The following is a 487,587-nucleotide window of genomic DNA, read 5'->3' on the forward strand; positions in this document are numbered from 1 at the left end:
CTCTGTTCTTCCTCCTGTACGCTCCACTTCTCCAACTTCTCTTGGCAAACAATGGCTCACACTTGCCCTCCAAAACAGAACTGCAAGCCGTGGGTTGACTGTGATTTGCAACTGTGGTTTGGAAAGCAAATAAAATTGAAAAAATTGAAGAAGAAAAAAACTTGCCAGTTCAGAGGTGATGGCAAACTATGGCTTGCAGCAAAAGACGCGGTATTGCAAGGTTCAAGGCGACGATGGAACATACAGGAACAGCCCGGCTGGATCAGGCCCAGGGAGGCCCATCTCGTCCAGCATCCTGTTTTACACAGTGGCCCACCAGATGCCTCTGGGGGGCCCACAGGCAAGAGGTGAGGGCATGCCCTCTCTCCTGCTGTTGCTGCCCTGCCACTGGTATTGAGAGGCCTTGTGCCTCAAAGGCTGGAGATGTCCCACAGCCACCAGAAGAATAAAATATTGAAGAATAAAATATTTTGTCTAGCTGATAAACTGAGCCAACCTTTCTTCACCCCGAGGATGAGCATGCCCTCCCCAGATTCCATCCCCAGAGTCAGAAGGAGGAAAATTCCTCCTACTCAGCTGGGGCTTGACAGACAAGCAAGCTCTCCACCTCCAACCCTGCTTTCATTTAACGCAGTGTCAAATATTGGGAGTGCACACCTGAATGACTGCATTGACCTGAATCCAAGAATAGGTTTCTTCCAAGTTGTTTGATATCAGAAATTGGGAGGTCGTCTTAAATTCAGAATCCTGTTCCTTTTGAGTAAATACAGATATAACCTGTATTTAACCTCTACTTTTGAAGGGGATCATCTTAAATTCAGAGTCATCTTTGATTCGGGTAAATATGATACGACAGGAATACGATACGACCTACCTGAATAATAACTATGTAACAACTGGAGCATGGTATCTTTCCGTTTTGCAGATCTGTTCTGGCACTCTGCTTGGTGGCTTCACTAAACCTACACCATGGGGAGAATTAAGGCATAAAGAGAAAGTTCATTCAGGACCGGATTGTGGTCTGGACCTCCTTACAGAAGCCAGTCTCTTTGCTGGAGAACTCTAGGCGAAATTTTGAGGAAACTTATGGATGATCTCTGCTTGAGCTCAGATTTGGTAATGAAAGTTAGGAACACAGGAAGCTGCCTTACCCTGTCAGACTTTTGGTCTATCTAGCTCAGTAGTGTCTACATCAACTGGCAGCAGCTTCGACAAGGGTTCAGGCAGTTTCCCCCAGCTCTACCTGGAGGAGGCGCTGCCAAGGATTGATCCTGGGACCTTCTGCATGCAAAACGGATGCTCTACCACTGAACTACAGCCCTACCCCTATTCGTAATCAAGAGGTGCATCATTTTAAATCTCTTACATAGGAACGTAGGAAGCTGCCTTATATCAAGTCGGACCATTGGTTCATCTTGCTCAGTGGTGGAGCATCTGCTTTGAATGCAGAAGGTCTCAAGTTCAATCCCTGGTGGCATCTCCAGGTAGGGCTGGGAAGGACTCGCTGCCTGATGCCTTGGAGATGCCTTGGATGCCTTCGCTGCCTGATGCCTTGGAGAAGCCGCTGCCAGTCAGTGTAGACAAAACTGAGCTAGATGGACCAAGCGTCTGACTCGGTTTAAGGCAGTTTCCTATGTTCCTATAGCTATTTCAGCCATTGTGTCCTGGACTTGGGCTTTAGTGTCAGTCTTCCCTCCTCGCTGGGGAAGCCTCCCGTCTCAACTGCAAGCCCAGAACACAAAACTCACTCACTCCTGTACTGGTAAAAATGGGGCAGTCTGCTTTCTTTGCCCACAGCAACAGCAGTTGGGTCAGACACATCGGTGCACGAGTCATGAGAACATAGGAAGCCGCCGTATACTGAGTCAGACCATTGGTCTATCTAGCTCAGTATTGTCTGCACAGACTGGAAGCGGCATCTCCAAGGTTGCAGGCAGGAGTCTCCCTCAGCCCTATCTTGGAGACGCCAGGGAGGGAACGTGGGAACTTATGCATGCAAGCACACAGATGCTCTTCCCAGAGCGGCCCCATCCCCTATGGGGAATATCTTACAGTGCTCACAATTAGTCTCCCATTCATATGCAAACCAGGGTGGACCCTGCTTAGCAAAGGGGACAATACATGACTACTCCTAGTAAATACATTTGTAGTCACCTATATTGGGCAGCAGCAATATAGGGAGGTACTGAAAGACATCATCTCACACTGCGTGGGCAGAGACACTGGTAAACCACTCCTGTATTCTACCAAGAAAACCACATGGAATGTGATCACTAGGAGTCGACACCGACTGGACAACACAAACACAAACCACAAGACCAGCTCTCCTCCTCCAGATCAGCTCTTTTGTGGATACTTGCTATTTATCATCAAATGCCCCCAAAGGAAGCACCCCTGAGAAACTGGCTGCATAAACACAGAAAGCACAATGGAAATTATTTGTCTGTATGGCTATCCAATTTAGCACCAATCTGCTTCACATCCGTATTGGGGTTGCAGTACTAATTTGACATCCACAAAAGGAAGGCACTCTGAGGACAAAAAGGAGGGATTAAATCATTATAACAAAAAGGCTTTGCACAGCATTTTATCGGGGACATGTGGTGTTCTTAATGCTAACCTGGCAATCTGTTGAACTGAAAACAACTTTGACTGGAATGGTGTAGGAACATCCACAAACCAACAACCTGATCAGAATCCGTGCTTTGAAGAGACACTGCTCCAGGAATGAACTCTGTGCCTACCAGCAGCGGTGGATTAACGGAGAGGCAGAGCAGGCATTTGCCTACGGCGGCAAAATCTGAGCAGCAGCAAATTTTGCCCCTCCTCAAATTTTGCCGCCCCTCTCTGTGGGCAGCAGCGGCTGCAGCGAGTGTGGAGAGGGCAAGGAGAAAGTCCCCCCCTTTTAACTTCTTTTTTAAAAAGTAAAACCTTTTTTGTTTAAGGTAAAAGGGCAGCAAAAAGCCTAATCCGCCCTTGCCTACCACCATTTGTCAGGTGAAAATAGCCACATTTGTTTTGCATTGCCTGGGAGAACTCTCTCTCTCTCTACTAGAAATGCAGTGGTTGGGTTCATTCTTGCCCTGCAGCCCCTCAGCTCAGCTCTCTCTTAAAGGTAGCAGCAGTACCAGTGTCCCTTGCTGGTTCCTCCATTCCAAGGAAGCTGGCACTTCCTTGCCAGGATCAGAATCCAAACCCGGAGAGGGCCACAACAGAAGGTAACGTTGACCCAAGAAGCACTGTCCACTCCATCCATCGGCTTTGTGATGTCAACATGTCACCGCCAAGGTGATCGCTACGTGATCCCTGACTGGCTGGGATCACTACTCCCAGGAAGAAGAATACCTAGTTGCACTGAAGCAATAGCCAGTCAAGGAATGAACAGACAGTGAACGAGCACAGCATGAGGGTTCCAGGAATGTTTCATGTCATGCAAGGAGCATTACTTGTTGGCCTTCCAGAGATCCCTGAAAACGCATTTGTTTGGCCTGGGCTTCCAAGGTTTTCAAATTGTTTTTGAAACTGGTTTTAAAATTGTTTTTAGTTGATGGTTTTAAATGGTTGTTGGTTGGTTGGTTTTTGATTGTTGTACACCACCCAGAGCCTTTGGGTGGATAGGGAGGTATAGAAATGTGATAGATAGATAGATAGATAGATAGATAGATAGATAGATAGATAGATAGATAGATAGATAGATAGATAGTTTATTTATAGACCACCCCATCCAAAGGCTCTGGGCGGTGCACAACAAGTTTAAAAAGAGCCAGCGTGGTGTAGTGGTTAGAGTGCTGGACTAGGACCGGGGAGACCCGAGTTCAAATCCCCATTCAGCCATGATACTAGCTGGGTGACTCTGGGCCAGTCACTTCTCTCTCAGCCTGACCTACTTCACAGGGTTGTTGTGAAAGTGAAACTCAAGTATGTAGTACACTGCTCTGGGCTCCTTGGAGGAAGAGCGGGATATAAATGTAAAATAAATATAAAAAATAAAAACAAACACCTTTTAAAATACACTGCTTAAATTTTTTTTTAAATTTCAAAACCATTTAAAACCAATTAAAATACTTAAAAACAATTTAGAAACCTTGGAAGGCCAGGCCAAACAAGTACGTTTTTAGGATGTTCTTAAAAGGCCGACAGCGAGCCTAAACTGCGGATATCTGCCAGGAGTGCAGTCCATAGGCAAGGAGCAGCTACAGAGAAGGCCCGGATCCGAGACGCCACCAGACATACCAGTGGTAACTGGAGACGGATCTCTCCAGATGACCTCAATATGCAATGGGGATCATACAGAAGAAGACTAAGGTAGCCCGGACCCAAGCCATTCAGGCCTTTAAAGGTAATAACCAGCACTTTGTATTTTGGCCAGAAACATATTGGTAGCCAGTGCAACTGTTTTAAGGCAGGCATAATATGGTCTCTCTGGGTTACCCCAGAGACTGGTCTGGCTGCCACATTTTGAACTAACTGAAGTTTCTGAACTATGTACATAGGCAGACCCACATACAAAGGCAGCCCTAGATAGACAGATAAACTTCTGCTACTGAAAATGAAAAAGGCAAACATTTGGTATAACACTAAACATGGGCAAAATCCATATCAGCTCCCTAGAGAAAAGGCATGCTCCAAATGCGCTAAATAAAACAACGGTGCAATTGTTCTGAGCAAATCTCAGTATATGTTCCTCATAATGTTCCTCATAATTGATAACCCCACAGGGCTCTCAATGGCTACTAGCCTTGATAGCTATATATTGTATTTCCATCAGGATCAGAGGTGACATTCCCCTGCACACCAGGAGCTCAGGAGCACCAAGGGAGGAGGAGGTTGTCCTCTTTCTCCCACTTGCAGACTTTCTGAGTCCCCCTGGTTGGCCACGGACGGAAGCAGGATGCTAGACTAGATGGGCCTTTGGCCTGATCCAGCAGGGCTTTTTCTTATGTTCTAACCAAGCAAGAACTTCAATCTACAGGCAAACCTCGTTATACACGGAAACGCTATTCCACATATCTGCAGGTGTCAAAAATCACCCAACCACCTCCTTATCCATGGATATGAAAGCATTAAAACCAATGTATCCATGGTTCCGACAAGGTCGAAAATTACCGCAGAGGTCATTTCTGGCCGCCATTTTGTGGCTCATTTCGTTTTTTAAAAAAATTAAGGGGAAAAATCTATAAGTTTTGGGGACCATTTGGGACTTTTGGGGGGCATTGCTGGATGCCAGGAGACCACCGAACACGGTATGGCACTTTATTTAGCCCCCTTCCCCTTTAAAAAAATGTTTTCACCACATTTCTTAAGAGTCTAGGAACCTAACCCCTGAAGTCCCATAGACTGAATGCCTCATTATCCACGGTTTCATTACCCGCTATAATCTGCAGGAACAGAACTCCAGTGGTTAGAGGTGCACTTACGATATTTCCACATGTAAGCCTGAGCCACTTTCCTGGCTCCCAACACTTTTTCACGGGCGCCATTTTGAATTATTTCTTTTCCGAACCGGTTTTTACACATACAGTTCTAGGAAACACTGTGCCTACTCAGAGCTAGAACTTTAGAAGTCAGGCAGTCCTCATTTCATATCAGAAACTGTAGGCATGGACAATCTCTCCGTCTAGACAGAAGAGCCATTTCCTCATTGGTGCAGTTTACATCTTGACATGTCATAATCTTTCCTCAATTCAATTTAAGATGAGCAGCGTTTTCTCCAAAGTAAAACATTTTGTTGTATAAATCAAAAGTAACAAAGCAAGTGGGGGAGGCCAGAGGAGGCATGATTTCTGAATCGATACCAAAAAATGTATTCCTGGTAGTGGTTATTATTCCGGCAGGCGTGTTATTGATTACCGTTATAATGGTCTCAACTTTAGCTGCCATCAATAACTCACTTCTCGTGTTGTCAGGCTGTATTACAGGAGAAGAGGACTTCCACACACACCAAAGTGAAGAAGTTTATAAAGTACAACCTGGCAGAAAGCAGAACATGGCCCATTTTGGGCAAGATTCATATTCAATACTCCACTTGACATTACATTGACAAAATAAAGTCAAATATCATACTCAGCCAGCCAGAGGGAGACACTTACAATTGAAACACAGTGGAAAGCTCTTAAATTTATGACGCTGAACTACAGTAAAATTATTTTTTTAACACATATCTATGTGCATATTACCGACATACTGGCAAAACGTGGCCCAGAACACAGATTCGTTCAGCAACAGTAAATCAAGGAACACAGAAAAAAGAGGAATAGGCAACTGGCAGGTCAAAGCACAAGTCCAAAACTCCGCCATACATTTTATGCATGAGAAGCCAGACTTGAAAAAACATGCCCTTGCGTATGGGAAGGTAACCAGGTTCAAGACCTATAATCAGCTGCCTTCATAACCTCATTAACATAGGAACATAGGAAGCTGCCTTATACCGAGTCAGACCCTTGGTCCATCTAGCTCAGTCTTGCCTACCCAGACTGGCAGCAGCTTCTCCAAGGTTGCAGGCAGGAGTCTCTCTCAGTCCTATCTTGGAGACGCTGCCAGGGAGGGAACTTGGAACCTTCTGCATGCAAGCAGGCAGGTGCTCTTCCCAGAGCAACCTCATCCCCTCAGGGGGAATATCTTACAGTGCTCACACATGACTCCCATTCAAATGGAAACCAGAGTGGACTCTGCTTAGCAAAGGGTACAATTCATGCTTAATTCATGAGTGTACCTGTACCATAACATGTGAACAACTGTAGCTGTATACAGATCTGAACCTGTGTACCCTGTACACCATACGGGCACCTTTTAAAGTGGTGATTCTCTTATATTTAGCAGCGGGGCGGAGGGCAGAGCAACTGGCCCTATCCAGCCCCAGCACAGCATCCCTCCAGTGGCTGTTGCTGGTGTCTGTCTTATCTTCCTTTTTAAATTGCAAGCCCCCGGAGGACCATCTTATGGACCTGAGCGGGATCTAAAATTCACTGAGCGGGATCTAAAATTCACAAAAAATATGTGAGTGCATGCACAAGTGCACGCCTTAGAGGAAACACTGGTGTTCCGTATAATGTCTGAATAAGTCTCCTATCTCCCAAAGAGCCTGATTTGTACTTCAACAAGCCTAGGATAAACAGAACACCCCTCTTGACTCCCTGGCCTCCGCCAACCGCTACCCCAAGAGCTAACCATTTCGAATTCTGAAAGTACAATTCCTTTTTAACACAACCCTCCGCGAGCGGATTCACCTGCGTGACAAGTCGCCGTTTATCCAGCAGCAGCAGTAGACACTACAGCTTAATCACCCTGATTTTAAGTCTGCCTGCCATAATGATAATCTAATTGTAATCTAGATGAGCTGTTTTAGCGCTGTCTGGAATGGGATTAATTCTGTGGACCCCACCTCTGCTATCAAAAACAGCAACATGAAATAAAGGGTCAGGGAAGCCGGGCCAGGAAGGGGCGTGGGGGGGGGGCACAGCGGCGGCTTTTATCACTACATAACCCGGATTAAGCAGAGGTTGTTTACTATAATGAGAAAAAGCCCATGGAGAAATTACGCTGCTACACTTCCAAGTCACGTGTGTTGGAAATTATGCTGCCATAACAACTGATGAACAGGCTATTAAAAATTCCCCGGCTAGCGAGGCACTAGGCTTTGCTTACTTGTTTAACAGGGCAACAAATTCAGATAAATTAAGCAAAATCATCATTATTGCTGTGATAAGAAAATGTACCTTTGTTCCCCACCACCGCTACTTCACCACACAAAGGTCTGCTTGCTTTGTGTTCCTCCGTGAATGAGCTGGGGGGCGAGAATGTGTTTTTCATGCACCCCGAAACCATCCTGAGCATTTCAGAATTAATCACCATAACCTTTGTAGCATTTTGCCACACTAAACCTGGGGCTATTATTTTAAATCAAGGATTATCCTACATCTAGGTTTTGTCTTTCTTCCTTCCTTCCTTCCTTCCTTTCTTTCTCTCTTTCTAAAAGGCATTCAGAGTCTCCTAACATGCTGCTATGGAGTGATTTAATATAGAGCACTGGAGAGCTCTCCTTTTCTGAAGGCTAACCTACTTCCAATTAGGCGGCTCACAATGGATTTGATCAGAGAAGAGGGTGTGTGTGTGTGTGTGTGTGTGTGTGTGTGTGTGTGTGTGTGTGTGTGTAGAGCCTGGAGCTGGATTTTAAATGCCTGAAATCATTCTTTCCCCCTCTATCAATATTAGTCTCATTTTAAAAATAGATTTTGACAGATGTTTGTCTCTTTTATTCATTTATTATTTATTTATTTATTTATTCGATTTCTGTACCGCCCCTCCAAAAATGGCTCAGGGCGGTTTACACAGAGAAATAATAAATAAATAAGATGGATCCCTGTCCCCAAAGGGCTCACAATCTAAAGAAGAAACATAAGACAGACATCAGCAACAGACACTGGAGGTACCGTGCTGGAGATGGAGAGGGCCAGTTACTATCCCCCTGCTAAATAAAAGAGAATCAACACGTTAAAAGGAGCCTGTTTGCCAAGTTAGCAAGGGTCTAAACAAAATATTTTTTCTCTCTCTCTCTCAGTTCAAATGCTCAGAGGTCAAGGAGAAGACATCTATTCCCTCCACCCATACCCTTTGCAAAGACCAGGGCCATGAGAGAAAGGTGAAAAGGTAGTGTGCCATCAGGTCAGTGTTGACTCCTGGAGCCCACAGAGCCCAGTGGTTGTCTTTGGTAGAATACAGGAGGGGTTTACCATTACCTCCTTCTACACAGTCTGAGATGGTGCCTTTCAGCATCTTCCAATATCGCTGCTGCCTGATATAGGTGTTTCCCATAGTCTGGGAAACATACCAGCGGGGATTCAAACTGGAAACCTCTGGCTTGCTAGTCAAGTCATTTCCCCGTTGCTTTGCTATATTCCCCCACCACTAATCTTGCATCAAGGAGGCTATTTATTTTATTTTTATTTTATACTTACACACCGTTTTTTAACAAAGCGGTTTACAAAGAATAAGAATAACTAGCTGATTCGGCACAGAGCATCTGTGTTCTCCCTGTCTCTCCTCCCCATTTTCATTTCCCCCTCCCTTCAGCCCCAGTCCATTTTCTCGCCCACCCCCCTTCTGCTCAGTCCGTCCTTCCCCTCTCAGTCAGCTTTCCCTCACCAGTTGGCCTGGCTGGCACTTTCCCTCCCTGCCTGCCAGCCAATCGGCCACCATTTTCTCCCCCATCCCCATCGCTATCCAGGCCGCTGCTCACGAACTCTTACAAGAGCTGCCGCACACAGGATTAGCGACAGGTACACCTTGGAGAAATATATACAAAGAAAAGAAGATAAGTACAAGATAGTTCCCCGTCCCCAAAGGATTCCCAGTCTAGTGGCCACCAGCAACAGCCACTGGAAGGATGCTGTGCTGGGGTTGGACAGGGCCAGTTGGTCTCCCCGTTAAATATTAAGATAATCCCCACTTTAAAAGGAACCTCCTTGTGCAGTATATCAGAGGTTCTCAAACATGGGTTTTCACATGTTGTTGGACTACAACTCCCATTATCCCCCACCGCATCAGCCATTTTGTCAGGGTATGATGGGAGTTGTAGCTTAACACACTCTGGGAACCAAGTTTGAGAACCCTTACTTGAAGGCCTTCCTTATCAACCATAAAGGTTAGGGTGGGGAACTTACTAACGACACAGGGCTTACCACATGGTGCCTAGAAATTTAACGGTGGCACCTGGACTAAGATATTCAATGTTATTTAATAAAACTTTTATCTGTCCCAGGATTCTGTTCCCAGTAGGTTACTTGTAAAGTGAATAAAGAAAAGCCACAATGTCTATCGCAAAGTCTGATCATTTTGTCAAGCATCCACTGCCTGGCTCCTAAATGTTTGAGCTGGCTCCTAGATCCAAAGAAAAGTTGCCAAGGCCTGCAACAGCATATATTACCAGACTATTCTTCACATTATTAAAGGATGAGAAAAATCTATGGCCGACAGAGCTACTGATCACTATCAGCTACAAAAGGCAGTATACTGGTTTCCATAGAATTCCATAGAATTCCACAGAATTTCCCAAATCCACAGGCTGTATACATTGAGCGGGGGGGCGGGGGGGGTGGGAGAGAAAGGAAAGATGGTTCCCTGCCCCAGAGGGACTCACAATCTAAAAAGAAATGATGGAGAATCCAGGAAACAGCTGAATGGCGGGGATGCTATCTCTCTCTCTTTCTCTTCATGTGCCTTCTCCAATTGTGGGGTTGGCAGCAAGCAAAAGCCATAGATCACGGTCCCTAGAATCGTGGATATCTTCTGTGCCCATTTCTAACCATTCTTTCAGGTCATCCGTCCATCCCTTCTTCCTCCTTCCTCTTGATCTTTTTCCTACTAGCTTTCCTTCTAGCATTAGTTGCGGTATTTGATAGTTTACTACGGATTGGAGTAAAGAATCACCAGATTGTCTGCATTATTTGTGTGTTTTTGCTTTTCGAAGGACTTCTTCATTTGTTATTCTGCTGGTCCATTTAATCTTGAGAGTTCTTCTGAGGATGCTATGCTGGGATGGAAAGGAACCGTTGCTCTCCACGTGCTAATATAAGAGAGCCACCACTTTATAAGGGACCTCTTTGCCCAAGAAGGGGTAATTACCTTCTCTAGCATAATGTCCTACAGGGTACTTCATCTTGTGAGTCCTGAAGGTCAGGAAATTTAGGACCGACAAGAGAAGTCCTTTTTCACACAGTGCATCATTAATCTATGGGATTCTTTGCCATGGGATGTGGTGGTGACCACCAGCTTGGATGGCTTGAAAAGGGGCTTAGACCAATTCATGGAGGACAGGTCTACCAATGGCTACTAGTCTGGTGGCTGTGGGCCACCTCCAGCCTCAGAAGCAAGATGCCTCTCAATGCCAGTTGCAGGGGAGCAACAGCAGGAGAGAGGGCAGGCCCTCAGCTCTTGCCTGTGGGCTTCCCGGAGGCATCTGGTGGGCCACTGTGGGAAACAAGATGCTGGACTGGATGGGCCTTAGGCCTGATCGACCAGGGCTGTTCTTATGTTCTAGAGTTGTTTGGGACCGGGGCCAACCATTGCATATGTGATTTGAAGCAACCATTTCAGAGATGTGGCCACGTCAAGTGCCCTAACAATCTGGCATCTCTTCACATTTAATAAGGAAAAGTGGGGTGGGGGGGTGGGGGGGAGAGAAACTTCCAGTGTTGGCTACTGCAAATCCTGTTCTGCTCGTTTTTTACCTTATTCACTTGCAATATCATACATTTCTCCATGAGTGGTTTTCCTGACAAAATAGCTGCTTCAGTAGCTCCAAATAAGCTCCTTGCTGCTCCCCTACTAAACTCCTGTTCTGGCACGTGCAATTATACAATAACATTAATGCAAAATTAAAAGTCGTGCAAGGACATTTTACTGTGACCTTTTAATAGCGGGCCAACCTGAGCCATCATCGAAGCACTGAACTGGCTAAGATATGATTCTGCTTACAAAGCGAGATCTGCAAATCATAAAAATGATGAACTCCGAGATAATATCAGTGCATTTTTCTTCTGCAGATCCTGAGAGGCTGGTCAATGGTACTGAAGGCCGCAGAGATTTGGAAAACGGCTGCCAGACGAGAATCCGTTGACGCATAAGTGCGGAGAAATGAGAAGACTTCGCTGCCCTTATCTCCACTGTATACTCCTCAACATGGGTAAGCAACCATGCTCGGTTGGCTCATGCTCTGGTAACATCCACATTGGACTACTGCAATGCACTCTACGTGGGGCTGCCCTTGAAGACAGTTCGGAAGCTTCAGCTGGTTCAGAATGCTGCTGCAAGGATGCTCATGGGTGCAAGTCGCTTCACGGGTATCACACCCATCCCACGGCAGTTTCATTGGTTAACAGTCTGCTTCCGGGCTAGATTCAAGGTGCTGGTCTTGACCTTTAAAGCCTTACACGCTTGGGGCCAGAGTACCTGTCAGACCTCATTTAGCCATATGAACCTGCCAGGGCCCTCCGCTCATCATCTCAGGCCCTGTCCATGGCCCTGCCACTAACGGAGATCCAGTTGGCAGGGACTAGAGAGACACAGGGCCTTTTCAGTTGTGGCCCCTCGGCTTTGGAACGCCCTCCCCGAGGAGCTTCGCCATGCTCCCTCCCCTCAGTGTTTTTAAAAAACAACTAAAAACACATCTTTTTTAAAAGGCTTTTTAACGCTTCACCTGTTGCTTATATCTGGTAGGTTCTTTAGTCTAGTTTTTATCATTCTTAGTTTTTAGCTTTTAAAATAATTTAATCTGAAATTTTAAGAGCTAATTCTGATTGTGGTCTTAGCTTGCTTAATTTGGTTAATTTTATTAATCTGATTTTATACTGCAACGATTTTATCAATGTTGTGAGCCGCCCCAAGCAGTAATGTACAGGCGGGGGCGAGGCATAAATATACCAAACAAACAAACAAACAAATAAATTATTGTGGGTTGGTTTCTGCTTTGTTTTGGGTTTGTTTTTGACGTTTCCCATTAGCTGCATTTAGATGCTGTTGTCGTTTTAATAAGGAAGTGGGTTTTTAAACAAAACAAAACAAAACAAAACAAAAACAAGGAAGATCCAAGAGAGGCGGTGAGATAAGGCAACCTGAACTAAGGCTCTCGACTACATAGGGCAGTGATCTTCTTCACTATTTTGCAAACAGGGGCCACTTGGGCAAAAAAATTTAAATAAATAAATAAATAAATAAAAATAAAATAACCCTTCAATGTGAGAGCAATTCCCCACAGTGCTGGCCTCTACACAGTACAGGGCTTTTCTCAGGCTCTTAGAAGGATATCAGCCGTCTCTTAAGAGTTCTGTGCGGAAAGACCTGCGAAGGGCTACGCTTCCCAACACTCTGTGCATGCCTTCCAAGATGGTGCAGCGGTTCATGGGGGCTGGGTTGCCTGTAAAGGAGCCCCCAGCACTGGGCAAATTGCAGCAAAGGGTCACCTCTGCCTGGTGCCAGGGGGGCTGTGCAGGGTATTCCACTTTGGCCGAAGTTCCACACGGGCCCAATAAATGCTTGAATATTGCCCGTTCGAATCCCCACTATTATGTTTCCCAGACTATGGGAAACACCTATATTGGGAAACACCAATGTCAGGCAGCAGCGATATAGGAAGGTGCTGAAAGGCATCAACTCATATTGTGCGGGAGGAGGCAATGGAAAACCCCTCCTATATTCTACCAAAGACAACCACAAGGCTCTGTTGGCGCCAGGAGTCGACATTGACTTGACGGCACACTTTTAGGGAGTCACTCCAGGGCACCTAATGGTGCAGGGGGGAAGTAACTTTTTTATTATTATTATTATCATCATCATCATTATATTTATATCCCGCTCTTCCTCCAAGGAGCCCAGAGCGGTGTACTACATACTTGAGTTTCTCTTTCACAACAACCCTGTGAAGTAGGCTAGGCTGAGAGAAAAGTGACTGGCCCAGAGTCACCCAGCTAGTATCATGGCTGAATGGGGATTTGAACTCGCGTCTCCCCGGTCCTAGGGCAAGAGGTTGCCAGTTTGAATCCCCGCTGGTCTGTTTCCCAGACTATGGGAAACACCTATATTGGGCAGCAGCGATATAGGAAGATGCTGAAAGGCATCATCTCATACTGCGTGAGAGGAGGCCATGGGAAACCCCTCCTGTATTCTGCCAAAGACAACCACAGGGCTCTGTGAGCGCCAAGTGTTGACACCAACTCGACGACACAACGTTAAGGGAGTCACACCGGGTGGATGGGTGCAACCACTGGCCCCCAGGCCTCATAATGAAGCACATTGACACAAAGACAGACTCACACACTGCTAACACTGAGCAAAGAGGCACCTTTTTAAAGTGCTGATTCTCTTTATTTAGCAGGGGGAGAGCAACTGGCCCTCTCCACCCCCAGCACAGCATCCCTCCACTGGCTGTTGCTGGTATCTGTCTTATGCTTCTTCTTTAGATTGTGAGCTCTTTGGGGGCAGGGAGCCATTTTGTTTATTTATATGGCACAGCGGGGAAATGAATTGACTAGCAAGCCAGAGGTTGCCGGTTCGAATCCCCTCTGGTATGTTTCCCAGACGATGGGAAACACCTCTATCGGGCAGCAGCGATATAGGAAGATGCTGAGAGGCATCATCTCATACTGCGTGGGAGGAGGCAATGGTAAACCCCTCCTGTATTCTACCAATGACAACCACAGAGCCCTGTGGTGGCCAGGAGTCGACACCGACTCGACAGCACACTTTACTTAAACCGCTTTGGGGACTTTGGTTGAATTAAAATTGTTTTGTTGTTTGATGAATAAATATCTGTCGTATTCATCATACACTCCACTGTAGTCCTTCATGGCACTTCATGTTTAAAAGTGAACTGATTCTCCCACTCTAGCTTCCAATACAAAGTACAGATGATTTTCACCATAAAGCGGACCAGGGCTAGAGAGACAGCTTTCTGCAGTCAGAGGAAACAATAACCAATGGCAGCTCTCTGTTCTCAGTGGACATTCCAGCTGTGCATAACTCTAGTCATACTTCCATCTCTATGGTCTATCTTCCAAAGCAGACTTATCCTTTTAATTGTTTACTACTGCAAATCATGGACAATGCATTGGTTTCAGTGTATGAACACAATTAGTAAAAGGAAACATCTGGCATAAAATTAACTAAATCAACAGAATGACCATCAGAGAGAGAGGGAATCTTACAGTCTGTAAACTGAAAAGTCCAATAATTTGTCTTCTTCCTTCTATAGGTGGTGGTCAGTCATGGTAACCAAGCTCAAGCCTGTGTGTGTCTCAACAAGGAGACAATCCAATATCTTGCCAAACATGAAGATATTGGGGCCATTCACATGACCTAACAGGCGGGCAGCAAGGAGAAGGCTTCCCAAATCTTGAAGGTTCCAAGTTCCCTCCCTGGCATCTCCAAGATAGGGCTGAGAGAGACTCCTGTCTGCAGCCACTGCCAGTCTGGGTAGACAATACTAGACTAGATGGACCAAGGGTCTGACTCGGTTTTTGTGTGCCTAAAAATATAATGTCTAGGCCTCATGACTGCCTCCTCCAGCATTATCTGCACTGGCCTCAGAAAGGGGTGCACACCTTGAGTTTCCATCCTGCGGACTTGGCACACCACTTCTGAAAGGTTCCCTATTATATGGTCTTGAATATAGAACCCTTGAGCGTCAAGCAATAGGAAGACAGAGAAAGAGAGTAGTCACTGACTACAACAGAAGTTGTTCTATTGAATGGTCCAACTGTAATTCCACCATGCTTCTGTTCAAGGGAGACCAGAATCCAGTATTTTCTCCTTCCCAGCTATAAAGGGATGTTCTTTACGGAATCTATGTCAATGATTTATACCCGCACACTAAAATATTAAGAACAGCAAATTATAGTTCTGGTGTTACAGCAGTTCTAACGAGTTTTCTGATAGATTTTTAGCTTCCAAAGCGAGCACATACCCTCCAGAGACATTTCGGAGCTCTCGCATATTATTGTACTAAAGAAAATAACATGCAGCAGTTCAGATTTCTGTAACTGTGATGTGTTTGCATACACACGATCTTCCAGATAAGATGTCAGTTTTAAGTAGAGCTGTGACAGAATCTGAAGCAGCAGCAACAAAACACAAAAACCCCTTCCGCCAGAAATCCATCTCAGGCAGACAGACCCAGCCCTGCATTTCTGCTAACTTTGCATCAATCCTCCCAACAAAGAGTGCATTGCATTTTCAAAACCCATTGCAGGGAATTTTTGGACGACCAGATGAAAGCCAACAGCATCCCTTACTTTCAAAATGCATCAGGCCAACTCTACAGTCAAAGCACTGGGCAACATTTATTTACTGTGACAGCAAGGACTGGATAAGAAACTCAAGAGTAAAACTCTATCAGCAGCAACCAATGTCAAATTAGAAATTCATTACTATCAAGACATGGAATTCAGAAGAACATTAAGTCCTCTGCATTCCTCAACCTTACCTAGTAGGTTCACTCAAGGGGGGGGAGGATCCTCAATTTTCATAATGATGCATACAATTTTTTAAAAATCATGCATATGTACAGAAATGAAAACAGATGTTCAGTAGCAACTATTTTTTCACTGTCTTCCTGGGTCACAATGCAATCAATTAAATGTTTTATTCCATAAACCAGCCAACCCTTCCAGCTTTCTAATGCCTCCTAGCACCTGGAGGCTGTTTTAGACATATACCTTGCCACCAAAAAAAAAAAAAAAAGGCAGAGGAACACAATACTATTTCTCCCTTTAGTGATGCATCCTCAGAGTTGTGCAAAAACAGAATGCCCAGTCTGCCACTGCACAACTGAGATCTCTTGCAATTTTGTAACTTTGAGGTATCGGTTCCAATCTTTCTGTAAGCTTAAACTGACAAGCCACTTAAGGCAGACTGCACCATTTCATCCAGGAGATGATAGAATCAGTCCATGTCAATATCCTGTCACTCGAGAGCAGAACTCTTTAAGCGCACAAAAATAAACCTCATCCTTGCTCCACATAAGAAAATACATATTTATCGAGAAGGATTTACCGATTTGACACATATGAGCAGGACTGGGAAATGTAATGAGCATCAGGGAATGTGAGAAATTCAGAAAAGGCTCTGCCAGGGGGGAGGGGAGATTCAGCACAATAATGTCAGAAGCCAACCAAGTACAGTGCAACCCTAGATATGTTTACTCGGAAGTCAGATCCACTGTTTTCCATGGGGGTTCTTGCCAGGAAAGCACGCACAGCAATGCCGCCTTTCTCCCCAGATCACTGGCACATTTCAGAGAGGCGAATCTGTTTATCAGGATTCCACCCAATGTTTGCAGCATCAGCACTGTGGGACCCATCGGAGTACTGACCGCTTTCTGACACTACTGTCTCACACACACAGCACGCACACACACTCACGCATGATTTGATCACTTGAGAGAGAGAGAGAGAGAGAGAGAGAGAGAGTTCCCCCAAGTTCCTTGCAACCATTTTCAGCCCAGGGAAGCAATTCTGCGGAGAACAGAGGGAAAGTTTAAGAAAAGCGGCTTTTGGGCGAGGAAGGGGGACCCTGCCTGCCTCGTGCATCAGTGCGGCTTTCCTTTCCTTTTTAAAAATTTATTTATTTATTTATTTTCTCCAAAGACTTGCTTGCTTGGGAGCCTCTGCCGCGTCCCCTCCCTGACAAGAAGCGCAGCAGCCGCCCCCAACAGCACTGCAAGGCTCACACACACACACACACACAATGCCGGTTTGTTTAGCCTTTGCATATGCGGAATTTCCAGCCATCCCCATAGCAATCCAGCCGTGCGCTCCCTCTTCTCCCTCGAACAATGAGCACATGAATGCCCGCCGTTCCCACTCGGAGGAGGAGGAGAGGAGGAGGAGGATCCGGCCGCCGCAACCTTGGGACATAACAAAGCCAGCCAGCCTAGCGCGGGGGATGGGTTTTTCTTTTTTCTTTGTAAGCAACCCCCAGGCTCTCTGGCATGAGAAGAGACCCACAAGAACCCGGCCCCCGATCGTGCCCCCCCTCCCCTCCCCACGCTCCATGCCCGCCCGGGTCTGCTCACCATCTCCTCGCCTCCACCTTCCGCGCAATCGAGGGGTGTGTGTGTGCGTGCGTGTGTGGGGCGCGCGTAACAGAGAGGCAGCGGCTTCGCCTCCCCGCCTGGCCGCCTGCTTCACGCGGTCCCGAGGAGGAGGCGGGTGTCGGCAGGGGAGGGGACTCGGTCCGCTCGAGCAGCAGCAGCAGCAGCGCCAGGGTCAGAGCTCAGCAACGGGGCGGCAGCAGCGCCTAGCCAGGGATCCGAGGCGCAGCAGGCGCTCCGGGTCTCCTCCTCGCCGGCCTGCCGCCCCCCGCCTTGCTGATCCTCGCCGGCTCAGTCAGCAGGCAGGCAGGCAGGCAGCCCTCCGCCCTCTCGGCTCGCAGCCGCCCTGGGGGTCTCAGGGCGAGCCCCGCTCCGCCATCGCCCTGCTGCTGCCTCCTCGCCTCTCCCGCCTGGGCGCATTAGCGCCACGCTCCGCCGCCGCCGCCTGCCTGCCCAGCGAGGGCGCAGAATGGGTCGGCCCAGGGCTCTGGCGGGCTGGCCCCTCCCCTCGCCGCCCCCACCAGCGAATCCCGCCTCCCTCGCCCCCCCCCCACTTCCCAAAGGGGCTGCACACACAGCTGGGTGAGAGCGCGCGAGCCAGCATGAAGTCTCCCCTGTGCTAAGCAGGGTCTGCCCTCGTTTGCATTTGGATGGGAGACTCCATGCGAGCATGATGCAGATGGCCCCAGGTTCCTTCCCTGGCATCTCGAGATAGAGCAGAGAGAGACTCCTGCACCTGCCTGCAGCCAGCACCACTGGCAAAGTGCATTTAGGGACACAGGAAGCTGCCTTCTACTGAGTCAGACCATTGATCCTTCTAGCTCAGGATTGTCTACCCAGACTGGCAGCGGCTTCTCCAAGGTTGCAGGCAGGAGTCTCTCTCAGCCCGATCTTGGAGATGCTGCCAGGGAGGGGACTTGGAACCTTCGTGCAAGCAGGCAGAAGCTCTCCCTAGAGCGGCCCCATATCTTACAGCGCTCAATGCATGTGGTCTCCCATTCAAATGCAAAACAGGGCAGACCCTGCTTAGCAAAGGGGACCATTCATGCTTGCTAGCACAAGACCAGCTCTCCTCTTTATGGCAGGGTTAGGGTTTTATGGGATGGCACTTGCCCTGCCTGGAGCCACCCTTGCCAGCAATGCTTTCTTTTGCCCAATGCTTGTCTACAACAGAGTGATTTCTCCATAGGGTTGCCAACTTTTGGCATGCCTTTATCTGAAGCAGGTGATGCTGTCCCAACTCAGACCTTAAGCTCTTCTTTGGAGGCCCTGCTCCAAGTGCCCATGCCAAATGAGGCAAGGTGGGTGGCTACTAGGGGAGAGGGCCTTTTCAGTGGTGGCACCCTATTTGATGAAATAGCCTCTCCAATGAGGCTGGCCTGGCATCCTAACTTTGTTCTTGTAGATGCCAGGTGAAGACCCTTCAGCTTTTTAACACTGGTTTGTTGTTGTTTTTTAATGATATGTTTCGTATTCTATTATCTATTGTGTGCTCTAATTTTGTGTTCTAATTTGTTTGTCTTGTTTTGTGTGTTTTTATTTAATGTTTTTTACTGTGAGCCAGCCGGAGAACAATTTGTTATCTTGTTGATTGATTGATTGTTTAAGTGCCATCAAGACAGTGTCGACGCTTAGCGACCACATAGATAGTTACAGTTATATTGTTACAGTTAACAAACACAGTTTATTTTTTATTATTATTATTATTATAAAATTATTATTATATTGGATGTACAGTTTGGTAATTAGATTTACTATAATTAGTAATTAGATTTACAGTTTTAATCATTTTAATGATGTGTTTTAAATGTTAATGTTTTAATCACGTTTCATTTTGTTTGTGTTGTTTTTGTTGTACACTGCCCAGAGGCAGTGTTTAAAAATCTCACTGTTTAAAAATCCACACTCTTGTATCCCAAACACTTCCCCTAAGTCCAATGATTGTTCACCTGATTGTTCCATCTGTACGTCAAAACGTCTGTCCCTTATTTTCAGTGGGTTTTTAAATTTACTTTTAATTTATGCAACAAAAAGGTCTGGAGAGAAGAATTTGCTATATAACTATGTTAAAGAAATATTGGTATGATTGTTGCCATTGTTTGTTTTCTACTATTATGCTCATCTCCATGCTGTGAAAAACTTCTGCTGATGTCTACAGCTCAGACAGCTCTTGAAGCTCCAGAACCAGGCCAAGTTTATATACACGAATATACCTAGGTCTTTGGGGCTGTTGTTCTAATGAAGTCTTTCCTGCTTAGGTCATGCTGGAGCTTTGATAGTGCTCTAGAGGGGGGAATTGCCCCCGCTCCCCCGCAAAAGAGATTTGTGACCAGCTGCGTCCTCATTTGAAGCACTTGGGTTGCATTTACAGAGAGATCGCTCCTCGAAAGATGCACCCAGAGCTGTGCTGAGAAGACTGTGTGGTCCCAAACCAACTTTTACGGGGTGCGCATGGCAATCTCGCTCCATTCATCACGCTTGGGGGAGGAAAGAGGAGGTTTGCGCATGAGTCACTGAAATGCGCAGCCAGGGTCCCCCCCCCCCCACCGGCCCGCCCTACTTCCCACGCTGCGGGAGGGAGGGAGGGAGGAAAGAGGACCTGCCCGGCTCCTCCTCAGCTGCGCCTGCCTACAATCCGGGTGGAAACAAAGCGACGCAGCGTTTCCCGGAGCAGGGCTGCTCTTCCCATTGGTTCCGTCGCAGCCAAGGACCACCGCCTGATTGGTGCGGGCTCTGGCTTGTGCGCCCTGGCGGCGGCGGCGGCGGCGGCTCGTCTTTTTGCGTTGGGTAGCCGGATTGTCCGTCAGCTACTCAGCATCCATCTCACCCTCGCTCGCTCTTGCTCTCATAGGGACGTAGGGAGCTGCCAGAGTCCGAGTCAGACCATTGGTCCATCTAGTTCAGTACTGTCTGCACAGACTGGCAGTACATTTGTGTGTCTGTGGGGACTTCTCCACCCCCCAGCATCACAACCTTTGGATTTTATGGTGAAAATGTAAAAGATCAGCAAGACAAACCAGTGCATGCATTTCATGCAGTTTTCAGGCTGGTCCATCTTACGCATATAGTTTGTCTCGTTTGGGGTTATCTAGGCTCAGATTATGGAGACGAAATGTGAGTGAAACCCAAAGCCCCCACTCCCTGGCTCCCTTCTGCTTCAGCTCAGTCGTAACCCCCATCCTCCAGGCCTTCAAAAAGCAGCTGCTGAAGGGACCATCGTAAAAACCAAGAGGACCCTTCTCCCTGTAACTGGAGTACAGTCAAGGCATCCGGTCAGCAACTGCTGAAAAGACAATGTTGGTCTCGAATACCAGTATGCATCATGTTCTTTATAAAGGAGTAGTTGAAGTCATGCTGGACAGGCCTGTCTGCCGTGATTAGCCATTTTATATAGTTAAGTTTTGGTTTTAGAAGTGTATAGAAGGAAACCAAAAACAGCAGCTTTGAATTGCACTTTTTCATTTTGGGAATGCTTTTTGAACTACCAGGAAGAGCGGAAGCGTTCACCTCTTGCATACAAGTGAAACTTTTGGGGCCAAAATATTGTTTCAGTACAATACAACAGATATTTGTATACCGCTTTTCAACCAAAGTTCCCAAAGAGAAATAAATAAATGTATATAAATGTATACCGCTTTTCAACCAAAGTTCCCAAAGAGAAATAAAGAGAAATAAATAAACAAACAAACATACAGAAATAAATTAATTAATAATCATATGGCTCCCTGTCCCCAAAGGGCTCACAATCTAAAAAGAAACATAAGAAAGACACCAGCAACAGCCACTGGAGGGATGCTGTGCTGGGGTTGGATAGGGCCAGCTGCTCTCCCCCTGCTAAATAAAGAGAATCACCACTTTTAAAAGGTGCCTCTTTGCTCAGTTAGCAAGGAATTTCAAGTATATTTTCAGATCAAGAGAGTGCCGGGGAGGTGGGGGGCTTCTACCCTTGATTGAAGCTCTTGCCTGTGGGCTTCCCAGAGGCATCTGGTGGGCCACTGTGTGAAACAGGATGCTGGACTAGATAGGTCTCTTTGGGCCTGATCCAGCAGGGCTGTTCCTATGTTCTGACTGTTTACTTATTATATGTATGTTATATACTGGATTTTTCTGGCTACTGGCCATTGATCGTAATAAAGGTTTGTTTGTATTAATTTATTTTGATGCAAGCCTTTTTGTCTGTGAGGGCAGTCCACTGCATGGTCTGGAATCCATTTGTTGACTTGTAGAATCCACTGCGTTTCAAATGAAAAACCACAGTAGGTCCAGCACTGGAAAATCTCAGGTCCAGCTGGAATGCAAGTGCAAACCGACATTCCCGATCCACCTACTTGCAAGAGAGGCTGCATGAAAAGACGACTGCGAGAAAGGGCACTATTATTTCCATGGTCTAGATAAGGCACAGAGACTGATGCTGTGATTTCTTCAAGGCCATCTGGGCATCCAGACCTTTCTTGCCAAGGTAATTTTTCCACCTAGCAATTAATGTGCAGAGTTAATGAAATTGTTCCTGAGGGTTCCAATGAATGCTTCTGGGGTGGACAGATAACATTTCCCTAATGCTCAACATAAGCTAGTGAGCTCCTTGCAAAGAGAGGGCGAGGGAGGCAGAACGTGCATGCATGCTTGACATGCAAAAGGCCCCAGATCAAATCCCTGGCAGCACAAGTTAGGGCTGGGAAAGCTCCCTGTCTGAAATCCTGGAGCTGCTGCCAGTCAAAGGAGCCAATATTGAGCCAGGTGGACCAGTGGTCTGACTCAGTAGGAGGCAGCTTCATAGGATGAGCATTGTCGGACAGACTGGTACCTTGCAAGAAAGCTGATAAATTCTTACAGCACTAGACTGCAGCCCCTTTAATGTTTGTGAGAATGAGCAATTCTGGAAAAGCAGACTGGACTTGACACCCAGAATACATCTCACTGATAAAGCAAACTGATGTCAGACTGCCCCACTTTACACTATTCCTTGGAGACAATTTTATTTAGTTATTTTTTCCTGCTCATCCTCCTAGGAATCCAGAATGGTGTACATGGTGATGTTTATCCTCACAACCACCTGTGAAGTAGGTTAGGCTGAGAGATCAGTAACTGGCCCAGAGTCACCCAGTGAGTTTCATGGCTGAATGGGGATTTGAACTCGGGACTCGTGGGTCCTAGTCTAGCATTCTAACCACTACATCACACACACAATGGGAATTCAAATCCCATTGAATTCAGTGAGATTGCTTCTGAGTAAATGCCTTGGGTCCAAGGTATTTAAGAGAACACGTTCTTTTCATGAACCCCACCACCTACTAAGATCATCTGAGGAGGTCTGCTTGCAGTTGCCTGCTCGGTTGGTGGCGACTTGAAACCAGGCCTTTTCTACGGTTGCCCCACGATTTTGGAATGCATTTCCTAATGAAATTAGAGCCTCCCCTTCTCTGGGTGTTTTTAAGAAGGACCTGAAAACATACCTGTTTAGTCAGGCTTTTAGTTAATAGTTGAAAGTTTTAGAGTTTATCTCTATTTTAAACTGTTTTAATTGTGTTCATGTTTTAATTGTTGTGTTTTTAGATTGTGAACCACTCAGGGACTTATTTATGGGGTGGTGTAAAGATGTATTAAATAAATAAAATAAACAAACGTGCATAGTACTGGGCTATAAGTAAGAGTATTATTAGCTTCCCAAATGTATTTCTTATGAGGTTGTCCCATAAATAGATGCCAAAGCAAGTTGCAAATCATGTTAGATTTCTAAAAGAAATCCCGTCTGCATTGGTTGTGAGAGAATGAGATCTATCATAGAGGCTGGCCTTTAGAAAGCAAATACCTAGATCACAAGACTACCTTAAGTTTTCTCCGAACGATTCTACGCCACCTTTAATCCAAACCCACCTGCAGTAAACAACATATTTTGTTGGGCTCTTGAGTGATAGCTTATGACATATTTCACTGTACTCTAATCAACCATTCTAAAGCATTTTCTAATGCACTGCTTCCCAATGTAAATCTCTTCTGCTTAACATCAACATTAGCTGCTGGTCCTGATGCAGGAGGGTACGGCATGCCGAGTCGTTCCCGAGAAGTGATGAGCCCTCCTGCTTCTCACCGACCTCAAAGTACTGCACATACATTAAGCAATCAATTGTAGTACTGTGAGCATTAATAGATACAGCCGTTTGACTTGTTCAGGGCTGTTGCACCTTGCAAATTCATTTCACAGTGAAATTCCACCTACGTTCACTTACGCTGCTGCCTTGCTATTCGTATGTACATAAAATAAAGGGCAGCTGAATAATGGAATTCCTCTGACAAGAATAACAGGAGAACCCTAAAAGCAGGAGTGGTTAAATAATTCTGTACATAGAGCTGCAGCTAGCATGCATTATGCAAAGGAGAGCTCTAGCAGATTTGCGTGTATTTATTTCTAGGAAATCTGCATGACATTTGCATGGACTAGTTTCCAGCTGGTGATTAGCTTATTTAAACAGAGAGGGGAGGGTGGGAGGGGGCATTGGAGCCTGATTGGAGGATCTGATTCTGCCCAGGACTGGCCCTAAGGTTTTTGCTTCCAAGGCAAAGGCTGACTTTGGTGCCCCCCACCCATCTCCCTGCCCCCACCTGAGGAGCATTACATGGGAAGCTGCCTTCTACCCAGTCAGATCATTGGTCCATCTAGCTCAGGATTGTCTACACCAGGCCTGCTCAACTTCGGCCCTCCTGCAGATGTTGGCCTATTGGCTATTGGCCACTGTGGCTGAAGATTATGGGAGTTGTAGTTCAAAAACAGCTGGGGAAGGGGGCAAAGTTGAGGAGGCCTGGTCTACCCAGACTGGCAGCGGCTTCTCCAAGGTTGCAGGCAGGAGTGTCTCTCAGCCCTGTCTTGGAGATGCTGCCAGGGAGGGGACTTGGGACCTTCTGCATGCGAGCAGGCTGGTGCTCTTCTCAAAGCAGCCCTGTCCCCTAAGGGGAATATCTTACAGTGCTCCCATGTAGTCTCCCATCCAAATGCAACCCAGGGAAGACCCTGCTAAGCAAAGGGCTAAGCAAAGGGGACAGTTCATGCTTGCCACCACAAGTCCAGATCTCCTCCCAAGCATTAGCTTTGACTTGAGCTGTGAAGGTTGCTCATTCGCACAGTCGACTAGTGAGTGACTAGCCCACGCTGGTTTGGGGAGGAGATCAATGCCCACCTTTCCTCTCCTACGGCTTTCTCCCTCCCCTCAACCCTGCAGGCCCTGCAATCCTCAAGGCCAGCCAAACCTGGTGTCTCCCCAAGAGACAGTTGTCCAGCAGCAAGGAGCTTCCCTCCACCACTAACCAGGCCCTACCACAACCAAGCCAGGTGTTGTGTGCACCGCCTAATTCCTGTATGGGGTCTGGGCACTCAGGGAAAAACAGGATGGAAACTTCTGCCTGAGCAGCCAGAGCAACAACAGGTGGTCGCAGCGGGCACCCGTCAGACACCCCCCCCCCCCACACACACACAGAGTGGTGGGTGGCAGTGCTGTGCCGCCACACATGTGCTGAGGCCGGGCGAGTGGTGGGGGAAGGTCCGCCAGATGCCTGCAGCGATGAGATGAGTAGAGGCTGCCAGCCCGCAGGGAGGAGAAAGGACAGGCGAGGTGGCCCCAAAAGCGATGGAGGCAGCTCAGCACAGGTTATTGGAACCCATGTGCACGATTATAGCTCTGCCGCTGAGAGTGTGCTGACTGGGAAGAAAGAGGAACAGAAGACACAGACAAGCTAGGAGGTGGGCCATGCCCACTTTTCTACCCAGGGAGCTGCGGTGCCCTCCCCCTCGCCCCCAAACTGGTGCCATAAGCGACTGCCTAGTCTACCTAGTGGACAGGCCGGCCCCTGACTCAGCCTCCGATAACAATACGAGGACCTTAGAAATAATTTCCTGAGAAGGGCACTGGACTGTATCACCTTTCAGGAGTTTACCCTGCATGGTGCTTTTTAGGAAACAAGAGCCCCACAGGATCAGGAGTATTAAACCTAACAGCCTGCTGTGGCGACTGCCCAAGCCTCCCCACGCTGGATCTTGTGCTCCCTCCCACTGCTTTTATTGGTGCCTAAGCCACCTAGTAGCACAGCGGGAAAATGACTTGACTAGCAAGCCAGAGGTTGCCAGTTCAAATCCCTGCTGGTATGTTTCCCAGGTTATGGGAAACACCTATATTGGGCAGCAGCAATATAGGCAGATGCTGAAAGGCATCTTCTCTTACTGCGTGGGAGATGGCAATGGTCAACCCCTCCTGTATTCTACCAAAGACAGCCACAGGGTTCTGTGATCACTAGGAGTCAACACCAACTTGACGGCACAATATTGCTTCTGAAAATGGCTGTTTTACATGCTTGTGCAGTCGGGTGTCTCTTCAGATAAGCCGCTGTCCCTGAAGCAGCTGTAATCCAACATTGGGTTTGGGAACCCGGACCCCCCCCCCCCCCGTATAAAACAGGCCTGCTCAACTTAGCCCCCACCCCCACCCAGCAGTTTTTGGCCGACAACTCCCATAATCTTAGTGGATAGTGGCCACAGTGGCCAATCACCAGGGGTTATGGGAGTTGTAGGCCAACATCTGCAGGAGGGCCGAAGTTGAGCAGCCCTGGTATAAAACAATCCAGCCTTACTCCAAAGAAGAATTTCAACACTCTCTTAGAAGGAATGTTTTGTCAGAACACTGGTTTCAAACCAGCATGTTGTACAACAACAGCTGTTAATGAATTGTTAGAAAAGAAGAACAAATCACATTCAAAACAAAGAGGTTTGTGTGTCACTTGAAAGACAAAGGCTCCTACCTGGAAGAAAGCTTAACTGAACGCAGTGGGACTCCCTTCTGAATAGATCTGCACTGTAACTGACATGTGTTGTGGTACAGGTTTTAGTGGAACACAACCCACTTTTTCAGTTGCATGAAATGTTGTCCTCAGGTGGTATATATATTTATCAACAATGGTTGCATTTGGCCCAAGCCTGTTGCATAAACACATACAGAAATAGATACATTAAAACAGACATAAGATGTGGGGGAAATGTGAAATAGATTATTGAATATACAGAACCTGGAAACACAATAATGGCAAACTCCCAAATAAAACCAACCTGGCAAACTCTTAACATCAGAAAGTTCCCATGGCAACTGACTGCAATGGTAGAAACTGCTTTGACCTGGAATTTTGGCAAAAGCACAGTGACCTGGGAATATAGTTTGTAATACACATAAGAAGGGCAGGGAGAACACAATGCATAGAGTGTGGCCAAATAAAGAAGTGACAGAGGTACAATCTTTAACACTTCTATCCGGAGAAATATTGAATTATTTATTATTATTATTATTATTATTATTATTACATTTATATCCTGCTCTTCCTCCAAGGAGCCCAGAGCGGTGTACTACATACTTGAGTTTGTCTTTCAAAACAAGCCTGTGAAGTAGGTTAGGCTGAGAGAGAAGTGAGTGGCCCAGAGTCACCCAGCTAGTTTCATGGCTGAATGGGGATTTGAACTTGGGTCTCCCCGGTCCTAGTCCAGCACTCTAGCCACTACACCACGCTGGCTCTTTTCTTAATCTGCATCCTACATTTCGGGGGGCCTGTACACACACACACATACTTTTGCATGTAAATAACTATTTTACATGTAAATGACTATTGCTGGGATACCATATAGCAATAGCACTTACATTTATATACCGCTCTATAGCTGGAAGCTCTCTAAGCGGTTTACAATGATTTAGCATATTGCCCCCCAACATTCAAGCTTTCAAGCTTTCCAAATCTGGATAGCATAATTTGCATATTATGCAAATTATGTGGCAACTAATTTGAACTTTATTTATTTATTTCACAGATTTGTATACTTCCCCCCTCCTCCTCTGCCCTCCCATGTGATCAGATCCAGAGTAAAATCTCGGCAGCCCATTTGAAATCTGTGTAAATCCAGGTGGAGTTTAGCAGCTGGGTGGAGGAGCCAAAATCCAGGGGCTACCCTAAATTCCAGGGCACATGGCAACCCTAGGGATGCTGTGTTGTCTGGTTGCCTGTGTGACCTTGTGGAGTCTACTGGGGAGCACAGACTCCATCCTTTGGGGCTTCTGTCTTCCCCCAAAGAGAGCAGGACAGCAAGACAGGAAGAGCTGCAGGAAACAGCTCCAATGGGGCCGCCATATTGGGCAGGGCAGGAAGTGAGACCAGGGAGGGGGCGAGGCTTGGAGTAGGCTTTAAGCCCTGTCAGCTATCTAATGGGGCATTTAAAGTCAAGGCAATTGATGATGGAGGCTGCTCTTGAGTATGGGACCTGGAGTTTCCCTGGAGAGGGAACTGGCTGGATGTAGGGAGAAAGGAAAAGAACTTGGCTGATGAAGTAACCTCCTCCACTGGCTTACTCTGAGGCTGCCCTTGGCTGTTCTTGCCCGAAGGGAGTCCAAAACAGACAAGAACACAGCTCCTCCCTTCTTGAGCATGACAACTATATGCAAATTTTAAAAGTGAAGGCCCTCTGAAATGCAGGATACAGAAAAGAAATGTACTGCTGTATGGGCACTCCATATTTCATGTGAATCACTGTTCATGCATACATGTACACAAGTTGTACATGCATGGGATATAACATGTGGAGACGGAATAGAAAGCATGCATAGTAAGTCCCATGAAGTTCAATGGCATTTACTCTCAAGCACACAAAGAATTGCAAACAAACATGGTTACTCTTCTAGAAAATGGGATCTAATTCAGAACATATCCTTTTTCACTCTGTCAAAACATCCATGGTAGCTTTGGCACCCTTGACAGGTACAAGGAAATGTAAGAAGCGCAAATATTTAAACAACTCCTTGCAGAAGAGCAATAACAGCCCCTTTTCCTCCAGCAGAACTGGCAATCCAAGACAGTGAATGAATTAGCAACATTAATAAGCAAACACACACATACATAGATGTTTATATATATACATAAACATATTTGTGTGTGTGTGTGTGTGTGTGTATATATATATATATATATATATATATATATATATATATATATATAATATACATACCTATACAAAAATATGTACACACACACGTTTAAAATAAATAAATAAATAAATAAATTTCTATACCGCCGCATCCAAACAGCTCTGGGTGATGCACCACAATAAAAATAAAACCCACAAATCAATCCTTTGTAAAAAAAAAATCATCATTACAGAACAATTTAAAAACAGCATAAAACCATTAACAAATATTTTTTAAAAACAGTTTAAAAACCCTGGAAGGCTAGGCCAAACAGATAGATTTTAAGGGCTCTCCTGAAAGCCAAAAATGAGCTCAAACTATGGATTTCTGTAGTTATATGTTACACATACATATGCATATTACATATATCTATATACATACATATACAAAAATGTGTGTGTGTGTGTGTGTGTGTGTGTGTGTGTGTATACACACACACACACTATATGTTTATATAAACACACATATATCTGTTATTGATTATTATTTATCTGTTATATCCCGCTCTTCCTCCAAGGAGCCCAGAGCGGTGTACTACATTCTCAAGTTTCTCCTCACAACATATTCTCCACGCTACATATCATATGTTTTTATATATATATATATATATATATATATATATATATATACACACACACACACACACACACACACATATTGAATATAGCTATATGCATACACATACAAAAATATGTCTATTCTATATATCTATGCATTATTATTTTACTTTTTCAAACCGAAAGCAAACTATCCGTCACCCAGCCAGCATGCAGAGGAGGGAGGCGCCACCACAAGCCGCAACAGCCGTACAGAGAGGAGGGAGGGAGGGAGGGAGGGAGACTCCCTGTGGAGGCGCGGCCGACTTGAAAGGCATGAGCGACAAGAGCCAGGACCAATCCGTGAGGAAGGGGGCGGGCCCCAGCGGCGACGAGCCTCCCGCCCCCTGGGGCTGGCGGGCAGGGGGCTCGGGAGGGGGCGCGGCCAGGCGGAGAAGGCGAATGGGCGGGCTCCTTGTTGCGAGGTGCCTGGCGTTCCCGGAAGTGGCGCTGCGAAGCTTAATTGGCGGGTCTGTTCGGTGCGCGCGAGGTGAGTGGAGACCAGCCGCCCGGGGATGGGATGGGGCTAGGCGGTGGAGCGTCCGCCGTGGCCCCAGAGAGGGCTCCCTGTTCCCCGCGTGCTCCCGGGCTTCCAAGCCTTCCGCTGTTTCCTTGGTAGGGTTTGAGCAGCTGCCTTGTCCCCTTCAAACAGCCCGGCATCCGGGGTGAGGGGAGGAGGCCTTGGGGGCAGCGAGCGTGCATCCTGCCCCTTTGCTAAGCAGGGTCTGCCCCCGGTTCGCATTTGGAAGGGAGACTACAGTGTACACCGCCCTGAGCCCTTTTGGGCAGGGCGGTATAGAAATTGAATAAATAAACAAATGCACGTGGAGCCCTGGAACTTGCAGTGTTCCCTCTAAGAGGGATCCCCCAGCTGTTGTAGATGACAACTCCCAGAATCCCCAAGCAAAAGCCATGGCAGCTGGGGATTCTGGGAGTTGTAGTCGACCACATCTGGGGATCCCTGTTAGAGGGGACACTGACTGGAAGATATTCCCATTAAAGGATGGGGCCATAACTCAGTAGAAGAGCATCTGCATGTCTTTGGGCAGGAGGTTCCAAGTTTCCTGCCTGGCAGCATCTCCCAAGATAGGGCTGAGAGAGACTCCTGCAGCCTGCAGCCTTGGAGAAGCTGCTGCCAGTCTGGGAAGACAATACTGAGTTAGATGGACCAAGGGTCTGACTCCATAGAAGGCAGCTTCCTAGGTTCCTAGGATACTTTTCCATTGGTAGTGATATTCGATGGGATCGTCAGTCGAATCAGTCCATTCATTCAGGAGAGTTAGTCTTGTGGCAGCAAGCATGGATTGACCCCTTGGCTAGGCAGGGTCTGCCCTGGTTTGCATTTGGATGGGAGATGTGTGAGCTCAGTGAGATATTTCCCTTAGGGGATGGGGCCACTCTGGGAAGAGCATCTGCCTGCTTGCATGCAGAAGGTCTCAAGTTCCCTCCATGGCGGCATCTCCAATATAAAGCTGAGAGAGATACCAGCAGTGTTCCCTCTAACAGGGATTCCCAGATGTTGTTGACTACGACTCCCAGAATGCCCAGCTGCAATGGTTTTTGCTTGGGGATTCTGGGAGTTGTAGTCCACAACGTCTGGGAATCTTCTAACTTGATTGATTTAAAGATGTCCAGCTTTTGCAAAACACATGTTGATCTGTGTCACAGAGGTTTTAGAATGTTGTTACTATGTGGCAGCCACCTAATGGTGCAGCGGGAATGTAACCTGCCTAGGAAGCAAGAGGTTGCTGGTTCGAATCCCCGCTGGTATGTTTCCCAGACCATGAGAAACACGTATATAGGGCAGCAGCGATATAGGAAGATGCTGAAAGGCATCATCTCATTCTGCACAGGAGACAGTAAACTCCTCCTGTATTCTGCTGAAGAAAACCACATGGCTCTTTGGTTGCCAGGAGTTGACACTGACTCGACGGCACAACTTTCCTTTTTACTTTACTATCTGGCAGTTCCACATTGCAGAAAGTTTATTTTATTGCTTTCTATTGATTACAGTCATTTGTACTTCTTGAAAATGAACATGTCTAGTAACAGGTTAATATATATATAGGCTTTGGAGATTTCTGTACAACCATTTTGTCACTTTCCCTTCACAATCTGTTCCATATGTGTCTGCATTTTTGTTTCCAAATGTTGGAGAACGTGGTAGACCCCTTGGTACTGCAGACAGGAGTTTCCATTTCTAAATGCTCCTTCACTTTAAAATGATACCCTACCAAAAAAAGAAGCCCCTCATTTACCAGGAAGAAAGATTCAGTCTCAGCCTTGTTACTTCTGTGCTAGTTTTCTACTTGCAGGGAGGGTTTGTTTGTTTTAAATGCAGAAAATGTGGTCCTCCTAGGGTTGCCAGCTCTGCCTAATGCTATTCCTGGAAATGGGATGGGTTTAACAGAAGCACCAACTTACTGGATGCCCATTGGCCAATATCTCAAATGTGCTAAACTTGAATGGTGCCATGCAAATCTTGAATTGCTAGGAAAAGTAGTTACGTGACAGTATTTAGGAAGTCTTTAACTACAACTTAGCCATAAACTGATCTTGATATTTTGGATTGTCATAAAGATGGATATTTATATACAAGGACTTATATCCTGCCTTTCTGCCGTAATATGAGAGCACCTATGGTGAGTTACAACAACCATAATACAATCAATATGGCAATAAAGCCACGTGGTGTAGTGGTTAGAGTGCTGGACTAGGAGATCCGAGTTCAAATCCCCATTCAGCCATGATGCTAGCTGGGTGACCCTGGGCCAGTCACTTCTCTCTCAGACTAGCCTACTTCACAAGGTTGTTGTGAGGAGAAACTCAAGTATGTAGCACACCGCTCTGGGCTCCTTGGAGGAAGAGCGGGATATAAATGTTAATAATATAATATAATATAATGACCACAGGAAGTCAAATTTAAAACAACCAGGTTAAATGCCTAGCAGGTCAAAAGTCTACTAAAACAAAGCAGTTTCTTCGGTAAATATGCTAGGCATGGGCCATGCTTCTTGGGGCATAAAGTTCCACACTTTGAGGACAGCTATGGAGAAGTCCCCATGACAGATTCCCACCTGCTGGGTGTCCGATGGCTGTGGGACGTGCAAAAGGACCTCTCCAGACAATCTTAGAGTGTTGTTACTATAGCTTTCGGTGACTGACATCCTGACTAAGCTGCTCAGTAGTGTTGCTCGTTGGACTAGTCTAAAGGTCTGCTAAATTTACGTAGGACTTGCTTTAGTAAATTTAGTCAGAATGCCAGTCACTATGTTTAAGTGACCTGCTAATGTCTTTCACTGACTGCTATAAATCTGCTAGCTCATACCCTGTGGATCAGCTATTTGACCTTGATTCTTGAGAGCCGTTTTGAAGTTGGTTTTGCATCTGCTGGTTTTAAGTAACCTTTGACTAATGTGAGCGTATAATAATCTCAAGTTGACATGTGTGTGCAGCCGCTCTGGAGAGGGCTGTTTCTGGTCGTGTATTATCGGAGAATCATCGGAGTGAAACTATCAATGCCATTGCTGTTGGCCTTGGACATCTTTCACACCTGGAACAAAATGTTAAAATGAGTCACTGAACCTTTCAGAGATGGAGGCAAGAGAAGCTAGTGTCTGAAGTGGACTGTGTTCATGTTCAGGGTTGAGATTAGCCCTGGACGCTGGCTGGTATTTCCCAAATATACCAGCAATACTCAGGCATCTGGTATTCTTAGGTGAATCTGTTCGAATGGACGTTGGCCTTCTCCCGGGGAAAGAGGCTTGAGTTTGCAGCTGGGAGTTCTAATTTTGCTTGACTGTGGCCTCTTCAGCAAGGGGCACTTTTACCATTTTAATTCAGTGTTCTTCATGGAGAGGAGAGCTGGTCTTGTGGTAGCAAACATGACTTGTCCCCTTAGCTAAGCAGGGTCCACCGTGGTTGCATATGAATGGGAGACTTGATGTGTGAGCACTGGAAGAGATTCCCCTCAGGGGGTGGAGCTGCTCTGGGAAGAGCATCTAGCTACCAAGTTCCCTCCCTGGCAGCATCTCCAAGATAGGGCTGAGAGAGACTCCTTCCTGCAACCTTGGAGAAGCCACTGCCAGTCTGTGAAGACAATACTGAGTTAGATACACCAATGGTCTGACTCAGTATATGGCAGCTTCCTATGTTCTGAAGGCCCGGGGACCAGGCCCTCAAATTGTTTAAATCAAAGTTAATTCTATTTTGTTTTGGCCGTAAAACAATACCTAAGCATCAAACTCAAAATTAAGAGCAAATCTAAAAATCGACTAATTGTTTATCGGGCCTCTGGGAAGCCTCGGCCAAAGCTGAATTCTCCGCACAATCCCCCTGGCACGATGACTGCTCTCCGCAGACGCAGTGCTGTGTTCGGCCTAGTGCCAGTGGCGGGCTCCTTTTACGAGAAACAGCCCTTTTCAGCTCCCGCACCCTCTTGGAAGGCATGCACAGAGCTCTGGGAAGTGTCCCAGTTCCTGGCGCTTTCCTCCAAGCGCTCTTAAGAGAGGACTCCGTCTCTTCTTATTGATTATTATTATTTGCTACATTTTTATACTGCCTTTCTGCCTTGACCAAGGCACCCAAAGCAGTTTACAATTTTAAAAGAAGCAAATTACAGAAGATTAAGGAGACGTTTGTCTCAGGCTGTGTGGGCCTTTTTCAGGAGCCGAGGACAAGCGCTCAGCTCTTGGGCGCATCCTTCCTTGCCTTCTTCTCAGGGCACACTAGAGAATCTTAGAGGGGCCTCCCAGCACTGAGAAAAGTGCAGGACTTTTGTGTCCCCTCACAAAAGTGCAGGTCAGGACAGTGGGAAATGGCTCTCACATGGAAGGATTTTAGCGTCGGGTTTTTTTTGGCTAAAGTAGGTCCCCACTTAAAAAATAGTGAAGTTTTTAGTTCCTTGTCTACTAAATAGGAGTGATATTGACATGCTTCATAGTAGTGATATGATGGCGGCTGTAAAATACTTGCTACCTTGTCTCAGTGCTATATTACAGATAAATACCTCCAGGTCATTTTCGCCCATGTGCCCTTGCCTGTACATTAAGACAAGGCTTGACAAATCCCAGGCGCCAGGGAGCCATGGTGCCTAGACTAGGGATATTCAGAGGTAGCGTTATTGGATAGAGATTTTATTTGTCCCAGGCAGTCCTCTTTCGGTGTGTTATTTGTAAAGGGCATAAAGAAAAGCCCATTTACCTCCCCCTACATGTCCATCGCTATGTCTGGTAATTTTGTCAAGTGTCTGGCTCCTAAATTTTTGGACTGGCTCCTATATCTGAAGAAAATGTGTCAAGACATGCTTTATGATCTTTCTGCTTTGCATCCCTGTAACCCTGATTCTGGGTCAGGGTTCCGTACGTAGCAGAGCAGCTCCCTCACTGTGATCTATTGAAAGCCAGTGTGGTGTAGTGGTTAGAATGTTGGACTAGGACCGGGAAGTCCTGAGTTCAAATCCCCACTCAGCCATGGAACTCATGGGGTGACTCTGGGCCAGTCATGTATCTCTCAGCCTAACCTTTCTCACAGGTTTGTGTGAGGATAAACATAACCATGTACACCGCTCTGGGCTCCTTGGAGGAAGAGCGGGGTATAAATGTAATAAAGAAATAAAATTAAGTCAGCCCTTGACCCAAGCTTTCCCCTGCTAACTGAGCAAAGAGGCACTTTTTAAAAGTGTGATTCTCTTTATTTTTGCAGGGGGAGCACAACTGGCTCTATCCATAAACAGCTCAATGTCCTTCCAGTGGCTGTTGCTGGTGTCTGCCTTCCTTTTTTAGATTATGAGCCCTTCAGGGACAAGGAGCCATCGTATGTATGTATGTAAACCAATTTGGGAACTTTTTTTGAAAGGTGGTATATAAATATTCATAGTAGTAGTATACAACTTGTTTTTCAGCAGTGGGTTGCCCAGGACAGGGCCTTTTTGGTAGTGGCACTGTGGTTATGAAACTTCCCCCTTTGGGAAGCTCTCTCCATCCTCTCTGTTAGCCTGTTACCATGTCACGCAAAGGTGGTGTTTTTTTCCCAGAGGGCCCCTAGAAAGGACCTTATGCGTTTAAGAAAAATGTTGCTCTTAAGTGCTTGCTGGTTTCCTACATTTCTTAACTGGTTATTTCTCATACGCTTCTGTTTTGCTGTTGTGTGTCTCTCCTGCCCCCTGCCCCAGCCCAGATTTTAAATTTGATCAGCTGCCTTTTAGACCTCCAGTTTAAAAAACAGAATATAAATGCTTTAACTAATAGAATGCATGTAATTAGGAGACTTGATATATTTTTGTCAATGAAAACATTGAGTGCAACTCTGAATTGCAAACTTATTTGAATTCCTAGTATTACTCATCCAAAGTTTCCTCTTAAATGTCAGTTCTAAATAAATCATGTTCTGAAAAGGTATGCAGAGACTCATGACTCCTTTAACCGAATGGAACAAATGGCAGCTTTAAATGACATCTGACAAAGTAACTGTGCCAGTTCTCTCAAATCACTTTTTTGCTGTGACAGGAGTATTTTTGTTTGGGATGCTTCAAGACTAATTCTGTCTAACCTACAGTCAGCAGAAACTGGCAGAATAACCTTGGTCCTAAGAATTGCTCTCTGTCATTTTGCCACGGACTAAACCTAATGCAATTTAACTCCTGCAAATGGATGTGCATAAAATAATGATTTCAGAAAGTTCTCTTGCACAGACAGTCTGCAAGGTAAAACAATAAGGCAACTTTGGGGACTTACTGAATAAGACAACAAGACTCTAAGACAGGACTTGACAAATCCCAGGCACCAGCGAGCCATGGCGCTGAGAAATTTAGCCATGGCACCTAGACAGGGTTGATTTGATTTAAATCACTTCACAAGACACAATTTTATTTATTTATTTAACTAACATATTTATATACTGCCCAAAACTTATGTCTCTCGGTGGTTTATATTAAAACAGTACAAATTAAAATTTTAGAATTTAACACAGTGTTAAAAATTGTAAGTCTGATTAAACGCTTGGGTGAACAAATGTGTCTTAACAACCTTTTAAAAAGTTGTTATAGATGGGGATGCTCTTACTTCAGAAGGGTACACGTTCCAAATCCGCAGGGCAGCAACAGAGAAGGCCCGTCCCTGAGTAGCTACCAGACAAGCCGGTGGCAACTGATTTTTTTTAATAAATTGGTTTTTAAAAATTAAAATCTGATTTAAATTTACAATATCTGATTTAAATACAAATCCAATTTAAATAAAAACTGGGTTTTTTATTTTTTTTAAAAACATCAATTTTTTAATCAACCCTGCACCTAGACTAATATTTCACTAATATACTAGTAAAGGTGATTATCTATCCCCCTACCATTCCCCAATCCCAATGGAAGGAGAATTCTTGAATCTTTTTCTGAACTTTTAAGAAAAAGGCTTTTATTACCATCTGTTCACAATTTACAAATAAGTCAACCAGGAACATCTTTCAGTCTCCACTGAAAAGGAGGGAAAATGTCTAAGAGCAGTACTAAGTGAAGGCACAATTATCACTGATTTCATTGGGCTGGAACTAGAATAAGGCTTGGGACTTTTTTGTATACAAATGTACATAATAATAATAAAATAATAATAATAATAACCTTGGCCCCCAGTGAGGCACTACCTTGGCGTGGTTGTGGGGCTTGTGTGCTCTGAGGAAGGTGAGAGCTATGCCAGAGGTCCCACCATACTGGACAGGTCTCACCAGAGGAGCCAGACAAAGAGTGCCTCTCCCATCAACAATATGGTGAGACGTAACTTTAATAAATCTATACCGGATCGGTCGTCGCCCGGGTCAACAAGGACCACGCCAGGTGCTATAGTCCCTGGACATCTGGTGGCAAGTGGGCAACAGGACTCAGGATCTTCAGTTGAGCAACCAGGGCTGAAGACAGCAGAGTTACTGGAAGAAACGTCGCTTAACCGAAAAAAATATACGAAAAATGCCAACAAGGAAATAATGATCTGCTATTACAAGTCTAGTCCAACTAGGAGAGGTTATTTAAAAAGAATGTACCAAATTTGGAAAGAGAAGCATCCAGATACAGAAATAACAGAACAAAGGCTAGCAGACCAGAGAAGATACATAATAAGAAATAAAGTATTCACAGGAGTTGAGCTGGAAGAACTGCAAAGAGCAACACAGGCTCAAAATATGGAAGAAGAATTACCACCAATTGAAGAAGTTGCTCAGGCGCAGGTGGAGGAGGTGTTGGAAATCGAGGATGCCACTGTTACTGAACTGTTTCAAAATCAAAACCAGGCAACCACCCCTTTGCCTTCACCTCAAAAACCCAAATGCCATTTAACAGAAAAGCAACAAGAACTAAAGCAAAAAATAACTGAGCACATGAACCAAACAACCACCAGGGTTCGACTTCCAGCTCTAAAAACAGTTGCCAAAAAACAACTTGCTCAGGCATTAAAAGATGTCAATGCTGCACTTGCAGAGATAACAACCAAGAATTTGCAAGAAACAAACCAACTAATGTACAGTGCAGCAACAATAACAACACAAGAGCTCGGATATAAGATCAGTGGACCTGTAAAAAAAGAAAGCAGTACATCACCTAAATGGAAGATTCAATTAGAATATAAAATCTCCAGGCTTAGATCAGATGCTAATAAATTGAAAGATATGAAAGACAAGAAGCTGAAGAATGAAAACACCAAACAGTATCTGATCCAAAAATGCCACCTAGATTCAAGGAAAATTAGAGAAGTCCTGGAAATAATAAAGCAGCAAATAACAGCAGTGTCAAAGAAGATTAGCAGGTATGAAGCCAGAATTACACAACACAGGCAGAATCTCCAATTCCAGTCGAATCAGAGACGTTTCTACCAAAGCATAGAAGGAGAAACTGCAAGAAACCTAGAAACACCAAATAAAGAAGAAACAGTGCAATTCTGGGGAAAATTATGGGACAATCCAATAGATTATAATAAAAAAGCAGGCTGGATGAAAGAGGTCAAAAAATGTAACCAACCAACCAAGATCTAATAATAACACCAGAATTAATAAGTGAAAGAGCAAAGAAAATTAAAAATTGGACTGCGCCAGGCGATGATGAACTGCATGGCTTTTGGCTTAAACACCCAACAAGCCTTCATAAACAACTGTCAAAACAGTCCGATCACATTTTGCAAGGAGGTGATATTGAACAATGGCTAACAACTGGGAAAACTCATCTCATAATGAAAGACCCAGCAAAAGGTACAGTTCCCAGTAATTATAGACCGATAACCTGCCTGCCAACCATGTTCAAATTATTAACTGGAATAATAGCAGATGAAATGATGCAACACTTATTAACTAACAAACAGCTTCCAGTTGAACAGAAAGGAAATTGCCCGAACACCAGAGGCACAAAAGACCAGCTGCTGATTGACAAAATGATTTTAGAAAATTGCAAGAGAAGAAAAACAAATCTAAGTGTTGCATGGATTGACTACAAGAAAGCCTTCGATTCATTGCCTCACACATGGATACTAAAATGTTTAGAAACAACTGGTGTCAGCAAAAACATTCAGATATTTATTAAAAAAGCAATGAGCATGTGGAGTACACAGTTAACAATCAATGGTGAGACACTTGGACAGGTTATCATTAGAAGAGGCATTTTCCAAGGGGACTCACTATCCCCTCTGTTGTTTGTAATCGCCATGACCCCGCTTTCACAAATACTAAACAAAACAGGCCTCGGATACCAAACATCTAAAACATCCAGTAAAATCAACCATCTGCTGTACATGGACGATCTGAAGTTGTATGGAAAGTCCCAGACAGAAATTGAATCACTGCTAAACACTGTCCGTATATTCAGTAGCGATATAGCAATGGAGTTTGGACTAGACAAGTGTGCTGCATTAATAATAAACAGAGGGAAAATAACAAAAACAGAAGGAATAGAACTGCCCAATGGAAGCAAGATCAAGAATCTGGAAGAGAAAGAACATTACAAATACTTGGGCATTCTCCAGGCTGATAACATCGCACACACTGAAGTTAAAAGAAAAATTGGAAGTGAATACATCAGGAGAGTTAGAAAAATCCTCAAGTCCAAACTCAATGGTGGGAACACCATACAAGCCATAAACACCTGGGCTATACCTGTTATCAGATACACTGCAGGAATAATAGACTGGACCCAGGCAGAGCTAGAGACGCTGGATCATAAGACTAGGAAAATCATGACCATCAATCATGCTCTGCACCCCCGCAGTGATGTAGATAGGCTATACCTCCCTCGCAGCTCAGGTGGAAGAGGAATGCTGCAAGTCCATCAAACAGTAGAGGAGGAGAAAAGAGGCCTTGAAGAATATATCAAGGACAGTGAAGAAGATGCACTTCAAATGGTCAATAACGCGAAACTATTCAACACCAATGAAAGAAAGCAGGCCTACAAGAAAAAACAAGTCAAGAACCGATCAGAAAAATGGAAAAATAAGCCACTACATGGTCAATATTTGCACAATATAAGTGGAAAATCAGACATCACCAAGACCTGGCAATGGCTTAAGAATGGCAACTTGAAGAAAGAAACAGAGGGTTTGATACTGGCTGCACAAGAACAGGCACTAAGAACAAATGCAATAAGAGCAAAAGTCGAAAAGTCAACAACAAACAGCAAGTGCCGCCTTTGTAAAGAAGCAGATGAAACAGTGGACCACCTAATCAGCTGTTGTAAAAAGATTGCACAGACTGACTACAAACAAAGGCATGACAAAATAGCAGGGATGATACACTGGAACATCTGCAAAAAATACAAGCTACCTGTAGCCAAAAATTGGTGGGACCATAAAATTGAAAAAGTTGGAGAAAATGAAGACGTAAAAATATTATGGGACTTCCGACTACAAACAGACAAACATCTGCCACACAATACACCAGATATCACTGTAGTCGAGAAGAAAGAAAAATAAGTCAAAATAATCGACATAGCAATACCAGGAGACAGCAGAATAGAAGAAAAAGAAATAGAGAAAATCACAAAATACAAAGATCTACCAATTGAAATTGAAAGGATGTGGCAGAAAAAGACCAAAATAATCCCAGTGGTCATTGGCGCCCTGGGTGCAGTTCCAAAAGACCTTGAAGAGCACCTCAACACCATAGGGGCCACAGAAATCACCATCAGCCAATTACAAAAAGCAGCTTTACTGGGAACAGCCTATATTCTGCGACGATATCTATAACAACTGACAATAAAATCCAGCCATCCCAGGCCCTTGGGAAGGACTCGATGTCTGGATAAAACAAGCCAGTCAATAACACCTGTCTGACTGTGTAAACAAGAAATAATAATAATAATAATAATAATAATAATAATAATAATAATAATAATAATAAGGAATAATAAATAAATAAATAATGATTAAGCCCAATTAAAATTAATAGGCCAGTCACATCTCGTTGATCTGACTTGGTCTCTGTCCTGCACAGTGAGACATATGCAGAAGCTTCCAAGAACTGTCGTCCGATTATAGCAAAGTATTCCTTACTATTCAAAATATGTTGCATTCCTGGTTTTGCTCCTCGCTCTTAAAATCTGTCAGTTTCTTTTCTCTTCCATTTCTTCTTTGTCATAGTTTCTTACGAGTTCAGTTTGGAGCCTCCTTCTCTTTGCTTCTTACAGTATATGCTTCCCCTTGGCAACCTGCTTTCTTGTTTTGGCTTGCAATACACTAGCCACCTAATGGCACAGCGGGGAAGCCTAGAGAGCAGGAGTCTGTTGGTTCAAATCCCCGCTGGTGAGTTTCCCAGAATATGGGAAACTCCTATTCTATATCAGACAGCAGTGATCTAGGAAGATGCTGAAAGGCATCATCTCACCCTGCGCGGGAGGAGGCAATGGGAAACTCCTCCTGTATTCTACCAAAGACAACCACAGGGCTCTGTGGGCGCCAGGAGTTGACACAAACTCAACAGCACAACCTTTCCTTTCCTATCAGTGCTGCACTGATGATACACAGCTCTGTCCACCACCACCACCAATATTTCCAGTTGTCTTACAGTTGTGCTAGCCAGGATGTTTCTCAGTTATCTCAAATATGCAGAAGATTGAGTATCCCCCTTAAACCTTCGCTTTTTCCTTCTCTTTCAGTTAGTAACATCACTCTCCAGCCTGCTCAACAAAGTAAAGAGTTTGGGTGCAATCTTTCACACTTATCCTGATTCACAAGTCTGCTCTGGCCAAGATCTGTCATCGTAACATTTCCAAAATCCATCCTTTTTTTATATACTGACTTGCACGAAAACTCCTATTCGGACCTACCTCACATTGACTGATGTAGTGTTTTGTCGGTCTTCCTGTCTTAACTTGGATGTATTATCTCTGTTCTCTTCTTTTCTGTTTATTTAACTTTTCTTTCTTTGCACTTCATGTTACACCTTCGTAGTTCATGAAAAGTTAGACTATAATAAGTGTGTTAGCCTTTAAGTATCACACTAAAGGTGTTGTCTTTGCTTCAGCAGGCTAACACGTCTACTCCTCTGGAAGTTGACACCTATCCATTTCTCTCCACTGGCTCCCTCTACTATTTCATTTCAAGTTTATATTTTCTAAACCTCTTCATGATCTTGCTTCTGCTTATCTGTCTTTACTGTATTCTCTGTCTCCTCCTCCTCTTTGATCTCTCTGTTTAACAATCTCATTAACCTCGCCTCCCTTGTGCTCTTTCTCATCTCAGTACTTTCTTTCTTGTGACCTCTTATGTATGGAATGCTGTTTTTTAAATATTTGGCTGCTTCTTTATCTCACATTAGCCTCCTAATGGCACAGCGGGGAAGTAACTTGCCTCGGGAACAAGAGGTTCCGATTCGAATCCCCGCTGGTATGTTTCCCAGACTCTGGGAAACACCCGTATCGGGCAGCAGCGATATAGGAAGATGCTGAAAGGCATCATCTCACACTGCGTGGGAGATGGTAATGGTGTACCTCTCCTGTATTCTACCAAAGACAACCGCAGGGCTCTGTGAGCGCCAGGAGTCGACACCGACTCGACAGCACAACTTTACCTTTTTTACTTTATATCTCGCATTATTAGAAATTAATCTTATCTCTCTTGCATTTTCTGCTTGATGTGCTATTGGGCTGTCTTGTGTTTCCTATTACTAGGTTGGTTCTCTATTTCGTTTTCCTTCTTTCGCTTGCTCTTAGATAATACCATGTGTGCATAACCTTAAGAAAAGTATATTTTTATAGTACTTCCCAGTTTCATTCCCTGTTCTTGCTTTTTCTGTGAATAAGAATTACCTTTCTTAAGCCTGAAAGGGGGAGACCACTTCATTTATGATTCCAAAGCTTGTTGCACTTCTTATGTGCTGGTCTTGATTCGGTTGTCCAACTCGGAAAAGAATTCAAAACTTCTGGCAATAATGGCTCAGTGGTGACACAAACTAAAATTTGACCCAGGGTTGTCAGCTGTTTTTAATAACTAGACTAAGATTTCTTTTAACTTACAAACATTGTGTATGAGAAACCTTCTAAAGAAAAAGCGTACTGTACGTTGTTTTAAGATTATTTGTGGTGTTCAATTGCTTTAGTTAGGAGATAGACCAAAGTTAATGTACTTTTTCTGGTCTGATGAGACCACAGCCTTGGTTCTACTGTTGGCATTAAACAAACAAAAATCCCAACATATCATTGCTTCATTATACTTCTGGCCATCTGTTACTGTGATTGCATAATGCAACTGTTCTTAAACATTTTGTTCCATTGTGAAATATTTATATCTGTCAGAAAGCAAATATATCGAGTCACATTTCCATATGTGTCTTGCATAGAACTTGGGTTTGCTGTTGAAAGGCCATCTTGTACTTTATGTATGTATAAGGTTGCTGGCAGAAGAGCGGTGGGTTGTGTGTGTGTGTGTGTGAGAGATTCTGCAGCACAGATTGAAAGAGCAAGAGTGAAGTAGTGATGGGGGTGTTGGATTAAGTGCAGGAAGGAAAAGTAAAATGTGCCGTCGAGTCGGTGTCGACTCCTGGTGACCACAGAGCCCTGTGGTTGTCTTTGGTAGAATACAAGAGGGGCTTATGATGCCTTTTAGCATCATCCTATATCGCTGCTGTCCAATATAGGTGTTTCCCAAAGTCTGGGAACATACCAGCGGGGATTTGAACCGGCAACCTTTGGCTTGTTAGTCAAGTCATTTCCTTGCTGCACCATCCTCTGGTTCGAATCCTGAGTCTCAGCCAGGAAGCTTGCCCGTTCACTTTCGGCCAGCCACCATGCCTCTTCACAATGGCCAGTATTTTCTTGCTTTGCTTTGATCTTGCCAGTAAATATGGAGTTGTGTGGACACTTCCCCTCCTTTATTTCCTAGCGTTTCTTTCAAAATCAAATACTGCTTTCTTTGCTTTTACATAAGCTTACCCAACCCGCTACCTTATTCCAAGGGAGCTAAGTGAGTCTGTTGTTGTTGAACAACAAACTGGCAAATCAAGGAGCTGAATAGATTTCAATTATTATAACAATGTTAAGCTGTCATGTTTTTAACAGATCCATATAAAGTTAATCACATAGAATAAATAAAATATGGAACAAAGGGCGATAACGAGACGCAGCGATGTGAGACAGGCAAAATATTGGAAATGTCAGCCTTAATGTACCCATCACTTTTTGATTTATATCTCATTCTCATCTGGCCTCTCTGTAGTTACTGCTGCTGAGGGAGCTTCATTAATAACGGCTTCAGAGGCTTGCAGTAATCTTAAAAGAATTGTAGTTGCTTCCCAAGGTGAGTTAAACAATGTGATTCCAAATCAAATTATAGGGGGCAAAGGAAGAAGTAATTGGGATGTTGACTCCTGAAGACTAATAGAGATTATACATTCACTTTCATCAAGATGGTGTTTGTGCTGAAGACCAAGTTCAAATTAAGAATCTAGCTGGTTGACTACATTCTCCCAGATGGAGTGCCATGGAAGAAGTCGTGAGCTCCCACGCTCCTTCCTTTTCTTACATTGCAGCTGTTCCCGCCCTCCAGTCCTGGTTGGAGGTGAGCTGCGGTTTGCCGATTCACCTCAATGGGCAAACGGTGTGCCCTGCGACCCAGGAGTGGACTATGGTTTGGCATCATAGGTGAATGATCTCTCAGAAAGCCCCTGTGGATGTTTGCAAAAGTTACTGAGCTTGCAGCACGACAGTGGGACCGTGTTCTTCATTCACGCCAGTGCGTGTTCGCTGTTATGTCCGAGTGTGGCATATGCATGTGCACTATACATGTTGACCTGAAATGTGCAAGCTTCACTCCTCAGATCTGATGGGTAAGCACTGGGTATTGCAGGCAGTTGTATGTAGGAATCTAGGTGATGCTTAGGTCGGTTGGCTTGCTGCACAATCTCACTGTCCTGTCACATTTTGGGCGTGCTTTTGCAGACCTAGGGAGGGTGAGCCGCACCTGGTGAAAGGCAGGTAGTGTTGGTTATCCATCTCCAGCTACCACTGGTGCGTCCGGTGGTGACTCAGAGGTGGGTCTGAGCTGCCATCTCTGTAGCCGCTCCCGGGCTGTGGAATGCACTCCCGGCAGAAATCCGTAATCTGAATTCTTTATAGGCCTTCAAGAGAGCCTCAAAACCTACCTGTTTGGCCTAGCCTTCCGAGGTTTTTAGATTGTTGTAAATGATTCTAATGTTGTAACCCAGTTTTGAAACTGTTTTGAATGTTTTAATTGTTGTTGTTCTTATGGGGCTTTATCATCTCTGTTTTTAACTGCTAATTGATTTTAATTGTTTTGTTTTAATGTAAACCACCCTGAGCCATTTTGGAAAGGCGGTATAGAACTTGAATGAATGAATGAATGAATAAATATTACCTTTGAAGCCCTAAACTGCTTGGGCCCCGTGTACTTTAGGGACCGCCTGCTCCCAGCTGAATCTATCCACCTGACTAGATCAGCTGGGTGGGTTGCATGCTGACACCTGCTGAGGCCCATTTGTCAGGCATGCAAGGCCTTCTCAGTTGTTGCCCCCCAGGCTGTAGAATCCACTCTCTGCTGAGACCTACATGGCTCCCTCTCTCCCAGCCTTTAGGAAGAAAGTGAAGACTGCCCTTTTGTCTAGGCTTTTGGCTGTGAGTCATCTCCTGCTCTCTCTCAAATTTCAGCTGTGATTGCTTTTGTTTTTATTGAATGTTGTTGTTTTTATTGTGTTAACTACCCTGGGGTCTTAGGATGAAGGGTGGAATATAAATATAATAATAAGGTGGGGTTTAGGAAGCATCCATCAAATTAATTCCTGAATTTCTAGACTAATTGTAAGAACTTGCATGCAAAATTTTGTTGTCCTTGAGTTGGGCAAAGAAATAGGATGTAATCTTCCTGCTTTGGGGTTGTTGTGGAGCCAAGACCAGAAGTTACATGAACCAAACAGCAGTTGCTGCCGCTCTTTTATCACCCTTCCTTCTTTCTAGCAACTTCTAATATATTATTAGAATATTGCACAGCGCAATATATTGTTCTTGTCTCTCTATGTGTTGCTTCACCCACATGGCTAGCGGCAAGCTGGTGGGGAAACACCCCTCAAGATGTGGCAGCAAACACTGTGCAATACAAGAAGTTGCTGAGAAGAGAGGAAAGAAAGTACCCACCTCCTGTTTCTCTTGCATCATCTAGTTACAAGTCGGATAATACCAGGAAATAATATTTGTTTAACAGCTAGGGTGCCGTTGCAAATTTCTGTGGAGGGAGGCAAGATCCTCCATGAGGTCTAAATGTCCACCATTGGGTATAATCAAGATTAAATTACAAAACAGTAATGTATTTTGAGAGCATTTGTCACTTTTTAATATCTCTTAATAACTGAAGCAGTGTTGTTAATATCAAACAGGCGCTTAAAAAAAAAAAAGCTAACAAATTTGTACCTTGAGCATGCATACTTGGTAGACAGGCCTATTTTAATTAGACCAGTTGTTACTCAGTGTGTAGGACTAGTGAGTTGGCCAGAAACTTAGGTAGCCCTAAGGAATAATTGCATGCAATCTGATTAACATGCTGGGAACCTGGTGCCTTTCCTAAGAGGTGCCCTTGCTTAAGAAGTAGCTTAGTAGTCGTTAATGATTTTTGCCTTTTTTGATGGCACTTACTCGCTGGTCTTGCAGAGGTCAGAATCACTTGATTTCTTTGTTTTCTTTGTCATTAAAAACAAACAGAGCAATGCATTAAAACATTGACAAATCCCAGCTGCCAGGAAGCCATGGTGCCTAGAAATTTAATCACGGCGCCTAGAGAAGGATAGTCAGAGGCAGGGTTATTTAATAAAATCTTTATTTGTCTCAGCCAGCCCTGGTTCTGTACGAAGTATGTTGCCTATAAAGGGGATTAAGTAGATATCCATTTTCCCCTCCCCTCTTTAAGTCCAGCAATTTTGTCAAACGTCCATTGCAGTGTTCCCTCTAAGGCATGCACACGCTCACAAGTTTTTTGATGTCCACTCTATAAATTCTAGATCCCGCTCAGGTTGAATCAGGAAGGCCCCATGCTGAATGCACATGCGCACACACTGTCTTGAAACTGCCGCCCAGAACAAAACTCATTCCTCACACAGATGAAAAAAATTAGGGAGAACACTGGTCCATTGGTTGGCTGGCTTGGAGTGCCAAAGAAAATTGATCACTGCCTGCATTAAGGGGGTGTTTTGAAGAGACCAATTAACAAACACCTCCCCACAGGCTCTCCTCCAGGGTGTTCAAAAACACTGTTCTCTTCCTCCCTGCGTGAGAGTGGTGACGGTTCTCTTATGAAAAATGTATGTTTGCATAAAGCAGCATGAATTCTTAAAGCAGACAAGCAGTGAGATGTGTAGAGACTTGTCTTGAATGAGGTGTAGTTCTGTCTCGCAAAGAATCCAAGCTGTGGTTCAGAGCAGGATGGCTCCCACTTCTTGGGCCGTGTTCCATGCCTCGACCCTGCAAGGGATTCTGGGATCTAGCATACCGCTCATTCTCTCAGCTGTGCCAGCCGCGACAAAGGCCTATCATCCTGAGCTGCTCTTGAACTTCAACCCCTATCCTCCGGACTCTCTTTTTATTGGGGGTGGGGAGGGAGAACTGGTCTTGTGGTAGCAAGCATGACTTGTCCCCTTTGCTAAGCAGGGTCTCCCCTGGTTTGCATTTGAATGGGAGGCTACATGTGTGAGCACTGTGAGAGATTCCCTTTGGGGGATGGAGCCGCTCTGGGAAGAGCAGAAGGTTCCAAATTCCCTCCCTGGCAGCATCTCCAAGATAAGGGCTGAGAGAGACTCCTGCCTGCAACCTTGGAGGAGCTGTTGTCAGTCTGTGAAGACAACACTGAGCAAGATAGACCAATGGTCTGACTCAGTAGATGGCAGCTTCCTGTGTTCCTATGGCAATGGTAAACCCCTCCTGCATTCTGCCAAAGATGACCCACTCCTGGATCTCTGATGGCTTCACCCCAGTTGCTGGAACTGTCAGTGGTGCAGGCTTAGCAGCATCTTTGTGTAGCATCCTCAACAGACCTGAGGATCTCCTGGGCTACCTTTGCCCCAGCATCCACCAGCCTGCCCCACTGTGCAGTAGTTTGCATGCGTGGCTCAGGCTGCCTCGGATGACTTTAGATCAGGCCTAGATAATATAAGGCCTGGGGGCCAGGTAGGAATATCCTGCAGCCACATGGCAGCTGGAAACCGCCTTACAGAGCCATCCTATGCATGCTTACTTGGAAATAGGTCCCACAATGTACCCAGTGAGGCTTACTCCCAATTGTGCATGCCTAGGGTTTTCAGCTTGAAGGCAACAGCAATTTAGGGAGAGGAGAGGGTTTGGCATTGGCCCCACTGACTCAGCAGGGACATGGCCTGTTTTCTGTCCAATGTCCTTGGTGAAAAACGGCCGGTCTCTTGATGGGGGAAATTGAAAAGTAATTAACAACTGCTTTCATTTCTATTTTCAATAATTAATTTTAATGTAATAATTAAGGAGAGCCAGCGTGGTGTAGTGTTTAGAGTGCTGGACTAGGACCGGGGAGACCCGAGTTCAAATCCCCATTGAGCCATGAGACTACCTGTGTGACTCTGGGCCAGTCACTTCTCTCTCAGCCTAGCCTACTTCACAGGGTTGTTGTGAGGAGAAATTTAAATACATAGTACACCGCTCTGGGCTCCTTGGAGGAAGAGCGGGATATCAAATGTAAAATAAAATTAAGGTGCTGAAAATTGACCACATATCAAGTCATGGTTGGTTCTAGTAGCATTTGGTTTGTGCAACCCTGCTTTAGATTGATAACTTGATCTGCTTAAGTCATCAGTAATGGATCGACTTCTTAGCTGTGTGTCAAAACTTGCATTTATTTATTTTTACACATCTATCCTGCTCTTCCTCCAAGGCGCCCAGAACAGTGTACGTGGCTATGTTTATACTCATGACCGGGGCTGAAAAGATGTTGGCTCAGTTTATCAACCAGACAGAATATTTTACTCGTCAAGCTAAGTTGGTACATTGCTCATCAGGACTTTTTTTCACTCATCAGGCATCATTTTTCACTTGTCACAGACTGGTCGACTAGTGGGTTTCTGCAGCCCTGCTCTTGACATTGACAACCCTGCGAGGTAGGCTAGGCTGAGAGAGAAGTGACTGGCCCAAACTTGCCCAATGACTTGTGTGGCTGAAAGGAGATTTAGACTTCCGTCTCCCCGGTTCTAGTCCAACACTCTGGCTGCTGCACCACGCTGGCTTTTGGATTTGGATGCTTCTTTAATTGCTTTGCATAATACGACGATTGTGCAAATAATTGCATCAATCAGAACAAGCAAAAAGACAGCTTGGACCTTTCGCCTGGTTTCCTCCCCCTGCCTCCATCTCCTGAGTCAGCTTTTTCTTTCCCCCTTTGGTTTCTTCAGGCACAAGACAGCCAGTTCCTCTCTTTCGGAGTCTGACGGTCTCAACAGAACTTGCGGCATTGGTCTTCGAAGCCAAAGAGGCTGATTGAAAGGCTTTATGCATGGCCTGCAGTACCTGAATCCCCGTCTGGTAGGTAAAACTGGAATGGGTTTGGGGGGTTCTTAAGGAGGTCATGAAACCTGTCTCTCTTAGCTACTTTTCCCCTTTAGCTAATCCTCTTTAACAGGATTAAGATGCTGTCTTGATCTAAAGTTGAAACTGCTTGTTCTTTGGGGCAGGGTCTTGACAGCCATGGTCTTGCCAGAGCAAAAGTTCTGGATTGTTCTTGAGCTGAGAAAAGTGTTCTGTCCCCGTCCCCCCCGCCCAGAAGCATTTTCTCATTAATGTGGGTATAATGAAGCTGTGACTAGGAGTGGGGACTATACTTTCCTATATAAATCCTTTGTTTCCCAGACTATGGGAAACACCTATATCAGGCAGCAGCAATATAGGAAGGTGCTGAAAGGCATCATCTCATACTGCACAGGAGATGGAGAGGAGAGCTGGTCTTGTGGTAGCAAGCATGACTTGTCCACTTAGCTAAGCAGGGTCTGCCCTGGTTGCATATGAAAGAGAGACTTGATGTGTGAGCACTGCAAGATATTCCCCTTATTAGGGGATGGGGCCACTCTGGGAAGAGCATCTAGCCTCCAAGTTCCTTTTTTGGCTTCTCCAAGATAGGGCTGAGAGAAATTCTTGTCTGCAACCTTGAAGAGGCCACTACCAGTCTGTGAAGACAATAATGAGCTAGATAGACCAATGATCTGACTCAGTATATGGCAGCTTCCTATGTTCCTATGGCAATGCTAAACCCCTCCTGTATTCTACCAAAGACAACCACCAAGCTCTGTGCTTGCTTGGAGTCCACACCGACTCGACGGCACACTTTGCCTGTTACCTTTACTATATGCCCTGGAGTGCTTGGATACCAAGCGGTATGGAGTAGTTAGATACCAAGTACTATGTGCACTGGAGTGCTTCTAACAACTTCACAAGCTCTACACATTTTGGATCCAAATATAGGCCAGAGCAGGGAGTGCAAGCTTGCACAGATGTATTCCGAGTGACGCTCCCACCATCTTGCTCCTCTTACCATAGTGAGCCTATTACGTTCATGCTGTATGGTGTGGCTTTTGTGGGGCCAATCCATAGCTCAGTTGCAGAGTGCATTCCTGGCACCTGTAGCCAAAACGTGCTCTGATAGTAGGGCTGGGAAAGACTGCTGCAGTAGGGATGTGCCCGAACCGTGGTTCGAAGAACGGTTCGAGCACTTTTCGGGAAAGGGGACGCGTGCTGGTGCCGTGGCAGGGGGCGTTTATTGGCATGTGAGCCAAGCAGGAAGCAGAATGGGGCCATGGAGAGGAGGTAGGGACCTGCTCTCCTCCTCCTTAAAGTTTTCTGTCCCCTTTCCCTAAAAGTGCTCGGACTGCGGTTCAGGCACTTCCCTACTCTGGAGAGCCGTTGCCAGTCAGAATAGATGGTAGCAGGGTGACGGGATCAGGGGATTGACTCTGTATTACGCAGCGTCCTATTTTCAACTCGCTTCTCTCTTCCAGGATCTCCTCCTGCAATCTGTCATTGCTCTTTGCTCAATAGCACCCTGGGTACCGGTTTGTTCTTTCTAAATGAATTTCCACCATCGCCACTGAGTTATGAATCGTGCCTTGGGTAGACCAAGGAGTGATTTTTCTTCGTCTATCCCTCCGTCCTTTGCTCCCTTCTTGCACAGCTTCCTGCTTCCATTGCTTCTGTATTGTTCTTTCTGTCGTGAGCTGCGTTCCAAATATATTGCTCCTCTCATTCTTAGATACCCCAACAATTTGGATGAATTTTATATAAACTTATTTCTTTCTGATAAACACACTTACATCTTCCACTCAGCAGCCAAATTCTTTACGGCTGTGATTAAAATCCACTCATGGTGTGTCAGAAATGGTCCATTTTAATCGTCCTTCCTTCTTCTTATTATTACTACATTTATATCCCGCTCTTCCTCCAAGGGGCCCAGAGTGATGTACTACATACTTAAGTTTCTCTTTCACAACAACCCTGTGAAGTAGGTTAGGCTGAGAGAGAAGTGAGTGGCCCAGAGTCACCCAGCAAGTCTCATGGCTGAATGGGGATTTGAACTCGGGTCTCCCCGGTTCTAGTCCAGCACTCTAACCACTACACCACGCTGGCTCTCTTTTCTTTCTTTTAAATTTTGTTTTATCCTATACTCCCCCCCCACTTCAGTCTTCTGTGTAACAGATTCTACATATTTATATGCATGTATGTGTTTATATTGCTATCTATGCTCAAGGTTCCTTTTATTTGATCTGGATTGTGTATTTGATCAAAGATCGCAGTAACCTGAACTGAGCTTCCATAACTTTGTTCTTTAGTGCTGGTCAGCGGGTGAGGTTTGCGCTATTCCCTATTTAGCCTTTTAAAAGGTTTGAGAGTATATCAGCCCTGAAGCATCATTGCCCCAAAGCACCCAAATGCCTTCCGATCTAATTTCGCTGGGTCGCTTGGCTGAAAGGCTGCGTTGGCGCATGGCTTGCAATAATGTTCTTGAAAGACGGTGTCAAATCATGTGGACGAGGGTCTCCTTTGGTGCACCACAGATGTGCCCGTGCGTGCCATGGATCAGTCGCCATGTGTGAACAGCAAGTATCTGTTCGTGGCAGAACAAAATGGTGAATCAATGCAAATGTTAGGTTAAAGAAGAAAGGAAGGAGATGGAGCAGAAGCAGGGTCAGTTTAGGGAGGATGGTGTAAACCAGGACCGCTCGGGCTGGCTCCTAGATTCAAAATCTTTTTGGCAAGGCCTACAATCAGAAGCATTCCTATCAGGGCTGCACGACCTACACTCTAGGTCTTGCCTTGCCAGATTTTCTTTGGATCTAGAAGCCAGCCCAGTTTTTCAGGAACCAAGCAATAAGCCCTTGAGAAAAATGACGGATCTTGGGGTGGGGGTGGGACTCGCGAGTGAGTGTAAGGAAATGGACTTCTCAAAAGAAGACATAGAACAGAAGCAGGGCTGCTTGGGACAAATAAAGATTTGATTCAATTGCTCTGCCTCTGAATGAGCCACCCACGGTTTCCTAAGGTTTGCGCAGATGCATGCACGCTCACAAGTTTTTGGATGTCCGCTCAGTTCATTTTAGATCCCGCTCAGGTTGAATCAGGAAGGCCACATGCTGAATGCACATGTGCACACACTGCCTTGGTCCTGCCCCCCCAGAACAAAACTCATTCCGCGCAGAGATGAAAAAAATAAGAGGGACCACTGGAGCCACCTAATGGCACAGCGGGGAAATGACTTGATTATCAAGCCAGAGGTTGCCAGTTTGAATCCCCACTGGTATGTTTCCCAGACCATGGCAAACACCTATATAGGGCAGCAGCGATCTAGGAAGATGCTGAAAAGCATCATTTCATCCTGTACGGGAGATGGCAATGGTCAACCCCTCCTGTATTCTACCAAAGACAACCACAGGGCTCTGTGGGCGCCAGGAATCGACACCGACTTGAGGGCACACTTTACTTTTACCTTACCTCCGAATAGCCTAGGCACCACAGTTATTTCTTGGTGCCATGGCTCCCTGGCGCCTGGGATTTGTCAGGCCCTGTCTTTCTGCAAGGTGGTGCACTCAGGGTTCAGTCTGGGTGGTGGGCACAGATAAACCCACGCAGAGAGAATGAGAAGCATCAACTCGGAGCCCCATCTCCCATGCCAGCAGCGTTGCTCTGAGCGTTGTCGTGAGTAGCAGCTTGACGTGAACAGCTGGGCTGGCTCCAATGCTGGGACCAAATCAACTTGTACTTGCCGAAGTAAACTCCGCCACTCCGTAGCGCCTTTTAATCGGCTAACAGAGACGGAAATATCTTATAAAACAACCCTCACGAGTAGTTACAAGCAATTAACTGTCAACGGTTTCTTTTGATTGAGTAATCCAGTTAATTTTCTGGCTGGGCAACTAGCAAACTGCTGTAGCTGCTTATAGAAATTATCTGACATCTGTCCTCATACTGGTTATATCCACTTCCCTTGGTGTGAGAGATCGGGGTTCTGTGCAGGCCTCAGGAATTCTTGCTAATTTTAATCTGCCAGTTACCATATTCCAGGCCGAGAGAGTTGTTAATCCCTTCAGGTTATCGTAAGTGTTGTTTTGATTCTGGTTTGCGGGTGGGTGGAAGGAAGGAAGGAAGCACGGAAACAGCTTGTCGTGGATATTTCTTTGCCCACTTCCAGAGGGTGAGCACAATGAAATAATGATTCTTAATCTGGGAGAGAGAGAAAAAAAAAGACTAGAAATTTACATTTCTTCTCTGCAGAATGCCACAGTTGAACCCCTCTGCCGTTCTGTTAAGCAAGCTGCTTTATTAATACTTCCATGCTTTGTGTATGGATTTCATCAGCTGGGATGCACAATCAGCACAAAGAGAAGGCAGTCAGCCGTTAATGTGGCGGTCCTCAAAATCCCAGTGTTCTCTTGAAAAACTCTAGTTAGCTTTCTAGCCCTCAAGAATGGGCAGCAAAGCCTGAAAACATAATAGTTTGGGATAAAGTTTCTGAAACTGGAAGGCAAAAAAAACCCCAAGAAAATCCAAAAGTCCCTTTCCAGACCGTTAGTTTCTAGGGTCTCTGGGTATTGTTTTAAAGCACGTGATGCAGCCATTTTTCTGAAGCTAAGAAATTTGGGTCCAGTGACCGGGATGGGAAGCCTCTTTGGAACTCCATGTGTGTTGAGTTCCATCATGGAACAAAAGTGAAATAAACACATAATAAATATCAAACAAAAATGGAGAGGAGAACTGGTCTTGTGGTAGCAAGCATGACTTGTCTCCTTAGCTAAGCAGGGTCTGCCCTGGTTGCATATGAATGGGAGACAAGAAGTGTGAGCGCTGGAAGAGATTCCCCTTAGGGGATGGAGCCGCTCTGGGAAGAGCAGAAGGTTTCAAGTTCCCTTCCTAGCAGCATCTCCAAGATAGGGCTGAGAGAGATTCCTGCCTGCAACCTTGGAGAAACTGCTGCCAGTCTGTGAAGACAATACTGAGCTAGATAGACCAAAGGTCTGACTCAGTATATAGCAGCTTCCTATGTTCCTATGGACAGTGATTACTAATAACAACATTTTATTGATCAGAAGATGGAAATATTTGCCCTTGCTTATCTGGGCCATCTTTTTCTGTTGCAAAAGCTCTGTGAAATATGGTTGGGAGTGTGATGAGCCCCTATTGGACAGTTCCTGTGCCATCACAGCTGATAGCCTCTTCCTCCCTCTGTGCCATTTTATGAATTGTTCTCTTAAATGCCACTTGGCGTTGGTGGTGTGGGCTGCCACAGCATTGGAATGCTTTATTTATGGAGCAAAGTGCTACTTCTTCCTCCCTTCTCATTATGTGGGGGTGGGACAGCTCGCTACTTGCATTGTATTAGTGTTGGTGTAGATAAGAAGATTATAGCAATATCAGCCTATTGACTCTTCTCCTGGTAGCCAAAAGATACGGCAAGGGGCATGATCTCAAATCTCCTCCCCAGCTCTCTGCCACTATCCTCATGGGGCTTGTGTGGTGACTCTAGGAAATCCTATTCCCCACAAAGTGTGCCGCCATGTGTAGTAATTTCAAGGAGGCATGGCTTCACCTCACCTGGTCCAGGTGAAATGTGACTCTTGGGTTGTGCCTTGGCGGTCGAACAGCCAAGGGAGATACTTGGGAAATCGTGATGTTAAACCTCCTCCCCGGCTGCAACACCCCACCCCCCATGAAAGAAAGATTTATTTATTTTTATACTGAGAAAAATAAATTGTTCTGCCAAGAAGCCCAGAGCAGTGGACATAGTTACGTTTGTCCTCACAACAACCCTGTGAGGTTAGGTTGAGAGGGAACTGACTGGCTCAGAGCCACCCAGTAAGGTTTTTGGCTGAATGGGGATTTGAACTTGGGTCATTTTGGTCCTAGCCCAACACTCTTAACCACTGCACCACCCTGGCTGTCTGGGAATGACCCAGTTCAAGGCCTCTTGTGTTTATGAAGAGCTGAAGCCCTTGCAAGCCAAGTTTCCTCTAACAGGGATTCCCAGATGTTGTGGACTACAACTCCCAGAATCCCCAGCTGCAGTGGCTTTTGCTTGGGGATTCTGGGAGTTGTAGTCCACAACATCTGGGAATCCCTGTTAGAGGGAACACAGCTTGCAAGCTCGCTCTTCACCCATGAAAAATAGAAATAGAAATCCAAATGGTTAATGTTTATTCAACACCCATATAAGCTCTTGCAAAAGTGTCTTTGTGGCTGGTTTCCATCCCACTGTGAGGTTCATTGTTCTTTGGAATAATTTGGCAGGGGTTTGGGATCTGTGTTTGCCTACTGCACAATACTCTCTGAAACCCAAAGGAAGGAGAATAGTGCTTAGCATAAACAAGAAGAGCGTCCCTTCTATTGTTGTCGATTGTACATTGCATCAAAGTTATCATCAAGGGCTGCGTGCCAATTTAATTTTAGAGTCGTCTGCGAAAAGCATCTGAAGGAAAACTACGTAAGCAGTAGCTAGCGGCTGGCCAAAGCAAGTGTTGGGTCCGGCTGATGATCTTATTAAGCAGTTCAAAAAAGTATAATTTAACAGATGTTTCTAAAACTCATGGCACTTTTAAGTGTCATTTCCAGCTGAGAGATTCCCTCTGAGCTAAAAGTTCTTTGCTGCCTTTGTGTGGTTTTGGAATTGTCAAGGAGTGGTCTGGTAGCAAAGTTGCATCACAGCCTCTAAATCAGGGATGAGTGAGTTCCCCCAGGTGTGTACTTGGCCAAACTGAGTTGCTTTCCAAAGAATCGGAAATAACTTGGTTCCATACCTGAGCCAGTCCAAATTGTGAGAAAATGGCCTCCTGGCAAATCAAGGGGGGAAATGTCTTCCTTGCCTCGTTCCGAGACTTCTTTGAAAGAATGCTCCAGGAAAACGAGGAAACGGGAAGAAGAGGCCACTCTCACAGGGGGCCCTCAGGTTGAGAAGGTTTCCCGTAGGAGGCGATTCTTTCTCTCCTCCGCCTTGCAGCTAAGCAGCTGAGTTATTTCTTAGCCATACGCACGTAATTCATCAGTGGTCTGAAACCAGGGTGAAGAAATGCTGGCGCAGTTTATCAGCCAGACAAAATATTTTACTTGTCAATCAGTGTTGGTCCATTGCTCATTGGGACTTTTTTCACTCGCTGGGCATCATTTTTCACACATCACAGAAGAGTAGACTAGTGGATTTCTGCAGCCCTGGTCTGAAACATCTGTAATCAGATGGCAGCCCTCGATTAAATACTTCGTGGTTGATTAATATTTGCATTTTGAAAACTGCACGACTTTGTTCCTACACCCCCTTTTAAAATTATTTCCTCTTTGATTTACACCACTGACATACTGCTTTTCTGCTTACGCACTCAAGGCAGTTCATAATTTAAAAGAGTGGCATAAAGTAAAGGTAAAGTTGTGCGGTCAAGCCGGTGTCGACTCCTGGCGCCCACAGAGCCCTGTGGTTGTCTTTGGTAGAATAGAGGAGGGGTTGACCATTGCCTCCTCCTGCGCAGTGTGAGATGATGCCTTTCAACATCTTCCTATGTTGCTGCTGCCCGATATACATGTTTCCCCTAGTCTGGCAAACGGACCAGGCGAATTCAAACCAGCAACCTCTTGCTCACTAGGCAAGTTCCGTCCCCACTGCGCCATTAGGTGTAAGCCTAAAATAGTTGCACACCAGCTAGTAAATCTGATACAAAAGGGAAACAGGGTGGGAAAGGAAGCAAACTCAGGTACCAGTTCTTACGTGGTTTTGATAACGGCCAGATGGAATAGCCACTGAGGGAAACGGTTCTGGGAGAGAGCCGCCAAATAGTTGTGGGTCCTTGCCACGCCAGTCCTGTCTGATTTCTCCCTCTGGGGCAGCCGGCTGGAATGGCTGCTAATGGAGCGATTTTGGGAGGGGGGGGCAAGTTGGTTGGTCCTGAGCAGGTGAATGAGAGGGGGCTTCATTCTTCCAACTCTCTCTTTCTGAGGTTGCCCAGTGAGACAGAAGCCAGCCCACCTGTAGGAACATGGAGAGATGCCATATACTGAGTCAGACCATTGGTCCGTTTAACTCAGGATTGTCTTCACAGACTGGCAGCGGCTTCTCCAAGGTTGCAGGCAGGAATCTCTCTCAGCCCTATCTTGGAGATGCTGCCAGGGAGGGAACTTGAAACCTTCTGCTCTTCCCAGAGCAGCTTCATCCCCTGAGGGGAATCTCTTCCAGTGCTTGGGACCTTGCAGAACTTGGGACCTTCTGCGGTCCCTAGGAGAGGAGAGCTGGTCTTGTGATAGCAAGCATGACGTTCCCATAGCTAAGCAGGGTCGGCCCTGGTTGCATATGAATGGGAGACTTGATGTGTGAGCACTGCAAGATATTCCCCTCAGGGGATGGAGCCGCTCTGGGAAGAGCAGAAGGTTCCAAGTTCCCTCCCTGGCTTCTCCAATATAGGGCTGAGAGAGATTCCTGCCTGCAACCTTGGAGAAGCCGCTGCTAGTCTGTGAAGACAATACTGAGCTAGATACACCAATGGTCTGACTCAGTATATGGCAGTTTCCTATGTTCCTATGCATGCAGGCATTCTTCCCAGAGTGGCCCCATCCCCTAAGGAAAATCTCACATTGCTCGCACATGTAGCCTCCCATTCAAATGCAAACCAGGGTGGACCCTGCTTAGCAAAGGGAACCATTCATGTTTGCTATCACAAGACCACCTCTCCCTGTAGCTTCTTTGCTCTTTCAAAATGCCTTTTTGGTTGGCGGCTACAGTCTAAAAACTTCATCTTGAACTCTCAATCCCTGCAAACTGCTCTAGGCCCATCCTTGAATTATTTAACCTGCAGCTGCAGAATTCTTTGAAGGAGCTGGGTATGTTTAGCCTGGGGAACAGCAGACTATGGGAAGATATGATAGCCATCTTCAAATATCTGAAGGGCTGTTGCATAGACGGAGGAGGAAACGTGGTCTCTGTTTCTCTTGAGGGACAAGAATCAATGAGAAGATAGGGAGCTGCCTTATACAGAGTCAGACCACTGGCCCATCTAGCTCAGTATTGTCTACACAGACTGGCAGCGGCTTCTCCAAGGTTGCGGGAAGGAATCTTTCTCAGACTTATCTTGGAAATGCTGCCAGGGAGGGAACTTGGGACCTTCTTGGGACTCGGAACCTGGGACCAGAAGAGAGCTGGTCTTGTGGTAGCAAGCATGACTTGTCCCCTTAGCTAAGCATGGTTCATATGCTAAGCATATGAAAGGGAGACTAGAAGTGTGAGCACTGGAAGATATTCCCCTCAGGGGATGGAGCCGTCACTCTGGGAAGAGCAGAAGGTTCCAAGTTCCCTCCCTGGCATCTCCAAAACAGCTGAAAGAGATTCCTGCCTGCAACCTTGGAGAAGTCACTGCCAGTCTATGAAAAAAATACTGAGCTAGATAGACCAATGGTCTGACTCAGTATATGGCAGCTTCCTATATTCTACTGTATGCAAGCATGCAGGTGCTCTTCCCAGAGTGGCTCCATCCCCTAAGAGAGGAATCTCTTCCAGTGCTCACACTTCTAGTCTCCCATTCATATGGAACCAGGGCAGACCCTGCTTAGCAAAGGGGACATGTCATGCTTGCTACCACAAGGGTTGACATTATAAGGAAACAGATTCAGGCTAGTTCCAAGGAAGGATTTCCTGACTGCAAGAGCTGTTGGGTAGCGGACTGATATGCCTTGGGCAGTGGTGGACTCCTTTTTATTTTATTTTTTAAGGTAGAACTCTCAAACTATCCGAGAGTGTTCGGCTCGAGATCATAGTTGGGTTAGGGTTAAGACCGAGCCGAACAGGGGCAGGTTCGGTTTGAGGCTGGCTTGATGTCAAGCCCTCAAACTGGGTGTGTTCGATATCAAGCTGGTTCGAATTCGAACCTGTTCGCACCCCTCTACCGTCCGGTTCTCACATTCTACGGTTCTTTAGTATGGTAATTGGCATTTGGAGGGCGTAGCAGTAGACTTCACTGAGTCCTGGTGAGCGATCGCCTGCCAGACATATGCTGCTTTTGGCAGACGGCGAATCTGAGATTCATATCAGTGCTGCACTCTGCTCTTAAAGGTAGAAGCAAAAGGGTGTGAAGTGCTGCAGAAAATGGCTCCCTTCTGTTGGAATTAAAATGTGGCATATTGTGGGAGGGTTTGGCCAGGCGCCAGGCCACACAGATCTTGAATTAGAAGCGAAACTGGAAGGCTGGAAATTTGGAAGAGATCACTTTATCTCTCACCATGTTCCCGGGCTCATAAAAATAACTTAATTTGTTTTTCAATAAAACCCCTTGGCCATCATTCACTGGGGCAAGGTTAAGTTAATTCTTCAGAGCCATTCAGGTATCGATTGTCTTCTTCTCCAAGCTGCCGCCTCCGTTTTCTGGAGGACCCGTAATACATGCAAGCTGTCCATAGTTGTGAAACATGAGGGAGCCGGCCGGGTTTCTAACGCTCTAATCATTGTTTCAGCTGGAGGGAAGCATAAGGCCATGTTGCCGTTTTATTACCAGATCCGTTCCCAGTGGGGGCGATGCAGAAAATATTTCAAGAGCCTTGCAAAGTTCTGAATCCAGACATGGCTGGAATCCTTAAGCGATGCTGCAAATATTGGAATTCACTTTTTGAATTTGGACCGCACAATTTTGGCCTTCCCGTTGTTTAAATGACAACTCGCATCAGCTCCAGCCACAGTGGCTGCTGTGGAGGAGAGCTGGACCTGTGGCCGCAAGCGTGAATTGTTCCCTTTGCTAAGCAGGGTCTGCCCTGGTTTGCATCTGGATGGGTTTGCATCCAGTTGTCCGGCGACTATTTCCTTCCCCCTCGTCCTGAAATTCTGGATTTCAAATTCCTGTTTAAAACACTGCCCTCTCCAGTGCTGGAGGCCTCCCATTCCAGAGGCGCCTTTCTGCGCGAGGCATCAAGGCAAAAGCCATGGAGGGCGTCCTGTTGTGCTCGGAATGGGACGTGGTTAATGAGAACAGCAGGGACCAGGAACTCCAGTGGAGAATCGAAGGCTGCATTTGTGTACATTGCCAAGTAATATTGGCCCCTTGGTCGCATATGTTTCATTCGCAGGCTCCTGCTGCAGCATGACCTTCCGCTGACCCACTCAGGAAGAACCACGCCTGCCTCATCAGTTACCCATGTGCATCCTCTTCTTTAAGTTTGACCCGCGACCTGTTTCCAAAAATGCTTACAGGTAATTTCAACTCTGGTTATAGTCTCTTATCTAAATGTTTGCCGCCGCCATTGCTGCCATATGAGAAACCATTCACAGGCGTGTTCAACAGTCTGCCTTCTGCAGTGCTGTTCATGACCTTAATCTAGGCTGCTATTTGTCTCTTAAATGAAAAACCAGGGCCATTACAAGGATGCTGGCTTCTCTTTCGGCTGCCTGACACAGAGCAGAATGTCCCCTGTAGAATACTGATGCCAGCACTCTTATCGTTTTCCTTGTTGGGGTGAGATTGAAGCTCTTTTCTCGTCGTCCGTGGTGGATTGACAGGACCCTGTTCACCCACTTCTCCCTGGCTCATCTCTGCTTGCTCTGGTCCCAAGTCTAACGGTCCAACCCAGTGTTTCCTCTAAGGCATGCACGCTTGCGTGCGCTCACATGTTTTTGGCTGTCCACTCAGTTAATTTTAGATCCTGCTCAGGTTGAATCGGGAGGGTCCCGTTCTGAACGCACGAGCGGGCATCACTGTCTTGATCCTGCCGCTCAGAACAAAATTCATTCTGCACACAGATGGGGGAAAATTAGAAAGAACACTGGTCCAACCTATTGTTCTTCATTGTAAAGCCCAGGGGTCAGTGGTGGCTCCCGGAAACCCTAAGTTCAGCCCCCTGGCTAATTGATGATTGGGCCTGTGCAAAGTTTGGGCCAAAGTAGAATCCTCTGCCCTATCCCCCTGGCACCATGTGGAGATAACCATTCTCACCGTGCAGTGCTGCATTTTGTGTGGGGCAGGGGGAGGTTCTTTTACTAAGCCCCCTTGAGCCTTTGAAGGCGTGCATGAAGTCCTGGGAATGTGTAACGCCTCCCAGTGCATTCCTCTAAGAGCTCTTAAGGGAGGACTCTGTCTCTTAAAAGGGTCCTCCTAGCACTGAGAAAAGTGCCGTACTGTGCCGACCTCAACACAGTGAGAAATGGCTCCCACTTTGATGGTTTAGCCTGATATAGTAAATAAAGTGTGCCGTCAAGTCGATTTCGACTCCTGGCGCCCACAGAGCCCTGTGTTTTTCTTTTGGCAGCATACAGGAAGGGTTGACCATTGCCTCCTCCCGCACAGTATGAGATGATGCCTTTCAGCACCTTCCTATATCGCTGCTGCCCGATATAGTACCAGTGGGAATTCAAATCGGCAACCTTCTGCTTGTTAGTCAGGCATTTCCCTGCTGTGCCATTAGGTGGATATATGACACCGATAATACACCTCATGACACCCGAACCATTGTAGAATTTCAGTTTCTAATACGGTGAGATCCTCCCCACTCTTTTTGGCAAGGTGCAGAAGAGGATCGCTAATACTACCCTGAATATTTATATACTACTTCTAATAAAAGTGCTAAAAGTGGTTGCCTGGAAAAATAAATACATGAATGAGATAGTTCCCTGCCGCTGCCAGTCTGTGTAGACCAGGGATTCTCAACGTTGGGTCCCCAGATGTTATTGGACTTCAACTCCCATAATCCCCAACCAAAGGCCACTGGGGCTTGGGATTATGAGAGCTGAAGTCCACTAACATCTGGGGACCCAACATTGAGAATCCCTGGTCTAGACGATACTGAGCTAGATGGACCAAAGGATGACTCAGTAGGGCAGTATCTTGTGTTCCTAGCCCCTGGGTTGTAAGGCAACCATTGTGCTTATTTTTCCACGCGGTTTTCCTGTTCACACAAGGGCATTCTTGATGACAGTTAGGGTTAGGGTTGGGGCTGGGGCAGGGGTGGAACCAAGATAAAACATGTGTATTTAATTCCCATTGCTTGAGATTTGCAGGTCTGGACCTCCAAACTCTTGAAAGAAAGAAAGAGGGGATGGTTCGCTAATAGAATCTGTGGGCTGCATCAGGCTTCTAATTCTGATGCTAATCACTATAGAAACTGCCAGCAGTGCCATAGGAAATTAAGCCATATACTTCTGTACTTGTCTGTACAAATGTATAAAGGTGCAATAAATCTGCAGCCTGAGCTCAGTGTTGTGGTATTGCAGGGCCTTAACAGGCGATGCAAAACTTGCAGAAAATAACTCCCTCAGTAAACTCGGTCTCTTCCGGTTGTTGAGAATGCAAGGTCCTTCAGTATTGGGCAATTGCCATGACTCAACGCCATGCCCGAAAATGCTTCAAAATGATTCCAGATGGTGATAATGGCTTCAGATTTTGAAGCTTTGTGCAACTACCAAATTCCACTTGTGAATGTCGCCCCCCCTCACCCGGCTTCTGGGTGAGTTTGGCATTCTTTGGCTCCCCATTTGATCATGGGTTAACACACTTACTACTACAACAGCAAATATTTATATACTGCTTTTCAACAAAAGTTTCCAAAGCAGTTTACACAGAGAAATAACAAACAAATAAGATGGTTCCCTGTCCCCAAAGGACTCACATTCTAAAAAGAAACAGAAGATAGACACCAGCAACAGTCACTGGAGGCATTCTGTGCTGGGGATGGATAGGGCCAGTTACTCTCCCCCTGCTCAATAAAGAGAATCACCACGTTAAAAGGTGCCTCTTTGCCAAGTTAGCAGAGGAGTTTATTTAGGGTTGCCTTGACAGCCAGCCAAAAACGTGTGCTTACCAGGACCACATTTTGTTCACCACATGGTCTGGGGAGGAGAGCTGGGCTTGTGTTTGCAAGCATGAATTGTCCCCTTGCTAAGCAGGATCCACCTTGGGTTGCATTTGGATGGGAGACTACATGTGAACGTTTTAAAGTATTCCCTTTATGGATGAGGCCGTAGTTCAGTGAAGGAGCATTTGCATGCAGAAGGCCTCAGGTACACCCCCCTGGCACTTCCAGGTAGGGCTGGGAGAGATAGGGCTCTCTTGTCCTTAGAATTCAGGTATGAGTTGTTGCAAGCAAGCTTTTACTGAGTACGCATCTCGTATTGCGCATACCTGTCCCTTACTTCAGAGTGTAAGAGATACCCATAAATCCCCCTTTTTGAAATGCCCACTGCTACTTTTGGTAAATACCGGTTTTAGATTTCAGAGCCATAATCTCGTATTTTAATGGGACCGAATTATATCACAGGAAATGGCTTCAATGAAATGATTTCTTGTTTCCATCTCTCTGCCGCTATATTAAGAAGTTACATAAATCTTGACACAGTTGAGGTTCTGTGGCTATTTTTAGGGTCCTGTATAATTTATTTGGAAAGGATCATTTTGGCTTCGGCTCTCTGATATGGCTGCTTTATAAGATAGACGTCACCTATTCTAATTAGCAGCATGAGCTGAAACTTTGCCGTCCCCCTGAAAATGTAGGCGCTTTTAATTTCTGACTTACATTGGAGCTGGAAAGTGTTCTTGAGTTGAACACCCCAGTTCAGACATAATGGCCGGACTGTTACTTGGTCGCTGGAACCACGTCATGCTCATGTAAGAAGACCCTTGTTGGATCAGACCAAGGCCTTCCTGGCCCAATGAGCCCCCCACCCCAGATGCCTCTAAGAAGCCCACAAGCAGGAGGTGAAGGCATCCACTCAGTAATTTCTACCTCAACCAATGCAGCTAGATATATGAAGGGGGGGAAATAAAAGAGAAAGCAAAATAACCCTGGCATTGAGGTGCAGCTATTGGCAAACCAAGCCGTAATTGAGATTAAAGATACTCTACTGAACATTATACTGGTTTAGATCATTGATTAGAAATGTAAAGCCATTGTCGCTGAAGCCTCCTTTGCCCGTGAATTAGTGTCGGCTTTATAGGCTCTTCTAGATCATCAAAATTACTTCATAATGACCAAATATATTAAAACTAATTGGCTTAAGAAAAGCAGACTGCTGCAGAGGGCACCCTTAAATGTTCCGCTTGGTATTTCCTGAGTCAGTTCTTGCATTGAACCTGGGTACCTTTTAGAAAGTATGCTTCACTGCTCAAGTGCAGAAATGACAGTAATTTGCTCTCATTTGGCATCCAGGTCTTCTGGAACACTGATTTTCTTGTTTAGTGAAAGTTATTAACCTGAAGCTTTCCTACGTGGGGTTGGGAGGAGAGCTGGTCATGTGGTAGCAAGCATGACTGGTCCCCCTTTGCTAAGCAGGGTTTGCCCTGGTTTGCATTTGAATGGGAGACTACATGTGTGAACACTGTAAGATATTCCCCTTTAGGGGATGGGGCCACTCTGGGAAGAGCACCTGCCTGCTTGCATGCAGAGGTTTCCAAGTTCCTTCCCTGGCATCTCCAAGATAGGGCTGAGAGAGACTCCTGTCTTCAGCCTTGGAGAAGCTGCTGCCAGTCTGTGTAGACAATGCTGAGCTAGATAGACCAAGGGTCTGACTCAGCATATGGCAGCTTCCTGTGTTCCTATGTATTCCATACTGGCCAGAAAGACTTCTGTTAAACTTTGATCGTGTGGGTAGAAAATGGGCAATATCCCCCATTTCTTGAGTTGCACCTTACAGCCGTTTGCCGGCTGTAAGGCAAAGGGTGTGTGTCATCCATCTGCCTCTGAGGCCTTCCGGCTCTAGTGGGTGTGACCTTCAACTCCACAGAAAAGCTGCTGACTACATTTTGGGCTACAAAGTCCAGGAGATACTGCCGGTGATAAATGTCCTGCCCCAACTACTACGAGTGGAACTGAATGGCAGTTCCAGGCTAGTGAAAGGTGTCGTGTGCCATCAAGACACTCTGAAACTCCTGGCAACCTCAGAGCCCAGTGGTTGTCTTTGGTAGAATACAGGAGGGGTTTCCCATTGCCATCTCCCGGACAGTGTGAGCATCTTTCAGCCTCTTCCTAGATCGCTGCTGCCCGATAGAGGTGCTCCCCATAGTCTGGGAAATAGACCAGCGGGGACTCGAACCGGCAGCCTCGTGCTTGCTAGTCAAGTCATTTCCCTGCTGTGCCATTAGCTGGATGGATCTCCTGGCTGGAGCCAAGCACTTCTGACCCTTCTTGGCTGTTTCCTGGCTGAGATGCTTCCTCTGTCAGCGAGCGGGCAACAGAAAGAGAGAGGATCCCACTATGTTTGGGCGTGGTCCCGAGTCTGGCACAGGAGTGCTCTTCGCTACCTGGCTCCTGCATCTCTGGAGCTGTTCCTGCTTCCATGGATCGGACTCTCCCATCCCCCCCTCTAAGTCAAGGTCTTGGCTGTTGGTCTAGGCAGTATCATGCCACCGTGCTTGTATGGTGTGGTTCTGGGCTACTATACAGGTGAAACTCGGAAAATTAGAATATCGTGCAAAAGTCCATTAATTTCAGTAATGCAAATTAAAAGGTGAAACTGATATATGAGACAGACTCATTACATGCAAAGCGAGATAAGTCAAGCCTTAATTTGTTATAATTGTGATGATCATGGCGTACAGCTCATGAAAACCCCAAATCCACAATCTCAGAAAATTAGAATATTACATGGAACCAAGAAGACAAGGATTGACGAATAGAACAATATCGGACCTCTGAAAAGTATAAGCATGCATATGTATTCAGTACTTGGTTTGGGCCCCTTTTGCAGCAATTACTGCCTCAGTGCGGCGTGGCATGGATGCTATCAGCCTGTGGCACCGATGAAGTATTATGGAAGACCAGGATGCTTCATTAGCGGCCTTCAGCAATTCTGCATTGTTTGGTCTCATGTCTCTCATCCTTCTCTTGGCAATGCCCCATAGATTCTCTATGGGGTCAGGTAAGGCAAGTTTGCTGGCCAGTCAAGCACAGTACACTGTATACTTTTCAGAGGTCCGATATTGTTCTATTCTTCAATCCTTGTCTTATTGGTTCCATGTAATATTCTAATTTTCTGGGATTGTGGATTTGGGGTTTTCATAAGCTGTACGCCATGATCATCACAATTATAACAAATTAAGGCTTGACTTATCTTGCTTTGCATGTAATGCGTCTGTCTCGTATATCAGTTTCACCTTTTAATTTGCATTACTGAAATTAATGGACTTTTGCACGATATTCTAATTTTCCGAGTTTCACCTGTAGGCTCTACTTTATGGCCTACTTTCGACTGGACTATAGGCTCTACTTTATGGTCATGTATGGCTGCAGTTGGATAGGCGGTGATGTTTCAAGAAGGGACGACTCGGGTTATCGGTTCGCCGTTTCGAGCATGCTCCTAAAAACCAGTTCTGTCCCTACGCTGCTGCTCCTTCTATTCCCGACAGACTAAATTATGCCGGTCGTCAACAACAGTTTCCTAATGAAGAGCGGAAACTATGTTGGTGTCTTTTGTGATATATTTAGAAAGGCACTCTGCTTCTGATTAACTGTTAATTTTAAGAATAAGGAAGATGATGTCCATTTCCGTTAGGCTCGAGGCTTATATCTATATGTATTATTGCATTGCTGTGCAGATTTAGAAGTGGATTTCCAAAGCTGGATATTTAAAAAAAAAAAAAAAGTGAAAAGAACATACAATGGAAACTTCTGTAACTTTGCTCTTTCACTTAGTGAAATTGTTTGGACACAAGCTTTCTGAACTCTTTCAAGCGGCTCCATCAATAACCGTGAGAAACTGGGGGGGATCAGAATGGATTCTAAATGAATGCCCAAAATTCCCCCCTCTGCTTTCATAGCAGAGTGAAACTCTGACCTCAAAGGCCAAAAAGCCAGAAGCATATGGATTGTGTGTTCCTCGGAGGTTTTCCTCCCATACTCACTGCTCTTACGCAAGCGTCTGCTTGATCTCCGAATTCAGAGGCGGCATTTCTGCTTTTCTGGCTTTTTAAACTTTAGGCAGAAATGACCCTTTTTTGTGCCTTCAGACTGTGTACATGTTCAGACATGTATTGATTTGCTACATCGCTGACCTCTCTGAGCTTCTTCCAAGTGCCTATAAATAGATACATCAAAAGGGAAATCGCAAACTTCTAAAAGTCTTCTTTTTCATAAGCAGTGCGAACTTGTGCGGGGTTATCTGCTTGAAGAGCTCATCCCAACTCCCTAATCCTATCCCCTCGCCCAAGAAGTGGTTGAGTTGTCTGTTGGGATTTAAGATGTGATGCAAGAGCAGCCCGCACCGTTTTCCTTCTGAACCGGCCTCCAAGAAACCAACCCAATTATTGTACTAGATGGAGATTTTTCTTTTCAGGGGCATTAATTCAGATTATGAAGGAAAGGGGCCGTGGGAGAATTTGGCATGCTTTAAGATCTGCTTTTGGTTGTGTTTAAATGGCAGAGATGGCAGTTTTAAGCTTGTGTGTGTGTCTCTGTGTGTGTGATAACAATAAGTTGCCAAAAAGCTGGTGCTTGTACAATCACTACAGCAGTGTAACCAACACTGCACAAAATAATTATTTCTTAATTAATTAACTACATTTACATGCCGGCTTTCTGCCAATTCTCTCAAGGCAGTTTGCAGCTTGAAATACTGGCTCGCAGTCTAAGAGATGAACTAGAGAAGGAAATTGAAGAGGAGGAGCGAACAAGCTTATTTAGGTACTGGCTCTGAAATAATGTAATGACCAGGTAGAATGATCTTAAATTTCTTGGCAACCAGGGAAACCTCTATCGTGTCTCCCCTTAGTTGCCTCTTTTCTAAACTAAAAATCCCCAGGTGTTGTAGCCTTGCCTCATAAGGAAGGTGCTCCAGGCCCCTGATCGTCTTGTTTGCCCTCTTCTGCACCTTTCCCAGTTCTGCACCTTTCCCAATGCCCTTTTTGAGATATGGTGACCAGAACTGTACACAGTACTCCAAATGTGGCCACACCATAGATTGAAAGAATGAAACAAGGAATTTTGTAAATGGTGCCATACGATTGTCCTGCAACAATGGAGCACTGGGGGGAATTTCTGCAGACGTCTACTCAATAAGGATAACTTGTGTGCCGGAGAGAATCCTTGAGAAATGACACACAAACGCAGTGAATTCACATGTTCTCCGTCTGTCATACGTACCTGTTCTTGTCCCACAGGCTTATCCTAGCAGCGAATAGAGATGAGTTTTACCACAGACCCTCAAAATCAGCAGACTTCTGGGACAGCAGCAATGAGATCCTCAGTGGTATGTCACTCTTGATGAATATCTCTTCCTAGTTTACTTCTAGTTTTCTCTCCAAGAAACACCTATCAGAATGAGGATCTAAAATCAGTAGGAGAGGCGTCAAAGTTTCGAAGTAGGCTTCAAGGAGTGCTGTCTGGTAATGATGAGTGCTGTTTGCCAACGTTTTGCCACCTTTGGGGTTGTTTATCACAGCTTTTCCCAGTCAAAAATTTGACACCAGAAATTGAATGAATTGAGCCCCAGTTAAATTGTATATCTCTTTCCAAAAGAGATGGATATGTAGTTGTCCTTATGGATGCATCGCTGAAGTATCTGCAGGCAAGAGGGAGGTACCGGCAGTCTCAGGATAACGCGCAGATGTATGAGTTTCAAAAATTGGAAGGAAAGAAAGTTGAGAAAGCCAAAAAACCCTAAAACTTATCCAGTGCAAGCCAATGGAGTGGAATGTTCATGGACTCAGAGGGCAGTTAACAGACAAGCAGGTGGACCGAGTTAATGCAACTTGGTGGCAAAGAGGGGATGGAGGGCTTGAACAAGAAGAGTGAGAAATTTCTTAATTCATAGAATACTCCATCAAGATAACAATCTGCTTCTGAGGGGGAAAGATGCCTAAAACTTTCACAATCTTCAGGCAACACATGCAAACCAGGGATATACAGGAGGACCTTGTTATTAGCAGGTCCAGAACTTGCGGTTTCACGTATCTGTGGTCGGGTAATTAGCACTCAACCTCAGAATACCCAGGAAAATGGGGGGAGGGTTAAACATGCATATCCACGTGTTAGGGTTGGCTGGAAATGACCTTGGAAGTCATTTCTGGCTGCCATTTTGTTTTTGGGAGCCATTTTACAGCTCATTAAAAAAAAAAAAGGGTCAAAACCAGCTATTTTCAGCCAAGGTTTGTAACGGTGGACTACTTGGGAGCATGGAAGGGCACTTTGGGGGGTTATGTGGGAGGGACACCTATTTTTGTCCGATTGGGGGCAGTCTGGGAACCTAACCCCTGGAGTCCCATCTCCCTCACGATTCAGCACCTGCGGATTGGCTATCAGCCCCCCACTTGGCGGAACGGAACCCCCTCAGACAACGGGGTTCTCCTGTACTCCAACATTTTGCTGCTGGTCCAATACTTGTATAAGAGAAAGGGTTTCTTCTCTCCAACAAATGTGGTGTGACAATCCATTTCTCAAGCATTTACACATACCGTTTTGGCAGGGAGACTAGCAAGCAAGCTGTGCTTGGAAACGGTTTGTGTGAACTGGGCTTTCATCTGCCGTCCCACAGGCATTGATCTGTGCCTTTCAAACAGTTAAAGCAACTTCAGACTGAAGGAGAGAGAAAGAGAGATCATTGTGTGTGTTTCATTCCCTTTTTATCAGTTTGCAATTTACTGACCAATAACAACCCCCCCCCCAGCAAAGCGGTAGCATTTTCAGCTTATTAGCAGCCTGCCACTGCCTGCTAACTTCTTTTAAAAGTTTTCTGGGCTGCTGTCTGCGTTCTTCCTTTGTGAAAAACCCAACCCAACCCATCTTTTATCTGTCTAGCTGAACTGAAGTATAGTCTTCGCCACGCACATAAATAAAAATGAGACTCGCATAAGCAAAGGCTTGTTTTAAAAACAACATTCAACTGTGCAAAAGATTTTTCTCTGATGCTTGATGTTGTTCTCATTGGCGGTGAGGATTGGAAGGATAAATCATTCTCTCTGCACTGCAGCTGCTGCTGCTTTTCTGAAAGTCTGGGTCTCCTTGCAAAATCTTGCCCAGATACCCTGCCCCTTTCTCTGCCTCCTTTTATAGATGTGGAGAAGAAAGAGCCACACACCTTGATGCTGAAATCTGAATTTTAACTGCATGCCAGGCCTGTAGCAAACTTGGGGGGGGGGATGCTAAACCCCATCTTTGATGTGTTATTGTCTCTTTAAGCTTTTCTCGGCCTGGTTTTATGAAGCAAGAGTGCCTTGAATTGAAAATAATCTCAAGGGCGTTCGTGGTTTAGGTTTCATTATTGAGTAGCTAAATCCCTTTTGAATTAATCATGCCCTTCTTTCTTGTCTCAAATGAAAGTAGACATAAGTATGAAGCAAGGCACTGAGACATCTTTTTGTGCCTTAACGTTCTTCTCTAGGGGGTCTCCACCAGTCATGTTTGCCGGCAGCAGAGAACACTCGTATGCATGGCTTGAAGCCATTGGCTTCACTTAGTTATGAATACTAGTTTCCCTCTTCGCCTCTGACTAAGAATGGAATTGATAGGAACATAAGCAACTACCTTATACTAAATCAGATCTTTAGTACTGTCAGGCCTGCTCAGCTTTGGCCCCTCAGCTGTTTTTGGACTACAACTTGCATCATCCCGAGCCATAGTGGCCAATAGCCAGGGATTATGGGAATTGTAGGCCAACATCTGCAGGAGGGACAAAGTTGAACAGGCCTGGTAAACACAGACTGGCAGCGGCTCTTGGTGGTTTCAGGTAGGAGTTGCTTCCAGGCCTACCAGGAGATGCCAGGGAGTGAACTTGGGAACTTCTGCATGCAGAAACGTTTCCACAGAGCTATGGCCCCATTCCCAAAGGGGACGGTCTTACCGCATTCGCATGTGGTCTCCCATCCAAATGAAAACCAAGGTGGACCTTGCTTAGCAAAGGGGGCAAGTGGTGCTCGCTACCATCAGACCAGCTCTCCTCCTCACATGATCGCGCTCGTGGGTCATGAGGTTGTGTGAGCTTCTCTTCCCTTCAACAATACCAGTCACTTATGATAAAAAGACGCCATCTGTGATTGGATGGCACACGGTAGGGATTCCGAGCAATGGCCCAATACGACAGTAGATTTCGTCGCACGAAAAAGATTGTCGGATGGGTGGCAGTGGAAAGCGTGAATTCTTTTTTACTGAGAGCTGGACTTGTGGTAGCAAGCATGACTTGTTCCCTTAGCTAAGCAGGGTCTGCCCTGGTTGCATATGAAAGGGAGACTAGAAGTGTGAGCACTGTAAGATTTTCCCCTCGGGATGGAGCCGTTCTGGGAAGAGCATCTAGGTTCCAAGTTCCCTCCCTGGCAGCATCTCCAAGATAGAGCTGAGAGACACTCTTGCCTGCAACCTTGGCGAAGCCACTGCCAGTCTGTGAAGACAATATTGAGCTATATGGACCTGTGGTCTGACTCAGTATATGGCAGCTTCCTATGTTCCTTTGTTCCCTAGCTCTTGCGGTTTGCACCTTTAAAGTAACTATTTGCAGTGCTTTAAAAAGAGACCAGGCAATGATGATGAAGGAAAATTCCACTATCCTCTTCCACCTAGTTGTGTAACCTACATAAGCCCTAAAGGTCACAGGTTTCTGCACCCTGCTGTTACTCTGTCCCGCCTAAGTAGAGATAAACACCTATTGACCATAGCTTGCCCTGCCTGACAAGGCATAAACACAGCTAAAACTGATTGGTGCATTATTGTTTCTGCCTTGTAATTGGTTCACTTTATCTACCAATAGCTAAGCTTTATTCCGCTTATTCTAGCATGATTGGTGTATAGCAAACTTTGGCCTCTGATAGGCTCTCTACTCAATCCTATAGCCTGTAAGCAGTATAAAAGACGCTTGCAAAAGTCTGAGTGTGCTCTTGGAAGAGAGACACCTGGCATGTCGTGATCAATAAAAGCTTGAACCTGATGGATGGTGAGGGCCTCTGCTCATTATACGAACCCAGAATTCCTGGAATTTCTCCATCAATGATCAGTGTTTTTAAAGCGATCTGTTTTACTTCCGTGGCAGGTTTGGATATGGAGGAAGGAAAAGAAGGCGGGACGTGGCTTGGGATCAGCAAGAAAGGCAAAATGGCAGCCCTGACAAACTACATGCAGCCAAAGATCGATAAAAATGCAAAAGGGAGAGGTATGGAGAGCAAATGGGAGGTGAAAGTGGGGTGTACGCGTGCTCAGTAATGTTCTCTCTACTTTTTTTCATGTGTGTGCAGAATGAGTTTTGTTCTGGGCGGCAGTATCAGTGTGCGCACACATATAATCAGAGTGGGACCTTCCTGAGTCAGTCTGAGCAGGATCTAAAATTGACTGAGTAGACATCAAAAAAACGCACACAAAAATTTGTGTGCATGTGCACGCCTTAGAAGGTGCAACTGTGCTCATGTGCCTGAACATTGTGCTTAAATTCCGGGTTGCATAAACGTAAGTGTGCTGTCAAGTCGATTTCGACTCCTGGCGACCACAGAGCCCTGTGGTTGTCTTTGGTAGAATACAAGAGGGGTTTCCCATTGCCTCTTCCCGTGCAGCATGAGATGATGCCTTTCAGCATCTTCCTATGTCACTGCTGCCTGATATAGGTGGTTTCCCATAGTCTGAGAAACATACCAGCGGGGATTCGAACCAACAACCTCTGGCTTGCTAGTCAAGTCATTTCCCCGCTGCGCCATTAGGTGCCCTTAATCAGTCTGGTAGTTGCAGTAAATTGTGCACAAACTATGAACATAGAAAGTTGCCTTATACTGTGTCAGGCACTTGGCTCGTTTGACTCAGTATTGTTCACGTTAGCTGGCCGTGCCTCCCTAGGGTCTCAGAGAAGGGTCGTTCCCAGACCTACCTGGAATTGCTGCCAGGGATTGTACCTCGGAAATGCAAAGCGTATGTTCTGCCACTGAGCTATAGTCCTGAGTTGAGAGGAGAAGATACTTCTATAGCTTGTCCAAGAGCATTTAGTTCTCCAGTTCATCCTTGTTCATCCAGTAACTCTGGATTAATTTCATATATGGATATGTATGATTTGTTTTTATATCAATGTTATTTCCCCTGCTAAGTGAACAAAAGAGGCACCTTTTTCAAGTGGTGATTGTTTAGCAAGGGGAGAGCAACTGGCCCTATCCATCCCCAGCACAGCATCCCTCCAGTGGCTGTTGCTGGTGTCTTATCTTTTATTTCTTTTTTTAGATTGTGAGCCCTTTGCGGGATGGGGAGCCATTTTATTTATTTGAGCCATTTTATTTATTTAGTTATATCTATGTAAACCGCTTTGGGAACTTTTTGGTGAAAAGCGGTATATAAATATACACTGTATTCATATTCGGGTTTCATATATGAATGTGCATGATTTCATAAGCTTTTCATTAACACATTCAAGCCACAAAGTGTGTGTGTGTGTGACCATAACTTTAATATAAGTTTTAATAACGCTTAATGTAAGTTTTAATAAGTTTGCATAACTGGTTCTGCAGCCCTGACTAGTGGAAAACTTAAATCTAAGGATATTGATGGTTGCTAGTTTGCACAGTTACCACTTTGGAGGGGCAAAGGATACTTGAAATGCTCTAAAAAAGAATTCATTGACTAATGCAGCAAAGGTGGCTGATTAACTCTGAGCAATTGCTCAAGCTCCTGTTGCCTGTCGTTGTGTGTTGCCCTTTGCAGCAGCAAAGTCAAGAGCCTATTCACTTCTGCTCCGTAGCCGAGGCAGCCCAGTTTGCTGAAATGTCAGGTTTTCCTCCTAGGAAATCATTCTAGCTGACTCCTAATCTTTTCCTTTCTCCCCGCTCCCATCACTTCTTCTCTGCAGGTGCCCTGGTGACAAACTTTTTGACCACAGATCTGGACAGCTACTCTTACTTGAAGAAAGTGGCTTTAGAAGGACACCTTTACAATGGATTTAATTTAATAGCTGCAGACCTGAAGTAAGTCTAAAAGCACAAGTGAAAAAAGTAAGCAACTTCACACAGTAAAGTGGCAAATGGGGAGAAATGCAGAGACCAGTGGAATGCATATACAGGAGGACTTCGATATCCGCAGATTCATTATCCGCGGATCCGCGGTCGGGTAAAAGACATCCTACCTCAGCATGTGTGTGTGCCAGGGGGAGGAAAAAACCCATGTCAGCCTCCATATATCTGCAGGTCTGGGGTGGCCGGAAATGACTGTGGAGGTCCACCATTTTGTGTTTTGGAGCCTCAAAATGGCTCTGGTTTTTGTTTTGTTTTGATGGCAGTTTTCGGCCAATTTGGAGGCATTCAGGGGCACAGAGAGACTCGGGGAAGCAGATATTTTAAAGATGTTTCCCCCCCCAACCGGGAACCTAACTCCCAATTCCCCATTACCCTAATGCTTCAATATTTGATTGTTTAGTTATTTATTGAAACTTCTTATATACCGCCTCCTCCAAAGATTCTAGGCGGTGATCAGCAGAAATACCAACAAAAATCAATTAAAAATTATTATTAAAGGGCAAATGCCTGGCAAAACAGGTGTACCGTGAGAAGGGCCTTAAAAGCAGCCCGGTAGGAGGCTGAATGAATCGGGGGGGGGGGGAGAGTGTTCCAAAGAAGAGTCGCGGTTCATATTCACGGTTTCCGTATCTGTGATTGTACCATGGAACAAAACCCTTGTGAATATCAAGGTCCTTCTGTAACTGATAGCTCTAGGTGTTGGTAGGGTGGATGTTTAAGGCTCCAGTTCATTCTGTTTTTTCTAGGCAGAGCTTCTGGATTCAGTAGTGAAAACATAACTTTGTAGGTGTACAAGAACCTTTCTGTCTTTTGGTTCCAAAGAATTAGGAACTAGCCTTGATAGTTGTGTGCTTCCATCAGGATCAGAGGCGCCGCGCCCCTGAATGCCAGGTGTTGGAGAACACCGGTGGGAGGGGGAGTTTTCCTCTTCCTTCCCCCCCACCCCACTTGCGGGCTTCCCAGATGCACCTGATTGGTCACTACGTGAAGCAGGACGCTGTACTGATGGGCCTTGGGCCTGATCCAGTAGGGATTTTCTTAAGTTCATTATCTGTCAATTGTAGAATTGTGGATTCCGCCCCCTGCTTTGTTAAATAAAGCAAGAAAATAGAAAGCCATTGTGTGATCAGCTGTAGTCAGAGTGCCAAGTTGTCCTTTTTAGCAACATATTCCAGAGGTCAAGAAATGGACAGGAAAGATAATGCCTCTGGCAGTTCTGCATTTTCTTTGGGAGTGGCAACAGAAGAAACATGAGTGATTTCTGCTCCAGCTTTTGTCCTGCTGATGTGGGGATGGAACATGCCCCACCAGCCCCTCGCGGGAGACCCAGAAGTAGCCACAGAGCTGAAGGTGAATCATTTGTTCTTCCCATGGCACTGCATAGCACCAGCTACAACTAGGGGTGTGCACGGAAACACTCCTGGCGGTCCAGTTCCAGTTCAAACCATGCCACCCAGTCTAACGAACCGGTCGAACTGGGGCGGTTCGACTCCAACCCGGTTCAAGCATGAATCAGTTCGCACGCCCCTAACTACAACCACCAGCCATATTTGTTCCCTGCCCTGAGATCCCAGGATGAAGGGCGGTATAGCAAAGCTAATGAATATATGTCCCCCTTTCCCCAAATCTGTATTCATTTCTCTATTTTGCAGACCGTCCGCATAAAGTAGAAGCACCAACTCTGTTCCATTTATTTGAGAGTAGAGGGCAGGAATATGGATTCCCGTGGACCACTGTGTTGGACTTTGACTAGCAGCAAGGCTGAAGGCCAGATTAGACCCAATGATGGCAGGCCTGATTCTGCACCCAAGGCTGCTTCCGAATAAAGCGATGGGGAGAGATTTGAAGCTGAATTCTCTTCCCCCTTCCCCCCCAGATGCTTTCTGCTCCAACGCCCTGTTTTGATCCAGTCCCCTTTTGAATGGGTGCTCTCAGGTTCATGCAGAAGCTGTCACTTGCCTTGCTGGGTCACCAAGCTGAGGCCGTCACACGCACCTTCCACTTCTTTGCTTTCGGCATCCTGCACTTCCCTGAAATGCTCGATCAGGCTCTGGGCACCACCACAATTCCGGGTCCAGCCACAGCAATGCTTGCTTGATCTTCTTGCGTACTTTTTGAGGGTGGACGTGGAGGTGATCTTTGCTCAGGCAGGTCAGAGGGCAGTCATTGCAACTGAACTTCACCTCTGATCTTCTGCGGAGTGAGGTTTAGCTCAGCTCTGGTGCTGGCAGGATTTTTGTATGCTGTAATAGCTTTCTCTGGGCTGGAAAAGTGCTCAGATTCAAACGCTGTAATGTTCTGTGTCCCCTCCCCTGTAATGTCTCATAACATTATAACAGAGGAAGGGCATCAATATTCCCGCCTCAGAACCATTCTCTGCAGATTTGGTGGGCAATTCTCCTGGGCCATCCTTATTTTCATCTCTCTAAACCAGACCTTTCGCCTGAGGATGGAAGCTGATTTCCCTTTATTTCTCACCTAAAATGTGCTTGGGGAAAGTAAGGGAGGGGGCTGAGAGAACGGAATAAAAATATGGCTGCAGACTTTTTTAACCCCGCTCTTCGGTCAACACCGACTCCAATCAATAAGCCGTAGAAAATCATTAAAAGAGGATTGTGGTATATGGTTTTAATTTGTTCTTTGGGCTTGCTGAGTTGGTTTTTCCAACCTCCTCAGCTGCTGCTTCTTGTTTTCCTCCTGCTGGTCCCAGGGCAGGTGGTCTCTTTGAGGGAAGGAAGAGCCCAATCCGGCTTGAGGAACAGCAGCAGGTGGAGATGGCAATAGTGACAGTCTCTTCCTCAAAATATCCCACCAAGGAAAACGTTTCATGTTCATCTCTAATTTATCCCTGGGAAAGAATGAAATCCCCCTAGCTTATATAGTCTTTGCTTTTAGGACACCTCAATCAGAGTTGCCAGAACCTAAGGATTATACTCGTGGGTCAAATGGGCCGTAAGCCAGAATTTGGCTTTTTAAAAGCCAAATCTGGCCACCTAGCCTCAGATACAGATGTACTGACACAGAATGTTCACGAGTATTCCAGCTGCTCAGGGAACAAAGCTGTCAGAGTGGTTACAGTTCCGTTCCTGTGACGGAAGAGAAGTTGTCAGTTTGTGTGGGATTAGAGTCTCATGTAGGCCCTAGGGACAGAATTAGCTTTGGAGGGGGGAAGATCAGGACTGAGGAGAGGCCCCAGAAGATATGGGAGTTAAGGGACAGGGAGCCCAGAAGCAGAGTAGCTAAAAAAAGGGCTGCAGAGTAAGCTGTGAATGTGAGGAAAAGGAATGACTTGAGGAAAAGGACTGAGGAGAGGAGAGCTGGTCTGGTGGTAGCAAGCCTGACTTGTCCCCATAGCTAAGCAGGGTCCGCCCTGGTTGCATATGAATGGGAGACTTGATGTGTGAGCACTGAAAGAGATTCCCCTTATTAGGGGATGGGGCCACTCTGGGAAGAGCATCTAGGCTCCAAGTTCCCTCCCTGGCAGCATCTCCAAGATCGGGCTAAGAAAGATTCCTGCCTGCTACCTTGGAGAAGCCGCTGCCAGTCTGTGAAGACAATATTGAGCTAGATAGACCAGTGGTCTGACTCCGTACATGGCAGTTTCCTCTGTTCCTATGAGATGGGGAAGTAAGGCACAAAATGACTAACAAGAGGCGTGGGGCTCGAGCTTCGCAGTGCTTTAAGGTCAAAAGAGGGCAGATATCCCGTAGCTGAGGCGTTAAGGAAGGGCGACCACAGCACTCAAGAGGCTGAATGAGACAGAATGACTAAAGGGAAGTGGGGAGGAGGTGAGGGAAGGAAGCACAGCAGCATCCCGGAGTCATTGCAGGCTAATTGTTGAAATCTGCTCTCCTTGGTCGCCAGGTCAGGCAACTAGGGAGAACTTGAATATGAATGAAATGAGAACAGAACCAGTGATGAATTCGGGAGAGCCGCTCCCTGAAAAGGCAGAAGAGCACATCACAGAACTCAAGTGAGAAGGGCTTCTAATCAGTGGGATCTAAAGTGGAGCACACTTCATGAGTTGTTTCATACGGTTCTTTAGAACTCCACAAGTCTCCCTGAATTAACCAAACAGTTAGCTAGTTCATGCAAAATGCGGCACTGGGAGCAGGCAGGATGCTCGCGAGCTCTGCTCTTCCTTGTGGAATCCGGATTAACTCCATGCTGCCTCCTGGGACGGCTCAGTCCTGCCTTGCCGCCGTTTGGCTGGCTCTCAAATAGAATAGGAGCTTGATTAAATCTGTTGCTAATTGGTGCCAGGCATCTTGCAGGATAGGTAGGCTTCCCACGGTCTTGGCCCACTTTTCCTGAACGTTACGCCAGTGGTGAAGAGCTTCTCGGGAAGAGGCAGACCCAGGGATAGACCTGAAGAGTAGCTGCCGGCTGAAATCCTTCGTGCATCAGCTGGTTCTTAACAGTCTCCAATATGCTAGAGGTATCTGTCAGGAGACCTTTTCTTAGGTTGCATCAATCAAACTGGGTAGTATCAGACCAGTTGTGGATCTTGCCACTGTCGTCAAAACCCTTTTCTTGAAGTTCTCTCTCTCTCTCTCTTTTTTAATTTGAGAAGAAATGTAATTGAGGGGTTTAATTCTACCTTCTGCTGTGTTTGAAGGTAAAGTAAAGGTAAAGTTGTGCCGTCGAGTCGGTGTCGACTCCTGGCGCCCACAGAGCCCTGTAGTTTTCTTTGGTAGAATACAGGAGGGGTTGACCATTGCCTCCTCCCGCGCAGTATGAGATGATAATGCCTTTCAGCATCTTCCTCTATTGCTGCTGCCCGATATTGGCATTTCCCATAGTCTGGGAAACATACCAGCGGGGATTTTAACTGGCAACCTCTGGCTTGCTAGTCAAGTCATTCCCCGCTGTGCCATTAGGTGGCTGTGTTTGAAGGTAGTATTTATTTAGCAAATTGATTGACCGCCTGACTTCCTTAGACTCAAGGTGGTTTACATAAATTAAAACAACAACAACGAAGACAAGAGGAGGAGGCAGGGGGAAAGGAAAGGGGAAAAGAAGAACCCCACCCCACCCCCATGCATACACACATGTTAACAACTAAAAGCCTGGCAAAATACATGGGTTTTCAGGAGCTTCTTAAAGGACAGAAGGGAGAGGGTATTACGGATCTCAGGAGGCAGGGTGTTCCATAAGGAGGGGGCTGCCACAGAGAAGGCCCTCCCATGACCCTGGGCCCCACATACCTCTCCTGGGCCCGGAACTCTGAAAAGGCCCACCTGAGACGACCTCACAGGGCGGGTCAAAGTTGGATGGGAGAAGCGGTCCTGAAGGTACACAGGCGCCAAACCCTGAAGGGTTTCATAGGTGATAACCAGCACCTTGAATTGGACCCAGAAGCGAACTAGCAGCCGATGCCGCGACCTCAGCAGTGGTGATACATGATTCTATTTTCTGCTGCCTATAAGCAGCCAGGCCGCGGCATTTGGGGCCAGCGGAAGCTTCCGAGTCATCCTCAAAGGCAGCCCCAGGTAGAGCACATTGCAGTAGTCCAACCGAGTTACGGTTGCCAGGGCCTTTAAAAAGTCCCTTATGCTGAGCTGTTTTGTCCATGCACATCAGGAGCCGTCAAGACATCCCAAGTGCCACTATACTGTAGTTTCTACGGGGACACTTGCTATGAATTAATAGTGCCCCTTGTAGCAAATTATCCTGGCTGCCCGGATGAATTCTGTGTTATCTTTTCTCTGACGGCGATGACAAAATTACTTACGCAGACACTAGGTTTTGCCTTGTTGGCATTAGAATTTGTAATACGTATCTGTATAGCTAGATTTCATAAGGTTTATGAATATCTGGATTCGTTTATTGTTTGGGCTGTATGTATATATACTTTTAGGTCAGCGGCCTCAGATAAATAGAACTAATTGAGCGGCACCTTTGGGATGCGGATGGAGCTACTTTATATGCAGGAGGTCCCAGGTTCCCTCCCTGGAAGTATCTCCAGGTAAGGCTGAGAAAGACTCCTGGCTTAAAACCACAGAGAGCTGCTGCCAGTCAGTGTAGACAGTACTGGGCTAGATGGACCAAGGGTCTGACTCAGTAAAAAGCAGCTTCCTAGATTCCAATGGAAAACTAAGTGGGCTGCAAATTGCTGATTAGGGTCCCTCATAACGTCCTGGGTCTGAAGTCTTTTGCAGACCTAGAGTGTGCGTTGGTCCACTCATTTTTAATCTTAGGAGTAGGACACTCACCCGCAAATCCCCTGATAGCCTGAAGATGTTTTGTGGTGTGTTAATTTTTTCCGTATTCCCCGCTTCTCCAGCACTGGAACGTGCCTCTTTCTGTAGACAATATCCCACAACTGGTGTTGGATCCCCGCTGATCTTGAGTGTAGTTTTAGAGAATGCTTTATAGATGTCACAGCTGAAGGTCAGGCCGTTCCTGGTAGACTTCCCCCGCTCTTTGTCCTGCTCAGAGTAAAGTGGACTGTTAGAATTCTGCACCAGGCTCATACAAGTCATGGTAGGCCAGGCAGAGGCTTTCATTAAAAAAATTTTTCCTAGTATCTCCTGCTAGAGCGATGATCTTCAAATCCTTGTGGAATCATAACTACTGCAAGGCATCTTGTGATTTGCTAATTTGCCCTTGGTCTCTCTCTAATAAAGAGGAAAGTTCTGCTGGGATGTGGACAGAGGGGAGATGAGGGACAGGTCGGCATGGTTTAGAAAGGGGCAGTTATCTCTCGGTACAGTTCAAATGGGCCTCTCGCCGCTATCAGTCAAAGCTTGCCCAAACTGGATTTAGGCCTTTTTGCATAATTCTCCTGCACCAGTGACATAGCTACAGTCGGAAAAGGTGGGGCCAATGTCCCCGGGCCCCTAAGGAGATGTGGGGGGGAGGCGCCTGGCTTGATAAAGGCTTTGTTGTAAACCACCCAAAGATTTGTGTGTTGGGCGGCATACAAATGTGTTACATACATACATACATACATACATACAATTGTGCATGGAATAGACAATACTAGAACCAGGGTTAATCCCATGAAACGGATGGCCAGGAAGTTTAGGATCAAGCAAAGGAAGTACTTTTTCATGCAGCACATAATTAATCTATGGAACTCTCTGCCATGGGATGCGGCGAAGGCCACCAGCTTGGATGACTTTAAAAGGGGCTTGGACAAATTCATGGAGGACAGGTCTACCCATGGTAGTGGCTATAGGCCACCACCAGCCTCAGAGGCAAGATGTGTTTAAATACTAGTTGCAGGGGAGCAACAGCAGAGGAGAGGGCATGCCCTCACCTCTTGCTTGTGGGCTTCCCAGAGGCATCTGGTGGGCCACTGTGGGAAACAGGAGGCTGGACTGGATGGGCCTTCTTGGGCCTGATCCAGCAGGGCTGTCTTATGACTCTCCCTGCTCCTAGTTCACTGGCATTGTGTTGGCTCCTGACAGAGCTGTGAATGGGCGAATAAGAAAGATCCCTCTTCTTGATGTATGAATATATGAGGTGATTGTAGTAGGTATATCTGTCAAAAGGTTTCCTGAGCCTGGGGGATGTGTGCTTGCAAGTGTGTGTGTGTTTGTGTGCCTGCATGATGGCTGTCTCTTCACTGTGCAAACCCTCCGCCCGCCACAAAAAAACACCCCAACAACACAAGGTATATATTATTTTTAAGACGCTGGTTCATAAAAGAGGCCACTTTGATTACCTCATGTGCATTTGACAGAAACGGATAGAACGGTGTGAGTTGCATTTCTGCCCTGAAACAGTTGTACATCATTCTAACCTGTCAGCTTTCTCACTCTCCTATTTTTTTTTTTCCTGGTATGCATGTAGGCATTTTTTAAAATAATAGCTGTAAAACAATCCAGGCAATGTGCTCAGTTTATATATCAAATATTCACCGCATGGTAAAATTGCATTTTGAGGTGCCCCGTGGATACAGTAATCTCTGCCTAGCAAAACCCTCAGTTATGCCTTATTGACTCATTACCCAGAGGCTTTGTTTTGGTGCTGTTGACTGATGCAAGCGGCCCGGTTGCCTGCAAGGCGGGGTGGGTGTGGAACTGCATGCCTTTGTGTCCCAGAATTGATCCTGAAATGCAACTCTGAGCAGCTTTCTATGAAGCTCTGAATTATAACTGATTTCTGTTACCATTTGTATATAGCAAAGTCAGTTTGCCTGCACAGACTTTGGGGTATATTGGCCGTGTTTAGTGAATGCACTGACGTCTTGTTTGTTAAAGCAATGTGTATAGCCTCCTTTGGTGTTCAAGGCAGGTAATCACATTTTCAGTAGGGACGTCCATAGAAACCGAGGAAGCTGCCTTCTGCCGAGTCCAGCCATTGGTCCATCTAGCTCAGTACTGTCTACACTGACTGGCAGCAACTCTCTTAAAGTTTTAGGGAGGAGTCTTTCCCAGCCTTACCTGGAGATGCTGCCAGGAATTGAACCTGGGACCTTCTTCATTCAGAGCAGAAGCTTTGATCCCTCCTTACTGAGCCAAGAGTCGTCTTTCAAAGTGGTGGTTCTCTTACATTTAGCAGGGGGAGAGCAACTGTTCCTATCCAGCCCCAGCACAGCATCCCTCCAGTGGTTACTGCTGGTGCCTACCTTGTGTTTCTTTTTAGATCGTGAGCCCTTTGGGGACAGGGAGCCCTTTTTAGTTTTTACTGTTTTTCTCTGTAAACCATGTTAAGAACTTTTTGTGGAAAAGCATTATATAAATATCTATAGGAGTACTCGTATGCATGCAGATCCGATGCCCTACCACGGAGCTACTGGCCCATCCCTTGAGAGGGATAGCTTACTGCAGGAAGTGCCCACATATAATCACCCATCCAAATGCAAACCAAGGTAAACTTTGCTTAGCAAAGGGACAATTCAGGCTTGCTGCCACAGAACCAGCTGTCCACCCCAATAAAATCATCATTAAAACAAAATCCACTGAACTTAAGCAACCTAGCCCAAAGTAAGTACAGCAGCCAAGAACATTTCAGCATCTTCGCTAGCACAGCATCCCCAACGGCTCTCCAGGAAAGCCAAGTTTGGGCCTTATGACAGAAGGCAAGCAGTGATTGGGTCTGACAGGCTTCGCTGCAGAGGGCATTCTGTAACGGCTGTGAAGGCAGAGAAGTCCCTGTCTTGTGCACTCTCCTGCCAGACTTCATATGGCAGAGGGATGGGGCACTGGACAAAGTGTGGCCGTAAGAATATGTGGGAGGAGACAATCCATGTCCCACATTTTGGACAAGTGTCCAGTAGGGATATGCAAAAATTTCAGCCGAATCGATTCAAATTCGAATCGATTCAGCTCGAAACCGCTTGCACCGAATGGGATTCGTTTGAATCGATTCACCCAAATTCAAATCGATTTGAACGAATCCCATTCTGTGCAAGCAGCTTTGAATCAAATCGATTCGAATTCGAATTCTGTTCGAATCGATTTGGTTGAATTTTTTGCACATCCCTAGTGTCCAGAAAGTGGCTTGCTGTGTTGTGAAAAAGTGAGATGACTGCGATTAGCAAGAAAAAGTTAAGTGCCTATGAGTAGCAATTGGACATCTGAAGCTCCCTTCCTTATATGAGCAGTGTCTCCAGTTTTCTTTAGGTCTGCAGTGTACATAGTCTAATCCAGACTTCATAAGCTGCCACCTGCTGAGTCAGAACACTGGTCCCTCGAGCTCAGTAGTATTGTCTACTCTGACCTGGCAGCGGCTCTTCTTCAGGCAGAATTTTTTTCTCAGCCCTGCCTCAAGATGCCAGGGATTGAACCTGGGACCCTCTGCGTGCTACCACTGGGTTTAGAGCTCCAGTAAGTTTAAGAAATCTAATACAGAAAATACAACAGACCACAGCTTACATGCTCTTCTAGGATAAGGATCTTCCTACTTTCAGCATTTTTCTCCTGTGTGTTCTCCGGCCAGGCATTTCTGTGTGTCTGTGTATCTCCGCCACCATACTAGTCCCCATTCCTCGTGTCTAAGCATAGCTTTCTTTGGTCATTAAATCACAGTTGTGAAAACCTTTTTAATATGTGAGATGGGGCTGAGAAGTGGGAGCAGGTGACTCCTTCCTTCTGGGAAGGAGTGGTGCCCCATCTGAGTTTGGGGGCAGTGGGGATATGTCCTCCCCACCCACCCACTTGAGACATTAAACCTTGGAAGCAGCCATTCCTGGAATGTGTTCTTGTTTTCCTAGCTGACAAAACCATTCGCCGTCTAAATCTGACAGCCGCTTTACAGTTCAAGGTATGTGTAATAGAAAATGTACTTCTGGGGAAATGTGGAATGTAGGAAAAATAAGCTACAGATGTCCTGAATTAGCAATCCTGTGCTTTAGATGTATCCCCCATCTCTCCCCTCCCACCCCCAAATTCCAAGGGATCTTATTACAGCATTACTTATTCTCTCTCCCTCTCCCCAGAACCTCAAGGCAGATATTAATATTCTTTTCACACAAAAGGCTGACATGAAAGGAAGTTGCTAGTAATTTCCCAGTCAGCACAAGGTGATCTTTTATGGTGAGGCTCAGCTTATAGCTGCATCGTAGAGCAGGCTCTGGACAGACTTCTGGGCTTCCCCTCCCTCGGGGGAAACCTGCACTTTCTCATACTCCACACAGGCTTGGCTTAGATGTAGTGCCAGTCTTGTGATGACAATTGATTGATTAAGTTTCATCAAGTTGGTGTTGACTCTTAGCGACCATGTAGATAGATTCTCTCCAGGATGATCTGTCTTCCACTTGGCCTTGAAGGTCTCTCAGTGGTGCATTCATTGCTGTCATAACAGAGTCCATCCACCTTGCTGCTGGTCATAGGAACATAGGAAGCTGCCATATACTGAGTCAGACCATTGGTCCATCTAGCTCAGTATTGTCTACACAGACTGGCAGTGGCTTCTCCAAGGTTGCAGGCAGGAGGTTTTCTCAGCCCTATCTTGGAGATGCTGCCAGGGAGGGAACTTGGAACCTTCTGCTTTTCCCAGAGCAGCTCCATCCCCTCAGGGGAATCTCTTCCAGTGCTCACACTTCTAGTCTCTCATTCAAATGCAACCAGGACTGACCCTGCTTAGCTAAGGGGACAAGTCATGCTTGCTACCACAAGACCAGCTCTCCTCTCCAAAGAAGAGGTCGTCCTCTTCTTCTCTTTCCTTCAATTTTCCCCAGCATTAGGGACTTCTCAAGGGAGCTGGGTCTTCGCATTATGTTTCCAAAGTAGGATAGTTTGAGCCTGGTCATTTGTGCCTCGAGTGAAAATTCTGAATTGATTTGTTCTCTGATCCATTGGTTTGTTTTCCTGGCTGTCCATGGTCTCCTCAAAAGTCTTCTCCATCACCAAAGTTCAAAAGCGTCCATATGCTTTTTCTGTCTTGCTTCTTCAAAGTCCAGCTTTCGCATCCATAGAGTGTAAATTCAGAAGAGCCATGACCCTTTCTTGGCTAAATGCACTCCCCACTGCAGTTTTAGAGGGGAAATTCAAGAAACTACTATACCGAGCCCACCTCTGCCCTTGTGGCTCAGGAGACATAGAAACAACTGCACACATATAACTTTACCGCACATTTTACAAAGATATTCGAATCAATTTTATTTCCTCATTTTTAATGAAATATCCTGGCCACACTGATGAGTTTTATTTAAATTACTTGCTGTCAAATTTTAAAGACACAGTGTCAGAGGCGTATCTAGGGAAAATAGCACCTAGGGCAAGCACTGAAATTGCGCCCCCGTCCAAACATCTGACACCCATCTTTCAGATAACATTACCATAATATCAGCTGAAAAATACAAGTCAAGCTTGTTAATCTTTTAATAGTTAAAAAACTATTTAGCTTTGGACGTAGCCAGACCAAAAAATGCTGGGAAACTACAAATTTCAGTATGCTGAGGCTCATGAAATACCCAAATACTATGTGGAGTTGTTCTTGGAAAACTAAACAGAAGTGCCTGTCTAATTCTCTACTATGCATTGTAGCATCACTATTACGTAAGTTTTAAAAATAAATGGAGAATTTGACTTTTCCCAGATACTCTGAAAATAATTAAAGGATATGCAGAGTAAACTGTGTCACTGCTTGGAATATATTTTAGTATTTCAGAAAGACAGTTAAAATGAGAGAAAGAGAGCAAGAAACTCCCAATGGCCTTAATACTAAGGATTTCACACAGATTCAAAGACAAACTCTCCATTAAATAGCCATATTATTAAGGCATCACATTTAACTCACTTATCACAAGAAGCAAATGAATACAATCCTAGCTCATAAGCTTCAGCTCAGTATTCACAAGCCCTGATTCTCTGTACATAGTTCCAAACTAAATATGTATACAGTGACTTACATTAGATTAATTTTTTAAATTTTTTTACTTGTAGCCCCTTCAGGGGGCTTCCTAAAGGCTGTGGGGGGTATGCAAAGGTTCCCCCTCTCCGCGCTGGCCTCTAGGGCCTCACAGGGACCATTTGAGCATGCATCCTGGTCATTAAAAATTTTTTTAAAAAAAAATGCCGCTAAAAACAAAATGGCTGCCGCGCATGCTCAAATGCCCTCTGCGATGCCTGGCCTGGCCTAGGGCCTCACAGAGGCCATTTGAGCATGTGCAGTGGCCATTTTGTTTTCGGTGGCCATTTAAAAAAAATTTTAATTTTAGAAAATGGCACCCCCCCTTCAAGTGGCGCCCGGGGCATGTGCCCTGCCTGCCCCACCCTAGATACGCCCCTGCACAGTGTCTTGGAGTGTCACCCAGTTTTGCTATGTAGTTTGTAAAATCCGTAAAAATCCTATTTGATTATTGTTGGCAGTTTGATTATTATTGCTGGTCGATGACTGAAATAAACCTATCTATCTATCCATAGAGTGTCACGGGGAAAACCATTGTCAGAATGATTCTAATCTTTGTAGGTATAGTCTTGAGGTAGCAAACATGAATTGTCCACTGTGCAGAGCAGGGTACACCTTGGTTTCCATTTGGATGGGATACTACATGGCGGCAATATTTGCTGTAAGATGCTTCCTCAAGGGATCGGGCCCTAACTCACTGGTAGAACAGTTGCTTTGCTCTATGTCAAAGGTCCCAAGTTCAACCTCAGCTGCATCTCCTGGTAGGGCTGAGAAAGACTCCTGCCTGAAACTTTGGAGAGCTGCTGCCAGTCAGTGTAGACAATACTGAGCTTGGTGGACCAGTGGTCTGACTCCGTGTACGGTAACTTCCTATAAAACCTGATATACTGGAAGAGGACCATAGTGGATATTAAAGATGCTAGACTGCTTCAAGCTTTGTATGGTTCTCTCCACGATCTATATTAATAGATTTTTTCTTTGTTTTTAAAACCATCAAAATACATAGTTAAAAGGCAGAAGCCTAGAAACGACCAAACCTTTATCCCTGAGGAGTTTTAGAATAAGACAAGTGACTTTGTATTGAGTAGAACATCTGATTCATTTACCTTGGGGAGTATGCAGTCCTGCATATTCACTGGATTTTGCTTTCTTCACCATCAACCTTACCTTTGTGCGGGCTGCTTTGCTTTGTGGTGGCTTGGATGTCTGTTTTTGGAGAAAGCGAAATATCTAGAAGGTAACATAACAACATGACTAACGGATGGCAGATAATAAAATCCAGCTAACTTTACAGAGGGAGATGTATCAATTTAGGAGCTTTCTCCATAGAAAATAAAGTGATAAATCAGAAGTGTATTTTTGCCTTGCATTTATCAGGGCTACAGAACCATCTCGGAACAGACACAGCCTTCAGTTCCGATGTGTACTTTGGTTTGTTTGGTGTGGCTGTTGCTTAAAATTATGTGTGCTGTGTCTGAAAATGGTCATATATAGGGGGTGATATTAGTTCACTGGTAGAGCATCTGCTTTGCATGCCAAAGGTCCCAGGTTGAATCCCAGGTAAGGCTGGGAGAGACTCCTGCCTGAAACCTTGAAGAGCTGCTGCCAGTCAATGTAGACAGGACTGAGCTAGATGGACCAAGGGTCTGACTCAGTATAAGGCAGTTATCTTCACTGTTTTTCAAGTGGGGGCTACTTTTAGCAAAAAATCTCCCACGTGAGTGCCGTTTTCCTCTGTACATACCAGCGGGGATTTGAGCTGGCAACCTCTAGCTTGCTAGTCAAGTCATTTCCCCATTGTGCCATTAGGTGGCTCACAAGGCAGCCATTATTTGTGGCCACCACCAGTCCCGTTTCTTCCGGGAGAGAGGAGAGCTGGTCTTGTGGTAGCAAGCATGACTTTTCCCCTGAAGGCAGGGAATAAAAATGGCATGGGGGTGAAGATGAGTAAACGTAAGAGCACCAGATTCCCCTTGCCCTCAAAACAGTGCTTCCATTGGGCAAGTTTAATTTTTGTTGTTAGTTTGTTCAGCTGTGTCAGGTGTTCTGCCTTAGAAGCCCATGTTGAAATGAAACGAGGCCTGGGAAGAACATTCTCTCGTAGCTCTTGTCCTTATCAGTGGCTTAGTGCTGCAGACACAATCCCAGGCCTTTTCCCCTCTCAGCTAGGACGCAAAGCTCTTTGCTTTTTGAATGGAAATAGTATTCTGCTCTTGCTATTCCAGCTGTTTGTTCCGTAATTGAATTTTAGAGTGCGCTTGATTTTATTACCATTCTTCCTGTCTTCTGCTACAGCTGCCAGGAGTATCCTCCACCCTTTGTGGTTGGCAAATCCAGACTGCTCTTGGTGAATAATCACATGAGGTTCAAGCTCTGTGTGGGGTTTGGAAAGTTTCTTGGTTTCTTGTAACAACCCCCCCCCCCCCCGCAATTATTATATCATCTAAGTAGAGAGGGGTTGTGGCTGTAGGAGTGGGTGTGGCTACAGGGGCTGTCATGGAGAGCAGCCTTCTGAATTTGTGACTACGCCATTGGTCCTAATATCTAGGAACATAAGAGGCTGCCTTATACCAAGACAGACCATTGGTCCATCTAAGCTCAGTATTGTCGACACTGACTGGCAGTGGCTTCTTCAAGGTTTCGGGAGTCTCTCTCAGCCCTCAGTCTTAACATGCAAGTAATACCATTAATCTTCTTTCATTCTTCAGGTGGATTATTTATCTATCACTTTCATCAAAATTTAGAGCCTGCTGTGTGATGGAGGCTGAGGATGAAAGTTAATAAAACTTAGAACATCAAACATGAAGAATATGTTGTGCCTAGAAGTTTACCGGGTTAGGAAAAAAGCGTTGTAAATAACTCAGTACAGATATTTACATTATGGAGAAAATCAGACTTTCCCCAAGAAGTTGGTGAAAGAGAGGAGAGCTGGTCTTGTGGTAGCAAGCATGACTTGCCCCCTTTGCTAAGCAGGGTCCTCCTTGGTTTGCATTTGAATGGGAGACTACGTGTGTGAGCAGTGTAAGATCTTCACCTTAGGGAATGGGACCACTCTGGGAAGAGCGCCTGCATGCTTGCATTCAAAAGCTCCCAGGTCCCTTCCCTGGCATCTCCAGAAAGGACTGACACACACTCCTGCCTGAAACTTTGGAGAAGCCACTGCCAGTCTGTGTAGACCAGGCTTGCTCAACTACAATTCCCATAATCCCCAGCCACAGTGGCTAATAGCCAGGGATTATGGGAATTGTAGGCCAACATCTTCAGGAGGGCCGAAGTTGAACAGCCCTGGTGTAGACAGTACTCAACTAGGTGGACTACTAACTCTGTATATGGCAGCTTCCTATGTTCCTAAGGATGTATCCTGCAGAGCTTTGCCGTGATATTGCCAGTGAAAAAGAGGCACTGAAGAAATGAAAACTCAACCAGTCAATGGAAATGGGTGGCAAACGAAACTGTTGTTGGTTCTCCCGGGCTTATTCCTTACACACAAAGTGGACTTAAATTTTTCAAGTAGCTCTCGCTTGAATCACTTTGTGATGTGATGTTGACTCCGGTTACAAATGTTTTCTTCCTCCATATTATCTCTAGATTTTGCAGAATGACATAAGTAGTGTGAGGAGATTCAAAAGATTATTCTAAGTCTCATGAAAACAGGTCGTTGTTTGTGTCTGGAGTGACAGGCACAGATGAGCCTATTTTTTATTAATAGTTTTTCCATTTTAGCTGAAAAACATCCACAAAGACAAGAAGAAAATATTTCCCTCTTTCATCTTTAGATCAGCTTTATTTCAACTTTATGTAGTGTATAAATGCCCAGCACATATCTCTGGGACCTTCACTCTGGAACCTTCTGTATGCAGGTAATCTTCCAGTGAGCGAGGCCCCATCCCCTAAGGGTGGTTCCAGTGCTTGCATTAGTCACCCATTCAAATGCAAACTAAAGTGGATCCTGCTTAGCCAAGGGCACAATTCATGTTCACTACAAGGCTCCCTCCCTGTCCAAAGAGAGCCAAGCCCGCCCTGGTGAAATAAACCCATAGCACAAGCATCCTCCGTACAGGTTGAAAAGAAAAGAGCAGAGGAATCGAGGGCTTCCTGCTGTCCTGTTGCTCATCTTTATCCTCTTGCTTCTGCCCCACCTAGCTTACAAAGGAGGCAGTTCTTAAAAGAGAGCTGTAGCCGCTTTGAAAAAGGAAATGCATCGATCCAGCATGTGTTGTAGCTGCTATGTATAGAATAGGTTATAACTAACTGAATAAACAGCATTCCTTGTTAGGGTTCATGTACCAGATGCCAGTTTGTGCACCCACAGCTGAACTCTGAATGCATTACATTTAGCTTAATGAGATGTTTGTATCTGGCTGGCATTTGTTTGCATCACACGATTGGGGTGTCTCCTCCGTTCTCCGCCACAACGAAGCCCTGGAGGTGGTTGCTCAGCTCTTTTAGAAAAGCTTCACGCTATTTTTTTTTTTTAAACCCTCAATTCAGCCACAAGTTATTTTTAATCCAACTGGGGAGGTGGGGTGGTGGTGGTGAGAATCCTATCTGAAGGGAAAAGCTGTTGCGCTTTGGAGGCTCGTATATAATTAAAATCGCAGCAACAGATGTACTTCATTTGTCACTGGCTGCAGAAATGCCTCTCTCTTCCCCTGCCCCCGCCCCATGGTAAATAATGAGTAAATTGCTTGAGTGATATATTGCCTGATGTGATCTCATACCAACGTCCACCCCAATAAAGAGAAGAGCGGTTTGAGGAATTGGCTTTCCGTGTTAGCAGGAAGGGAGTGAAGGATGTTAAGAGTGAGCCATCTAATGGCAGCATGCAATTTTCCCTTTCGCTCTTCAAAAAGGCCCATCCTTTGAGGTGATGCCCTGTCTAATCTCTTTCTCCAGTCTGACGTGAGACTAGCACCTGCAAGATGAGCTTAAAAGCTCCGTATCTAGAAAGGGAGCTAAATGCAGTAGAGACATTGGTCTCTCTCTCTCTCTCACCCCTAAAATGTCTCGCTTAGAGTTCTCTTGGCATGTTTTCAGCAAAGGTGGGGCTGCCTCCTTATGTTACCCAGAGAGGTATTGGAGCCAATGCCTGAAACTCTGGTACTAGTGCTGCTGATTGATATTTGAACGAGCCCAGGACGTAGGACTACTGGCAATTAGCCTTCTGCAGGCTTAGCTGGATGTGCTGCCCTCTGCAGTCTTTGAGGGTACATAGGAAGCTGCCATCTACTGAGTCAGACCATTGGTCTAATCTAGCTCAGTATTGTCTTCACAGACTGGCAGCAGTTTCTCCAAGGCTGCAGGCACGAGTCTCTCTCAGCCCTATCTTGGAGATGCTGCCAGGGAGGGAACTTGGAACCTCAGATGCGCTTCCCAATGGAATATCTATCTATCTATCTATCTATCTATCTATCTATCTATCTATCTATCTATCTATTTATTTATTTTATTTAACATATCTTTATACCGCCCAAAACTTACGTCTCTGGGCGATTTACAACCAGTGCTCACATGTAGTCTCCCATTCAAATGCAAACCAGGGTACATAAGAACATTAAAAACAGCCCTGCTGGATCAGGCCCAAGGAAGCCCATCTAGTCCAACATCCTGTTTCGCACAGTGGCCCACCAGATGCCGCTGGAAGCCTACAGGCAGGAGTTGAGGGCATGCCCTCTCCCCTGCAACTGGTACTCAGAGGCATCCTGCCTTTGAGGCTGGAAGTGGCCTATAGCCCTCTGACTAGTAGCCAAAGATAGATCTCTCCTCCATGAAGCTATCCATACCCCTCTTCAAGCCATCCAGGTTGTTGGCTGTCACCACATTTTGTGGCAGAGAATTCCACAACTTGATTATGTGCTGTGTGAAAAAGTACTTCTGTTTGCTTAGCAAAGGGGACAGTTCATGCTTACTACCACAAGACCATCTCTCATCGCAGGGTAGGTTTAGGAGACATCTCTCTTTGGAGAGATTTTGTCCTTGTGGAAATGGAGATATTGAGACAGTTGGCCATGTGCTTCTGTATTGTTCCTTATATCGTGAGCTGCATTCCAAATGTATTGCTCCTCTCATTCTTGGGTACCCTGATAACTTGGATGAATTTTATATAAACTTACTTCTTTCTGATAAATACACCGATGTCTCGCACATGACAGCCAAATTTTGTATGGCTGAGATTAAGATCTCCACGTGGTATATCAGAAACGGTCAATTTTAATCAGGTCCCCCCACTTTCTCTTGCTTTTAAATTTTGTTTTAAAGGTTAAGTGTGTCATCAAGTCGATTTCGACTCCTGGCACCCACAGAGGTCTGTGGTTTTTTTCCTTCGGTAGAATACAGGAGGGGTTTCCCATTGCCGCCTCCTGCGCAGTAGGAGATGATGCCTTTCAGCATCTTCCTATATTGCTGCTGCCCAAAAGAGGTGTTTCACATAGTCTGGGAAACATACCAGTGGGGATTTGAAACTGCAACCTCATGCTTGCTAGTCAAGTCATTTCCTTACTGCACCATTAGGTGCAATTTTTATGTAATAGATTCCACATGTGTATATACATATATGTATTTGTATTGATATTTACCTTTACGGTTCCTCTTATTTGATCTGGATTGTATATTTTATCAAAGATCACAATAGAACTGAACTGAGCCTTCTGCAGGGAATATTTGGTGCCTGGCCCAAATAGTTATTGGGTAATTGCATTTCTCCTTGTTTGCATATACCCATAGGTTGCATCCGGAACAATATGAGCATCAGGGAATGAGGCCATAGCTCAGTGATTGAGCGATGGGTATAGAGCACCTGCTTTGCATACAGAAGATCCCAGGCAGGCAGCGTCTCTGGGAAAAGCTGGGAGAGATTCTTGCCCCAAACTCTGGAGAAACGCTGCCAGTCAAGGCAGACAATCCTGAGCTGGACGGACCGATGGTCCAACTCAGTAGAAGGCAGCTGCCTATGTTCCTGGGAGCAAAGCTGGGAGAATTTTGCTGTAAGCCGCCTTGGGATTGTTTTAATGAAAGGTGGTATATACATTTAACAATCAATAAATGAAATGAAATGAAATAAAACCTCCCAGCTGGATCCTGGCACCATCACTTTGTTGTCTTAGATGCTTGGTGAAGACATTTCTGTTCACTCCGGGTTTTTTAGATTGATTTTTTTCTTAAACCAAGTTTTTAAATTGAGTGTGAGTGTGTGTGCTGTGATTTGATGTGTTTTGTGTTTTTATTGGAAGTTTTAATGTTGTGTTGTGAGTCTCCCAGAGAACAATTTGTTATGGGGCGGCTAACAAATGAAGTCATTTTTATATTTATATTATATTATATTTATATTATATTATATTATATTTATATTATATTATATTTATATTATATTATATTTATATTATATTATATTATATTTATATTATATTATATATTAATTTAAAGCTTCTTTTGCACAGCTGGCCTTTCCTGTCTCTTTACTGCTGCAACCCTTTGGGGCACCTGCAAAGCTTCTGCAGAGGAGTGGGGGTGCCTCCAGAATGACATGGGGGGAGGGGCAGAGGGGGTGCATTGGAAAGGGGCAATTGGCAGGTGGCCCAGAGTACTGCAGCACCTGGGATTCTTCCCAGACGTTGTTGACTACAACTCCCAGAATCCCCAAGCAAAAGCCATTACAGCTGGGGATTCTGGGAGTTTTAGTCAACAACATCTGGGAATCCCTGTTAAAGGAAGCACTAGAAGGGACTCCTAGAATCCCACCCTTCGGCAAAAGTTGCAAAACCTTTGGGGGAGTGGTTTACTTACACACACACACACACACACACACACCATTTGTTTTGTAGTTCATATTTAGTCTTGTTAAAAAAAACTTTCTGTGGGCTTGGGTTTCTTTTTTATATATATTTTTAAAAAGCAGTCTTCTTAAATAGTGGCTCCAGCACCACTATTTCATCTGTTGTGGTTTTTTTTAAGATAAGTAATTGGCTGGTCTCTGAACTGACAAGGAATGTCTTGCTGTGTGGAGGGTTGCATGAAATTAGAACTTAATCAAAGCTATGAGTTGCCATTTTGCAAGGAGAACTCTTTTCTATTTTTTTTTATCTTTTAGCACCACCAAGGGAGATGTAATTTGCTATTACGGAAACAAAGGAGACCCAGAGCCCACGTTCCTAAATCCCGGTGGGTTATATCAGAAAATATATGTGGGTATTTTGGCTTGTTTAAAAGCAACGGGGTGTGTGTCTGTGTGGTGTGTGCAGCGTGTGCTTTGTCTTGAAAGGGGGAATTCCATGACAAATAGAGTCATTGGGGTGGGAGAAGCTGCCTGCCCTTAATCGAGAGCCATGCAAACTCCAGAATGGCCATCATTACTGCTGCTAAATGACAAAGAGGCACCTTTTTAAAGTGGTGGATCTCTTATATTAAGCAGGGGGAGAGCAACTGGCCCTTTCCAACCCCAGCTCAGCATCCTTCCAGTGGCTGTTGCTGGTGCCTAAATTGAGTTTTGTTTTGTTTTTAATTGTGAGTCCTTTGGGGATAGGGAGCCATCTTAATTTTATTGGTTTATTTATTTAGTACATTTCTATACCGCCCCAGACAATAAAGTCCCTGGGCAGTTCACAATCTTAAAACCACCCAAACATTAACACGATTAATCTGTCTTGTCGTATGTATCTCGTGTCTGTCGTATGTATCTCGTGTCTGTCGTATGTATCTCGTGTCTGTCTGTCGTATCTATCCACCTTATCTATCTTTGTAAACCGCTTTAGGAACTTTGGTTGAAAAGTGGTATATAAGTAGTATCATTAGGATTGTACAAGCAAGGTAGGAGGAGGGGGAAATGATTGTCTGCAAGCTGGGTACAGGGGTGGGCGGCAGCAATGAGCCCAGAACCTGCACCCAGCTCCAGACTGAGGGTGGAAGGAATGCCCTTCCCTGTGCCTCCCGCCTCCTTACCCAGCGCCCAGATGAGCGTTTTCCCTTCCTCCTGCCTTGCTTGTACAATTATCACGATGGCCAGTCAAGAGGGTGCATGGCTCCTGAGTTAGGGTCAGAGGCTTCTCCTGCCCTAAGACGGATCGTAAGAACAGTCCTAGCAATGGGATCTTTTAAACGAAATGTTCATGCAGTGGGGTGTCTGTTTTGTGAGTGCATTGGCCACATGTTGAAGGTACTCGATTAACACATGCAAGGGGTTCAGTCTGGGGGCCTGTTTTAATGACCCACTACAGCAGCCGGGGTTGAGGGAATCTGGCTGTGCTGGTTTAGGCCATCCCTGAACAAGATGCTTATGAGAAATCCTGGTGGGTTATATCAGAAAACTGGAGGTATTTGGGCTTGTTTAAGAGCAAAAATGCTTTTAAACAAGCCATGCTCATGATCTGTAGGACGCGACCTACCTCGTTTTCTGGCTTGCTGCCACAAATGTTCATGTTCAAATGGGAATCTGAGTTTAGTTTTATATGCCCTTGTAGGCGAACCACTTTCCATCTGCTGGGCACAGATCTGCTTGCCCCATTACGAAAAGGATGTTGTAGAGCTGAGAATGGTGCAGAGAAGGGCAACCCAGATGCTCAGATGGTTGGGACACAACTTGGAATATAAGAAGCTGCCATGTACTGAGTCAGACCGTTGGTCCATCTAGCTCAGTATTGGCTACACAGACTGGCAGCGGCTTCTCCAAGGTTGCAGGCAGGAGTGTTTCTCAGCCCTACCTGGAGATGCCAGGGAGGGAACTTGGAAACTTCTGCATGGAAGCATGTGGGTGCTCTTCCCAGAGCAGCCCCATCCCCTAAGGGGAATATCTTCCAGTGCTCACACATGTGGTCTCCCATTCACATACAAGCCAGGGTGGATCCTACTTAGCAAAGAGGACAATTCATGCTTGCTACCGCAAGACCAGCTTGTGTGGGTCAGCAACCTTTCAGAAGCAGCATGGCAATTCATCTTTATTCACTCTATTTTGAGCTTTTGCGTGCCACTAATTCATTTTAAACATCGGACGTCTTTCTCTGTTTATAACTAAACCATTGTGTGTTGAATAAATAAGGTTTTTCAGATACTGAATAATTAAAATGCGGAGTTTAGCTGCTCCCAGACAAGCAGAATTTCTGAGAAACTCTTGCTAATAATGTCCATCCCTGCATATAGAGGAGGAGGAATCCCTGTGTCTCTTTCTGGACATGGGGGAAAGGTTGATCTAGCACAGAAGAACCGGATGCTGCTAAATTCAGTAGTGTGGCTTCCTCTTGGGAGTCAGTGTGAGTGCCACTCAAAATCATTTTGCGTGCCCTAGGTTGCTGACCACTAGCTTAAAGCATCAGTGGCTTTTTGGGTCTGGGAAAAGATGGCAAAGGGAGAGAGATAACAGAGGTGTATAATGTTGGGCATCGTTTGGAGAAAGTGGTCAGGGAATTTTTTTATCCATTAGAACTTGGTCTAAAGCAGGGTTTCTCAACGTGTGGGTCCCCAGATGTTATTGAACTTTAGCTCCCATAATCCCCAGCCCCAGTGGCCTTTGGTTGGGAATTATGGGAATTGAAGTCTAATTACATCTGGGGACCCACACGTTGAGAATCCCTGGCTAAAGGAAATAGGTTCAGGACAGACAAAAGGAAGCCCATCACACAATGTGTGATTAAGGTATGGAATTCATTCCTCCATAATGTGATAATGGCCATTATATTTTTATAATTTATCAATACTTCCTGTTTTATGGTTTACATTTCTATACTGCCCTTCTTACCCTGGGATATTAGGATGAAGGGTGACTAACAGCAAGTTACAATAAATAATCATGAGATTTCGATAAAAACATCCTCAGAATAAAAGACCGTCACAACCGTTGAAAGGAAACCTGGGACAGCTCATTGGCCAAAAGCCTTAATACAAAGTGCAGTCGTTGGGCTGTTGGGAGGGAGGGAGCCATGCAAGTCTCCTCAAAGAGCAAGTCCCTTTGCCTGTGGGCAATCACAGAGAAGGCCCTGTCTCTCCCCCCCCCCAATGCTTAACAAACAAGCTTCAGCGGGTGACAGCAAGTGGAGCAGAGCCGTTCTGGCTGACTTAGTTGGGTGGTTGTTTCAGCTGGGAGCAGGCCGTCCCTTAAGTACCCACTGTTTTAAAAGGGCATTGGGAAAATACAAGGGGCATTACATCTTTGCATAGCTATCGGCCAGTATAGCTAAATGGATCCTCCATGTTCAGAGGCAGTATGCCTCTGAATACCGTTTGCTGACCGACTGCAGCACGGGAGGTCTCCTGCCTTTATGCTCTGTATGTCTTGCTTCCCTGGAGCATTTGCTAACTGAGCAAAAGAGGCACCTTTTTGAAGTGGTGATTCTCTTTACTGAGCAGAGGGAGAGCAACTGGCCCTGTCCGTCCCCAGCACAGCATCCCTCCAGTCGCTGTTGCTGGTGTCCATCTTATGTTTCTTTTTAAGGTTGTGAGCCCTTTGGGGGAAAGGGAGCTGTGTGTGTGTGTGTGTGTGTGTGTGTGTGTGTGTGTGTGTGTGTGTGTCCTTATAAACTGCTTTGGGAACTTTGGTTGAAAAGCAGTATATAAATATTTATCGTATCCGTATCTGACTGGCCACCGTGGGAAACGAGATGCTGGTCTGTGTTACCTGGATCCTGAGCTACCAGGGCTGCTGTTCTGACTCTACCCAGTTGCTAGCTTGGACAAGAGCCAGTTTGAAGAGGTGAAAGGTGGTCATTTTGATTGATGGCCACTACTGATCTATCCTTTGAGTCTCTGGCGGCTGTCTTTGGTCTGTCATCATCCCCGGCCACATTGGCCAAAAGCCAGGGACGATGCGAGCGGTGTCCTCTGTAAACAGGGATGAGCGGATGTTGTTGGCTGCAGCTACCCAACCAAAGGCCACTGCAGCTTGGGGTGCTGGGAATCGTAGTCCGCAACATCTGGGAGTCCCTGTTACAGGGTTGGAGTTCGAGTCCCGTACCTGCAGAAGAGTCAGAATGCCACAGCCCTGTTTCAGCCTCGTTCCTATAGCACTTGCACTGTGCATGGCATGTTCGAATAATTATTCAGCACCTCCGATCAGGTCGGTAATGAATACAGGACAGGGGGATGCTGTTTAATCAAAGGGGGAAATGAGGCCATTTTGCCTTGATGCCACCTTGGAAGATAAAGCAGTCCCTTCTGCACACGGTGGCATGCAATTATAATGCAGGGATCAGGTATCCAGAGGATCTAGCAGTCCTGTCCCTGATCTTTCCCCATCCACAAAGAGTCCTTTCTCTGTGAAATGTGGACTCCGCAGGGAGAGGAGCTGACGTTGGAGAGGCTTGCGGAAGAGATCATTATATTACACAGCCAGTGTGCTTATTCTTCTGGATTATGGCCAGCGAATGTAGGGCAATGCTGGCGAGATCTCGCTGCTGTCAGTACTGCTGTGCACCATTAAGAAGCCTATTTGGGCGCTGTGCTTTTCTGTGTTTAAAAGGAGATAAAAGTGCAGTTGGTTACCCCATTTATGCAGGCCTGTCCGGGTGCAAATTGCTTTACCCTCTTTTGCCTTCAGAAAAGGATCCAGCACTAAGTAAGCTATAGTTTCCATCAGATGGCAGTTTCTGCAGTGAGCATCTCAGGTGAGGATGTGTCCGTGATTCTGTTTGCACCAGACTTTTTTTTTTAATTAAAAAATCCCTCTACCTTTGAACTATGGAGGCAGCTCCGTTATCACTCAACAGGTGATGAACAGACTCGCTCATCAGATCACACACATGAGTGCTGTATTTTGGTAGGCTAGACGACATAAGGAGTTGAATGCTTGTATGTATTACAGGCTATTCAAAACCCAGTTGATGGGGTGAATAGGAGTGGTGTGTGTTTTACTAGTATGGGTGCAGGTTTGTGTCTGTCTGAGTCTTCCTCTGTATCTACACGATGCAGAAGACCAAATTTAGTTGGGAGGTAGATGTGGAATATGTCAACACTTTCCCCTGTACAGCTGTCTACATAAATATTATGTAAAATTGGGCTTTAGAGCTAGTTTAGATACTCCCCATTTCCTTTAAACAAAAAACAAAAAACCTCTTGTGATGCTTTTCCCAATCTGTGGCTTGTTTCCCTTGGAAATGTTGAAGCAATAGTTTTAGAGGAAGATTTTAAGGTCCCCAAAGCAGAACTGCAGTGGAAAGTTGTTTAGTGGATTTATAATAGTGTAGGAAAAGAGATGCAAAAGGACTTTTCTCCCCTTCTTCCACAAAGCAAGAACTGTCTTAATCTTCCCTAATATGCATCTTTCCACAGAAAGAAGGGATTTTCACATTATTTTGTGAATTGGAACAATGACGATAAGCATGTCTTTCTATAGATTAATCATTTTATTTTTTATATAAAAGATATGCATCTATGAAAAAAATGCGGATTATAATGCAGAAGAGGTTGGGTGTCACCTTAGAACGTACTGTTCCAGACCATTAAGAATAGTGCCTACTTTCAAGTCACTTATCAGCTTGTCTTTCTAATGACCCCTTAAAAATACAAATTAGTTTAATAATTAAAGTGAGGTTGCAAATTCTTTTAAACTAGTCAGGGGGAGAAGGGTGGTGCTTTGGCTTCTTGCCCGTACAGAGCGATACACACTTTAGCTGTTGTTAATAATTTTAATATCCCATTCCAAGGCTATGATCTAAAGAATGGCATCCGTATTACCTCTTGCGATCTTATTAGGATAAACTTGAAGGTATTGAATGGAGTCTTGTCCAAATCACAGCACATCTTTATTCAAGCAGTGTGTGTATGTGTGTGTGTGAGTGTGTGTGTCAATTTTAATATTACCGTTATGAGACAGGCTACTCCAGTCACTTGCTCACACGTCCACCATATGTTATTCATAAGCAATCTTATTGAAATGCATGGGACAGGTTTACTTGCCCTATTAATTTCAGTGGGGGGGGAGGGGCTCAGTGCTAACTTTCAGAAGCCTGCCAATCAGGCTGAGAGGAGGGACACACTGAGCTTCAGCACATAGCCAGCCAATCAGGAGCAGAGGAGGAGGGTCCACCTCCCTCCCTCCCCTTCTGCAGTGGACCCCTTGCTGAGAACACATCAACTTCAAGCTGGTAATCCTCAGATGGGGAGTAGATGGCACAGCTGCGGTGTAAGGAGGCAAGGGGGCTCTGAGGACCCCCTGAAAGCCCTTCAAGTACCCCTAGGGGTACTAGTACCCCCTGTTGGGATCCCTGAATTACTTGAGTGTTTTGCAACGTTCGTTAGACTGATAGTTCTACATGGGTTTTTAAAAATTGTATAGAATAGCACTTGACAATATGTCTTGTAAATCTTGGCAACAATGCCCTGTAGTCGTTGGTTTCCATATTTAAGATAGGGTGGCAAAAGAGCAGCCCTGACCTTAAGAGATGGGGGAAATCTAAAAATACATAAAACGTAAAGATGAGAAACTACATTTCTCCCCTCCAGCAAACCCATGGCAGAGGCTGACTGGAGCCCAGGTCTTTCAGGTCAAAGTCAATTTCCTTGATAGCATTTATTTATTTCATACTTGTTTGGTTCTCTCACCCAGCTATATTCCCAAAGACTCGGGGCAAATATAACCTTCTGAAGACAGAACCAACGAAACAAAGCAAGGGATATTGCTTTTGTTTGGTAAAGCAGCTGCGAGGCTGCCGATAAGATGATTTCTCTTAAGAACAAGTTTTGTATAATTTTTCGTACCACATCTTGGTCCTCTAGGTTGGATCCAAAAGGGCTGCTTGTGTGATTTGAAGATATTTGACCTTGCACAAAACCAGGGGAGTGAGGGTTGTTTGTTCTTTACTTTCACAGTTGTCTCCCATCCAGTTGCAGGCCCCTGAACCATATCCTGTGCCCTTTCAGAAGGTCTTCCAATAATTCCTGAACAATTTTTAGTCAGCAAGAGGGGTGCAGCAGAGAGGAGGAGGCAGCATTTTAGAGGGTACAATAAAGTCCCATTCCATGAGAGGATCCAGCCCTCTAGTTTTATATTACTACCCCTAACTTTGCATTTCAGCTGTTATTTCATTGATTGCCGGGGTGAAAGCCAGCAATTCTGTTACTATTGAATACAGGCATTAACTTCATTCTGCAGAAGATTTCATCGATAGGATGTGTTCACACAATCTGCCGGCAAGTATGTAGGAGGAAGCCATTGATTCCCAGTTGGGGTCATCCAAACCCCCATGCTGCCAGTTTCCAGGTCCTCTAGCCGACGTTCACCTGACATTTTCTGCCCAACTCCAAATCAGTTACAGAACTGGGGTGAACGCTGGACAGAGATGCAGCAACTGCAGTGGGTGGTTCGGGCGATACGATACGCCCACCGATGCATGAACTCTCCGGGAACTACCAGTTCTCTTCTACTTACTTGCTGACGGATCGTGGGAACCTGCCCCAAGAGAGCCATCCAAAGTGGTGAGCGGTTTTTATTAACGAAGAGCTAAGCATCTGGAATGTACACTACTAGCATTATTCCGCATCAAAATTGGTGAATGCCTATGTTGGATCATATGCATTTATTTAATTAGATTTGTATCTCTTTCTGTCCTATGGTCCTGGAGTAACTGGCAGCAGTTTTTCCAGACACGTCTACCTCTAATATGGCTCATAATCAGTGCCCCCTCTAACAGGGATTCCCAGATGTTGTTGACTACAGTTCCCAGAATCCCCAGCCAAAGGCCACTGCAGCTGTGGATGCTGGGAGTTGTAGTGAACAACATTTGGGGATCCCTGTTAGAGGGAACGGTATTCATAATCTAAGGAACTGAAAGGTGGGGTGGGGGGCAATTGAGGGCAAACAAAATAAAGATGACGTTTTCCAGACACACAAGCTGTTTCTTTTTTACATCTATGGCACACCGTACATAGTCTCAAAGGCTATCAAAGGGGAATATATTTTTCACTTTGCAGCAGAATACATTTTCAAGTGACTTACATAAATGAGGGAAAATACCCGCATTACTCCTACTTTAGTGAGTTCATATTCCACCCGAGGCTGCTATATAGTAACAGCAGGTTGTTAGGGAAGCTGGTCGGATAGAGGGAACCAGCTGCAGTCTTTTCAGTTGGCTTCCTCTAGTATATAGTAGCATATACTCCAGTGGAATATATGCTACTATATACACTAAATACTGTATTTGTATACATATGGTGCCAATATGGGCGCTCTTTAATGGGCATTGTCTGGGGGACAAGTGGGAAGTGTTTGTCTGAAAAACCTGGGGGCAGGATCCAGAGAAAGTTATAAGCAATTTTGAAACCAATGGCTGACATTCAGATTAATGTTCTGTGTGTCAAAAAGAGTTTCCACATGCAACAGTGTAGGGGCAATTTTTGCCAATCTCTCCTACCCTCTACTGCCAGTGTTCCCTCTAACAGGGATTCCCAGATGTTGTTGACTACAACTCCCAGAATCCCCAAACAAAAGCCATTGCAGCTGGGGATTCTGGGAGTTGTACTCAACAACATCTGGGAATCCCTGTTAGAGGGAACAATGTCTGCAGCACACTGTGCCTCCCAAAAATATGTCCCCAACGGTCCTGTGACCTTTGGGGACATATTTTTGGGAGGCACAAAGGGTAGAAGAGATTGACAAAAATTGCCCTGCCCTGTTTGGTTTGTTCTTGTTTTTTTGTGGTGTTTCTCTAATGTGTAGAGTGCTGCAAACCTCTGTCTCTGGGCGGTTTACAACAACATAAAACAAAATGAAAACTTTAAAACAATTTAAAACCACCATCAATTTTTTTTAAAAAACTTGGGTGAAAAATGAGTCCTTAGGGACTTTAAAGAAGTTGTCAGAGATGGAGAGGCTGTGAGCCTATTGCAGTCACGGAACCACGTTTGATGTGTTGAACATGAGCCTGGCCGTCAGCCAATGAGACAGTTAGTCGTGGCTAACTTGAGTCTTGGGCATTTCTGTGGCCAGTAATTATGGGAGTTATAGTCCAACAGCCACTGGAGACGCTCAGATTGGCCAAACCAGGTCATCGTAAAATAAAATAAGCACTGAATTACAGCATACAGCAGAACCAAATGAATAGAAAGATGGAAAGAGCGATGTATCTTCCAGCTGTTTTAAAGCATAGCAGCAGTCAGATGATCCTTGATACAGGAAATGCCAAGTGCCTGGATGCATTTATATCAAATGTTATAAGCCATCGCAGCAAGTAAATCTGTTCTTTGGATGACGGATTCATCTTGATTGGCTAACAGGAAGCCAAGCTTAAACGTAGTCATGGGTTCTGACAATTCCAGCACAAATCTCGCTCGTGGGTCATCCAGCAGAATTGATAATATGCAGCTTGTGTTCCGCACACAAGCATTACTCAAGAGCACTACTCAATGCACATTGCTCTTGCACATGGGCATGCACACACTTTTTTTTTTTTTAATGTCACGTCAGTGAATTTTAGATCCCGCTCAGGTTGAATCAGGAAGGCCCCCACTCTGAATGCAGTGCATACACACTGCCTTGATACTGCCACCCAGAGCAAAACACTTTCTGCACACATGAAAAATATTAGCGGGAACACTGCTCAAATGCCAGGGTTTGTTTGTTTTTAAAAGAGATGTTGCCGTCTTTAAAAGCTGATTGGCATAGAGAGCAGAGCTGGTCTTATAGTCGCAAGCCTGACTTGTCCCCTTAGCTAAGCAAGGTCTGCCCTGCTTTTATATGGATGGGAGACTAGAAGCGTGAGCACTATAAGATATTCCCCCTTAGGGGATGGAGCCACTCTAGGAAGAGCATCTAGGTTTGAAGTTCCCTCCCTGGTAGCATTTCCAAGATAGGGCTGAGAGAGACTCCTGCCTGCAGCCTTGGAGAAGCCGCTGCCAGTCTGTGAAGACAATACTGAGCTAGATGGACCAATGGTCTGACTCCGTATATGTCAGCTTCCTGTGTTCCTATAATCCAAAAACATAGCAAACATAGCAGATGCTCATCTAGAGCATCTGCTTTGCATGCAGAATGTCCCAGGTTCAGTCCTTGACATTTCCTGGTTGGACCAGGAAAGATTCCTGCCTGTAATCCTGAAGAGCTGCTGCCAGTCAGAGTAGATGATACTGAGCTAGGCGGACCAGGAGAGGAGAGCTGGTCTTGTGGTAGCAAGCATGACTTGTCCCCCTAGCTAAGCAGGGTCTGCCCTGGTTGCATATGAATGGGAGACTAGAAGTGTGAGCACTGGAAGATCTTCTCCTCAGGGGATGGAGCCGCTCTGGGAAGAGCAGAAGGTTCCAAGTTCCCTCCCTGGCAGCAGCTCCAAGATAGGGCTGAGAGCGATTCCTGTCTGCAACCTTGGAGAAGCCGCTGCCAGTCTGTGAAGACAATACTGAGCTAGATAGACCAATGGTCTGACTCAGTATATGGCAGTTTCCTATGTTCCTAGTGGTCTGGCAAGGGGCTTTAGCTCAGTGGCAGAGAATCTGCTTTGCATGCAGGAGGTCCCAGGTCTAATCCGTGGCAGCATCTCCTGGTAGGACGGAGAGAGACTCCTTGCCTGAACACCTGGAGAGATGCTGCCAGTCAGTGTTGACGGTACTGGGCCAGTTGGAATAATGGCCTGCTTCTGTATAAGGCTGCTTCATAGAAGAGGATGCTGGTTTGGCTTGCTCTGTGTTGATGCTTCTGCTAATTCTGAAATGCCTTCATGTAAGTAGCGTGCATGTACTAGAGGCTTATATGGTTTATATGGCTTCCTCCCCACCCAGCAAAGGGGACAGGAAGCCAAGCTCTCCTCCCCAGACCATGTGGTGACCCAAATGTGGTCCTAGTAAGCACACGTTTTTGGCTGGCTGTCAAGGCAACCCTAAATAAACTCCTCTGCTAACTGGGCAAAGAGGCACCTTTTAACATGGTGATTCTCTTCATTGAGCAGGAGGAGAGTAACTGGCCCTATCCATCCCCAGCACAGCATCTCTCCAGTGGCTGTTGCTGGTGTCTATCTGATGGTTCTTTTTCGATTGCAAGTCCTTTGGGGACAGGGAGCCATTTTATTTATTTATTTATTTCTCTGTGTAAACCGCCATGAGCCATTTTTGGAAGGGCGGTATAGAAATTGAATTAATAATAATTAACAATACGGTTTCTTCCTCTCCACCCAGGGATGTACGGCTTGAGCAATTCTTTGCTGGACACGCCGTGGAAGAAGCTCCAATATGGCAAGCAGCTCTTCAGTGACGTCGTTGGGGGCAGCCAGGGCCTCGCGAAGGAAGATCTGGTGCAAGAGCTCATTAAAGTGATGAACAACCAAGACCCGTAAGACTGTGCCTCCCATCTTGCTAAATGTGTAAAGTGTTGACAACTTGTGCGTCAGTGAGAATATCTGGGAACTGAAGGCCGATTTCTACGTAAGGACAGCCCTGCTGGATCAGGCCCAAGGAAGCCTATCTAGTTCAGCATCCTGGTTCACCAGTGGCCCACCAGATGCCCCCAAGAAGCGCACAGGCGGGGGGGGCAGGGGTGTAGCTATAATTAATCAGATGGGTTCAAAGAACGCGGGCCCCCAAGTTCCTGAGGGCCCCCCCACTCAACCCCTCCCTATCTTCTTCATTATCTCCCTCACTCTGAGTGGCAGCCAGAGAGAGGGGAGAACACGAGCCCCCTCACCTAGTTATGCACCTTGTGAGGGCGTGCCCTCTCTCCTGCTGTCGCTCCCCTGCAACTGGTATTTAGCAGCATCCTGCCTCTGAGGCTGGAGGTGGTCTTTAGCCCCCAGACTAGTAGCCATTGATAGACTTGTTCTCTGTGGATTTGTCTAAACCCCTTTTGAAGTCCTCCAAGCTAATGGCCATCACCACATCCTGTGGCAGAGAATTCCATAGGTTTCATAGGAACATAGGAAGCTGCCATATACTGAGTCAGACCATTGGTCTATCTAGCTCAGTATTGTCTTCACAGACTGGCAGTGGCTTCTCCAAGGTTGCAGGCAGGAATCCTCTCAGCCCTATCTTGGAGATGCTGCCAGGGAGGGAACTTGGAACCTCCATGCTCTTCCCAGAGCAGCTCCATCCCCTAAGGGGAATATCTTCCAGTGCTCATGCTTCTAGTCTCCCATTAATATGCAACCATATGCAACCATATGCAGACCCTGCTTAGCTAAGGGGATAAGTCATGCTTGCTACCCCAAGACCAGCTCTTCTCAATTACGCGCTGTATGAAAAAGGACTTCCTCTTGTCGGTTCTGAATTTCCCAACCTTCAATTTCATGGGATGACCCCTGGTGTTGTGAGAGAGAGACCGTCTTAAAAATGTTTGCTTATTTAAGAATTTGTATCCTGCTCTTCCTCATAAAAGATGTCCAAGGTGGCTGACAAGCAGATATCAATAAAACCATGCAATGCAATAAAGAGCCAGTGTGGTGCAGGCGTTAGAGTGTTGAGCTAGGTCCAGAGAAGCCCGAGTTCAAATTCCTGACCAGTCATGAAACCCACTGGGTGATTCTGGGCTAGTCACTTATCTCTCAGGCGAGCCTACTTCACAGGGTTGTTTTGATGATAACTGTCATGCGAGAGAGCTTTGTCTCTGTGTTGGCTGTGAACTCCTGAGCTGTCCTGTAAGATGAGGCTGGATAATTCTGGAGGGCTGGATTGTATGCAAGCAAGTTGCCTGGGTGGAACCCATTCTGGTAGGCCATTTTTCATATTACAGATATCTGCAACCTCTTGTGATATTTCTTCATCTTTTCTCATGATGCATGCTTTTGAGGGGCGTGGGGGAGGTGTATTGTGGGAGGCAGGTCCTGAGAAGAGCCAAAGTTGGTCATTTCTATTGGCTTTGCTCCTCCCCTAGGCAGTTGCCGGACCCTGCGATTGAGGATCAGGGCAAAGACTACATCCTCCCCATCCTGAACCAGTACGCAGCCGTCTGTGTCCGTTGCCCGGGTTATGGAACCAGGTAAAATGGAGACTTTTTGTTCAAGCTCACAGCCTTGGGACAGCTCACACGAGCAATCTGCAGCAGCCAGATTAGTCTCTGGGTCAACCTGAAGGGACCATATAACACTGATTTTGAAAGAATTGCACGGGCTGCTGCTGCTATGTTTCCAAACGAAATACGAAGTGCTGCTTATTACCGATGAAGCCCTCGAGGGCTTGGGCCCAGGGTACTTAAGAGAATGGCTTCTCTGTTGTGAACCCTGTCACCTATCAAGATCTTCTAGAGGTCCAGTTAATGTCTGTTGCTGGCTTGTTTGGTGGCAACTTGGGACAGGTCTTTTCCATGTGGCTGCCCCAGGGCTTTGAGATACACTCCCTATTGAAAGAAGAGCATCTCCTTCCCGGCTTGCTTTTAGGAAGACCCTCAAGATGTTCCTGTTTTCCCAGGCTTTTAACTGAAATTTTAATTTTAATGTTTCTGTTCACTGAGATTGGTTTGCATCTGTTTTGCGAATTTTAACTTTCCATTTGTTTGGCTTTCGGCTTTAAAGAGAGAGAGAAAAGCACCACGTAGACCAAAATGAAGATGCTAAATTTTAAAACAAAACTTTTTTAAAAACCCACATACACAAAGGTCTGAATCCAGATAATCTGGCTAGGGCGATAATTGTCGAAATGACTGTGCAATGTAGTCGGCTGGCGTCGGAACAAATGCATACCACTGCAGCGCTCCAGAGTTTGGTTCCTATGAGACTAAATGCCCTTCTATTCCCCCCCCCCACCTGTATTTGTTTCTCAGAATCACGTTTTTTTATTGTCTCATTGTTATTTTGAATAATTCCAGTTGGACAAAAGGTATTGCAGTACATTCCACAACAATCATGCTTATCCATTCGTATCCCTGACTTATCACAATGTTTGTTGCCACACCGCCCAGTATAGGTCTCGGCTATTTGTATGCCGTGTGTGCCAGTGCAATTGTCCGTCAAACAAAAATGAAGAATGATTCGCAATTCGTATTGCACTTCTGCCTAAGGACACAGCCAGGGCCATTTTCTTACATAAATGTGAGGATGTCGGACTCGTTCCGTCTCTCTGTATGTACAAAGCCTTGCACTCCATGACTGATCCTTGTATCGGCTGGAACAGCCACCCCAGTGGCAGAACCAACTCCATTAGTACCTGTAGCAGTGGCAGCCCTGGGGATGTTGCTGCCTGGCGCAGAGCTGCCGATGGTGCCCTTTCTCGTTTTGCAATTCAAACAATACCCCAAATTCCTTCCTCCTTAGCTCTTCCCAACAGATTGACAATTTGAGGTAACACGGCCCAGTGACTCATTGAGCTGCAAGGGGGAGAAGCAGGACAGCGAGCTAAGAAAGGGGAGAGAAGACAAACAGAAAGAAACCACAAGAAAAGTCTCCCAGAGGCTCGGCTATCCCTCCAGCCTTCTCTGACCGTCTCTGGGGGAGCTTCAGAGCTGTAAGAGCCTGTTTTAAAGGGGGCTGTTTCTGATATGATTAATGCAGAGATGACAGACTCTAAGTTATAGAAACATAGAAACATAGGCAGCTGCCATATACTGAGTCAGGCCATTGGTCTATCTAGCTCAGTATTGTCTTCACAGACGGGCAGTGGCTTCTCCAAGGCTGCAGGCAGGATTCTCTCTCAGCCCTATCTTGGAGATGGTGCCAGGGAGGGAACTTGGAACCTTCTACTCTTTCCAGAGCAGCTCCATCCCCTGAGGGGAAGATCTTCCAGTGCTCACACTTCTAGTCTCCCATTCATATGCAACCAGGGCCGACCCTGCTTAGCTAAGGGGACAAGTCATGCTTGCTACCACAAGACCAGCTCGCCTCTCCTATAATCCAGCTGTCATTGGACAACAATTCCCATGACCCTTAAGTGATCAAAGAGGCACCTTTTAGAGTGCTGGTTCTCTTATATTTAGCAGGAAGAGAGCAACTGGTCCTCTCCAGCCACAGCACAGCATCCCTCCAGTGGTTGCTGTTGGTGTCTACCTTATTTTCCTTTTAGATTGCAAGCCCTTTGGGGAACCGTCTTCTTTCTTTTCTTTTCTTTTTTCTTTTTCTTTTCTTTTCTTTTTTCTTTGTAAACTGCTTTTGAGATTGAAGTGATTTTCAGCTTTTGTTGAAAAGTGGTATATATGCATACACAGAGAGAGAGAGAGAGAGAGAAACACACACAAACAACCATAAATATATAAAATTATATATCCCTGCATAGTTATCATCATCCCCAGCCATAGTTTATTGTGACTGGGGACAATAAGAGTTGTTGTCGAACAGCTGAAAACCCTCAGATTGGTCTCCCTTATTCTAGCATGTGTAATAAATCAGTGGATTGGATTAATTTTCCAGGACTGCTTAGAAAATGGGAAACAAACACTTAGCCCTAACCTTCCTTATTTTATTTTTATAAATATGTTATGTATGATGTATTTTATAGAACTGTGTTGCTTTGTATGTTGTTTGTAAGCCACCCTGAGTTCTATGGGAGTAGGGCGACATATAAATCTAACTAACTAAATAATAAATATATATATATTTATACACACACACACACACTCCTTATCCTTCTCCCTGCAGCATTCTTGAAGCTCAGCACTGAAGCGGAACCAGGGCCTAAATTCTGCAGTGTGAAAGCAGAAAACCAGAATCGGTTTTGCTCCTTCCCTTTGAACCCCAAAGATCTATTGATATTCCTGTGCGTGCTTTCCTGATGTATTCCTCTGTGGGGTGGGGTGGGGTTTAACAGAAAAATTACATAGGAAGAATTCGGAGACCAGGTTAGATGAAAACCTGCCTTAATCCTTCTCCGCCTTTCTTTTCTTTTCAGAACAAATACAGTCGTTCTCATTGATGCAGAAGGACATGTCACTTTCACTGAGCGCACCATGCTGGATGCAGACGTCGACCAATGGAAAACCAGCACCTATCAGTTCAAACTGCAGATGTAACCGCTTTCCATTTTCAGTGGGGCACATTCAAGACAGGGAAATCGGGTTGAACTCTGGGGCTGGGGAGTCGGGGAGGCCTTGGTTCCTTGGGCAACCACCAAAACCTTTTGCACAAAAGCCAGAACAGGATATTTGGAACAGGAGAGGAGCGGGCTCTGCTTAAAAACCAACTCTGTTTTGCACCAAGTGTTCAACTTTCAGAAAGGACACACCGTCAGGCTATGGAATTGGCACAAATGTTAACCTGCGATCATTAGGGGATGCGATTGTCTCTTGAATAATCATGTACTACTCCCCCCACCCCACCCCACCCCACCTTTTGATTAAACCACCAAATCCACAGTAAATATTTAGAGAAGTAAAATCAATGTCAGGGGTGCCCCTGCTAGTCTTGGTTCAGTAGCATCTGATTTGCAGGCAACGTTTTATGCACAAGAGTCCCTCATCTGCTTCAGCGGTGGGGTGGCCATGCCCTCCTCTCCACTCGGCATGCGGGACTGTCCGGGAGATTGAAGTGAACAAACTAGCCTCTCATCATAGGAGCCCTCAGAAAGCAGGAGGACTCTCGGAAGCAGTTGCAGGGGAGTCACTGCAGGAGACATGGCATGCTCTCAGCTCTTGCCTGTGGGCTGGCTTCTGGTGGGCCACTGTGAGAAACTAGAGGCTGGACTAGACAGGCCTTGAGACAGTTCCAGCAGGGCTGTTCTTATGTTCTTGTGAGCTGTGCATAAACCCCAGGGCTCCAGCGTGAAAGGAGAAAACCAGAATCAATTTCGCTCCTTCCTTTTGAACTCCCCCAAGATCTGTTTGTAGACGTGTGCCTGCTTTCCTGAAGTGTTATTGCCCTGTGTGGTGGGGTTTAACAACAACAACAACAACAATCTACCTTGTGGTGGAAAGTGAATGGTCTTTGGGATGACTGTCACCAGCAGCAGCGGGTGGCCAGACGCTCGTGGAAGCAAGTATGGGAAGGGACTTTGCCTCCAAGCAAGGAGGAACAGAACAAATTGCAGGGTGAGTCTTAAGGTTAGCCGACGTTTTATGATTATGATGGGAAACAGCGGTGTAGCCCATGTTAATATGTGGCCATCACACATGAGGGTACATCCATTGGTAAACCCAGTGTATCCTTCTCTGGGACATGTATACACTTGAGAGCTGGTCTTGGGGTAGCCAGGATGAATTGTCCCCTTTGCTAAAGAGGGTCTGCCTTGGTTTGTATTTGGAGGGTGGACTGCATGTGAGCACTGTAAGATATTCCCCCCAGAGGGTGGGGGCCATAGCTCAATGGAACAGCATCTAGCTCTCAGGTTCCCTCCCTGGCATCTCCAGGTAGGGCTGGGAGAGACTCCTGCCTGAAACCTTGGAGAAGCCGCTGCCAGCCTGGGTAGACAACGCTCAGCTAGATGGGCCAATGATCAGACTCAGTAGGAGGCAGCTTCCTGTGGTTCTATGTCTGTCATGGCCACATGTTTTCTTTGGAAAGCACTAGACCCCCAAACCACATCCGCTGTTGTACTATGTGGATATGCTCTTGGACAGAATAGGCAGCCACAGAATACTGTGTAACAGGGGTTCTCAAACTTGGGTCTAAAGGATGCTGTCAGCTGCTCTGGACCTTTTGGGAAGAGCAGGATATAAATGTAACAAACAAATAAATAATTGTGACTGGGGATGATGGGAGTTGTAATCCAACGACGTCTTTGGACTCCTGCTGTATGCCAAGAGAGAGAGAGCTTCAGACTTGCCTTCTGGCAATTTAGAGTTCTTAAGCTGCAATCCCATGCACATTTGGGAGTAGATCCCATGGAACATGACATAACTTCCAAGTAAACACACACAGGGTTTCTCTGCTTCTCATGTGGAGTCTCTTGTCTTTCCATAACCTTTCGGTGGCATTGCCCTTGTTTGTAGTATTGGCACATACAGAAAGTTTAAAACAAAAAAATCCCTCTAGATGCCATGACTAAATATCAGGGAATGTTGCGAAGATGTCTTTTATTTCCCTTTAATGCTTAGATTCAATGATGTCTGTAGCCTTATACGCTGGATAGTAGATCTGCAAATGTGACCCCTGACAGGCAAATGCATCCATGAATATCGTTTGCTTGTTCAGGATCACAGGAGTCTTTGATTCTGGACAGGTTGTTGGGACTTAAGCATTGCTCTCTGGTTTTGTTCTTTGAGATGCAGTTGGAAGATCTGGGCCTTCAAGACACATAGCCTTGTAGCAAAATGCAGAGGTGAAGCCCATTTCCTAAATGACAGTATTCACACACACCCTTTTCTCGCTACACAGGGGTTATCCCGATGTAAGGGGGAAAGTCGCATAAAGCAGCCAGGAGAGGTGATCTTTCTGAAGGCACTTAGAACTTTTCATTTCGTCTGCATCTGACAGGCTGCGTGGAAAGCCATAACAGTCGGTCCTCATTACTCTGGTGGTGTTTCCAGTTTTGTGCCATCCATACTTCATTGAGCCTTAAACATTGCTCTGTGTGTATGTTCATGCAACTTTAACTTGAAGCTGCCAATCAAAAAATAGGAGGACATATTGATACACATGCAAGGCTGCCAAGGAAGAGATGCATTGCATAGCTAAAGTGTAGACCTTTTGAAAATGTGTGTTTTTTAAAAAAAGAATAAAACCTTGAGCAGCCTGAAGATTAAAGCTTTAATGCAACTAAAAGGACCACAGGGCTACCCAAGGTACATAGGAAGCTGCCATATACGGAGTCAGACCATTGGTCTATCTAGCTCAGTATTGTCTTCACAGACTGGCAGCAGCTTCTCCAAGGTTGCAGGCAGGAATCTCTCTCAGCCCTATCTTGGAGATGCTGCCAGGGAGGGAACTTGGAACCTAGATGCTCTTTCTAGAGTGGCTCCATCCCCTGAAGGGAATCTCTTCCAGTGCTCACACTTCTAGTCTCCCATTCATATGCAACCAGGGTAGACCCTGCTTAGCTAAGGGGACAAGTCATGCTGGCTACCACCAGACCAGCTCTCCTCCCATAGTTCCTTCTCCCAAGGTAATAAAGCGTCTGGGATTCTTTACTTTAGGAAGAAATATAACCATGGGGGGACCTGATGGAGGCTATAAAATTATACATAATGTGGAGAAAACAGAAGGTCCCCCCTCCCGCCCCTATCATAATAGAACTCAGCAGTCCGCCAGTGCAACTGATTCGCATTAGATTTGGGACAGGCAAAATAAAGTCCTTCTTCACACAACATACCGTGCGTGGTGTTTGCTGCCACTAGATTAGTGGTCAGGACCACTGTCTTAAACGGCTTTAGAACAGGGGTTCCCAACTTGTGGTTCTCCAGATGTTGCTGAATGACATCTCCCACGATGAATTAGGTCTGGGGGTGATGCGGGTTGTAGCTCAGCAACATCTGGAGGACCACATGTGGCTTAGGAGAAGATAGGTTTGTAAAGAATGGATGTATCAGTGGCAGTTAACTGAGAAGGCTAAATGGAACCTCCGTGTTCAGAAACGGCATACTTGGGCTTCCTGATCGCATCTGGCTGGGGCGGCCCTTCCATGAGGCGAGGCGGTCGCTTCAGGCGGCTGATTATTGGAGTGCCAGCAAGGTGACCTCCTGCCCTCACTTTTTTAGAAAGGGAAAGGGAGAGGAGGCTGAGCAAAATGAGGATAGTGCTTGGCACTCTGCCTCAGGAGCACAGATGTTTTGAGTCACCCCTGCAGCTGGATGACCCCCTCTGCATTAGACTGGCCTTTTTGTCGGATGCAGTAGGGCTGCTCTTCAGTGTGCCTGCTAACAGTGGTTCCCTGTTGACTACAGTTCCCAGAATCCCCAGCTGCAATGGCTTTTGCTTCGGGATAATGGGAGTTGTAGTCAACAACATCTGGGAATCCCTGTTAGAGGGAACACTGCTGGTCTTAGATCCCCTGAGATTACTCACCATCTCGTTTGGTCTAGGACCGTAAATAAAACTTGACTTGACTTGACTTACTCACCATCTTGGCTGAAATCTAGTTTAGAGGACTTTTAGTCCCTGGTTTCTTGGATTTTAGAGTCTATGATCAGTAAGTACAACAAACAAAAGTAATACAGTATAATTCACCCACCCACCCACCCAAAAAACCCCACCAAAACTTAATATGGGAGTTTAAAGTGTGTTTTTAATTTGACTCATATTTCTGTTTTAAAATCTACCTCTCATGTCTGAGAAAGGGAAACCCAAACATGGCGGAGGGGTGTGTGTGTCATGCTGTGGGGTTTTTTTTGGGGGGAAGGGGTTGTGGGGCTGTTGTTGGTCAAAAAATTCATACAAAATGTGTTCCTAGCACAGCTATGCCATAAGAACGAGCAAAATGGTGGATTAGGGGCGACGTTTGACATCGCACTTGATTCTGAACTGGCTAGGCGGATGGTCAACCCCTCCTGTATTCTACCAAAGACAACCGCAGGGCTCTGTGGTCGCCAGGACTCAACACCGACTCGACGGCACAACTTTACCTTTGATGCAGAAGGGGCAATAGTGCAATTGGAGAGTGTCTCCTTTGCGTGCAGAAAGTTCCCGATTCAGTCCCTGGTATTTCAAGATAGGGCTGGGGGAGACCCCCACCTGAACACCTGCAGTGTGGCCTGGACTGGCCGTGACTCTGCTGCCAGTCAGTGTAGACAATTCCACTCTGGATGGACCAATGGCCTGACTCAGTATAAGGCAGCTTCCAGTGTTCAGAGAAAGCAGTCAGGGGTTCGGTACAGGGATAACTTGTTCAGGATTGAGCAGATGAGTTTACTGAATATGTGGACAGTATTCCTGGAACGTATTCAGTATTCCTGGTCCTGGAACGTTGTAAGATGTGCATTTGATACTTATGACTCTCTCCCAACCTCCATCTTGAGGATGTTTTCTGGCCACTTCCCTACCAAAAGCTTCCAGCCAACCAAGTTGAAACAAAAAACATGTTGTCTAAAGCGGTGGTGAGAATAAGGAAGCTCTACCTTTGATAACACTGAGATACAAAACTCCCAGTCTGCCTGGTGTATCCCATTCCTAGACTTGTACCACTTCAAAGCACAGATGTGGGAGTGGAAGTTCAGATGCTGCCCTCACACATCCCTTGCAAAACTAGCAGATCAGTGAGACTTGTGCTCACCGACATATTAGTTTGTAACCTGCAGGAAGAAGGGATGTTACCAATTTTACCTCTTGCCAAAATCCATGACGGAATGCATTGTTCTGGATCCCTCCCACTCCCCAGTGGATAAGATGTCCACAGAGTCTATGCATTCCAAATATTGGTGTAAAAATACATATTTAAAGGTAGACTCTGCGACATACCACACCAGCTATTTAGGTGGGGACTATATGAAAATACTTGAAAAATATGTATTTAAATTTTTAATATTATTATTATTATTAATTTTTTGGTGATGGGGGAGAAATCCAGGGATGTTTTGCAGAAGAGAGCAGAATGGAAATAAAGAACGGAAAGCCTGTTCTTGCTCAGGACAGAAATCCAAGGAAAGTTCAGGCAGAACAGAAACCCATGTTCATCCCTAGCAGGGCATTTTGATGTGAGGAACAATTGAAACTTCCAATCTCCCACCTCCAGCCTGAAGTGGCATAGTCAGAACCCACACATTGGGTCTAATGAATTGTGTTAGTTTTGGTTTTAAATGCAAATTGTAATTCCTTTTAGTGCACTGAAAATGCAAATGAGATATGGCACAAGGCAGAATTTGTGGGGAAACGGGTTTTTTAAAATTTTTGCAATGTATTTAGAAACGGAGACAGTCATGACGATGAAGCATGCGCTTGGCTGGTGTGACTTTTAGCTGTTCTGCCCAAGTAAAAAGCCATGCGCCGTGTGTGTTGGAATGATTGCGTTGCTTGGCCTTCTGAAATAGAAGGGATTTTAAATATCATTTCCATGTTCTTTTAAAATTTGTTTTATATATTTTGTCACTTGTACTCAAAACGAAGCCAATAAACTGTTTGAACTGTACTGGGCTATAGAGTGTATCTATAAGACACAGCCGTTCCTGCGAATCCCTGTGCTGATCTATATCAGTTCATAGAACTGTTCAATAACATGGCAGATGTTGCTCATTTCAGAGTGGATGGAAGAGACCTTCCAAGCCTCCTTAGAGTTGACAGCAATGGACCCAATATGAGCTCTTTACCCCGATCTAGATGCTTTATTTCTTTAAATAATTTATACTCTGTCAAAGTTGGTTTCCCTGTCAGCACAGGCACAAAGTGGCTTGCAATAACACCAGTTGAAAATGGCAACCATAAAATTTAGCAACCTAAAATCAATATAGAAAAGCAGCAGTCTCAAAACAGGCAATTTTCACCCTGTTTTCAGCATCCATTTATATCCAAATGGCCTAGTGAACATAAGATATTTAACCGCTGTTTTAAAATGGCTTCTTTGGAGGTAGTACCACAGAGATTCTCAAACTTGGGTCCTTGGGTGTTTGTTTTTTATTTATTTATTTTTAAATTTCTATCCTACTCTTCCTCCGAGGGGCCCCAGAGTGGTGTACATGGCTATGCTTATCCTCACAACAACCCTGTGACGTAGGTTAGGCTGAGAGATATGTGACTGGCCCAGAGTCACCCAGTGAGTTTTATGGCTAAATGGGGATTTGAACTTGGGTCTTCCCAATCCTAATCCAGCACTCTAACCACTACACCACGCTGCCTGCATGTTGTTGGACTACATCCAGCAACATGTAGTGGGGTAGAGAGCTGGTCTTGCAGTAGTGAGCATGGATTGTCCCCTTTTGTTAAGCAGAGTTTGCCTGGGTTTGCATTTGGGTGGGTGACTACATGTGAGCCCTGCCTGCTGTAAGATACTCCCCTTGGTGGATATGGGGTTCTAGCTCAGTTGTAAAACATCTGCTCCGCATGCAGAAGGCCCCAGGTTGAATCCCTGATCTCTCCAAGTCGGGCTGGGAAGGACTCCTGTATTGAGGATGGGACCATAGCTTAGAGGCAGAGCATCTCCTTGGTATGCAGAAGGTCCCAGGTTGAATCCCTGGCAGCATCTCCAGGTAGGCCTGGGAGAGACTCCTGCCTGAAACCTTGGAAAGCTGCTGCCAGTCAGTGTTGACAGTACTGAGCTAGATGGACCAATGATCTGACTCGGTATAAAACAGCAACAACAAATACTTATAAACCGCTTTTCAACAAAAGTTTCCAGAGCGGTTTACATAGAGAAATAATCAATAAAAATAAGATGGCTCCCTGTCCCCAAAGGGCTCACAGTCTAAAAAGAAACATAAGACACACACCAGCAACAGTCACTGGCAGTATTGTGCTGGGGGTGGAGAGGGCCAGTTACTCTCCCCCTGCTTAATAAAAGAGAATCACCATGTTAAAAGGTGCCTCTTTGCCCAGTTAGCAGAGGTAATATAAGGCAGCTTCCTATGTTCCTAACACAATGGCCAAAGGCTATTGCAGATGGGAATGGTGGGAGTTGTACTCTTAACATCTGGGGACTGAAGGTGGGGAACCTCAGTTCTGGGGCTCACCCCAGTGCAGAAAATGAGTCAGCATTCAAAGAGCTGCATGTCTGGTTCTGTGCATCCAAGGGAAGCTTTGGACTTCAGTTTGGACTTCAAAAACCCAGGCTTTTAACTTAAATTGTGTGTGTGTGTGTGTGTGTGTGTGTGTGTGTGTGTGTGTGTGTGTGTGTGTGTGTGATATCTATTATGATTTTTATTGGCTTTTATAAATTTTAAATGTTTTGTTTTATATTATGTTTTAATCAGTACACTGCCTAGAGATTTCTATACTAGGTGGTACAGAAATGCAATCAATAAATATGTTTCCTGAAGTCAATGGCATCATCATTTCCCTTGCTATTACTGTAAGTTATATAGAACATGCACACTTGGGTGTTAAGTTTCAGCCAGACGATGCAAAGCTTCTTTGCTGCTTTCTTTCCTGGGCTGTCTAAAGGACAACACGCAGGCTTCTTTGGAGCAAGGAGTGAAAGAATAACTTTAGCACTCTCTGCAGTACCAGCATTTACCATCAGCGGTAACTACTGCTAATGTTACAAATCCAAGTCGCAATCTAATACCAAGAGAAGAATGTTCCTAGCGAAGAATGTGGACAACTCGTTGAAAGTGTCGACCCAATGTGTGGCAGCTGTGAAAAAGGCCAATTCCATGCTAGGGATCATTAGGAAGGGGATTGAAAATAAAACGGCTAATGTTATAATGCCCTTATACAAAACTATAGTGCAGCCACACCTGGAAAAAGTTGAGCGTACAATTCCGATCACATCTAAAAAAGGACATTGTGGAACTGGAAAAGGTGCAGAAGAGGGCAACTAAGATGATCAAGGGCCTGGAGCACCTTTCTTATGAGGCAAGGCGACAACACCTGGGACAATTTAGTTTAGGAAAAAATGACTGCGGGGAAATCATGCATGGTGTGGAGAAAGTGGATACAGAGAAATTCTTCTCCCTCTGACATAACACTAGAACCAGGGGTCATCCCATGAAATTGATTGCCAGGAAATTTAGGACCAGCAAACGGAGGTACTTTTTCACACAACACATAATCAACTTGTGGAATTCTCTGCCACAAGATGTGGTGACAGCCAACAACCTGGATGGCGTTAAGAGGGGTTCGGATAAATTAATGGAGGAGAGGTCTATCAACAGCTACTAGTCGGAGGGCTACAGGCCACCTCCAGCCTCAGAGGCAGGATGCCTCTGAGTACCAGTTGCAGGGGAGTAACAGCAGGAGAGAGGGCATGCCCTCAACTCCTGCTGTAGGCTTCCATCGGCATCTGGTGGGCTGGATGCTGGACTAGATGGGCCTTGGGCCTGATCCAGCAGGGCTGTTCTGATGTTCTTATCCAAAAGGCCTCTGCAGGGGTTATATCCATAGGTCTAATGCTGCATTCAATTTCTGGAGTAACTTTGTCAAATTATGGTTCAGGGCTTGCCTTGCATGCATTCATCAAAGGATGTTTATGTGGATGACCTTGTAGCTGAATGTTTTCAGTGAAACACACCTTGGGATTATGTTACCTTTGCAAGTTGCCCAAAGAACTGAAATAGTTACTTCTTGACTTTCTGAACAAATGTCCTTATTTTACCAAAAAATAAATAGATAAAAATGCTACCTATCTGTAATTAGCTCCCTGTGCATTAGTCTAAGGCAGAGGATCATTCTTCACCTGAATCAATTTCCCATAAAGACATCTTGTGACTTGAGGAGACGTAGGCTCTTGACTTGGTGGAAATGGAATAATCAGGATTGCAATCAACTGAAGAGGAAGCGGCAGAAACAAATTAGGAGAATTACGTGGCCCATCTTGTGCAGATTGTACTGTGATGCTTAACGCTGACTAGAAGTGTAAGGAGAAAGTTGAGCACTGAGACGATCATGAGAGCTTTTCAAAGTCAGGATTGGTTGTTCCTAGAGGTCGTTGCCTCTACTTTCATGACCATAGTTTGTGAGCACCTACTGGCTAGTGCCCATGAGGAGAAAAGCATTCTTTCCCTCTGCCCATACTAATGCCAAGAGCTATTTGGGAACCATTTTAACACTATTTCTCTCCCTGCATAAGTAATAGAGGCTTATATACATTGCTCATATACCCTTAAAAACAAAGTGAAATTGACTAGACTGGAAACTGCTTGCAGTCTAGTTGATTTCACCATGTAGTAGGCATTGCCATCCAGTTTATTTCACCATGGGAGTCGGGAATTGTTGATCTGGATTGCAACAATAGCAGCATCTGCAGGAGGACCAAAGCCGAGCAGCCCTGTGACCTAAGGGGAATTCCTTCTTGGCGCTCTTACCCCTGGACTTCGGGGCCGAAGTCCAGGGCCTCCACACCCCCAAATCTTCTTTAGACTGTCCCAGGTGGCTGATGGCCTGCACTGTGCTGGGTGGCCAAGAGTGTTATTACAACCTGTGCTGGGTGCTTTAGAGACAGAGGGGGGAAGTGGGGAAAGAAACATGTGGGATGGGACTATGTTCAGTTGCATGGTGAAATGTTTCTGCTACTTCGGGTTGCCATAGTCTGGCTTTCCATATCCAGCTGCCTAATTTGCATCCTATGTAAACTGGCGTGAACATAATTTTGGAGCTGAAGAAGCGCCATATCTCCGCTTCTACAAGGGCTAGGGCTTAGCTTTCCTTTTTCTTTTTCGTGAAAACTGAAATCCAGGCGAATCTGGGTTAGATGCTTAAAATCTGAGTGAAACTTGGAATTTGGGGGGGGGCATGGCCACTCCACTGTTACTGGATATTTGCATAAATATACCCATGTTTAAAATACTATGTTTGTCACGGGGTGGTGGTGGGGTTCCAAAGGCCTTTATGTCCAGGCTCCAAACTTATCTAAGTGCTCCTTAGTGCTTAAATATAGCCTCCCATTCAAATGCAACCAGGGCATGCCCTGCTTAGCAAAGGGGACAATTCATGCTTGCGACCACAAGGCCAAGCTCAAAAAGTGTGCGAAGCGCCGAAGGAGTTGACACCTTGGTTTGTTCGTCTGCAGATGCTTCTGCTTTTCCGATAAAGTGGTACGTCTCTCCTCCTGCCTCTCTCCGATGGTCATAAAGATAAGGCAGGGGTTCATCCTTCCGATGCAATACATAACCAGAGACTGGCATATGAATAAAATATTTCAACATGAAGTGCCCTCCATCTCCGGCAGCAATATTGAGCATCTCATCCAATAAAGCGTAGAAAGCGAGAAGAGACTACTGCTGGATTCCATTAGGCAAGGTTGGTTATTAACTCCAATGCGGGATGGTGTGATCTAGGTGGGAGGGAGAGAGATATCAATTTTTAGTGGAACCAGCAAGCTGGCAGAAGTATATACCTCTCTGCTTTTTTTTTTAATTCAAAACTTCCTTTTTATCAATTTAATATCAGCCTTCGGTAGCCAGAGCCCAGGATCACTGGCATCTACTTATTTAAAAGTCTAAACTCCCAACTGTGCTGATTCTCGGTGTACACGGAATGCGTTTAATCATTTATTTTGGCTTTCGTTAGCAGGAGATGAAGAAGGGCAATGCACGGGGGAAGGGAAGCATCATGCAGAATGCAAAGATCATCCTCTGAGCAGCTTCTTAGGGGGCAAAAATGCCCAGTGCTCAGTATACGAAGAGTGTAACTTCTGCTGCATTGCAAAACGGAGGTAGAAATTAAGAGTGGAGAGACGGGATGGGGGTTGCAGGTCAGTGGTAAAGCATCTGCTTTGCCTGCAGAAGATCCCAAGTTCAAGCCCTGGCAGCATAAGAACGTAAGAAAAGCCCTGCTGGACCAGGCCAAAGGCTCATCCAGGCCAGCCTCCTGCCTCTATAGTATTGGCTATAGTAGCCAATCAGGTGCACTTGGGAAACCACCTAGTGGGGGAAAGAGGACACTTGCTCCCTCTAGGGGTGTGCACGGAACTGGCTGGCCCAGTTTGGTCCAGCACACACACACTCGAATCCGCCCCCGTTTCGGTTCGGGGGAGTTCGTGAATCTTTTAAAGTTTTTTTTAAATTCTTATTACCTTAAAATTGCTCTTTGAGGCGGCGGTGGGGGGGTCCAGGGAGGCTCCCCTTCCCCCTGCTGGCCTTCAAAATGCCCCCCTCAGACCTTTGCGGCCTGTTTGGGCCTTCGTAAAATGGTGCGGCCAACATGGCGGCTGCTGCGCATGCGCAAATGGCCTCTGCGAGGTCTGGCATGGCCCAGGGCCTTGCAGAGGCCATTTGCACTTGTGCAGCAGCCATTTTTTAAATTTTAAAATTATTTATTTAAACTCTCGGGGTGGGGCGTGTTTCGGTCCGGCCTAGAACCGTCAAACCAAACCGATTCTACGTTGAACCAGTTTGACGTAGAACCGATTCACACACCCCTAGCTCCCTCACATCTGGCATATTAATGTATTTATTGTTCGATTTCTATACCGCTTGTCATTAAAACAATCTCAAAGCGATTTTCGATATAATTAAAAGAATACATAATTAAAATACAAAAGTACAGGTAATATAAATATAAAAATAATGTATCTATGTAAAAATGTAAAAACCCATATAAAAATAAGACATAAAACCCCAAGCAACAGCAGCAGCAGCAAAAACTATACTCTCATCAAGTGAAGAGCTATGTGTGTCTTTACTTTTTTCCTAAAAACTGTCAAGGAGACTGAGGAGCAGATGCCGGCCGGAAGAGCATTCCAAAGCCTGGGGGCCATGATGGGGAAGGCGCTGTCCCGCATGCTCGACAACCGAGCCTCTCTCACCGTTGGCACGCGGAGCAGAGTCCCTCTGATGATCTTGTCAAGCGGCCAGAAACCCTTGGGAGCAGGTGGTGCTTCAGATATCCAGAATAGCTTGAGACAGGACTAGAAAATAATCCTGTCTGAAATCCTGGAGAGCCATTGGCAGTCAGTGTGGACAACACCATATTACGCTAGATGGGCCAATGGACTGACTGGATAAGGCAGCTTCTAATATGTAAAGGTAAAGTTGTGCCATCGAGTCGGTGTCGACTCCTGGAGACCACAGAGCCCTGTGGTGTTCTAATCTTTGGTAGGATACAGGAGGGGTTTACTATTGCCATCTCCCGCACAGTCTGAAACGATGCCTTTCAGCATCTTCCGATATCGCTAAGAGAAAATACGTGGGTCCAGATACTGTGTGTAGTGGGAAGGGGGGCAGAATTCTGCCCCACCCAGGCACCAGGATGCTTCTATGTAGATCCTGGGAAAGCATGTTACTGAAATTGTGGAGGGTTTGGTGTCTGAATGAATGCATCTACAAAACACGGAGCTATTTACCTACCTCATTACTAGAATGGATAATGGTTTTCTGTCCTCCCATTTTCTTAGGAGAAGATGCTAGATTTCCTCCCTGCGCCCCAGTACTTTTGAAATCAAAATCTCTTTTACTGTAAAGCAGTTACACAGCGGGGATAACTGCATTTCAAGTTTTCTTATATAACAGCACCACCATCAGTTCATCTCTGATCAGCAAGAATAATATTTTGTGAGTAATATTTCTTGATCTGGTATCGTCGCACCTTTTTTTATGATCACTGCTGACTGACTTGCCTTCCAGTGCTCTCAGAAATTATCATTGAGGAGGACATCTGTCATGATTGAGCACCAGGACTAACATGGGCTATAAGAACAGCCCTGCTGGATCAGGCCCAAGGCCTATCTAGTCCAGCATCCTGTTTCATACAGTGGTCTACCAGATGCCTCTGGGAAGCCCACAAGCTAGAGTTGAGGGCATACCTTCTATCTTGCTGTTACTCCCTTGCAGCTGATATTCAGAAGCATCCTGCCTCTGAGGCTGAAGGTGGCCTATAGCCTACAGACTAGTAGCCATTGATAGACCTGTCCCCCATGAATTTGTCTATAAGAACAGCCCTGTTGGATCAGGCTATGGTCAGAGAACACAACTAGTCTAGAACGGTACCACACCATGCAAAAGACGTTAGAAATGTTTGCAATCTTCCTAGATTGGACTTAAGTGTGTGTGTGTGTATAATGTTACGTTACTCATGATCGTGTACTTATACGATGCGTAAACAAAGGGCTGGAGACCTACAGACTGAGTAGAACCTGGTTACATCATTTATATTAGGGTGAGGAGATGTGCTTGGTGTATATCTCAAGATTAGTGGGTTTCCCCATGTTCTGTTACTGATATTTATATGTGTGCATTAGGAACATAGGAAGCTGCCTTATACAGAGTCAGACCATTAGTCCATCTAGCTCGTTGTCTACATGAACTGGCAGTGGCTTCTCCACGATTAGTCTCTCTCAGCCCTATCTGGAGATGCCAGGGAGGGAACATGGAACCTTCTGCATGCAAGCATGCAGGTGCTCTTCCCAGAACAGCAGGGTGGACCCTGCTTAGCAAAAGGGACAATTCATCCTTGCGACCACAAGACCAGCTTTCCTCCCATGCACTGCAGGGTCTGTCAATGTGAATAGTGTCCTACTTGGTTTTTCCCACATCCGTCAAAGAGAATCCCAGAGTGACCTTAACATCCATTAGCTCAGGAATTAATGGTCCTATGGTTTTGCTGTTAACTTCACTCCTTGGCGTGAATGGTTGGTCAGTAGATAGTTGTAGGAAGATTGCAGGAAGTTGTAGGAAGATTCTCGGCCTTTTGGCTAAGATCAAGCGTACTGTAGTTTGTGTGTGGCCTTCCAATACCAAAGGCATTTTTAACACAAGAACATAAGCAGGCTGTCTGCTGGCCTTGTAATGCAGTTAAGGAGCCTGTAAACATAGCTGCTATTGAATGCTTGTTTACTGACAATGAACATACAGCCAGCCTATAGGACATGATGAATGTTGCTTCGTATCTGTTATGGTAGACCATTAGACTCATTCATTAATCTACTGCAGTGTGGTCTGTACAGAGAAAGGGCTACTGCCTGTAGAGGAAACTGGCTACTTTTCAAAATCCAATTGATTAGATGTTTCTGTCTCTTACTTGCTGCTCTTGTGTTAGGAAACTTTCCTCATATGTACTTTCTGTTACTCTGATAACTTTTAAGAAGGCAGTTAAGACACAATTGTTCACCCAGGCTTTTAATTAGACTTTTAATTAGAGTTACAGATTGTAAAATTGTTTTAGATTTAATATCACTTTGATGTTTTAAGGTTGTAATTTTGTTTTAATTTGTGCGGGTTTTGTTGCAAACCACGCAGAGACATAGGTTTGGGGTGAGGTATAAATTGGTTAAATAAATAAATGCAGTCTTTCTTACGGTGGCAAGCCAGAAAGCCGGCCAGCTGTTTCTTTCTATCTTCTCATCTTGGGCATTCCATTTAACTATCATAGCTGGTGATGGACTAATTAATGGAAGAGGTGTCTAAAGCCCCTTTTAAAGCCATCTAAGCTGGTGGCCATCACTATATCTGGTGGCAGGGAATTCTTTAAATGATGTGTTACCTGCAGAAGTGCATTCTTTTGTCTTTTCTGCTGTTTTGTCTTCGATTTTGTCCCTAGCGTCTGGCATTCAGAAGTATGTACACAGAGAGTCTATTTAGCTATCGCAGCTAATATCTCTTTCATGTAACACCTCTCTTGACTCCACTCCGTGAAGCTATTTTAGGGGGTGCCAAAAACCCATTCCCGATGTTTCATATAAGCAAAAGAACAGACTGATAGCATCAGTACTCCGTTGAGAAGTGTTGCTCTGAGCTCCTCAAGCTATTCAAAACTCAATGACCTTGAGTAAACTTTTCGAGGATGACCTTCTTTCGAGAGTGCCGGCTTTCCCAATGGCTTTGGAATGTTGGATAACTCTTCAGTTCAGAGAACTCCCCATGGTGTCTATGGCAGCCAGCTTATTACAACTATATTAGGCGTTGGGCCATCTTACATAGATTTGTAGTGGCTGAAGCCTGAAGTGTGTACGGACATCTTTCTGTCCCAGTTTTAGAATATTTTTAGTTGAATAAGATTCTGTGGAATATATCTGAGAGCCCTCTTCCCAGAAGGAGGGACAAATGTTGATTTCATAGATAAGTTTGCCAAGATCATGCTACAGCTTGTATGTGATTGAACTAAGGCCTGGAATGAGTGCTTTTGTCCAATTTAAGCCCTTCATGCAGATGTTTCCAACAAAAGTAAACTTAACCCAAAAAACACAGTTCTTTGTGCCTCCAGCACATCCCGAAGTATAGGATCATAAGTGGTCTTTGACAGAAACTCCGATATTAACATCCATAGATGCCTCTACACTATTAATATGCTCATAGATTGTGTATAGTTTGGAAGCTGAAGCTGTGCCCAAAGGAAGCTGCATCTTCATTACAGAATGTTAATTAAGAACCTTATTTTGTTAACTTTTTTGCCAAGGCCCTAAGGAAGCATCCAACTGAAGTGTTTGGCATTGGCCAACGGGGCCATAATTTATTTTCAGGCTGGCAGTTTTAAATCTTCTATTTTGATAGCTTTGTTCAGGTCCCTTGGATCCAAATATATACACAACTGCCATTTTTTTTACTACAGTGACCAGAGAGCTCACCAGTTGTTTGATTATTTACACATAACTAGCAAGGTGAGTATGGGGATATTTGAGACAGCATCAAACAGATCCTACAAGTAAGACTCTTATGCATTGTGGGGCTTCTTAATATTTCTGAGACCCATGAACATCTCGGCACAGTCAGTGCAGTCAGCAAAGTGGAGAAACAGAATTGTGCAGTCTTGGGGAAAACTTCAGGCAAGTTAATAGGAAGTAATTTTAAGGCTTGGGACTGGTTGAGTGAAAACTACATGAATGTTGGCATGTAATTCAGTCCACTGATAGCTTATTGATTCTGTCTTCCTAAAAGACACAAACAGGGTTGGCATCCCTGGATCTTTAGGAGATGAATGTGTAGGTTAACTTTAATCTCATCTCCGATATAGTGAGTGTGTTAAGTTGATCTTGGTCTAAGTTGGATGATACTAGTCAGAGCTGATCTTATCATGGGCAGAAAATAAACATTGTGTCTATACAAGATAATGTAAATAAGACTGCAATCTGTACTGGAAATTAAAGACCAGGCTGCATCTTCCATAGATACAGCTCCCCGTCCACCATATTTGCTTCAATCAGTTGGACTAGGACACTGAATGGAATTTCCATTGCCACATAATTAAACATTTGTTATAAGATTCTTTTAAGTAGTCCTTGCGTAGAAAATGTAGTAAAAAAAACAACAACAACACCTTATTAGTCAGTTTGGAGGGATATCCTGATTGAATGTGGATAGAGAAGCTGGTAAAATTTATCTGATCACATCATCTGGGGTTAAATTCTAGGATAGTTCCCAGAGACATTGCTAAGAACATTTCTTGCCACATCTCAAGATGCATAGTTTCCTGGGGGCCATAAAGTCTCATTGACCAGTTAAATTGTCCGTTCTCCTTTGTCAAAAATAGCAACACCAACCCTCCTGCTGAAGACGGAAGTTGAAATGTACTCTACCTGTCAACAGCTGCTGTAATGTCAAGAGGAATGAATGATCAAGGTATATATGCCATATTCTGATTGTAAAGAACTGATGAGATATTTGGACTAATCAGCAAGGCTCAGGAAATCCACAAGTCTACTTGTCTGTGATGAGTGAAAATGATGTCTGATGAGTGGAAAAAAAATCCAGACCAGTTGTGTACCAACATAGCTCGACCAGTATAGTTTTTTTGTCTGGTTGGTGAACAGAGCCAACATTTCTTGATCCTTGCTCATGAGATAGCCCTGTTAACTGCAGTTATTTATGGGTGGCAGTTCACCATGCAGCCTGAACCTACTGTATTCAACCCAGTATAGCATCCCTCCCCGTGGTGGTTGCTGATTGTGTCTAATTCCTCCTGTAAATGGAAATCACTGTGTGAACCATTTTTTGGTTGAAATGCAGTATATAAATATTGACCAAAAAACTGGAGAAAACAACTGAGAAATGAACAACATGCTTTTATTACAACCAGCTTAAAAAAAAGTCAAAGCCACCTAATGGCACAGCGGGGAAATGACTTGACTAGCAAGCCAGAGGCTGCTGGTTTGAATCCCCGTTGGTATGTCCCCCAGACTATGGGAAACACCATAGGAATAATCTCATACTGCGCGGGAGGAGGCAATGGTAAACCCCTCCTGTAGTCTACTAAAGCCAACCGCATAGCTCTGTGGGGTTGCCAAGAGTCGACACCGACTTGAGGGCACACTTGACGTTTAAAAAAAAGGAAGTAAGCAAAAGGAAGTAAGCAAAATTTTGAGAGCACATCCATATTCTTCACAAGCCTTGATGCTAAGTGCCTCTCCCCCCACCCAAGAAAAGTTGGATGGGGGCAAAAAAAGGAGCAAAATCCTTATTCAGACATTGTTAAACAACAGTATAACAAGTCCTATACAAGTATACAAGATCTGCAAGCCACTATAGCTCTTCACATATTATGTTGAACACAGGTACAGCTGTCCACTTCGCATCTGCACCCGGCACTTGAGAGACCTATGCCCAGGTTCTTTTAAAAGGAACTTGGGTACCATCATTCATACAAACAGATGTACGAGTGTACAGATATCTATGTACATATGAGATCTGTGTGTATATTTATTCATATATATATATGTGTGTGTGTGATGTGTGCGCACGTGCATATATTACACATATATATTATTGTGTGTGTGTGAGTATATATATAATATATATGCTGTATGTATATATAATTTATACACACATTACACACGTGTGTGTATAAATTAGCAGAATAGCAGTGTATGTGTATATATACACACACACTCTGCTATTCTAATAGATATATATAATATGTATATATGTCTGTATATGTATGTATGTGTGTGTATATATATATGTGTATATATATATATATGTGTGTGTGTATATATAATATAAACACATATATAAATATATTTATATAATAAAAAATAACTTAGAAGAGCCTAGAGATCAGCCTGCCCCCTAACCCAAGCCCGCCTTAGCGAGATCTCACTGACTGAGAATCCTCCCCCGCTCTTTATCGAGCCTCTTTTTACCAACCGCCTTTTCCTCCCCGCCCTCCCGCTCGCTTCCCATTGGCCGCTCTCCTCAGTCAGCGCCTTCTCCCATTGGCCGCCGCGCACCCAAGTACTGTTGAGCCGTCTCGGCCAATGGCAGCACAGCGGTCTCCAGACGGCGCCCGGCCCTCGACGCCCATTGGCTGGGAGGAGCGCCGGGAGAAGGCCCCGGCCCAAAGCCGCCCCCCCGTTGGGAATGAGAGGCGTTCCAAGATGGCGGCCGCGGCGGCGGCAACAGCGGCGAGGAGGCGGCCCCTGTGAGGGCGCCGGGGAGGGAAGGCGGGGGAAGCCGCAGCGCCCGAGGAGAAGACGACGAGGAGGAGGTGGAGGAGGCCCTTCCCCCGTTGGCCTGGTGGTGGTGGGGAGAGCAGGAAAAAGGCGAGCCCTGGAGGAGCGGCAGGGACTCCGGGCATGGCCCAGGTGGGTGCCGGGCCTGCGGGCTCCGGCAGCAGCGGCGGCGGCAGAGCGCGGTGAAGAACGGGGCCTGGCCGCCTCCCTGCACCGGCCCTGAGGAAACACGGAGAGCCCACTCGGCCCAGTCCGTCGGGCCAGCTGCGCTCGGGCGCGGGGGAGGCGAACGCCGCTGTGTGGGACTACAATCCCCATAATTCTTGGCCATTGCGGCTGGGGATGCTGGGAGTTGTAGTCCTTAAAACGTAGCTGGTGGGCCGAGGTTTTGCCGCCCCGAGGGTCTCTTAACAAGGCTGCTGCGGTAGGATCTGGGATGTGAAGGGAGGCTGGGTCACCTGCTCGCTCTTGGCAGGCGGGGAAACTCGCGGCTTGCCCCTGGCTTCTCCGTTTGGCAAGCCAGCCTGAAAAGAGGCCTGTGGCCCAGGGAAGGCTTGATCCGCGGGTGAGGTCCCCCAGATGTTGCTGGACTCCAACCTTGGGTGAGGTCCCCCAGATGTTGCTGGACTCCAACTCCCATGATCCTCAGGCACAATGGCCCTAGGGGATTATGGGAGTTGGAGTCCAGCAACATCTGGGGGGGCCAAGCTTGAGGATTCCTCTGACTTAATCGATTTATTTGGGCTCAAGCTTTTGGGAACTCGAAGGGTTCCTAGGAAGCTGCCTTATACGGAGTCAAGTGCTTGGTTTGTCTGGTTCAGCATTACCTACCCTAACTGGCAGTGGCTCTTCAGGTTTTCAGACAGGAGTACCTCTCAGCCCCACCTGGAGATGCTGCCAGGGTTTGAACCTGGGACCTTCTGCATGCAAAACAGGGGCTCTACCAATGAGCTATGGCCCCATCTCAGTACAGTGGTCCCTCGACTTACAAACTACTCGACATAAGTATTTTTCGAGTTACAAACGGCAGTTTTAGATCCGGTTTTAGATGCGGTTTCCTCGACTTACAAATTTTTAGATGGGGTTTCCTCGACTTACGAATTTTACATGCGGTTTCCTTGACTTGCCTGCCTGTTTACTGCCTATTTATTCTTGAAAAGAAATGTTCCTGTGCAGTTTGCAAGTCTTACTGGGGGTCTGGGTCTTTTTTCTAGGCTCCGGAACGCATTAATCCGTTCCCAATGCATTCCTATGGGAAACCGCTTTTCGGCTTACGAATTTTTCGACTTACAAATGTGCATTCGGAACGGATTAATTTCGTAAGTAGAGGGACCACTGTACAGGAATTTTTCTCATCTCTTTCTGGAGATACCAGGGACTTAACCTGGACCTTTTGTATGCAAAGCAGATGTTCTTTCTCATATCCTTGGTCCATGTAGCTCAGTTTTGTCCACACACTTATTGGCAGCAGCTCTCCAGAAATGCACATTGCCCCTTGCCCACCGCCACCCCTGCTTTTTGTGCCATCACTACTTGCACTTGTGTCCCCATCTTTTCAAATACATAAATTCAGCCATGGGAGGAGCAGGGAGTGGAATATGGTGGGCTGTGCTTAGACTGTCTCTTCTGTCTCCTTTTTCTCCAGTTTTACTTTGTTTTGAAAAATACTGTGTGGTGTGATTCTTCTGATATATTTGGCGAAAATATATCTGCATTTTGGTAAAAGTGAGAGTTGAGCAGATTCATTTCATCCAGCTGGGTTTTGTGAGGTGGGCGAGGGGAATAATTCCTTCATCCCCTGCTGGCAGGAGGACTTAAAAATCCTCCATTTGAGTTAACATTGAGGGAATTGGAGAAATCCGTTAGCAACAGGTAAGACATTCCCCATCTCCTCTTTTTCCGTGGTCATTGAAAGGAGAAATATGTCTTTAAAATACAATGTATTTGATCACTCTCTGGTTTTGATGTAGGGTTTTAGAAGAGTAGCAGTAAAATAATGTTTTGCAATATGAATTATCCTTGGTAGAAACTCTTCAGAATACATATATGCAGTCTTGTGAGCAGAACCCATTGAGAAGCATGCTGGATTTCACCCATTAATTACCAGACGCACCTGAAGGCCACTTAAAATGAATTTTATGCATCCAGTTTGGCAAACTGCTCCAACTAACATGCAAAGTGTCATGTGTCTTGCTTTGGGTATATGCTGCAGCAAGCCCAGCTTGACAGCCAGTGTTCCCTCTAATAGGGATTCCCAGATGTTGTTGACCACAACTCTCAGAATCTGGCTTTTGCTTGGGGATTCTGGGAGTTGTAGTCATCAACATCTGGGAATCCCTGTTAGAGGGAGCACTGTGAGGTAGGTTCCTCAGAGCCTATGTGCAGCAGAATAATAATAGTTAGACTTCATTTGTGCAAACTACCTTTAGGGCTTTTATAATGGAAAGGTAGGGTAAGAATTGGAGATCGATATTTATGTAGCACTTGGTATACACTTTTAGTCTGTAAGGTCGGCCACTGTTGCTAACTCCTGGCATGAGGCTTACCTAAGGTGCACAGCTCAGTTGATCTGAAGTGGGGTCATCTTCCTCTAAGCTTGCAATTATATAGAGCAAGAGGACCTTTAAAAGAACTGGTCTTAGAGTGTCGTTATGTGCTACCGGTACTCTAGCCAATCTGTGTGTGTGGAAAGATGTGCATGAGAAGGAACATGCCATTTCCTACACAGAGGTTGTGTCCTTGCATGAGATCTGTCTTGTGTAAAGTGGCCAAATTTCCTGTGATAGTTCGTGTTGGTCTCTATTTGCTGTAAGTCACTGGGCTTATTCAAATTCAGGAATGGAATTGCTCCTGTATGTTGACTCTGGATTTCAAATAGGTGGGGGTTTTTTGGTTTGTAAATACAGATGTGAACTAATAGTAATAAGAACATAAGAAAAGCCCTGCTGGATCAGGCCCAAGGCCTATCTAGTCCAGCATCTTCTGTGTCTGCTTAGAACTGTTATATTTTTATTAGTAGGCAGCCAAAGGTTCCTTTAGAGAGAGGAGCAATTTATTTCTAATTGTAGGCAGAATGAAAGTCCCTTCATTACTAGTTTTTCATAACTGTGGGATAGTAACAGTGTTTTGAAAACTATTTTGCAATCTGTTGTTCAGTCGTAAAGCAAGTTGCCTATATTTGTGTGGCCCTGTTTAAAAATGTTTTGTGTTTTTCACTTGCATGTTCACATCAGTTCAGTGGACATAAATATTACTTTTTAGAATACATTGGTGGATGTGATGCTGTTTGGCAGCATGTAGATACCCGGACGTCATTCAGAGTTTTATGTAGTGGAATTAGGCTTTATAATGATGGGAAATCAAAGCTTTTCTGTGACGATGATTTTTTTTTCTTTGTAGGTTGAAAGAAGAAAAGGACATCCGCATGCAGCCCACGAAGATCCTCTCTGCTTCAACCTCAGTTATTTAAGCTGAATGCATTGTGATTTCCAGTAATTGAGACAGTGATTCTGAAAGCTGTCTACATTAATGAAAAGAACAATGTAGTCAGCTTAATTGAATCATCAGTGTTGCATATTGAATAGAGCATGACAAAACCTATCTTGATGGACTCCTGCATGTTAGGAATATAGGTTATATACCTTTTTAAAAAAATTAAAGCCTTGTTTTTGTAAGTTTTAATGATGGAGAATTACGAAAGTGCACCTCCCCTTCCGGTAGAGCCAGCAACAGAAGTGAATGTGGAGAACGCTTCCTGTCCCCCACCACTACCGCCTAATGAACAGCCTCCACCACCTCCCCTGCAAACGTCCAGTGACGCAGAGGTAATGGACGTTGGCTCTGGTGGTGATGGACAGTCAGAGACCCCCGCTGGGGACGCGCACACTGTCGACAGGACACAGCTCCTCACAAAGGGATCTTCGTGCTACAAAAGTCGTCTTCTCATAGACCCTAATAGAGACCAAAGCCCGAGAACTGCTCGTCACGCGCCTTCAGTTAGAAAGTTCACCCCTGATCTTAAGTTGCTTAAGGATGTAAAGATTAGCGTTAGCTTTACAGAGAGCTGCAAAAGTAAAGACAGGAAAGTGCTGTATACTGGAGCAGAGCAGAATTATGAGACAGATTCAGACTTAGGGGTGAATAATGTCAATGGGGATGTGCATGTTTGTCCTTTTGGTGGGGGTAGTAATGGTCAGGCTACGCACGTAGCTGGTGAAAGTGATGACAAAAAGGATGATGAGAATGACGTAGATCAGGAAAAGCGAGTGGAGTATGCAGTTCTGGATGACTTAGAGGATTTTACTGACAATTTGATGGAAATAGATGAAGAAGGAGGGTTTACATCTAAAGCAATCGTTCAGAGAGATAAAGTGAATGAAGAAGCCTTGAACTATTCGTATGAGGTAAGTAAATTCTATTTCTAGTTTCTGGGTGGGGGGACGTGAGGGAGGAGTCATACAAACATTTGTCCGAAGTAGAAGTTTCTTCAGGTTGTATCTGTGTTGACTAAAATGTCTACAAAGGAAATAAAACAGTAACTGTTGTTAATTTGGGACATATTTTGGGGATTTAAGAACTTGAAAATCCAAACATATTTAGACAGCGGTAAGAATAGATGAGTTGTGCTAATGTTGTCTCGGCATGTAGGCTTTGAGCTTTAATCCCCTTCTTGAGTAGTGCTGACCCAAAACATGCCGCTTGGATTTAAATTGTCTTGCCATGGTTCCAGGAATTGGTAGATTTCTGTTGTTTTCGCTTGACTTGTCTGTGTAGTTGAGGAGAATAGCTATAGGGGCATGGTATCTGACAATGTGTTTTTCAGGATGAGTTTGATAATGATGTGGATGCTCTACTGGAAGAGGGCCTTTGTGTTCCAAAGAAAAGGAGAATTGACGAGAAATACGGAGGGGAGAGTGACCATCAGTCTGATGGAGAGACGAGTGTGCAGCCAATGATGACCAAAATAAAAACTGTTCTTAAAAGTAAGTTCTTCCAGAATCCAGTGTATCAATACTTTGTTCTGTGTAGATGTTTTGTTAATTAGTAGGCTTTAGTGCCTGTGAAGACCAGTTCTTAGAGGGAGTGGCTTCACTGACATGTGTTTTTTCACCCGGAAGTTCATGAAATCTCTGGTGGGTAGGAAGTGTTTGGCTAGAAGAGTCACGGGTTGTAAGCAGTGTTCTCTCTAATATTTTTCATCTGTGTGCGGAATGAGTTTTGTTCTGGGCGGGAGTATCAAGGCAGTGTGCGCGCACCTGCATTCAGAGTGGAGCCTTCCTGATTCAACCAGAGCAGGGTCTGAAATTAACTGAGCGGACATCAAAACTGATATTTTATGGTGAGAGCCAGCATAGCGAAGTGGTTAGAGTGTTGGGCTAGGACCGGTAAGACCAGAGTTCAAATCCCCATTCAACCAAGAAGCTCACTTGGTGACTCTGGACCAGTCACGTATCCCTCAGCCTAACCTACCTCACAGGGTTGTTGTGAGGATAAAAATAATGATGTACACTGCTCTGAGCTCCTCAGAAGAAGAGCGGGATATAAACGTAATAAATAAATAAAACCCGTGGTGGGAGCACAACTTAGAAGGAATACTGGTTGCGAGGACTTCCTTGCATTGCATTAAAAAAAAAATCCTTACTCAGGATATGTTAGGTCAGAACTGCACAACTTGGGTCTCTCAGCTGTTGTTGGACTACAGTTCCCATCATCCCCAGCCACAGTGGCCAGTAGTTAGGGCCAAAGTGGTACAGCTCTGTGTCAGATGGACCTTGAGCATGAAGCTTGCAGAGATAAGATTCAGCATCTCACTTCAGAATGTTGTGAGGGATATCATAGTTGTCGTGCTGTTATAAAGTACAGGGAATGGGGAGTATGCAAGCACTCTCAGAATGAAGAGAATTATCCATAGAATAGCAGCTAGTGCTTTATATAGCAGTTAAATGCCTTATACTGTTGGTGTTGCTCATAATTTGCCCACATCTATTCATGTTTACACAGAAATAAGCCCTACTGAATTCAGTGGGACTTACTGTTGAATAAGTGTATGTAGTATTGCATCCTAAATAAACTTAAATCAATGATGTGGGAAAACATCTTAAATGTTTTGCCTGAATCAAACAGCTGGAATTCAAAATGAGGTGGGTTTTTGTTTTGTTTTTGCGATTAATAAATGGTAACGATTAATTAAGGCCTTCATCCTGCTCAAGGCAGCCATGCCATAGGTGCAGAAAATGGACATTCACATGGTCCATGTGAATGCAGTCGTCCTTTGCCTATTGCAAGTTTCCCAGTCGCGGATGTGAGTATCTGCAACTGGGCAATTGTGATCGCCCTCACAAACTGCGACCTGAGTATTCACAATTTGGAGAGGCTTTTTTAATTTGGGGGGGGGGTTTGCAGGTTTGGGGGGGGTCATTTCTGTGGGTCGGGGTGATTTTCAGGGGCTCTGTTTTTCTTTCTTTTACCGCTGCCACTGTGCGGCAGTGAGGACAGCAGCAAGAGCTCTGCTCACCTCCCGAATGGATGCACCTGATCTGTAACATTTAGGAGGAAAGCAGGCCTTTGTAAGGCATTCTTTCGCCATCCCCACTGTCCTACTGTTTGGGAGGCAGGCAGAGCTCTCGCTGCCGTCTCTGCTGCCTGTTGCCACACAGCAGCAGCAGTAAAAGTAAAAAAAAACTTTAACTTTCTCTCCCTCCAGTCGGGGGATTTTTTTTGGCCGTGATTCTCCTAACCCCATTTCCCATTCATAACAATGTTGCCCCAACTGTAAATTCGCCAACTGTGAAGTTTCCCCAGAACTGAACCCTCACGGTTGGCAAGGGGTGACTGCAATACGATAGAATTAAGAGAAATTTCCCTTATTCTCCCCCCCTTTGCTCTCCAGTGAAAGAAGTGGTATTAAAAGGTATAGATAAAAAGGATGATCTGTAAAGAACATTAGTTTTAATAATGAATTATTGGAGCATAATATGATTAGTTTTAAGTGAGAGTAAAAGAGAGGGTGGAATAATCAGCCCAGCCTTTTAAAGTTAACGTGGTATTTAACAATCTTTTGTCCACTGAGTTAAATAGCACTGGTTTACACACATGCTTTCAATCATACCTGAAAAATGTAGTCGTCATGTTGCCACCTTCATAGAAAATTAATTCAAGAGAACTTTAAAATATTTCTGCAGCATTTCTATGGTGTGTTCCTGCAGCATTTCTATGGTACGTTTCTATGGTCTTGGATTACAGCTGTCTTTTCCACTGGATTGCTTTCTTTATATTGATGAAATCAATGAAGAATGCTTCTGGTCAAACATACAACATTTTAGATGTCTTTTTGAGGACCTTAAAAGAAGTTGTTGTTTGTTTAAAGTGTAAGGTAACTTTAGTTTTTTATCCTGCAAGTTACTTCATTGTTGGAAGGAAAGAGGGTCACATATTTTCTTCATCAAATTGAAATATGGAATATTTGTTGCAGTTACATACCTTCACCAGAATAGCTTTAGGTGGGAGCAACACGTCACACCAATATTATGGAAAGCGTATGGCTTGCTTCCAAAAGATGGTTCCTAAGGTGGCCATAGAAGTTTCTCCTTGGAAAGCAAGATAATGGAATCTGAACTATCTTTCTGTGAAACTTGGCATGGGGCTTTGGTGTGCCTTTGCCTGGCTCAAGTGGCAGCAGAGCTCTTCAACATTCCTGAGCTACAGAATCTTTGGTTGACCTCAGCCTGGCTTTTTTAATGGGGGCGGCGGGAGAGGAATTTCTTCTCCAGGTAAAGCTCTGAATTACATTGGCTTGAAGATATTAGGACTGCAGCCTTACAGTGTCATCTTCCAATCACTTTGGAATTCTAAGTTAATTATGGTGGAAGGATCTGTGTGTTAGAGACTTGTTTCTTAGAGTGAGACACTTGGTGTTTTTTTGTTTTGTTTTTTAAGGTCGTGGCCGCCCTCCTACAGAGCCCTTGCCTGATGGATGGATCATGACATTCCATAACTCGGGTATTCCTGTTTATCTGCACAGAGAATCCAGAGTTGTTACCTGGTCCAGACCTTACTTCTTGGGAACAGGAAGCATAAGGGTACAAGTAGAATTATTATGGGAAATTAAACTAACTAGGTTTTTAATTTTTCTGGAGTCTTGGTTTTGTAGGTGTGTTGCTGAGAGAATCACTGTATTTGTTGAGATTTTGTTAAGGGACTGTGTTCATGTCTGGCTTAATTAAGAGAAATCGAAACATAGGAGGCTGCCTTATACCATTGGTCCATCCAGATCAGTATTGTCTACACAGAATAGTAGTGGCTTCTCCAAGGTTGCAGGCAGGAGTCTCTCAGCCCTATCTTGGAGATGCCAGGGAGGGAAGAAGGAAAAGGAGATCAGTAAAAATCATTCTTTGTAGCATGTCCACAGCATTAATCTGATATCAGCCATTATTTAAGTTCTAGAACATGATTTAATTTCACAGCCTCTCACTCATTGCTATCTAGATTAGTTTATTAATGTTTCCTTGTAAGAATAATGCTAGCTGAAAATATAGTGAGTAATCTTCTTTAAAAAAAAAAAAAGTGCTCATTTACCAATGCAGGGCACAGTCCAATAGGTGGTGTGTGGTAATCTTGTGGTGGTTTGCATTTTAACTCCTAATTTATTTATTTTTTGCAGAAACATGATCCTCCTCTGAGTAGCATTCCTTGTTTGCATTACAAGAAAATGAAGGAAAACGAGGAAAGGGAACAAAGCAATGACATAACACCGAATGGTGAAGTATCGCCTATAAAACTCATGGACAAGTCTTTGGAATTGGACTGCCAAACAGAGGAGCCGGACTCCACTGCTGCCGATTCTGGGACTTTAGATGAGAGAGACCCTCCTGGCGGGGACGCAGCACAAGGAGCCTTAGGTCAAGTTAAGGCCAAAGTTGAAGTGTGCAAAGATGAATCGGTTGGTAAGTACAGTATGAAGATTGCATGTCTCAGGCTCCATACACACACACACACACACACACACACACACACACACACACACACCCCAGGATCTGCTAAGGAAAATGACCTTTAGATCTTCTTGGAGGGCAGGAATTTCTGGTGATCCTGTAGGAATTTACTGTAGGATTTGCTGCTTCATGAAAGAGTCAACTTCAAATGACTCTTTTGGGGCAAACCTTGCATTAATTACAATATACAAGGAAAATAAGTTTGTTTGTTTTTTTAAAGGCAACACACTTTACCACGCTGAATATAACAAAACAGTGGAAGCTGTTCATAGGAAACTGCCTTCTACAGAGTCAGACCCATGGTCCATCTAGCTCAGTATTGTGTACACAGACTGGCAGCGGCTCCTCCAGGGTTGCAGGCAGGAGTCTCTCTCTCTCTCTCTCTCTGACCTATCTTGGGGATGCTGCCAGGGAGGGACCCTGGGACATTCTGCAGGCAAGCAGGCAGGTGCTCTTCCCAGAGCGGCCCCATTCCCTAAGGGGAATATCTTAGTGCTCACATGTGTAGTCTCCCATTCAGATGCAATCCAGGGCAGACCCTGCTTAGCAAAGGAAATAATTCATGCTTGCTACCACAAGACCAGCTCTCCTCCTCCATCCCTTCACACTGAGGTTATCTATCTTTCTTAGATCTTGAAGATTTTAGACAATACCTTGAAAAGCGTTTTGATTTTGAGCAAGTAACTGTCAAAAAATTCAGAACTTGGGCCGAGAGGCGACAGTTCAACCGCGAGATGAAGAGGAAACAAGCCGAGTCGGAGCGGCCCATCTTGCCAGCCAATCAGAAGCTTATTACCTTGTCTGTCCAAGATGCACCTACAAAGAAAGGTATGGGATTTGGGGGTCTGTTCGGAATGTTTGTACTCAGCCCACAAGCCGAACTCTTCATGGTGGTGTCAAGAGGAGGGGGTTCTTCTCACTTTGTCTTGAGTGTTTGGAGGGCTACTCCTTCGAATATACACCACTTTTCGACAAAAGTGCTCAAAGCAAATAACCTAAAACAAATAAGATTGCTCCCTGTCCCCCAAAAGGATTAACAGTCTAAAAAGAAACAAGCTAGACACCAGCCACAGCCACTGGAGGGATGCTGTGCTGGGGCTGGATTGGGCCAGTTGCTCTCCCCCTGCTAAGTATAAGAGAAGCACCACTTTTAAAAGGGGCCTCTTTGTTCAGTTAGCAGGGTTATGCTCTGCTATAGCCCTGCTTAGACACTATAAACACTATCCAAAGAGCTATTTTAAGTGTGCGGAAGGACTTGCGTATGCACAGAGAGATTTCTGGATTGAAGCAGCACACTCTCATGTGATGACTCCTTTGTTTCCAGAGCACTTTTCCATGTGGCATTTTGCTGTTTGAGAAACATGGAATCGATTGTGGTGGCCTACAGATTTTGATCTGTATTATAAAATCAGTCCGCAAGTTACAAAAGTATGTGCTTTTTCCTCCTCCTCGGATACTTTTTAAAATGTATGTGCTAAGCTAGTTTGCTAGAAACGGGGAAAGCGAATTTTGTTTCAAACCTACTGGCTGTGAGATTTTTTTTGTCATTCATTTGAAGATGTCCATCACCAGATCTTAGTTGACCTGACCTCCTTGGGTTTGGTGGGGTGAAATTCAAACTACTGAATGCTTTTCAGTTTATGACGAAGAATCATAGGAAGCTGCCTTATACTGAGTCAGACCACTGGTTCATCTAGCTCAGTATTGTCTACCCAGACTGGCAGCAACTCACCCAAGTTTCAGGCTTCCCCAACTCTACCTATAGATACTAGGGATTGAACCCCGGACCTCCTGCATACAAAGCCGATGCTCTACCGCTGAGCTTACAGCCCCATCCCCGTGGTCTCCAAACCACAAGCCCTTTACCATGCAGCTTTGAGGGGTACGGGTTACACTGACTGTACCCATGAGCCAGTCCCCCTTTAAACAGATCAAACGTGGATTGAAGGCAGGCCTGAAGGGAAGTGTGTTTGGTGGAGTGGGCACGATCCCTCTCATCTGAACATGTTTCAGTCCTGTGCGTAGAGCTTACGGTAGCAAAATACCGTAGAGCAGTATCTCTCAACATTTTTGGAGTCATGGACCAGTACATTCTTCGTGTGCAGAGTTTCCCAGACCAGCAGTTAGTAAAGGGGTCACCACCCCCAGACACCCCCTCAAAACCCCCCCACCAATTTCAGGCTGGCTGTGGCTGCTCAAAATGAGCGTTATCCAGCAGCAAGGGCTGCCTGCCTAGAAATGAATTCTGGAGAGCTCCTGGCAACGGCAGCCCCCACCGGCCCAAATTTGTTTTTTTAGGGGGTCGTGGTTTTAAATTCCTCACGGACCAGTACTAAATGCTTCACGGACCGGCACTTGAGAAACACTGGTGTAGAGCCTTTACACTAGCATGCTTTGATGTTTTACCTTCTGCTGTGTTTGAAAGCAGGATCTTTAAAAGTCCCTTATGCGGAGCGGTTTTGTCCTTGCACATCAGGAGCTGTCAAGACATCCCATGTGCTATTATACTGTAGTTTCAACAAGGACACTTGTTATGGATTAATAGTGCCCCTCCTAGCCAATTACCCTGGCCACCCAGATGAATTCTAGGTTACCTATCTTTTATCTAACAGCGGTGACAAAACTACTTGTGCAGTTGCTAAGTTTTGTCTTGTTGCTATTAGAATTCGAAGTGAGAGAGTATCTGTATAGTTCGATTTCATAAGATTTACGAATACCTGGATTAGTTTATTGTTACTGTTTGGGCAGGATGTATTTATTTTTTTCTGGTCAGCGACCGTAAATAAACAGAACTGAACTGAGCTAAAACATTGCCGAAGGCAGCATCCTCCTCCTAAATTAGATGAGTCTGTATTGCTTGTCAGAAGCAGCATTGGACATGGAACATAAGCGGAATACATTATTTAAATATGAAACTGTAATCACCCCTGAACAGGCTGTTTGCAAACATCCAGTTCCTTTTTGAAGAAGGAAATATGGTTACAGGCTTGGGTTAAAACTAGACAAATGCTAGGTGAACTGGACGAACCCAAGTAGTCTGTGCTTGAACAGGCCATAAGTTAGCCCCTGCTAACTTGGCAAAGAGGCACCTTTTGACGTGGCGATCCTCTTTTATTTGGCAGCAGGAGAGTAACTGGCCCTCTCCACCCCCAGCACAGGACCTCCAGTGACTGTTGCTGGTCTCTATCTTGTGTTTCTTTTTAGATTGTGAACCCTTTGGGGACAGGGATCTATCTTATTTATTTGTTATTTCTCTGTGTAAGCTGCCCTGAGCTATTTTTGGAGGGGCGGTATAGAAATCGAATGAATGAATGAATAATAGAATGACTTTGCGCTTGAATAAGTGCTTTGCAATCGGGAGGCTCTTATCTCTTCCAATCTCTTCCAATCTAATGTTGGAAAGCGTTGCTGTCTCGTTTTGAGTCTCTTTGAGAGCTTCGCCACCAACTTTATTTTTTGTCTTTTATTTCTCTAGAGTTTGTTATTAATCCCAATGGGAAGTCTGAAGTTTGCATCCTGCATGAATATATGCAACGAGTCCTAAAGGTTCGCCCTGTTTACAATTTCTTTGAATGTGGTAAGTCCTCAGCATAGTATTTTTTTCCCCCTGGTTGGATAACAGTTAATTGCAATGCCTACATTATACTCTACTCTAGGAATTATGGAAGGGTGCACTGTTCCCTCTAAGAGAGATTCCCAGAGGTTGACTCCAACTCCCAGAATCCCAGGCTACAGTGGCTTTTGCTTAGGGATTATGGGAGTTGTAGTCAGCAACATCTGAGTTGTAGTCAGCAACATCTGAGAATCCCTCTTAGAAGGACCACTGGAAGGGTATGAGCCCAAGTACTTCAGAAACCTTGAAGGCCTGGGCAAGACCTCCTCCGCCTCGGATCTTTTGAAGGGTTGAAAGGGGATTCATTGCAATCTGCCCCCTTCCAGTTTTGCTAATTCAAAATGTTAATTGCCGCCAGATGGCCTTGAAAGCCATAAGGCATCAGGGTGTTGACCTGCTAACGCAGAATCTGGACGGAACTCAACTTAAGAATACACTTTACATCTATTATAAGATGTTCTGTGTTTGTGTGGGAACTGGATACTCCTTTTTCTGGCAGTTTCCCCAGCTTGCCATAATAAGATGACTTGGAAGAGTGGTAATTTTGATTTTGTGTGTCTGGGGTGGAAGCAACCTGTTTGCCTTACATTATGGCCAGAATAATACACTTGGGCTACCTAAGGAGAATGGATAATTCTTGGACATCTTGGTGTAGGAGCCTAGGATGCTGCCTTATACCGAGTCAGACCATTGCTCCATCTAGCGCACTATTTTCTACAGAGACTGGCGTTCAAAGGTTTCAGGCAGAGTCTTCCCCAGCCCAACCTGGAGATGCTGCCAGGAAGTGAACCTGGGACCTTCTGCATACAGAGCAGATGCTCTGTATCTCTCTCCCCATCCCCTAAGGGGAAGGTCTTACCATGCCGACATGTCCCCCATCCAAATGCAAACCAGGGCATACCCCACTTAGCAAACAGGACAATTCTGGTTCTCTCGCCTAGGGCTAGAGTTGCTTAGGACATTGTGACTTTCAGTTCTGTCTCTTTCTTTTGAAGAAAACCCAAGTGAGCCTTTTGGAGCCTCGGTTATTATCGATGGAGTGACTTACGGGGCAGGAACTGCAAGCAGCAAAAAACTTGCCAAGAATAAAGCTGGTAATAGAAACCGGTTTAAGTAACAGCTGTTGAATATCTGTGCTTGTTGCCTAGTCCTGATAGCGCTGCAGTCCAAAGCACACTTGTTTGTCAGTTGGCATCAACGGGACTCACTCCCTGGTCAGTGTGTACAGGCAGACCTCATTACTCACAGGGGTTCTGCGGAAAGAGGGTTTTAAAGAAAGAAATGAGCCACAAAATGGCAGCTGGAAGTGACTTATGTGGTTACTTCCAGCCCTCTAGAACTGTGGATGTGTGGGTTTTAACCCTTTAGTATCCACAGATAGTTGAAAATGTGTGTTGAATGAGACCCCTGTGAATAGCCAGGTTCTACTGTATAGGCCTAGGATGCAAGGTGGAGATTAATCTGTAGCTTTAATGGGTAGAATGGCGTGTAACTTCCTTAAATGATGAAAGCATTGCCTTAAACGAGTGTGTGGTTAAAACCTAGTTCTGCTGCTTAAATTCTGTGGTGTGGAGTGTAAATGAGTCCAGAGACAAACCCTTTGACTTGCAAGTAAAGCAATAGTGTCCATGAGGAAAGAACTCCTACTTAATGTTGGTTCTATAAATGCCACGCAGACATACTCTGGAAAAACTAATCCAGGATTTCTCTCACTATAGATCTTTTCCTTATTATAAAATATTTGAATGTTTTCATTATGACTATCTATGTTCTTGAGAGAATATGTAGGTTTTCGGAGGTCTTAACTGGCGCAATTTATTTCTACAGCCCGAGCTACACTGGAAATCCTCATTCCTGACTTTGTTAAACAGACCTCTGAGGAGAAGCCCAAAGATAGTGAGGAGCTAGAGGTATGATTTACAGCACAATCCTATACAAGTCTACTTGGAAGTAAGCCTCACTGATTTCAATGGGACTTACTCCCAAATAAGGATATGTACAGTTGTAGCTTTAATTGAGTTTTTTATTTTATTTTATTTTATTTTTGTTTGTTTGATTGTTTGTGTACCCCCTGACTCCAGAGGCTGCAGGTTGTTCACAAAAATCTAACACATTTAGAAATTACAGCAACTAAAAAAATCTAAACAGCAATTAAAAACTTAAAACTCAAAAGTTTAAAACTTTCAAAAAATTTCACTGCAAAATGATACTGTTCATGTTTTGTTTGAAGAATTTACTAGTATTGCTGTATGTATATGTGTGATTTGAAGAGACATCTTGTTAGTATAAAACACTTAATGGTTTGTATATAACAGACATGAACAGGTTTGTGTTTTCTTTAAAAAATAATAATAATCAAGTTTTCTGGTAGAGGATTACCTCCCCAGCACTAAGTAGTTTCTCTCTAGTTAGTGTACACATTTAATACAACAGAGTGCTGGCGAGGGAAATGCGGTGGAAGGGGTAATTGCACCCTCCCCCGCCCTTAAGGGAACACCCCCGCCCCCTCCAAAAGCCGAAACTGCCCCAGTGGCCGAAACGTTTCGGAGGCCTCTCTAATGGCCTCTGAAATGTTTCGGGCTCAAACCTAGTATGGGGAGTTGCACCAGTATCATGTTGGTGGCTTCACGTTGCAGTCCTTCTATTAGATCAAGAGTAAGCAGCGCGCCCTGCTTTGTGACAGAATGGAGCGTTGGTTTCACTTACCGTGAAGGCTTCTCCTTGTTGCTGGGATCGAGGACACCTCGACCCACCCTCTTGAGGTCCTTGCCTGTTCCTGGTTGACCATCTGAGTTCTTGGTATTCGTGTTTTCAGGGGGATTAAGCCCGGGTCTGTATTTTATCTTACTCTGTATAATTCTGCCTTGTTATGATCTATTACTCTTCTGTATGGTATGTTAAAGTTAACGTTACATTTGTGCCTTTCGCCGCACCTCGGACCAAAAGAAATGGGCGGGGTTATCCCCCTCAGCTTCAAGTAGGCGTAGCTTTATTTCTATCCAATCAACTGTCCTGCCTTGGAGCTTACGGGAAGGATAACCCAGAGGTTTCCTCGGTCCCAGCAACAGAGAATTCCATTCTTAACGACTTAACATTTGACGCAAAGGCAAAGAATCCTGTCTGGCCATTAAGTGATGCTGCTCTATCAATTCTGTTGTAGTATTTTAACCATATCAGTATTGAGGACTCACGGGTATATGAACTGACCAGTAAAGCTGGACTCTTGTCTCCATATCAAATCCTTCATGAGTGCCTTAAAAGGTATGTTGTGTAGTGCTAATCGGTGTTCTAATTTTATTTTTTTTCCATCTGTGTGCAGAATGAGTTTTGTTCTGGGCAGCAGTATCAAGGCAGTGTGTGCGAACATATATTCAGAGTGGGGCCTTCCTGATACAATCTGAGCGAGATCTAAAATTAACAGAGGGGTTAATTTTAAGGGTGGGGGGAAACTTGTGTGTGCGCACACTCCTTAGAGGGAACATTGGTGCTAATGTAAACTCAAGGGGGTATCCCAGCAAGAGGAGGCTTTTTTTTTCCTGTATGAAGAGCCTTATCTCATCTGTCGCTATCGTGACACTGGCACGAGCAGTGCCACCAATATCATCTCTGAAAGATGTTTATAGATGACCTCTTATCTGGGGAAGCTGCCCACCAACAATAGTGGGGCCACCCTTTGGAGATGTGGGCCTAGGAGCTAGACCCTGTAACAAACCCTAGTGCCAGGTATGTCCTAGCATCTCCTCTGGGGGCACTGTGACCGAGCAAGTATCTGGCTCTATAAACCCAACAATTTCGCACACTCCTGCATGGTTGCTTAGAGTAAATCAAATCCCTTGTTGGGGAGGTCAGTGGTTGGGAATGCAGTATTTTCCCCATGAAAAGTTGCCTAAAAGTTTGCTTGCATGGCCCTGTGATACCAGTGCACTCTACACCAAGAGTGGGCAACTTCCGGCTGGTCTTGCAGCCCTGAAAGTTCACCTTGGCACGTGTTCATGGAGAGGTGCAGGGTTCTCTCATAAGCTTTTTAATTTATTTAAATTGAGCACAGTCCTGCCCGATGAAACACTTCTGTCCCATTGGCTGACAGGGAAGAGAGTTAAGGGTGTTTTTAATTTCCCCTATGAAATTGCTGCGATCTTACGTCTGTCAGTGGGTTTTATATTGCTTGGCTAAGTTGCTTACAATATCCATCCAATCTACCCTTCAGAAACCATGGAATGGGTGATACGTCCATTAAGTTTGAAGTGATTCCTGGTAAAAACCAGAAGAGCGAGTATGTCATGACTTGTGGGAAGCACACCGTGCGAGGCTGGTGTAAGTAGGAAGGCTGGCTGGACAACCCCAGCCCCATGAGAAGTTGTGTCCCTCTCTAATCTTTACGTCACTGTGTAGCGTCTGCAGCAGCTTCTTATTTCCCCGAGTCCTGGTTGGTGCTTATTCTGCTAAGTATAAAAGTCTCCTAGCCATTGTAGCAAGGGATGATGGGAGTTGTAGTCTAACAACATCTGGGGATACTTTTGAGAAGCCCTGCTGTCCTCGGCTCTGTCTTTCTTGGGTATTCGAGGTGCATCGTGGGTGGTGGTGTTTTTTGTTTTGTTTTGTTTTAGCACTGAAGAAGCAGTCGCTGCCACCAAGATCTTGCTGGCCCTCACAGTTAGTAATTGTCCTGATGTTGTGAGAGGGCTGGCAAACAGAACGAGGACATGGGTTGGGAATGGGGCGAGACATGCGCAAAGTGAGGCAACTACGTTTCCTGAATAATTCTGGAATTTCATAAATATATTTTAAAACATAAAAAAAAATAAAAGCTCAGCAGAAACAGAAGGGAAGAGCTTTTTAAAAACCAAACATGAATATAATTCAGCAAAGCAGATGCCGACATTTCTTAATTAATAAGGGTAATGCATGATGGGAATTAGGCAGAGCACACTTGCTTGCCTGCACTAAATGTCGCTTCTACACAAACTGTCCATCTCTTCAAAACTGAATCTAGGGGACTGATCTTCAACCTTTTGCTTTTTAATGATGGTGAAACAGGTAAAAATAAGAGAGTTGGAAAACAGTTGGCATCTCAGAAAATCCTTCAGCTGCTTCACCCGCATGTGAAAAACTGGGGTTCTTTATTGCGCATGTACGGTAGAGAGAGCAGTAAGATGGTTAAGCAGGTAAGGGTTGCACATTTGTTTTCTCAGTGTATTACAATAGGGGTGTGTGAGTTGGGGAGGGGTGTGTGTGTTTTCTTGTTTTGCTCTCACAATATTGGAATAGCTTGTCCCATCCCTATAATTTCTGAAAAGTAATGTTCCTGACCTGCTGAAAATGAAAATGCTCCATGACCGCTCCTCCTGTAATCTTCTGTTATGGTACCATGCAGGAGACCTCTGATAAAAGTGTGATAGAACTTCAGCAGTATGCCAAAAAGAACAAGCCAAATCTACACATTCTGAACAAGTTACAGGAAGAAATGAGGAAACTGGCACAAGAAAGGGTATGTTCTTAATGATTTTATAAACCATTTCTCAGCTCTCTGAACATGCATGAAAGTCATATTTATAGTTCTAGTAAAATACCTTCCTGATTCTTACATATTAAAGGTACAGAATATTTTTTTCATGGACCAGGTATTTGAAAGTACTTTGTGGCCATTTCTGAACATCTCTGCCCACCACGAGTACCAAGTTCTGTCTATAATGATGGCTGGATTCTTCTGTTCTAGGAGGAGACACGGAAGAAGCCCAAGATGACGATAGTGGAGTCTGCCCAACCTGGTAGTGAGCCTCTGTGTACTGTTGACGTGTGACTAGAAAACTTAATTGGGGAGCAATAAAACAAATGGAGATCTCGGTCATCCCCCCCCCCCCACAACTATTTAAGAATTGGTTTGCTTCAGAATGCAGAATAACGTAACAATCCAAGCTGCTTCAAATATGCATTGTTCTTTTGCATCATCAGGGCAATAGTACTTAAACTTTTGAGTTGTTTACCTCCGATGTGTCCATGTATATGAGAGAGCAAAGATCTCTGTGTGGCCCAGTGCTCAGAGGGCAGGCAGGGTCATGCAAAATGAGCTGAAGCAAGCTCTCGGTCATCTCCCCCCCACCCCCCGCCCGCCCCACTCCAAGTCCATGCTGTTTTGAATGGATGTGCTTAAGGATCAAATCCAGAATGTCTTTGTAAAGGGTGGCGTGAATGTATAATATAGGAATATAATTGTACACTCTCTTGTATGAATATGCCGACAACTATTTTTCTGAAGATTTGCATTTCAGCATGTAATAATATGCACTGATGAGACACTTTTGAAAGCTGCGTTGAGTTGGGGTGGGGGGGGAGTTGAAAAGCAAATGTTCCCAATGCCATAAAGGTGAAGCCAGTCGTGGTGTTTGGTTTTTGTATTCTTGCAGTCTTGGGAATCTTAGCGTCCTGGCACTCCAGTATTCTTCTTTAGAAAAGAAGGGTACCTGGCAGTATTGAGCATCGTGGTGTCCTTTTGAATTGGGTCTTGTTTCTAAAGCATAGGAAGCCGCAATGGTTTACATGCAAGATGTCTGTAAAAACAGAGACACACACACACGGCTCTTGGTTTGCCCACTGTCATGAATTTCAGGTGTCTTAAGGTGTGATAGGCCAGGCATCTCTGTCCTGCGACTTCCTTTCAGATTGACAGGGCTTGTGCTAGTAGCACCCTTGGCAAGATTAATCAAGAGTGAACTATGTGTGCAGTAGCAGTGCTTGGTAACTTGCATCTTCTGTTTTAAGATCCCAGTTTTAAAAGCAGTCTTGAATATATACTGATGGTTCAACACTTACATAGAACTTTCATTGCATTTCCCCCACAGAATAGTTTATCTAATCTAGCTGCATCTTAACTGAGGTTTCAAACTCTTTGCATCATATATTAATTTTAAAAGGAATAAAGGCCCTTTCCTTTGAGACATGACTATTAGAAGTCATGAAAAAATCACTGGAGTATTTCTTTTAACATTTTTTTAACGTTGTCACTGGCTTTGTTTTACTAAATGTTTAGCATTTACGGAGTAGTTTCTGCTGAGGAAACTATTAGAATGTAAATTTGGGGTGCATCAGAGAGGACTCTAGCGAGGTCTTCTGGACAAAGTTGTATTAAAATGAAATAAAGAACACAAATATGCAAATTTTGTCTTTTTATATAGAGTTTCTTAAGCTGTCAGTACTGGGGTGTGTCAGGTAACACAATATTTTGATCACCAAAGCACTGTTCTGTAATGGTCAATGCAGCCCCATGATTTATCCTAGAATTACTTGTACAACTAGAGGGGAGGATAGATATTCACTTCAGTGCTGCTGCTTTCCGTCCCTTTCTCGGAAGTTTATCCCTGTACAATGTCGCTAAATTGGCAGTGATGAGATATATGTGTCTGTCTTGTTTCCCAAACTGGAATGTTAACCATGATTTACACTTGGCGGCATTGAAAAAAATCCATAATATACTGGTTAACATTGAATGGCTCAATTTAAGATCTCAGTGGGTAAATACAAATCCCGTTTGCCAAGTGATGTAGTCACTTCATAGGATAATACAGATGATTGCCTTACCAAGATGTAGTTTTGCACCCGATCAGAAATCAGAGTAGTGGGAATAAGTTATCACTTGGCAAAGGGTTGTCTGGATTCACTCGCTGTTCCTTGCTACCAGTATTGAGAGCTCAGCCTGGCTTTGGTAGGCTGCATATAAGATACAGTGCAATCAAGCTGGAAGTCTCCCCTTTTGCTTTATACAATGAAACTGAGCATCTGTCCAAGCTGGTGAGGTGCTTAGAGCCACAGGAAGCAGACGACTACTTCAAAGCTCCCATTTGGAAGCTGCTTTCTAGGACACCATGCTACCCCTGGTAACTCTTGGTGGTAGAAGCAGGGCCTGTGTAAACACTGTGACTTTTCACTTCTATTATTAGAGTTTATTGATTCCCCACCACCACCTATATCTAAACACAATATTTGCAGTGACTTTGCTCCTCTGTAACTTTATTCAGCACATTGCTCCTGCAATTCATGTAACAAATGAAGTAGGAACGTCTTGGTTTTAAATGCACTGCCTTTTTTCTATGCTCTTAGGTTGGCTTCACATGACTGCCTGCAAAAACCAAGCCAGGAATTGTTGGGAACTAAGAGCACATGCTCCCAGCAAACATGATGTTCTGAATCCACTGGATTCCCAAGATTCACCCGACATTCTCCCAAGATCCTCTGCCTCTCTGTAAGCTGTATTTGAAGGTGGGTGGAGAATGCCCGGTGAATCTCTGGAATCCCGCACAGGAAATGGACAGGCCGGTTCAGACATTATGCCCACCAGAAATGCACATGCTCTGTTCCTGGCATGTTCCCGGCCTCAGGACTGGCTGGCGGTCATGTGAAGCCGCATTTAGTCTAGCTTGAGTCTCCACCTTCTCCAAAGCGTACATCATTGATGTATTTCAACTGAGCGGTTGTGAATGACTGAAGTCAGGTGAGGCTTTCTACTATGCCTTTTATTAAGTAGGTTTTAACATTTGCTTCGTTTCTTGCTTTTCCAGGGATGGGGGGTGGGGATGCTGTCAAGGCAATTTCACAACGCATTTTAATATTGCGCCCCCCCCCAAAAAAAACCATCTGCAGGGTATCCATAGATACCTCGTTCTAAAATCGCTTATTGCTAAGAACATTACCCCATTGATCGTTTGGCTTTACTCTTCTCTTACCTCAGTCTGCCACAGTCTGAATCCTAAAAAGTGATCACTGCCCAGAAAGCATCCTGAGATGTCATTGTGAACCAAAGGCTAGTACAAATTATGCATTCTCTTTTTACAAAATTTTAAAAAGGTATTTTGATGTGCTGCAGCCTCTCTTTGGCAAGATGTGCAGACAAAGCGCAATAACTGTTGGAACAAACAATGTAACTGCTGTTTGTCACTGTGAAGTATTCTTGTACTCGGATGATGTTTACTCTTGTTTGAAGTGTACCAGTCTTGCATTTGCACATAAGCACAAGCTACTCCGATAGAGGGTAGATCGTTGCATTAACTTCAGCTTCTGCATGAATTCTTATGCAGCGTGATTCGAGACATATCTGCAAACTGTTGCGTAACTCTTGTAACCATGTGGTTTTTCTAGTTAACCAACTGTAATGATTTTGGTCTTTAAGAAAATGTCTACAGCAAAACCTGCTTCAGCCCTTTGTTCATGCATTAGGTCAATAAGTTCACCTGGATGGGCTTTATAATAAGCAACTGTTCCATCCTCTGGAAATAGCTTTTGCTTTGCATATTATGTACCTTTTGGCGGATGTGAGATGTTTGGCTCCTAGGAGTGGTATTTTGAATATTTAATGCTGGATGGAAAGTTATTAACTTCGGTGGGAAATCGATGCCACCCAATCTGATAGCCAGTGGCTCAGCGAAAGCTTTCTTCACATTTCTAGCAATGAGGTACCAAGCTGCTGGAAGCGAGTCTCAGAAAATGCTATTCCAGCAGCTGTCACACTTGAAACATTATTTCCAGCTCTGCTTAGATTTACAGTAGTCTGGTTCTGCTGAGAAAACCCAGGAATTAATAGCTGCCTGTAGTGTCTGTGGGAACAGTTTCCAGTCTAAGTCGGTCAGTGCTACTTGGAATTTAGTAATCAGTTACAGTATTGTATATTGAAAAGGAATGTGACCAACCTGATGTTACTGGTTGCTGTATGAATTGTGTGTTGAGTGCAGTTGCTTGATGCCAGTGCTCAGTTGGTACAACTATAAAGCCTCTTTCATTGAGCCTCTGGTCTTAGGTCTTTGAGTACTTGTGTTTTTTCTTTCCCCAAAAAACATTAGTTTTGAGCAATAAAGTTTGATATTACATGAATTTCTGTGCCTAACTGCTGCTGTAGGTCATTGTTCCTTCTTACTGCTTTGAAAAAAAGCCATTTAAACGACTTATTTGTGGTGAGGGGGCTGCACTGAGTAATCCTAGCGTCATCCCTATCCAATTAAATAATTAACTAAGCTCGCATAATGGGTAAAAATGGATCTGAAGCAAGGCATCCTGTTTTGTTGCGAGCACGAGAAGAGCCCTGCTAAGTCAGGCCAGGGGCCACACAATCTTGTTTTTAAATTTTGCTGTAAACCGCCTTGGGATTGTTTTAATGAAAGGTGGTATATAAATTTAACAATAATAAATCCCCCGGGGAAGCCCACAGAGAGGAGATAAAGGCATGCTTCCTCTCCTGCCTTTTGATTAGAGGAATAGTTAGATGGTGCAGGCATCCCTTCTCAGTTAACAGAGCATGCTTAAGAATTTCTGTTAAAAAATTAACTTTCCCAATTAATTCAGAGTACCTCCTTGACCAATAGTTTGGCTAAACGTAGCATTTTTAATCACAGCGTCCTTAGAAATACAGGTTAGCATTCATCTGTTCCCCTCCTACAGCTAATTGTCATAGCAAAGGTCCCATAGCTCCATGACAGAATATTAAGGGAGCAGCCCTTCTCTCTAAGTTACAGATGTAATAGCACTTAAGAAAGTGGCTCCTGAGGTGCCCCACTGCCTTCCAAAAAAGACTCCTGCCAATCAGTGTAGACAATTCTGAGCTAGGGGAGCCAACCCTGACTCGGTAGAAGGCAGCTTCCTTTCTCCAGTACTAAACTGCCCAGTTTTAAGGAAAGCTAGCAAACGCTTTCTCTCTCCACCTTCCCTTGCAGACTGATCTCAAACTCAGTTACAGAACATGCACATTTTGTAATGTTAATTCTTTATCAGTTGGGTCATGTGATAAGCTTGCCCTGGAATACAAGCTTTCCTTAGTGGTCCTTCACAGTTGACACACTTATTTCAAGATGTAAAAATAAATCAAATTTGCATGAAGGCTAAATGCCCTCTTGGCCCACAAGCACATAAAACATTTTTTTAAAAGACTCATTTTTGGATCAGGCTTTCTTAAACTGCTAACGTTAAGAGATACATAATCTTCCGTAGGAGATAGTGGTTTCAGGTTTACCAGAAAGAAGTACTGACAATTGAAAAGGCCTCCTTTTGAAATCCCAGGAACGAGCTGACTCTTCAGATGCAGCTCTGGTAGAAATGGATCATTCATGTAAACTGGTTAGTCTATTTACCATCACTAGCTGGAACAGTCTCTTCAGAGAAATCAGCATTGTCCACTTCCACCGAATCTGCTGTTTCTAGATTCACACGGGGCATTTCAACAGGTTCCCAGGAGATTTCAGGAGGTTTGTCACTTGAATATTCTATTCTTTCAAAGAAGAGTAGCAGTTCACAGTGCATCGTGTGGGGGAAGAGATCCACAGCCATGGCTCTCGTGGGACGGAAAGGGCTTCCTTTGACGCGGTTAGAGGGAGCTTGACAAAGGCTAGCAGGAAAAACACGGTATTAGTCTCATTGCTCTGAGAATTGGGATCGTCTTGTTGGGTAGTGCCCTTCCTCCCCCTTCAAGATCTCTCACAGCCAGCTGGGCAGATTTTACTGACCCCTCACATTCCTGTGCAATATTAAACTGACCCCAGAACCTTGTTGAAGGCTAACTCCTTAAGACACTGCAAATCAGTGTCTGGAAGGAGACCCCCAGGCTGCTTTCAAACAAATCATGCCCCTCCCCATCAGCTCCACTGCAAACTCACTCGACAAAGTTGTTCATGGCGGCTCGAGGATTGCAGGAGACATAGATGAGCTTCTTCAAGTGTTCAGCTTTTCGGATTGCGAGAATGACTTTGGAATCTAGAAGGTTATGTTGGACAAAAGCCAGAATTGGACGGATAGCTATGCCTTCAGCTGAACAGCCCCAGCCTCTCGCTACACAAGCCTGCTTCACGCACATTTTTCCATCCTTGAGCCCATCCATCTTGAAAGTAATGCAGGTAAGCAATAATATAGCCTGCCATGTTATCCAATTATGGGCATCAGCCGATGCAGAAGAAAGGCACCTGATGACCAAGATGTCCAGGTTATGCCCCACTTCCTTTAGCCCCCGTGCCCATACTGCCTTGTTAAAATTAAACAATGCCCTTTGGAAATCTGGTCTCTCCCTGACAAATGGTGGTGGTCTTCAGAGTAAGATAGCAAGTGTTGGATAGGGATGTGCACGGTCCGGAGAAGTCCGGACCGGCACCGAAGGGGGGCCTTGTTTTTAGGGCGGGGAGGGCTTGCTTAGCCCTCCCGCCTCCTTGCCCCCGCCAGCGCCCGTATTGTACAGTATAGGGGTGCTGGAAACGCGGCCGCGGCGAAATAACCCCTAAAACCAGCCAGCCCTCCCTCCCTCCCAGCTAGCTGCCCACCCACTCACCCAGTCGCTCACCCGGTCGCTGGATAAAAAGCGAGAGGAGCTCTGGCACAGAGCTCTCGCTTGGAAGGCCTCCAGCAGAATGGTGGCTTGCGCGCGCGCATGCGCGCGCCGCAAACCACCCCGTTCTCCGGAGGCCCGGTCTACCCACCGGGAAAGGGCCGGGTAGACCGGGCCTCCGATCGCTGGGTAGACCGGGCCTCCGATCGCCGGAGGCCCGGTCTACCCAGCGATCGGAGGCCCGGTCTACCCGGCCCTTTCCCGGCGGGTAGACCGGGCCTCCGGAGAACGGCTTGGTTTGCGGCGCGCGCAAGCCACCATTCTGCTGGAGGCCTTCCAAGCGAGAGGAGCTCTGTGCCGGAGCTCCTCTCGCTTTTTATCCAGCGACCGGGTGAGCGACTGGGTGAGTGGGTGGGCGGGCGGGCGGGCAGCTAGCTGGGAGGGAGGGAGGGCTGGCTGGTTTTAGGGGTTATTTCGCCGCGGCGGCGGGGGGGGGGCGGCTGGTTTCCAGCGCCCCTATACTGTACAATACGGGCGCTGGCGGGGGCAAGGAGGCGGGAGGGCTAAGCAAGCCCTCCCCGCCCTTAAAGACATACCCCCCACCCGGACCCGAACCAGGCAGGGCCGGACCGGTCCGGCAGTTCGGCCATTCTTTGGAATGGCTGCCGGACCGGTTCGGGCACACAACTAGTGTTGGACAAATGAGCTGTAAACTGAGAAAAAACTTTGCTTTCTTGATAACTGTATTGTGCCCTTGTAAAAGATGGTAAACAGCAAGGTAAAAAGATAAAGTGTGCCGTCGAGTCTCTTTTGACTCCTGGCGTCCACAGAGCTATGGTTCTTTTTCTTTGGTAGAATACAGGAGGGGTTGACCATTGCCTCCTCCCGCGTACTATGAGATGATGCCTTCTTTCAGCATCTTCCTATATTGCTGCTGCCCAATAGATTACCAGCGGAGATTCGAACTGGCAACCTTCAGCTTGTTAGTCAAGCATTTCCCCACGGCACCAAGGCTCCCCCACAGGTACTAAGTTGCTCATTACACCCCACCCCTCCATCTCTGTTTGAACCCTCCTATTGCACAAAAACACAAAAGTTAAACTCACGCAGCCCTGCTCGTGGAGGGTCCACAATTGCAATGGAATTTTGTAGTACTAGGGAGTTGACTAGATATGGAACAAGATCTTCAGCCTTTCCACAGTGCAGCTCCACATTATTCAGCTCTGGAGAAGGTGTTAAAAAATAATAATAATCAGTGAGCAGCAGGCAGACCAAGCTAATCACTAGTACTACTCAATTAAGAACACTGAAAGTTTGATTTTCATTTACTTAATGTGAATTTACTTAATTAAGAACACTAAACGCCTGAGGCATCAAATACTAGGTTTTAGCTTGACCAACCATTAAGCTGAGCATTCGCTTTGGCATCCTCCACAGCTTCCTGACATAGCTCAATTCCAATCACCTTCTTCGCTTCCTGCAGGAGCAAAGCAACAATGTATGGTTCAGCACTGGGCTGGCATTACCATGTAGTACAAGACATAATGTGGGCATCAGTCTTGCAGACTTTCTGGACTGTACTCTATTCAAAATACTAGACCATGATGTGAGGAAAGTGAACTAAATCCTGAGGTGGTTATTTGCTTTTCCACGCATGCTTCTTTGGATCCACCCCTATTATTTAGATCCAAGTCACTATTTTTTAAAGACTGATGTTCAAACATTTCCATTCTGTTGCCTCATACAATATCTCAATTTCAAGTTTCGGCTCTGGGATCCATTTTAAAATAGGAACTACTATTGATTAGGGTTTGCTGAATTATCATGGAACATACGAAGCTGCCATATACGTAGTCAGACCATTGGCCTATCTAGTTCAGTATTGTCTGCATAGACTGGCAGCAGCTTCTCCAAGGTTGCAGGCAAGAACCTCTCTCAGCCTTATTTGGAGATGCTGCCAGGGGGGGAACTTGGAACCTAGATGCTCTTCCCAGAGCAGCTCTATCCCCTAATGGGATGAATGGGAGACTTGATATTTGAGCACTAACTACGATATTATAAGGGGAATATCTTCTAGTGTTCAAACATCAAGTCTCCCATTCATATGCAACCAGGGTGGATGCTGCTTAGCTAATCATCAATTGCATATAGCTCACCTTAGCTAGTGAAATGCCAATAGATCCAGTTCCACAGCAGACATCAAGCACAGTGGTGTCCTGGTTGACCTGGGCCCAGTCCTGAATGGCTGAATACAGAACTTCAGCAGCTTGTGTATTGACCTACAACATTCCAAATCAATACAAATCAACCTGCTGTGAAAATACTTACGATTTGCTCATTTTAAAATATTACTTTAAAAAGGACACAAATAGGCTTATATTGTAATGCAGACTCTTATGCCAACCAAATATTTTCAGTTGCTTTACTACAACACACCTAACATTGGCCTGTTCCAAATGTAACAGGAAACCCTGGTTTCTCCCTAGAGGAACGAGTGGTGAGGCAGAGGCTGAGGCACTCCCTCCTCCCCTGCACACTAGAAACCATGCTGTGAAAAATCAAACTCTGGTGCCAGTTCTTGGTTTGGTCCTTAACTTTGGTATGACGTTCTGTTCAGATGTAACTGGATGTTGGGAAACAAATCGGGGTCTGAAAACCATGGTTTGATTCCTTGTATGCCAGAGGGATGGAGAGGAGCCCATGGTTCTCCAGGGTACAACCACATCATAGGAAACCATGGTTTCCCATGATGCCTGAACTGGGCCTCCCATTCTAAAGTTGTCTCCCTATCTAAAATTGAAGGAAGAAATGAAAAATCCTTCATTTCTGTGAGTATGCACAATACTGGTGGACCTCACTATCTGCGGATTTGCTATCTGTAGTTTCGCATATCTACGGGGGGAAATCTCGGCAAATAAGGGGTTAACTTCACTTCGTTTGGAGTTGGCTGGAGATTACCTCAGAGATCATTGCCGGCTGCCATTTTATGACAAGGAGCCATTTTGTGTGGTGGTGGGGAAATGAGTTGACTAGCAAGCCAGAGGTTGCCAGTTCGAATCCCCTCTGGTCTGTTTCCCAGACTGGGAAACACCTCTATCGGGCAGCAGCAATATAGGGAGATGCTGAAAGGCATAATCTCGTACTGTTTGGGAGGAGGCAATGGGAAACCACTCCTGTATTTGACCAAAGACAACCACAGGGTTCTGTGGTCGCCAGGAGTCGACATCAACTCGACGGCACATTTTACTTTACCGCATGCAATAACCTAATCCCACCCTCAATCTCCATAGGTGTAATGACTCGTTACTCGCAGTTTCATTACTCACAGTGGTAGGCAAGAAACGGAACCTCTGAAAGTAATGAGGTATGCCTGTGTGTAGCTTTGCCCACTTGAAGCAGAAGAATTGCACAGGTCTACTTGGTGGGCTCTCCAGCTGTTTATCAAAGTAACTTTCAGTCAGCCAGTGATTTCAGTTACTATAGTTTAAAAATCCAACAGTATTAGAATCTTACTTGGAAAAAAGCATGGGGAGAAATCCGAAACTTTAGGCCCAGAAGATCTTCGTATATGTACTTGTCACCAGCAATGTGCTCTAAGGTCAAATCTTCTCGATTGGGTGATTTCCTAGGGACAGAACACTCATTCGTTATTTGCTCCTCGGTCTCCATCACAGTTTTTAGAAAGCGTTTGAAATATTGGCTTTTTACCCAGGCTTTTATATGATTGTCTCTTCTGCTGCTTCTTTGTATTTTGTATGGTTATTTTATGCTTGTATTTTAAATATTTTTTGTCAGATCTGTTTTTATATTTTAGCTTATAGTTTGTTTTTATAGTCTTGTTTTAAGTTTTGTGTAAACTACCTTGGGATTGTTTTAATGAAAGGCAGTATATAAATTTAACAATAAATAAATGCATAAATTAATTAATTAGTGATTATCAATATAGGGCATCCCATTAATCAGCCTTGAGATAGGAGTACAAAGGAAATATTTATATAGCAGAGAGTACAGCAATATGGGTTTTTAAAAAGAAAATGTTGCTTTGAGTTGCAGAACTCATAAGAAAAGTGACAACGTTTTTTCTTTTGGAGATGCATCACCTACCGCTGACCTTCTGCCACAAAGTACAGCGAAGTGATCCCACTGTCCTTTCCGAGGCCTTCTGTGAAATATTTTGACAAAGAGGCTTGCAGTTCTATCAGCTCTTCTTTACTCAATTTCTAGATGTTTCAAAAGTAAAAGAAAGAAATGCTTAGGTACAAGGCAACCTTATAAGCTGTAACTTCTAGATGAGGGATAAGACAGAGGAACATAGGAAGCTGCCATACCATTGGTCTATCTAGCTCAGTATTGTCTTCACAGACTGGCAGCGGCTTCTCCAAGGTTGCAGGCAGGAATCTCTCTCAGCCCTATCTTGGAGATGTCAGGGAGAGAACTTGGAGCCTAGATGCTCTTCGAGAGCGGCTCCATCCCCTGAGGGGAATATCTGGCAGTGCTCACACATCAAGTCTCCCATTCACATGCAACCAGGGCGGGCCCTGCTCAGCTAAGGGGACAAGTCATGCTTGCTATCACAAGACCAGCTCTCCAGTGCTGAGACTACAGCCCCAGAGATGGGGGCTGTAATCTCAGTGGTAGAGCATCTGCCTTACATGCAGAAGGTCACAGGTTCAATCAACTACTACCACTTTTTAATATACCACTTTCCAACAAAAGTGCTCAAAATGGTTTACATAGAAAAATAAATAAGATAGTTCCCTGTCCTCAGAGGGCTCACAATCTAAAAGACACCGGCAACAGCCAGTGGAGGGATACTGTGCTTCGGGTTAGACAGGGACGGTTGCTTTCCCCTGGCTAAATTGAAGAGAACTGCCACAATTCCTGGCATCTCCAGGTAGGGCTGGGAGAGATTTCTGCCCGAACCTTTGGAGAGCTGCTGCCCGTCTGAGTAGACGATACGGAACTAGAGGGACCAATGGTCTGGCTCGGTATAAAGCAGCTTCCAGTATTCCTAAGAAATGCGCTCCCTAGCAAAGCTCTAGCCATCTGAAGGCACAGCTTAGGGCCAGCTCCAGAGGGCCTTCAGTGAAGCTTCATGGGCCCCCTCATGCTAGGATGGGCCCCAAGAGTCACTCCACAGTCACCTCCCTCATGAATGCTATAGCCCCAGAAGTGATCTCTGGAATCAGCAGTGGGCCTTTCTGAGAGAGAGTTAAAGCACAACAAAGGAACAACTGAACCACAAGGAGGTCTTGAAATCAACACTTCAGAACGCTGCGTTTAACAGCGTCCCTTCTTGCCTCAATCCAGGTCTGTACCTGTGGATTGAAATAAGCGATTGCCATGAGATGACCATTCCTGCTGGTGCGAACCGTTAGCTGTTTCCAGTGGCCGTCGTAGGTTTCTGGGCTGTAGACACAATATGGGGTGGACCTGCAATTTTTAAAACCTCAGTTGCAAGATCTGAATGGTAAACAAAGGGATCTGTGTCATGCTAAAATGGTTTCTGCTAAATAGAGAGACAGATTCTGGACCCAGTCAAGATAGATTTTTCTAAAGTGGTGGTCCCTTTGGATTTGACAGGAGATATCCTGAGCATTTCAGATGATCATGTGTGCACCTGTATCCTGTCTATTTTTAGAGTGATCTATTTGCTTTATTTTGCTTTGAATTTTTGCTTTCTATGTTGCTCATGGGAGGAACGATTCTATATACAATCAGGTTCATTTATGTCATTCTTTGAATTTTCTCTGTCCTTAGAAACAAATAATTATCAAATGATTATCTAATTTAAAAAGCTCACATTTAAATTCCTTTGTCTTTTATACTGTCGCTCAAGAGACTCGGGCAAGGGGCAGAAGGAAAACAAGTACCACCTTTGTTACTCACATTTTATACTAGCATTGATTTGTGGAGGAGGGAAGAAGACACACTGCTGAGATGAATCTTAGAAAGCATCTTATGAAGCATTAATACCAGCCCAGCTCCTATCCTAAGATTTGTAACTGACTTTAAACCAGGGTTCCAAATACTGGGTAAGAATTGCACCATGGTTTAAATTAACCACGTATAACTTAAATTGTTAAGAGTGGTAGGCAAAGAGGCTCGGGGAGGGAAAATGCCATCCTCCAGCATGATCCCAATCCCCCTCAACCATGGTTAAGGACTAATCCTGGCTCCCTCAACCATGGTTAAGGAGCATGCAACCACAATTAGCATTACGTCTGCACTGACTCAACGCTGGTATACACAGCATCTGTACATAAGATCACGACTCACCTGATGTAGTCTTGGAAAGCCCTCACCACCTTTTTGGTAGCAGCCGGGATGTGAATGGTGTCAAAGGGTTCCACTACAGCACATGTTCCACCTTTGTATTTGCCAAGGCGAAACCCCACCATTTTGTCTTCTTGATTTGGGCCTATGCCAATCAAAAATTCACATTTGTTGCGATAGTCAGTCTAAATTTAAAGTAAAAGGAAGTTTAGAGCCCACATTCTGCTTCTCTAGAACTCGATTATGCTTGCTACTTCCATCCTGATTCTATGAAGTCCCACAGTTGGCTGCACTAGGTGATACCTGGCCCTGCAGCAACATATTCTGTGATATTCAAAGATGCCCCACCCCAGGCCTCTACAAATCCCCTTGCCCGTGGTGAGTGCCCCCAGCCCTCTGGTGAGCAGCACCTCCCCAAAGATCTCACTTCCACTTGGGAGAAGGTGAGAAATGGCAGGAATCCTTTCTGAGCAGCAGGAAAGAGCTTCTTACTGTCTCCATTTCCCAATGAAAGAGACAGAAGACCCGTTTCTCTCCTAAGCCCTCTGCCCGTGTGCCAGAAAAAGATCTGAGGGAAGAAAAAGGATTGGGGGTGACCATACATAGTGGCTGGCTAGTGAGCGAAGCCTAAATTTTGGGGATCCATGGCCTTATGGACACAAGCCATTATTAAAAAGGTAGAGACACCGTGATACTCCTCACAGGGTTTATTGCATGCTTCATGTAGCAGCTGCGCTCTGCCCAACCTGTAATGGTGATGCTTTCACCCCCTCCAGGGAGCAGCAGAGGTCATTGTATTTCTCCCTTTGCAGGAACAGCCATGGTAGCAGAGCTTTGTTCTTGTTTCCGATCTGCCTGCAAAATAATGTCGAGATTAATAGATCTATGGGGAAACGAGCCACTGGTGTCAACATCTTGCTAGATTGCTCAGTAGTACGACTCAAGAGTCACCAGAGAAAGTGCTATTGAAATTTAGCAGTTCTTTAAATAGCACTTCTCTAGTAAGTTGAGTCAGGATCCCAGTGCCATCAACCAAGGGGCCCAAATCTGGAATAGGGGGCCCTAAAAGTGCCTTCTCTATGGCTGCCCCAGGGCTTTGGAATATACTGCCTGTTGAAATAAGAGCATCCCTTTCTCTGTCTGTTTTCAGGAAAACTCTCAAGACATACCTGTTTTTTCCGGCTTTTAATTGAAGATGTTTAAATGTACTGTACTTTTATCTGTGATTCTGTTTTATTAGTTTTGTGAATTTTAACTGTTTTACACTGTGTTAATATCTGTTGTTTTTTTAATTTGTACACCACCTAAAGATGTTTATAGCAGGTGGTATAGAAATTAGTAGTGTGCATGGTTCAGTTCGGGCACACTGTAAAAGACCTCCGGACCGGTTCGGAAGTCCGGCGGTTCGGATGGGCGGGGGCAGGTAGCTTTAAGGGGGTGGTGGTAGTACTCCCCCCGCCACCGCTCTTCCCCCTCCGGCACTGGTCCTTTTAAAAATCTTCTTGGGGCGGCAGAGTTCCTCCCTGCCGCCCCTGCCCCCGTCGTCGTCCTTCAAAGCCTTCCACGGAGTAGAGCTAGTGGCGCGCATGCGCCCTTCGCGGCACGCGCGCTCGTCTCTGTCGCACGCCGCATACATCACATGTGACTACAACTCCCATAACTCCCAAGCAAAAGCCATTATAGCTGGGGATTCTGGGAGCTTCAGTCAGTCAGTCATGTTTATTTATGGTCATAGACCAAAATTTACATACATAATAATACACATAATATAGTAGTAATATATACATAATATAATCAGGAACATGGACTCATCCTAATCAGCAATTTCCCGTTAGCATAATCTGATTTACCATCTGTTGTCTAGCCTTCTTAGCTGCCTCACAGAATTTAGCAACTTTAAATGTTACTTCCTGTTTCTGATCTGAGAGCAGATAGTTGACATAAAATGCATCTGTATGCCCTGGGAAATCAGTCAGTAAGGAGGAAATATAACAAGTTCGTAAGTCCCTATAAAAAAGACAGCGGAGTAAGATATGAAAGATAGACTCCTGTTCTCCAGAGCCACAAGGACATAGTCTCTGTTCTTTTGGGATCCCTCTAAATTTACCTTCTAATTCAGCTGAAGGTAGCACATTAAATCTGGCCAATGTAAACATCCTGCGATATTTAGTGATAGTAATCTTACCCAGGTAATTCGCAGGTTTAGTATTATACATTTGTAAACCTAGGAAAACTTCTTTAGAGATTAAAGATCGATCAGTCTGCATTTCCAGATCCGCTGCTTTAGTATCAGTCTCGCATGACAAAAACCCATTTCTAATAGACCATCCAGGCTAAAGCCATATAAACTTATTTGGCAAAATATTGACTGCTTCCAGCTAGAATTAAATTTATCAATAAAAATTAAGTGAGCAAGGCCTGTAGAAAAGAAAGACAATCTCAACCAGAAGCTGAGAATGGAAAACCACATCCGGGCTTCCATCTTAGGCATGCCAGTTTCCATCCTCAATATTACATTGGGAACATATCTAGGGATCTGTAGAATAGATCTCAGAAACTTTGTCTGAACTATCTCTAGTGGAGTGCAGTTAGTGTACGGGCCCAACTGCGACCCATAAAGCAACTGAGAGCAGGCTTTAGCTGTAAATAACTTAAGGGCGGCTGGTACAAATTGAGCCCCATCTTGGTGGAAATATGATTGAATGGCCAATGCCGATTTACATGCATTTTGGGTAACGTATTGCAGATGTGCTTAGTGTTTCATAGAGGCCTGGAAAACAACCTCTAGATATTTAAAGGTCTTAACCTGTTCTAGTTTATGTCCAGCCAAAGACCATTTCAAGGTCTTTGGGTGTTTAGCAAAGGCCATAATTTTGGTCTTGCTATAATTGATTTCCAGAGTGTATTCATGGCAAAAATTAGCCAGAGAGCAAAGCGCTCTACGGAGGCCGACAGGAGTCCGAGATAAAATTACTGCATCATCTGCATAAAGCAAAATATTAACCTGTCTACTGGCCAATTTAGGTGGATGGAAAGATGGATTAGTAATAATATCCACAATGGGGTTAATATAATAATTGAAAAGAGCTGGGGCAAGTATACAGCCTTGCCTCACTCCTCGAAAGGTAGGAATTTCTTTAGTGAGGATTCCAGCTGAGCTACATCAAACCTTCAGACGTGAGTTCTTGTGGAGTTTATATATTAAAAGTAGCAGACGTCGATCAATAGAGGAGTTAAACAGTCTTTCCCATAATTTATCTCTGGATATGGAGTCGAATGCTGATTTAAAATCCACAAAGGCAGCAAAAAGAGTGGAATGGGGTAGATTAGAATATTTCTCCGCTAGATGTTGTAAGACTAAAGCATGCTCAGTAGTAGAATGATTGGCCCTAAAGCCTGCCTGCTCATCAGCCAGCACCTGCTCTTTGTCCATCCAGTCCTGGAATTTGTTAAGTAGGTGAAATGCATACATTTTGCCAATAACATTAAGAAGGCTGATAGGGCGATAATTAGATGGCAAATGTCTTTGGCCTCTCTTATATATAGGAATTACAATTGCCAATCCCCATTCACTAGGGGGCGAGGTCGTCTGATCAATTGCTGTAAACAGAGAGGCTAATACCGGCAGCCAGCAATCCATATTATTCTTGATGGCCTCTACCGGCAAATTATCTGAGCCAGGGGCCTTACCAGTTTTAAACTGATTCACTATTGAAGCAATCTCTGTACATGTTACTGGGGTCCACTCAGGTAATAAGTTAGGGTCCAGTTCCTGTTCTATTTGTAAAAATGTTGTAGTTGCTCCCTCTCTAGCATATAGAGCACGGAAATATTCAGTCCATTCTCCAACAGGTATATAAAAAGATGGCGGGGAAGGTCTGAATTTAGAAGAGAATGATACCAAAGACCAAAACAAAGACACGTTTTTAGCCTGTGCGGCACAGATAAGACGCTGCCAATCTAGCCTTTTGGCCTCCCTTTTTTTTTCCTTTTTTTTTTGCAAGTAAAATTTTATAAAATCTTTTTTTAACAATCAGATCTTGAGAAGTGACCTGATTAGAGTTAGATCGATAAAGATTGCAAGAGTTAATAAGATCCGTTTTTGCTGCACGGCATTCGTAATCAAACCACGGCTGGGAAAATCCAGCACGGGGCTTAGTGTTTTTAGAACTGTTAGCAGTTAAAATTGGGTAAAAAGAGCATACTAGATTATTATAATTTTCTATTAAAATATGACTATCTGTAGCATCTGTCATCTTAGCACGGTATTGCATGCAAGCCTCAGTCTTTAAGTGGTTAGTAACACGTTCATTTAACTGAGAGGTCCATTTAAGTCGTCTGGGCTGGATTGCATTAAATAACCCTAAATCACCAGGAGGTTCCATAATATCTTGATCAATAGTTTTCAAATGGAGTGTAACCGGAAGATGGTCACTTTCTAAGTAGTCATCTATTTTAAATCTCACTACACAGGGAGTTATCAATGAGGGTCTGGTGCCTGACCAGTGGGAAAATTCTGCTGGGTAGTCATCCTCAGTAGCACCATTAAGGATGAGAATGCCCAGCAGATCAAAAGTCAGCTTAAGTTTAAGTCCCTGGAAGTTGCAACCTAAATCCTTGGACAGACGTTGAAGTAGCGGGGCATTTATTACAGTTTCAGGTGGACACTGATTATATTTATCAAAGAGTTTCAAATCAGTAGGTCCTATCCTGGCATTGAAATCCCCAGCGGGAGCTGTAGTCAACAACATCTGGGAATCCCTGTTAGAGGGAACACTGAATGGCTGGCTAGTGAGCCAAGCCTGAACTTGTGGATCCATGGTCTTATGAACACACGCAATTATTTAAAAAGCAAAGAGAAAGTTACCAGGTCAGTTTCAGCAGCACTTGCTCACATTCTTGCTTCTTTTTGGCCAGTTGCTCCTCATAGGGTACCTTCCACAATGGGGTCACCACTTCCGCTATCTGCTTACTGAGCGGCTCCTCCTTGCTATTTTTTGAAGAAGTCGGGCACTTGGCCATGGTCTGATCTCGCATCTCCTCGCCCTCCTCCTCCTCCTCCTCCCTTCTCCTCTTCTTGATGATGGGGTCAGCCTTAGGCTTTGCAAGCCGGACACTTAGGTTTCTGTTCTTCCACCGGACTCCATGAAGGACCTTCATTGCTTTGTCCCTCTCCTCCTCACTCTTGAAGGTGACAAACGCAAAGGTCTGCTTCCCCAACAGTTTGATCTTGTGAGGACTGAGACCATATTTGGCCAGAAATTTCTTTACTTCGTTAAAGCCAATATACTTTGGGAGATTCTGAATTTCTACTTTATAAATCTCCGAAGTAAACAAATCATCTTTAATATATCTGTACATGTTGGATGTATTGGCGGTATTCTCCGTGGCGTTACCCTCTCCTGCATCTTCCTCCACTACTCCCTCAGCTCCCCTCTCTGCTTCCACAAGCGTAACCATGCTTTCTTGTTTAGTTAGACTGACACCATTGTTATGCTCTTCCATTATTCCAACTGCCCTATAAAAGAGAATAACCAAATTAACTCCTCAGGACATGCCATGTTAAATCCCTAGCAGAGGAATGAGATAGTTAAATCTCACTTGCAAAAAATAACCACAATCCATCACAAGAAATAAATGTTCTTATCAATGCAATGGTCCTCAAGAAATTTAAAAGCCAAGGTGCTATCTCTCTCGCTTTAGGTTAAGCATACACTAGAAAAATAAAAATAACAGTTGCATAACAATAACATAAAATTTCTGACCACATATGTTTCAATAGCTGAAAACATGCCACTGCAGTGCAAAATGGCAGGTTCCAAAAGATCATGCCTCAGCATCAAATGCACACATATAGGAGGATATGCACAAGCCATAAGCAACACCAGAAAGAGGACATTAAAAACATGCAATCATAAACATACCAACTGGCAAGTTTAATTCCAACAAAGTCAAGATTTACTTCAGAGAAAATAGGATGGGAGTGTTAATGTGAGAAAACCAGACATTTCTCTTAAATCTCAAATGTGAGATAAAACTCAACTGACCCCTCTAGAATGGGCATTGCTCCTTCTGTGCCCCTCAGATAAACAGTTATACAGTCTCTTGTGTGCAGTACTGACCGTTATCGGTCAGTACTGCACACAAGAGACTGTATAACTGCTAAGAGATTGGGGTGGGGGGACTGAATCCTAAAGAATGACTATTCTAGCCAGACACACTGGCAGGATTTTTATAACAGATGTCGAAAACATTTCAGTGGAAAACACAATAATTCCTAGCAGCATCCAGCCAAAACTGGTCATGACCCAGTGAAATTAACAGGTTTTAAATTATCCTGTTTAAATTACAATGAACTTTGTCTGTTTGATCGCAATGGTTATAATCATGCCAGTTGGGATGCTGCTGCCCAATCTATCTCATCACACTAAAGTTAATGGTGACCAAACATCATAGCAATCAAAGGGCAGCTAAATTAATTATGACTAAACCCCACTGAAGTGAATGGGACTGAATAGGAGAGGAGAGCTGATCTTGTGTCAGCAAGCATGACTTGTCCCCTTAGCTAAGCAGGGTCCACCCTGGTTGCATATGAATGTGTGATGTGTGAGCACTGGAAGATCTTCCCCTGAGGGGATGGAGCGGCTCTGGGAAGAACGAAGATTATTGGCAGCATCTCCAAGAGATGCTCAGAGAGATTCCTGCCTGCAACTTTGGATAAGCCGCTGCCAGTCTGGGTAGACAAGACTGAGCTAGATGGACCAATGGTCTGACTCAGTATATGGCAGCAGCCTATGTGACTTTGCAATTGACGAACTGGTATCATTGGGCAATATCCAATTAGTGCAAGTGCCATTGTAACTAACTGGACTTGAGTTAACTCCTATTAACTTCAGTGGGATTTGGTCACAATTAACTTCAGTCTGGATACCTGCCAGTAAGATCTATTTTAAAAGAGGGGGTCGTTAGAGTATAAAATAGGTGGTAGGTTGATCCTGGCCTTTCCCTCCTCCGCGTTTTCGGGGGGGGGGCGGCTATAAAGTTCACGGTCCCACCATAAGGAAAGGCAAAGGCAGAGGGGCCCACCATAAGCGAGCGCACTCTTTTCTCTCACCCCCCTCCCTCCGCGTAGGGGACGAAGAGCGCAGGAGCTCCTTGCCCTTTCAGCCGCCTCCCCACCTGTTCTCCTCGTCACCCCGCGCACACATCCCTCCGCAACAAGGCCAGGAAAGGCTAGAGAGGCGGGGCTTCGTCCAAGGGGGCGGGGTGACGTCCGAGGCACGTGCGTGCGTGGCGGCGGCGGCGACGTCACGGCGCGACGGTTCCGAAGGCGGCACAGTTTGCTTTTTCACTTAACGGTTATGTTTGAATCTCCAACTTGGCCAGGCTTCCTCGTTTCCTAGCGGGAGCATTGTGAATTTTTTTTTTTAAGCCACATAAATACAATCACCGAGTTGCTGTCAGCCCCATTCAGAGTTCCTCTTTGGCGGCCCCGCCTCCCTTTTCGCCACGCGCGGACGCCATTTTGAGGAGAAGGGGGTTGGAGCCGCGGCCATCGCGTCTCTGTGACAGCAGCAGGAGCGCGTGTGGCGCAAGGGCTGATGGGAAAAGCCCGGGAGGGTTTTTGCGCGGGGCGGGGGGGGGACTCAGAGAGGCACGAGACGAGGAAGGCGGTCTAGGAAAGGTGATGGCTGCTGCAGAAACATGCGCAAAAGTGTGCATTTATTATTCTTTTTCTATTACCTGCATCCTCCCGGGATCCGGGCAAGCCTTGGATGGGCTTCTCTTTGCAGCGTTAAAAGCCCACCCACCCCCATTTATTTATTTAATCTATTCGACTTTTCTTATACCGCCTTTCATAAGGCATCTCAAGGCGGTGCACGAAAGTTAACATGCTGAATGATATTTAAAAAACTTAAAAATCAGTTAACAGTAAAAACCATAAAACACACACACAGAGAACACAACCACCCTTTAAAAAAAAAGACAAGCAGGGACCATATATTCGTTGTATATCTTATTTATTTATTTATAAAGAGCAGCAAAAGAGCCCTATGAAGGGATAGGGCCAATAGCATCTTTGCATACAGAAAGTCCCAGGTTCAGCCACGGCCATCTCCTTCCTGGAACCCTGGAGGGCTGCTGCCAGTCAGCCGTCTGGATGGGGCGGTGTCTGTCTGTCTATCACTGGGCAGCTTGCAGACTGAAAATCTATATCCCTTTGCCGTGAGGTCCCACTCTCCCTCCAAGGACCTCTCAGTCAGAACCGTGTCCATGCGTTGGGGTGATCCTCCCAGCGACAACCCTGTGAGGTAGGCAGGCTGGGGAGGCAACGGGGAGAAGGACGCGCAGCCCAACCAACCAGCCCAGGGCTGCCCTCGCGCGCCAGAGCGCAGGCGCCCCTCAGCTTGAACCAAGGCGCGCGAGGGAGCGTGGGATGCGGGGCAGGGAGAGAGAAGCACGCGTCATTTCCCATCAGCCCTTGCAGCAACGGCGCGGGCTCGCGCGGATGAGGTAAAAAGCGGGAGGGGGCGGGGCGCCGGAGGAGGACGCGGGAGCAGGCGCAGGAGCGAGCGCGCGCGCGTGTGTTTGTGTGTGTGTGGAGGCCAACGGCGGAGGGCGCGAGCCACACCGGCGGGCGGACAGTTGGGCCGGCGAGGGGAGCCAGCGAGAGAGACCGGGCGGCCAGACACCGCACCGACCCACAGCAGGACACCGCGCCCCGCTCTCGCCGCCATGGCCGAGACGAAGGTGAGGGTCGCGCGGGACCCAGCCCCCGCCGAGGGGAGGCAGCAGCGCCCGTTGGGAGCGGGCGAATCCCCCTCAGGCGCAGAGCGGGGGACGGGTGGAGGAGAAGGGGAAGGCGGGCTGGGGGTCCTCTCCCGGAAAGCGTGCGCGCGGGGTCCCCCGGGGAGGCGACGGGAGGAGCGGCCTAAGCGCCGCCGATCCTGCTTGGCTCCCGCAGGGCCTGCCGAGCCGCCTCCGACGACGGCGCCCCCCAGCACGGGCAGCAAGGCCCCGGCGGGCCACGTGTGCGGCCGCGGCGCGCGCCTCGGGCCCTTCGGTTGGCAGAGCAGCTCCCCCGCCCCCCACGCGCCCTTCTTGCTCCTTCCGCTTCTGTCTCGGCCGCCGCCGCCGTCTCTCTTTCCCCGCGGGGGTGTCGGCATTTCCGCCGCCCGAGGCCAGCCCCGCGTGCCCCGCCAGTTGCCCGACTTGGCTGGTTCCACCTCTTCCTCCCGCGGTTGGGAGGGCTCCTCTGCCCGCCCGCCAGCGGGCCCAGCAAAAGCGCACTTGGCATTATTTTCGCTTTTGACTTCCCAGTCGGGCTCTTCTGGAATGAATGGGACACACATGTCCCCAAAGCAAGGGCTGCTGGGTTGAAGGCAGGGCTGTTGGTCTTTTTCCAGGGGGGTGGGTCCTCCCCCCCCCCCCACCACCATGCCCTGAGTGCGGAATTGGCCTCCTGGCTCGACATTTTGTTGTACTTCCTTCTAACTGAATTCCTCGGTATCAGGCGTGACCCTGAAGCCACGATGTCCGGTTGCTAGGAGCTAGTGCTGCCTCCCAGAAGCTGTTCTCGGAGGTTTCCCCCCCAACGTTTTTCACAATATGCAAATCTCCATGAAACCTGTACTAGTCCTCTGGAGATGCATGCTGATTCTTGGAGACTCCCAGCTAATCCTGGAGGGCTGGCCATCCATGTTCCCTGTAACGGGGATTCTCAGATGTGTTTGACTATAGTTCCCATCATCCCCAGCTCCAGTGGCCTTTGCCTGTGGGTGATGGGAGTTGTAGTCAACATCTGTTACAGGGAACGTTGCTGGCATTCCTTGAGCATCTCTTCCCCCTCCTTTCCAACTTGGGCTCCAGTCCACAAATGTCTGTGCTACAATCCTACATGTGTTTACTTGGACATTGGTTTTCTCTGTTCAGTTCCAACTAAGTTTAAATAAAATTGCAACCTCAGTCTGTTACAGCAAGCAACAACCAATTATTTTCTTACCTTAAAGATTAACAGATGTTTTGTGGACTAGAGTTTAATTATCAGAGGCATGAAATGTACTCTGGAGATACACAACCTATAAAGCCTGGTTAAAAAAATTGCTTGCATGTATAATAACTACTTTACATACATCTGCCAAGTAAGGGTGACACTTCATGTATCTGGGCAACCCCTGCTACCAGGACAGAGACACCTTTCAAAGTGATTATTTGCTTTATATTTAGAAGGGGGAGAGCAACTGGCCCTGCTCAGCCCCAGTACAGCATTCACCAAAATGGTGAGTGAAGGCTCGTTTGAGCATTATTATGATTATTTATTATTATTTATTTGATTCAACCCTTCCAAAAATTGCTCTGGACAGTTTACACAGAGAACTAATAAATAAATAAGATGGATCCCTGTCCCCAAAGGGCTCACAATCTAAAAAGAAACATAAGATAAACACCAGCAACAGTCTCCAGCTGCTGGTATGCTGGGGTGGATAGGGCCAGTTACTCTCACCCTGCTAAATAATCACCATATTAAAAGGTGCCTCTCTGCCAAGTTAGCAGGGCATTCCTCAGAAGCAAATTGATAGATTTATACAATCACACATGTTTTTTGAGATAACAAAAGGAAATCTTTGTTCCACCTCCTGTTACATTAAAGAATCACCCCATGAAATTGATTAGTGGACTGTTTGGAACTGACAAAGCAAGTATTGTTCCATGCAACACACAGCTAATTTACAGAATTCATTTCCACAGGATGCAATGATAGTTCTCAAGTTAAACACATTGATGGAAGAGGTATCTATCAACAGCTTTTAATCTATCAACAGCTATTAGTCGTTATAGTTAAATGAACTTTCATGTTCAGAGACAGTATATCTGTGAGTATCAGGTGCTGAGGACATACAGTGGGTCAGGGCTGTTATCTTTGTGCCTTTAGCGCTTTCTGGAGGCATCTGGCTCGACAGCAGGATGGTGGACTAATAATGGTCCCTCTAATCCACAGGGCTCTTATGTTCCTATAAAATGTCATTCTGAAGAATTCCATAGGAATCTAAATTATAACCAAGTGTATACCAGGTTTTCCATGCAGATATACAGAGTCTGACACAGTATTTCACATCCTTAGAATCGCAGTTCTCATTCTTGGCCAGTATAGTTATGAAAAAAAGTTTTGGATTGTTTTAAGCAGACTGGAATGGGAGGGGCTGGATAGAGCTTCCCATAGAGGCCTCATGTAGATTGCTGCCTCCCATGACCCTCTCTCTTGACCCCAAATTCATTTCTCCCAGATAAATGACATGAGGTTTGTCTCATTTTGAGTAATGATGAAATTAATTTACTCATAATATATACGTGAGATTAAATAATATTTATGTGTGTTCTATGAAAACTGTTCTGAGAACTTTGAAGAGTGGTATATAAATTTCTGTAGTAGTTGAGTGAAGAGGAGTATTTCTAAAATGTGTCCTCATTCCTGGAGATAACTGTCCCAAAGAGGTAACCTAATTAAGTGTAATGGGCCTTTAGCAGCACATATTAGCAGCTTTGTTTTTAAACACACCTTAGGCTTCCTTATGTAATTCTTTTCCACAGGAGACGCATGAGGAGCATGACTCAGCAACTGACCATGTAGATGATTCTAACCATGACCCCCAATTTGAGCCCATAGTTTCTCTTCCTGAGCAAGAGATCAAAACTCTTGAAGAAGATGAAGAAGAACTGTTTAAGATGTAAGTAAGATGATGATGATGATATGTTGGTAGATATATAGATCCAGGTTCTTTTAAACATTCCTGAACCTTGCGATCATGGATTTCCCCTTCCATGCACAAGGGGAGAAAGATTTCTACTCCTAATTGGCTTTGAACTAGCTGGGATTTGCTGTGACATCTGAATCTGGAAATTTTTGGCTTGTTTTAAACATAATTTGGGAAAAGCCATGATATGCAACCAGGATATTGTGGCTTATTCGCAAATTACAATTAGAACAGGCCAGAATTTCCCAAATTCTGATGTTGTAGTGAATCCTGGTTTGTTCTAAATGCTGACTGAAAGTGGAAATCATCTTCACCAACACAAAAGCCTGAAAACATGCAGAACCAGGATTGAACCATGGTTTCATGTAGTATCAGAACCCACTGTCTGCATTGGGGCCCACTAGCGCCCTGCAAGATAAAAAGATAGAGGAGAACCTGAGGATTTATGGGGGTTCCATTCTCCACAATTACCATGGAGAGTACTGCAGGCCTCGAATGATCCAGCCATGCCCTCGAAAATTTGGAAACTGTCAGTTTTAAAGTGTTTTTGTTTGTTGTTTTTGCAAGGGGTTTTCAGGTAAATGGTGGCTGGAAATGACCACCTCCAGACATTTCTGGCTGCCTCCGACCTGTGGATATGTGGAATTAACCCCTGGTGGGCTGGTCCCCACCCCTGGGCTCGTGTTCCAAGGCTGGGTGTCAATTATCTAGCTGCGGATACTCGAAACTGATGCTGATGTTGGAACCGCGTATAGCAAGATCTGTCCATAAGGATTCTTTGCTCCCAAAGTCACAACGTGAAAAGAAACTGCTGCGGTGTCTTTGGGTTGTTCAATCCCCTGGCATTGCTGCCTCTTAATTGGCTTCCTCTGAGCGCGGGTAAAGAGGCTGCCTGGTGCACCTCTGCATGAATTACTATTCTGAGTTGACTTCTTCTAATTATGAGACACACCCACAAGTGACACATGCAGAAACATGGGGTGAGCTCTGAGGGCTGGTAATTCTGCCATTTCTATGCATTTCAGATTGTGTGGTGTGGAGCAAGACAGTATCATATGAATGTGTGAATTCCAGAAAATACTTGTAGAGTTTAAAGGCGGTGGGGGAGATGAAGCGGCCTGTTTGTGAATAATACCAATGAAATAATCCTGTCCCTGACAAGTTCAGTGTGTAAATGCAAAACACTAGAATTCTATTTACAGGGTTGTTTATCAACAGCTTGCTTTCATTGTCCTAATGTACTCACATGAAGCACAATCCTCCACATTAGCATTGTTGATAAAAGATAAATGTTTTATATTTATGCTTCAACGAATTCATTTGATTTAATAATAAAGATTGGCAATGTTTACTCTCACATATTCTGAAGATAAACTTCAGGTATAAATAAAGCAGTTTTGTCTTCAACTTTAATTTTCAAAAAGAAAGTGCCACATTTATTAGAAGTTGGGGAAATGCTGTGGTATGACTGTCTGCCTAAAGAGCAATACTTTAACACCTTTATTGAAGTTGGCATTTATTGGTCAACTTTCCAAGCTAGAACTGTACCACAAACAAGACTGAATTCAGTGGTATCAGAATATGTATTCCATGTTGCTGTTCTGAAGTCTCATTTCGACTAAGCCAACACTTCCACTTGTATCTGCCCTTCATAGAAATAATCTTGGGTGCTCCCAGTGTACCAGATAAAGCCTTGAAACAAAGGATATTTGTACAGAGAAATAGCAAGAAAATGCCCTGAAAAAAATGGTGAAGGAAGCTTTTTTCATTATTTGTTTGCCCTCTTTAAGTTAGAAAATTTCCAAAACTCCTTAACAAGTAAAACACAAAATCAAACACTGAAATGTATTACAGTCATAACATTCCAACAAACCAAATACTAACAATGACCACCATAGTATTGTTTAAAAAGCATTGGAGAGTAAAATAGTTTTAACTTGCTGCCTAAAAATCAGTAAAATTGCTATATGGTTGTCTCTTGGAGTATATCCTAAAACTGTGTCACTGATACCGAAAAGGCCTCTCTGTTGTTGCCACCCACCTAATATCTGAAGGCAGGTGATTCAGGAAAAGGGCCTCTGAAGATGGTCTCAAAAAAGAGTCTGGGGAGATGCAGCCCCTGCATATTGAGTTGATGACAATATGAACATCTTGAATTACAAAGCAACATAGCATGTCATTATGTAGTGGTTATATTCAGCAATTTAGGATTTATTCTGTAATTATTCTCATTTAAGGTAGACCCTAAAGATTCTTGTGTGTGCTGAAGAACATGCACAGAACTGGGTATCTGTCTCATGACTGAAATCAATGTCTCCTATAGTACCAAAAGAAATATTAATCTTAAGACAATAAGTAACCTCAACTCTTCCTCCTTTGCCTGTGTATTGAAGTACTGCTGCCCCAATTAAGAATAACACATACCCTTATAACTTGCAAGCACCTCCTAGTGAGAGGAAATTGATGGAAAGAAAAATGTTCAAGGGGAGAACAAGCATTATATGGGATGTCATGCCACATTCTTTCATACTAAAAAGCCCTGGTTCAGTATGATGTCTGAAATGTAGTCCTGTGCATGAACTCGTGGTTTTGTGTTTCCCCCTGAAGGCGTGCAAAGCTGTTCCGGTTTGCATCAGAGAATGATCTTCCAGAATGGAAAGAACGAGGCACTGGTGATGTAAAACTTCTGAAGCACAAAGAGAAGGGGACCATCCGCCTCTTGATGAGGAGAGATAAAACCCTGAAAATCTGTGCAAATCACTACAGTATGTGATCTGGTACACTATTCTCCCCAGTACAGGATAGTAGTTAGATTATGAATATTTTGTAGCCCAACAACAAAGTAAATGCTAATAGTGGGAACAGTATATCTGCCGTGAATAAAGCATGGGACAAGCCTTTTAATATTGGCGTTTCTTAGGACCAAAGGTGATGAAGGACCTTCTGTGTGTTGAGGAGGACCTAGGATGCCCATGGTCCTGCAGAGACCAGTCTCTACAGACCAATTCACACAGTCCAGATCACAAGCAAGGTGCACTGAGGTACAAGGTGCAGGAATGTGCCTGTAGAGCAAATATCTCAAAACAGTGGTTGAGTCAAAACGGGGTGGTTGAGGAAGGGCCAGAAATCTGCCCGTTGTCCTATCAGTGGCATTCTTAATGCCTATGACACCTACACAAGTCTAAAGAGAAAATAACATTTTCTTAAAATCACACAGTCTAACTTAGCACATCTAAATAACAGTGGCATCAATTTGGAATGCAACCATGAGTGTACATAGGTAATATCCAAGGAGTTGTGCATTAGGTTCAGGTCTAACCAAGAAAGGAATTAAATACAAATTTTAAGTCTTTTTGTTAGAAAGGGGAAAAAACTTGCACACAGACTACCTTCAAGGATATATTATTGCATTAGTGTGCTACCTATGCCTAACCATTTTTTTCTTATTTCCTCTAGTTACACCTTTAATGGAGCTGAAGCCCAATGCTGGCAGTGACAGGGCATGGGTGTGGAATACACATGCTGACTTTGCAGATGAGAGTCCTAAGCCAGAACTTCTGGCAATTCGATTTTTAAATGCAGAAAGTAAGTTGCAAAACACATCTGAGGTAACTGCCTGTATGTGAGTTAGAAAACAGCAGCAAGATGCTTGGGGTGGGGGGAGAACGGCATGTTAATTAACTTTGTTTCCTTGTTTCATGCATGGTGTAAACTAGACTTTAAACACCCTGGGCTGGTGATGGAGTGACACAGTCTTCTAGTAAACCACTATTGCGTCTGGCTTTCTGAACTATCCCCTTAATGTAGCCTCTGGAATATTAGACATATTTTGTTATGAGTAGCTTTTGACTCCCTAGTGTTGAACAACAGTGACCTCTAGTGGTCATTTCTGCTAACTCATAACATAACTGACTCAAAACATAAGCCTTTTGACAAATTAAGTTTTAAAGGTAGTGTGCGATCCATGTAAGAATCTTCAGTAGTTTGTATTGTATTGCGCAGTGGTACATGAACTTGGATGTTCAGATTCTAGTTGTTAGGTTAAAGTCTTCACTACACTTGCCTGCACAACTAAAGAGGCAAGCTACATTTTATGCTGGAAAGTGGCTTTCCTTTAAGAGAACACCTTCTCCAGAGCTCTGCCACTTATTTAGATAATCTGGGGAAGTCAGTCTGCAGCTACCACTAGGTCGTCTGGTCAGGGGCAGGCCTTCTCTGTTGTCACCCCAAGGCTTTGAACTGCACTCTGCCACAATAGAGCTTCCCCATCTCTGACAGCTTTTTAAAGGGCTGTTAAGACACACTTACTCACTCAGACTTTTAATTAGATTTTTAGATCTCATTGTTTTAATGTTTTAACTTTGTTTTTAATCTTGTAAACTGATTAAATAATTGATAAAAATTAATATTTTAAATGTAAACTGCTTAGACTATGAGTTGTAGTATACAAATAGGCTAAATGAATAAATAAAATAAATGAGCAGCTGCAGTACAAGCTTGAAAGATATGGGCTGCATGTGTGTACTGACAGTTACTTGACAAAGCACAGTGTGTAGATGTGAAGGGGCTGTATGTTTGCCCCGGAAGTTTGAACTATCTGTGACAAACATTTTGAGTGCCTAGATCCACCCTGATGATGATTAACTTCCTTAAACAGATGCACAGAAATTCAAGGCAAAATTTGAAGAATGTAGGAATGAGGTTGATAAGAAGGCAAAGAAAGGTAAGATTTCTGATTGATTTGTTTGTTTTTCTCCTGGCGCAGAAATATTGCAGTTGAGACTTGAACGTTTCCACAAATGGTTCGAATACATATTTTCAGCTTGCATCAAGCATTAGCACCTCTTCTTGCTGCAGCAGTTATGTAGGAGTGATGGGGTCCATTTCATATGCCCTTCACTGTTAAACTCAGCATTGGCACTTCTGAATCTCTCTGTGCATTACTGTCCAGCCTTGTTCTTTACCCTGTGTTGGTTTCTTGATCATACTCCACAGTGGCAACATCAAAGTGGCATAATATCCCTTGTGTTTTTGTCTGAGGCTCCCCCACATTCGGTCTCGTAAGGACTCACTGCTTATGAAAGAGTAGGCAAACAGAATATTCTTGTGGTACAAATAATGCTTGGTTAGCCTTATTCAAAGCCATTCATTGCCAAAAGAAGTAAATCTGCACTTTCTTTTAGAATGCACAAGTCGACTTCTGTATTAAAGCTGCATATAGGAAACTCAGTAATCTTGGAGGCCAGTGGTTAGGAAATGAGAATACTGTATACTGCCTGTGTTGACCAGTGCAACTTGGCATATTGACTTCTGCCCCCCCCCCCCAAATCTATTTAAATTAAAGCAACACCCAGAAATTGAGAAGCATCTTTCCCTTAGTTTGGGGGTTTTTTTTAATGAAAGGCCATTATTCATGCATGCCTTTACTTCCCATCTGCCATCTCAGCAAAGGAGCTTGCAGCATTTTCTCCATATATGTGGATGCAGGAGTGAGGCTTACCCTTCCACTTGTAGGGAGATGTACTGATGTTTTATGTGAGTTGCGTATGTATAACCATTGGACAAACTGGAATAGACAAAGCACAAGTTAGTTGCTATCAAAACTAGCATTCACTTGAATGGCTCTCCTATAATGGATAGAATTATTTGCCATACTGTTCTCTGCCATCATGTGAGTCTCCGTGCTCCCGCTAACAGCTACCAGGAATGTGGAGTGTGTGGGTGGAGAGACCCAGTGACAGGGAGCTATGTAGTAAGTAGGAGCTTAGTATGCCCTGGTTAGTGATCATGCAGTGGGGGAGAAGGCACCCACACGGAAACTAAAATAAAGTGCATAACGCACCAGCTTATTCTTACCTCATTGGGCAGAATAAATATTTGTTCACATTAGGGTACCTTTTTTGTTCCTGGTTGGATCAGTTGCCCTTTTCTGGCAGTCTCCTGTTGACAACCCCTCAGTCTTGCAGCTTATGGCTAAGCAGCTTCCAGTTGTGTGTATGCTTATTGGCAGGCTCACTCTGTACCTGACTGCCATATTCAGTCAAGGTGCTTTTTAGGCCTGCTAGAGTAATGATCCAATATGTTGTGAACACTTCTCTACTTGTGGAAGTCTGTTTCAATTGATTTTGGCACATCCATTCTCATGTTGGAAACTTTTAAGAGGTTCTTGTTAAATCTGTAAATTTAATATCCTGCATTTTAATCATGCCTGCAAGGTAAATAATTTCTTTACTTGATCAGAGCAATGGTTACTATAAAATGACTTGTTTTCTTACTGTCATTTCATAGATCTGTGCAGCTGCAGTAATGAGATGTTAAAAATATTGTTCTCCGCAGCACTCTATTGCAGTGGAATAGTCAAGTGCTTTGTAGTGGAATGCACAAATGTCATTCTTGGTGTTTTGTAGTTCAGAAATTAGCAAAAACCCAGAGTTTCTTGAATTCACTTGCCAGCATTTCTGTGTCAATTGTGAAGTGTTAGTTTTACCCTGCAGATTGTGTTTAGTGAAGGAAAGAACATACTGAGACATTTGGGAGGAAGTATTTGCATGGAGGAAGCTTCTAGTTATTTAATAACATCACCTTGGTGGGGTGGGGCAGGGCTGTGTGTGTCAGTGTTAAAAACAACAACAGTGCTTAAGATCTGAGATAAGATGTTTATTTTATTTGAATATCAAAGATATAAGGCCCTGCCTATGAACTGGAAGTTCTGGAGCAGACCAATCAGAGGGCTTCAGGCTGCAGCACTATAAGTGCTTGAATTTTGTTGTGAAAGGCACACATAAGCTTGATGTTGCAATGCTGTTTCCATTCAGCATCTCTCTGCTTCTGGCAGCACTGGAGGACCTGCCTGCCCCTCCCTCAGACTGCAACAATAATATTTTGTCCAATGCAAAAAATCTTTATTGTATATTGTTTCCACACTTCCTCCAAACAACTTAAGGCAGTGTACATGAGGGGTTATTCTATTTTATTAACCTTGTGAGGCAGAATGTAGAGACTTATCTAAGGCTATCCAGTAAATGTCGTAGCTGAGCAGAGACATAAGCCTCTCTGATGGAAGGCCCCTGCACCAAACTGTCCCTGCTGTACTGAAACAGTTGCATTTTTCCAAGCATTGTTTCCTGTTTTTAGAGCCTACTAAACTATCTAATATTATCTCTTAATGTCTTTCATCTAATGTCTCTTAGCAGGAACAGACAAAAATGATAGTGCTGATAAAGTTGCCGAGAAACTAGAAGAACTTTCTGTAAAGGAAGAGTGCAAAGAATCAGAGAAGAAAGAAGTCAAGGAGAAAACTGAAGAAAGTCAATAAATCATCTTGAGCCTTGTGTTTTCTTTTTCTTAATTTTTTTTAATTTTTACAAGGGACTTTATAAAAAACTGTATTCCAACATTTGAATTTTTTTTTAAGCTTTTGCCCTTTTTGAAGAGATCTTCAGAAATCCATTCCCCAGTCATGAAAATGTACTGTGCTAAACTTTCTTTTCCATAGTGGAAACACTTATTTATAGTCATCCAAGAGAGTGAATAAAGCTTTGAAAATGGTATCAAAGGACATGACCGAGTTTTCTATATGCTTCAAATGCGTGACTGCAATTCTTACATTGGGTTATATTTTTGAGTGCATATCTTTAGATGAGATGTAGTATAACTGAATTATACCAATAGAAAAGGTACAAGTAATAAAGATGGATGTTGTCTGTTGTGACTGAAAGCTGTAATGACTGAAATAAGATACTTTATGCTATGGTTTCTTTCCTTGTAACTGGGATTTGAGTGGACTTCATGCTTTCATGTAGCTTTGTTACAGAAAATAGAAATGCCCCATAGAATGTAATGCCATAATCCTAGAGAGTTTCCAGCTATGGTGCTTCAACATATTTGTGGTCTCTAATGGCCAGTCGTAGATCAGGCCTGCTCAACTTAGGACCTCCAGCTGCTTTTGGACTACAACTTCCATAATCCCCAGCCACAGTGGCCAATAGACAGGGATTATGGGTGTTGTAGGCTAACATCTGCAGGAGGACCGAAGTTGAGCAGCCCTGTAGATAAAGACTGAACATATACTTTGAACACTTGAGTGAGTGGAGATGGGCATTGACTGGCAATGAAGCAACTTTATATTGTACTATACTTCAGAAACCTTTCCTTTTGCATGACAAGAATGGAAAATCCGTATGGATCTTGGGTAGTTTGTAGAATAGATGGGACCATAGACATGGAGTCCTGACTCCTGCTTGACTTTCTAGAACTTCGGTTTAAATCTATTAATTTAGCACAAATATTGAGAATTTTATATTGTATCCAGTTTTGCTGTCTTTATGATGGCATGTCCCAGTAACTTTCTGGGAGAGATGAAAAAATTGACTTAGAGTGACTTCTGGCTTTAGGAAAAGGAGCAATCAGCAAAATCTTGGTATAAGTATCAAGATCTGACTGCTCAACCCCATCAGGTAAGAGAGAGGGTTTTATTGGCCAAATTGTACGATAAACTATTGAATATTGGAGCAAAAATGTTTTACTGCCTTTTTAATGCTACTGGTACTAGAAACAGTCACCCCATTGCATTTGCTAAAAGGGTAATCTGTATGGAACTTGTTTCCATCTGCAAGTCATTCTGGATCTCTACTGGGATACACCAAAAGGTGCTGGTCTAGTACACAGGGCTTGTGCTCATACTGCCAAATTGTGATCATTGCTGATAATGCCAGTCATCAGAATTGTGGGGAAGAGATGCTCTTGCATACAGCTCATGGCTGCACAAGTGTGTGTCTGGATTGGGGCCTGTCTCCATCCAAGTCTGTTTTTTTATAAATTTATACTGTCCCGCCTTTTGTTCACTGTGTAATTGCTCCCCAAACAATTTTAGTAGAGATTGTATATCAAGCTTACAAGGTGAGAATAATTGATGGGAGAGTCTTTAAAGGTTCGAGCTTCCCATGTCTGCATTGACTGTATCTTGAAGTGGGTGTGTAGATATAAAACATTCCTTTCCTTTTGTCTGTAATAGTATGCACAGCACTTATTTTGAATGCAAGCCTTACCTCATTCAAATGAATGACAACACTTCAATTTAGTTTAATGGATTTGGGTTGCATTCTTGTCTTTACCTAGAACTATACATTTGTCCTTGGTTCTCTACTTAAACTAAAATCCAATGTAATTATTGGATGTTCATTAACTTCTTGTTCTTTCCAGATCTTAGTGCATACTGTTAACTACATGGTATTTTGCTGTTTTATATTTGACTCTTAATGCCTGAGTCGGTTAAGACAGAATATCTTTGGGCCTTTCTATTTTGGAGGGGAAAATACCTCAACTGTTCCCTTAAGGACTCTTGCCAGTATATTTGATGCTGATTGTATTTGAAGGTTTAAAACATTGTCTGTCTCTTCAGGAAACATAATAGATACTCCATGTGTGAAAGCCACCGTAAGCAAATTTTGATTTATATTGTCAAAAGGAGGGTGATGCTCACCAAACTAATTTCAAAATAAATTAAACTTAATCATTATTGTTTGCTTGCTTCAGTTCTTGAAACAGCAAAATATAGGGGTGTTCCAGAAGCAGAAGGCATGATATGCCATATTTTACATGTGCCTTTATTAATTCAGAGCGTTTTTTATGGTTGATGGCCTTTGCTTTAAAGTCTTTGCTTTATCCTAGAGTGTGTGTGACACACATGTGTGTCCTCAGACCCCATTGTATACTCTCTGCAGTGAATATTCTTTTGCTCTGTACCTGTGGCATTTCACACATTGTGGCTACTCTGTTCAATGATGCCTTGCTGATCAAAAGATGGTGCTTGCATCTTAGCAATAGGGCACCTTTTAGCCCTTTGTGCATCCTCCTCTTAAAGAGGGTAGGCTTATGTTGTGTAGAGAAACCTGCCCCTTTGTACATCACCTGCTCATGCCTTTTATGGGAAAAAATGTGTTTCAAACTGGAACTGAAGCCATACTAATAGGATTAATATCATGCTTCTGTAACTTCATGTATGGAATATTTTTCAGCACATGCAAGATTAGTCTGGATATTTGCCACTTAATTCTCAGTTGTGTCTATATCTTTATTCCTTTGGTTTTAATAGTAACAATCTGGCAGTTAGTCTATGTCAACAAACAGCAGGAAAAAGTATAACTCGATCTTGAGAATGGCACAAATAAAATTCTATTACAAGGATACAGTGGGCAGGATCCAGACTGCTAGTCCTGATAAAGTACTATTGAAATAAAGGAGGCAATTTGGTCATGACTCGCTTTAGACCCATTAATTTCAATGGGGCTTGGTCATGACCAACTAGTAGCTATGGCTTCAAAGTGACAATAGATTTATTTATTTACATTTCTAGCCTGCCCTATACCCAAAGGTCTCAGAGCGGGTTACAATCAAACAAAATAGACAACTAGTTTTTAACTAGTGAAATTTTTAATCATTAAATATGCTAATTAGCAAGCAGATGCAAGAGTGCCCTTGTATCTAGCTTCTATACAAAATCTGATGCCAGCACTTCAGTGCAGTACCCATATACTTAACATTTCACACCATAAAAGTGCTGCTTTTAAAGTGGGGAGGATCCAAAGCTGATATTCTTCAGAATCAAAACAGATGGGAATATATTTTTGCAGTGTTCATTTAAAAAAAAATCTCTTCTTTTGCATCTCTTCAGAAATGTTCAAATTAGTGCTGCTGGGGAAATGTATATCAAAGCTTTAAATCAGAGCTGCAGAACTTGGGCCCTCCAGCTGGTTTTGGACTACAAATCCCATCATCCCCAGCCACAGTGGCCAATAGAGATGCTGAGATTTGTAGTCCCAACACTTTCAGGCGGTCTGAAGTTGTGCAGACCTGTTTTAAATGTTCAGGGGTCAATCATGTCATTAAGCCCCCGGCTAACTAGGCAAAGAGGCACCTTTTAAAGTGATGATGGACTCGTATATTTACCAGAGGAAGAACTATCCCTTCCCTATCCAGCCCCTTCTGGTTTCTTTTTTAGAATGGTGACAGGGAAAATTCTTGTGTGTTTCCTATGTAAACCACTTTGGAAACTTTTTTTAAAATTGAAAAGTGGTGTATACAGGTGAAACTCGGAAAATTAGAATATCATGCAAAAGTCCATTAATTTCAGTAATGCAAATTAAAAGGTGAAACTGATATATGGGACAGACGCATTACATGCAAAGCGAGATAAGTCAAGCCTTAATTTGTTATAATTGTGATGATCATGGCGTACAGCTCATGAAAACCCCAAATCCACAATCTCAGAAAATTAGAATATGATACTCTGAAAAGTATACAGAATATGATACTCTGAAAAGTATACAGTGTACTGTGCTTGATTGGCCAGCAAACTCGCCTGACCTGACCCCATGGAGAATCTATGGGGCATTGCCGAGAGAAGGATGAGAGACATGAGACCAAACAATGCAGAATTGCTGAAGGCCGCTAATGAAGCATCCTGGTCTTCCATAATACCTCATCAGTGCCACAGGCTGATAGCATCCATGCCACGCCGCATTGAGGCAGTAATTGCTGCAAAAGGGGCCCAAACCAAGTACTGAATACATATGCATGCTTATACTTTTCAGAGGTCCGATATTGTTCTATTCGTCAATCCTTGTCTTCTTGGTTCCATGTAATATTCTAATGTTCTGAGATTGTGGATTTGGGGTTTTCATGAGCTGTACGCCATGATCATCGCAATTATAACAAATTAAGGCTTGACTTATCTCGCTTTGCATGTAATGTGTCTGTCTCATATATCAGTTTCACCTTTTAATTTGCATTACTGAAATTAATGGACTTTTGCACGATATTCTAATTTTCCGAGTTTCACCTGTATAAAAATAAATACCAAGACAAAATCTTCGGGGGGGGGGGGGTTGTCTGTGCCAGTCTCACATTTGGAACCTTCCAGAGCTTTGCCTCAGGTCAATTTGGCGGGAAAAAACTGCCCCATTGTGGCATAGCTAGCACTGCTCACTCTCCCTCAGTTTAGGTTTGGGTTTTTTGGACACTTTCTGAAGAACCTTTCTCTTGGTATTAGTGTCTTCTTACTAGTGTCAAATGAGGGGGGGTCCCTTGTGTGTGTTCCTTTCTATCCTTGTGTTTAATACGTATATCTTTTACGCAGGGTTTTTTGCCTGCTTTCTGAGGAAAGGAGGTTTACAAAACGTGTGTGTTTCCCTCTAATAGCTTTTTTGTACTAGGTAAGAATCCTGTTAAAAGAAATGGAAAAGACTCGATAAGTTAGAGCATTTTTATTAGCCCCCAATCCCACCCTGACTGCTGCCATTGACTTATGGCTGTTTGTTTGTTTGTTTGTTTGTTTGTTTGTTTGTTTGTTTGTTTGTTTGTTTGTTTGTTTGAAGTGTGCATTATGTGGGTGTTCTTGCAGGACACTCAACTAACAAGCCCCTGTTCTGTTTAGAAGAACAAAGATCTTTGGTGGGTTTCCATTGTCACCAATTAGTTTGGAAGCTTATTTTATTCTGGAATTATTTTAATCGGGTCTATTAATCAGTGCTGCTTTGCACTGCAACAGTCCAATAGTGTGTCTCTCGAAAGACGGTTGATCTTCAAAATAAGTCTTAAATGAAGGTTCTTTAACGAGGTGTAGAGCAGGAATGAATGACTAGGTTTTACTCTGGGTAGAAAATCCAGAGCTCGGCTCCAACGTGAAGCCAAGGAAAAGGCGGAGAACACAATGTGCAGAAAATGAAGAGGCCAAAACAGTGTGTGTATTTTTAGGAGGCTTAAACAGCTAGCTAGATGGCTCTGTCTCGGTCTCTGACCACAGCATTAGATACATACAGATGTTTATATACATTCAGTATCTTATTAAGTACATAACCCTAATAATAATAATAATAATTACTATTACATTAATATCCCGCTCTTCCTCCAAGGAGCCCAGAGCAGTGTACTACATACTTGAGTTTCTCGTTCACAACAACCCTGTGAAGTAGGTTAGGCTGAGAGAGAAGTGACTGGCCCAGAGTCACCCAGCTAGTTTCATGGCTGAATGGGGATTTGAACTCGGGTCTTCCCCGTCCTAGTCCAGCCCTCTAACCACGATCACATACATCCTATTAGTAGCCAATATCTGTTTGCAAATGTTCATAGCAGCAACTCAGAACTTAGCTACGTTGTGTTGCCACAGACGCTGGATCACACAAAATGTTTAAAACGTATTAAGATGGGGGTTCTCAAACAGTCCCCAGTTATTGGACTACAGCTCCCATCATCCCCAGTCATTTGGCCATGGTGGCTGGCGATGATGGATGCTGTAGTCAAACAATATCTGAGGAAGCATGTATGAGAACTCCCAATTTGAGAATTATTGGTATAAAATGATTGAACATAACATCTTGTGCTAATAATTATGTGAAAACTTTGCAGTTAGATGTTTTTCAAAGACAGTATATGCTTCATAGTGAAATGTTAATCCCCACCCCCAGCCCAGAAGTGGATAATTAAGTGAGCAGAGATTGCGGCACTAGAAATCTAAACTGAAGAGCTGAAAACAATTTGTATGTTGCAGAAAGTGTTATTGATGCCAGAATCCATTTGGTGCACATAATTACAACAGTCTTACTTTGAAACCTTATTCAAGTATGAAATGTCAGCCTTTTAGAAAAGCGCAACATATGCAATTTTATCAACTAGGAGGGTTGGACAATGGATTGACATTTTTCACTTAATTGGTTATGATCTCCAGCATTTAACACCTATAATTCCCACACCACCCCCAAACCACCTCCATGGTGGACTCAAATGTGCTGGATTATCTTGCAAGCGTATTTGAGGACTAATGTTTTCTATATTGGTTACACTGCACTGCTCAAAATTAAATGGAGCTGTAGGAGAAAACTGGCTCTGTGTTCTCAGGGTGTGTTTACATAGCTCCCCTGTTTCTAGGTGAATGAATAAGGAATTCGTCTTTACCACCTGAATTATCAAATACTGTGTACAGTATTTTATAATTCAAATGCTGAATTATCAATGTGTACAGGATCATATGGTACTGCATCACACACACGCGGACAAATTTGTTGGTACCTCTCCACAAGAAAAAGAAACCCACAATTGTCTCTGAAATAACGTGAAACTGACAAACGTAATTGGCACCCATCATTGTTTATTCCGCATTTAACAAAAAACAGACTTTGCTTTAGAGTTTTGATGCAACAGAATATTTCAAATAACACAAATGGAAATGGCATGGACAAAAAAAATGGGACCCTTAACCTAATATTTTGCTGCACGACCTTTAGAGGCAATCACTGCAAACAAGTGATTCCTGTAGCTCTCAATGAGACTTCTGCATCTGTCAACAGGTAGTTTGGCCCACTCTTTCTGAGCAAACTGCTCCAGCTGCGTCAGGTTTGAAGGGTGCGTTCTCCAGACCGCATGTTTCAGTTCTTTCCATAGATGTTCAATAGGCTTCAAATCAGGGCTCAGAAGGCCACTTCAGAATAGTCCAATGTTTTGTCCTTAGCTATTCTTGGGTGCTTTTAGCTGTGTGTTATTATTTGAAATATTCTGTTGCATCAAAACTCTAAAGCACTCTGATTTTTGTTAAATGCGGAATAAACAAGATGAGTGCCAATTATGTTTGTCAGTTTCAAGTTATTTCAGACACAATTGTGTGTTCTTTTTTTTGTGGGGTACCAACACGTGTGTGTGTGTGTGTGTGTGTGTGTGCGCGTGCGTGCACGCATGCACGCGTGCATGCGAAACTAAAAAGTTGCTGGAAATGGGAAAGGTTAACAGAATAGAACAAACATGACATTCTAGTAGTATGTTCTTCATATATTTAACATTAACAAGAATCACTTTGAATGTTATGGACAGGCCCAGTAAGAAGTTTGTTTATTGCCATAAAACACTTTGCGAATGCAGTCTCCTATATGTTAAGAGCCCGTTGAGAAAACTGAGTGTTACAGATTTTTCTGTATTCTACCACTTTAGGAGACAGGCAGTTCTTCATAGTGGGGAAAGCCCTCTTTGTGCATGGAAAAACAGGATGTCAGAAGAAGGCTATTGTTTCCTTAACGTGCTGTGCTTGTTTGGTATGTCTAGGGTTTTATTTTTTTATATTTACATGTTTAGAGGGTGCATTAAAATATCTGACCTCTCCACCTTCAGCCTGGAATGGTACAGTCCAGGGAACACACTAACACCTGAAGATGCAAATATAGCTTTGTGTTTCTCTGCAGGTAGAAGTGATTTCCATAAGCTGATCTAAAATCCTCAGTTACACAGATATCCTCACTGCCTGAAGCATGAGGAGTTGGCATTAAATGTTTTAAGAAGCAGCCCTGTTCTGTTCTTAACCGAACTGTTAAGAACCAGACTGTCTACATAATTGAGTATCTTTCTCATATTTTTATGAGCTTGGGCACCAAGCTCATAATGAGAAATTTTGTGTGGCTTAGGTGTGTAGTGTGCACATGTTGTAGGTCAACATACAGCTCAGGAGACACTAAGCAGTCAAAATGTCCTAAACAAAACAGATTTGTAAAGGTAAAACATACTTTTTTTAACATATTGTTTCCAGTGGAATAAATGTGATTACCTGTCGTCAGCAAGCTATAGGAATAAATCATCCTTGAAAGTTTTGAGCACAATTGAGATTGTCTTCCATTTGTATAAAATGTACACACACACATATGTACAGCTCCCCCCCCCCGCACTTCCCTGGTACACCTACCTCATAATGAGTGTACTAGGCTGTGTAATATATACACCAATTTTCAGTTTTCCAGGCAGTGTAGAAATATAACTTGTATGGACACAACTACTGCCTGTTTTGTGGAAGAGATGTTAAAGTGTTCAGTTTCCAGATATTTTTAGTCATCCAAGCTTCTTGGACTATGTGTGTGGGCATGCGCACCACATTTTGGCTTTCTACATCATCTGGGAAAACCCGGACGGCAGATATACCCTCATCAATGAGTCAGTGAAGCTCAAATAACTTTAATTACTGGGTGAGTGGTGTTAGCAGAGTTGTCTTTTGAAGAATTTCAGTTGGAGTTGCACGTGATAACTGTAACTAAACTTCATTTTAAACTTACATAAATAAGAAAATCTGACTAGAGCAAAACATGCTGGATGAGAGCTGGAGTGCATACACCAGCGTGGTCTAGTGGTTAGTGTGCTGGACTAGGATTGGGGAGACCCGAGTTCAAATCCCCATTCAACCATGAAACTAGCTGGGTGACTCTGGGCCAGTCCCTTCTCTCTCAGCCTAACCTACTTCACAGGGTTGTTGTGAACGAGAAACTCAAGTATGTAGTACACCGCTCTGGGCTCCTTGGAGGAAGAGCGGGATATAAATGTAATAATAATAATAAATAATAATACACATGGGAGGGGAGGGAGGGAGGGATCCTGAATGCCGAAAATTAACAAAATGAATATTAACAAATAAAATTAACAGCAGATTTCCCCCTCCCTTTAGAGCTTTGCTAACTGCCAAGGTAATGGTTAACTCTTTGCTTTCTAGGTGAGAATAATTTCCCATTTTGCTATTCCACCACGTCCGTGGAGAGTGGTGATGGCTGAATATGTCAGTCCTGTCTTCAGCTTCCAAAATAGATATTTCAGAATAAAGGCCTTTCGGACAGAGCACAAAAGCAAGAGTAAGCATGCTTTCTAACAACAAAACAGAATAAGGGTAACTTGATTTGCAGAAATATGCGGGATGATGTTAAGTGTATGTCTTGACGATTGAACCCATAATTACCACTGGGCATTAGCAACCTGTTTTCTAATGCCATCTTCCATAATTAAAATGCTGTGACTAGATGCCTATGATCTCAAGCAACTGAGTGGCTTACATCCATTGATGTTGTGTTCATTTGCCAATTGTAATTCATTAAGAGGCCATCCCAAGTGTCTCCGACTCTCACCCTGAATGGTGCTTGTGACAAACCTATTGACTCGGGGGGATATATAAATTGTAAGAGCATTTCTAGAAGACTTGGAGAGCTGGTGTAGCATAGCAGTTAAGAAGAGAATAAGCAATGAAGCAGGACCCCCAGTTCAAATCTCACCTCTGCAATGATGTTGCTAGGTGAGCTTAGGCAGGCCGCTGCCTCAGTTCCTCATCTGCAACATGGGGATGATTATTATGCATATTTCTCTTACCGTAGGGTTGGCTCAAGACAGCAGGTTATTGTTGGCAAACTGGCCTCCAGGGGTTTCCACTCTGATGGAAGTTATTCCTGGAGATGTCCCCCCCCCCCCATAGTAATTACAAGATCAAGCCATTAAAATCTCCAAGGTTGCTTTCAGTTATCAACAGTGGCAGATTAAGCTTTTTGCCACCTTTAGGCAAAAAACGATTTGCCGCTCTGGCTTGAGGGCTTGCGGTATGGGGTGTCGGGGCAAGTTGAATATATTTTTACACTTTTTTCAACTGCCACTATGTGGCCGGGATGGTAGCACAGACGGTGGGGTCTGGGGGGGCAGGCACTTGTGGAGATGAGGGGGGGACTGAGGAGGGGGAGGTGACAGCAGCAGCGGCAGCAAGAGCTCCTTCTGTAAGCCTGCCTGCCTCCCAAATGACAGATCGGGCCTTTTCCAGAAATAGATTTAAAAATACATTTAACTTGCCCCCGAATTTGCTGTCTCTTAAGAATTTGCCGCCGTAGGCAAGTGACTATCTTGTCTATGCATTCATCCGCCCCCTGGTAATCACCTGGAGACTGATGCTGATTCTTGGAGACTGTTGTATTCTGCCTAGTTATCTTTTGTGTTTTGTTGGATGTTAGTCCCAGTAGGGATCCTGTAGGTTGGGGAGAAAATGGAATTGTTGCCGAATAAGCCTTTAGTTAATTCTATCTAGTGTTCTTTGTGTGTATGGGGGAAGCAGCTATAAAATATTTGGGGAGGAGGTCGGGATCTGAGCCATGCCTCAGTGGGCACCCAGTGAACAACAGAGTTCAGGATTGGTAAGGGAAAAGTACCTTCAGGGTTGTGCAGGTCAAGAAGCTGGAGAAACAATCAGCAGCAAGATGATGGAAAGCAGTTCAGGAATGCAGGCCCAGTAATGCAAGGAACGGAGGTGGCAGGAACATTCACAAGCTTTGCAGGCTCCCATGCTTAGCTGGTTCAAAGTTGCCAACCTACATGAGAGCTGAGAACTCATGTGGTCTCCAGGATCACCAGTGGGCCCTTTGAAGAGCCGGGGGCCCTTGGCAGCTGTCCAATGATCCCCCCCCCAGAAGATCACATTATAGTTAAGATTACCACAAGATAATTAATATGGAGCGCTCTGCTTGCATTCAGAGGAGGGCAACGCAGATGCTGTCCCAATTTGGATACATCCTTCTTAAAATGCAGCACCCAGAACTATACACAGTGCTCTTAATGAGGCCTGACTAGTGAAGAATAAGATTTATTTATTTATTTATTTATTTATTTATTTGAAACATTTAATATACCGCCCACTCCGAAGACTCTGGGCGGTGTACGAAAACATACAGAGCAAGACACCATTAAAATTACATTTTAAATTACAAACTAATGTAACTAACAAAAAGATAAAACCAAATAGGTACATTACAGGGTAAAAGCCTGGCGAAAAATAAAAAGATGGCATTATTACTTCTCATGATTAATAATATAACATCATGTGCCTTCAGGCTACACCCTTTCAGGGAGAATGCCTGGAAGCATGGCTGGTTTGTCACTGTGATATGTTCCCCCCCCCTCCATATCTTCATACTTAGATAATAAATGGGTCCTCAGATGCTTCAGCCATAACGTTTCCCATACATTACTGTCTGTTGTTTTAGGAAAAATATAATCCCATGAGATTATATACCATGATCACTGGTGTGTACAGTCATCCACAAATATATTATCATACAGCTGTGATGTCAGGGGTACACTTATAGAGAAGCTGGGATTGGTAGCAAGTGAGTGTAGACCCACCCATCCTAACAGGCTAAGTGCACACTCTGAATTCCTCCATGTTCTTGGGAGCATTAGTACTCAAGCACATGGGAAATATGATGATGATGATTATATTTATATCCCACTCTTCTTCCAAGGAGCCCAGAGCGGTGTACTACATACTTGAGTTTCTCTTTCACAACAACCCTGTGAAGTAGGTTAGGCTGAGAGAAGTGACCAGCCCAATCACCCAGCAAGTCTCATGGCTGAATGGGGATTTGAACTCGGGTCTCCCCGGTCCTAGTCCAGCACTCTAACCATAACACCACGCTGGCTCTCAGTCTAAACCCAGCAGTAAATGCTGGGATAGGTCAGAATAAGATAAAGATGGTCAGCATTTGTTGTTTGCTTCATGTATTCCTGGATGCCCCCAATGGTGTTGAAGCTATATTTTAGCATATATTACCTATTTAACCCTGTGCAGAATAATGTCTGCTGCAGGAGAGATTTGATGTGCTTCCTCCCTCAGGGTTTCAAAAAATAAATGTAACCCTCATCTTTTCAGAGAGACTTTTGTATTATTGACTGATTGGTTGTTAAATTTATATACCGCCTTTCATTAAAACCATCCCAAAGCAGTTTACAGCAAAATTTAAAAACAAGATTATAAAAATGATACAGTTAAAATATTCAGCTAAAAATATGAGACAAATCTGATTAAAAAATTTAAGACACAAGTATAAAAACATACAAAATGCGAAGAGCAGCAGCAGAGACAATAATATAAAAGCCTGGATGAAAAGCCAAGATTTAACTTGCTTTCTAAAAGCTGTGATGGAGACTGAGAGAAGCAAATCACCACCTGGAGAGCATATTAGTTTTTATCCTCTGTTTCCAGTAGGTTTTAAGCTGTAAATTTGGTTTTAACTGGGTCTCGTTTTTGACTGCATCTTATTACGGGGATATTGTTTGATTGTCTTTGTTTTAGTATCGCACTGCTCGGATATGAATAGGGCAAATATTTATACACCGCTTTCAACAACAAACACCCAAAGCGGTTTACATAGAAATAAACAAACGAATAAAGGAGGATGGATCCAAAGCTCGAAATAAAGAGATGCAGGATCAGCTGCAGGCTTGTAAACCAAGCCTCAGCCGCACACCTGAGGCAGGCTGCACACACACACACACACACACACACACACACACACACACACACACACCCGCCCTAGATGTCCCCACCCTGGTCTCTACTGTTCAAGGCGTGTCTCAGGGTGGTGTGCGGAGCCTGCTGATGTGCCGTGTGCACGTAAGCATGGACGATCTGGACTGCAGCAGTTTCAGAAGCTCCGGGGAAGGCGCCGCAGAGATGATCAGCGCAAGCAAAGCAGGCAGACGAGACGGAGAGGCGAGGATGGAGTCGCGGTGCCTTGCTTCTCGCCCCCACCGCCACCCCTCTCTCTGCGATGCCTCTGCCGTGGCGTTTCTCGCTCTCTCTGCAGTTCTACCTTAAGGGGCTCATTGACATCAGCCGAGTGGGCTGGCCTGTGTGGGTGGGATTTCCTGTGCTGGAGAGGTCAGCTGTTCTCAATCCCTCTATTCTCTCACTCCCCCCCCTTTCTGTCTCATTCCCTCTTTTTTTTCCCCTACCCCCCTTTCCCCCTCCCCTGCCTTGTCTCCGCATTGCAAGAGCTTCACCTCCTTTCTCTCGCTCTTGCTCTCGCTCTCTCTGGCTCTCTTGGACTCTTTGGAATATATCTAGTGATGTGTAAACTACAGGATGCCCAACAGCGTCGGAAAGAGATTTAAACCGACGAAATACATCCCTGTCTCCACAGCCGCTGCCTTATTAGTGGGATCTACTACTTTGTTCTTCGTTTTCACGTAAGTAGGAAAAGAAAAGAAAAGGGAACAGATGTTAGTTGGGGGAGTGATGGGGTAGAGGGGGAGAAGCAGCAGGGCCCGGTTTGTGGGGCCAGCTAAGCTACCTTTTGGGGTTGGATTGCTGCTGGAAAGGAGGCAGAAGAGAGTGGTTGGCTTGATAGATACCAGAGGCCCCTGTTTTGGTGCTGATGCTTCTTCCTTCCTTCGTTTGGGCTTCATACTTTGCAGAGGCTGTAGCTGTTCTTGTGATCGTTGTTGTTATTGTTAATCATCATCATCTTCTTCGTTCTCTCACTCGAGCCTAAAAATGTTTCTGGCATGTGGGGCACCACCATTTCATGGCAAATCAGCCCTATCAGACTTTTGCAGCTGCTGTCTGTGTACATCCAAGGTGCCAATTAAATGCTTTGCTCCTCTTCTGTGCACCAAAAAAGAAGAAGAAAAGGGGTGGGTGGGTTGGGGGGTTGGTGTATATATGAATGAGCAATATACTGGAAGATGAACGGCTTTGGTGCAATTAGCCACAAAATCAGATCCCTGTTTATTGGAGTCCTCCAGCTTGCTTGCCTTGCCTGCCACTCTCCTCTCAGATCCAAAGAGATAATTGCCTTTTTTTTTTGGCAGCAATTTTCTTGTTGGTTTTGGGAAGCTTGTTAAGACTGATGAAAATCCTTTTGAGACAGGGTCAGGATGATTTAGTGTGAATTGTGCCAAGAAGTCCAAGATTTAAGGCATATGCTTTGGTGGGGTTCCTTTCCTCCTTTAAAAATTGTATTTGGTTAAAAAAACCTTTTGCCTCGGCATACAGCCCAAATGATCCAGTTTGCAGCTTTCTCCACAAGACCTATTAATATGAGAGTCATGTAGCCCTTTTTAGTTTTCCGGTTTCTGCATCTCTGTGTAAACTTGAATGACAAGACTTTAAAGGAAATGAATGCAACCTTGCTTTTGTGCTCCAGTTTGTATGCAAAGGTGGGATTAAGAGATTTCCCTTTATTTTTAAAGTGATCTTGATATGTGCAACTCTGATTATTCCAGCATCCAGATAGTATACTCTGTGAACGCTTTAATGAGTCTTGTAACCCTTCTAATGATGAAAATAATCAAAGTGCTTACTGAGATGGTAATTTTTTCCAGTTGATATTAAGAACTATATGCATTCTTTGCTTATTAGCCATTTGTGTACAGTCTCTATTTAAGCTGAGCTCAGGGAGATTGCCAGTGTATGTACTTTAAAATGCTAGTCTAGTTTGACATGATTGTAAAGATATATGATTGACCATGTGTTAACACCCAATACAGGTTAAATCCTTGGAATAATCTTAATTTGATGCTAAAATGGGACATTGGGACAAGAGACAAATGTTGGTTGTGTTGAGTTTATTGAGTTTTAGAGCGTTTGCGTCTAGCACAAATGTCGTTGATTTGCTGTGCTATTGAGTGAAAGCTGCTTTTGAAGAACTCAGCCTGTATTTTCCACATGACACATCATAACTGGCACTTGAAGAATTGATTTCTTCCCCACCCCCTCTCCCAGCTAGGTTTTTACAGGCCTGTCTTCCATTTGTTTATAGGTGAGGCACAAACTTAAATGAACAGCAAGTACTAGACTTACTTGGTTGATAAAAATCCAGCAGTCTTCTGGGACAATATTACGAATTTATCTGAAAAACCATTAGTTCCTATATTAACTGGCTCATTCATCAAGATCTGCATTTGAAACCCTGTTCCAGGGGTTGCTTCAGGTGGATGGTGATGGGAGACAGGGCTTTTTCAGTAGTGGCCCCAGTAGTAGGGTGTGCCCCAATGACACTTGGCTGGTGTCAACTTGGTTGTTTGTTCAGAGATAGGCGAAGATGGTTTTATTCTCCCAAAGTTCCTAGTGAATAAATTTCATTTATTCTGCTCCTTCTTTTATGATTATTTTATTTGTTGCCTTGATTGTTGGTGTTTTTAATTGTTGTTTGATTTTAATTTGTTTTGGTAGCTTTTGAGCTGAAAAGCGGCTCATAAATGTTCCTATACATTAATTACTTGTGTCCATATATTCCTTTGTTGGTTGCCTTGGGAACTTCACTTGTAAGGTGGCACAGAAATATTTTAAACAGCCATGGAAATATTTTCTACAAGAGTAGCCCCTATGATCAAAACATTTAATAATGACCTCAGTTTAATAACTGTTGATCTCAAAACTTAGTAGAAATATCTGTCTTCTTCAATGAAGGTGGAGACATCTTGAGAAGGACAGATAATTCATACCCCTTAGACTGTAAAGATCTCTCTGCTCAACCTTCTTTCCTTATCTGCTTTTCCACAATGAAGACTGACCTTAGTACTCAAAATAATTTTCTTGGGGTAAGCCCTGCTTTATGAAAGTCTGTCTAGTGGGCCACCAGTGGAACATGAGCCAACAGTGTGATGAAACTGCTAAAAAGGAGAATGCTATCTTAGGTTGCATTAACAGAGGCTTAGTGACACAATCATGAGGAGTAAACATTCTAATGATATTCTATGCTGGACAGACCACATTTGGAATACTGTGTCCAGTTCTGAGAACCAGATTGGGAAGGGCATTGATAAACTGGTTTGAGTTCAGAGGAACACAGCAAAGATGGCAAGGAGTGTGGAAACCAAATCCTGCAAGGAACAGTTGTGGGAGCTGGATATGTTTAGCCTGCAGAAGAGAAGATTAGGGGAGATCTATCCATCTTCAGATATCTGAAGGCCTGTCACATAGAAGAAGGATCAAACTTGTTCTCGTTTGCTCCTGAGAGCAGCAGAGACAAAGACCAATCTATGGAAATTGCAGGGTAGTAGATTTAGACTAGACATTGGGTAGAATTTGACTGTAAAAAAGCTGTTGGAGAGTTGAAAAGTCCATATTGTGCAGTGGTTGACTCTTCTTCACTAGACTTCAATCTGTCAGAGATGCTGTAGCAGTTTCCTGCACTGAACAGAGGATTAGGCTAGAAGTCCTCCAAAGTTCCTTCCAGTTCTAGCATTCTATGATCCTGTGAAATGGCCATTTGTGTGGATTGTCCTAAGAGCATAACATGTGATGGAACTTGTTACAAGAATGTGTTGCCACATAGTCTTTAGACATGTATCTTGTTGATCTGGCCATTATTGTCTCTTTGGGTCTGAGTGGACATGGATTCAACCATTGTTACGAAGGTTATTAGTCTGCCTGCTGACTCTTAGTTACGTTCATAATTTGTAGCACACGGAGGCAGGGTGGAAGCCGGGGCAGGGATATGGATACGCTGCCCACCTCAGAGCCATTCCAAGCCCCTCCCAAAAGTTTCAGCTTTCTCTTTCTCTTTTTAAAGTAAGCTTCTATTCCTTTTACTTGTGGAAATATATAGAGAAACATGCAGGCGGGACTCTATCCAACTGTTAAGCATCAACCTATCTTCTATTCTTCTGGCCAATCTGTGCAAAAGTGCTGGAATAATTTATAAGCCCCCTTTTTTTTAATCGTTAGATTCTTATGTGTTTGTTTTGTAAAAATGAAGATTTATTTATATTTAATACAAATAAATAACATTACACAGTTTCATACAAGCAAATAACTTTAAACAGGTTAGGAGGCCTGTAGTTGGACTCTTCCTGTTCTGTAAAGATTCCTCACCCCCTTAGTCAGATTTGGGGATGAGAGGCCCATGGGCCTGTATGGAGACCTAAAGGAAAAACAGAACCAATCTCTTCTGCAGGTGCAGAGAAGGCGTGGACCGTTACATTTTATGATGTCTGCCTCAGACGGCTACAGGGGAGCACAATTTGTCCAAAACTGGAGGGAGTCAATGCAATTTTCATTAAGGCACCTCCCACCCCTAATTCAAGCACTTCTTCCTTCCTTGTTTGTCAAAAGATTATAATCTTCTAGCTACTTGCTTGTCCCAGGCAAGTGGCTATTTGCAAGCCAGGTTCATGAATCTATGTGGCTCAAGGAGAGAGGCATCCAGTCTTTGGAGATTGCTGTAGCATGTTTAAAAACCTGCGTTCATTATCTGTCATCTTCGGTTCAAGGCAGGAAAGGACATACGAAGTTTCCTTATAGTGAGTCACACCACTAGCCTTTCTAACTCAGTGCTGGCTAGACTGCCTGGCAGGGGTTCTCTGGAGTTTCAGAGAGGGGTCTTTCTCTACCCTACCAGGGACTTTTATACACAGCAGGCTTCACCTCGAGTTTACTGGGAGGCTGTACTGTGAACTCGAAGTTGTCTCAAAAAACCAACAAAAATAGTGGATTTTTTTTTACCCCAGATATAAATTGGGTTACACTCTAATGTGCAGTGAAGAACTCAAATTGTGTGAGAACTGCTCCCCAATAACTCACAGGGACTTCTAAATCTGCCCTATATATGAATGTACCCCCTCCATTCCAGAGGAGATGGGAGTTAAAGGGCTTTGTGTGAAAACTTCCTGGAGATGTCAGGGATTAAACCAAGGGTTAAACTTACTGCCCCATCCCCAAGAGATACTGAAGGCGCAATCATAGAAAACACAGGAAGCTGCCTTATATGAGTCGGACCATTAGTCCATCTAACTCGGTATTGTGTGCAGTGCCTGACCGTGGCTCTCCAAGGTTTCAGGCAAGCATCTTTCCTAGTCCTACCTGGAAGCACCAAGGATTCTGCGTGAGACCTTTTGCATACATGCCACTGAGCTGCAGCTTCATCCCCAACCTGAGGCCCTGGAGAGCTTCTGCCCATCAGTGTAGACAGCAGGATGGATCATTGATCGAATCGGATCAAAGGCAGCTCCTTTATATGTAAAGATGTCCTGGTGAGAGGAAGAAGTGGTTGTGTGTGAAAGAGCAAATATTGTGCGGTGGTGGCGGAATAATTTACCTGACCCCTGAGTGTGTGGCTGGATGCTTTTAAAATTCATGTCTCTTCTCCCCACTCCCCCTTCAAATGCATTCTTGTATCGAGTCAGTTGTGTGATGGATCTTCCTTGAGTCCAAGATGTGGTTGGGGATGTCCCTTGCAAATCAGAATTCCAAATGTGGTACAAGCAGTACTACCCACAGCTTTGATCTGGGCTCATGGATAGCCTTCAGTGCAAGGTGTGCTGTCCAGAAAAAAGCCAGGCCACCTTGTACTCAGTCATGAAGAAGTTCCTGAACAGATTCGTAGAAAAGGACACAGTTCTGGAAAGCATACTCTTAAATTCCTTCCTCCAAGCAACCTGAAATGACGCCATTGCTCTTCCAAACACTGAGAGGGCACATACCTATTCAAGTTTCATTACATATAATTTTTTCTCCTCCTAATATAAGTGCAACTTGTATTTGTACTGAAAAGGATTTATGTTGATCTTTCCACTGTGGGAGATGAAGGCTTTTGTTTTTAGAATAACAGCCTTGTATTTTGAGAAGTAACATACATCTAGCCTTCTGGCAGGCCTTGACAGAAAAATGCTTTCTTCCATGTAAGTCACAGCTGTTTCAAAAGATTAACTATTTTGTCTGAACTATTGCCTATACAGCTGACCTAAGGGCAGATCCACATGGGCGCTTACAAAGTCAAAAGGGAGACCCTAGTATGAAACCTGCAGAATTAGAATGTATCAAGAGATTTGATTCTACTCGTTCAGGCTTGAATCAAGAAATTGGCTTCTTGAATCACGACAGGGATAATTAACTTATTCATCCTAGCTGTTAAGTTAATAGTTATCACTAGTGACTGTTGTTGCAAATAGTCTCTATGTACTTATCTTTTATAAATATAATTGACATAGCAAAAAGTACAATAAATTATATTTAATGTCTAACCCTTTAAAGTCTTATTTTAAATGCTCAGTGATGCACTCCTGTTACTGACATCTTGAGCATGTGAGTGTATTTAATGGCTATTTGGTCCCATTGCTTACGATTTGTTGTTCTATAGCACTGCTGTACAACACAGTCCTCCAGCTGCTGACAGACTACAACTCCCATCATTCCCAGCCACTGTGGCCAATAGGGATGATGGGAGTTGTAGTCCAACAACAGCTGGAGGGCCAAAGTTGTACAATCCTGCTCTAGAACTATGTGCATATCTGCCAACTGAGGATAGCATGTGATACATCTGATGGATTGGGCTTTGGTCCATAAAGGCTCTGACCCAATTAATTTGTTATCCTTTAAGGTGCCACAGGACTCTGTTATTTTTTGTGATAACAGACTAACATGTCTGCTACCTCTGGAAGTGCATGCCAAAAGTTGTGTTATGTGTATATGATGATGGACAAAATGTCCTTGAAATAAGAGGTCATAGGCTCGTCTTCAGTAGTGTGTTAGAATGGTACCGCAGTCAGTAGAAACATTAACTTTTATATATAAACCTATATACATTACAACAACGAGTTAGTTAACATATATTGGCTTTTTACCAAAAAAATTTCATCTTGTTGGTTCAAGGCCTATACGCATTAAAAACTCAATACAAAACTGGGATAAAACCAAATAAAAATGTAATTCAGATACAGTATGTATTCAAAGCAGCAACACTAACTGACCCAATGCCAATGGCTGTCCACAATTAACATTTGCCAAAATCTGTAATTTGGAGTGAAACAGTTTAACCGGTTGTCTAAGGTTGAAAAGTAAGTATTGGGCAAATATGTTTCAGAACGGCATTCCATGAAGCATGGTGCCACAACAGGAAGGCCCTGTCTCTGGTTAGCCTAACCTCTGGACTTCAGCAAACAGAGAGGCTGTTCTCACACTCAGCCTAATCCAGGCTAGGGGCACCCCGCCTGGGTTAGGCTACACATGTTTCAAACCTGGCTGTTGTCCAAGGATAAGGGAGCGAGTGCTCCCTTAACCCAGGCTACCAGATTGTGTATTCGCTGGGGCTATGTTTAGCTCCAGCAGACACAGAGATGGGTGCCTAGAGTGCCCATCTCCTGGGAGAATCCCCCAATGCATTGCACGTGTCACGTGTCGCGTGGTGCGATCTCCGGAGGCTGGGACGCGTTGTCCTGGCCTTCAGAACTCCATGTTGCAGGCAACATTACAGCAGTTGTCTGGGGGGAAAGTGAGTTAAACCAGCCTTCCCGTCTGTCTGCCTGCCTTCCCCCTCGCCTGGTTGTGTGAACGACCTCCTACATTTCTATAGCGGTCTCCAGAAGTAATCCTATAAGGCAGAGCTGCACAATTTCAGCCCTCCTGCAGATGTCGGGCTACAGCTCCCATAATCCCTGACTATTGGCCAGTGTGGCTGGGGATGGTGGAAGTTGTACTCCAAAAACCACTGGAGGGCCAAAGTTGTGCAGCCCTGCTATAATATATGCGATCACTATTACATAGAAAGCAGAGAGCTTTTTCTCCTCCTGCTGTAATACAAAAACTTGGGGTCATCCAATGAAGCAGATTGGCAGTAGATTCAGGCCAGGCAAAACAAAGTCCTCCTTCAAAGGATGCACAGTTAATTTGTGGAACTGACTGCCACAAGATGTGGCTGGCTTGGATGGTTTTAAAAAGATTAGATCATTAGACATTCAGTGAGGATGGGTTTATTAATGACTATTAGGCTTGATAGCTAAATGGAACCTCCTCCAGTATGCAAGATGCCACTCCCCAATAAAAGCAAGGCCTGCCCTTGTTTGCATTTGGATGGCTGACTATGTGTGAGCGCTGTCTGCTGTAAGATATTCCCCTTAGGAGATGGGGCCATTGCTCAGTGGCAGAACTTCTGCTTGGCATGCAGAAGGTCCCAGGTTCATTCCCTGGCAGCATCTCCAGGCAGAGTGAGGAGAGACTCCTGCCTGAAACCTTGGAGAGCCGCTTTCAGTCAATGCAGATAATATTGAACTAGGTGGGCCAATGGACTGACTCGGTAGGCAGTTTCTTATGTCCACAGACTGTCTTGTGCTGGGAAGCAACAGCAGGAGAAGGCTATTGCTTCCGAGAAGCATCTGGTTGGTCACAGTGGGAGGCAGGATGCTGGACTAGATGGACTGATCTGGCAGAACCTTTCTTATGTTCTTGTCCCCGTATTATAGTGAGTTCTTCACTGAGGTGGAATGTGAAGTGTGGAGCTCCTGGCTCTTCGCTTATCCTCCTAACCACTACATTAGAGGCTAATGGTGCAGTGGGGAAGTAACCTGCCTAGAGAGCAGGAGGCTGTTGGTTCGAATCCCCACTGGTGTGTTTCCCAGAATATGAGAAACTCCTATATTGCACAGCAGCGATATAGGAAGATGCTGAAATGCAGAACACCGCTCTGGGCTCCTTGGAAGAAGAGTGGGATATAATTTTTTTTTTAAAGGCATCATCTGATACTGCGTGGGAGGAGGCAATGGTAAACCCCTCTTGTATTCTACCAAAGACAACCATAGGGCTCTGTGGTGGCCAGGAACTGAAACGGACTCAAAGGCACACTTTACCTTTAAGCACCTGTCCAAAGCCATTCCAAGAATGAGCTTCTTCATGCCATACTGTTAGAAGTAGGATTGCCAACTCTGATTGAAACTCTTTCTGGGATTTTTACACACAGCAGGCTTTACCACGAACTTGGAGTTGTCCTTAAAAAAAGACAAAAATAGTGGATTTTTTTTACCCCCGATATAGATCAGGCTACACACTAACGCACAGTGAAAAACCCGAATTGTATGTGAACTACTCCCTGATAATTCACAGGGACTTCGAGGTAAATCTGGCCAATATGTGAACACAACACAACCCCTCCATTCCAGAGGAGATGCGAGCTAAAGGGCTTTAAAAGCCCCACGTGGAAAACTTCCCGGAGATGTTATTTCCGAGTATTATTCACAGTATTAAGCCATGGCAATCTCCAGAAGTACTTTCAGTAGTCAATTGGAGATTGAAATGCATCTCATTTGGAGGTTCATGCCAGTTTCTGGAGACTGCAAGCCAGTTCTGGAGGGTTGGTAACCTGAGTTAGAGGGGATGTGTGTGAGTCTTCTTGGAAGAATTTTTAGAACAGAGGAAATGCGTGAAAGGAACATTATGTCAAGAACTTCCCATGATGCAGAAGCACCAGTTAAAGGTAATATTCCTGCTACATGGAATTTCAGCTGAGTAACTTGCAGGTCAGTTCACCAGCTGGCTTGTTCTGGTCTCTCTCTGTGTGTTTAAATCACACGTTAATTACTTTGTACATTTTTTCACTTTAAAAACTCAGGGGACCAGCTTGGTGCTCCTATAAAAGAGCAAATAAAGACGGTAAAGAAAAAACACCTTATGTAAAATGTTCTATTTATTTTCCTCTGTCTCGCCAATCAGGCAATTTCTAGGCAACCTGCCGCATTCTATTTATCCTGCAAATCTCTGAGCTGTGCACACTGTGGTGTGCACATTAGTTTGAATTTAGCTCCACACATGAATGGGGCTTGTTATTGTGGATGCTTATAGGACCAGGATACATCAAGTCTGAATTCAGGGGTGCCTCACAAATTAGGCAAAGTGATGAGGCAGTCTGTCCAGAACCTGACTCCAAAGAACTGCATGGCTAACTTTGCATACCCAAGGAGGATCTGGGTACGTCTTTCAAACCTTAATCACCTACTCCAGCCCATACCAGTGTGGTAACCCCTTTTAAAACTGAGTGGAGTTTTGAAAGCAGTTTTTGATGTGGTACAAGGATGAGATCTTTACAAAGGAAAAAGCTCAGTGGGCACATGCCAGTCCATGGATCCTCAGGACCACGCTTGACATCAAATACAAATATGTGGAACGTAAGAGTCTAGATCAGGGATTCTCAACATTGGGTCCTCAGATGTTATTGGACTTCAGCTCCCATAATCCTCAACCAAAGGCCACTGGGGCTGGGGATTATGGGAGTTGAAGTCCAATAACATCTGGGGACCCAATGTTGAGAATCCCTGGTCTAGAGCACCTTCCTTATGAGGGAGACTATAACAATTGCAACAACTGGATATCAATTGCAGGGGAGCAACAGCAGAAGAGGAGCCATGCCTTCATTTCCTGCTTGTGGGCTTCCAAGAGGCGTCTGGTGGGCCTCTGGGAAACAGGATACGGGGCCAGACGGGCCTTGAGCCTTATCCAGCAAGGCTTTTACACTCCTGTTACCCTGGCTGCCCTTTTTGAACTGGGAAGACAGCTTCCAGAAGGTAGATCATGGATGGAGACATGGCACAGAGTAGTGGGTGGTTGGAGAGATCTTCTGGAGAGTTCCAAATGTGCATTTGTACATTTGAAATTCTGGGGTGAAAAGGGGATGATGCACAGGAGAGGGGCAGAAGCATGATGGGCGGGGGGAAACGTTAATATTGATGTGTAGTTATAGGAGGATCTCCAATCTCCCTTGGTTGGGCAAGGTGATCGAGAGGGTGGTGGCCAACCAGCTCCAGGCGGTTTTGGAGGAAACTGATCATCTAGACTCATTTCAAACTAGCTTTAGAGCTGGCTATGGGGTTGAGACAGCCTTGGTCGGCCTGATGGATGAACTCTACTGGAGAATCGACAGAGGGATTGTGACTCTATTGGTTCTTTTGGATCTCTTGGTGGCATTCGATACCATCAACCATGGTATCCTTCTGGATCGCCTGGGGGAGTTGGGGATGGGGGCACTGCTTTGCAGTGGTTGCTCTCCTATCCCTCGGGTAGATTCCAGATGGTGAAGCTTGGTGACAGTTGCTCCTCAAAACAGGAGCTGTTATATGGAGTCCCTCAGGGCTCCATTCTGTCACGAATGCTTTGTATTATCTATATTCTGTATGAAACCGCTGGGTGAGGTCATCAGGAAGTTTGGTGCTGGGTGTTATCAGTATGCTGATGACACCCAAATCTACTTCTCCTCTTCATCTGCACCATCAGGAAATGGTGTTAATTCCCTAAATGCCTGCCTATAGACAGTAATGGACTGGATGAAGGATAACAAATTGAGACTGAATCCAAGCAAGACGGAGGTGCTTGCTGTAGGGGCTCAGAATCTGAGGGATGAATTAGATCTCCCTGTGCTGGATGTGGTTACGCTTCCCCGGAAGGAACAGATGCGCAGCTTGGAAGTACTCCTGGATCCAGGCCTCACCCTGGTGTATCAGGTGGAGGCTATGGCCAGGAGTGCTTTCTATCAGCTTTGGCTGATTTGACAGCTGCGTCCATTCCTTGAGGAGAACGACCTCAAAACAGTGGTGCAACAGCTGGTAACCTCCAGGCTTGACCACAGCAATGTGCTATGCATGGGGCTGCCTGTGTACATAGTTTGGAAACTTCAGTTAGTTCAAAATGCGGCAGCCAGGTTGGTCTCTGGGCAACTTGGAGAGACCATATTAGGTCTGTTTTGAAACAGTTGCACTGGCTGCCAGTATGTTTCTGGGCAAAATATAAAGTGCTGGTTATTACCTTTAAAGCCCTGAACAGCTTAGAAGTCCAGGTTACCTCAAAGAGTGCCGCCTTCTGCGTGATCCCCACCACATGTTACGGTCATCTGAAGAGGTCCATCTCTAGTTACCAGTGGTATGTCTGGTGGCGACTCAGAGGTGGGCCTTCTCTGTAGCCACTCCTGGACTGTGGAATGCACTCCCTGAAGAAATCTGCAACTTTAATTCTTTATTGGCTTTCAGTAGTGTCCTTTTTGGCCTGGCCTTCCAGGGTTTTGAAATAGTTGTAAATTGTTTTAATATTGTAACCTGGTTTTCCAGGGTTTTTAAATTGTTCTGATTGTTTAATTGTTGTTTTACGCTGTTTTATAATTTCTGTTTTAATTGTTAACTGAATTTAATGGTTTTGTTTTAATTGTAAACTGCCCTGAGCCATTCTGGAAGGGCGGTATAAAAATTGAATGAATGAATAAATTAATAAACAATAGCCCTCTCTTCCTTCTGCCTTTTCTCTGGATTCCAGTCCATGTGATCTGGGCGCATAGAGTTTCAGGGTCCATCCAATACCAGCTTGCTATGCTGATTATAGCAGCAAAACCTAGCAGATCTTGATTCCTATTAATACTGTTTCATTTCTTTTGCGTCTTCTTAATTTAGCCTAGTCTCGTCTGTGGATAGACATGTAGCTTTACTCCATTATGCTACTGATCGATAAACTCTTTTATGCTTAATCTGGGCTACCTTCATTATGGATGGTTGCTTATAATCTTATCCATTTCTTTTCTCTAGCCAGAAAATGCTGAATACTTCAGCTGCTAATGTTTGAAAGCCGACTTGAACCGTTATGCTCTCTCAAAGGGGATTGCTTTGAGTGGAAAGGCAGGTGGTGGTCTAATTCAGTCCACTGGAAGACTAGGGTTTAATTAAAGCTGTTTGTTCAAACAGGGTGTAGAAGTCACTTCATGTTAAAGGCTGTGTAACATCTCCTAGCAAAGTGAATTGCAGCAGAGATGCTGAGACACTAGCTTAGAATTATAGACCGCCCACCAATGTGCCTGTTTCCTGATTTCTGGGGATATTGGTGCGTGGTGGCGCATTGCTTGCTATAGGCAATTGTTGAGAGACACTAATCCCTCTGTGGTTCCTGTCAACCCGCCCCCCCCCCCATTAAGGGCAGTTCACATGATCATAATTAGGGTAGGAGAAGCCTCCTACCCTAATTTGGGAGCCAGAGGCTCTCTTACCCCTGAACTTCCGGGCTGAAGTCCAGAGTCTCACACCCCCAAATCCTCTTTAGTCTGTTCTGGGTGGTGTGGTTGCTGTGCTGCTGGTGTGACTATGACCTGCTCCAGGCAGCCGAGCTTGACCTCAGCTTTAGAGACAGAGGGAGGAGTGGGGAAATAAATATGGGGGATGGGAATATGTTAAAGTGCATGTTAATTTGGCAAATTTGCTAACACTTTCTTTATTTAGCAGGGGGAGAGCATCCAGCCCTATCTACCCCCAGCACAGTACCTCCAGTGACTGTTGCTGGTGTCTATCTTATGTTTCTTTTAGATTGCGAGCCTTTTGGGGACAGGGAGCCATCTTATTTATTTATTATTTCTCTGTGTAAACCGCCCTGAGCCATTTTTGGAAGGGTGGTATAGAAATCGAATAAATAAAATAATAATAATAATAATAATGTTGAAATGTTTCTGCTAATGCGTATTTGCATAAATATACCTGTTTTATATTCTTACATTCTTGAGAGTTCAGTTGCTGTTTGTGCCCTCAGGAACCCATGTGTTAAAAATACTGCATGTGTCACGGGGTATATGTGTGTATGTAGGGGGCAGTGTTCCCTCGGACAGGGATTCCCAGATGTTGTTGACTACAACTCCCAGAATCCCCAAGCAAAAGCCATTGCAGCTGGGGATTCTGGGAGTTGTAGTCAGCAACGTTTGGTAATCCCTGTTCAAAGAAACATTGGTAGGAGGGGGTGCTTAACTTGCAGTGGGCGGAGGGGGTGGCTCCAAAGGCCTTTAGGTCCAGGCTCCAAAATTACCTAGGTACACCTCTGTAGGGAGCTGTATTCTAGGGATGTGCACGGAACCGGTTTGGCACTCCTTTTCTGGAGCAGCAAACCAGTTCGAAATTTCGGCATTCAAGCCGGCTCGGAGGTGGGGAGGTTCCTTCTAAGGGGCAGGGAAGGTGCCACTTCCCCGCCGCTGGTACTCCTCTAAAAAGTGTGGGTGCAGGGCTGCAGCTTTCCTCCTTGCAGCCCAGTTCAGCGACACCATGGAAGTGGTCAACACACATGCACACCGGCACCAGCCACTTCCGGCCACCTGCATCTGCCACAAAGGAAGAAGCAAATCTCCCCTTCCTTCCAAACAGCCTCATTAAGAAGTACTTAGGTTGTAGCTTTAGATTGCTCAAAGCCATTCACATGCGTCATCTAGCAATCCTTAAAACAACTCTGAAAGGTAGGCCAGTATTATGATCTCTTGATTGCAGGACTGTAGTGGAGAGTGAAGAACATAGGAAGCTGCCATATACGGAGTCAGACCCTTGGTCCATCTAGCTCAGTATTGTCTACACAGACTGGCAGCGGCTTCTCCAAGGTTGCAGGCAGGAATCTCTCTCAGCCCTCTCTTGGAGATGCTGCCAGGGAGGGAACTTGAAACCTTCTGCTCTTCCCAGAGCAGCTCCATCCCCTGAGGGGAGTATCTTACAGCGCTCACACTCCTAGTCTCCCATTCATATGCAACCAGGGTAGACCCTGCATAGCTAAGGGGACAAGTCATGCTTGCTACCACAAGACCAGATCTCCTCTCATGAGCTTGCCTATGGCCAGAAAGTAGGTTCATTGTAGGGACAAGATTCAAACAGTGGCCTTCCTGATCATAAAGATTCTTGCTCTAGATCATTCGGAAGGGGATTGTTGGGGGAGGAACCCTGTTAATATTATAATGCCCTTATACACATCTATGATGCAGCCTCATTTGGGGTACAGTTCTGCTCACCGTATCTCTAAAGGGACATTGTAGAACTGGAAAAGATGCAGAAGAGGGTAGCCAAGATGATTAGGGGCCTGGAGCACCTTCTTTATGAGGCAAGGCAACAACATCTGGAGCTTCTTAGTTTAGAGAGGAAAAGATGACTAAGGAGAGAGAAACGTGATAGATGTCTATAAAATTATGCATGGTGTGGAGAGAGAGAGAGAGAAATGTTTCTCCCTCTTTCGCAACACTAGAACCTGGGGTCATCCCATGAAACTGATGGCCAGGAAATTTAGGACCAACAAAAGGAAGTTATTTTTCACAATGTGCATAATTAACCTATGGAAGGGATGTGGTGGTGGCCACCAGCCTGGATGGCTTTAAAAACAGGACAAGATGAATTCACGGAGGACTGGTCTATCGATGGCTACTAGTCTTGATGGCTCTAGGCTGCTTCCAGGCTCAGAGGCAGGATGCCTCCGAATGTCAGTGGCGGGGGAATAGCAGAGAGAGTATCCCTTCATCATCTCTTGCTTGTGGGCTTCCCAGGGGCATCTGGTGGGCCACTGTATGAAGCAGGGTACTGGACTAGATGGGCCCTGGGCCTGATCCAGCGGGCTGTTCTTAGGTTCTTATGATGCATAGTTCAGTCTCTTTGCTATAGCAGCTTGACCAGGATGACTTCAAGATGTGTGTGCTTTTTGGTGGGACTGCTGCAGGCACTTCATGGATGGTGTCTATGATGCATCTCTCTCTCTCTCTCTCTCTCTCACACACACACAAACACACACACACACACACACACACACACACACACCAGCTTGCAATGCCTGGAGTGCTTTAAAACTGTTTTTAAAGCTTTTAAAAATATTTTGAGTTTTTTGGTACATGAAAAAATGAATGCATAGTCACATATTTGCTAAGGTGAATCTTCAACTGAGATTCAATTTTTAAATTTTAATGTGTTTTTAACATGTTTTTATCTAATTTTTATCTTATGGATTTTTAATTTTTACATTTTATGTTAATTCTGTACACTGTCTAGAGATTTTTATTTAGTTAGTTTATTGTTACTTTCATTAAAAACAATCCCAAGGCGGTTTACAAAAGTTAAAAAACATACAATAAAAGTGACAATAAAATATTAAGCTAAAAATATAAAACCAATCTATAAAATACAAACATAAAAACTATATGTGAGTAAAACACATAGAAGCAGCAATAAAACAATCACGTAAAGGCCTGGATAAAAAGCCAAGCTTTAACAAGCTTTCTAAAAACTGTGATGGAGTGCGTAAATAGTTTATATACTAGGCGGTATATAAATTCAACAAACAAACTCCCTCCCCGCTGGGCCAGAAACTTTGCCTGAGGAGTGAAATTGACTGTACCAGATCCTGCTTGTGACTCTGTCTAGTCAATATCACCACTTTATTGAATGACAGGGGACTAAGATGGCCTTCTTGTCAGGGAAGGGTTGTAGCTTAGAGGTAAAGCATATATGCTTTGGGGAGGAGAGCTGGTCTTGCGGTAGCGAGCATGGATTGTCCCCTTTGCTAAGCAGGGTCTGCCTTGGTTTGCATTTGGCTGGGTGACTACATGGGATCACTGTAAGGACTTTCGGAGGGTGTCGCTCAGTGGAAGAGCATCTGCATGCTTGCAAGCAGGGAGTCCCAAGTTCAATCCCTGGTGTCTCCGGGTAGGACTGGGAGAGACTCCTGCCTGAAGCCTAGGAGAGCTGCTTCCAGTCGGTGTCGACTGAGCTAGGTCTCCCACTTAGAAGAGTTTTTACCCTGGCAAGATGCAATGCCCTCCCTTCAGCCCTCTTAGAGGGCAGATATAGAGGGACTCCCTATGGGGAGAGGCTCTGTCCATGGGTGGAGGGTCAAGTGGAAATGGTTACCCATGTGCTGTTGGAATGTTTGTTCTATAGAGACCCGCGTCGGGATCTCATCTACCCTTTGATGGCTAAATGCCCAGGTCTTGATTCTCCTCAGATGATTGGCAGGCTGTTGGAAGGAAGTAATTCCAGCACCACCAGACAGGTAGCTAAATTTTCTAGCGCATCCCTCCGTTTGCGTAAGAGCTTAATAATGGGAAAATAGGTGATGGATTTAAGGCCAGAGCAACTTTTGCAGCTACAGTGTGGCTAACTGCAGGTGGGCTCACAGGTCTTGGGATCACTTGTATATCATCAGTAAATCTAACAACAAAATTTTCCCGAGCTCCTGAACTGTTTAACCCTTCTCAGATACAGGAGTTGGGAAGGCAACTGTACATAATAATCTCATAAGTATGAAATATTGCTGTCTCCTTTTATTCTTAGTTATGTATTTTTAGTAGTACTGGTGGGCCCACTTTCAGTGCCTTGATCTATGTTCAGGAGGACTCTTTAAAATTTATTTGCTTTTATCGTTTGTATTATTATTATTATTATTTTATTTTATTTTATTTTATTTTATTTTACACAGCCAGACAGGTGTTATTGACTGGTTTGTTTTATGCAGACATCGAGTCCTTCCCAAGGACCTGGGATGGCTGAATTTTATTGTCAATGTTGTTGCTGTTGTTAAAGATATCGTCGCAGAATATAGGCTGTTCCCAGTAAAGCTGCTTTTTGTAATTGGCTGATGGTGATTTCTGTGGCCCCTCTGGTGTTGAGGTGCTCTTCAAGGTCTTTTGGAACTGCACCCAGGGCGCCAATGACCACTGGGATTATTTTGGTCTTCTTCTGCCACAGCCTTTCCATTTCATTTGTAGATCTTTGTATTTGGTGATTTTTTCAATTTCTTTTTCTTCTATTCTGCTGTCCCCTGGTATTGCTATGTCGATTATTTTAACTTGTTTTTCTTTCTTCTCGACTACAGTGATATCTGGTGTATTGTGTGGCAGATGTTTGTCTGTTCTTCTTCTTCTTCTTCTTCTTCTTCTTCTTCTTCTTATTATTATTATTATTATTATTATTATTATTATTATTTTACATTTATATCCCACTCTTCCTCCAAGGAGCCCAGAGTACTACATACTTGAGTTTCTCTTTCACAACAATCCTGTGAAGTAGGTTAGGCTGAAAGAGAGGTGACTGGCCCAGAGTCACCCAGCTAGTATCATGGCTGAATGGGGATTTGAACTTGGGTCTCTCGGGTCCTAGTCCAGCACTCTAACCACTACACCACGCTGGCTCTAGTAGAAGTTTGATTGTCTTCTCTTCTACATTTGTTTTAATCTCATGCTGGTTGCTGACCGAAATAAAGAAAAAGAAAAAGAAAAAGAAAAGACTGAGCTAGGTGGACCCATGATCTGACTCAATATAAGGCAGCCCCTGACATTCCTAAGGAAGGTCATCGCTTAGAGGTAGAGTGCATGCTTTGCATGCAGAAGGTCCCTGATTCAATCCCTACAGTCTCTGGGCAGGGCTGGGATAAATAAATAAAGGGGAGAGTGGGTTTGAGGGAAAGAGAAAAGGTTATTTTTTCTGTCGCAAGACTCTGCTGATACTAAATAAGGATGAGCATTGCTGCTGCAGGAGGGGAAAGCTGTACCTTGTTGCTCCGAAGTGTGCCTGTATACAATGCAGCCACTTTGTGCTATAGGACAGGGTTTGTTAACCTTGGGCCCCCAGTTGTTGTTGGAGTACAACTCCCATCACCCTCAGCCACAAAGGCCATGTCTGGGGATGAAGGGAGAGACCATACTATGCCTGGGGGCCCAAGGTTAAGAAACCCTGCTTTGGGACATACCTGCCCATTCCCCAATGTTAGGGCTAAGGTATTGGAAGTGAGGTGGTGCGGGAGCGGGGGAGAGGTAAGAAATAAGTTAAAATTAAAATTGTATTTTAAAACTTTACTTGCTGCTTTGGTTAAAAGGCTGGAGGAGATTTAGTCTTGTGGTTGCAAGCATGGCATGCCCCCTTAGCTAAGCAGGGTCCAATCTGGTTGTATTTGAATGGGAGACCAGAAGTGTGAGGATTGTGAGATATTCCCCTTAGGGGATGGAGCCACTCTGGGAAGAGCAGAAGGTTCCAAGTTCCCTCCCTGGCAGCATCTCCAAGATAGGGCTTGAGGGCGATTCCTGCCTGCAACCTTGGAGAAGCCGCTGCCAGTCTGTGAAGACAATACTGAGCTAGATGGACCAATGGTCTGACTCAGTATATGGCAGCTTCCTATGTTCCTATAGAAATCAAATCAATTTTTTTAAAAAATGAAATCAACTTCATTGGACTGTCCTGTGTTGACTGATATAATCCTTGATCAAATGCTACAGCAAAACACTTTCTCTTTAGAGCAGCCTCTGGGCTGAATGACCAGAGCATGAGGTTTCAGCCTGGCAGCTGCTAGCACTGGGTGTAGCCCCAGTCAGGTTAGGAGTTCAAGGCCATGAAATGCATTTATTAAAATTACATGGCAGGGAGTTGTCTGTGCTGAATATAAATTCTCACATGACTTTCTATGTTTACCATTTGATTTTAAAAAACAACAACCACCAGCCAGCACCACTACCTTGTCAGCAGTTAAGTGGCTAGTGTGAGCTGGGGTCATAGGCCATTATAATGAGCCATATTGCCTCCAAGCTGCACAGCTCCAAGCTGCAGATTGGTCAGGCGGTTGCAGAATCTAGCGCCTGGCATAACATTTGGCATTCTGAGAATATCAGTTTTGATTTGGGAAGAAAGGGGGATGGGGAGAACAAGTCCCCAGACCTCGTGGCAACAACCACTTGAGAACCTGGATGCACTGACTCTTGAGTCTTCTGAAATGTGATTCCGAGGGGGGCTCTCAGGAGCTATAGCTCAGGGACAGCGATCTGGCGTGCATGCAGAAGGTCCCTGGTTCAATCTGGCATCTCCAGATAGGGCTGGAAAAGACTGCTATCTGAATTACGGGAGAGCTTCAGGTGGTCTGTGGAAGACCAGGTCTGCACTAGGGATGTGCACGAACCGGTTTGGAAGCCCTTTTACGGGCCTCTGAACCAGTTCGAACCCTGGCCGGCTTGAAGGTTTGACAGCCGGGTGGGGGGTGGCTTTAAGGGCAGCGGTGGGTGCACTTGCCACCCCCCAACTGCCGTGCAAGTCCCTAAAAGCCCGTCAGGTCAGCAGCGTACCTCCCTGCCACCCCCTGCCGACGTTTACCGAACGTTGTTTGGTAGAGAGAGAGAACTTGCATTTGGGGCGGTATAAAAATATGCTAAATAAATAAATAGGAGCTGCGACTGTGTGCGTCACTCGCACACGCGAGTGTCACACGCAGCCACAGCTACTGCTTCCAGGTACATCTGGTAAATGTTGGCAGGGCGCATCAGGGAGGTACACGGCTGTCCCGACAGGCTTTTAGGGACTCACACCGTGGCGGGGGAAACGTGGCGGGGGGCTGGGGCAAGTGCACCCACCCCTGCCCTTAAAGCCACCCACCCCCTGCCGCTGAACCGGCCTTTGCCGGTTCCGTGCACATCCCTAGTCTGCACAACTTTGGCCTTCCAGCCGTTGTTGGATTGACAATCCCATCAAGTTGTGCAACCCTTGTGTAGACAACTCTGAATTAGATGGACTAGTAGTCTGATCTGACCCTTCAGAAGGAAGCTCCATATATTAGTCTGACTCTTTAGAACAGGGTTTCTTAACCTTGGGCCCCCAGATGTTGATAGACTACAACTGGCATCACCCCCAGCCACAATGCACATGGCTGGGAATGATGGGAGTTGTAGTCCATCAACATCTGGGGGCCCAAGTTTAAGAAACTCTGCTTTAGAAGGAAGCTCCACATATTAATCTGACTCTTTAGAAGGAAGCTCCTACCTTGCTTCCGCACAATCACTTCTGCCCAAGCTTTCCTCCTACCTTGCTTCCACACAACCAGAAATCGGGGGCACACACACAGCTCCCAAACCCAGGTAGAACACATTTTTTGATTGTGTGAATGACCTCAATGATCCTTTGTTGTATTGGGGATCATATTCAAACTACGCTTATCAGCCACATAAGAAAGTCCGATGGATCAGCAGACCTTGTGTATCAAACATATTCTTGCATTGAATCCCTCTGTCATGTAGTGAATGTCAGAGTAGCATTTGAGCACTGATCGTGCACCTAGCTTGGCAAAAATTGAAATGACTAAATTTAGGGGAGCTATTCCTGATGCTGGCTGCAGCTGTGTCTTGCTAACATGCATGACCTAGGCTGCCAGCAAATTCTCCTCTCATTCTCCTAACAAACTGAGTCTTAAGAATCTTTGGCAAACTAAAATAGCAGACCTAATAGAACACTGCAGTGCTGAAATTAACTCCATATAAGCTATCCAGTCCCTCTGTTCACTTGCATTGCTGTGGAAGAGGTCTTCAGTGGAATGCTGAACTATTCATGTTCAACTATATTGGGAATATTCCATTTATAAATAGAAAAAATTCATATGAAAATGTCCAAACTGGCTGGAGGCTTTTCCTTGCCAGGAGACAAGTCCCTTAGAAGTGAGATATTGTGGGTCGGAGTGTTCGTAATCCTAATTATCATGTATTTAGGTCTCTATGAGCATGCAACACACATAGAGGTCATTCAGACAATCAAAAACTGTGTGTTCTATCCAGGTTTGGGAGCTGTACATGCTCCCAATTTTTGGTTATGTGGAAGCAAGGTAAGAGGAAAATTTGAGTAGAAGTGATTGTGTGGAAGCAAGGTAGGAGGAAAATCTGGGTAGAAGTGATTGTGTGGAAGCAAGGTAGGAGGAAAATCTGGGTAGAAGTGATTGTGTGGAAGCTAGGTAGGAGGAAAAGCTTCCCAGGTTTCCTCCTGTCTTGCTTCCACACAACCAAAAACTGGGAGCACACACAACCTCCAAACCTGGATAGAACACAGTTTTTTGATTGTCTGAATGACCTCATAGAATCATAGCATTTTAGAGTTGGGGAGACCTTGGAGATCTTCAAATCCAACCCCCTGCTCAGTGCAGAAATCTGCGATAGCATTCCTGACAGATGGCTAGCCAGTCTAACTAGAGTCCTAGTGAGTCCTGATTCTTTTTGATGTAAACCTTTGAAACCCTTCCCCACGTTACACATAAATGAGACAGGCACATGTGGTCTAGATGGGGTCTTTCTTCCCAGGCTAAATAGCCATTGTGGGGGAGACCAATCTGGATTATAATTCCATCCCCCATCGTCCTGATCTGTAACAGGTTCTTCAAAGTTACTATTTACATTTCTAAAAAAACCAACAGTCCGGTCCCCATCACAGAATTCATATGTCCTCTAATTTGACCCCTCAGAGGACAAATCCTCTGTGTGGCATCAATGTTTCTTAAAGTCCCATCGTGCATTTTATTAAGCATATATGTGTAATTGTAGATGTTTCAGAAAGGAAACTTCAGGTATATTTAAAACAAAACCAGCTTTTCACATTGATATGTGGCAGCAAACCAGTTTTGTGCATAGTAAAGATAGGAAATGGATCGGGTCTCAGGTGTGTGAAATGGAATGACATTTCCGAAATGTTTGGGTTTGATAAAAGGCTGTATTCTGAGTTGCATTTTCAGAATGTTCTGTAATAGCATTAGATTTTTGAACCAGCCTGCAAAATGGGCAATAAAATGCCTTGAATATATGTTACAAAATGAGTTTCTTTTGGCCTGACTCAGTGGTTTCCCCAGCTGATTCTGTGATGCTTAAAAGCATATCCTTCAGTGTTTGCCACATGAAAACAGTAGGGGGAAAGTGTCTATCATGACTTTTCTTTGCAAATTTAGAGGGAGGAAGCAAATGTGTGGATTCGCTTTCAATGTGGTAACACTGCAATTTACCACAGCCTGGCAAACTTTTGTATTGTATAGATTTTATTTGCATTTACTCTTCAGACCATAGCAAAACAAGCCAACTTTTAGATTCCTAATATTGCTTTCGAAGTCATTTTTCCACAAACAGAAAGTGCTTCCATTTGCACAAGAAAGAGACTCAATTTTCACCCTCCAGGGTAGGATGATATGCAGCACTGAAGGCTCTGGAAGGAAGGGGAGATTCGCTAAACTGTTCATCCTTTGTGTGGGGTGCCCTTCTGTTTGCAATTGCAGAACAGTTTAAGGCACAACCCATTTCCTGGACATTATTGTTATTAGTATGTTGCTTTTCAACAAAAAATGATCAAAGCAAAAGGTAGGAGAAGCTGAGGTCGTTCTCACAACTGGGTGGGCGGGGTGGTGAGGAAGGCTGCTTAAACTTACTTTCCCTGCAGACTATTCCTGGGGCCTTGCTGGGTGTGCTGATCACATGCTCAGATGGTCACAACGGCTGCCCCAGGCAGTGCGGAGGCTTGGGGGTCAAGACGCATTGTCCTGGTCCCCAGATATCCCACAAGGCACTGCGCAAGTGCATGGTGCATTGTGGTGATCCTCACAGCGATGGGTGGCCACCCGTGAGTGCGGCTAAGGGAGCACTCACTCCCTTAACCTTGTTTACCAGGCAGCCTCCCTAGGCAGGTTTGCTGCTGAGTTGCTGCTGGGAGCGAATCAGCTCCCTGTGATTTTTAGGGGCAGCCAAGCATTCCTTAGCCCGGTCTGGGCTGCTCGTGAGAACAGCCTCAATGTGTCCTAAAGCCCCCTGTCCCCAAAGGAGCTCACAATCTTAAAAAGGAACACAAGGGAGACACCAGCATCAGCCAATGCAGGACCATTATGCTGGGTTAACGAAGGACAGTTGCTCTCCCCCTGCTTAAATAGAAGAGAGCCACTTCAAAAGGTACATCTTTGTCCTGTTGGCAGGGGGCCAAAGCTGCCTGTGAAGTTTTGCACTTGAAAGGTGGGGTATCAATAACTACGTACATAAGATTTTTCTCTGTAGGAGTACACGTACGAGGCCTCTTTTCAGAGAAAGGCACCTCAAAAGATCATGTGAATTTCATCTAAATTTGGCAGCCTGAATAAACCATGGAAATTCTACCAAAGTAAACCACATGGCTCTGTGGTTGCCCCGAGTCGACACCGATTCGACGCCACAATTTTACATGTCGTATAACCTGACACCCATCACTGGACCAGTGAGCCCTCCTCGAGCTTTGCAGATCTTACCAGACATTGCCTGCACATTTTCAGGCCACTAACTTTAATTTTGTTTATATTTATAAAATATTGGCTAGCTTGCCTTGCAGTTTTAAAATAAAACTTTTTAAAAGAAAGCTTACAGCCTGTAGGTAAAATGTTTTTAAAAATACAGCAATAATGAAGCAACTTAGGAAGTTAAAGGAATCAGCTACATTCTGGAATCTAAAAATAGCTGGAAAGACTTGGGATTTTTTTATTATGATTATTATTAAGTTCTTTGCTTGTTGTCAAGAAGGCAATAGGCTAGAAGCCAGCCAGCCCTCCCTCTCCAGGGAAGTGGGCTCCACAAATGGGGTGCCACCACTAAATAGGTCCTAAAGTTGCTACCCACCTTTTCTCCCAGGACAGAAGTACCCAATGGATTTGATCTCAACATCCAGCCTGGGCCTATGTGGAATAGACAGTGTTTTTAATATCCTACCTTCCTTCCATCCATCATGAAATTCATGGGATTTCCAAACAGTCTTTCGCCCAGGCAGACCAGGTCAAATCTGCTTGTTTTCAGCAAAGTTCTTGCATCATGTATAATCAGATCATGTCCTGGGTCCTATATGGACTAATCATGTGCTTGTGTTTGTTTGTTTTAATGGAAGTTGATGCTCAGGATGTTGAATTTTGGGTCCAACTCCTCACCGCACATTAACTTTTCCAGATTTGTGAAGAGCTTCTCTCCTGCCGCCAGAGCTAGGCAATATGCACAGCTTTTAGCAACATGGGACGATGCCCCAGTGTTCATTTTTGAAAGGGTGAATCATTTGATTATGACTGCTCTTTTCCCTAAGTGCTACAGTTTGGTTTGTTAGATGTGGCTTGTGTCTGCTCAAATATGATTAGATCTGACAAGGCATGTCTCTTTCTGCAATCTCTCCCCCACCCCCTCCACCACCCTTAAGTTGCTCTTATAAGACATTAAAATTGCTATTGCAGTCTTGTTTCTGGCAGACAGGTTTTTAAAGCAGTTGCTGTTTTCTTTGACACTAATTAGTAGTACCTGTAATCAGGTTGGGCTCTCTAAATGGAATGGTTGAGTGCTGTGTCAACAAGAAGCTCCAGACCTTACAACCTATTCTCTTGCCAAAAATAAACTACACAGCAAAAGAAACACAAGATCAAAATCTAACGTCAAAATATTGTCACTGTTTATTAAAACAAGCATCAAGATGTCAAGATCAAAGAGAGAACTGGTGGTTTATTTCATTCACACGTTTTTGATTTTTTTAATCAAACGAAGAGTAAGAAACTGGATGCTTTTTGATGCTGGGTAGTATCCAAATGAATGCTGCCTTCATTAAAATGTTTCATGTGTGCAGTGATTTTTCTCAATCTCCCCTTCTCTGTGTTGCTCCAAGTTTATGTCCCTGATGATCCCTTAGCCTTCATGAACATATTGGGGGGGGGGGGTCAGAAGAGAGAAGGGGGGGTGGGAAAAAATATTTGCGCACACAAAATATTCTAACATGAGGGCAGTGTTTGTCTGGATGCTGCCCATTGACTCAGCATACCAAAACATGGTTTCTGCTAACCATGGTTTAGAACTTACAACCATGGAGCCCTTTCTCACGAGGACTACCGTGGAAGAAGCCTTAAAAAGCTTACCTCCTCGCAGGCGACCAAGGGCTCCCTCTTCAGCAGGCGGATCGCCCGACCATATGATTACCAGCTGTTAGCCAGTAGCTCAGAGGATCGGAGTGCCGGGATGTGTTGCCCTACCCCCTGGAACTCCCATAGTGCACTGCGTGAGTGTGCGGTGCATTATGAAGATCCCCCTTCCCGAAGCTGGCCGGGAGCCCTGCAGTCTGCTAGCCCTGGCTACAAGCAGCCACAGCTGGCAGACGATCGCAAAAAACAGGGTGGCCATTTTTGAGGGCAGCTGCCTCAGCGGGTGATATTTTTAAAAAATGCAACCCCACCTCATTGCCGTTGTATTCTATCCTTCATACCAGTTGCCCATTTTGACTGATCATTTGTGTTTCCAGCAGAGTTCCTCAGTACCGATTCGCTTTTTGCGCTGGCTTCCCCCTGACTCTATTAGTCTGTAAAGGAAGGTGTCCGAGGAGTACTAAAACACTCCAAATTCTTAGACACCAATATCTATTAAATTAGAATATCAGGCAGCGGAGGCAAAGTGCATTTCTGGATGGATGAAACCACCCAGAATCTACCACATGTTAGATTTTTATTACAGAAATAGAGGCAGGGGCAAATGTCTTGGGGGGGTCTCACTCCCCCCCCCAAGAGCCACAGTTGCAAAAATGGTCTTGCCTCCAAGTGGTTTTTAGCTCCTGTCTGGACAGGTCAGCCCAATCACTGTACTTATCTGGCTTTAGACAAAAATAGCCACATCCCCCTCCCTTGCATTCTCCCACCCAATGTAGAATTAATTACTATAGTCGAGCTTTGAAGTGACAAAGGCATTGATTTCTGCACTAACTCGATTATACTTTGATCACCTGTTTATAGGGATGAGGCTTCCCCGCCAAGCCTCTTCCTTGTATGCCTGAAACAAATTCCTTTGCCAAAGCAGTTCCTCTGGAGGATTCTCCCTACTGCTTCCCCCTCCAAAATGCTTGTCATCTTGTAAACCATTTGTTTAATGCTAGAAAGCAAATAGTGTGGTTGGCTGTGGTGTTTCTTTTAACCACACAGGTCTTACCCAGTGACAGGACTTGGAAATAATCTTCTATCCAAACTTTCCCCAGCAGTTGCTTGAAAGTTTAATGTTATGACGATGTCATCTTTAAACATTAATTTATCTCATTCTGTGCTGCCTAATCTTGCATGCCAAGTTATGTTCCTTGCGTTGTATGATAAGGCTAGTGGGAGAGATGTCATTGTTAGAATGTGCAGTTCAAGATTTGAAAAATGAATTATCCTTTTTCCAAATCTGTGGTTGCTTAAAAAGAAACATGGTGAATCATACATTTTTAACCAGCTGCAATAGGTTCTTTGTGTTAGCTCCTCCACGTCTGTGTCTTCACCCTTTAGAGTTGGGTTGCATTTAGGGTCAGAAACTCTAGCAGATGATCAATTTCAGATCAATATTTCGTGTCAATTGCCAAAGTGCACTATTTCTTAGGCAGATGACTATTTCTTTGAAGCAGTCAGAATGGCTTTCTCTTGGTCTGCATTTGGATAGGTGACTACATGTGAGTGCATGTGAGTGATTGCATGTGTGGAACCTAGGAAGCTGTCACATACTGAGTCAGACCATTGGTCTATCTAGTTCAGTATTGTCTTCACAGACTGGCAGCGGCTTCTCCAAGGTTGCAGGCAGGAGTCTCTCTCAGCCCTATCTTGGAGATGCTACCAGGGAGGGAACTTGGAACCTTCTGCTCTTTCCAGAGCAGCTCCATCCCCTTGCAGTGCTCCCACTGCTAGTCTCCTATTCCTATGCAACCAGGGCGGACCCTGCTTACCTAAGGGGACAAGTCATGCTTGCTACCACAAGACCAGCTATTCCTCTTAGGGGATGGGGCCATAACTCAGTGGAAGAGCATCTTCATGCTTGCATGCAGGAGGACCCAGGATCAATCTGCAGCTAGTGCAAAATGCGGCAGCTAGGGTTTTATCCGGAGCTGCCCGTTGGGATCACATCACACCCATTTTGAAAGAGCTGCACTGGTTACCAATTTGTTTCCGGGTCCAATTAAAAGGGCTGGTTTTGACCTTTAAAGCCCTTAACGGTTTGGACCCGGTATACCTGAGGAACCGCCTGCCCGCTTGATGAGGTCATCTTAGGGGGCTCTGCTCCGAGTGCCGACAATGAGGGAGGCTCGATTGTCGTGCATGTAGGACAGGGCCTTCTCTGTTGCTGCCCCCAGACTCTGGAATGCTCTCCCGGTGGCTGTTCGCTCCTCAGTCTCCATCACAGTTTTTAGAAAGCGTGTTAAAATGAATAGAATCTGTGACATCTCCAGGTAGGCCTAGCACAGACTCCTACCTGAAACCTTTGAGAGCCGCTGCTAGTCAATCTAAACAACACTGAGCTAGATGGGCCAATGGTCTGACCAGTATAAAGCAGGTTCCTATGTTCCTACCACGGCGTTAGCTCCAGTTCAGCACTGGCAGCTGCAATGGCATGGGGGCAATGTTCCCTCTAACAGGGATGCCCAGATGTTTTTGACTACAACTCCCAGAATCCCCAGCTGCAATGGTGTTTTCTTGGGGATTATGGGAGTTGTAGTCAACAGCTTCTGGGACTCCCTGTTAGCTGTGGTGAAAGGACTATTGTTTGGGGAGCTTTTAACTTCTCTCTTATTTTGTAACTGCAGCCAATTCTCCCAACTCCATCCAAGTCAATCTAGTAGGTTGTTTGAAATTGACTAGATCACTCAACCAAGTATGGAAATTAACTGTACCACTTAAATCAACCTAGCTGGGAAATTGACTACACCAGAAGATGCTTGCAATCCAGTGTAGTTCATTTTGTTCTTTCTCACTCACATAAACATGAAAGGGGGAAATATCTGAGAAATGGAAAACGTGAGGTTCACTGTGGTGTCTTGGCTAGACTGTTGGATGTTAGTGGGGTAGGGAGGACGGAGAGGCAGGTTGAACCCACACATCCATGAACCTTACAGAATGCTCTTGTGCAAGTCTCTGTTTCTGAGCCTAATCTTTGAGCTCATCAGAGAAGGGGCAGGGTAATAATATGGTTAAACAAAACAAAACAGAAATCCTTAAATTAGAGGAGTTTTCCTGAGTAGGAGACCTCTGCTCCCATTTTAAAATAGTATATGCAGGCACATTTTTCATATATAATAATAAAAATAATAATATTGTATAACCCTGTTTAAAATAGTCTCAAACACTTCTAGATGTTGGATGGAGAATCAGATAATCTGAACTAAAAATGGGGTGGAGTGGGGAAGCCCAGGCTGAAAGTTAGGAGATGGTGTTACAAGACAATGAAAGGGGAGAAACTGATTTTAGCAGACAACACATAACATTTCACACACACACAACATGCACATTCATACATTCCGTATACACATGATTCTTGATCTGTACATATATACAGTTCATCATGTTATGTTCAACATGCATAGTGATCTGTACTCTGCATAGTTGAGTGTTCCTGCCTCTATGCTGACTTTTAAAATAAATTGATCCCCACCCCCAAATAAACACATGCCTTCATTTGCATGGAAACCTGGATACCATGTACCTGAACGTGCATGCAATGTACTGTGTGAATAGACCTAATGGAGAAGGGGTTTAGCTTGAATAGAAAGGGGCAGCTGTTCTAGATACAAGAGAAGGCACGAAGGAAAATTTAGGAAAAGGGACTAGAAACAGATGAGGTTGGCCAGAGGGTTCTTCTAAATCAGTAGAAAGAGAGCCCCTTTCTCTGGTGGGGCTGTGTCTTCTATGCTTTGCTGCTCCAGCAGATTCTTAACATCCTTGATTCCCACACAAGAATTATGTTGACCTCATGTTGCCTTAACCTTGCTTTGAGGTTCAGAGATAGAAGATAGAGCAGCTTGAAATGCTCTTTTGGATGTGCCAGTTGCATGCTTTCATTGCATGTTGGTGATTCTGTTTTTCTGTAAAAGCATTATTAGTCATTAGTTAGAAGAATGTTTACCCAAAGGGAATGACAAAAGTGCAAATGGTCTGAGCTATTTGGGGCGGGGGCGACACCATGGATCAAGCGCTGAAGAATGAACTAAAAGGGAAGAAAGAATGCATTAGAATGGGGATGGACACAAGATGATAACCCTGTAAGATGGTTTTAATTATTATGAGTACTCTACAATGTAGCATGGACAAGCATTTTTATCTGTAACCAATGCTATCATTGGGCAGATTCAGACATCATACAGAACTATGGTTTATTCTGTCTAACTGTGGTTAGTTTTTATGCCTGAATCTGCCCCCAAGAACTGTGGATTGTTTTGGTCAGTCAGGCGATGATCTGAACCCAAGGTTTGAAGTTGGTTTGTTTGTCCAAACGATGTTATCACATGAGGTCTGAAGAATTGTGCTTTAATTTTGGTTTGTTTCAGTACCTTTGTCCTTGCAGGGTTCTTGCATACAGAAAGGCAAACATAGATCAGAAGTGATAAGGAGAAGGGGTTTGATATGGCAAAACAATCCAAGATTTGATGACTGACTAAATAAATAAACAAACAAATATGTCCAATGCCAAACCAGATCAGGTCACAATCTATTTAGGGCATCAGTAAACAACTTGAAGGGGAAAATAATGCAATTTTTCTAGGGGGGAATCCAATTCACTTTTTAAAAAAACCCACATCTGTTGCACAGCAAATAGCATAATAACAGCCAATTAAATGATCAAGCATTCATTTGTTTTCCATGTCTGTTATTTCTTTACTTCTTCCCCTTTACAACTGAGTTGTGCTCACCAGTGGCCAGTGGGAATCAGAAGACTTTCGATCGTTCCTTGCAAAATGCAGAGGGGATGCCCTGTAGTTGATGAGTTAATAAACTTTTGTAGTGATTCTCCTGCAAAAGTGAAGGTGGCTGTTCCTCTCTCAGTTGCTCATGTAGCAGAGGCAGGGATGTTGGCTTCCTAAGCACTTTCCTAGCTTGCTTCCCTGGCTGCAGTCCTGAGCAATGATTTCAACAGCAGTTGAGAGAAGAGCCATCTCTCCATTCTTCCATCCACTATTGAGTTTTTGTCAATGGCAGAGCAAGATGTGGGATTTCTGGCCCTTTGCCATAGGCTTCAGTTGTCCCTATTGACCAGGAGCTGTTTCCTGGAATCTGTCGCTACAACCACTACAATTTACTTACCACTTACCACTACAATTTATATACTGATTTTCACGAAAACATTTTCAAAGTGGCTTACATCAAAATATAATAAGTGGCTGGCCCGGGCGCAGAGCATCTGCACCTCTAGGTCTCCTTGGCCCCTCGTTCTCAGCCCTCCCCCTCCTCTTCCCTCCCCCACAATGTGTTTTCTCTCTGGCCTTCCGCCTGGCCAGCCACTTTCTCCAGCTGGCTGCCACTTTCTCTCTCCCCGCCCGCTGCTGCTGTTTTCGCTTTCTCTGCCCGCCCACCCACCTGCCTGCCCGTTCACTGGCCTGTCCGTTGTCCTTATGTTCCCCGCCGCCATTGCTTTCCCCTTCCTTTCCCCCTTGCCTTGCTCGTAAACTCTCACAAGAGCTGCCACGCATGGGATTAGCCATAGGTATGTCTGAGAGAATTCTGTAGATAGATAGATTGAGCCATTTGGGAGCCCTGTCTCCCAAATGCCTCACAGTCTAAAACGAAACACTAGATAGGAACCAGCAACTGCCACTGAAGAGATGCTGTGCTAGGGTTGGATAGGGCCAGTTGCTCTCCCTCTGCTTCCTATGGCATGTAATCTTAACTCTAAGGATGCTTACAGTTAGGGTTCCACACTCAGCATAGCATAGTTTTAAGAGTTTTTTGTTTTTTGTCTGCTTGCATGCAAGGTTGTTGATACAGTGTTCTGTCATCAGCTGCACACAAAAATTAGTTTCCTGGGGCTTCCATTGCATACATACAGTCGCTTCTTGTTAATCTTAAAAGGTTGGCATAGGTCACTTGCAACAAGACGAAAACAAGAGGCAATATCCATGCAGACAGTTGCTGCTGGAGGTTACTGGGACAGATGTGCTGTCAAATGGTGACTTAGAAGGCATTCCCTTACATGTCATAAACAAAGTTATATGCTACAGCTGTTTAACATGGATTTACCTTTCTGGAGTTCTGGGTCACTGATTTCTGCGCACCCCCACACATAATAGCTAGGAAGTGTTACAGCTTACAGGTACTGGATGGTTGTGTTGATGCTTTGTCACAACGGTGCTTATCAAAACATCACTGCAAACACAGAGCAAGGAAATAGGCACATATGCATAAATAAAGTACTTTTAAAAAATAAATTGCTTCATGGATTTTTCTAGTTGCAGACAGCACATTTTGGATTGGCTCTCTGCTACTAGTGACATGCCCTACTAAATTCATTGTATTCTGAAAGAAGAGCCACTGATGCTATTGCTTGTTCACATTGGCAAGAGAAATACATAGCAGAAAGCCTATTGTGAAAGCCTGTACCCTCGTTATTCATGGGTGTTCCGTTCTTGTCTACAATAGCGAATATGGAAACTATGAATAGTGAAACCTTGACTCTGTAGGAATCTGGGATTTACGTTCCTGCGTGTGCACACACACATAAACACACACACACTCTTGTGAAAAATCACAAAAAAAAAATGCAGGAGGGAAGCAGAAAAAAGCATAGTAAAACACCTTACTTCTCAGCTCTCCAATAATGCCCCCCCAACCTCCAAATTGGCCATTTTTTTGCTGATTTTTATGGGCTTTTGTTTTGTTTTGTTTGTAACTATGAGCCACAAATGACACCGGAAGTCACTTCCGGTGGCCCAGGTACTGTGGATAAGTGAAAACTGCCTGTTTTTTTTTAATACAGCAGATAATGAAACCGGGTCTCCAAGACCCATCTGTGGATACATGAAACCATGGTTGCCGAAACCATAGATAACTCTCTTTCTCGCACACACTCTATCTATCTATATATGTGAAGCTATTTCCAGAAGCTTAGCAGAGATGCAGCAAAACTGGACCACTTGGGAATATATTTATCAAAGGGAACATTCCAGTAGCTTTCAAGCAAATGAAACATAAGGACAGAATGAAAGTTAATCTGTAGCATATAGCAAACGTGAATAGAAGGGGAGATGGTTTCAAAATGCATTGCAGACCTATTGGCTCTTGCCAGCTCTTCTCAGCTAAAGATGGATCTCTTCAAGGCTACTATGGCATATGGCAACAACTGGCAGAGCAAAATATATTCTTTGCATATGTCACTCTTGACATAGTTTTTCCTCCTCCCATGGGTAAAACCTGGCTACTAGAATGGAAAGGGCTGAATAAATATGGCAGAGCCATTCAGGCTTGTGGAAGGCGGGAAATCAAAGCAACCCTTTTACAACAGCTATTACTCGAAGTTAAGAGAAGACACTTTTCCTTCACTATTAAAGTGGAAGAAACAGGGGAAACCCAAAATCCATTGCTCAAATAGTTCCAGCCATTATAAATGTTGAAATCTCCTTTCCAATGAACTGAGCTAAAATCTAAGCATCTGTGTATGGGTGGCAGAATATACATTTGAGAAACAAATACACCCTTTCCCCTTTGCGTTACTTTGCTGAACACAATGCAATGGTTTCAAAGCAGAAGGGTTAGGAATGACATGACATGCCTAACACAAAGAACAGAAGAACAACAATGGGGAAAGTAGTCACGTTGCTGAGTTTTCTTCACTTGGTCAGAAATCTCCTCCTCCTGCCCATTGCCAGAGCAAGAGCATGGGAAGCCAGAAAAACTATATATATTTGCATCACCATGGTTAGCAAATGTGTGTTTTGATCAGAGGTGCACCAAGGTAATTTTGGAGCCTGGACGTAAAGGCCTTTGGAGGCTCCCCTGCTGCAAGTTAAGCATCATTTTTAACATGTAAGTTCTTGAGGGTGCAAACCACACACTCCAGGACAAACTAAAGAGGATTTGGGGGGGCCCAGGGGATGTGGAGGCCGTGGAATTCAGCCCCAAAGTCCAGGGGTAAGAGTGCCTCTGGTTTTGATGTGCAAAGCTCATAGGAAGCTGCCGTATAGCAGGTCAGACTATTGGTCCACTCCATCTAAAGGTAAAGGTGTGCCGTCGAGTCGGTGTCAACTTCTGGCGACCACAGAGCCCTGTGGTTGTCTTTGGAAGAATACAGGAGGGATTGACCATTGCCATCTCCAGTGCAGTATGAGATGATGCCTTTCAGCATCTTCCTAGATCACTGCTGCCCGATATAGGTATTTCCCATAGTCTGGGAAACATACTAGTGGGGATTTGAACCAGCAACCTCTTGCTCCCTAGGCATGTTACTTCCTCGCTGTGCCATTAGGTGGCTTTGACTCCATCTAGCCAAATGCTATTTGGACTGGTGATGTCTCTCCAGGATCCAGGGTAAGAGTCCGTTTTCCAGATTAGGAGATGCCAGATTGAACCTATGACCTTCAGCAAAAAAGGCATTTGCTGTCATTGCTCCCTCCCCAATAGCATTTAAACCTTCAGGTCAATAACGGGGCTCGTGGGCATTTCAGTGCAGAGGATGCTTTCTACCCCTTTCCCGTCCCATGACTGTCGTCCTCCATCCATTGACCTTGTTTCAGCCCTTGCTTCATCCCCCACTCCTATCCAGCACTGTAAGTTCTTCATCCTGGTAAGCAAAGCATATCTTTCAATGTTTCACTGATAAAAATAGGGACATTCCTGTGAATGCTTAGGGGCATGGCAAAGCAACCTAGAAGGCATGGTACAGAAAGTGTAGTGGGAATGGCCAAGCAGTGAGTACCACAGTGGTGGAGAAGGGGCTTTATCTCTCCCCTGCCATGGTCCTGATCTGTGCTGTTCCGCTGCTGTTTATCCTAGAAAATGCTGCCACTGGTGCCAGTAGGAGCTTTTATTCTAGGGTATAATTTGAGGCTTCCCTAATCTCTCCCCATAATCATGATCTGTGTGGGGAGCAGGTCCTGATCTGTCTGTTATTGGTTAAGGAAAAACTATGCTCATCGGGGCAAATATGGTAATGCTTTTAGCGTCATGTGAAGTTTGGGCCCAGTGCCAGCTCAGGACTTTTGTGAGTCTGAAGCAAGGTACCAAACATTACCCTGCTTGCATGACCCTTCCCCGCCTCTTTCTTTTTAAGTGAGGGGGTCAGGAGTGCTTCTTGCAACTTCACTGGAGCCCCAATAATCTGCTGCGTTAGGCGGCCACCTTACCTCGCTGTATAGAAGGGCTACCTCTGTTTGGACCCCAGGAATCTAAATTCTGTTTTGAATCCCAATTTCTGCCGCTGTTCAAAACTGTGGAAAGCACAAAGTCCGGGATATGTTCTCCTCTTGCCCCTTTGTTGGTAGGCTGAGATCATTGGGGCAGCCCCACAACTTGGCACAAGCTGTTTGCTTCACTCTGGTCTTTCCCTCCACCCTTGTGCCTTAAAGCACATTCTTTCTCTGCTTTTTCACTATGCTTGACCTCTAGCTAGAAACACAGGTGAGGCATCCATTTTACTTTATATTTAGTTATTCTTGGTGGGAGGCTCAAATAAATAAATAAATCTGTTCCACTGAGCCTCTCTAAGAGACTCTGGAGTTCAGTGTTCGCTTGGTGGATCCATTGATGAACTCTTGCCCTGATGTGTTTGTGTTATGTTGCAAAATGAGGTCACTTTGGCCCATGTTAGAGACATGTCAAAGCACAGAAAATACTTGGCGGTTTCCTATTCCAAGGTCTGGACTCCTCACGCTACAACTCCTTGGCCTGAAAACACATATAACTAGGTTACCATTTGTTTGTATCCCCAAACCTCTGTTGCGGGGGGGGGGGTGTCCTTTAACAGGAGGATAAGCAATAAAACACACGAGAGAGCAAAATAGGTGTGGTGATATTAGACAGCATCACCGTTTCCTGTTTTGCTTTAGAGCTTCATACAGAAAATTACAGCTAAGCTCTCTTTCATGGCACTGGACTGTCAACCAACATATAAAAATGGCCAAGTCAGGGAGCAGAAGAAGGACAGATTGCATTGGTTCTTATACCTGCCCCTGTTTTTCAGGGACAGTCGCTATTTCAGGGCTTCTCAAACTTAGCCCCGCAGATTAGGTTGGACTCCAGTTGCCTTTAACTCCAGTGGCTGGTGTCTCTCTTGCGTAACTTTCTTTTTAGACTGTGATTTCCTTTGAGATAGGAAACTACCTTGTGCATTGTTTGGGAATCATCCCAGCTAACCAGGCAAAGAAGCACCTTTGCAAATGGGGGATGTCTTCTATTTAGCAGAAGGAGAGCAATTGTCCTTCCTCATAGTTCAACATCCTCCCAGGGTCACTAGCTCTAGGAGTCTCTGAGTAGGGGGGTGGATGTGCTTTGTTCCTAATACACATCCATGGAAATGCACACCTGTGCATCAAGTTGCAGTGTAGTGTACTACTTGCCATCTTACATGCTGGTGCAAGGCTCATTTTGAATTGGAGAACAGGTAAAACACTGGGTTTTTTCCCTAGCATATCTTTAACACAAACACTCGCTTGGCTGTTGGATCAGTGGGAGGCAGCTTATGGCAGAGTAAAGAAGTGCCGCATAGGGAAGATCCTTCAGCAATGTATGTGTAAGGTGCAGCTGAGCTGGGGAGAGAAATTGGACAGTGATCCTTGGAATGAAAACTGGGGCATTTTAAGCACATTTGTTTTCATCTGTAAAATGTTAGACAGTAAGATGTCAGGCACTGCTGCCTGTATGAGCTACTAGGGTTCAGAAGAAGGTGGAAGAAAAAGAACTAGAACATCTGTTTAGAAATGGGGTGCCTGCCAAGCTTCCTCCTTGGGTGAAATACACTTCATGGCTGTGAAACTCCCAGGAGTTAACTAACAATGCTGCTAAAATGGTGCATCAATTAAAAAAGAAATTGGCATTGCTTATGACGATGAATCAGCATATAGAATTGTAAACTGGGCCACTACAAATATTGTTGTTATGTGGAAGTCAAGGTGTGCGTCTGTTTTTCCTTTTTCTTTATTCCTTTCTTGCCCATCTGCTGACAGCTCTGCATTGTCTAAGCAGATATTACGGCTTGTTATTATGTGGTGTATGGTTTAAAGCCACACTCTGTTATTGGGACGCACAAGTGTAAAGAAAGTAATTTTAGATAAAGGCCATGCTTTAATAGGACTGTAAATCTAGTGAATGTGTTCAAAGACAAGCAAGCCCTTCCAAGATCTTCCCAGTAATATAAACATTGCAGTTTCCCTGCATCACCAAAAGAAGCCATGTCCACAGAGAGCCAAACATAAGCAGTAATTTAACTTCAAGTTTAAAATCTATAGTCAAATTTCTACATCAAATATGGCAAGTTTGGGTGAGCAAATGATGGTTTGTGTTTAATCCCTGCACTGCCAAAACAGAGAAGCAAAAATATATTCACACTCAGATAGAATTTTCAAGTCCACATATGTTGGTTCACAAAAACACTTTCCAAGCACATAAATACATATAAAAGCTTAACCCCTGCTAACTTGGCAAAGAGGCACCTTTGAACGTGGTGATTCTCTTTATTTTGCAGGGGGAGAGTAACTGGCCCTCTCCACCCCCAGCACAGCATTCCTCCAGGGGCTGTTGCTGGTGTCTATCTTGTGTTTCTTTTTAGAATGTGAGCCCTTTGGGGACAGGGAGCCATCTTATTTATTTATTTATTTATTTATTTATTATCTGTGTAAACAGCCCTGAGCCATTTTTGGAAGGGCGGTATAGAAAATGAATGAATGAATGAATGAATAAAAATAATGTTATATGAAATGAAATGCATTGGATTTGTATGCAGGATCCATACCGATTTTTAAAAACAGTCTTAACATTTATTTTTAATTGTTTTGTACTCTGTGTTGGGTTGGGTTTTTTTGGTTTTTTTTGGTTTTTTTGGTGTGTTGTGGTTTAATGTGTTATGTGTTTTTACTTGATGTTTTAATGCTGTATCGTGAGCCAGCGTGGTGTAGTGGTTAGAGTGCTGGACTAGGACCGGGGAGACTCGAGTTCAAATCCCCATTCAGCCATGACACTAGCTGGGTGACTCTGGGCCAGTCACTTCTCTCTCCGCCTAACCTACTTCACAGGGTTGATGTGAAAGAGAAACTTAAGTATGTAGTACACTGCTCTGGGCTCCTTGGAGGAAGAGTGGGATATAAAATGTAAATAATAATAAATAATAAAGTAATAAAATAATTTGACTAAGAGAGGCCTTTATCATCTGAATTTGGCTCAGAGAAAAGCACTCACAGACTATTTCTGATCCTAATGGGATATTTGAGCTCTGTTGAGTAATTGGGACAGACTAAAATATGATTCTAAGAACAAGACAGTGGGTTGGAAGCCTATATCCACACAGAAGTGCTCTTTAAACCAATTTGTTTATGGGGCAGCTAACAAAGATCACTCTGCTGCTGCTGCAGGGGAAGGTATTTAAGGATAATTCATGCAGCATCTGTGATCATAATATTAAGTCCCTGGGAACTCAAACAGGAGGCAAGTCAGCTCAAGAAGTTGCCATATTCTGGGTCTGACCATCTAGCTTAATATTGGTCCATCTTAGTATTGATCAATTGGTTTAGCTTAGAATTGTTGACACGGATTAGCAGCAATTCTTCAGGATTTTACCCCAGGATCTTTCCTTTCCCTACCTGACTTGAAACTTCCTACAAAGTTTCAAAATACAAATTGTGTATTCTACCACTGAGCTACTGTTTTTTTTACCTTATTGCTATCAATTATTACCTATTACCTACCTCCTGTTGTTACAGGGATCTTCTACAAGTGCCCTGCTGAACTCAAATGGTTTAAAGAGCACTTCTGTGTGGATATAGGCTTCCAACCCACTGTCTTGTTCTTAGAATCATATTTTAGTCTGTCCCAATTACTCAACAGAGCTCAAATATCCCATTAGGATCAGAAATAGTCTGTGAGTGCTTTTCTCTGAGCCAAATTCAGATGATAAAGGCCTCTCTTAGTCAAAACTAAAAAATGTAGGAGATACTTAAAGCTGACATTGGTTATCCTCTTTAGGAGGTTTGGCATAAATAGACACACCTTCGTTTTCTCCAACTTTGCTTTTTTCCTGTGCTTCATTCCTATGCAAGTAATTGTTTCTGTCAAATAAATTAAGCTCAGTCAATGTGTAATTAAACATTTTTGGAAGCTTTTAAAATATCTACTGTTTGGGGATGGGACATTGTTGGAACCAAAAGTATTGTGTTGGGCTGAATCAGCCTTGTTGGTTGAATCAAGCACCTTTGGTAGGTTGACCGAATCTGTTGATTACCTCCCTGTTGTTGACTGTTCAGGAATTCAGTCAGAGTAAACCAAAAATTGCATTTTACACAGTAAATTGGTCCAAAATTATTTTATGTCTCCTGTTAAAACATTTGACCGATGGATAATGATCACCAATGAGATGAATGGGAGCCAGTCTTTAATAAAAGAGTCTGGATTGGTTAAGCATGTCCATCAACACTACTGACCGTATTGTTTGATACCATTGTGTTCATGGTGGGAAAGCAGTGATTTTTCCATTGATCTGAAGGTTCTAATCTTGTGGTATGCAAAAGGAAAAATTCAAGTGTCCTAAGAGGAGTGTCCTGCAACTCATTCTCAAACATATTTAACCATGCCAGCTTAGCTGTAGGTACAACTTCTGTGGGCCAGTCTGGACAAGACATCGCCAACCTATCCTAAATGTGGTGGTGGAATATGGGTGCATGTAATTAGGGAGGAGAGCTGGTCTTGTGGTAGCAAGCATGACTTGCCCCCTTTGCTAAGCAGGGTCCACCTTGGTTTGCATTTGGATGGGGGACTACATGTGTGAGCGCTGTAAGATATTCCCCTTAGGGGATGAGGCCATAGTTCACTGGTAGAGCAGTTACTTGCTTGCATACAGAAGGTCCCAGCTTCACTCCCTGGCATCTCCAGGTAGGGCTGGGAGAGACGGCTGCCTGGGATTTTGACACACAGCAGGCTTTACCGCGGATTTACTGGGAGGATTTACTGCAAACATGAAGTTGTCCAAAAAACCAAACACAAAATAGTGGATTTATTTATTTATTTATTTAACATATTTTTATACTGCCTAAAACTTATGTCTCTGGTCGGTTTACAACAAAACAAAATAAATGACAACAGGGGAAAAAAAAATAAAACTTTAGTTAAAATAAATGACAGCAAAAAAATTAATGTTAAAAAAAAAAAAAGGTTTCATCCTGTGTATGCCCTGGGATTCCCAGCTCCTAAACTCACTAGGGGAAGTATACAGACTAGTCTCCCAGAGGCGTAAATTCTGTTGTGTTAGTGTAAGGATATATCACAAGGTTGTTGCATGAAGAAAGCAAAGAAAGCAACTAGTTGTGCTAGCTGTAGCACAGCATGGCATACTAGCAACAATACAATGCAAATGGTTGTGCAGGATGCTGCGCAAGCTTGTTTATGTCCCTGTGACATATAGAGACAAAGGAAGTTGCCTTATACAGAGTCAGACCAGTGATTCATCTAGTTTAGTATTGTCTGCATTGATTGGCAGCAGCTCTCCAAGGTTTCAGGCAGGAATCTCTCCCAGCCCTACTTGAAGATGCCAAGGAGTGAACTTTGGATCTTCTGCATGCAGGCATGCAGATGATCTTCCACTGAGTTATGGCCCCGTCCCCTAAGGGAAATGTCTTATGGGGCTCACATCAGGGCCGTAGCAAGGTTGGAGTGGGCTCAGAGACAAGGTTTTAAAATGGGCCCCACCACTCACTGAAGCTCAGCTTATGAAGTAAAGAAATCTTAAATGAGGCTGAATAGTGGTAAAATTTATATATACCCTATGTGCCACAATAGAACATCATCCTAAATCATTTTTTAAAAGGTTTTGTAAATTGTGGACGATGCAAGTCATTTAATGGTGCTAGAGAAAGACATGCTGTTCTGGTAGCTCCAGGTCTTAACACTCACATCAGTTTCAGAGGATGAATAAAACTGAAGGAAGCCCAGGCAGGTGCACGGCTGGGGGAGTCAGTCATATGACTTGCCTCTACCCCCCCCCCAAGGCAGTGGGCCCCCAGACAACTGTCTCCCCTGGCCCTATTATAGTTACGCCCCGGCTCACATGTAGTTTTCTATTCAACTGCAAACAAAGGGGGACCCCTCATCTAGTAGTGATGACAATTTTTTTCTAGGATGCAAAAATATGTGAATCAGGTTGGAAAGTCCAAAAACATATCCTTGTTCGTTTGGAAAATGACAGTTTTTTCAAAACAGTCTCTCTCTCTCTCTCTCTCTCTCTCTCTCTCTCTCTCTCTCTCTCTCTCTCTCACATTAAATGAAAGCCAACATTCTGAAATCATGATGGAATTTTGCTATTAATAAAGCTGGGCTGTGTTTATCATAAAATTAGCCGTTACCACGCATATCTCTTTCAAAGCTAGGCGAGTTCCCAATAACTTACAACTTATATCCTTAAACGTTTCATCTATTTTTACATTTATCCATACTCAAATGAGTCACACGGCTACCATTACATAACTTCCCCCAAAGTCTAGAGTTAAACCTGCAGGCTTGGGGTGTTTTTTGTGTGCTTTTTATGTTTTTTAAGAAGGACAAAACTGTGCTTGATAGACATATATTGCTTTCATGGTGTGGTGCATGCTTGCTGTGAGCAGAGCTGTCAGCTTTTCAATGGCGCTTGCACACCTGCCCTTGTCGAATGAAGCACCTGGCAAGCTCTAAGAAGTTGCTGCCCTGACATTGAAATCGCATGGAGAAGATCACTTGTCTGGGTGAAGAGAAAATTGCTGCATGGGCCGTATTGCATCCATGACTTCAGTTTGTGGTTTTCAAAGCTTAGCTGCTGTACTGTGGAGCTCTGCAATGTTTTTCCTCTGCAGAAATGATTTTGGAAATCAGTGCATACCTTCCAGCTCTATCCGTCTTCCTGCTGTGCTGTCAGTCACGGTGATCCATGGGTTTGTGCCTGATATTGGAGCATATACTCCAAATGTACTGATTTGGCTAGTAAGCGTTATACTAAATGTCAGGGCCAGATCGAGGGTTGAAGGGACACTTGGCTAAATGGCATCTGCTGGGCCCACATTTATGTCGGTGTCAAGCCACCTAATGGTGCATCAGGGAAATGCTTGGTTAACAAGGAGAAGGTTGCTGGTTCAAATCCCCGCTGGTATGATTCCCAGATTATGGGAAACACCTATATCAGGCAGCAGCGATATAGGAAGATGCTGAAAGGCATCATCTCATACTGCATGGGAGAAGGCAATGGTAAACTCCTCCTGTATTCTACCAAAGAAAACCGCAGGGCTCTGTGGGTGCCAGGAGTCAGAATCGACTTGACGGCACACTTTACCTTACCATGGCCCAGAGGTAAGGCCCCCTTTTATCGCTAAAGACACAGAGGATAGAAAAGTTAGGGCCACACGGACCACCCTCAGGAGTCTTGGAAACCACTCTCTCAGGATGAGAACCTCAGGAAGGCCATGCAGGTGTGACCTGAGGAGATGGCACTGCCCTCCTCTAGGGATGTGCAAACAGGTTCGAACTCGGACCAAACAGGACACTGCATTGGCAATGCCGGTCTGAGTTTGAACCAATCGAGCCAGGTTCGGTTCAAGCTGGTTCGAAGGTTCTAGAGGCGTTTTTAGATGTTGTCCTCCATTTTGTGTGACTTGTGTTGCTTGATTTCATTGGCTGAGCTCTTGCTTCCCTGCTTGGCCAGATGAGTCTGGCTCTCTGGTAGGCTCTGCACTGTGCCACATCCATACCCTCCTCCTCTGACTCAGAACCCCCAGGGGCTGGCATAAATGGAGCCAGCCCCTGATAAACAGAGCATTGCCCCATTGAGCCCTGACTGCCCCTGCAGAGGGACGGAGCTAGAAACATCAGTTAGATGGCAAGGCTGCCCAAGCCCTTAGTTAGTGCTGGAGCAACATCCTAACTTCTTGCCTTGCATCTAGCCTAATCTCACCCAGTGGTCTGCCTGTGATCTTGTTCCATTCTAGTGAGCTGTCAGAAGTCAAGCCTTGGATACTTGGTGCAAGGCCTTAGGCAGCTCAGTCTGCTGCTCTTTTATCTGTCCATCATACCCTGCAGCTGATAACATAAGAAAGGCTCTGCTGGATCAGGCTCAAAGCCTATCTAGTCCAGCATCTTTTCATACAGTGGCCCACCAGATGCCTCTGAGAAGCCCACAGGCGGTAGATGAAGCCATGCCCTCTCTCTTGCTGTTACTCACCTGCTCACCTTGCCTCTGAGGCTGGTGGTGGCCTATAGCCCTCTGACTAGTAGCCACTGATAGACCCTTCCTCCATGGATTTATCTAAACCCCTCTTAAAGCCATCCAGGCTGTTGGCTGTCACCACATCTTGTGGCAGATAATTCTATAGGTTGATTATATACAATGTGTGACAAAGGACTTCCTTTTGTCGGTCCTAAATTTCTTGGCAATCTGTAAATAATACACTAATACATATATTGGTATTGGCAAATATACTAGTCCTCAAGAAGCCTGACTGTAGGCTTGTTCACACAACCACTGGCGGGGTGGGAGAAGCCCCCAGCCTGGGTTGAAGAGCCAGGTGATCTCCTGATTACTGGCCATGTGCTTCCAAACATTAAGGTAGGAGGTGGGCAGAATGATTGGGTGTGTAGTAGCAGTTGGGTAGGATGGATTCTTCTTCTTTCTCCTCCTACCTTAGTAAAAGGTTGGGGACGGAATCTAGGCAGGGTACACTTATCCTACCCAGCTGCTGCCTAGCACACAATCACTCTGACTTCCTCCTACCTTAATGTTTGCAAGCCCACAACCGTAAACCAGGAGTGTGCCCAGCTCCCCTACTCAGGCTGAGCTCTTACTCTGCTGGCAGTTGTGTGAGCAAGCCTTGTTTCTTCCAGCCCCCTTTTGCACCTGCCTCACATAAGCTTGTGCTTCAATTTCCTGTAGCTGACGACAAGTTGCTTTCCATCTCTCTCTATAAAATTCTCTAAGACGTACCCGTCGCTAATCCCAAGTGTGGCAGCTCTCACAAGAGTTTGTGAGCAGCTGCCGGGTAGCGGCGGGAATGGGAGGGCCACAGCGGGGATGGGCAGGTGGCGGGGGAAGAAACTGCTGCCCAGCTGAACGGCCAAGCAGGCGGCGGAGAGGGCAGCGCAGCACCGCTCTTCGGGCCACCTGCTCAGCCAAATGTAAGAATGGCCCACACTGGGGTTGAATGTGGAGCACGGCCGAGCAGGCGGTGGAGAGGGCGGCACAGCCTCCTTCTCTGGGGCAGCCTGCTGGAGAGATGCTTCAATCGGCCCAGTGCGGAGGGGGCGGGGAGAAAACAAAAGCGGCAGCAGCGGGGGGGGGGAAGAGAAAGTGGCGGCGGCTGTTGGGGAAATTTGGCGGTGGCAATGGCGGGGGGGGAGAGAAAGTGGTGGCTGGCTGGGAAAAGCAGCTGGCCAGGTGACCGGCCAGAGAAAGAAAAACATTGGAGGGGGGAAGAGGAGGGGGGAGGCCTGAGAGCGAGGGGCCGAGAACGAGGGAGAACTAGAGGCGTAGATGCTCTGCGCCTGGGCCAGCTAGTTTGTATTATTCCATCTTCCCATTGTTTAAACTGAAAGCAAGCATTTGAAAATCTCTCTAGATGTTCCAAGGAATTACAGTTCATCACTCTTGAGCATTTGTGTGTCTGTGTGTGCAAACAAGCTTCTGAAATGTAGTTACTGAACATCCATTTTAATAAGAATGCTAAATGGGTCCATTAGGGTGTGAGGACAGCTGGTAAGTGAACTATAGCATGGAAGATGGGTGCATGCATTTTTTAAAAATCTGTGGAAGGAAAGTCATGAAGATCTTAAAAACAAACACACCTAATGAGAGCCAAGCTTCCTGATCAGTCATATCTGTGGAGGTTCTGTATCGGCGCTTGGAGTCACTGATGGTATGGACGATGCGGTCCAGCAAACTGAAATCAAAACCAGACAAGAGAGAAATGTGCTCCTGGTTAGGAGGCTTGTGGATTTTGTGATGCTGTGTCAGCCTGGTCTGAATGGGGTGGCACTAGGAATACAGGAATCTGCCTTATAGGGAATCAGACCATTGGTCCTTCTAGCCCAGTCTTCTGTTGTAGTGACTGGCAGCAGCTTTCTAGGGTTTCAGATGGGTATTTTCCGGTCCTATGCGATGATGCTGTGGATTGAACCTGGGACCTTCTGCCTGCAAAGCATGTACTCTACCAATCAGCTACCCTCCCTGAAGGCCAGGTTTGCATTTCGGGGACGCTGCTGGATCTCGCTCTGCTCCTAGATGCTCAGGTAGCAGCACTGGTCCAGCTCTGTGCCAGCTGCAGGGGTTGGCCAGGTCAGGTATGAGCCGAAGGGTCTACACCCATCAGGGAGGTCCACCTAGCCACTCTCTGAAGCTTGCCCATCACTGCCCACTAAGAGCTCCACATTAGGCCCTTGCAAGCTTACTGGGTGATGATGGGTAGTGTAGACACATGCCTCCTTCAGCAGTGATGCCATTTTAGATTTCCCAGAGTAGATTTTTGCTGACACATTACCAGTTTTCGGGGGTCTGCACAGGTCTGGAATCCTGACTGGACACTCCCACTACCCAGCTTCGGGCAATCGGTATGATGGGCAATAGGTATGATGGGAATTGTAGTCTGCAAGACCATAGAGTGTCTACGCAGGCAAGACAGGAGAACTGTCTCTTTCTGAACCCAGGAATCTCTTTGCTAGTCCTGCAGTGAACTCTATTTGGGTGAAGAGTTCTAGAATTCAGCGGAGAAGACCTGAGCGAGGGTTTTAACAACTGTTTCAGAAAGGGATGGGGAGATCTTGAAGATGCTGAAGAGGAGGAAGTGGTTAGGGCTTGGCAGCGGCTGCAAATGACTGCTATTGATACTGCCATTGGCAATCCCAACTTGACCTCACCGATGTCCCACTGGAGGCTGAATTTATCAAACAAAATGCCGCCTCAGCAGCAGCAAGAGAAACCACAGCAGTAATTGTATAGAGCAGTAAGTGGTCTGCTGACATCATGTCTTCAGCATAAAGCAGCTACAGTACGTGTTTGTGAACCAAGAACCCTGATACGCTTCAGCATTTCTTGGCAACTGAAGCACCATTTCAGATTTCAGGAAGGAGCAGAAAGACACTCCTTAAGGTTTAGAGATCTGGTCTTATATGTATTCAAGATTAAATTGCAATAAAGCAGTGTCCCTTAACTCATAATAACTCAGCGTTGTTATCATCACTCAGCGTCCCTTAACTGTCGATCTCATAATAACGGCATCCGTGTTATCAACACAAGTCACACGGCTGTCTTCCTTATCTCCTAAGCAAATGGAGTGATGCCTTTGGCGTACATACAGAGTGCATGGTCCCATGTCATTGTTTCTAACAATCTTGGCTGCCCAGAGAGTGAGCTAGCAGGAGCTCTTGAAGAGTAACTGTACACGGTCTGAATCATGGGACGAGTTCAAACCTCACGCTGAACCATGGTTAACGTTAAATGAAGTCCGTATGTTTTTACCTTAGGGAGCGGGTTATGGCATTTTATAGTTGACAAATGTTCTATATAAATTTGTGTGGGGAATGGAAACAAATATTGTGTCTGACTAGACTTTATTGTAAGCATGTTGACCTCTGGCAGGGATAGGCAATCTGTGGCACTCCAGCTATTGATGAACTACAACTCTCATCCGGTGTTCCCTGTCACGGTGAATCCCAGATGTTGACTACAACTCCCAGCAGCTCCAGCTGCAGTGACCCTTGGCTGCAGATCATGGGGACTGTAGTCAACATAATATTGGAAGTCCCTGTTGCAGGGAACACTGCTCTCATCATTCTTTAATAAATTGTGGCTGGGGGTGAGAGGGGTTTGAGTTCAATAACAGTTCCATAAATGGAAAAGTTGCCTATTGCAGCCTATGGCAATTTACAGCAAAAAGCTTCAAAGGTCATTTGAGGAAACATTAGGACTGGTTCAGATGTCACATGGAACCATGGTTCAATCTTGGTTCCATGCGGCCTCTCCTAGCCTCCTAGTGTTCAGCTTCCTCTTCTTGATACGTTATTAATCTGGTGGTGTTTCTCCTCCATCAGATAACATGATTTGTTTTCAAATTCAAAAACTCCAAACAAATGCAGAAGGTGGCAGTGACTGCATTTTGCTTCAGGTGAAAAGCTGGCAAGTCTGAAGATGCAGTGTCAAGATCCATAGTGTCAAAAGCATCGCATGAGTGCTATGGAACAGGTCTTATTCTAAGAATACTGGCTTCTCTGTCCATTTTTAAATTTATATAAACTGAAAAACAGAGGAGAACAAGAAGATAATACTCTTAGAAACAGGAACATAAGAAGTTGCCTTATTCCGAGTTAAACCCTTGGTCCATCTAGCTCAGTACTGTCTACACTGACTGGCAGCAGCTTTCCAAGGTTTCAGGCAGGAGTCTTCCCCAGCCTTACCTGAAGGCTTTACAGACAGGACTGTTACCCCAGATCTCCTTCGGAAGAGAGTGTGTGCATTCACACACCAGCCAAACTTACTCCGAAATTTCTTTGAGATCTTTGGACCCACTCCACACACAAATCAGGCTTTGTCTTGCAAATTCTAGCTTATCTTGAGGTATTTCCGGGTTTTTAAAATGCTGGTTTTAAGCTACTTTTTCTGAAAATGCCAAAGCAAATAGGGAGAGGCACTGATGTAGGATCATTAGCATGATAAGAGAGATACTCTAAAGAGATGCAGATATAGCGCTTTAGAAAGCTCTCTCTCTCCCCCTCCCCATTGGCTAGAAGGAAAACACGGAGGCATGCCATGTGAATCTGCACCAAAACAAAACCCAAGAGCAGAGGGGAGGGGCTGCTTCCCTCAATGCCGCGAGTGTGATTCAAAGTGGCTTTGCTCAACATTTATCCCACAGCATGAAGCCGTGTGTGACTAATTCCCTGGAGATTTCAGGGATTGAACCTGGGACCTTCTGCATGCAAAACAGATGCTGTACCACTGAGCTAAGGCATGATCCCCAATCCAAGAGTCTTTCCCAGCCCTACCGTGTTTCCCCGAAAATAAGACATACCCATAAAATAAGCCGTAGCAGGATTTCTAAGCAGTTGTGCAATATAAGCCATACCCCGAAAATAAGACATAGTGGTGATCTCTCCTGGCTCAGTAGCAGGCTGCTTGCTGAAGCTTTTCCCCTATCCCCCTGGTGTTTGTGTGGGGTGAGAGAGACCCACAGACAGGGGCGTAACGATACCGGTAGGGGTGGCAGGCTGCAAGCTGAGGCATACGGTAGAGGGAAGTATGGTAAAAATCTCCTCAGAAAATCTCCTCCTCAAAAATCTCCTCTCCTCCTGGCGGCGGCGGGCGGCGGCGAGAGTAAGCGCGGCGGTGGCGGGAGGCGGTGAGAGTACGCCGGGAAGCGACGCCGGGCCAGACAGCAGGCCTCAGCGTCACTCTGCGCACTCCCGCCTGCCACCGCCCGCGGGAGGTGGCGAGAGTACCGGTACGGTAAGCACGGCGGTGGCGGGCGGGAGTGCGCAGAGTGACGCCGAGGCTTGCCGTCTGGCCCGGCGTTGCTTCCCGGCGTACTCTCACCGCCTCCCGCCGCCGCCGCGCTTACTCTCGCCGCCGCCCGCCGCCGCCAGGAGGAGAGGAGATTTTTGAGGAGGAGATTTTCTGAGGAGATTTTTACCGTACTTCCCTCTACCGTATGCCTCAGCTTGCAGCCTGCCACCCCTACCGGTATCGTTACGCCCCTGTCTATGGGTCTCTCTCACCCCACACACACACCAGTAAAGCTGCTGCTCCCCAACACTGACCAGCAACAGTCTGTGGGTCTCTCTCACCCCACACAAACACCAGTCTCACTGCTATTGCTCGACATGAAAGATTGGGGCCAATGGTTCTAAAGGAAATGGAGTTGAAAGAAATTCAGGATGGACTTCCGGGTTTGGAGAGTTATGACGATGTTCCAGAAGAAGATGACTTAACTATAATTGAATAAATGTAGATTGTTGTACCACACTTAATAAAAAATAAGACATCCCCTGAAAATAAGCCATAGTGTGTCTCCTTGAGGAAAAATAAATATAAGACAGTGTCTTATTTTCGGGGAAACACGGTACCTGGAGATGCTAGGGGATTGCACCTGGGAGCTTCTGGTTGCAAGCATATGCTCTACCTATGGTCCCCTCCCCTAAGGGGCAGGCGTATCTTAGAACAGACAGTTCTTGCATGTAGTCACCCATCCATATGCAAACCAAAGTTAACTCTGTTTAGCAAAGGGGACAATTCACGCTTATTACAGAGCAACACTGGAGGTTCGAGAAATCCAACCCTGAAAAACGTGCTGGAGGGCTACTGACTGTAAAAGTCAAAATAGTATGAGTTACATGGTCAATCTAGTTATGGAAATTAATTGCATTGACCATTTTATACAATACATTACTACAAAAGATGAAGCAATGAACATATGAATAACCCCAAATCAGTGTTCACTTCTGCTCATCGTGGTGAGGGCTCTTCATCTCTCCAGCGAGTATGATAAGCCTCAGCCACCTTCAGAACCTTGGAGGAGAGCTGGTCTTGTGGAAGCAAGCATGACTTGTCCCCTTTGCTAAGCAGGGTCCACCCTGGTTGCATTTGAATGGGAGACTACATGTGTGAGCACTGTAAGATCTTCCCTTCAGGGGATGGAGCCGTTCTGAGAAGAGCATGCAGAAGGTTCCAAGTTCCCTCCCTGGCATCTCCCAGAGGGCTGAGAGAGACCCCTGCGTGCAACCTTGGAGAAGCCGCTGCCAGCCTGGGTAGACAATACTGAGCTAGATGGACCAGTGGTCTGACTCAGTATATGGCAGCTCCATTTGCCCCTTGGTTGTGCACCTTCCCCTGCCCATTTTCCAGCTCCAACGTTGGGAGGAAGACTGGGGATTGTTTGGCTGTGTCTGCACTTGGGTCTAGCAAGGCAGGCTTCTGCTTCCATGGAGCCTGGGAGAGCCCCCCAGAATATGAGTGCTCTTGTGTAATTGCACTCATAATTCAGAAAGTAATTGAGCAGTGCACGGGCTCTCACTGCGTCCACCCCAGCTCTTTGACGTGTGGATGCTTTGGTAGTCAGGATGTCAGCCCTGGACTGTTGTGATTTATTTCTAGAATGTCTACACAGACACGATGCTGTAAAGGACACAAAAACAAGACCCAGAGATCAAGGCTAACTTGGACATGACTGAAATGAGTAAAAATTGGATTGGGGTCTGATTAGAGTCAGCATTAAAATGCTTTGAAGAGCAGCTGCAGTTGCAACTTCTTTTGAAGAGGAGGAATAGCTACCTCGATGAAGACCTTCTGCAGCCACCGTCACTTGCTATCGCTATTAACCTTTCCATTCGATGGAGAGGCATGGTCAAAAAAAGGCATGACCTATAGCACTTATTTTCTCCTTTGTGTGCATTACATGCTAGGCTTGTAAAATGGCTCTTAGCAACATAGAAAGCTGCCTTATATTGAGTCAAACCATTGGTCCGTCTAGCTCAGTACTGTCTCGCTGACTGGCAGTGGCTTTTCAAGGTTTTGGGGAGGAGTCTCTCCCAGCCCTACCTGGAGATGCTGCCAGGGATGAAACATGGGGCCTTCTGCATGCAAAGCAGATGCATTTCTGAACTACAGCCCCATCTCTCTATCCCTTTGGCTCTAGGAGCTGCCTCAGCAGCAGCAGTGATCAGGTACACTGGTGCATATTTGCACCCCCTCTAGCACACTGACCCTTTCCTTATTTCTGTCACTGGGCAAGATATTTCATTCAGGTAGTCAGAGAGCTTGTGGAAATCTGCTCTTTGGGGTCACCTGGGTGAGCCTACCCATCCCACTTAGAATTTCATCATTTAAACTTACACCCAAATGCTTAGGATTGCAGCCCTGGATGGCTTAAGGCCAAATATGTGTCATCTTGAGTTGTTTGTGGGTCATACTGTCTGACTCCTTCATGCCCCTAAAAGGATGAGACCGAAGAGCTTAGCGTCAATGCCCAGCAGTGGGAAACATGCCCAGCAGACATAGAAATTTCTCTGGAATGATCCTACCCATATATGATCACTATCCAATTAAGCTAGGAGTTATATTCTCAGATACCACATCAAGGTTTGTTCATTATTCTCTCTGATGAGAGCGTTTCGTTTATTTTCTGTACTGAGGCCTCCAAAGCAGCTCAGAGCAAAAGTTATTTCTATGTATTTTAATGACTCAGAAGTTCAGTATTTTGTAAAGGAGGCCAGTTAGCCAACCAAGCAAAGATGATGAATTGTCATAAGGGTGAGGTTTGTAAAGAAGGCAGTGCGTTGTGGCATCTTAGGAAAATAGGAAGCTGCCTTATACCGAGTCAAACCATTGGTCCATCTAGTTCAGTATTGTCTACACAGACGGGCAGTGGCTTCTTCAAGGTTGCAGGCAGGAGTCTCTCTCAGCAATATCTTGAAGACGTCAAGGAAGGAACTTGGAACCTTCTGCATCCTAGCATGCACATGCTCTTTCCAGAGTGGCTCCATCCCCTAAGGGGATATCTTACGGTGCTCACACATGTAGTCTTCCATTCAAATGCAAACCACGGTGGACCCTGCTTAGCAAAGGGGACAATTCATGCTTGCTACCACAAGTCCAGATCTTGTAGCAAGCGGAAGCGATTCATCAAAGAAGCCACTGTGAGCATCCCTCCATACAGTTCATATCCAGTGTGCTTAGCTTCTGGACCACCACACTTATAGCAAGCCAGATGACAAAAGCAGGCTGGATGAAAACATGGTCGGGTTGAAAGCCAGCCATGGGTTGGGCTGCTGTATGTCGTCCAAAATCCCGCAAATCCCATGATGTGGTGACTGTCAATAATCATGGTGTGGTAGAAACATTTGGTCATTTATCCCAAGTTAGAGCAAAGCAATATTGAATAGCTTAAAAAGATCTTTGTTATGGTGACGCTGGTGTACTTATTTATGTCTGTTTTTCCAAAATGATAACTAAACGTTTGTATGTTTTTGTCTTCTCTTAATTGAACAAAGGTCACATTTCAGTGGATTTTCCATGTGATTGTCCTTTAGCATTAGTTATTGCTGGCATATGTCATTTAGAAGCCATTTGGAGGGCGGGGGGCGGGTTGCTGCAGTTAAGAGGCAGAGAAGGGTCTGCTGAGGGTCTTACAAAAGTTGGAGAGTCCAAAATGCTTGTATAGGTTTAAGGAGGATGAGATAAGTTATAATGACCTTGACTGCATATACATTTTCTCCCAAAGTATTTTGGGGCAGGCTGAACCTAAGGGTGGGCTTGTAGACATATCTCTTAGACATTAAAAATATATGCTGGGATTGTCATGATATGTGTGGTATACTTTTGTAGTGAGGAGGGGTCTCTAGAGCAGGGATTCTCAACGTGTGGGTCCCCAGATGTAATTGGACTTCAACTCCCATAATTCCCAACCAAAGGCCACTGGGGCTGGGGATTATGGGAGTTGAAGTCCAATAACATCTGGGGACCCACACGTTGAGAAACCCTGCTCTAGAGGGACAAATTGTGACAAGGGGGTAGAGAGGTTAAACATGTTCTTAATGCGGAGGAGTGCTGATCTTGTGGTAGCAAGCATGACTTGTCCCCTTAGCTTAGCAGGGTCTGCCCTGGTTGCATATGAATGAGAGACTACATGTGTGAGCACTGTAAGATATTTCCTTTAAGGCGTGGGGCCGCTCTGGGAAGAGCATCTGAGGTTCCAAGTTCCCTCCCTGGCATCTCCAAGATAGGGCTGAGAGATATTCCTGCCTGCAAGCTTGGAGAAGCCGCTACCAGTGTAGACGATACTGAGCTAGGTAGACCAATGGTCTGACTCAGTATTTGGTAGCTTCCTATGTCCTATGTATGTGGTGAGTCACACTTTATGGGCAATCTCAATGTGGTGCGCATCAAGTTCAGTTAAAAATGCACTTAAGTTCAGTTTGTTAAAAGAAGAAAATAGGATTCTGCGGTATCATCCTTTTTATAAGACTTGAGACTCTTGGATGCGCAGTACCAAGGGACTTCAATCCCCTTGCAGCCAATCCCTGATAAGGCCGCAGGCACAGCTAATCTAGTCAAATAGGCAGGATCTGAGAGATCATAGCTTCAAAACAGAAGACATTCAAGTGCCTGTTTTATATCGTGGTGGGAAGGCTGGGGAGTGTTTTCAAAGAAGTGGCATCTCCTATGTTCAGTGCAGTGGAGTGTTTGTTGGTTTGTTTGTTTATCTGTCATATGTCTATAGCGCCTGGTATGTACATCTCTAGGCAGTATGCAAAATTTAAAATATGTAAAACTTACAAATTAAAATACACGACAATAAAAACAATAGAATAAAATATATATTAAAACAAGTTTTTAAATTATTAAAATTCATTCTAATTAAAAGCCTGCGAAAACACGAGAGTCTTGAGGTTCTTCCTGAAAACAAACAGAGAAGGAGATGCTCTTATTTCAGAAGGAAGCATATTCCAAAGCCCTGGGGCAGCCACAGAGAAAACTGGTAATGGGTTGCCACCAAACAAGCTGGTGGCATCCGTAACTGGACCTCTCCAGAAGATCATAACAGGCGGCAGGGTTTATGAGAAAGGAGACACTCACTCAGATAGCCTGGACCTAAGCCGTTAAGGGCTTTATAGGTAACTAGTATTTTGAAGCCCGTTATAATAACGGGCGCTAGCCTTTTCCTCTCTCTTTATTGGTTTTTAAAAAAAAAAAATACTGCCGCCGCCGTTGCCGCCGAAGTCCGACCCTCCCTCCCTCCCAACTTCCGAGACCACCTTACCCCGGCCCGTGTCAGTTGAGCAAAGTAAGTCCTTAATTGAAGAGGGAGAGAGGAGCTCGTAAGCAGTGCTCCTCTCTGAGCAAAGGCTCTGCCCGAACTGGCGCTTTAGGCAGAAAGGACGCAAGAGGCGTCCTTTCCGCCCAAAGCGCCAGTTCGGGAAGAGGCTTTGTAGAGGGAGGAGCACTGCTTGCGAGCTCCTCTCTCCCTCTTCAATTGAGGTCTGTCTTTGCTCAACTGTCACGGGCCGGGGTAAGGTGGTTTCGGAAGTTGGGAGGGAGGGTGGGGCAACGGCGGCGGCAGCATTTTCAGTTTAAGTTTTATTCGGCTTCCGCTCGGCTCCCGGCCTCCGTCTCCCTGGGCCGGTCTGGACCCCCGCCGCCATTCCCCCTCCCGCCACCCACTGCGGCCCGCGGCTCTGGCCGGGCCGGCCACCCACGGCTCCAGCAGGCCCGCCACCCACCGCCGCCGCCCGCGGGTGCCGGTGGTCGTGTCTCCCTTGCTCTGTTCTGGGCATGCGCTCCGCGCATGCCCAGGACAGGCCAGGGAGGCACGGACACACGCTTGGTGTCCGTCCACGGACGGACACCAAGGGTTTTATTATAGAGGATAACCAACACTTTGTATTTCCCTCGGAAACATATTGGCAGCCAGTGCAGTTCTTTTAAAACTGGTGTTATGTGGTCCCTTCATGTTGTCCCAGAGATCAATCTGGCTTGTGCATTCAGTACTAATAGTAGTAGTTTCTGGACTATGTACAAAGGCAGCCCCAAATAGAATGCACTACAGTAGTCAAGCCTGGGGGTTACCAGCATGTACCACTGTTTTAATGTCATTCACCTCTAGAAATGGACATAGCTGACGTATCAGCCGAAGCTAATAAAAAGCACTCATGGCTACCACCTTAACCTGAGAAACCAGGGAGAGCTTTGGGTCCAGGAGCACTCCCAAGCTACGTACCTGATCTTTCAGGGGGAGTGTAACCCCATCCAGAACAGGCAGATCTAAACCATCTCTCAGGTCCTGTCCCCTCACAGGCAGTACCTCCGTCTTATTTGGATTCAACTACAGGTTTTATGCTGTGGGATCAAGAATACATCCTCTAGATAAAGGACATCTGGCCACATGACTCTGGCCAATTCTTTAACCCTATTCACATGGTACGTCCAGCACTTGTACAACAAGTGTATGAGTGCGGACATACCATGTACAGTACACAAGTGTACATCATGCACAGGTACAGATCTGTACACAGTTATTCACACATTATGCGGAACACAGGTGCAGCAGTATACTTCCTGTCTGTATCCTGACTTTCAGGGGGCCTGTACCCAGGTTCACTTTTAAAATGAATGCAGATACAATCATTCACACAAACACATGTGCGAGTGTTCAGACATCTGTACACTCGTACAGCATAATGTCTGAATAGAGCTATAGTCACATGTTGCATCCTCTTTGCAGTTAGCTAGCAGTGCAGGGTTGCTGCCGTAGTGCTGGGCACAGAGTACATCTGCCTCTGAATATGCATTTCCAAATGTCTGACTGGATGGGGAGACCCCACTAGCTCCTGATCCTACAGAGAAGGGCATCATTTAAAAAATATATATATATAGTGCCAAATTTCTAAGGCCCCTTATTTCTTCATGTTTCTTTCCAAACTGTTTTAAGACTTAGCAGATTGCAATATATCCACATACGTGTTTTTCCTTGGCACATCCCTCTAAGGTAGGTTATGCTAGGAGATAACATGTCCAAGAGTACTCAGGACGGAGAATAGGAAGCTATCTTGCATCAAATCAGACCACTGGTCCATTTAGCTCAGTACTGTCTACACTGACTGGCAGCGGCTCTCCAAGGTTTCAGGCAGGCGTCTTGCTCAGCCCTACCTGGAGATGCCACCAGGGATTGAACCTGGGACCCTCTGTATGCCAAGTAGATGCTCTGTCAAGGAGCTACAGCCCCATTCCCAGTAGACCTCTTGACTCAGTAAAGATTTGAACTGAACCTGAGCCACCCATATCTTAGCTCATCACTACACAACGCCCAGAGACATGAGTTTTGTGTGGTGTAGAAATTGGTCAAATACAATAAAGAATACATAAATAACCCCTTAACAAGTCCGACCCATCACCCTGAAGACTCCAGAAGCAGAGGTGACAAGGTGCCAGGGCCAAACTCTACTGGAGACAGTGGTTTGTCTAGCTGCTCTGGGCCTCCTTCCCAGTGGGCCTACTCAGGAGGAGAGAGGCCAGCTCGGCCACCTGCTTGGGATCAGGAACATAGGAAGCTGCCATATATTGAGTCAGACCATAGGTCCGTCTAGCTCAGTATTGTCTACACAGACTGGCAGCAGCTTCTCCAAGGTTGCAGGCAGGAATCTCTCTCAGCCCTTTCTTGGAGATTCTGCCAGAACTTGGAGCCTTCTGCTCTTCCCAGAGCAGCTCCATCCCCTAAGGTGGGCTCCTGGCTCCTATGTGAGTCCCCATTTGCCGCCAGCCTTTGCTGGCCCCACAACTCCTCCTTTGAGCTCTGTCTCCAGTCGCTGCCTTGCTAGACCTGAGTGCACACCCCTAGGCGATCAGTACACCCACTGAGGTATGGGTGAGCTTTCTGAAAGGAGGCTATCCGTTCCTAGACTGAGATGCTATTCATATTAGTCGACCATTGCGTTTGTCGTCCCATTACAACACTACCTTCTGTCGGGCGCTCTTTCCTTAGCTGAGCAAGATATTTATAAACACGTTTCCAACCAGAGCGCTTAACTGCAAATTAGCGTGCATTATTTGTGTAGCAGAGCCTGGAACGTCTTGGCTGGCAAAGGAATGTTCAATTAAGAGGCTAGCATAAATAGTCTTCTGCTCCCAAGGATTTCAGTTTGATCTATGGGCGCCCGGAGTTGGCTCTTTGAGTAGAGCAGCTGTTGCAATAGCTTTCCAAGTCCTAGTAGCTTGGGTGATGTCTGGACTCATTCTTCCTAGCTGTTGTTTTCAGTCTGTAGGAAGAGTGAGAAATTAGTAGTCAGAATCACTGTTCCTTGATCTTAGTCTGAGATAATTCCTGAGAGTCTCTTGCATCTCCTCGACAAGTTAGTATGAACTCTGATGTGCTGAAGACCATACAGAGGAGAGCTGGTTTTGTGGCAGCAAGCATGACTTGTCCCCTTAGCTAAGCATAGTCCACCCCAGTTGCATATGAATGGAAGACTTGATGTGTGACACTGTAAGAGATTCCCCCCAGGGGATGGAGCCGCTCTGGGAAGAGCAGAAGGTCCCTCCCTGGCAGCATCTCCAAGACAGGGCTGAGAGAGACTCCTGCCTGCAACCTTGGAGAAGCCACTGCTAATCTGTGAAGACAATACTGAACTAGATGGACCAGTGGTCTGACTCAGTATATGGCAACTTCTTATTTTCCTATACTGGCTTCTTAGAGTGATGGGCAAACTCCTTCAATCGGCCTTGGGATTAGGCTCAGAAAACAGTTCCGTCCCCACCACCACCGCCCAAATTCAGAATATAGCTCATAATTTGATCTGGGCCAAATTTACATGCCCCCAATGATGACATCACTGCACTGGGTCATGCTGCTGCTGACATCAGGAGCATGGCGTGGTACAGTCTCTGTGCTTCCTGCACAGCCAGAACATAAGGAGAGTCTGGTCCCTTCAGTTTTAGCACTTGCCTCTGCGGACTAGGGTTGAGCCAGAGGAGAGCAGGAGGCAAGGAGGGCATTGGTGGGGTATGCCACTATGGGGGAGGATGGGGTAGCCACTATGGTCCTGTTCCCTCTCAACTTAGGTACACTATACCCAGTTTCTTAATGCCTGGAGAGGGCTATTATGACATTAGCAGGTGCGAAGAAGACATAAAATGAACACCTGTGGAAAAATAAAAAGCTCAACCGCTAACATTTTAAATGTTGGTTTTACCTTCACCTTGATCTTTAGTATAAGAACCTAAGAACAGCCCTGTTGGATCAGGCCCAAGGAGGCCCATCTAGTCCAGCATCCTGTTTCACACAGTGGCCCACCAGGTGTCTCTGAGAAGCCCACAGGCAAGAGGTGAGGGCATGCCCTCTCTTCTGCTGCTGCTCCCCTGGAACTGGTATTTAAATGTCTTTGGAGTGTAATATCAAGGGTGGTCACCTGATGAAAGAAATCTTCATGGATAAATTGCGCTGAATATGATTGGTACTATTAACAGTTCTGAAGCAAAGAGAAAGCTTTCCTTTTGTGTTTAGTTGATGCATATATGTGTCATTGCGGGCACCATATTAGAGGCATTCTCATCTATGTGAGAGAAAAGGGAAAATGCTTCCTTTAACGGGCCATCTTGAAGGCAGATCATCCTGGAGAGAATCTATCCGTGTAGTTGCTAAGAGTCGACACCAACTTGATGGCACTTAACCAAACAACCAACCAACATGCCATCTGCAATTTATATATATACTTGCATGAAAAACAATATGTCTGTACATCTGCTGCCTGATTAATCAAGGGCACATTTGGGTTAATTACAAGTTTGTAGCTGAGTAAGTTATTTATTATTTATTGAACATATTTGCATACTGCCCAAAATGCAAACCTCTGGGCAGTTTACAACACAACAATGAAAACAACAATTAAAAAGGGGAAAACCTTACAACAATGTAAAATTTAAAAGGTTAATACTATTAAAAAATCAAACAGTTAAAGCAATTTAAATTAATCAGCGAATTGATGGAAAACACCCCCCCCACACACACACACACCAATAAAATCCTGGTGAACACTGTTCTCTTTTTACAGTAAACACATAGTGGAGGTTATTCTTAATGGCACTCCTGAGCCATTCCTCCTTTAATCTCTGTTGCTCAGCTGTGGTGTGGTTTTGGTTTAGGTCCGCAGACAGATTCAATAAGCATTAACAATGAAGTCACATGAGAGCACACCAGTTTGTTGTGGGGGGGGGGCAGAGGAGGAGGTATGGTATAAAATGCCTCTTGCAAAACATACCGTTTCTTAGCTCAGCATCCCTGCCACTTCTCCGGCTCTTCTGTGTCAAACACAAGAAGTAATGTGATCTCTAATGTCTGAAGGGAAGAAGATAAACACTGCTCTAATTCCCAGAAGACATAATAAAAGCAAATGTCTATACAGCTCAGGCAGCTGGAATAGCTTTGAAAGACTGGGCTCTTTACGGCGCTTTCGGAAAACCGAAAAATGATCCTCCGTGATCTGCACCTGCATCACTTTGCATGCTGCAATTGTTTGCAGGTGGGTCGGAATCAGATTAGCCAGCTGCTGCCGCAAATCAACACAGGCAGGTAGCTACGCCCGGCAAGTCATGTGCGATTGATGCTTGGCAGGCGTCTTTTCAATGGCGAGCTTTATTTTTTGTGAGAAACCGGGGCTCTGTAAGTCGTAGGAAGTCATACCAAGTCAGACTATTGGCCCATAGAGCCAGTGTGGTGTAGTAGTTAGAGTGCCGGACTAGGACCGGGGAGACCCGAGTTCAAATCCCCCTTCAGCCATGAGACTAGCTGGGTGACTCTGGGCCAGCCACTTCTCTCTCAGCCTCACCTACTTCACAGGGTTGTTGTGAGGAGGAACTCAAGTATGTAGTACACTGCTCTGGGCTCCTTGGAAGAGCGGGATACAAATGAAATGAAATGAAATAAATAAATAAATAAATAATCTAGCTCCGCATCGTCTCCACTGACTGGCAGTGGCTCTCCGGGTTTTCAGGCAGGAGTTTTTCCCAGCCCTACCTAGATATAAGCCACTTAATGGCACAGCGGGGAAGTAACTTACCTAGGGAGCAAGAAGTTACTTGTTTGAATCCCGGCTGGTATGTTCCCCAGACGATGGGGAACACCTATATCGGGCAGCAGCGATATAGGAAGATGCTGAAAGGCATCATCTCATACTGCATGGGAGGAGGCAATGGTCAACCCCTCCTGTATTCTACCAAAGACAACCACAGGGCTCTGTGGGCGCCAGGAGTCGACACCGACTCGACGGCACAACTTTACTTACGTAATTCTCCCTCCAATGTATTGCTACCTAGCTGGGGTGACGTTTCACTGGTTTTTCATGTGTGACCTATATCACATTTAAAACCTTAAGATCAGTTAGACAGTAAAACCATAACACACCAAAAAAACCACAACCATAAAAAGATAAACAGAAGCAGGAATGCTGAGAAACCTGGCAGCTTCTATGGGGTAAAAGCCTGAATATCTTACTGCAGAGTGTGCACAAAACCAGTTTGCTCGGTTTGGTTTGAGTCTGGATTGGACTCGAACCAGACTGGGAATGTTCAGATTACTGCACCCTCGAAACTGAACCCCCCCCCCAGTTCAGCTTGAATTTGAGCTGGTCCGGGGTTCGAAATCTTTTTTTTTTTTTAATTAAGCTCACCGCCAGGTCCGGGTTAACTCTTCTACCTCCAGGGGTGCTGCTGTAGCTGCGGGGGTGTGTGTCTAAAGCTTCCCCTCCCACTGGCCTCCCCCCGGTCTTTACAGAGCCAGTTCAGTCCATTTGGGGTCCTTTCTGGCCTCGCGCCAGCCATTTTGAAGGCCGCCATGCATGCGTATAAGCTATTTGCTTACCCAGGTCACGAGGTCAGCCGAACCGAGCCCAGTCCAGCTTGAGGGTGAACCCTCGTGCCGAACTGGTTTGCTGGCGAACTGGCTTGACCTTGAGCCAGTTTGCACATCCCTACAACTCGCACTCCCAGCCGGTGAGTGCTTCTGTCGCCGGCTGGGTGCGGGAGTGGGCAATGGGGTGACCTGGCGGAGAGTGAGGGGTTGCCTTGGCAGTCCCCCCTGCACTGGAGGCCAAGGGCCAGTTGTCCCCCCTTGCTCCATTGTCCCCACACTCCTGCCTAGGATAAGCAATGGCCAGAAAAAAAAATCACATAAACCATTGTAGAAATTACAACAGTTTTTCCATTTTAATTTTAATTTTTTAATTTAAAAAAACCATTAAAAGTTCCAAGGCAGGATATTTATTCTTTATATCCAAGGTGGCAGGGGCGTAGCAAGTTTAGAGTGGGCCCAGAGACAAGATTTTAAAATGGGCCCCCCCTTACTGAAGCTCAGCTCATGAAGTAAAGAAATCTTAAATGAGGCTGAATAGTGGTAACAAAAAGCAGAGTAGAATTTATATTTTTATTTATATCCTACGTGCCACAATAGAATATCATCCTAAATTTTTTTTTAAGGGTTTTGTCAATTGTGGACGATGCAAGTCATTGAATGGTACTAGAGAAAGACCTGCTGTTCTGGTAGCTCCAGGTCTGAACACTCACATCAATTTCAGAGGATGAATACAACTGAAGGAAGCCCGGGCAGGTGTGCAGCTGGGGGAGTCAGTCATGTGACTTGCCTCTGGGGGGCCCCCCAAGGCAGTGGGCCCCCAGACAATTGTCTCCCCTTGCCCTATTATAGTTACACCCCTGCAAGGTGGGATTAGTACCCTTAGGTTTCTATCTTGTTCATTCCTCCTTCTTTTCTTCCTTCCAAGTTTGCCCTTTTCTCAGAACAGGCACTTAGAAAAACCAAGAAGTAACGAAATGAAATCACTTTTGAAGAGGGTGCCTCCAATTCCGGAGACAGCCTCATTGCAAACATTAAGGAAACCACTGCTGGAGACAAGCCGATAGTTGTTTCAGTGCACTGAAGGCTGTTGGGAAACAGGATTGCTGCTTGTGGTGTGCATTGCTCATCCAACATTTCTCCTCTGCTAAAAAGGGGGCTTTGTATCGGTTCTTTGTGTGTATACTGTGAAAAGTTAAGCTTCTTCCAACTCTCTTTAAAACCATTGTTTGACTCCAGTGGCCTTCTCCTCTAGATGACCTTGCACCAGCCTTTTGATAACAGGATAGGGGAAAACATTTCGGGTGCAGAATATGACATAACCTCCTTGACAAAGGGTGGTGTTGCATACACACTCCAGTGAGTGACTGTGACATCCTCTGAACACCTCAGGAGAAAGGAAGAGACAGATGTTATTATTTATTGCTAATTATTATGAGGATTAGTCCATTAATCAGTTGACTTGATTAAAAAACTTTGCTCAAAAATCGAACCAATTCATCAGGAAGCATTTGCAAAAAAATGATTATTTTTAATATAAATACTTAAAACTATTATACTTAATACTTCCTGTGACATAAACATAAACATAAACATAATCTAGAAATGAAGTAAGCTTTTTTCTTCAAAATGTTTTAATGCCAATTTAATTTATTAATTGAATAATTGAATACACGATTAATCAACCATAATTTAATTGAGCGATAGCCCTAAGGATATTTGTAATAGTGCTTCAGTTGTGCATACTATTAATTCAGGATAATTTTAGTAGCACTTAAGTTGGGCAAATGTTTGCTTTAGATCTCTTTCCCACCTATCCTAGGGGTGGTTACAGAATGGCATCTAATTCTTTTTCCTGACAACATCTATTTGAAAAGTATGAAATCCACTTAGTAAGGCAGAGAAGGTGTTGAGTTCAGAAGAGCCCAGAAATTGTGACAGGGGGTCAGAAGGGAGGAGGACAAGCCAAAGTCCTCCATGAACTAGCTTCTCTTGAGAAAACTACCTAACACTTCCATGGGTTTTGAAGCGAAGTGAGAGCATATTAATTTGGAATATTTGCAAAGCAGCACTTCCACATAAAAGGCTTTGAGAGCCACGGAATCAAGAAGGCTGCACTTCCCAGTCAGATTGTTTTCTGCAGTTAAAAGGGAAAAGAATGCCATCCGTATAACCAGACTTTGTTCTCTAATGGTTCGATGCTGTGTGTGTATGTCTGTGCGCGCATGTGGTGGGTGTACACAATCAAGTCTCAGTTCCTGAATTCATCATGAAGGCAATTCTTGGGTGACGTGTGGGCAACCCTTTCTGAAAAGCACTTGTTCCTCTGTGCAGCCAGCCTGTGCACATTCCTCAAAAATGCCAAGTATTTGAGCAGGCCTTCCATGTCAAAAGAATACTGGACAACATCCGGGACTAACAGAGTTGTTATTAAGGCGGTTTATTATTTGTACAGTGTCATTGGTGTACATGATACTTTACAGCCTAAGCAAAGAAAGGTGGCTCCCTTCCCTAATGATCATATTATAATGTAACACTTGGCTATGATCTGTAGAGCGGGGCTCTACATTACAAGCCCTGGAAATCAGTGGCAGCAACCATTGACCCTAAGTGCAGTTCTCTGACTAATTGTTGATTAGGACTGTGCAAAGCTTCAGCCAAAGCCAAATACTCCACACAGCTGTCCTGGAGACCATACCCACCACACAATGCTGCTCTTTCTCTAGCACTGGTGGGGCTCCTTTAAGGGAAATAGAGCGCAAGGAGCATTGGGAAGTGCAGTTCTTCTCAGTGTGCTAGGAAGGACTACACTTCCCAGGAGTCTGTGAGCACCTTCTAAGATGGCACTGGGGTTTCACAGGGCTCTTAGAGCCCCGCCATCATTCATAAGAACAGCCCTGCTGGATCATACCCAAGGACCATCTAGTCCAGCATCCTGGTTCACACAGTGGCCCACCAGATGTCACTGGAAGCCTACAGGCAAAGGTTGAGGGGATGCCCTCTCTCCTGCTGTTACTCCCCTGCAACTGGTACTCAGAGGCATCCTGCCTTTGAGGCTGGAGGTGGCCTATAGCCCTCTGACTAGTAGCCGTTGATAGACCTCTCCTCCATGAAGTGATCCAAACCCCTCTTCAAGCCATTCAGGTTGTTGGCTGTCACCACATCTTGTGGCAGAGAATTCCACAAGTGGATTATGCATTGTGTGAAAAAGTATCTCCATTTGCTGGCCCTAATTTTCCCGGCAATCAATTCCATGGGATGACCCCTGATTCTAGTGTGAGAGGGAGAAGAATTTCTCTCTCTCCGCTTTCTCCACACCATGCCTGATTTTATAGACCTCTGTCATGTCTCCCCGCAGTCCATCCTTGCCCAGCACTGTGGAAAGTGTGCGTGGCACGTCCAGAGGCCAGCACGGTGGGAAATGTCACACTGAAAGCTTGTTGCCATAGTGGCTTCCACTTGGAAAAACTGTGAAAGTCAATGATCTATCCCTTCCCTAGCTGCAGAACGGAATGTAGAGGCTCAGTGTGTGGAAGCCAGCAAGCAAGGATGTGGAAGGGGACAGGCTGTCTGAATTTTACTTCCTTCTCTTGTCTTGCTGCTTTGAATGGTAATGGACAGGTGTAGTCTTCCATTCTCCAGAATGTCAGAGATGAAAATGCAGGCACTTGTGTGTGTCCACCACAGTGCATGAGCTTGTCTTGCACTCGTTTCTGAAATGGACGTATCAGGGCCAGAGTGCATTGATGTCAGTGGGATTTAACTAACCCAAAGGCCCATATTCTCTCTCTCTCTCTCTCTCTCTCTCTCTCTCTCTCTCTCTCTCTCTCTCACACACACACACACACACACACACACACACACACACACACACACACACACACACAATTTCTCTACCTTGGGTGAATGGCAACTGCATGGGTAAACTTATTTAAAAGTACTGTGTGCTGAAGATTGTGGTGTTGAAACTATGGTGGCCCACTCACACATGCAAATCACCATCTGATGTTGCCACCAAGTGAAGAATATGCATGTGTGAACGAATCAGGATTGTGAGCAGAATTGTTGGTTTAATGCAAAGGAAGTAGTTGGAAGTGGGAAGGAAGCTGCTGTGCTATAGTAAGTAAAAGTAAAGTGTGCCCTCGAGTCGGTGTCGATTTCTGGCAATCAAAGAGCCCTGTGGTTGTCTTTGGTAGAATACAGGAGGGGTTGACCATTGCCATCTCCCACACAGTGTGAGATGATGCCTTTTAGCATCTTCCTAGATCACTGCAGCCCAGTATAGGTGTTTCCCATAGTCTGAGAAACATACTAGTGGGGATTCAAACCAGCAACCTCTGGCTTGTTATTCAAGTCATTTCCCCACTGCACGTAGTAAATAAGTCCTCATCTTAACCCTCGGCTTTTCTACTAGCCTACATTCCTTTATTTATCTGTGGCACATTAACAGCCTGAAATAAAAGGTGAACCAACCCTCCTGGCCAGTTTACAAAAGCTTCCCTGCCGGTGCGGTGCCGGGAGGCAATTCTTGCTAAAAGTGATTGGCTGTTTACAGACTGGTTGTAGGAATCTGTAAACAATATTCTGTTGCTCTTGCTGACTCAGTGCAGCTGGGGTGAGGAGAATCTGACATCTTTGTCCCCCCACCCTAGCCTTTTGTTGAAATACACATCTGAGGGAGAACAAATCCTGTCCCCTTGGAAGTTGCAGCAAAGGTTTCCAGGGGAGGGCTATCTCCTGCTGGTGCACTGTGGGTTGCCACTGATGAATAACCCCCCAAAAGGAAATGCCAAAGGGACTTTCCCTCTGGGATCACTGCTTCAGGAAACAGCAAAGTATAGACTTTGCTAGACTTCTGTTTTCAGGTATTTATCCTTATCTGGCTTCTTTTTTTTTTGGTTTGTTTTTTTGTTTTTTGCTGTACATATTTATTTATGCTAGGCTTGTTCACATGACCGGTGGCAGGGTGGGAGAAGTGTCCAGTCTGGCGTGCTCCTGGTTTTTGGTTGTGTGTGCTTGCAAACATTAAGGTATGAGGTGGGGAGAATTAATGAACTGGTAGGCAGAGGCGGAGCCATCATTGTGCACACGGGTTCAAAGAACCCGGGCCACTAATGAAAAAGGCCTCCGAAGCCCACAGAGGGGCGTGGCTCAGACTCTGGAAGAGCCCCAAGCGCACTCTCTCCCTCCCACGCTCCAGAGAGCCCTGAGCGAGTTCTCCCCTTTCCATTTCAGGCAGCATTTGCTGCCTGACAGCCTTTATTCCTCTTTCTCTCCCCCGCTGGAGAGGGAGAAATAAAGAAATAAAGGCTGTCAGGCAGCAAACGATGCCTGAAATGGATGAGGAGGGAGCTTGCCTGGGCTCTCCGGAGCCCGAACCACACCCCGTGTGTGACATTATGCGCACAGAACATCACTAGAGGGCCCGCCGAATGGGGCTGGACACAGGCCACTGTTCACCTGGCTCCGCACCTGCTGGTGGGGCATGCTTGTTCTACCTAAGTGTCGCCTCTCACATGATCATTCACATCACCTCCTGCCTTAACGTCTGCAAGCACAGAACTGAGAATCAGGAGGGCGCTGGACTCTGCTACTCAGGGTGGATGGGGCTTCCCCTGCCCTGCCAGCATTCATGTGAACAAGACTACTAATGATTGTATGTTGGGCATCTTATGTTGCCTGTGGGTTTCTTTTGTGCTATGCTGCTAAAATTACTGTTTTTGTTGCTTTGGTTTATAAGCGGCCTTGAGAGGTCCTAGGGTCTGAAGGGCAGATAAGCATATTTTAAATACATTAATTTATGGATTAAATTTCTGTATGGTTATCATAGCAGCTTTCAGTGGCTTGTTATCGGAAGAGCACATGCCACAGAAAAATATAAAATAGAACACCAACAAACGCTTTAAAAGAAAGATAGAGGAAGGACTGCCACGGTGGAGAAGCAGTAAAGATGGATCACATCAAACCAGTTTGCTAAGTATGACAGGCCCTTGAATGTTCTTTGCAGTCAAATAAAAGGTAAAGTGTGCTGTTGAGTTGGTGTCAACTCCTGGCGCCCACAGAGCCCTGTGGTTGTCTTTGGTAGAATACAGGAGGAGTTTCCCATTGCCTCCTCCCGCGCAGTATGAGATGGTGCCTTTCAGCATCTTCCTATATTGCTGCTGCCCTATATACGCTTCATTCCTTTTTCTAAAAATCCAAATGTTTCAGCATAGTTAAGTTGGCTCTACGCAGGTGGTAGAATCCTGAGGTGGTAATTTCACGTCAGATGGCAGGTGCACCTTGTGTTTAAAAAAAGGAGGGAGAGCAAACGTCTCTGCAAACTGAGAACTAGCAGAGCAAATAGAGGGCTATTTAGAACCTTATTATATCTAACAACCACACAATTTATTAAAGCAGTGTACAGAGCAATGAAATAATGGTCCTCTGCCCCAATGGGTCTCACAATCTAAAAACAAAGAAGACACAAGGAAGATGCAGCCTCAGTTGCTCAGAGGGATGCTGTGCTGGGCAGTTTATCTCCAAATTTATATTTGTCCCCAACTTAAGTGGCACAGCGGGGACATGCTTGACTAACAAGCAGAAGGTTGCCGGTTCAGATCTCCGCTGGTACTATATCGGGTAGCAGCGATAGAGGAAGATGCTGAAAGACATCACCTCATCCTGCATGGGAGGAAGCAATGGTAAACTCCTCCTGTATTCTACCAAAGACAACCACAGGGCTCTGTGGGTGCCAGGAATCGGAATCGACTTGATGGCACACTTTACATTTACTTTACTTTAAAGGCTAGGCACCTTAAATGGCACAGCAGGGAAATGCTTGACTAACAAGCAGAAGGTTGCCAGTTCAAATCCCCGCTGGTATGTTTCCCAGACTATGGGAAACAGCTATATGGGGCAGCAGTGATATAGGAAGATGCTGAAAGGCATCATCATCTTATACTGCGCAGGAGATGGCAATGGTTAACCCCTCCTGTATTCTACCAAAGAAAACCACTGGGCTCTGTGAGCATCAGGAGTCGAAATCAACTCAAAGGGCACACTTTACCTTTACTTTACTTTAAACACTGCCTCTTATTCAGCTAGCATTTAATCTGCAATACCTAGCTCCCATTAATTGTAGAAGCAGCGGGTGGTTTTTTTTGGCTAAAGATATTCTAGAAAAAACACCATTGTCTTCTAATAGGCTGTCAGCAATTCAAAACGTGCCTTCAAAGTGGAAAGGTACTTAATGGAAGGCTGTGTACAGCTCAGAGCCTTCGTTTTCATGTACATGCATTTGCAAGCACATGCGTTAGAGACAAAATGCAAACTCAGAAATGTAACTTTTAGGAGAGCTTGGAGAGGAGATCAACCTTGAAGAATGCATCTCCAGCAACTCAGTTTGGTATATTGCCTTTTTAGGTAGTATCCCTTATAGAATTAGGGCTTGGAATGCTGAGAGAGTTTTAGCAGTAACGTGAATAACAGATACAGTTGCAACTGCAGGCTTGTATGTCTCTTTCAACCCTGCTGTACAGATATGTTCAAACTGTGTGTGTCTTTGTGTGTGTTGTGTGTGTGAGAGAGAGAAAGAGAGAGAGAGAGAGAGAGAGAGAGAGAGAATGCAAAGGAAGAGATAATTTGATCCCTTCCTTAAATAACATCACCGCTTCTTAAACAATATTATCCAAAAGCCGCCTGTGGTGGCAATTTATGGCATTTCTGCTGATGGGATGTGAAGTAGAGCAAAAGCTAAAGAAGCCTCTGCCTTCTGGCTAATGAGCACTTCTTCTGTCCTACTGACTCCTGTTTCTGTCTGATCCAGTCTTTTGAAATGCGGAGTCAGGCCTGTGCTAAGAGCTGAAAAGCTGAGTCAGCTTGGCCGGCGAAGGCTCCTTCAAGCCTGCCAAGGAGAGAACTTTAAAATAATAAAAAAAAATCCTGGTCTGTCCTGATGCTCTCTATGTATAATGGTTGGGATCTAGGGTTAGAAATAAACAAGCGCTGCAAATTCATAAAACTGTATGGAATTAGTTTACCATCCTGAACCTGAACACGAATTGCAGAACTTGGGCCATATATATATATATACATTTTATATCCCGCTCTTCCTGAGCGGTGTACTACATATTTAAGTTTCTCTTCACAACAACCCTGTGAAGTAGGCTAGGCTGAGAGAGAAGTGACTGGCCCAGAGTCACCCAGGAAGTCTCATGGCTGAATGAGGATTTGAATTTGGGTCTTCCTGGTCCTAGTCCAGCACTCTAACCACTACACCACAAACCTTAATTCTTCTCTGACGATTCTGCAGTCACCTCCAAACTCTGACACATTTCTTAGCAGTTGTATAGCGCTTTTGAGTATTCATAATGTGATTTGAATATTCATAATGTGATTGTCATGGATGGAGCACCATCTGGTTAAGGTTGGACTCACAGCCACAACCCTCCCCCAAAGTGGTGAAGGACCTCTTAGGATGGTCCTCCCAAAAAGGCTGTTCAATGAAATAGGATTCCAAGAAGCCTTGGAAGGCTTTATGGTTGGTCCTGCCAGCGATTCTGTCAATGCCTTGGTCCAGACTTGGAATAATGAACTTACTTAGCAGTAGACATGACTGCCCCTAATTGCCCTCTCCGACCCACTTCTAAATTGGCCCCTTGGTATATGGAAGAGCTATGGGGGCTGAAGAGGAGAGCTGGTCTTGTGGTAGCAAGCATGACTTGTCCCCTTAGCTAAGCAGGACTCACTCTGGTTGCATATGAATGAGAGACTAGAAGTGTGAGCACTGTAAGATATCCCCCTTAGGGGATGGAACTGCTCTGGGAAGAGCATCTAGGTTCCAAGTTCCCTCCCTGGCATCTCCAAGATAGGGCTGAGAGAGATTCAACCTTGGAGAAGCCTGTGTAGACAATACTGAGCTAGATAGACCAATGGTCTGACTTGGTACATGGCAGCTTCCTATGTTGCTATGACAAGATAGACGGCTAGAGCACAAGTGGAGAAAGACCCATGTAGAATCCAACATATTATAACACAGAGCACATTTGAAGATCTATGCTCTGGCAATGCACTTAGCAGAAAAGCAGTTCTGAAAACTTATGTCCAGCAGAGTTGTCTAGGGTTGTGAAAGTGCTAGTACATGCCCTTTGTCCCTTGAATGAGAATTTGGATTCATCAATTACCCATTGTGACATTTTTAATGAGTTTTTTGCAGATAAAATCTCTCATATTTGAGCTGAACTAGACTCTACAGTTACTGCAGAGTCTACTGTGGAGGTGCCTAGTAGCTCCTATTGTATGGTTACGGAGAGGAGAGCTGGTCTTGTGGCAGCAAGCATGACTTGTCCCCTTAGCTAAGCAGGGTCCCCCTGGTTTGCATTTGAATGGGAGACTAGAAGTGTGAGCACTGTAAGAGATTCCCCTCAGGGGATGGAGCCGCTCTGGGAAGAGCAGAAGGTTCCAAATTCCCTCCCTGGCAGCATCTCCAAGATAGGGCTGAGAGAGATTCCTGCTTGCAACCTTGGAGAAGCCGCTGCCAGTCTGTGAAGACAATACTGAGCTAGATAGACCAATGGTCTGACTCAGTAGATGGCAGTTCCCTATGTTCCTATGGTTAAATTGGATCAATTTCAGTTCGTGACTCCTGAGGATGTGGACAAGCTGCTTGGAACATTTTGCCCTACATGGTTTATATGATCTAGCAGGGAGGTCATTGGAGAGGGTCTTGTTAAGATCATTAATGCTTCTCGGAGGGAGGGCAGATGCCTCTTTAATCTACTGTCCTGTCCTACTTAGGGTTGCCTGGGACAAATAAAGATTTTACTTTTAAAACTCTACTTCTGAAGACCCTAGTCTAGGCACCATGTTTAAATTTCTATGCACCTCTGGTGCCAGTTTTAGTTCATTCGTCAGTTGCATCTACCACTGAGAAAAAAGCATATTTGTTTTAAAATGATGCACAGATCTGTTGCTTTAGAAGATGCATTGCCTACTTGGTGTGAGAGAAGAGAAAATACCTCTTCTAAGATTGTACCGGCAATGCACAGGATTTGTACATTATCGTATTAAAATTGCTTTTAAAAAAATCTGCTGCCTGCTTTAATCAGGGCAATTTGATTGATCCACCAAATGTTGCAGCTCTAATTTAAATCCTTTCGCACCGTGCCATCTCCTGTACTTTCACCAAAGCTGACAGGTTGCCTTTACACCAAGATTTATTTAAGTTTTGAAGTAATCGTATATTTATAGATTGGAATATACATGTGTGAGAACGAAAAAAGTTTATAAACTTTTACACTATGCAAATACTAAGCAGACACGCATGTGTGGCAAGATCCAGAACATGCATTAAACAATTGTAGCTCGCTAGAGGTCTATAAAATCATGCATGGTGTAGAGAAAGTGGATAGAGAGAGAACTTTATCTCTCTCACACGTAACACTAGAACCAGGGGTCATCCCATGAAATTGATGGCCAGGAAATTTAGGACCAACAAACAGAAGATGCATAATAAACTTTTGGAATTCTCTGCCACGAGATGTGGTGACAGCCAACAACCTGGATGGCTTGAAGAGGGCTTTGGATCACTTCATGGAGGAGAGGTCTATCATCGTCTACTAGTCGGAGGGCTACAGGCCACCTCCAGCCTCAAAGGCAGGATGCCTCTGAGTACCAGTTGCAGGGGAGCAACAGCAGGAGAGAGGGCATCCCCTAAACCCCTGCCTGTAGGCTTCCAGCGGCATCTGGTGGGCCACCGTGTGAAACAGGATGCTAGACTAGATGGGCTTCCTTGGGCCTGATCCAGCAGGGCTGTTTTTATGTTCTAATTAGAATGAGAAACAGTGGCAACACTAGGGAAAAGATGGGGGGCATGCATTTCTGGATGGGCATGCTTAATGTCAGAAACAGAAATGCTGTGGGGGGACTACTTGTCTGAGAGAGCCCCCCCCCCCCACTTCCCAGAGCCATCCTGGATGAGAAAGTACTGTGTGCATGGAAAACTAGGAAAATGTCCAATTGGTCAACAGATTTTTACACAGAAATCCTCTTCCTGAGAAATGAAAATAGATTTGGCAAAAGAATCTCTCTTGTGAGTTTCACGCCTGACTAATTGGCACAACTAGTCTTGGGATAAGATCTATAAATCAGCTTAAATCCAAGTACTTTACTGCCGTGAGTAGCAAATCGGGCTATTGTGGAGATAGCCGGAGGATTCCAATGTCACCATTTTTTGCTAAATTCGAAGGCATTTCTTGGCATTTTGCTGTCACATTAAGGTCACAGCTGTCACGGCAGCTTAGCAGCAGCACTGCAGTGTGTCCTTAAAATAATGTCTCTCTTGAAATTGTAGTGCATTGCAGCAATCTAGCACATGAACCAACCTATTCCGAACCATTCACAGGGAAGCCTTTGTGTGAGCCTCAGTAAAAGGGCAACGAGATCTCCCAGAAGAGCAAATGGAGGAGATCTTAAGAGCGGGAGGCAGAGGGAAGCGTCATCCCTGTATCAGTCGGACGTCACGCTCGCTCGCCTATTGCAAGGGGGAGATCAAGGACTCTGTAGGGCCAGGTGGGTGAGACTGCTGGAGCCTTACAAATATTGGGGCAAGTGGTGATTAGGCAGCTGGAGGCAATGGATGTGGCTGGGATGTTTGGAGTGGATGCTGTGGTGTGTGTGTGTGTGTGTGTGTGTGTGTGTGTGTGTGTGTGTGTGTGTCCCCAGCTGTCTGTCTGTGAATAACCAGGGGCATCATTAGGGGGTGGGCCTTGGGGCACGGGGCCCCAGTGAATTGCTCAGAGCCCCCAATTTCTTCAGCCACCTCCCTCCTCATTACCTCTTCCAGAAAATGGAAAGACCTGCACAAAGCATGGGAAAGAACTCTTAAGACTGCCAGTATAGTGTAGTGGTTAGAGTGCTGGACTAGAGCTGGGAAGACCCGAGTTCAAATCCCACTTCAACCATGAAACTCACTGGGCGACTCTGGGCCAGTCATGTATCTCTCAGCCTAACCTACCTCACAGGGTTGTTGTGAGGATAAAAATAACCATGTACACTGCTCTGAGCTCCTCGGAGGAAGAGCGGGATATAAATGTAAGTTAATTAATTAATTAATTATAATGATAATGAATAATTAATTTCACCTAGCTCTCTGCTGCTTCCACCTTCTTAGGTGCTGCATGATATTAGAGACTTAAAAAAAAATGTATCTTGGGCGGGGGAGAGTATGATTGAGTTTAATTATCAAAAGGGGGGGCTCTGGGCCGTTTGATAATTAATATTTTAAGAACCTAGCAAGGCCCCAGCTGCGAATGCTTGACCAGAGACCTAATAGGAGTAGGTTTCCGGGGGCCCGCACCATTCACCACTCTCTTTGATCACTATAGATTTACTGTTTTGTTGGTTTAAGAGGCCCTAGCGCCTCAGTTCTTGAAGCAATTCAAGTTGACCTCCCGTCTGGTTATGAACCAGGCTTATAATGTATCAGTACTGCAGTTATACTTGCTAAACTGAGAGTCTGAGTAGGTGGCACTTGGCCAGATTCACTAGACAGTTTCATTCTAGAGAGGGGGATTGGGGCAGTGGCTGACAATCTACTTTGCATGCAGACGGTCCTAAATGCACTTCCCGGAATCTCCAGGTCGGGCTAGGAAAGGCCTCTGTCTGAAGCCTAAAGAGCCACTCAGCTGTCGCTCTTGGTCTAAGGCAGCTTCTGATGTCCCACCTTCCCTACAAGGAGAGGCTAAAGGATTTGTGCCTGTTAAGGGGTGGGGGGAAGATATGAGTAATAGTGAAGGAGAACATGGCAGAGGGTTCTCTGCCATGCATAATAAAAATTATGCTTGATCTGGAGAAAATTGAGAGGGAAATGCTTTTCTCCCTCTCTCTTCATGTGAGAACTCCAGAGCCATTCTGTGAAACGGACGGGCAGTATGTTCAGGCAGGCCAAGGAAAGTCCTTCTTCACACAACGTATGGAACTCACTGCCACAAGATATAGTATTGGCCACTAGCTCAGATGGCTGTCAATGAAACGAAATCGTGGAGGAGGAGGTCAACCAATGGTTATTAGCTAGGAGAGCTAAATTGATCCTCCATGGCCAGAGGCAGTATGCCAGTGGAGACCAGTTGCTGTGGGACAACAGTGGGGAAGGGCATTTGCTTCCTAGATGGCATCTAGCTGGCTACTGTACAAAGTAAGACGCTGAACCAGATGGCCAGCCCCTGCTCTGATCCAGCAGGGCTCTTCTGACGTTCTTAAAAGGCTCAGCCTTGGCTGCCCTTGAGTGTATCTGTCTTCTTTCCCCCTATTTAAGACGTGTGAATATTTAGTGTGGCTTTTGGCTGCAATCCTAGATATGACACACAATGGGACTTCCAAATAAACAATGATTAAGACTGGGCTGCTGTTTCAAATTAACGGAAGCACCTGCGTGGTGGGCTGTACTTTATTTTGCAAAGAGCCCTGAGAGCCAAATGGCATAGCGTGTGCATGAACATCCGTTGTGCCCAATGTGAAAAGCATTGAGAGCGCTGCCTATGTGCAGCTCTGTACGGAAAAGAGAACGAGGAAAAATAAAACTCTGCTCTAGGAAAAAGTGCAATCCACAACGGGAGGAACATGCTGGTAGTAAAGTGCACCCTTGAGTCGGTGTCGACTCATGGCGACCACAGAGCCCTGTGGTTGCCTTTGGTAGAATACAGGAGGGGTTTACCATTGCCGCCTCTCGTGCAGTATGAGATTATGCCTTTCAACATCTTCCTGTATCGCTGCTGCCTGATACGGGAAACATACCAGCAGGGATTCGAACCAGCAACCTCTTGCTCCCTAGGCAAGTTACTTCCCCACTGCACCATTAGGTGGCTGTGGCTATGATAGCATTACCCAGATCACTGACCTCTGCAGGAGGCTTGCTGAGTTTGCTGGGGCTGTGAGAGTCAATATTCTGAATTTCAGCATTAGTACATTCCTGAGATCAGCTCAATGCCGTGCTATACCATTTCACTGTTTAGGGGCCGGGTGGTGGTGGTGGTGATGATGTGGTAGGGGAGTGGTTTTCCTTTTCCTTTTAAGTATTGTTTACATTTGCTTCTTACCACCCTGTAATTTTTACATCTCCCTCCCTCCCTCCCTCCCTCTCTCTGCAGTGAGATAATCCAAGCCCTTCCAGTTTCTTCAGGGGACCACAGGCAACAGTGGCTGACATTACACTGAAATCGCAGATGTTTTAGAGTTCAGAGCAGGAAACACAGAGTTCATTTTTCCATAGCTCAGGGCCAAAATCAGTATTAGGCATAGAGCAGCTCATGGAACAGAAATAAGGGGCATTTCCTAACAACCATGTGCTGCTTTGAAATTCAGTTCAATTCAGTTTATTACCATCATAGATGGGCACACAGTTCAGAACCAGATATGAGAGTCCCCAAAAGTGAACATCGATACCAGTGCATGCACACACACACACACACACACACACACACACACACACACACGCACCAATTAAGAACTATTACATAAAATATAAAATGGAATAAGATAACAAAATAAAAACAGAAGGAATTAAGAGCCTGTATTAACCATTTCCGACACAGCTGTACAGAATTTGGCCACCAGATGCGAGACATCGGTATACGTATCAGAAAGAAATAAGTTTATATAAAACTCATCAGAATTATTTGGATATTTAAAAACAAAAGGAGCAATAAATCTAAGATGCAGATCACGATAAAATGAGCAATACAAAAGCCCATGACCTACTGTTTCAACATCACCATTCCCACAAGGACACAATATCTCCAAAAAAGGAACCGTCCTAAATCTACCCTCTAATGCCACAGAAGGCAACAGATCCATCTGGGCTAGTGTCAGGGCTCTTCTGTGGGTTGGATTTGTCAGATTGTACAGATAGTTGGCTGGTTTTTGCAAGGGACTGCTTTGAAAAAAATAGGAATATAGTACATTAAGTTAACATGGGCAAACATTTTAATATGTGTGTGTTTAATTACATTGCACCTTTGTTAGAAAACTGCAGCCTGACACTTTACTCAGATTCTCAGTGCAATTGAATTTACCTCCACAAAGCTTTGCATAGAAATAAGACAACTTTCAGGAAAAACAATACAAACTAAATGCACACAAGGCAATCACTTGATTAAAAAAAATCCTAGTTGATTAACCTTATGAGTTTTAGTTGATTGATCACTTAGTCAATTAAACCTGGAATGATTACTTGCTGCAGGCATGAGGAACCTGAAATAAATCTTATTTAATTAAACCTATTTGTTGATTGGTCAGTCAATTAAACCTGGGATATGCTGAGCCACTACTGAAGACACTGCTGGAGTTTTCACAGTATCTCAAGCCATTAAAATTGCCAGGGAGTTATTCACACATGGCTTCATGCTGCGGGGTAAATGTTGAGCGAAGCCGTTTCGAATGACACTTGCGGCATTGAGGGAAGCAGCCCCTCCCGTGTGCTCTCAGGTTTGCTTTTGATGCAAGTTCACATGGCATGCGTCCGTGTTCTCCTTCTAGCCCAGGGATTCTCAACGTTGGGTCCTCAGATGTTATTGGACTTCTGCTCCCATAATCCCTAGCCCCAGTGGCCTTTGGTTGGGGATTATGGGAGTTGAAGTCCAAAAACATCTGGGGACCCAACGCTGAGAATCCCTGTGGCGGGGCGGGGCGGTGGGGGAGGAAGAGAGATTACTAAAGAGCTACATCTGCATTTGTAAAGAGAGTATCCTTCTTATCATGCTAATGATTCTATGTCAGGGCCTCTCCCTATTTGCTCTGGCATTTTCAGAAAAGGTAGCTTAAAACCAGCATTTTAAAAATCCAGAAATAACTCAAGATAAACTAGAATCTGCAAGACAAAGCCCGATTTGTGTGTGGAGTGGGGTAAGTTTGGCTGGTGTGTGAACACACACACTCTCTCCCAAAGGAGATTCAGGGTAGAAGCCCTGTGTATAAAGCCTCCAGGAGATTCCAGGCTAGTCCTTCAGGACCAGTGTTCCCTCTAACCGGGATTCCCAGATGTTGTTGACTACAACTCCCAGAATCCCCAAGCAAAAGCCATTGCAACTGGGGATGCTGGGAGTTGTAGACAACAACTTCTGGGAATCCCTGTTTGAGGGAACACTGCTCAGGTCCCTACTCCACCATCATCCACCCCCTCCTCTATTTTTCTGCCGTGTGAGTTTGTTCTCACACCGCTAAACAGAGTCAAAGGAGCGCGCTCCCAATCAGTTTTTGTTTGCCAAGATCAAGGTAGCAGGAGGGGAGAGTGATTTTGTGGGAGGTGGAAGCTGGCTAGGGCAGCTTTGCTTTCCAACCTCTTATCATCAGGGCTGCAGAAACCCACTAGTCTACTAGTCTGTGACGAGTGTGAAATGATGCCTGACGAGTGAAAAAAGTCGTGATGAGCAAAGTACCAACATAGCTTGACGAGTAAAATATTTTTTCTGGCTGATAAACTGGGCTGGCATTTCTTCAACCCTGTCTGTCATATGGGGGACAGAATGTCAGTTGGCCACGTCCGTCCTACTCAGCTCCCACCTCCCACATGATCATTCTCCCCTCCTCCTACCGTGATCTTTGCAAACACACAGCTGCCTGTCGGGAGCATGCACACCTCTCCTGCCTTGTCTGGGTGCTCCGCTGACCCTGCTTAGGGTCAAGTGAACAGCCCCCTTGTTAACCAAAGGGATCACCCACCCTTGAGTAATATTCCCAGGCCTTCCTGCTGATGTGATCACCACACTAAGTTGTCCCATGAGCACCAAACACCATGTTCCATTAATTTGGGCTGGATGCCTTTCCATCAGAGGGCTGCGCTGCCGTCATTCATACCCTGGGACCTTCGCTTAATGAAACAGCTTCTTGCCAAAGCCAGAAGACAGGATCCGCCCGGCCTTTAGGGGGGAGGCGTGCTGCCAGCTTCAGCAGCCAGCAACACTGAGTATTGCATTTTAATCACTGGATTAAATTTTCTCGTTATTGGCTTTTCCTTTCGCTATCACCAGGCATGACATGTTATGAAACCGTTACGTTCGCTAAGCAAGACTTGGCTGGCTTTGCTGAGTGCCCTCCCCTCCCCTGCCCCTGGCTCGGTCGATAGCGAACATTTGGCTTGATAGACAGCCAGCCGATATAGACTCTCAGGAAACCATGCAGGGGAAAGAGACTTTTCAATGAATGTGCAAAGGGAGGATGGGAAGCAGAGTGAACAGAACCTATCGGGGGAACGCAGGCTGACAAATAAAAGACAATGAGCACGATCTAGGTGAAAAGTGAAACGCTTTAAAGGCCTGTTGGTTACAGCAGGAGGGAGCTAAGAACATGCAGGGAAGCGAGCCACTGAGCAGCCTTTTCCTCTTTGTTTTCTTGGGTGTGAACCTTGCTACATTCCTTGGGGCATATAGCCATTGCAGGGAAACAGTTACAGGGGATGGGGGGACCCGAGTGCCAAGTAGAGTGGACTAATCAAACACACTCCTAATCAAACACACTGCTCTCCATAGTTGCTTTTTGACAAAAAAACAGCCTTGCCTTTTCACTTCCTGTCCTAAGTGGGTCCCTTAAAGACACTAGAGATGATGCATTCCCTTCCCACTCTGAGATTTAACTTCGTTCTTGAGATGAAGGTTGCTGAACCCCAAAGCAGGGCAGCTCCTACAAAGAATGTTTAAGAAGGGAGGAAGCTGCCTCATGCCAAGTCAGACCCTTGGTCCATCTAGCTCAGTATAGTCTACACTGACTGGCAGCGGCTTCTCCAAGGTTTTGGAGAGGAGAGCTGGTCTGGTGGTAGCAAGCATGACTTGTCCCCTTAGCTAAGCAGGGTCTGCTCTGGTTGCATTTGAATGGGAGAGCACTGTAAGATATTCCCCTCAGGGATGGAGCCGTTCTGGGAAGAGCATCTAGGTGGCAAGTTCCCTCCCTGGCAGCATCTCCAAGATAGGGCTGGGAGAGATTCCTGCCTGCAACCTTGGAGAAGCCACTGCCAGTCTGTGAAGACAATACTGAGCTAGATAGACGAAAGGTCTGACTCAGTATATGGCAGCTTCCTATGTTCCTAAGTTTCTGGCAGAAGTCTTCCTCAGCCCTACCTCGGGATTCCAGGGAGGGAACCCGGGACCTTCGGCATGCAAGCAGGTGCTCTAATGCTGAGCTGCAGCCCCATCCTTTGAGGGCAATATCTTACAGCAGACACTTGTAGGAGAACAGAGCTGGTCTTGCAATAGGGAACAGGAATTGCCCACTTTGCTAAACAGGGCCTGCCCTGGTTTGCATTTGGATGGGTCTTGCATCTCTCTCACTGCATGTGAGCATTGTAAGATGTTCCCTTTGGGGGATGGGGCTGTAGCTCAGAAGTAGAGCATCTTCTTTGCATGCAGATGGTCCCGGGTTCAGTCCCTGGCAGCATCTCCAGGGAGGGCCGGGAGAGACTCCTGCCTGAAACCTCGGAGAGCTGCTGCTGATCAGTGTCGTCAGTACTGAGCTAGATGGACCAATGGCCTGACTCAGTAGAAGGCAGCTTCCTATGTAGTCACCCATTCACATGCAAACCACGGTGAGCCCTGTTTAGCAAAGGGGGCAAATCATGCTTTCCTTCCAGCCCAGCTCTCCACCTCTAAGGCAACCACAGGTACAGAAAGTTTTATCAGGCACCGGTCCTGGAAAACACGCTCTGGTTGTTGTGGAGTCTGTGGAAAAATGGAGGCTGCAGCTCCAGCCTCTTGAAGCATCTAGAGCCATCAGACAAACGAAGAACTGCTTAGCTTTCGGTTCCTCCCACCATTTTCTGTTTCTCACCGTGGCATAGTTGGTCTTGTGGTCAAGCAGCTCAAGGCCAAACGCTCAGAACAATAAAGGCGTTCACTTCGACGCTGCTGTTGAAAACAAGCTTTGGGAAGAGGAGAGCTGGTCTTGTGGTAGCAAGCATGACTTGTCCCCATAGCTAAGCAGCGTCTGCCCTGGTTGCATATGAATGGGAGACTTGATGTGTGAGCACTGCAAGATATTCCCCTCAGGGGATGGAGCCACTCTGGGAAGAGCAGAAGGTTCCCAGTTCCCTCCCCGGCTTCTCCAAGACAGGGCTGAGAGAGATTCCTGCCTGCAACCTTGGAGAAGCCGCTGCCAGTCTGTGAAGACAATACTGAGCTAGATAGACCAGTGGTCTGACCCAATATATGGCAGTTTCCTATGTTCCTATGAATATGCCACTTCTGCCTGCTGGCTGGCAACAGATGAGGGCTGCCAGGTGTCAAGCTGGAGGGTCTGCTGGTCACTTTAAAAGCTCTGCAGTGGGTCAAGGGCCCTCTGCTGCCAGAGGCTGCAGCAACATCTTTGTGCCACCCCTTCTGCTGTAGCAAGCAAGACCAGAGCTTTGCCCCAGAAGGGACTGCTGGGAGAAACAGGTGGGAGAGGTAAAACACAGCGATGTCACTTGCCATGGCTTCAGAGCTTTCAAGTGGACAAGCAGGACCTCCAGGCTGAAAATGGAAAGACTGATCCAGAGCCTAGTAGTTCTGTTTGACTCCAGAGGAAAATAAGGGCTCCGTGAGATGATCCCTTTGATGCTTAATGACGTTACAGACTTCCAGGTTGCTTTGCACTGGGCAAAATACTGATTCACAACAGTGGAACAGTCTGCATGATTCCCCCCCTGCTAACTGAGCAAAGAGGCACTTTTTAAAAGTGGTGGTTCTTTTTACTGAGAAGGAGGAGAGCAACTGGCCCTATCCATCCTCAGCACCACATCCCTCCAGTGGTTGTCGCTGGTGTTTATCTTAGGTTTCTTTTTTCAGTTGTGAACCCTTTGGGGACAGGGAGCCATTTTATGTTTGTATTTAGATCTATGTCGCTCTGGGAACTTCTTGTGAAAAGCGGTATATAAATATTCATCGTACATTTGTATCCTGCCTCATAGAGTGGTGGGCTCTCCTTCACTGGAAGTTTTCAAACAGAGCTTAGATGGCCATGTGTCAGGGATGCTGACAGGGATGTATCAGAGATGCTGACACATTTCCTGTACTAAGCAGGGACTACATCTCCAGGGTCTCTTCCAGCTCTAAAATTCTGACAGAATCACTGGCAGAATCAGAAAAAAATCACTGGCAGAATCAGAAAAAACTTTCGCTCTCTATTGGGCTTTCCCCCCTGCAGCAAATATGAGGCTAGTACGGCTGCAGTTACTTATCACAACTGATCTCTTGCTTGATATGGAGCTAATGTTGTACATGATGCTTTAAATAGTAGCATACGGACAGAACCCTGCTCTTATAGTCTAAATATAAGATTTAGTTTAAGGTAAAGTAATGATGCCTTAACCCGATAATCAAAGCTTGCCATGCTCCAGCACAATATTTTACTTTCATGGGATGGTCTCAGCATAATCTAGACAGCCCCCATCTAATGGATTTGGGGAAAGGAATTAAGGATTGGAGCAATAGGTTGAAAGCATGTTTACCATGTAGCAAAAGACTTACCATTTGAGGGGGCAGCACGGCCCTTGGGTGGGGAGTGAGTTGCACAACCTGGATGCCACCACAGAAAAGGCCCTGACATGCTTCACAACCAATCACACGTCTGGTGCCACCTCAGAAAAGGCCCCAGCGTGTGTCACAACCAATCCCAGCTCTCTGAAACGTGGGGCATAGAACAGGGCTCCAGCTGCAGTTATTAATGCACAGGTTGGTAGGTGATCTAGCCATTACACTTCTATGCTGGCAGTGAAGGTAAAATCATATACATAAGGGAGTCTCGTATGGCGAGTTTGGGTTAAAAGTGCGAGTGACTGGGAAGGTTCAAGGTTCCTGTTTATTTGTTTGTTTGTTTATTTAAAAGATTTCTGTACCACCCAAAACTTGCGTCTCTGGGCGGTATACAATTAAAATCATTTAAAACATTAAATCAATTAACAAAATCATTTGAAAGATTAAAAACATTTTAAACCCAGTATTAAAATTATGTAAAACTATACATCTAATTAAAAGCCTGGGTGAATAAGTGTGTCTTCGGCGCCTTTTTAAAAGTTGCCAGAGATGGGGAGGCTCTTATTTCAACAGGGAGCGCATTCCAAAGTCCAGGGGCTGCAGTGGAGAAGGCCCTTTCCTGAGTAGCCACCAGATGATTTGGCGGCAGCCGCAGGCGAACCTCTCCAGATGCTCTTAGCAGGAGGTGGGGCTTATGGTGAAGAAGTGGTTCTCTTAAATACCCGGGGCCTAAGCTGTTTAGGGCTTTATAGGTAATCACCAGCACCTTGTATTTTGCCCGGAAACATATCAGTAGCCAGTGCAATTCCTTCAACTCAGGAGTAATATGGTCTCTCCTAGATGACCCAGAGGCCAACCTGGCCTCTGGTATTAAGATTAAGGTGCTTGTATATTAAAGCTGGGGCATTTACTGTGCAGCTTGCAAAGTGAATCTAGCAGCAGCTTAATGGCATGTCACACTGTATGGGGCATTTTAAATTCCCCATGGTGTTTTAACAATGTTTAAGCACAAACAATAACAGGCACTGAACTGCATACGCCCCTGCCTCGTAATCTGAGTAGGAGTGCCTGCTGCCTGCGTGAGAATATTTCTGCTGATGTGGCTCATAATCGCTTTTTGTACTTTTAGGGAGCGGCGGGGTCGGGGGGGGGATTTGTCAGACCCTGGATTCAGCAGCTTGTTTCCAAACTTCTTATGCATGTTTAATCTATGTTTTTGTTTTTGTTTTAAATAACAATGTGAACGCCATAAAACATCGGTTAGATTTAAACAGCTTTTAAGCACCGGCAGCTAAAGGGGTGGATTTAATCCACTCGTGTTTTGTTTGCCACATCTACAAATGGGGGAGCAGCACACAATTTTGCTGGGCGAGCAGTTCAGGAAGTCGTTGGCTGCTTCCTCCCTAGGAAACAACTGTCTGTGACTAGTTCCTCCACCACGAACGTGGTTAGGTGCTGTGGCATGCCCTGTACAAGCAGCATGTAAGACAGACATGGTGTCTGTCCAGAGAGCTCACAAGGTTGCAAGAAGAAATGGATGAGCAGCAAGGGAGTTGAGAAGGCAGGAAATAGCTCAGTAGTAGTAACAGCTTGTGATTTCGTCAACTTTGAAATTTCTTGAGTTTTCTTATTAATGCTATTAATTGTTATTGTTTGTTAATCTGGTCTGTGACCGCAATAAACTTACTACTGCTACTGCTCAGTAGTAGAGTATCCGCTTTGCATGAGAAGGCCCCAGGGTTAAATCCCTGCCATCTCCAGCTAGGACTGAGAAAGACTCATGCCTGAAACCTTGGAGAGCCACTAAGCCACTCTTTTTCACACAGTGCATGATCAAGTTGTGGAATTCTCTGCCACAAGATGTGGTGACAGCCAACAACCTGGATGGCTTGAAGAGGAGTTTGGATAAATTCATGGAGGAGAGGCCTATCATTGGCTACTAGTTGGAGGACTATAGGCCACCTCCAGCCTCAAAGGCAGGATGCCTCTGAGTACCAGTTGCAGGGGAGTCACAGCAGGTGAGAGGGCATGCCCTCTCAACTCTTGCCTGTAGGCTTCCAGCAGCATCTGGTGGACCACTGTGTGAAATAGGATGCTGGACTAGATGGACCTTGGACATGATCCAGCAGGTCTGCTCATGGCATGCGTGCTCACGTCCTTATCGCATGGAACAGGGCCAGCAGACGGAATATTGTCTCAACTAGCCCATTGTTCTTGCTGCAAACTGGAGGTTTGATTGGGAACACCTCCATTCTGTTGACCAGTTCACTCAACATCAACTGCAGTCTCCCAACGATGTAAAATAAATTCATCCTGCAGTTAAATTGGCTTAACTAACCGATTCGCTGGGTGACAGGAGATTGTGAGAGGAAATAGAGCACAGAGAACCACAATTAGTTTGCAGGGTTTTTCCCCCCTCTCTTCAGGTGGAGGTTGATGAGAGGGAACTGGGAAGAAACTGGAAGAGCAAGATGAGATCTCTGTTTTTTTCAGGGAGAGTGAAAGTGAAGCAGCATCCCAGAGGAGTCATGCCGTTTGCATACTAAACATGAGTGGAACTGACATTGCGACAACCCATGTGTGTCTATTTCACTAAAACCCAGAAGAGAAATATCAGACAGCTGGCAATGCGATTGGGGAAGAAATGAGGACAAGAACAGTCAGACTTCACTTTTGGATGTGACTTTTTCCTGTTTCTCTCCATTCAAATGCACTACATTTGGTAGTTTCCCCTTAGTAGTGGTGTTAATACGGATGATAATTTATTTAGGAACATAGGAAGCTGCCATATACTGAGTCAGATCATTAGTCCATCTAGTTCAGTATTGTCTACACAGACTGGCAGCGGCTTCTCCAAGGTTGCAGGCAGGAATCTCTCCCAGCCCTATCTTGGAGATGCTGCCAGGGAGGGAACTTGAAACTTTCTGCTCTTCCCAGAGTGGCTCCATCCACTAAGGGGAATATCTTACAGTGCTCACACAACCCTGCTTAGCTAAGTCATGCTTGCTCCCACAAGAATTATTAAATTATTTAATAATTTACATCATTTCATTTATTTAAAATATTTATACCCGCCTCTCCAGTACACTACTGCTCGGGGCAGCTCACAACAATAAAATAGATACAATATAAAGTAAAAGTAATTAAATTTAACCAAATTAAGCAAACAAGTTAAAAGTCAGGTTAAAACTGCAATCAGAATTAAGCTTCAAATTAAAAGTCACTTTAAAAGCTGAAAATTGAGAATGAGAAAAATGGCAACTTATTTACCGCAATGACGTACTGTGGTTGTAATTCAAAGCTGCGTGTTGCATCCAGCCATAGGGTGGTTCTCACGATGATTCCTGGGGAAGGAGAAGCCTCCATCATGAGAATTCTACAAGCAAGGTAGGAGGGAAGAATTGTCATCTGTGAGCTGGGGATGGAGGCCGCTGGCAGCGGTGAGCCCAGAACCAGTGCCCAGCTCCAGACTGAAGGTGGAGGAAAGCACTCCTGGTGCCGCCCCAATCCGTACCCAGCTTGCTGATGATCATTTCCCCCTCCTGCTTTCGTGAAATTCTCATGATGACCAACTGGAAGTGTGCATGACTCCCGAACTAGGGAGCTAGAACTTTTACTCAAGTAATCATCATGAGAACAGCCCTAGTATCTATTTGATTGATTGATTGCTTAAGTGCCATCAATTTGGTGTCGACTCTTAGTGACCACATGGATAGATTCTCTCCAGGATGATTTGTCGTCCACTTGGCCTTTAAGGTCTCTCAGTGATTCATTCATTGCTGTCGTAATCGAGTCCATCTAACTTGCTGCTGGTCATCCTCTTCTCTTTCTTTCAACTTTCCCCAGCGTTATGGACCTCTCAAGGGAGCTGGGTCTTCGCATAATGTGTCCGAAGTAGGATAGTTTGAGCCTGGTCATTTGTGCCTCGAGTTAAAATTCCAGATTGATTTGTTCTATGATCCATTGGTTTGTTTTCCTGGCTGTCCATGGTTTCCTCAAAAGCCAGTCAAAAATTTAGAAAATGAGCGTGCTAAAAGTCTCCTTGCCAGATTACTGGTTCCCCATGTGGATGAATGTCCACCATGCCAAGTTACCAATTTGATCCATGTTTCTCTATCGTCCTCCAAGCTCTAAGGCCAGCAATTGCAATCTTGGTCTGGGAGTTTGGAGGACTGTGGACAGTTGGGGCCCTTTCCTCCGCGTCCTACTCCTCGGGAAGCACCTGGTAGCATTAAGGACACATTTGACAACTTACGCTCTTGCTACTGGCTGTCATTAATATTGTCCCTGCTCTGTGAGCCTAAGTAGTTCTTTTGTTTCACCATGAATCGAAATGCTGTACATCTCTGTTCAGCCATCGCTGCTACATTTAATTATTTCCCCAGGGCCCTTCCAGGAGAGGTGGCTTCTATTAGGTTTTAATGTCTTTTCCCCCTGCAGCGGGCATGGCAAAAGGTGCAGCTAATAAGCTGGAATGGCTTTTCAACAAAGACACATACTATGTTAGGTTTAATGATTTGCTCCCCTTTCCTGCCATTTCCCTGTTTATTAATACTCCTCGCACACTGTTTATACTGAAAAAATCTGGTTCCAGCAGGTTATTACAATGGTGTGTTATAGACCCTGAGTCAGAGCAAAAGGAAGGTGTGGAAGACCCTCTTGGGCGATCAGCAAATAGATTTGTGTGTTTTGACTGTATTCGTCTTTGGGCTTCTTCCACAGGACATGTTTCCGGCCTAGGTTTACAGGGATATAAGGCCTCCCAGTTAAAGAAATCTCAGTCGATTAATCCTATAAATTTTGGTTGATTAATGTGTTAAACCTGAAGAAATCTGCATAGGGAGACTAGTCAATGGATAAACTCTTTCCGACCTCAGTTTCTTGCCCCAAAATCTTCAGCAAAAGGTCCTAGGTTTAATCCCTGGCATCTCCAGTTAGGGCTGGGAGAGATTCCTGCCTGAAACCTTGGAGACCTGCTGCCAGTCAGTGTAGACAATACTGAGCTAGATGGACCAATAGTTGGACTCAGTATAAGGCAGCTCCCTATGTTCCTATGTACACACACACACACACACACACACACACACTGCTTCTGGACAGCTTATGAAGCAGTTTGCTCTGTCTCCGTTTTTAGAAGTAGAAACCTGCTACATAACCAGCAGAAATATCTCCTGTCTGCTTCCCATACTGAGAAGATGTGATTCAAAACACCAGCTGGTTGCTGCTGAGCAAAAGTCCAACCTAGCTATAGTTGTGTGCATTGGATTCTCCCCTCCACCAGTAGTATTCAGTGGCTAAATGTACTTTCCTGTGTTAGGCTGTAGACATAGAACTAAAGAGGCTGCAAAATGTCGGTCTACCTAACCTGCTGCCCTTGTTAAGCCTCCCAGCAAATGATCAGTTTATCTATCACCTTGCAAACCTTCATTCCAAACTGAAAATAAAGCATTGCATAACTTTATATAATTTTAATAACTGGGCATATTACATTTTCTTTGCCCATTTTGCACCCCAGATTGTATGCCTGGAGTACATGCTTCTTCATTTCAGCCTAGTTTTGGTACTAATGGCAAGCAATCCAGTTTTAAATAGCCAAAGAAAATTCCCTGTACTGAGATTCGTTACAGTGAGCAAGGAATGGAACGTTGGCAAGATGGACAACAAAGGGAAATCCGTTTAGCTTAGCCTTGTTAACCTCTTTCACAACAGGCTCTGCTATTCATCCAATTTCTTGAAGCTCTTGATTTGTCTTTTACCAGCAGCACATGTAATTATAATTACTTCCCTCTAGAATATTTCCTTTCCTGAATCCCAGGGAGAGAGCATAGCCCTATTTCCTCCCCACCCTTATTCTGTGATATGAAATTTCTTATTAACATTTGCTTCCCTTCCCAGTGTGATTTTGGATCATGGGAGGGTACAGAGTGCATGAGATGTTGTTATTAATCCCATATCTGTGGGTGCAGAAGTATAAAAGCTTTTGAAATACACTTCAATCCTTAATGAGGTGATGTCTCATGAACAGAGCAAGTAAAGTTGGTTGCTGGGGCAAACTTCATTGACCTGATTCATATGCTCCAACCATCCCTATTTTCTGGTACTTGCCCCTTTCCCTATTTTGTCCCTTCCATTGCCTTTTGGGAATGAGTGTGTCTATTGGCTAACACCTGTGTCATCTCCGCCAGCACACATACACACTAGTCACAAATGGCTAGAAGAAGTTCTGCAACTTTCTCCAAAGTTTCTTGTTATTTCCAGTGTGGCAGATGAATGTATATGAATTATTATTATTATTATTATTATTATTACATTTATATCCCGCTCTTCCTCCAAGGAGCCCAGAGCGGTGTACTACATACTTAAGTTTCTCTTTCACAACAACCCTGTGAAGTAGGCTGGGCTGAGAGAGAAGTGACTGGCCCAGAGTCACCCAGCTAGTATTATGGCTGAATGAGGATTTGAACTCGGGTCTCCCCGGTCCTAGTCCAGCACTCTAACCACTACACCACGCTGGCTCTCAATGCGTAGGGTGCCACTTTAAGATATTTTAACAAGGCAGATAGCCTGTATGAAGCACAAGGGGAATGGCACAACTGAGGGCTCATCCAAACAGCTGACTGCAAGATGTGCGCACATTAAAGGCAAGCTGTGACGCTGGGTTCAGGCGGCACACTGCATCAGCTGTCATGGCCCTCAGCCTTGGAGAATCCAGTTCGCCTAAACAATCTGATACGGCATGGCATATACAAGCAGAGGGACTATTGTATATTGCTCTCCCCCTGCTAACTTGGCAAAGAGGCACCTTTGAACGTGGTGATTCTCTTTATTTAGCAGGGGGAGAGTAACTGGCCCTATCCACCCCCAGCACAGCATCCCTCCAGTGGCTGTTGCTGGTGTCTATCTTGTGTTTCTTTTTAGACTGTGAGCCCTTTGGGGACAGGGAGCCATCTTATTAATTTGTTATTTCTCTGTGTAAACCGCCCTGAACCATTTTTTGAAGGGCGGTATAGAAATCAAATCAAATCAAATCAAATCAATCACTCAATCAATAAAACGGCCTTTCCCTAGGGCCAGAATTCTTTAGGCTCTGTGAAGGATTAAATCTATACACACAGAGCCTCTTCTCATGAGCAGTGAGAAGGGCTAGAGGGCAGGCTGCAGGGAAGGCTGGTTAAACATACCTTCCCCGCAGACGGACAGTTCTTCTTCCTTGGGTAGGTAGATCGCCCGCCCAGACAAGCACCGGCTCCTCCTGCTGGTATCTCTGAGGGTCCAGGTGCCAGGGCGCATTGCCTTGCGTCGCCCCCCCCCCCCAGGCTCCAACAATGTACCGTGCAAGTCTGGATGCAAGCAGATCAGATAAACGGGGTTAGGAGAGCGCTCACTCTCCTAACCCCATTCAGAAGGGTGGCTCCACAAGTGAATTTGCCGCCATGTTGCCATTGGGATTGGGCCCAATCCCGGTGGCTCACACACACATGCAAAACCGGGCTAGGCTCCCTTTGCCTGCTTTTGCATGCATGTGTGAATAGCCTCACAGTCTTTTTATCTATCTATCTATCTATCTATCTATCTATCTATCTATCTATCTATCTATCATATTTATATACAGCCTGATATATACATCCCTAGGCGGTGTACACAATCCAAATGGCAATATAAAAACAAAGACGATTAAAATTCTCACAGAATAAAAACCACTGAAAACAATTCAAAGAGTGAAGCAATTAAAATAATTTCACAGGATAAAAACAATCACACAGTTTGGAATTAATTTTAATTAAAAGCCTGAGAAAACAAGTGTTGGTCAGGCAGCAAAAATAAAATATGTTTAAAGAACAGTACAGTGTTCTTTGTAAGGCCCGGGGGCCAATGGCAACCCACATCAACCCTCAATGCAGCTCCCTGACTTAATTTAATTTAATTTAATTTAATTTAATTTAATTTAATTTAATTTAATTAACTTCTCTACTGCCCAAACTTTCATCTCTTATTTGCTATGCCTGACTTATTTGCTATGCCTGTGTGAAGTTCTTGATTGATTGATTGATTGATCGATCGATTAAGTGCCATCAAGTTGGTGTTGACTCTTAGAGACCACATAGATAGATTCTCTCCAGGATGATCTGTCTTCCACTTGGCCTTTCAGGTCTCTCAATGGTGCATTCATTGCTGTCATCATCAAGTCCATCCACCTTGCTGCTGGTCATCCTCTTCTTCTCTTTCCTTCCACTTTCCCCAGCATTATGGACTTCTCAAGGGAGCTGGGTCTTTGCATCATGTGTCCGAAGTATGATAGTTTGAGCCTGGTCATTTGTGCCTCGAGTGAAAATTCTGGATTGACTTATTCTATGATCCATGTGTTTGTTTTCCTGGCTGTCCATGGTCTCCTCAAAAGTCTTCTCCAGCACCAAAGTTCAAAGGCGTCAATGCTTTTTCTATCTTGCTTCTTCAAAGTCCCAAGTCCTGCTATGCTGCCTCATTGTGGCGGGTGTGTGTGTGTGTCTTCCTGGGAGGGATGAGCGAAGTACACCGGGAGGTATACTCCTAGCAGGGTCACCCAAAGCACAAAGGTCATCTCAGCTGCCCAGCAAAGCAAGCAGGCACCTGTATTGGGCAGCAGCGATGTAGGAAAGTGCTGGAGGCAGACGATCACTTCAGTGACAACGACAAAGGCATAATTTCATACTGTGTGGGAGAAGGCAATGGTAAACTACTCCTGTATTTTACCAAGAAAATCACATAGATAGTGTGAAGTTCTGGCCAAAGCTGAATACTCTGCACAGTCCCTCTGGCATCATGCGGCGGTAACTGTTCCTATTGTGCAGTGTTGCGCTTTGCCCAGCACCTTTAAGGGAAACGGAGCCCTTTTGAGCCCCAGCGCCATTTTGAAAAGCATGTACAGAGTACTGGGAAGTGTGAGCCTGCACAGTGCTTTCCCTGTAGCGTTCATATGAGAAGGCTCCATTACTCTTAAAGGTCCCTCCCAGCACAGAGGAAAGTGCTGTTGTGTGCTGAGATCAGCACAGTGGGAAATGGCTCTCACATGGAAAGTGTTTTTGCCAAAGTGGCCCCCACTTGGGGAAAAAGTGAAGATCACTGACCTAGTAGGCAGGGGCGTAACTACTATTAGGCAGGAGGAGGCGGCTGCCTGGGGGCCCCCACGCCTCGAGGGGCCCCCCAGAGGAAAGTCACATGACTACATATTGTGAAGTGTGTGTGTTTGTATCAGCAAGGGTCCCATTTTAAAATTTTGTCTCCGGGCCCACGCCAGCCTTGTTACGCCCCTGCTAGTAGGACATGGCCTTTATTTGTGCTTCTAACCCAGGGAGGGCTCTTTGAAAATGGGATGGCGATCGACTCCCAAGGCATTCAGCAGTTATAGGAGAAGCATGTCTTTGTGTCTAATTTTACTTGGTTGTGATGCAGATCTCTGATCAGACTTCCCACCAAGGGCAGACCTCCCTCATCTGCAGTATAGCAAGCATACATCACTAGCCTTTGGAAGGAGTCCAGGTCGTAATGGAGAGCTCCACTAAAACCCATCAGATCTTATTAAAGCCCGGTGAATTACTACTCAGCGCACTTCATTTGAATAATTAAACAGGGTTAAGTGGATTTGAACCCCGGGAGCCGTGGCATCTAGCTTCCTTTTTCCTAGAAAGGATGGACACAACCTTACTTGCTCTTTTTTAAAATAGTAACTTCTAGTAATAGATAGCTGCATCCAGAAAAGTCTCTGCCAAAGGTTTTTGGAACCTTGTTAAGGTTGCCAGTCCTCCAAGACTGGCTTGGAGACTCCAGGAATCAGCATCAATCTCAAGGTTGAAAGCAACCTTGGCGATTTAATAACTTGATAGGGTGAAAAACATTGAGGGGGGGAATCTCAAGGAATAGCTTCAGTCCAAATTGGCAACCCTTAGCCTAGGAAAGTGACCTAATGGCTCAGCAGGGAAATGACTTGACTAGCAAGCCAGTGGTTGCCGGTCCGTATCCCCGCTGGTATGTTTCCCAGACTATGGGAAATACCTATGTTGGGCAGCAGTGATATAGGAAAGATGCTGAAAGGTTTTATTTATTTATTTATTTATTTATTTGACATATTTTAATACCGCCCAAAGTTTACGTCTCTGGGCGGTTTACAACAAAATAAAAACAGAAAGTAAAACATTAGTCAAAACAAAAACAAAAAGTTTCTAAAACAGTACAACAAATTTAAAAAAATTTAAAACAATATTTTAAAACAGCATTAAAACCATTAAAACAATATTAATTGAAAGCCTGGGTGAACAGATGCGTCTTTAAAGACTTTTTAAAAGCTGTCACAGATGGGGAGGCTCTTATTTCATTAGGGAGCGCAATCCAAAGCCTCGGGGCAGCAGCAGAGAAGGCCCGTCCCTGAGTGGCCTCCAGACGAGCTGGTGGCAAATTATTTCATACTGCGTGGGAGATGGTGTTGGTCAACCCCTCCTGTATTCTACCAAAGACAACTACAGGTCTCTGTGGTCGCCAGGAGTCGACACCGACTCGATGGCACACTTTACCTTTTAAGCCTAGAAAGAAGTATGCGTTTATTTTGAAATTATCTAGTTCAGCCTTCATTTTCTGGACTTATTTCTCTTTCAGTTCCCTCCCCACCCAAGCAATGAACTGGTATTCCACACCACTCTGCACCTACCCTTGCTTTCTTTGTATCCTTGGAGTCTTTGGAAAGTATCATCCTTGCATCCTTGGAAAAGATGCTTTTCCAGCCTCCAGATATGCAAAATCTGGCCACCCTGCAATCCAATGAGCGGAAGAAGGGCGTCCAGTCCTTGTATTGCAGAGAGATAAGTTAAGGCCTACACGTGCTGCGAAGCAAATGCCCACAGACGGATCTCTAGCCGGATGGAGAGCTGTGCCTGCAAATGGGGGCTGCACGTTTGTTTTCCCTCCTCAGTCTTACAGCTGAGGCTGGGCACTGTGTTTCAAAGCAGATGTTCTCAAGGGGGCATGTTGGCTGCATGGAGTCCTCCCTCCCGCCCCCTCTTCCACACCCACCAGCTGATCAGCAGAGTTTGGGGGTTCATTACGAGAGATTTGCCTGCAGAGTTCTGGCTGTGATGTGCAGAGTGTGGCCGTGCCGGGAAACAAAAACATCGACTCCTCCTAAAGACAGATCACTTTTATATTTGAGCTGTCGCAGCTTTACTCAAAGAATCCTGGACATTGTGGTTGGTGAGGTGCGGATACAGAGATGCTCTTACCCCTGGACTTTGGGGCCAAAGGCAAGGGCCTTCACAGCCCCTGGGGCCCCCAAATCTTCTTTAGTCTGTCCTGAGTAGTGTGGTCACCCAGCGGAGCATGATGATGCTCAGGCATGGAGCCTGACCGCCAGCGGCCTGTGTGTGGCCGCTGCCGCAGCCCCGCTCACTCCACATCTGACGTCAGACACAGGGGTGTGATCTGGGTCCCAAACAGAGCCGCATGACTCTGTCCGGGAGTTGGAGTCCGGCTGATGCTGCGTTTGCAGCGCCAGCCATTTAACTCCCGAAGGGGCCGCATGGCCCCTTCGGGAGCTAGCCTTGGGCTGGCCCTGTGTTTGCAGGGCAGCCAGGAGCAGGGAAGAGCAGGGCAGCCTTAAAGGCAGGGAAGTGCTGCTCCTGGCTGCGCCATGAATGCTGCAGCCATTTAACTCCTGGACGGGGCTCCCGCAGCCCCCACTCGGGAGCTAAACCAGCAGCCCCCCGTCTGACGTCAGACACGGGGGGGGGGTGTCGGGGCCGCGAGGCGCGGCCCCTGATTGGGTGCGGCCCAGGTTCTTTGAACCCATTCGCCCAATGGTGGCTCCACCCCAGATGATGCTTAATTTGCAGGGGAGGGGGGCCTCCAAAGGCCTTTAGGTCCCGGCTCCAAAATTACCCCGGTGCACCTCTGTGCGGATACACCTTTCTGTGAAAGCAGGGCCGGCTCCAGGCTGGAGGGGGCCTACAGGAAAGTGTCCTCTGGTGGGCCCTCTCCTTGGTGTGCAATCCTGTGGCATAGGGCAAGTCCAGGGATGTGTCAAAAGGAATACGTCCAACTCTCCGGATTTGGGAGAACTGGAGGTTTTCCACATCCGGCTTTTAGCCCCCATCTCCTCCGGAACAGAGCAGGTGTGTTCACATATTGGGCAGACTTACCCCTAAGTCCCTGCGAGCTATCGAGGAGCACTTCACACACGATTCGGGTTTTTCACTGCTCATTAGAATGCAACCTGATTTATATCCGGGGTAAAAAAAAAAAATTCACTTTTTGCATGTTTGCAGTAAAGCCTTCCAGAAAGCTCAGGGTTAAGCCTGCTGTGTGGAGCTCTCCCTGGTCTCAAGGGGGAGAGCTGGCCTTGCGGTGACAAGAATGACTTGTCTCTTTGCTAAGCAGGGTCTACTCTGGTCTGCATTGGATGGATCACAGCATGTGAGCACTGCCTGCTGTAAGATATTCCCTGCATACAGAAGGTTCCAGGTTCAGTCCCCGGCATCTCCAGATAAGGCTGGGAGAGACTCCTGCCTGCAACCTTGGAGAAGCCGCTGCCAGTCTGGGTAGACAATCCTGAGCTAGATGGACTGGTGATCTGACTCATTAAGGCAGCTTCCTATGTTCCTAGTGGAGTCCACAAGTTGGGGGTGCTATTCAGTGTCTCAGAATCCCTGCTAGGACAAGCCACATCGTCCTGGTCCCACCTTGCCCTGGGGTCTGTGAGAGGCTCCCCTTCCTCTCCCAAAGAGGTCTCATCGGACTTGGGCTTCAGGAACTGGCAGGTCCTGACTCTTTCTCTGCTTTGTTCATTTTTCAACAGGTTTTCATTCAAAACAGAGTGTCATTTGGGGCTGGGCTTTTTTACTAGATTTGGAGCTCAGCCTGAACAGAGCCCAAATAATAACTTTGACTTCCTGTTTTAAAACCAAATTGCTTCAACGCACTGATTCAAAAGCTCAAATGTGCTTCCTGAGAAGTACAAAGGTAGGCGTTAATTGTAGAATTGCGTTTACACACTCTCTCTCTCTCTCTCTCTCTCTCTCTCTCTCTCTCTCTCTCTCTCTCTCTCTCTCTCAAAATGTGGTAGGGAGAGATTAAATGGCTTCCCTATTGTTCAATGAATTTTGTTTGATGAATCATGACACTTTCCCCCCATCATTTTCTAGGGCAATCATTTCTAAATATGGTAATATGTTTACACAGAGGAGAAAACTTCAAAAGGAATTCAGAATACAAGGAACACTCCAGAGTGTGTTATACTTTCCATTAATTAGATGTATCTCTCAGTGTACCCACAACGTTTGGTAAATTCTTAGTTATTAGCCCATGTTGCAAATGTTGAGCCTCAAGGATGGAGATGTGCAGATTTCCCATATAAAGTTAGCAATGGAGCTAAGTCAAAACCACACGGTTTCCTTTGAAAGATGCAAATAATCACTAGGGTAGTTGGCCAGTCTACAACTACGTTGCTAGTCTTGTGGTAGCCCGGCCGGTCTTGTGGTAAAGTAAAGTGTGCAGTCAAGTCTATTTCAACTCCTGGTGCCCACAGAACCCTGTGGTTTTCTTTTGGTAGAATACAGGAGGGGGTTACCATTGCTTCCTCCCGCGCAGCATGAGATGATGCCTTTCAGCATCTTCCTATATTGCTGCTGCCTGATATAGGTGTTTCCCATAGTCTGGGTAACATAGTCTGAGAAACATACCAGTAGGGATTTGAACCGGCAACCTGCTGCTTGTTAGTCAAGCATTTCCCCACTGCGCCACTTAAGCATGAATTATTTCTTTCACTAAGCAGGGTCCACCCTGGTTTGCATTTGAATGGGAGACCACACGCGTGAGCGCTGTAAGACATGGGGCATCTCTGGGGAGAGCTTCTGCCTGCTTGCATGAAGAATGTCCCAGATTCCCTCCCTGGCATCTCGAAGATAGGGCTGAAAGAGACTCGTACCTGTAACCTTGGAGAAGCTGCTGCCGCCAGTCTGTGTAGACAGTACTGAGCTAGATGGACCAATGGTCTGACTCAGTATATGGCAGCTTCCTATGTTCCTACCTAGTGGTTTGTTTGTTTTTAATTGTAATTAATGTAGGAGGGGCAATGCTAAAAGGCCAAGGTGATGGCCAACAGTGCAAAAGTTCCCTATTTTGTTTTTGCTTGTGTGGTGTTTTTGATTAATCCATTCCATGATCCAGACCAGCTTTTGAATGGGACTTTGTATTCCAGTCCTGGAGTAGAGGCAGGGCTAACAAATGGCCAGCAGCAAGAGCACGGAAAAGCAGTCTGCACTTGCCTCTCTGTACTTAATATTTCATTCTGTTTTATTTCATTAAACTATTAATATTCCTCATTCCTTGTCCTTATGCCTTGTCCTTGCATACCACAATTCTTTCCTTTGGATTCTACAGCTTGCATCATTGGCAACTCCTGAATCAGAGCAGTTTTTAGAGGCTCTGTAAGGTTTTATTGTCTAGGTAGACATTTGGCTTGTGACACCATTTTTGACAAATTGGCATGTGACCACAAACAGGAGAGGCTGCTAGCTTTGACAACTTACAAGCCATCAAAACTCCCATCATCCCCTGACACAATGGCCAACTGCCATCGTGGCAGGGGATGATGGGAGTTGTAGTCCAACAACATCTGGAGAGCTGCGTTTGAGAAACCTTGATTTAAGTATCAATAGCCATACTGGTATTTAAGCAGGCGACACATTCTGAACCATGCTACCTGTAGAAACCAGCCACATGATTTTGTTTCTCTGGTAATATTGGACCTACAAAAATGCTTTTTATCCAAGGGGATAGGTTAGAGGACACCGGTGAATGCAAATTCTCTAACTGCTGGGTGTTTTGAGGACCAGAAAGAAATGGATTGTATGCTGTGTAATTGAGAGAGCAAAGCATAGCCGTCTGTGATGCTGGAGTGCAAAGGACACTCTGCAAACTGTATGATCCTATTTCTTCATCTGTTTAAATTTCCATTTTACTGCAGCGAAAGTTGGAGGGAGGGTATAAGGTATTTGAGGGGAAAGCTGTCACCTTGAATTAGAGCTGCCAGGCTGTGTTTGAGAAATTGCTCCATGCCAATTATGCACACACAGAGAATGGCTTGTGTACATTGCACTGTTTCCCCCAAACTGTGAACTGTTTGTAAAGCCTATGGAAAGGTGCGGTCTCCTTTCTCATCATCAAAATGCACCCTTGCAGAAAAGGATATTTGGTTATTTTGCAGTAGCAAGATGGCCTTGCCATCTGTATTTCACTGATCTCGTCTGGCTGAGAAAGAATGAACTTGCCCAAGGATAGCAAGACAGTGTGGTGTAGTGGTTAGAGTGTTGGACTCAGACCAGAAAGACCCGAGTTCAAATCCCCATTCAGCCATGAAACTCACTGGTTGACTCTGGGCCAGTCCCTTATCTCTCAGCTTAACCTTGGCAGCTGTTTCTCTAAGGTTGCAGGCAGGAGTCTCTCTTAACCCTATATTGGAGATGCCAGGGAAGGAACTTGGAACCTTCTGCATGCAAGCAAGCAGGTGCTCTTCCACTGGGCTATGGCCCTATCTCCTAAGCGAGGTGTGTGTGTGTGTGTGTTTGTCAAAGGAACATAGGAAGCTGCCATATACTGAGTCACGTTGGTCTATCTAGCTCAGTATCATCTACACAGACTGGCAGCAGCTTCTCCAAGGTTGCAGGCAGGATTCTCTCTCAGCCCTATCTTGGAGATGGTCTTGTGGTAGCAAGCATGACTTGTCCCCTTAGCTAAGCAGGGTCCGCCCTGGTTGCATATGAATGGGAGACTAGAAGTTTGAGCACTGTAAAATATTCCCCTTAGGGGATGGAGCCGCTCTGGGAAGAGCATCTAGGTTCCAAGTTCCCTCCCTGGCAGCATCTCCAAGATAGGGCCGAGAGAGATTCCTGCCTGCAACCTTGGAGAAGCTGCTGCCAGTCTGTGAAGACAATACTGAGCTAGATGGACCAATGGTCTGACTCAGTATATGGCAGCTTCCTATGTTCCTATGGGATGCCAGGGCGGGAACTTGGAACCTTCTGCATGCAAGCAGGCAGGTGCTCTTCCCAGAGCGGCTCCATCCCTTAAGGGGAATATCTTACCCTGCTCATATATCGTCTCCCATCCAAATGCAAGCCAGGGGCAGCCCCTGCTTAACAAGGGGTAGCAGGTGTGAATTTACTAAGCAGGGTCTGCCTTGGTTTGCATTTGTATTGGAGACCACATGTGAGCACTGTAAGATATTCCCCTTAGGGAATGAGGCTCAATCGTGGAGTATCTGCATGCTTGCTTGCAAAAGGTCTCAGGTTCACTCCCTGAAGACCTGCATGCAGGGCTGGGAAAGGCTCCTGCCTGACGCCTTGGAGAGCCACCACCAGTCAGTGTAGCCAGTCCTGAGCTGGAAGCACCAAGGGTCTAACTCGGAATAAGGCAGCTTCCTATGCACTTGCCTGTTCCCCCTCCAAGCCGGCATCTCTTGTGAAACCTGAAGCCCAACTGCTTGGGAGCCTGAACCCACACCCACTGGGTCCTAATGTATGGCTGCATGTTAAAAGGAGTGTTGCTGACTGTTGTACTGATTTCTTGGCCTAATCGCCTGGTCAAGTGAACATAGGAGCATAGGAAGCTGCCTTCTACTGAGTCAGACCACTGGTCCATCTAGCTCAGTGTTGTCTTCACAGACTGGCAGCGGCTTCTTCCAGGTTGCAGGCAGGAATCTCTCTCAGCCCTCTCTTGGAGATGCTGCCAGGGAGGGAACTTGGGACCTACATGCTCTTCACAGAGTGGCTCCATCCCCTAAAGGGAATCTCTCTTCCAGTGCTCACACTTCTAGTCTCCCTTTCATATGTAACCAAGGCAGACCCTGCTTAGCTAATGGGACAAGTCATGCTTGCTACCACAAAACCTGCTTTCTTAAGTGGTAGAATTTATTCCATTCTGTGCATCCTGTATGTTTTTATGGCCTACGACTAAACCATCTGATGGATAGATTTCTGGTTCCCACCACAACCTGCTGTGCACATGGTAGTGGTGAGAATAAACTGAGAAAAAAACCCCTCTGAGCTCCTCCAAGGAAGGGCAGGAGTTGTAAGACTGAAAACATAAATAATGTCTGGATACCCCTCTCCCCTTCCGTTTGCACACCATAATGCCAGTTGAGTACTTTGGGAAGCAGCGTGCACACGACCAGAACAAGACAGCCTTTTGCTGTGTGTCCAGCAGCAAGCAAATTCTCTTTTGAAGTCTGCTCTGCCAAATGAATGGGTGAAATCAGGTTTTAACAGGCAGCCACTTGCGACATTTCCTGGAGGAAAGGGGGTTGGGGGCGGAGAAAGAGAATGAGAGAGAGAGAAAAGCTGCACTGAAGGGTGTTGAAGTCAGACACAGACAAAAGCAAACAGAATGAGGTATTGCATTTAGAAAATACAGTGGCTGGAAAACTTCCAGGTGGGGGACAAACCTCATTCAGTGCCTGGGAGATTTATTGTTTACTTCTATTGTGCTTGATTTTTAATTCCTGTGCATGAATAACAGCAATACCAAGGGATGGGGGTTTAGATCAGGAAAATGGTGTGTCAGGAAAAGAGCAAATAAACTGGAGCAAATTACTGGAGCAAATAAAAAGTCATGAGATCTAGTTACAAATCTCCCACTTTGTGTCCTTTGGCCATTAAAGACCAGTGTCAGCTCTTGTACTGAATAGCCATTTCACGGTTGACAGAGAGTTGTGATATCTTGTATTTAATATATCACAGAGAATGACATTGACTTCAGTGGGCAAAAGAACGTGCAAGGTTTTGCATGGCGCAACATCCTTCTCAGACAGAAGAATATGAATACGACCAATATTTATTTACCACTTTTCAACAAACGTTCCCAAAGTGGATTACATTTATAAATAAATACATATATACATACATACATAAAAAGGATCTACCATCTAAAAAAGAAACATAAGATAGACACCAGCAATAGCCATTGGAGGGATGCTGTGCTGGGGATGGATAGGGCCAGTTGCTCTCCCCCTGCTGAATAAAGATAATCACTATTTTAAAAGTGTCCCATCGGTGAGTGGTGGTGCAGCGATGCCAGGAGCTGGGAACAGGAGGACTTCTCCCCTCCCACATCCCAGTGGGGCCCCCGCTTGGCTTTATGTATTTATTACATTTATATCCCGCTCTTCCTCCAAGGAGCCTAAATTACATACTTGAGTTTCTCCTCACAACAACCCTGTGAAGTAGGTTAGGCTGAGAGAGAAGTGACTGGCCCAGAGTCACCCAGCAAGTCTCATGGCTGAATGGGGATTTGAACTCGGGTCTCCCCGGTCCTAATCCAGCACTCTAACCACTACACCACGCTTGGCCACTCCTTCCACCCTGGCTTGCTGCTGGAAATGGCTTGGTTGACTTTTTCAGTTCATTTAATGTGATATAATATTCACAGTGTTAAAAACAACAAGAAGGGATGATTTTATCACTCAGCGACATCAAGTTTATATTCAAGATGAAGCACAATTTTGTTTTACGGAAATGATAGATTAACGTTATGCTTAAAAATGCAATAGAAGTAACATTTTTAAAAACAAACAAACAACCCCAAACCCAGTGATATATGTACGTCTCAACTTTTGAGTTCAAGCTGGCAATTTAATTCACAACTGCATCTCTCATAGCTTTTGCTGCTTCTAATTTTTCACAGCATTCTTAATGCCCTGTCAAAAATTTCCAGAAAACAAATTATACAAGGAATAGCGATAGGGTGGAGACCAGAAACTCTGGCGAATGCTTACGATGATTCATTGTGTCCTTTATTTAAACTTTGATGAACTCATTCAAATATGCAGCTCCAATAAATTAGCAGATTTGTTTATAGTTATAGGTGCCCGATTATGGAGTGAGGGTGATGATTTTCCAATGAAAAAAATATCCCATCTATTTTTCCCAGAGCTGCTAATTATCTGTAGGGCAGGGTGTCTCAAACCTGTTCCCCAAATGTTGTGAGGCTACCGCTCCTATCTGTAGCCAGCCTATTGTGGCTGGGAATGATGGGAGTTGTAGTCCAACAGCATCCGGGGAATGCTCCCTTAGGTGAATTTCCACTTATTGGGGCTGTTCGCACGACCATGCTTGCGGGCAGTGGGGAGGGGGAGAAGGAGCAACAGAGACTGGGACTCATTTTCCCGGCTTCCCTGTATCGGAAAAGGTACCGTGTGATGATCGTAGTGCCTTGGGGGATTCCTCCCTCAGACAAGTGCTCTAGCCGCCCGTCTCTGTGTCCATGGAGCCGAGGAGACACACGGCAGCCAGGGTTAAAGGAGTACTTGCTCCCTTAACTTTGGCCAAGAGCCGGGCTCAGGAGTGAGATTAGACTGAGCAGGAGTGCCGGCTGCTTGTGAGGACAGCCTCACTGTTTTGATCATTTGCTTGACATTCCTCGCTAGGACCTGTTGCTTTATTGAGTATATAAGTGAGACGGTTTTCATTTTCCATCTGTTTTTATGTTGTTGTTAATGGCCCAGAAATGGCTGTTTGGGGCGCTCTCCCAATCTGAAAAACCAACCAACCAATAAGGCATAGTAGGCGGCAGTCTTTGACCGTGAGCTGGGTCTCACGATCCGTGAGACCCGGTTTCTTCAGGTGAGTGGGGAGAGTGGGCTAAGTCCACTCTCCCCGCTCACGAGCGGAGAGGGAGCCCTGGGTGGCCGGATCGGCCACCCACACGATTGCCGGCTCCGAGACGGAGCCAGTGGGGGCTGGGGAGCTCGGGGGCCACGCGGCCCCCGGAAGCCCCAGTATGCCCCTTTGGCCTCCCAGTTGGGGGTCTACTCGTGAGTAGCTGCAGCGTGGAGCCGCGCCGCACTGCTCACGATCAGGGAGCCCGGTTTTGCGGAGCGCTCGCTCCACAAACCCGGGCTAAGGGCAGGGGCATGTAGGCGGGTTACCCACCTAGGAACCACCGGGCTCGCAGCTGAGCCCGGTGGTTCCCACGATCGGGGAAAATCAGGCTAGGCTTTCCTAGCCTGATTTTTCCCGATCGTGGGAATAGCCCCCATAAGTAATCAGTGATGCTATTGGCCAGTCAAAGCCATACTTCAAATTGCGGTTTGTGCTAACCATGGTTCAGGGCCCAAACTTGCAGACAAACCCGATTTTGAGTCACTTGAGTCATTTGCTTTTCATCTGCTCAGCTGTCCTGTCTCTGGGGCAGCTGCAGAATGATAGTAGTAATAATGTGTTGTCAATTCAGACATTGCACTAAACCCAGTTTACAGACCCACTTCCAACCATGGTTTCTGATTCAGGCTCCTACCTGAATCCTTGGAGAGAAGCTACCAGTCAGTGTACACAATGCTCTGCTAGATGGGCCAAGGTCTGACTCAGTATGACAACTTCCTATGTAATCTGTGACTGCATCTCAATTGACACTACTTATTTATGGTTATGGTTGACTCAGTATCAACTTATCAACTTATGGTTGACTCAGTATAAGGTTGACTCAGTATAAGGCTGCATCCAAAATGTGCTCTGGTGTGATGTCTCAACTGAGAATAAAAGCCTTCGTGTGGGCTGGGAATGAGCTGCCACAAAAGGGAGACCATTTAGTGACTGATTTTCAATAATTAAAATCCGGAGGGCAGTTACCTCCCCTTCATGCCTAGTGCCCAGCTTTATGAAGTAGAGTACAGCCTCACATGGTGCCTCAGAGTTCTTCCTGATAACCCTACATCCATTGACTACACAACTTCTGGGCCTTTGCTTTGCAGACCTATAGCTCCCCTGGATGATTAAGTATGATCAGACCATACAGATCAGAGGAGAGTTGGTCTTGTAGTAGCAAAGCATGACTTGTCCCCTTAGCTAAGCAGGGTCTGCCCTGATTGCATATGAATGGGGCACTTGCTGTGTGAGTGCTGTAAGATCTTCCCTTCAGGGGATGGAGCCGCTCTGGGAAGAGCAGAAGGTTCCAAGTTCCCTCCCTGGCAGGTTCTTCAAGATAGGGCTGAGAGAGATTCCTGCCTGCAACCTTGGAGAAGCCACTGCCAGTCTGTGTAGACAATACTGAGCAAGATGGACCTATGGTCTGACTCAGTATATGGCAGCTTCCTGTGTTCCTATGATGCATCTGGATTTTAATCTAACCCCATGCACTTTATATGTCTTTATTTGGTATGATGTTTCCATATACGTTTTATGTCTTCATTTTATACCTATAATTTATTTTTATTTTTTATACTTCTATCCTGCTCTTCCTCTTAGGAGCTCAGAGCATGGTTATTTTTATCCTCACAACAACCCTGTGAGATAGGTTAGGCTGAGAGATACAAGACTGGCTCAGAGTCACCAAGTGAGTTTCATGGTTGAATGAAATGGGATTTGAATTTGGGTGTTCCGAGTCCTAGTCCAACACTCTAACCACTAAACTATGCTGGATCATTTATTATATTATATAATTATATACTTGCTACTTCCCTTTTATGATTCCTTTTAATGATGCCTTTTGTGTTTTTTTTAGTAAATTATCTTACGCACTCTGTTACTAGCAAATACTAGTAATTTTATAGTCATCATTGTATATCTTGGCTTTTAAAACGTAACAGACAGGTGTTAATAGTAACTGACACTTTGGTTTGAGGTATTGTATCATCCTGGATACTTTTAGCTGCTTTCTCTTTTAATATGTAATCAACCTTATATTTTATGCTGGTTGGTGACCGTAATAAAGATTGATTCGATTTGACTGATTTTCATTTGATATATTTTACGTTTTAGCTGCTTTTTAGCTGGGTAGATTTTAGCTTGCTTTCATTTGTATTTTATTGTTAGCGAGTTTGTTGCAATCTTGCAAGAGGACAGGCAGGGGGCATCATAAATGTTGAAAATATGTGAAATGAATGGGGGGAACTACCCGTACACCTATTTTTTCTCTCCAGGGTGCCTGCACAGAGGTTTATTATTTGCAAACTTTCTGCTAAAAGACACGATAAAAGGCAGGGGTACAATTTATTTCTGCCCCCAGAACTTAGGCACCGGAGATATTTTCTAAGAGGCAGGAAAGAGGAAATGTCTGTCTTCTAATCTCTGCAGAAGACCATGTGCTAGCCATTGGACTCTCAGCCTTTTAGCTCTCAGGTCGTCTAGACACCTTTGTTTTTGTTCCCCTGATAGAGAAGATGCCAACTGGAACTTGTTTTATAGCTGCTTCCTTCACAAACACAAAGAAATCTTTTGTAGATTTAACTAAAGGTTTGTTCAGAAGCAACTCCATTTTTTCCTCCTTTTCCTCCCATCCACCCTGCTCCGAGGGGCGGATTAAGCTTTTTGCTGCCTGTAAGCAACCAAAGATTTGCCACCCAGACTCAAGGGGCTCGACGTCTATACGATGGCTTGATGGAATCCAGCAAGGAAGGATTCCCCGTTACGGGTAAAGGGCTTGGGGGAGTTAAATCTTTTACCCATGTGCAGAGAGCCCCGAAATGCACTGAAAATGGCCCAACCAGTCATTCGGGAGGTAGGCAGGCCCCTGGGAGGAGCTCTCGCTGCTATCCTGGTTGCGCTGCCACCATCCTTCCGCCATCTTGATGCGCAGTGGCAATTTTTTAAAGGTAGAGAAGGAAGATTTAACTTTCCCCGACCCTTTACTTGCACACTGCTCCCAAAATTTGCCACCCCTCAAAATTTGCCACCCCTCGAAATTTGCCACCATAGGCAAGTGCCTATATTGCCTGTGTGTTAATCCACCCCTGCCATCACCACCCCATACTCTCTCTCTCCAGGATCCCCACTGCGACAAACTTCTCAGCACCACGACATAAAAGATCACTCGATAGAATACAGCAAAACTAAAACAGGAAGTGAAGCTCCCAGAACAAAGATTCCTTTACAGTCTTACAGAGCATTTTAAATACTATCTTACTTGTTCATTCGGGCAACTACTCCCTCCTAGCTTTTCTGCCCACAAGAAATTTAATAACAGTGCCTTATTTTCATTAGGGCTAAATGGTTTATCGAGCCCCTTTCTATTTGACACGCTGTGGATGCTTTTACTTTTATGGTGGCCAGGCTGTGCTGTGGTCTTGTTCAGCTCCCAGTTTCAGCATCCAAAAAAATATTGGCGGGTGGCGGGGGATAGACAAAGTGCATTTCTTGGAGGCGGAGAGGTTAAGGCTGCCTGTTGTGACTGAAACTCTTGCTGGAGGGTCCCCACCCCCACACACACAAAAATCCCCCAATATTTTTTTCACAATATCAAGCCACTAAAATCTCCAGATGTGCTTTTAATAGTCATTTGAAAATTGATACCACAGCCTGGAGATTCCGGACCAGTCCTGGAGGGTTGGAGGCAAACCTAGGTGAGCTTTGCCTCACATGTTGATTTCTGAAAAATAAATATTATTGTTACCATTTTGGAGTTACAAGGCTGAGGTTATGGATGTTGGCTGGCCAACACTGTCTGATAGGCTGGGAAGTAGTTTTCTTTGTTTTAAAGCCGTGATAATTTATTACAGTTAGTATACTAGTTATAACACAATAGGGGATCATTGTTGAAGGGTTCTGCGGAGATCTTTCTAAATGTGGGGAAGCCATACAAGTGTACCCATCCCCATCTGACGGGAGCGGCTGGTGTGTGTGTGTGCATGTGTGTGTGTAGAACAAAATAAAACCTGCTCTCTGCTTATCTCTCTATCACCAGCTTGCTGCTGGCACTGCAAAGTTGGAGAAGGGAAAGACAATGTGTACCTAAAGACCTTCATGTGTGTGTATTTTGGCACAACTGAGGCAGAGGAGAGGAGTTTGCTTTCGGAATATGCATTATCTAAGTGAATGCCCAGAGAATGGGTTGGGAAGGAAAGTGTGCAGAACTAATATCATACGTTTGTTTATCTGACAGGAGATTCCAGGCCTTGGCATATAATATTTCCTGCCACTTCATGATGCTCCTAAAATGTCACCAGCTCCAGGAGCTGCTTGGGTTGCTTCGCCTGTGTAGTGGTGGTGGTGATGATTATTATTGTGGTTAGGCTGTATCTGCTCCAAGTTTCCACCTGCAGTTCATTTGGGGGGAACTATTGACAAGCTTATCCCCCTCCTTTCTTGAGAATCAAGAAAGTAGCTCTTGTTGCACCCTAAATGATTTCCTACTTCTTCCCTTATGTTCCTGCACAGGTGCCCCTGGTTAACAAGAGCCGTCTCCCCAGCCATCCCTCTGTACAATGGGCTCGTGTTCCTGTTTGTACTTGCAAACTTCAGCATGGCGACATTCATGGACCCTGGGGTTTTCCCACGAGGTAAACTGGGAAGAGGTGGGAATGTAGGTATTGTGACTTCCTAATTGGGGGACAAGATGGACAACCCCAGGGTTGAGAATCGGGTGGGGAGATTCCAGGTGACCCTGCATTGCTGGGACCCCTCACACCAAGGGAACCACCACCAGCACCCTCACCAGGGCCCAAGGACATGGGCCTGCCTTCATCCTCTTGACTTGGAAGATTCCTTCAAAGACCTGCCAGCCCAAGTAGAGATCCCCCAGTGCTGCTGAAGTCAGCGCTTAGAAAATCAGACAAGGCCCCTTTAAGCAATAGAGCCTTCCCCAAGGAAAGGTTGGGTCCAATCCACTCTGCCTGAGCAGCCCCTATAAAACAGCTCTAAGTTCTTCCAAGCATCTGCTGGAGCAGCATCCTTTTGATGGGGTTGTACCCAGCTCTCTTGCTTTCCTGCCTGGGAGTATCTGCAGACCTGACCCCTTTCCCCTCGGAGCTGTCCAAGGTTTGTATCCCGCCTGGATCCCTGGCTTGGCATAGTCCCTGGTTAGCCTGGATCAGGATAACAAGAAGGAAAGCAACCAGTCAGGTTCTACAAAATGGCACAACCACCCTTCCCTTTATTCCACACCTCTCCACATGCACACAATTCCATCACTGGATTTTGTTGTTGTTATTCTGTCTAGTTTCTTCAAGGACTTGACTCTGCCTATTGCTTAGCATATACACACCCAAATTCCTAACATAAACGATGCTTCAGGATATATATCTCATTATTGTCAATGAATTGTCTGTACGGGCAGTGACTAATGCTCTTAACAGCTCTGCATGTGCGTGTGCTAAACACGTGCCACTTGTCAGCCTCCATCACATTTGACAGACAGATGTGTAGGTGAACAATTGATGCCGATTCTTGTCTGGATAGCTAAACCTCTTCAGAAATGTTTGCCCTTCAGCCATCATGCCGGATGTTTGCTTTATTCCTCTCTGGAGCACTTAGTACTGTCACTGCTGATGTTTGGTTTGGCTTTAGATTTGATTGAGCACCTACCCTATGGTGAAATTTTCTAGTCACGCAGTCCTATTTCTCACAGATGAGGTGATCAAACCTGTGCCTGGACTAGACCTGTTCAGGCTGCAGGTGGGGACACTATGCAAAATAATTCCCTGCACACATATCAGGGCTGCACAACGGACTCTCCAGCTGTGGTTAGACTACAACTCCCATCAACTCCAGCCATAGTGACCAATAGTCAGAGATTACGGAGTTGTAGTCCAACAACGATTGGAGGGAGAAATTTGTGTAGTCCTCACATCATCAGTGAGATCTTAGAGAGAAGAGATCTATCTAGTCTGGCTTTCTCCCTGATACTCTAGCTTTCTAGGTGCAGAGATTCCCCCCTCATATTCTAGTTTTCTGCGCATAAGAAAGAGCATTCAGACGTGAGAATCTCCACCTGACGACTGAAGTAGTGTCCACCGTCGCATCCTATCGTTACGGTGTGGCTGTTTGCTGTCAATCATACCATTCCTTTCTCTGGGGTTTTCTGTTTTGTGAACCTCTGAGCAGCAGATGAAGATGAGGATAAAGATGACGATTTCCGAGCTCCGCTCTACAAGAACGTGGAGATTAAAGGCATCCAAGTACGGATGAAATGGTGCGCCACCTGCCACTTCTACCGCCCTCCACGCTGTTCCCACTGTAGTGTCTGCGACAACTGTGTTGAGGTAAGAACGCTCCCCACTCAGCCCTCAACCATTTGGCACAATTGCTTAGACTGGATTTGGTGCACCTCCTTAGATGAGTACATGAGATGGCTTGGGTAGTCAGTAATTCCTGTGGTGGGGGGCAGGGGACAAATGCTCACTGTAATTTTTGACAGTGTCTACATTCCTAGAGATAGAAGATGGATGATAGCATGGCAATACATTTGGCGTTCATTGTGTCATCATGCTTTTATTGTCCTGACCATCAGGCCTGTAGCGACCAACTGTGCAATGTGCAAAAACTACTATAAAATTTTATCCATGTTGTCAGCGGATGGAAATGAAAATTGGCAGGAATGTCCCCCTCAGATTACTCCATGGAGAGTGTATAATAATTTGTTCATTGTTACCCGAACCCTGACCCTAATCCTTACCCTGACCCTTTCCTCTGTGCGAAAATGACCGCAATTTTACCCTCAGCATTTTGAGATAGGGATAAAAAAGGGGATGAGAACGCACCAAAGACTGTAAGTACAACCATGCTATCATCTATTTTCCATCTCTAAGGAGGCAGACTTTGCCAAAAATCTCTATGAGCATCTGAGATGGTAAAAGTGAAGTGTGCTGTCGAGTTGGTGTCAACTCCTGGCAACCACAGAGCTCTGTGGTTGTCTTTGGTACATTATAGGAGGGCTTTACCATTGCCTCCTTCCGTGCAGTATGAGATGATGCCTTTCAGCATCTTCCTATATCATTGCTGCCCGATATAGGTGTTTCCCATCGTCTGGGAAATATACTAGCACGGATTCGAACCGGCAACCTCTGGCTTGCTAGGCAAGTCATTTCCCCGCTACACCATTAGGTGGCTACCCCTTAGATTGTACCAATGGCCAAAATTTGTGGGCCCGGCTCATGTACTATTGGCAAAGTTCTAGTATTTTGTGGCTAAAGCATTCGGGTGGTATCTTGCCTTACTTGCAGGCATGATCTTTGGAGTACCATCAGTGTCCAAGGACATAAGCTGGCTTAGCCTTTTCAGTGGCCAACCTTTGGTGGCAGCCTGGGGCAACACTTTGTAGGGGGTGCCTAATTTACTCCACTCCACATGAACGTATAGAATTTGGCTGTCCCGCTGGGGAATTATTTTCCTGCAATATACCAATAGGCCTGGTTATGGGACTCTGACATTTGTCGATACATCTAATGTCTTAGCTATGCCTGTGGATTGCTTCAGCAATTACCCCAAAGAAGTAAAAGTGTATGATTTGTAAATGTAAGGAACTGTAATTCTGGCACTTTATTGTCAAGCAAGGTGTTTATTGCTGTATTCCAATACCCACTTTGGAAGGGTCACTTCTACTGTGAGGCAATTTCTGTTCCCTCAGCGGAACGATTAAGTCTTTAAAACAATTTTTAAATATAGTCAACTGTGCAATTAAAAAGTGGATGGGAATCTGAGCAGGAACAAGTGGCAGAAGCTCATTAAGTGAAGTGTTGGAGTCAGTCAGGGAAAAATGTGGAACTGATACTGACTTCAGACTTACGAACAGTGGAGCACTGAAGCAGATTTTCAGTCCTGGGAAAAGCAGAATTTGAATTTATAGGGGTCACTTTTTATTCCCTTAGTGCCAGAGCTCTCATACTTGAGTTCCCATATGTTGTTGGACTACAACTCCCATCACCCCCAGACATAATGGACAAAAAGAGTTCCCTCTCACTTCCTTCTTGGAGGATGGAAGTTGTAGTCCAATAACATCTGGGGACATTATCTGGGGATAATGTTCAGCTGGCAGGACTTTGCCACATTGGATTCAGAGAATTTTTATATCACTTCACTCGTATATAACATCTTGGTACAGGGGTTCTCCATCTTGGGTCCCCAGACGTTGTTGGACTACAACGTCCATCATTCCCAGCCACAGCGGCCAAATAGCAGCTGTGGAGGGCCTGATTCAGATTGTTAAAGCTCCTGTTCCCCCAACACAGCGGTCTTGATCTAGATTGAGGTCAGGAGAGCTGCTCATTAGGGATGAGTACGAATCGCGGTTCATTGCACGATTCAAAAGACATCCCTGGCACCTTTAAAATAGAGGAGAGCAGGTTCACACCTGCCCCTCCGCCACTCACCGTCACTTCCTGAATTGGCGGTGCTCCTCCCAGCTATCTGCACATGCTGGTGGCACTCTCCCCCAGCTGTTCTCCAACAATGCCGGCACGCACATGGCCTTTGCACATGCACAGCGGCCGTGTGCATGCCGTCATTGTGTGAGGGCAGCTGGGGGATGAGTGCCACCAGCATATGCAGATAGCTGGGAGGAGCGTCCCCGATTCAGGAAGTAGCGGTGAGCGGCAGAGGGGCAGATATGAACCTGCTCTCCTCTATTTTAAAGGTGCCAGGGATGTGTTTTGAATCGTGCAATGAACCGCTATTTGTGCTCATCCTTAATGAGCAGCTCTCCGGACCTGCTTTCCTCTGGGGCTGTGTTTTGGATCGTGCTACAAATCGCGGTTCGTGCACATCCCTAGTGCATATACTCTTTACTGAGGGGGATAAAAAGGCATGTCTGCGCGAAGAGTAGGGTAGCATGTATTTTGTAGCATGTGAGTAGCATGTATTTTGTCTCTAAGACTGTGTCAAGGAGAACCAGTTTATTCTCTTCCTCCTGGCCTTCTGAATGAAGCATATGCAAGCCAGGCCATCTTGGCATCACTTTGTGTTCTGAATGGCAGTCACAGACAGCATTGCCATATTATTAAGCTATGATTGCTTACTGAGGAGAATAAGCAAAGCCATTAACATCCTTTGAATCAATACATTCTGTCCTCAAACCAAGCAACCTATTGATTCCCCCACTCCCTCCCCTCCCCCCCGGCACTCCTCTGCACCTATGCATTTGAGTGCTGCCCAGAGACTTAGTCACAATAAAGCATTTATTGGTGTTTCAGCCCAGAGGAAAGGGTTGTAATTCCAGCATTTCGTTCACACAGAGGTTTTAAATTTCACAATTACTTACAAATGCAAAGGGCGACTTTATGTGGCAGAATGACAGCAAATTCTCAGGGCTGATTCAGAAACAGCTCACACAACCATTCTGCACATGCTGAGTTCAGGGCGAACTGCACATTATGTTAAGCTCCCACAACTGGTGCTGACCTTGACTGGTCCTCTTAGTAGCCTTGCCAACTCTCCAGAATTGGCCTGGAGTCTCTAAGAATTGACATCCACCTCCAGGTCCCTACTGAAAGCAGTCCAGGACATTTTAGTACCTTGGCGTTCTGGGGGGAAATGTGGGAAAATACTGGAGGAAAACCTCCTTAAGTCAGAGTTGGCAACCCTACCCCTTAACTGTTCTGGAGGGGAGGAAGGCATGCAATCCCAAGAGAATGCGCTGGAATCCTTATCAACTGTTACTGTTCCCTGTAATAGATATTCCCAGATGCTGTTGACTACAATTCCCAGCATTCCTAGCTGCAATGGTCTTTGGCTGGGGATTATGGGAGTTGCAGTAAACAACATCTGGGAATCTCTGTTACCGGGAACACTGCTTATTAGTGTCCTCTAACTTTGTGCAGCTTTGGCCAACTTATTTATTATTGTATTTAGTCCTATTCTTCTTCCTGGGTGCAGGGTTACATGATTTCACCCCCAACCCATTCTCTTCTCACATCAACCCTGTGGGATAGGTAGTGGCTCAAGGTCGCCCAAGGAGCTTCCTGGTTGAGTTGGGATTTGAACCTGGACTCCAACACTGTTCTCACAACACTAAACAGAGTCAAAGGAGTGCCCAACCAGGGTAGAAAAGCCATGTTCGCTGTGCCTTAGGCCCAGTCTGATTGGCAGCTGTGTGTTTGCCAAGATCAAGGTTTCCAGCTCCTGACTTCCACACGGTCATTCTCCCCACCTCTTGCCTTGATCTTTGCAAACACACAACTGCCAATTGGGAATGCTTATGGCTCTCCTCCTCTGGCTGGGCATCCCTCCAACCCTGCTTAGGATCGTGCTCTCTACACTGTCTTTCAATTCCTAGAGGCACCACACCCTAAATCTGATCTGGCCAGAGGCCTCCTGAACTGAGAGTACACCCCAAGTTCTCAGTACCACAGACAGGGTTGCCAAACTCTAACTGAACACCTCTCTTCCTAGAGATGCGCTTTCTGATATTTTCACATCATCAAGCCATTAACAGCTCCAGGATTCCTCTCAAGAGTCCCTTAGAGACTGATACTGATTCCTGGAGACTCCAGACCAATCTTAGATGGGTTGCAACCAGTGTTCCCTCTAACAGGGATTCCCGGATGTTGTGGACTACAAATCCCAGAATCCCCAAGCAAAAGCCATTGCAGCTGGGGATTCTGGGAGTTGTAGTCAACAACATCCGGAAATCCCTGTCAGAGGGAATACTGGTGGCAACCCTAACCGCAGAGATGGTAGCAGCCTCCTTGTTCCTTTGAGCCAATCTGGAACTCAGAAAGCACCTCAACTTGAAATCTACTAACAGTGCCCATGTTATGTTATAGCTCCTACAAGTGAATTTTGGCCCGTTGAATAACGGGCGCTAGTAACGGCGCTCCTGGCCCCCCTCCGCCATTCCCCCTCCCTCCGCCGTTCCCCCCCCCTACCTTTAAGGGCCAAATCGGCCCAGGCACTTGCCCCCGCCAGGCCGGGGAGACGGAGACCGGGGGTGGAGCGGAGGCCATGTAACTTAAAAAAAAAATTTACTCCCGCGGCCGCGGCCGCCGACCGCCCACCCTCCCTCCCAGCTGCCGAGTCCCCCTTACCCTGGCCGACTGCTGTCCGCCGAAGACAGCCCTTAATCTCTGTGCAAAGCCTCTTACCGAACTGCCGCTTTGGGCGCAAGGGACGCAAGCGCCCAAAGCGGCAGTTCGGTAAGAGGCTTTGCACAGAGAGGAGCTCTGCTTGCGAGCTCCTCTCTGCCTCTTAAATTAAGGGCTGTCTTCGGCGGACAGCAGTCGGCCAGGGTAAGGGGGACTCGGCAGCTGGGAGGGAGGGTGGGTAGTCGGCGGCAGCGGGAGTAAAATATTTTTTAAGGTTACATGGCCTCCGCCCCGCCCCCGGCCTCCATCTATTTTGGCCGAGGCAGCGGCTCCGCCGCCGCCTCGGTCACTTTCCCGCCGCCTCCTCTCCGGCTTCTTCGGGGCGGCCGCTTCTGGCCGCCCAAGATGGCTGCTGGGTGCCGGCGAGCGTGTCTCCCTTGCCCTGTTCTGGGCCTGCACTTCGTGCAGGCGCAGAACAGGGCAGGGAGGCACGGACACACGCTTGGTGTCTGTCCACGGACGGACACCAAGTGTTTTATTAGAGAGGATTAGCGTGGTTTGCAGAAGTATACAAAATAACAGTATGTGCCCAGTACAAACCATTCAGACGGCCCATCTGGTGTAGAACAGTCCAGGCGGGAAGGTAGCTGCTCAAACAGTTGTCTGAAATAACATTTATGCAACCCTTCTTAGCATAGAATAATGTGGGTTGATACTGCCTACATTATAGTTCAGCTTGTGGTGGAGCAATCATCTGATGGCTTCACCCCATTTTTCCCAGGAGAGGTGTGGAAAAATCCCCTGAATTTTGCTCCTTTAATAGAAATGCCTAAAGCCGAAGTTTTGCTTTCAGATTTCCCTGAGCTGCACCTAACTTGGTTTGTACGTGGAGCAGTTGTGCTTTTCTTCAATTGCCTAATTATTTTTTATGATGCATTAGGGAAGAATTAAAGTTCCTCTTCCTTTGGCAGAACATTCCAAAGTATACAGTGTATAGAAAGAGAAAGTAAGAAAGAAAGCCATTTTGCCATTGCTGGGAAGTCTCAATCTAGAAAAGAAATGACAGTGAGTGATCAGAAAAGAAACATGAAACTTGGTTTGAAGAAGGCAGTTTGCAGCAGACTTGCTCTTGAAGGGGCTTTTTCCTCTTTCCAGGAAAGCCAGAACATGCATTGACAGTTCTTGGGAGTGTGCAAATAGGGCTGTTTCCACGATGATTACTAGGGTAGGTTGCCAGGAGTCAAATCCGACTCAGCGGCACACTTTACTTTTACTAGGGTAGGAGACCTAGTTCAGGAGCCAGACCTAGTTCAGGAGCTGGGCACGTTCCCGATTTCTGATCGTCTGACTGGGGGAAACATCAGATTCTTCTTCCATAATTGTCTAAGCAGCAGCTAGGTTGGTGGGATTTCTCTCCAGCCCCATTCAGCCTCCTACCTCATTTCCCCTCCTACCTCATTCTTCCTCTGGAAGGAGCCTTCGATCTTGTTTTCCCCTCACAATCAAAAATCGGGAATATGCGGGACATCTAGGGTATGAGGTATCTCCCACCCTGGATATCATTGTGAGAACAGCCTTTGTGTGTGGATAGCGCCAAGGATTTTTTGAAGGGTTTATTTCTGACAACCCTCTATGTTTTCTATTTTTATTTTTAGACCCCCTGCCTAAATATTTGGTGATGGTAGGAATTGTGGGTAATATCTGTGATCAATAATTTTTCCTTAGCTGGATGTTATGCCCTGTCTCTCCCTCTCTTTCCAAGGACTTTGACCATCACTGCCCTTGGGTCAATAACTGCATAGGACGGAGGAACTACCGGTATTTTTTCCTTTTCTTGCTGTCTTTAAGTGCCCACATGGTTGGAGTGTTTACTTTTGGGCTCATCTATGTTTTGAACCATGCGGAGAAGCTTGGGGCGGCACACACTACGATCACGTATCCTTGCTTCAGTGTTGGGGATGTTCACAGGTGGCTGGTCCAGGTCACCTATGCAGACGTCCAAGGCTCGGGTGCAAATGTGCAGAGGATTCTCTGAACTGTGTTTCCAATCCTTGCAGAGATACTACTCAATTGGCAGGGGCCAGAGACTGCGGGAAGAGGAGGATCAGTGCAAGTACAGGGCTTGTCCCTTTAATGCTCAGTCTTCACCGGGACTTATTTTAAATACAAAGAAAAGAAAGGGAGATTGTCTTTCAGGCTATGAAGTACGTTCTCTTATCCTACAGTTATTTTTATCCCTAAGTATTATTATTTCCTTAATGCTGGCACATAGCATAGCTGTAATGTGTGTGGCTGGACTGTTTTTCATCCCCGTCATTGGCCTCACAGGTTTCCATATTGTTTTAGTGGCCCGAGGACGCACAACCAATGAACAGGTAAGATGGTGATTTGTATATCCACAAGGAGATATAAGAGAGAGAGAGAGAGAGAGATGGTCTTGTGGTAGCAAACATGAATTGACCCCTTTGCTAAGCAGGGTCTGCTCTGGTTGCATTTGAATAGGAGTCTACATGTGAGCCCTGTAAGATATACCCCTCAGGGGATGGAGCTGCTCTGGGAAGAGCATCTAGATTTCAGGTTTCCTCCCTGGCAGCATCTCCAAGAGAGGGCTGGGAAATACTCCTGCCTGCAACCTTGGAGAAGCTGCTGCCAGTCTGGGTAGACAATACTGAGCTAGGTCTGACTCAGTAGGAGACAGCTTCCTATGTCCCTATTCTCTACAGAAGAACAGTAAGTTAGTTCATACAGTCAAAATCCGGGTAGGAGGAGCACTCAGAGAGGATAGGAGAGCTGGGCGCACTACCAATTGGCAGTCATGTGAACACCAAGATCAAGACAGAAGAGTGATCGTGTGGGAGGCAGGAGCTGCCCCCAGCATTTTACTGAGGGTGAAATCATGTCTAGGAATCCTTGTTACAGGGAACATTGTTCCAAATATCAGGTTTCCAGATGTTGTTGGATTGCAGCTCTCATCATCCCCAGCAGTGTTCCCTCTAACAGAGATTCTCAGATGTTGTTGACTACAACTCCCAGGATCCCTAGCTGCAATGGCTTTTGCTTGGGGATTGTGGGAGTTGTAGTCAACAACATCTGGGAATCCCTGTTAGAGGGGACACTGATCCCCAGCTGCAGTGGCTTTTGACCATTGTGTCTGGGGGATGATGGGGATTGTAGTCCAGCAAAATCAGGGGAACTAAGACAGGGAACCCCTGGGCTAGATCATGGCCATACATTTCTAGTGGGAAGCAGAACTGGGGAACTGAGAGCATAACAATAAAAATACTTGGAAAAACTCATTTCCAAGTTCAGTATAAAGCGCTATCAAGGACAATTCTCATTTGTACTATGATTTTACACCAATAGTATTTCATCAACTTTTGCAAAGAACCAAGCAGATGATCCAGGTAGAATGAGTAAACCATATAATTACAATTAAATCCCAGGAGGAGGTTCGTTTTTGATACAACTCTAATTTCTTTTGCATGTAGCTGGTCCACAAATATTGATATGAATAAATACAGTTCCTCATTAAGAAAGACTGGAAGATTGAAATCCCCATCTGTAATTAATAAGCCTCTGTGAAGCACACATTTGACAAGCTTTTTCCAGACACTTTCTTCACAACGGCTCAGGGGATATTTCTGATAAGACATGAATGGGTGAATTATTAATCTTCTGTTTTATTAATTAGTACTTGTGCCTGACTGTCCTTTGAATTAATGTCTCCAATCCATTGTCATATAACCTAATGAGAATATCACAAGAATGCTTAGTAGCATCTTGGTGTGCAAATTTCAGGCTTGGCGCTGGCTTAACTCTTGCCTGTTCATTGTTCCAAGCGCAACGCTAAACAATTCAGGCTCTGTTCAACCCTTTCTGAGACGTTGTGCAGAATTATATTATTATTCCTGCTTTTGTTTTCCAACCCATCAACCTTGTCAATTTAGTAATCTCAGGGTTACTGACTATGAAATTTTTGAGGGGCTAATTACACATGGGGCTCATGATGATTATTAGAGAAATCTATTATTATTATTATTTCTTGTTTACACAGTCAGACAGATGTTATTGACTGGTTTGTTTTATCCAGACACCGAGTCCTTCCCAAGGACCTGGGATGGCTGAATTTTATTATCAATATTTTTCTTGTTGTTATTCTAGATATTGTTAAGAATATAGGCTGTTCACAGTAAAGTTGCTTTTTGTAACTGGCTGATGGTGATTTCTGTGGCCCCTATGGTGTTGAGGTGCTCTTCAAGGTCTTTTGGAACTGCACCTAGGGTGCCAATTACTACTGGGATTATTTTGGTCTTCTTCTGCCACAGCTTTTCAATTTCAATTTGTAGATCTTTGTATTTTGTTATTTTTTCTATTTCTTTTTCTTCTATTCTGCTATCCCCTGGTATTGCTGTGTCGATTATTTTGACTTGTTTTTCTTTCTTCTCGACTACAGTGATATCTGGTGTATTGTGTGGCAGATGTTTGACTGTTTGTAGTTGGAAGTCCCATAATATTTTTGCATCTTCATTTTCTACAACTTTTTCAATTTTATGGTCCCACAAAATTTTGGCTACAGGTAGCTTGTATTTTTTGCAGATGTTCCAGTGTATCATCCCTGCTACCTTGTCATGCCTTTGTTTGTAATCAGTCTGTGCGATCTTTTTACAACAGCTGATTAGGTGGTCCACAGTTTCATCTGCTTCTTTACAAAGGCGACATTTGCTGTTTGTTGTTGATTTTTTGACTTTTGCTCTTATTGCATTTGTTCTTAGTGCCTGTTCTTGTGCAGCCAGTATTAAACCCTCTGTTTCTTTCTTCAGGTTGCCATTCTTAAGCCATTGCCAGGTCTTGGTGATGTCTGATTTTCCAGTTATATTGTGCAAATATTGACCTTGCAGTGGCTTATTTTTCTGCTCGGTTTTTCACTTGTTCTTTCTTGTAGGCCTGCTTTGTTTCATTGGTGTTTAATAGTTTCTTATTATTATTTATTTACACAGTCAGACAGGTGTTGTTATTATTATTATGATTATTATTATTAGGCTCGTTCTCATGATTATTATTAGGGAAGCCTCTTATTGTAGTTCATCCTACTCATCTGTGGCTTAGTACATGAGCAAGCTCCCTGTCTCTGACTGTGTTTTAAACTCACCGGTGATCAGAAAACAGGAGTCCATGCAGCTCCCAAACTAAGATAGGAGGTTTTTCTACTCTAACAAGTGAAAACAAGCCCATGATATAATAATGCAATACTGCTCCAAAAGGAAAAAGGAAAAAAGGGTCTACTTTGGGATGGGGACATTTAGATCCCAAAAGTGCCCTCCCCCAAGGGTACACAAATATCAGGGAAATCTTAAGCATGTAAAACATGATGATCAACTCAACTTGGGGAGCATTGGAGCAGGGAAATGGCAGATTGGGAAAGGTTCATGTCCTCATGATACTGAACACTGGAGACTGGCAAATGTGCCATAGGTTACCAAGGGTGAATGGATAGTGCTCTTTCCTGTTCAAAGTACCCTGAATGTTATAATTCCAGGTGACGGGTAAGTTCCGCGGAGGAGTGAATCCTTTCACTCGAGGATGCTGTGGTAATGTGGAACATGTTCTCTGCAGCCCTCTGGCACCCAGGTAAGCTGGGAGAAGGGAAGTCTATAAAAACTAGTTTTTAATCAAAGCTAGATCCCAGTGTGTTCTTTTGTGGGTCCAAGATTCTGCCTTGGACCTGGACAACTTGGGTTCAAATCTGCTTTCCGCCACTGACTCATCAACCAATTCACGTGTTAATTTGGCTACATGGTAACTGCTGAAGGAATCATTCTGCTTGGTCAAGACGTCATATCACAGCAGCTACATTTTCAGGTGCCAGCTACATAGTTTGGGTAGGTGGCATGGTTAGCTGCAAAATATTTCTATTTCATTCATTTAATTGACTAAATGATGCAGCCCTAATTATTACCATTATTAATACAACAATTGCGCTAATACAGTGTGTGTATATGTGACGCTTCACAGAGTACTGAGAGCAGAAAAGACAAGCCCGTAACACAAAGGGGATGAAATTTTGACACTGAGAGAGAGAGTAAAGGAAGGAGAGGGACAGTTGTGTGATCCACCTTGTGACATTGGTTGTGTGTGATATATGGGAGGGAGGGAGGGAGAGAGAGGGAGGGAGGGAGGGAGGGAGAGAGGGGGAGGGGGAGGGAGAAGGGGAGGGAGGGGGAGGGAAGGAGAGAGTGAGGAGGAGAGAGAAGGAGGGAGAAGGGGAGAGAGAGGGAGGGAGAGGGAGAAGAGGAGATGGAGGGAGGGGGAGGGAGGGAGAGAGAGTGAGGAGGAGAGGGAAGGAGGGAGAAGGGAAGGGGATATGGAGGGAGGGAGGGAGGGAGAGTGAGGAGGAGAGAAGGGGAGGGAGAGGGAGGGAGGGAGGGAGGGAGGGAGAGAGAGAGAGGGAGGGAGAAAGAAAGTCTAATAAAGGGAAGTAATGTGAGAGACCAAGATGAGAAAAAATGAATGGAAGCAAATATAGGTACATGTACTTGGGTTTATTTGGGTTGGAAATGGACAGCACAAGATTGTGCCTTTGACACATTCACACATTTCCTTTTTTCTTGAGGGTACTATGACACCTGGTGTAATCTTGGTGGGGACAGTTATAAGGGGGACATGAGAGAGATGTATAAGATTATGCACAGTGTGTGTGGATTAAGTGGTTTGAAAGAAGCTTTTCTCTCTCTCTCTCATAATATTGGAACCTGCGGACATCCACTGAACTTAAATACAGGGAGATTCAACGTAGACTAAAGGAGGTACTTCTTTGCAAGATATGCAGTTAAACTATGGAATTCGCTGCCACTGAATGTGGTGATGGCCACCATTAAAGGTGGTTTTAAAAAGGGATTAGACAGATTCATGGAAGATAGGGCTATCAGTGATTACTAGCCTTAGTAGCTGTATACTTTCATCAGGATCAGAAGTGGCATACTCCTGAACACCATGTGCTAGGAAACATCAATGGGAGGGGGCAGTTGCCTTCTTTCCCCGCTGGCGGGCTTCCTAGATGGACCTAGTAGGCCACTGCATGAGGCAGAGTGCTGGACTGGATGGCCTGATCCAGCAGGGCTTTTCTTACGATCTTATTACTACAATTTAGCTGACTTCACTAGGTGGGAACTGCTCATCCAATAGCATTCAATATCTAGGCAGATCCATAGCAAATGAGTTCTTTGTAACAATTCCTTTACCATCTCAAGAATCTCTACCAGTTCCCCACACATGCATACACACATCACAATCCCTCTTTGGATAAGACTCTTCAGCATTTGAAGTCTCCCCAGCTAATCTTTGCCCTGATAATTGATGGAGGCCAGCTGCAGTTTTCGCTCTCTTTGACAGCTTTCATTATAATGAAATAGGTATGATTTCCCGCGTGGCAAAGAAAAAAAGTATATGAATTTGAAATTTATTGTTTTGTATATACTCACATGCCAATCCAGAGGGTCGCAAAAGCAATTGAAATGCTGCAAGTAAGCAGTTATCACAGGACATTTTACCCAAATCCGCTTACAGCACAGACCCACCATTGTGCACACACATATCCTATACACATGCATAGTAGCGATCACAATTGGGCTTACAACAAGAGATACTGGATGTGAACATGACATACACACACAGAGAGAGGGAAAGAGGCAGAGAGAGAGTGCAACTTGCATTTGGGGGGAAAAGATTAATGAATGCAAATTGTTCCCTCTGGATTGAGATCACTGTTCATTAGTGTCCTTTGGAATAAAAAGGTCATAGATAAGAACGTTGTTTCTGTAACAGAAGAACGCTAAGAATTCCAAAAGCATGCATGGTTTCCTCGCAGCAGAACTTTGCTTTAAAACGGGCTGACGTCATTTACTTAGGATGCAATTCATCAGGAAGATCATCTATGGAAGGCCCATTGGGAGCTCCCATTGACTTCCATGGGCTTCCGTGGGAGATCTTCCCAGTGAATGGTGCCCTTTCTGTTTCCCTCATTGCAAGGAAATGAACTGACATTTTCAAGCTCTTTAAAGTGTTTATTTGAGCGATGTAAATTGAATGTCTTGGGGCTGTTTTGTTTTGTTTTGACCTACATATAAGCAGTATTGTTTTTAGAAGAGATGTTTCCATGATCTCTCAGGTACATTGTTGAGCCAAAGAAGAAACAACCAGTAAGCATGAAACCACCTTTCCTGAGACCAGACTTAACTGAACGACAGATCACAGTGAAGATAAGTGACAATGGCATCCAAGCTAATCTTAACCGGAGCAAGGTAATTCCTCAGCATCCTACTTTCTAGGAAAGTGGTTGTTATCCCCAAGTGACAGATGCCATAGTAATTTCAGGGCATAATCATAATAACTTTATTTGATGGCTGGGCCATAACAATTGTTCTTCGGGCAACTCACAAAGTAAAACAATAAGACAACAATTGGATAAAACGTACGATTAAAAACACATCCCAGAATTGTCTGGCATCTAAAAGAACAAAGTGGTGGCACTAGGTGCACCTCACTAGAGAGGCTATTCCATAAACGAGGTGCCACCATCGAAAAGGCCCTCTCCCTCCTAACTGCTCGCCTCGCCTCATTTGGCAGAGGCATTCAGAGCATCCCAGGAATACTTTATTATAGGCAGCATGTGTATTGCAGCCTAGGATTGAAAATTTGTGTTTGAAGCAGAAGATTGCTTCTAACTTCAAGAGATAATTTGAGAAATCATGTGGGAGGGACACAGATTGTGTAGATGTCAAGGCCCTTCTACACATGGGTGGCATGCCACTTGGAATCTGGTATTGGGTCCAAAATTTAGAGTTCACTTATCATGTCTTAATGCATGCACGTTGCCCCTTAGCATTCTCTAGGTCTCATATTGCAACCCCGTGGTCTTCACTGTTTTTCAAGCGGGGCCCACTTTGGCAAAAAAGCCTTCGATGTGAGAGCCATTTTCCACTGTGCTGACCTCCACACAGTCCAGCTCTTTTCTCAGTGCTGGGAGAGCCCTTGAAGGGAGATGGAGCCCTCTCAAAAGCAATGTGGGGAAAGTGCTGGGAAGGGCTACATTCCCCAGCATTCTATGCACACCTTCCAAGATGGCGCAGGGATTCAAGAGGGCTCCGTTTCCCTTCAAGAAGTTTCCTGGTACTGGGCAAAGGGCAGCGCTGCACAGTGGGAAGGGTTACTTCCTCATGGTGCCAGGGTGACTGTGCAGAGTATTTAGCTTTGGCTTAAGCTTCACACAGGCCCAACAAACATTTAGTCAAGGATCTGCCCTTAGGGTTGATAGGGGCTGCCACTGGCCTCTGGGCCTTACAATGAAGAACACTGTTGTAGTCTCAATCAGGGTGGTTAAAAGGTGTGTTCTTCCTGACCGTCTCCATGTTTAATGGTTAGTCGGGGTTGTGTAGTGGTTAGAACATTAGACTTGGGGGACTGAGGTTCAAGTTCCCACTCAGCTATGACATTCAACTAGGTGACTGTGGGACAGTCACCATCACTTAGTCTAGCCTACCTCACAAGATGGTTGTAAGAACAGAAGGTTGGATATACACCACCATGGTCTCCTAGGGGGAAGCATGGGATACAAATTAAATAATTAGAGAATAATGTTAACGTGCACTAGTGATTCAGTATGGTGCTAGCACATGCCAAAAGGATGTCATTTTTCTTTCTGTTGGTTGTTTAAAACGCATTTTGTTAGCCCTCAGGGCTCTAGAGATACACTTGAACATGTTATCCCAAAGTCCCAATCTTCACAGATGCAGCTTTTATGTGGAGTGATCTCTTGAAGAAGATGATCTAACAGAAATCTAGGCATTAACCCATGAGAATGTCCTTGAACCAGTTGTGTGCCTGGCCCATTCCAACAAAAGTTTCATATGTCGCTCTCCTCTTGGGGCAATAAAATCAGGAAACTGATCCCTTATTTGAAGGGGTAAAATAAATGCATGACACTTTTAGATCAACTGGAGATTTTAAAAAAATGGTTATGAACAAGCCTTAGCTTTCACTCATTTAATCAGATGCTAATTTGAAACTGGGGGAAGCACAGTGCATTCCTCCCAACATGATAAAGATTCCACTGAAGACATATTGGTTTTTGGCCCCTTTAAACACTTTAGAATGTTCTCATTTCTTTGTGCTATTTTTCATGCCTTCCACTGACTTCTCTACCATGCTTCCAGTTCCAAGTTAGCGTCAGATAAATGGTTCATTGCCTACGAAAGCTAATGCTTGTTTGCATCAGTAACAACAATCTAGAACAGGGTTTCTTAACCTTGGGCCCCCAGAGTCTGTTGTAGTCCATCCAGATGTTGATACATTGTGGCTGGGGATGGTGGAAGTTGTAGTCCATCAACATGTGGGGGCTCAAGGTTAAGAAATCTTGATCTAGAAGTAGTCTCAAAATGTCACCCTTTCTACCCCCTGTTGGATCAACAAAAGACTAACACAGCTATCCACGCACACAACTCATTTGGAAGGTTTGCATTCCTTTTGTGCTGCATGATCTTGTAGGGTGGCTGAGATGCTGTTTGGATCATATGAAGATATTAATTTGCCTCATGATTATTTTCAGTCTAAAGTTAGCCTGGAAGGGCTGGAAGATAAATCCATGGATATACAACCGCCTCTACCCCCAAAAGGAGATTCCAGCAAATACAGTGAGCTGGGAAGCAGCGAAGGTACAAGACCCTGATTAGTGCTTCGTTTCTGAAACAGGGGGACGATGGTTGGGCTCTTATCCTTTTTCTCAACTTCCCTTCCAGTAAAATCGACTGAATTGGCCTACAATCTAAAAATTAGGGACCAGAAACCAAAGACTAGCCTATTTCAAATCTATACATATAATTCCTAGTCATGTGCACCTCTCCTGCATCCCTCCATTGATTCCTCTTGGGTAGGGCCAGCTGCTTCAGGAGGCCCACTGTCCATCCATGAGACCACATTTTTGCCCATAGCCTTCATGCAGTGATGGTGGAGCGACGCTTTCCATCATGGTTTCTCCTCTCCCAATCCATCCACCAAGATAAACCTCACCATGAACTGTAGGCAGGCGGGGGTGCCACCCTCACCCAAGCAGGAGGGAAGCCGTGGAGGGCAGTTTGCCGAGCGCCCTCTGAAACCTGGAGCCTGGAACATCAAGTCCTGCTCTGGGTCACGCTCATGTGATCAGATGCAAAGGAGGACAAGGCTCTCTCAACACTTGCGCTCTCTTCAGTCCTTCTCTGACTGCCTTTCTGGATCAGCCAATAACAAACAGATATCCATCCATCCATCCATCCATCCACTGAACACATTTCTATACCGCCCCAAACTCACGTCTCTGGGCAGTTTACAACAAAATAAAAACAGAAAGTAAAACATTAGTTAAAAACACAAACAAGAAATTTAATACACAACAATTTAATTTTTTGAAAAACAATATTCTAAAACTACATTAAAACCATTAAAACAACATTAATAAAAAGCCTGGGTGAACAGATGCGACTTTAAAGACTTTAAAAAACCTGTCAGAAATGGAGAGGCTCTTATTTCACTAGGGAGCGCATTCCAAAGCCTCGGGGCAGCAATGGAGAAGGCCCGTCCCTGAGTAGCCACTAGACGAACCGGTGGCAAATGAGACGGACCTCTCCTGATGAACTCAGTGGGCGGTGGGGTTCATGACGAAGAAGACGTTCTCTTCAATACCCAGGGCCCAGGCTGTTTAGGTCTTCATAGGTCATAACCAGCACCTTGTATTTTGCCCGGAAACATATCAGCAGCCAGTGTAGCTCCTTCAGTACAGCCATCCTCATCCCTCTGTGACATTACGATGTCTGGATTGAGCCCTTCCAGTAGTTTTATCACCACCACCAAATCCCTTCACACACTGTAATGGGCAAGAGTGGTAGCTCAGTAGCAGAGCATCTGCTCCCCATGCAGAGGGTCCAAGATCCAATTCCTGGCATTTCCATTTAAAAGGGTTTCAGGTAACAAGCCTGACAAAGAACCTTGTCTGAGACCTCAGAGACATGCAACTAATCTGAGCAGACAATATTGGGCTCTCCTGGCCAACGGTTGGACATTGTTTAAGGCAGCTTCCCATGTTCAGTGTGAGAGCTGGTCCTGTGGTAAAGGTGAAGTGTGCCATCGAATCGGTGTCGACTCCTGGCGACCACAGAGCCATGTGTGGTTGTTTTTTGGTAGACTAAGATATTCCTCTCAGGGGATGGAGCCGCTCTGGGAAGAGCAGAAGGTTTCAAGTTCCCTTCCTGGCTTCTCCAAAATAGGGCTGACAGAGATTCCTGCCTGCAACCTTGGAGAAGCCACTGTCAGTCTGTGTAGACAATACTGAGCTAGATGGAGCAAGGGACTGACTCAGTAGAAGGCAGCTTTCTATGTTCCTATATTATCCAGACAGACTACACATTATTTCCTTATTGGAGTCCATCTTTTTCACATAAACTTTGATTCCAGATAAAGGTAAAGTAAAGTTGAGCCCTCGAGTCGGTGTCGACTCCTGGTGATGACAGAGGCCAGTGGTTGTCTTTGGTAGAATACAGGAGGGATTTGCCATTGCCTCCTCCCACGCAGTGTGAGATTATGCCTTTCAGCACCTTCCTATATCGCTGCTGCCCGATACAGGAGAGGAGAGCTGGTCTTGTGGTAGCAAGCACGACTTGTCCCCTTAGCTAAGCTGGGTACGCCCCGGTTGCATATGAAAGGGAGACTAGAAGTGTGAGCACTGTAAGAGATTCCCCTCAGGGGATGGAGCCGCTCTGGGAAGAGCAGACGGTCCCAAGTTCCCTCCCTGGCAGCATCTCCAAGACAGGGCTGAGAGAGATTCCTGTCTGCAACCTTGGAGAAGCCACTGACAGTCTGTGAAGTCAATACTGAGCTAGATAAACCAATGGTCTGACTCAGTATGTGGCAGCTTCCTGTTCCTATGTACAGGTGTTTCCCATAGTCTGGGAAACATACCAGCAGGGATTCGAACCATACTTGCATTCAATTTTTCTTCTCTGTGTCAATGGAGAGAGAGGTAACAGGCATGGTTTGTTTGTTTCCCCCCAGAGAGCAGCCTTTCACCCAAGCTGATCAGTCCTCCCACCCCTGCGATGTACAAGTATCGGCCAGCTTTCAGCAACAACCCTAAAGTACACTACCATGGAGCATCTGAGCAGGTAAGCCTATCAAAAGTAACTTCAGAAGCTGTCTCCCAAACTGTCCTTTTACCTCCTCAGAGTAGCTGAGGGCAGCTTTCTTTTACCACCGGGTTCCACCCGTGCTCTGTGCATGCTCAATCAATTGGCATCAGAATGAAGGGGAAGCCGGTCCTGCAGCCCCCACAATTCTAGTTCCTAATGTGGCTCATGGACAGAATGATGTCAAAGAGAGAGGGAGACGGTTACTGAAGCAATGTAAGCTTTATTGTAAGAAAACGGAGTCATAGCTGGCGCATCTAGGCAATACTACATACAATGTTTAGCAATACTTAGTAATCAAGTTCAAAGCACAGTACTGCCTCTCTAACGTTGCATGCATGGGGTGTTTATTTTTCTAATTAGACAATCAGACAAAAACACCGTTGAACACAGGGAGGGAGGAAGTGAGGGGGGGCATATAGCAGCACGGGAAGGGGTGTGTGTAGCGGCATCAGTGACTGGGGGAAGAAGGGGAGGATTCAAACGGAGAATCTCCAGGAAAGACAAAGAGCTGCAGAATTACCCCATCTAGGCTTGGCAGTCGGGCACGAAATTCCGGTTCGAGTCACTCAGTCTGGCACTGATTAGGAAGCAGGCATCTCAGATCTGGGCCGGATGGTGATGTCATAGGAGACTTGCCCTGCACGTCAGTAGTGACATGTCAAACAGGCTCTTGCTATGAAAACTGACCTCTGTCAATACTCAAGAGTCAGATAGACAGTCAGACAGGATGGATTGCTTTCCTTGTTGTTCTGCCATATTGCCCAAAGGCAACCTCATTTATAAGGTTCAGATTCTTAGATCTGTCCCTATATCTTTCAAATGGATTTTTCCATGCCAGTCAAGCCTGTTTCTCTAAACAGTTTGCCTTAGACTCAGCATATGCACTCCTGGCCACTCCTGGCCTGCCCCTACATGGGACTCTTAGCCATAAAATTCTGTCTTCCAAGAAACATGTAATTTGTGCAGGCAACTCAGTGCCTCTGTCTGGGTCAAGACGGGGCGGGGGTATCAAGGAAAAAGCAAAAGGAGGGGTGGTATCACATAAGAACACTGGATCATGGCTCAGTGGTCAGTACGTTTCCTCTGCCAAATGTTTCAATATTGTTCAGCCAGCAATCTTCACTATAGCACATCAATATTCAGACAGTTCCAGACAGATAAATAAAAACCAGTACTTTCAGCATTACCGTAGAATAACGAAGGTTTGGCAAGCAATGAAAGATATTGTTCAAGGCACTTAGCAGTTATCTAAAGGAGAGTGTGTTTAGTAATTTCCCCCTTTTCTCTGGTTGACTGGTTCACCTAATTTCCAGTAATGCCCCTAACCAAAGACTCTCTGGTAGGCATATTTGGGATAGACACAGGCTATCTATTTGGGGGACCCTTGACGGTAGGCCCCAGTTGGACCCCCTGCTCCTAAGTTACCTGCGGAGGGTAGATTTGGCTGGTTGCCAATAATGACCCAAAGTTGCCACATTCTTCTCCTTCTCCCATAATACTAGAACTTGTAGGTCACCTCGTGACACTGATTGGCAGAATATCCAGGGCAGACAAAAGACAGCAGTTCTTCACACAATACATCATTGTTTAATGGAATGCACTGCCACAGGATGTGGTGATGGTCAATGGACTTAGATGGCTTTATGGACTTTGATGCAGTTATGGCAGGGAGGTCAAGGGATCGGTATTAGCTATGAAGACTGTGTAGAACCAGGTTCCCAACAGCACAGGGTCAGCTGGGGTCTAGGTCATAGGTGATTTCCACCCTGACTCATCCCTTGAACTGTCTTCCTTGTCCTCCCAAGTGTAGGTAGGATCCTGGATCCATAGTTTTGACAGACACTGGACTGGATGGACCTTTGGTCTGATCCGTCAGGACTCTTCTTGTGTTCTTATCAGTTCGGCCACCATGGAAAACTCTGTGCTGGAGCAGGAGACCCGTTGGTATGATACAGGAGGGCTCTCATGTTCTTAGCTGCCATAGCTAAATGAAACCGCTGTTTTATTCATTTCATTCATTCCAGGCAGTCATTCCCTGAATAACAGATGCTGGGGACAAACGTCACAAGAAGGCTGTGGCCTTCAATTCCCTGCTTATGGGTTTCCCAGAAGCCTCTGGCTGGCCACATAAATAAGGCATGGAACAGGATGTGGCGGTGGTCATTGGTTTAGATGGTTTTAAAAGGGGTTCAAACCAATTCATAGTGGAGGAGAAGCCTGTCAGTAAGGGTATTCACACGACCAGCAGGTGGGTGGGAAGGCTGTGCAAACATACCTTCCACCGCCCCCCCCATCCTGCCCCCAGATGAGCATCCCACACGATCCGCACTGCTGCATGCACTGTGAATCTCTGGAGGCCGGGATGCATCGTCCTGGCCGCCATTATCTCACATATGCAAGAGTATTGTACCTTTGGACATCATTAGTGGGGGCAACCATAGCGGGAGGGGGGTTGCCTTCAGGCCCTGCTTGTGGGCTTCCTGGCTGGTCACTGGGAAGTGGGATACTGCACTAAATGGACATTTGAGCTAACTCAGTGGGGCCGCACCAATGTTTTATTCAAATGGGCTTATATATAGCCCCATGTTAACACAGATTGGTTTCAGGCTATTAACATCACAGCCAGAAACATTTACAGGTGGTGGTCACACACACACACACACACACACACACACACACACACACACACACACGTACAGGACTGACCCTGGCATAACTACACCCTGACTGTGTTATTATTTGCTTCTAAGCTGAAGATTCTTCTCCTAGCAGAAAGCAAATCCTGCCTGAAACCATTGACCTTTCTAACTTTGAAAGTGGAGGCAGGCACCCATCAAGAATTCTTCTTTAAGAAGTTGCATTTTTAGTTGGGCTTCAGTGTAATGACTCATAAATCTTCCTCTGGGGACTTGTCTCTTGACTGATGGAGAAAGCGAGAGCCCTTTGACAAGGAGCCTCACAGTGTGAGATATTAGCACGGAGCTTGAAAAGCTTATTATCTCAAGAGCTTCACCTTATTACCTGACAAATGGCCTGCTGCTTCTCTTACATTATAGTTTTCTTCATGCTTCAGCTAGTTCTGGGCCCACAATTGGAACTGGGTAAGTCGAACAGAATATCACGAGCAGGATTGTGTCTCTCTGTTGCAATTGTGATTCTCTGCAAAGGCAGAAGAAGCATAGAGTGTGACCATTGACACAGAGCAACTTCTTTTGAGACTCTTGGCTTCTTTTTTTTAATGGTTTCTAGCCCTTATGATGGTGAAAATACGCTTGAAAGTGTCAGTCTTAGCATCGTAGAAGTTCAAAGAGTGGCTGAAGAAGGGCCAGACCTGGTACATTAATGGATGTGCTTAATTTTTCTGTATTAAATAGGAACTACCAGTGGGGGTGGGGATCAGTATCAGGATAGCAGTGCAGGGAGTGGGGCATTGATCATTTGGTCCTCGCATCATCTTGATCTGGATCATTCCCCTTCCAACAGCTGCTGTTTGCCCTGGAAGGAAAACTCCCAATGATGCTTTACTTTTCTGTACTAAATAGGAACTGCCCAATCTGATCCAGATTGGGATTGTAACATGAGGGGAAAGGAAGCTTTAACCTCTTGCTCCACCATGATCTCAGTCTGGTATCTGCCACCCCAACTGCTATTTCTCCTTGGAGGAAAGTTCCCATTGGTGCTTCACTTTGCTAAACAGGAACTCTCGTTTTTCCACTATTCTGCCTAGCAGCTGGTATCCAGTGGCATACCGTCTCTGAAGACACAAGCCATCTACTTATTTATTTGTTATTTCTCTGTGTAAACCACCCTGAGCCATTTTTGGAAGAGTGGTATAGATATCGAATGAATGAATGAATGAATGAATGAATGAATGAAATAATACTTAGGCATCATGGCTATTAGCTATCGATAGAGCTATCCCTCCTCCACGGAATGGTCTAATTCCTCTTTCAAAGCCATCTCTGATGGTGGCTACGGCCACATCTGGTGGCAGCAAATTTGCAAAATAATTGTGTGCTGTGCAAAGAAGCATTTTCCTTGGTTTGTCCTGAATTTACCACCAGCCAGTTGCATTTGGTGACCCTGACTTGTGCAATTGTGGCAGAGACTATCTCCATACCATGCCTAATTTTTAAACTTCTTTCAAGTCTACATTCATCCTCTTTTTTCTAAACAAAAGCTTCCTCCGACCCCGCCACCCACTTCCCCAGGAACATGGAAATGTTGAGATAGTCGTTTAAGCTACATCAGGGCTGCACCACTTTGGCCCTCCTGCAGATGTTAGACTACAACTCCCATCTTCCCTAACTACTGGACACTGTGGCTGGGGATGATGGGAGTTGTAGTCCAACTACAGCTGGAAGGCCAAAGTTGTGCAGCTCTGATGTACATCAGTTGCTAAGGGAAGGGGAAATGATCATACTTTGAGTGTGGGAAAGGAGAGGAGAGCTGGTCTTGTGGTAGCAAGCATGACTTGTCCCCTTAGATAAGCAGGGTCTGCCCTGGTTGCTTATGAATGGGAGACTTGATGTAAAAGCACTGTAAGATATTCCCCTCAGGGGATGGATCTGCTCTGGGAAGAGCATCTAGGTTCCAAGTTCCCTCCCTTGCAGCATCTCCAAGATAGGGCTGAAAGAGATTTTTGCCTGGAACCTTGGAGAAGCTGCTGCCAGCCTGTGAAGACAATACTTAGCTAGATGGACCAATGGTCTGACTCATTATTTGGCAGCTTCCTAGGTTCCTATATTCCTATGTGGGAGGAATCTCCCAAATATGACTGCCTCAGTCTCCACCACACTTAACCTTGCCCTGCTCTTTCCATTTATCATTTTATTACCTCTCTTTCAGATCTCCATACAGGAAGGACACAAGCAGGCGTCTGTGATGGAGGAGAACGACAGTAGCCTTGATTACCAGTCAGAACCCAGCCTTGGTATCCCCAACTACCGGAAGAGTTCCCTTCACAAGACTTACCAATCTTCCCCTCTCCAGATAGACTCATTTGCTATCAATTCGAGGTCTCTGAGCCTGAAATCAGCCAGCCGGAGGGGAACAGACAAAATGGCCCTCCATCCCATCAGGTCGGAAGGGGCCGCCTCCACACCTTATAAAAGCGTCTTTTCTCCCAACTCCCTGTCAAACAGGAATGGAAGTTTGTCCTACGACAGCTTGCTCAATCCCATGTCCCCCTCAGGGAGGAGGTGCATAGCTCATTCTGCTGTGGGATCCATAGGGTACCACTCGCCATATTTGTCTGCCAAAATGTGCCACCTTCGGGGCAGAGAGCTGCAGCGCCTGCCCCCGCAGAGCTTCAGCCCCGTGCTGGGGAGCCCGGCCCCACACCCACGCGACCCCTCACCAGTTCGCTATGACAACCTGTCAAAAACGATCATGGCCTCCATTCAGGAGAGGAAAGAAATGGAGGAGAGGGAGAAACTCCTCCTCTCTCACCCAGACTCTGTGTATGCAGACTCAGGGGTGTACGACACCCCTAGCTCTTACAGCCTTCAGCAAGTCAACATGCTCTCGGAAGACCCTCGTGGCATAGCCCTGAGATATGGCTCTAGAGACAATCTGATGAGCGCGACCAGCTTTAGCACGAGGAACCCTGTCCTGCAGGCCTCTGTTTCTTCGCTCTCAAGTGCAATGACCAGAGCATCAAGGACTTCCACTCCTTCCCTTCAAGCTGACTTAGCCAATAACAATGTCCAGGCCCATCAGTCGCTGCAGGGCAGGATGAGCAATGGCTCCTATAAGTCACCTGGCCACCAAGTTCCGTCATCCCCCAGTGGAATGCCCAGGTCGCCCTCGTATGGAGGCCCCAAAGCTGTCTCGTTCGTTAACACAATGGAAATAACGGAAGCACAAGCTCTGGGCACTCCAAGGTATGGTTGGCGTAATTTTCTGCTTGTTATTTACAGTGCTCGTAATCTTGTTCACCTCCTGAGGAGGTTTGTTTTAAAGCTTGGGGATTTGCAGAAGAAGCACTCTCAGATTTGGGAAAATATAAACATGTCATGCAGTGTTTCCAGTGATCGATCGATCAATCAAGCAATCAATTTATTTCAGTCATTGACCAAAAACATTACGTTACACAATAGCACTTAGCACTTACATTTTATATACCGCTCTATAGCCGGAGCTCCCTAAGCGGTTTACAATGATTTCAGCATATTGCCCCCAACATTCTGGGTACTCATTTTACCGACCTCGGAAGGATGGAAGGCTGAGTCAACCTTGAGCCCCTGGTCAGGATCGAACTTGTAACCTTCTGGTTACAGGGCAGCAGTTTTACCACTGCGCCACCAGGGCCAATCTGGTGGCGGGTCAATATAGCCAAATAGCCAATCACAATTTACATAAAATGTGGCAAAACTTGGCCACTACATTTGTATACTTATAATTAAATTTTGCTAATAAAAAGACTAAATAAAATTCATCTGAATGTCCTGGAAACCTCTCAAGCAAAGGAGCAATGAGATTTAAACGATCATCCTTGTAAAGTGCGCAATGTAGGATAACATGCTCAATAGATTCAATAACACGCATTCCACAAGGGCAAAGGCGAGATGTATATGGCACTCCTCTAAACCTCCCAAAAAATACCGCCGAGGGTGGCACATTTAAACGCGCTAAAGACAAGGCCCACCTAAACTTAGGGAGAGTGATGTTAATTAATTAAGTAGCCAGTTTACTACTGAAAATCTGAAAAAATTCCAGTGATGCTGAACCCCATGCCACAACTGTGGTGAAAAGCCATTCATCTGTTCCCACCCTTCTATAGAAACACACAAACTCATAGTGCTTGTGTGCACAATTGTGTAAGGAGCAATAACAAAAATGGTGTTATCCGTACTAGATGTTGCAGGCCCAAAGTGCCAGCAGCTTCAACATGGCGAGGGAGAAATGGCAACCATCACCCACCGCAGAAGCTCCAAAGCCCCATAACAGCACTGCCTGGAAAGATTAGACTGACACTCAGCCAGAACCTCCAATAGAAACTGACAGCCACCATTGGCCATGATTCTCTATGGTCACACAGTGGTGCCGCTCTAGTCTTTGGATTCTCTGTGGTGAAAACCCTACATTGCATTGGAATGTAGAACATCGAGTAAGGAAACCAGTGTCGTTTTAGACCCGAAGTGTCAATAAGAACGGTGCTAACATGTTACTCTTTCCCTTTGTCGCAGTTCAACAGCTATGACCCTTCCCTCTTTTAAGAGGCACCTCTCATTAAACCTGGAGGTGTGTCTATTGTCACTGGGCAAGATGCCATTTGGAAACTCTGTTCTCTCTGCTCTCCAGGCGGGGAGGCAGAACCTGGGAGGGGGAGTGCGAGCCTGAAGGTATTTAAGACCTCATTCCACCTCTGGATTTTATGGCAGCAAGTTGGTCACTAGGAGATCTTCAGGGTTCTCAAACTCCCATAGCCTTGCCTTGTCTTGCTTCACCTCCTGGGTTCTTGTTTGGAGTACAGGGCTCATGAGATCCAGTACCTTGATGCTCCCTATCATTAATTGGTGAGACACGACCGAAAAAACCAGGGTTAGTTGAACACATGCTCCACTAACCTCGTTTAATTGGGATGGGGTGGATTTAAGAGAGCTGGCTGCCAGGAGCTGTGTGGCTCCCGTTACGGCACACAAGCAGCAGAAACCGGGCCGGTTTCTGCTGCTTGTGAGAATAGCCTCATAGTATAACTGGTACTGAATGTCAGCCTTATACAATCAAACACTGAATACCAGATGCTAGATATAAGTATCAAGTTCCACCTCTCAAATATCAGATACTGAGTCTGCAGTCCTAGATGCTAAATGCTGGATTTTAGACGTGCCAGCCTTACATGTCAAAGAAGATTCTGGGAGACAAATGTTGTTTCTTTGCTGGTGCTTTTGTGTGGGTCAGCTTTACATTGGATCCGGCAGTAAGCTGCAAGATCTGTTCTGCAGCCTCTCAACTTGTCTGGGGCAATCACTCTTCTGGAATCCGCTAGGTTTCTGAAGCAGTGAGTCAGCCTTGGTATGTTCCTCACCACATCCTTTCTGGTTTTTGAGGTACAAGTTACTTTGCAATCCTCCTCTCCTTCTGGTTCAGAAAGCTTAGCAAGCAGTGCATTTTACCTTAAAGCACTTCCACAAGTGAAGCAATAAGTGCATATTGGTCTTTCCCTAGTAATGAATAATGGTCTATAATGTAGGAAACAACCATTATTGCATTGCATTACAGTGAAGATATTGAGGTGAGTCTCACGATCAGAGAAACTCGCCGGAAGGGGGTTTGCAGGGAGAGCGGGCTTAGCCTGCTCTCCGCGCAGACGATCACTATGGCAGCCCTGGGCGGCCGGATCAGCCGCCCACACGACTGCCGGCTCCATCACGGATCCGGCGGCGGCTGCAGGGATCGGGGCATGCTGGGGCGGCAAGCTGGAGAGACCCCCGAGCCGGGGGTCTCCTCATGTGTTGCCGCAGCACGGAGCTGTGCCACAGCAATACGCGATTAAAAAGCACTGGGTTAGCAGAGCGCTCGCTCCGCTAACCCTGTTTAAGGGGAGGGGTATTTAAGCGGGTTGCCCGCAGTGGTTCCCATGATCCGTGGAAAGCAGGCTAAGCTCCCTTAGCCTGCTTTCCACTGATCGTGAGAATACCCTCATTAACATGTTCATGCAAAACTGAGCTAAGGAAGCCCAGCCCGGTTTTGCATGTACATGTGTACCTCCGGGATCAGGCCCAATTCCCGTGGCGCAGCAGCAGCAAACCCGCCTACGGAGCTACCCTCCAAAATGAGGTTAGGAAAGCGAGCGCTCTCCTAACCCCATTTTACCGATTGTCTGCCAGCCTCAGGTGGGGCTCCCAGACAGTTTCATGGCGGGGAGGGGGGATCCCCATAATGCACCACATACTTATGTGGTGCATGATGGGAGTTCTGGGGGGGCGGGGCAATGCGGGGCGATGCGTCCGGTACCCCAGCCCTCGGAGCTGCCAGCAGCAGCCGGTAATTGTCAGCCGGCAGATTGCCCGCCCAAAGGACAGGACCGGATTGTCTGTGGGGAGGCAAGCTTTTTCAGGCTTGCTCTCCACTAGCCCTCTTGCCCTTCCTCACTGCTTATGAGAAAAGGGCGCAGTTTCTGGGAAATGTAGCGCTTTACTTTAAATGATGTTACAGCTGTGTGCTTTCCTGTTTCTGTTAGCAGATGCCCATTTAAAATTGGCATTTTTGGTGGCTGGTCACCCTCTTTGCGCTGGAGAAGACTAACTTCTTTTTCCAGGGGCTTACCACCACCAGCACCAAACATTTGCAGATGGCAAGCCTGGTCATGCTAACATGTAAACACTGGAACATACAGTTAGGACATGAGGCCGCTGGGGTCACGTCAGTACCATCTTTGGGGATGCATGCTCATTGTGATTTGTGACAAGCTCTACGCCCCTAGAGAAGGAAGAGCAGTGATAACATTGCAATACTTTCAGCTTACGGTGGGACTGTTCTGACATGCAAGCCTGGTCTTGGCTGCACATGTGAAGCAGCTGTCACCCTTTTAAAAAATGTTAAGGCACCATATATACAGTTATACAATTAAATGTACAATTGTCTTCTTAACAAACAAGAAAAATCAAGTTTTTAAATGTTGGAAAACTAGTCCACGGAATGAGTGGATTAGTGACATCATTGATTTTCAGCCAATCAGTGTAATGGACAGCCAGCTTGTGTTGAAAACACACAGAACTGTTTTCTTCTGAGTTTATTCTGCATATCTGAATGAAACAGGGTGAGTGTTCTTTACATATATATGCACTGAAAGTGGCATTTGGGAAAGTGTATTGGAAACTGTTCATAAGTTCTTTGCAGAATCAGGACATAAACATCCTCTTGGATGTTTGTGTTGATCTTTGGTTACCACAGCTTTCTGTCTACTAACTCCTAATCCCATTGTCTTTCTTCCCACACAGGGAGGACATCCAACTGAAGACACCTCACAGTAAAATTAATGGACAGCCCAAAGGAATTTCCAGAGTGGAGTGTCGACTAGGTTCAACGTCTAGTTCCCAAGGCACCCCCGTCAGCCCCGCTAGACACTCAAATGTTAAGAAGGTTTCCGGAGTGGGTGGAACAACCTATGAAATTTCAGTATAAATAGAAGTTCGTAAGATAGAGCCATCCTCAAACCCAGCCGTGAAACTAGGTGCACTGTGAAGACTCAGACAATAATACCAACAAGAAGAAAAATAGGAGCAGCAGCTGATGGAGTCATTTCTCTTTTATTTCACGGGGTTGTTTTTAAAAAACAAAAATGAACTATTCTCTCTCTTTTCTTTTGGCCAAAAACCAGCTGCAGCCTTATTCTTGAAGGAATAAACTTTGTACAGTTCATTGGAACCTCTCTGGAACAGACAGTTGGGAACAGACCTAACCATCTACCGATGTATGGCGCCACAATTTCTAAGTTACTCTTGCTTTTGCAGAAGAGAATGGAAAAGCCATTGTGCGTTTGTCTGTCCAGCAAATCCTGTCATGTAGATGTTGTGCTGTGGTCTAAAAGCAGTTCATTTGGGTTCAGTGTTTCCCCCTGTCCCTTCAGGTTTGATGGCAAGTAATATGAAGGAGCAACAGGGCTCAACAGCTATCCATGATAAATACTGGATTCCTTGGAAGAGTAGGGTATGTAGCAGTCTATTACTCCCTTTCAGCAGTTTTCTGTGGGTGCAGATGTTCCTTCATCCGCAGTGGCTTATTATTCGTTTTGAGGGAGGAAGCAGAACCATCATTTCATGCATCTGTATCTGCTTCCTCCACTGGAATGAATGGGAAAGCCCACACGCACAAGAAATTCACTTCCATACATGAGCACGCATAGGTCTCTGCATTGGTGCATGTGTGAGAGAATGCCAACAATTGCATTCCTCTTCAGTTGAAGAGGGCCAGGAACCCAAGTGCCCTTCCGCCATCTTGCAACCTTTTAGAGACTGCTCTAGGCACAAAGGAGGGAAAGGCGCAGTTCTTGGTTGTCCCATTACCACTCTTGACCATGTATGAAATTCTGGGCACACGATGAATTTTTTTATTCATGTACTAGGACATTTACATGAGTATGGAACTTCCACTGGATTCATTGGGTGGGTTTTTCCTTAGCCGGACTTACTCAAAAGAAGAAGAAGAAAATTAAATATTCCGATGGTTAACCTATTATTATATACAGCTGTCCTCCCTCCTCCTCTTTTGTGCTCTGGGAGATAGGCTGTAATACAGTGTTTTGTCTTGCACTGATTCAGTGTGTATAATCTCAGCGCAAGGTTGTTATGATCTGGTTAAATTTGCTGTGTGTGTGTATGTGTGTGTTGATTGATTGATTGATTGATTGTGTGTGTTTGTCAGCCAAGCACATGTCTGTAGATGATAAATTTGCTGCCTGCTTGATGACCAGTGAGTTTTCTACGAGCCCTAAATATTTTGAGACAGTTAGGTGTGTTCCGATGCTTGCTTTCACTTTAACGGAAATTCATGCGGACTAGAACCGAAATGAATTTGGAGACAAAAATCCTCAAGCAAGTTGTTTGCAAAAATGCACCGTGGTTCTTTTCAGCAACATCCATCTCAGACACCGTTGGATTTGGGGATTTATTTATTTATTTTATTTTTTTATTTTTTTAAGAGAAATGATGTGGGAAAGTGTTGCATTTAGGAACTAGATACTTTCCATTATTGCCTTAAAATTCATCAGCAAAGGTTATGAGTTTAAAAATTCAGAAGTATTGCACCAAGTTGAATTTTTTCAAAAGAGAAGTTTTAAAAGGATCAGGAGGCTAAAAGCTGTATTTCTACAAAATGTTGTTTTCGCTCTCCTTGAAGGCCAATCTAGATGTGAAGTGGGGGCAGAGCTACACTTGCAAGCTGGGCAGTTGTCCAGGGCACCTACCTCAAGGGGACACTGCGCTGAGCTTGCGCAAGCTACACAACATGTGAGGATGGGGCTGTAGCTAGAGTTGCCATGCCCCCCAAAATTCCGGGTTCTGCCCAGATTTTAAGCATCTCACCCAGATTGTTTAACCCACCCAGATTCGCCTGGATTTTAGCTTTCATTTTTTTTAAAAAAATGCTAAGCTCTCGCCCTTGTAGAATGTGGAGCTATGGAGCAAAACATGCCGTCACTATTTGACTCAGAAATGATTTTCAAGCTAATGTACATAATATGCAAATTAGGCACCCAGATTCGGAAAGCCGGAATATGGCAGCCCTCGCTGTAGCTCAGTGGTAGAGCATCCACTCTGCACGCAGAAGGACCCAGGTTCACTCCCTGGCAGGATCTCCAGGTTGGAGGGGGAAAGACCTCTGACTAGCAGCAGTGCTCTGGGGTTTCGGGCCGTGTAGACAGTACTGAGCTGGATGGACCCAATGATCTGACTCAGTGAGGAGATTCTCATGATCAGGCAAAAGCGGGCTAAGGGAGCCAAGCCCGCTTTTGCCTGATCGTCTGCTCCCGCGGGAGCTGTGCGGCTCCCGGCAGCAAACCCTCCTAATTCCCCTTCCCCTTAGACGAGGTTAGCGGAGTGAGCACTCCGCTAACCCCGTCTTTTTTATCGTGTATTGCTGCGGCGTGGCTCCATGCCATGGCAATACAAAAGGAGGCCCCCGCCGCCGGGAGGCTGAAACAAGCCTCCTAGCCCTGGGGGTCTCTCCAGGATGCCCCGCACACTCGCGCAGGGTATCCTGGAACTTCCGGGGGACATCCTGGATATCTGATCCTGAACTTCCTGGATATCTGATCCAGCTGCCCAGGGCTGTCTTGAGGATCACCTGTGGGAGAGCAGCCCGCAAACCCTTTGAAGGCAGCTTCCTATGCTCCTAACAGCGATAAACCAACCCTGGGGAGCAGGCATTGAAGTCACTCCTCACCCAGGGTGCTCTTTATCCTCGGGCCAGCCCTGCAAGTGTGTGAGGTGTGTGTAGCATATTCTATGGTTTAGAATGAATAAATAAATAAATAACTTGGTGAGGGGAGGATTGGAAGGATCAGAGCACTGGGAAAGGAGAGCTAACCCTCCCCCCACCCCGTGCCTTTTGACACATGACTGTTGCCCTCTGAACCTGCCCTGTGTGGGTGAAAAGTGGCTGGCTGACATACTTTCTCCCCACCGGGCAAATAGCCAGCTTGGGGAAGAGGACATTTTAATATCATGGAAGAAAAATCAGTTTCCTTTCAATGACAATCCCAAGCAGAGCTGTTTTGTATATTGGTGTGTGTGTATTTCAAAGGAGATGTGATGTGACATGGGAAACTTATGATTAGGATCCCCCACATTTTGTCACAGGAGGCCGGTTGGAGCTCCTGATTTTAAACAGCTCTAATTTCAGGGACTGAAGGTTTTATTCCAGCACTCCCAATCCCTCTGGGTCCAGATGTAATGAGCATTTCAGCAGACACTGGTTCCCTGCCGATCCACATAGATGACAGCAGCCTGTCTGGTTTTTGCTGTCAGCATGGCTGGTGTCCTTTACACATTGTACGAGTGTCCTGGTAAGAAAAGATATTGGTGCTTCTCCCAGACACTGTCTGTTCTTCTGACTGACCACAGTAGCGCTGATTCCAGAGTGCGGGAAATTTCTGTGTGGACAAGGTCTTGAATCCTTATCTTGTCCCTCTTCAATTTTATTTAAAAGTCCTATTTTGCTTGGGCTCCCAGTCTTCCCAAATGAAAAGATCTACTAGAGAAAAGATATCACAGTAGTGGAGCTTCCATTGGGCATGCAAAAGACCCAAGGTTCAAACCCTGGCATCTCCAGGTAGGGCTGGGAGAGACTCCTGCCTGAAACCTAGGAGAAGCTGCTGCCAGTCAGTGTAGAAAATACTGAGCTAAATGAGCCAAAGGCCTGACTCGGTATAAGGCAGCTTCTTGTGTTCCCAAGCTCCAGACAACCCCACAAACGCTTTCATGGGAATAGTGTGAGACTTCTTATAGTTTGATGGCACACAGCTCTCAAAACACATTGTGACTTGATTTCTCCCCCACCCTGCCCCCAGTAATCTGTGTGTCCTTCAGCAACTGGCCCTGTTGTTTTTCCTGGGCTGAGGAGTCTAATGGTGTGGTCGTTCTTCACATTACAGTGTCAAGACCCAGAAGCACTCGTGTGCATTGCTCCTGTGTTCTCAGATAAGTGCCAATGTATTGTCTGAATGATTAACTCTAGGCCAAGATTTCAGGAGCATGTACAGACAATTCACACTATGTCCAGTCCCAAAACACTGTCTGAGGGGCAGGAGAGCTTTCCCCTTCTTCTCAGAGCCCATTAGCATATAACACCCATAATCCTCCCATTGGAAAAAAGGGTGGAAGGGTCACAGAAATCCGGGAGAGCATGGGTGCAGATATATATGCCTGCATCACATGTTTATTATTTATGTATTTATATGGTCCTGCTTGTTATGCAGTATGTCCACCTGCAAGAATATTAAAAACACAGAATTGAAAATGCAGAAAAAAGCAGCTGCATGGCCATTGCCGCTGAGGATGGTGGGAAGTATAGTCCTACAGCAGCTGGAGAACCTCAAGTTGGCCATTCCTGCTATATATCAAGGGCTGCAGAAATCTACTAGTCTACTAGTCTGTGATGAGTGAAAAATGATACCTGACAAGTAGAAAAAGTCCTGATGAGCAATGTACCAACATAGCTTGATGAGTAAAATATTTTGTCTGGCTGATAAACTGAGCCAACATTTCTTCACCCCTGATGATATTGATAATATATGTGCAATTCCTTAAGAAACAAGGGGCTTTGCATACCTCAAATTAACAATCACAAATCCCTGTCCCAGTAACACAGTCTAAATTATATCGTGTTCATAGCATAGAGGTACCCTTTAATGAGGCGGGGAAGAAAGATGAGAGGAGCTTTCTAAATCCCTGCTCAAACCCATTAACATACAGACACCATATGTATTGATTTGTATATTTAAAAAATAATGATCCAAAGCATCTAATTGCCCAGTTGAGTTAGCCATAGTGCAAGGGATAAGGAGGACATGTGCTGAATGCATCTGGGAGGCATATTATTAGGTATAGATGTAAGACGGATACATGCACACACAAATTGCAGACGGCAGCTTGTTACATCTAGAGGCAAGACTCCTCTGGGATATGGAGATACATTTCATATTAATAGGCTTATGATAGTCCTGATCTTTCTTCTTTGAGGTTTGCATTTAAAATAGCCTGAATGGCCTGAAGATGGCAGTAAATTATTCAAATCTTCCGGGAAGTCGGCGTCGACAGATTACCATAACCCGAACATGGCGGAGGCACCCAGTTGAGTCCTATTTCTGTCTGAAGTCCTGATTTGAAATATATTTACTTGTGAGTAAGACCCACAGATATCAGCAGGATTTGTATCTTTGTATGGTGTGGATTGGGTTGCCAGGTTGACTGTAAAGTTGTGCCATTGAGTCGATTTCGACTCCTGGCCCTCACAGAGCCCTGTGGTTTTTTCCTTTGATAGAATACAGGAGGGGTTTCCCATTGCCTCCTCCCACGCAGTACCAGATGATGCCTTCCAGCATCTTCCTATATCGCTGCTGCCCGATACAGTACCAGCGGGGATTCGAACCAGCAACCTTTCTGCTTGTTAGTCAAGCATTTCCCCACCGCACCACTTAAGGTTGAATGCAGGAAAATGAATATAGGAAGCTGCCTTATACTGAGTCAGGCCATTGGTCTATCTAGCTCAGGATTGTCTGCCCTGACTGGCAGCGGCTTCTGTGCAGGCAAGAAGGGTGGGCCAGACAGGAGAAGCCACTGCCGTCTCATCTTCTGATCAGCAGTGGATTTAAAGGGGGGGGGAGTCTCCAGGTTGCAAAGTCGGTAACTTTATTTTTTGAATCAGAGTCATTGCATTCAGTCCCATGTGGGTGCCAGGGTAAGGGTCAGTGATCCCTCTAATATATTTTTTTCATCTCTGTGCGGAATGAGTTTTGTTCTGGGTGGCAGTATCATGGCAATGTGTGCACATGTGCATTCAGAATGGGGCCTTCCTAATTAAACCTGAGCGGGATCTAAAATGAACTGAGCAGACATCAGAAAACTTGTGAGCGTGTGCATGTGCGTATGCCTTAGCGGGCGGGAAAAGTGGTTAGGGTGTGTAACAGTGCTGTCACATCTGTGGAGCAAGAGCTGGCTTATTGCACCCTAATAAAACAGGGTGGTTATATCCCATAATAGTTTACAATTCATCTGTGCCAGTTTGACTCCCTCAGAATTAGATCCCATAGGGTTTGTCTTCACCAAGGTGATTGGAAAACCTAGGAAGGACTGCATCTCTCAATATCAATTAGCTCCCTTGAGCGCTGACAATAAAACCAGTTGAATTTAGGTGGAGACAAAACTGAGTGGAGGGGGTCGGTCACCTCTCTTTCCTTATTCTCCTCTTCCTGATATTGCCCCGCTGAACACGTAGATGCTGGAGTACAAGGCACCCAATGATGCAAAGCTCAGTTCAAAACACTCTGTTCACACATCTTCACGCCACCCTAAATAACTCGTACCAACTGGGAAAACAGACGTCTAGTCCAACTCAAGGAAATCATGGCTCTCACCCAGGTTCTCTCTCTAGCTTCTGACTGGATAAAATAAAGAACAAACTTAGTCTGCTTCCTGGATCCTGATGAGTAAATTAGGAGTAGGTGCTTATGGGATCACATCACAGCAGAATCATGCTGAGGGTGTCTCTGTATCACCTCTTTCTTCCCACATCCGCCATGAATTCTATTTTATGATCAGGATAGACACAACTGCATTAAAGAATCCGCAACAGGCAAATATGTTTAGTCATCCTCTATTTTGTTTCCTCTGTGCTTCAAACAACCTCCAACGTCTCCACCTTGCTTAAGAAACAGCTATCATTTTTTTATTGTGCCCCCAGGTTCCCCTCTGTCTCTCAAAGAACTCTGTCATTTCACTAACAAGATCACTGATTTCTTGTTGGATGAGCTGCAGTTTTATACCTTGAATTTGCTGTATGGGAAGAAAAGCTGAGATTTCTGTCATGACATGTGTTTTATATTTGCAACAAAATGAAAAGAGGGTTGTTTTGTTCCGTTTTGAACTTGAAGCCTTAACATTTTACGTCTTTGTCTGGATCACAGTGGCACGAGGACATGATTAAGAGTCACTCCATGTGCTAAATTCCGGCTTGAGTTTAATACCAGAATTTGCCCTGATATGCTAAAAATTTGGTGAGGAAGACAAAAAGAGGGGCTTTTGCAGTGTTAAGGGAGGGAGAATAGAGCATTCCTTAGGGATGTATATTTTCATGGGAATGGCTGATAAGGTTTCAGAGATGTCTTCAGAGGTATCAAAGAGATTTCCAAAGCCTTTATTGCTTTGTATATACAAATGGAAATCAACTACTCTTTCTTTTGTTAGATAACCTCAACTGTAAAAACTATGCAGATGTATGCTTTAATGTCGAAAATCTGATATGCAGCAAAGTTGGCTTTCTTGGAAAAGCGAAACCAGGGTCATGTAAATATTTGCCCAGGATTATTGTATGGTTGGGAGCCTCTCTAGGTGAGGACCACAGAAGGACGAATTTCATGGTGGCCATTGCACTGCTTGGTTGGTCTACTTTGGAGCCGAAAGACAGACAGACAAAACTGACTGAAAGATCAGAGGTAAATGTTGCTCTCAAGTGCACTGTTCGAGAACCTTGTGTTGAGATATCTTTAACAGTCTCTATTTCACCTGTTCTACTACCTTGACTTTTTGGAATGTATCTGTGCAGGCTTTGTGGAGCTCCTGTAATTATCTGTCTGTAATTCTCATTTCTGTGGCTCTCAATACATATGTATATATTTTTCAGATTTTCGAGTGACCGTGTGTGTTCATTTTGATCACAAAGTGCCAGATACAAAATTATCTTACATATCACCCACAACATAAGGCCCAGTCCAACCAGAGACAACTGATGGTGATTGGGTCTGGAAACCCAAGTTCGATGAAGAATAGTTAGAGGTGGGTATGTTTAGCTTGGAAACGGGGAGACTAAGGGTTGCTATGAGGGCCATTTTTAAATATCGGGACTGTCACGTAGAAGACGTTCTCTGTTGCTCCTGAGAACAGGACTAGAACCAATGGGTTGAAATACAGAGAAGCAGATTCAGGCTAGATGAAGGGAGGAATTTCCTAACTCTGGGCTGTTCAGTAGTGGAATAGTCTGCTTCGTGCAGTGGAGGCCTCTCCTTTGCTGGAGGTTTTCAAACAAAGACTGGTTGGTCATCTGGCAGGATGCTGCAGAAGATACCTGCACACTGAGCAGGGACTAGAAATCCTTTGGAAATCTAAAATCCTTTGGAAATTTAAAATCCCATGATTATGAAATACGTAGCCATGTTGAAATTAATTTTGTCTTCAGGCAAATGATGGGAAACTATAATGGCCTGGTTCACACAATCCTTCCAGTCTAGGTTTAATGTGGCTACTGATCTCCACATGATGGGAGCCCATGCCATTGCCAATGTGGTTTATGCAAGACAAAACTGAGATTCTTGCCTTGGCGTGGGTTCACACAATCACATGAATGTTGGCACACATTAAGAACATAAGAACAGCCCTGCTGGATCAGGCCCAAGAAGGCCCATCTAGACCAGCATCCTGTTTCACACAGTGGCCCACCAGCTGGAAGCCTACAGGCAGGAGTTGCCTGTAACATTAAACCTAGATTGGAATGGTTGTGTGAACCAGGCTAACAGGTACTAAAGCCAGTGGGCAGCATCCAGCCTAAGTTAGTCATGAATTGTAATGTCTCAGTGACTTCAAAGGTGCTTAGTCATGACTAACACGTGCATTTTATTATTTATTTATCATCGTTGTCCAGTGCCTTTATGCCTGTACATCCAAAAGTGCATGTGTGAAGATCTAAAATTCTCTCTTTCCCCACCTTGGAAGACTTTTGTGTAGCATACAATATGATCTAGTTACACTGAATGCCAATCAATGTCAATTTTTAAACAAATATTTGGACAGGACCATTCATAAATTGCGATTTGTGTAAATGTATGCACATGCCTGACGGATCTATTTTTAACTATTGCTCAAATGTTACAGTGTCTGGCGCTTTGAAACAGACTTGCTTGCCATTCATGTTGAAATATATGCATTTGTACAATTTATTGTTGCTAAATCCTTTACAATTGGAAGGAAACCAGATATAAAAGGTTCGAATGAGTTTTGTGTCTGGAAATTATCCCTCGGCAGCATCTCCCCCCTCCGACCCCCACATCTGTTTCAATATTTCAAAACAGTCCAGACAATCTGAATGGCTCTTCTGAGAGAAGGATTTCCCTCCCACAAGCGTTCGGGATATCTGATTACATATAAAAACTGGCATTGCTTAAGAAGGCCGGGGATTAGATTGCCTTGCACTGGAGTGATAAAAAATGAGCCCGTTCTTTATCCTATGATTCAAGGCTTTTATGTGTGGGCTGAGATTTTCTGAAACCTCCTAAATTGATTAGAATGCTTTTAATTTCCATGAATTTGCAATATAATTCAGGCAGACCCATTTCCTTGGGCAGCATTAAAATTCTCCCTATTATCTCTTCGGCACGACCCCTGTCTGCCAAACTGCACATTCCGTGAACTTGCGTGGTAGGAATTTTGCTAGGTGTTTTGTGTTTTGCTTTTTGAGAAGCATGGTTTTTGTTTTTGTTGTTTAAGAAACCAGCGAGGAGTGGGTGATCTGGTCAGGAGGACCACAACATTGGTGGGGTTTATCTGTTTGTCTCATGCCAAATTCCCAACTTGATTAACCCTCTTTCCAAAACCTGCTATTTGCCCCATTCGGGAAGACTTTTGAGTTCCTGTAAGTTTTCCTTTACAGAGGGAAAGCTGCAGTGATTCCGGTTGAGGAATTGGCAGGGGAACAAAGGGTTAAATCCTCCTCTCCCTTGTGTTGTGGCCCTGATCCAGATTCCCCTCCCTGCAGCTGCTTTTTTTGAGGATTTCTTTTTGTTGGAATTCCACTCACAGAATTTTTTTTACAGAATTCCAGTTGCAGGTCCTCAGCACATGTAGCTCAGCCCTTAAGCTCCATACCTTACTGTCCGTGTGTAACTATAAAACAAAACACATATTCTTCCCTCTGTTTATCCTTGTCTCCATCTTAATTAAAGCTGGCCTCCCCCATTTCATTATCCTAATCCATATCCTTCCCCCCACCACACATCCCGCTGCTATTTATGAAAGCAATGTTAAGAGCATCGTTCCAAATGACGCATTCAACATAACTTGAAGTATGGACCAACATTCTGTTAGCTGCATCTTCTACAATTTCCCCCTTCCATGGTGGTGTGTGTGTGTGTGTGTGTGTGTGTGACTGCTCCCTTGACCCCCACCTGCATGACTGCCATTTTAACCCAGGTGCCCATAGGAGCTTTCCTCATGCCCTAGAACAGGCCTGCTTAACTTTGCCCCCCCCCCAGCTGTTTTTTTGGACTACAACTCCCATAATCCCCAAGTACAATGGCCAATAGCAGAGCTTATGGGGGTTGTAGGCCAGCATCTGCAGGAGGGCCGAAGTTGAGCAGGCCTGCCCTAGAAGCAGCAAGTGGCCAATCATGTTCCTAAGAGGGCTTTCATAATGCGTTTTCAGTTTAGGCAGGCTTGTGGCTAATATGCCATGAGAGTGACGTCCTGATGTTATGAGAACCCTCTTCTTTTATCTTGCTGTTCCCAGGCGGTTAACTGCAGCCTCCTGCTACATGATGTTCCATCCCTGGGAACACAGACCTTCTCACAAGATGGCTTTTTTCATACGCTTGTTGAAGCCCTTTTATTTATTTAAAATATGTACATTCTGGCCATCCAGTACAATACTGCCTGGGATGGCTCACAACAGTAAAACAATAACAGTAATATAAAATGTAACACAATAAAATGCAATGTAGAATTTTTAAAACATTAAAACAAATCCAGTTACAATTTAAAAAACCATCAGGCTGTAGTAAGACACATTAAAACACCTCTCTAATCACGTACATTTTTTAAAAAAATTTTTAATAAAGATTTTTTTAAAATTAAGATTCCTGCACGCAGATTGCGAAAGCATTAAAAATGTGACTCCCCCTCACCTGCTATCCGAAGCGGATTGAAAAGGATTGTATCACTTTAAACTGTAATGGTGAATAATATCTTTTATTCCTCCCCTATGTAAAGAAATTCCCTGCTAACTGAGCAAAGAGGCACCTTTTAAAAAGTGGTGATTCCCTTTATTTAGCAGGGGGAGAGCAGCTGGCCCTATCCATCCCCAGCACAGCATCCCTCCAGTGGCTGCTGCTGGTATCTGTCTTATGTTTCCTTTTTGGATTGTGACAGGGATTTGGCAACAGGGAGGCTTATTCATTCATTCATTTAGATGCAAACCACTTTGGGAACTTTTTGTTGAAAAGAGGTATATAAATATTCGTCGTATTTGTATTTCTTGCCAGTTGAAAATGAACCCAGCAAGGAGCGGCTGGGCTACAACCTTCATGCCTGATGTGCTAGATGTTTATTTGTGGGGGTAGGTGGAGGGGGGGTCCTAAATGGCAGAATATGTATAAAAGGCACACTCACCCACTGTCTGGCGTGGTGCCATCACAGGATTTGAGTATCTCATGCTGCTTGATGTGTAGCCATATTTTATTTGTTTGTTTGTTTGCTTGTTTGCTTGCTTTCTATACCACCCTTCCAAAAATGGACCCCTGTCCATTTTATATCGCATACCGAGCAGACTTAACAGGGAAACATTGTTTGCTAAGAGGGTCTAACTTCAGAACGTACGTCCCCTTTTAGAAATACCACTGAGTTCAGAATTGTAGCTTCTCCAGATAAATTTGCTAAGAGAAAAATTGTAAGAGAGTGCCTTCTTTGCCATGAACCCTGCCACCTGTTACGATCTTCTGGAGACGAAGATGACGTTGACAAATATTTATAGACCGCTTTTCAGCAGAAGTCCCCAAAGCGGTTTACATAGATATAAACAATCAAGACAAACAAACAAATAAGATGGCTCCTTGTCCCCAAAGGGCTCACTATCTAAAAAGAAACATAAGATAGACACCACCGGCAGCCACTGGAGGGATGCTGTGCTGGGGATAGATAGGGCCAGTTGCTCTCCCCTTGCTCAAGAAAGAGAATCACCGCTTTGAAAAGGTGCCTGGCCCATCTGGTGGTGACCCGGGACCAGCCTTTCTTTGTGGCTGCCCCAGGACTTTGGAATATACTCCCCACTGAAATAAGAGCATCTCCTCCTCTGATTGTTTTCAGAAAGACCCTCAAGACTCACCTGTTCTTGCAGGCTTTTAATTAGAATTCATTTTAATAATTTGTTTTAATAACCCTTTTATTTATTGATTTGATTTGATTTGATTTGATTTGATTTATATACCGCCCTTCCAAAATGGCTCAGGGCAGTTTACAATTAAAACAAACCACTAAAACAGTAAAGAGCTACAAAATTAAAAACAATATAACAACAATTAATAATTTAAAAACATTTTAAAACAACAATTAAACAATTACAGAGATTAAAAGCCCCGAAATCGGGTTAGAATATTAAAACCGATTAGAAAAACCCTGGAAAGCCAGGCCAGACAAATACATTTTAAGGGCTCTCTTGAAAGCTAATCGAGAATTCAAATTGCGGATTTCCACAGGGAGCGCATTTCCTGTTATGTGGTTGTTTTGATTGTGTTTCATGGATTTTAATCAGTGACTTTTTATACTGTGTTAAACTTTGTACACCACCTAGAGATGTACAAATCAGGTAGTATAAAACGATGATATAATATGGAGTTGAACCAGGGTGGCCAGCTCTGACCAAAGCTATTTCTGGAAGGTTCCGCCTGCCCCAATATTTTTCACAATAACAAGTTTTTAAAAATTGCTAGGATTGCTTTTAGTAGTCTGTTTGAAGGTGCCAGGCCAATCCTGATGGGAAAGCTACCCTATAGAGGGCACAGACAGGTAGCAGAATATAAAGTTTATATTTGGAAGAAACACAATCTTAACTACAGCAGCCCTCCCTACCCATGGTAAACCCAAGGACTGTCAACATCTCAAATACTCTAATTTTTTTTAGCATAAAGGGATCCAAATTAAATGAGAATTCTAATTTAATTGCTTAGGGGTTATGACCCTCAAATCAATCTGAAAAAGACACTCTGCATCTGTGACAGCAGAGGTTTACAGTCTTCAAAAAGTCTGTTTGAGCAAGATACCCCCACCCAAATTTACCCCCAAACTGTAAATCCATCCAAATATTTTGCATATTTTTAAAGGGCATTGCTACTATTCAGCCAGATTATGCACTTTGAGTCCTGTGGATTTAAGTGGGAGTTAGGAGAGCTACCTAATGGCATGGCATGGAAATGGCTTGACTACCAAGCCAGAAGTTGCTGGTTCGAATCCCCACTGGTATGTTTCTCAGGCTATGGGAAACACCTATATCTGGTAGCAGCGATACTGGAAGATGCTGAAAGGCATCCTCTCATATTGCGTGAGAGATGGCAATGGTCAACCCCTCCTGTATTCTACCAAAGACAACCACAGGGCTTTGTGGTCGCCACGAGTCGACACCGACTCGAGGGCACACTTTATTTTACTATGTGTGTTTATTTTACTTTGTAAACCGCAGGAATGAAAGCTCCAATCCTAAGCACAATTACTTAGCAGGGGCTGGTCACGGGCCCCCAGTAAATTGCTCAGAGCCCCGAATCTCATCAGCGCCTCCCTCCTCCAGGACCTCTTCCAGAAAGGAAGTGCAGCCATGGAGGCATCTGCACAGTGAGAGAGCATTCCTGGCCTCCCTAACTCTCTGCTGCTTCCACCTTCATAGGTGCTGTATTATTATATTACAGACTTTATATGGAACATGCATAATTATTCTTGCAGGGGTGTATGGTTCAGTTTAATTATCAGAAGGGGACCATGGGCCCGGATTTGCACTGTACACCTGTTTTAACTGTGGGTGCATCACACTCCCAATTTTTGAAACCCCGGACTTTGCAAACCAACATGCTTTTATATTCTGGACAGAAAATTTGAATGGAAGTTTCCCTTCCACATCCAATTTTTAGCCCAAGTTTAGTTTCACTGCGGAAGAAGAAATAAAAGGCTAATGATTCAAAAGCAAGATGCTTGTTCCTATATATGTGTGTGTGTGTGTGTGTGTGCAACACACATATCCAACCCCTAGAGGTCACTGTTGCTCTAAAAAAATACAAATATATCCAGGAAAGGGGGTTACACAATTGCAGCTAAATTAAGCTAGAACTGGGTATTAAGTATGACACAATTTATTCTGCTTTAGAAAATCACTCTTGTTTGTTACAGGCTCTAGGACAGCCTTTCCCCTTCTCATCACCCCACCCTGTGTTTCACACCCTTCATTAATAGTTCACACAAGAGACTGCCAGAGAGAGATGCTGCTTGTTTTTTCCTATTTTCTGTGGGCTAACTGTCACCCTGGCAACAGACGGAAAGAGGAAGCGAAAATCATCACAGACTCCTCAAGTTTTCAGTTCTCTGCTGCTCTTAATTACATAGGGTTGAGCTTATTGCCCCATAGACACAAACGCATCCTTCATTGTTTGTGGACATTTCAATTATTTTTATTTTTATTTATTTAAAAGAGGCATATTCCGCCTTTCAGGCTACTGAGCCTCATGACTACAACTAGCAGGCTTGGTAATAGCAATGCAATAAACGAAGCATTATTCGAAGCCGTAAAAACAGCAGGGAGAACCATAGTAATAAGGCAATTGAAACAGACTCAGTTGTCATAACAAGTCCCATGGAAATGAATGGGATTTCAGCTAGTTATGACTAACTCATCTCATTTCAATGGTGCTTAGTCATAACTAACTGAGTCTGGATGTTGCCCACAGTTAGTTGAAATTATAAAAATTATCATTTAACCAACCGTCTCAGCAGAATTCTGATTTTTCTGTGGGTTGGTAAGTCTCCCTTTCAGATCCTCCTGCTTAGCTAAGGGGACAAGTCATGCTTGCTACCACAAGACCAGCTCTCCTAGTCTTGCATGGTCATCATGTAATGCATGGTCATCACATAATAGTTTGTACATATGAACAGGAAATGACTGTGATCAAACATGCAGATCATGACCCCTTAGCCCTATCTACATGTTATGTTTAACACTCATAAGAGTGTACTGCGTACACAGGTGCAGAATTGTAACATTATGTTGAATGTAACATGTTGAATGCAGTAGTATACATCCTACCTGCAACCAAGCATTTGAAAGCCCTGTGCCCAGGTTCACTTTCAAAATGAATTCCGGTACAGTCATTCACACAAAACACAAATACAAGTGTACAGACAGCTGTAGTCTCATACAGCATAAAACCTGAATCGGGCTCTTGGACCGTCTCAAACAGTCCCTTTTAATGGAATCTGTTCACACAGTCAGTCTGGAGACCCATTTTGTCAGCATCCCATTTATCATGTTATTTCTGTCCAAAAATCAAAGCAAGATCTATCTAGGCCTGAAATGGAAGTGGAGAAATTGGTGGGCTGAAATTGTGGCACCATCCCCACCTTATTTTTTTTGGTGTGTGTGGGATATTTATTTATTTATTAAGAGAGGAGAGCTGGTCTTGGGGTAGCAAGCATGACTTGTCCCCTTAGTTAAGCAGGTTCTTCCCTGATTGCATATGAATGGAAAACTAGAAGTGTGAGCACTGGAAGAGATTCCCCTCAGGGGATGGAGCCATTCTGGGAAGAGCATCTAGATTCCAGGTTCCTTCCCTGGCATCTCCAAGATCGGTCTGAGAGAGATTCCTGCTTGCAACCTTGAAGAAGCTGCTGCTGGTCTGTGTAGACAATACTGAGCTAGATAGACCAAGGGTCTGACAGTATCAATCCCAAACCGCCTTGGGATTGTTTATAATGAAAGGCACTATATAAATCTAACAATTTTTTAAAAAGTATATGGCAGCTTCCAATGTTCCTATGAGACAAAGAAAATGACCAGATGCAAAGTAAGCGACCCAAAGGAATTATTTCGTCTGTATGTTTAGCTTTTAGATGGAGAGGTTTAAGTTATCTGCAGTTTCTCTGAGTGATTTTTTTGTTCTAGTCAACTGACAAAATGTAGTGTCATCATGTGGAGTTTGCTGTTTAAACACAGTCATTTAGTGCATCTGGTGGTCAAATTATTTCCCCCACTAAAAGGTGCCCGCCCTTTCCCTTCAGAAATGTCCTTGCTCACATTAGAATCACCCCCTCAATGCCCTGTGCACCCTCCTTTTAGAAAACCACCCTTAAACTGTAATGTTGTCAGTCAGTGTGTGATGTTACAGTTTGTGACTTTATTTGACACAGCAAATTTGTACATTTTGATCTTTAAAATGGCCTTCCCTGTAAAAACAGCCCTCTTCCATCCCACCTCTCCAACCCCTTTCCTTCCTTCTCTCCATCCCCCAAAGGTGATGACATCAGCTGAGGTGTGATGCCACATCCTTTAGCTTATCTTCTTTGGCACAGCAAATCCGTACAATTTTTTTTTTACAAATTTTATCCTTAAAACAGCCTTCCCTATATGAACAATCTCTTTCACCCCCTTTCCTTCCAACCCTCCCTTCAGAAAAGGTCCCTCAACTCAAGCAAGTCTGACATCAGTTGGCACATGAACACCGGCCAACGTGTGATGTCAACAACCGACGTGTGACATCATCGGCTACCATGTGACACCACACCCTTGGCGGAGGAAGTTATCAAAAATATTTATACCCCATCCCTGTAATACACTATTGCTCAGGGCCTCTCACAGCATGAATAAAATAGATACAACATAAAACAATAGCATGGTTTTAATAATTAGATACAAACATTTATTAAATGTTATTAAATGTGGGTGCCCAGATCTTGTTGGACTACAATTCCCATATTTTTATTGTATCTATTTTATTATAAAATAATAAAATAATCAGGCTTTCAACTCAAATTAATGTTACACTAATTGTTCTTGTCCCATTAAATTGTTTTAACTTTGTATTCTGTGAAATTGTTTTTTTTTTAAATCCTGTTTCATATTTGTTGTTTTAAACTGTGTACACTGCCTAGAGATACATTAAGACTGTATATTTATTTTTATTTTATTTATTTAATAAATTTCTATACCGCCCAAAACGCAAGGTCTCCGGGCGGTTTACAATAAATACAATAGATGGATAGCACTAATAGATAGATTGCACTAATTATGAATAAAACAAAAACGGAGAAAGTTAAAAGAGCAGCCCTTGGGGGGACAGAGGGAGCCATCTTTATTTATATATTCATGTATTTTCTGCTAGGCACAGCCACTTTGGGAACTTGGGCGGAAGAGAGAGCGGGAGAGAAAAACAGCCGCAGTAGCGGCGCGCGCCGTCGTGGGAGAAGCGGCGTCTCAGCCACGCGCCAGCCACCCCCGACACCCCCCCGCCCCAATTCCCTCCTCCGCGGGCGGAGGACTCTTGGCCCTCGACGCGCGCCGTCCAAGGCGGCCGCCGGCTTGCTCCTCGCTCGCCACTGTTGTGTGCAGTGCCAGGCGGCGCAGGGGCGGGGCTTCTTCCCGCCCGTCTCGCGCGCGCGCGCTCCCCGCGACCCCGCCCCCTGCGCGCTCCTCCCCGGCGCCGGCTCTCCGTTCTTCTTCCTCCTCCGGCGGCGGCGGCGGCGGCTCCCTCATGGCTTTCCGGCGGGTGATGGCGCTGACAGCGGCCGCCTGCGGGCTGGCGGGGGGCTCGGTCCTGCTGTCCGCCGTGGCGGTGGGGAAGCAGCCGCAGGTGGGGCTGGGCGGCGGGGACGGCCCCCCCGAGCCCCGCCTGGCGGGACCCCCGCCCTCCTCCTCCTCCTCCTCCCCCTCGGCCCCGCCCCCGCCGCCGGGGCTGCTGCTCCTGCCCTCGCAGGCCGCCTCCTGCCCCGCTGCCGCCGCGCCCGGCTGGCTGGAGAGGGCCAACGGCTGCGGCTACTGGGACAGCAACTGGGACAGGTAAGGCGCCCCGAGGGGGAGGCCTTGCTGGACTACCCCTCCCATCACCCCCTGCCACGGGGACCTTGTGGCGGGGGGGGTGATGGGAGCAGGGGAAAGGTGCAGCCTTGGGTGGGGAGGGCTGCTTTGAGCTTGAGCCTTGAAGGCAGGGTTTGGCCCGCGTGGGTGCCCAGGTGTTGCTGGACTGCAACTCCCATCGCCCCCTGCCACGAGGACCTTGGGGTGAGGGGTGATGGGAGCTGTAGTCCAACAGCAACTGGGCACTCCTTAAGGAATGAGCGTCGCCCTGGTCATTGTGGCACGTCGATGATGGGAGGTGGGAATATAGGATGCTGCCTTATCCCGTGCTCGGGATTATCTACCCAGGCTGGCAGCGGCTTCTCCAAGGCTGCAGGCAGGAATGTCTCTCAGCCCTCTCTTGGAGATGCTGCCAGGGAGGGAACTGGGAACCTTCTGCATGCAAGCGGGCCGGTGCTCTTCCCCGAGCGGCCCCCCCATCCACTAAGAGGAATATCTTACCATGCTCATGCATGTCTCCCATCCAGATGCAAACCAGGGCGCACCCTACTTAGCAAAGGGGAGAATTCATGCTTGAGGGAAAATACACTCTTTGTATGCTATGCTCAGAGGCACATCTCTCACTCTTTCTCTCCTGTTCATACCGGGTAGAGCATTATAAACAGATGCTGGTGCTGAGCACAAATGAAACTTGGGTGTGTCTGGGTGGGTCATGGTTTTCTGTCTGGCCTCGGGCTGTCAGATTGTGAAAGAAACCTGAGCTGATCCTTTGAATGGGTTTTACTGGATTACATCTGCACAATTTTGCATGCTGATAAACAGTTTTGTGGGGTGGGAGAAGCGGGAGGAAGACAAGTTCTGTGTGTTTCTGTTACAGTTGTCACAACAGGCCCTGACTTCAAAGAGGCATCTAGAGCCTCCCCACCAAAGTGCCTTTGCCTCTAGGCAGTGGTTTCTACATACTGGGAACTCCCTAGAGAAGTGGAAGTCAGTGCATTTGAAAAGTGGAAGTGAAACCAAAACACAGCCCTAGCTTGAGGAGGACTGAGCATGCTCAGTGGCCCCCAAGAAGCCTGGAATGATGAAAGTGTCCCTTGGAGTGGGAGTGAATTGGTCTGACCCAGCACTTGGCTGTGTATAGTATCCTGGAACTGGACACTGAAGTTGGGAACACCTTGTTGTACACCCTTGCTCCCACCTATGTCTGATTTTGGGGCATGGCTCTTCAAATATAATGCCTCCCATATTAAGTATAATTCTGTGTGTCTTAAGGTCTGTTCCCGGATTGATTAAGAAGGTGCTCCAATTAACGTATATTCAGTTGAGTAATATTACTGATTAAACATTGCAGATCTTATATGAGTATGTGCCCCCTTTTCCTCTTTACTAGCAGGAGTTGGCACAGGATTGCTCCCTGAACTCATACTCTGGATTATGTACGGCCCTGGTTGGTTGTTTGCAATTTATTCCATTGATTACAAGTTCCATATTGCATATAAAAATGTTTTGGAATGGAGGAGAGCAGTGTTCTCTAAAAATTTTTCATCTGTGTGCAGAATGAGTTTTGTTCTGGGCAGAAGTATCAAGGCAATGTGTGTGCATGTGCATTCGGAGTGGGGCCTTCCTGATTAAACCTGAACAGAATATAAAATTAACTGATGAGTTCACATCAAAAAATGTGTGAGCACATGTGCACAACTTAGAGGGAACACTGGAAGAGAATCCCTTTTTAACCCCAAACAGTGCTGGTGTCTGTCTTATCGAATGTGAACCTGTGGCTTTACCAACATGCCCCTAGGTGACAACCCACAGTGTGAAGAGTTTTGGCCCAACCTTTTTTCTGTTTGGAACATTCTTCAGAGTGCAGATCTTTAAAGATCACTTAATTCCCTCTTCTCTCCACCCCCCCAAATAATTCTTTGAAATCACCCTGTAATCCTACCAGATCAGAAACTGTAGCAGTTTCGAATTCATTAGAGGTAATGAACAAAAGCTTAAACAAATGCCACAACATTTGGGGTGTCTTGAATATTTTGGAAAGGTTAGTAGAGCATATCTTCTCACAGATCTTGTAGATGTTTTGTACGGAATTTTGGTTCAGATGACTTGGAAACGGGATTTGATGCATGTGGTATATAACTTGAAGTTTTCCAGCAATATAGTGCTCAGCGCAATATAGAATAGACTTTTATATTGTTACACTGATTCCCTCCCCCGCCCCCATTAATACTTCTCAATTAGGGAATCTCTAAGCTTTCGTTTTCATCCCTCCCGGATAGGAGCTATTTCCAGAGTTTAATAACACTAAATCTGATCAGAAATCTGGCTCTTAATTTCATAATAGGCTGGAGCTCTGCATATCATGGGTGTGGGTTTGTGTGTGTGTGTGTGTGTGTGCATGCATGCATTGCATGAGTAGATAGAAGTGATAGGCTTATTACAGGCATGTCAGTGACATCTGGTCACACCTGACACCCGATGATGTCTCTCCCAGCACAGCAGCTTCCTGGCTATATTCAGCACAATAATGCTTGCAAATGTATTGCATTTCAAACGATATGGAGTATGTGCCTTATTCTACTGAGAGCCAATGTCCTATTGTGGTTAGAGTTCTAGACCAAACTGGGATCAGGGAATTAGACCGGAGATCAAATTCCCACCCATCTACACAGCTTACTGGTTGTCCATAGGTCAGTGTCTGTCTTGGCCTAATCTACCTCCCAGGGTGGTTGTGTGGGTGAAATGGAGGATGCCTTGATTTCCTTAGATAAAAATATATGAAATTTCCTCGTATTTAGCATTCCTGCTTGCAGCCCCAGCAGCATGGCCACGCTCATGGCTGACGTACACATCACGTGCCCCTGCCCTCCTGGGAGTGCACAGACTGGTCCCATGCACATCCTTAGCTAATACTGCATCTTTTTGTTCAAGGAATGAATATAATGTAGAAAGCAAAAAAAGAAGTTTAATATGAAAATAGTTAGCCTGGCCAGCAACAGATTGTTCAGACCTGCCACAATGACACCAGAACAATATGAAATAAAGCCGTCGAGGCAGCGTAAGTAGTGTCACCTGTAAAGTAGAGAGAAAGTGTGCAGTCGAGGTAGTGTCAACCCAGAATCAAGCGACTCCTGGCGACCACAGAGCCATGTGGTTTTCTTTAGCAGAATACAGGAGGGGTTGACCATTGCCATCTCAGAGATATGAGATAATGCTGTTCAGCACCTTCCTATATCGCTATCTCACCTTCCTATATCGCTATAGAGGTGTTTCCCATAGTCTGGGAAACATACCAGCGGGGAATGGAATTGGCAACGCCTGGCTTGCTAGTCAAGTCATTCCCCCCTTGTGCCATTAGGTGGCTAGTGTGACCTATAGTTCCATTCAGTTTCTGTGCAGTCCCTGAATTCTTAAGAGCTCTGCTTGCACTTTAGACAAAAGCTGAGACAGCAAATGACTGAGCCAGGCATGCCGATAAGCAAAGTCAAGAACTGGCTGTTCTTGACTAATAACACCTACAGTCTTTATCTCTTACTGATATACAAAAGATTGCTGCACGGCTGTTGCATTAATTGGCCAGTGAAAATGCGCCATCTAACGATTCCAGACACAGGAGTGAAACTGGGAAACGTCTGGTTTTCATCAGGCTCCGGCGGCAGCTGCTTCCTCCTTCACCCTGGGCAAAAGCAGTGTGGAGACAGAGCTGCTGCTTTATGCGCTGGATAAGACCACATCTTTCTGCAGGCTCACTTGAGTGGTAGTGTTAGGAGATTGAATAGAGGTGCAAGCTATCATGTCAGCCATTAAGCCGAAAGCAGAGACTTTGTCCAACAAACACTTGGCACTGAGAGCCATCCGATCCCTTGTGTGTGGTGTATGGCCTTACACGCAGTGACTGTGAAATTGCTTTCAGGAGAGAGCCACAGGCCCTTATGAATCTGAAGAAGAAGAAGAAGAAGAAAAATGAAGAGACTGGGGAAGAGGAGGATTTGGCGAGCGCAGTCCACTACAAAGCCAAAGCGACCCGGCACATATTCCTCATACGCCATTCTCAGTATAACATGGATGGGCAAGACGATAGTGACAGGACTCTGACCCACCTGGGTATGTATGCCTAGTACTTGGCTAGATTCAGGAAGAGAGCTGGTCTTGTGGTAGCAAGCATGACTTGTCCCCTTAAGCTAAGTAGGATCTACCCTGGTTGCATTTGAATGGGAGACTAGAAGTTTGAGCGCTGGAAGATATTCCCCTTAGGTGATGGAGCCGCTTTGGGAAGAGCATCTAGGCTCCAAGTTCCCTCCCTGGCAGCATCTCCAAGATAGGGCTGAGAGAGACTCCTGCCTGCAACCTTGGGAGAAGCCGCTGCCAGTCTGTGTAGACAATACTGAGTGAGATGGACCTATGGTCTGACTCAGTATATGGCAGCTTCCTCTGTTCCTATGCCCGCCTTCTAGTGAGGGAGGTTGTGTTGGCTGTTGGCAGGTTTTGTGTTGCAACCCGTACAGATTCGTTGAACCTATGTTAGCATGGAAAATATAAAAGCATGTCTGTGGATTCTGTTTAGTATAGAGCCGTGAGAAAGTGTTAATGGAACTGCCTCGAGGGTGATTGGCCTACACCCCCTAGTTTGGGCGAATGTGGGGGATTTAGCTCAAAAGGGGAGACATTCCAATCAGCCTTGATTTATGCAAGTGTATGAACTCGAGAAAATTGGCTGGAGAGAGAGGTTTTAATTAAATCAAAAAGGAGTTTGTTTAAAGCCCAAATAAGCCTAAATAAAACAGAAGCAATGCAAATATGTTTAAAAATAGATTATTGTAATGCACATTTAGCTTAAAGTTCCAAATTATGTGTAAATTCCCAGGTGGGCTAGAGAGGTACTTTAAGAGATAGAGGGGCAACATTTCAGAAATAAGAGAAAGGGATAGGTTCAGCCCTGAAGAAGCCAGGCAAAAGGCTATTTCACCTGTCCTCAAGAGGGAAACACCAAGTGGTCTGCTGGAGTCCTGTTGCCGGTGAGGTCCCAAGTGAGGAGCAGAAGGGAACACTGAGATGTTTTGGAGTGTGGGAGTCCCAGGTATAATACATGAGGAAGCACATTGGGTCATGGAGTTAGACGTGCCTTGAGGGCACATTTCTTTTGTCCTGCTCTGCTGAATAGGGGAGTCCAGACAATCTTTTTTTGGAATGCATTGTGTCTTCATTCTTCCTGGGTAGGGATGTGTGTGAATCGCTTATGGCATTCAAGGCTGATTGTGAGGACAATTAGAGTGTGCAGGTGCGTTTAAAGAATATCCTGGGCTGGGAAGGGAAGGGAAGGGAAGGGCACCTCTCAAAATTACATCACCGACTCATCCCTGTTGCAATGGAGTCTGTTGTCTGAACTTCCTTGCCTTCCTGGCCAGAGTGCTTGATTAACAACAGGTGTTATCTCTCTTGCAAGAGGAAGAGGGCAGTTAAGATTTCATTCCAAGGCTGAAATGACCTTGATTGCCAGACACTTGCAATAGCTAGTCCTGGAGTCTGCTTAGGTCCCCTCACAGAAAGAGGGAGTGTGGATCTAATCAAGTGCAAACGTATTAGCAACTTATATGTAGTTTTGCTCTCTAGGCCGCGAGCAAGCAGAGTTGACAGGGAAAAGACTCGCAAGTCTGGGGCTGAAATATGACCGCATTGTACACTCTTCGATGACGAGAGCAACGGAAACCACCAACATAATCAGCAAACATCTTCCTGGTGGGTGACTTTTGTCGGTAATCCTGGGGTAGAATTTATGCGAAGTAGCTTCTGTCTGGCTTAAAGCACACACTGGGGCGCGCAGGCTTACCGAACTGGTTGGGTTGTGAGGAGCTCTAGCAAGATATGCTTTCCATCTTTGCCTTTGATATCAAGGCAAGGAAGTGAAAGGGGCATGACAGACGGGAGGCGTGGGTGGGGGTTTTGACTTGGGAAGCCAATGGAGGGGGAGGAGGCTAAATCATCAGGATTCAGGGCTGGTCAGACTGTAGACTCCGAGGTGAGGGTAAGTGATTGGTGGTGTGGCTTGTGGAATGGGATGAAGACTGACACCCCCATCTAATCCATATGGTTCAAAGCCTGCTCCTCAAAATAGCCTTTGTGGAATTGTGTACATGTGTAAGGGGATGGTACCTGAAGAGAGGCTGAAGAAATCTAGTCTTGTGTCTGGAGACAAGGCTTTGAAATCAGACGTGTGTGCTTTTTCAGGAGTGAAGAAATCGAGCACGGATCTGCTGCGAGAGGGTGCCCCTATTGAGCCCAACCCTCCTACCCCGCACTGGAAGCCGGAAGCTGTGGTAATAAACACTTTGCATAAGCAAACTGCCCTTCACTTTCCTGGGATCTGCATCAGCCAGCTTCCTCTTTTTCCCCTTTTCTTTGCCCTCCAGTTTTGATCAACCCAACATGGGTTCCTGCGATACTAATACTAAATTAGTATTTAGATACTAATTTAGATACTAAAGCTCTTCATGGTCTCTTCTGGCATTGTTTGGAAGCTGAGCAGCTTTTTTTATCTGGATGCTGGTTTTTAAAACTTAATCTTTAAAGTAGAAAAATCAATGTACAATGAAAGCAACTAAGGCCAGCCAGTGTAGTTTCTCTTTAAGGTTTGTGCTGATTAGCAGCCTTTGATAAGGCTGATTAAAAAAATTCTCTCATTTAATGAGAATTTTCACCCAACAGCAATAGGACGTCTCTAGAGGGAGAGAATTCCAAAGGCGGAACCATAATAGTGAAGGCCTTCAATCAATCAATCTTTTTTGCGGTCATAGAGCAGCATAAAGTGCAAGGCAAGGTTGATTTCAAACAGTAAGAGGGTTTTTTAATGCCATAAGGCAGAAGAGACATCACAAGCATATGAGAGAAACTGCAGATACGAGACTGGCAGTAATGCAGCTACAGAGTTATATAATTGTAAAAGCGTAAAGGCTGTAAAAGTATGGGACTAGAGCATAAAAGTATGGGGCCATAAGGCATAAAAGGCATAGGAAGCATAAAAGGCACGAGTGATAAAACTGCAGAACAGCGGGACTATGAAGCTATAAAATTGTAGAAGCATCACAGCCATATTGATTATAAAACAGTAAAAGTATGGGACATTCGGGCTGGAGGAGCGCGGGTCTTCCAAGAGATGCTCTGTGCTGGAGAGTGGGGCGCATATTGGAACTATGCTAGAGAGTCGGGGGCCAAGCTAGAGCTGGTAGGACCTTCTACCTACCAGCATCTGCTGGATTCAGTGAAGGCCTTGTTGTGTCTTAATAGTCCAGCCAGTGAGCAAATGTGGAGCAAAGCTTCCGTGGGAGGGGATAGGGTGAAACATGGAGGCGATATGGAGCCCAGGCTCTTTGGGATTTTAAAGAGGAAGCCCAGCATTTTGGACTAGACTGAGATGCCTGTAGACTGCAAGAGCTGAAACTTTTGGTCTTCACAGATAACCCTGCACAGAGCACTAGAATGACCCAAACTGGGTGCTCCTAATGTATGGATAATGGCAGGGGCCCCCAGCCCTTGGTACTCCAGTCGCTGGGGATGATTGGAGTTGTAGTTCAGCAACATCTGGAGTCCCGCCGGTTGGGAACCCCTGGATTATGGTCTCTCTATCTTGACCTGAGAAGACGGGTTCTCTTTCTGCACCCGCCTCTCACCAGAAGGTGGAAGGAAACACCACGCGTATGGATCCTATATCTACATCTATAACCAATTGTTTGCCTTTTAGCAGTACTATGAAGATGGGGCTCGGATTGAAGCCGCCTTCCGGAACTTCATTCATCGGGCTGATGTCAAGCAGGAAGAAGATAGCTATGAGATCTTCATCTGCCACTCCAATGTCATCCGTTACATTGTTTGCAGGTAATTATTAGATGGAATAATCTTTAGGGGCGGGGGGAGGAATCTGCCGAAAGTTTGACCCCTAAATTGGGTTGGCACATTGCGCCATTGTCAATTACCCTGGGGAATTGGATGCTTTTAGCAGGTCTGAAGTATTTGGGGAGGCTGAGCGCCCAGGAGTATGAGCAGCTGTCCACAGAACATATGACTGCAGGATTAACTGGAAGCTTTTGCCCTAATCCCCATTTTCCAGCAGGGGATTTTACAATAAAACAGACCTTCCATACTAAACTAATTGTGAAATTAAAAATGGAGGAAATGAGAATAAAGCTCTTTATATTGCTCTAGCTTGCAGGACTTCCAGATAATTTACCAAAGTGTCAGATTATCTTGACACCCGCTAGAATTTTAAGCTATTGATAGATCCTAGTGCCTCATAAATAAACTGCCTTGGGTCTGTCACCTTCCAGTTCCTGAACCGGGTTTTCCTTCTGGCTTCAGAAATTCAGTGACTGTTGGCAGAGTGGCAAAGGACAGACCATAGACAGAGGTCTCTAGAAAGGCTGGGACAGACCAAAAGGACCGCAGATGCCCTAGGCCTAATGAACTGTGCAAAGTGCTTTCCCAGACCACTTATGTGAATAGCCGTGTTCTAATGTGGAAATGCTGCATGAGACGGGCCATTCCCTACCCAAAGGGGCCACCTCATCAGCTGTCATGATCATTAGCCATCTTCAGCTTTTGGCAATCTCCTTTGACTGTCTGCTGACATCCTTCCTGTGCCGTTCCTTGTTTGTTAGTCAACAAAGGCAGATGGGCACATGGCATTTCCGCTCAGGATTGACGGTTGAACATGAAGGTTATTCGTAGGAGAGGATTCTAGGGAAAGAGTACGTGCTTTGCACGCAGAAGATCCCAGGTTCAATCCCGGGCAGCATCTCTAGGTAGGGCTGGGAAAGACTCCTGCCTGAAACCTGGGAGAGTTGCTATCAGGGGGTGTTGACAATACTGTGCTAGGTGGGCCCGTGGTCTGCCTCGTGTGAGGCAGCTTCTGGTATTCCTGTTGTACTCTGTCAATTGAGAATGCATTCTGTTCATTTTCTTTTGTCCTCAAATCATTTCCCTGTTACTGTTCATCTGAGAGAATGTCTGAGAGTTACATAGGGACATAGGAAGCTGCCATATACTGAGACAGACCACCGGTCTATCTAGCTTAGTATTGTCTACCAGGTCAGACCCTGCTTAGCTAGGGGGACGGGTCATACTTGCTACCGCAAGACTGGCTCTCCTCTCTTGTCCCCACGTATGGTGGCTGGCTAGCTGGATGGTGAAGGATGGGTAATTCCACATTTCAGAGGAGCCAGGCAAAATTTCATGCCCCTGGCTGCCCTTTCTCTTCAGATCTTTTGGGATGGACTCTAGATCCTAACATTCCCAATCAGTCTGGATTGGAAAAGGTCAAGATTATATTGTGTGCTATGCTTCTGTTAATATGTTGATAGCCACTTTACTACGTCAGCTGTATTCCACGTTTTGTGCAAACTTTACTTTGGCAGTTACTAAATCTTGCCAGAAGGTGATGTATCCATCCGCTAAGTGGTTAACTTCATATCTGAGGTAGTAATTGTGTTGCAGTTTCTAAAGTGAATTTGTAATTCAGTAACTGTTTAAAGCTGGTGTGTTAATATATTTAATCCTAAATTTTGTTATGGCCAAAATAAGCTTGAATTTAATTTTTAACCCGAGCACTAAAGCAACTGCTTATTTCTTTCTTTTGCAGAGCATTGCAGTTTCCTCCCGAAGGCTGGCTGCGGCTGACCCTCAACAACGGCAGCATCACCCACTTGGTCATCCGTCCTTCTGGCAGAGTGGCGCTTCGAATGCTCGGAGACACGGGGTTCATGCCTCCTGAGAAAATCACACGCAGCTGAGTGAACAGGAAAATGGTCCTCTTGGAAGCTGCCTGCAGACTCTCTTTACCAGGGCAGCTATGGTAGAACATTATGGCCTGGTAGGATGTTGAGTTTCAAAACTATACTTGGCGCCCATTCCCTGCCTCGTGTATATGTAAACCTAAGGAGGGCCCTCCACCCTAGGAAAAAGCACATGCATTTCGTAGTGCTGGCGGTACATTCCACCAAGCACTGCTGCTGTCCAGCCTGTGCTGATTTCAGTGGTACTTGCGGGGGCCAGGCTGAATCTCCACTGCAGCCGTACTTAATGGAATGGGGAGACTCAAGTGAGATTATCTAGCTTCTTAGCTGATGTGGGTGTACCACTTTGCTTTCCTGTGCCACAGGAGAGCTGCTCTTGCTTCTTCCTGCATCCAGAGGGTTCTTTCTCCCTGTGCTTGGGACAAGGCTAGAATAAGTTCACCACGCTTAGAAGACGATTACTGAGGTCACAAACAATCTAGAAAAGATTTAGAGAGATACGAAGGCTGGACCTAAAAGGGTTGGAAAAGCACAGGCATAATTTTTTTCAGTGTGTGTGTGGTGGTGGTGGTGGTGGTGGGCGTGTCTATGGAATCGACATCTCATACAGCTGCCACCTGTACATGGCAAGCACACCCGAAAGAACAGAACCTGAGTTGTGTGCAAGAGGCATGTATTTGTGCCCCCCCCGTGTCAACAAAGGTCTTAAAAGATCGTGCTGCGATGACTGATGGCACGCTTCTTGTGTCCAGAATGAGGTCCTGACTAGTTTGTGAGCCATCTGGCTTGATTCTGCACTTCTCTCCTTCACTCCCACCTAATTAGCGATTTATTAATGAACAGGAGTTAACGAACAGGCGTTCGTTGGCCTGCACCTCTTCCCACAGCTAGGATAAACGCTTGAACTGGACCACTCTCAAGGCCCTGTGCCATTAACGATTGCCCCAGCTGACTACTTTTGTCACCATACTACTTTAAGTACATTGGGAGCCACCTGGGTGCTGTGTATGGAAAGCCATTTAGAAGTGAACCTCTTCTCCCTCCCGCCACCTCAGTGCCATCCCCCAGAGCACAACCCATAGCATGCTGAAGCTGGCTTTAAAAAAAACACAAAACTTTTGAATGTTTACAAGGGCACTGAATTGAACCCTAGGTAGACACCTGCTGCTTTGAGGCAGGCAAAATGCTTTCTGTGAAACTCACTGCCTAGCAACTTGTATGTGGTTGGAAACAAGTATTCCAGAAAAGAGCTTGGGCAGGGGGTGAAAACTTTTCTGTACTCATGGAAAATAGTGATGGTTTCTCTTTCAATCAGTGCAAGAAGTTATTCTGATTTGTCTAACTTTATAAATGTCTGCAAAAATAAAACTTTTATTGACTTTAATGTGGAGCTTTCTTAAACTCAAGAATGGTTAGTTCCTTGGGTTCTCTTTGTGCTGTAACAGCATTTATCTGATTAAGTGTCCCAGGTGCTGCATGTACATTCTTGGTGATCCTTCACAAGATGCCTGAAAAGTAAGTCAGTGTTGACATATTATGCGGGGAGAGTGAGCATGTGCACAGAGTATCCGAAGCCTACCTATCAGGGGAGTGAGCTTTGAACAGGAGACTCCTTGATTTGGATCAGTCTCTTAGCCACTCTGCATCCTCTTCAGCTAAAGGTAAGTATAAGCATTTCTTAAAAAAAACCCCAAACACTTAGTTGATTTGTTTCAGACTTCGCAGGACTGAAAATGGAAATACAGTTCTTTAGACTAATAAAGTTATTGAGAGCACTCTATTTGCATGAGCAGGCTGGTATGAGGAAATAGCTCATTATAAGAGACAGCTGTCAACTTAAATAAAATGGCATTCTTGTGTATGAATTATTTACTCCCAATATTAATCCCCAATAGCCAGATTTTAGCAACGTGGTTATTGAGTTCTGACCAGCTGTTTCCCCACTGCCCAGAAAATGAAGCACACACTCCAGAAATCAAGTTAACATGTTATTTGGATTACACTGAAGATAGGTTAGGAAAGCTGATCTTAAGAGGTTTAAACATTTTAAAGAATTCAGAACACATACTGTATGCTACTGACGCATATTCCAAGGCACACCCAGGAGTATAATAGATTTACACGGGCCTTTTGCCTGAACTGTATACATGTTAGAAAGTCTCCTTTGCTAATCTGCAGAGAGGGTCCTATTTTAATAATTAGTGTTTCTAGTGTGTTCTAGGCATTAAAAGGAGCACAAATATATAGTACTCAATGTATATCACTATATATTGTGAAGTGTGTGTGTATTCAGTGAAATGTATTTCTAGGCAGCATACTTATTTTGAAATATCAGACTTAAATCCTTGGGGCCTGGGGTGTGCGGAGGCCCTGGACTTTGAGAAGGGGCCCCCATTTTAAAATCTGGTCTCTGGGCCCACTCCAACTTTGCTACACCCCTGCATCGACCCTTTGACCCATCGACCCTGGAGCACACACCAGCCCCCTGCTAATGGAGCAAAGAGACACCTCTTTAAAAGTGGTGTTGATTCTCTTGATTGAAAGAGGAGAGCGACTGGCCCTATCCAGCCCCAGCACAAAATCCCTCGGGGGGGGGGGCTGTTCCTGGTACCCAACTTATGTATCTTTTTAGAGTGTGAGCCCTTTATGAAAGTTCACTTTCGAACTATTGACTCTTCAAACTTTTGAACCATTGAACCAGGAGCAATGTCAGTCTGCAATGTCAGTTGTGCAGGTCCAGTTTTCACTCAAGTGATGTTCTTGTAATAGACATGCGACAAGACTTTCTACAGCTGATCAGGGTTAGGGTTAGGGTTCCCTTTTCTTCCCATGCCTTGATCTAAATTGCTCTCTCAGGTCATAACAAACCTAATCAACACAGTCAATAAACTGCTTCAGCCAGAAGCATTTTAAACAAACAAGTTTAATAAGGTTGTTAAAAATTCACTTGAACACATGACAAAAAGACCCAAATGTGAATTCTAGACACTTTTTTTCTAACACCAACCCTTTGGACCCATCACCCACTAAAATACAAGCATTAAATTGGTAGTTTGTGCTCCAGAAATACATAAATACAAAAAGGCATATAACAAGGATAAAGCAGAGGAAAAGTTAACAAAACACTCTTTTGCTTAAATTGGTTTACCAGTAAGCTGTAGATGCTAAGCAAGAAAGTTTGTACACCACGGAAAAAGTTCTGCAAGAGGGCTGTGACTGCCTTACGCAGGGGGCATAAGTACTTGTTCAAAAACAAAGTTAAGGTATTAAGTCAGACCTCATTTTTAGAATAAGGTTATGAGTGAGTCTTACTGGAAAATGAGACAGCTGGATTAATCTTAAACTGTACACAAGTTATATTTGAATGGTTCAGTTCTTTAAAACAAGTATATTTTGAATGTCCAACTGATTAAAAGAAATGGTATGATTAAGAGTCGCCTCAATTGGAAATTCTCATTCAATCTACAGTTTGGTCATCGCTATTAAATAAACTATGTAATAAACGAATGTTTATAGCATCTCTTGCAACTATAAGGACAGTTTAAAAAAATTTCTCAATTGAAAAGTGCTGGAAAGTTAAAATGTACTTAGAGTGTTCATATAAGGGAACAGCACTTGTTAAGATCAAAAATACTAAACAAAAATATGTTACAAAAGGCACTAATCAATTTGGAAGAGCCTTGAGTGCAGTTCTGGAGTTCTGTCCCAAAACATTAGTTTGCTGTTAAAGCCACCAAACCAGTAGCTGATGCAGCAATGATTTCAAGGTAGGCGATACATCCCCTATCCACCTCTCTTCAATCTCAGTCTAGGGGGAAGTACCTTCCATTTGCAGCATGATAAATATTCCCAATTACAACCTGTCTCTTGCTAATGTCTCCAACATACATAAGGATAGGTATCTGTGTGTAATCAAGAACTATGCTACTAAAAAGGCTCTGAATACAATAACCAAAAAATGTAGATTTTAGAGGGTTCCTTCCAAAAGAACCACTTATCTACAGGTTTCAAGCAAGGAACTAGCTTTGAAGTTGTTTGTTCTCAATAGTATAACAGTGAACTAGACCATTAAGGAAAGACCAGTGGTAACTTTGGTAATGTTATTGCTAATGTGCTTGTCTGCCCATGATAAATGCTTTTTGAGGGGAAAGAAACTGTTTGAACTTTAGGTGTTCATCATCCATTTCTGACACTTTTAAGTGTTTACCTGCTGCTCTTTTAAACCAGCCTTAATTAAATCAGAGTAATCCCATATGCTTGTTGCCCATGTATACAGAATAATTCTCTGGAAAACAGCCATTTCTCCCTCCCAGCTCAACTGGAAGACTAATATTGACATACAAACTTGCCATCTTGAGTTGCCTGCAGTTTACAGTGACTATAATGAAGATAAGTACTGTGTGGGTAGAATAGAGTTGCTGATGGATATGTAGCCTAAAAAGGTCACTATTTCTATCCACAGTCATGTTAGGAAATGCTTTAGGTCTACTGTTCAGGTGATGACCTTCTGTCTTTTTTTTTTTTTTTTACTAACACAAATAATTCTACAAATCACCAATAATTATCTGGTAAATAGAATGAAGATGTCTGCAAGCAGCTCCCTCCTCCAAGAAAATAAATAAATAAAAGGGTCAGGGGACACATCACATCAGTGTTCCAACACTCTTAATTTTCCTTCACTTCAAAATATTTGCAGCTCTAAAGAGAGTTGCATTTTAATGGGCAGATCCTGAAAAGTGATGCAGTCTGGATAACCGAATCTGGTTCACATATGCTGGGCTGTACCATCCGGGACTCACAAATTCTGGAGAGGCGCCAGCAGCAACTGTATTGTACATCCCAGGGCTCCCAAATACCGGACTGCACTTGCCAGGGCTATAGAATGCTGGACCACTTGATGGGCTCAGAGCCATCTGGGACTTGAACCTTCCTTTCAGTGCTGGGTTTGACCAACTGAAAAGAGAAAAAAAAATCCACAGCCTTTACTAACTGGGGAAAGTGTAAGACGATGGAGAAACAGATTTAATATTGGAAACTAAGCTGGACAAATGTTATTAATAGGCATCTCTTATACTAGACAGTTGAGATTAGACCTAAATGACAGCAGAAAAATAAGGCAACTACCATATTTGCCCAAATAGAAGATGACTCCAAATTTAAGACACCCTTAAAAAACAGGTTAAATACAATTACACCTGTATTTAGCTGAAAGGAAGAAGACTCTGAATTTAATATGACCCCTGATTTCCAACATCAAAGAGGCTGTAAAAAACCTAGTCTTGGATTCAGGTAAATACAGTATTACTTTAACACAATTGAAATGCAACCAGCGATTTGCCTTTAAAGGACCCTTTTGGTCAAGATGGTACATTAGGACCAGTTTCCAAAAGAAGCAAAAAATGTATTAGCTGTATATAGACAGGTATTTTAGTGCTGGGTGATCCTGGTAACTGCCAAAATTGCTTCAGTGAGACATTAAGTGTATGGAGATTCTAGATCAAATTATTGATGTCCTGATCCCAAGCAGCAACATCGTCTATTTTAAACAGAAACAGAATTAGCATGTTGTCCCAAGTTAGCATGTTACAATAATGAAGGCAAAAAGTTTGAGAAACCTTTAGCTAAAAGCATCAAGGGGAATAACAAAAACTTCTTTAAATACATCAGAAGCAGGGAGGTGGTTGGACTGTTCAATGATGAGGGAGTGAAAGGGATTATTGAGGATATGGAGGTTGCAGAGAATCTAAATGAGTTCTCTGCATCTGTCTCCACGGTAGAGGATACTGAGCATATACCTGTTCCTGAACAAGGCTTCTCAGGCACAGAGGCTAAAGAACTGAGTCAGAGGTGACGAGATGATGTTCTAAACTGTCTGAAAAATTAAAAAACCAGCAAATCGCCAGGGCCAGATGGCATCCATCCAAGAGTCCTTGAAGAACTCAAATGTGCAATTGCCAACCTTGCAAAAATATAACTTATCCCTACAATCAAGCTCTATACAGGAGGACTGGAAAGTAGCCAGTGTAACACCCATTTTCAAAACAGGGATCTGGGGGGAACCGAGAAATTACAGGCTGGTTAACTTAACGTCTGTTCTGGGCAAATTGATGGAAAGCATTCTCAAGGATAAAATTGTAAAGCACCTAGAAGAACAGACACTGCTGAGGGAGAACCAGCATGGCTTCTGCAAAGGTAAATCTTGCTTCATGAACCTTTTGGAGTTCTTTTGAGAGTGTCAGCAGGTATGTGGATAAAGGTGATCCGGTTCACATAGTATACCTGGACTTCCAAAAAACTTTTGACAAAGTTCCTCGACAAAGACTCTTGAGAAAACTTAGCAGTCATGGGATAAGGGGACAATTACAGGTGTGGATTGCTAACTGCTTGAAGGACAGGAAACAGAGAGTAGGTATAGATGGAGAATTTCCACAATGGAGGGAAGTAAAAAGTGAGGTTTCCCAGGGATCTGTACTAGGATTGATGCCTCTTAATTTATTCATAAATGATCTAGAAGTTAGGGTAAACAGTGAGATGGCCAAATTTGCAGATGACTATTTAGCTTACTGAAATCCAAAACAGATTGTGAGGAGCTCCAAAAAGATCTCTCTAAACTGCGGGACTGGGTGACAAAATGGCAAATGTGGTTCAATGCTGGCAAGGATAAAGTGATGTATATATATTGGAGCCAAAAAACCAAACTTTGCGTATATGCTGATGGGATCTGAGCTGTTGGTGACTGTCCAGGAGAGGGATCTTGGGGTTGAGGTGGACAGCTCATTGAAAGTATCAACTCGATGTGCAACATCTGTGAAAAAGGCCAATTCCATGCCAGGGATCATTGGGATTGAAAATTAAATTGCTAATATTATAATAAAGTTGTGCTGTCACATTGGTGTCGACTCCAGGCAACCACAGAGCCATGTGGTTTTCTTTGGTAAAATACAGGAAGGGTTTACCATTGCCTTCTCCCGCTCAGTATGAGATGACGCCTTTCAGCATCTTTCTGTATCACTGCTGCCCAATATAGGTGTTTCCCATTGTCTGGGAAACATACCAGCCGGGATTTGCTCTTGCTCCCTAGGCAAGTTACTTCCCCGTTGCACCATTAGATGACATCAATATTCTAATACCCTTATACAAAACTATGCTGTGTCCACACTTGGAGTACTGCGTACAATTCTGGTCACCACACATCTAGACATTTAGAACTGGAAAAAGTGCAGAAGAAGGCAACCAAGCTGATCAGGGGCCTAGAGCACCTTTCGTATGAGGAAAGGCTACAACACCTGGGACAATTTAATTTAGAAAAAAGATTACTGAGGGGAGACATGATAAAGGTCTATAATATCAAGCATGGTGTAGAAAAAAGAGAGAAAATTTTCTCCCTCTCGCATAACTAGAACCAGGGGTTATCCCATGAAATTGACTGCCAAGAAATTTAAGACCAAAAAAATTAAGTACTTTTTCACACAATGCATAATCAACGTGTGGAATTCTCTGCCACAAGATGTGGTGACAGCCAACAACCTGGATGGCTTTAAGAGGGGTTTGGAGAACTTCATGGAAGACAGGTCTATCAATGGCTACTAGTCTGATGGCTATAGGCCTCCTTCAGCCTCAGAGGGAAGATGGCTCTGAAAAACAGTTGCAGGGAAGTAACAGCAGGAGAGAGGGCATGCCCTCAGGGTTGCCTGTGGGCAGCACCTGGTGGGCCACTGTGTGAAATGGGATGCTGGACTAGATGGGAAATGGGCCTGATCCAGCAGGGCTGTTCTCATGCTTCCTAGACACTCATAACAATGTGACAAGTAAGTAAACAAAGTACATATTGTTTCTTCTCACAGGGAGAAGAAAACAGAGAAGAGAGCTAGTCTTGTGGTAGCAGCATGTCTTGTCTGCTTAGCTAAGCAGGGTCCACCCTGGTTGAATTTTGAATAGGAGACTTGATGTGTGAGCACTCTCAGATATTCCCCTCAAGGGATGGAGCCGCTCTGGGAAGAGCAGAAGGTTCCAAGTTCCCTCCCTGGCAGCATCTCCAAGATAGGGCTGGGAGAGACTCCTGCCTGCAACCTTGGAGAAGCTGCTGCCAGTCTGTGAAGACAATACTGAGCTAGACAGACCAATGGTCTGACTCAGTATATGGCAGCTTCCTCACAAACAAATGATTTTTAGTCTTTTCAGCTAAACAAGTTCTTTGGCCAGTGTCACCCCGTGCTACCAGACAAGGTCTATCTCTTGGGGCAAGCCACAACCACCCAGTAAGTACAGTGTGATCACAAAAAGGAAGACCAAATTTCCCATTTGTACTACTGAATCTGAGCATACCTTTGCTGTTCAGCAGAAGAGTAGCACTGTACGGACATATTCCACTTGCAAAGAGCTGGGTATTTTTGTGAGTCAATTTCTACCCCTTGCAGTGCACTTAACACATCTTTGTCCAACTTGGATGGCTTCTCCCTAAAAAGCAGAAAACATAACTTGATTAGGACGACAGCTCTGGCCCTGGTTCATCACCCGCACCAATCCCATATAGATAGCGCATGTGTGTGATAATGCTTCTGGTCAATGAGTGCAATAAAAATGACTGGCTGATGACACAACCTTTTTTTAACATGTCTGCCCATGCATTCATGAAGGAACACAGTGACTGGAACTTCTGCCTGACCTGTGATCATGGGCAGCTCTAAGGGCCATTTTCTACATACATTCTAAGGCTGTATACAATATCCAGCATTAACTCCTGCTAACAAAAACCAACAGATTGTAAAATCTCCATCCCAAGTGTCACAGATATGTTAAGTCTACTACATATATCTTATTGCTAATTGTAGGGCTACCTTTGCAGAGAAGGAGCTTGTACGCACAAAAAAGATTATCTTCCGGATCCCAAATGATTCTAGACTAATTGACAAATGTTCTCGTTCAACTCCGATAAACCTAAGAACCACATTCACAATGTTAAAGCTGAGGGGCCAAATGACTGCTGTTTGATCTGCAATAAAGGCAGTGATGAACGAACGAACGAACGAACACACACACACTCTCACATGCACTCACTCACCTCCTATAGAGTGCAAACAAATGACCCCAACAACAGTGTTCTCTGCTACCAGCGACTTGGCTTTTGAGCTATCTATCGGGCGTCAGTTACAGAGGCACATTTCCATATCCCAAACTTGAATCACAGTTCAGCACAGTAACTACCGTCACTGAGGTGCCTGACTTCTTGGTTCCAGGCTTCTCTCAAAACTAACTGCTATAATGAGTCTATTCAGCCAAACAAGTTCTTTGGAGGAGAGCTGGTCTCTAGTGGTAGCAAGTGTGAATTGTCCTCTTTGTTACGCAGGGTCTGCCCTGGTTTACATTTGAATGGGAGAGTACATGTGAGCAGGTAGGGGATGAGGAATCGCTTACAAGTGCAAATATAACCATGGAGCACTCGAAGACCAGGTCAAGTTCAAGGTCTAAGCAAACAGTCAAAGCTCAGGTCAGCGTCAAGGTCAAAACCATGGATACATGAAACACCCTGCCATGAATCTGGTGCTTATTTTCAAACCACACATATGTGAAACCACAGATACTGACACTGCAGTTAATGAGGTCAACCTGTATTCAAAATACTTCCCAACCGCTAAGTCACAGGAAAGTGTCACAACTCCTTTCCTTTCCTTAATTTGACTATAATCTGGTTAATGGCTAGAACCACCACCTACACACTGTCTTGCCAAATAAATGGACGACGCCCTTATCCCTTCACTCACACTCCCATCAGCGCTCACAAACAGAAGCCTCTTCGTGCACCCGGATAGCTACCTCCATTTCACACATGGGGCTTCCCTGTATTCTAGGACAGATATGCACCACAGATTAATCGACTTTGCTACATCTGCAAGAAGGTCACTTCGTACCCTAAGAGAAAGAGCTGCTTGGCTCTTCCATTGGAGGATGGGGTCCTTGGGAGACATCGGGGGGACACCTCGGACTGCAGTTCGGCACTGCAGGGCTGGTCTGCCCCTCTCCGCTGGACAGCGGTTTCCGCCGACAGTCCCCCTGCTTCTAGAAGTGATTTTTCGTCTGTCCTTATCTTCGTCTCCTCTGTCTTCCCCGCACCTGCATTGGCCAGGTGGTCCTTGGGTTTCCGAAGCGGCCTGATACTTCCCACTTGGACACTCTCATCCTTGGCAGTGGTGGGGTCTGGCTTCCCTGCTGCACACCCATCTGCTGCAGCCTGGTCCTCATAGGACAGTTTATCGAATTCCTGCATTAAATTGGAAACTGGCGACAGAAGGCACTCTTCTCCGCCCCGACTCGTATGCCTCCTGGGTGTGCTTATTGTCCTGTCACTGGCCGCAGGGCTACAAAATCCATTTTTACTGGCAACCACCCCTTTTTCGAGGTGCCTCCCAGAGGCGTCTGTTTGTATTAGATTCCCGGTACGTTCAAGAGAGAGGATATCACACTCCGAGTTCCCAATGGCGTTGATCGTTTGTTCGTCGGATGCGACTGCCCGGCTGTAATTTCGGGCCGCATTCTGCCTGTTCTTTACTTCTTCCAAGCTCATATCGTCGTCATCTAGAAATGCTCCAACAGAAATGGAATTGCAGCTTTTCTTACTTTTGCCTATAAAACAAGATGGAAGAATTTTGACAACTGTCCACCCACCTGACATGAATTTTTCAGTTTAACTTAACCGCTACATTCAGTTTTGTCAACCAAGTACTGCAATGCAAAAGGGAAACGCCCATTAATAAATAATAATCAAATAAATAATAATAATACAGAACAAAAGTTGCCCAACAAACTATGTAAGCCATGTGTTTCCAAACTTCGGCCCCCAGATGTTGCTGGACTACAACTCCCATCATCCCTAACCCCAATGGCCAAGAGCTTTAGATGTGAACTAGGTAGCTCTCTCACCACCCTCGAAATTCCCAAGCATAGAAGAGCATGTTCCAGAGTGCAATTTAATGCTCCATCTGCACTGCTGCAGGGTAGGTTCAATAATACCCCTTATGAAGAGCAAATCTGTCTATGCAGGTCAGAAGAGGTTTAAACCACTGGACTTGTGTTACTTTATTGTACTTTTGATAGAGATTTTTGTAGTAGGCTTATCACTCCACTTTTAACGCTTTACCAGGATGTACAGATAAATTTTATGTCTACTTCTTTTCATGGGATAAGAAGATTGGCATTACTTGTGATGATGATAAATTTTGCATGGCAGCAAATAGAGTCTACCAAGAAACAATAGCTGGCTGTGATCTATAGTGTATAAATGCTCACTGAATAGGACAGTATGTGCAATTTTTCTCAGTGGTTCTTGTTCCTATTTATGTAGTGTGTGCGTTTGGTTTTGGACCACAATAAACTGATTGATCGAACCAACCCTGATTGATCGAACCCACCAGCCCTGCCCGAACTTCACTCACAGTGTATCACACGAATCACCACTCATTTACTATCATCAGGAGGAGTCCGGCTTTGGGTGCCACCAGTTCATCTGGGTGGCAACCTGGGATCAGGCCTTCTCAGTTGTCGTCCCTAGGTTGTGGAACGTGCAACCTGGATATGAGAGGGTTATCTCCCTTGGAAGCCATCAGGAGAGCCTTAAAGACCTCCTCCTCCTCCTCCTCCTTTTGGCTGGCTTTGTAACAGTAATCTGATTTAAATGTTTTTGGATTGTAATTGTTTTATTCTGAGCCACTTTAGGAAGGGCAGTTTATAAACTGAATGAATGAACATCATCATCATCATTACATTTATATCCCACTCTTCCTCCAAGGAGCCCAGAGCAGTGTACTACATACTTGAGTTTCTCTTTCACAACAACCCTGTGAAGTAGGTTAAGCTGAGAGAGAAGTGACTGGCCCAGACTCACCCAGCTAGTTTCATGGCTGAATGGGGATTTGAACTCGGGTCTCCCCGGTCCTAGTCCAGCACTCTAATCACTATACCACGCTGGCTCATTAATATTATGTTGGCTCAGTGGATGAAAACTACATTTAGGATGATGTGTGTTTCCTCCTAGTTCCCCCCCTTCTGTAACACTTTTGCCCCACACAGCTGTGCCTCAGATGGTGTGGATGGTGATTCTGGGTAGCAGCAACCCACCTTGTGCTGGTGCGATACCCTGAGTACAGGAAGCAACCACTGAGAGAGTTGGTGTCCCGTTCCAGTTGCTTCTCACTGCAGATGCAGGGACCCAGACACAATCAACCCGTAAGCCCTTGTGTTCATACATGCTTTGAGTATGCATGACCCCTTTCTCCACCAAATTCCCAATAGATTTTATAAAAGAGACTAATCTCCCTTCAACCCGGTCTTCAGTGAACTGGAGCTTACACTCCATTCAGAATACTGCAAAAGAAGGTGTGGAACCTTCTGATCGACAAGGCTAGATGGATCTCCTCTGACCTGCTGGCTCCAAGGGTGAGAATTTCAGCAACTGTGGTGTTCAGCCTGGAAGGCCACATTTTGAAAGCTTCAGCAACCAGACTGCCAATAAAGAGCAGTGTGCTTATTTTGCTTTCACATTTTAAAGGAGCAAATTATCAACCCCAACCAATCTCTCAGCTCATCACCAGGAGCTGGATATTACAATTTATGCACATTACTTGCAAAATATGTAAATTAGCAGTGACTCCAGCTCTTATTTCTAACGTGTCCTGAACTGAAGAACTTGCTCAGGGATTTAAAGCAGGATACTTTAGTAGCTTGGGCACCCACCTTAAGTGGCACAGTGGGGAAATGCCTAACAAGCAGAAGGTTGCTGGTTCGAATCCCTGCTGGTACTATATCGGGCAGCAGCGATACAGGAAGATGCTGAAAGGCATCATCTCATTCTGCACAGGAGGAGGCAATGGTAAACCCCTCCTGTATTCTACCAAAGACAACCCCAGGGCTCTGTGGGTGCCAGGAGCCAAAATCGACTCGACGGCACACTTTACTTACTTTAGTAGCTTAACCTGAATTCCAAAAAGCTGAGAAAAATGTCACATTACACCAAGATCACTTTGGTAGTTTCAGTCCTGGGAAATGCTTTGCCTATGCACGAATAAACATAAACATTTAGAAGTTATCTGCTTTTACCAGAAGGTTGTGGAGTTTTGTATCTGTTGTGGGTTTCATTCTCCCCTGTTTCTTGCTGAGCCTTATCGCTCATTTCCTGGTGATTCAGGTATTCTTCTAGCTTTCGTAACCCCTCCTGGGAAGACAGATCAACAAAACAGCCCAGAAATTCCCAGTATTCAACCCATGGGAACCCCAGTTCATGAGCTAACTCCCTGCAATAAATAAGACAGAATGAATCATTTGTGAAGACATTAAATTAGCATGATAACAATTTCACTGAACATGTTTTAAAAAACCAGTTCCAAGACTGTGCAACATATAAATATCTGAATTATGTATCATTAAAAAACAGATTCCTTCTGTTGATGCACATGAGCATCAAGTGGAAAAGAGACTTTTTAAACCCAAGCAATGCTCCCTCACCCCCGATTATACTGTAGAAAAGGAAACTTCTACCATATAAACAGCATCACATCTCATAAAATACACTTAATGCAAAAGACCAATGACTAATGTACTGGGTGAGAGAAATAAGAAGTAACCGTCCAAAAACACATTCCTAAAAATTGCAGCTAGAGAATATATAGGCATATGCATCACACTGATCCTCCAGCTCACAATACATCTGTTTAGTCCTTAAACACACAGAGAGAATACAGAGATGGTCAGGTGACAGAAAGTGCAGAAAAGAGGTGGCCATGGTAATTCAGGAAGAGCGTTGCATGGGGAAATTAAGGGTGGGAGGGGAGATGATGAGACAAATAGAGGGGCTCTGTTCCAGGCAGAGAGAGCAACACAGCAGAAAGCATGAACACACTCGTGAGGGAAAAGCAGCAGGAAGATCAACAGGGTAGGAGGAGCATCTTATTATTAGGAGAGTATTGTTATGAGTTTGAAACGAAAACGGGGAAGCCAGGCAGGGAACCAGAGGGTGACAGGACAGATTATTTCCATCTCTTTTGCACTGAACATAGGAAGCTGCCATATACCGAGTCAGACCCTTGGTCTATCTAGCTCAGTATTGTCTTCACAGACTGGCAGCAGCTTCTCCAAGGTTGCAGGCAGGAATCTCTCTCGGCCCTATCTTGGAGATGCCATAGAGGGAACTGGGAACCTCCATGCTCTTCCCAGAGTGGCTCCATACCCTAACGGGAATATCTTACAGTGCTCACACTTCTAGTCTCCCATTCATATGCAACCATGGCAGACCCTGCTTAGCTAAGGGGATTTGGCACTACGGTAGAGCAGATATGAACAAGGTGTATATAGTCTGCACAAACATAATGAAGTATATGGTGCAGAATTCAGTGGAGAACCTCTTTTTTTTTTTTAAACACCACAAGGAACTGTTTCTCCCACTGATTCTCCCATGGTTTGATTGCCTCGTGGGAAGAGATGGACTCGTTTCACTCAGACTCCTAGCAGAATCCACCCCATGCCAAGGGAGAATTTGAGCACAACCGAAACCTTCCCTGGCAATGGCCGGTGCCTCTCTACAACCAGGCAGCTCATTGTTAGACACTTTGCAAGTTTGTCACTCGTTAGTACTGCCATGCAAATGGTTCTGTTATACTTAGAACTTTATCGCTTTGTACTCGGAGTCATGCTTAAATACCTTCCAACTCTTTCAACCCCTCTTTCCAGATCCGATTTTCTGAGATTGTAAAAGAATCCTGCTCTCTCTCGGGGTGGGGTCTTCCAAAGCCTGCGGAAGTCTTCTGCCTTTAGGGGAAACAAACATTTAAATGGACACTACTCCAGGCTGAAACAAGTCATCCCATGGGTCACGCCAGGAAATTTAGGACCAGCAAACGGAGGTACTTTTTCACACAACGCATAATCAACTTGTGGAATTCTCTGCCACAAGAGTTGGTGACAGCCAACAACCTGGATGGCTTGAAGAGGTGTTTGGATAACTTCATAGAGGAGAGGTCTATCACTGGCTACTCATCGGAGGGCTACAGGCCACCTCCAGCCTCAAAGGCAGGATGCCTCTGAGTACCAGTTGCAGGGGAGTCACAGCAGGAGAGAGGGCATGCCCCTTTCAACTCCTGCCTGTAGGCTTCCAGCGGCATTGGGTGGGCCACTGTGTGAAACAGGGTGCTGGACTAGATGGGCCTTCTTGGGCCTGATCCAGCAGGGCAGTTCTTGGGTTAAGTCTCTTCCTAGATACCTAGAAACATCTAATTTGAATAAAAACTAACCCAATTCGCATAGGGCTCCTCCGGATAGGCTTAGGGCTCCTCCTGACTTCCCAGCACAGGAGACACAGTTTGTTAACACGCCGCAAAGGCCACATGAGAAGCTCTGGGTCATGTGTGAGGAGTCATCATGTGGCTGCTACTTATACCATTTCTGGGAGAGGTGGCACCAGTGTGGGAGAAGCTGTGATGTCGGCTTCCCCCATACAACCTGGGACTCCTTTTGCAGAGTTGGGAGGGCAACTTCCTGAACAGCAAAGGTGCCATCAGGAGCCCTCCTACGTATGTTCTGCTTGTAGCTCATTATTTCTGCTGCCGCCCAGCATACTTCCTGGAGAGAGGCTATTTCCACAGGCTGCCCCCAAGGACAACAGCGGCAAGAACACTGAAGGCCGGGAGGGGGGGGGCTGCTTTGTGTGTGCCCCCTTCACAGCTGCCCCACCATCAGAGCTTTGTTATATAACTCATTGTAAGCTGCTTGGGGATCTTTTAGATCAAAGGTAGGGTATAAATCTTTTTTTTTTAAAATCCATTTTCTGCTTTATAACATTTGTAACCGAATTTATCTGAATTACACAACACCAGCATGGCATCTGTTTTTACTGATGTGATTGTTAAAGCTGCTTCTATTTTGCTCTGCACAACAAAAACCCTCCAGACCTGCTAGATGGGGCAGTACAGAAATGTAATAAATAAATACATAAACAGCAGTGAGACACATATGAATCCTGAGTAAGGAATCAATGTATCTGTATTATTAACTCTCCTCAAACTCATTATATGTCTACATTCAATGCTGTTATTCTTTGACATATTTAAAGCTTTTTTCTGCTCAAGTTATTATATATACCTACTATATAGTCTAGGACACCTTAAGAAGCGCAGTGGGGAAATGCTTGACTAACTAGCAGAAGTTTGCTGGTTCGAATTCCCGCTGGTACTATATCAGGCAGCAGCGATATAGGAAGATGCTGAAAAGCATCATCTCATACTGCACGGGAGGAGGCAATGGTCAACCCCTCCTGTATTTTACCAAAGACAACCACAGGGCTCTGTGGTCGCCAGGAGTCGACACCAACTCGACGGCACAGCTTTACTTTACTATATATTCTGCCCCCCCAGTGGATGAAGGTCTTTTAAATAAATTAAATAATTATCTTTAGAAGCTAAATGATCTATGCTCTTTCTTACATTTCAATTGTTACCAGAAGGATGGAATGCCCTACATATGTAAGAATGCCAAAAGCATGTAAACAGATATAGTTAAGGGAAAAGTAGAATATAGAGGAGTTTGATCTCTGCAATAGCTTTCCTGCTAATTTTGTGGCTATTACTCTCTCCCAAAGACCATTTCAATTCAGTCTTGTGCTAGGGATGAAAAATGTATTGGGAGAATTGATGCACCCCAAATACTTTCCCCATATCTGCATCAAGTAACCTACCTCCCTGAACTGTGTTTTATTTTGCTTCCACTGTGACACTGAAGAGCAATTAAGTTATCTCCAAACCAATGCGGTCCTTGGTTACACAGATACAAAAGGCTCTTTGGGGAACAATTATTTTGTCAGCTGCAGCAAATTGGAGCGGCACAAATTGGTCCTTTATAAGCAAGCTTCCATTGCCTTTTGAAGTCTACCTAAATCTAAAGGAAAGCCATCTAGGTTCAGTTCCAACAGAACCAGAGCGTAGGCTCAAATAATTGGGCTGCAAGATCACACACAACCTTGCTGCTCGTAGTTCCAGTATGATGTAACCCGTCAACCCAGGTTAAAGTGAAATCAGGTATGCTCTTAAGCTCAAGCATAAAAAAAGAATCCAAATATTATATATGAATATTTTAATAGAATAGTAATAAAAAACTGTAATAAAACTCTATGTAATAGTAATAAAAACAATGTCCAACTATACAAGAAATTATAAAACTGGATGAGTAAAAACCTAACTATAAAACTCAATAAAACTAACTCAAAATGGTCATTGAGATACTCTCTGTATTAAGTCCAGTAGTTCATTTAAGTATCTCAGTGACCATTTTGCGGAAGAATTATAATTTTTTGTATTGTTGGACAGTGTTTTTAAACCATACAGCTCTAACCCCTGATAACTTGGCAAAGAGGCACCTTTTAATGTGGTGATTAACGTGGAGAGTAACTGGCCCTCTCCACCCCCAGCACAGGACCTTCAGTGACTGTTGCTGGTGTCTATCTTATGTTTCTTTTTAGATTGTTAGCCCTTTGGGGATAGGGAGCCATCTTATTTATTTATTATTTCTCTGTGTAAACAGCCCTGAGCCATTTTTGGAAGAGAGGTATAGAAATCGAATGAATGAATGAATGAATGAATGAATAAATAAATATTACTATTATCTTAAAATATTCATATATCATATTTGTATTCTTTCTTTCTTTTTGATGCTCTGACATATTGCTGAATCCAGCCAGGGTTTTGTTTTATTTTGTATGCTCTTAACTTAAGCTCACCCTTGAGAGCACAGGTTTCATCAGAATTACCACAGACACAGGCCAGATACTCAGTAAAACAGAGCTTAAGGATCAAGCTCCAAGCGGCCGATTTCACACATGCCCTTCTCACCACACTATGTGACTGCATTTGCCTTGTTCTCTTCTATCCCGGCTGGGCACTGCACGCTAATGTAATCATCTCAAATTGTAATCAATCCAGGTATGCTCTTCACAAACACTGAGAACCCAATTTTCATCAGAGTTCATTTTGGCCTGGCTTGAGAAGGGTCATGTGCAATGACAAACTCACAAGCAGGTGTGGGCTGGGCTGCAGAAACCACACGTCAGGAGAGGTCTTTCTGATATCTAGATGTGAAGCAAGCCCCCCAACCACAGCTGATGTCCCACCTTATAAGCGAGTCTACAGTTTGCTTAGATTATATATCTGCCCCAGGCCAAGTTAGCCTTCGCAATAGTCACAAATAATGCTGAGGAGGAGGATGGAACTGAAGTTCCTAGTTTGGCTTCCATTACCTTGGAAAGGCTCATTGGGCCTGCATAAGCCCTCACTGCCAACACAGGGTCTTTAGGGCTTCCAAAGTATCTGGGTAAAGCAGCATTTGGGCTATCCTTTGTTTGATCCGGAGACCAAGGCAATCCGATCACGGGTGCCGAGGCATTATCTTCTGCTCGGAAGAGAGGCACATAATACTGACCTATGTGGCAAACAGTTTGAAGACATAAGTAAGTAATAGGTTTATTGTCGTGACCACAAAGCAGAACATAAAAGAAGAAACACAACACACCAAGAAGTTACATCAGCTAGGTTGAGCAAAAACCAATGCTAGGTTTTAGAACATATAAATTGCTTTCTGAGTTTAACATAGCAAAACTAGTGACTTGGCAGCTGTCATGTGAAATCCCATCTACAAGAAGATGAAGCCCAGCGTTCTACATCCGAACCCTCAAGTGTATCTATCATCAGTGTTTCCCCCTGATCTCATCATAAATAGGGCAACAGAGGACATAGTGGATGATATTCTTCACTTGACCAGCGCCACAAGGCCCTGTTCCACTGGGAGTCTGCAAAATCTTCCTTCAAGTTATGCTAAAGGTATAGTCTGAAAACAAAAAGATGTAAAGTTTTCCTCAGTGGAGCTCTGGTAAGAATCAATTCTCCCCTGCCAAATGAGCCACCAAATGGCACAGTGGGGAAATGCTTGACGAACAAGGAGAAGGTTGCCAGTTCGAATCCCTGGTGGGACTATATCGGGCAGCAGCAATATAGGAAGATGCTGAAAGGCATCATCTCATACTGTGTGGGAGGTGGCAATGGTCAACCCCTCCTGTATTCTACCAAAAAGAAAACCACAGGGCTCTGTGGGTGCTAGGAGTCGAAATTGACTTGATGGCACACTTTACCTTTAAATGAGCAAAGAGGCACCTTTTTGAAGTGGCGATTCTTTTTATTTAGCGGGGGGGAGGGGGAGCAACTGGCCCCATCCATCCCCAGCACAGCATCCCTTCAGTGGTTGTTATTGGTGTCTATCTTATGTTTCTTTTTTAGACTGTGAGCCCTTTGGGGACAGGGCTCTATTTATATCTATGTAAACCACTTTGGGAACTTCTAGCTGAAAAGCAGTATATCAATATTATTTGTAATAAGTAGTATGAAGATACTATGATTGGTTACCACAGACTTAACACATTGACCACTGTGTGCTTACAAATTGCAAATGAGAGAGAGAGAGAGAGAGAGAGAGAGAGAGAGAGAGAGAGAGAGAGAGAGAGAGAGAGAGCGAGCGCGCATAGACACACACACACTTAATGAAAAGCCACCGCAGAAACAGTGGGTGCTTCAATACTGTATAATTCAAAGTTTCTATACCAATAAATACCCTGATTAATTAGCTTTTATTTTATTTTTACTCTCATTACCCAAAAATAACGCTCATAGTATTCTCTAATAAGGTAGTTACTGAATGACATAATGGTTGGGCGTTGCTTTTGCAGAACTTCCAAAGAAAACCAAGATTAAAATATGAATGTTACACATACAAACCTTCTAAATATTCCCTGATTTTCTCTTTCAGTTCTGCTGATTTATTTTTACTCCTTTCACAAACTACCTGTCAGGGGAAAAAATGAGATATTAGTGAATAGAAGCCTCATTTTGTATCCATCTATGATTACTTAGATAAAACCAAGGAAGTCAAAGCACATGGTTTAGAAGGACAACTCACTTCTGCTGGAGTCTGATTGTACTTGTTTCTGGGGTTCTTCACAGTATCTGGGTGTGAAGAAAGCACACTAACCACGTCTCGGTTCCCAAACTTGCAAGCAAAATGCAGTGGTGTATCAAATCCCTGCAAAAGAAAAGAATCAAACCAATGTTTTAATAAACCGGAGCCTCACTGCTGTCCAAGGTCATGTGTATATTTTGAAGTGCCTCTCAGGTGTTGACCGATGGTGAGATCAGGCATGAGCCTCAGACTCTGAGGTACAAACAAACAAACCAAGCAAAATTATTGAGGCCAGAGAACAAGCCTCACATAAAGGTCATAATTGTTCAAAATGTGTTAATCATCATCATCATCATCTATAGGAGGAGAGCTGGTCTGGTGGTAGCAAGCATGAATTGTCCCCTTTGATAAGCAGGATCTGCCTTGGCTTGCATTTGAATGGGAGACTACGCGTGTGAGCACTGGAAGATATTCCCCTCAGGGGATGGGGCCACTCTGGGAAGAGCACCTGCCTGTTTGCATGCAGAAGGTTCCACGTTGAAGGTTCCCTGGCAGCACCTCCAAGACAGGGCTGAGAGAGACTCCTGTCGGCAACCCTGGAGAAATGGCTGCTGGTCAGTGAAGACAATACTGAACTAGATGGACCAATGATCTGACTCAGTATAAACTTCCTATGTTCACTGCAGAGCATTGACCTCCCCACTTCAATATTTATTTATTTAATTAATTAACACATTTCTATACTGCCCCAACTCTGTGTCAATATCCAAATGAAAATTCTGATTCACATAAAATTATAATAGATCAATACTATAAGAGCTCTGCTGGCTACCAATTCGTTTTGGGACAGTTTTAGGGTACTGATTCTTACTTTTCGAATCCCCTACAGGGGCTAGTCCAGGACTCTCTGTCTGTTTTTCATATGGCCCAGTAATGAATCTCTGCTATCAGTGCCAGCTCCTTCAGAGGCGAGATTGTCTTCAAAAACCAACAGAGCATTCGCTGTTGCCCCCTTATGTTTATGAAACACATTACCATTTCAGATTTCTCAAATTCTATAGCCTGTTTCAGATGGACTGTTAAGATTTTCTCAAGAAGCCGTTTAAACCCTCACGTACGGTGGGGTTCAGTTTAGTCTGTATTGTTTTCCCTGCTGTTAAGATACTGCTGCTCATTTATTCTGTAGTCATCCTTTGATGTTTTAATGTGCATTTGAGTTTCTTTTTCAAACTGCTCCCTCCTGTGAGAATTTATTGTGCTGAAAATCAGGTTTTAAATAAGCAGAAGGAAAAAGGAAGGAAAAAGCTGCAACTCCGATCCTGCTGATATTGAAAACAATTTGGTATTTGGAACCATACTCACCATCTTATCTGGTGTATTAAGATAAAGGTCAACAATGTATCGGATGCGCTTCTGTAACATGATCATGTCATCATCTGGATACATCAGCCGCATAAATTCAGGATTTTCCAAAGTGTCCAACAGCAACCGGCAGATCCCAGGTTGATTCTCCTTGGCCGCAACATGCATGACATTGTATCTACAACCTTCCTAAGAGAGAGAGAGAGAGAGAGAGAGAGAGAGAGAGAGAGAGAGAGAGAGAGAGAGAGATTCATCACATACAAGATCTAAACTGTTTGCTTCCCATTTTCAACAGAAGTGGGAATATTTTTACTACAACAACAAATATTTATATACCACTTTTCAACAAAAGGTTCCAAAGCGGTTTACATAGAGAAATAATAAACTGCAGGAGAGGAAATACATAGAGAAATTACTGCAGGAGTCTTCCATTTCGTTCTGCCTCTACACCATTCTGGAAGGAATAAAGAAGGCCCAGTAGGGGTGAGCACAAAGCGGGCCGGCCCGGTGTGGTTCCAAACCGGACCCAAACTGGACCAGTTTAGTCTTGCACCCCGCTCAAGCCCCCCTCCCCCCGCCGGTTCGGTTGGCTTTGCTGAATTTTTTTGTTTCAAAAAATTAACTTACCCCCTCCGTGAGGCGCTACCGCGGTTACAGGTGTGTGTGTGTGTCTCCAGAGGTTCCCCCTCCCGCTGCCAGCCTCCATTTACAGCCCTCATCGCCCAGTCTGGGCAGTCTTTGGCCTGTTCCGGGCCTGTCGTCCATTGCGGCAGCCATTTTAGAGGTCGCCGCGCATGCCCAATGGGCCTCTGCATGTGACCAAAGACTGCCCAAACCGGGCAATGGGGGCTGTAAATGGAGGCTGGCGGGGGAGGGGGAGCCTCCGGAGACCCACCCAGCAGTCATAGTAGCGCCCCACCAGATGGGGTAAGTTAATTATTTTTAAATACAAAAAAAGCAAGCTTAGAAACCGCCCCCCCCCCCCCAAAAAAAGATTGGGAGATTCAGCCCAATAGCGAACCAAACTGGTTTGATGTTGAACAGGTTCAGTTCCGAACCGGTTCACACATCCCTAGTGCACAGGAAAGAGCAGGGAAGCAAATGAAGACTATGGCGTATGTCGTCTGCACCAAGAAGAGCCACAATCAGTTTTGATGCTGGTTGAAGTTTCGATGCTGGTTTGACAACAAGAGGTTCAAAATATGGCTTAAAACTAACCGTTAACCCCCGTGCAGATGATGCACTACACCATGGTTAGCACTGAAAAGGGAAGCAAGCAGGAATTCGAGTGTGTAAAAGGTGAACTGGGAGCCATTTCTATACCTGTACAATCGTCGGGTTGTCTCCAGAGCCAATGAGATAGCGGGGGTTACTCCAGATAAGCTCCAAGAACGCAGTCTCATCTCCTTTCTCCACAGCTTTCCGAAGTTTGGCGGTGAGATCCTGCATCCGGGGACTTTTGTAACTGTTGGCTCTTTCTTTACTAACTGCTTCCATCTCAGGAGAGCATAAGCCATCTATCAGAATGAAAATAGCATTTTATTCATGATGGGATTTTTTTCTACTGAAGGAAGCTGTCAGATTCTTTTAGGTGTAAACTTCATAAATATACTGTTCAGATCTACTTCAGCCAAGACAGAAAAAGGTAGATCAGGTGCTTTAGCATCGGGAGCAATACTCAGAGAGCCACAGCGGTGTAGTGGTTAGAGCAGGACAGCACAATTTCAGCCCTCCAGCTGTTTTTGGATTACAACTCCCATCATCACCCCCAGCCACAGTGGCCAATAGTCAGGGATGATGGGAATAGTCAGGGATGATGTCTGCAGAAGGGCCAAAGTTGTGTGGCCCTGGGTCAGAGTATCAGACTAGGACCAGGGAGACCCGAGTTCAAATCCCTAATCAGCCATGAAACTCACTGAGTGACTCTGGGCTAGTCACTTATCTCTCAGTCTAACCTATCTCACATAAGTAAGGATAAACATAACTATGTACACCACTCTGGGCTCCTTGGAGGAAGAAGAGCAAGATATAAATGTAGTGAGATAAATAAACATTTTCACATGCTTAGGAATTCATGTTGCCTAACCTTAGGGCTGTCCTTAGGGCAGGGCCCTGGGCCCAACACTATTAACCCCCATTAAAATTAACTGAAAGGGGTCCCTGCACTGGCCAATTCGCCCCAGGTGCCACACCCCACCAGGGCTATCTAAGAACAGCCCGGCCAATCCTAACATAAATCTCAAAACATTGAGACTTCAGCACTGACTGTATTTAGTCTAAATTACTATAGATCCCCCCATGAGAAATTGACTTAAGTGGCTTAGAACTGGAGCGCCTTAAAACCTCCACTTACCTCTGTTAAGCACTGAACAGTTTTTCACAGGAGACAAAGACAACGAGGGCTTGTTTGGAGATGGGAAATAATCGCATATCCCTTTGGCAAATTTCTCTGCATCTTCCCTGTTTGAGAAAGCCTTAAATCGTGAACCCTTTATCGTTTTAACAGCTTGCAAAGCCTCCTTTTTATCCTCATATACATGCACCCTCTCTGGAATAGAAAATAATGAAGACAAATTAATTTCTGTCCATAGCTACAGTTGTCAAGGCCGTGCAGGTTCAACAAAGCTGGCCTCCTTGCTTTGATCCCAAACTCAGCTTGACTACCTAATACGGTCGCCGTTTGCAACAGCAGAGGCTCAGATCCGTTGTCCAAATGGGCTTGTTGGTTGGTTGGTTTTTAATTTTGGGGCGGGGCGGGGGGGGAGGCTGAAACGGAGTGCAACAAGAACTGCGTTAGGTGTATATACCAGGGCTATAGGTTTTATTTGGCAGTGCGTTTTATTGTGTTAAATTTTATACTACTCTTATTGTTTTACTGTTGTGAGCCACCCTGAGCAGTATTGTACTGGAGGGATGGGATATAAATATTTTTAACAGTAATGATATAGGGACACACACACACACACACACACACACACACACACACACACACACACACACACACCCAGGCAGTACTTATAGAGCTCTCAGGGGGTACTCAATGCCCTCCTGCCTACCTATGCTGCAGACGCACTATTTGTTCCCCACCTGAGGACTGCTGGCTTGAAGCTGATGCATCCTCAGTGATGTGTCCGTTGCAGAAGGGGAGGGTGAAGACCCATCTGCTCTGCTCCTGATTGGCTGGCTACATGCTGAAGCTCAGGGTGCCCCTCCCCTCAGGCCAACTGACAGGCTTCAGAAAATTAGCACAGAGTGTTCCCATTTAAAGTAACAGAACAAGTAAGCTTGTCCCATTAATTTCAGGAAGACTACTTATAAGTAACTTAGTGCGGATGGGAATCAGTAACTGTAGTGGCCTGTCTCTCTAACTGCCACACTTTAGTGTGTGTGTGTGTGCATGTGTCTATACATACACATACACACTTACTTATGAGACAGGCTACTCAAGTCACTGTCTTGTATTTAGATTAAGTTACTCATAAGCAGTCTTATTGAAATTAATGGGACAAGTTAATGGGACAACTTTACAACAGAAGGGGTACACTTAAAAAGGCTGGGAACCCCTATACTATACCAGATCTCTTTAAAAATTGTTCAGAGCCTTGCACCGCACAGCTTCTTGAACTGTGAAAAGTTGGCTTACGCTCTTCTGTCAAATAGCCCCTATTCATCCCTTTTCATCAGCAAACAAACAAATATATTGTGACAAGAGGCGAGACTGTGAAGATGTCCCTACCAAACTATTTTCAAAGTTGAGGCTGTCCAAAGCCTGCCCGCCAGAACAGGGTGGTTCAGGTTCAGGGGGCAACAGATGTGGTAGAGGGAAGGGAGTGCGGGAGAAGCAAAAACCGTCCCTTTCCAACGCTGTGCAAACAAAATGTACTTCTGAGAGTGCAATGTTAGTCAGGATGTGAACATACATGTATTATCTCATTGCTAAAAGATTCGCCTCCTGCAAAAGTTTATTCTCAGCTAATGCTAACACTCTGGAGCTGTGTACACACAGAGCTGGAAAGGCAGCACAGACTGCCGAGATCCACCCCCTGGCTGGGATTTATTTTAATGGTAGGAAGAGAGCAAATTGTGAAGACTGGCTTCTTTTCACCAAGCTATGTTTAGCTTGGGGATGCTTAAGCTTTAACAAAACAAGCCATTTTGCTTGCCTGCCGATACTGCACAGTAGGCGGAACAAGCATGTCAAAGGAATAGGAACTAGCAATGCTTTAGACTAGGGGCCTGCAGGAAAGTAAAAGCAGTTTGTCCATTGACCCAAGCAAAGTAGAATGGCTTGGCTATCCATTGGTCCGAAGTCATACATGGGCAGCTCTTGGCAAACTGCATTTGGAGCTAGGAGCCAGCCTCCAAATTTGGGAGTCAGACAAGGGACACTTGAAAAAATTACTATCTGATTTGTGGAGAAATAAAAGGGCGTCTCTATATCTCCTTTACAGACTTAGAAACAGGCTGTCTGGGATGAATCAGTTTTAAATAACTATCTCTGAATATCCTAATCTAGGCACCAAAGCTAAACTTCTAGGTGCTATGGCTCCCAGGATTTGTCAAGCCCTGGGCAGGGGTAAGGGATATCTGCCTGCACCTTCTCCAACTTTGAGAAGTACTGGTCTAGCTGGTTCTCCTAAGGGGAACCCCCTTAGGGGAGGGGGGTTCCCCTATCTAAGGGGAACCCCCTGTCTTAGGTTAAGGCAATGTCAGTGACTCTCACAAATATCACATTTCCTAGTGAAACCAGAAATATCTGAACAAAAGCATTCTACTAAAATTATCCTTATTTTATTTTCACAGGGATGTAAAAAAAAAAAAAAATCCATCACATCCCTATAGCTACTATGGAAGGACAACATGGCCAAGGATAAATTAGATGTTGCATTCAGGGTCATGATGGTCAAAGCATCATAACAAGCCAAACAGAAATAATTTGACCAAGGGCAACATTCACAGCATGCTCTGTTGCTATGAACACAGCAAAGAGGAATCACACAACTTTGGAACTGACAAGGTTAATTGTTTAGTGAAGTTCACAAATTTAGTTTCATCCGGTATTCCTGCAAAACCTTTTAAGGATGTATTTGTGCAGCACAGCAGCAACCACCTATATAACATTTGCTCCCTAAATACCTGATTACAACGCTCATCCCACACAAAACAGAACAATTTTGATCAGCCTCAAATATCCAGTCTGCTTTAAGAGTGCTTAAGCTATCCGTGGCTATCAGGAATTATGCCTCACAACAGCACACTTCCTTGAAGGAGCAAGGTTTGATTTTGTATTCTACGTATTTTCAGATTTGCAGTATCTTATTAACAGAATTACCCCCCCACACACAAACACACACCTGAGTAAAGAGACACCTTTTAAAGTGGCAATTCTCTTATATTTATCAGGGGGAGAGCAACTGGCCCTATCCAGCCCCACACAGCACCCTTCCACCGGATATTGCTGGTATCTGCCTTATGCTTCTGTTAAGACTGTGAACCCTTTGGGGACAGGGGGCCATCTTATTTATAGATTATTTATTTCCTATGTAAACTGCTTTGAGAGCTTTGGTTGAAGAGCAATATATAGGTGGTAGTAGTAAAACAAGAACTTCCTTTCCCCTTAGTTCTAAATAGGACTGTCTATGCCAGGTTGAGCCACCTAATGGCGCAGCAGGGAAGCAACCTGCTTAGACAGCAGGAGGCTGTTGGTTCGAATCCCCGCTGGTGTGTTTATCAGAATATGGGAAACTCCTATATAAGGCAGCAGTGATATAGGAAGGTGCTGAAAGGCATCATCTCATACCGCGCAGGAGAAGGCAATGGTCAACCCCTCCTGTATTCTACCAAGAAAATCACATGGCTCTGTGGTCGCCAGGAGTCGACACTGACTCAACGGCACAACCGTTCCTTTATGCCAGGTTCCATAAACCCATACACACTGGAATAGTAATCCAGCACACTTAAACCATACTTCAAACATGGATCACTTCACACTGAAGTGTTAAAACCATCACATGAGCTCCTCAGACAAGGTTTGTAAAAAAACGTGCCTTTGCTAACTTTGACCATCAGTGGCCTTACATTGACGGAACTGAAAATAAATTACCATTTCTTGCCAATATATCATCATAAACCGGGCATACGCCATAGTAGAGCAGGGGCTCCTTTGATGGAGTTTGGTTGCTTATTGGAGAGTTGACACTGGTCTTGTGCATGAGGGCTTCCTCTTCGGGTGGGTTCAAGCCCATACTGTACCCAAAATCCCCCTCTTCAGAGGTGCTTGCATGGCCATTCTGATCCCCTGGTGGCTTCCTTATTTTGGACTGGCTATCCGTTGCAGCAGTTCCAGGGGCGCCATTCGAAATGAGGGGTTCTGCCTCCAGTCCGCCTTGCTGTTCGAATAATGACTGAGCTAGCCTTTTTTCGAAAATCGATCTGGTGGTGAGCGTAATGGGCCCACATTTCTGACCAGCTTTAGCGATTTCTTCTCTTAGCTCATCAGGAGTTAGGTCCTTTAATCGGGACAAGATGCCATCCATTGTTACTGTCCCTGGGGGCGGGGGGGAGAATCAGAAATAGATCTGGATTAAGGACTGCCAAACACTGTATTTTAGTGATGACGGCTTACTATTATATGAATTCTCCCACAAAACAAGCAGAGCATTCTTATCCTCAGGTAGACAGACCTAAGGCGAAGAGGTAAACGAAACTGTGGCCCTATTTATTTATATTCTGCTCTTCCTACAAGGAGCCCAGAGCACGGTATGTGGTTGTATTTATGTTTATCCTTACAACCACCCTGCAAGGTAGGTTAGGCTGAGAGGCAAGTGACTGGCCCAGTTTTCCATGACTAAGCAGAGATTTGAATCTGGTTCTCCACAGTCCTCCAACACCCTAACCATTAACCCCCTAAAGCACAACTAAAATGTCTCATCCCACCACAAAAGTTACCTATCGCTACATACTACCAATTCAAGTTGCGGCCGGTATATAAATCAAATAAATAGATAGATAGATAGATAGATAGATAGATAGATAGATAGATAGATAGATAGAGTGAGCAATGTCTGGCATATCACGTGCTGGCCGACTTAGGCCATGCACAAACAAGAAGCATGAGGGAAGAAGTTAAAGGTACTGGTACCTTTCAGGAGTCTGGCTCAAGTATCTTACACAATCCGGGCCTCTGAGATCACATTTCAAAAAACACCCCCTGAGAACACTTTTCCCTAGCTGCAGGTCATGAGGGACATTATAAAGCTCAGTACTGAAAGGCATACATTGCTTGTTTATCCAGAGGTAATCACAGAGAAAGCTTTCTGTAGGCAGCTGCTTATGGTTCTGTTTGCAGCTTCTGTAATTTTTTGCATGGTGAAAAAGAGATCCACAGAATTTCGAAAGCAAGCATAGAGCTATAGGGCTGTGTACTTTCAGTCCCCACTCCCTAATCTATTCTTCTGTTATCTGCTTTTTAGCGCACCGAAGTAAGCAAGGGGTACCACACCAGTGACTTAGGCATCAGTGAACGACAATCCAAAAATAGGAAATCTAGTATCAAAGGGAATCAATCCAAGCTTAGCACTCCCTCCCTTTTTTTGTCATCATTTGCTAATGTTTTAAAATCATTAACTATGGGAGCATTTCAGTATTGTTCACATACAGCTTTTCAGTTATCTAAATAATTCAAAAATAGAGCCTGTTGCCCTAAACTGACACCATTTCCATAAATCTAGTTAAAGGGTCTTCGAAGCAAAAGGATTCATAACTAAAAGGATTAGAGCAACGCTTTTAAAATGTGTTGAATTTAAAAGACAAACAAATCAATACACACAGGAATTAAAAAAATACAAAAAACATTAACTAACACTGAAATTTACCTTCGTTCAGCTTTTAGGAGTGGGTAGGGTGTCCCCAACTATATTAATCTCTGCAGTATCTCCCGAGTTCCCAGGTGGAACATGGTGGCCCTTTGGACACCAGCTGGAAAATGTGACAAGATGACTAGGCCCTTTGCCCCTATAGGATAAGGCTCTCCCAATTTTTCAGGGACAGACAGCTCTTGGATCCAATGAGAAGAGCCAGCATATCTCTGATGTCACCCTGGTATTGGGCCAATCTGGATTTAAAGTTTTCCATCCAAACCTGATGTCCCTCCTACTAAATGGGCCTGATCCTGTGTTCCCTCTAACAGGGATTCCCAGATGTTGTACAACTCCCAGAATCCCCAAACAAAAGCCACTGCAGCTGGGGACTCTGGGAGTTAACAGTCAACAACATCTGGGAATCCCTGTTAGAGGGAACCAGAGTCTGATCTTATATGATTAAAGATGGGTCTGGTTGGGACCAGTTTTCTGTTGTGAAAAAGGGATTAAAATTGTGCTTGATGGGCAAGTTCCTTCCATAACAAAGCAGCAAAGAGTACCCTCACTGAAGATTGAACAAGTCTCACTGAAATTAATGGGACAAAATAGTCAGGTCTCATTTATTTCAAAAGTGCTTAGTCAGGGCTAAGCTAGTATGCAACGTATAGTGCAGCGTAGTGGTTAAAGTGCTAGACTAGGACTGGGAAGATCCAAGTTCAAATCCCCATTCAGCCATGGAACTCATGGAGTGACTTTGGGCCAGTCACTTTATTCACAGCCTAACCTATCTCACAGGGTTGTTGCGAGGATAAAAATAGCCATGTTATTTCTCTGGGCTCCTTGGATGAAGAGTGGAATATACATTGTATAAATAAATAAAGTAAGTTTTGGCAGCTGTTTTGAACTTTTTAATGTTGACGACAGGATAAGACTTTGGATATAAACAATTTTCAACCACCTAATTTTTTTTAAAAAATCTTAATAAAATTACATTCCACACTATTAAAAAAGACGAACTGTGCAAATTTATAAATCACAATGACAACGCCACACAGGTGTCTACAAGGTAATTCAGAGTTATTCCAAACACAATATAGGATGACCATTTCTGGAAGGAAAAAACCATCCTGCTATAAGAAGATCCATCATCTTGTACAGTGAAAATATTAAATATAGCCTTGCTAAAAAGTATCCGAGTCACCAGAAAACCCATAATACATGATGACATGCATAAAGGATAATGCTTCTGAAGATTATGCATTAGTTTACTTTAATGCATTAACAAGGAACTCAGTTCTTGGATAAAAAGGCAAGTATCTTCCTGAGTTTGGTAAAGTTGCATATTGCAATTAATATATTAAGTCACACCCTACTCAATATTTATAGCATTACGAAACAGCAATTAGATGAGACTAATAATGGTGTTCCCAATCCACTCCCACTTTAGCGCATCTAATGTTAGCAGCAAGCATAATGAGCTTCATTTCAGATCTTAGTCCTGGAGCATCTGGCAGGAAGCTTCTCCTTCTCTACTTAAAAATAGAATGAAACAGAGGCAAGAATTCAACCATAAATGGAAAACTGGAACAGAAGATTTGAAACAGCTGTAAACAAACATAATATTGCAAAGGAATAAGAGCAGTAGATATATTCACCGATTTTATTATCTCTGCTTTTAGGACATAATAATTCTTGTCCCGATTTTTACTGCCTACATTCCCAACAAAATGAAAAAAATTAAAACAGAGTAGTTACACATTTAAAAAGTAAACCTGGATATGGGTCCCTTGAATGCACCTGTATGGATTGTACACAGACCGTACAAATGCCAACATGTTAACAGGGCTTAGGTCCTAAAAAGGGGAGGAGAGCTGGTCTTGTGGTAGCAAGCAGGACTTATTATTATTATTATTTACATTTATATCCCGCTCTTCCTCCAAGGAGCCCAGAGCGGTGTACTACATACTTGAGTTTCTCTTTCACAACAACCCTGTGAAGTAGGTTACGCTGAGAGAGAGAAGTGACTGGCCCAGAGTCACCCAGCTAGTTTTTTATGGCTGAATGGGGATTTGAACTCAGGTCTCCCCGGTCCTAGTCCGGCACTCTAGCCACTACACCACGCTGGCTCTTGTCCGCTTAGCTAAGCAGGGTCTGCCCTGGCTGTATATGAAAGGGAAACTTGATGTGTGCGCACTGTAAGATATTCCCCTCAGGGGATGGAGCCGCTCTGGGAAGAGCAGAAGGTGCCAAGTTCCCTCCCTGGCAGCATCTCCAAGATAAGGCTGAGAGAGATTCCTGCCTGCAGCCTTGGAGAAGCCGCTGCCAGTGTGTGTGGACAATACTGTGCGAGATGGATCAATGGTCCTGTATTCTATCAAAAGAAAACCACAGGGTTCTGTGGGTGCCAGGAGTTAAAATCGACTTGATGGCACACTTTACCTTTAAACCAATTTTGGAACTTTTGTTGGAAAATGGTATATAGGGGATGGGGATGTAGATCTGTGCTAGAGCATCTGCTCTGCATGCAGGAGGTCCCAGGTTCAATCCCTGGCAGCATCTCCAGGTAGGGCTGGGAGAGACTCCTGCCTGAATCCTGGAGCATCACTGCCAGTCAGTGTAAACAATACTGAACTGGATGGACCAGAGGTCTGGGGAAGGGCCATAGTTCAGTGGAAGAGCATAGGGATGTGCACGGAACCACGGCAGGGAGGATAGAAGGCGGTGGGGGCCTCCCTTTAAGAGCAGTGGGGAGGGTGCACTTACCCCTCCCGCTGCTTCCCCCCACCCAGATATGACTGGAAGTTGCTGGCGCCCACACTTATGCTGGCGCGCACAGCTGCATTAGCAACTTCCGGTCATATCCGGAAGAGGAGGGCAAAGGGGCGGACGGGAAGTACACTGCTGCTCCGATGGGCTGCTAAAAAACCCGACACCGGTGGGGGGAAAGCGGCGGGAGGAATAAATGTACCTTTCCCCCACCGCTCTTAATAGTAGACCCCTGCTGCCTTCGAACCGGCAGAACTGCCAGTTTTCCAAACCAGTTCCGTGCACATCCCTAGAAGAGCATCTGCTTCGCATGCAGAAGACCCCCTCTTCAACCCCTGGCAGCATCTCCAGGCAGGGCAAGAGACTCCTGTCTGAAACCTTGGAGAAGCCGCTGCCACTCAGTGAAGCCAATACTGAATTACATGGACCAAGGGTCTGGCTCAATATACTACAACCTCCTATGTTCCTAAGGGAGAAACTCCTGCTTGAAACCTTGGAGAGCCGCTGCCAGTCAGCGCAGGCCATCCCCAGCCAGGTGGACCAAGGGACTGAGACCCATAGCCACAGGGTGGCATGAGGGGGACTTGACACCCAAAAAACCCTCCCCCCACCAGCCCTGGCCGACCCATTTCCAGTGTTTCTCCTTGGCTGGACATTTTTGTAGAAAGCAAGAAATACATTCTGTACCTGCTGCAAATCGTATTAGGAACATAGGAAGCTGCCGTATACTGAGTCAGACCATTGGTCTATCTAGTTCAGTATTGTCTTCACAGACTGGCAGTGGCGTCTCCAAGGTTGCAGGCAGGAATCTCTCTCAGCCCTATCTTGGAGAAGCCAGGGAGGGACCTTGAAACCTTCTGCTCTTCCCAGATGGCTCCATCCCCTAAGGGGAATATCGTACAGTGCTCACACACATCAAGTCTCCCATTGATATATAACCAGAGCAGACCCTGCTTAGCTAAGGGGGCAAGTCATGCTTGCTACTACAAGACTAGAGATCCTGTTACAGGCAGCAGAAACAAAAGGTGTTTTCATTTGTATGCTAATTGTCCTGATAAACATTCTCGGGAGAAAGACAGCGGGCCTGGAGTGCTCAGGATCCTCCAGCAGGAAGCTGGCAGGGAAGAGAGAACAAAATTTGCTCTCCCAAAGTGAATACTCTTTCTGTTTGTTTCAAAAGATCCCTTAAATTTTATACCAATTACTTTTCAGCTCTGAAAAGTATGAAACGTACTAGCTTTAAAAAACCCATTCACTGATTGCTCATTGGTGCAGAATGCCTCATGCTTTAGCGATTGAGAAAATGGGAACTTTTTTGGTTGATGAGTGGGTCTTTTTGCTAGCATGCATTGTCCCATTTTGCATTTGTAAGGTATTCCCTCCCCCTCAAGGCAGAGCTGAAAGATTCCTGCAAAAAGGAATGATATAGCAGTCTTGCTGATTGAAAGCCCAATCCTGCACACATGCACTCGGAAATAAATCATGTTGACTGGGCATAGTTGCAGCCAAGAAAGCTTCATATGCTGTATTTATTCTGTACTCTTGCTAACTGGGCAAAGAGGCACTTTTTAAAGTGGCGATTCTCTCTATTTAGCAGGAGGAGAGTAACTGGCCCTATCCACCCCCTGCACAGCATTCCTCCAGGGGCTGTTGCTGGTGTCTATCTTGTGTTTCTTTTTAGATTGTGAGCCCTTTGGGGACAGGGATCCATCTTATTTATTTATTTATTTGTTTGTTATTTCTCTGTGTAAACTGCTTTGGAAACATTTGTTGAAAAGCAGTATATATAAATAGCTGTTGTTAAAAGCAGAACCAGATTTAAGTTCAGCTTCGTTAGCTGAGACCAGGCTGCATGGCTCCTGGGAGCGTGCAGACTTCACCATGATGATGCAAGCTGTTGTTTTCTGAACTGCAACTTAAGATCTGTTAAGGCTCATGCATAAATCATCGATGGAGGAGAGGGGAGCATCTGCGATTATCACGAATTTCTCAGTGATTTAATAGGCATTCATTAAGCCTTATTAAGTGCTCCTGTGCTCAAGTTCAACACAGCAATACTGTCTTAAGAAAAACATCATTTATCCAAGTTGTTGTTGTTGTTATTATTATTAACATTTATATCCCGCTCTTCCTCCAAGGAGCCCAGAGCGGTGTACTACATACTTGAGTTTCTCTTCCACAACAACCCTGTGAAGTAGACTAGGCTGAGAGAGAAGCGACTGGCCCAGAGTCACCCAGCAAGTCTCATGGCTGCCTCTTTTTATATCTAAGTATTTGTCAAGGGCAAGAGGGCGCGTTTGGACCTTGGAGGAACGGAGGGAGAGTGAAATTTTTATTGTGGAATGTGTAAAATTCTGTTGCATTTATTAGACACTGATTCAGAAAACTGACATTTCTGTGGACTCCTTGCACGACTTCGACAGAAGTACCACAGACTGCAAATTGTTTTTCAAAGGCCATTTAACACCCGCCCGCCGCCCGCCCGCCTTCCTAACCCGCCAGGCTCTCAGGCCGGCTGCCCTCCCCGTCCGGCGGCCTCTCTCACCTTGGCGACGGCGACTCCCCGGACAGCAGCGCTCGGGCTGAGGCGGCAGCAGCAGCTGCGACGGGCCCGGCGAGGCGGCCCCTGCTCCAGGCACTGCCGGGCCTCGGCGGCTCCCTCTCCGCCTCCTGCTCCTCTCCAGCCAGCGCAGCAGCCAGCCCAGGGCTCCGATCACCGCGCAGGCGGCCACCAGCTCCCAGGCCGGCCAGCGAGCCCAGGCGGCCCTCCACGGCCCGCCCCAGGCCGGCCATCCGGCCGCTGCCGCCCAGCGCTCCATCCCCTCCACCCGAGCCCGCAACGCGCGCGCGCAGAATCCCGAACGCCCTTTGGGGACAGGACAAGTACCTCAGGAGCAGCCTCCCGGCTTCCGTCCTCCCCGTCGCCGCGACCGCCTCCTCTCCTCCCCCCGCCCGCCACTTCGAAGGTCCAGCGCGCAGGCTCCTGGCGCGAGGACCCCCCTCCCCCCCCGTCCCGGGCTGTTCAGCGGATTGCCTGACAGAATTAGATTTTTAATACAATTTAAAAACCTTAATATTAAAAAAAAATCCCTTTCTCCCTCTTCCGCTCCAGGCGCGTCTCATGACTTGGCAGGCAACCCCAATGTCTCTTGCGTGGCAGACAGGCATAAAGTCGCCCGTTGTTATGCCTGACAGGGTGAGGGTCCCAACAAAAAGTGTGTTTGGACGAGGGGGCAACTATTCAGGTATCCCCGCCACCTGGTCGCGCCTTCTTCGGCAAAGGGAGCTAGACAGCGAGGCGCGGCGCTTTTGAGTTTTCTGAGGAGTTATTTTGCCACACTAGGGTGGGGGAAGTTAGGAGGGGAAAGCATACTTAGGGCCTAAGCGACACGCTGCCCAATCGCAGCCAAGAACGTCGCCGTGGAGGCCGCGTTGCATTGTGGGGGGGAAACGCCTATGGGAATTCGACGGTCGTGCAGCCCAGGAAGCCCCGCCCCCAAGGCATAGAAGATTCTCTGGTTGCCGTAGCAACGCCTGAGCGACCGCCCTGCAAAGGCCAGAGACCCAGAGAGGCAGATTCATGGAAATTGTACAAAAACCTCCGGTCCCCGATGGAAAATTGCGGGGCGATCCTTTCAAAGGAATGACATAGGGGGCACAGAGCGCGCATATAGACGCATATACTTTTGGAGTTGGAAAGTGCCTGGGAGGTCTTGTAGTTCAACCTCCTGCTCAGGGCAGGAGACTGCTATAAGTAGGCTTCTTGTGCTCCGTCCTGCCCCGCATGTGGTGGAGTCTCAATAGAAACCGGAAGTAGGAGCTGCATTTAACCCCTTTGTCCTTTTCTCTCCCCCTATGGACAAGGAGTCTCTAGCCGCCACGTGGCTGCTTACCTGTCATCTGCAGTCAGGCAGTCGTTTTGCGAAGTGCTGCAAGTAACTTTAAAAAGTCTAATACTGCTTGCCGTACCCCTTTATTTAAAAGCTGCAACCCACCCCATATAATTGTTGTCAATGAAATAAATAAATAATTTGATTCCCTCTCTTCACAAGCTTTCAACGTATTTTTTTTATTTAAACACATGTGAATCTCCATTCTTCTCTGTTTTGGGCAAGCTTTTGCAAGTCACACTGACCTTTCTAACTTCCTTTATTTAGCTTTACTTAAGTTTCCTCCCTTTTGAACTAGTCCCTGCAGAATTTTATCATAATAAAAGCCACAGAAACCTTTTATGAAAAATAGTTTATTGCACAAAATCTTTCAAGAATGTTTATGCACAACTTAATCCTTTTTTAAAATCAACATGCTTTTAAAATGTCACAATCATTAATCAGTCAAATACAAATGTAACTGTTCTATTTGGATCTCTCAATTAAAATGGTTATGAAAGTGATGTTTTTCCTTAGCAATACAATTTGACTCAACAATGGATTGAAAACAGGTGACATGTTTGAATGAGAACAGTTAGATGTTGCTTTTCATAAAAGTTCTGTGCGGCGCACTTGGGCAGGTTTTTTGGAGAAAGAACTTGTGGTGACCAGAGTGATATACTGCACACAGGGAGATAGATCTAGCAGGTTCATTAATGGTAATTCTGGGTTATCAGAAGGGAAAAATGCACCCATTAAATAGAAACTGGAGAGAATGACATAGCAGGAATTAACTCTAAATTAAGGTGGAGTTTTGGTTTGGGGGAGAGGCATCTGCCACACCAAAATATAATTTAACACATTTTGATTCATAATGACCAGAATATTTACTGTTAACGCTCCCTTGCCAACTAGTACAGCTGCCTGCCTGTGAAAACTTCCATAGCACTGAATTCAACATACATTAGTAGCAGCAATACACAAATTATCAATGTGCAGTCAGTCAGTCATCCTTTATTGCGGTCATAGACCAATACTATCAATGTGCATATATCATTCTGGAAACCATCCTGCCTTCCTCAAACATGGAAAACCTTTCCTGATAGACGGAGGAACATTGCCTGAGTGTATGATGAGACTGCCTTTACACATAAAAAGGAAAAACTGAGCTAACCAGATGCACAATCTCCAAACAACTTGGAAGACAGTGAAATTAACATACAACATACTGCAGTAACTTGCAGAAACATCTGCCCCAGCAAACAGTTTTACTGTAACACTATGAAAGGTTTGAAGAAAGTCCTCCAACAATCCTCTGCTAGAATTTACAAGGAATACTGAAGCCTTAAAAAAAAACCTCTTTGTAATGAAATATTATTTCTGGGTTTCCCTCCCACCTTTTTCCATTAAAAAAAAAAAAAGGTGAAGAGTTGAACCACTGGGGATGAAGAAACAAGCTCAGAAAGCACTTTCTGATGCACCCCCCACACACACACACCCTGGATCCCCTTGAGAGGATTATTTGTCTGATTTCTAAAAGCACTCCAACATTAACAGAGGCACCAGTCCAAATTCCTTGGCAGAGATCTGCGTGGCTAATCTGAGACTGCAAAAAAAGCTGTCTCTTGAACATCCCAACAGCATCCCTTTAGCCAAGAGTCAAGGCTCCAAAGAAAAAGGTCTAGAAAGGTGGTGAATTATGTTTCCTTAGGTTCCCATGGTTCCAACAAAAAGTTGGAAAATGTGTTTTATGTTTCCCAAGTTTAGGTCCGCAAGCTCCGCCTCCTCTAGTCAAAATGAGAGGTAACGGCAGACAGAAATAAAAGAGGGAAGATGTGGTCCTGGACAGGAAGGGAAGTGTCTTGTTGGGTGAATGAAAAGGAGACATGAGATTTCCTTTAACTAAAATACAACATAATTGGCTCTTTTCTCCCCAAGGAGAAAAACCACATGCTTAAGGCTATGCTGCTTTATGAATCTACAATCTGGTTCTCTGAAAGAGCTGGTCAGAAATTATGAAACCTTGAAAGAGGCTGCATTACAGCTGTTGTTCTCAACTTTGGGTCCCTGGATAATATTGGACTACAACTCACATCATCCCTAACCAAAATGGCTAGGAATGATGGGAGATGTAGTCCAACAATATATCAGGGCCCAAGGCTGGAAACCTCATGCATTACAGTACTGAATTCAGTATTCTGGACACACAAGGTAATCAGAGCAACTGTGAATATTCCTTAAGATGCTGGCTTCTTTTATGCTCAGTAAATCCTCCATGGGTTCAAAAAGTTGAAATACTCAGAATTCATACTTATCAGATCCTCTCCTCTAAATAACACAGTGAACTAACAACAGCGACATGAATATCCCATTGGTGCAGATTGCGGAGCTGAATATATATTAATTATTAAATAGTATTAACTTTGGTATTTCAACACTACTGTATGTTGGCTTCCTCTTTAATTTAGCAGGTACACAAGCTTCAAGAATGTAAACAGCAGCAGCAAAAAAAATCACTCATTACTATTTACGCCATAAAATAGACTGGAGTAGTATAATCTATCAGTGTATCTGGATTAGTCAATAAAGCTTTCAGTATTTCATCTTAACAGTTGATTAGTTTTACAAAATAGACAGCTCATGTCACATTAACTGAGATTCCTTCCCCATAAATGTAAAAACCCTTTACATTTAATAAGTATCTTTCCTTCATATATTATGAACCAAAATGAAACTGACTTACCAGTTTCAAAATCAGTCAGTCTGAACATTGTTAATAGTATTCTATGTGTTTAAAACTCATGTAAGAAGAGATGTAGAGATTCAAATCTTCCAAGATTAGGTCAGTTTTTACAAGCAAAATTGTGGGGGAGGGATTACTCTGTCCCTAAAGGAAAGTGGACCATCAACCACCTTAGAATGACATTTTGCATATCGTTCTTCCCACATTAAAACATTGCCTCTTTGATAAATGTGTTTAAAAGAAGCCTAATTTACAGATTGTGTCATTCTCAAAGGATGAGGAGATCCACAAATCATTTACACTGTTAATTCTCTATCAATATACCTACCCTGAAGTCAGGCCTGGACTAAACATCACAGTGTACATGAAAATGGTAGCACTTTGACTATGATTCCAGTTTTCTCCTTTTCTTCTGTAACATCTAGTAAATATTAAGCCACTTTAGGTTGGGGCAAAACCAGCTGTATCTCCCCACCACCAGTTGAAAAACTTACCTAACATCATGAGTAAACTGTATTAAATTTTAATGAGGGGAGAAATGAGACCCGGCTGCCATTTTAAGCGGCAGCTGCATGTGTACCGTAATGAGACACTGCAGAAGGGTAGGGGAGAAGCTACACAGAGCTGCCATTTCAGTAATGTCTAGCTCCGGACTCCACAATCCAACTGCTACAGCCCAGACTTCCGTATCTTTCAACCAAGATGGCAGCGCCTCCTACGTACCTGATGGCCCATCTGTTCCTTCTAGCAGTGGTTTTCAACACATCCTGGAGTGCAATCTAAAGTAGGCAAAGCCAAGCTCCTATGCTTCAAAATGTAAGCGGAGATGGCTTTGGACCCTCAACTATGGGGCAGGGATGGAAGAGAAGGAAAACTAAGGCTTCAGCTTACCAATGTTAGGTCAGCAAGGTGCATCTGCAAAAAAGTGAGCAATGCACTCCAAACTAGGCATTAGAGAGTAGAAGGGAGAGAAAAGTTAAAGCTAACAGAGATTTATAGGCAATATATAACATTCATCTTTGAAAGATATAATGAGTAAATTAATTACATTTCAAAAAAGCTCTGATTTTAGGGCTCGCTTTCCTAGGCCTCATATATACAATATTTTTCCAAACACCAAACTTAGGATGAAGTATTAATTTTAAAAAAGATGGGGGGAATCCTACTATATAAAGCTCATTAAAACAGATAGTCCAGGACAGAACAAATTTATACGCATCCTGCACTGGAAATGTCTTCAAGAGAACAAAAGAAGAAAAAAAGTGCAAAAAGCAGCTGCAAAAGTATATCCAAGCTCCCTACTGGCCTTTGGCTCGGGATCCCCAATCTATTAACTTTGAAACAGGCCCAGTTGATGCAATGGGACTACTTCAGAGTGGGTAGTTTGGAGACGTGTGGCTACCAAAAAGTTACCGGTTTGCACTGATGATGCTTTATGCTTCTCTAGAGGGTGTGATTACGCAAAAAACGTCTGCAACGTCAACAGCCATAAGCCATGTCAGTATGGAACACTCAACATTCCCAGTGCCAAACCAAACAGAGTCATTATCAAAGTTGCTTCCAACTCAAAATGGTGGAAACCGTCAGGAGACCAGTTTCGCGCCACAGCCAATTCCTGTCTCGCTCTAGCCATTACTGAACGGAGGAAAGAAACCTCCGAGTCTGCTCAGAGACTTCTCGATGCCTCTCTCCCCTCCACCCCACCCCAGATATCTCCAACTCCTCCCAGACAGGTGTAAAGGAAGACACCTCTTTCTTCAAACAACATTTTGCATACCGATGTTTTTCGTGTTTGTTATAAAAAAAACATAGATGGAGAATTCTCAAGTCTGTTTAAAAAATAAAACAAATAAATAGTGTTGATAAAGATTTTTACGTACTTAAAGCAGTAATGAAGCTAAGTGACAGAAAATGAAGTCACTGGGTCAACCCTTCTCTTTCTTCAGTGCTGCGATGAGGTTCTTTTAGAGCCCGATGGCCTGACTCCATTGCAGGGAAGGGAGAAGTAAAGTCCGTTAACTGCCCTTCTATCTGCGTCCACGAAGACATGGATTCGTGTACTGTTACTGTGTGCTCTTCCACTTGCCGCTGAAGGCTGTCCATCTCTTGCCTGGAGAGCAAAAAAGGAAGCGAGAGAGAAATACCTCAGCAGGCTGCCTGCTTTTAAAACAGAGATTGAAAAAGCTTAGATTTCACCAGGCCAGGGGTTCTCAAGCAGCAGTCCTCCAGATGTTGCTAAACTAAAACACCCATCATCCCCAGGTACAATTTATTGTGGCTAAGGATGATGGGAGTTGTAGTTCAGTGACATCCGGAGGACCGCTGGTCGAGAACTCCTGCACTAGGCCATTATAAAGCGGATGTCTCACGAGACGACTACAAGGTAAAGCTGCAACGCGGGAGGCTTTGTAGTTCAGAGAAAAGGTGACGAAGCGGAGACATGGTAGAGGTTTAGAGACCATTATGCATGGTGCAGAGAGGGTAGATAGAGAGAGGGTTTTCTCCCTCTCCCCAACACAAGAACCAGGTGTCAAAAAATCAACCACTCTCTTCACCCCATTCCGACATGGAAACCTCTTGGGTCTACTTTACCAAGGGAACAGATCAGAACTTGCACTGTGTATCATCCCAGTCCCTGGGTATACCTATAGTGTGGCTCTTTGGATCATCAGGACCATACTGGAGACTGCATACAAATATGTATTAACATTATGGGGTCTTGAGCAGCTTCCTAATGAGGCAAGGCTATAACCATGGGGATTTTTTTTCATTTACAAAAAAGGTGACTAGTGGCACAGGTGACAGAGCTTTATAAAATCATGCATCATGTGGAGAGAGCTGAAAACCACAGTGGCTGGGGACGATGGGAGTTGGAGTCCAGCAACATCTTGGGACCCCGGTTTGAGAACCCCTGATGTGCACTGATATATATGTACTGATGTGGATGTACATAAACTTGAAGACTTCACCAAAGACTTCAAAAATTAGAGCAGAGTTGCCAAAATATAACAACATACATAGCTAAATCCGACTGTGCCTGGTAAATACATTTGTAGTCACCTATATTAGGCAGCAGCGATACAGGAAGGTGCTGAAAGGCATCATCTCATACTGCACGGGAGATGGCAATGGGAAACCCCTCCTGTATTCTACCAAGAAAATCACATGGAATGTGACCGCTAGGAATCGGCACCAAACTGACAGCACAATCTATCTAAATATCTGATTTACTCACTTGAGTTGCTTGAGGCAGCTGTTGAGGTTCTTTAGAGGCTCTTTATTCCCAGCGGTCGGGGGTTTCAGCAGCTCTTCCAGCAAAGCTGCAGGCACAGGACAGTCGGGAATCTTCACCGGAGTCACAGGGTTTGAAGAATTAGTCTCTCCTTTCAGTTCTTTCCTCTTTTTAAAATGGGGGGGGGGGAAGAAAGCAATCCATCAACAATAAGCAAACTTCTTCAGTGCTCATACTTGGCAATGCACAGACAGACTCCTGCCTGAAACTTTAAAGAGCTAATTAAGATACCTTCTTCATCTTCCCATGCTTCAAGTCCAGCTTCAGTTGCTGGTTCTGCTGGAGGAGCGTCTTCATGCTGCTCTTCAGTTCGGTCACTTTCGCCTGAAGCATGAACTTGTCTTTTTGAGTTAAAGACAGGTCATCCCGAACCACCTCCAACTCTGTCTTGATATTCTGGAAAGAAGAAGTTACTTCCTTGGTGAATGGATCTATGGACACTGGGGCAGTGCACCATTCAAACACAAGCTGATTAACTTAACCAAACGATCTAGGTGCTGGATAATCGACTCCCACAGATATCTACATGTGGGACAGAATTCCAGGCGAAGCCCCGATGCAATTAAAATGGGACTTAAGTTAGTCATGGCACATATGCTGGTAACCTCCAGACTTGACTTCTGCAATGCACTCTATGTGGGGCTGCCTTTGTATGTAGTCTGGAAACTGCAGTTGGTACAGAATGCCAGGTTGGTCTCTGGGTTATCTCGGAGAGACCACATTACTCGTGTGTTGAAAGAGCTATACTGGCTGCCGATAAGTTTCCGGACAAAATGAGACAGTTTATCTATCTATTTTTCAGATTTGTATACCGCCCCAAAATTTTGTCTCTGGGCAGTTCAGAGTGACAAAAAACAGGTTAAAACACAGGAAATGAAAACCTTAAAACAATTTAAAACTGGAGTCAGATTAAAAAGCTTGGGTGAAGTGTTAAGTTTTCAGGTGCTTTTTAAAAGTTGTCAGAGATGGGTAGGCGCTTATTTCAGCAGGGAGCACATTCCGCAATCTCGGGGCAGCAACAGAGAAGAACCGTCCCCATGTGGCTGCCGGAAAAGTCAGTGGCAACTGGAGACGAACCTCTCCGGATGATCTCAATGGGCGATGGGGCTCATAATGAAGAAGATGTTCTCTAAATTGCCCATGGACTAAGCCGTTTAGGGCTTTATAAGTTATAACCAGCACTTGGTATTTCCTCCGATGGTACTTAGTTGTGATCATTTCCATGGAATATTATAAGAATTAACAAATATTTATATAACGCTTTTTAACAAAAGTGTTCAAAGCGGTTTACATAGAGAAATAACCAATCAACCAACCAACAAGCTGGATCCCCATCCCCAAAGGGCTGACAATCTAAAAAGAAACATAAGAGAGACACCAGCAAAGGTTACTGGACGGGTAGGGTACTGCGCTGGAGGTGGATAGGGCCAGTTGCTCTCCCCCCGCTAAATAAAGAGAATCACCATGTTTAAAAGGTGCCTCTTTGCCTAGTTAGCAGGGGTAATAGTATCGGTTTTCAATTGTGAGGAGACGTTAATATCAGGCCATTTAGGTTGCATTAAGTTTCCTTTATAGCCAGGTAGGGGGTTGAATTTTTGCAGTCACATTATGATACTGGGCTTTACAGTTTCTGGTTGGATGGAAAGGCAGAGTAAAAATGTTTTAAGGTCAATAAAACACAGTTATGGCCAATCACCACCATTTTCCACACCAAGAAACCCAGAACCAAGATGGCCACCGAATTTCTAGCTGGAGAGTTGGCATTTAATACCAGCCTCAGAGAGTTTCAGATTTGTGGACACCTTATTGGGGCTGGGGATAACAGAAGTTCATTTATTGGTTTATTTATTCTGGCTGGGGATGATGGGAGTGGTAGTTCAGCAACATCTGGAGCGCCACAGGGTGGGAATCCCTGGACTACACCATCGTTCTTGCAAGATTTCAGTTTGGATCAAATACCTGCAGGACAACTTGTATTCCCTCCAACTCTTTCTGGCTGCGTTGCTCAGTCAGGTCCAGCTGCTGCTTCAGGGCTTGGGCCTCCCTCTCCTTCTGTTCTACCTCCCACTTGAGGTCTTCAACCTGCACGTAGAGAAAAGCTTTTCAATATCTGACCACAACAAAGAGTTCCAAGGCTGTAGCTTTCTGCGCAGCTGTGCAGTTTAAATTCCACTGAAGGCAATGAGATTTGGCCGATGTAATGATACAAGATGACAGCTTTAGTCTGTGGCACAGAAAAGTCATCTTCCCAATCAAGAATCTCTGGTTAAGGAGTAAAGGTGTTTGCTGGATCAGTCCAAAGGTCTCTCTAGTATCACATTTGACTTCCCATGGCAGCCAGGAAGATGGTTCCGGGAAGCCCATACACAGGGAATTAAGGCAATAGGCCTGTTGTGGTTGGGGTGCTGCACTAGGACTGGGGAGACCCGAGTTCAAATCCCCATTCAGCCATGAAACTCATTGGGTGACTCTGGGCCAGTCACTTACCTCTCAAGCCTAACCTACCTCACAGGGTTGTTGTGAGGATAAACAAAATCATGTACATCGCTCTGGGCTCTTTGGAGGAAGCGTGGAATATAAACGTAAAAATAAAAAGATATACTGCCTCTGAAACTGGAAGTTTCTTTCAGTGATCATGGCTAAGAGTCACTGATAGTCCCTCCTTCAATGCATATGTCTAATCCCCTTTTAAAGACACCAAAGACAATGGCCATGACCACATCTTGCAGTGATGAGCACTTTTCCCAGGTCTACCACAACCTTTCTGAGATCGGGTGACCCAATTAGTAACACAACAAGAAGTTGGGGGGAGAACTAATCTGCCTACTTTCCTGTCACTATAATCTTAGTTGATAATTACCATCTCCACAAGTTAGCCCACTTCTGCCTCAAATGTTCATACATCCACCATCTTGAATTTGGGTGGATGACATTAAGATAAACGACACCATTGGAGTGTGTCTCTTTGTCACTACAACTGGACCAAATTTGATGCAAATTGGGTAGGCGGTTCCCAAGTTAGCCCACTTCCAGCTCAAACATTCACACATCCGCCATCTTGAATTGGGATGGATGACATCACCACAAAGTACACCAATGAGGTGTCCCTATGTGGCCCTAGAACTGTACCAAATTTGTTTGAAATTGGTCCAGGCATTGTGAAGTTGATGAGGATAAGGATGGATGGACGGACGGACACACACACCTGTGTGATCTCATAAGCTTACTTTCCTTAAGGAACGGAGGCTAAAATGCAAGTTTGGCAGCACCACAGATGTAGATAATGACATTTTAATATTGGCCATCCTCTTTAATATTGGCCATCCCAGCTCCCCTAACTTATGTCCTGCTCAGCAGGGAGGAACACGAAACGGATATCGAGTTTTCACCTCTTGGTTCGCTACCGGCTGCTTGCTGAGTTGCTCGTCCAGCTGTTTCTGCAGAAGCTGGAGCTGGGACCGGGTTTCCGCCAGCTCTTGCTGGAACTGGGACACTTCTTCCGAATGCTTCCCATCTTTGAGCCTGGAGCAAACACAAAGGCCGAGGCTTCTGCATTGGGCTCTAATGCCACAGTTCTCAAAGCTTCTTTTAACACACTGAAAGTTGAAAGTATTTCAATGAGCTTGCCTATTTTCCATCCCTAGAGGTGCAGACCTTGTCCAAAATCACAGCGAGTATTTCTCCCCACCTCCCACCAATAGTACCCAACCACCCCAGCTGTCTCCTGTACTCGAGGGAAGCAGAATTGCTTAAGAACCGGTTTCAATCATTCCCGAGGGTGAAGCCACTGACAATTCGAGAGCAAATAGGCAGAAGAACCTGCTCTTTCACCCCGTCAAGAGAGCAAGCTCTTAACGATAGGCCTTGTGAGAAGTGCAGCATTTCGGCTCCACTGTGGTACTACTCACTGCAGTTTGTCCACCTCAGCCTGAAGGGTCTGGATCAGTGCTTCTTTGGCTTGCAGCTCCCGCTTCACCTCGCCGAGTTCAAGAGCGGCAGCTTTATAATGGCGGCGGTTATGCGCGGCCTCTGCTTTGGCTGTGGCAACCTATGACAGCAAGTTGCATTGTTTTAGTGGTGCATTGTTATATTCTAGCCGTTCTCTCTCTCTCTCTCTCCTTTTCCTGCGCCATTGCCTTATAGCCCTAGATGGCTTAAGGCCTGTCTACCTGAAACAGGGCCTTCTCTGATATTTTCCTGCCTAAGATTAGCTTCAGGGGCTCTCCTCTGGCTGCCGTCATCTACAATGGTATGGCAGGTGACCACTAGGGAAAAAGCCTTCTTGGTGGTAGCCCCTCGTCTATGGAATGCCCTCCCCTAGAGAGGTCTGCCTAGAACCTTCCTTGTATTCATTCAGATGCCAGGTGGGAGCCTTCCATTTTCAGCAAGCTTTTAATCTGTAATTTATTCATGTATTTATTTCTACATTTATAGAAATAAGTGTCAGTTGAATGATATATAAATATAAATAAATACAAAACATATGTTTTGTTTGTAGGGGTGTGCACAAATCAAAAGGGTGATTTGAGAACAAACCAAATTGCCGGCACCCCAAACTGATTTGTTGAAAGCAGCTAGCTTGGCCAGCTGCCTCGAAGGATCACCCGAATCGATTTGGGCGATTCGTGTGCCATTTTGAGGCCTGTTTTGCTGGAAAAATGGGCCTCAAAATGGCGGGGGTTTTTCCCTGGGGAGAGCTGGTCTACCAATTGGCACTGGCAGGTAGACCAGCCCTCCACCTTGCAGGATAGGTCTACTTGGGTAGACCTGCAATTATTCAACCCGATCATTCGAACCACCAGATTTGACCCAATTCGCACAAATCGATTCAGGTCAAATCGGGGTGTGTGTGTTTCTCCTCAACCCTGAATCGGGCCCCTCTATTTTGAGAGCAATTTATTTGGGGTCAGATTTGCAAATCACCCCGATTCAACCTGAATCGATTTGATGGCAAATCTAATTGCACACTCCCATCTCATTGTTAAAAATTGTAAAGATTTTTCTTCTGGGGGAAGACAAAAACCTGCCTCCTGGTGAACAGAGAAGAGAGCATCCCAATGTCCGAGCCACTGGATGCTGACAGATAAGGAAAGTGTCCACTTTAAATCTTTGTAAGGTGCCACTGGGCGATCTCTCTTTCAATTGACAAATGTCTTCTACTACTACATTTTCCCAGCAAAATACCGCTTATTTATGTATTATTGTAAACTTTACAAAATTAGTGAATGATCATTTTCAGAGGAAGTGGACGCTGTCCATGAAAACTTATGTTGAAATAAATTTAATCTTTAAAAAGTTGCTATAAACAATAAGTAATACAAGACTCTCTGTTGTTTTTATAAAATTAAATGTGAGTGTATGGCCAAGAAAGTGCTTATTGGAGCAAAGGCAACAAGAGAGGTTGATATAATTGGAAATCTCGGTGTGCAAGTAAGATGCAGGAACTTGATATCCATTCTCAGAACCTTCCGATTCTCTCATTGATGAGTGTTTATGCATATGCACAGCACTTGGGTCAAAAATCTTTCTGCAACAGTTTGGATGGCCTTGAATGCTTAGGATGAAGCACACCAGCCAAGCCCTTACCTGCTCTTTAAGGTCACTGACTTTACTCTTCTCTTTTTCCAAGGCCATCTGCAAGGCCCGAATGAGCTGTTTCATTTGCTGGTCCTCCTCCTCTCTCTGCTTCAGAACGGCCTGGACCTGAGGTATCATGAAACCAAAAAGGATGGGTTAGACCAAGGAGCACCAGGAAGATTTTTTACCGCTACAGTTCGTAACACCCTTAACCTGGGGTGCTTGAATCCTGTCTATTACCCTGACCAACAGCTCCTGAAAGTGCATGCATTTGGCTGATGATCCGGAGTAAGGCTTTGCCTCTGAGGTGTTCGGTCCTCCCTCCTCCTTTCTTTGCTTGCCCCTCCTCCAATCAAAATTTGCCTGGTAAGCTTCCAGTGCTGGCAAGTATAAACTGTAGCATGATGGGCAACAGGATTACATCTCCAGAGATCGTAGATTCAAGAGTCCTCCTCATTCTCCATACAACCCTCACAATCCTGCAGCGATTACTGATCTGGTCAGACTATGGACCAAAAGGCAACTGGGTGGACCAATGGCCTGACCTAGAAGGCAGCTTCATATGGATGGCCACCTTCAGCCTCAGAGGCAAGATACCTCTGAGTAGCAGTTGCAGGGGAGTAGCAGCAGGAGAGAGGGCATGCCCTCAGCTCCTGCCTGTAGGCTTCCAGCAGCATCTGGTGGACCACTGTGCAAAACAGGATGCTGGACTAGATGGGCCTTCGGCCCAGTCCAGCAGGGCTGTTCATCTGTTCATATGTTCATGGGGATGGGCCATAGCTCAGTGGTGGGACATCTGGTCTGAATGCAGAAGGTCCCAGGTTCAATCCCTGGCATTTCCAGGTAGGGCTGGGAAAGACTCCTGTACTGGGGACGGGGTGGTCGTTCAGTGATAGAGCATCTGCTCTGCATGCAGAAGGCCCCAGGTTCAATCCTTGGCAGCATCTCCAGACAGGGCTGGGAAAGACTGCTGCCTGAAACCTTGGAGAGCTGCTGCCAGCCAGTGCAAACAATACGGAGCTAGACGGACCAAGGCTCTGACTCAGTATGAAGTGGCCTCCTATATACTGAAACATGTATCCTTTCAAGTTTCATATGATCAGTCTCGCCATCACAGGTTTGGCATTTGTGGATTGCTTTGCTGAATGAATCAGAACCAACTTACTATATCAGCCAGGCACAATAGTGTGAATACCTGAAGATTCAGTTGCACCAGATCGGCTTCTCTCTTGGCCAGGGCTGCTTCAAGGATGTGATTGTGTTCTCGCAAAGCAGCATTGGACTGGCCGAGGCCAGTAAGCTTTCCACGCTCGTGTTCCAGCTCAAGGGAAAGCTTCTTGTTTATTTCTTCCAGCCGCTTTATCTTCCTCCGGAAGCCTCTCGATTCTTGAAGCTGAGCCCACAGAGAAAGGGTGGTGGTGGGGGGAGTGTGTCAAATCAAATCAGATACAATACTTTATTGCAGTCACAGATCTAGGACATAATAATATATACACACAGAAGCCCAACAGAGTAAACCATAAAAGTTAAAATATAATATTGATAAGTTAAACCTCAAAACAGAAACAGCTAAATTGAATTTATAATGAGCTCCTGGTGAATCCTGCTGGCTACTAAACAAAACTTAGCCACATTATAAGGTATAATGTGTCTGCTGGTCAGCCAGAAGACAGTCAAGATAAGAAGAACCCGTACAACCTGAATGACGACTTATAAAAGGAATTATATATCTGTGCTACAGATCTCGATAAAATTGACAACAGAGGAGCACATGAGCTGTAGTTTCGATATCTTCCAAATTACAGTGGAAAACATGTCCTTTGATGTTTCTATATTGTATTTTAACACCATTTAGAAGAACAAGAGCTCAGTTCTCCCAGATATACACAGTTACAGAGGAGGAGGGGAAAAGGACAGGCAGACAGACTGACTTAAATTTGAACCCAACTTCCAAGCAAACTGGGACGACAACTTGGTGCACTTGTGGCATACTACAGGTAGTAACAGAAAACACACACAAAGCCCCACAATGTTTAATTTTGAGAGGGCTAACACAAACCCCTCCAAATTCAAACACACGCGATCCCCTGAAACCGAAGGCTGGGAATTATAGGACCAACAAAAGCAAGTACTTTTTCAAACAGCGCATAATCAACCTATGGAATTCTCTGCCGTGGGATGTGGTGATGGCCACCAGCTTGGATGGCTTTAAAAGGGGCTTAGACCAATTCATGGAGGACAGGTCTGTCAATGGCTACTAGACCTGATGACTACAGGCTACCTCCAGCTTCAGAGGCAAGAGTTGCAGGGGAGCAACAGCAAGAGAGAGGGCATGCCCTCACCTCTTACCGGTGGGCTTCCAAGAGATGGACCGCTGTGGGAAACAGGATGCTAGACTGGATGAGTCTTGGGCCTGAACCAGCAGGGCAGTTCTTATGTAACACCATTACCCAGTGGACCTTTGAAGTCATGTTTCTTAGCCACTATGTGGCACCAACTTGCCTCTGCCAGAGGAATGCCTGGCTGATCCAAGACATCTGACTTCCTGAAGCGACACTGTAGGTCTGTTCTCACAATCCTAAACAGTCGGAGAAGCACAGTTGTGTGTTTTGGCAAGATCGACAGTTGTATGCTTGCAAAAATCAAGGTAGGAGGGGAGAGTGATCATGTGGGACCCGGGTATGACGGACACGGCCAACCAATATTCTGTCCCCAGCATCTTTCCGAGGGTAGACAAAAACCCATCCTACCCAGCTCCAACATGATCATTCTCCCCTCCTCCTACCTTGATCTTTGCAAACACACGACCACCAATCAAGAACATGCCCAGCTCTCCCACCCTAGCTGGGCACTCCTTCAACCCTGTTAAGATCAAGTGAGAACAGACCTGGTATGAAGCAGGTATATACACATTATGAGAAGCTGGAAAAAGCTACCTCATCTTCAAGTTCAAAAACTTTCTCTCTGTACTCCTCCAGTTCCTGACTCGTGAGCGAGATAACTTCTTGAAGTTCTTTTTCGAGGATCATCTTGCTGTGGCCCAGAGCCTGCAATTCTGTCTCCAAGGCTTGAATCTTTTCCTGAAGGCAAAGAAAGAAAAAGCCCAGTTTCGTACTCCGGAGCAGGGTTGCAGCTGGGTTATCAAAGGCAAGTTAGACCTGCTCAGATAAAAGTATGCACAAGTAAATCGTAAATTATTATGCCACCCTGACCCAGTTCGGCCAGTGCAACCCCAGCATGTTTTGTTAGACGCAGAATGAGCTAGGTGCAAGGACATTCCTCCCTCCCTGGCATGCCCAGATTGCCCAGTTCCCATGATGTCCAAACTGGGAAACTGATCCCCATTTATGGGGAGCATGTGAACCACAAAGAGTCATTTGCAATCCTGGTCTGTAGGAGTGACTACATATCCATTTACTTGTGCCACTGATTTATGCTTTGTTAAAGGACAATACTGGCATACTAGGCTGGCTTGGCTGTCTCCTCCCTCGGTGATCTGTGCCTTTAATTTGTTCAGTTCTGCTTCAGAGGATTCTTTAGCGGTGAGAGCTTCCTGCAACCGGCGGCTGAGGATCCCAACGGCATTCTCGTAGGCTTTGTGCTTCGCTTTCATTTCCTTCTGTGCAGTGTTCAAATCCGATCCCAGCCGCTTCATTTTCTGCTTCTGCTCAGTAATAGCCCTATATTTTTTAAAAAACGTATTTTTAAAAAATCACACCCCAAGTTTTTGGAAGTGTACAGTGAAGAGTCACATATTAGCATGGATATCAAGAAACTGGAACACTCATCCAAAGCCTACAAACCTATTTCTTCTTCGTTTCCGCTCTCCGCATTCACAATACATGAGGGTTAGGTAGCATCTCTATGGGAAACCAATGCTTTAAAAGACCACCATCCGGTTATTGTGCCATTTTGGCTTGAAATCCATAAGGTTGCCAACATGACATTGTAGCCATCATTGCCTGTCAAGGACGTTCATGTTTTGTTGGGGTACATCCCCAGTACATGGAATCTAGCATTACATCAAGAATTGTGGGTTCATGCTTGAGGGGGGTCACCAAAAGGATAATAATACAGCACTGGAAGGACAAATTTACTCCTGTACTTTGGATAACTGACATGTGTTCCTTGTCAGCATTTGAGCTGGTTCCCACCCTGATGGAAGGTAAAGGAGAGGAATTTTCAGCTATATCGTCAAATTTTAATGAATTGCTTATGCTTTTGAAAACTCATAATAGAAGATGGTGTTTTTCTTTCCCTTCCTTCCTCCCCCCCCCCAGGTAGGTTGTATTTTGTTATGATAAAGTTATGCTTAAGGGGTTTTTCTTTTCCTTTCCAGTTATATTCACATATTTATTTATTTAACATATTTTTATTCTGCCCCAAACCTCTATACCTCCGGGTGATGTACAATAAACACAATACAAATTAAACCAAACCAAAAAAGACGATTAACAGATTAAAATCATTTAAAACCCAACACTAAAAACTAATAAAACTATAAATCTAATTAAAAGCCTGGGTGGACAAATATGTCTTCAGTGCCTTTTAAAAAGTTGCCAGAGATGAGGAGGCTCTTATTTCAACAGGGAGCACATTCCAAAGCCCAGGGGCAGCCACGGAGAAGGCCCATCCCGCGTAGCCCCCAGACGAGCCTCTCCAACGGATCTCAAGGGGCGATGGGGCTCATGGCAAAGACGACATTCTCTTATGCAATCGCTACCCCTGATTATGTTATATGCACTGTTGCAACCTTATTGAAAAGGGGAAAGGTAGGGGGAGAGACGCCGTTTGTTGAACTAGAGCAGTTCCATCTATATTCAGCCCCAATAGCTTGGTGATCTGGGCAAGAGCCTGTGGCTAGATCTTCTGCCGGCTTCCGCCACTGCTGCTCGCCTCCGCCCATCCTTCTCCCGCCCCCTCCCTCTGCAGCTCCCTCACCATCACTGCCAGAGGCAAAGAGCCAGCATGTGGGCCAGTGATGTCACACCTCCACCCGCCCCCCCATGCAAGCTGCAGGGCGGCGACATCGTTAGCAGGCTTGCTGGCTCTTTGCTGGCGGCTCGGCAGCTTCCCTAGCCCCGACCCCACTGGGGGCGGGGCTCATGTTTATTGCACATGCTTGCCCAACGGTCGATCTGCCCCATTCAGCCCTTGTCTCAAGCATGTATGGACCGAGCTGGCTCCTGGGAAGAAAACGATAGATAGGAAGTCGACTTACAGCCTTAGCTGCAATTCAGATGACCAGAGTATTAACACGAATTAAGTTTTAATGCTATAAGAATATCGGCAGGACATCTACGCTACACAGCTCACGCCGCACAACGGAGAGCATTAAGGGCAGAATGTTGGTAACGATACCAAGAACCAATGCCTATTAATTCCACTGCACTTTGGATACTGATTGGGATTAAATGTAAATGGGATAACAAGTGTACCCAGGCACATAATTTAATCATAGCACGCAATTAGACACAGGCATATTGTAAGAATCAAGCCTTTTAAAAAAAATGCAGTTCAAGCAAAGGTATCATTTTAATCATAGCAGGCACTAGATCAGGGGGCTAGAGCCCCTCTCCGGAGAACAAGCCACCTGCTCACGTCAGCCTCTAAATCTCTGGGCCACAAAGTTGAGGCTAAAGCACGGTACAATGTTACAGATGAAAGCAATCCAAAGGAACGGGCAGTGTGAGAAATGTGCCTCTCCAAGCAGGGGCGTAACTATCATTAGGCAAGGGGAGGCAGTCGTCTTGGGGCCCCACTGCCTCGAGGGGTCCCCCAGAGGCATATCACATGACTCCCCGCCCACCCGTGTTGCACCCCCTATGAATTATGTTGCGTCTCTTGGAGATTGGCAGGAGCAGAGAGTAAAAGAAGCTCAATTCAATGTGAACTAAGTATTCACCATATTCATAATGGGGATGTGAGTGTGAGTGCACTATATATTGTGAAGTGTGTTTGTGTGTGTATATCAGCGAGGGGCCCATTTTAAAATCTTGTCTCTGGGCCCACTCCAACCTTGCTACGCCCCTGTCTCCAAGGGCATTGGCTTTCTCATACGGCCACTTGGAAGATGAACAAGCACGATGACGATCACCTGTCCTGGCTCTCGTAAATATGGCAGGAAGCTGAGTCAGACCATTGGTCCATCTAGCTCAGAACTGTCTACACCAGGGCTGCTCAACTCCCCCCCCCCACCGCCAGCTGTTTTTGGACTACAGCTCCGATAATTCCCAGCCACAGTGGCCAATAGCCAGGGATCCCTGGCTACCTTGGCAAAGAGGCACCTTTTAACGTGGTGATTCTCTTTATTTAGCAGGGGGAGAGTAACTGACCCTATCTGTCCCAAGCACAGGACCTCCAGTGGCTGTTGCTGGTGTCTGTCTTGTGTTTCTTTTTTAGATTGTGAGCCCTTTGGGGACAGGGAGCCATCTCAATTATTTATTATTTCTCTGTGTAAACCGTCCTGAGCCATTTTTGGAAGGGCAGTATAGAAATCGAATGAATGAATGAATCATGGGAGTTAACATCTGCAGGAGGGCCGACGGTGAACAGCCCTGGTCGACACTGACTGTTTCAGACAGGGGTCTTTCCCTGCCCTACCAGGAGATGCTGCCAGGGAGTGGACCTGAGATCCTCTACATGCAAAGCAGATGCTCTTCCACTGAGCTACAGCCCCATCCCAACATACAAACACTCGACATACTTACGTTTTGGCTTCTTGTTGCATTTCATCTACCTGCTGTCTTAACGATTCATTCATCTCAGCGAGAGCAGACATTTGTTCGCTATCAAACTTCAAAGACTAAGAAGCACCGAGGAGGAGACATAAAAGGAAGAGGAATGGATGGCATATACGCGAGATATTCTGTAATGCAATCTTTATAAACTTGGCAACTAGGAGAAGTTGAACAACACTTGTTTGTTTAGATTTATTGCCCAGCCCATTCAATGGGCTTAGGGCAGGGAAACGCTAGATTCCCCATTTAAAAAACTGCCTCCAAGCTCATCCAGTTCCATTTGTGTCTCTAAAGTAAAGTTGTGCCATTGAGTCGATGTCAACTCCTGGCGACCACAGAGCCCTGTGGTTGTCTTTGGTAAGATACAGGAGGGGTTTGCCATTGCCATCTCCCGTGCAGTATGAGATGATGCCTTTCAGCACCGTCCTATATAGCTGCTGCCCAATAGAGGTGTTTCCCATAGTCTGGGAAACATACCAACAGGGATTCGAACCAGAAACCTCTTGCTCCCTAGGCAAGTTATTTTCCTGCTGCGCCATTAGGTGCCTTTTTCTGTCTCTAGCAGCAGTCAATCAGATGCCTCTGGAAGGACATTCATAGGGCACAGCTAGAATCCCTGATTGTTTGCACCCCAAAGTAGGATTCTCAGGGCTGCTTTGCAGTGGGTCACTGCGAAGCAGCCCTGCGTTTCCCACAGGAAAGACAAAGTGCCCAAGTGCCCCTAAGCAATCTGGGACACCAACTCTGGAGCTGCAGCCAAATCTCACCACACTGTGTGCATTTAACAGAGGAGGGTTATTGCCTCAAAAGCATGGAGTTTCCTTTTAGCTGACAGCTAGGAAAATCAGCTGTCATTAGGGGTCTGTATCAAGAGTGTGCGTTCATGGACTGCAGAAATTCACTGCACCCAGCCCTAATGTGAGTTCTGCTTCACAATATGGTCGGCAGGGGGTAGACTCTCAAAAGGAGGATATTGATTCCCTTGGCAAAAGTAACACCTATGCAGGCCCTGACAAGAGTGCTCAAGTATGGAGGGAATCTTTAGGAAAGGCAACACACTCAAAGTCTCATGTCAATTACCATCAAACCCTGGGAGTATCATCATCAAAGCAGAACCTCACAACTAAGCAAAGGGGCACCTTTCAAAGTGGTGATTCTCTTACATATAGCAGGGGGAGAGCAACTGGCCCTATCCAACCTCAGCACAGCATCCCTCCAGTGGCTGTTGCTGGTGTCTACTTTGTGTTTCCTTTTAGATTGTGAGCCCTTTGGGGGACAGGGATCCATCTTTATTTATTATTCTCTAAGCAAACCATTTTGAAAACTGGGTTGAAAAGTGGCAGACAAATGTTTGTAGTACCCCTCGGTTCGAATCCGAGACATGGCACCAAATTGATGTGAATAGGGCTCATTCCTGGGTCTGCTTAGCCAATCAGTCGGACACAAGGATTGGGAATTATTAATTGAGGTTTATTGCTACTGCAGTCAGCAATAGGTAATCAATATGCTCACACTCTCAAACCGATTCCAGTTTGGTTACAGGTGTATCTTACATTTATACAGACAATCTAATGACGCTGACACCCTAGACACAGTATCCGTGGCAATAAAATGGTGGTCTAAGTATCTAGTACGCATGCGAATGATTCATTGTTCATAGGGTGATTACTACTTATTTGGTTATATCCTGTTTTCTGGCAGTGGGAACATAGGAACATAGGAAACTGCCATATACTGAGTCAGACCATTGGTCTATCTAGCTCAGTATTGTCTTCACAGACTGGCAGCGGCTTCTCCAAGGTTGCAGGCAGGAGTCTCTCTCAGCCCTCTCTTGGAGATGCTGCCAGGGAGGGAACTTGAAACCTTCTGCTCTTCCCAGAGCAGCTTCATCCCCTGAGGGGAATCTCTTCCAGTGCTCATGCATCAAGTCTCCCATTCATATGCAGCCAGGGCAGACCCTGCTTAGCTATGGGGACAAGTCATGCTGGCTACCACAAAACCAGCTCTCCTCTCCCTTAGCTGTCTTAGCAAGTTTCATAGATACATTTTTGCTACAGAGAGATAATGACGCCAATCATGAGAGGCAGTGATGTCCCTGAGCTGGGCCAGGTTACTTTAAGTTAGAATGTGGTATTCTGGGCAAACATGGAGTTTCTTTGGTTTCCTAAACACATCAGTACCACTTGCTGCAGCAGCAGCAGCAGCAGCAGCAGGCCTGAAGCTTTACTGTTCGAGGGCATCAGGGCCAGATGTGGCCACCATCCTATCTTAGCAGATCCAGAAAATCCGTTGACCAACCCAAGAAATGCAAGCTTATCCCAATAGGCTGCTATGAGGCCCCAAGACAGATTACCCTGCAAGTTAAGATGAGGAGCTAGATTTCCTCCACACCTGAAGCTGTGATTCCATGTCATCTCGCTCTCTCTGCGCCACTTGCAGCTGGTTTTCCAGATCCTCCATCTGCTGCTGGACCCGAGACACTTCCTTCCCCAGCCTTGAGTTTTCCATCTGCATGGATTTCTTTTCACCCTGAAGCTGGAGAAGTTCCCGTTTTAATTCTTTCACTTCGGAGTCCAACCTCTTCTTGGTCGATTTCAGCTCGCTGATGAGCTGATCCTTTGAAGCTGCATCTCTACGATAGGCTTCTACCATCACCTAAAAGGCAAGACAGAAAAGGAATACCTTTTCTTTTCAAAAAAATAGTCATTCTAGCATATAATGTTACAGGCTGCATCTGTATGTGTTATACTTAGAGGGGTACTCCAAGCAAAAATTAAATTGAGCAAGCCAGTCCCAGACTCAAATAAATGAGCCTTCATTTTATTGAAATCTTTGTTGAAAAAACAGAATTTTCTTTGAACTTAGGAAACGATAAACCAATTTTTAAGCAGGCAACCACCTAGCAACAATGCTGTTCTGGGCAAATTCAGTAGCTCTTTTGAAATTGGGCTGTGGGGATCATGCCTGCCTCTTCATACTCCCTTCTTTTCTCAGTGTGAATTCTTGACTTTCATAACCATGGCTAAGAAAAAAAAATATGAGCACCAGTATTAAACTGTAGATAAGGCTAACCAAGTTGCCTCTTAGCCAGGACCCGTTAGTGTAGTTCAAACCCTGGTTAAGCAGAGAACCTGCTTAATTTTCTTAACCATGGCCGATATTGGTGTGAATGGTTAGCCATGGTTAGCCAACCAGCAGGAAGGAATTATTCCAAAGAATGAATGAAGATGCAATGCCGTGGCAGGTTCCCAGGCAGTTATCCACAATTGAGAGTGAGCCAGCATTCTTCTTAACCACAGCCGACGTTGGTGCAAATGGTTAACCATGGTTAAGGCAGCAGGAAGGAATTATTCCAAAGAATGAATGAAGATGCAATGCCGTGGCAGGTTCCCAGGCAGTTATCCACAATTGAGAGTGAGCCAGCATTCTTCTTAACCACAGCTGACATTGGTGTGAAAGGTTAACCATGGTTAAGGAGGGAGAGAGGAATTCACTGCAAAAGGTGAATGAAGATGCAATGCCATGGCTGGTTCAAACTCCATTACCCACAAGTTTGCACTGGCCTTGCCGGAGATGACATCAGCCATTAGGGCAATTAAAAACCACGTGATTATTTCAATGTCTTCAAAACTTGGAAGTTTAGAAGTGAAAACACAAACAACATACCTTTTGCTGAAGGAACTGCTCCTTTACCTTCTGAGTCTGCTTCTTAAGGCTTGTACTCTCTTGTTGAAGGTTTTCCACCTATTGGAGAAATAACCCCCCCATTATCTGGGCACTGATTCCAACTGGATGAAGGTTAGAAATAAGAATTAGTTCTGGGATATTCAGAGCAACTATCCTTCAAGTGAGAGCAATACACTAGTAAATCTCCAATACACACATCAGTCAGCATAGTGTAGTAGTTAGAGTGTTGGACTAGGAGCAGGAAGACCTGAGTTTGAATCCCCATTCAACCATGAAACTCACTGGGCCAGTTATGTATCTCTCAGCCTAACCTACCTCACAGGGCTGTTGTGAGGATAAACATAACCATGTATACTGCTCAGAGCTCCTTGGAGGAAAAGCGGGATATAAATGTAAAAAATAAAATAAGTCGAAGAAATTATCTCAATGTAGTTCTTGGCGTTTAATGCTAGCAATCAGGATACCATTGCCATCTGAGATGACGTCTTTCAGCATCTTCCTATATCGCTGCTGCCCGATATAGCTGTTTCCCATAGTCTGAGAAACATACCAGTGGGGGATTTGAACCAGCAACCTCTTGCTCCCTAGGCAAGTTACTTCCCTGCTGTGCCATTAGGTGGCAGGATACAAATACAACAGGCAAAATACGTAACTCGAACATGGCAGGTGTGCGACAGTTAGTGGGCATGTTACAGTTATCCCAGCAATACCCTGGCTAAGCTGCTGTGATGCCACAGAATGCTCATAAGCATTCCAACTGCAGAAAGCTCATGTCAACATGTGCCTTGTTTCTAACTGCCAATGGGTGGGCCAGAGGAAGAGTATATTACCTGACTTGACTTTATGGCTATTTCTTGCCTCAGTTGTTCCAAAATATCCGATGCCACCTCCGTACTTTCTCCTAAGTGCTTGACTCCTTCATCGAGTCCTTCTTTGCCTGCTTTTGCTACTTGCAGAGCTACCTCCAAGACGATTTTCTCATTCTGCAGATATCGGAGGGTCTCATCCTTCGAAGTGGCCTCTCCCTGCAACTCCGCCAGCCTGGCCTCCAGTTCATCGTAACGCATCTGCAGGTCACCCAGGGACTGCTCTCGGGTCTGCAGCGTTTCTTGAGTCGTCGTCAACTGTTTAATGAGGTCCAGTTGCTCCTGTTGCAAAGCCTCAACCTGAAGATCGCGTTGATGTAGTGTCAGTTTCACCTGACCAGAGAAAAACATATTAGAATCCTCACCTTATATGAAAACACACAAACACACACCTCCCCCTCCAACAGGTAAGAGATACAAGCAGGTTGAAGTATCTAGGAAAATTAGGCTTGTGGTGGGAAAGAAGATAATTGCATACCTAGCTAAGATGCAAGTTATGCATGTAAACAGATATTAATCTGAATTCATTACTGGCCTTCAGGAGAGCCCTAAGACCTATTTGGCCTGGCCTTCCAGGGCTTTTAAACTGTAAATGTTTGGCCTTGTTTTCCAGGGTTTTAAAAATGTTTTAATTGTTAATTGGTTTTATATTGTTTTTATAGTTTTTGATTTTAACTGTTAATTGATTTTAATTGTTTTTATTTTAATGTAAACTGCCCAGAGCCATTTTTGGAACGGCGGTATAGAAATCAAATAAATAATAAGCAAACCAATAAACAAATCAAGCAAGCACCGAAAAGATCTCCACTGGCTACCAGTGTATTACAAAGCAGAATTCAAAGTGCTGGTTTTTAAGCTTTAATGGCCTGAGACTGGGCTATTTGAAGGATTACCTGCACAAACCTGGCTGTATATCTACAGAAGCCCCACTCTGAATGGCCCACCTTCAAAAGTGGGGTCAAGACAGGGTCTTTTCTGTTGTGGGACCCAAACTTTGGAACTCCCTCCCCAGCTATCTTCGAAAAGCACCCACTTTATTACATTTCCCACACGTGTTAATAACTTGTGTTCTCTGGAGCCTTTGGCACTTAGTGGTTGGGAAAATGTAATCTGTTTCTCCAGGTGGCATGTTTTGCTTTTGCTGTCAATTTCAATTGCTCCAGTGAATTTTTATATTAGATTGCTGATTTTTCAAAACCTTGGAGAGTCTGACAGGGATCAAGAGGCAGGCTATAAATGTTTTCAGTCACTGGCTGACACGATGAGGAACATTATTCAAAGCAGTCCAACTGAAATTAAAACGACGAGTTGGGCATTGTGTAACTTGTCCTTTGTAAACCGCCCTGAGCCATTTTGGAAGGGTGGCATGTAAATCTAAATAAATAAATAAATAAATAAATAAATTCAGTGGGATTACTCAGAGTAATTTTCCTTATGTCAGCCAATACAAATAGGAACTCAACATTATGCACTACATTTCCTGTTCAGAGTTCCTGGGATCGACAAATTGCATCCACCTGTTCCAGCTCCTGCTCCAGTGTCGCTGCGGAATCAGCCATTTTCTGAAGCTGCTCCTTCTCATCCTCAAACTCCTCCAGTTTCTTCTGCAAGTCCTCTTCAACCATGCTCTTAGCCTCCTGGATCTGCAGAAAGGCTGCTTCCTGATCCAACATGTCAGCCTGCTCAAAAGAAGAGAGCTGTTAAGCCTTGCTAAATGGGCAAAGCGGCATCTCTTAAAATGGTGGCTCTCTTACGTTTAGCTTGTACAAAAAGCAAGTTGGATTAATGGCCTCTTACTCTCAAGAAAGGAAGTTCCAGGATTACAGGCTTTAACAACTAGCATGTACATATTCAGGTCACATTTGTGTTAATATCTTCCCGTTCAGCCCGAAATATACCTGTGATCCATACAGTTAAAGCAGGAAATCGTAACACAGTCTGGAGAAAACCCCATAAGCTTTACCTCAATATTCTGCAGCTGTGAAGCGATGCGTTCCTTCTCTTTAATTGATTTGTGCCGAGTCTCTGTTAACTGATGAGAGAGTGTTACGTTCTCTAACTTGAGGTGCTCCAACAGGCCCACTTGGGTCATCTGGCCAGCCTTCAGAAAGGAAAAGAAGCCGTTAAGCCATCATAATCATAATCATGTTTTTAGCTTGATGTTTTTATTGCTTTTATTGTATGTTTTAATTTTTGTAAACCACCTTGGGGTTTTCTTTTAACGAAAGGCGGTATAGAAATGTAAAAATAAATAAATAAATAAATAAATAAATAAAAATAATCATAATTAAATTATGTTTTAATGTGTTGTGTTTTTCTCTTATGTTTTGTTAAGTAAATTAGCAGTTATATAAACTGCTTTGGAAACGTTTGTTGAAAAGCGGTATACAGAGAACAATTTGTTATGGGGTGGCTAACAAATAAAACTGTCATCATCACCACTACAACAAAACAGCTTGAGATAAGCAAGAACCACCTTATCCTGTTTATTCAACTTCATCTGACCTCCAAGGTCCTGCTCCATTTCTCCTGCAGAAAGAGGTGTCACAAGTGCTTATGGGTGCTAGGAGATATGATAATGTGACACCTCTCTTGCGGCTGCTGCACTGGTTACCTGTTTGTTTCCGGGTCCAATTCAAAGTGCTGGTTCTCACCTTTAAAACACTTCAGGGCTTAGCACCTGCTGACCTTCAGGACTGCCTCTCCTGGCCAGTCCTGTCCCGTCCTGTGAGATCCTCTCAGGTTGCCCTTCTTTCGGCCCCTGGTCTCAGAGAGGTCCGTAGTACTAGGGCCCATGGAAGGGCTTTCTCTGTTGCTGCCCCTTCACTTTGGAATTCTCTTCCCCGCCCCAGGATTCGGTCTGCCTCCTCCCTTTCAGCCTTTAAAACCTTATTGAAGACATTTCTTTTCTGCCAGGCGTTTGCCCTTTATTGATTTTTTTAAATCTCAGATGCTGTTCTTGTTTGTACACTTCCCTAAGTCTGTGGATTGGGCAGTATATTAAATCTTTTAACAAACAAACAAATAAATAAATAAAATAAGTGGAATAAAAAGCAGGGCCTTTTCGGTTGTGGCCCCAGTGCTCTGAAATACATTGCTCTGCCATAAAGCTACCGTCCCATTCACCATGCTGAAAAGTGTTGCGTAAGTTCAACCACAAGAGGCGAAGTCCTATTTACCTGTATTTGTTTGGTCTAGGACCATAAATAAAACTTGACTTGACTTGACTACCTGTATATTTGCCATCTCACTCTGCAGCCGAACTCTCGCCTCCTGTGCCACGGCCAGTTGCTGCTGATACCACTGGCGTACTTTCTGTAGTGACGCAATCTCCGCTTGTGATGATTTCAGTTTGTTAGTCAAGGTTGTCCGGTCGAGCTGCACCTGCTGGAGTTGGCTTTGCAAGGATGAAAGCTGCTGCCGGAGATCGTGAACTAGAACACCAAGGAAAATAAAAGGGAGGTCAGTATATTCCCTTCTGGCCATAGGAAGGATGAACAAACCGCATCTCACAAAGAGCACACAGTCCTGGAAAGTTCACATTCAACTCCTGAACAAAGAAATTAATACAGATTTATTTCATGGGATGCTGTCTGTGACAGAACTACGTGGGTTATACTGTGGCCAGGCTTGTGCATTTTTCTCTTGCTTTCCAGTCTAGGAGGAGAGGTAGGTAACACTAGGATGCAATGGCATCGCAGCATTAAGGCTCTATTTCACAAAGAACAAGGTGAAAAGATGAGGGTGTTTTTTTGAAAAAAACCTAATTATTAAGAAATTCAAAAAAGGCACAAAAACACCACACCTATACAAAAAGCCTGAGAGCCTTATATTAAAGCTAACGAAAATAAGATCTACAAAACCCAGCCAAGAGATTGCCCCACACTCTCTACAGGATCCCCACTGGGACAAACTTCTAAAATAAAACATAAAAGACTACTAGATAGGACACAACACTGCTTCACCAAGCTTTCAAACTAGCTGGGAACCCTGCTTTCAAATAGCAGTTTAAAAAAAATAAATAAATCAGTGCAACTTGCCTAAAAAGGGGAGAGGGAAAGCAAACAGGGCGGTGAAGTGAAAGATGACCCACTGATATCGACTCACCTGTGCTATCCTTGCTAAGGACACTTCTCTGCATGTCCTCCACTTTCCCCATGAGTCTTTGGTACTGCTCTTCTGCCACGTGAAGATCGTTGCTGGAGGCGGCCAGGCTGGCGTTCTTGGCCTCCAGAGTGGCCTGCAGTTCCGCCATCGCTCGCTCCAGGTCCCAGCAAGACTGCTTCAAGGCGGCCACCTCCGAGTTCAGGGAGTCCTGCTTGAGCTGGCTGCTCTGACTGTGCTCCATCTGCGTCTGAAGCTTCATGTTTAGAGCAGCGAGCTGGGCTTGCAACTCGGTCTTTTCTTTCAGAGCCTAAGCAAAACCAACAGGGGTTTTTGGGGTGTGTGTGTGTAAGTGATGGTTTGGGGAGATATAGAAAAAGCAAATGGGGTGCAGAGGTTTCGAATCAGGAGGCTCCCTCTCTAAACCCCTTCTAAAAGGTTACTGACTGCACGGAATCCTTGATTTAAACACCCTACTCTACCACCCCAACCAAGTCTAAATCCATCTTATTTATTATATCTCTGTGTACACCACCCTGAGCCATTTTTGGAAGGGCGGTATAGAAATAAAATATAAATATATAAAATAATATATATAAAAATATAAAATATATAAAAATATAAAATATATAAAATATTAAAAGTTTAGCTGCATTTGCTCACATTCACTCCTTGTTAACCTAGCATCTCTGCCCCCTCTGTTCACTTCCCCACTTCCAGACCATAGAATGTAAGCTCCTTGGGGTAGGGACCCCGCCTGTGCGCTAAACGCAAGACACATATAGACTTATGAGGCTGCCTTATGCTAAAATAGATCACTGGTCCATCTAGCCCAATAGATGGGCCATAGCTGAGTAGCCCACAGGGACACTGGGCTATCGTTCAGTGGTAGAGCATCTGCTTGGGACGCAGAAGGTCCCAGGTTCAATCCCTGACAGCATCTCCAGGTAAGGAAAGACGCCTCTTGAAACCTTGGAGAGCCGCTGCCCATCAGGGCAGACCAGGGGTTCCCAACTTGTGGTCCTTCAGATGTTGCTGAACTACAACTCCCATCATCTCCAGTGACTGTTTATTGTGGTGAGGGATGATGGGAGTTGTAGTCCAGCAACATCTGGGGGATCACAAGTTGGGAACCCCTGGTGTAGACAGTACAGAGCTGGATGAATCAGTTCTTGGTACAAGGCAGCTTCCAATGTTCCAGGATTAGCTACTCCAGAGGTCTCAAACTGGGGCGAACCACATCTCAAACCGCTTTTGAATCTCCTCCCAAACTGAGGAGCTGCTGACTTGTGCCGTGGGGGCGGAGGGTCTGCGGTTCAAGACAGGCAAAGGTAACTCTCCCACGTTGCACGCAGACTGCGCTGCACCGTCCTCTCCGTCCCGCCACCTGTATTTTAAGTACCACCTAAGGCACCTTTAATAAAACTCCAATAATATTCAGCACAGGCGTCCAGCTTCATGTGTACCTCGTTGGCTTCCAGCGACAGTGCCTCCAGTTGTCCTTCAAGCCTCATCTTCTCTTTGAGGACCTGTAACATTTCATCGTGCGTGCCCGCGATAGAACTTTCCATTGATATACTGGGAAGAGACGGAGCAGACACACGTACACTTTACTAACAGATCTGCTATGCCAATTACATACACTGCATGCAGAGTCCGTGGAGTGGAGCGCTTGGAATGAAAGACTATGCCTTGGACAACCTAGGTTCAAATCCCCACTCCACTTAGAAACTTACCAGCTGCCCCAGTCCAGGTGTTCTCAATACAGCCTACCTTACAGGGTTGTTGAGGGGATAAGGGGGTGGGCATGTAAGCCAACCAGAAGAGTGGGATAAAAATGTGGCAAAATCAAAACACAAAGAAGGGCAAAAGAAAAACAGCAAGTTCGCAATATCGTTCAAATGCAGCCTTATTCCCTAGTTTATCTATCATTTTTTATTATTTATTTTATTTATCAACTTTTTACACCACCTCAAACTTTCGTCTCTGGGCGGTTAACAAATAGCATAAAACAAGTTTAAAAACATATACAAAAAAACTTAAAACAATTTAACAACTTAAAAATAAACCAGAGATTAAAACCTAAGAAAATGTAGGAAGCTGAGAAAGCTTGGGCGAAGAGAAGGGTTTTCAGGTATTTTTTGAAAATTGCCAGAAATGGGGAGGATCGTATCTCAGCAGGGAGCGCATTCCACAATCTCGGGGCAACAACCGAGAAGGCCTGTCTCTGTGTGGCCACCAAACGAGTTGGCGGTAACTGGAGACGGACCTCCTCAGATGACCTCAATGGGCAGTGGGGCTCATAATGAAGAATACGCTCTCTTAGGGACCCAGGGCCTAAGCCATTTAGGGCTTTATAAGTTATAACTAGCACTTTGTATTTTGTCCGGAAACCAATTGGCAGCCAGTGTAGCTCCATCAGTAAAGGAGTAACATGGTCTCTCCGAGATGACCCAGAGACCAACCTGGCTGCTGCAATCTGAACCAACTGAAGTTTCTGGACTACGTACAAAGGCAGCTCCACGTAGAGCGCATTACAGAAGTCAAGCCTGGAGGTTACCATTATATCATATGTATAAAACTCCTAACACATAAATCTCAAGGTGGTGTACGGCGATTTTAAATACAATAAAGCACAATGAAAAACAATTGAAACCCCACGCCCCATTTTTTAAAATGGTTCTAACAAAAGGCCTGAGAAAACAGGTATGTCTTAAGTGATTTTTTAATATTTATTTTTGGAGGCAGCCATTGATGGAGAAGCTCTTATATTGACAGGGGGCACATTCCAGAGCCCTGGGGCAGGCACAGAGAAGGCTCTGCCCTGCATTGCCACTGAACGAGCTGGTGGCAGCTGTAACCAAACTTTCCCACATGATCTCAGTAAGCAGCGGAGCTCATGACAGAGAAGGCGCTCTCTTAAATATCCGGAACCCAAGCTGTTAAGGGCTTTATAGGTAATAACCTAGCACTTTGTATTTTGCGGAGAAACATACTGGCAGTCAGTTTAGGTGCTGAAGCTGCATCAAGACAACCCAGATGTAGACCTAAATCCTTCTCTCTAATCTGCATTGTTGCTTTTCCTACTTTTGAGTACCATGTAGAGACAATGTTGGAGTAGGCTTTCCAAGAACTGCTAACGACACCCCATTTTTACTGGAGAACCAAAGACTGTTTTGAGTTCATTTAAGTAACTCCCAAGCCAAGCCAAACATGAAGTTATTTATAAAGAAGGCGGAAGGAAAACAACAGAACTGTAAAACCAACTAATTATCTGCTTGCTAATCTCAACGTGATTTGAAAGAGATAGGCCTTAAGACATCATTAGAGAGACGAGTAAGCTTCTGGAAACGCAACCGTAATCCCATTCTTAGAGGGCTGAAGTGGATAAGAGCGTCTATGGCAAGACCTCTGGAATCCCGTTACGTGAGAAAAGCTGGAAAGGTCTCTATGTGGATTAAATACTGAATGGGTATGAGAAGGGCAGTGAAGGGTTTCTAGATAAGGGAACAGCACAGAAGGTCCACATGCAAGACGTAACATTGGATGGGACCCATGGATCATCAGATCCAAAGAACAGGGAAGTCAGAGTAAAGCCAACCTACTCTGAATGGTCTGAAAGGATACGACAATATTTTAAGTTAGAGAGTATCCTTTATGGGAAGGTGGTTTGTGGCTCAAAATTGGAGATTCTTGTCTTGGCGGGTGTTCACACAACCATGCTAATGTCAGTAACCCACATTCAACCTGGATTCGAACGATTGTGTGAAGCAGATTGTGTTCACCACTGCTGCAGAAAGCAACAGCGATGTTCAGCACTGGGGCAGGGAAAAATCTTTGGACTATGAAAAAGCCCTTGAACCTTATGCTCCTATGAAGACTGGTCATCAAAACATGGTGGTACCCATGAGTACAGGCTGTACGCTGCAACACGTTCAGAGTCTTCAACAATACACAGAGGATTCCACAGCTGACCGGGAGGAATTCCTTGTTCGACAGGTCAATGTGGAAAAGCTTCCCTGAAGCTTCAGAATTTGGAAACCACAACCAGAGGCCTTACCTGCTGGAGATACTGTCTCGCCGACTCCTCACTTCCCCGTTGATTTCCTGATGATCTTGAGTATGATGCTCTGCGGCCGCAGCCTGCAACACTTCTCGGATGGAAGGAAACTGTCCTGCTGCCTCCAAAGGGATCTCCTGGCCATTTACAGTGAATGAGACACTCTGCTTGCTCTCACTGCGTAAAGTGCTATAAGGCCCCCTGCCCGATACACTACTGTAGGTAGAACTATCGCTCTCGTTACCATCCAGCCTCATGCCTGCTTCGCTTCCATCAATTTCCGATACACTGTCTCCCACCAAAGAGGAATTCTCCAGCCGGTCCTCCGGGTCAGGAGTCAACCTGATCTCTGACACAACTGACGTCGGACCACTTTGGTTCTGCTTTAGAGACCCACCAGGAGAACCAGCCACTGGATTAGTCCCACCAGCATTCCCCTCTGCATCTTCATTTCTGTAGTCTGCCAGGGACCGGATCCTACTTGACCGGGAAGATTTGGAACTTTTCCTCTCTTTTGAATGTATTGGGAGGCCCAGGCTTCCCAGTTTGGGTCCTCTTGGGACGCTGGTCCTCAAGAAGGAGTATTCTTTCGTCATCGCTACAGTACTGGCCCGTGGCAAGATCTCTGGATTTAGCATCAACTCAGGATCAAGAGTACTGCAGAGGCGGTTTTTAGCTGTAGACTGGTAAAAAGAGTAGATGAAAACAGAGAGTTAAAAACTGAAGATGAGAACCATTTAATGGTCTTCTGTTCAATTTACTGCCTGGATTCACTGTGGGCAGCCTTTCAGTTTATCAGAAGTATGGATTAAGCCAGGAGATTAATCCGGGGGTCCTCTCTCAGGTTCCGCAGACATTATTCCCATCACCCCTAGCCACGAAGGCCAAAGGCCTCCCCAAAGGCCAATGTGGCTGTGGATGATGGGAACTGTAGTCCAGCATCATCTGGGGACCCAAGCTGGAGAACCCCCCATCTAACTAGTTAGTCAGTGAAATGTTCCAGTTTATGCTGAGTAGAGGTTCTCGGCTTCAGGAGGGCTGAAGGACGGCTCCACGCTGGCTTTCTGTGTGGAACCCAGCAGATTTCACAGAGAATGCAGACTGTCGATTTCCACCCGAAAGCTGGCTTATCTGTAGACTACAGAAGCCGGGGAGAGATGCCAGTGTTCTTCATTGAAACACAGTGGTTCCCCACCTGGGTCCCTCCAGATGTTGCTGAACGACTACTCCCAGCATCCCCAGCCATAATAAGTTGTACCTGGGGATGCTGGGAGTTGTCGTTCAGCAACATCTGGAGGAATCCAGCTGGGGAAGCACTGCTATAAGGCCTGGGGGGGCCAGTGGCAGCGCTCATTAAACTCCACGTGCAGCTCTGCGACTAATGGTTTACTGAGCCTGGGCAAAGCTTCAGCTGAAGCCGAATACTCTGCACGGCCCCGCTGGCACCATGTGGAGGTGAAAGCTCCCACCGTGCAGTGCTGCCCTTTGCCCAGCTCCAGGGACTCCTTTAAGCAACATGGAGCCCACTTGAGTCTCTGTGCCATCTTGGAAAGCATGCACGGGGTTCTGGGAAGTGTAGCCCTCCCCAGCACTTTCCCCATAGAGCTCCTAAGAGCGGGTTCTGCCTCTCTTAAAGGCCCTCCCAGCACGGAGAAAAGCACAATCCTCTGTGGAGGTTGGCACAGTGAGAAATGGCTCCCCCACTGAAGGGTTTTTGGGAAAGTGGCCCTTGCTTGAAAAACAGTGGGTGCTTGCACATAGTCAGAAGGGGGTGGTTTGGGGTTTGGAAGAGTCCTTACTCCATACTGGACAGATGAGCAGAGCTTCTTTGGGTTCTGCAACAGTGAGCTCGGATCAGGTAAGTCCCCTGAGGATGGGGAGAACCTTCCCACAATGCACCATGCAGCCCAGAGGCAGGAAAGCCCAAGACGTCAGCAGCTGTGTTCCGATTGGCCACAAGAGAGCGGGAGGCAGCCCCACCCTATTCAAGCCATTGCTAGCATGGGACCATAGAGAGCACTGTGCAGAGTGGCACATTCACAGCTAGCAGCCCCTTGAGCCACAGCACTCTGTCACCAACATGGAGGCCGGCTGCCGGGATCCGAAAACAGCAGGAAAAGTGGACACACCATCGACAAGTCTAGATACTGGGGGCCGTGCTCATCCACTAATCCAGGTTAAGAGCGAGGGCTAGAGGTAGGGTTACCCAGATTCGGACTACCAGGGTTTGGGGCATTTGCCCTGGTTCACAGGGGCATGCAGCCCAGGTTTAGCTGCTCGTATGAAGAGGTTTAGTAAAGATCCCTGAACTATGATCGATTTTCCAAGTCAGTAGAATTCAGTCACAATTTTTTTTAAAATCAGAGAATTTGGTAGTCAGGCTCTTACCCTCTCCTGGTGCCTTTTTACGCGGTACTGTCTGAGCTGTTCTTCAAGACGCCTTCTTGCCTGAAGCCTGATTTGTTCTTCCTTCTCCAGTGGGAGAGAAGAATCTCCTGAACCTAGATAATACCAAAAAAAGGATGTATATATTTAGGAGTGTATATCACACACACACACACACACACACACGAAGACAGAGGCCAAAGAATGATAATTTCTCAGTTTCTGCTACCAGACTGCAGGCTACCTCTTCACCAATGCTGCTTTATTTAAGTCAGTGCAAGGAGGGGACCTGGTTCAAGATGGGACCCAGCAGGCAACGGGTCTATTTGGGATGCTTTGTAGGCTGTCAGATGCCGTTGAAGGGGACGAGGCCGCTTCAATTCCAGCGCAGGGGTTGGATTAGCCAATGGGTCCGGGCTCTACAAGTAATCTGGTTCAATCTAAAAGGCCGTACTGACTTTATACTGGGGAAGAAAGCTGGTCTTGTGGTGGCGAGTCTGAATGGTCCCTTTGCTAAGCAGAGTCTGCCCTGGTTTGCATTTGGGTGTGTTACAACATATGAGCGTTGTCTGCTGTAAGGTTTTCCCCTTAGGGGATAGGGCAGCAGTGAAAGGGCATCTGCTTGCATGCTGAAGGTCTCCAGGTCAGTCCCTGGAATCTCTGAGCAGAGCTTGGGAAGACTCCTGCCTGAAACCTTGAGAAGCTGCTGCCAGTCAGGGCAGACCATACTGAGCTAGATGGACCACTGGTCTGACTCGGTAGGCAGCAGCTGCCGGTGTTCTGTGTACAAAGCCATTTTAACTCCTCCTCTGCTCACTTTTGCAGCCACCAGCCGACGAGGTAGGCCAACAGTCTTGTTTTAAGGATGAGAAACTGAGGCGGATACACACACACCGCGTTATCCACAGAAAAGCACCTCACCACAGTGTACGTTTTCAAGGAGTGTTTCTAGCCAGGCTGAGGATTCCCAAGCATGTGTGAATCAGTTGCAAGGAATGAAAGCCGTGGGGGCGGCCCATGGCATCTGTAGAATATTCATGCAGAAAAAGCAAAGCATGCCTCGTTCACAAGGTGCGCATTCTAGCATGCAGCTGACGGAAGTGCCCTACCCCACACAAACCCCAATGCCATTGTGTAAGCACCGATATTAAAAAGAACTCAATCTGGTTCCTGCGAATTTAAGGTTCGCCGCTCTTTGTAGCCACATGGAACAATCTCCCTCGTGCCAAGGACAAGCAGTTCTCTACGCACGTTAGAATAATGCAAGGTTCCAAATGCGGGGTGCCCAGATGCGGTTGGACTACAACTCCCATCACCTCCAGTCACAACAGCCTTCAGATGATGGGAGTTGTAGTCCAGCAACATGGGAGTTGTAGTCCAGCAACATCTGGGCACCCAAGGCTGGGAATCGCGGGGTAATGGAAGGGAGACAGTCACAGTGCAAGAACACTCTGCCTCCATTTTTAAAAAAAATGGAAGCCGAATATTCAGGAAAGGGACTTGAAATACCTCGAGAGGTCCTCGCCCACCCCACCCCGACAGGCTACCCTGCCCAATGGCCCCCAACTTGCTACGTAAAGTCAGTAGATTTGTTAAACGCAGAGTCACGCGCTTCGATGGCCGCCAAGCACAGGTCAATGTCAGTTCAAGCTTAAGCGATCTCTGGAAAGGGGTTCTGCAGAGGCCCGGAGAGAGATGGGGAAAGCTTTAATTGACGGAGCAAAAGAAAGCAGGGGCTCTGCTGTCCACAGATGCTTACACAATTCAGTTTCTTGCATGGGGAGGCTTAGTTTGAGAGACTGCAACGCTTCTTTCCTAAGAACTACGCCCTCAGCACTAGCGCCCTGAGACGACCTTAGGTTGGCATGGAAACCAGGCACACCTGGAGCTGGCTCTTCCCCCATCGGGCTGCCGTTGGGGTCAAGAGGCACAGGGGGGTGGGACACCGGTCCATTCTGGCCAGGGCTCCCACCGCTGCTTGGCACCAGGAGTTCCGTTGGCACTTGGCTGGCATTGACAGGGGCAGCTGGAAAAGAAGAGGGCGCTAGATGGAACAGCAGCACACGGACACAAGTCACACACCCCATGGCAAGATGGCAGCATCCCTCAATCCCACCCAACATTTGAATTGTAAACCGCCCTGAGCCATTTTGGAAGGGCGGTATACAAATCAAATCAAATCAAATCAATAAACAATACATTCATCAGTTGCATTGGCTCCCAGTCCGTCTCCAGGCTCAACGCAAAACATCATTCAAGTGCTGGTTTTAACCTTTCAAGCCTTAAATGGCTTGGGACCAGGTTACCCGGAAGAGCACTTTGCCCCATATGTCCCTATCCAGACCTCAAGGCCCTTCTCAGAGACCCTGCTCTAGTGCCTTTGCCAAATGAGAGAAGGCAGGGGGCTCGCAGGGAGAGGGCCTTTTCGGTGGTGGCACCTCGGCTATGGAATAGCCTCCCCAGTGAGACTTGCCTGGCACCATCGCTTTGTTCTTTTAGACACCAGGTGGAGACCTTTTTGCCCACCTTTAAAATGCCTTCATTATTTAATTTAATTTAATTTAATTTAATTTAATTTATTACATTTCTATACCGCTCTATTCATCCAAAGGCTCTGGGCAACGTACAGCAACATAGCTTTCAGATCATAGCTTTCTTTTGTTTTAATGTGCTTTTAATTGTATGTTTTATTCAACTGCCGCTTTATTGTTTTGCTTTCTGCGCTGCCCAGAGAACAATTGCTATGGGGTGGCCAGCAAACAAAGTTGTTAATACTGTTCTATTGCATCTGCAGCATCCTTGCCATAACACAACCACTGCCTCACTGGGGATCCAGGCTTGAAAACTCCTCCTCTGCAGGAATCGGTGGAATATCCCTTTGCTAGCAAGACACTGTACTTCCTCCCTTTTGCTGAAGCAGGTTCTCTGGGGCAGCCCAAGGTATTCTGGCACCAATTGCTACCTTGCCCCTATGAGGGGCCAACCCCCATTCAAACCTGAGTTTGCAAGCTTGCAAGAAAGTGGACACAAGGAAATTCTTCTCCCTCTCACATCACACTACAACCAGGGGCCATCCCATGAAATTTATGGCCAGGAAATTTAGGACCAGCAAACGGAGGTACTTTTTCACACAACGCATAATCCACTTGTGGAATTCTCTGCCACAAGATGTGGTGACAGCCAACAACCTGGATGGCTTGAAGAGGGCTTTGGATCACTTCATGGAGGAGAGGTCTATCAACGGCTACTAGTCGGAGGACTATATGCCACCTCCAGCCTCAGAGGAAGGATGCCTCTGAGTACCAGTTGCAGGGGAGTAACTGCAGGAGAGAGGGCATGCCCTCAACTCCTGCCTGTAGGCTTCCAGAGGCATCTGGTGGGCCACTGTGTGGAACAGGATGCTAGACTAGGCCTTGGGCCTGATCCAGCATTCTTATGCATAAGAGGTGGGGAAGAAGGAAGGGAGTGTTCCCTCTAACAGGGATTCCTAGATGTTGCTGACTACAATTCCCAGAATCCCCAAGCAAAAGCCATTGCAGCTGGGGATTCTGGGAGTTGCAGTCAACAACATCTGGGAATCCCCGTTACAGGAAATACTGGTGGCCAGCAGTATCCTCTTCTCTCCTTGGGCTTCTTGCAAACTCTGTGAGAAGAGACACTCCTTGCAAGGCTTGGATGCAGTGTTCCAGATGTTGGTGACTACAACTCCCGGAATCCTCATCCAATGGCCATTGCAATTGGGGATTCTGAGACTTGTAGTCAACAACATCTGGAAATCCCTGTTATAGGGAACACTGGTCAGGTGGATCCCAAAAAGCTGCTTGGATGGCAGCCGAAGGAGGCACTTTGCCACCCTGCTGGTGCTCTGATAATCCGCCACCTGAGGTTACTGCCTCACCTTGCCTCATGAAAGGGCCGCCCTTGAGGCTCGCTATGAGCTGTTGAGAATGTCTGGGTCTAAGAAACTGTATAAACAGGGCTTGCTGAAACTCTTCAAACAGTACCCTCAAACACATTCAGGAAGAAAGAGAGAGATCAAAACCAACTGCTTACTGCTGACACCGTCTCCTTCCCTTGGCCGATCCAGTTTGGCCTCAAGGTCCACGTGCCGTTCAGAACTGCAGGGGGCTCCATTGCCGGCTGGCTTCTCCAGCAGGATCACTGAAGAGTCCATGGCGGATGTAATTAAGATGCAGGGAGAATATGCCCTCGCAGCTAAGCAACTCGCTTTCAAGTGAACTACCGAGTCCTATTTCTATCCATCAGAGCTGCTGTGAGTCAGGAAGCCTCCTGTGCACAGGACGTCCAGCTTTTTTCATCTGCTGTTCACAGCAGACAACTCAGTCCAGCCTACTCAGCTGGGCAAACTCGGAAATTCCTGCTAGAGATCATTCAAGTAGCCTGGGTAGAAGAGAGAGCAGTTATCAGGATGTATCATCCTTTAGAAACACAAGGCACATTTATTTCGAACTCTTCCTCTATTGAACAGATTCAGTTTATCCTTCTGTATAGAAAAGTATAGCATTCTGTCACACTCCAGTGGGACCAAGAAACAGAACCCAATATAAGGCTGTGCAGATGAATACAAATATGATGACTGTTTATATAGCACTTTTCAACAAAATTTCCCAAAGCGATTTACACAGAAACATAAATAAGTAAAATGGCTCCCTGTCCCCAAAGGGCTCACAATCTAAAAAAGATTAAGACAGACACCAGCAACAGCCCCTGGAGGGATGCTGTGCTGGGGGTGGATAGGGCCAGTTGCTAAATAAAGAGAATCGCCACTTTTAAAAGGCATCTCTTTGCTCATTTAGCTGGGTGCAGCCTTTTCTTTTCCTTTTCCTTTTGGTTCAGTTAGCAGGGGTGCAGATGAAGAGGTGAAGAATTATGTACATGCAATTTATTTATTTTAATTATGTTGACACTTATATCCTGCTTTTTCTCCAAGGAGCCCAGAGCGGTATACATGTACATCATCACAATACCCCTGTGAGGTAGGTTTCGCTAAGGTGTGCATGCACACAGCAAGTCAAGCTTGCAACTAACTTTGCAAGGAGGTTCCATGTTATGTGTGAACACGCCCTGAGAGTCCGATGTGCAGGCATTCGAGTACTACACTGCATCTCGAGGATGGAAATGCAGCACAGAGCTATGCCTGGAGGGTAACGGGGTGGAACAGGAAAGCGGGGAGGCAAGAGGGAAGGGCCAGGCGACCACCACTATCCTTAACTATCATTTGCTAGTCTGGCTAACTAGACTAGTTAACTAATCATGACTGTGTTAACTAGTCACATTAACACAAGCACTGCAGGTTTACTGAACGCAAAACCGATTTCTGGCCACGGATTGTGCTGACTGGGTCAGTGCAATTCTAAACATAACCACTGCTAAAGTGGACTGGGTTGGAGTCTTCAAGCATCAGCATAAGTCCTGCAGTGTTCCCTGTAACAGGGATTCCCAGATGTTGTTGACTACAACTCCCAGCATGCTCAGCTGCAATGGCCTTGGCTGGGGATTATGGGACTGGTAGTCAACAACATCTGGGAGTCCCCGTTACAGGGAACACTGGTCCCTAGCAACAATCGAAAGCAATCCTGGAGATGTTAGCGCCTTGATCTTGTGAAAAGTATCTGGAAGCAACAGTGGGGGGAAATTTCCATGGACAGCTTCAGTCGGAGTTGGTAACCCAACCCACTGCTCTAAAGAAGAACTATTTTAATTCCTAATTCATACTGCCAGTTGCCTTTTACTTTCTGGCTGACAGACTATTCTATCTCTGAACTTGTTTACTAAGGCCACACATGCAGCAGAGCAACCAACACATATCATATTGCAAACGAATGAATTACTAATTAGGACTAAAGTTGCCCATGAAGAGGAGGGTTTGCTACTTAGGAACATAGGAAGCTGCCACATACTGAGTCAGACCATTGGTCCACCCAGCTCAGTATTGTCTACCCAGACTGGCAGCGGCTTCTCCAAGGTTGCAGACAGAAGTCTTTCTCGGCCCTATGTTGGAGATGCTGCCAGGGTCCCTCCCTGGGACTTTCGGCATGCAAGCAGGCAGATGCTCTTCCCAGAGCATCCCCATCCCCTAAGGCAGGGCTGCTCAGCTTTAGCCCTCCTGCAAATGTTGGCCTACAACTCCCATAATCCCTAGCTACTGGCCACTGTGACTGGGGATTATGGGAACTGTAGTCCAAAAACAGCTGGGGAGCCTAAGCTGAGTAGGCCTGCTCTAAGGGGAATGTCTTCAAGTGCTCACATGTGGTCTCCCATTCCAATGCAAACCAGGGTGCACCATGCTTAGCAAAGGGGGGAATTCATGCATGCTACCACAATGGCACATTGAGGAAATGGCTTGACTACCAAGCCAGAGGATGCTGGTTCGAATCCCTGCTGGTATGTTTCCCAGACTATGAGAAACACCTATATCCGGCAGCAGCGATCTAGGAAGATGCTGGAAGGCATCATCTCATCCTGCGCGGGAGAAGGCAATAGTAAACCCCTCCTGTATTTTACCAAAGACAATCACAGGGCTCTGTGGTCGCCAGGAGTCGACACCAACTCCACGGCACACTTTACCTTTCCACAAGACCAGCTCTCCGCCCATAAAGGGAGGAATTTTAGAAGAGCTCTCTTAGGTCCCATTAAAGAGCAGTATCCAAGAGTTCTGTTTTCAAGGAACCCTCTCCAAGTCAACTAGCCTTCTGATGCATCCCCTGCATGTTTGCAAAGGTTTCTGGGATATGTTCAGAAGCAGGACACCTCTGAATGCCAGTTGTTGGGGAGCAATGGCAGAAGGGTATTGCCTTCACCTTCTCCTTGTAGGCTTCCCGGAGGCATTGGTGGGCCACTGAGAATCTTAGATAAGCTTTTGATCTGAAATACTGGGGAGGAGGGCAATTCAATTAAGCATGAACTGTTCCCTTTGCTAAGCAGGGTCTGCCCTGGTTTGCATTTGGATGGGAGACCACATGTATACATTGCTGTAAGGTATTCCCCTTAGGGAATGGGGCCGTAGACCAGTGGTAGAGCATCTGCTTGGCAAGCAGGAGGTCCCAGGTTCAACCCCTGGCAGCATCTCCAGGTAGGGCTGGGGAAGACTCCTGCCTGGAACCTTGGAGAGCTGCTGCCAGTCAGTGTAGACAATATTGAGCTAGTTGGACCAAGGGTCTGACTTGGTATAAAGCAGCTTCCTGTGTTCCTATGTTATGTATACACATTTTATTCAGGGCAATGACCAGCCCTGTTTGGTCTCTCCATCACCCCGTGTGAACTGAGAGAACCTCTTAGAACACCTCCAAACTTCCTGGCACTTCATGAGAAGATTGGAAATGATGATCAAGCATCCACACCATGACTGATATTCTCATTGTGAGCTTGCCTGATAAACATCTGAGGAATCTCACAGTCATCTGGAACACAGTCTGAAGACCAGTATCATGGACTGGCCACTATTGGGTAAGGTAAGAATGGAAAAGCTTGTCTCATTGGCATAGAGTCAACAACTAAGGCTTAAACAGATACAATTATAACAATGCAGGATAACCCTAACAAAAATATGCACACGATCGGGGTGAAGAAATGTTGGCTCAGTTTATCAGCCCGACAAAATATTTTACTTGTCAAACTATGTTGGTACATTGCTCATCAGAACTTTTTTCACTCATCAGGCATCATTTTTCACTCGTCACAGACTAGTGGATTTCTGTAGCCCTGCACATGATACAGGCCAGAATCTAGGAACTCCTTACCTATGTTGCAGAGATTGTACCACATACTGTTGATATATAGAGCAAGGGTGCACCAGTGAAGTGAGAAAGCAGCCTAACAGATCGTCACACTAACTGCAGCCATGTAGTAGGGAAGAAGCCATTTCTGACACCCTCCCCTGAAAATGTCCCTGAGGGTTGCACAGTTCTCAGGGATATATTTCTGGGTGGTACAGAGGGCTTCCTGGGGAAGGGGAAGGCTTCAAAGATTGTCGCATCCCACTGTACCTGCACAATTAGCTGATAAGTTCCGTTAGGCTGCTCTTGATCTGTATGTCAATCACTGACACAAACTGAATAAAGACGGCTTAAAATCACCATGCTTAACCCTTGCAAAGAACAGCATCTAGACTAATTTAGGATTAAATCCCATTGAAATGTAATAGGACTTGAGAGTCATGACTGACATCTCATTGATTTCAATGTTGCTTAGTCATGACTAGCCTTGATGCTGTCCAGTATAGTGGTCACTGATAAAAACAGAAAAAATGTTTGAGGAAACATGTTTGAGATCAAGGAAACATGTTTGAGATTCTAGTATAACAAATAAACCTTTAGCTCACCCTAGAAAGAACCATCTGTCAAACAATTATCAGCCTATTTCTTAAGCAGATAGTAATACAGTAGTAACATTTCTGGATTACACTTTTTAAAAAGATTCTTCCCTCTGCAACACACAAGGTTGGCTATGTGATAGTTGGATACTAATACAAGTCTTTTAGAAGCTCTTGATTTAAGAAGTAGAAAAGTCACACAGAATGACAGTTCCAAACTTCTGAGACCCAAAATCTGTTGGTGTGGAAGTTTGCAAAATTTTCAGACTCACAGAACTCTTTGTCATTAAACAAAATTATCCAGGTTCAAAAAAGAAAGAAAAAGAAAGACTCAGAAAATCTTTAAAGCATGTGTAAGAGCATGGCAGAAATGCCACAAATAAATATGTAGGAAGCATGAGCTGGAACATTTGAGGTGGCAGAAATCTAACCAGTCTTGAAACCAAAGGAGTTATATACATGAATACTTGAACACATTTTGTCTCATTCTTTTTGCTATGTGAACTGCTATTTTATTTAAAATATTTATGCCCCATCCTACCAGTATACGACTGCTCAGGGTGGCTCACAAAATTAACATAGATGAAATATAAACACAGATGAAATATAAAACAAAAAACTTTGAGAACATTTTTGTTGAAAAGCAGTATTAACATATTTCTAATAATACAAACACTAATACTAAATGCACCTTCCCTCCGATACATCACCCATAGAATTTTCTCTCCAGAATCACTCCGTACACCTTCTCAAGCAGAATGGAACAACATGGGCACATCAGCAAACTCACAGGAACACAGGAAGCTGCCACATACTGAGTCAGATCATTGGTCCATCTAGCTCAGTATTGCCTACACAGGGACTGGAAGCGACTTCTCCAAGGTTGCAGGCAGGACTCTGTCCCAGCCCTATCTTGGAGATGCTGCCAGGGAGGGAACTTGGGACCTAGATGCTCTTCCCAGAGCAGCCCCATCCCCTAAGGGGAATATCTTACCATGCTCACACATTCATTTCAGATAATATGGAAAATCTTTAACCTCGAAAAGTGGGGCAGGACAAGGAGAGCTTCAGGTTGGGCACCATGAGCAAAAAAAGAGGAGAGATTTAAATTTGTTTACATGGGAAGTAGGGGCCTACTCTGGTTTCAAAGGAATGCCGGTTTAAGTCAGGGGCCCCCTGCCTTTCCTCACAGAGCCCTGCCTTTCGATTCTTCACCAAGATCAGTGAAATTTCATCAACACTCCATCTTTTAAAAAATAATAAGGGGGTGAGGGGCAAGCTCTCTCTGATATACTCAACTCCTGACTCAAATAACCCACTCAGCTCCAGGGCTGCAGTCTGATGATGATGATGATGATGCATGCATGCAGCAATCCTTGCCGAAGCAAAGCGATGAGACGTCAGCTCAGCGACAGACCCTCTGCTTGCATGCAGCGGGTCCCAGGTCCGACCCCGGGCGGCACCTCCAGGCAACAGGAACGGGCGAGACCCCTGCCTGAAGCCTTGGAAGGAGCTGCTGCCAGCCAGTGCAGACGGTACTGAGCCAGACGGAGCAATGGCCTGACCCGCTAGGCAGAAGGCAGCTTGTCCCTCTGGGGCCAGTCAGTGCCTGGAGTCTCATACGGGAAGGCTCTGGTAGGTGAAGGGGGACGCATTAAGAGCTCCAGCACACGCTTCCCGTGCATGGCTCAGTCTGCCCCCCCCCCGCCCCACATCCTCCTCCAAAATTCAAGATCCACCCCCCCCCACTCAGAATGCAAATACCTCTGTGCCCCCACAGGAGAGCAGCTCAGGCCTCCCTCCACCCCCAGTATCCCCCCCCCCCACAAAAGACCCCTTCCTCCCTAGCCAGCCAGATTCCCCTCACGCAGCCTCAGCTGCTTCACCCCACAAAACAAAACAAACACAGCTCCCTGCCCTGCCCTGCCCTGGGCAGGTCAGACCCACCAGACCCAGGGGGCCCTCCTCCTCCCGGCACCCCCCTCCAGGGAGCCGAGAGCCGCTCGCCTCGCCCCCCAGTCCCCTCCCCACTGACCTGGCTGCGCTGGGGCTCTCCCTCCGTCCCTCCTGCCCTCCCTCCCTCCCTCCCTCCTGCCCGAGACGTGGCGCTGCTGCGGCGGCAGCGGGAGAGCCCAAGGAGGCGGTGCTACCTCTTTTTCCTTCCCCTCCGGAAACGCCTCCCCCGCGTTACCAGCCAGCCCCGGGGGGGCGGGGTGTCTCCCCTCCCCACCCCACCCGCAAAGCTCCCTCGGTGTGCTAAACCGGGAAGGGGAGAAGGGGGAGGAAACCCAGGAGCGTGGCCCACAAGGGGTGAGGGATGGGGCGTGGGGCGGAACGGGAACGAGGAGGGCTGCGTTTCCCCAGGGGCGGACGGCTTACTCAGCCGGACTATCCGGGAGGGACAGCTGCTTGCCTCTCTTTGATATTTTAAGCAGGAATGGTATAGTTGATAGGGGTTTGGGGGCAGAAAACGAAAAGGAGCTTCATTTAACCATACTGAGCATGCGCCAATGCTTTTGAGCATGCTCAGATGCACAGTGTGCCACTCGTGGATGGATAGGGCGAAGTGACACTCCAATGGAAATCTGAGAGAGGTTTTGGGCAGGAAACGGAAAGGAGCTTCATTTGACCATACTGAGCATGCTCCGGTGCTTCTGAACATGCTCAGAATGATGCGCGCAGTGGGTGACTCGTGGATAGATGATGGACACAGCGGGGAAAGTGATGCTCCCCTGTCAGCTTCAGCCCGACGCTGCGCAGCCTCTGGACGGAGAAGCAAGAAGCAGCCCCGCGACCAGCACCGTGTCCCCCGGGCCAGGGTCTCCCCCGGGCCGGTGTGTGCCTGCAGAGGAAGGTTGCTGCAGGCTTAGATGGCGAAGATGCTGCGGAGGCGGCTCTGAGGCTAGTCTTTTCCTCATGTTACCCTAGTTTTAACTGTCACTTTGTTTGTTTGTTGGTCATATTTTTATACCGCCTGCTCTGTGCATCTCTAGGCGGGGTACAACATTTAAAAGATCTAGAAGTCACTTAGTCTTAACTGTCATTGTATGTATTTGTTTATCGGATAAGATGGTATAAGGGCGATGAGATCCGCCTTTCCACACTTCAAAGCAACCCCCCCCCAATGATCTTCTTTAATATGCAACTGAAAGTTGAAAAAAAATTCAAAAGTTTAAAAAGCTAAACCACAGATGTCGCAAAACAGCAAACGTTTCGAGGTAAGGCATCATCCTCAGTGCCATACAAAAGGGGCTGAGTCTGGTTCTTAAATACGGAGTTGTATCAAGGTATCAAGGCAGTGTGTGTACGCACTTGCATTTGCAGTGGGCCCTTCCTGATTCAACCTGAGCAGGATCTAAAATGAACTCCATGGACATTTTAAAAAACACCTACAACTTGTGTGTGTGTGTACACACGGACGCCTTTGAAGGAACGCCAGTCCTAGCTCCCAGTCCAACTCAGTGCTGATTTGCCCTTACTTTCTGTACGCAGATACTTTTGATTGATTGAGTGCTGTCAAGTTGGTGTCGACTCTTAGCGACCACATAGATTCTCTCCAGGATGACCTGTCTTCAACTTGGCCTTTAAGGTCTCTCAGTGGTGCATTAATTGCTGTCGTAATTGAGTCCATCCATCTTGCTGCTGGTCATCCTCTTCTTCTCTTTCCTTCAACTTTTCCCAGCCTTCTCAAGGGAGCAGATACTTTTACCCAAGGAGAATGTCTCCTCAAGGGTAGATGGGTTTGTAACCTCTTATTTCTCCCAGAGTACACATTCTAGCAACCAGCAGGGAGCTCAGCAGCCACTCAATATAAACGATATGCATTTAAGACACTAATATTTAGAAAACCATTTAAACCAGTTACATGTGTGGGTGTGAATATATGCAGCAAAACACAAAAATATAATCTCCTCAAAAGAATGTCCCAAAGCCTCACAGTAAGTATTTTCTGTGCCTGCTGTGTTGTAGCAACTAGCAACACAAATGTCCTTTCAGTCCATCCATTCTCAGTCCATGGAATCAATTTTGGCATGATGGAGACCCCAAAGGCAAAGGAATTGGGGCTCACAAAAGGAGAAGGGGGAAAAAACCCTAAGCCAAGCTTAGGGCATACAGCAAAGTACTTCTCTGTAATTCCCTCCAAGCAGTGCCCACGCCTCAACATCTGCTCCAGAAATGAAGGAAGAGGCCCACCCATATTTTCCAGAGGATCCTTGCTGAAGTTACAGGACTCTTTCAGGGTAGGCAGTTGGAAGATGACAACAAAACAAACAAAAATTAAAGCCTTGTAATGACTCAATGCAGGCCTTGACCATTTTTCTTTGGATCCAGGAGCCAACCCCAAAATTTAGAGGCCAGAAAGAGAACAAAAGTATTGGACTTGTTCATTAATTGTGTGTGTGTGTGTGTGTGTGTGTGTGTGTGTGTGTGTGTGTGTGTGTGTGTAAAAATGGGCTTTTCTTTTTTCCATATATATATATTTATATACAAGAGCAAAAACTGCCTGGGACAAATAAAGACTTTTTAAAAAAGAACTCTACCTCTGAATACCCAAGCCTAGGTGCTATGATTAAATTTCTAGGTGCCCTGGCTCCCTGGCACCTGGGATTCGTCAAGCTCTGCACTAATGCAAGCTGGATCAAGGCAGTCCAGAAAATCAACAATATGGCTTTAAATGATGTCTGGAAATTTGGAAAAACACAAACCAGCAAAGATGACACCTTTTGCTGCAATGCAAAGTTTGCAGCTCGTGCATACAACCTCGTGCGTCCTCTGAGCAACTTTTGATTAATAGTCCTAGTAACAAGCAAGTCACACTAGAGAAACACAGCTATGAGTCAGTTGGCAAATATAATTTGTGATTAACTGGAAAATGGGGGAAAGGGTAGGAAACCACTTCTGTCAGAGGTGGCCCAAGATACATTGGTGGCTGAAAAGGGGGTGGGGAAGGGGGGAGAGAGAGCTGCCTCCCCTGCACCCCCTGGTGGTTAAAAATATAATATTAAACTATATAACCGATACTGTTCTGCTTTTTGATCAACTTCTGCTCCTTGAGGTGTTCTGCCTGTGGTTTAAGTTCCCTTTTGCTTTCACTTAAAGAAGCAGCCCAGCTATGATTTGATTCCGGAGTGTACACTTTGTAATAAATGTATCCAAAACTTTGTGTATACAAAGGTGAAACTGAATGAAGTATGGAATTGAAATTAAGATAGGGAGGCATTGCTAATATTCCCAGAAGCAAGTAGTCTTTGTGAGGTTTTTTCTTCTAACCACATGGAATTCAGTGATGCATTCTCCCAGTTAAGTATGTATGTATTTAAGATAGTTATACCCCATGCCTCCAGTACTGCTTGGGGCCAGTGTGATATAGTGGTTAGAGTGTGGGACTAGGACCCTCAAAGCTGTTTAGATAACAAAAATAAGAAAATGGATTCCTGGTACCAGACAGACTCACAATCTTTAAAACAAAACATAAGGGAGACATCTGGAACAGATGCTGTGCTGGTATTAAATAGGAATGATTGCTTTCCTCCTACTGAATATAAGAGAACTGTCATTTAAAAGGTGCCACTATATCCAGTTAGCTGGTGTTATAGCATTCGATTATGTAAACAAGAGGATATTACTAGAGCCCTATTCACACGTCATGTTCAACACTTGTACAATCTGTATACAGGATACACAGGTAGAGATCTGTAAAGTGTGCTGTGGAGTCGGTGTCGACTCCTGGCGACCACAGAGCCCTGTGATTGTCTTTGGTAAAATACAGGAGGGGTTTACTATTGCCTTCTCCCGCACAGGATGAGATGATGCCTTTCAGCATCTTCCCATATTGCTGTTGACCAAGGGGGATTCAAACTGGCACCCTCATGCTTGCAAGCCAAGTCATTTCCCACTGCATCGTTAGGTAGAGAGATCTGTAGGCAGATACAATTATTCACATGTTATGTTGAACGCAGGTACAGCAGTATACTTCCTATCTGTATTTTGTATTCCAGGGGCTGTGTACCCAGTTTCACTTTTTAAATGAACACTGGTGCAGTCACTCACACAAACACATGTACCTGTGTAGAACAGGCATCTGAACACAGGTACAACATAACTTTCGAATAATGGCTTAAGTCTGCTAAGGGCCAGTTACATGATTTTAAGAGTATGTTCAGAAAGTTGGAGGGAGGGTAAGATACAAATGGGATAAATAAAACCCAGTGGTTGGGTTCACACACAACGCGGCACCACAGGCTCACTATAGGGATCCTGATGTCCGTAACTTAGACTTGAAGTGAGGAACAAATTCTGAGTTCCTGCAGCAAAATAGGACAGGATATGCCAAGATTGGTGGTCCCCTTTGCTAAGCAGGATTGCATTTGAATGGGAGACGACATGTGTGCACCGTAAGAAATTCCCCTTAGGGGAAGGGGCCACTCTGAGAAGAGCATCTGCATCCTTGCATGCAGAAGGTTCCCTCCCTGGCATCTCCAGACAGGATTGAGAGAGAGACTCCTGCCTGTAACCGCTGCCAGTCTGGGTAGACAATGCTGAGCTAGATGGACCAATCGTCTGACTCAGTATATGGCAGCATCCTATGTAACGTGCGCATGCACAATGGCCACTTCCAGTCTGCGATGTACTGAGGCGGCAAGGAGGTACGCTTCGAATCGGCCAAACCACCGGTCTTTTGGACCAGTTTGGAGGCCCATAAAAGGCCTCCGAACTGGTTCTGGGCACAGCCCACCCACATGCTGTCCCGTGTTTTATGGAGGCTGGATGAAAAGCCATCCCACCCAGATCCTAGCTCCCATATGTTCACCCTCCCCTCCTCGGTCTTTGCCAACACACAACCACCGATCAGCTCTGCTGCCTTGGCTGGGCACTGTTTAGGGTCATGAACAGGCTACTCTGTGTTTCAGGCTGGTTATCCAAATGGGAGAGTCCTTTTCCCCATGTGCAGAGCGCCAAGGCAGCAGAACCATCTCCAGGTTGCCAGGAATGTCCGACAAGACGAGGGAATAATCAAAGCCCACCGCATGTCTAAGCAAGACGCTCAGAACCTTGTCGCCATGGTGGTTTTCAAAGGCCTTGACTTATGACTGCCGCCTAGGAATGGCAAAACTGCGCGTGCCGAGCGGCTGGAGGGAGAATTACTGAGGAGGTTTGGCGGCAGCTTAAGCAAAGGGACAAACAGCATGTACTGGATCAATGGCAGCTGCTAGAAATCCTTGTTCAACAGCAGAATTGCTAGTTTCTTGGAGGGATTAGGGGGGGCTGTACTCAGTTGACCCCTGGAAAGGAATCCAGCTAACAAGGCCTGCGAGATCCTAAAAAAAGACCCACGGGCTTAAAACCTGTCTCCTTTCTCTGCTTTCCTCCTGCTCTGTGCTTGTCAGGGTATACCAATCCCATTATTTGCTTGTCTGGGGCCCTCTCCAGGCTTACATCCTCGAGACGCGGAGCTTGAGACAGAACTTTTTACTTCTGTCAGATTAAGACTTTTGTTTAAAGCATCTCTCTATCTCCCTTTGAATTCCCTGCCGGGCGGATTCTTCCAGGCTTAACATGTATTAACGTTGACGATCACGGCGGGGCGAGCGTAGGAAGGGCTGCATCTCAATTCGCCCCGCAAAGCGCAGATTAAGGGGAAGGCGGCAGAAGCACTCGGTTTCACAAAAGCCACTGTCAGATAAGCCGGCCTAAAAGAAGATTCTTTTCGAATGACAGTCCTCCGAAGGAAACACAGCAGGGAAGGTCGCCGGGTGGCATTTCATGCCCGATTGTGTGCCTGGGTTTGACACACCTTGCACAGGTATAGGGAGGAGAGCTGGTCTTGTAGCAAGCATGACTTGTCCCCTTTGCTAAGCAGGCTCCACCCTGGTTTGCATTTGAATGGGAGACTAGAAGTGTGAGCACTGGAAGATCTTCCCCTTAGGGGATGGAGCTGCTCTGGGAAGAGCATCTAGGTCTCAAGTTCCTTCCCTGGCATCTCCAAGATAGGGCTGAGTGTCTATCTTATGTTTCTTTTTAAGATTGTGAGCTCTTTGGGGACACGGAAACATTTTTAAAAATGCTTGCATGCATTCATTCATATAAACCGCTTTGGGAAGTTTTGTTCAAAAGCGGTATATAAATATTAGTCATAGTCATAGATGCTCTACCACTGAGCTAAAGCCTCATCCCCACAGAATTGCCAGGGATGTCGGGGAGAGTTCTAATAAATCCACTTCATGGGTTCCCTGATGTTGCTGTTAGTGAGCACTTTTTTTTAAAAAGGTAGACCAGTGTTTGCCATTATCTATCCTAAAAGGGTATGTGTTTGCCTTGTACTCTGTGATAGTAAGCAAATAAATAGCAAGGAAAATTCTCAACTTGCTTCTTGCTAGGACTGGCATCCAGTTAAAGAAATATTCACTGAGTAATCAAACGAGTTTGATTAGTGAGTAATCCCTCAACTAAATCTGCATACATGTGCATAATTAAAATTAAGGTGTGTTTTTTAAAGCACACTTTGGTTTTTCTTGGTTACAGCAGGTGCCATCTTGGAAGAGGTATTCCCCCTTTTAAAGTGTGCTGTCAAGTCGATTTTGACTCCTGGTGCCCACAGAGCCCTGTGGTTTTCTTTGGTAGAATACAGGAGGGGTTGACCATTGCCTCCTCCCGTGCAGTATGAGATGATGCCTTTCAGCATCTTCCTATATCCCTACTGTCTGACACATTACCAGCGGGGATTTGAACTGGCAACCTTCTGTTTGTTAGTCAAGCATTTCCCTGCTGCACCACTTAAGGTACCCTTCACTCTTACACAGGAAGAAATTAGTCTTCTGTTTTGGAAGAGGTGTCTCCCTTTCACTCTCACACTGGAGGAAATGCCTCTTCCATCTTGGAAGAGGTATTCCTCCTTCACTCTTGCACTGTCCCTCATTATGCATAATGTCCCTTATTTTGGGGATGAAATGTTGGTCCCTATAGGGACAGCATTTGTCCCTCATTTATTCAACAGCATATAATTCAATTACATATATGGCAATGATACTCAGGCTCTTGATTGCATACACCTCCCAGCCCCCCTCCCCAGGCCCCCACAAACCTGTGTTCTTCATTCTGGAACTTGTGTCCCTCATTCTGGCAATGAAATGTTGGCATCCCTACTTGCACAGGAGGGAATGCTTCTTCCAAGAGGATTTCTGTCACCTGCCATTTTCAAGAAACACATCTTAAAAATAATTAGCAGGCTTTTAAAAGGGGTTGCCTGGTTAACCAGGGGTACCTTAAAAGCATCATCTCATACTGCGCAGGTGGAGGCAATGGTCAACCCTTCCTCTGTTCTACCAAAGACAACCACAGGGCTCTGTGCTCCAGTCCAGGAATCAAAATCGACTTGTCGGCACACTTTACTTTACCTTTATAGTTGGTTTAAAAGGCTTGGATTTATTGGCTAAGTCAAACCAGTTAGCTGATTGTAGCCCTGCTGATTACCACCGTAGAAGAAGCAGGCTGTATCAGCCGTCTTACAAAACCTCCCTGTTCTGAGGTTCTCTTTCCGGTGTGGTGGCTGGTATGGCAAAGTTGTGCAGACTGGCGAGCGGGAAAGAGCCCTTTCTGTTAAGTCGGGACACCCACCCACCCACCCACCCACACACACACACACACCCCAAAAACAAATCCCAGTGGACCCTCCTAAGGTTGCTTGCCCAAATCTGGAGCCAGCATGCCCAGGATGGACTGAGGCACAGAAGAGGACCACCTCTCCCTCCTGGGCCCCCTGTTCTCCATCCATCACCCGCCGCCCCCGCTGAAGGTGATGCACGATGGGGGTGGGAAGGAAGAGAGAAATGGGCTGGGGGGGGGGAAGAGGTGGGAGGAAATCGAGAGCAGGAGGAGGAGGAGGAGGAGGGAGGAAGAGGGAAAGGGAGAGCAAAAGGAGGGCGGAGGAGGACCCGACTTGGGCGAGGGACGCATTGGGAGCAGCTGCGCGCCTGCCTCGCCGCCTCCTCCCGTCTGCCCAACGCACCAGCCACGCAGCAAGCGGAGTAGGATGGGCAGCGGCAGCAGGGCTCTCCCCTCGCCCCGCAGCAGAGCCGGCGGCTGGCTCCATCTGTTGACAGCTGCGGCAGCCGCGCTCTGCTTCGGCGGGGCAGAAGGCAAGGTAAAAAACAACAACCCCCAGCGGGCACGTCACCGAAGGCGGTGGGGAATCGCGCCCCGCTTAGTGCCGGGGGCTTAGATGGGGGGGGGGGGAGAAGGCAAGGCAAGCCCCCCTTCCCGGGGATGGCGGTGGGGTGGTCCCCCTCCCCCCCCTCCCCAGCCCTCTCGCCCCGATCCCTGGTTTGCGGGTCTCCACTGGGGTCCGCCGCCCAAGCGCCAGCGCGGCGGGCCGAGGGGATCGCGCTGGCGTGGTGCGCAGTTCCGCTCCTTCGAGCCCCGGCGCCGGAGGGGAGGGGAGGGGAGGGGAGGGGGCTTGCCCAGGCATGCCAGGCTGTTTGTGTGTCTCTCCGAGGGCTCGGCGGGGAGGAGGCGGAGGCCGCTTGGATTTGCAAATCCTGCCCATGTGGAGACGGGGAGGGGGGTGGAGAGGGGGAGGCGGGCGGCCGCCCCCGCCCTTCAAGTCGGAGTTCGAGGAGGGGGGGAGATGATCATCGGCGGCGGGGCGGCGGGGGGGGGGGTCAAGATATTTGGGGAGGGGGCCCCTCCGCCGCCGCGAGCCTCTGTGTCCCTCTGATCGGCCCCTTGTGCCCGCTTCCCCCGCCCCGCCCCGCTCTCCTGGGAATGAAGTCGTCGGGGCTTCTGGCCAGCAGCTCGGAAACGGGTTTCGCACACGCGCTGGAATCGGTGTCCTCGATGGAAAGCCGGGTTAAGCCTGGCGGGGAGGGAGAAGGAGCCGAGCCGAAGCTGAGCCAAGAATCCTCCACTTTGCAGGCACTACGGGCGGCTTTCTCATTCGGATCCAACTTTTCCCCGAGAGTTGAAGGCAGCTGGAAACTGCGCCGCCTGCTGGTGGTGTGCGCGCTTTTTTTTTTGCTTTTTTTTTGCCTCGGATCAAGCAGGTGGTGCAGGTTTCTTGTCTTGGCTGAAAAAACCTGGCCCACCTGTTTGATCCGAGGCAGGAGTTAATTGAAGGAAGTGGGTGTGCTGCTCCGGGGGAAGCGTGTGGTTGCCTGTCTCCAGCAGGCAAGGTTCCTCATACTCTGCGTCTCCCAGCCTTAAAGAGGTTGTAAAGGACAAAAGGCAGAATGTTTCAGGGTGGGAATTTGGCAGCGACAATAGTTGGATACTATAGTTATTTGGAAGGGATAGCTGATCTGATGTGGTGTGGAAAGTTACAAGGTGACGCTTTTCTTTCCTGGCATAAAGTGATGGGGCTCATTAATGCTGGCTTGTTATCAGGCTACTACTGCAAAGGCAGAGGAGCACAGCTAGTAAAAAAAAAGGTGGCAACCTTACTAGTATTGAGGATACACATGTTCGATTCCTGTTTGCTGCAAGATGTAGCTGTACCTGAGTGCAGAGCATCTGCTTTGCAGGCTCAAGGTTCCCGGTTCAGTCCTTGGCAGCATCTCCAGGTAGAGCTGAGGAAAGTTTCTCCCTGAAACCAAATGCAGCAGTAAGGATCACAAGAGAGCCAGCAGGAGAAAACAAAAAACAAACACACACACATATCCCTATTATGACAGCAGAGGGCTCCAATCCCTTCGGAATGAAACTGTCTTAAATTGCTGCCAGAAAGCCATTTGCAATAGGGCAGCTACCTGGAAAGGGATGGCAGAATCCTTGGGGCCACCGCAAAAGAGGCACTGTTCTAGGCTATTTTCTGTGGGTCCCCAGATGTTGTTGAGTTTCAGTCCCTGTTGTCCTGGAGATTATGGGAATTGTAGTCCGAGAACTTCCCAAGGTTGGGAAGCCTTGCAGATAAGACCTTTGCGGAGCTGCTCCCGAAACATTGACGCATTCACTGTTACATTGTCCACTTTATACTGATGAAAGAGATTTATTTTTATCTCCGTATCTGAAAGATCTCCAAAGCCGCTCAGTGGAGACAATTCTTATATGCTTATTAGAAGACAGGGACCCAACAATATCCCTGGCGGTTGCTAAATTTTGTTATACATTGACCTAACTAAGAGAAGCTGGAGCACAGCAATCGGTTACTGTCAAAGATTCCTGATTTTATATATTTGATGACATTTTAGACTTTGTTTCCATTATTGTTTTCTCTTTTTACTGTGTATATTCTGTGTATATTGATGTTTGATCTAAGATCGTAAATAAACAATAAAAATAATGAAAACTTCAGCCCCAGGACAGGATGCTGGTGGAAAGTTACAGGCGGCCGTGAATGGCAACTTCTAGAGAGAGGAGTTGTGTCATCCCATTTCAAAGTGGCTCCTGTCTACCACCTCAGGGACATTTCCAGTTAATCCAGGTCTCAGGCGATGCATTTTCTAAACCAAAGATACACTGTCTGTCTATAGCTGGAATGTATATAGGTTTTTTTAATGGGCAAGTTAGGAACATAGGCAGCTGCCATATACTGAGTCAGACCATTGCTCCATCTAGCTCAGTATTGTCTACACAGACTGGCAGCAGCTTCTCCATGGTTGCAGGCAGGAGTCCCTCTCAGCCCTGTCTGGAGATGCCAGGGAGGGAACTTGGAACCTTCTTTATGCAAGCATGCATAAAGAGCAGCCCCATCGCCTAAGTGGAATATCTGGCAGTGCTCACATATGTAGTCTCCTATTCAAATGCAAACCAGGGCAGACCCTGCTTAGCAAAGGGGACAATTCCTGCTTGCTCCCACAGGGCCAGCTCTTACGAGTTGTCTTGTTTCCCACCTGCCTCCCTAAAAAGCAGGGGAAGGGGGAAAGCAAGAGAATGTGCCTTTTTGGGTCCAGGATTTCCAGCTCTTGAAGCAAGCTGAGAAAGCTTGCCGTGTGGGATCACTCCCAAGCTCAGTGAAGTATTCAGAAATTTCAACTCCTAAACTATGTCTCTCAATTAGCAAAGAATGCAGTCTGATTAATAAAGTCTATGACATTTCGGCTATTAAGTCTCTAAAGCAACTGGCAGTGGAGCCGGCATCACAGCAGCTTGTCGTACTAAGGTCTCTTGCCAGTTCATCCAACCAAATAATGCCAGTGGAATCCGTACAGTGAATGATGGAGCCAGAGAGGGACAGGATAGGTGCTTCTGCATGGAACTGCTGAAGCGCTGCTGGTAGCCAGTAAACTCTACTGCAATTAGGAGAACTGAGGGAGGGGGAGTCAGATGAGCGGGGGGCAGGCGGGAACAGAGGCTCGATCAACTGTGTTCCAGTAATTGTTGCACCGCTGAACTCTCAGACTCCGTTTTCTGGATCAAATCGAAGGACAAACCTGTGTGGTGTCCCAACTCCGACAGCAAAGCAGCCAGAGGCTGTGGAGCTCTCAAGCAGGGTACAAAGAGGATGGTCTTCTGCTTCTAACTCTAGGAGGGGGTGCGCAGAGGCATGCTGCTGCGGAACATGGAGGTTCCATTTAGTTATCTGTTCAGAGCTGTTCTCTGTGAGCATGCTGTGCTTGCCCCAGGTTTTTGGGAGGCCCTCAGTGGGCCTCCTTAAAATGGCAGAAGGCAGCAAAAGCCCGGTCGGTTGTCACTCACCGACTCCCGTCTCACGGTGAGGATTGGGTCCAAAGGGAAAGGGCCATCGGGAGGAGGGATGGTGGCCACTACCCCCTTTCCAGGAATCGCTTCAGTTATTCAGTTGGCAACCCTACTCATTGCCACTGGATGGATAGTGAGTGGACAGCAATCTTGAGGGGGCTAAAATCAGTGGGAGACCTAAGGGGGTTGGCCTTAGGTCTTTGGGGACACCAAATGCAGGGCAGGGAGAGAGAAGAGGCAGTGTAAGCAGGAAGGCAGGATGGTATCTGCCATTCTTCTGAGCCTGCTGCCTGAAGACACTGCCTCACCTCACGTCTATGTGTGGGCCTTAGCTGATGCCTGGCCGTGCTGACTACTCAGAACAACACTTTGACAACACTCCCCTCCCCTTCTGTCTGGTGTGTTGGACAATATGGCTTCAGAACGTAAGGACAGCCCTGCTGGATCAGGCCCAAGGAGGCCCATCTAGTCCACGCAGTGGCCAATTACTTCTGAGGAGCCCACAGGCAAGAGGAGAGGACATGCAGCCCGCTCTCCTGCTGTTGCTCCCCTGCAACTGGTATCTAGAGCCAGCGTGGTGTAGTGGTTAGAGCGCTGGGCTAGCACCGGGGAGACCCGAGTTCAAATCCCCATTCAGCCATGATACTAGCTGGGTGACTCTGGGCCAGTCACTTATCTCTCTCAGCGTAACCTACTTCACAGGGTTGTTGTGAAAGTGAAACTCAAGTCTGTAGTACACCGCTCTGGGCTCCTTGGAGGAAGAGCGGGATATAAATGCAAAATCATCATGCCTCTGAGGCTGGAGGTGGCCCATAGCCACTAGACTAGTAGCCATTGTTAGACCTGTCCTCCATGAATGTGTCTTAGCCCCTTTGGAAGTCATCAGAGCTGGTGGCCCTCACCACATCCCGTGGCAAAGAATTCCATAGATTAATGATGCGCTGTGTGAAAAAGGACTTCCTCTTGTTGGTCCTAATTTTCCTGGAGGTTTTTCACACCCACCTTTTAGTTCGCGCCTCCTCCGGAATGGAGGGTGTACGTTCACATATCTGCCAAATTTACCCTGAAGTCCCTGTGAGCTATTGGGGAGTACTTCACACACAATTTGGTTTTTTTTAATTGCGTGTTAGAGTGTAGCCCGATTTATATCTTGGGTTTAAAAAAAAAATCCACTTTTTCGTCGGGTTTTTTGGGCAACTTCAAACTCGCAGAAAACCTGCAGTAAAGCTTGCTGTCTGGGAAGGCTCCTGGCAATCAGTTTAGGTGTTGCTCTTCCATAAAATCTCTACATACCTCCCTCCCTGCTTTTTGTGTGCAAACAAATTGAACATTAACAACTAGTTCATCCATGCTTCTCTCCCCCTCACCACTAGCTGGGGGAAAAAAAATTAAATTAAACTTAAGATGATTCATTCGTTCCCCACTTCCACCCCCAAGGACATTAATTTTAATCGAAGTTCATCCCTTCCATCACCAATTCTTAAACATTCGTTTGAGAATGCGAAAGAGCTCTTTGATTGATCTGACACATGTCTGGCTCATGCACACGCACGAAAATAGATCCCGCTTCCTCGTAATCAAGGCTTTCAAGTGATAAAATGGAATTTTCAAACGGTGTGATTGGCTATTATTCTTACATTTATATAATCCTTTTGAGGAGCTCCCTCTCTACCCTTGTCATAACCTTGTGAGGTAGGTCAGGCAAAGAGTGAGTGATAGGCCCAAGACAGCATGGTGTAGTAGTTAGAGTGTTGAGTTAGAACGGTGGAGATCTGAGTTCAAATCCACATTCAGCCATGAAACTCACTGGGTCAGTCACTTATCTCTCATGGGAACGTAGGAATCTGCCATCTACTGAGTCAGACCCTTGGTCCATCTAGCTCAGTATTGTCTGCACAGACTGACAGCGGCTTCTCCAAGGTTGCAGGCCGGAATCGCTCTCAGCCCTATCTTGGAGATGCTGCCAGTGGGGACGGGACTTGGAACTTTCTGCTCTTCCCTGAGCGGCCCCATTCCCTAAGGGGAATATCTTACAGTGCTCACAAATGTGGTCTCCCATTCAAACACAAACCAGGGCCTACCCTGCTTAGCAAAGGGGACAATTCATGCTTGCTACCACAAGACCAGCTCTCCTCCCTCAGTCAAGCCTACCTCACAGGACTGTTGTGAGGAGTAGCACAACCATGTATGTTTATCCACACAGGATAAACATACAACAGGGACTCCTTGAAGAAAGTTTGGGATATGAATGTAACAGTAAATAACTAAGCACACAGTGAGCTTCATGGTTGTGGGGATTTGAATATGGTTCTTCCCCAGTTCTGGTCAAACCTTCTAACTAGTATACCACACTGCCTCTCGGGGTTGGGGATTTCATGATCCTAAGCCAATCGTGACAAGAGAAAGAGAAAGCAGTGGCCAGAGTATCTGCCTCCTGCGATTCATTAATAGTCATGCACTATTAATAATTATTAATTATTTATTAAGGGAGGAGAGCTGGTCTTGTGGTAGCAAGCCTGACTTGTCCCCTTAGCTAAGCAGGGCCCACCCTGGTCGCATATGAATGGGACACTTGATGTGTGAGCACTGGAAGATATTCCCCTCAGGGGACGAAGCCGCTCTGGGAAGAGCAGAAGGTTCCAAGTTCCCTCCCTGGCTTCTCCAGGATAGGGCTGAGAGAGATTCCTCCCGGTAACCTTGGAGAAGTTGCTTCCAGTCTGGGTAGACAATACAGAGCTAGATAGACCTATAGTCTGACTCAGTATATGGCAGCTTCCTATGTCCCTGTGTCCCAGTGGTGTGCTATGGAGTGCACCATCAGAAAAAAAACACAGGGCAAAAAACCAGGTACTTCAGATCTGAGGCTGCAGTGGGAGTCGTGGCATGGAGGCTGCGATTTTGTACCACTTGGTTTAAGGAAAGTTTCCTTCCTCATTCCTTCCTTGGTGGAGGGGTTGACCATTGCCTCCTCCCGCGCAGTATGAAATGATGCCTTTCAGCATCTTCCTGTATCGCTGCTGCCCGATATAGATGTTCCCCATAGTCTGGGAAACAGAACAGCGAGGATTTGAACTGCCAACCTTCTGCTTGTGAGTCAAGCATTTCCTCGCTGCGCCACTTAAGATGACATGATAATATTAGCAGTTTTTATTTTCAAACAATCAGGAATTCCGTATTCTGTGGCAGGGCAATTGGTAGTTTGGGTGAATGCCCTAGGAAGGAAGCGTTAATGTGTTCTCTTTGAATAAAAATGTAGTTGTACGTTTCGGTCCTAGAATTGTTGCTTGATTAGCATCTTAACAGGGCATCTCAACGCACAGGTTTCTGATGGTGATCGGCACTGACAGACGCTTTAGGAATGCAGTGTTTAGAGTATTCGTGTCGCTGTTTTGGTGCCTAATACGATCCGTGGGCAGCAATACTCTAATGACGAAGAGAGAAGTGAATTTTGCAGTTGCAAACCATCAAAGACTTTGTTGTCATAACTTATTAATTGCTCTTCTGCCCTCAAAGGGGCACCCGGAGCGATGGGTAACTGATTCAGGACATCTAAAACTCCGCAAGTGACAGTAAAACTGAGCCATGGCAACAGCAAAATTCAATATCCTTAGAAGTCTGAATGCATAGCGGGTCTATTCTCATGGCCAAAAGCTGGGTTGAAGGCATGTCTGGATAGGATGGAAGGGGACATGCTTTTCCTCAGCCCTTGAGACAATTCTGAGCAGTGGTTGGCCACAGTGTTCCATTAGGGGGGTGTGTGTGGTGCCCCCCACCACATGAGGTAATGAAGGCAGTCACTCACAAAGGCAAGGGTTACGCGTCCTGCTGTTTGGTCCAGCTGCTTGGCAACTCAAAAAGCCGTCCTTCCGCTCTTAGCTGTCAAACTAAAAAAAAAACCCCAAAACCCACTCTCTTGCCTCTCCCTCTATGGTATGATTTGTGATTGGTTGGAAGAAAAACCTTTGCAAGTAGGTGGGAACGCACAGGAAAGACATCTGCGGGGAGTGCAGGGAGGAGCCGATGGCTCTGTGAACTGTCGCTTTAATCCCCCGAATTAAGCAACTCTTCAGCTACCCATGTGTGAACAACTCCCCAAAGTAGAGCAGTCCTGCACTAGAGCAATGTTCTTCATCGTAAGCCCCCAGAGCCAATGGCAGCTCTTATGAATCCTACGTGTGGCCCCCCTGACTGATTGTATCTTGGGTCTGTGCACAGTGTCAGCCAAAGCCGAATCCTCTGCACAGCCCTCTTGCTTTTTAACGTCTAGATTGCGGCGCTCTCTGGCAGCAGTTTGATCAGTTTTGTTTAGTTCTGATGTATCCTCTTTTGATTCGGATGTATCACCTGCTACTATTAACTGTGTCCCTTCTTGCTGGACTCTGGCCGTAATAAAGATGGGATTGGACTCGGCACAGCCCCCCCACCCCCGGCACCATGCAGAGGTGACCCTTCCCACCATGCATTGCTGCACTTGGAGACCGCATGGAGGGGCCCAGGCAGGAATCCAGGCAGTTGCTTTCTAAGGCAGGATGGGTGGCTTGGCTGCCCACTGTTGAATCCTATTAGCTTCCACGATTTCTGGTGTGTATATTACAAAGACACCAGAAGCAGGCAGTGCTTGCTCACTCAAAGGAAACTGAACCCTGTAGTGCGGTCCTTGGACTTCTTAGAACTTGGGAAAGCAGGGGGCACTGAGCAACGGGAATAGAGAGGGGGGAAACATGCAAGGAAATCCCTCTTCAAGGCCTTTTTGGGAGGTCCAAAAATGGAGTAAGTGGTAGGAGAGACTGTCTGCACGCCAGTTTTCCACATGTGGGATGTGTTCATCTCCATCTGGCTTCTTGCAGCACAGACACCCAGCATGTGGAACATCCTATGGGGCTACATAAAAGGGAGAAATGCTTTGTACCATTGCAAAACAAAGCCCTGTTCCAAGCTGTTTTCATCTTTGTTTGGGATTAAAAAAAAAAAACAGAAAAGAAAAGCAAAACCTCGGAATCCAATTTGGCTCTGCAAAACCAGCAAATGTCACACATTCTGCCTTGGGTAATAACGGCTTTAAAGGGGCTCTCTTGTACAATCCCCCCACCCCTGGCTTTATGGGTTGTCTGTTTGTTTTTGAGCATTTTATTAAATTATTCCCAGAGGGCTGAGTTGTGGTGCAAATTCAGTCTGGAATATCTTATTTTATTTCATTCTGAAGCAGAAGCAATCAAAATCCCATCTTCGACCTCTCCCTTTCTTTAAATCTTTTCGTCAGTGTTGCCCTATCCGGACATTACATTGCACCTGTGTACAGGTGTTTGCACACATGTTTGTATGAACCACTGTACACACATTCATTTTAAAAGGGAATCTGGGCACAGGCCCCCTGAAATAAGAAGTGTACTACTGTATTTATTTATTTTTACATTTATATCCCACTCTTCCTCCAAGGAGCTCAGACTACATGCTTATTTTTACCTTTATTTTTTATTTTTACTGTATAATAATAATAATAATTCGATTTCTATACCACCCTTCCAAAAATGGCTCAGGGCGGTTTACAAAGAGAAATAACAAATAAGATGGCTCCCTGTCCCCAAAGGGCTCACATTCTAAAAAGAAACACAAGACACACACCAGCAACAGTGAAGTACTGTGCTGGCGGTGGATAGGGCCAGTTACTCTCCCCCTGCTAAATAAAGGGAATCACCACGGTAAAAGGTGCCTCTTTGCCCAGTTAGCAGGGGTATGTGCGTTTAACATAATGTGTGAATCACTGCACATGCGTACAGATCTGTATGTACACACATTGTGCACTGATTCTACTCTAGTGTGGCCAGGTGTGCAGACAGAGGGAAAGTTTGGGGAGCAAGTCCTCACTTAATTTTTTTCTGCAGAGGAGAGGAAAGATGATTTTTAGAAGGGAGAACAGTATGTTTTGGGGATTGAAGAGATCATTTATTAGGTTTGGTGGGGGAGTTCAGTAAAATGAGGGGGGACTCCTCAAATGCTTGGAGGGGGAATCTGCATCCCTGAGTGCTCCTCCTGTGCAAACAAGTTGTAGCTCGGTGGTAGAGCATCTGCTTTGCATGCAGAAGGTCCCAGGTTCAATCCCTGGTATCTCCAGGTAGGGCTGCAAAAGACTCCCAACATAGGAACATAGGAAGCTGCCATATACTGAGACCGACCCTTGGTCCATCTAGCTCAGTATTGTCTCCACAGACTGGCAGCGGCTTCTCCGAGGTTGCAGGCAGGAATCTCTCTCTCTCAGCCCTGTCTTGGAGATGCTGCCAGGGAGGGAACTTGGAACCTTCTGCTCTTCCCAGAGTGGCTCCATCCTCTGAGGGGAATCTCTTACAGTGCTCACACCTCTAGTCTCCCATTCATATGCAACCAGGGCAGACCCTGCTTAGCTAAGGGGACAAGTCATGCTTTGTGACCACAAGACCAGCTCTCCTCCCGAGAGCCTGGAGAGGGTCAGTGCAGAGCAGCAGCTCCCAACCAGTGGTACTCCAGATGTTGCTGCTCAGCAACATCTGGAGTACCACCAGTTGGGAACCGCTGGGGAGGAGAATCTGGAGCTAGCTGGTCCGACGGCCTGACTCAGCCGAAGGCAGCTGAGTTCCACTGACAAAGCATCATGGAGACCAAGAACGGGTCTATCCGTGACTAAAGGAATCTCCGAATACCGCACTGGGACAGCCGCTATTTAAGATTCCCCTCCCTTTTCTGCATGTAACGTTCCTGGAAGTCTCTGGCTGGAAACAAGATACTTGACTGGAGGACTTTGGGTCTGAAACAGCAGGCTCTTTCTGCGGTCTTACATTTGATGCATGGGCAGTTGGTTCTATTTGTTTCTATGGTTGGCTGCCTAAAGAGTGTCATTTTCTCTCTCTGAAAGCCACCTTAAGTGGCGCAGCAGGGAAATGCTTGACTAACAAGCAGAAGGTTGCCAGTTTGAATCCCTGCTGGTCCTATATTGGGCAGCAGCGATATAGGAAGATGCTGAAAGTCATCATCTCATACTGCTCGGGAGGAGGCAATGGTCAACCCTTCCTGTATTCTACCAAAGAAAACCACGGGGCTCTGTGGGCACCAGGAGTCGAAATCGACTCGACGGCACACTTTACCTTTACCTTTCTCTCTCTGAACACCCTGTGTCTTGCCTAAGATGATGTACGTATTCTTACGAGCGGTTCAAAATCAGTCTCCCTCCCCCTGCTCCCTGCCATCCAGCACTGCCATAGGGCCAAACCAGTAGGGTGCCCAGGGCTTTCCTTCAACCACTGTATAATCCTGAGCATCCAATCGCATCATTTTAATTATTTAATATGGTGTTGGAAAATGGGTCACTAATGCCTAAGAGTCATTATAACCCGGATTATCACACACGGTCTCAGGCTTTAGAACAAACGAAAAACACCACCAGTATGTGTTTATATTTCTAGGAAGAAAACAATTCTGATTCCTCAGTTGTTGTTTTTTAAGCGTATTTTTGAAGTTTCAGAAAGTTTTAACAAAAAGAGCTCCGAACATTAACTAAAGCACTGCTGCTCTCTGCTGCCTTCAGAAGCCCACCTTGCCTGTATTTCCTAAACTACCCTAGTAAGTTTGCATTACAGGTGGACTCGGTATCCACAGGGGTTCCGTTAGCTACTATCATGGATGATGAAACCACGGATACCGAGGCATTAAGTCAATGGGGATAGGGAGGTTAGGTTCCTGGAGGCTGGGAAACTGCGGCAAAAATGGGGGAAACCACGAAATAAAGTGCCTTACCATTCTCTGTGGGTCTCCAGTAGTCCAGCAATGCCCTTGCCCCCAGAAGTCCAAATTGTTCTATTATTACACAATTTTTTGCAGGGGGTGGAGGTGTTTTGTTTTTTTAACTGAACAAGCCACAAAATGGCTCCCTTTTACAAAATGGCAGCCATCAATGACCTCAACAGTCATTTCTGGCCACCCCCTGACCCATGGATACATGAATTGAACCCCCTTTTTTACCATCTCATCCCCCTTATGCCCAGGTCAGGTGTCAATTACTTGACCGTGGATATGCCGAATCTGCATATAGCAAGGTTTGCCTGTACTTTCATCTCTGCTACCATTTATCTCTTTCCCCTTCTCCATATCATGTTTGGAACAATTCACAAATATAAGATGGCTTTCAATTGGGACATATAGCAAACCACTTGCTTTGGAAGTTGCCTTTTTGTTTCTGATAAAACCCTACAAGGCTTGTTCACTCAGCCATTTAATGGGTAGGACAAGCATCCTACCCACCTCCGGGAGCTGTGAAAGGTCAGTGGGGAGTGTGATCACCTGCTAAGGCTCGTCTGGGGGTGGAATCGCCCTCCATGATTCCACCCCCAGCTTCGGAACAAGGTAGGAGGAGCAACCCACCTACCCAGCTGGGGCTTAGCAAACAATCAAGCGCCCCCACTCCTACCTTGTTTACACTCACACACAATTAAAAATCGTGAGTGTGCATGGCTTCTGAACTTGGGTAGGATGCATCTCCTACTCAAGTACCAATCATTTGAATTGCCATATTGTTTAGGGGGTGAAATCTGATGCTTGATTCATTAGGGCACCATTTTACTTTCATCATCCAAACTTTAAAAAATGATTAATCTAATCAGTTAATTTATTAAACATCGCAGCCTGCAAGCTTAAAAAAAGAACAAATCCAACCAATTTGTCAATTAACCATGGCAGACTTCATTTTCATACACTAGTTTAACAACGCATCAGCTGCTGCCGTATGCCATGGCTGCATTAGCAATGGACAAATTCTTGCAGCAGAGAACTGTTGTTATTTTTAATAGGTAACAGCAGTTCTACCGCATGAAAGCAATTATGGGAGTTGACATTTCCACTCTGCAAATCTCCATTCCAAGAAAAGGGCTTGAGTTTTCTCATGCTGGTTTTGAATACACATGCATTAGCATTTAAGGGCCTTGTTTTCTTTTGAACCATCAAGTTTTGGTTTGTGGTGAGCCATTTGAAAGAACTGAAAGTGTGAGGACACCACCTTTGAAAACCAGAAGGAAAATGCCTGTTGTTTTGAGAAGGGGGAGGAATCCAACTGCTGAGCGTTGTAAAAAAGCAAAGCGTGGGGAAAACGAGAGAGAAGGTAAAGACCGGTACCACACAGAGCCTATTCAGACAACCTTGAAGAATCGCACTGTGTTGCTTTTTTTGGGACTATTATCACTGTAGAATGCAGGCGGGGCTTCCTAGGGTTAAAAAAAACCCATATAGGTAACTAGCATCTTAGAAAGGATGGTTGCAGTGTTCTCTCTCCTGTCCTAGTTTTCTACATGCAAAGAGGGCGTTTTAAAATGTGGTAGAGAATCCAAAATGTGATTCCCGTACCTGCCTTCCACCTCCATCTGATACAGTCCTAGGAAACTAAATAGTGGTTGTGTTCTTACGATTAAGAAAGTTAGGCTGAGGAATGGCCGCCTAAGATTCAGAGGTGTGTGCACTCCAGAAAACTGTGGGTGTAGCGGTAGCAATCCCAGCCAGAGGACCAAGAAGTGATCATGTGCAAGGGGAAACTGTAGTCGGGTGCCACCGACGAACTACCATAGATCAGATCTAAGATTGTTGATGTCAGCTCAGTGTGGCAGCCAGCTACAATCCCCCCTCACATATGATCACATCCTGATCCTCCAACTGGGATTTCTGCTTCCACATGCACCGTTTTCGGGAGTGCGCACGGCTCTGAATGTTAGTTGGCCACCCCTTGGAATAACTTTCTTGATTATAAGAACATGGCTGACATGATTCTGGTGAATGTGATACTCCACCCAAAGTGAGAGAATCATAATGTTCTCCAAAACTGGTCTCCTAAGCTAATTGGCTCTACAGCTCTAGATGATGGATTATTGTAGGTGTACAGGAAACTGCCTTATACAGAGTCAGTCTATTGGTCCTTCTAGATCAGGAATTCTCAACGTTGGGTCCCCAGATGTTATTGGACTTCAACTCCCATAATCCCCAACCCTTGGTTGGGGATTATGGGAGTTGAAGTCCAATAACATCTGTGGACCCAGTGCTGAGAATCCCTGTTCTAGATCAGTACTGTCTGCTCTTACTGGGAGCAGCTGTCCTCCTGGTTTTCAAACAGGGCCCTTCCTACCTGGAGATGCCAAGGGTTGACCCTGAGACCTTCTTCATGCAAAGCAAAGTCTCTACCACTGAGCTACGAGCACATCTCCAATGTCAATAAGGGTGGCTCTTCTGCATATGAACAGCTACAGCATACGGACTGCTGCAGAAGCAACCCTTATGGTCAGGGATTGGCAAAACTAGTTACAACTAGAAACTTTGAAGGAAAGGGAAAGCAACTGCTGGGAGAAGTCGGAGGATCGCTTCAGCTGTCTTGCTAAAAGGTTCACAGCTGTGGCTCTCGGAATAATGGGCCTTCGGCATAATTTCGCCCTGAGGTCACCACTCACCACACGATCTCTTCATTGCAAAACTGCAACTTGGGAAATGAGGGCTGAGGAGTTTAAAATAGTCCCCAGATAAAGGTGGGCGCTTTTGGACAACCACCAGGACCAACAAGGCACTTCAGTTTTTATGCAGAAAGCAACAGCATGCGCTTTTTATTAGCTTGTCCTTTCAGTATGCAATTCCTTTCCTCAAGCCTGACAAACCAACGTGTGTTTTGCAGGCTCTCAGACGGCTATTTCTAGGCAATTACCCACACAGCCCTTCACAATTCTATGCTATAATCAGCCATCGCAAAACATGAGAACAGCACACAAGTCATTTTGTGTTCATAATAATATGTATTTGTTGGCCTGGGCCGCACAAGTCAAGGAAGGTCGGGTCAAAATCCCAGCTCACGCTAGATCTCTCTTTGAGTTAATAACACAGAGGCTACACTACTATATAACAACACAGCTGGTGAAAGTATGCAGAGGCTCCGTCCAAATATACCACGGGCTTGAAATTTAAAACACCAGATGTAATTTACGAGGGCCTTCCCAGACGGCCTCTCAAAATAGGGAATTCTTTTTAGCCCCAACCTAGCATTTGCCCCAATCTGTTATTATCATTAATTATGTATGTAATGCTATCCGTTTGTGTGGCATTCCTCAAAGACTGAGGGGAAAGGTCTCCATTCCAAGGGGCTTCCTGACTAGACCAAGGTTCTTCTTTGGAAGGCCCGGGGGCCCGTGTCTGGGGCCAGTAGTGGCCTCCATCAGTCCTATGTGACCAATTGTTTATTGGGCCTGTGCGAAGCTCTGACCAAAGCTGAGTACTGTGTTTACCTGAATTCAAGACTAGGTCTTCCCCAAGCCTTTTGCTGCTAGAAATTGGGGTGGTGGTGGTGGTGGTTGTCAAGAACATAAGAACAGCCCTGCTGGATCAGGCCCAAGAGGGCCCATCTAGTCCAGCATCCTGTTTCATACAGTGGCCCACCAGATGCCTTTGAGAAGCCCACAAGCAAGAGGTGAGGGCATGCCTTCTATCTTGCTGTTACTCCCTTGCAACTGGTAGTCAGAAGCATCCTGCCTCTGAGGCTGGAGGTGGCCTATAGCCTTTTGACTAACAGCCATTGATAGACCTCTCCTCCATGAAGTTATCCAAACCCTTCTTAAAGCCATCCAAACTAGTAGCCAACACCACGTCTTGTGGCAGAGAATTCCTCAAGTTGATTATGCGTTGTGTGAAACAGTACTTCCGTTTGTTGGACCTAAATTTCCTGGCAATCAATTTCATGGGATGACCCCTGGTTCTAGTGCCATGTGAGAGGGAGAAGAATTTCTCTCTATCCACTTTCTCCAGACCATGCATGATTTCATAGACCTCTATCATGTCTCCCCGCAGTTGTCTTTTTTCTAAACTAAAAAGCCCCAGGTGTTGTAGCCTTGCCTCATAAGGAAGGTGCTCTAGGCCCATGACCATCTTGGTGGGATTGTTGAGGTAATACTGTACTGAGTATGTACTTAAGACACTAATTGGATGCATTAACAACGACTGGATGTCTGTTTATTCACCTGATTCAAGTACAGTTTAAAAACTACCCCTTGTAGTCTTAAATTCAGAGTACTCGTCCTTTTGAGTAAATATAGGGTAGGTAGATAGAGCCTTTATTTATTTAATAAATTTATTTAATAAATTTGTATACCTCCCACTACCAAAGTCTCTAGGCGGTTTACAGCATAAAACAGAGACAAACCGAGATTTTAACAGTTAAATCATATGCAAACCAGACGAAAATATCCATAAAACACCAACTAACCATAAAGCTTGGCTGAAGAGATGTGTCTTTAGTTGTTTCCTAAAAGCCAACAGGGATGGAGCACCTCTAATCTCAGCAGGAAGTGCATCCCGCAGTTCCGGGGCAACTACAGAGAAGTGGTACGAGCTGGTGGTGGCACCCTAAGACGAGCTGGTGGCACCCTCAGATGAACCTCCCCTGAAGATCTTAATAGGTGGTGGGGTTCATAACGAAGAAGGCGTTCTCTTAAATACCATGGGCCCAAGCCATTAAGGGCTTTATAGGTAATGACCAGCACTTTGTATTTTGCCTGGGAACCTATTGGTAGCCAATATCAATCTCTTAGAATCAGAATAATATGGTCTCAACGGGACATCCCAGAGACCAATCTAGAAGCAGCATTCTGCAAGAATTGCAGCTTCTGGGCTATATTCAAAGGCAGTCCCGTTACAGTCATTGGTCAGATAAACAATCATTATACGGTTTACAGCAGACGAAGAGAACCTACATCAAGGTAAACATCTCTTGACGTATTTTGCAAGCTATAAAGCCAAAATTTATAAACATTTAGAGAAATTGAGTCAAAATAGGGTATAGGCAAGTGTAGCCCTTCCCTTCCCAGTGCTTTCCCCACAGTTCTCTTCTCTCTTAAAGGACCCTCTTAGCACTCAGAAAAGTGCAGTACAGGAGAATCTCATTGATCGGACCAGCACTTGTTCTGCCAAGATTCTTTTTTGTGTTTATACAGACTATAAATGGACACCTGACCTCCGTGTACGCGGAAAAGACCAGGGAAGGGAGGGCTCCTCAAGGGGAGCGGAAAGCAGATACGACCCATATCCGTGAGGGTAGGGGTGAACAGAAATGACCTCTGAGATAATTTCCAGAGCGGCTCCATCCTCTAAGAGGAATATCTTCCAGTGCTCACACATCAAGTCTCCCATTCATATGCAACCAGGGCGGACCCTGCTTAGCTAAGGGGACCAGTCATGCTTGCTACCACAAGACCAGCCTGAGGGATCGGTCTGCTTTTCCACAGGTCTTCAAATTCCATCAAGAAATGTACCGCTGAAAGCAATACCCCTCAAATGCCTCCATCAAAATTCTGCAATGGATTCTCTGCACCGTTGACATCTGCATCCAATAGATGAAATTGAGCCTCCAAAACAGACTCTTTGACTTCACTGGGACTGGTTTGCGTTTTGTTTTCCCCCTTTAAAAGGTTTTCATCGTAGATTATAAATTAATCCCTCCTGTCTTTTCTCCAGAAACTCCCATTTCCGGCTTTAGAACACTTAAAAACCAACAGCCACCAAATCCCTCAGATCTGCCTTGCATTTCCTTCCTCTTTGTCTTGAGGATGGAGAACATTCAGGCATCTGCTGAGCCTTTCTAGCTGTAATGAATAAATTATTGGCTGCTGAGGTGACCTTTTCAGCGATACTTTTGTGAACAGAGCAGATATTTGGGTTGTTCCTTCACTCCCCAGCAGGTAAAGTGTTTCTTAAACGAGGGCTAAGCACCCCTTGCCTAGGAAGCTGGCTTCTAATGAGTCAGAACATTGGTCCACCTAGCCCAGTATTGTCTCTTCAGGGTTTCAGAGGGATATTTCCCAGCCCTACCCGGGAGTTATTCACACATGGCTTCGTGCTGCGGGGTAAATGTTGAAGGCGAAGCCCCTTCGAATCCCACTCGCGGCGTTGAGGGGACCAGCCCCTCCCCTCTGCTCTCGGGTTTTGATTTGGTGCAAGTTCACCGGGCATGCCTCCTTGCTTTCCTTCTAGCCAATGGGGGAGGGAGATTACTACAGAGCTACATCTGCCTTTCTAAAGAGAGTCTCCTTCTTATCATGCCAATGATTCTACATCAGTGCCTCTCCCTACTTGCGTTTTCAGGGGAAAAAAGCAGCTTGAAATCAGCATTTTAAAAAGCTGGAAATAACTCTGAGATGAGCTAGAATTTGCAAGACAAAGCCCGATTTGTGTGTGGAGTGGGTCCAAGGCTCTCGAAGGGACTTTGAGGTAGGTTTGGCTGGTGTGTGAACGCACAGACTCTCTTCTGAAGGAGATTCGGTGTAGAAGCCCTGTGGGGAGACCCGAGTTCAAATCCCCATTCAGCCATGAGACTAGCTGGGTGACTCTGGGCCAGTCACTTCTCTCTCCGCCTAACCTACTTCACAGGGTTGTTGTGAGGAGAAACTCAAGTATGTAGTACACCACTCTGGGCTCCTTGGAGGAAGAGCGGGACATAAATGTAAAAATAATAATAATAATAAGGCCCATCTAGTGCAGCACCCTGTTTCACACAATGGCCCACCAGATGCCTCTGGGGAGCCCACAGGCAAGATGTTGAGGGCATGCTCTCTATCCTGCTGTTGCTCCTCTGCAACTGGTATTGAGAGGCATTGTGCCTCTGAGCCTGGAGATGGCCCACAGCCACCAAACTAGTTGCCATTGATAGACCTGTTCTCCATGAATCTGTCTAAGCCCCTTTTAAAGCCATCCAAGCTGGTGGCCATCACCACATCCCATGGCAAAGACTTCCATAGATTAATTATGTGCTGTGCAAAAAAGTACTTCCTCTTGTCAGTCCTGAATATCCCAACCTTCAGTTTCATGGGATGATCCCTGGTTCTAGTGTTGTGAGAGAGCGAGAAAGATTCCTCTCTGTCCGCCATACATAATTTTATACACCTTGATCATGTCTCCCCTTAGTCGCCTCTTTCCAAGGTAAAGAGCCCCAGATACTGTAGCCTAGCCTCATAAGGAAGGTGCTCCAGGCCTCCTGGGACTTTTATGCACAGCAGGTTTTACTGCGAGTTTACGGGGAGGCTTTACTGAAAACTTGAAGTTGTCCAAAAAGCCTGACATAAATTGTGGGTTTTTTTACCCCGGCTATAAATCGGGTTACACTCGATTGAAAAATGTGTGTTTCTCTCTCTCTCTCTCTCTCTCTCTCTCTCTCTCACACACACACACACACACACACTCTCTCTCTCTCTCTCTCTCTCACACACACACACACACACACACACACACACACACACACACACACAGAGTGAAAAATCCAAATTGTGTGTGAACTTCCCCCCAATAACTTGCAGGGATTTCGGGGTAAATCTAGCTAATATGCGAATGCACCCCCTCCATTCCAGAGGAGATTCCTGGAGATGTCAGGGATTGAACCAGGCAGGGGCTACCAAGGTTGGAGTGAGCCCAGAGACAAGATTTTAAAATGTGCCCCCCCCCCCAATGGTATTAGAGGAAGACATGCTGTTCTGGTAGCTCCAGGTCTTAACACTCACATCAGTTTGGGAGGATTTCACTTTAATTTTGTCTGGGGGGCCCCCCAAGGCAGTGGGCCCCTCAGACAACTGTCTCCCCTTGCCCTGTTATAGTTACGCCCCTGGAACCAGGGGCCTTCTGCATGCAAAGCAGATTTCACCCATTCAAATATAAACCAAAGTGGACCCTGTCAACAAAAGAGACAATTCATGCTTGCTGCCACAAGAGGAGAGCTGGTCTTGTGGTAGCAAGCATGACTTGTCCCCTTAGCTAAGCAGGGCCCACCCTGGTTGCATATGAAAGGGAGACTTGATCTGTGAGCACTGGAAGAGATTCCCCTTAAGGGATGGAGCCGCTCTGGGAAGAGCATCTAGGCTCCAAGTTCCCTCCCTGGCAGCATCTCCAAGACAGGGCTGAGAGAGACTCCTGTCTGCAGCCTTGGAGAAGCCGCTGCCAGTCTGTGTAGACAATACTAAGCTAGACCGACCAAGGGTCTGACTCAGCATATGGCAGCTTCCTAGGTTCCTATGACCAGCTGCTCTCCCCCTTCATATGATTCCAGACTGGTGTTGGGAGTCAAGATGATTGGCCAGCTGCTGAAGACCTAGGGCTCTCCCTTGAGCCTGCTGCTGACCCCCAAGTCCACCTCTGTCCACATGACCTTCGCTTGGTGATGGCAGTCACAGCCGGTGTGTGTGCTACCTGGGGGGGGGCATGATGAGAGGCACCGTTAAGGATAAATTCATTGGTGCTTATCTCTGCTCTCGCTGCACCTGAACATTGGTTACAGCAGCAGCGTCCAGCGCACCCCCCTCCGCCGCGGGGGATGGCATCCACCACTCACCTGGCTGTTGGTGGGGGATCGGCTCCACGGAAGCCGGGTGAGTGGTGGAGGCGATCCCCCGTGGCAGGAGGTGCTGGGAGGCGCGCTGCTGCTCCGAGCAGTGTTCAGGTGCGGCGAGAGCAGAGGTAAGCACCGATTAATTTATCCTTAAAGGTGCCTCTCGCCCCCCGACGGTGCCCACACCGGCTGCTACTGGGAGGTGGTGGAGTGACGCCTTTAGAGCCCACCTGGGTAAGAGGAGGCCCATAGAGGGCAGATTGCCAAGGGCTCCCCAAAGCCTGAAGCCAGCCCCACATAAGACAAATTCAGTATGCGTGCTTCCAGTGTAAATAGCTGCACACCTGCCTTGCAGAGGCTTCCGGATCGTGGCAGATGATAACAGAGGTGTTCATATCCAAACTGCTTGACCTTTCCTCTCTCTCTTTTTTTTTTTTTGGAGTTTCAGTAGGGCCTGAGCAGCAGGTGGGGAATGCGTTTGAAGGTGCTGCTCGGTAAACATGGTATAATGGTTGGAGTGCTGGACTGGGACCGGGGAGACCCGAGTTCAAATCCCCATTCAGCCATGATACTAGCTGGGTGACTCTGGGCCAGTCACTTCTCTCTCCGCCTAACCTACTTCACAGGGTTGTTGTGAAAGAGAAACTCAAGTATGTAGTACACTGCTCTGGGCTCCTTGGAGGAAGAGCGGGATAGAAAATGTAAATAATAATAATAAACAGAAGCACTGTCACATGAGAGAGCAGAGTACTTTGAAGGCAGGGATACGACAGAGGTACTAACCCTCTCCGAGGCTGGCCCTGGTGCATCCAGGAATCTGCATCTAGAAAGTGTTAGACATCCACCTCCAGATGACTACTCAAAGCAGCCCTGGAGATTTCGATGCCGTGCCATTGTGAAAAATATTGAGGGAAAACATTTAAAAAGAAATCTCCAGGAACAGCTTGAGTCAGAGCTGGCAAGCTTCAAAGGCATGTGGAACAGAGCCTCCCGTTAAGACCTTAATGGAGCTGCCAGATTGGACTGCAGCTACAGAATCACACACACACACACACACACACACACACACACACACCCAGTATTTCTCACAATAACAAGCCATTAAAACCTCTAGGATAGCTTTCAGTAGTCACTAGGAGCTTTCCCAGACAGCAGGCTTTACCGCAGGTTGACTTCAAATTCAAAGTTGCCCCCCCAAAAACAATGCAAAAATTTGATTTTTTTAAAAACCCTAAAATATAAATTGGGCTACACTCTAACGTGCAGCGAAAAACCTGAATCATGTGTGGAAGTGCTCCTGAATCGTTCGTATGGACTTTGGGGTCAATCTGGCTGATATGTGAATACACTCCGACCTTCCATTCTGGAGGAGATGAGGACCATAAGCCAGGTGTGAAACACTTCCGGGAGATGGATTGCTCCATCTTCTGGAGTTCCCAGGCCTGTCCTGGGTGTTTGGCAATCCTATTGGGCACAAGCAGAGTAAGCATCCCGCTTCCCACCCACCTCTTTTCCACTGGAAATTGTGCCCTTGTGGCCTTATTTTGCAAAGGAGTTGTGACCGCTCGATTTTCAGTGCAGTTTGTGTAGCACTGTCCTGATTCTTACCTTCTTGCCTATTTTTAAACAGGTTACATAGTTTATTTATATTTATATTTATGTACCGCCCTTCGTCCTGAGACCCCAAGGCGGTTAACAACAAGCTAAAACAATAACACATCCAAGAACACATCAAAACCAGATAAAACAATAAAACTCATTAAAAAAAAAAGAGAGAACAAAACGTCGCTGAAAATTTAAAAAGAGCAGGGACAGCTTATTGGCCAAAAGCCTGAACAAAAAGGGCCATCTTCACTCTCCTACGATTTGAGGCAGCATAGGCACGTACCAGCGCAAAGACCATTGAATGCACTATCTTTGGGAATTCGATGTGTGTTTGAATTCAGTTGGCTGGGGTGCCTCGCAGTTTGCAAGGACCACTGGGTCAGACAGGCAGGCCCAACGGCCACTCCGCCCGCCACTGCCACTGCCACGGAGCGGGGGGAGGCCTATTTGGTTCACCCCCCCACCCCCTGGCCGCGCACATTGGCAGCTAAAGTAAGGTAACTTTTGGCGGTGTGGTGGGGCGGCAGCAGGGCGGGTGCGGGGTGGTGGCAGGAACCCCCCCACGAGCCCTCCCGGACCTTGGAGGCCACAGGGCAGGTCCCCAAGTTCTGGGGGTTAGAGCGCCACTGACCACTACTACGTATATACTGCTTTTCAGCAAAAGGTTTTTTGGCCCATATCCTACTCTGTTGTACATTTTATAGCATTCCACGTAGCACACTGATTTTGCCCCTTTTAGAGAACTTACAGGGAAGACCCATGGGTTTTTATGTAACCTACCTTCTTGCAGATAAGGCTATGTGTGTTACCTCTCGGGTCGCTAAACTTTCTGCCGTGGCTCGCAAGATTATTCAAGCAGTGGCGAAGGTTCCCCTTATCAGGATGTGTCCATGGTTTGGGCAAACTTCTTTTATCTCAATATCTACAGGACAATGGACAGACAATGTACCAACTGCATCGAATGTACCAGAAACTCTGTACTATAATGCTCACATCGGGTCAAGGACCATAATAAAGATATTCCTCATTCATTCATTCAACCAAAGTTCTCAAATCAGATTGCATGGAGAAATAAATAATAAATAGATAAGACTGCTCCCTGTCCCCAAAGGGCTCACAATATATATATAAAAAGAAACATAAGATAAACACCAGCAACGGCCACAGGAAGGATACTGTGTAGGGATGTGCACGGAACCGGTTCCGTGCACTCCTGGGAGGTGGGTTGTGGTTCCTTGAAGGCGCAGTGGGAGGGTGTCCTTACCACCCCCAGCACAATTTGCATGGGGCACAATTTGCCTCAGGCAGTGCAGTACCCTGGGTCACTCCTGTCTTGATGTAATCCTGACAACCTCTTAAGGTGGGTAGGCAGGTGAGTATTATCATCTACCCATATTACTGCTGAAGCGGAGAGGGTATGGCTTGCCTCAGGCCACGTGTTCAGGATGTAGGCAGGATTTCGAGCTCAAGTTTCTTGACCATTACAGTGCATGGACTCTGTTTTAGGAATGTGTGTGTGTGTGTGTGTGTGTGTGTGCATGCAGGCATGCCTCTATGTGCGAGAGAGATTTTAGTAAATAATTTATGATGTTTTCCAGTCTTTAATTTTCATGTGAGCCAGAGAGGGGCTGGTGGGGGGAAAGCATCTAGAATATTTTGTGCCTCTACTCAGACGCTGTAAGATTTGTCTGTTGTTCTGCCAAGAGCCTTTTTGTGTTTTTAAACAGACTAAAAATGACTTAATCCTTTTTAGTTTAGTTTTTAACAAATCCCCTTTCCTCCCCAATTAATGCCAGTGGAATGAATAGTGCCCACAAAAGGGCAAATGCCTTGTTAATTTATAACTGTTTCATCTTTCGAAGGTCTGGGGCGGGGCGGGGGGTGGCGGATTTATGTTCTTCAGTTTAGTGCAGGAATTGCATTGATGTTTTCGGAGTTGATTTATTTCTCTAGATCCAAATATCACCACGGAATTGGAGGTCACTCTGTCCAACTCCCTCTTGGATGGAGGCAGGCTCCTCCACACCAAACTATTTCCAACAAACGTTGGAACAAATCATGATCGGTACAGCCGTTCACGGTGTTAGTGAGGCAAAATTAGTAGGATATCAGAGAGCAACCACAATGTTCACAATATAAACACAGCTACCTCGAAGGAAGATGGTAGTTCCATGGAGGAGCGTTTGCTTTGCATGCTGAAGGTCCTAGGTTCAGTCCCTGGCAGCATCTTCAGATGGGGCTGTGGGAGAGACCTGCCTGAAACCTTGGAGAGCCCCTGCCAGTTAGTGTAGACCAGGCCTGCTCAAACCCATGGGATCCAAAACTGTGGTCTGAGAAAAGAGATCCTGATAAACTCAGATTATTGTTAGTGTGTGTGTGTGTGTGTGTGTGTGTGTGTGTGTGGCAGAGCGGGATAAGAAGGCCCAGCTGTTCTTGGACTACAACTTCCATAATCCCCAGCCACAGTGGGCAGTAGCCAGGGATTATGGGAATTGTAGGCCAACATCTGCAGGAGGGATGAAGTTGAGCAGGCCTGACAATACTAAGCTAGATGGATCAAGCGTCTGATTTGGTCCCAAGCAGCTTCCTATAATTTGTGGAGTGGAACATAGGAAGCTGCCATATACTGAATCTCTCTCAGCCCTATCTTGGAGATGCTGCCAGGGTGGGAACTTGGAATTTAGATGTTAGACCTCCTATGTGAGATTAGCTCTCCTCTCCTCTGTTAGATTAGCTCTCCTCTCCTACCACAAAACCAGCTCTCCTCTCCTCTGTTAGACTAGCTCTCCTCTCCTACCACAAGACCAGCTCTTCTCTCCTGTGCTATGGCACATACCATATTTTGGGGATGGGGCCATAGCTCAGTGGTAGAGCAACTGCATGCTTGCATCCAGAAGGTCCCAGGTCCTTCTAAGTAGAGTTGGGAGAGACTCCTGCCTGAAACCTTGGAGAAGCCGCTGCCAGTCTGGGTAGACAATACTGAGCTAGATGGACTAATGGTCTGACTTGGTATAAGGCAGCTTCCTATGCTCCTGGCTGTTGGTCCTGACGGTAATGAAGAAATCAGAAACACTGTTGGCCAAAGCCCTGATGGAATTTGGAAGAGGGGCAAATGCTCAGGATGGTAGTGTAAATTGGCTGTAAAATATTTCTTCCCAATAAACTGAGAGGGCTTTTGTTTTACATTTCAGGTATACTATTCTTGTGGTGCGCAGCTCAGCTCCATGGAAAGAGGTCTTATTTTATCACCTGGTTTCCCAAACAATTACTCATCAGGCATGCACTGTGTTTGGCAGTTTTTTATTCCTGCTAGAACGTACTTAATGTTGGAAATTTTTGACTTTGATGTCTTTGAAAGCATAAGTGGGAACCCAAATGCTTGGGATGATTTTCTTCCTTTTCCGAAAAATACAAAGAAGGCAATCACTCCCACTGAGGAAAAGTCAGACTTTTCCACTGTCTCCCCTACCAAGGATTCTTTGCTCCAAGATTCTCCCTCAAAGGACTTTACTAGCCTTCATGATAGATCTCCAGAAGCCACCACACAGATACAGGAGTCCAAACAATTAAAGTCATCTGCAGAACCAAAAGAGTTAGCCAGTACTCAGCCTCATGGGCTACCGTTAACAGGATCAACCAATGTCTCTTTGCTGAGACAAAATACTGATGGGCGAGAAGAGAACAAAGACCCAAAGGACAAAATATGGTTTGCTCACCTCACTGCTAGGGGAGGAGATAAAACACTTGTAGAGGAGGTAGGTTTTGGAGAGAATGTGACCTCTCCAATGGTCTTCACAATGGATACTTCTTCCACCCAGCAGCCATTAGCAGATGTTTGTCCCCTTGATGTTTTGTACGTCTCTGACCTCATTGCCTTTTCTTCCCGCTTTTGCGGCACGAATTCACCGCTGAACAAGAACATGACTTTTGGGTCTTCTCTGAAGATGGTAGAGGTAATCGTAGAGCTGATCACAATGACGGACCGTGGGCGAGGTTTTGCTATGCTCTTCGAGTACAAGAACGATACGGACCTGATGGACACGAAGGACTCAAAGGAGGGAAAGGAGAATATTATGATGCTGGTAATCATAACAGGGATCCTGTTCTTTGCACTTGTTCTCTTGTCCACACTTTGTATAACTTGCAGGTAAGTTCAGCCATTGTTAATTTATTCCCCCCCCCCCTTCAAGAAACTTGGTGCTCTTAATTCTCAGTGGTTACAAGTCACTATCTTTGGGAGCAGTTCCCAGAGCAGGTTGTAGTAGATTGTGTGTGGGATTGGGCCTTCTTCTCCTGCCCCGCCACACACACACACACACATCTGAGTTTATCAGGATCTGTTTTATCAGTCCACAGTTTTGGATCTCATGGGTTTGTAACAAAGCCGTTCAGTACCTAGAAGCAGAGAGTTAGCCAGAAATATATGCGCGCTGCAGAATACTTGCATGTACAGGAGGAAGTGGGGAGTCCCTAAACAGCACCTATGTGTGAATATTGTGCTTCCTATTCCTAATCACTTTTTAGGAATGGGAACTTGGGAATGATGAAGATGCAGGTTATGGGGCATCCAACAGGAAATCTGATTTGAGGGAAAATTTCTTCTTGGTGCTAAATATATGCCAGAGCATTAGATCTTCAGTATGAAACAAATCCAACCACCTACAAAAATAAGTGGGTGGGGTTGTGGAAGGAGGTTCGTTCTTTTAAGTATTGGGTTTTACTTTCCTAATAGAGGGGAAAGAATTTTAGAATGAACTGGGAGGGAACCCTCTTATGATCAATGAGTTAAATGCTCATTAAGGCAAAAATTTAAAATATTTTTAAAAGCCCCTTACTCCCTTAAAATGCTTTCCCATAATACTACAGTTGCTTTGCCATAACACTACAGCAATTCCTGCATTCTGCACACATGCAAAACTCAGATCCTAGGAACACAGCAAGCTGCTGTCTACTGAGTCAGAACACTGGTCCGTCTAGTTTAGTATTGCCTACTCTGACTCGCAGCAGCTTTCTAGGGCTTAAGGCGAGGATTTTTCTCAGCTCTACCTGTTGATGGCAGGGATTGAACCTGGGACTTGTTGAATGCTAAGCAAATGCTCCACCACTGAGCTATAAGCCCCAACCTTTTACCTGATCCCTTCATCTTCTGCAGTATGTGAAATAAATGGATGGATGTCTGAAAATAAACACCCAACATCAAGAAACAAACGGTGTGGGGAAAACAGAGAAGTTTATTTCATTTTGTGCAAATCTTTAAGGTTTCTGAGGGGCATGGAGATCCAAGTTCAGAATCTGAAGCTGAGTTTTCCAAAACCTGATTCCCATCAGGGAACAAGCTTGAGATGATAATATATTCAAATATATAATGTGTATTCTTTAAATGGCACAACATGGCTTTCATGTGGCTAATTTTGTCAAATACCCGAGGAGGGAAGCTGCAAGACCCACCTCCTGTGTCTTTCTGGATACAATAAAGAGAGGCGAGCTGGTCTTGTGGTAGCAAGCAGGACTTGTCCCCATAGCTAAGCAGGGTCTGCCCTGGCTGCTTATGAATGGGAGACTAGAAGTGTGAGCACTGCAAGATATTCCCCTCAGGGGATGGAGCCACTCTGGGAAGAGCATCTAGGTTCCAAGTTCCCTCCTTGGCAGCATCTCCAAGAGAAGGCTGAGAGAGATTCCTGCCTGCAACCTTGGAGAAGCCGCTGCCGGTCTGTGAAGACAATACTGAGCTAGATAGACCAATGGTCTGACTCAGTATATGGCAGTTTCCTATGTTCCTAACTGCAGAATAAAATATTGCCTTCACATGCCTGGCAATTGTACCAGTCTCTGATACTGCAACCAATAACAGTAAATGGCCTTGTGGTACTTATAGACTAGCCCATTTGGGGGAGGGGGGCATACGTTTCCATAGGTTAAAGCCTACCCCTCTGGAAGTTACAATCAATAAATTATTGCTTTCCATCAAATGGTGTAAGACTCGGACTATCTTGCATTAGGCCATGAGTGGCAATTATGTGCCACAAATATACCAGTTGATATTAGTGATGCAACGTAGCAAAACCAACATTTAGAATGCCAAGAAACAGAAATTGCAAATTATCTACTTTGGGATTCCAGTCTGTTGGGAGAGGAAGAGAAACAGTTGAGTCCATTCTCAATGTCTGTATTATCTGGAGTACACTCTTATTACCTGTGTCTCCTTGGAGAACTCCTGATAGCAAGAGATTCTGTTTTCTTTCAGTAAGAAAGAAGCACTAGTGTCTGAAATGTTTTCAAAAGAGAGAGTATCAAACACAAGGCTTTTGTTTTTGTTAATTAAAAAAGAAAAAAAAGAAAGCCTCCAGTAAGAACATCTTAGCTTGGTTTTTAGGGCTTGGAACTGCATAAAACATTTCTGGCTCGAGCCTCCTTATTTCTGCATATATTTTATTAAACTATTTATATCACAACTTTCCGAACCACAACAATTTAAAGAGACTCTGCAAAACAGTTAGCAATCAAATCACAGCTACGTACTGAAAACAATATCATAAGATGATGACGTATATACAACTGTAAATTGAAACAACCAATAATGGTTGTCTGGCAGTAAACAAAACAGAGAAATCAACGAGAAAAAACTCTGCTGAGCAACCAAAGAAAGGTGTGCCAGAAGCTCTCTGGTAAAGTAATCACTATATCTCTAAATCACGATATCTAATTTGTCCCTTTTGGAAATGCTTGATTAAAACTTCAGTGTTCATAGGAACATAGGAAGCTGCCTTCTACTGAGTCAGACCATTGGTCCATCTAGCTCAGCATTGTCTACACAGACTGGCAGTGGCTTCTCCAAGGTTTCAGGAAGGAGCGAGCCTCTCTCAGCCCGATTTTGGAGATGCCACTTGTAACCTCAGATGCTCTTCTCAGAGCAGTCTCATTCCAATTTTACAGTGCTCACACATGTAGTCTCCCATTAAAATAACAATCAGGGCAAACCCTGCTTAGCAAAGAGGGCAATTCATGCTTGCTACCACAAGACCAGTTCTCCTCTAGCAATTAAAGTTCTAAATGGGGATGAGGGATGCCTCTAGTCTCTAATGCACATACGTGTGAATTCATGCACATGAACACTAAGGCCATCATATAGTGAACAATACTATATCAACAAACCAGGTCATTTCCCACATTGTAGTTCCTGGAGTGTATTATTTTGCAATATTGATAATCTGCTGTAGAACAATTTTATTTTCCCAGTATCCCATTAACCCAAAGAACGAACATCAGTTTTGGCTTTTAAATCCGTGAAACACAGGACTATTGCAGAGTAAATACTGGGCAAAGAGGCATCTTTTAAAGTGGTGGTTCTCTTACCAGGTTGTCTTACCAGGAGAGGAGAGCTGGTCTTGTGGTAGCAAGCATGACTTGTCCCCTTAGCTAAGCAGGGTCCACCCTGTTTGCATATGAATGGGAGACTAGAAGTGTGAGCACTGAAAGAGATTCCCCTCAGGGGCTGGAGCCGCTCTGGGAAGAGTATCTCGGTTCCAAGTTCCCTCTTTGGCATCTCCAAGATAGGGCTGAGAGAGATTCCTGCCTGCAACCTTGGAGAAGCTGCTGCCAGTCTGTGAAGACAATACTGAGCTAGATGGACCAGTGGTCTGACTCAGTAGAAGGAAGCTTCCTATGTTCCTATTTAGCAGGGGGCGGGCAACTGTTCCTCTTCAGCCCATCATAGCACCTCTCAAGTTGCTGTTCCTGTGTGTGTGAGTTTGAGTGTGTGTGAGAGAGAGATATTTTGAGACAGGGATCCATCTTCTTATATCTTTTGCTATATACTTGGAGGGTGTTCTTATTAAGAGAGGTTTAGATAAATTCATGGAGGAGAGGTCTATCAATGACTACTAGTCTGGTGGCTATAGGCTGCCTCCAGCCTCAGAGGCATGATGCCCCTCAATACCAGTTGCAGGGGAGCAAGAGCAGGAGAGAGGCCATGCCCTCACTTCTTGCCTGTGGGCCTCCCCGAGGCATCTGGTGGGCCACTGGGTGAAACAGGATGCTGGACTAGATGGGCCCTGGGCCTGATCCAGCAGGGCTGTTCTTATGTTCTTAATGTGATAACCTTTGTTGTCGAAAAGCAGCCTATAAATATCTGTAGTCATAAATGTACATATCATAAAGCAGAAATGGTCGAGGCTTTAGTTATGTGTAATCCTGCTTAAGGGAGGCTGTGATTGGCTCATTTTGCTTTGGTCATCTGGAGTAATGCACTCTATGTGAATTTTGTGCCATGCTTGTAGTTGGAACCATACAGCACACCTCCCAGGTGGTACATCACAGCTTCTAGGCTCCTTGGCCAGGGAATCGGCCAACTCACCGCGGCCAACTCAACATGGCCAGCTCTCTGCAGCCAGCTCTCTGAGGCCAACTCAATGCGGTGAATTGGCCACGGTGAGTTGTCCCAGACCGTCTACACCTTCACAGGCATGTCCCTGTTTTCATCCATGAAATGTTGGAGGGTATAGAATCCTTTGTTGCGAGAAAGGTTGTTGTAGCTTGTGAGTGTACACTGCAGGGTACACTCTCTATGTTGGCATACTGATATAGGAACATTGGAAGCAGGGGTGTAGCTATAATTCAGCGGATGGGTTCAAAGAACCCGGAGGCCCCAGTTCCTGAGGAACCCCCAACTCTTTTCTTCATTATCTCCCTCCGTCCCAGGGGCCGCGGGGGAGGGGGATGAACATGGGCCCTCTCTGCCCTAGCTACACCCCTGATTGGAAGCTGCCCTATACCGAGTCAAACCCTTGGTCCATCTAGCTCAGTATTGTCTACACAGACCGGCAGTGGCTTCTCCAAGGTTGGAGTCAGGAGTCTCTCTCAGCCTTATCTTGGAGATGCTGCTAGGGAGGGAACTTGGAACCTTCTGCTCTTCCCAGAGCGGGTCTGCTCAACTTAGGCCCCCCCAGCTGTTTTTGGACTACAGCTCCCATAATCCCCAGCCACAGTGGCCAATAGCCAGGGATGATGGGGGTTGTAGGTCAACATCTGCAGGAGGGCTGAAGTTGAGCAGGCCTGGGGAATATCTTACAGTGCTCACACATGTCGCCTCCCATTCAAACACAAACCAGGGCAGACCCTGCTTAGCAAAGGGAACAATCTGTAACTGCTGTACAGATTGTACCACCAGACCAGCTCCCCTCTACGAGATTGGCCTACTACGGCCGAAATAAAGGAAAGGTGGCGTTACCCGTACATCTTGTTTTCATCTGCTGGGCAGCGTTGGGGGGCGGTGGGTGTGAGCAGAGCATTGATGGGGGGGAAGCCCGTTAACAATGCAAATGTTAACGGCAATGATAACAATTGGTCTCTATGACTGACGATTGACTGCAGACCCACAGCCTCTAACCTAGCTTCTCGGTTACGCAACGCCCTGAATGAGCCGGCCCAGAAGACGGCCACCTCCTCCGGTTACTCTGTGGCCGAGGAAGCCAGAAGAGTAACCCCTCTCCCGAAACGGGTTCAGCGTCCTCCTTCCGCCCTCCGCCGTGCCTGTCCTCGGGAGACCAGAGCAAGCCAGAACTTGGCTACCCTTTCCCTTCCCTCATCCCTCCGATTAATTTCTGATTTTAATCTGCTGCAGCCTGGCTAAAAGTAGCTTCCACCCTGCAGGCAGCCGAACGGCACAGGGCAAAGTTGGCACCTAGCAGCCATTCTAATGAACGGGGCGGGGGGCGGTGGCGGGGAGAACGGTCACCAGCAAATGTCTGCCTGGGCCACAGTGAGCTTTTGGGGGGAGCTCCAAGACTTTGCCACACTGTTGCCTTTGTTTACTGCCTGGAGCGGCAATGAAAGCTTCAGTTGTTGGTTGGCCAATAATTCTAATTACTTTTGGCCACGAGGCCAGGCCTGAGTGAGCAGAGGGGTTGCTTCCCCCCCCCCGTCTTTCCCAAGCCCCCGAGAACAAGAAGCTTGTCTACCTTGTTTGATTTTAATCGGGCCCAGCAGAGCCGGAGTCCTTGCTCGGCGGCTGCGGGCTACGCGGAGGCTGCGGAACTGGAAAATGTAGAACATCTGACCTGCCAAGGAGTTGCTTCCAACGGTGACCTCCTGGGTTTTTGCAGCTCTCTCACCAGAAGAGTGGCACAGCGGGGAAATGCTTGACTAAACAAGTAGAAAGCTGCCAGTTCGAATCCCCGCTGGTACTATATCAGGCAGCAGTGATATCGGAAGATGCTGGAAGGCACCATCTCAGACTGCACGGGAGGAGGCCATGGTCAACCCCTCCTGTATTCGACCAAAGACCAAAGATTGCTGTCGTGATGGAGTCCATCCATCCTGTCATAGAAGGCACCCCAAAAGCTGCAGTCTATGCTCTTGTTTCCGCACATCGGAAGAAGCAGCCATGAACACAGGCTCTGTTTCACTGAGTGCCAGGCCCATCAGCCAGGCTGTGCATCCCAGAACTGGTCCAGGCTGTCGGCAACAGAGGCCTTGTTTTTTCTGAGGGCTAGCACATTCCAGCTGTTTACTTCCTGGCCTCTGGCAGTAAATCTTGCTCCCTGCCCCTGCTAACTGGGCAAAGAGGCACTTTAAAAAAAAGTTGTTGTTTTTCTTATATTTATCAGGGGAAGCTTATGGTAGGCAAGAATGAATTGTCCCCTTTGCTAAGCAGGGTCCACCCTGGTTTGTATTTGAATGGGAGACTACATGTGAGCGTGGTAAGGTATTCCCCTCAGGGGATGGGGCCGCTCTGGGAAGAGCACCTGCCTGCTTGCAGGAAGACGGTCCCAAGTTCCCTCCCTGGCAGCATCTCCAAGACAGGACTGAGAGACAGACTCCTGCCTGCAACCTTGGAGAAGCCGCTGCCAATCAGTGTAGACAATACTGAACTAGATGGACCAAGGGTCTGACTCAGTAGAAAGCAGCTTTCTCTGTTCCTATGAAGAGTATCTGTCCCCCTTTCCAGCCCCAACATGGCATCCCTCCAGTGGCTGTTGCTGGTCTCTCTCTTTTTGAATGGTAAGCCCCACTTGGGTTAACAACTCTTACTGAAACTATTCCTAGTTTCCCCTGCATCCTCCCCCCCCCCCGCCACACTAATATTTTTCACAAGATCAAATCCTTAACATCTGTAGGCCTGCTCTCCGTAATCACCTGAGATTAATGCTGATGGCCACCAAATTCGGGGCAGGAAATGCTGGTATGTATTTTTATTATTCCCCCCACCCCCAGATTGTGAGCCCTTTTGAGGCAGGGAACCTCTGCTATATTTCTTTTGCTGTGTAAGCTGCTTTGAGAATGCTTGTTGTTGTTGAAAAGCGGTATCTAAATGTTCTTAACAAATAATAGATCTTTGCTGGGGAAAGTTCTTAAAAAGCAGAACTTTCATTGGCCAAAATTATTGAATCTACCCCCTCTGAAGTATCTGAATACTTTCCCCGCACACACAAAATTAGACGATACTTGGAAAGTGAGCAAATTATAGAAAAATCTGGAATGGCTAACCGTAATATCCCCATTCTTCTATGTGAAAGAAGGTGGTTGCTGTTTTTCGTTTGCTTGTTTTTGTTTTAGTGGGCAGGATTCCGATATTATTTTACATAAGAGCATAAGAACAACCCTGCTGGATCAGGCCCAAGGCCTATCTAGTCCAGCATCTTGATTCACACAGTGGCCCACCAGATGCCTCTGGGGAGCCCACAGGCAAGAGGTATGTGCATGCCGTCTCTCCTGATGTTACTCCCTTGCAACTGGTATTGAGGGGCATCGGGCCTCTGAGGCTGGTGGTGGCTTGCAGCCAGCAGACTAGTAGCCATTGATAGACCTGTCCTCCATGGATTGGTCTAAGTCCCTTTGAAAGCCATCCAAGCTAGTGGCCATCACCACATCCCATGGCAAAGAATTCCATAGATTAATTATGCTCTGTGTGAAAAAGTACTTCCGCTTGTGAGTCCTAAATTTCCCGACCTTCAGTTTCATGGGGTGACCCCTGGTTCTAGTGCTGTGAGAGAGGGAGAAAAATGTCTCTCTGTCCACCCTCTCCACTCCATGCATAATTAGTCACCTCTTTTCCAAGGGAAAGAGCCCCAGATGCTGTAGTTTGGCCTCATAAGGAAGGTGCTCCAGGCCCCTGATCATCTTGGTTGCCCTTTTCTGCACCTTTTCTAGTTCTACAATATCAAGATATGGTGACCAAAGCTGTACACAGTACTTCAGACATGGCCATGACCATAGATTTGTATAAGGGCATCATAATATTAGCATTTTTATTTTCAGTCCCCTTCCTAATGACTCCTAGCATGGATTTTGCCTTTTTCACAGCTGCCGCACACTGAGACGACACTTTCAATGAGCTGTCCACCACGACCCCAAAATCTCTCTCCTGGTCAGTCACCAACAGCTCAGATCCCATCAGCATATATGTATAGTTGGTGTTTTCTGCCCCAGTACGCATCACTTTACACTTGCTTACATTGAACCGCATTTGCCATTTTTTTGCCCACTCCTCACGGGCATTTTGAAATAGTACCATCCAGGAAAAGTGGCATTGCATAATGTTGCTGCATATATAGACTTTTGTGTACTGCTTTTTTAAGAGCCAAGAGCAGAGAGTCTCAGGATGAGAAAGGCCAAGTGAGAAGAAGGTTTTGGGAGGGGACACATGTTTAGTTTTGCAGCAGAAGCCTGTGTGAGCAGTTGAGCTTGTATGATCTCCTAAGGGGCCTGAACCAGAGGTGTAACTATAATAGGGTAAGGGGAGACAGTTGTCTGGAGGCCCACTGCCTTGCCCCCCCCCAGGCAAGTCACATTACTGACTCCCCCAGCCCACACACCTGCCCGGACTTCCTTCAGTTGTATTCATCCTCTGAAATTGATGTGAGTGTTAAGACCTGGAGCTACCAGAACAGCATGTCTTTCTCTAGTACCATTAAATGACTTGCATCGTCCACAATTTACAAAACCTTTTAAAAAATACTTTAGGATGATGTTCTATTGTGGCACATAGGAGGTAGGTGTGTGTGTGTGTGTGTGTGTGTGTGTGTGTGTGTGTGTGTGTGTGTGTGTGTGTGTCAACCTTGCTACACCCCTGGCCTGAACAGTCGTGTACCCATATGGGCTGTCAACCAGAGACAGTCCTCAAATAAGCTATGCTTGATTCCCACCCCCCACAACAATCTTAAAGCTCCAGCTTTTTCTTGCTGTAAGCAATAAATAGTTGCGTTAGGAGAAAGAAGTCTTGTGTATGTGTTGCCGTTCTTATATATTCAATACAGAACTGGTCTTATAGGCTCCAGATTCAGATCTGCAACTTTTATCTCTTCAATGGATTCTCCAGTCCTGTAGGCATTCTAGTTGCTCTTTGAGCTTTTTGAACTCACCTTCTTGAACATGGGTAGCCCAAGCAGTCGCTGTATAAATGTCTCGTCCATAATGCCTTCTACAGTGACATGAATATTCCTTCGATTTTTCTGGAAATGCCTTCCCTAAAACTTTTAAAGAGTTGCATTCTCTTTCTTTTGAAGTGCACAAGAGAACAGATACTACAGAATCAACAGCTGCTGAGGTTGGTTAAAAAAATACAGGGACGTAAATACAATCTTTTGCCTCTTTTTTTCTCAGGCAGAAATTGTGTCCCAAAAGGAGTTCTTTAGATGCCCGCTGCGACCAAGAGGTTAGTGGTCGTCATTTGTGATCGTACTGATTTGTGCAGGTTCTTGGTTTCTCTCTGTCTCTCTGATTGCTATCTTCTTGAAGATGTTGACTGGGGAATGTTTTGAGTTGTAGAATGGGATCCAGAATGCTGGCATTGATATCAACGAACTCCGCTTGGTGATGCCAAGTCAAGAGAATGAAAACAACAACCACTCTGTTGGTGGGAATGGAGCAGGTAAGTGGAAAACGATTCGTTAGAAATTTGGGCTGGAACTGTAGCTCAGCAATAGAACAGCCACCTTTGGATGTAATGCGGAACTGCCGGTCCAATGGACCTGCGGTTCCATGCCCCTCTTCCCCCACTCTCCCGTCCAAATTCAGACGAAACAGAAAACTCCCTCTCTGCAGTCTTGCTGACTGAAGAGAGGAGGGGTAACTGGGACGTCCTTCTCTACTTGAAGGACAGCCCCAGCAGCCAATAGCAGCCAGAGTGAGGGAGGAACTTCCTCCCTCAACTCCGGCTGCAAAAGAGGGAAACTGTGGTGCCAGTGTTTGGATGTAACGCTGGCACCGCGGAACCAGAGGTCTAGGCGGTGGACTTTAGTACAAACTGATGGTACAAATAAGAGTTCAGGGAGGGAAAAGGCAGCTCAGTTTCCCCACTAAACTGCCGTTGCCCACATTTGGCTGTGCAGTTTCCAAAACCGGAGGTGAAGCGACTTCTGGTTTTATGTTACCTTTGAATGTGGCCACTATCTGCTTCGCATGCAGAAGGTTCCAGGTTTAATCCCTGACACCTCCATGTAGAGCTGAGAAAGACTTCTGCCTGAAAACTTGGAGAGCTGCTGCCAGTCAGTGTAGACCAGGGCTGCACAATGTGGGCCCGCCAGCTGTTGTTGGACTACAACTCCCATCATCCCCAGTCACAGTGGCCAGTAATTAGGGATGATGGGAGTTGTAGTCCAACACCTTCAGGAGAACGCAAGTTATGCAACCCTGGTATACTGAGCTAGATGAACCAATGGCCTGACTCGGTATAAGACAGCTTCCTATGTCCCTGTGTTGTTCATTCTTCATTCCTGACCTCCTTGGTTGAGATGATTTCTATATACATGTAATCTAAGCTGCTTTTGTTTGTTTTTTTCTCCTTGGTGGAGTAAGCCTCTCCCCCCAGCCCACACCACTGCCAGCAAAATCCCACAAAAGTGATCTCAATATGCTGCTAGCAGAAACAGATATATTTAGTATGTAAGCTAGGTTAGCATGTCAAATGCACCCTTGGTTCATCCAGTTCTAGAGGTGATCTTGAAAACACCAATAATACATAGTTTTTCATCTATAGTATTATTTTTGGTTGGGTGAATGTGAAGGTTATACTCAATCATGCAGATCCCCCTCTAGAATTTTGAAGTGGTACAGTCCAAGAACAGGTTTGCCATGTGATGATGAGCCTTTGATATACTGTAGAGTCAACACTTCTGTCAGAACCTCCCATCCAGACAAAGATGCCAGGCAGGAATCCTAGGGAATCTTGATCCGTTTATGCAGTTACTTGGGGTTACTCACCCCCATACTTCCCTAAATATAATGCCTGTTTTGTATCTGTATTTAGTCACTTCCTGTGAAGGCAGTAGAGGGTGCTCTCCTCCTCAGACAGACCCAGATGCACCCTCTTCCATGTCGGCAGTGACGACTGAGTCTGGGAGCGATGAAGTGTTTATCATTTCAGCTGGCCCTGGAGGTGATGGCTTGAATTTTACCTCCTACCGAATACAGGTAAAGGAGCCCTTTCTGTGTTGGGGGCGTGAATATTTCTAGAGAAAGGGTCCTTTTGTAGCACTTGGGACAAAGCATGTCTGCTTATTGCTGACTGGTCGACTTTCTCTTGAGTGTCTGTGGGTTGACTTATAAATATGTGCATATCAGTAGACTTCTTCTTTTCAGATTCAGGACCCCCTTTAACCGTAGCCTACAAAATTTAAGATTTAATAGCCTCCTGTTTAATAAAATGCCTTCGTTACCAACCCTGCCGGCTATTAAGATCACCAGGGGAGGTTCGTCTGAGGGTGCCATCGGCTTGTCTGGTGGCAACTCAAAGGCGAGCCTTCTCTGTAGTGGCCCCAGGGCTGCGGAACGTACTTCCTGCTGAGATTAGAACTGCTCCATCCCTGATGCCCTTTAGGGAACAACTGAAGCCAAGCTTTTTGAAGTTTTAGTTGATGTTTAGCTGGTCCCTGCTTGCCCAATTAGAATCACTACGTTAAAAGGGTGCCTCTTTGCCCAAAGAGGCACCCTTTTAACGTGGTGATTCTCTTTATTTAGAAGGGGGAGCGTAACTGGCCCTCTCCACCACCAGCATATTACCTCCAGTGACTGTTGCTGGTGTCTATCTTGTGTTCTTTTTAGATTGTGAACCCTTTGGGGATAGGGAGCCATCTTTTTTATTTATTGTTTGCTTCTCTATGTAAACTGCTTTGGAAACATTTGTTGAAAAGCAGTATATAAATATTTGTTGTTGTTTTTAGTTGAATTTTATTAATGATTTTAACTTTACATTTTCAATGTGTTTTAAATGTGTTAATCTTTTTTGTTTGCTTCATTATTGTAAACCACTTTGGTAGTGGGTGGTATATAAAGATGTTAAATTTATTTATGTATCATTCAGTTTTTATACTGCCTTTCATAATGTATCTCAAGTCGGTTTACAAAAGTTAAAATACAATAAAATTCCATAAAAAGTACATTCAAAACCTTCAAATCAACATTAAAAACCATAAACACACACAAAAAAAACACTAATTAAAAATATAATCAGAACAGAAGCAAGAAAACTGAGAAACCTGGCAGCCTTTAAAGGGGTAAAAGCCTGAGTAAATGAAAAGGTCTTTAGTTGTTGTTTTTTAAGCAGCCACAGATGTCAGAGAGTGAACATTAACTGGGAGAGCATTCCAGAGCCTGGGGGCAACAACAGAAAAGGCCCTGTCCTGCATGCATGGCAATTTAGCCTCTCTCAAATTAGGCATATGGCTGAAAGGCCCCTCTGACAACCTTGTTGGGTGGGCAGAAACGCTTGAGAGCAGGCGGTCCCACAGGTATCTAGGTAAATAAAACAAACAAACAAACAAACAAACAAATAAGATGATGTGGCTTAGTGGTAGGGCACATGCTTTGTATGCAGAAGATGCCAGGATCAATCTCTGGCATTGCTAGATACGGCAAAGAGCAACTCCTGTCTGAAACCCTGGAGAGCGGCTTCCGGTCCTTGTGTCGACCGTGCTGAGTTAGATAGACCAGAGTTCTGGCTCACTATAAGGCATTTTCCTCTTTCCCAGTCTGCGGTTCAACATATGTTGGCATATCCTTTTAATCCTAAAAAAGCAAATACATTGACCAGAAAACAATAGTCACATTCAAACAAAACGATTCACATCAGCGTTCTCTCTAATTTTTTCCCCATCTGTGTGCGGAATGAGTTCTATTCTGGGCGGCAGTATCAAGGCAGTGTGTGCACACCTGCATTCAGAGTGGGACCTTTCTGATTCAACCTGAGCGGGATCTAAAATGAACTGAGCGGACATCAGTAAATGTGTGAGCATGCAAACGCCTTAGAGGGAACACTGATGCACATTGTTATAACTGTTTCCAGTATCTTCCCAAGTCTAAATTTCTGGGGGGAAGAATCCCACCCCTCCATAGAGGAGTGTGTTTTTGCACCTGAAATCAGCTCAATGCCAAGGAAATAATGAAAATAATGACTTGTTTTCCACTTGGTAACGGCAGTTCCGTTCCCAGCATTATCCAGTACATTACTCCAATGTTTACAGGGGTGTGAAATGCTGAGCCTTTACAGTAAACAAAGATCTCGGACTCACTTGAAATGCTTGTCTAGACAATGTGAAACTGTAAGCGGATTTGCGAAAAAGATTATCCAAATCCTTTTACTGAGAAGCCATGGTTGGTCAGCAGTAGCTCCAGCCCTTCTAGGGAGCTGAAGTCTCTGAGTTCTGGTAATGGAGGGAGTTTTTAGCGGGAAAGCCAATCCACTGCTGTGGAGAGTCAAGGATGTCTCTGGGAAATGGGTTTCAGGAGCCAGGAAAGCACTCCTGTGGTCCTAAGAAGGGTTTGGATAACTTCATGGAGGAGAGGTCTATCATCGGCTACTTGTCAGAGGCTATAGGCCACCTCCAGGCTCAAAGGCAGGATGCCTCTGAGTACCAGTTGCAGGGGAGAGGGCATGCCCCTTTCAACTCCTGCCTGTAGGCTTCCAGTGGCATCTGGTGGGCCACTGTGTGAAATAGGATGCTGGACTAGATGAGCATTCTTGGGCCTGATCCGGCAGGGCTGTTCTTATGATATGAGTCGTCACAGATGGGTACAAATTGTTACAACAAACAACAGAGCCAGCATGGTGTAGTGGTTAGAGTGCTGGACTAGGACCGGGGAGACCCGAGTTCAAATCCCCATTCAGCCATGAGACTTGCTGGGTGACTCTGGGCCAACCACTTCTCTCTCAGCCTAACCTACTTCACAGGGTTGTTGTGAGGAGAAACTTAAGTATGTAGTACACCGCTCTGGGCTCCTTGGAGGAAGAGCGGGATATAAAATGTCAGAACAAAACAAAACAAAACAAAAAACAATTTGTTGCAAGAATACTGGAGAGGGCTGGGGGTGCAGATTTTGAGAGATAATTACAGCTGCCTTGCTTTCCTGCATTAGTAGGACTCAAATTGTAAACAAAATTCTGTGCGTGTGTATATAATTTATATAGGCAGGCTTTTCAGCTATGTAAGTGAAAGGTATTTCCCTGAAATCGACTAATTCATAAAATTGTTTTTATATGAAGAGTAAATGTGTGAATTTGGAACCTGATGGAATGTTGCCTTCCTTGTTATTAGTAGCAAAACGACCACAACAAAGAGACTGAAAGTTGCCTTCATTGCCCAATAGAATGAAGATGCCACAGGTGGTATCCTCATTTTCAACCCTCTTCCCCCCACTCTTATTTTTAGGACAAAAGCCTAAAAAGAAGCATCACCAGTCCAGGTTCGGTTTCTGATTGGCTGACTACAGATCACATGGGTCCAGGCATGGGCACTGCTGGCAAAGGGTCCACGCAGTCTGAGAGCCATTACCCGAGGCAACGAACATGGAGTGCACGTGCTTTTCATGACTTGCTGACTCCGATACCTCAGCTGCAGAAAAAATGGTGCACTTGGACCACGAATAGTCCTTTCACAAAGCTGGTGAACAACAGTGTAAGTATGTGCAAAGAGCCAAAGGGTCTTGAGTCAAAAGTGTGCCGTCTGCAGACTCAACAGACGTTGGAGTTTGATGCAAGTTCTTTAGATCTTGCTTGTTTCCCCACTAATGTTGCCATATCTGGATGATGATAAGCCTTTCAGAGAGCTGTTTTGGACATTACGAGGAAGCTGCTGTGGAAGGATGCACAAGTGATCTGTGCATCACAGTTTCCTGCTCCTATGCTTGTTAGTCATAACCTCATTGGAAGTGCATGTATAAAAGTCAGAAATATGGAAGGAGGACACGTAGATCTCTTGCCACTTTCTTGTAATATAGGCAGCTGTCCAGTTAAGTTGAGTCAATTCCAGAGTTTTAAGCACAGCCATCCAAGGATATGGAGTGACACTCCAAGTAAAAGTAAAACTCCAAGGCATTTCAAGCACAGCACCTAATGCTGCAGCGGGGAAGTAACTTGCCTAGGGAGCAAGAGGTTGCTGGTTTGTTTCCCAGACTATGCGAAACGCCTGTATCGGGCAGCAGAGATATAGGAAGGTCCTGAAAGGCATCATCTCATACTGCGCTGGAGATGGCCCTGTTAAATCCCACCAAAGAAAACTACATGGCTCTGTGGTCGCCAGGAGTCGACACCGACTCGATGGCACAACTTTATCTTTATCCAGAGGTTACCAGTCAACTGCAGATTGCTGGACATCAAATTTTAGACCAGTGGTTCCCAACCAGGGTGCCTCCAGACATTGCTGAACTACAACTCCCATCACTCCCAGCCACAATAAATTGTAGCTGGGAATGATGGGAGTTGTTGTTCAGCAACATCTGGAGGATCCCAGGTTGTGAACCACTGGTCTAAGATTACTGACATTAGGTAAATGTCAGGTTGGTGCAGTGCCAAAAATTTCCGGATTCGCACAACTGGAAACCGGGAGTGTGCATGCCATGTAGATCTAGGATTTAGTGTTTACCTGACTTTGCTATGGGTCTTTTAAAAATGTGTGCTGCATTAACCACAAAACTTTCCTCAAAGCTGCTGTTCTCTTTTAGGGACCTTGGATTTTGCCACCATTTTAAAACTGCAGGATTTTGTAGCAGGGAAAATGCAATTTATTTCCCAGATAGTACATTTTCCTTGTGATTGCTGAAGGTAATGTAGCTATGGAACTATCATAGGCAGGACACTATATGCTCTGTACTTAAAGAAATCGGTAATCTTGGGTGGGGTGGGGGACCTTGGCATTATGTCAGTAAAGTAAAGTTGTGCCGTTGAGTCAGTGTCGACTCCTGGTGACCACAGAGGCATGTGGGTTTTTTTGGTAGAATACAGGAGGGGTTGACCATTGCTATCTCCCGTGCAGTATAAGACGATGCCTTTCAGCATCTTCCTATGTTGCTTCTGTCTGATATAGATGTTCCCCATAGTCTGGGAAACATACCAGCGGGGATTCGAACCAGCAACCTCTTGCTCCCTAGGCAAGTTACTCCCCCCACCCACCGACCCAGCGCCATTAGGTGGCTCCTGGCATGATGTAGGCTGTGTATATTATGCAATTTCCATAAACTGGATTTATGGCTGCATAATTCTGCCAATCATAGGCTAACGTAGGAAGCTCTGCAGGGCACTGAAGGCCTACAAAGGCTTCTGGGATTTTCAGGCTTATCTTTTCAGCCTTCAGGTTTAGGGACTTGCTTTGCATTTCAAATGAAAAAATGTTTGTTGAGCACTCCATCATCGCACTGTTGTCCATCAGGGTTGACCGTATTATTGTTCCTGCCAGGGCTTTCCAACATCTGCAAGGAACCAGCCTGCAGCGTCTCGAAAAGTAACATCTGCCACCGAAATAGAGGTTGCCTCTGAGCTGGCTTACTCTGAGTCATCTGCTAGCACTGCATCCTACCCACTGACACATTCAGCCCAAAAACAGCGAAAGCTGAGCAGCTCCAACTTGAAAAGATCCCGGTTTGGAAATCCTTACTTGGGCTTTCTAACAAGTTCCCCTGACAGCAGCCGTCCAAGGCTAACTGATCACTCCAAGCATTTGGGCATCCGGTCTCCAGTCAACAGCCAAAGCCAGGGACTCAAAGACCCTCGGGAAAGCTCCATCCAACTGGCAAGCAATGCAGTCAATGGCTCAAAATCCAAGGAGCCATCATGGCCGGAGATGGACAAGCCCAAACCCGTTTTTGTTATTTCTGAAGAAGGGGATGACAAACAGCCGTTGGTACTAGCAGAGCACGTTAATCCGTGTGCAGATACTTTATCTGAGCCGAACATTATCCATGATCTAGAGATCGCCATGGTGGAAGAGCAACCAGTAGGCCTGCCTCTTAGAGAAGGCAGCCCGGCTGAGTCCCCCAACATCAGGACAGACCATGACCTTTGGGGGGAGTACTCCGGTTCATACAGAGATTCATTGAAGGGCTGCAGTTCTTACAAGGAACAAAGTTACTCGCCTGTTACGGACACTGGCAACCCCAGCACTCATCAACATTTTGATTCCCTAGCATCTCGCACTTTGTGTCAAACCTCCGTTCAATAACTCTTCCAAACACGGTATCCAAGCTGACAGCAGATGTTCACATTTGTTGCAGTTGGAAGCAATAAAGACAATAAATGTTCCTATGTGATGGAGCGGAAGCTGTACCGCACATAAAATGCGGAAGGTGTGTTGAGGCAGCCTTGTGGGCATAGTGATCATGTGAATGTGTGCTCTATTGCATTTCCACCTCTCCTGCTAAGTTGCATCTAATGACGGGCAAAAATCGCAGTGCATGGAGTTTTTGTATTGGCTTACGGAGATCTTATAGAGAACACCCGCTTGGTTCATCTGAAAAAGAAATCAGGCTTTCTTAGAGAGGTGTTTGAATAGGGAGGTACTGTCTGTTCCGATGCCCTACCAGGAAACAAATGATCAGGTCTGTGTGAAAAAGGTCATGCTGTTTTTGACACAATAGTTTGCAACATAACAACCAAATTCTCTCCACGGGGATAACTTGCACAATCCCTTGCTGAAGTTTCATTGTGGCTGCACAGAGGTTAGGATGGCTAGAATTCAGAGCTGTGTTGGACAGAAAAATAAAGAGGTACATGATAGCCATGTGAGCACAAAATGTAGTTCATGTTATCCTTGTTTGATTTTCACCGCATTTAGGTGTAAGACTAAATTCGACAATTAGGATTGCCAGTTTCTTTGGGGGAGGAGATCTTTAGTTTTCTTAAGGACTCCGTTGGAAGGGGATGGTTTCCCTTCCTCTGTTCTGCAGAGATCTGTCTGTTTTCTCCTTCTTCCCCTGGGCCCTGGCACAGGGGAATCTCTCACATGTTAACAGTACCATCTGGAAAGAATTATGGCTAACTTGATAGTCTTGATGCTTCAGAGAGATGAATGCATACTTGGGGAAACCATACCTAGTGGTTGGTCATTGTTCAAAGAATACCCATTTCAAAGAACTAAAATCTCACGAAACCTTGCTAATCACCCTTGCGGGTGATTCTCACAGGAGCACAAGCCTGTTTGCTGCATCTGTCTAGGCTTTGCTGCAGCATTAAAAACACTGTGACGTGTGGAGTGGAGATGCCTGAAATGTGGGGGCACCAGAAATCCTGGTTATCTGCAGCTTCCTGGCACACATTTATTTGCCATGCCTTCATAGTGTTCTGCTGCTGCAAATACTGGCGTGTGGAAGACAGATAGGAGTGCTGTCTCAGTTGTGATAATTACTTTTAACAGGGTTGGCTGGAAGGATCAAAATGAGCATATGCACACACACGCACACGTACACACATTCTTGTGTGAAGGAAATTAAAGTGCTAGAGACACTGTCTCTGTCTACCAGTAGTGTTGAAGCCTGCTTATGAGCATGCTTCTGGAGGTCATGATGTCGGAACCTGTCTACTACATCTGGTTCCTGAGATTCTCCTGACTTCTTTGCCTAAGATCTGGAACCCGGGCGTAAAATGTGGGAACCGGACTTGAGTGGGTTCAGATGTCACGTCCGCTGAGAACATGCGCTCTTGCATCCCAACACATCCTCAACATTTCCTCCCAAACCCGCTGTCGGTCATGTGAACTCACTCTGTGTGGCTTCCCTGCCCCTCACTGTGCTATCTGTCCTAGTGACACTTTCTACACCCTTAAACTAGTTTGTAAAGATTTTTTTTTTTTTTTTTGCTGGGGTCCCCAAGAACTGTGCTTTGCTGAAGATGCTTGACATGAGAGCTCTGTACCTCTTGAAAATAGTGTTTTTTTGTTGAGATCTCTAGCATTCCTTGAGAGGGAAGCCATGACAGATCATTTTTGTGCCTGTAGTGCCAATTATGTGCCATTTGTAAATTGCATGCTGGGACATTTTTCAGCATATACTGAATATTCTGTTCTTTCAACTTGCTGCTGTATTGTGTGTTTGTTTTGATACAATACTCTTTAAGGCTGATAAATACTTATTGCTTGTTCAGTCATTTGCCTTTCATTATGAAGGAATGCTTTTCTGTCATCACCCATCCTGACGACCCACGCACACTAAATGGAGAAAAGTTTGTGGCCAGAAGCAGCTGCGTAATTCTGAAGACAAATGAAGAATATGCACTTTTAAGACTCAAAAAAAGGAAAGTCTGCTCACACTTACTACCTTCCAGTATTTTAATTGTTGCCCCATTATAAGTTGGTGAGAAATGTTCAAAAGCACTTCACGTTTCACCGTCCTTCTTGAGCTGTGTGATGGTGTCTGGTTCCCACAGTTGCTTGAGATATTTAAGCCTCTAACTATCTGCTGAAAAACAGGTGTGTGTAGGAGTGGATTCTTCATGGAAATCTCTCTCCCCTCCATCAATCAAATAAAGTGATTTTCAATTTTTGCTATGCAAGCGAGTCTTAAGTCTGGCTCCTAACATACTTAACCCTGATTTTTGCCCAGACTAATTTAGTGTAGTGAGACTAATTTAGAGTTCCACTTGCTGCTTAAGCTTCCATTTGTTGTATTTTAATAGCACTGACAACAGTTGGAGAGGTTGGTCTATGCACGCATGCTGGATAGAAATATGAGCACTGGACCCAGTCATAGTAGGGGAAGTATAAGAAGAGTTTACGGTGCCTTTTTGGAGATCTCCTTAATCTTCAGTATTGTTGGATGGTGTTCATTAGGCTTATCCACATGACCACAATTAGAGTAGGAGAGGGGTGTGTGTGTGTGTTCCCGATTGGTCATGAGCACCAAAACATCAAGTCAGAGGCGGGGAG

General features: G+C 45.3%; 10 protein-coding genes, 1 long non-coding RNA gene and 1 other non-coding gene across 58 annotated transcripts in view; 7 read left to right on the forward strand and 5 right to left on the reverse strand.

The window, feature by feature from the left end:
• ARVCF (ARVCF delta catenin family member) overlaps nt 1-29,382 on the reverse strand; it is a 493,848-nt gene extending 464,466 nt beyond the window's left edge. For 12 of the 15 annotated variants that reach the window (XM_053279354.1, XM_053279341.1, XM_053279339.1 and 9 more), the window contains exon 1: nt 17,564-18,033. The gene's annotated coding sequence lies outside the window, so the exon portion shown is untranslated. Of the gene's footprint in view, nt 1-17,563; nt 18,034-26,365; nt 26,541-26,669; nt 26,690-29,290 lie in introns of those variants that run through there. The other 3 variants (XM_053279338.1, XM_053279344.1, XM_053279337.1) reach the window with 2 other exon arrangements.
• Nucleotides 29,383-29,531: 149 nt separating this feature from the next.
• TANGO2 (transport and golgi organization 2 homolog) lies at nt 29,532-120,674 on the forward strand. Of its 14 annotated transcripts, none has more exons than XR_008312503.1 (12): nt 29,586-29,649; nt 34,863-34,981; nt 49,026-49,155; nt 60,196-60,319; nt 68,208-68,296; nt 72,065-72,184; nt 73,853-73,967; nt 94,405-94,475; nt 105,396-105,549; nt 107,083-107,187; nt 110,025-111,159; nt 120,657-120,674. XR_008312503.1 is itself a non-coding variant. In XM_053279983.1 (11 exons), the coding sequence occupies exons 4-11, from the start codon at nt 60,264-60,266 to the stop codon at nt 110,143-110,145; spliced, it is 831 nt and encodes a 276-aa protein (XP_053135958.1). In that variant the 5' UTR covers nt 29,586-29,649; nt 34,863-34,981; nt 49,026-49,155; nt 60,196-60,263; the 3' UTR covers nt 110,146-116,126. The 14 variants fall into 14 exon arrangements, 11 of the variants coding, with proteins under 11 accessions (XP_053135959.1, XP_053135964.1, XP_053135958.1 ...); XR_008312502.1 differs by lacking the exon at nt 120,657-120,674 and adding an exon at nt 114,461-116,126; XR_008312504.1 differs by lacking the exon at nt 120,657-120,674 and having other exon boundaries at nt 29,578-29,649; nt 105,396-106,918; nt 110,025-110,057.
• Nucleotides 120,675-128,834: 8,160 nt separating this feature from the next.
• On the forward strand, nt 128,835-151,427 carry DGCR8 (DGCR8 microprocessor complex subunit). Of its 3 annotated transcripts, none has more exons than XM_053280345.1 (14): nt 128,835-129,098; nt 132,366-133,369; nt 133,789-133,948; nt 136,902-137,044; nt 137,626-137,908; nt 138,587-138,784; nt 141,432-141,533; nt 142,565-142,663; nt 143,397-143,479; nt 144,730-144,830; nt 145,777-145,883; nt 146,607-146,734; nt 146,944-147,057; nt 147,191-151,427. In XM_053280345.1, exons 2-14 carry the CDS (start codon nt 132,647-132,649, stop codon nt 147,311-147,313), a joined length of 2,364 nt encoding a protein of 787 aa, XP_053136320.1. In that variant the 5' UTR covers nt 128,835-129,098; nt 132,366-132,646; the 3' UTR covers nt 147,314-151,427. The 3 variants fall into 3 exon arrangements, with proteins under 3 accessions (XP_053136320.1, XP_053136321.1, XP_053136323.1); XM_053280346.1 differs by having other exon boundaries at nt 128,835-129,001; XM_053280348.1 differs by having other exon boundaries at nt 128,841-129,098; nt 147,286-151,427.
• On the reverse strand, nt 150,059-167,702 carry TRMT2A (tRNA methyltransferase 2 homolog A). 6 transcript variants are annotated; one of them, XM_053280353.1, is made up of 13 exons: nt 167,314-167,374; nt 166,059-166,095; nt 165,002-165,652; nt 160,881-160,989; nt 160,138-160,319; nt 159,177-159,291; nt 157,963-158,078; nt 157,372-157,483; nt 156,015-156,137; nt 155,260-155,335; nt 154,965-155,081; nt 153,200-153,296; nt 150,059-152,931 (listed from the first exon to the last, which is right to left on the reverse strand). In XM_053280353.1, exons 3-13 carry the CDS (start codon nt 165,637-165,639, stop codon nt 152,670-152,672), a joined length of 1,947 nt encoding a protein of 648 aa, XP_053136328.1. In that variant the 5' UTR covers nt 165,640-165,652; nt 166,059-166,095; nt 167,314-167,374; the 3' UTR covers nt 150,059-152,669. The 6 variants fall into 6 exon arrangements, with proteins under 6 accessions (XP_053136328.1, XP_053136325.1, XP_053136324.1 ...); XM_053280350.1 differs by lacking the exons at nt 166,059-166,095; nt 167,314-167,374 and adding an exon at nt 167,585-167,702; XM_053280349.1 differs by lacking the exon at nt 166,059-166,095 and having other exon boundaries at nt 167,314-167,485.
• A 952-nt stretch (nt 167,703-168,654) lies between these two features.
• Nucleotides 168,655-181,404, forward strand: RANBP1 (RAN binding protein 1). Of its 2 annotated transcripts, none has more exons than XM_053280355.1 (6): nt 168,655-168,885; nt 171,724-171,860; nt 174,495-174,652; nt 175,344-175,472; nt 176,545-176,610; nt 179,078-181,404. In XM_053280355.1, exons 1-6 carry the CDS (start codon nt 168,871-168,873, stop codon nt 179,200-179,202), a joined length of 630 nt encoding a protein of 209 aa, XP_053136330.1. In that variant the 5' UTR covers nt 168,655-168,870; the 3' UTR covers nt 179,203-181,404. The 2 variants fall into 2 exon arrangements, with proteins under 2 accessions (XP_053136330.1, XP_053136331.1); XM_053280356.1 differs by having other exon boundaries at nt 179,081-181,404.
• On the forward strand, nt 177,894-178,025 carry LOC128338276 (small nucleolar RNA SNORA77). Its single transcript, XR_008312563.1, has one exon. It is a non-coding gene; the product is annotated as a small nucleolar RNA SNORA77 (small nucleolar RNA).
• Nucleotides 181,405-183,133: 1,729 nt separating the features above from the next.
• Nucleotides 183,134-334,292, forward strand: ZDHHC8 (zinc finger DHHC-type palmitoyltransferase 8). Of its 7 annotated transcripts, XM_053279974.1 has the most exons (14): nt 183,853-183,929; nt 184,024-184,099; nt 188,401-188,536; nt 192,559-192,680; nt 296,659-296,780; nt 298,324-298,481; nt 304,999-305,171; nt 305,509-305,611; nt 308,773-308,864; nt 311,401-311,533; nt 313,837-313,942; nt 316,314-316,423; nt 321,296-322,332; nt 326,395-334,292. In XM_053279974.1, exons 4-14 carry the CDS (start codon nt 192,577-192,579, stop codon nt 326,576-326,578), a joined length of 2,322 nt encoding a protein of 773 aa, XP_053135949.1. In that variant the 5' UTR covers nt 183,853-183,929; nt 184,024-184,099; nt 188,401-188,536; nt 192,559-192,576; the 3' UTR covers nt 326,579-334,292. The 7 variants fall into 7 exon arrangements, with proteins under 7 accessions (XP_053135951.1, XP_053135949.1, XP_053135953.1 ...); XM_053279976.1 differs by lacking the exons at nt 183,853-183,929; nt 184,024-184,099 and adding an exon at nt 183,134-183,480; XM_053279977.1 differs by lacking the exons at nt 183,853-183,929; nt 184,024-184,099 and adding an exon at nt 184,602-184,626.
• Nucleotides 245,001-250,661, reverse strand: LOC128338081 (uncharacterized). The gene is made up of 3 exons (XR_008312499.1): nt 250,435-250,661; nt 248,138-248,436; nt 245,001-245,080 (listed from the first exon to the last, which is right to left on the reverse strand). It is a non-coding gene; the product is annotated as an uncharacterized LOC128338081 (long non-coding RNA).
• Nucleotides 334,293-344,010: 9,718 nt separating the features above from the next.
• On the forward strand, nt 344,011-355,642 carry PGAM5 (PGAM family member 5, mitochondrial serine/threonine protein phosphatase). 2 transcript variants are annotated; one of them, XM_053279718.1, is made up of 6 exons: nt 344,011-344,458; nt 348,390-348,580; nt 350,087-350,212; nt 350,702-350,790; nt 352,215-352,345; nt 354,105-355,642. In XM_053279718.1, the coding sequence occupies exons 1-6, from the start codon at nt 344,154-344,156 to the stop codon at nt 354,253-354,255; spliced, it is 993 nt and encodes a 330-aa protein (XP_053135693.1). In that variant the 5' UTR covers nt 344,011-344,153; the 3' UTR covers nt 354,256-355,642. The 2 variants fall into 2 exon arrangements, with proteins under 2 accessions (XP_053135693.1, XP_053135692.1); XM_053279717.1 differs by having other exon boundaries at nt 344,017-344,458; nt 352,212-352,345.
• A 1,521-nt stretch (nt 355,643-357,163) lies between these two features.
• ANKLE2 (ankyrin repeat and LEM domain containing 2) lies at nt 357,164-389,179 on the reverse strand. Of its 2 annotated transcripts, none has more exons than XM_053279716.1 (13): nt 389,110-389,179; nt 381,701-382,144; nt 377,951-378,145; nt 376,921-377,114; nt 375,598-375,786; nt 374,236-374,358; nt 374,055-374,121; nt 372,527-372,708; nt 368,945-369,051; nt 367,348-367,541; nt 364,167-364,878; nt 362,584-362,715; nt 357,164-359,211 (listed from the first exon to the last, which is right to left on the reverse strand). In XM_053279716.1, exons 2-13 carry the CDS (start codon nt 382,131-382,133, stop codon nt 358,974-358,976), a joined length of 2,766 nt encoding a protein of 921 aa, XP_053135691.1. In that variant the 5' UTR covers nt 382,134-382,144; nt 389,110-389,179; the 3' UTR covers nt 357,164-358,973. The 2 variants fall into 2 exon arrangements, with proteins under 2 accessions (XP_053135691.1, XP_053135690.1); XM_053279715.1 differs by having other exon boundaries at nt 388,768-389,178.
• A 1,270-nt stretch (nt 389,180-390,449) lies between these two features.
• Nucleotides 390,450-433,966, reverse strand: GOLGA3 (golgin A3). 4 transcript variants are annotated; one of them, XM_053279706.1, is made up of 24 exons: nt 433,913-433,966; nt 427,599-427,946; nt 425,305-425,571; nt 423,549-423,661; nt 421,161-421,843; nt 418,567-418,678; nt 417,104-417,410; nt 416,228-416,430; nt 414,960-415,097; nt 414,514-414,675; nt 412,961-413,329; nt 412,110-412,187; nt 410,835-411,098; nt 408,414-408,508; nt 405,167-405,383; nt 404,640-404,783; nt 402,899-403,096; nt 401,713-401,829; nt 400,035-400,174; nt 399,516-399,648; nt 398,086-398,208; nt 396,358-396,522; nt 396,070-396,233; nt 390,450-394,944 (listed from the first exon to the last, which is right to left on the reverse strand). In XM_053279706.1, exons 2-24 carry the CDS (start codon nt 427,717-427,719, stop codon nt 394,752-394,754), a joined length of 4,506 nt encoding a protein of 1,501 aa, XP_053135681.1. In that variant the 5' UTR covers nt 427,720-427,946; nt 433,913-433,966; the 3' UTR covers nt 390,450-394,751. The 4 variants fall into 4 exon arrangements, with proteins under 4 accessions (XP_053135681.1, XP_053135682.1, XP_053135683.1 ...); XM_053279707.1 differs by lacking the exon at nt 433,913-433,966 and adding an exon at nt 433,825-433,842; XM_053279708.1 differs by lacking the exon at nt 433,913-433,966 and having other exon boundaries at nt 425,428-425,571.
• A 7,798-nt stretch (nt 433,967-441,764) lies between these two features.
• Nucleotides 441,765-487,214, forward strand: LOC128337948 (uncharacterized). The gene is made up of 7 exons (XM_053279710.1): nt 441,765-442,018; nt 466,657-467,612; nt 477,065-477,116; nt 477,230-477,332; nt 478,710-478,873; nt 482,107-482,352; nt 484,129-487,214. The coding sequence occupies exons 1-7, from the start codon at nt 441,908-441,910 to the stop codon at nt 484,888-484,890; spliced, it is 2,394 nt and encodes a 797-aa protein (XP_053135685.1). The 5' UTR covers nt 441,765-441,907; the 3' UTR covers nt 484,891-487,214.
• The last annotated feature ends 373 nt before the right edge of the window (nt 487,215-487,587 follow it).

Source organism: Hemicordylus capensis, chromosome 15, assembly GCF_027244095.1.
Source record: "Hemicordylus capensis ecotype Gifberg chromosome 15, rHemCap1.1.pri, whole genome shotgun sequence".
NCBI lineage: Eukaryota > Metazoa > Chordata > Lepidosauria > Squamata > Cordylidae > Hemicordylus > Hemicordylus capensis.

What these genes read in the sequence shown, in the direction of transcription:
- TANGO2 (XM_053279984.1), top strand. Translation starts at nt 60,264, where the DNA reads ATGTGCATCCTCTTCTTTAAGTTTGACCCGCGACCTGTTTCCAAAAAT. An exon ending in CAGCAATGAGATCCTCAGTG is followed by an intron (nt 68,297 to 72,064) that starts GTATGTCACTCT and finishes CTTCCGTGGCAG; the next exon opens with GTTTGGATATGGAGGAAGGA. An exon ending in GCCCACGTTCCTAAATCCCG is followed by an intron (nt 94,476 to 105,395) that starts GTGGGTTATATC and finishes CTCTCCACCCAG; the next exon opens with GGATGTACGGCTTGAGCAAT.
- DGCR8 (XM_053280345.1), top strand. Translation starts at nt 132,647, where the DNA reads ATGATGGAGAATTACGAAAGTGCACCTCCCCTTCCGGTAGAGCCAGCA. An exon ending in GTGCAAAGATGAATCGGTTG is followed by an intron (nt 137,909 to 138,586) that starts GTAAGTACAGTA and finishes TATCTTTCTTAG; the next exon opens with ATCTTGAAGATTTTAGACAA. An exon ending in AGATGCACCTACAAAGAAAG is followed by an intron (nt 138,785 to 141,431) that starts GTATGGGATTTG and finishes TTATTTCTCTAG; the next exon opens with AGTTTGTTATTAATCCCAAT.
- TRMT2A (XM_053280349.1), bottom strand. Translation starts at nt 167,342, where the DNA reads ATGTGTGCGCGGGGTGACGAGGAGAACAG. An exon ending in TCGCTTATTTCAATCCACAG is followed by an intron (nt 158,079 to 159,176) that starts GTACAGACCTGG and finishes TGAAACATCTAG; the next exon opens with AAATTGAGTAAAGAAGAGCT. An exon ending in TTGGCATTTCACTAGCTAAG is followed by an intron (nt 155,336 to 156,014) that starts GTGAGCTATATG and finishes TTGCTCCTGCAG; the next exon opens with GAAGCGAAGAAGGTGATTGG.
- RANBP1 (XM_053280355.1), top strand. An exon ending in GAAGAAGAACTGTTTAAGAT is followed by an intron (nt 171,861 to 174,494) that starts GTAAGTAAGATG and finishes TTCCCCCTGAAG; the next exon opens with GCGTGCAAAGCTGTTCCGGT. An exon ending in TCGATTTTTAAATGCAGAAA is followed by an intron (nt 175,473 to 176,544) that starts GTAAGTTGCAAA and finishes TTCCTTAAACAG; the next exon opens with ATGCACAGAAATTCAAGGCA.
- ZDHHC8 (XM_053279976.1), top strand. Translation starts at nt 192,577, where the DNA reads ATGCCCAACAGCGTCGGAAAGAGATTTAAACCGACGAAATACATCCCT. An exon ending in ACTTTGTTCTTCGTTTTCAC is followed by an intron (nt 192,681 to 296,658) that starts GTAAGTAGGAAA and finishes GTTCCTGCACAG; the next exon opens with GTGCCCCTGGTTAACAAGAG. An exon ending in CCCTGGGGTTTTCCCACGAG is followed by an intron (nt 296,781 to 298,323) that starts GTAAACTGGGAA and finishes ACCTCTGAGCAG; the next exon opens with CAGATGAAGATGAGGATAAA.
- PGAM5 (XM_053279717.1), top strand. Translation starts at nt 344,154, where the DNA reads ATGGCTTTCCGGCGGGTGATGGCGCTGACAGCGGCCGCCTGCGGGCTG. An exon ending in TGGGACAGCAACTGGGACAG is followed by an intron (nt 344,459 to 348,389) that starts GTAAGGCGCCCC and finishes AATTGCTTTCAG; the next exon opens with GAGAGAGCCACAGGCCCTTA. An exon ending in ATCCGTTACATTGTTTGCAG is followed by an intron (nt 352,346 to 354,104) that starts GTAATTATTAGA and finishes TTTCTTTTGCAG; the next exon opens with AGCATTGCAGTTTCCTCCCG.
- ANKLE2 (XM_053279715.1), bottom strand. Translation starts at nt 389,041, where the DNA reads ATGGAGCGCTGGGCGGCAGCGGCCGGATGGCCGGCCTGGGGCGGGCCG. An exon ending in CTGTTCAGTGCTTAACAGAG is followed by an intron (nt 377,115 to 377,950) that starts GTAAGTGGAGGT and finishes TCATTCTGATAG; the next exon opens with ATGGCTTATGCTCTCCTGAG. An exon ending in AAGCAGCTCTTTCTCTTAGG is followed by an intron (nt 362,716 to 364,166) that starts GTACGAAGTGAC and finishes TCTGCTTTTTAG; the next exon opens with GGAGAAGCCATCCAAGTTGG.
- GOLGA3 (XM_053279706.1), bottom strand. Translation starts at nt 427,719, where the DNA reads ATGGACTCTTCAGTGATCCTGCTGGAGAAGCCAGCCGGCAATGGAGCC. An exon ending in TAAAAAGGCACCAGGAGAGG is followed by an intron (nt 421,844 to 423,548) that starts GTAAGAGCCTGA and finishes TCTTTTTACCAG; the next exon opens with TCTACAGCTAAAAACCGCCT. An exon ending in GAATACAAGTTGTCCTGCAG is followed by an intron (nt 396,523 to 398,085) that starts GTATTTGATCCA and finishes TCTTCTTTCCAG; the next exon opens with AATATCAAGACAGAGTTGGA.
- LOC128337948 (XM_053279710.1), top strand. Translation starts at nt 441,908, where the DNA reads ATGGGCAGCGGCAGCAGGGCTCTCCCCTCGCCCCGCAGCAGAGCCGGC. An exon ending in ACACTTTGTATAACTTGCAG is followed by an intron (nt 467,613 to 477,064) that starts GTAAGTTCAGCC and finishes TTTTTTTCTCAG; the next exon opens with GCAGAAATTGTGTCCCAAAA. An exon ending in TTACCTCCTACCGAATACAG is followed by an intron (nt 478,874 to 482,106) that starts GTAAAGGAGCCC and finishes TCTTATTTTTAG; the next exon opens with GACAAAAGCCTAAAAAGAAG.